This window comes from Oncorhynchus kisutch, linkage group LG12 (genome assembly GCF_002021735.2).
Source record: "Oncorhynchus kisutch isolate 150728-3 linkage group LG12, Okis_V2, whole genome shotgun sequence".
In the NCBI taxonomy this organism is placed as follows: Eukaryota; Metazoa; Chordata; class Actinopteri; order Salmoniformes; family Salmonidae; genus Oncorhynchus; species Oncorhynchus kisutch.
This window is the reverse complement of record NC_034185.2, coordinates 20,582,480-21,080,024: the sequence shown is the minus strand read 5'-3', so window position 1 is coordinate 21,080,024 and position 497,545 is coordinate 20,582,480. Positions and strand designations below refer to the sequence as shown.

At 42.7% G+C, this 497,545-nt stretch overlaps 18 protein-coding genes across 44 annotated transcripts; 14 read left to right on the top strand and 4 right to left on the bottom strand.

Moving 5' to 3' along the window:
• Window positions 1–33,132: 33,132 nt before the first annotated feature.
• On the top strand, window positions 33,133–34,429 carry LOC109887583 (trace amine-associated receptor 1-like). The gene has a single exon (XM_031837082.1). The coding sequence runs from the start codon at window positions 33,162–33,164 to the stop codon at window positions 34,197–34,199; it is 1,038 nt and encodes a 345-aa protein (XP_031692942.1). The 5' UTR covers window positions 33,133–33,161; the 3' UTR covers window positions 34,200–34,429.
• Window positions 34,430–39,763: 5,334 nt separating this feature from the next.
• Window positions 39,764–40,798, top strand: LOC109901357 (trace amine-associated receptor 13c-like). The gene has a single exon (XM_031837965.1). The coding sequence runs from the start codon at window positions 39,764–39,766 to the stop codon at window positions 40,796–40,798; it is 1,035 nt and encodes a 344-aa protein (XP_031693825.1).
• Window positions 40,799–72,395: 31,597 nt separating this feature from the next.
• Window positions 72,396–74,648, top strand: LOC109900240 (trace amine-associated receptor 1-like). 2 transcript variants are annotated; one of them, XM_031837080.1, is made up of 4 exons: window positions 72,396–72,504; window positions 72,618–72,738; window positions 73,206–73,300; window positions 73,407–74,648. In XM_031837080.1, exon 4 carries the CDS (start codon window positions 73,426–73,428, stop codon window positions 74,461–74,463), a length of 1,038 nt encoding a protein of 345 aa, XP_031692940.1. In that variant the 5' UTR covers window positions 72,396–72,504; window positions 72,618–72,738; window positions 73,206–73,300; window positions 73,407–73,425; the 3' UTR covers window positions 74,464–74,648. The 2 variants fall into 2 exon arrangements, with proteins under 2 accessions (XP_031692940.1, XP_031692941.1); XM_031837081.1 differs by having other exon boundaries at window positions 72,618–73,300.
• A 2,239-nt stretch (window positions 74,649–76,887) lies between these two features.
• Window positions 76,888–91,039, top strand: LOC109900691 (syntaxin-7). The gene is made up of 10 exons (XM_020496436.2): window positions 76,888–77,417; window positions 78,126–78,239; window positions 78,502–78,571; window positions 78,694–78,784; window positions 81,169–81,306; window positions 85,355–85,404; window positions 85,932–86,034; window positions 87,664–87,736; window positions 88,111–88,193; window positions 88,306–91,039. Exons 2-10 carry the CDS (start codon window positions 78,155–78,157, stop codon window positions 88,399–88,401), a joined length of 789 nt encoding a protein of 262 aa, XP_020352025.1. The 5' UTR covers window positions 76,888–77,417; window positions 78,126–78,154; the 3' UTR covers window positions 88,402–91,039.
• A 574-nt stretch (window positions 91,040–91,613) lies between these two features.
• LOC109900690 (DBH-like monooxygenase protein 1 homolog) lies at window positions 91,614–107,212 on the top strand. Its single transcript, XM_020496435.2, has 12 exons — window positions 91,614–92,104; window positions 93,642–93,788; window positions 93,977–94,144; window positions 94,357–94,440; window positions 97,070–97,249; window positions 97,394–97,496; window positions 97,685–97,851; window positions 98,094–98,285; window positions 99,325–99,384; window positions 102,957–103,099; window positions 106,327–106,495; window positions 106,728–107,212. Exons 1-12 carry the CDS (start codon window positions 91,823–91,825, stop codon window positions 106,881–106,883), a joined length of 1,851 nt encoding a protein of 616 aa, XP_020352024.1. The 5' UTR covers window positions 91,614–91,822; the 3' UTR covers window positions 106,884–107,212.
• A 53,663-nt stretch (window positions 107,213–160,875) lies between these two features.
• On the top strand, window positions 160,876–163,726 carry LOC109900689 (CCN family member 2-like). The gene is made up of 5 exons (XM_020496434.2): window positions 160,876–161,170; window positions 161,420–161,636; window positions 161,763–162,017; window positions 162,133–162,344; window positions 162,471–163,726. Exons 1-5 carry the CDS (start codon window positions 161,111–161,113, stop codon window positions 162,765–162,767), a joined length of 1,041 nt encoding a protein of 346 aa, XP_020352023.1. The 5' UTR covers window positions 160,876–161,110; the 3' UTR covers window positions 162,768–163,726.
• An 8,826-nt stretch (window positions 163,727–172,552) lies between these two features.
• Window positions 172,553–231,516, top strand: LOC109900687 (mitogen-activated protein kinase kinase kinase 5). Of its 2 annotated transcripts, none has more exons than XM_020496432.2 (30): window positions 172,553–173,572; window positions 188,992–189,131; window positions 195,511–195,534; window positions 202,857–203,050; window positions 204,099–204,267; window positions 204,805–204,911; window positions 207,101–207,271; window positions 207,916–208,028; window positions 209,085–209,244; window positions 209,495–209,648; window positions 211,389–211,496; window positions 211,702–211,754; window positions 212,474–212,569; window positions 212,914–212,995; window positions 213,616–213,749; window positions 216,227–216,354; window positions 216,629–216,765; window positions 217,685–217,790; window positions 219,127–219,284; window positions 224,842–225,019; window positions 225,189–225,209; window positions 225,435–225,612; window positions 226,000–226,168; window positions 226,399–226,590; window positions 227,421–227,526; window positions 227,915–228,158; window positions 228,478–228,590; window positions 228,774–228,886; window positions 229,184–229,260; window positions 229,379–231,516. In XM_020496432.2, the coding sequence occupies exons 1-30, from the start codon at window positions 173,158–173,160 to the stop codon at window positions 229,437–229,439; spliced, it is 4,101 nt and encodes a 1,366-aa protein (XP_020352021.1). In that variant the 5' UTR covers window positions 172,553–173,157; the 3' UTR covers window positions 229,440–231,516. The 2 variants fall into 2 exon arrangements, 1 of the variants encoding a protein (XP_020352021.1); XR_002256639.2 differs by having other exon boundaries at window positions 172,572–173,572; window positions 228,774–228,933; window positions 229,379–230,515.
• Window positions 231,517–231,654: 138 nt separating this feature from the next.
• LOC109901355 (low-density lipoprotein receptor-related protein 11-like) lies at window positions 231,655–248,319 on the top strand. Its single transcript, XM_020497384.2, has 8 exons — window positions 231,655–232,538; window positions 232,809–232,966; window positions 235,360–235,501; window positions 242,939–243,184; window positions 243,937–244,107; window positions 244,244–244,303; window positions 244,382–244,519; window positions 244,894–248,319. Exons 1-8 carry the CDS (start codon window positions 231,920–231,922, stop codon window positions 245,046–245,048), a joined length of 1,689 nt encoding a protein of 562 aa, XP_020352973.1. The 5' UTR covers window positions 231,655–231,919; the 3' UTR covers window positions 245,049–248,319.
• Window positions 246,156–257,438, bottom strand: LOC109900686 (protein-L-isoaspartate(D-aspartate) O-methyltransferase). Of its 3 annotated transcripts, none has more exons than XM_020496430.2 (8): window positions 257,050–257,438; window positions 253,837–253,941; window positions 253,699–253,730; window positions 253,446–253,550; window positions 253,170–253,290; window positions 252,155–252,240; window positions 248,935–249,104; window positions 246,156–247,620 (listed from the first exon to the last, which is right to left on the bottom strand). In XM_020496430.2, exons 1-8 carry the CDS (start codon window positions 257,102–257,104, stop codon window positions 247,608–247,610), a joined length of 687 nt encoding a protein of 228 aa, XP_020352019.1. In that variant the 5' UTR covers window positions 257,105–257,438; the 3' UTR covers window positions 246,156–247,607. The 3 variants fall into 3 exon arrangements, 2 of the variants coding, with proteins under 2 accessions (XP_020352019.1, XP_020352020.1); XR_002256638.2 differs by having other exon boundaries at window positions 246,160–247,620; window positions 248,871–249,104; XM_020496431.2 differs by having other exon boundaries at window positions 247,509–247,620; window positions 248,879–249,104.
• Window positions 257,369–260,079, top strand: nup43 (nucleoporin 43). Its single transcript, XM_020496429.2, has 8 exons — window positions 257,369–257,696; window positions 257,974–258,096; window positions 258,201–258,278; window positions 258,410–258,572; window positions 258,777–258,912; window positions 259,013–259,164; window positions 259,252–259,368; window positions 259,529–260,079. Exons 1-8 carry the CDS (start codon window positions 257,574–257,576, stop codon window positions 259,756–259,758), a joined length of 1,122 nt encoding a protein of 373 aa, XP_020352018.1. The 5' UTR covers window positions 257,369–257,573; the 3' UTR covers window positions 259,759–260,079.
• A 126-nt stretch (window positions 260,080–260,205) lies between these two features.
• LOC109900684 (serine/threonine-protein kinase LATS1) lies at window positions 260,206–270,908 on the top strand. 2 transcript variants are annotated; one of them, XR_004211898.1, is made up of 9 exons: window positions 260,264–260,485; window positions 261,059–261,542; window positions 265,090–265,240; window positions 265,549–267,017; window positions 267,370–267,439; window positions 267,829–268,411; window positions 268,549–268,734; window positions 268,899–269,005; window positions 269,112–270,908. XR_004211898.1 is itself a non-coding variant. In XM_020496428.2 (8 exons), exons 2-8 carry the CDS (start codon window positions 261,189–261,191, stop codon window positions 269,643–269,645), a joined length of 3,384 nt encoding a protein of 1,127 aa, XP_020352017.1. In that variant the 5' UTR covers window positions 260,206–260,485; window positions 261,059–261,188; the 3' UTR covers window positions 269,646–270,908. The 2 variants fall into 2 exon arrangements, 1 of the variants encoding a protein (XP_020352017.1); XM_020496428.2 differs by lacking the exon at window positions 267,370–267,439 and having other exon boundaries at window positions 260,206–260,485.
• A 236-nt stretch (window positions 270,909–271,144) lies between these two features.
• Window positions 271,145–279,633, top strand: LOC109900680 (katanin p60 ATPase-containing subunit A1). 5 transcript variants are annotated; one of them, XM_020496421.2, is made up of 11 exons: window positions 271,145–271,361; window positions 271,713–271,875; window positions 271,986–272,131; window positions 273,417–273,606; window positions 273,949–274,064; window positions 274,188–274,293; window positions 274,402–274,560; window positions 274,704–274,813; window positions 274,988–275,142; window positions 277,098–277,224; window positions 277,462–279,633. In XM_020496421.2, exons 2-11 carry the CDS (start codon window positions 271,714–271,716, stop codon window positions 277,658–277,660), a joined length of 1,470 nt encoding a protein of 489 aa, XP_020352010.1. In that variant the 5' UTR covers window positions 271,145–271,361; window position 271,713; the 3' UTR covers window positions 277,661–279,633. The 5 variants fall into 5 exon arrangements, with proteins under 5 accessions (XP_020352010.1, XP_031692937.1, XP_020352009.1 ...); XM_031837077.1 differs by having other exon boundaries at window positions 274,704–274,830; window positions 275,008–275,142; XM_020496420.2 differs by having other exon boundaries at window positions 271,145–271,875.
• LOC109900682 (glycoprotein integral membrane protein 1-like) lies at window positions 278,444–283,407 on the bottom strand. Of its 2 annotated transcripts, none has more exons than XM_020496424.2 (8): window positions 283,186–283,407; window positions 281,359–281,430; window positions 281,163–281,262; window positions 280,922–281,076; window positions 280,617–280,776; window positions 280,263–280,483; window positions 280,014–280,177; window positions 278,444–279,835 (listed from the first exon to the last, which is right to left on the bottom strand). In XM_020496424.2, the coding sequence occupies exons 1-8, from the start codon at window positions 283,279–283,281 to the stop codon at window positions 279,697–279,699; spliced, it is 1,107 nt and encodes a 368-aa protein (XP_020352013.1). In that variant the 5' UTR covers window positions 283,282–283,407; the 3' UTR covers window positions 278,444–279,696. The 2 variants fall into 2 exon arrangements, with proteins under 2 accessions (XP_020352013.1, XP_020352014.1); XM_020496425.2 differs by lacking the exon at window positions 283,186–283,407 and adding an exon at window positions 281,950–282,178.
• Window positions 282,087–310,838, top strand: LOC109900683 (ribonuclease ZC3H12A). 7 transcript variants are annotated; one of them, XM_031837075.1, is made up of 14 exons: window positions 282,087–282,189; window positions 291,121–291,234; window positions 292,890–292,986; window positions 293,251–293,293; window positions 294,267–294,379; window positions 294,559–294,649; window positions 294,900–295,023; window positions 295,272–295,715; window positions 304,793–304,851; window positions 306,312–306,863; window positions 307,970–308,109; window positions 308,338–308,572; window positions 308,848–308,954; window positions 309,499–310,838. In XM_031837075.1, exons 10-14 carry the CDS (start codon window positions 306,532–306,534, stop codon window positions 310,509–310,511), a joined length of 1,827 nt encoding a protein of 608 aa, XP_031692935.1. In that variant the 5' UTR covers window positions 282,087–282,189; window positions 291,121–291,234; window positions 292,890–292,986; window positions 293,251–293,293; window positions 294,267–294,379; window positions 294,559–294,649; window positions 294,900–295,023; window positions 295,272–295,715; window positions 304,793–304,851; window positions 306,312–306,531; the 3' UTR covers window positions 310,512–310,838. The 7 variants fall into 7 exon arrangements, with proteins under 7 accessions (XP_031692935.1, XP_031692933.1, XP_031692931.1 ...); XM_031837073.1 differs by having other exon boundaries at window positions 293,251–293,367; window positions 293,607–294,379; XM_031837072.1 differs by lacking the exons at window positions 282,087–282,189; window positions 291,121–291,234 and adding an exon at window positions 292,308–292,756 and having other exon boundaries at window positions 293,251–293,367.
• A 186-nt stretch (window positions 310,839–311,024) lies between these two features.
• Window positions 311,025–382,364, bottom strand: LOC109900675 (TGF-beta-activated kinase 1 and MAP3K7-binding protein 2). 9 transcript variants are annotated; one of them, XR_004211897.1, is made up of 9 exons: window positions 382,067–382,364; window positions 324,249–324,447; window positions 322,402–324,133; window positions 317,483–317,643; window positions 316,486–316,579; window positions 315,605–315,700; window positions 315,163–315,264; window positions 312,928–313,393; window positions 311,025–312,876 (listed from the first exon to the last, which is right to left on the bottom strand). XR_004211897.1 is itself a non-coding variant. In XM_020496408.2 (9 exons), exons 3-9 carry the CDS (start codon window positions 324,348–324,350, stop codon window positions 313,254–313,256), a joined length of 2,427 nt encoding a protein of 808 aa, XP_020351997.1. In that variant the 5' UTR covers window positions 324,351–324,447; window positions 381,863–381,889; window positions 382,067–382,364; the 3' UTR covers window positions 311,025–313,253. The 9 variants fall into 9 exon arrangements, 8 of the variants coding, with proteins under 8 accessions (XP_020351997.1, XP_020351996.1, XP_020351999.1 ...); XM_020496408.2 differs by adding an exon at window positions 381,863–381,889 and having other exon boundaries at window positions 311,025–313,393; XM_020496407.2 differs by having other exon boundaries at window positions 311,025–313,393.
• A 19,388-nt stretch (window positions 382,365–401,752) lies between these two features.
• LOC109900674 (cyclin-dependent kinase 19-like) lies at window positions 401,753–459,138 on the bottom strand. 3 transcript variants are annotated; one of them, XR_004211896.1, is made up of 14 exons: window positions 458,892–459,138; window positions 448,398–448,473; window positions 431,634–431,744; window positions 431,287–431,427; window positions 424,612–424,669; window positions 419,502–419,633; window positions 417,625–417,768; window positions 417,218–417,287; window positions 416,966–417,038; window positions 416,391–416,488; window positions 410,598–410,676; window positions 407,732–407,959; window positions 404,023–405,547; window positions 401,753–402,923 (listed from the first exon to the last, which is right to left on the bottom strand). XR_004211896.1 is itself a non-coding variant. In XM_031837066.1 (13 exons), the coding sequence occupies exons 1-13, from the start codon at window positions 459,017–459,019 to the stop codon at window positions 405,431–405,433; spliced, it is 1,455 nt and encodes a 484-aa protein (XP_031692926.1). In that variant the 5' UTR covers window positions 459,020–459,138; the 3' UTR covers window positions 403,906–405,430. The 3 variants fall into 3 exon arrangements, 2 of the variants coding, with proteins under 2 accessions (XP_031692926.1, XP_031692927.1); XM_031837066.1 differs by lacking the exon at window positions 401,753–402,923 and having other exon boundaries at window positions 403,906–405,547; XM_031837067.1 differs by lacking the exons at window positions 401,753–402,923; window positions 419,502–419,633 and having other exon boundaries at window positions 403,906–405,547.
• A 1,249-nt stretch (window positions 459,139–460,387) lies between these two features.
• Window positions 460,388–483,403, top strand: LOC109900673 (S-adenosylmethionine decarboxylase proenzyme). Its single transcript, XM_020496405.2, has 9 exons — window positions 460,388–460,705; window positions 465,923–466,009; window positions 469,230–469,356; window positions 473,834–473,936; window positions 474,131–474,173; window positions 477,364–477,508; window positions 479,627–479,719; window positions 479,923–480,078; window positions 480,220–483,403. Exons 1-9 carry the CDS (start codon window positions 460,596–460,598, stop codon window positions 480,352–480,354), a joined length of 999 nt encoding a protein of 332 aa, XP_020351994.1. The 5' UTR covers window positions 460,388–460,595; the 3' UTR covers window positions 480,355–483,403.
• A 2,723-nt stretch (window positions 483,404–486,126) lies between these two features.
• Window positions 486,127–495,494, top strand: LOC109900672 (ribosome production factor 2 homolog). The gene is made up of 10 exons (XM_020496404.2): window positions 486,127–486,246; window positions 486,459–486,591; window positions 486,694–486,731; window positions 491,361–491,400; window positions 491,750–491,831; window positions 491,944–492,020; window positions 493,531–493,630; window positions 494,418–494,520; window positions 494,644–494,788; window positions 494,990–495,494. Exons 1-10 carry the CDS (start codon window positions 486,224–486,226, stop codon window positions 495,173–495,175), a joined length of 927 nt encoding a protein of 308 aa, XP_020351993.1. The 5' UTR covers window positions 486,127–486,223; the 3' UTR covers window positions 495,176–495,494.
• The last annotated feature ends 2,051 nt before the right edge of the window (window positions 495,495–497,545 follow it).

The window sequence follows — 497,545 nt, the reverse complement described above, 5'->3', positions numbered from 1 at the left end:
AATGGTGTCCAGGGCACAGCTGGGAGCTGAGGGGGGTCGGTGGCAGGCGGCAACCGTGAGAGACTTATTTCTGGAGAGAGTAATTTTCAAAATTAGTAGTTCGAACTGTTTGGGTATGGACCTGGAAAGTATGACATTACTTTGCAGGCTATCTCTGCAGTAAACTGCAACTCCTCCCCCTTTGGCAGTTCTATCTTGATGGAAGATGTTATAGTTGGGTATGGAGATCTCTGAATTTTTGGTGGCCTTCCTGAGCCAGGATTCAGACACAGCAAGGACATCAGGGTTAGCAGAGTGTGCTAAAGCAGTGAGTAAGACAAACTTAGGGAGGAGGCTTCTGATGTTGACATGCATGAAACCAAGGCTTTTTCGATCACAGAAGTCAACAAATGAGGGTGCCTGGGGACATGCAGGGCCTGGGTTTACCTCCACATCACCCGCGGAACAGAGAAGGAGTAGTATGAGGGTGCGGCTAAAGGCTATCAAAACTGGTCGCCTAGAGCGTTGGGGACAGAGAATAAGAGGAGCAGGTTTCTGGGCATGGTAGAATATATTCAGGGCATAATGCGCAGACAGGGGTATGGTGGGGTGCGGGTACAGCGGAGGTAAGCCCAGGCACTGGGTGATGATGAGAGAGGTTGTATCTCTGGACATGCTGGTAGTAATGGGTGAGGTCACCGCATGTGTGGGAGGTGGGACAAAGGAGTTATCAGGGGTATGAAGAGTGGAACTAGGGGCTCCATTGTGAACTAAAACAATGATAACTAACCTGAACAACAGTATACAAGGCATATTGACATTTGAGAGAGACATACAGCGAGGCATACAGTAATCACAGGTGTTGAATTGGGAAAGCTAGCTAAAACAGTAGGTGAGACAACAGCTAATCAGCTAGCACAACAACAGCAGGTAAAATGGCGTAGACTAGGCAACGGGGCCAACAGATAAAACAAACAAGCAGAATGGAGTACCGTGATTAATGGACAGTCCAGCGTGCATCAGCTATGTAGCCAAGAGATCAGTGTCCAGGGGGCAGCGGTGGATGGGGCAGGGAAGCTGGACTGGCAAGTGTTATCCAGGTAAAAAAAAACTAACAATGACTAAATAGCTTGTAGCTAGATAGCTGGTTAGCTTCTGGAGGTTCTTGAGTGTGTTCTAAAAATAAAAAAAATTAAAAGCGATTCCGTATCACATTGGGTGAGGCAGGTTTCCGGAAGGTATAAACAAATTAAAAGTCAAAAGAGATAGAAAGTAAATATGGGTCCGGTGAGCGTTTGGGACGCGGCGATTCAGGCGGTTAGCAGGCCTGTGCTAACAAGCTAACAGTTTGTAGGCCCGGGCTAGACAAGGTAGCAGTTAGCGGACCGGAGCTGGACAAGCTAGCAGTTAGCAGGCCGAATTAGCAAGCAGGGAGATAGCGAGGGCTAGAGAGTTAGCCTTTGGGGGACGTCGCGATGGGGTGAGTCTGTTTATTCCTCTTCATGCGGTGACATCGATAGACCGGTCGTGGGCCCGGGTATTGTAGCTCAGGAGTATGCTACGGTGGTAGCGCAGGCCAGGCTAGCTTCAAGCTAAGTGGGTGGAAACGCTAGCCAGGGGTAATCATCCGGGGTTGCGGTTTAGCTAGATAGCTAGTTGTGAAGATCCAGCTAAAAAAATCCAGCTGAAAAATATTCCGTTTGCGGTGGGAATCCGGGGATGAATCCGGGGATGAAAAATAAATAGGTCCGTTATGCTCTGGTTAGAGTCGCGTTGTTCGAACTGGCGAGAGCTTTCCGAACTACAGGTTAGCTGATGACCGGTTAGCTGAAGACCGCTAGCATAGCTGGTGGTTAGCTGGCTAGCTTCAGTTGAGGGGTTCCGAAGTAAATATAAATACTTTAGGAAAAATAGCTACATTGGGTGAGGCGGGTAGCAGGAGAGTATTTGGAAGCTTAGGTTTAGCAAAAAGTTTTTAAAGGGATAGCTATGTAAAAAAACGAAAAATATGTAAAAAAACAAGAAAAAATACGAAATATACAGGGACACGACACGACAGGACGACTTACTGCTACACCATCTTGGAACTAGATGCTGAAGGAAACAGATACAAAAGTACAAACAAAAATAGAACTGTTTGGCCATAATGACCATTGTTATGTTTGGAGGAAAAAGGGGGAGGCTTGCAAGCCGAAGAACACCATCCCAACCGTGAAGCACAGGGGTGACAGTATCATGTTGTGGGGGTGCTTTGCTGCAGGAGGGACTGGTACACTTCACAAAATAGATGGCATCACGAGGCAAGAAAATTATGTAGATCTGCTGAAGCAACATCTCAAGACATCAGTCAGAATTTAATGCTTGGTCGCAAATGGGTCTTCCAAACGGACAATGACTCCAAGCATACTTCCAAAGTTGTGGAAAAATGGCTTAAGGACAACAAAGTCAAGGTATTGGAGTGGCCATCACAAAGCCCTAACCTCAATCCCATAGAACATTTGTGGGCAGAACTGAAAAAGCGTGTGCGAGCAAGGAGGCCTACAAACCTGATTCAGTTACACCAGCTCTGTCAGGAGGAATGTGCCAAAATTCACCCAACTTATTGTGGGAAGCTTGTGGAAGGCTTCCCGAAACATTTGACCCAAGTTAAACAATTTAAAGGCAATGCTACCAAATACTAATTGAGTGTATGTAAACTTCTGACCCACTGGGAATGTGATGAAAGAAATAAAAGTTGAAATAAATCATTCTCTTGTAACGGCTTTCTTCTATCTCCTCCTCGGACGAGGAGGTGTAGCAAGGATCGGACCAAAATGCAGCGTGGCTATTGCAATACATGTTTATTAAATAAAGAAACACGAACTTTACAAAAACAATAAACGGAATGTGAAAACCGAAACAGCCCTATCTGGTGCAAACACAAAGACAGGAACAATCACCCACAAAATACACAGTGAAACCCCGGCTACCTAAATATGGTTCCCAATCAGAGACAACGAGAATCACCTGACTCTGATTGAGAACCGCCTCAGGCAGCCAAACCTATGATACACCCCTACTCAGCCGCAATCCCAATGCCTACAAAACCCCAATACGAAACACAACAAAATAAACCCATGTCACACCCTGGCCTGACCAAATATATAACGAAAACACAAAATACTATGACCAAGGCGTGACAGAACCCCCCCCCCCCTAAGGTGCGGACTCCCGGACGCACCTCAAAACCATAGGGAGGGTCCGGGTGGGCGTCTGTCCATGGTGGCAGCTCCGGCTCGGGACGTGGACACCACTCCATTAATGTCATAGTTCCTCCCCTTCGCGTCCTGGGATAATCCACCCTCGCTGCCGACCATGGCCTAATAGTCCTCACCCAGAACCCCACTGGACTGAGGGGCAGCTCGGGACTGAGGGGCAGCTCGGGACTGAGGGGCAGCTCGGGACTGAGGGGAAGCTCGGGACTGAGGGGAAGCTCGGGACTGAGGGGCAGCTCGGGACTGAGGGGCAGCTCGGGACTGAGGGGAAGCCCGGGACTGAGGGGAAGCCCAGGACTGAGGGGAAGCCCGGGACTGAGGGGAAGCCCAGTACTGAGGGGAAGCCCAGTACTGAGAGGAAGCCCAGTACTGAGAGGAAGCCCAGTACTGAGAGGAAGCTCAGGCAGGTAGTTGGCTCCGGCAGATCCTGGCTGGCTGGCGGATCTGGAAGAGTCTGGTTGACTGGCAGATCTGGAAGATCATGGCTGACTGGCAGATCTGGAAGAATCTGGTTGACTGGCAGATCTGGAAGAATCTGGTTGACTGGCAGATCTGGAAGATCATGGCTGACTGGCAGATCTGGAAGATCATGGCTGACTGGCAGATCTGGAAGAATCTGGTTGACTGGCAGATCTGGAAGAATCTGGTTGACTGGCAGATCTGGAAGATCATGGCTGACTGGCGGATCTAGCTGCTCTGGCTGCTCCATGCAGACTGGCAGCTCTGGCTGCTCCATGCAGACTGGCAGCTCTATGCAGACTGACAGCTCTGGCTGCTCCATGCAAACTGGCAGCTCTGGCTGCTCCATGCAGACTGGCAGCTTTGGCTGCTCCATGCAGACTGGCAGCTCTATGCAGACTGACAGCTCTGGCTGCTCCATGCAAACTGGCAGTTCTGGCTGCTCCATGTAGACTGGCAGCTTTGGCTGCTCCATGCAGACTGGCAGCTCTATGCAGATTGACAGCTCAGGCTGCTCCATGCAGACTGACAGCTTAGGCTGCTCCATGCAGACTGGCAGCTCTATGCAGATTGACAGCTCAGGCTGCTCCATGCAGACTGACAGCTTAGGCTGCTCCATGCAGACTGACAGCTTAGGCTGCTCCATGCAGACTGACGGCTCAGGCTGCTCCATGCAGTCTGGCAGCTCAGGATGCTCCATGCAGTCTGGCAGCTCAGGCTGCTCCATGCAGTCTGGCAGCTCAGGCTGCTCCATGCAGTCTGGCAGCTCAGGCTGCTCCGAACAGGCAGGAGGCTCCGGCAGCGCTGTAGAGGAGGAAGGCTCTGGAAGCGCTGAACAGGCGGGAGACTCCGACAGCGTAGGAGAGGAGGAAAACGCTGGCTGCGATGAACAGGCGGGAGGCTCCGACAGCGCTATAGGGAAGGAAGACTCTGGCTGTGCTGAACAGGCGAGGCGCACTGAAGGCCTGGTGCGTGGTGCTGGAACTGGTGGTACTGGATCGAGGACACGCCCAGGAAGCCTGGTGCGGGGAGCTGCCACCGGCGGACTGGTGTTTGGAGGTGGCTCTGGATAGACCGGACCGTGCAGGTGCACTGGAGCTCTTGAGCACCAAGCCTGCCCAACCTTACCTGGCTCGATGCCCACTCTAGCCCGGCCAATACGAAGAGCTTGTATGAACCGCACCGGGCTATGCACCCGCACTGGAAACACTGTGCGCTCCATAGCATAACACGGTGCCTGCCCGGTCTCTCTAGCCCCCCGGTAAGCACAGGGAGTTTGCGCAGGTCTCCTACCTGGCATAGCCATACTCCCTGTAAGCCCCCCCCCCCCCCAATACATTTTTGGGGCCGACTCTCAGGCTTCCATCCGCGTCGCTGTGCTGCCTCCTCATACCAGCGCCTCTCCGCTTTCTTCGCCTCCAGTTCTTCCTTGGGGCGGCGATATTCTCCAGACTGAGCCCAGGGTCCTTTACCGTCCAATATCTCCTCCCAAGTCCAGAAGTCCTTTGATCGCTGCTCCTCACGATTAACAGGGAGAGTTGGCTCAGGTCTGACTCCTGACTCTGCCACTCTCTCCCTGAGCCCCCCCCCCCAATACATTTTTGGGGCTGACTTTTGGGTTTCTTTCTGCGCCGCCGTGTCTTTCTCTTCGACTCCATTCTCCTATAGCCCTCTTCGCACTGCTCCAGCGAATCCCAGGCGGGCTCCGGCACTCTCTCTGGGTCGCCCGCCCACCTGTCTATTTCCTCCCACGTCGTATACTCCATACTCCTGCTGTCCATAACGTCCTCCCATGTCCATTCCTCCTTTCGCTGCTCCTGCTGTCGCTGCCTGTTACCACGCTGCTTGGTCCGTGTGTGGTGGGTGATTCTGTAACGGCTTTCTTCTATCTCCTCCTCGGACGAGGAGGTGTAGCAAGGATCGGACCAAAATGCAGCGTGGCTATTGCAATCCATGTTTATTAAATAATAAAGAAACACGAACTTTACAAAAACAATAAACGGAATGTGAAAACCGAAACAGCCCTATCTGGTGCAAACACAAAGACAGGAACAATCACCCACAAAATACACAGTGAAACCCCGGCTACCTAAATATGGTTCCCAATCAGAGACAACGAGAATCACCTGACTCTGATTAAGAACCGCCTCAGGCAGCCAAACCTATGCTACACCCCTACTCAGCCGCAATCCCAATGCCTACAAAACCCCAATACGAAACACAACAAAATAAACCCATGTCACACCCTGGCCTGACCAAATATATAACGAAAACACAAAATACTATGACCAAGGCGTCACATCTCTCTACTATTATTCTGACATTTCACATTCTTAAAATAAAGTGGTGATCCTAACTGACTTAAGACAGGGAATTTTTACTAGGATTAAATGTCAGGAATTGTAAAAAATGTAGTTTAAATGTATTTGGTGTATGTAAACTTCCAACTTCAACTGTATGTATGTATCTACAGAATGTATGTACAGTATAGAAAGTGCTTTCACTTCTAAGCAGATATGTATAAATATACTGTACCCTCAAGTAAAAGTTGACATTCTGAATTGTCGCCTCATATTTTTGTTCGGTATACATACAGAGTGTACATACATGCATACTGTACATACATTTAGTGTTTAGTATTTTATTAGGATCCCCATTAGCTGTTGCCAAGGCAGCCGTAACTCTTCCTAGGTAACAAACAACACAACACATCACAACAAAACAATAATCTACGTCATCAATAAAACAATACATCACACAATAACATTTAGAATATTAGTATTTTCTCTAGGATTGTAGCCGGTTGGAGGCTCTCCTCTTGGCCGCAGAGATAACAATTTGCTGTTTAAAGTTAATTTACTGCAATTCTACACATTTTGCCATTGGTTGGAGAGAAAAAAATAACATTTTAGTGCTAGTTTCAGCAATTCAACACATTTTGTCATGGGCTCAGAGAAAATAATATCTGTTTTAAAGCTAACTTCATGAAAATCTAGACGTTTTGACATGGGGCTGAGAGAAGATTTGCAGTTTTAAAGTAAATTTGAATTAATGTTCTTATGCTATCTGAGTGACTCAAACGTTATAACAAAATCAGAGGTGGCCCCATGCCATGCAATTAAAAAGAAAAGAAAGTAGTTTCTCCCTGACTGTCTAGTTTTTCTTTTGATGATTGTTAGTTCTCAAAGATTATGTTATTTAAAAAACATATAGATTCATTATCTTCTCTGCATATGTTATGTCAGGTTTTATCATATTGTTTGGAGTGGTGACAACAATTTAGAAGCTAAATGAATATAAGGGAAAGACTGCATACATACATACAGTGGGGCAAAAAATATTTAGTCACCCACCAATTGTGCAAGTTCTCCCACTTAAAAAGATGAGAGAGGCCTGTAATTTTCATCATAGGTACACTTCAACTATGACAGACAAAATGAGGGAAAATAATCCAGAAATCACATTGTATGATTTTTAATGAATTTATTTGCAAATTATGGTGGAAAATAAGTATTTGGTCACCTACAAACAAGCAAGATTTCTGGCTCTCACAGACCTGTAACTTCTTCTTTAAGAGGCTCCTCTTTCCTCCACTCATTACCTGTATTAATGGCACCTGTTCGAACTTGTTATCAGCATAAAAGACACCTGTCCACAACCTCAAACAGTCACACTCCAAACTCCACTATGGCCAAGACCAAAGAGCTGTCAAAAGACACCAGAAACAAAATTGTAGACCTGCACCAGGCTGGGTTGACTGAATCTGCAATAGGTAAGCAGCTTGGTTTGAAGAAATCAACTGTGGGAGCAATTATTAGGAAATGGAAGACATACTCCCTCGATCTGGGGCTCCACGCAAGATCTCACCCTGTGGGGTCAAAATGATCACAAGAACGGTGACCAAAAATCCCAGAACCACATGGGGGGACCTAGTGAATGACCTGCAGAGAGCTGGGACCAAAGTAACAAAGCCTACCATCAGTAACACACTACGCCGCCAGGGACTCAAATCCTGCAGTGCCAGACGTGTCCCCCTGCTTAAGCCAGTACATGTCCAGGCCCGTCTGAAGTCTGCTAGAGAGCATTTGGATGATCCAGAAGAAGATTGAGAGAATGTCATATGGTCAGATGAAACCAAAATATAACTTTTTGGTAAAAACTCAACTCGTCGTGTTTGGAGGACAAAGAATGCTGAGTTGCATCCAAAGAACACCATACCTACTGTGAAGCATGGGGGTGGAAACATCATGCTTTGGGGCTGTTTTTCTGCAAAGGGACCAGGATGACTGATCCGTGTAAAGGAAAGAATGAATGGGGCCATGTATCGTGAGATTTTGAGTGAAAATCTCCTTCCATCAGCAAGGGCATTGAAGATGAAACGTGGCTGGGTCTTTCAGCATGACAATGATCCCAAACACACCGCCCGTTCAACGAAGGAGTGGCTTCGTAAGAAGCATTTCAAGGTCCTGGAGTGGCCTAGCCAGTCTCCAGATCTCAACCCCATAGAAAATCTTTGGAGGGAGTTGAAAGTCCGTGTTACCCAGCAACAGCCCCAAAACATCACTGCTCTAGAGGAGATCTGCATGGAGGAATGGGCCAAAATACCAGCAACAGTGTGTGAAAACCTTGTGAAGACTTACAGAAATCGTTTGACCTCTGTCATTGCCAACAAAGGGTATATAAGGGTATATAACAAAGTATTGAGATACACTTTTGTTATTGACCAAATACTTTCCACCATAATTTGCAAATCAAAACAATATGGATTGTTTTTCCTCATTTTGTCTGTCATAGTTGAAGTATACCTATGATGAAAATTACAGGCCTCTCTCATCTTTTTAAGTGGGAGAACTTGCACAATTGGTGGCTGACTAAATCATTTTTTGCCCCATTGTACATACAGTACCAGTCACAAAAAAAATCCACACCTACTCATTTAAGGGTTTTTCTTTATTTTTACTATTTTCTACATTGGCATTCTCTCAACCAGTTTCATGAGGAATGTTTTTCCAACAGTCTTGAAGGAGTTCCCACATATGCTGAGCACTTGTTGGCTGCTTTTCCTTGTATCAACTTATCAACTCTGTGGTTCAACTAATCTCAAACCATCTCAATTGGGTTGAGGTCAGGTGATTGTGGAGGCCAGGTCATCTGATTTAGCACTCCACCACTCTCCTTCTTGGTCAAATAGCCCTTATACAGCCCGGATGTGTGTTGTGTCATTGTCCTGTTGAAAGACAAATGATTTTCCCACTAAGCGCAAACCAGATGGACAACTTTCTCATGGCTTCTGGAGGGAAATGCTGTAGGAATGCTCAACCGGTGTCGCTCATTCAGCCGACATAAACATTCAACCGGTTCTCCCGATTAAGCAGCGAGTCGGAGTCAGAGGCCGAGCCTTCTCTGGTTTCTATTCCTCCCGTTATGGAGGAGCCTCCCAACATTAGCTCTGACAAATTGAAAACCCTAGTCATTGGCGACTCCATTACCCGCAGTATTAAACTTAAAATGAATCATCCAGCGATCATACACTGTTTACCAGGGGGCAGGGCTACCGACGTTAAGGCTAATCTGAAGATGGTGCTGGCTAAAGCTAAAACTTGCGAGTGTAGAGAGTATAGGGATATTGTTATCCACGTCGGCACCAACGATGTTAGGATGAAACAGTCAGAGGTCACCAAGCGCAACAAAGCTTCAGCATGTAAATCAGCTAGAAAGATGTGTCGGCATCGAGTAATTGTCTCTGGCCCCCTCGCAGTTAGGGGGAATGATGAGCTCTACAGCCGTCTCACAACTCAATCGCTGATTGAAAACTGTTTTCTGCCCCTCCCAAAAGATAGAATTTGTAGATAACTGGCCCTCTTTCTGGGACTCACCCACAAACAGGACAAAGCCTGGCCTGTTGAGGAGTGATGGACTCCATCCTAGCTGGAGGGGTGCTCTCATCTTATCTACGAACATAGACAGGGCTCTAACTCCCCTAGCTCCACAATGAAATAGGGTGCAGGCCAGGCAGCAGGCTGTTAGCCAGCCTGCTAGCTTAGTGGAGTCTGCCACTAGCACAGTCAGTGTAGTCAGCTCAGCTATCCCCAATGAGACCGTGTCTGTGCCTCGATCTAGGTTGGACAAAACTAAACATGGCAGTGTTCGCCTCAGCAATCTCACTGGAATAAAGAGTCCCTCCATTCCTGTCATTATTGAAACAGATTGTGATACCTCACATCTCAAAATAGGGCTACTTAATGTTAGATCCCTCACTTCCAAGGTAGTTATAGTTAATGAACTAATCACTGATCATAACCTTGATGTGATTGTCCTGACTGAAACATGGCTTAAGCCTGATGAATTGACTGTGTTAAATGAGGCCTCACCTCCTGGTTACACTAGTCACCATATCCCCCGCGCATCCAGCAAAGGCGGAGGTGTTACTAACATGTATGATAGCAAATTTCAATTTACAAAAAAAATATGTTTTCGTCTGTTGAGCTTCTAGTCATGACATCTATGCAGCCTACTCAATCACTTTTTATAGCTACTGTTTATAGGCCTCCTGGGTCATATACAGCGTTCCTCACTGAGCCCCCTGAATTCGTATCGGACCTTGTAGTCATGTCAGATAATATTCTAATTGTTGGTGACTTTAATATTCACATGGAGAAGTCCACAGACCCACTCCAAAAGGCTTTCGTAGCCATCATCGACTCAGTGGGTTTAGTCCAACATGTCTCCGGACCTACTCAATGCCACAGTCATACTCTGGACCTAGTTTTGTCCCATGGAATAAATGTTGTGGATCTTAATGTTTTTCCTCATAATCCTGGACTATCGGACCACCATTTTATTATGTTTGCAATCACAACAAATAATCTGCTCAGACCCCAACCAAGGATCATCAAAAGTCGTGCTATAAATTCTCAGACAGAGAGAGAATAAAGTAGATGTCACGGGTCAAAATTTTGATTGATGACCCTATGTGAACCTATGTGAACTCTATGTGAACCCTATGTAGTGATGACGTGTGCATGTCTTCTGGTCAGGCAAGCCTGGTTAGGTGGGGGCTATGGGGTGAGTAAGGGTCCATTTGACAGGCCGTTAATGATTGATGACCCAAGCCTGATAGACAAGCCTGGTTAGGTGGGGGCTATGGGGTGAGTAAGGGTCCCTTTGACAGGCCGTTAATGATTGATGACCCAAGCCTGATTTATGACCCTATGTAATGATTTATGACCCTATGTCATGTAGAAGGGTGCATGCCCTGGGTTGAGTAAGTGACCATGTGTCAGGTCAACCTGTTACTGTTTCTCACGGTTTGGGTTGGTTAAGGCCCCTTATAAAGCCGCTGAACAATACCTGTTTAAGACTGTACATGATAACCCCCCTGAATATTAAACAAAAATGACACCTATGCCAATTTTAGGGATGTTATGCTCGGCTTGTCATGAACCCAGTGACCAAAGCCTTGAAGAAGTTCTGTGTGAAGCTCCAGAATGTTTTAAAGGATTTTTGGGTACGAGTGAGGGCCACATGTCTTACATATTCCACCCGGAGGATTCTACGGTAAAGATATTCACAGACCGTGGACCCAAACCCCTTTATCCTGCAAAACCTGGGAGTTTTCCCCCGGCTCTGGGGATGAGAGAATGGCTAAACATCAGGCTGGCTCTTTGTAAAATTGAACAGGTCCTAAGTGTTACAAATGTGCCAGGATATGCGTTGGAAGAACAGGTCTGCGGCCGCAGTGATCTCAAGGCTCTAAGAATTGCTTCAATGGACTATAGCCCTGACAACAAAGTGACAATTTTAGCCTGTGACCTTTATGATAAGGCTAATGCTACAAAGTCTGTCAATTCTCCGGTAGCTTCCAGAGCCCGCAAACATGTAAACTTTTTTATTCCTGTGTTTAGTTTTAAATGGGTGGATTATCCAATTTTCATAACACTTATGAATAAGCTGGACATTCTCTTCCAAAATGGGGAACAGTTAAAGCGCTGGGCGAGGCTTTCCTTGAGACAGAGTCAAGACCAAAAGGCCCGACGGCGGATCTACCCCTGGAGTGAAAACTTACCATGTGTTGATGGACATAGCAAGAGAGCCTTGCCTTTTGAGGGTGAACTCGACACGGACAATGGCGGTTGGTTGCATAAGCTCCCAGGATCTGTAAGAAAGGCATCGTAAAATACCTTAAGAATGTAACGATATAAAATGTATGTACTAAATATTTTGAATGAAATAAATGGTTTTAAAATCAGAATCTCACCACGTTATGAACTCTCGAGTTTGTTCACTCTTAGCGCAGTCTGTCCCTGAGAAAAATCTTGCGGAAAAAGCCATGTGCGCGCGCATGTGCGTGAGGGAGTTTTCTGTAGTGGCTGTGTGTGTGTGTGTGTGTGTGTGTGTGTGTTTCAAAAACAGAAAAAGGGGGGCGGGTTGTTTGTTAAAAAAATACCCTTGCATGCCTGGTGGGTCGTTTGAAACCAAGGTTTACACTAGCCTGCAAAACAGATGCCTACCCCCCAACAATAATATTGTGTCTTACGACTCCTAATCTTAAAGGCCTTTCATAAAACTATTTTTTTAGGTGGGCTAAAAAGTCATTCATCCCAGCGATGTCGAGAACAACACACCCCCATGCATCTAGGTGCTAGCACCCCGGAGATTTTAGAAGCTCCAAAAGGATCCTAATGTTTAGACACACCCAATACCATGTGTTTGAAATGTGTCAAATATACCATGGGCGGGGGTATAGCCCGAAAAAAACGACAAACCCCAAATGCTATGTAAAAAAATCATTCAGGGGTTTTTCTCTAGGTCGTAGGGTACAAAAGCGCTAGAAACCATGGGCAATGTTAGCAGCGTTTTATTTCCGATGCAAACAGCACCTCCAGAAACTCCAAGAATCGTTATCGGACTGAAGCGTTAAAAAAGATAATCGGGGAAAACAGTCTAATGGATCTATCGCAAGGTGAGTTCTTGAAATAAATCTTTATTAGATTTGATTGTTGTGGGGAATTGTTTGAAAAGCGTGGGATGTTATAGAAATATTAAACAATCATTAGGATCAGTATGCTTACCGTATAACAAGGCAATATTAGCTAAAGTGATTATAGCTTTAATATTGTCGAATGTTTTATAGATTCTGAAGCATTCACGCAGATACTCCGAGGTATAACTGAGCTCGAACCATCCAATGGGGCTCCGAAACAAAGTGCCTACAAACAAACGCCTGCCCTGAATTGTCAACGTAAGTAAGCTCCAAGAATTCCATACATAAAAATATTTATACCTTAAAAACAAAAAGTGTGGGCATCTTATATTAAAAGTTATTTTATATGTTTACAGAGGACCTAAAGCCTAGAAGGTTAAACGATGCCCTATGGAGCCTGAACGGTTTCTGCGAAGCATATGACTACGAGACAATTCTGCCCTACTCCCAGGATGTATTTACACAAAAGCAGCGAACAGAGACTTTAAACGGCAGGTCAACTCCCCTTGGCCAGGACAACGTTGTCCCCCATATTTCTAAACACCAAAGGATAATTAGTGCTCAGATCCACAGTTCCGCTTCACCCGAACAATTCTACTTGGCCGATATTCACGAGACGTCGTTCCAAGGACTAGGTATGAATCAATTATATATTATTATTTATATATATTATTATTTTAATATTTATATATTTTTTTTATGCCGGAATATGTTAAAACAAGGCCTAATGCAGTTTTTTTTTTTTTGTTTGTTTGTTTTTTTCAGGCTCCCCATCTACCGGACCTGCAGATGTTGTAATACAGGTTGAACAAAGACAACAGCCCCTGGTTTCAGAGCTTCTTCAGAACAGCCCTCGTCAAAAAAGCCGAGGTATTTAATTAATGTATTGTTAATATATAGGCTTATATCTGAAATGTATTTGGCATTTTTAACATATTTTAGGGTTAATAACCTATTTGTGTATGTATTATTTTTATTTCAGACTCCTCACCGGCTTATGAACACAACGCACAAACATCGGAGGATGCCCAGACAAGCATCCCCGAGGAGGCTCCAAAGACACCAGCGAAACCTGATGATGTCAAAGATTTAAATGACATTTCTGAGGTAGACGATTTGATGTTCTGTGAAGCTGCCAACCTTCTTGAATCGGCCAATTCTGTGGGGGAAACAGCAGATTCTGAAATAGACCAAGAACGTTTTTTCAAAGCGTTTACCCTGGGTTTAAAATCACGAAAGGCTCTACTCCAGAGGCGCATGTGTATTCTACTCGAGCATCAATACAATCAGGATGTGTCATTCTGGCGTAGCGAGCTACCCCGTATGTTAAAAAACATTAGGGCTAAAACAAGCAAATACCGCCGTTAAAAAACACACATGTAAACACACACACACACACACACACATCCTTAATTAGACAGATGGCGCCCCCTATAGACCAAAGTGAGACAATTGAAACCCTCTTAGCCAGGATCCCTACAGAGCTCCAAGATATAGTTAACCATATGAATGATTCGGGGGTAATTGACATAATGACAATAGATGAAAATCTATTATCCCAGATTCCCTCCGAACTCATAGACATTATTACACGTATGAATGAGTCAGGGCCTTCCGAGGAAAACATGTTAACACAGATTCCCGAAACCATCATATCTCTAATTACCCAGCTTAACGCGAGCACTAGGTTTAATTCGGCCCCACAGACACCTCTAAGACAGCCTTTAACAACATTGTCCGAAGAGTCTGAAAGTCAATATGATGTTTTTGAACAGTTGGACAAATGTCTAGCAAATCTGGAGGGGGGCGGTCTTGAGATCAGTGTACAGAACGAGAGCGCTAGGTTTAATTCGGCACCCCAGACACCTATAAATCAGCCTTTAACACCAATGTCCGAAGAGTCTGAAACCCAATACGATGTTTTTGAACAGTTGGACAATTGCCTAGCAAATCTGGAGGGGGGAGGTCTTGATCGAAGTGTACATGTTTTGCGTCGAAATAAATTCAACAATATTGAGGTTCGCCAGTTTTTCAATTTCGCATGGGGGGGTCAGATTCGGGAATATGCTGTGTTTTACGTAATGCTTATGGACACTTTGAATGAACTGTTAGCGAGGATTAGAGATTATAGCGAACCTAGGGATCTCTTACAGTTGGAAATTTGTGGAGACAGTCTACAGAGCAAGGTATCGCTTATTTTACAGAATGGTGAAGCAGAGCTTGAACAATTTGTTAAACTGCTAGAACGCCTTGTTCAGTCAAATTTAAACGTGCTAGCAGATAGGACCCTCGAACTTGTAGTACAATTAGTACGCCAACCACAAGGGGGCGGGGGTCAGAGACGAAAGCTCGAGAGTTTAATGCAGTCCGAAATCATAAGCAATAAAAGGGCCTATCTCATAAACGTTCACAATCCAGGTAATAAGCTATGTTTTGCCATAGGTTTGGCCCACTTACTCAGCCCAGGATGTACGGATCAAGCCGCGTTACATAAAGCTCGAGAGCTACAAACTGCGGTGGGTCTCGGTATACAGGATGCTGTGGCTTTCTCAGACATAGTCAAATTTGAAAACTTTCTGAACATCAAGATTGTGGTTTTGTACCACAGTAGGGCTAATGACGCTCTCCTCAAGTTCCAAAATATACCCGAACCACATCCTAAGACTATGTACTTTTATGTGCAAAATGAGCATTACTATGCCGTAACTAACATCACAGCCTTTTTAGGCGCGCCATATGTCTGTACAGCCTGTCATACCGGCTACACACGCATGGGGGGGCACTCGTGCCGTTACAACTGTTCAGTATGTCTGGATAAACATTGCCCTATGCAGCCGCTAAACTTGACCCCCTGTGCGGATTGTCACCGCACATGTCGTTCGGCCTACTGTTACGAAAAACACAAAACTGAAACATGGCATCCCAAGGCATGTAAATCTGTAAGCAGTTGTGACATTAACAAGAAATGTCCAAAATGTCATTGCAATTACAACCTTAAAATAGATAGCCCTAAACCTCATGTTTGTGGAATTATACACTGCCCAATCTGTAAAGGTCCTTTGAAAAGCAGAGACGCGGAAGCGGTTCAAGAAGTAACACATGAGTGTTACATTCAGCCCTTGGCTGAAGATGAACATACAGAGAAATATGTGTTTTATGATTTTGAGACAACTCAGCAATCAGGGGTTCATTTGCCTATTTTTGTGTCAACCATGACTTTCAAGGGTGAAAAATGGTCGGCCGAGGGACCCGATTGTGCCCGACTCTTTCTAAAACATTTTAGAAAAGCCCAGTACAGAAACTTCACGTTTATAGCTCACAATGCTAGGGCCTATGACTCCTATCTGCTTCTGAACCCTTTGATACAGCAAGGCGTGGCACCCAGTGTCATAGCTCAAGGGAGTAAAATATTATGCTTTGTTGACCCCGCCTTCAAACAGAGATACATTGACAGCTTAAGCTTCTTACCCATGAGATTGGCTCAAATGCCAGAGGCCTTGGGTTTTGAAAACTCTGTCAAAGGCTATTTCCCTCATTTCTTCACATCTGAGGAGAATCTACATTATATAGGATCTTATCCAGCCCCCGAAATGTACGGGTGTGATCAAATGTCTCCCAAAGAGCGTGAGAGATTCATGACATGGTACGAGACCGTAAGACATGGCACTTTTGATTTCCATAAAGAGATGGAATCATACTGTGACAATGACGTTGTTATACTTCGTGAAGGATGCCTCAGATTCAGAGAAGAGGTAATCAAAGATGCGGGCATTGACCCCTGGAGCTGTACAACTATTGCATCAGCGTGCATGAAAACCTATCGTACACACTATCTAACTCCTGAATCTATAGCTATCCCATCGCCAGACAACTACCGACGCCAATTCAAGGCCTACTCTAGTGGTTCCATTCAATGGTTGGAGTACTTGGCCCAGGATAAAGATATTTTTATCCAACATGCTTTGAATCGGGGGGAGAAGGCTTTTGGGCCTTACCATGTAGATGGATACACACAGATTGACGGGGTTGAGACAGTGTATGAGTACAGCGGTTGTTTCTTCCACGGTTGTAAATTATGCTTTGTCCCCCACACCTTGTGTGTCCTAACCCAAAAGACTTTTGGGGAAATGTACCAAGAGTTTCAAGACAAACTGAATTCTTTAAAGGCTACTTACGGGTTAAAAGTTGTGGTTTTGTGGGAGCACGAATGGACAGCCCTCAAAAAGGCAGATCCTAGTGTTAAGGCCTTCCTTACCCATTATGACCCTCCAGAGCCCCTGGAACCGCGACAGGCCTTGTTTGGAGGCCGGACCAATGCTTTGACATTGCGTTATGTAGCTCAACCCGACGAGACAATAGGCTATGTAGATTTTACATCCCTATATCCTCATGTAATGAGTTCCTCATTCTATCCTATAGGGCATCCTGAAATTATTCACAGCGACTTTGACGAACCCCAAAATTATTTTGGTTTAATCAAAGCGACTGTCTACCCTCCTAGGGGGCTGTTTATACCTGTGTTGCCTTACAAGGGTCCTAAAGGAAAACTTTTCTTTCCCCTTTGTCGCACATGCTGTGAAAACCACAACCAGGAAAACCCCTGTGATCACACAGATCAAGAAAGAGCCCTGACCGGTGTATGGGTCACTGTAGAATTCTCTAAGGCTTTAGAGAAGGGGTATCGTGTGGCCAAAATCTTTGAAGTGTGGAACTTTTCCAGGAAATCAGACACACTTTTTAAAGAGTACATCAAAACCTTCTTGAGATGCAAGCAGATGGCTTCAGGCTATCCTGCATCGGTCACAGATCAAGAAATTAAAGACCAGTACATTCAAGACTACCATGACAGAGAAGGCATACTTCTTGACCCTGACAGAATAGAGGTCAACAAAACCAAAAGAAATGTGTCGAAATTGTACTTGAACTCCCTTTGGGGGAAATTAGCGCAGAGATGCAATATGCTAACAACTTCGATCATTAAAGACCCCGAAGAAGTTTTGGAATTTGTTTTTTCGGACCAATACGAAATTTCACATTTTTCCTTCTTGAGTCAAGACATTGCCTTGGTGCAATGGAGGCGCCACCAAAAGTGGGTTCTACTGGACCAAGTAAAGCACGGACAGGTTTCTATGATGAGTATATTGGGTAAAAGCTCGTGCAATTTCAGGGTGTTCGCTACCAGCAAATAGCATATCGTCCAAAACCAGCAGATTATTTACATGTGGGGGGAGAAGTTCATCATCAGACAGAGAATCGGGTATTCCTTCAACAAACTTGATTTTTATTGTCTTCAATAATTCATCATACAGAGGTTGGTAACATGAATAACACCATACAATATTGTCAGGCTTTTGAGATAACACATGTTCAGAATTCTCTAAAATACTTTTTACAAAAAAAGTTTTGCCACTGTTTGAAGGTCCTGCAATTAATGCTGAAAAAGGCAATTGTAGCCGGGGGTCAAAACCCTCGACAGCAGTCATAATATCTTAAGCTTTAAGACACACTGGGGCTTGTAGCATAAGTCAGTAGCCAAAGGGCAATGTGGTACCGTCAGGCAATAGCTGTCTCTTGTCATAGACTACCCTGAATCTTTTAGTGAGTGGTGCGTTTCTTAGATGGAACCCCTTTTTATCCCTCACTATTTTGTTGTAGGAGCTCAAAATCTCCAAGTCACTATTCTTGTCCTTTACGAACCCCTCGACCAAGCGCGTGATTGATTCCAAGTTTACACGCGGTGCATTTTCATAGTTTTGAGTCACGCCTTTGGCTTTCAACACCACGTGATTGGCTTTAGTCCTAAAAGCATAGCTTTTTGGACCACATGAGGACCATTCTGTAATATGGTCACCCTCTTCGAGTTCACTCGTTAAACCCCCAAGATAGTTGCTAAGTGGGGGGGTCCAATCCCCCGGTTTGCTTACATAGACCACAGAGTCTGTGTCGTGGTAAAGAACCCGCCTCTGAAGCTGTTCCATGAGGGTGTACAGTTCAAGGCGGCCATAGGCTGTGGTAAATGCTGCAAGAAACACATTTACATTACCCGGGGGTAGAACCCACTTTTGGTGGCGCCTCCATTGCACCAAGGCAATGTCTTGACTCAAGAAGGAAAAATGTGAAATTTCGTATTGGTCCGAAAAAACAAATTCCAAAAATTCTTCGGGGTCTTTAATGATCGAAGTTGTTAGCATATTGCATCTCTGCGCTAATTTCCCCCAAAGGGAGTTCAAGTACAATTTCGACACATTTCTTTTGGTTTTGTTGACCTCTATTCTGTCAGGGTCAAGAAGTATGCCTTCTCTGTCATGGTAGTCTTGAATGTACTGGTCTTTACTTTCTTGATCTGTGACCGATGCAGGATAGCCTGAAGCCATCTGCTTGCATCTCAAGAAGGTTTTGATGTACTCTTTAAAAAGTGTGTCTGATTTCCTGGAAAAGTTCCACACTTCAAAGATTTTGGCCACACGATACCCCTTCTCTAAAGCCTTAGAGAATTCTACAGTGACCCATACACCGGTCAGGGCTCTTTCTTGATCTGTGTGATCACAGGGGTTTTCCTGGTTGTGGTTTTCACAGCATGTGCGACAAAGGGGAAAGAAAAGTTTTCCTTTAGGACCCTTGTAAGGCAACACAGGTATAAACAGCCCCCTAGGAGGGTAGACAGTCGCTTTGATTAAACCAAAATAATTTTGGGGTTCGTCAAAGTCGCTGTGAATAATTTCAGGATGCCCTATAGGATAGAATGAGGAACTCATTACATGAGGATATAGGGATGTAAAATCTACATAGCCTATTGTCTCGTCGGGTTGAGCTACATAACGCAATGTCAAAGCATTGGTCCGGCCTCCAAACAAGGTCATAATGGGTAAGGAAGGCCTTAACACTAGGATCTGCCTTTTTGAGGGCTGTCCATTCGTGCTCCCACAAAACCACAACTTTTAACCCGTAAGTAGCCTTTAAAGAATTCAGTTTGTCTTGAAACTCTTGGTACATTTCCCCAAAAGTCTTTTGGGTTAGGACACACAAGGTGTGGGGGACAAAGCATAATTTACAACCGTGGAAGAAACAACCGTTGTACTCATACACTGTCTCAACCCCGTCAATCTGTGTGTATCCATCTACATGGTAAGGCCCAAAAGCCTTCTCCCCCCGATTCAAAGCATGTTGGATAAAAATATCTTTATCCTGGGCCAAGTACTCCAACCATTGAATGGAACCACTAGAGTAGGCCTTGAATTGGCGTCGGTAGTTGTCTGGCGATGGGATAGCTATAGATTCAGGAGTTAGATAGTGTGTACGATAGGTTTTCATGCACGCTGATGCAATAGTTGTACAGCTCCAGGGGTCAATGCCCGCATCTTTGATTACCTCTTCTCTGAATCTGAGGCATCCTTCACGAAGTATAACAACGTCATTGTCACAGTATGATTCCATCTCTTTATGGAAATCAAAAGTGCCATGTCTTACGGTCTCGTACCATGTCATGAATCTCTCACGCTCTTTGGGAGACATTTGATCACACCCGTACATTTCGGGGGCTGGATAAGATCCTATATAATGTAGATTCTCCTCAGATGTGAAGAAATGAGGGAAATAGCCTTTGACAGAGTTTTCAAAACCCAAGGCCTCTGGCATTTGAGCCAATCTCATGGGTAAGAAGCTTAAGCTGTCAATGTATCTCTGTTTGAAGGCGGGGTCAACAAAGCATAATATTTTACTCCCTTGAGCTATGACACTGGGTGCCACGCCTTGCTGTATCAAAGGGTTCAGAAGCAGATAGGAGTCATAGGCCCTAGCATTGTGAGCTATAAACGTGAAGTTTCTGTACTGGGCTTTTCTAAAATGTTTTAGAAAGAGTCGGGCACAATCGGGTCCCTCGGCCGACCATTTTTCACCCTTGAAAGTCATGGTTGACACAAAAATAGGCAAATGAACCCCTGATTGCTGAGTTGTCTCAAAATCATAAAACACATATTTCTCTGTATGTTCATCTTCAGCCAAGGGCTGAATGTAACACTCATGTGTTACTTCTTGAACCGCTTCCGCGTCTCTGCTTTTCAAAGGACCTTTACAGATTGGGCAGTGTATAATTCCACAAACATGAGGTTTAGGGCTATCTATTTTAAGGTTGTAATTGCAATGACATTTTGGACATTTCTTGTTAATGTCACAACTGCTTACAGATTTACATGCCTTGGGATGCCATGTTTCAGTTTTGTGTTTTTCGTAACAGTAGGCCGAACGACATGTGCGGTGACAATCCGCACAGGGGGTCAAGTTTAGCGGCTGCATAGGGCAATGTTTATCCAGACATACTGAACAGTTGTAACGGCACGAGTGCCCCCCCATGCGTGTGTAGCCGGTATGACAGGCTGTACAGACATATGGCGCGCCTAAAAAGGCTGTGATGTTAGTTACGGCATAGTAATGCTCATTTTGCACATAAAAGTACATAGTCTTAGGATGTGGTTCGGGTATATTTTGGAACTTGAGGAGAGCGTCATTAGCCCTACTGTGGTACAAAACCACAATCTTGATGTTCAGAAAGTTTTCAAATTTGACTATGTCTGAGAAAGCCACAGCATCCTGTATACCGAGACCCACCGCAGTTTGTAGCTCTCGAGCTTTATGTAACGCGGCTTGATCCGTACATCCTGGGCTGAGTAAGTGGGCCAAACCTATGGCAAAACATAGCTTATTACCTGGATTGTGAACGTTTATGAGATAGGCCCTTTTATTGCTTATGATTTCGGACTGCATTAAACTCTCGAGCTTTCGTCTCTGACCCCCGCCCCCTTGTGGTTGGCGTACTAATTGTACTACAAGTTCGAGGGTCCTATCTGCTAGCACGTTTAAATTTGACTGAACAAGGCGTTCTAGCAGTTTAACAAATTGTTCAAGCTCTGCTTCACCATTCTGTAAAATAAGCGATACCTTGCTCTGTAGACTGTCTCCACAAATTTCCAACTGTAAGAGATCCCTAGGTTCGCTATAATCTCTAATCCTCGCTAACAGTTCATTCAAAGTGTCCATAAGCATTACGTAAAACACAGCATATTCCCGAATCTGACCCCCCCATGCGAAATTGAAAAACTGGCGAACCTCAATATTGTTGAATTTATTTCGACGCAAAACATGTACACTTCGATCAAGACCTCCCCCCTCCAGATTTGCTAGGCAATTGTCCAACTGTTCAAAAACATCGTATTGGGTTTCAGACTCTTCGGACATTGGTGTTAAAGGCTGATTTATAGGTGTCTGGGGTGCCGAATTAAACCTAGCGCTCTCGTTCTGTACACTGATCTCAAGACCGCCCCCCTCCAGATTTGCTAGACATTTGTCCAACTGTTCAAAAACATCATATTGACTTTCAGACTCTTCGGACAATGTTGTTAAAGGCTGTCTTAGAGGTGTCTGTGGGGCCGAATTAAACCTAGGGCTCGCGTTAAGCTGGGTAATTAGAGATATGATGGTTTCGGGAATCTGTGTTAACATGTTTTCCTCGGAAGGCCCTGACTCATTCATACGTGTAATAATGTCTATGAGTTCGGAGGGAATCTGGGATAATAGATTTTCATCTATTGTCATTATGTCAATTACCCCCGAATCATTCATATGGTTAACTATATCTTGGAGCTCTGTAGGGATCCTGGCTAAGAGGGTTTCAATTGTCTCACTTTGGTCTATAGGGGGCGCCATCTGTCTAATTAAGGATGTGTGTGTGTGTGTGTGTGTGTGTGTTTACATGTGTGTTTTTTAACGGCGGTATTTGCTTGTTTTAGCCCTAATGTTTTTTAACATACGGGGTAGCTCGCTACGCCAGAATGACACATCCTGATTGTATTGATGCTCGAGTAGAATACACATGCGCCTCTGGAGTAGAGCCTTTCGTGATTTTAAACCCAGGGTAAACGCTTTGAAAAAACGTTCTTGGTCTATTTCAGAATCTGCTGTTTCCCCCACAGAATTGGCCGATTCAAGAAGGTTGGCAGCTTCACAGAACATCAAATCGTCTACCTCAGAAATGTCATTTAAATCTTTGACATCATCAGGTTTCGCTGGTGTCTTTGGAGCCTCCTCGGGGATGCTTGTCTGGGCATCCTCCGATGTTTGTGCGTTGTGTTCATAAGCCGGTGAGGAGTCTGAAATAAAAATAATACATACACAAATAGGTTATTAACCCTAAAATATGTTAAAAATGCCAAATACATTTCAGATATAAGCCTATATATTAACAATACATTAATTAAATACCTCGGCTTTTTTGACGAGGGCTGTTCTGAAGAAGCTCTGAAACCAGGGGCTGTTGTCTTTGTTCAACCTGTATTACAACATCTGCAGGTCCGGTAGATGGGGAGCCTGAAAAAAAAAAACAAACAAACAAAAAAAAACAGCATTAGGCCTTGTTTTAACATATTCCGGCATAAAAAAAATATATAAATATTAAAATAATAATATATATAAATAATAATATATAATTGATTCATACCTAGTCCTTGGAACGACGTCTCGTGAATATCGGCCAAGTAGAATTGTTCGGGTGAAGCGGAACTGTGGATCTGAGCACTAATTATCCTTTGGTGTTTAGAAATATGGGGGACAACGTTGTCCTGGCCAAGGGGAGTTGACCTGCCGTTTAAAGTCTCTGTTCGCTGCTTTTGTGTAAATACATCCTGGGAGTAGGGCAGAATTGTCTCGTAGTCATATGCTTCGCAGAAACCGTTCAGGCTCCATAGGGCATCGTTTAACCTTCTAGGCTTTAGGTCCTCTGTAAACATATAAAATAACTTTTAATATAAGATGCCCACACTTTTTGTTTTTAAGGTATAAATATTTTTATGTATGGAATTCTTGGAGCTTACTTACGTTGACAATTCAGGGCAGGCGTTTGTTTGTAGGCACTTTGTTTCGGAGCCCCATTGGATGGTTCGAGCTCAGTTATACCTCGGAGTATCTGCGTGAATGCTTCAGAATCTATAAAACATTCGACAATATTAAAGCTATAATCACTTTAGCTAATATTGCCTTGTTATACGGTAAGCATACTGATCCTAATGATTGTTTAATATTTCTATAACATCCCACGCTTTTCAAACAATTCCCCACAACAATCAAATCTAATAAAGATTTATTTCAAGAACTCACCTTGCGATAGATCCATTAGACTGTTTTCCCCGATTATCTTTTTTAACGCTTCAGTCCGATAACGATTCTTGGAGTTTCTGGAGGTGCTGTTTGCATCGGAACTAAAACGCTGCTAACATTGCCCATGGTTTCTAGCGCTTTTGTACCCTACGACCTAGAGAAAAACCCCTGAATGATTTTTTTACATAGCATTTGGGGTTTGTCGTTTTTTTCGGGCTATACCCCCGCCCATGGTATATTTGACACATTTCAAACACATGGTATTGGGTGTGTCTAAACATTAGGATCCTTTTGGAGCTTCTAAAATCTCCGGGGTGCTAGCACCTAGATGCATGGGGGTGTGTTGTTCTCGACATCGCTGGGATGAATGACTTTTTAGCCCACCTAAAAAAATAGTTTTATGAAAGGCCTTTAAGATTAGGAGTCGTAAGACACAATATTATTGTTGGGGGGTAGGCATCTGTTTTGCAGGCTAGTGTAAACCTTGGTTTCAAACGACCCACCAGGCATGCAAGGGTATTTTTTTAACAAACAACCCGCCCCCCTTTTTCTGTTTTTGAAACACACACACACACACACACACACACACACACACAGCCACTACAGAAAACTCCCTCACGCACATGCGCGCGCACATGGCTTTTTCCGCAAGATTTTTCTCAGGGACAGACTGCGCTAAGAGTGAACAAACTCGAGAGTTCATAACGTGGTGAGATTCTGATTTTAAAACCATTTATTTCATTCAAAATATTTAGTACATACATTTTATATCGTTACATTCTTAAGGTATTTTACGATGCCTTTCTTACAGATCCTGGGAGCTTATGCAACCAACCGCCATTGTCCGTGTCGAGTTCACCCTCAAAAGGCAAGGCTCTCTTGCTATGTCCATCAACACATGGTAAGTTTTCACTCCAGGGGTAGATCCGCCGTCGGGCCTTTTGGTCTTGACTCTGTCTCAAGGAAAGCCTCGCCCAGCGCTTTAACTGTTCCCCATTTTGGAAGAGAATGTCCAGCTTATTCATAAGTGTTATGAAAATTGGATAATCCACCCATTTAAAACTAAACACAGGAATAAAAAAGTTTACATGTTTGCGGGCTCTGGAAGCTACCGGAGAATTGACAGACTTTGTAGCATTAGCCTTATCATAAAGGTCACAGGCTAAAATTGTCACTTTGTTGTCAGGGCTATAGTCCATTGAAGCAATTCTTAGAGCCTTGAGATCACTGCGGCCGCAGTGACCTGTTCTTCCAACGCATATCCTGGCACATTTGTAACACTTAGGACCTGTTCAATTTTACAAAGAGCCAGCCTGATGTTTAGCCATTCTCTCATCCCCAGAGCCGGGGGAAAACTCCCAGGTTTTGCAGGATAAAGGGGTTTGGGTCCACGGTCTGTGAATATCTTTACCGTAGAATCCTCCGGGTGGAATATGTAAGACATGTGGCCCTCACTCGTACCCAAAAATCCTTTAAAACATTCTGGAGCTTCACACAGAACTTCTTCAAGGCTTTGGTCACTGGGTTCATGACAAGCCGAGCATAACATCCCTAAAATTGGCATAGGTGTCATTTTTGTTTAATATTCAGGGGGGTTATCATGTACAGTCTTAAACAGGTATTGTTCAGCGGCTTTATAAGGGGCCTTAACCAACCCAAACCGTGAGAAACAGTAACAGGTTGACCTGACACATGGTCACTTACTCAACCCAGGGCATGCACCCTTCTACATGACATAGGGTCATAAATCATTACATAGGGTCATAAATCAGGCTTGGGTCATCAATCATTAACGGCCTGTCAAAGGGACCCTTACTCACCCCATAGCCCCCACCTAACCAGGCTTGTCTATCAGGCTTGGGTCATCAATCATTAACGGCCTGTCAAATGGACCCTTACTCACCCCATAGCCCCCACCTAACCAGGCTTGCCTGACCAGAAGACATGCACACGTCATCACTACATAGGGTTCACATAGAGTTCACATAGGTTCACATAGGGTCATCAATCAAAATTTTGACCCGTGACATCTACTTTATTCTCTCTCTTCAGACAACCCAAAGATTCCTTGATGCCCTTCCAGACTCCCTCTGCCTACCCAAGGACGTCAGAGGACAAATATCAGTTAACCACCTAACTGAGGAACTCAATTTAACCTTGCTCAATACCCTAGATGCAGTCGCACCCCTAAAAACTAAAAACATTTGTCATAAGAAACTAGCTCCCTGGTATACAGAAAATCCCCGAGCTCTGAAGCAAGCTTCCAGAAAATTGGAACGAAATGGCGCCACACCAAACTTGAAGTCTTAAGACTAGCTTGGAAAGACAGTACCGTGCAGTATCGAAGAGCCCTCACTGCTGCTCGATCATCCTTTTTTTCCAACTTAATTGAGGAAAATAAGAACAATCCAAAATATATTGTTGATACTGTCTCAAAGCTAACTAAAAAGCAGCATTCACCCAAGAGAGGATGGCTTTCACTTCAGCAGTAATAAATTCATCAACTTCTTTGAGGAAAAGATCATGATCATTAGAAAGCAAATTTCGGACTCCTCTTTAAATCTGAGTATTCCTCCAAAGCTCAGTTGTCCTGAGTCTGCACAACTCTGCCAGGACCTGGGAGACACTCAAGTGTTTTAGTACTATATCTCTTGACACAATGATGAAAATAATCATGGCTTGTAAACCTTCAAGCTGCATACTGGACCCTGTTCCAACTAAACTACTGAAAGAGCTACTTCCTGTGCTTGGCACTTCTATGTTGAACATACTAAACGGCTCTCTATCCACCGGATGTGTACCAAACTCACTAAAAGTGGCAGTAATAAAGCCTCGCTTGAAAAAGCCAAACCTTGACCCAGAAAATATAAAAAACTATCGTCCTATATCGAATCTCCCATTCCTCTCAAAAAAAATTGAAAAAGCTGTTGCGCAGCAACTCACTGTCTTCCTGAAGACAAACAATGTATACGAAATGCTTCAGTCTGGTTTTAGACCCTGTCATAGCACTGATACTGCACTTGTGAAGGTGGCAAATGACCTTTCAATGGTGTCAGACCGAGGCTCTGCATCTGTCCTTGTGCTCCTAGACCGTAGCACTGCTTTTGATACCATCTATCACCACATTCTTTTGGAGAGATTGGAAACCCAAATTGGTCTACACGGACAAGTTCTGGCCTGGTTTAGATCTTATCTGTCGGAAAGATATCAGTTTGTCTCTGTGGGTGGTTTGTCCTCTGACAAATCAAGTGTACATTTGTGTTCCTTAATGTTAGGTTTTAGGACCACTATTGTTTTCACTCTATATTTTACCTCTTGGGGATGTCATTCAGAAACATGATGTTAACTTTCACTGCTATGCGGATGACACACAGCTGTACATTTCGATGAAACATGGTGAAGCCCCAAAATTGCCCTCACTGGACGCCTTTGTTTCAGACATGAGGAAGTGGATGGTTGCAAACTTTCAACTTTTAAACTCGGACAAAACAGAGATGCTTGTTCTAGGTCCCAAGAAACAAAGAGATCTTCTGTTGAATCTGACAATTAATCTCGATGGTTGTACAGTCGTTTCAAATAAAACGGTGAAGGTCCTCAGCATTACTTTGGACCCTGATCTCTCGTTTGACGAACATATCAAGACTGTTTCAAGGACAGCTTTTTTCCATCTACGTAACATTGCAAAAATCAGAAATTTTCTGTCCAAAAATGATGCAGAAAAATGTATCCATGCTTTTGTCACTTCTAGGTTAGACTACTGCAATTCTGTACTTGCCGGCTACCCGGATAAAGCACTAAATAATCTACAGTTAGTGCTAAATACAGCTGCTAGAATCCTGACTAGAACCAAATAAATTGATCATGTTACTCCAGTGCTAGCCTCTACACTGGCTTCCTGTCAAGGCAAGGGCTGATTTCAAGGTTTTACTGCTAACCTACAAAGCATTACATGGGCTTGCTCCTACCTATCTTTCCGATTTGGTCCTGCCGTACATACCTACATGTACGCTACAGTCACAAGACGCAGGCCTCCTAATTTTCCCTAGACTTTCTAAGCAAACAGCTGGAGGCAGGGCTTTCTCCTATAGAGCTCAATTTTTATGGAATGGTCTGCCTACCCATGTGAGAGACGCAAACTCTGTCTCAACCTTTAAGTCTTTATTGAAGACTCATCTCTTCAGTAGGTCCTATGATTGAGTGTAGTCTGGCCCAGGAGTGTAAAGGTGAACGGAAAGGCACTGGAGCAACGAACCACACTTGCTGTCTCTGCATGGCCGGTTCCCCTCTTTAAACTGGGATTCTCTGCGCTAACCCTATTACCGGGGCTGAGTCACTGGCCTACTGGTGCTCTTCCATGCCGTCCCTAGGAGGGGTGTGTCACTTGAGTGGGTTGGGTCACTGACATGGTCTTCCTGTCTGGGTTGGCGCCCCCCCCCCCCCCCCCCTTGGGTTGTGCCGTGGCGGAGATCTTTGTGGGCTATACTCGGCCTTGTCTCAAGATGGTAAGTTGGTGGTTGAAGATATTCCTCTAGTGGTGTGGGGGCTGTGCTTTGGCAAAGTGGGTGGGGTTATATCCTGCCTGTTTGTCCCTGTCCGGGGGTATTATCGGATGGGGCCACAGTGTCTCCTGACCCCTCCTGTCTCAGCCTCCAGTATTTATACTGCAGTAGTTTGTGTCGGGGGGCTAGGGCCAGTCTGTTATATCTGGAGTATTTCTCCTGTCTTTTCCGGTGTCCTGTGTGAATTTAAGTATGCTCTCTCTAATTCTCCCTTTCTCCCTTTCTTTCTTTCTTTCTTTCTTTCTTTCTTTCTTTCTTTCTTTCTTTCTTTCTTTCTTTCTTTCTTTCTCTCAGAGGACCTGAGCCCTAGGACCATGCCTCAGGACTACCTGGCATGATGACTCCTTGCTGTCCCCAGTCCACCTGGCCGTGCTGACCTGTTGCATCCTTGACAACCACTGTGATTACTATTATTTGATCATGCTGGTCATTTATGAACATTTGAACATTTGGCCATGTTCTGTTATAATCTCCACCCGGCACAGCCAGAAGAGGACTGGCCTCCCCTCATAGCCTGGTTCCTCTCTAGGTTTCTTCCTAGGTTTTGGCCTTTCTAGGGAGTTATTCCTAGCCACCGTGCTTCTACACCTGCATTGCTTGCTGTTTGGGGTTTTAGGCTGAGTTTCTGTACAGCACTTTGAGATATCAGCTGATGTACGAAGGGCTATATAAATACATCTGATTTGATTTGATTTGATGGCGTATCGCTGCAGAATGCTGTGGTAGCCATGCTGGTTACGTGTGCCTTGAATTCTAAATAAATCACTGACAATGTCACCAGCAAAGCACCCACACACCATCACACCTCCTTCTCCATGCTTCACGGTGGGAACCACACATTTGGAGATCATCCATTCACCTACTCGGTGTCTCACAAAGACACAGCGGTCGGAACCAAAAATCGCAAATTTGGACTCATCAGACCAAAGGACAGATTTCCACCGGTCTAATGTCCATTGCTCATGTTTCTTGGCCCAAGCAAGTCTCCTCTTCATATCGCTGTCCTTTAGTGGTGGTTTCTTTGCAGCAATTCGACCATGAAGGCCTGATTCACGCAGTCTCCTCTGAACAGTTGATGTTGAGATGTGTCTGTTACTTGACTTCTGTGAAGCATTTATCCTCTGCAGCAGAGGTAACTCTTGGTCTTCCTTTCCTGCGGCGGTCCTCATGAGAGCCAATTGATGTTTTCTGTGATATTTTGACTATTTTTGCAGATCGTACTTTATACTTCACATGATATATTGCTTAATTTTCCTCTGTCTCATAACAACTGACCAACAGCATGCATACAATACACAGATTAAGCTGGGTCTGTGAAAATGGCCCATAATGTAGGCTAGAATGCAATAATTATGCTTTCTACTTCACAAATGAGTCATATATTCTATTTATGTATTTATTTCTCTATTTCTCTATTTATTAATACATTTGATCCTTTTTGGTTCATGTATCTACATTCTGATTTGCATCTGTATCTGAGATGCAAGCAGGGTGTATAGCACGTTTGAACAGTTTTTCGTACCTCGGATGTTTGATATTCCTGTTTCTTTAAAGGGATACTTTAAAGGGATACTTTAAAGGGATACTTTAAAGGGATACTTCGTGATTTTGGCAATGAGGCCCTGTATCTACTTCCCCAGAATGGTAGAGTTAGAAACATTTCTTATTAATGTCCCAATGCAGCCATTTTTATCTCTGTTTGATGGGATTGAGTTTTGGCCTGCCTGGTGACATCACCAAATTAGTTAATAGTTAATCATTAGTTATTAGTTAACCAATACGAGAGTTCCAAACCTCTCTGCCAATAACAGCGAGCCTTCAGTTTTCCCCTCCCCACTCAGACCACTCCCAGATAGTCCTAGAAATAATCTTGAATGAGAAAATGCTCTTCGGTAAGAAGTTCTTTTTGACCATTTTAATTTAAATCAATCACAGTAAGGTACATCATTGTTACCCAGAAAATATTTTATATTGAGATATAAATGGCTACATTGAACCTTTTAGTGTCACTCCACATACAACAGTTTACAATACAAAAAAACAACAACACTCAAATATAGTTTTGAGACACTAAAAACAGTCAATAGTCATGGTACAGTATTTCCCTTGGCATCATCTATAATGCATTACATCATCTATATGTTATCACAAGGTCCATACATCTGTAATGGTATGAATATCACCTTAATGCACACATGTTTTCACAATCTCATTTATAGACAACATAATTCCTGCTGCTTGAGCTGCGAAACAATGAATCAGCGAAATCAGCGAAACAATGTCTCAGCCTCCAGTATTTATGCTGCAGTAGTTTATGTGTCGGGGGCTAGGGTCAGTTTGTTATATCTGGAGTACTTCTCCTGTCCTATTTGGTGTCCTTTGTGAATTTAAGTGTGCTCTCTCTAATTCTCTCTTTCTTTCTCTCTCTCGGAGTAACCTGAGCCCTAGGACCATACCTCAGGACTACCTGACATGATGACTCCTTGCTGTCCCCAGTCCATCTGGCCGTGCTGCTGCTCCAGTTTCAACTGTTCTGCCTTATTATTATTGGACCATGCTGGTCATTTATGAACATTTGAACATCTTGGCCATGTTCTGTTATAATCTCCACCCGGCACAGCCAGAAGAGGACTGGCCACCCCACATAGCCTGGTTCCTCTCTAGGCTTCTTCCTAGGTTTTGGCCTTTCTAGGGAGTTTTTCCTAGCCACCGTGCTTCTACACCTGCATTGCTTGCTGTTTGGGGTTTTAGGCTGGGTTTCTGTACAGCATTTTGAGACATCAGCTGATGTACGAAGGGCTATATAAATACATTTGATTTGATTTGATTTGATGATCAGAACCTGGAATATTATTTAATTATTTGGTACACAAAGCAAAGTCACACATGTTTTTTTAAACAACTGAAAACTTGTTACAGATTAACCAAAAACACAATAATGTATAATACAGTATATTAAAATGTAGGTACATTTACAGCATGCACATGCTCAATTATCCATCTTGAAAATCTTCATATTATTTTAAACAGATTATATTTGTTGAAGTAAAATCTGTGCTCATATCATATAGTCGAATGACGAAGGTTAAATGTATACTTTGGGATTTTGGCAATTAGGCACTCTTAATAACTACTTCCAGAGTGAGTTTAAATTGTGGATACCATTTTTATGTATCTGTGTCCAGTATGAATGAAATTAGAGGTAGGTTCGTGAGTCAATGCTAACTAGGGTTAGGGTTAGGGTTAGGCTAGACAAGAAGCTAGGATCAGGGGTTCTGCTCAATTTAATTTCAATTAAATTGAAGAGGGGCTACATTTCTACAGCCCTAGTGGCAGGGGCTCAGCTTTGTTGTTTTTTCAAATTCGACATTGCCTCTTTGTTGCATGATCAGAACCTAATCAGAATGAGTATAAACTGCCAAACATGACATCACCAAAATTGTTTATCAACACATTCTGAGTGGCGAGACACCTGTGGGAATGGCATCATCATTAAAGGAGAAGTCAGATTATAGGTGCTAACAGGGCCCTCTGGTACGTGTATTTGTTCTCCTATTTACCAGAATCATTACTTTGACGGAAGACTCATCTGAAAGCCGTGGCATAAAGTGGTTGCCATGACACAGGTCATAGAGGTCACATACTTACTACCTCTGTTGCTCAATTGTAATTTGGTCATGGTCATGCAGTATAAAGTACACTCATTCATTCTTGAAGAATTAGATGTGTTATCTTTGCTTACGCTTGATTGCCATCTTGGCAGATTATGATGCACTGTTACAATGCATTGTTACATTGTTACAATGCTAATTGTTCATTACAACTGGGCCCATAATTGTTGAATATCTGTTGCCAACTGAATCACGTGGACTCATCAGACACAGTGAACAACATACAGTAGGAGTCTCCACAGAATAAAACCATGATTTCATTGGCTGTGGAGCAGACAGAATACTAAACAGTTCCAAAATGTTGTTGTGATCATTTTTGGGGCGTCCCTTTAGCAGCATCCGTCTGTTTATATAATGCTCAGAGGAAAGTCTAGGTGCTCGTAGAGCCTGAGACTGAAGGAGGTTGTGCATGGTTTGCTGACTATGATTAGGTGAGATTAAACTTTTCATATGCATGATCTATATTACACACCATCATTTCATAACCAATTGTTCAACAAGTCAACATGACTACAGTGTTTACTTGTCTCTTTGTTTCCCTCAGCTGAAAGGATCCTGACCAGAGCTCAAAATCAACCACCTTTAATTCTTAGTGCTTCCCATGGACAAATATGGATTGAGGTATTGATTGCTGAGAACTAATGAAATACATACACAATATTTGTAGATATTAAGGTGAGTATAGGTTTGAGGTTTTAGTCATACTACTTTTTTGTATTTTCAAAGGAACAAGAATAAGAAAGATGACATTCCAACACCATTTTACATACATTTACATACTATGAATATATAGTATTTAAGTTTGATAAAAACTGTGTTTATTGAATGTGTAACTATTTCATGAAGATATGGGATGGGAAGCATTATCAGCAGGATGTGTTGTATTTTCAGAAGCCCAATAATCTGACTCAGAACAACGTTTTGGACCAGCAGTTCGGTGTTCCGTCTGTTACAGTAACACTATTCTTGCAAAACTTTATTTGAAAGTAAGTCCAGTTAATTTTGCAAACATAAATGTGGATAACCGATGAAAACATGAAAAATGTTGAATAACACATTTAAAGATGTGATCAAATTGTTCCTTGTCTCTAGGCCTAAAACACCAGGTGGAATGGACTTCTCAAATACTTCGAACCTCAACAGCACTGTGAAATCACAGACTCTTTTCTGCTACGAGTCTTTGAGTGGATCGTGTGTGAGGTTTGCTCGACCCCTGAGCGTTCAGGTTCCGATGTTCACATCGATGGTGTTGGCCATACTGGTGACTGTTATTGGGAATCTTCTGGTCATCACCTCCATTGCACACTTCAAGCAGCTTCAAACCTCCGTAAACCAACTGCTCGTCTCCTTGGCTGTGTGTGACCTCCTTCTGGGAGTGTTTGTAATGCCGTGCAGTGCTGTGCGCTCTGTCCAGGGCTGTTGGTACCTAGGAGGGTTTCTGTGTAAGCTTCACACCAGCACTGATATTATGCTGAGCACATCCTCCATCTTCCATCTATCCTTCATCTCCATTGATCGTTACTTTGCTGTCTGCAGGCCACTGTCGTACAGACTGATCATCACCAATAACACTGTATTGATCATGATCACCACCAGTTGGCTGGTCCCTGCCATTTTTGCTTATGGAATGATCTTCCCTGAGATCAATCTGAAAGGAAAGGAGGATTTCTATGAAACACATGTCAAGTGCATTGGAGGCTGTCAGGTGTTCTTTAGTCCAGTGGCAGCTTTAGTAGTATCCTCCTTCTGTTTTTACATCCCAGGCATGATCTTGATTTGTATATATTCCAAGATATATTGGGTTGCCAGGGCTCAGGCCAGGTCCATTAAAGATTTATCTCGTCAGTTTAAAGAGGCAGACTCTGGACGTAGAGAGAGACGAGGGGCAAATATTCTGGCAATAGTAGTGGGAGTGTTTCTAATCTGCTGGAGTCCCTTTTCCTTGTGCCTCATCATTGACCCTTTCATACAGTACTCCATCCCCCCGCTGTTGGGGGATACCCTGGTTTGGTTTGGATATTTGAACTCTGCTTTTAACCCTATTGTCTATGCTTTCTTTTACACTTGGTTCAGGAGGGCTTTGAGAATCATCATCAGTGGTCACATCTTTCACAGAGGTTCTTGTAGATTTAGATTGTATTCTGAGTAAAGTTTCAGTTGACATTGTATGATGTGTGTTCAAATAAATCTATGAATTGGGATGGGATGTAACATGTAACAGTTATGCAACTAAAAGATAAAGCTTGAGTGAAAATGTAACAGAAGCTGCTTTTAACCTGTTTCATATAAAGCTGTTTGCCTGAAATAAATGTGTTTCAATGCCTGTGCCTATCACCTTGTTTAATAGTGTTCTTTGTCTCCTCCTAGTGCCGGAACAGTAATTCTGTGGCCCACCTGAATTTCTTTGAACTGTTATTTTACCAGGTAGGTTGACTGAGAACACATTCTCATTTACAACAACAACCTGGGGAAAAGTTACAGGGGAGAGGAGGGGGATGAATGAGCCAATTATAAGCTGGGGATGATTAGGTGGCCATGATGGTTTGAGGGACAGTTTGGGAATTTAGCGAGGACACCGGGGTTAACACCCCTACTCTTACGATAAGTGCCATGGTATCTTTAATGACCTCACAGAGTCAGGACACCCGTTAAACATCCCATCTCTCTTTTGACGAACATATCAAGACTGTTTCAAGGACAGCTTTTTCCATCTACGTAACATTGCAAAAATCAGACATTTTCTGTCCAAAAATTATGCAGAAAAATGTATTCATGCTTTTGTCACTTCTAGGTTAGACTACTGCAATTCTCTACTTTCCGGATACCCAGATAAAGCACTAAATAAACTCCAGTTAGTGCTAAATACGGCAATCCTGACTAGAACCAAAAAATGTGATCATATTACTCCAGTGCTATTCTCCCTACTATTTTCCAAGGCAAATGTAAGAGGACTGGATGAATACATTGCATCTATATACTGCCTGGGAAGTTGTAATCTTTTCCTTAATGCTTTGTGTGCTTTCCGTGCTCTGTAATGGTGGGTTTGTATACCAAAATATTTTTGGTGGCAAAAAAACATATAAAAAAGATTGAAGTCAGACAAAATAATTCCAATGAGGGAGGTAGAGGTGTGGTGTCTCAACGGTCAGAGCGGAAAGCAGCTAAAACTTTAGGCATTGTGGTGGGTGTTTTCATCTTTTGCTGGCTGCCTTTCTTTGTTAATTCCATAGTTGATCCATACACAAACTTTAGCACACCACCTATTCTCTTTGAAGTGTTTATCTGGCTGGGTTACTTTAATTCTACTGCAAATCCAATCATCTATGCACTGTTTTATCCATGGTTTCGAAAATGGCTTAATCTCATTGTCACATTGAAAATATTCAATAGACATTCTTCTTATATAAATGTATTTGCTACTACATGATCTATTGTAAAGCTACATTAATATATTGCAAAACTGTGTGTGAACAGTATGCACTTAACTTTTAAAACCTAAACAATGACGTGGCCACATTGGATAATGTGTTCAAGGAGGCAAATGAAGAGAAGCATTTGACAACACCTCTTCTGCACATTCTACTGCTGTCAATACTTGCCAGGTCTTTTTGTGAAACTGTGTTTAACTTATAAATCCTTTCTATCTCTTTTATTTACATTTTATTGTATTTTCAATGTAGCATAGTCTACCTTACAATACATTTTCATAAAGAACACAAAATGTATCTTTGGATTTTCTTTTAACTCAATCATCTTTGAATATAATGGCTGGTGTTGAGCTAAACAGTTTTTGGTCTAATGGCTGATGTTGAACTAAACAGCAGGTACACGGGTTTGAGCCCGTTTGAAATTTGATCTTTCTGTAAAGCAGAGCATAGAGGTGGATCATGTGACTGAAAAGCATGACATGCAGATCAGGAAGCAGAGTGCAATATTTGGGGAATTGGAAGTTTTCCGATAAATATGTTGCCTGTGAGGTTCTTTAGTTTCACAAGTATTGAGTACTGTGTCTTCAGTGATCTCATTCTACATCCCAGGAGTAGGGATGATTAGCATCTACCTAAAGATTTTCCTTATAGCACAGAGAAAGGCACATTCAATTCATGGTACAACCAATCAGAACTCTGTAGGCAAATCACAGAGAAAGGCCACCAAAACACTTGGTATCATTATGAGGGTATTTCTATCATTCTGGACACCCTTTTATCTCCAACAGTCTCCAACTGCATTGATCCCTTTATTAGTTACTTTACCCCACCAGTTTTGTCTGTAACATTTATATGGATTGGATATTTGAATTGAACTATGAATCCCATGGTGTACGCATTATTTTACAGTTGGTTCAGGAAGGGGTTTAGAACGATCATTTCTGGAAATGTATTGCAAACCTGTTGTTCAATATTACAATTGTTAAAATAAATATGTCCATAACCGGTACAGACAAATAAGTGTGACAAATATTTTCCTTGCTGTTAGTCCTTTTTTAAACCATCAGCCACAGGGTTATAGGATTCAAAAGCAATTTAATAACATTTTATTGAACATGGGGGAGACTGCAGTAGACCTATCCACAGCAAATCCGGCAATGTTCACAAATTAGTTACTGTAGCCTCTCCACTCCCATATCTAGTACATACATACATACATACATACATACATACATACATACATACATACATACATACATACATACATACATACATGCATACATACATACATACATACATACATACATGCATACATACATACATACATACATACATACATACATACATACATACATACATACATACATACATACATACATACATACATACATACATACATACATACATACATACATACATACATACATACATACATACATACATACATACATACATACATACATACATACATACATACATACAGTGGGGCAAAAAAGTATTTAGTCAGCCACCAATTGTGCAAGTTCTCACACTTAAAAAGATGAGAGAGGTATAGGTAAACTTCAACTATGAAGTCCAGAACTAAAAAAAATCCCGAAAATCACATCTGTAGGATTTTTAATGAATTTATTTGCTAATTATGGTGGAAAATAAGAATTTGGTCACCTACAAACAAGCAAGATTTCTGTCTCTCACAGACCTGTAAACTTCTTCTTTAAGAGGCTCCTCTGTCCTCCACTCGTTATCTGTATTAATGGCACCTGTTTGAACTTGTTATCAGTATAAAAGACACCTGTCCACAACCTCAAACAGTCACACTCCAAACTCCACTATGGCCAAGACCAAAGAGCTGTCAAAGGACACCAGAAACGAAATTGTAGACCTGCACCAGGCTGGGAAGACTGAATCTGCAATAGGTAAGCAGCTTGGTTTGAAGAAATCAACTGTGGGAGCAATTATTAGGAAATGGAAGACATACAAGACCACTGATAATCTCCCTCGATCTGGGGCTCCATGCAAGATCTCACCCCGTGGGGTCAAAATGATCACAAGAACAGTGAGCAAAAAATCCCAGAACCACACGGGGGGACCTAGTGAATGACCTGCAGAGAGCTGGGACCAAAGTAACAAAGCCTAGCATCAGTAACACACTACGCCGCCAGGGACTCAAATCCTGCAGTGCCAGAATGTGTCCCACTTCTTAAGCCAGTACATGTCCAGGTCCGTCTGAAGTTTGCTAGAGAGCATTTGGATGATCCAGAAGAAGATTGGGAGAATGTCATATGGTCAGATCAAACCAAAATATAACTTTTTGGTAAAAACTCAACTCGTCGTGTTTGGAGGACAAAGAATGCTGAGTTGCATCCAAAGAACACCATACCTACTGTGAAGCATGGGGGTGGAAACCTCATGCTTTGGGGCTGTTTCTCTGCAAAGGGACCAGGAAAGAATGAATGGGGCCATGTATCGTGAGATTTTGAGTGAAAACCTCCTTCCATCAGCAAGGGCATTGAAGATGAAACGTGGCTGGGTCGTTCAGCATGACAATGATCCCAAACACACTGCCAGCGCAACGAAGGAATGGCTTCGTAAGAAGCATTTCAAGGTCCTGGAGTGGCCTAGCCAGTCTCCAGCTCTCAACCCCATAGAAAATCTTTGGAGGGAGTTGAAAGTCCGTGTTGCCCAGCAACAGCCCCAAAACGTCACTGCTCTAGAGGAGATCTGCATGGAGGAATGGGCCAAAATACCAGCAACAGTGTGTGAAAACCTTGTGAAGACTTACAGAAAACGTTTGACCTCTGTCATTGCCAACAAAGGGTATATAACAAATTATTTAGATAAACTTTTGTTATTGACCAAATACTTATTTTCCACCACAATTTGCAAATAAATTCATAAAAAATCCTACAATGTGATTTTCTGGAATTCTTTTCCTTCTCATTTTGTCTGTCATAGTTGTAGTGTACCTATGATGAAAATTACGGGCCTCTCTCATCTTTTTAAGTGGGAGAACTTGCACAATTGGTGGCTGAATAAATACTTTTTTGCCCCACTGTACATAAATACATAGTGTATTCAGAAAGTATTCAGACCCCCCCACAATTTTTCCAAATGTTGTTACATTACTGTCTTATTCTACAATAGATTTTTTTTAAATTCTCATCATCTCACACAAACTCCATAATGAAAAAGCGAAAACAAGTTTCAGAACTGTTTGCTAATTTATACAAAATAAAAAACAGAAATAGCTTATTTACATAAGTATTCAGACCCTTTGCTATGAGACTCGAAATTGAGCTCATGTGCATCCTGTTTCCATTGATCATCGTTGAGATGTTTCTACGGCTTGATTGGAGTCCACCTGTGGTAAATTCAATTGATTGGACATGATTTGGAAAGGCACACACCTGTCTATACAAGGTCCCACAGTTGACAGTGGATGTCAGAACAAAAACCAAGCCATGAGGTCGAAGGAATTGTCCATAGAGCTCTGAGACAGGTTTGTGTCGAAGCACAAACCTGGGGAAGGGTACCAAAACAATATTGTAGCATTTAAGGTCCCCAAGAACAGTGGCTTCCATCATTCTTAAAGGGAGGAAGTTTGGAACCACCAAGACTCTTCCTAGAGCTGAGCAATTGGGGGAGAAGGGCCTTGGTTCAGGAGGGCTTTGAGAATCATCATCAGTGGTCACATCTTTCACAGAGGTTCTTGTAGATTTAGATTGTATTCTGAGTAAAGTTTCAGTTGACATTGTATGATGTGTTTTCAAATAAATATGTGAATTATGATGGGATGTAACATGTGACAATTATGCAACTCAAAGTTATAAAGCTTGAGTGAAAATGTAACAGAAGCTGCTTTTAAGCTGTTTCAAATAAAGCTACTTGCCTGATATAAATGTGTTTGTCATGCCTGTGCTTGTCACCTTGTTGAATAGTGTTCTTTGTCTACCCCTCATGCCTATTGCTGGAACAGTAAGTCTGTGTAGTGTGGCCCAAATGAACTTAGAGCTCATGACATCATTATCTTAGTACACTATCATACTGTCATGCTGTACATTACTTGAACATACACATATAATATAAACATATGTAAATCATGTAACCTATTATAACTGGCTGGTAGCAGGGAAAGGGGTGTGACCAAAATATGTCCAATACAGTATATAAACTCTGTCATTCTTCTAAGAAGACTGTGCTGAATTCAGCATCACTCACACACCTTCACATGTGACTACAGTAGCAAGTGATCAGCTCTAACTTGAATGTCTTTTTGTTTTTGGCAATGGATATCTCATCTCATCAACATCTGGATCCTAAGATGTTCTGTTACCCAGAATCAAATGCCTCCTGCACCAGAGAAATCTTCAGTGAAGGGGTTCAAATTGCTTTATACTTTTTTTTTGTTTCAGGTATGCTGGTTACTATTCTAGGGAACGGTGTGGTCATTATCTCCATTGCTCACATAAAACAGCTCCACACGCCAACTAACACGCTTATAATGTCTTTGGCAGTTGCAGACCTGCTGCTTGGAGTAACTGTGATGCCTTTTAGTACAATGAGGGCTGTGGAGGGCTGCTGGTACTTTGGAGATGCTTTTTGTTTGCTGCATTCTAGTTTTGATATGTTCCTCACATCTGCTTCAATTTTCCACCTGGTATTCATAGCCATAGATCGATATGAGGCTGTGTGCAGTCCACTTCGCTATTCCACCAAGATTACAATACCAATTGCATGGCTCATGGTTTTTGCCAGTTGGGCCGTTGCTGCATTGTACTCCTATGGCCTACTATATTCCAAAGCAAATGTAAGAGGACTGGATGAATTCATTGCATCCATATACTGCCTGGGAAGTTGTAATCTTTTCCTTAATGCTCTGTGGGGCGCCCTAGACACATTGATAGCCTTTTTCTTTCCGTGCTCTGTAATGGTGGGTTTGTATACCAAAATATTTTTGGTGGCAAAAGAACATCTAAGGAAGATTGAAGACAGCCAAAATAATTCCAGTGAGGGAGGTAGAGGTGTGGTGTCTCAACGGTCAGAGCGGAAAGCAGCTAAAACTTTAGGCATTGTGGTGGGTGTTTTCATCTTTTGCTGGCTGCCTTTCTTTGTTAATTCCATAGTTGATCCATACACAAACTTTAGCACACCACCTATTCTCTTTGAAGTGTTTATCTGGCTGGGTTACTTTAATTCTACTGCAAATCCAATCATCTATGCACTGTTTTATCCATGGTTTCGAAAATGTCTTAATCTCATTGTCACATTGAAAATATTCAATAGAAATTCTTCTTATATAAATGTATTTGCTACTACGTGATCTATTGTAAAGCTACATTAATATATTGCAAAACTGTGTGTGAACAGTATGCACTTAACTTTTAAAACCTAAACAATGACGTGGCCACATTGGATAATGTGTTCAAGGAGGCAAATGAAGAGAAGCATTTGACAAAACCTCTTCTGCACATTCTACTGCTGTCAATACTTGCCAGGTCTTTTTGTGAAACTGAGTATTACTTATAAATCCTTTCTATCTCTTTTATTTACATTTTATTGTATTTTCAATGTAGCATAGTCTACCTTACAATACATTTTCATAAAGAACACAAAATGTATCTTTGGATTTTCTTTTAACTCAATCATCTTTGAATATAATGGCTGGTGTTGAGCTAAACAGTTTTTGGTCTAATGGCTGATGTTGAACTAAACAGCAGGTACACGGGTTTGAGCCCGTTTGAAATTTGATCTTTCTGTAAAGCAGAGCATAGAGGTGGATCATGTGACTGAAAAGCATGACATGCAGATCAGGAAGCAGAGTGCAATATTTGGGGAATTGGAAGTTTTCCGATAAATATGTTGCCTGTGAGGTTCTTTAGTTTCACAAGTATTGAGTACTGTGTCTTCAGTGATCTCATTCTACATCCCAGGAGTAGGGATGATTAGCATCTACCTAAAGATTTTCCTTATAGCACAGAGAAAGGCACATTCAATTCATGGTACAACCAATCAGAACTCTGTAGGCAAATCACAGAGAAAGGCCACCAAAACACTTGGTATCATTATGAGGGTATTTCTATCATTCTGGACACCCTTTTATCTCCAACAGTCTCCAACTGCATTGATCCCTTTATTAGTTACTTTACCCCACCAGTTTTGTCTGTAACATTTATATGGATTGGATATTTGAATTGAACTATGAATCCCATGGTGTACGCATTATTTTACAGTTGGTTCAGGAAGGGGTTTAGAACGATCATTTCTGGAAATGTATTGCAAACCTGTTGTTCAATATTACAATTGTTAAAATAAATATGTCCATAACCGGTACAGACAAATAAGTGTGACAAATATTTTCCTTGCTGTTAGTCCTTTTTTAAACCATCAGCCACAGGGTTATAGGATTCAAAAGCAATTTAATAACATTTTACTTGAACATGGGGAAGACTGCAGTAGACCTATCCACAGCAAATCCAGCAATATTCACTAATGAGTTACTGTAGCCTCTCCACTCCCATATCTAGTACATACATACATACATACATACATACATACATACATACATACATACATACATACATACATACATACATATACATACATCACATCACACACACACACACATACACACACACACACACACACACACACACACACACACACACACACACACACACACACACAGTTTATTCAGAAAGTATTCAGATCCCCCCCACACACACACACTTTTTCCAAATGTTAATACATTACAGCCTTATTATACAATTGATTAAACAACAACAAAAAATCCTCATCATCTACACACAATACTCCATAATGACAAAGCGAGAACAAGTTTCAGAACTGTTTGCTAATTTATACAAAATGAAAAACAGAAATAGCTTATTTACACAAGTATTCAGACCCTTTGCTATGAGACTCGAAATTGAGCTCATGTGCATCCTGTTTCAATTGAACATCATTGAGATGTTTCTACAACTTGATTGGAGTCCACCTGTGTTAAATTCAATTGATTGGAAATGATTTGAAAGGCACACACCGGTTCATTTAAGGTCCCACAGTTAACAGTGGATGTCGGATCAAAAACCAAGCCGTGAGGTCGAAGGAATTGTCCGTAGAGCTCTGAGACAGGATTGTGTCGAGGCAAAGACTATAAAACTGCACAGCGTATGTGATCAGAACTAGATTAAGCATACGACACAACTAAACAGACCAATAACAGCAATAAAACAAACATACCAAAACAAGAGAAACCTATATTCAGCAAGGTGAATCATTTTGATTCTGAACATTACATATATAGACCTGTAGCATTGAAGGTCCCCAAGAACACAGTGGCCTCCATCTTTCTTAAAGGGAGGAGGTTTGGAGTTTGGAACCACCAAGGCTCTTCCTAGAGCTGAGCAATTGGGGGAGAAGGGCCTTGGTCAGGGAGGTGACCAAGAAGCTGATGGTCACTTTGACAGAGCTCCAGAGTTCCTCTGTGGAGATGGGAGAATCTTCCAGAAGGACAGCCATCTCTGCAGCATTCCACCAATCAGGCCTTTATGGTGGTGTGGCCAGGCGCAAGCCACTCCTCATTAAAAACCAAATGACAGCCGGCTTGCAGTTCACCTAAAGGCACCTAAAGGACTCACAGACCATGAGAAACAAGGTTCTCTGGTCTGATGAAACCAAGATTGAACTCTTTGGCCTGAATGCCAAGCGTAACATCTGGAGCAATCCAGGCACGGCTCATCACCTGGCCAATACCATCCTTACGGTGAAGCATGGTGGTGGCAGCATCATGCTGTGGGGATGTTTTTCAGCAGCAGGGACTGGGAGATTGGTCAGGATTGAGGAAAAGAGGAACACAGCAAAGTACAGAGAGATCCTTGATGAAAACCTGCTACATAGCACTCAGGACCTCAGACTGGGATGAAGGTTCACCATCCAACTGGACAACGACTCTAAGCACACAGCCAAGGCAATGCATGAGTGACTTCGGGAGAAGACTCTGAATGTCCTTTAGGGGCCCAGCCAGAGCCCGGACTTAAACCCGATTGAACGTCTCTGGAGAAACTTGAAAATAGCTGTGCATCAACGCTCCCCATCCAACCTGACAGAGCTTGAGAGGACCTACAGAGAAGAATGGGAGAAACTCCCCAAATACAGGTGTGCCAACTTCGTAGCGTTATACTCAAGAAGACTCAAGGCTGTAATCGCTGTCAAAGGTGATTTAACAACGTACTGAGTAAAGGGTGTGAATATTTATGTAAATGTAATATTTCAGTTGTTTTTAGTTTTTTGGGACAGAACATTCTCAAAAACTATTTTTGCTTTGTCATTGTGGGGTATTGTGTGTAGATTGATGATGGGAAAAAATGATGTTATCCATTTTGAAATAAGGCTTTAGCATAACAAAAAGTCAAGGGGTCTGAATACTTTCCAAGTGCACTGTACATAACTGGGAGCAGCAGCCACTGGCGGACTGTTATCAAAAGTTGGCCCAGGCATTTCTAATACACAAGCCCATTCTTTTCCTCCAGGCCCCCACACTGGCCAATCATTTTCCAATGGACCAGTCCATCTGGCATTTGACTAAAACTTTCAGCTAGTACTGACTTTGGTTATAATAATACTATTTTCACCACAGTCATCTATCTGTGTGTGTTTGTTAACTTTGTGTTCCTGGGTATTCGTCAGTCTGTTTTCAGACAGAGGGCAGCTGATATTTGGCTCAAAGCCCAAGGCTGTTAGGTCATTGAAGTTCTGATTATACAATACATTCACAGTTGTATATGACATTGAGCTTTACACACTGTTGCATTTAAATGTCATGCTGTGTAAAAATAAATAGTCATGCTTTGTTAAATTAAATAGTCATGTTGCATTAAACTAAATAGTATCCGTGGTAAACTAAATAGTCATCTGTGTTAAACTAAATAGTCATCTGTGTTAAACTAAATAGTAATGCTGTGTTAAATTAAATTAGGAGATGATATAGGGGCGGTTTATGAACACAGATTAAGTCTAGGCCTATCCCAGGATTATACTGGATTTAATGAATACTGTAAAGATAATTTGACCTAAACTATTCCTGGACTTTGGTTAATATTCTTCATTTACATTTTTCATTAAATCCCATTTTTTGTTTAAGGTTTATAAACCATAATTAAACATACACCTGGATTTATTTAATCTGGGGCTGTGAAACTGTCCAATAATGTAGGATAGAATGTGATAATTATACTTTCTCTTTAACAAATGAGTCACATATAAATGCTTTTCTGTTTTTGGTTCATGTCTCTACATTGGGATTTCCATCTGTATCTGAGATCCAGCAGTACGTTTGATCACGTTTTATACCTCAGATTTTTCTTCAATAAATATAATCTGCCTAAAATAATATGAATATGAATATTTTCAAAATGGATAACTGTGCATGTTCTTGCTGTAAATGGACTTACAGTATGTACTGTATTATTCATGATTGTTATTTTGGTTAATCTGTATCCTTCTGTAATCTTTAATATTTTTTAATGTTTTTGACTATGCATTGTGTAGTCAATAAATAAATAATATTCCAGTTTGTGATTCATGACTAATCATCCCTAGCATCCAATTGGCTCATTCATCCCCCCAAAGTACAGAAATGCCAAAGGTGGAGGTGTGTCTGTTTATATTCAGAACCACATTTCTGTAAAGCTTAGAGAGGATCTCATGTTAAACACTGTTGAAGTAATATGGCTATAGCCCATTCTGGTGGGAAGCTGCTATAGACCACCAAGTGCTAACAGTCAGAATCTAGATAACATGTGTGAAATGCTTGATAATGTATGTGATATCAACAGAGGGGTATATTTTCTGGGTAATTTAAATATTGACTGGCTTTCATCAGGCTGCCCACTCAAGAGAAAGTTTGAAACTGTAAAAATGCCAGAAATCTGGTTCAGGTTATCAATCATCCTACCAGGGCAGTTACAGACAGCACAGGAATGAAATCATCAACATGTATTGATCACATGTTTACTAATGCTGCAGAATTTTGTTTGAAAGCAGTATCCAAATCCATCGGATGTAGTGATCACAATATAGTAGCCATATATAAGAAAACTAAAGTTCAAAAGGCTGGGCCTAATATAGTGTAGGTCATACAATATGTTTAGTAGTGATTCCTATATGTTGTTGCCATTCGTTGGTCCATGGTGTGTAATGAGGAGCAACCAGACACTGCACTTGACAGTTATGAAATTACTTATCAATGCACCCATTAAGAAAATGACTGTAAAAACTGTTAAATCCCCAGGGATTGATGAGGAATTTTAAAATTGTATGGTTAAGAGGAATGAGGCAAAATAAATGACAACTTGGTCTGACTGTACAACCGATTGGCAAACGTACTCCAAATTCAGAAATCATGTGACTAAACTGAATATAAAATAGAAGAAACTACACTATGAAACAAAGATAAATGACAAAGAATTATATATATTTTTTAAAGCTTTGGAGTACCTGAAATGAAATTGTGAATCAGATGGCTCATTCATCACAAAACCCACTGATATTGCCAACTACTTTAATGTTTTTTTCATTGACAAGATTAGCAAACTTAGGCATGACATGCCAGTGTAACCAATGTGAAATGGCTAGCTAGTTAGCGGTGATGCGCGCTAATAGCGTTTCAATCGGTGACGTCACTTGCTCTTAGACCTTGAAGTAGTGGTTCCCCTTGCTCTGCAAGGGCCACAGCTTTTGTGGAGCGATGGATAACGATGTTTCGTGGATGACTGTTGTCTGTGTGCAGAGGGTCCCTGGTTCGAGCCTGGGTAGGGGCGAGGGGACGGACTAAAGTTATACTGTTACACCAGCAACAAACGCTGAGACCACACATCCAAGTATATCTGACCAAGTCATGAAAGACAAGCATTGTAATTTTGAAATCCGTAAAGTAAGTGTGGATGAGGTTACTTTTTTATTGTTGTCTATCAACAATGACAAGCAAACGGGGTCAGATGTATGGAAAATTACTGAGGATATTACTGGACAATATTGACACTCCTATTTGCCTTGTCTTCAATTTAAGATTTCTTGGAAGTGTGTGCCCTCAGGCCTGGAGGGAAGCAAAAGTTACACCCCTACCTAAGAATGGCTCAAATAGCCGACCAATCAGCCTGTTACAAATCCTTAGTACATTTTTCGAAAAAATTATGTTTGATACCATGCTATTTTACAGTAAACTAATTGACAACAGACTTTCAGCAAGTTTATATGGAAGGACATTCAACAAGCACAGCACTTACACAAATTACTGATGATTAGCTGAGAGATTGTGGGCGCTGTTTTGTTAGGCTTCAGTGCAGCTTTTGACATTATCGATCATAGTCTGTTGCTGGAAAAACGTATTTGTTATGGCTTTACACCCCCTGCTATATTGTGGATGAAGAGTTACCTGTCTAACAGAACAGAGAGTTTTCTTTAATGGAAGCCTCTCCAACAAATTCCTCTCCAACAGAATCAGGACCCCTTACTTTTTCAAATCCTTACCAATGACATGATACTGGCTTTGAGTAAAGGTTAGGGTGTGACATGGGGGATTTATGGATTTACAGTGCCTTGCGAAAGTATTCGGCCCCCTTGAACTTTGCGACCTTTTGCCACATTTCAGGCTTCAAACATAAAGATATAAAACTGTATTTTTTTGTGAAGAATCAACAACAAGTGGGACACAATCATGAAGTGGAACGACATTTATTGGATATTTCAAACTTTTTTAACATGCAAAATTATTCAGCCCCCTTAAGTTAATACTTTGTAGCGCCACCTTTTGCTGCGATTACAGCTGTAAGTCGCTTTCCGGTATGTCTCTATCAGTTTTGCACATTGAGAGACTGAATTTTTTCCCCATTCCTCCTTGCAAAACAGCTCGAGCTCAGTGAGGTTGGATGGAGAGCATTTGTGAACAGCAGTTTTCAGTTCTTTCCACAGACTCCTGGAGGAGACAAGCACAAGACAGGTGAAACAGATCAGGGTCTGACAATTCTAGGGTTATGGTTAGAGTTATGGTTAAAGTTGTTGTTACCATTACCACTGTAGGGACAATGTACTGTAAAACCATTCTGGTTATGCCAGAGTTAGGCTGGACATGAAGCTAGGGTTTGGGGATAAGGGGGTTAGGGGACTCAATTTAATTTCAAACTATAATTTTAATCTCATTGATGGTCAGTTCTTGCATTCATAGCTTGTTCTATAAATGGAAGAGTGGTTTTACAGCCCCATCCCTCAGTCGTTTTCAAAAACAGTTGCATGATCATAGTCTAATCAAAATGAGTGCAAACTGCCAAACATGACATCATCCTCATTGTTTATCAACACCTTCTGAGTGGCGAGACACATGTGGGAATGGGATCATCATTGAAGGGAAAGTCATTAAAGGTGCTAGCAGGGCCCTGTGGTTTGTCCTCCTGTTTACCAGAATCATTACTATGGTAGAAGACACATCTGCTGGCCATACCATAAAGTGGTTGCCATGGGTACCTCAAAGCACAGGTCATGAAGGTCACACACTAGATAGATATGCCTAAGTAATTTATGCATAGGTCAATTGCATTGATTTGTTTGTTTTCTCTCTATATAGCTGTACCTTAACCCCACTCTCCCTCTCTCTTATCTCCCTCCCTCCCTCCTCACCTGTCCCTCTCTCTGTCTCTCTCTGTGTCTCTCTATACTGCTTCTTTATGCCCCCTCGTCTTCTCTCTCCCTCCCCCTTCTTTCACCCCTCCACCCTCTTCCCCTCTTCTCTCTCTCTCTCTCTCTCTTTATCCCTCCTCTCTCCCTCTCTCTACCTCTCCATCTCTTGTTTCTCTCTCGCCCTCCCTCTCTCTCACTTTATCCCTCTCCTCTCTCTCTCTCTCTATCCCTCCTCTCTCTCGTTTCTCTCTCTCTCTCTCTCCCTTCTTCTTTCAACCCCCTCTCTCTCCTATTCATTATTTCCTCTCTTTCCTCTTTCCCTATCCCAGACTCTCTCTCTTTCTCTCCCTCCTTTCTCTCTCCCCCTCCTTCCTTCCTTCCTTCCTTCACCCTCACCCCCTCTCTCTCCCTCCTCCTTCCTCCATTCCCTCTCTCTCCCTTCTTCTTTCCCCCCCTTTGCCTCTCACTGTCTCTCTCTCTCTCTCTCCCTCCTCTCTCCATACCCCTTCTTTCACCACTTCCACCCTCTTCCTCCTCTCTCCTTCCTCTCTCCCTCCTTCTTTCTCTCTTTCCCTCTCTCTCCATGCCTCCTCCCTCCACCTCCACCTCTCCCTCCTCTCTCCCACCTCCACAGACTGGATATTGATGCATAGAAGTCAATACATTGTGTAACCTTCCTGTTCTAACTCCTTTCCATGGCAACCAATCAGCAGGCATGGACTTGATGGTACTGGAGTTCATGCAATCTTTTTTTAATTTCTGGAACAGACAATAACACACACAGAAGTGTTAGTTTACTTATGGCTTCTCTCACTCCTAGAAATTCAACAAAAATGTGAAACCGTCTAGGTTTGCTAACTAGCTTGAAAACAACATAGCTAACACAGTGTACATGACTAACAGGACGGGAGCTAGCATACTGTAGCTAACAAGTTAGCAAGGAAAACTTGGTTAAAATAACCAAAATACACTTCACATTATGACAAACTATGTCAATACATTGTACATTAGTTCATACATATTCTGTGTCAGTTTGGATTTAATTATATCAAAAGTGAGTGCCTTTACATGGGAAAGGAGTGGACCACCGCTAGACCACCTTTTCTCCACACACAGAGACGCATACAAAGCTCTGACCATACTTCTATCCTCCTAATTCCTGTTTACAAGCAAAAACGTAGTACCAGTGACTCGCTCAGTATGGAAGTGGTCAAATGACGTGAATGCTACGCTACAGGACTGTTTTGCTAGCACTGACAGGAAATGTTCCGGGATTCATCGAATGGCAATGAGGAGTATACCACCTCAGTCATCGGCTTCATCAATAAGTGCATCGACGATGTCATCCCCACAGCAACCTTACGTACATATCCAAACCAGAAGCCATGAATTACAGGCAACATCCGCACCGAGCTAAAGGCTAGAGCTGACGCTTTCAAGGAGAGGGACACTAATCCGGACGCTTATGCCCTCAGATGAACCATCAAATAGGCAATGCGTCAATTCTAGACCAAGATTGAATCCTACTACAACGGCTCAATCCTACTACAACGGCTCTGACGCTCGTCTGATGTGGCAGGGCTTGCAAACTATTATGGACTACAATGGGAAAAACAGCTGCAACCTGCCCGGGGACGCAAGTCTACCAGACGAGCTAAATGCTCTTTATGCTCGCTTCGAGGCAACACTGAAGCATGCATGAGAGCACCAGCTGTTCCTGATGAATGTGTGATCACACTCTCCGTAGACAATGTGAGCAAGACCTTTAAACAGGTCAACATTCACAAAGCAGTGAGGCCAGACGGATTACCAAGACATGTACTCAAAGCATGCACAGACCAACTGGCAAGTCTGTTCATTGACATTTTCAACCTCTCCCTGACCGAGTCTGTAAAACCTACATGTTTCAAGCAGACCACCATAGTCCCTGTGCCCAAGGAAGCGAAGGTAACCTGCCAAAATGTTTACCGCCCCGTAGCACTCACGTCGGTAGCCACAAAGGGCTTTGAAAGGCTGGTCATGGCTCACATCAACACCATCATCCCGAATACCCTATACCCACTCCAATTCGCATACCGCCCCAACAGATCCACAGATGACGCAATCTAAATCGCACTCCACACTGCCCTTTCCCACCTGGAAAAAATAACACCTATGTGAGAATGCTGTTCATTGACTACAGCTCAGCGTTCAACACCATAGTGCTCACGAAGCTCATCCCTAAGCTAAGGCCTGGGATGAAGCACCTCCCTCTGCAACTGGATCCTGGACTTTCTGACAAGCCGCCCCCTGATGGTAAGAGTACACGTCTGCCACGCTGATCCTCAACACTGGGGTCCCTCAGGGGTGTGTACTTAGTCCCCTCCTGTACTCCCTGTTCACCCACGACTGCGTTGCAAAACACGACTCCAACACCATCATTAAGTTTGCTGATGACACAACAGTGGTAGGCTTGATCACCGACAATGATGAGACAGCCAATAGGGAGGAGGTCAGAGACCTGGCAGTGTGGTGCCAGGAACACAACCTATCCCTCAATGTGAGCAAGATAAAGGAGCTGATCGTGGACTACAGGAAAAGGCGGGCCGGACAGGCCCTCATTAACATCGACGGGGCTGTAGTGGAGCAGGTCAAGAGTTTCAAGTTCCTTGGTGTCCACATCACCAACAAACTATCATGGTCCAAACACATCAAGACAGTCGTGAAGAGGGCACACCAAACCTTTTCCCCCTCAGGAGACTGAAAAGATTTGGCATAGGTCCCCAGATCCTCAAAATGTTCTATAGCTGCACCATCGAGAGCATCCTGACCGGTTGCATCACCGCCTGCTATGGCAACTGCTCGGCATCTGACCGTAAGGCACTACAGAGGGTAGTGCATACGGCCCAGTACATCACTGGAGCCAAGCTTCCTGCCATCCAGAACCTATATACTAGGCGGTGTCAGAGAAAAGCCCATAAAATTGTCAGAGACTCAGGTCACCCAAGTCATATACTGTTTTCTCTGCTACCACACGGCAAGCAGTACCGGAGCGTCAAGTCTAGGACCAAAGCCTCCTTAACAGCTTCTATCCACAACCATATAACTTCTGAACAATTAATCAAATGGCCACCCGGGCTATTTACATTGACGCCTGCTGTTTATTATCTTTGCATTGTCACTTTAACCCTCCTACATGTACAAATTACCTCAACTAACCTGCACCCCCGCACACTGACTCGGTACCGGTACCCCCTGTATATAGATCGTTATTGTTATGTTCATTAACTCTTCTTGAACTGCACTGTTGGTTAACGGCTTGTAAGTAAGCATTTCGTGGTAAGGTCGACACTTGTTGTATTTGGCGAATGTGACAAATAATTGATTTGATTTGAGTGCATTCAGTTGTACAACTGACTAGGTGTCCCCTTTCCAATAGGCCAGAGCGAACTTCTATCCCATCGCTGTTCCATTAAGCTGTGTGTAGTGCGGTTCTACTTTATACCTTTCAGACCGTCATTATGGTTGAAAGTATGAATCATATCCCTCCCGCGCTGCGCAGATCCAGTAATAATAACAACAAAGTCACACCGGTGATGTAACAGTGTGGTAGGACGTGCCCCGCGGTTCATATAAAACCGTACGTCAAACTACTCACTGTCTCTTATTTCTTCTAGCATTGTAAGCTTAGACATATCTTGCAAGTTGACTGTACCGCTGCTCCCGTTTTTTTGATTGCATCTTCCCAGGTCACGGTAGGGTAAGCCAAACTCTGTGCCAAACTCTGTGTGAGTTGTGTGTACTGTCAGTCTGTCACCAACAGCCTGTGACCTGTGGGTCAGAGTGTGAAATTCGTCCTCCAAGGCTATGTGACAGCTCTTCCCTACCTATACCTTTTATCTGAGGATATCGGGCTTTCTTGTCTTGTGCTGACTTAGCCCACCAGCAAGTGTGTGTTGGCCACCGTACTCCAGTGATAACCTTGTCAAGATATCCTCCACTCCTGTATTCGTTATCGAGGCAACCGGGCACAACTCGTCCCTCAATTATTTAAAACTCGAATGGTTCACTTCCCGACATAACCACATCTAGGAAGATTGTTAGCCTAGGCAGCTATATGACGTGAGATTCGGATTGCCTCCCTTAGGCATATCTCTCCCTTGGCATTACTAGCATGCTACTAACTCAACCTAGATGCCACTTTGTGTCATCAACTAGCTTACCAACTCCACACAGCTGCCACTGTGTGTTGTCAGCTTGGCTTACCAAACATGCATTTGTGCATGTTTCTCATAAATTAGTCTGACGATAGCTCCATTCATTTCTAACAAGGAAGAAAAAGTCCTTGTTCTAATTCTTGACTAAAACTACACACATTATATTCAGTATTATGATTATAATAAGATTCATACATCGATACAGTAACATAGTAGTATTCTGTTTAGTTATATTTCTAAGTTAAATGTATACATCGTTTAGTAATTATTCATAAAAATCCCATAATTGAATAATAATTATTTTATCATTTATTTTCTTCACAATCTGAGCTGAGAGAACAATGCATCACCATGATGCTGGGCATGCATGGCTGCTCCTCTCGTGGAGCTGAACTACAAGTAGAAGATGTTCATGATCTGTGCCCTGCCTGACTAGGTGATGGCCACCTACGTGAGGCCCTTTCTGACTCCTGCTTTAACTGCCCCATCCTGCCTGTGAAGGTGAGGGAAATGCGGCTAGCCAGAGTTGAGGGCCTGGTTTTCACAAACAATTTACCAGTGTCCGGCGTTGTTCGCCAGGGCCCACCCAGGGTCACCAAAAGAGGGAAAGCCCACTAAACCAATGCTGGGCCGACCCGTGGGCCCTTGCCCACCACGGCAAGTACAGTAAGACGCTATCTGCAGAAACTGAATGGCGGGGTCGGCCGTCGTCCGATTTACCCAGCAGCACCTGACCTACTGGGCATCCCACTTTTGCAAACTTCAGAAGTGCAGAAATTGGTTTTTTTTGGACAGCAGTGGCTTCTTCTGTGGTGTCCTCCCATGAACACCATTCTTGTTTAGTGTTTTCCGTAACGTAGACTCATCAACAGAGATGTTAGCATGTTCCAGAGATTTCTGTAAGTCTTTAGCTGACAATCTAGAATTCTTCTTAACCTCATTGAGCATTCTGCGCTGTGGTCTTGCAGTCCTCTTTGCAGGACTGCCACTCCTAGGGTGAGTAGCAACAGTGCTGAACTTTCTACATTTGTTTGTTTTACCGTGCACTCAACTATGCATGAAAACACAGGAACTGGGGTGCAAACAAATGGCAGCAGGTGCTCTGGACTGATGAGTCAAAATGTGAAATATTTGGCTGTAGCAGAAGGCCGTTTGTTCGCTGAAGGGCTGGACAGCGGTACACGAATGAGTGTTTGCAGGCAACAGTGAAGCATGGTGGAGGTTCCTTGCAAGTTTGGGGTTGCATTTCTGCAAATGGAGTTTGGGATTTGGTCAGAATTAATGGTCTCCTCAATGCTGAGAATTACAGGCAGATACTTATCCATCATGCAATACCATCAGGGAGGCATCTGATTGGCCCCAAATTTATTCTGCAGCATGACAACGATCCCAAACATACAGCGAAAGTCATTAAGAACTATCAGCGTAAAGAAGAACAAGGAGTCCTGGAAGTGATAGTATGGCAGCCACAGAGCCCTGATCTCAACATCATCGAGTCTGTCTGGGATTACATGAAGAGAGAGAAGCACCTGACGCTGCCTAAATCCACAGCTGTGGTTAGTTCTGGAAGATATTTGGGCCAACCTACCTACCGAGTTCCTTCAAAAACTATGTTCAAGTGTACCTAGAATAATTGATGCTGTTTTGAAGGTAAAGGGTGGTCGTAGATTTTTCTTCTGTTCACTCACTTTGCATTTTGTTAATTGATAAACATAATCTATTAGCATGTCTACTTTTGAAAGCATTCTTACTTTACACCATATTTTCACACCTGCCTAAAAATTTTGCACAGCACTGTATATGTCACGCCCTGACCGTAGAGAGCCGTTTTATTTCTCTATTTGCTTAGGTCAGGGTGTGATGTGGGGTGGGCATTCTATGTTCTATTTTCTATGTTTTGTATTTCTTTGTTTTGGCAGGGTATGGTTCTCAATCAGTTTATATGGAAGGACATTCAACAAGCACAGCACTTACACAAATTACTGATGATTAGCTGAGAGATTGTGGGCGCTGTTTTGTTAGGCTTCAGTGCAGCTTTTGACATTATCGATCATAGTCTGTTGCTGGAAAAACGTATTTGTTATGGCTTTACACCCCCTGCTATATTGTGGATGAAGAGTTACCTGTCTAACAGAACAGAGAGTTTTCTTTAATGGAAGCCTCTCCAACAAATTCCTCTCCAACAGAATCAGGACCCCTTACTTTTTCAAATCCTTACCAATGACATGATACTGGCTTTGAGTAAAGGTTAGGGTGTGACATGGGGGATTTATGGATTTACAGTGCCTTGCGAAAGTATTCGGCCCCCTTGAACTTTGCGACCTTTTGCCACATTTCAGGCTTCAAACATAAAGATATAAAACTGTATTTTTTTGTGAAGAATCAACAACAAGTGGGACACAATCATGAAGTGGAACGACATTTATTGGATATTTCAAACTTTTTTAACATGCAAAATTATTCAGCCCCCTTAAGTTAATACTTTGTAGCGCCACCTTTTGCTGCGATTACAGCTGTAAGTCGCTTTCCGGTATGTCTCTATCAGTTTTGCACATTGAGAGACTGAATTTTTTCCCCATTCCTCCTTGCAAAACAGCTCGAGCTCAGTGAGGTTGGATGGAGAGCATTTGTGAACAGCAGTTTTCAGTTCTTTCCACAGACTCCTGGAGGAGACAAGCACAAGACAGGTGAAACAGATCAGGGTCTGACAATTCTAGGGTTATGGTTAGAGTTATGGTTAAAGTTGTTGTTACCATTACCACTGTAGGGACAATGTACTGTAAAACCATTCTGGTTATGCCAGAGTTAGGCTGGACATGAAGCTAGGGTTTGGGGATAAGGGGGTTAGGGGACTCAATTTAATTTCAAACTATAATTTTAATCTCATTGATGGTCAGTTCTTGCATTCATAGCTTGTTCTATAAATGGAAGAGTGGTTTTACAGCCCCATCCCTCAGTCGTTTTCAAAAACAGTTGCATGATCATAGTCTAATCAAAATGAGTGCAAACTGCCAAACATGACATCATCCTCATTGTTTATCAACACCTTCTGAGTGGCGAGACACCTGTGGGAATGGGATCATCATTGAAGGGAAAGTCATTAAAGGTGCTAGCAGGGCCCTGTGGTTTGTCCTCCTGTTTACCAGAATCATTACTATGGTAGAAGACACATCTGCTGGCCATACCATAAAGTGGTTGCCATGGGTACCTCAAAGCACAGGTCATGAAGGTCACACACTAGATAGATATGCCTAAGTAATTTATGCATAGGTCAATTGCATTGATTTGTTTGTTTTCTCTCTATATAGCTGTACCTTAACCCCACTCTCCCTCTCTCTTATCTCCCTCCCTCCCTCCTCACCTGTCCCTCTCTCTGTCTCTCTCTGTGTCTCTCTATACTGCTTCTTTATGCCCCCTCGTCTTCTCTCTCCCTCCCCCTTCTTTCACCCCTCCACCCTCTTCCCCTCTTCTCTCTCTCTCTCTCTCTCTTTATCCCTCCTCTCTCCCTCTCTCTACCTCTCCATCTCTTGTTTCTCTCTCGCCCTCCCTCTCTCTCACTTTATCCCTCTCCTCTCTCTCTCTCTCTATCCCTCCTCTCTCTCGTTTCTCTCTCTCTCTCTCTCCCTTCTTCTTTCAACCCCCTCTCTCTCCTATTCATTATTTCCTCTCTTTCCTCTTTCCCTATCCCAGACTCTCTCTCTTTCTCTCCCTCCTTTCTCTCTCCCCCTCCTTCCTTCCTTCCTTCCTTCACCCTCACCCCCTCTCTCTCCCTCCTCCTTCCTCCATTCCCTCTCTCTCCCTTCTTCTTTCCCCCCCTTTGCCTCTCACTGTCTCTCTCTCTCTCTCTCCCTCCTCTCTCCATACCCCTTCTTTCACCACTTCCACCCTCTTCCTCCTCTCTCCTTCCTCTCTCCCTCCTTCTTTCTCTCTTTCCCTCTCTCTCCATGCCTCCTCCCTCCACCTCCACCTCTCCCTCCTCTCTCCCACCTCCACAGACTGGATATTGATGCATAGAAGTCAATACATTGTGTAACCTTCCTGTTCTAACTCCTTTCCATGGCAACCAATCAGCAGGCATGGACTTGATGGTACTGGAGTTCATGCAATCTTTTTTTAATTTCTGGAACAGACAATAACACACACAGAAGTGTTAGTTTACTTATGGCTTCTCTCACTCCTAGAAATTCAACAAAAATGTGAAACCGTCTAGGTTTGCTAACTAGCTTGAAAACAACATAGCTAACACAGTGTACATGACTAACAGGACGGGAGCTAGCATACTGTAGCTAACAAGTTAGCAAGGAAAACTTGGTTAAAATAACCAAAATACACTTCACATTATGACAAACTATGTCAATACATTGTACATTAGTTCATACATATTCTGTGTCAGTTTGGATTTAATTATATCAAAAGTGAGTGCCTTTACATGGGAAAGGAGTGGACCACCGCTAGACCACCTTTTCTCCACACACAGAGACGCATACAAAGCTCTGACCATACTTCTATCCTCCTAATTCCTGTTTACAAGCAAAAACGTAGTACCAGTGACTCGCTCAGTATGGAAGTGGTCAAATGACGTGAATGCTACGCTACAGGACTGTTTTGCTAGCACTGACAGGAAATGTTCCGGGATTCATCGAATGGCAATGAGGAGTATACCACCTCAGTCATCGGCTTCATCAATAAGTGCATCGACGATGTCATCCCCACAGCAACCTTACGTACATATCCAAACCAGAAGCCATGAATTACAGGCAACATCCGCACCGAGCTAAAGGCTAGAGCTGACGCTTTCAAGGAGAGGGACACTAATCCGGACGCTTATGCCCTCAGATGAACCATCAAATAGGCAATGCGTCAATTCTAGACCAAGATTGAATCCTACTACAACGGCTCAATCCTACTACAACGGCTCTGACGCTCGTCTGATGTGGCAGGGCTTGCAAACTATTATGGACTACAATGGGAAAAACAGCTGCAACCTGCCCGGGGACGCAAGTCTACCAGACGAGCTAAATGCTCTTTATGCTCGCTTCGAGGCAACACTGAAGCATGCATGAGAGCACCAGCTGTTCCTGATGAATGTGTGATCACACTCTCCGTAGACAATGTGAGCAAGACCTTTAAACAGGTCAACATTCACAAAGCAGTGAGGCCAGACGGATTACCAAGACATGTACTCAAAGCATGCACAGACCAACTGGCAAGTCTGTTCATTGACATTTTCAACCTCTCCCTGACCGAGTCTGTAAAACCTACATGTTTCAAGCAGACCACCATAGTCCCTGTGCCCAAGGAAGCGAAGGTAACCTGCCAAAATGTTTACCGCCCCGTAGCACTCACGTCGGTAGCCACAAAGGGCTTTGAAAGGCTGGTCATGGCTCACATCAACACCATCATCCCGAATACCCTATACCCACTCCAATTCGCATACCGCCCCAACAGATCCACAGATGACGCAATCTAAATCGCACTCCACACTGCCCTTTCCCACCTGGAAAAAATAACACCTATGTGAGAATGCTGTTCATTGACTACAGCTCAGCGTTCAACACCATAGTGCTCACGAAGCTCATCCCTAAGCTAAGGCCTGGGATGAAGCACCTCCCTCTGCAACTGGATCCTGGACTTTCTGACAAGCCGCCCCCTGATGGTAAGAGTACACGTCTGCCACGCTGATCCTCAACACTGGGGTCCCTCAGGGGTGTGTACTTAGTCCCCTCCTGTACTCCCTGTTCACCCACGACTGCGTTGCAAAACACGACTCCAACACCATCATTAAGTTTGCTGATGACACAACAGTGGTAGGCTTGATCACCGACAATGATGAGACAGCCAATAGGGAGGAGGTCAGAGACCTGGCAGTGTGGTGCCAGGAACACAACCTATCCCTCAATGTGAGCAAGATAAAGGAGCTGATCGTGGACTACAGGAAAAGGCGGGCCGGACAGGCCCTCATTAACATCGACGGGGCTGTAGTGGAGCAGGTCAAGAGTTTCAAGTTCCTTGGTGTCCACATCACCAACAAACTATCATGGTCCAAACACATCAAGACAGTCGTGAAGAGGGCACACCAAACCTTTTCCCCCTCAGGAGACTGAAAAGATTTGGCATAGGTCCCCAGATCCTCAAAATGTTCTATAGCTGCACCATCGAGAGCATCCTGACCGGTTGCATCACCGCCTGCTATGGCAACTGCTCGGCATCTGACCGTAAGGCACTACAGAGGGTAGTGCATACGGCCCAGTACATCACTGGAGCCAAGCTTCCTGCCATCCAGAACCTATATACTAGGCGGTGTCAGAGAAAAGCCCATAAAATTGTCAGAGACTCAGGTCACCCAAGTCATATACTGTTTTCTCTGCTACCACACGGCAAGCAGTACCGGAGCGTCAAGTCTAGGACCAAAGCCTCCTTAACAGCTTCTATCCACAACCATATAACTTCTGAACAATTAATCAAATGGCCACCCGGGCTATTTACATTGACGCCTGCTGTTTATTATCTTTGCATTGTCACTTTAACCCTCCTACATGTACAAATTACCTCAACTAACCTGCACCCCCGCACACTGACTCGGTACCGGTACCCCCTGTATATAGATCGTTATTGTTATGTTCATTAACTCTTCTTGAACTGCACTGTTGGTTAACGGCTTGTAAGTAAGCATTTCGTGGTAAGGTCGACACTTGTTGTATTTGGCGAATGTGACAAATAATTGATTTGATTTGAGTGCATTCAGTTGTACAACTGACTAGGTGTCCCCTTTCCAATAGGCCAGAGCGAACTTCTATCCCATCGCTGTTCCATTAAGCTGTGTGTAGTGCGGTTCTACTTTATACCTTTCAGACCGTCATTATGGTTGAAAGTATGAATCATATCCCTCCCGCGCTGCGCAGATCCAGTAATAATAACAACAAAGTCACACCGGTGATGTAACAGTGTGGTAGGACGTGCCCCGCGGTTCATATAAAACCGTACGTCAAACTACTCACTGTCTCTTATTTCTTCTAGCATTGTAAGCTTAGACATATCTTGCAAGTTGACTGTACCGCTGCTCCCGTTTTTTTGATTGCATCTTCCCAGGTCACGGTAGGGTAAGCCAAACTCTGTGCCAAACTCTGTGTGAGTTGTGTGTACTGTCAGTCTGTCACCAACAGCCTGTGACCTGTGGGTCAGAGTGTGAAATTCGTCCTCCAAGGCTATGTGACAGCTCTTCCCTACCTATACCTTTTATCTGAGGATATCGGGCTTTCTTGTCTTGTGCTGACTTAGCCCACCAGCAAGTGTGTGTTGGCCACCGTACTCCAGTGATAACCTTGTCAAGATATCCTCCACTCCTGTATTCGTTATCGAGGCAACCGGGCACAACTCGTCCCTCAATTATTTAAAACTCGAATGGTTCACTTCCCGACATAACCACATCTAGGAAGATTGTTAGCCTAGGCAGCTATATGACGTGAGATTCGGATTGCCTCCCTTAGGCATATCTCTCCCTTGGCATTACTAGCATGCTACTAACTCAACCTAGATGCCACTTTGTGTCATCAACTAGCTTACCAACTCCACACAGCTGCCACTGTGTGTTGTCAGCTTGGCTTACCAAACATGCATTTGTGCATGTTTCTCATAAATTAGTCTGACGATAGCTCCATTCATTTCTAACAAGGAAGAAAAAGTCCTTGTTCTAATTCTTGACTAAAACTACACACATTATATTCAGTATTATGATTATAATAAGATTCATACATCGATACAGTAACATAGTAGTATTCTGTTTAGTTATATTTCTAAGTTAAATGTATACATCGTTTAGTAATTATTCATAAAAATCCCATAATTGAATAATAATTATTTTATCATTTATTTTCTTCACAATCTGAGCTGAGAGAACAATGCATCACCATGATGCTGGGCATGCATGGCTGCTCCTCTCGTGGAGCTGAACTACAAGTAGAAGATGTTCATGATCTGTGCCCTGCCTGACTAGGTGATGGCCACCTACGTGAGGCCCTTTCTGACTCCTGCTTTAACTGCCCCATCCTGCCTGTGAAGGTGAGGGAAATGCGGCTAGCCAGAGTTGAGGGCCTGGTTTTCACAAACAATTTACCAGTGTCCGGCGTTGTTCGCCAGGGCCCACCCAGGGTCACCAAAAGAGGGAAAGCCCACTAAACCAATGCTGGGCCGACCCGTGGGCCCTTGCCCACCACGGCAAGTACAGTAAGACGCTATCTGCAGAAACTGAATGGCGGGGTCGGCCGTCGTCCGATTTACCCAGCAGCACCTGACCTACTGGGCATCCCACTTTTGCAAACTTCAGAAGTGCAGAAATTGGTTTTTTTTGGACAGCAGTGGCTTCTTCTGTGGTGTCCTCCCATGAACACCATTCTTGTTTAGTGTTTTCCGTAACGTAGACTCATCAACAGAGATGTTAGCATGTTCCAGAGATTTCTGTAAGTCTTTAGCTGACAATCTAGAATTCTTCTTAACCTCATTGAGCATTCTGCGCTGTGGTCTTGCAGTCCTCTTTGCAGGACTGCCACTCCTAGGGTGAGTAGCAACAGTGCTGAACTTTCTACATTTGTTTGTTTTACCGTGCACTCAACTATGCATGAAAACACAGGAACTGGGGTGCAAACAAATGGCAGCAGGTGCTCTGGACTGATGAGTCAAAATGTGAAATATTTGGCTGTAGCAGAAGGCCGTTTGTTCGCTGAAGGGCTGGACAGCGGTACACGAATGAGTGTTTGCAGGCAACAGTGAAGCATGGTGGAGGTTCCTTGCAAGTTTGGGGTTGCATTTCTGCAAATGGAGTTTGGGATTTGGTCAGAATTAATGGTCTCCTCAATGCTGAGAATTACAGGCAGATACTTATCCATCATGCAATACCATCAGGGAGGCATCTGATTGGCCCCAAATTTATTCTGCAGCATGACAACGATCCCAAACATACAGCGAAAGTCATTAAGAACTATCAGCGTAAAGAAGAACAAGGAGTCCTGGAAGTGATAGTATGGCAGCCACAGAGCCCTGATCTCAACATCATCGAGTCTGTCTGGGATTACATGAAGAGAGAGAAGCACCTGACGCTGCCTAAATCCACAGCTGTGGTTAGTTCTGGAAGATATTTGGGCCAACCTACCTACCGAGTTCCTTCAAAAACTATGTTCAAGTGTACCTAGAATAATTGATGCTGTTTTGAAGGTAAAGGGTGGTCGTAGATTTTTCTTCTGTTCACTCACTTTGCATTTTGTTAATTGATAAACATAATCTATTAGCATGTCTACTTTTGAAAGCATTCTTACTTTACACCATATTTTCACACCTGCCTAAAAATTTTGCACAGCACTGTATATGTCACGCCCTGACCGTAGAGAGCCGTTTTATTTCTCTATTTGCTTAGGTCAGGGTGTGATGTGGGGTGGGCATTCTATGTTCTATTTTCTATGTTTTGTATTTCTTTGTTTTGGCAGGGTATGGTTCTCAATCAGGGACAGCTGTCTATCGTTGTCTCTGATTGGGAACCATACTTAGGCAGCCCTTTTTCCCACCTGTCTTGGTGGGTAGTTAACTTTGTTTGTGGCACTAAAGCCCTGTAAGCTTCATGGTTGTTCATGTTGTTTCTTGTTTGTTGGCGTCATTTTAAAATAAAAGGAAAATGTACGCTCACTACGCTGCACCTTGGTCCACTTCTTACGACGGCCGTGACAGTATATCACTTTTTTGTATATCTATCTATGTTCTTAATCAGGAAAAAGGAGAAATGTTGCTTACTTGTTGAGCAAAATCAAAGCTGTAATGTATCCTGATGTCTTTGTTTGCTGGTTCAGTAGGGGCCCCCTGAGACAATTGCAAGTCTTGACAGCTGGTCTCACAGTCAGCAACCATCTTCTGGTAGACAGACCGCTCACTCTGAACAAGCAGGAGATGCTGCTCTTGCTTCTTCTGCTTGGCTGACTTAACAGCTTCTGGCAGATCTGAAGGCCTGATAGTTGTTCCTGCTTGTTCAGCACATGTCTGTCCTCGGCTTAGTAATTGAGATGTGGGGCAGCAATTTTCTTAACAGATTCCTGAAGGAAGACAGCCTGACTACATGTACCTCTGGAAAATACAGAAATAATGTGAGATCAATTAAAGTAGTGCCAATCATGTTGGAGGTCAAATAAATGTTCAAAACGTGTTTATGCTTTGTATACCAAGTGTTGCCATCGATTCCTTGTACAGACGCCACACTGCTGCTTTTGTCACATGGGATGGCAGCAGCTTACCACCAAAGTGTTTGTCATGGGTGGCGTCCTGGTAATACTATTGCATTATCTTCTGCGTAGATGTTGATAAAATTCACCACTCGCTGCAAGTCCTCAGCTTGCTTGGGCCAGCTCTCTTTTTGATGGGAGGTATTAGACCATTCTCCTTGTATGACTGGTGGAGGAGAGTCAGGCGTGTTCTACTGATGCTGAAAGACAAATTCCAGATATAAATATTTTAGCATTATTATACAATAGAGAGCCGTAATCAGCATCAGACACACCTGGCTAACTTGATGGGTTGTCAGCTAGCTAGCTAACAGTAAGCTTTAACTTGAGGTCTTTTGTTTAGACATGTAACATTAGCTAGCTAGCTAAACAATGAACCATAATCCCAATCCATAGAGTACTAGCAATATAAACCGATTGTCATAGCTAGCTATAGTTAACCAAATCGGTTCAATGCTTCTACACCTGCATTGCTTGCTGTTTGGGGTTTTAGGCTGGGTTTCTGTACAGCACTTTGTGACATCAGCTGATGTAAGAAGGGCTTTATGAATACATTTGATTGATTGATAATGGTTAAAGCATTGGGCCAGTAACCGAAAGATTGCTGGATTGAATCCCCAAGCTGTCATGGGTGCACCTAAGCCACGCTCAAGGTCCTAAACGATATCATAACCGGCATCGATAAAAGACAGTACTGTGCAGCCGTCTTCATCGACCTGGCCAAGGCTTTTGACTCTGTCAATCACCGCATTCTTAATGGCAGACTCAACGGCCTTGGTTTCTCAAATGACTGCCCTGCCTGGTTCACCAACTACTTCTCAGATAGAGTTCAGTGTGTCAAATCTGAGGGCCTGTTGTCCGGACGTCTAGTAGTCTCTATGGGGGTGCCACAGGGTTCAATTCTTGGGCCAACTCTTTTCTCTGTATATTTCAATGAAGTCGCTTATTGACAGTATAGAGAGAAATATGGTGTCTCCTATTGTCCTGGAAGAGGTGGTCTTCACTGATATATCCCTTAAAACCTCTTGAAGCAAGGGGGCAGTATTTTGATGTTTGGATAAAAAAAACATTCCCGAAGTAAACTGCCTATTTCTCAGGCCCAGAAGCTAGAATATGCATATAATTGGCAGATTAGGATAGAAAACACTCTAAAGTTTCCAGAACTGTCAAAATATTGTCTGTGAGTATAACAGAACTGATATTGCAGGCAAAAACCTGAGGAAATTCCAACCCGGAAGTGCTGTTTTTCTGAAACTACTCTGTTCCATTGCAAGCCTATCCTCCATTTAAATGGATATCAACCAGATTCCTTTCCCTATGGCTTCCACAGGGTGTGAACAGTCTTTAGACATAGTTTCAGGCTTTTATTCTGAAAAATGAGCGAGAATGATCACATCGCGTCAGTGGATAGCTAGGTGTCCCCAGATTTGTGCATGAACGAGCGCCTGGAGCAAGACCTTTTCTCTCTCTCTCCTATTGAAAAGGCTACCGTCCGGTTGAAATATAATCGATTCTTTATTGGTTAAAACAACCTGAGGATTGATTATAAAAAAACGTTTGACATGTTTCTACGAACTTTACGGATACTATTTGGAATTTTTGTCTTCCCGTCGTGACTGTGAGCCTGTGGATTACTAAACAAAACGCGCCAACCAAATGGAGGTTTTTGGATATAAAGAGAATCTTTATGGAACAAAACAAGCATTTATTGCGTAACTGGGAGTCTCGCGAGTGCAAACATATGAAGATCATCAAAGGTAAGCGATTAATTTGATTGCTTTTCTGACTTTCATGACCAATCGACTTTGCTGCTAGCTGTTTGTAATGTTTTGTCTGCTGAGAGCTCTCCTCACATAATTGCATTGTTTGCTTTCACCGTAAAGCTTTTTTGAAATCTGACATGAGGCGGCAGGGTTAGTGGTTAGAGCGTTGGACTAGCAACTGGAAGGTTGCAAGTTCAAACCCCCGAGCTGACAAGGTACAAATCTGTCGTTCTGCCCCTGAACAGGCAGTTAACCCACTGTTCCTAGGCCATCATTGAAAATAAGAATTTGTTCTTAACTGACTTGCCTGGTTAAATAAAGGTAAAATTAAAAAAATAAATAATAATTGGTATATTGCACTTGTGATTTCATGAAAATTAAATATTTGTAGTAAAAATTATCCTGCTAAAGGCATCGATGAGCCAAGAGGATAAATAATGTAAACTACGCTTTGGTCCTATTTTTGCTCACACAATTTTTATTTGGTGCAAAATTGAAAAACAATGTAACTGGGAATCAAAATTGTCACGCCCTGATCTGTTTCACCTGTCTTTGTGCTTGTCTCCACCCCCTCCCTCCAGATGTCGCCCATTTCACCGATTATCCCCTGTGTATGTCTGCTGCCAATTTGTCTTGCTTGTTCAAGTCAGCCAGTTTTTTCTCAGCTCCTGAGCCTGCCTGCCACCCTGTAAATTGACCCCACTACTCTGGATTATCGACCTTTGTTTGCCTTGACCTGTTGTATGCCTGCCCCAGTGGTTACAATAAACATGGTTACTTCAACACATTCTGCACTTGGGTCTTACCTGAAACCTGATAAAAATGTCATACCAATACTACATACAATATTACACAATAATACCTTGCACTCTGAAGGGCGGCCTTTGGAATCCCCCGAATGGTCCAAATGTGGAATCCGTACCCTTACTGACATCATGGACAGTAATGGTATGAGACTATTCCAAGATTTTAAAAATACATAAACATTACTCCTTTTATCTGTTGTCGTGGAAATTTCCACTAAGGACCCCAAAGTCAAGATTAAATTAATTTATGTTTATTCACGCCAGCGGTGAAATGACAAACAGCACTTCACAGTACAAGTTAGTCAGAAGCTCTGAGGAGGTATTTACCCCTCAGCATATTTATACTATCACAATGGGTTACACAAAGATAGCCAAGTGAGTTCATTCTCAGCAAAGTGTTTGCTCCCAGAGAGTGGTTGCCCAGAAGAATACATGCAACCACAGAGTCTGGGCGTTCAGCCTATGTTCCACGTCTGCCGAGCCAACCTTGTGAGAGCAAACCTCAGACACCCTGTCTGTCTACAACAGGTGCATTTCTAAGTATGCAACAGGTCAAACATGTATGACAAGTGTGAGACACTGTAAGCAGAAAGAGACACAGTAAAAATCCACTACACTATGTTTACAACTTAGGTCAGGTATGCTGGCCTATGGATTCCCTTGTGAAACCCAACTACCGAACCATCCAATGATGGGATTTATAAAGACAATATCTGGGCTCCCGAATGGACTTATCTCTATAATATATAAACAACATATTCTGAGCTGGCCATTGAAAAAATATTGTCCACAGATCTAATTGAATCTGAACAACCCTTCAAACTGGAAGAGAGTATGGAAAAATATGACCTCGGCATCCCGTAACCCGATCCGTCAATTTATACTATTTAAGTTTGTTCCCAGACTGTATTTAGCACCAACTAAACGTTTTATGATGAAATTGACCCCAACTCCCAACTGATCACCGTGTCCCCTAAATCAGATATGCACATTCCTTCATATGATGTGGGAGTGCCCTGTAGTTAAATGCTTCTGGGGTAAAGTTATACAATTCATTTAGAAGTGCATGAATTTAAATATTCAGTGCTTTGCATCTATTATGTTATTTAGCGAATATAGCCCCTTGAATCTCAATCAGAGAAGATTACTGCTGGCAGGCAGCACTGCTGTGAAATTTTTTGGGGCTCTCAGATGGCAACTACCTCACTCTCTCCTATCCAGTGGATATAGTTACTGTTAGAAGTTATAACATTAGAATTATAAACAACGAGAATGAATGGTGCTAGTCAAGGAACAATTGAGGCCTGAACAAATATACTTGACTCTGTGAAGAACAATAAAAAATGTACCTTTTAGTAATTTAGCAGACACTCTTAACTAGAGAGAGAGTTAGAGGAGCAATTATGATTAAGTGCCTTGCTCAAGGCCACATCAATAGACATTTCGCCGAGTCAGCTCGGGGTTCAAACCAGGAACTTCTCGATTAGGCGGGTGGGAAACATGTTTCCCTAGTGGGACTGAAGGGGGGAATAGGTTGGGGTTATCTTTGTGCGCATTTCTTTGATTGTTTTTGTACCTGTAACCCTCTCTCAGATTTTTTTTTTACTAAACTGAATTAAAAGTTGGTCACGAAAAAATGCTGTGTTAAATAAATAGTCATGCTGTCTTAAATTAAATAGTCATGCTGTTTTGAACTAAATAGTAATTGTGTTGAACTAAATAGTCATGCTGTTTTTACCAGTCACTTAGAAATGTCTTTGTTTATGAAAGAAAAGCACATTTTCTATCCATTAAAGTAACATCAAATTGATCAGAAATACAGTGTAGACATTCTTAATGTTGTAAATGACTATTGTAGCTGGAAACAGCATTTTTTTAAATGGAATATCTACATAGGCGTGCAGAGGCCCATTATCAGCAAACATCACTCCTGTGTTCCAATGACATGTTGTGTTAGCTAATCCAAGTTTATCATTTTAAAAGGCTAATTGATCATTAGAAAACCCTTTTGCAATTATGTTAGCACAGTTGAAAACTGCCAGAAACAAAGAACTTTCTTCTGAAACTCTTCAGTCTATCGTGAGTTGTTGGCCGTCAAGAAGGTGCTGAAAGCATGGTGGCACTGGCAGGAGGGTGCTAAACACGTAGTCCACGATCAGCTCCTTTGTCTAGCTCACATTTGAGGGAGAGGTTGTTGTCCTGGCACCACACTGCCAGTTCTCTGACCTTCTCCCTATAGACCGTCTCATCATTGTCGGTGATCAGGCCTACCACTGTTGTGTCATCAGCAAACTTAATGATGGTGTTGGAGTCGTGTTTGGCAACAAAGTCATGGGTGAACAGGGAGTACAGGTGGGGACTAAGTACATACCCCTGAGGGGCCCCAGTGTTGAGGATCAGCGTGGCAGATGTGTTGTTGCCTACTCTCACAATTCCACAACTACTACCTTATACACACAAGTGTAAAGGGATAAAGAATATGTACATAAAGATATATGAATGAGTGATGGTACAGAACGGCATAGGCAAGATGCAGTAGATGGTATCGAGTACAGTATATACATATGAGATGAGTAATGTAGGGTATGTAAACAAAGTGGCATAGTTTAAAGTGGCTAGTGATACATATATTACATAAAGATGCAGTAGATGATATAGAGTACAGTATAAACATATACATATGAGATGAGTAATGTAGGATATGTAAACATTATATTAAGTAGCAGTAGTGGCTAGGGATATATTTTTACATCAATTGACATTATTGAAGTAGCTGGAGTTGAGTCGATGGGTTGGCAGCAGCCACTCAATGTCAGTGGTGGCTGTTTAACAGTCTGATGGCCTTGAGATAGAACCTCTTAAAGCTAGGGGGCAGAATTGTCACTTTTGGATAAATAGCGTGCCCAATTTCAACTTCCTGCTACTCATACCAAGAATATAAGATATCCATATTATTCATAGATTTGGATAGAAAACACTCTGAAGTTTCTAAAACGGTTTGAATCATGTCTGTGAGTATAACATAACTTATGTAGCAGGCAAAACCCTGAGGACTAACTGTTCAGATTTTTTCCCCTGTTCCCTATATTGTCTTTGCCATGGGATATTTCATAGGAACCTATTTTCAGTTCCTACCGCTTCCACTAGATGTCGCCAGTCTTTGGAATTTGGTTGAGGTTATTCCTTTGTGCAATGAAGAAGTAGGCCAACTCGGAACTGGGGACACTTTTGTGAGTTGCGCAAGATGTGAAAAGCAGAGCTGGTTTCTTTTCTTTCCTGTATTGAATACAGATTGCCCCGTCTACAATTTGATCGATTATTAACGTTTAAAAATACCTAACGTTCTATTACAAAAGTAGTTCGAAATATTTTGGCAAAGTTTATAGGCCACTTTTGAAATATTTTGTAGTGACGTTGCGTTTTTGTAAGCTGTTTTTTTCTGGATCAAACGCGCTTTATAAATGGACATTTTGGATATATATGGATGGAATTAATCGAACAAAAGGACCAATTGTGATGTTTATGGGGCATATTGGAGTGCCAACAAAACAAGCTCGTCAAAGGTAATGCATGTTTTATATTTTATTTCAGCGTTTTGTGTAGCGCCTGCAGGGTTATAATATGCTAACTCCTTTGTTTACTGCTGGTGCAGATGGTGCAGGCTATCAGATAATAGCTTCTTATGCTTTCGCCGAAAAGCATTTTTAAAATCTGACATGTTGGCTGGATTCACAACAAGTGGAGCTTTAATTGAGTATCTTACATGTGTGATTTAATGAAAGTTTGAATTCTATAGCATTTTATTTGAATCTGGCACTCTGCATTCCCCCTGGCAATTGGCCAGTTGAGACATTTGCATCCCGCTTAATTTTAACAGTCTGTTGGCCTTGAGATAGAAGCTGTTTTTCAGTTTCTCGGTCCCTGCTTTGATGCACCTGTACTGACCTCGCCTTCTGGATGATAGCGGGGTGAATAGGCAGTGGCTCGGGTGGTTGTTGTCCTTGATGATCTTTATGGCCTTCCTGTGACATTGGGTGGTGTAGGTGTCCTGGAGTGCAGGTAGTTTGCGTTGTGTTGGTAGATGCGTTGTGCAGACCTCACTACCCTCTGGAGAGCCCTACGGTTGTGGGTGGAGCAGTTGCCATACCAGGCGGTGATACAGCCCGACAGGACGCTCTCGATTGTGCATCTGTAGAAATTTGTGAGTGCTTTTGGTAACAAGCCGAATTTCTTCAGCCTTCTGAGATTGAAGAGGCGCTGCTGCGCCTTGTTCACAACGTTGTCTGTGTGGGTGGACCAATTCAGTTTGTCCGTGATGTGTATGCCAAGGAACTTAAAACTTACTACCCTCTCCACTACTGTCCCGTCGATGTGGATAAGGGGGTGCTCCCTCTGCTGTTTCCTGAAGTCCACAATCATCTCCTTTGTTTTGTTGACGTTGAGTGAGAGGTTATTTTCCTGACACCACACTCCGAGGGCCCTCACCTCCTCCCTGTAGGCCGTCTCGTCGTTGTTGGTAATCAAGCCTACCACTGTAGTGTCGTCCGCAAACTTGATGATTGAGTTGGAGGCGTGCATGGCCACGCAGTCGTGGGTGAACAGAGAGTACAGGAGAGGGCTCAGAACGCACCCTTGTGGGGCCCCAGTGTTGAGGATCAGCAGGGTGGAGATGTTGTTACCAACCCTCACCACCTGGGGGCGGCCCGTCAGGAAGTCCAGTTCCCAGTTGCACAGGGCGGGGTCGAGACCCAGGGTCGAACTCCAAACTAGATAAATCTGTTGAGTTATCTACAAACAGGAGCACGCAATTTGATAACATGCAGGCAGTTTTGTTGAACGTTACTCAGAGTAACACGGTTCTACTCAAAATTCTGCAGACCAAAGACAATCAATTGATGAACAAGATGACAAAGTTGTATGACAAATCAGCAGAACTCACTGAAGTCGCTGACCAAATGAATGATGAGAGAACTCGGGTGACGAAGTTTGAAATCTTGATTTCTAAGCAAGCGGATGAAATCTCATCACTGAATCTCTCGCTCAGTACTCAAGACCTCTATTTGCAAACCATGACAGATAAGTTTGAGACCGAAAGGAGCAAGTGCAACACTCACGTGTCCAAAATCAGTACTCTAAGCGCTCAAGTGGACTCTGCAATGCAGCAGAATACCACCCTTAGGTACCATCTGGAGGAAATCCAGAATGGTCACGCTCTACTATCCATCCAAGCAACCAGAGCTCGGGACTCAAAGGAGTGAAGACGATAGGTTTCAGACATTGCCTCCAACATGTGTCCCTCAGTCTTCTCCTCTTGGCCATTCGGCACTGAGTAATATAGCGCCTCTTGGCCAACAAAGCCAAAGCTTGGCCTCTCATCTTGGCCTTTCGGCCTCACTTTCCCCACAGGATGAAGCCAACCCTGTCCGCCCGCTTGACGCGGAATAACTTGACAAACTCATCAAGAATTTCCCCACCTTTGACCCCGTTCCAGGTCAGCCAAACGATACTGAGACGTTCTTAGCTGACATAGAGGACGCGTTGGATGGCTACCCGAACGCTACGGGTTCTGACAGGGTTCACCTGTTGAAGCGAACGTCGAATAGACACGTGACAAGGTTCATTCGCTTACAACAGCAACACGTGCTAAATAACTACGCTAAACTTGGCACAGCTATGAAATTAGAATTCAGTGGTTCTGCGACTCGCAAACACGATAGCTCACTGGCTACACGGTGAAACAAGCTCGGAACGAACACCCACAAGCTTACTATCCTAGGCTTCGTTCAGCTTACTTTGGCCTACTCACTGAAACAGGCATGGAAGACCTGTTACCATTTAAACAAATGTTCCTGTCGAACATGTATCCTAACTTCATTACCTACTTGGGCCCTGCAGCCCATGTTGGCTTGCCTATCTTACAACTCAGAGAGCTTGCAAGCACAGCTTTTGAGGCATCAAAAGTTCGCAACGCTAAGAGCCCTGACCACTCGGTTTTGAACTTTGACCAGGACAGTCAGAGGGTGAATTATCAGGTATTGGAGCGTTAAGAGATGACGCACAACAACAGTTTCTACCACGAAACCATGAATCCAATAACCTCCGCGGTCTAAATAACTGTAAAGCACGTTGCCATCAAAACGACTACCGCTACAATCAACCTGTTCACTACGTTCCTGCACCAAACCCACACAAAGTGTCAGAGCACAAGGGTAACAAAGGGTTGAAGGATGATCAAAACGTAGACCAATGTTCTCCAGAAGTTCCACTACGTGAAGAACTAAAGCGAGAAACATTTGTGAAAAGTGTAAAAGATAAGTCACAAGGACTAGACGGGGAATTACCGGACACCAGGTCCACAGGAAGGACGTTAAAATTCAAATCTCTCCCGCTCCCGCTCTCACTCGAGACCCTATCCAGGGCCCGCTTGGATCAAGAAACAAGCCCACCGGCTTTGTCTATAGACTCAGATACAAAAGTTGCAAAGAAAAAGCTCAAACGCGTCGTTAAAGCCAAGCCCACTCAAAATCATAAAAGTCGATCTGCTTCCACCTTGAACAGAATTGACACATCACGTTGTTGCGAACGACCACTCCACTTTGTGGGGAATATGTCCACTAAACACGAATCGAAATGCCCATACCTATAAACAGTCCTGGAGGACTGCTTAACTTGTCATGCGCTAATTGATTCGGGTGCGACAATATCACTCATCTCTCAAACACTGTTTGATGAAGCCAACTCCTATTAATTTTTTGATTTGTATATAGATATATATTTATTTTTTAAACTGCATTGTTGGTCAGGGGCTCATAAGTAATCATACACCTGTTGTATTCGGAGCGTGTGACTAATAGCATTTGATTTTATTTGATCTATTTTCCCTTCAAAATTCACCAGAAACAACTATTTCACAGTAATTTCTTTAACACCTACAAGGGTGTTGACCTCAGAACCCATTGAGGCTGACCTCCCCAATATGCAACTCAAAGTTATGCATTCGTCGCCCAGTGTATACCAAATGATTCTTGAATACTGTGATCTTTGCTTGTGCTTGATTGCTATTTAGATTATGACAGATAATCCTGCATTATTACAATGCTAATTGTTTATTGCAAATGGGCCCGTAATTGACGACTATATGTTGTCAACTGAGGCATGTGGACTCATCAGACACAGTAAACAACATACAATAGGAGTCTCCACTGACTAAAACTCTAATGTCATTGGCTGTGAAGCAGCATCCGTCCGTTTATATAATACTCAGAGGAAAGTCTAGGTGCTCGTAGAGCCTGAGACTGAAGGAGGTTGTGCATGGTTTGCTGACTATGATTAGGTGAGATTAAACTTTTCATATGCATGATCTATATTACACACCATCATTTCATAACCAATTGTTCAACAAGTCAACATGACTACAGTGTTTACTTGTCTCTTTGTTTCCCTCAGCTGAAAGGATCCTGACCAGAGCTCAAAATCAGTGCTTAGTGTTTCCAATGAAATAATTGGGATTAAGGTATTGATTGCTGAGAACTAATTAAAGAAACGCGCAATATTTGTAGATGTTAAGGTGAGTATAAGTTTTAGGTTGATTGCATGAAGTCTGTCTATTCATACCACTTTTCATATTTTCAAAGGAGCAAGAATAAGAAAGATGACATTCCAACACTATTTTCTTTCTTTGTGACCTTTCAATCAAGAACCACATACAGTATGACTAGTTGATGCTACCCCAATTATGCTTCATTAACTTCTGTGATGTGAAATTGTTGTTGATACTAGTCATTTACAGAAGTAGTGGTTCAAGTTGCATGATTACATTTACATACTATGAATATATAGTGTAAAAGTTTGATAAAAACTGTGTTTATTAAATGTGTAACTATTTCATGAAGATAGTAATAGCTTACTATTTATATGGGAATGTGTTACCATAGCCATTTTTCCCTCAAGTGCATTGCCCTCACTTGTGTTATTTTTAGAAATAAACTGGATTCCGATGGGAAGCATTATCAGCAGGATGTGTTGTATTTTCAGAAGCCCAATAATCTGACTCAGAACAACGTTTTGGACCAGCAGTTCGGTGTTCCGTCTGTTACAGTAACACTATTCATGTAAAACTTAGTTTGAAAGTAAGTCCAGTTAATTTTGCAAACATAAATGTAGATAACCGATGAAAACATGAAAAATGTTGAAAAACACATTTAAAGATGTGATCAAATTGTTCCTTGTCTCTAGGCCTAAAACACCAGGTGGAATGGACTTCTCAAATACTTCGAACCTCAACAGCACTGTGAAATCACAGACTCTTTTCTGCTACGAGTCTTTGAGTGGATCGTGTGTGAGGTTTGCTCGACCCCTGAGCGTTCAGGTTCCGATGTTCACATCGATGGTGTTGGCCATACTGGTGACTGTTATTGGGAATCTTCTTGTCATCACCTCCATTGCACACTTCAAGCAGCTTCAAACCTCCGTAAACCAACTGCTCGTCTCCTTGGCTGTGTGTGACCTCCTTCTGGGAGTGTTTGTAATGCCGTGCAGTGCTGTGCGCTCTGTCCAGGGCTGTTGGTACCTAGGAGGGTTTCTGTGTAAGCTTCACACCAGCACTGATATTATGCTGAGCACATCCTCCATCTTCCATCTATCCTTCATCTCCATTGATCGTTACTTTGCTGTCTGCAGGCCACTGTCGTACAGACTGATCATCACCAATAACACTGTATTGATCATGATCACCACCAGTTGGCTGGTCCCTGCCATTTTTTCTTATGGAATGATCTTCCCTGAGATCAATCTGAAAGGAAAGGAGGATTTCTATGAAACACATGTCAAGTGCATTGGAGGCTGTCAGGTGTTCTTTAGTCCAGTGGCAGCTTTGGTAGCATCCTCCTTCAGTTTTTACATCCCAGGCATGATCTTGATTTGTATATATTCCAAGATATATTGGGTTGCCAGGGCTCAGGCCAGGTCCATTAAAGATTTATCTCGTCAGTTTAAAGAGGCAGACTCTGGACGTAGAGAGAGACGAGGGGCAAATATTCTGGCAATAGTAGTGGGAGTGTTTCTAATCTGCTGGAGTCCCTTTTCCTTGTGCCTCATCATTGACCCTTTCATACAGTACTCCATCCCCCCGCTGTTGGGGGATACCCTGGTTTGGTTTGGATATTTGAACTCTGCTTTTAACCCTATTGTCTATGCTTTCTTTTACACTTGGTTCAGGAGGGCTTTGAGAATCATCATCAGTGGTCACATCTTTCACAGAGGTTCTTGTAGATTTAAATTGTATTCTGAGTAAAGTTTCAGTTGACATTGTATGATGTGTGTTCAAATAAATATATTCATTATTGTGGGATGTAACATGTAACAGTTATGCAACTAAAAGATAAAGCTTGAGTGAAAATGTAACAGAAGCTGCTTTTAACCTGTTTCATATAAAGCTGTTTGCCTGAAATAAATGTATTTCAATGCCTGTGCCTGTCACCTTGTTTAATAGTGTTCTTTGTCTCCTCCTAGTGCCTACTTGAGGTACACACCGCTGGAACAGTCATTTTGAGCTTAGTGCTCATGACATCACTATTTTATGAAACTATCATACTGTCATGCTGTACATTACTTGAACATACACATATAATATAAACAGATGTAAATCATGTAACCTATTATAACTGGCTGGTAGCAGGGAAAGGGGTGTGACCAAAATATGTCCAATACAGTATATAAACACTGTCATTCTTCTAAGAAGACTGTGCTGAATTCAGCATCACTCACACACCTTCACCTGTGACTACAGTAGCAAGTGATCAGCTCTAACTTGAATGTATTTTTGTTTTTGGCAATGGATATCTCATCTCATCAACATCTGGATCCTAAGATGTTCTGTTACCCAGAATCAAATGCCTCCTGCACCAGAGAAATCTTCAGTGAAGGGGTTCAAATTGCTTCATACTTTTTTTTTGTTTCTGTTATGCTGGTTACTATTCTAGGGAACGGTGTGGTCATTATCTCCATTGCTCACATAAAACAGCTCCACACGCCAACTAACATGCTTATAATGTCTTTGGCAGTTGCAGACCTGCTAGTTGGAGTAACTGTGATGCCTTTTAGTACAATTAAGGCTGTGGAGGGCTGCTGGTACTTTGGAGATGCTTTTTGTTTCCTGCATTCTGATATGTTCCTCACATCTGTTTCAATTTTCCACCTGGTATTCATAGCCATAGATCGATATGAGTCTGTGTGCAGTCCACTTCGCTATTCCACCAAGATTACACTACCAATTGCATGGCTCATGGTTTTTGCCAGTTGGGCCGTTGCTGCATTGTACTCCTATGGCCTACTATATTCCAAAGCAAATGTAAGAGGACTGGATGAATTCATTGCATCCATATACTGCCTGGGAAGTTGTAATCTTTTCCTTAATGCTCTGTGGGGCGCCCTAGACACATTGATAGCATTTTTCTTTCCGTGCTCTGTAATGGTGGGTTTGTATACCAAAATATTTTTGGTGGCAAAAAAACATATAAAAAAGATTGAAGACAGACAAAATAATTCCAATGTGGGAGGTAGAGGTGTGGTGTCTCAACGGTCAGAGCGGAAAGCAGCTAAAACTTTAGGCATTGTGGTGGGTGTTTTCATCTTTTGCTGGCTGCCTTTCTTTGTTAATTCCATAGTTGATCCATACACAAACTTTAGCACACCACCTATTCTCTTTGAAGTGTTTATCTGGCTGGGTTACTTTAATTCTACTGCAAATCCAATCATCTATGCACTGTTTTATCCATGGTTTCGAAAATGTCTTAATCTCATTGTCACATTAAAAATATTCAATAGAAATTCTTCCTATATAAATGTATTTGCTACTACGTGATCTATTGTAAAGCTACATCAATATAATATACAACTATGTGTGAACAGTATGTAACTAACTTCATGCAAAAAAATGTAAATGTTTCATAATAGCCCTTTTTTGGGCGGCAGATGAATTGTCCAGTTACTGTAATTTACTACTCACAAAAGGATTCATGTCAATACATGTACAGTATGTGGCTTAGTGGCAGTTTTTTTTAAACATAAGCTATGACCTGTCCACCTTGGATAGTGTGTTCAATGAGGAAAATGAAGAGAAGCATTTGAGAAACCTCTTCTGAACATTATACTGCTGTCGATATTTGCCTGGTCTTCTTCATGTAATCTTGTTTAATTTATAAATCCCTTCTTATTGTATTTTGAATGTAGCATAGGCATACCTTAGAATAAAGCGTATAAAGTACATAAAATGTGTCTTTGGATATTATTTGTTTTGTACCTCAATCATCTTGTGTCTAATCATATAATGGCTAGAGTTGAACTAAACAACCACAGGTACCCGGCTTCCAGTCCCATTGTCTGAGCTAGACATTTTTATCAAAGATTATCTATTATAGTGAGAAGACAGCTACTCTAACGATTTTTTATTTATTTTATTTTTATTTTACCTTTATTTAACCAGGTAGGCAAGTTGAGAACAAGTTCTCATTTACAATTGCGACCTGGCCAAGATAACGATGGAAAAGCATGTCCTCGAAGATGGAAGGAGGAGGCGAGATCAAGCCATTAAGAGGGCAAATACGCATATAAACAACAGGCACAATTTAGCTTTAGCCCCGCCGAGGCTGATTATAAAAGGATATTCCGGTTGTTAGTGGAAATGGAAGTGAGAGCGCGTGACGTCACCTCCGTTTTTGGACGTTAACAAGGCGACACTCTACGTCTTAACTCCTCGTCCACATTTTCTGGATTGGTTGAACAGTGCAGAAGAGAACCTCTCCTAACAATTAAAAACAAATCTCATCAAGACCAGAATGTGGGGGATCTAGTTTCAGGAGTTTTTTATGCTTTCTGCGTTAGGTTATAAAGTTTTTTTTTTTTTAAGTTACCGTAATGCCATGTGCGTCCAATTATATATGTGCATTTGTAACAGCCAAACCATTTATGAAACTTCTATTCGTTCAAATAAGCAAGACGTAAAAAATTACCAATCAATTACATTTGTGTTGACCAAATTCGACATTCTCATTGACCTACATGCACAAATTCCTCACTTCGTGGTCTTATTTTCGTGGAAAGATTTTGGGCGAAGTAAATCCTCTTGCACTATGATTTGATCTTTGCTGTAAAGCGGCTTAGAGTGGATCATGTGACTAGAAAAACATGACACACCGATCAGGAAGCAGAGTGTAGGCCGAGCAGACTGTCAAGACAGAACTCATTAAGGTAAACGAATATTTAGTGTTCCCCGAAATTTTCCATCGGCAATGTTTGGATATGCAAATGATTAGTAAATGTCGACAAGCGACAATTAAGCTGTAATTCATGCGACCTGAAAGGGATTTTAATGTTTACTGAAAGTTGTCAGCATTTGTGCAACAATGTATCTCTCTCTTTACGCTGCAGTATTTCCTTGATCTAAATGAACATGGCTACGTTACCATTCATGTTTTTAGCGTTTGATGAAATGTATATTATGACATACGAGTAGCAAATAGACACAGTGGGGAGGGGGCGTATTTGACATTCATCCATGCCCAGTTATTCAGGCGTTCGTATTTCCGCATTTTTCTGGTCTAGTTTTTCAGGTTGAGGGCGTTAGCTTGCCCTGCCTGTGCTCTCTTCCAATGCCTGTATCTGATTGGACGGCTGGCTGATGAACTTCAACTAACCTTTTGCAGACTGTACTCTTGTGTACATTCATGTGTTTCTCTTACTGATGGCCTATTATGTTTCTCAACATTCATGGTTTATTCACTTAAAAACTATTTTATACAAGCATGGGGGATTTTTCCCACTTTGGTGACAGCACGTATGTATGTCTATGGGAATGAGTGTTCATAATACATAAAGCAGGTGGGAGTGAATAGAAGTGAACTGAGGCAAGCCATGTGAGTGACTGACAACAATACTTGCAACATTTTATATTTCAAGGTCTTGGGGAGACTCCCAATGTGTCAACGATGGCCTACCAGTACGGAAAAGTGCAGGACCCAAATGTGCTTACTCAGACGATAATCTCCAACATCCAAAAGATCGCACAACAAAGTAATTGATACACATGGACAAACTGTGCACACAACCACAACATGTAAATCAGTACAAACAAGTTTTGTTATATCCTCAGACTTTCGTAGGCCAATAGGCTACTACTATACATATCCTATGAGGCCTGGGGGTAGACTCAAATGTATTAACATATCTACATTATATATTTTATTTTGAATGCATTTTCAAATGTAATGCTTTTCCTATTGAATGAACACACGTATTGTTTTGTGTCACAATATGTGTGCCTTGTTTCTGCCAGCATCTGAAATACAGAGTATTGTGGATAAGTTGGGAACCCCACAAGACACAACTGAGCTCAGACAGCAGCTGTGAGTTCTGTTTTAATCAGAATAAGTCTCTTATCTGTAACTTTTAAAGATGTTTTTACATGCAGGTATATGTATTATAATGGAATATTATCTAAATTAGGCTTTTCACTTTTCAAATGTAGGCAGCAGAAACAGCAGAATGTCAACCACCTTGCCAAAGAAACAGACCGAAGTGTGAAGCAATTTGGCTCTTTGCCTGTCACAACTGAACAGGTACTCAACACCTTTTTTTGTACAACAAGCAACAAAACGTATAGTAACTACTGTCATGTGCAATAGCAGACAGAACATTATTCACACAGTAATGTGAAAACAGCTAGGTGAACAGCACCTCAGTGCTCATTGGTCACATGTTAGGTGGGCTGGCCTGTGTTGTCCAAGCTGGTCCTAGGATGACCTGTTCCTGAGTCTCAAGTCTCAATCAACACAACTAAAAAATAATTGCACTTGTAGTAGTGCCCTCTGTTCACCTTTTATGAATGTCCCTTTAATGACAAATGCAATCAGCAGTTGCTACATCCATTTTTGGACTTAATGTATCCATTGGTTCTTGAAGAATATTACTTATACATGCCTCCATGAGTTTAGTTCAACGGTCGTTGAACTAAACTCCAAAATATAAGCTTGTTTTATTCCAATGTTTGTAAACAAACACTGTATAGCATTAAAAAAAACATGGTTAAATCAAATTTTTATATCATGGATGGTCAGTCCTTGCAGCCATAGCTCTGTCGTTTAATTTGAGTGGTTCTATTTCCCCAGTCCCATCCCCCGCGTTATGCCCAAACAGTGTTGGGGAGTATGTTTTGTTTTTGTTTTAACTGCTGATTGCCGCTTTGTATTTGCGTCTTTTATCTTAGCCAACTTTCAACAAACTTACCCTGCATTCTCAATGTTTTACTTTTATGAGAATATAAATTGGATAACAATTTATTTTCAAAAGAATCTCATTTAAAAAATATGTATTTCTACTTTGTCATTACATGGTGTGCTGATACTGTATAATAGGAAACGATAAGGTACTCTGTTTTATCGGAGTGGCTGCAGTTCTGATTTCTCTGGAACCCGCTGCCATGGGTTTCCCTCCTTTACTCACTGCTCTAGGCCTACTTGTTTGGCTCCCTGGAGAACAGGCTACTCTGGTGAATTTCAGTGATGAATGGTGCTCATTTAATACAATTAAAGCTGAAAATGACAATGAGAGCATTCTACATAACAGAACCAAATATAATAGTATAAGCAGTGGTCTGGTACCAACCAGTCGATCACCAAACATTTCTGTAGAAAAGCCAATGATAAAGCCTTCTCACTGGGAACAATCCAACTCCGAATTCCAAGCCGGAAACTCGGGCATCGTTCTTAAGCTCAGACTTTCCGACCTGAAGATCACTGATATCATGAGTTCCCAGATGCAGCTACCATCAGTCCGGTAAAATAAACGAGCAAATTATTTCAATTTATGGTCCACAGTGCCTTGCAAGTGCTACATTAGCACATCTATTTTGTTATAAAAGCTTGAGTTTTGAAATCTAATATGGTCTGAGAATAACAATATTGGCAGGACAGGCATATAGCCAAAATGCTGTGATAATGTACTAGGAAATGTATTAGGTCTAGAACTGTTTTATATTAGGTTAAATGTTTTTAGTCATGTTTAAACATCAATCTGAGCGGTAGGTCTCTGCTTGCTTTTTGACTGGGAAAGTGATCTTGACTCTGAAAAGGTTGGTGACCACTGCTGTATATAATTCAAAACAACACTGTACCGTGCAACACTTCATATTCCCATGAAATTGTGATTGAGATCAAATGTTTGGCATGCAGATGCTACATGGTCGTTTCACCGGTAAAACTTGAAGAATTATCATTCACGATTGACAGTGAGAAATGTGAAGAGAGGGTGACCTCAAATGTGTGCGTAAAGTACAGATAAAGAAAAGCTTGCGCAGAACGTGTTTCGAATCTTTAGCTCTGCGGAAGAAGGTTCCAGGGGGGGGGGGGTACTTTCAGGGTGGTTACTTTTGGATCCGCCTTTATTTATATATACTGCTGGTGCACTATTCTTAAGACTTTATTTCCTGTTTTCGTAGTTGTGCCTTCTCGTTCAAGGAAGGCCCAAGGCACACTGCATGAACATTTTTCCTGACAGCAGAAATCCAACAGTTTTGAAGGAATTTCTGTTTGTGTGTGGTAAAGAAAGCAATTATTGCGTTCTTGTAGAGGTCACAAGGAAAGTTTGTAATGCACGCCATGGCAGGAATAAAACAGTTCTTACAAACATCCACATTTTCTGTTTTTCAATACTGTCCTGGATGTTTAATTTAGACAATGGAAAGACAAATGATGGGTTTAATTGCAAACACATTCTAGTTGTATTACTTGCTAACGAAAAAATATATACATATTTTTCATATAAGTCTCACAATGAGTTGTTAGTATTTCACTTCTGCTTATGTAAAGTAGGACATGAGGGCCTGAGACAGAAGTCATAAGAATAATTCTCTTATCGGTTGAGATTAAAGAGTGATGCAATGGCACAGTATCATGAACACTGTATGTGATGTTAACTCATTTGTTTACATATACCTCTCTTCTAGCGCCAGAGAAAGATCCAGAAAGACCGATTTATCAATGACTTCTCCAATGCACTGGCCAATTTCCAAAAGACACAGAGGCAGGCTGCTCAGAAAGAGAAGGCGTTTGTTGCCAGAGTCCGTGCCGAGTCCAGAGTGTCGGTTAGTAATCATAAAAAATGTACACAAACTTTACTAGGTACAGACCAGAGGAGGCTGGTTGGAGGAACTATAGGAAGACAAGCTCATTTTAATGGCTGGAATGGAATGGAATTAATGGAACTGATTCAAACGTGGTTTCCATGTGTTTGAAACGTTTCATACTGTTCCACAAATTCTATTCCGGCCATTAGAATGAGCCCATCCTCATATACAGTGCCTTGCGAAAGTATTCGGCCCCCTTGAACTTTGCGACCTTTTGCCACATTTCAGGCTTCAAACATAAAGATATAAAACTGTATTTTTTTGTGAAGAATCAACAACAAGTGGGACACAATCATGAAGTGGAAAGACATTTCTTGGATATTTCAAACTTTTTTAACAAATCAAAAACTGAAAAATTGGGCGTGCAAACTTATTCAGCCCCCTTAAGTTAATACTTTGTAGCGCCACCTTTTGCTGCGATTACAGCTGTAAGTCACTTGGGGTATGTCTCTATCAGTTTTGCACATCGAGAGACTGAATTTTTTTCCCATTCCTCCTTGCAAAACAGCTCGAGCTCAGTGAGGTTGGATGGAGAGCATTTGGAACAGCAGTTTTCAGTTCTTTCCACAGATTCTCGATTGGATTCAGGTCTGGACTTTGACTTGGCCATTCTAACACCTGGATATGTTTATTTTTGAACCATTCCATTGTAGATTTTGCTTTATGTTTTGGATCATTGTCTTGTTGGAAGACAAATCTCCGTCCCAGTCTCAGGTCTTTTGCAGACTCCATCAGGTTTTCTTCCAGAATGGTCCTGTATTTGGCTCCATCCATCTTCCCATCAATTTTAACCATCTTCCCTGTCCCTGCTGAAGAAAAGCAGGCCCAAACCATGATGCTGCCACCACCATGTTTGACAGTGGGGATGGTGTGTTCAGGGTGATGGGCTGTGTTGCTTTTACGCCAAACATAACGTTTTGCATTGTTGCCAAAAAGCTCAATTTTTGTTTCATCTGACCACATGTTTGGTGTGTCTCCCAGATGGCTTGTGGCAAACTTTAAACGACACTTTTTATGGATATCTTTAAGAAATGGCTTTCTTCTTGCCACTCTTCCATAAAGGCCAGATTTGTGCAATATACGACTGATTGTTGTCCTATGGACAGAGTCTCCCACCTCAGCTGTAGATCTCTGCAGTTCATCCAGAGTGATAATGGGCCTCTTGGCTGCATCTCTGATCAGTCTTCTCCTTGTATGAGCTGAAAGTTTAGAGGGACGGCCAGGTCTTGGTAGATTTGCAGTGGTCTGATACTCCTTCCATTTCAATATTATCGCTTGCACAGTGCTCCTTGGGATGTTTAAAGCTTGGGAAATCTTTTTGTATCCAAATCCGGCTTTAAACTTCTTCACAACAGTATCTCGGACCTGCCTGGTGTGTTCCTTGTTCTTCATGATGCTCTCTGCGCTTTTATCGGACCTCTGAGACTATCACAGTGCAGGTGCATTTATACGGAGACTTGATTACACACAGGTGGATTGTATTTATCATCATTAGTCATTTAGGTCAACATTGGATCATTCAGAGATCCTCACTGAACTTCTGGAGAGAGTTTGCTGCACTGAAAGTAAAGGGGCTGAATAATTTTGCACGCCCAATTTTTCAGTTTCTGATTTGTTAAAAAAGTTTGAAATATCCAATAAATGTCGTTCCACTTCATGATTGTGTCCCACTTGTTGTTGATTCTTCACAAAAAAATACAGTTTTATATCTTTATGTTTGAAGCCTGAAATGTGGCAAAAGGTCGCAAAGTTCAAGGGGGCCGAATACTTTCGCAAGGCACTGTAGCTCCTCCCACCAGCCTCCACTGGTACAGACCACACCTTCAACATTAACGTTTTTGTTTAATGCAGGAAAAGGTTTAAAGGTACTGGATGGGGGGGTGTGTGTGTGTATATGTTACGTTACAGCCTTAATAGAAAATGGATACGAAAAAAAATCTTTGTCAATCTACACACAATAAATACCCCATAATGACAAAGCGAAAACAGTTTTTTTTACATTTTTGCAAGTGTATTAAAAATGAAAAACTGATACCTTATTTACATAAGTATTCAGACCCTTTCCAATGAGACTCAAAATTGAGCTCCTGTGCATCCTGTTTCCATTGATCATCCTTAAATGTTTCTACAATGTGATTGGAGTCCACCTGTGGTAAATTCAATTGATTGGGCATTTTTTGGAAAGGCACATACCTGTCTATATAAGGTCCCACAGTTGACAGTACATGTCAGAGCACAAACCAAGCCATGAGATCAAAGGAATTGTCTGTAGAGCTCCAAAATAGTATTGTGTCGAGGCACAGATCTGGGGAAGGGTATCAAAAGATTTCTGCAGCATTTAAGGTCCCCAGGAACACAGTGGCCTCCATTCTTAAATGGAAGAAGTTTGGAACAATGAAGACGAAACAAAATGTGGGATAAACTCAAGGGGTCTGAATACTTTTCAAATGCACTGTGTATATACACATTTAGTTATATTACAGCCTTATTCTAAAATGTACTATATCGTTTTTTTTCTTCATCAATGTAAATGTGATATTTCAGTTTATATTTTTAATACATTTCCAAAAATGTCTAAAAAGCTGTCTTTGCTTTGTCATTGTGAGGTATTGTGTGGAGATTGAGGATTGTGTATATATATATATACACACGCACACACTCATACTTATTTAATATATATATATGTGGACACCCATTCAAATTAGTGGATTCATCTGTTTCAGCCACACCCGTTGCTGACAGGTGTGTGTATATAATCAAGCACACAGCTGTGCAATCTACATAGACAAGCATTGGCAGTAGAATGGCCTTACTGAAGAGCTCAGTAATTTTCAACATGGCACCGTCATAGGATGCAAGCTTTCCAACAAATCAGTTTGTTACATTTTTGCCCTGCTAGAGCTGCCCCGGTTAACTGTAAGTGCTGGTATTGTGAAGTGGAATCGTCTAGGAGCAACGTGCTCAGCCGCAAAGTGGTAGGCCACACAAGCTCACAGAATGGGACCGCAGAGTTTTAAATCATCTGTTCTCGGTTGCAACACTCACTTCCGAGTTACAAACTGCCTCTGGAGCAACATCAGCACAAGAACTGTTCGGCGGGATCTTCATGAAATGGGTTTCCATGGCCGAGTAGCCGCACATAAGCCTAAGATCACCATGCGCAATGCCAAGCGTCAGCTGGAGTGGTATAAAGCTTGCCGACATTGGACTCTGGAGCGGTGGAAACTAGTTCTCTGGAGTGATGAATCACGATTCACCATCTGGCAGTCCGATGGAAGAATCTGGGTTTGGCGGATGCCAGGAGAACGCTACCTACCAGAATGCATAGTGCCAACTGTAAAGTTTGGCGGAGGAGGAATAATGGCCTGGGGCTGTTTTTCATGGTTCGGGCTAGTCCCTTTAGTTCTAGTGAAGGGAAATCTTAACGCTACAGCATACTGACATTCTAGATGATTCCGTGATTTCAAATTTGGGGAAGACCCTTTCCTGTTTCTCACGTGACAATGCCCCCATGCACAAAGCGAGGTCCATACAGAAATGGTTTGTCTGTGTTGAAGAACTTGACTGTCCTGCACAGAGCCCTGACCTCAACCCCATCGAACACCTTTGCGATCAATTGGAACAGCGACTGTTAGCCAAGCCTAAACGCCCAACATCATTGCCCTACCTCACTAATGCTCTTGTGGCTGAATGGAAGCAAATTCCCACAGCAATACTCCAACATCTAGTGGAAAGTCTGTTATATCAGTAAAGGGGGGACCAACTCCATATTAATGCCCATGATTTTGGAATGAGATGTTCGATGAGCAGGTGTCCACATACTTTTGGTCATGTAGTGTATATACAGCCGTTGATTGGTGATAGGAGGAGTAGTCAGTTATTTGGTTGTCGAGAGGGGAGGAAATGTAAATGTTTCAAGTGTGGTCTTTCCTCCCAAACTGTAGTCACTTTACACATAAAGCCATAAATTAGAGAGCATCAGACTGACTGTTCTGTCCACCCTCAGGGTGGCTATCCTGACGACAGCTTTGGAGGAAATGGAAACGTCTATGAAAGGTCAGAGTTCAGCATTTCAGTGGTCTCGTGCTTTTTGAGTGAAATAGTACACAGACATGCTGCACTAAACATACTGTGCAAGCTGTTTAAATTCATCCCACTGTCTGTTGCCACAACTGCATGCCGACAACAGAGGAAGGAACCACTGTAGACACTCATATTTAATGAATTTACCCAGAGTTCATAATCCTGATTCCTCTATTATTGCCTACAGTTGTGGAGAATGTAAACATCCTCTTTTACAGTTAAGATAATGTTTTTTATTTGGTCTATTGGGGTTTAGCTCTTTTTTTTTCTTTTTTCTGACCTTTTTGTTCTACTATGAATTCGCTTAACCATTAAATGAATATTCACATACAAAACCCACAGTTGACTATTCTCTAACTGCTAGTTTATCTAAACATCCACTTTAGTGTTAACATGTCAGTCTTTATAGGCCCATCTCTCTCTAGCCCAGACAGACGTAGTGGGAGGTGAGTGTTTGCTTTGGGTGGTTCACCACATCTTCCCCATGTCTGACTCTACAGTGGGGGGCAGGCCCAGGTCCAGTCACAGTCCCAGGAGGTGGCCATCACTGAAGAGGACCTGCAGCTCATCCAGGAGAGAGAGACTTCCATCAGACAGCTAGAGGTGACAGCACTCCTATTACTCACCATTAGTGAACAAGATTCAGGGTTAAATTCTGATTTTGCTGGATGTCTTTCATTCCTTTAAATGATCTTATACCATAAGCCATACAGTAATCATAGCTTATTTGGGCCGAAGGCTATTTTATTTGCCCCCCTATGTTTTCAGATAATTATTTTTTGACATAATGGACTGTAAAAACACCCTAAAATCAGCTCCAAGTGATTTTAATTTCAGAAATCAAATCAAATGTTATTTGTCACATGCTCTGAATACAACAGGTGTAAACCTTACCGTGGAATGTTTACTTACAAGCCCTAGAGTTAAGAAAATATTTACGAAAGTAAAAATATTTAATAAAATCAAAAAGTAGCACAAGAAAATTACATTAGGAGGCTATATACAGGGGGTACCGGTACAGGTTAGTTGAGGTCATTTGTATAGTGACTATGCATAGATGATAAACCGCGAGTAGCAGCAGTTTAAAAACAAAGGGCGTGGGGGTCAATATAAATATTCCAGTTGGCCATTTTATTAATTGTTCAGCAGTCTTATGGCTTGGGGGTAGCAGCCGTTAAGGAGCCTTTTGGTCCTAGACTTGGCGCTCTGGGACCTCTTGCCTTGCGGTAGCATAGAGAACAATCTCTGAATTGGATGACTGGAGTCTTTGACCATTTTATGGGCCTTCCTCTGACACCGCCTTGTATATAGGTCCTGGATGTCATGAAGCTTGGCCCCAGTGATGTACTGGGCTGTACGCACTACACTCTGTAGTGCCTTACGGTCAGATGCCAAGCAGTTGCCATACCAGGCATTGATGCAAATGGTCAGGATGCTCTTGATGGTGCAGCTGTAGAACTTTTGAGAATCTGGGGACCCATGCCAAATCTTTTCAATCTCCTGAGGGGAAAGGTGTTGTTATGCCCTCTTCACAACTATCTTGGTGTGTTTGGACCATGATAGTTTGTTGGTGATGTGGACACCAAGGAACTTAAACCTCTCGACCTGCTCCACTACAGCCCTGTTGATGTTAATGGGGGCCTGTTTGGCCCTCCTTTTCCAATTGTCCACAAACAGCTCATTTGTCTTGCTCACATTGAGGGAGAAGTTGTTGTCCTTTCACCACACTGCCAGGTCTCTGACCTCCCTATAGGCCCATCGTTGTCGTTGATCAGGCCTATCACTGTTGTGTCATCAGCGAACTTAATGATGGGGTTGGAGTCGTGCTTGGCCACGCAGTCGTGGGTGAACAGGGAGTACAGGAAGGGACTAAGCATGCACCCCTGAGGGGCCCCAGTGTTGAGGATTAGCATTTCCAAATCTGTTCCCAAGTATTCCCACGCATAATAGAGAGGCACGTGAACTTACACCAATGCAAGCGAGGTTTGAAATAATTATGTTTTAGTAAAATATTGGGTGGCTTGCTGTCAATTTGCAGTTTACAAATTACTTGTAATTATGTTCTGGCCCCCCGACCATCCTCGCAAGAAAAAATTGGCCTGCGGCTGAATCTAGTTGATGATCACTGCCTTATGCTATCCTGCAAATCACACTTACATAATGGATTTATATCCAGTCTGTTTAATTTGTGGTGATGTCTGTTTATTCAATGCTTGTTTTCTCTTTTTTCAGTCTGATATTACAGATATAAATGAAATATTTAAGGACTTGGGAATGATGGTCCATGAGCAAGGGGATGTGATCGGTAAGCATACATTCAGTCATTTACTCCTCTAAACTTCTGACTGTTAGAAACTTTTCCACTTTCAAAACATTGACAGCATACGCCTACAGAGATCAAATACTGCATGTTTAGGAGTCTTTATGGAGAACAGTCTAATGAGTCTTCTGGGAAAAGAGGATGACAAACAGCTATGCTAGCTAGACACACACGATTATGTCCCACAGTTAAAACTGAAGGGATGTTAACGTGATAATGACATCATTTGAGAGGCTAGTCATCGTCATGGTGTAAGTCAAATGTTCTAACTTTTTCAGCAATATTTTCAAGAAAATATTCAACCAAAACTGAACCTCTGGGAGAGAATGACCCTTTCACTGTGCATTTATACCCCTTAGACAGTATAGAGGCCAATGTCGAAACTGCTGACCTTCATGTTCAGAATGCCACCCAGCAGTTAGCACAGGCTGCAGACTATCAGGTAGGTAACATAAGAATCATTATTTTGAGGCTGAATAAATCATAACGCTTTTTCTGTATATTTTACAATACAATTTTCTTATAACGTTAAGTGTTTCTTTTGCCCCTTTCAGCGCAAATCTAGGAAGAAGATCTGCATTCTCATTGTCGTTCTGGCGGTTCTTGCTGTTGTCATTGGTTTAATCATCTGGGCATCAGTCAAAGGATGATGATGCTTTTCATATACTCTTTGGTCCTGGCATTTTATTGATTATTTAGGACTAAGTTTGAGTTACAAATCTCATGGCCATAATACTAAGAAGAATACACACAGCATAGACCTGGAATAGGCTTGTGTGATACAGTACCTGCTAATTATTATGGACTGTAGCCTAGTCTATGCACCAGAGGCCAAGAATTGTGCAATGCTAAGTAATATTTTGCATCACTTTTGCTGTCAAGTTCCTCAGTGCTGGCTTATTTTTCTCTTCAAGCCTTTATTTTCTATGAAGCAATTTATGCATTTTTATTTAATCTCACAAAGATTCTCACTGTATAAATAAATATGTACAGTGCCTTCAGAAAGTATTCATACTGCTTGACTTATTCCATATTTTGTTGTTAGTCTGAATTCAAAATGACTTAAACTGCTTTTTTTCCTCACTTTTTTTCCTCACCCACCTACCTATATCTTGTAATGACAAAGGGAAAACATGTTTTTGACATATTTGCAAATTGAAAATGAAATGCTGAAATCACATTTTCACAAGTATTCACACCCCTTAGTCAATACATATTTTGAATGACCTTTGGCAGCGATTACAGCTGTGAGTCTTTATGGGTAAGTCTCTAAGAGATTTGCACACCTGGATTGTGCAATATTTGCAAATTATTATTTTTACAATTCTTCAAGCTCTGTCCAGTTGGTTGGTGATCATTGCTAGACAGCCATTTTCTTGCCATAGACAACTTAATTGACAACTGCAACTAGGCCACTCCGGAACATTCAATGTCCTAGTGTCTGTTGGAAAGCAGACTGAACCAGGTTTCCTCTAAGATTTTGCCTGTGCTTAGCTCCATTCTGATGTATTTTTATCCTTAACTCTGTATTCCTTGCCGATGATGAGCATAACATGATGCAACGTTTTCTGCAGTTTTACTTTAGTGCCTTATTGCAAACATGATGCAAGTTTTGGAATATTTGTATTCTGTACAGGCTTCCTTCATTGAGGTTAATATTTTGGAGTAACTACAATGTTGTTCATCCATCTTCAGTTTTCTCCTACCACAGCCATTAAACTCTATAACAGTTTTAAAGTCACCATTGGCTCCATGGTGAAATCTCTGAGCGGTTTCTTTCCTCTCTGACACCTGTATCTTTGTAGTGACTGGGTGTATTGCAACAACATCCCAAAGTATAATTAATAACATCACCATGCTCAAAGAGATATTCAATGTCTGCTTTTTATTTCTACCCATCTACCAAAAAGTCAGAGTGGACTTTTAGTCCAACTCAGGAGGTGCGCACACCACTCACCTCTTCCGAGTATATTACCCGCTAATGTTCAGTCTCTGGATATTAAGGTTGACGAGCTCAGGGCAAGGATTTCCTTCCAGAGAGACATCAGGGATTGTAACATACTCTGTTTCACGGTAACATGGCTCTTGGGATAAACTGAGTCCATTCAGCCAGTTGGGTTCTCAGTTCATCGCGCAGACGGGAATGTATATCTCTCCAGGAAGAAGGGCGAGGGTGTATGTTTCATGATTAACTACTCATGGTGTGATTGTGATAACGTACAGGAACTCAAGTCATTTTGTTGACCTGACCTAGAATACCTCACCATCAAATGTTGACCGTATTACCTCCCAAGAGAATTCTCTTCGGTTATAGTCACAGCCCTGTATATAACCTCCTCAAGCCAACACCATGACGGCCCCCAAAGAACTTCATTGGACTTTATGCAAACTGGAAACCACATATCCTGAGGCTGCGTTTATTGTAGCTGGGGACTTTAACTGAGCAAATTTGAGTAAAACGTTACCGAAGTTCTATAAAGGCTTTTCGCTACACCCGCAATAACATCTGCTTAACACGTGTATGTGACAAATACAATTTGATTTGATAGGTGCCCTTTGTGAGACATTGGAAAACCTCCCTGGTCTTTGCCGTTGAATCTGTGTTTGAAATTCACTGCTCGTCTGAGGGAACTTACAATTATCTGTATGTGTGGGGAAACAGAGATGAGATTCAAAAATGTTAAACACTATTATTGCACACAGAGTCCATGCAACTTAGTATGTGAATTGTTAGGCTCCCCATAAGAATGGGGAGGAATACTTATTGACTCAAGACATTTCATTTTAAAATGTAATACATGTTAGATTTCAGGCTGTAACACAACACAATGTGGAAAAAGTCTAGGGGTTTGAATACTTTGAAGGCACAGTATGGGTTATACAATTATTGTGGAACTGTGAATGTTTTTGCTGCCTCAAATGTGATCCGTTTTTATACAGCTCTTTCCGTTTTCACTTTCTTCAATAAAAAGCAGTGCAGCACTAGATGCAATGAGCTCTTAATTGCTGGCTTCCCTTTTTCCCCCATTCTGACCTTTGCCTACTAATCATCATTCTTCTTTAATTCAGTGTGATTTGGTCGTACTTTAGAACATTGTGTAGCCCATCTACTTTGTGTTTTCAATGGAAATGTTACATATCAAAAGTTTACTATTTTTTTTAATATACTTTTTCTTTTTGATTCTTGGTCTTGTCCAGTTTTTCTGAGGGAGGAAGCTTTACTGTACAATATACTCCTGAAACATGATAAATGAGCTGAATCAATAAAACCCTGATTTGTGTACTCAATCTCAAATGCTTAATTGCATTTTTCTTGTTGAACAAGGATTTTAGTGAAAATGAGCATGTACAAATTCAAAGACATTTACCATTTTATGCAGTGGGTGATTTGATTTCCTCACCTCATCTTGCATGTATGTGTGTTTCTGGAGGAGGAGCAGTTCCTGGAAGTTTTGCCAGTTTTTCTCCCTGCAGTTGATCTCTTGACAGATGAGGCTGCATGTACAGACTGGATGGCACAGATACATTTAGGAAAAGTTCAATGTAAGAAAGATATTTACATTTTCAAAAAAAAATTCACAGGGTGAAATATGAGAACCCGGCCTTCTGTATGCTGTTTAAAAACGACTGGCAAAAATTATACAAAACATCTAGCATCACTTTAATTCTCTTATTTTTCATTCTCTCTATTCTATTTTAGCCTGATACATTTACGTGGAGCTTTTTTTTTTTTTTTTATCTCTGGTTGGCATTTAGGCAAATAGCCTAGTATGTCCTTCCTTACATGTTCAGAGATGATCCATCCAGTTACTCTGCCTAAAGTCACAGCCACCTGTATGGTAAGGCCTGACCACAGGAGTAGCAGTGTGGGACGTGTCTCTATGAAGATCAAAGGGGCCAGCACAAGTTTCGACAGTTCTAGTGAGAGGATGAGAGAAGCTCCTTCCTCGCAGATGAGTGTGCGTGCTTGGTCGCCCGCGTACAATTTGCAAACCAAACACTTCTAAAGAAACGTCATTTGTGTCTAAACAACGACATTCTATTATTTTGTTTGTAGTAGTTTTTTCGTCAATGTTCACGATGTTACCCGCGAAATATAGTAGTGTTATAGTTTTCTTCACAACTTTTTGGTTTTACGCAACTTTGACACACGGGAGTGGATTTAGTCATTCAACTATTTTGGACCCTCATGGGAAGTATAATCTAAAGTGGAGGTTTGACCGGAGAACTATTACTTTTGAAATAGAAGTGGAAACTAGAGGATATATAGGATTTGGTCTATCTCCCAACGGTGCCATGGCGTCGTCAGACATTGTCATTGGTGGAGTCACGGATGGGACACCGTATCTACAGGTATGTTACTCACCTGGGTTTTATAGAATGAAAGTGACGCACGTTATGCCTTGCAGTTTTATCACATGAGAAGTGGGCTAATTTCACTGTAATTTAACATTACATACATAGTTCAATTGTGCAGCTATATGAAAATTATGATTTATATTACATTTACGTTTAGCTATTTTCACAGGGCACTTGGGTATATTTGGGGTGTTTACCTGATGAAATAGTATTATCCAGAGCCATGTATTTAGATGAGACATGTATTCCTAAATACATGGCTTTGGATCTAAAAGTAGATTAAATAATAATTGAGAGTTTCCAAATTGAATTTATGGTTATTGGTTAGGTGTAACAAGCTATTGGCCATACCTGTTACTGTTAGTCTGACCCACTGCCTTATGGTAAACTTTTGTGGGGCACAGCCAGCCACTCATGGATTGACTCCAACAGGGTAAAGGGTCTGGATATTGCTACACATCACAGGAAGCTCACTGTGCCTCAGGGATCTGGCAATGATGCCACACAATCTAACACAGTCCCTCTTATTGTGTTACCAGAGGGTCAGGGTCTATGAGGAGACAGCAGCTGTAGTTTTGTGCCAATGTTGTTGTTTGTTGTCATGTATTTACAAGCAATGCTTGGCAGTGATACGGACAAAGACATAACAGCCAGACACTTGCCACAACATAGCCCTGTATATACCTGGTGCTAAAGTGTCCTGTGTCCTGATCTTGTCCGCATTCTGATTGTGCCCACGTTTTCTGAAATGTGTCTGTTATCCGTCCACTGTGTCTGCATTGTGACCAGATTTCCTGGTCCATCCTTGTATGCAAATCATTTCACAGCTATTCTTTCAGAATAATTAGTATTTATTTTAACACTTATATTGACAGACAGTCATTTACATTTCAGACACGGAACATAAGACACATTTTCTGAAGCTTTAATAGGAAAACTAGCTTTTTAGATGCTTCCATTTGCAAATATATACACTATATATTACACACACAAAAGTATGGCATAAGTCAATTGGCCACCTTGTCAATGATTTTAAAGTGTAGGATAATGATGATTTAAATGGTTTCACTGTCCACATGCTTTTGTCCACAAAGCGTGCCTGACTACCTCCGGAGGTGGTCAGGAAGATCTGATCACAATGCGTATTTTAATCATCTACACCTGTCTAAAGATGTGGGTACAATCAGAGTGTGGAGAAGATCAGGACAACGGAAGCATGTTGGTACCAGGTATAAACGGGGCTCAAGGCAGTTGGTTGACCACAAATGAAGCATAGTCCTGTGGTAATAGTCATTTAGCTAGTCGTCATCCTAGCTAATGTAATAATACAGTAATAGATCAGTAATTAGGCAAAGTAATGTAATTATCTACCGTGCTCTTTCAATTGTGTCATTGGAACACTGGTTCTCCCAAAGTTTTGTGATTTAGATCTATGAATGTATTTTTACATTGAAGGCTCTCTTGTCCCCTCGTTCAGGACAGTGTTATTGCAGACAGGACAGTTGTATTATATCCGGCATGCTTTCAACAGGATTACTTTGCAGACGCCAACAGAAAAGTGCACAGAGATGTGCAGCAGAACTACAGGCTGCAGTATGGCAGGGAGAACAGTACACACACAGTCCTGGCTTTCAGCAGGCACCTCCTGACCTGTGACACAAGTGACAAGGACATCACGGTAGGTGGGTGGTGGAAATGTTTTATCAATGGGAAATGTGGAGGTTGATGTTTGCGTGTTTGAATGTGTGCTTGTGTGAGCGTTTTAGTTTAAATGTCAGTGCCCGGTGTGTTATAGTACTTCTTACCACATTTTAAAATCCAAACTCACTTCTAGATAGAAGATGTGTATGTGTATTGTCTGCCCAGGAAAGCACAGTGAGGGTGATATGGGCCTACCACAGTGAGGATGTGGGACCGTCAGGACCGATGTATCATGGAGTGAACAGGGGGAGGAAGAGTATGCGGCTACTCGACCCAGGAAGTAAAGCTAATATTTCCTCTGAGATGGACTTTTTCAATTTGCAAAACATAAACGTAAGTGTGACGGCTGGAGAAGAAAAGGTTACTTCTCTCACCCACTATCCATCTCTTAAACAAACTTGATACCACTTCTAGCTTTTATTACTTCACAGGACCGTTTGTACTCTGAGACTGTATTTGCACTGTGTGAGATTTATGATCAGTCCAATTTTATGGAGAGTAAATACAGTATCAGTCTCTCTGTCTGTTTGTTCCTCTCAAGATAGGTGCCAGTGCCATTCAAGGACACTACCTACTGGTGTCAGATATTTAAGATCCAGGAGGTTCAGAAGAAGCACCATATCATTAGAGTAAGTACACACTTGGAATTCATTGAGCTATATTAACAACACAGCAGAAAAATTATAGCAAATCGACCTCAGGCTTTCCCTTGAGGAAGGAGTAGCCTATAGTTCAGTCAGCATGCAGTCATATTGTTTACCTTTTTTTAAAGGCATCTCACCTGGATAATTTCTGAGTTTTTATTTGTCTGCCTGCCTCCCTCTTTCATTGCTGTCGTCTGAAGTGGGTTCCTCTTTCATTGCAGTCATCTGTAGTGTGTTCCGTAGAGAAATCTGTAGATATTTCTCCCACTTCTGAGGCACACCTGCCGCTTGTTTGCTGCTCCAAATTGCTATTGTGTATTAAATGAGCCATTATATAAATTATATATTCCAAACATAGTTGAACTAGTATGAAACCAAAAAGCTTTAAAACACACTTGATTAAAGGAGGTAGCACATACAATTTAGATTCAAAAGAATGGTACGATGACACATTCCTTATCCATTTCTTGTTCTAATCCTTAGTGGGATTTGTCATAAAGACCAAATGTGCTTTTTTAAACTAGATGTTGATGTTTTACTAAAGGGCCTTAGTTATATTAACATAGTATGGAATAGTAGTTCTGTACTGTATCGTGTTATCATTGGTCAGATCACTTACAGTAGGACTTTTCTGCCAAGTAGAAAACATGAGAGTTGCTTTTAAAGTTGCCATGGCTATGACCTCTGACTTTAGAATCCTTGAGCTCAAAACAAAGTCTTCAGTCATTAAGTGAACCAGAGCCAGAAAGATATAAATATAGCTAGCTCTCTCTTCTCTTACTCCCCCTCCAGCACACAGCTTACTGTACTATACATTAATCTGGCTCTTCTGTTCTGCAATCTGCCATTCTGATGATGACAATTAGATCATAGAATGAGAAACACCAGCACCATGCTATCAGAAAAATATGCTCCACTGTCCTTATCCAATTTGTCAGAGGAGTTGTGTAAAGGTTTCAGAAAAGGTCTGGAAAATCCTACCCTTGTTAAAAAAAGGTCTGGAAAATCCAACCCTTATTAACAGCTGCAGGGCTCAGAGGATCTCTGATTCCACTATACATAACACAAACTGTTGTGATATCCCACATATTGTTGTGAACTCTTATTTTGGAGGGAGCTCTTTGCGTGACGAAATAATGTAAGATGATTAAAGTGTTGCCTTTATAGAATTAGTAGAGTAAAATGGAAATCATTTCAGTATCCAAATGCCACGTGGGAGTCGGACTGTTGGGATTAAACATTGTTATTTTTCCATCCCAGATGTTTTCATGTGCGTGTGCATGATGTGTGAGTCAGTGAGTGAGAGGCAGTATGTAAGACATCTGTTATTATGCGTGATATGAATGGGACTGTCTCCTCCAATTCATCTGTGGTCTATAAAGAAACGCTACTATTGTTCTTTTGGGGTTTTATGGCATTTATACAGAAGTTTAAAAGGCCCATCTAATTTTCTCTGTGCACGTTATACCAATAATCCTATCTTGACACTTCAAAAAGACCCCATTCACGGTTTCTGTCCCTACCCTCCGTTCCACCTCCTTCGTCCCTCTGGGGGATTTGGTCTTTCACCACCTCACTCCACAACTCTATTATCTTGGGCACCGCAACCTCACCTCCTGTTTAGATGACTCTATGACTTTCAAGACTTCCTGAAAACTGTCTACATGACATGCTTATTTTAGTTTGATAGATGTATTCTATTCAATGAAGTTCTTTATTCAGAGAAAGTGGCATATAAAGTGTTCTATGAAGGCAGAGTTTGTTACACAGTGTACCAAATCGTCTAACAAGAGAGGCGCTATCCTTCCTCTCTCATGGCACAATCTCAACCTCAAACTTAGACTACCACGACTGCTTCCACCATGAATAAATATATTTCAGAAAAAGTAGGAAGAATGTCTAAATATTAATATGGTGTTCATGGGCCAAGCTTTGGTCTTGTGTCCTGTTGGTTTTAAAGGAGGCCTCACAGTATGATGTCAAGGTTTGCCCAGCAGGCAGCAAGCTGCTTTTCCCAGATTCTAAGTCCAACCTAGAGGCCCCCAGGCCCATTGAGGAAAAACGTATTTATTTACATTTATTTTTCACTACTTTCATCCTGAAGTGAGCAGGGCCTACCCAATCCTGTTTATCCCCTCTTGTGTGAAACCTACTGTTGAGAGCAATATAATTGAGGTCTAACCCTTTCCTGCAGTCAAATGACTAAATAGACTTCTAGTGGCCTCATGGGTGGAATGTTGTGAAAAAAATGTAATTATTTTATAATTAATAAACTGCAAAAATGTGGTGTTTCAATTCAAGCTTTTTTGTTATATTTCAGTCTTCTCTGATGTATATAAAGTGTAATATTGGGATGCAAATTCAAAATTGAATACATTTCAAAATACTAATATCTGACATGGTACAGGTGTCTTCTTTTTTAAGCCCATAACCATGTGTGTATTCTTTTGTTTCAAAGTAGATTTGTTTAAGACTACCAAGAAATAATCTGTGTGACCCTGATTTAGCCCACTGCAGTAAAAGTTAAGGCAAGTGTAGGCAATTCAAAAGAAGCCAACCGGGGTTAGAATACAATAACATTTACTACTTCCTTCTTTCTTCTTTTTGTTTACAGATTGAACCTTTGATTCAAAGGGGCCATGAAAACCTGGTTCATCACATTTTGTTGTATCAATGTGATAGCACCTTGAATGAGAGTGAGCTCAAGGCTGGCCATGAATGTTACCATCCAAATATGCCTGACTCCTTTCTCACGTGTGAGACGATAGTCTTTGCCTGGGCCATTGGTGGCGAGGTGGGCAATTGGTTTAAATTTGTAGTCATTTTTAATTCAGTGTTATAAAACTTTTCATTAGCCACTTGTATTTCCATGTATCAGAGTGATCATGTAAGCTTCCTTATTAACATGTTCAGTATGCCTCTCAATCTACCCTTACAGGGGTTCACCTATCCACCCCATGTTGGGCTGTCCATTGGCACATCAATAGACCCTGTCTATGTCCTGATGGAGGTCCACTATGACAACCCAGCCTTTCAAAAAGGTATAGTACACCCACAAGGACACGTCATGTTGCATTACAAACAATGAATGTGACTTGTCTGCCTTCACTCTATTGTAATTTTCCCGTTTCACCCATTCATCACTTGTGTGGCCAAGTGATATCTACAGCACTTTACAGTTCAACAGTCAGTTACCCTGTTCAATGTAATGTTACTGTTTCATTGTCAGGAGTGGTGGACAGCTCTGGCCTGCGTCTGTTCTACACCCCAGAGTTGCGTCAGTATGATGCAGGAGTGATAGAGACAGGTGTGTGGGTGAGTCTGTACCACATGCTGCCTCCAGGCATGCAGGAGTACATCTCAGAGGGACACTGTACCCGCGAGTGTTTGCAGGAGGTAAGAAAGCCAGCTATGGCGGAGTCTTTCAAACTGGTGCGATGCCGGACATTCCCATTTCACTAGGGAACAACAGGAGTCAAACATCCACTGTTAAATTACTGTTATGCTATACCACCAACAGTGACAAGCCTCCATTTTAGTCTTGCTACGTGCCCAAAATAGTGATCATCCAAAAGTGCAATAAAACTAAAAAGCACTTTCTGCATCTGTGAGAGAATATCTATTTGCTCCTCCATCAGTCCCTAGGCCAGGAGATGCCCAGCGGAGTTAGGGTGTTTGCTGTCCTGATGCATGCTCACCTAGCTGGCCGTGCCATCAGAACCAGACACTTCCGGGGACAGGAGGAGCTGCAGCCCCTGTCACATGATGAGGAGTTTGACTTCAACTTCCAGGAGTTCCAGCTGCTGAAGGACGAGAGGCTGCTGTTACCTGTTGGTACTCTGAAATACTGTTTAGCTGACACATTAAAGGTAGACTCAGTGATATGATGTAGGTGCACAAAGTAAACAGCATAGTGGGCCAATTTCCACAACAACTAAGAGCGTTGAAGAGTAAGGATAAACTTCTCCACTGTTTTCATCCCGTACCTACCACGCTCTAACAACGTGAAGCGAACACACGCACATGCGCAGATACTGTGTGTGACCGTGAGAGAGAATTCTTGCATCTCGCTCACCGCAATATCTGTGGTGTTGCTCGTGGCAACATAATTTTGCTGAGTCTACCTTTATATAGTGTAGGAAATATGGGCTTATAAATCTACCGCTTGAGCTTGCCATGCAGGTTGAAGCATGTTCCCCTCTCCCTGTGATGAACAGTAATGATTGATGATTGCAAGACTTTGATCCACCTACATAGATAAAGGACATAATTAGAGGTTCATCTTTTGGCTGTTGCCTCGTACCGTCGACCGCAGCATAGCCATGCTAAAACCACAGGAAATCACACCTCCTTGTACTGTATATTACTGCTTTAGTGTTATCGTAATTATGTACTTTAATGAAAACACAATTTTGTTTGATGTGGGGTTCTGTCACGTTCGTCATAGTGAGGAGACCAAGGCGCATCGTGATTTGAATACATTCTTCTTTTAATAACGAAGAACACGTAAACAAAACTAACGTGAAGCTATATAACACGAGTTCTGAAACAGGCAACTACACATAGACAATAACCCACAGATAAACCAAGGAATATGGCTACCTAAATATGGTTCCCAATCAGAGACAACGATAAACAGCAGCCTCTGCTTGAGAACCAATCCAGGCAACCATAGACATATAAACCCCTAGACTATAAAAACCCCTAGACATACAAAACCCCCTAGACAATACAAAAACTAAACACACCACCCTTGTCACACCCTGACCTAACCAAATAAAAAAGAAAACAAAGATAACTAAGGTCAGGGTGTGACAGGTTCTAAATTCACAACCACAGAAGAGCCTTGATTTTAATCTTTCTTTTCAGGGTGACAATTTGATCACAGAATGCAAGTACACCACAAAAGACAGACAAAACATGACCTGGGTAAGAATGCACTACTCAGAATCCACATGGATAAATGAATACTTATTTTACCAGCTTTCTCTATTATTTTCTTACTTTTGCTTTTATGGGGCCTTTGAAACTGAGCTGTCAGCTCTGACATGGTGAATCCAGCTCATCCTTAAGATGTGGCTTCTTCCTAATGATCTGTTTTATGTGAGTTCACAGAGATCACCTAATTTTTTACATGTGTTCTATTGTTCCTCAGACGGAGCCTATTTGAGCTCATGTTTCAAATCTGTCTCTGTGTTTCTATGATTTGATGATTTGGTTGATTGCAGTACGGAACAGAAATCGTCATGTTCATGACAACATTACACAACCCTTCAGGGTAGAGCTATGGGGTTATTGCTTTGACTTCAGATGTACCATAAGATGGACACAAAGCCCATATTGTTTTTGAACCATTCTTACCTTTGAAGAAAAATTACACAGAAGGATATCATCATTCCTATTACACAATTACAAATGAATAGATCAGTAGAATTAGTATACTTAAATGGAATGGAATTTAGTGTTCTGTACTTACCGGTATAGAAATGAGTTGTGCTTCCCCTGCATGAACCTCTTGGTTGATACTTTCAGACATACAGAGCCGTGAAAAATGATTTGTCTCCTTTCTGATTTTCTCTACCTTTGCATATTTTTGATACTGAATGTTATCAGATCTTCAACCAAAACCTACTATTAGATTAAGGGAACCTGAGTGAACAAATAACACAACATATACATACTTATTTAATTGATTTAATTAACAAAGTTATGCAACACCCAATGCCCCTGTGTGAAAAGGTAATTGCCCCCTTACACTTAATAACTAGTTGTGCCACCTTTAGCTGCAATGACTGCAACCAAATGCTTCCTGTAGTTGTTGATCAGTCTCTCACATCACTGTGGAGGAATTTTGGCCCACCTTTGCATGCAGAACTGCTTGAACTCAGTGACATTTGTGGGTTTTCAAACATAAACTGCTCATTTCAAGTCCTGTCACAACATCTCAATTGGGATTAGTTCTGGACTTTGACTATGCTATTACAAAACTTTGATTTTGTTGCTTTTCAGCCATTTTCATGTGATTGTGTGTTTTGTATCATTGTCTTCTGCATAACCACACATGGCCTGACATTCTCCTGTAGAATTCTCTGATACAGAGCAGAATTCATGGTTCCTTCTATTAAGATAAGTTGACCTGGTTCCTGAGGCAGCAAAGCATCCCAAAACCATCACACTACCACCACCATGCTTGACCATTGGTATGAGGTTCTTACTGTGGAATGCAGTGTTTGGTTTTTGCCAGGCATAATGGAACCCATCTCATCCAAAAAGCACTTGGAAGGAAGCACCTGGATGATCATCAATACTCTTGGAAGAATGTTATATGGACAAAAGTCAAACCAAACACTACATTCCACAGTAAGAACCTTATACCAACGGTCAAGCATGGTGGTGGTAATGTGATGGTTCGGGGATGCTTTGCTGACTGGACGACTTACCTTAATAGAAGGAACCATGAATTATGCTCTGTATCAGAGAATTCTACAGAAGAATGTCAGGCAATGCGTCTGTGAGCTGAAGCTGAAGTGCAGCTGCGTCATGCGGTAAGACAACGATCCAAAACACACAATCAAGTCTACATGAAAATGGCTAAAAAGCAACACATTTTAAGTTTTGGAATGGCCTAGTCAAAGTCGAGACCTAATCCCAATTGAGATGTTGTGGCAGGACTTGAAATGAACAGTTCATGCTTGAAAACCCACAAATGTCACTGAGTTCAAGCAGTTCTGCATGCAAAGGTGGGCCAAAATTCCTCCACAGATACGTGAGAGACGGATCAACAACTACAGGAAGCATTTGGTTGCAGTCATTGCAGCTAAAGGTGGCACAGCCAGTGATAGAGTGCAATGGGGCAATTTCTTTTTCACACAGGGGCACTGGGTGTTGCATAACTTTGTCTATTAAATAAATGAAATATGCATGTAATTGTGGTGTTATTTGTTCACTCAGGTTCCCTTTATCTAATATTAAGTTTTGGTTGAAGATCTGATAACATTCAGTATCAGAAACGTGCAAAAGTAGAGAAAATTAGAACGGGGGCAAATGCTTTTTCACGGCTCTGTACTGTATGTGTTACAGGCTGTCTGTTCTTGGCTGAACAATCTGTCTGCAGATACCCCCCAGGACCACAGATGGGATCTTGGTTATATAGTTGTTTGCAGCTACTGGCATCGTTTTTTACAGAGACATCAAACGACTGATGATTCCAGTTGTAAAACGGGGCTGCTTCTCTTCTAGAGTTACTCTCTACTGTTCAGGAGTAAACATGCCAACCAATTGTTATTCTGGAACAATATAAAACAGAATTGTATTCCATTACAACTTCGTCACCACAAGGCACTGTTATTGTGTCAGCTTCGTGTTAGCCATAATACAGCCTGAAGTGGTACTTAATCTATATCAGTCGCATGTTTTCAGAAACAGATTTTCATGATTTCTTAGTGGTTTACAAGGACCCTGGTGCCAAATCTTAGTGTTTGTTGAAGTTCATGATTGTTACACAGATATCCATGTTGTTGTGGGGCTAAATAGAATAGAATAGAAGTGTAATTTGATAACAGTAAAGTAGAGTAAAGGCAGTGGTGCAGACTACCCACTGTGCGTAGGACCCCAGCGGCCCCCCACCATCATTTTGTAAATGCTATTGTAAACAACATTTTAGGAACTGAGTCAAGGTCTCAACTTATTGTTGAGAGATAGCATACTAGAATACACAATGTGCAATTTTGTAATTTGGTTGTGCATCCGCAGTTTTTCTCTTGTCATGTCACTGACAGTCACTCAATTATCCCATATCAGCTAACATTTTATAAGACTGCAAGTATTATAAGTCTAGCCAGCTATCTAAACCTTCATCGCTGAATGAGGAAGGGCACATGCCCGGGGCCACTGACCTCCAGGGGGCCACTGACCTCCAGGGGCCCCCATTGATTTTGTTAGTCATCCAGATGTTGTATGAACATGGCATAAGCCAAGGACAAATGTGTACAATATCAGAAAATTAGCTTTAGAACAGCAACATTTTCTCTCCACCCCATATAACATTTTGTAGAATTGTTGGAAAATGGCATTAAAACTGCAAAATTTTCACTCCTCTGCCAAGAGGGAGGCCACTAAAATGCCTGCGAGGTGGGGGGAGGGCAACCAAATCTCACTTAGGGCCCGCAAAAGGCTAAAGGGCCCGCAAAAGGCTATGTAACCTTTAATGTACCTGTTGTATTGGTATTTAGTATACAGAATAGGGAAAGGGGGTTACCTAGTCAGTTGCACAACTGAATGCATTGAACCGAGATGTGTCTTCCGCATTTAACCCAACCCCTCTGAATCAGAGAGGTGTGGGAGTAGTTGATGTTGGGGGTTATCTGCCTTGCTCAAGGGCAGAACGGCAGAATGTTCTACCTTGCCGGCTTGGGGATTCGAACCAGTGACGTTTTGGTTACTGGCCCAATGCTCTTAACCACTTGATTTCTAGATGATTTTCCCTCTGGCTATTCTCTCAGGGTGGTTTGACCACCAGGGATGAGATGTGTCTGTCCTACCTGCTCTACTATCCCAGAGTGAATCTGGCCAGGTGTGAGAGCCTCCCTGAGATCATCGGGCAGCTTAAGTTCATCGGAGTCAAAGAGATCCAGGTGCCTGTCACGTAAGTAAGAGGCTCTGTACTGCGATTGCAATACCCATGTAGCGGTTCAAGTTGGAACCTGTAATACCAATTGGGGAAGATCATTTTTATGTGAAGTGTTTTCTCTGCCTGGAGCACCTTACAAATGTCAAAGGTCATATACAATGCATTATCATGGAGAAGTTATGTTCCAAATGAGTTACTGCATGATATAGAGAGAGATTAAATACGTCCCCCCAGGCCTGGGAGAGAGAATAGGGGAACGACTGGAAGAGGTTTATGGTACAAAGAGATTGCATGTCATAGGAAGGAGGAAAGGACTGAGGAATATGGGGTATCGTCCCAAAGAGCTCATAGTCACACTAGCCCAGTGGGGTCAACATGTGGAGCACATCTGAAGTTGAGCACAGTGGTACTCTTTTTCCTGTTTTAGATGGTTCTGTTTTGTTTTACCAGTTAGCATGCTGGACTTTGACAGCAAGTTATACAAAGCAATCGTTTATTGTTTTCCTTAATATGTTTTCGCTCTTGCATTCCATTCATTTAGTTCAAAATAACATACTGTGTATCCATTTAAATAAAAAAATGCACACTATTTGTCTATGTAGCTAGATTCCCATTCAATTGGTGACAATTTTTCATAGGAATATTCTCAAATCTGAATAAAGAAAATATGCGCATTTTCCCTCTAGTGGTGTTTCCACCAAACTAACTTGTTGTAGAGAAAAATCTGTGCATGATGACAGTGCACACAAAATGTACATTTTTGCTTAAGTTTTCATTACCGAATAAAATAAAATAAAAATCTAAAGGTCAACTGATAGTTTTGTCACAAAAACTGTTGCGTTAAATAGCAAATGTGCCTACTCTGGTTTTAGCACCTGCGCTCTAGGCAACAGCTCACATACAAAGTGAGGGTAGGCTAGTCTACATGATGACGTTATTATGGATGCAGGAGAATATTTGTATTTGTCAAACAGCAGTCAAGCATCGATCATCATGTCACCAGATAAGACCCTCAGTATTTATTGGAAGGGAGCATCAAGCTCTTAGCGTGCACTTTCAACACCCACTTCATCTGGAGCCTAATAAACTGTGTGGTTTCCCGAGTCGTAGTTGGAGGATCACATACCATATCATCTTATAGAAATCTTTGATATTATCACGTGACTCCAAGTTTGCTTTCATGTGATGGTTATTATATCAGTATTTGCGCTTACAGGCGTTTCCACTGCTATTTCTCGCATAATACATTTTACCGACACCCACCACTGTCGAATAAACATAGTATCTGTAGGTATTTATCAAATTGTACAGAAACCTGTTTCTATCACAGCTGTCCTGTTTTTTTATACTGTATGACTTTACTTGCATGAAAACTGGATGATAGCATGCTTAGTGAAACAAATCATTTTACCATTAAGTTTTTACCTTTGCTTTTATGCAAATAAAATGACAATGGCATCAAAAGCAGATGTGAAATCCTGAAACATAACATCAATCTACTTCATGTAATCATTAGATTACCTACAAGTCAGTTCATTGTCAGTATGTCAGTAAATTAAATAAACATAGTGCAACCTATTCCTTAACTGATGCTACTGTTTCCTGTCCATATGCCCCTGAGTGGTAAGTTGTGTAAGCGAGACCTTAGACCTGAGAATAGTTTGTAAAAAAGGCCTGGAAATGAGTCTATTTGATGGGTTGGGCTGCTGGAGTGCGTTTTCTGTTCCTGCTATTAATGCATGGCTACACTCCTTTTATTCCAAGAAGCCTTGTCATGAAGAGGAACAACAACCTTCTATAAACAAAAACAGGCCTTAGCAGGAAACAACAGTCCCACTTTCCCTAATGTCTTCCTCATGGAAATGCTTTTGGAAGGATTTAGTTAGCAGCTGCTGTTTTTCCTTCTGACCATAAATTGTAAAAACGTTTAACAATGTAGAGTGCATTCGGAAAGTATTCAGACCCCTTCACTTTTTCCACATTTTGTTACATTACAGCCTTATTCTAATATTGATTCTATTGTTTTTCCCCTCCTCAATCTACACACAATGCCCCATAATGACAAAACAAAAACAGGTTTTTAGAAATGTTTGCATATTTATTTAAAAAAATCTGAATTGAAATATCACATTTACATAAGTATTCAGACCTTGATTACAGCCTTGAGTCTTCTTGGGTATGACACTACAAGCTTGGCACAACTGTATTTGGGGAGTTTCTCATATTATTCTCTGCAGATCCTCTCAAGCTCTGTCAGGTTGGATGGGGAGCGTCGCTGAACAGCTATTTTCAGATCTCTCCAGAGATGTTCGATCGGGTACAAGTCCGGTCTCTGGCCGGGCCACTCGGGGACATTCAGAGACTTGTCCCGAATCCACTCCTCCTTTGTCTTGGCTGTGTGTGCCTTTTACTGGGGAGTGGCTTATGTCTGGCCACTCTACCATAACGGCCTGATTGGTGGAGTGCTGCTGATTGTCCTTCTGGAAAGTTCTCCCATCTCCACAGAGGAACTCTAGAGATCTGTCAGAGTGACCATCGGGTTCTTGGTCACCTCCCTGACCAAGGCCCTTCTACCCTGGTTGCTCAGTTTGGCCGGGCAGCCAGCTCTAGGAAGAGTCTTGGTGGAAGAGTATTGGTTCTTACATTTAAGAATGATGGAGGCTACTGTGTTCTTGGGGACCTGCCCTTTCCCAGATCTGTGCCTCGACACAATCCTGTCTCTGAGCTCTACGGACAATTCCTTCGACCTCTTGGCTTGGTTTTGTCAACTGTGGGACCTTATATACTGTAGACAGGTACTGTAGGTGCCTTTCCAAAACATGTCCAATCAATTGAATTTACCACACGTGGGCTCCAATCAAGATGTGGAAAAATCTCAAGGATGATCAATGGAACAGGATGCACCTGAGATCAATTTCGAGTCTCATAGCAAAGAGTCTGAATACTTATGTAAATAAGGTATTTCTGTTTTTTATTTTTAATAACTGTAAAAAAAAAATCCTGTTTTCGCCTGGTCGTTATAGGGTATTTTGTGTGGATTCGTTTTTTTAAATTATTGAATCAATTTTAGAATAAATTGATGTGGATAAAGTGAAGGGGTCTGAATACTTTACAATGCACTGAACATGTATACAGTGGCTGATATATTGTGCATCAGCATGTGTATGGTAAATATTCTACCTTTAATATTCTTCATTTTACTTTCTACCTTTCACATACTGTATATTCTTCTTCTGTCATAGGACCTGGCCTTTCATGATCAAGAGCCCAAAGAAGTACAGCAGCCTCTCCTTCACAGAGGCCATGGACAAGTACAGGTGGTCGAAGAACAGAGGGAAGTCCTTCAACCAGATGGTTCTACAGCTGCCCATGAATGTGCGCTGCTCCAAGTGGGGGCAGGACGAGTGGTCGGTGAGTGTTCAGTCAGGCTGGAGTTGATGTAGTGCTTTCAATTAGTCACTGACTAGGGAACCAATGAATCTGTGTCCTTTCACTCTTCTGGGATGTTGATTTATATAAATGTTGATCACTTATTCGTTTAAAATCGACTGTATAATATATGATTGAATGTGTTTTAAATAGTAATCTTCCTCACTGTATTTCATAGTTATACATTTGTCCCTCTCTTTTGTTTCCCCTCCAGATTCAAGGGACCATAGTGTCACCACCAGAGGTGAAGTCCGAAGTCAAGCCTCCCTCCACGATGTGCCGTTCTGCCTCAGAGCCACACAGTGGAGTGGTTCTACTCTTTACCATGTGCCTCACGTACTCTATAGTCCAGACCTGTTTAAGCCTTTAGTCTATAGCCAGACCACTGTGTGAATCACACCACTCACTCTCTCACTCCGGCTGTGGAAGATGTTGTTTGACTGAAGAAGACAAGACATTCCTAGAATCTCTCCGCCCTATCCATTCATTATGTGTTATTGGGATGTCTGTTGAATGCAAATTCAGTCTTTGATCAGCAACAATAGAAGATGGTTCTAGAATGACTTCTCTGACTTGATCGGAGTTATCGGAGTGTGAATTATTATAAGGAATCTTCCATCGGATGGGCTGAAGTTCACATGTTGGGAAAATGTTTTGTTGTTGTCTAAATATATACATGTATAAACCATACTTTTTATATTCTGTGTGTCCAAAAGTTAATACATGTCTAAAGAGTTTTATTTTGTAGTTATAAGTATTACCTATGGTCAAGTTTGGGTTGTTAGTTATTTATTTTGAGTATAAGACAAGACCCTTTTGCTCGTATTGCTCATGATGCTTTCTTCATAGCCTTTGATTGGAATTCTCTAGACCTGAGTACATTACTTGACAAGTCTACATAGAAACATAGTAATAGATGATTTCCCTGATCCCATTATCCTGTGGCAGCTCAGAGGGGGGGGGGGGGGGAGGTCAGTACTGTAAGGCCACTGTTATGGCCTTGGGCTCCCTGGTACCGCTAGGAACATCTCTCCCTAAGGCCGCAGGGCCACCAGCACCGCTAGTCCGACTTACAGCGATTACTCTGACTGACTAACTCTAATGTGCCAACGTCCCATATAGTCACAAACAGGTCAAAAAGGAAGGTCTCGTTCTTGCTTTTCTGCATGTGTGATGTGGTTAGTGTTTGGAGAAAAGAGTCATGGAAAATTGAATATTGTGTTATTTACAGATCACGTGGATTTCAATGCATGAATATTTGAATGGATGGATATTTAATCTAATGGATACAGCAAGATACCTCAGTGGGATAGGGACACAAGAGACGGTATGTGAATTATTAGATTACATGGGATCATTCTGAAAATGTACTGCCATCATTGTCTTTTACAAGGTTATTGAGTGTTTTGTTTCTCTTTGTGTCTCTAGTCAGGCTGGATTATTATGAAAAGGTAGTTTTCTCACAGGGGATGGACTTAGCTGTTTTGAATTTGCCACCATCTGCAGTGTGGGACTGATGTATTGTTTGAGATAGTCATGGGTGAAAACATTACTTTTCCCCCCCTTGGGCTACCTCTCTGTCCAAAAGTTATTCTGTCTGTGTTCGTTACTTAGAAAAAAAGGTGACATCTAGAACCTAAAAGAGTTATTTGGCTGTCCACATAGGAGAACCCTTTGTTGAACCCTTTTGGTTCCAGGTAGAACCCTTTTGGGTTCAACGTATAACCCTCTGTGGAAAGGGGATCTACATGGAACCCAAAATGGTTCTAGCTGAAATCCAAACAGGTAGCCCAACAGTGGTTCTCCTATGGGGACAGCTGGGGAACCGTTTTTGAACCCTTTTTTCTAAGAGTGTGGGAGTCTGTGCCAGCTTTCCTCTCTCTCTGTGTCAGTGGTGCCTAAAATCGAGGTGATACTATAGTATAACAACAGTATGAGATAATAGCCATCCACCCTCTCTCAAAACTGGAAAATCAAGACCACCTATATTTAAGGACATTTTTTATATAACAAACAAGAAATCCAAGTTAATTAAGGATTCCCTGAGGATAAGCAGTCATTGAGGACTGCTCCTGTTGCAAGGTCAGGAACCATGTAAGAGCATTGCAAAGTTATTTGGTTTTCCTGACTTTGATGCCCTTGTCAAATGCCATGGGACATGAAAGAGCCACTCTCAAGATGGGGCATGTTTCGAGTAAAGGATGTGGCTGTGGTGCATCAGAGCAGATTGGTGTAATCTGTCCAATGATTTTGTTAGATGAAATTCAATTGACTTCTTAGGCTGATTCCTCTGTTGCTCTGCTGCTGCTACTGTCCTGAATGTCATTATGTCAGTGTTGTACAGTAGCAGATGTTTTTCATTGACCTCAAAGCTCATCCTGTCTGAGTAGACCAGCACAATGCTTCTTTGAGGTCCAAATGATTCCAGATATCAATTCCAAAGGCATCCAGCAGAGGTCAGTACTCACTAGCAAATTGCTGCACCTCGTCCTCAAATCCAACACTGAGAAATAGTGTGAGCCTGATCTTGTAGCATCAAAACATTGCAGACACTGATCCTCTATAGTAAGCCTTGTCATTTGTGTATAATTTAAAACCAATATCAAAAGGATGACATCCCCACTGGGCAGAAACTGGTTGAATCAATGTTGTTTCCACATCATTTCAACCCAGAAAATGAATGTGATGACGTTGAATAAACTTGGAAAACTGATTGGATTTGCAAAAAGTCTTCAAATTCAGGACATTTCAGCTTTTTTTCACCCAACCTTTGACCTAAATCCAATGACGTGACATTTATGTCAAAAACTAGACTTTAAACTGATGTCTATGCTCAGTGGGTCTCCTTTACGTCAGACTGTGTAATATAAGGTCTTGGCCCAGGATGCCTGCCAATTCACATTTTTATTAGGAGCTCTATCCTACACTGGGTTTGACTTGCTGACAAATCTTTGGATATAAACACACTGATCCCTCATAACATATCCTTCATGTACAGTATGCCTCAGCCTGGTCTCAGACACAGACACACCCAATCCCCCTGTCTGGGAGCTGCATGGAAGCATTTTATTAGATTTCGTAATCAGTCTGGGGGGCCAGGAACCTTCTGGACATGTTTGCGAGACCATTGGTTCCTCTTCCTGTGACAGAGAGATTATTATTGAGCCCAGAGGAGGCTAGTGAGAGAGACTCAGACCACTGTCATTTCTCAAGGCCTCACAGACAGACTGCTGTGGGTAGTGTGTAAATATACCCGTCTGGCCAAACCACCAGGGAATGACCTTTTCCCATCCTATCCCATTCCTCCTCCTGTCCTTGGACCAGCAGACTTACAATCAACAATTGGCACTCCCCTCGAATGGCATTCGCTGGTCCTCAAGCCAAGGAGACATGCTTATATAAGACAAGAACAGGTCTACTACTACAGAAGGTGCTGTTTTCTCCTGGCTGGCTGGAGGATATGGTGGGAAACAAATTGGCGATTGTCTTGGCCTTTCTCTCTTTGATGCTGCTTAGCACAGGCCAAGGCAGCAGGGAATTGAAAAGGACATAAAACAAATGACTCAATCACGCAGTATGGGGCCAGCCAGGAAAATGGCAACACAGGACATGTATCTACTACAGACTTAATCAATAGTACACAGTGTAGGGCTAGAAAATGTGTATTGTTTGTATGGCTGTCCATCTGACAACGCATATATACTGTATATACAACATTGGTCTTTTGGTGTTGTTTATCTAATTCAAAGGAACAGTAAATCAACCTGCAATAATTGCACCTAATAATATTTAACTTCTGACCAAAGTAGACTGACCAAAGTAATCCTGTCTGGTGGATTATAGATAACATTGAAGTGGACTTTCCAATCCGAGTCCTCAAAAAACCTTGACTTTTTCTCTCCTCTGCCCATTCTCAGCCACAAATAGCTTTCAGAGCCACATCTGCAACGATTGAGCTCCAATTAAAAGGGACTACAGAGCTGTATAAAATCATAAATGTTGATTTATATTTCATTTGATAGGACTACTTTAACAAGACTGCACCAAAGGAGATTCCAATACATGTACAGTATGTCATGTGGGTGGTACAGTATGTTACGCGGGTGGTACAGTGTGTCATGTGGGTGGTACAGTATGTTACGCGGGTGGTACAGTATGTTACGCAGGTGGTACAGTATGTTATGCAGGTGGTACAGTATGTTCATCCAGGTGGTACAGTATGTTCATCCAGGTGGTACAGCATGTTCATCCAGGTGGTACAGTATGTTACGTGGGTGGTACAGTATGTTACGCGGGAGGTACAGTATGTTACGCGGGTGGTAAAGTATGTTACGCGGGTGGTACAGTATGTTACGCGGGTGGTACAGTATGTTACGCAGGTGGTACAGGATGTTATGCAGGTGGTACAGTATGTTCATCCAGGTGGTACAGTATGTTATGCGGGTGGTACAGTATGTTATGCAGGTGGTACAGTATGTTATGCAGGTGGTACAGTATATTCATCCAGGTGGTACAGTATGTTATGCGGGTGGTACAGTATGTTCATCCAGGTGGTACAGTATGTTCATCCAGGTGGTACAGTATGTTATGCGGGTGATACAGTATGTTCATCTACGTGGTACAGTATGTTCATCCAGGTGGTACAGTATGTTATGCAGGTGGTACACTATGTTATGCAGGTGGTACAGTATGTTATGCAGGTGGTACAGTATGTTCATCCAGGTGGTACAGTATGTTCATCCAGGTGGTACAGTATGTTATGCAGGTGATACAGTATGTTATGCAGGTGGTACAGTATGTTATGCAGGTGGTACAGTATGTTCATCCAGGTGGTACAGTATGTTATGCAGGTGATACAGTATGTTATCCAGGTGGTACAGTATGTTATGCAGATGGTACAGTATGTTATGCAGGTGGTACAGTATGTTATGCAGGTGTACAGTATGTTATGCAGGTGGTACAGTATGTTCATCCAGGTGGTACAGTGTGTTATGCAGGTGGTACAGTATGTAATGCAGGTGTACAGTATGTTCATCCAGGTGGTACAGTATGTTATGCAGGTGTTATGCAGGTGTACAGTATGTTATGCAGGTGGTACAGTACGTTATGGAGGTGTACAGTATGTTATGCAGGTGGTACAGTACGTTATGGAGGTGTACAGTATGTTATGCAGGTGGTACAGTATGTTATGCAGGTGGTACAGTATGTCATGTGGGTGGTACAGTATGTTACGCGGGTGGTACAGTATGTTACGCGGGTGGTACAGTATGTTACGCGGGTGGTACAGTATGTTACGCAGGTGGTACAGTATGTTATGCAGGTGGTACAGTATGTTCATCCAGGTGGTACAGTATGTTCATCCAGGTGGTACAGTATGTTCATCCAGGTGGTACAGTATGTTACGCGGGTGGTACAGTATGTTACGCGGGTGGTACAGTATGTTACGCGGGTGGTACAGTATGTTACGCGGGTGGTACAGTATGTTACGCAGGTGGTACAGGATGTTATGCAGGTGGTACAGTATGTTCCTCCAGGTGGTACAGTATGTTATGCAGGTGGTACAGTATGTTCATCCAGGTGGTACAGTATGTTATGCAGGTGGTACAGTATGTTCATCCAGGTGGTACAGTATGTTATGCAGGTGGTACAGTATGTTCATCCAGGTGGTACAGTATGTTATGCAGGTGGTACAGTATGTTATGCGGGTGGTAGAGCATGTTCATCCAGGTGGTACAGTGTGTTATGCAGGTGGTACAGTATGTTATGCAGGTGGTACAGTATGTTCATGCAGGTGGTACAGTATGTTATGAGGGTGGTACAGTATGTTCATCCAGGTGGTACAGTATGTTATGCGGGTGGTACAGTATGTTCATCCAGGTGGTACAGTATGTTATGCAGGTGGTACAGTACGTTATGGAGGTGTACAGTATGTTATGCAGGTGGTACAGTATGTTATGCAGGTGGTACAGTATGTTCATCCAGGTGGTACAGTATGTTATGCGGGTGGTACAGTATGTTATGCAGGTGGTACAGTATATTCATCCAGGTGGTACAGTATGTTATGCGGGTGGTACAGTATGTTCATCCAGGTGGTACAGTATGTTATGCGGGTGGTACAGTATGTTCATCCAGGTGGTACAGTATGTTATGCGGGTGATACAGTATGTTCATCTACGTGGTACAGTATGTTCATCCAGGTGGTACAGTATGTTATGCAGGTGGTACACTATGTTATGCAGGTGGTACAGTATGTTATGCAGGTGGTACAGTATGTTCATCCAGGTGGTACAGTATCTTATGCAGGTGATACAGTATGTTATGCAGGTGGTACAGTATGTTATGCAGGTGGTACAGTATGTTCATCCAGGTGGTACAGTATGTTATGCAGGTGATACAGTATGTTATCCAGGTGGTACAGTATGTTATGCAGATGGTACAGTATGTTATGCAGGTGGTACAGTATGTTATGCAGGTGTACAGTATGTTATGTAGGTGGTACAGTATGTTCATCCAGGTGGTACAGTGTGTTATGCAGGTGGTACAGTATGTTATGCAGGTGTACAGTATGTTCATCCAGGTGGTACAGTATGTTATGCAGGTGTTATGCAGGTGTACAGTATGTTATGCAGGTGGTACAGTATGTTATGCAGGTGGTACAGTAAGTTCATCCAGGTGGTACAACATGTTCATCCAGGTGGTACAGTACGTTATGCAGGTGGTACAGTACGTTATGCAGGTGGTACAGTATGTTATGCAGATGATACAGTATGTTATGCAGGTGGTACAGTACGTTATACAGGTGGTACAGAACGTTATGCAGGTGATACAGTATGTTATGCAGATGATACAGTATGTTATGCAGGTGGTACAGTACGTTATACAGGTGGTACAGTACGTTATGCAGGTGTACAGTATGTTATGCAGATGATACAGTATGTTATGCAGGTGGTACAGTATGTTATGCAGGTGTACAGTATGTTCATACAGGTATACAGTATGTTATGCGGATGATACAGTATGTTATGCAGGTGGTACAGTATGTTATGCAGGTGGTACAGTATGTTCATCCAGGTGGTACAGTATGTTATGCAGGTGGTACAGTATGTTCATCCAGGTGGTACAGTATGTTATGCAGGTGGTACAGTATGTTATGCGGGTGGTACAGCATGTTCATCCAGGTGGTACAGTGTGTTATGCAGGTGGTACAGTATGTTATGCAGGTGGTACAGTATGTTCATGCAGGTGGTACAGTATGTTATGAGGGTGGTACAGTATGTTCATCCAGGTGGTACAGTATGTTGTGCGGGTGGTACAGTATGTTCATCCAGGTGGTACAGTATGTTATGCAGGTGGTACAGTACGTTATGGAGGTGTACAGTATGTTATGCAGGTGGTACAGTATGTTATGCAGGTGGTACAGTATGTTCATCCAGGTGGTACAGTATGTTATGCGGGTGGTACAGTATGTTATGCAGGTGGTACAGTATGTTATGCAGGTGGTACAGTATATTCATCCAGGTGGTACAGTATGTTATGCGGGTGGTACAGTATGTTCATCCAGGTGGTACAGTATGTTATGCGGGTGGTACAGTATGTTCATCCAGGTGGTACAGTATGTTATGCGGGTGATACAGTATGTTCATCTACGTGGTACAGTATGTTCATCCAGGTGGTACAGTATGTTATGCAGGTGGTACACTATGTTATGCAGGTGGTACAGTATGTTATGCAGGTGGTACAGTATGTTCATCCAGGTGGTACAGTATGTTATGCAGGTGATACAGTATGTTATGCAGGTGGTACAGTATGTTATGCAGGTGGTACAGTATGTTCATCCAGGTGGTACAGTATGTTATGCAGGTGATACAGTATGTTATCCAGGTGGTACAGTATGTTATGCAGATGGTACAGTATGTTATGCAGGTGGTACAGTATGTTATGCAGGTGTACAGTATGTTATGCAGGTGGTACAGTATGTTCATCCAGGTGGTACAGTGTGTTATGCAGGTGGTACAGTATGTTATGCAGGTGTACAGTATGTTCATCCAGGTGGTACAGTATGTTATGCAGGTGTTATGCAGGTGTACAGTATGTTATGCAGGTGGTACAGTATGTTATGCAGGTGGTACAGTAAGTTCATCCAGGTGGTACAACATGTTCATCCAGGTGGTACAGTACGTTATGCAGGTGGTACAGTACGTTATGCAGGTGGTACAGTATGTTATGCAGATGATACAGTATGTTATGCAGGTGGTACAGTACGTTATACAGGTGGTACAGAACGTTATGCAGGTGATACAGTATGTTATGCAGATGATACAGTATGTTATGCAGGTGGTACAGTACGTTATACAGGTGGTACAGTACGTTATGCAGGTGTACAGTATGTTATGCAGATGATACAGTATGTTATGCAGGTGGTACAGTATGTTATGCAGGTGTACAGTATGTTCATACAGGTATACAGTATGTTATGCGGATGATACAGTATGTTATGCAGGTGGTACAGTATGTTATGCAGGTGGTACAGTATGTTCATCCAGGTGGTACAGTATGTTATGCAGGTGGTACAGTATGTTCATCCAGGTGGTACAGTATGTTATGCAGGTGGTACAGTATGTTATGCGGGTGGTACAGCATGTTCATCCAGGTGGTACAGTGTGTTATGCAGGTGGTACAGTATGTTATGCAGGTGGTACAGTATGTTCATGCAGGTGGTACAGTATGTTATGAGGGTGGTACAGTATGTTCATCCAGGTGGTACAGTATGTTGTGCGGGTGGTACAGTATGTTCATCCAGGTGGTACAGTATGTTATGCAGGTGGTACAGTACGTTATGGAGGTGTACAGTATGTTATGCAGGTGGTACAGTATGTTATGCAGGTGGTACAGTATGTTCATCCAGGTGGTACAGTATGTTATGCGGGTGGTACAGTATGTTATGCAGGTGGTACAGTATGTTATGCAGGTGGTACAGTATGTTCATCCAGGTGGTACAGTATGTTATGCAGGTGATACAGTATGTTATGCAGGTGGTACAGTATGTTATGCAGGTGGTACAGTATGTTCATCCAGGTGGTACAGTATGTTATGCAGGTGATACAGTATGTTATCCAGGTGGTACAGTATGTTATGCAGATGGTACAGTATGTTATGCAGGTGGTACAGTATGTTATGCAGGTGTACAGTATGTTATGCAGGTGGTACAGTATGTTCATCCAGGTGGTACAGTGTGTTATGCAGGTGGTACAGTATGTAATGCAGGTGTACAGTATGTTCATCCAGGTGGTACAGTATGTTATGCAGGTGTTATGCAGGTGTACAGTATGTTATGCAGGTGGTACAGTACGTTATGGAGGTGTACAGTATGTTATGCAGGTGGTACAGTACGTTATGGAGGTGTACAGTATGTTATGCAGGTGGTACAGTATGTTATGCAGGTGGTACAGTATGTCATGTGGGTGGTACAGTATGTTACGCGGGTGGTACAGTATGTTACGCGGGTGGTACAGTATGTTACGCGGGTGGTACAGTATGTTACGCAGGTGGTACAGTATGTTATGCAGGTGGTACAGTATGTTCATCCAGGTGGTACAGTATGTTCATCCAGGTGGTACAGTATGTTCATCCAGGTGGTACAGTATGTTACGCGGGTGGTACAGTATGTTACGCGGGTGGTACAGTATGTTACGCGGGTGGTACAGTATGTTACGCGGGTGGTACAGTATGTTACGCAGGTGGTACAGGATGTTATGCAGGTGGTACAGTATGTTCCTCCAGGTGGTACAGTATGTTATGCAGGTGGTACAGTATGTTCATCCAGGTGGTACAGTATGTTATGCAGGTGGTACAGTATGTTCATCCAGGTGGTACAGTATGTTATGCAGGTGGTACAGTATGTTCATCCAGGTGGTACAGTATGTTATGCAGGTGGTACAGTATGTTATGCGGGTGGTAGAGCATGTTCATCCAGGTGGTACAGTGTGTTATGCAGGTGGTACAGTATGTTATGCAGGTGGTACAGTATGTTCATGCAGGTGGTACAGTATGTTATGAGGGTGGTACAGTATGTTCATCCAGGTGGTACAGTATGTTATGCGGGTGGTACAGTATGTTCATCCAGGTGGTACAGTATGTTATGCAGGTGGTACAGTACGTTATGGAGGTGTACAGTATGTTATGCAGGTGGTACAGTATGTTATGCAGGTGGTACAGTATGTTCATCCAGGTGGTACAGTATGTTATGCGGGTGGTACAGTATGTTATGCAGGTGGTACAGTATATTCATCCAGGTGGTACAGTATGTTATGCGGGTGGTACAGTATGTTCATCCAGGTGGTACAGTATGTTATGCGGGTGGTACAGTATGTTCATCCAGGTGGTACAGTATGTTATGCGGGTGATACAGTATGTTCATCTACGTGGTACAGTATGTTCATCCAGGTGGTACAGTATGTTATGCAGGTGGTACACTATGTTATGCAGGTGGTACAGTATGTTATGCAGGTGGTACAGTATGTTCATCCAGGTGGTACAGTATCTTATGCAGGTGATACAGTATGTTATGCAGGTGGTACAGTATGTTATGCAGGTGGTACAGTATGTTCATCCAGGTGGTACAGTATGTTATGCAGGTGATACAGTATGTTATCCAGGTGGTACAGTATGTTATGCAGATGGTACAGTATGTTATGCAGGTGGTACAGTATGTTATGCAGGTGTACAGTATGTTATGTAGGTGGTACAGTATGTTCATCCAGGTGGTACAGTGTGTTATGCAGGTGGTACAGTATGTTATGCAGGTGTACAGTATGTTCATCCAGGTGGTACAGTATGTTATGCAGGTGTTATGCAGGTGTACAGTATGTTATGCAGGTGGTACAGTATGTTATGCAGGTGGTACAGTAAGTTCATCCAGGTGGTACAACATGTTCATCCAGGTGGTACAGTACGTTATGCAGGTGGTACAGTACGTTATGCAGGTGGTACAGTATGTTATGCAGATGATACAGTATGTTATGCAGGTGGTACAGTACGTTATACAGGTGGTACAGAACGTTATGCAGGTGATACAGTATGTTATGCAGATGATACAGTATGTTATGCAGGTGGTACAGTACGTTATACAGGTGGTACAGTACGTTATGCAGGTGTACAGTATGTTATGCAGATGATACAGTATGTTATGCAGGTGGTACAGTATGTTATGCAGGTGTACAGTATGTTCATACAGGTATACAGTATGTTATGCGGATGATACAGTATGTTATGCAGGTGGTACAGTATGTTATGCAGGTGGTACAGTATGTTCATCCAGGTGGTACAGTATGTTATGCAGGTGGTACAGTATGTTCATCCAGGTGGTACAGTATGTTATGCAGGTGGTACAGTATGTTATGCGGGTGGTACAGCATGTTCATCCAGGTGGTACAGTGTGTTATGCAGGTGGTACAGTATGTTATGCAGGTGGTACAGTATGTTCATGCAGGTGGTACAGTATGTTATGAGGGTGGTACAGTATGTTCATCCAGGTGGTACAGTATGTTGTGCGGGTGGTACAGTATGTTCATCCAGGTGGTACAGTATGTTATGCAGGTGGTACAGTACGTTATGGAGGTGTACAGTATGTTATGCAGGTGGTACAGTATGTTATGCAGGTGGTACAGTATGTTCATCCAGGTGGTACAGTATGTTATGCGGGTGGTACAGTATGTTATGCAGGTGGTACAGTATGTTATGCAGGTGGTACAGTATATTCATCCAGGTGGTACAGTATGTTATGCGGGTGGTACAGTATGTTCATCCAGGTGGTACAGTATGTTATGCGGGTGGTACAGTATGTTCATCCAGGTGGTACAGTATGTTATGCGGGTGATACAGTATGTTCATCTACGTGGTACAGTATGTTCATCCAGGTGGTACAGTATGTTATGCAGGTGGTACACTATGTTATGCAGGTGGTACAGTATGTTATGCAGGTGGTACAGTATGTTCATCCAGGTGGTACAGTATGTTATGCAGGTGATACAGTATGTTATGCAGGTGGTACAGTATGTTATGCAGGTGGTACAGTATGTTCATCCAGGTGGTACAGTATGTTATGCAGGTGATACAGTATGTTATCCAGGTGGTACAGTATGTTATGCAGATGGTACAGTATGTTATGCAGGTGGTACAGTATGTTATGCAGGTGTACAGTATGTTATGCAGGTGGTACAGTATGTTCATCCAGGTGGTACAGTGTGTTATGCAGGTGGTACAGTATGTTATGCAGGTGTACAGTATGTTCATCCAGGTGGTACAGTATGTTATGCAGGTGTTATGCAGGTGTACAGTATGTTATGCAGGTGGTACAGTATGTTATGCAGGTGGTACAGTAAGTTCATCCAGGTGGTACAACATGTTCATCCAGGTGGTACAGTACGTTATGCAGGTGGTACAGTACGTTATGCAGGTGGTACAGTATGTTATGCAGATGATACAGTATGTTATGCAGGTGGTACAGTACGTTATACAGGTGGTACAGAACGTTATGCAGGTGATACAGTATGTTATGCAGATGATACAGTATGTTATGCAGGTGGTACAGTACGTTATACAGGTGGTACAGTACGTTATGCAGGTGTACAGTATGTTATGCAGATGATACAGTATGTTATGCAGGTGGTACAGTATGTTATGCAGGTGTACAGTATGTTCATACAGGTATACAGTATGTTATGCGGATGATACAGTATGTTATGCAGGTGGTACAGTATGTTATGCAGGTGGTACAGTATGTTCATCCAGGTGGTACAGTATGTTATGCAGGTGGTACAGTATGTTCATCCAGGTGGTACAGTATGTTATGCAGGTGGTACAGTATGTTATGCGGGTGGTACAGCATGTTCATCCAGGTGGTACAGTGTGTTATGCAGGTGGTACAGTATGTTATGCAGGTGGTACAGTATGTTCATGCAGGTGGTACAGTATGTTATGAGGGTGGTACAGTATGTTCATCCAGGTGGTACAGTATGTTGTGCGGGTGGTACAGTATGTTCATCCAGGTGGTACAGTATGTTATGCAGGTGGTACAGTACGTTATGGAGGTGTACAGTATGTTATGCAGGTGGTACAGTATGTTATGCAGGTGGTACAGTATGTTCATCCAGGTGGTACAGTATGTTATGCGGGTGGTACAGTATGTTATGCAGGTGGTACAGTATGTTATGCAGGTGGTACAGTATATTCATCCAGGTGGTACAGTATGTTATGCGGGTGGTACAGTATGTTCATCCAGGTGGTACAGTATGTTATGCGGGTGGTACAGTATGTTCATCCAGGTGGTACAGTATGTTATGCGGGTGATACAGTATGTTCATCTACGTGGTACAGTATGTTCATCCAGGTGGTACAGTATGTTATGCAGGTGGTACACTATGTTATGCAGGTGGTACAGTATGTTATGCAGGTGGTACAGTATGTTCATCCAGGTGGTACAGTATGTTATGCAGGTGATACAGTATGTTATGCAGGTGGTACAGTATGTTATGCAGGTGGTACAGTATGTTCATCCAGGTGGTACAGTATGTTATGCAGGTGATACAGTATGTTATCCAGGTGGTACAGTATGTTATGCAGATGGTACAGTATGTTATGCAGGTGGTACAGTATGTTATGCAGGTGTACAGTATGTTATGCAGGTGGTACAGTATGTTCATCCAGGTGGTACAGTGTGTTATGCAGGTGGTACAGTATGTTATGCAGGTGTACAGTATGTTCATCCAGGTGGTACAGTATGTTATGCAGGTGTTATGCAGGTGTACAGTATGTTATGCAGGTGGTACAGTACGTTATGGAGGTGTACAGTATGTTATGCAGGTGGTACAGTACGTTATGCAGGTGGTACAGTATGTTCATCCAGGTGGTACAGTATGTTCATCCAGGTGGTACAGTGTGTTATGCAGGTGGTACAGTATGTTATGCAGGTGTACAATATGTTCATCCAGGTGGTACAGTGTGTTATGCAGGTGGTACAGTATGTTATACAGGTGGTACAGTATGTTCATCCAGGTGGTACAGTATGTTATTCAGGTGGTACAGTATGTTCATCCAGGTGGTACAGTATGTTCATCCAGGTGGTACAGTATGTTACGCAGGTGGTACAGTATGTTACGCAGGTGGTACAGTATGTTACGCAGGTGGTACAGTATGTTATGCAGGTGGTACAGTATGTTCATCCAGGTGGTACAGTATGTTACGCGGGTGGTACAGTATGTAACGCGAGTGGTACAGTATGTTACGCGGGTGGTACAGTATGTTACGCAGGTGGTACAGGATGTTATGCAGGTGGTACAGTATGTTCATCCAGGTGGTACAGTATTTCATGCAGGTGGTACAGTATGTTCATCCAGGTGGTACAGTATGTTATGCAGGTGGTACAGTATGTTCATCCAGGTGGTACAGTATGTTATGCAGGTGGTACAGTATGTTCATCCAGGTGGTACAGTATGTTATGCAGGTGGTACAGTATGTTATGCGGGTGGTACAGCATGTTCATCCAGGTGGTACAGTGTGTTATTCAGGTGGTACAGTATGTTATGCAGGTGGTACAGTATGTTCATGCAGGTGGTACAGTATGTTATGAGGGTGGTACAGTATGTTCATCCAGGTTGTACAGTATGTTATGCGGGTGGTACAGTATGTTCATCCAGGTGGTACAGTATGTTATGCAGGTGGTACAGTACGTTATGGAGGTGTACAGTATGTAATGCAGGTGGTACAGTATGTTATGCAGGTGGTACAGTATGTTCATCCAGGTGGTACAGTATGTTATGCGGGTGGTACAGTATGTTATGGAGGTGGTACAGTAAATTCATCCAGGTGGTACAGTATGTTATGTGGGTGGTACAGTATGTTCATCCAGGTGGTACAGTATGTTATGCGGGTGGTACAGTATGTTCATCCAGGTGGTACAGTATGTTATGCGGGTGATACAGTATGTTCATCTACGTGGTACAGTATGTTCATCCAGGTGGTACAGTATGTTATGCAGGTGGTACACTATGTTATGCAGGTGGTTCAGTATGTTCATCCAGGTGGTACAGTATGTGATGCAGGTGATACAGTATGTTATGCAGGTGGTACAGTATGTTATGCAGGTGGTACAGTATGTTCATCCAGGTGGTACAGTATGTTATGCAGGTGATACAGTATGTTATTCAGGTGGTACAGGATGTTATGCAGGTGGTACAGTATGTTATGCAGATGGTACAGTATGTTCATCCAGGTGGTACAGTATGTTATGCAGGTGATACAGTATGTTATGCAGGTGGTACAGTATGTTATGCAGGTGGTACAGTATGTTCATCCAGGTGGTACAGTATGTTATGCAGGTGATACTGTATGTTATCCAGGTGGTACAGTATGTTATGCAGATGGTACAGTATGTTATGCAGGTGGTACAGTATGTTATGCAGGTGTACAGTATGTTATGCAGGTGGTACAGTATGTTCATCCAGGTGGTACAGTGTGTTATGCAGGTGGTACAGTATGTTATGCAGGTGTACAGTATGTTCATCCAGGTGGTACAGTATGTTATGCAGGTGTTATGCAGGTGTACAGTATGTTCATCCAGGTGGTACAGTATGTTCATCCAGGTGGTACAGTGTGTTATGCAGGTGGTACAGTATGTTATGCAGGTGTACAATATGTTCATCCAGGTGGTACAGTGTGTTATGCAGGTGGTACAGTATGTTATACAGGTGGTACAGTATGTTCATCCAGGTGGTACAGTATGTTATTCAGGTGGTACAGTATGTTCATCCAGGTGGTACAGTATGTTCATCCAGGTGGTACAGTATGTTACGCAGGTGGTACAGTATGTTACGCAGGTGGTACAGTATATTACGCAGGTGGTACAGTATGTTATGCAGGTGGTACAGTATGTTCATCCAGGTGGTACAGTATGTTACGCGGGTGGTACAGTATGTAACGCGAGTGGTACAGTATGTTACGCGGGTGGTACAGTATGTTACGCAGGTGGTACAGGATGTTATGCAGGTGGTACAGTATGTTCATCCAGGTGGTACAGTATTTCATGCAGGTGGTACAGTATGTTCATCCAGGTGGTACAGTATGTTATGCAGGTGGTACAGTATGTTCATCCAGGTGGTACAGTATGTTATGCAGGTGGTACAGTATGTTCATCCAGGTGGTACAGTATGTTATGCAGGTGGTACAGTATGTTATGCGGGTGGTACAGCATGTTCATCTAGGTGGTACAGTGTGTTATTCAGGTGGTACAGTATGTTCATCCAGGTGGTACAGTATGTTCATGCAGGTGGTACAGTATGTTATGAGGGTGGTACAGTATGTTCATCCAGGTTGTACAGTATGTTATGCGGGTGGTACAGTATGTTCATCCAGGTGGTACAGTATGTTATGCAGGTGGTACAGTACGTTATGGAGGTGTACAGTATGTAATGCAGGTGGTACAGTATGTTATGCAGGTGGTACAGTATGTTCATCCAGGTGGTACAGTATGTTATGCGGGTGGTACAGTATGTTATGGAGGTGGTACAGTATGTTATGCAGGTGGTACAGTAAATTCATCCAGGTGGTACAGTATGTTATGTGGGTGGTACAGTATGTTCATCCAGGTGGTACAGTATGTTATGCGGGTGGTACAGTATGTTCATCCAGGTGGTACAGTATGTTATGCGGGTGATACAGTATGTTCATCTACGTGGTACAGTATGTTCATCCAGGTGGTACAGTATGTTATGCAGGTGGTACACTATGTTATGCAGGTGGTTCAGTATGTTCATCCAGGTGGTACAGTATGTGATGCAGGTGATACAGTATGTTATGCAGGTGGTACAGTATGTTATGCAGGTGGTACAGTATGTTCATCCAGGTGGTACAGTATGTTATGCAGGTGATACAGTATGTTATTCAGGTGGTACAGGATGTTATGCAGGTGGTACAGTATGTTATGCAGATGGTACAGTATGTTATGCAGGTGGTACAGTATGTTATGCAGGTGTACAGTATGTTATGCAGGTGGTACAGTACGTTATGGAGGTGTACAGTATGTTATGCAGGTGGTACAGTACGTTATGCAGGTGGTACAGTATGTTATACAGGTGGTACAGTATGTTCATCCAGGTGGTACAGTATGTTATGCAGGTGGTACAGTATGTTCATCCAGGTGGTACAGTATGTTCATCCAGGTGGTACAGTGTGTTATGCAGGTGGTACAGTATGTTATGCAGGTGTACAATATGTTCATCCAGGTGGTACAGTGTGTTATGCAGGTGGTACAGTATGTTATGCAGGTGGTACAGTATGTTCATCCAGGTGGTACAGTATGTTCATCCAGGTGGTACAGTATGTTATGCGGGTGGTACAGTATGTTCATCCAGGTGGGACCGTATGTTATGCGGGTGGTACAGTATGTTCATCTAGGTGGTACAGTATGTTCATCCAGGTGGTACAGTATGTTATGTGGGTGGTACAGTATGTTATACAGGTGATAATATGTTATGCGGGTGGTACAGTATGTTCATCTAGGTGGTACAGTATGTTCATCCAGGTGATACAGTATGTTATGCAGGTGTACAGTATGTTCATCCAGGTGTACGGTATGTTATGCGGGTGATACAGTATGTTATGCAGGTGGTACAGTATGTTATGCGGGTGGTACAGTATGTTCATCTAGGTGGTACAGTATGTTCATCCAGGTGGTACAGTATGTTATGCGGGTGGTACAGTATGTTCATCCAGGTGGTACAGTATGTTATGCAGGTGGTACAGTATGTTATGCAGGTGGTACAGTACGTTATGGAGGTGTACAGTATGTTATGCAGGTGATACAGTATGTTTAACAGGTGGTACAGTATGTTATGCAGATGGTACAGTATGTTATGCAGGTGATACAGTATGTTATGCAGGTGGTACAGTATGTTATTCAGGTGTACAGTATGTTATGCAGGTGGTACAGTATGTTATGCAGGTGGTACAGTATGTTATTGAGGTGTACAGTATGTTATGCAGGTGGTACAGTATGTTATGCAGGTGGTACAGTGTGTTATCCAGGTGGTACAGTGTGTTATGCAGGTGGTACAGTATGTTCATCTCGGTGGTACAGTATGTTATGCAGGTGGTACAGTATGGTATGCAGGTGGTACAGTATGTTATGCAGGTGTACAGTATGTTATGCAGGTGGTACAGTACGTTATGCAGGTGGTACAGTACGTTATACAGGTGGTACAGTACGTTATGCAGGTGATACAGTATGTTATGCAGATGATACAGTATGTTATGCAGGTGGTACAGTACGTTATACAGGTGGTACAGTACGTTATGCAGGTGTACAGTATGTTATGCAGATGATACAGTATGTTATGCAGGTGGTACAGTATGTTATGCAGGTGGTACAGTATGTTCATCTAGGTGGTAATGTACGTTATGCAGGTGTACAGTATGTTATGCAGATGATACAGTACGTTATGCAGGTGGTACAGTACGTTATACAGGTGGTACAGTATGTTATGCAGGTGTACAGTATGTTCATACAGGTATACAGTATGTTATGCGGATGATACAGTATGTTATGCAGGTGGTACAGTATGTTCATCCAGGTGGTACAGTATGTTATGCAGGTGGTACAGTATGTTATGCAGGTGGTACAGTATGTTATGCAGGTGATATAGTATATTATGCAGGTGGACCAGTATGTTATGCAGGTGGTACAGTATGTTCATCCAGGTGGTACAGTATGTTATGCAGGTGGTACAGTATGTTCATCCAGGTGGTACAGTATGTTATGCAGGTGGTACAGTATGTTCATTCAGGTGGTACAGTATGTTATGCAGGTGGTACAGTATGTTATGCAGGTGGTACAGTATGTTCATGCAGTTGGTACAGTATCTCATGGAACAGGCACACAGGCTAAGGTTCATCTTTCCATTACTTTCCTGTAAAATAAACATAGGAAACCTATTGTTGATACACAGCTGCCCATTACTCAAAGACAAGAGATGTTTAAAGGATTATAACCGAATTGGCATTGTCTTCTCTATAGTTTTATTGTTGGGTTAGCTGACAGGACACGAGCCACACCAATAACTGTCCAATGGGAAGATAGAAGGATCTGGTTAAACCAACCACCAGTGTCCTGGTTGAGGTGAGCAGGGCTAAGGATCCAGGCCCAGGGCCCGGGGAAAGGGTCTCCATGTAAATAGAGGGTTCTGGGTGAGTACCACACATTTGTAACAAAAATACTCCCAGATACACTGGTCTAAACTTAGTTATTTTCACTTCAATCATTTCTCACTCTCAATTGATGAGCATTAGAAAAACATCCTGGTGATTTATCGTAGATTCCAATAGAAAACAAACTCCTTTCCTAAGCCAGATATCCTCAGAGTATGTTATGCTGACAGTATTTTTAGGCCTTGCTAAAGCCCACGGGAAATACATCTCTTTATTTACCTTTTCGTGAGCATGAGGAAATAGCTACAGACCAGCAGTTACAACTGTGTTGGCATCGTACATTCCTGCTCTGCCCAATAAAGTGGCCCCCACTGGTAATACCCATGGCCTCATGAAAAGACAGCCTCGCAAGAACACATTCCAACAGATTCATCGAACCCCCAAAGGAATGTAAACTTTACTTTGGAGCTGGTCTGTTGTTCATGCTGTGCTAGATCTATGTACCAAGGAATGTTGTATTTGCTATGAAAGTGTGCACTGCGGTGGCTGCTCTGAAAGGGCATATTTTGAAAAAAAGTAATAAATAAAGATGAGACCCCTCTCGTCCTCTGGCAAGTTTGAACATAAAATCACTTTTATAGAAAGGCTTCAGTATGCTGGTAAATATTTATGTTTTTCAAAACCTCCCAGAGATTTGTGGCCCTTGGCCAACATGCCTCTAGTGTTTTTGAACTGAAGTCACTCTCCCAGGCAGTCTTTGAAGTTGTTGGTCTGCTCTAAAAATCTGACAGGATATTTAATTTGGCGGGTACGTTTTGAGGCTAATATGTTTCACACCAATAGCAGGCCTGGCCTGACAGTCATCACTGTGCTATTTGAGGTAATGAAACCCTCAGTAGGAGAGCATTGGGCCAGAAAACATCCTCCAACATACCTTTACCTACTATACTGCCTCCTAATCACAGCAGGTTGGTGACACCTTAATTGGGGAGAAGGGGCTCGTAGTAATGGATACCATGTGTTTGATGCCATTCTATTTGCTCCATTCCAGCCATTATTAGGAGCCGTCCTCCCCTCAGGAGCCGCCACTGCTCCTAATGCACTGCCTCCTAATGGCAGCCAGCCACTCACTGTCCAGAGCATTTTCCATGTCCACCATGAACAGCAAGGTTGACCACATTCCACTGGAGTCTGTGAAAAATCTGAAACATTTGACATGGCAACGTTAGTGACGCGCAGCGCTGGTGCAAACCACTGGTTACGTTGTGTCCTGCCACAATCTGCAACATGAGCCCTTCCATGTACTTTCCTGTCTACTCTACTCGCTCTCCAGGACCAGCCTGGGTGAGCACTCTGTACACTGTCGGCAGATGTGTTTCCCCTTTTCATTAGCTACTTGCTAACCGTTTTAGTTAGGGTTAGGGTTAGATGTGTCATAACAAAATTATTTCCAAACTAACAGACTTCCTATTTGAAATTCATCTTTGCAGGTCAAGGTGTTTTCTTGAATAAAGTCCCATGTTCCTACATCCTCCTATAAAGGTTGGATGTGGTAAGATGTGGTTGAAACCACAGAAATGCCACAGGATGCCAGTGGTATACAGGTTGGTGAAAACGCGGTGAGGTGACGGTCTCATAAACAGACTGCTGTAGCTCAGCCCTCCTGACGTTGCCAAACAAAACAGGGTACACTATTATGAGTTATCTACATGTTACCATGACAACAGACTGTTTGTTTCTGCAATTACACAGTACAGTAAGGGAGGGAAAACATTGATTGTTGTAAAAATTTAAATATTCACCCATGACCCTGCACTGTAGTTGTACAGGAACCACTATTGAGCAACCACACAAAGGTAGTCTCGCAAATCATTTCCACTTCAACCAGAGACCCTGAAATACACAAGTGATAAATCTTGTGACAATAAAATTTAAGATTACATGGGCCCCTTTATAAAGCTTGCTACATACAGAATGGTGGGTCATGGTGGGTCAATTGCTTACATTAAACAGATCCCAGACCATTCCTGACTGCACCTGACTGAATCCTCTAAAGGAGGGAAAATACTTCCAGAGAGAGTTGATTTATGTCTTTGTATCAGCTCCCAGAGGCAGGGGCGGTAGGCCAGAGGTCAGGCCACAGTGTGTCTGGTCTGGGTGGATGAGGGAGGAAAGAGACAGGGAGAGGGAGTTCTAGTACATCTCCCATCTAGTGCACATCCGTAGCATGAAGCCTACTGTAATCACCACGGCTCCAGCTGTCTAAATGACATCCCCCTGGTTGTACGCACTCTGTTTGTTCACAGGCCATCGTTACTTTCGTCATGCCACACTCCACACTCACTGTGATACACAGACGTACTCGTTTCCGCTTCTGTGTTTTTTTCCCCTCTGAGTTTTTCCACCGGTGTGGTTTGAGGGGAATTACTGTACGAGTAGTGTGGTGATCAATGTTAGATTTCCACTGGGTTTGGTCATTTTACAACCTAGCTGTGGATGTAGAAAAAAACTTCAATTGCTTCAGACTCCGACACTAGGACTTCAACCTACTATAACCCAAAACTATTTACAACAGGTATGTTTATTCCCCAATAGGTTGTTGCTCTTCTCAAACCAGTTTGAGCTGACTCTCTGCAGGACATATCTCCTTAGCATCAAAATATATTTTTAATCAAGTGGTCGAAAGCGATTGCACAAACATTCTAAAGTAGCTTTCGAAAACACCCTCCCAGATCCAGGGAAGAGAGAGGCCTTCTTCTGTCGGCTGGAATGCGTACAAGGGCTTCTTTCCACATTCACCATAACACAGGATCTCTTTGTAACCGCCAGGCAACCACACGGTATGGTGGACCTCGCAAGAATTTGTTTGTTTTCCTTCAAATGTTTTAATATACTTTAGGCATATATGTGTGAAGTGCATGTGTTTGCATGAATATATATGCTTCCTTGTACATGTGTACGTTTTAAGAAAACACCAAGTTCACGTGTTTGAACTGTGATCTAGTATAAATAGAAATGAGAGACTTAACTTTTTTTTAATCAGTGAGAGGTGTTTGTTTTATTTAAGATTCCAAATGAAGCAAATGTATATTGGAATTAATTAACTTCCCCTCCAACTGGCCGGCATACAGATTAAAGGAAATGATATCAAATATAAATTATTACTGAGTTTAAAATAGCACAGGTTATTTTCAAGGGATGCAGGAACATTATACCTCTTCAGTCATGTGAAATAGGGCTTACTTTTGGTAAGGTGCTTATGTGTACCCAAATATTGTTTATGTGCTCCTGCTATGCAATGCACTTACCATATGTAGCCAAAAACTGTTGATGTGCTCTTGCCATGTGTAACGTGCGTTGTTTGAAGGAGACCAAGGCGCAGAGTAATTTGTGGTCATCATATTTATTAAATGAGAACGAGCAACAAAATAAGAATGTGAAACCAAAACGACCGTACCGTTCCGTAGGCTACAAGAGCTGTACAAAAACAAGATCCCACAACATAGGTGGGGAAAAAGGCTACCTAAGTATGATTCCTAATCAGAAACAACGATAGACAGCTGCCTCTGATTGGGAACCCCACTCGGCCAAACACAAAGAAATACAAAACATAGAATGCCCACCCCACATCACTCCCTGAACTCACCAAATAGAGAAATAAAACAGCTCTCTAAGGTCAGGGCGTGACACCATGCAATGATACAGTAATAGCTTAATTCAAACTGGAGAGTGGGCACATGTTGGGTTGCAGGTTTGTGTTCAGAAAGTAAGATTAAACTAATGTTCTACTTAAAACAGCATATAAACTCAGTTTCTTAGAATCCAATTTTTTTTCTCTATTGAATCGCCTTAATGTTCCATCATAATCTGCCCCTCTGTTCCTCATATAGATATTGGCAAAATAACACATGGAATGTTCGAGCTTTCCACTAAAGTAATAGTGATGCCTGTTAACATACAGGGGCTTAACGGAAGTTATTCAGACTTATCCCAGCCAGGGATTTTAATGTTCTGTTTCCCTGATCTAGCACTGCACAACCGGAACCATGTGGGTCTGTCCCAAATGGCAGCCTATTTGCTTCTATTTGCACTGCTTTTGAAAACAGCCTTATGGGTCCTGGCAAAAAGTAGTGCACTACATAGGGAATAGGGCGCTATTTGAAAAACAGCCTGTAAATCTTGGACACGAGAAAATGATTAGCGTCTCCTGACAGGCTTAATGGAGATCACTCACTTCCAACCAGGGCAGTTACAGGCCTGGGCAATAGAGGCCCTTTCAGAGCCAAATTCTCTGTAGAGGCTCATTAGCATCACCATGAGCAAACAGTGACCCAAATGAAGAAGCACCATGAGGTAGCTACTTATGGTGCATACATAAATGAGCTAAATTGAGCTAAATGAGCTAATATACAATGTAGTCATATACACATTGGCCATGTACTGTATCTGCTCATATAGTTTTGTGGCCGTATGCATTTTAGGCTGTTGTTTTTTTTCTTCAGGGAAAATATATTAGATGCAGCAGCTCTGTTGGGAAGCAATTGGATGTCAGCATAGTGCATATGGTAGCTTGGTCGCTCACAAAGAGGTTAATCTCCCTATCAAGTTGCCTCAAATTGCCTGTTTCTAGAGAAGAACATATGGCACATCAAATGACACTCTGAAATGATCAGCCAGCTAAACTAGTCTGATGACCAGGAATGGGCTGGTCCATTTTTTGTCCAGTGGGCCGGTCTAACTTGTTGTTTTCTTTGCTGCACAAAATCATAATTATCTGGCCAATAAGGGGGGCCTCAAGAAAAAACAATGGACTGTTGTGCGGGCGTCATGAAAAAACATTGGCTGGTATGGGGCCTCATGGGAAAAAAATGGTCTGGTGTGTTAGAAACGCCAGGGTGGTCACAGACAGCCCTGCTGATGATCAACTGACCTTTGGAGCTGGAATATGCATGCACTCTAAAGTACAAAAAGATAACTGTCAACTTCTACAGTTTTCAAAAGAGTTAATGTTTTGGAAATCCCAAGAGTTCACAATGCCAGTGAATTATCGATGTATTTCCCTCCTCCACAGCAGGCCGTTCCATGGACACTAACAATGACATCACACCCATTAGATTTGGGTTCATGATGAGGGAACAGTAGAGAAATTATATGAGGTAAACAAGCTGTCCCCAAGGTGCTGTGAGACGGCTCGGTTTACAATACTGATGATCACATGGGGCTAGTAATGCTTGGCTCAAATAAACCATGATGCATCCAGAGGAATTTAAAGCTTGTCTTGTGTGGTGAGGCAACGTCTTGGTGAGCTCATCCTCTGAGCTTTGATGCAGTGTTGCTGTTAGAGAATAGCTTGCTGGCAGCACGTTTCCTCTTTATCTTATCCCCGGGACCAATCGTGTGTCTGTGTTGTGCTTGTGAAACCCGGAATCACCTGAAATACCAGTCATACGCTAGGTTTCCATACAATTGGCCACCGATCTGCATGAAAACAATACGTGCATTTTCCCACCAGAGATGTGTTTCCATCAATTTGACTTGTTGCAGATAAAAGTCTATGCGTGATGACTTAGTGCACATAAAAATACCTTTTGCGGTTCAATTCCTTGTGCCGATTAAAAAATCAACTTAAATGTTCTGTTTCCATTAAGCCTGTCATTACTTTTTTTTATCCAACATATACTTTACTCACATAAACAGGTTGGATGGAATCCTTGTTGTCACAAACAAGGCCCAAGTTAAACTGGATTTATGGCCACTACATGAGCTCTACTGCATTCGACCCTCATTTGTGTGAATAGAAAACCATTTATAAGGGACAGAGCCCTCGTTAGAGGTTGTTTTTCTCTTTTCAATCCATTGAGAGTGACCTGAGGTAACTTGGCCATATGGCAGTAAATCCTGTGAACAACATCGGGAATGTCCAGCTAGCTGGGGGCAGGAGAAGACACTGTTGACCTCAGGCAAACACCATCAGGCTACACAGCCCCGGCCCAATTGTTGAAACATCCCATTCTGTACAAACAGCACACACTTTTACAGAGGTATATTTTTTTCTCCCCAGTCTAATGTTTTTTTCCAAAGGGGAGGAATTTATCATGCTGTAAACATATCCTCCTGCCGAGGGTCCGTTTTGCATATAGGGGCCATGAGTCACTGGCCAGGCAGCGCTGACATTTATCCTGCTACTCAACATTTGTGGGGAAAAAATGCAAGCCACAGAGAGGCTTGAGACCTTTCCTCAGGTTAATATGTTGACGTAGACCCGAGACCTTTTCTAGCCATCTGCTATTGAGAGAAGCCACTGGTGGTGTAAAGCAGAGGAGGCGGGTGGGAGGAGCTATAGGAGGACAGGCTCATTGTAATGGCTGGAATGGAGTACCATATATTTGATTCCGTTCCATTAATTCCATTCCAGCCATTACAATGAGCCTGTCCTCCTATAGCTCCTCCCCCCAGCCTCTGGTGTAAAGCAGAGAAGAGAAACAATATATTGTGCTTTGGCCTAGACTCTATCCTGTACATGTTCAATGCTTTTCCTCCCACAGACTTTACAGTACATTGCTTTTTTCCACTGAAAAATCTTGAAAATGTTTTTGGAGCAGTGTATTTTGTTTAGTTTTACTGATGTAAAAAGAGACTTGGTAAAGTACAATGCCCTGTGAGTGACTCTCTGAGATAAAGTACAGTGTTTATAGTCACAAGCATCAGAGATTACACAGAGTCCGGTGAACAATTTCTTGATGATCTATTGTGTAATCCGATGGCCAAACGATGTGCTTATGATGTGGTCATTGACATCTTGGTTGTGCCACACATGGGATCCTTTATCTCTCCAAGGTGATCAAACAGAGATGACAGATAATACTGTACCTCACCCTACCTCACCCTACCTCACCCTATTGTCTGGCTGGCTGTTTTGCTTTCCCAGCAGTAGAAATGAGCGTCTTAGCAGCTTTAGGCCTGATTAGGACCCTTCCCACCCAGGTCAGAGAGGGTGTGAACTGGGCTGAGCTCTCAGGCCCATCTAGTTAGTACAAGGCTAATGAGTCAACCTCCACCACTAAAGAGAGCATAATATTATCATGCTCAGAAAACACCTGACAGAAATGGAACTGTTACTGGTTCCCACACTTGACCAGCCGACCGCTGCCGGTCAGGGTTGAATCAGAGGAAATCAACTATCCTGTTAAATGGTTCTTTGTAAGCATATATGGTTTCAGAAGTATTGAGATGTTTCAGAAATGGTATTGAAGATCTCATAACTGAAGGGTCATTTTAGATTTCCTGCAAGCTTCAAGTTTGTGTGTCTGTGAGACCATTATTAACGGCATTATAGAAGTGCTTATATAATCTGTCATATAATCTATGTTTTAAACTCACACAGCAACCTATGAGATGATTAGCCAACTGTACATGAGTTACAGAGTGGGGACTGTTACAATTGAGCCTCTCTAACTTGTCATTCATTTTAGTATATGACACACCACATACATCACTACGGCAGAATACAACACATGCAGGGTCATTTCCGCTTGTCTCCTTCTCTGAATATGCAGCATATGACACAGAGGATGTCATCAGAATACCCACTCTATGACATGACGTCTTTATCTACAGAATGTGACCCCAAGGACACCATGTGACCTTCTGACACTGTCCAGTATATTAATAACACAGACTGACCAGGTACATCTGCAGCAGTACGGTCCTCCCTTATGTGTGTCATAATCCAATTTCTTTTCTCCAGGAGCTTGGGCAGCAGACAGGGGTTGTGCCGTTTATTTAGAACATACTGTTGCAAGGACAGCTGCCCCCTGGCTGGCTCCCAAAGCCCCAGGGTTAGTATATAAAAACAATAGTTCTGTTTAGATTCATCCCCTCACAAAGAACTAACTTCTTTTTTCTTATATTTGTTTACTCGCCATCTTTTGCTGTAATTCGAGGAGTGGTCTCTTTTGCATACATTACACTGTGTGGGATGAATTAACTCACACAAGCTAGTCTTTGATGTATATGATTTGTTAGTGGGTGTGGAAAGGTTAGCTAGATGTTTTTAAGGGTCTCCGCCAGGGTAATGCTTTATAGTCTTATATCTCAGGGTTGACCCCACTGTAAACCTCCCTCCCTGAGCAAAGCTCTGCTCTGGCCTGTCTGTCATAATTGCAGTCTAGCAAGCTCTTGGGTGGACCTTGAACTGCACAGTTCCCGTGAAAAGAGGAAATACCACCTTTGGGCAGTCCCACTCAAAATGCCTGGCACCTGCAAAAACATACTGTGCAATCTGTTGAGTGCAACACTAGCAGCAGACACCCTGCGAAAAATATCAAAACATTTGAGGACAGACATACACAGTCAGTCCACAGACAAAAACATTTAGTTACACAACAGAGAGCAAAGCCTTCTCTACTTTCACAAATTCACACATATTGTTTGCTTTGACTGAAATCAAAAAATCCAAAGTACTGTACCCAAGACCCTCCCTTCTCCCCCTGCCCCAGGCTCTAAAGACAAGGCAGAAGGCTAGATTAATAAGCAAAATGGAGCTGCATAGGCAAACATCTCTTATGGTGGCCTCTGGACTGCCTTGCCTTTCTGTTAATGCCAACACATCTGCACCTCGGCACCTGACCACACATGTTTCTCAGGCCCAGTCTGCCAACTGCTGCCTGGCCTTCCGGACTGCCCGGCAGGCTCTGTTTAGTTAGAGGCTGTGTCTCATTTACACTGCCTACAGTCACATCATAGACAGAAGAAAACATACATTTAGAGGGATACACAGGAAAATACCAGGATGAATGGAAGAGGTAGTATTTGGAATAACATACTGTAACATGTGGCATGAAATAAAACCTTGTGGACCGATTAACGCTCAACAACTCAACGTGGACCTTGAGAGCATCTGTTGTTGTTGGTTTTCATCCTTTTTCACACTGAAATGGAAATAATGATCTGTAGTTTGTTAGTCCTGACTGCGGAACTAGGATGTTTGGGTGTTGTTTTATTCAGATGTTTTCACATTTTTATAGTGTGGAATATGTGATTTATTAGGTGAAACCAGGTGCAAAGATATACATAAGCTGTCGATATTTGTTCCTACTTCCTTTATAGATAGGGGTACTGTATAACCAAGTGTGTTCTTAAAAATGTGAAGTGAAATAGAGCTCGAAGAGAAACAAAATACATAAGCTTGCAATTACCACTCCCTTGCTTTTATAGTCAAGAATCTCAACATAAAATGAAAACATGACTTTTTCTCATTGATTTGATCATGCTTTGATGTTCCTTTTTGTTATGTCTTTCTCCTCAAGGCCCACTGTGACCAATTAAGGTACTTGGATCTGTCCGGTTTTATTTCCAAAGTCTCCTTTTTCTTTTACAGCTGCGATTGGAAAACTCCACACTGATGGCGACATTGCCAAGTAACTTTTCTATTTGACTCCTGGCAGGGGGAGGACTGGAGGAGGCTATGCTCTGATCCGGGCTGGGTGGCAAGAGAGAGAAGCAAACGGATTGTGGTGGGATTCTGGGGGAAGGCGTTCCTCCTCTGAACTCCATGCAGCCCACGCTGCTATGGGACGTTCTCACCCACCCAGAGGAAACCAGTGCCTGTACAGTACCAGACCTCCAGAAATGCCTTTGTCCAAATGATCAATCCTGGGGCCGACTTCGTCTCTGACACTTTATCTTGGACCTCTTTCCTGCCAAACCATTTCCCCCTTAGCAACACCTCGCAGGGCGGGGCAGCGTAGCGAGCTAATCGTCCCTTTGTGGCAGCTGGTGAGTTTATGGTGTGATAAGTCAACATAGCGTGGCGAGTTGGGGAAAAAAGTTGAAAGAGACTAATGTATTTGTGGCATGAATATTGTCATACCCCACGTCACTGAGGAGAAGTTAAAGAGAGGCTGAACCCTTAAGAGGAGTCGCACCTTAAAATCCATCTGCAGCCCACTAGGTATTGGTTGGGGGCAAACCAAATTCCAAAATGGCTATAGTTGCTACGGTGACAATACACATTGGCCTTGGTCAATAATTACTACAAAATATGTGAAAATGGACAATGGAAATTCATCATCACAGCACAGCATTATCAATTTGTCACTCCAAAGGAAGTAGGGCAATTTATCAGTTGAAACTGGATATGATAATAACCTTTTCCAGTTGCATTTTGAGGATATAAAGACCCTCTATAAAACATCTATAAAGCTCATTATCCAAAAGCCCTTATGTCCATTCCTCCACTCAAGCGTCCAACATTGTCATATCAAACACTGTACCAAGAGTGATTTCTAATCTCATCTGCTCCAGTTCCAGAGCATTCCTTCCTGGGCATCCCCAGTGTTTCCCTTTCTCCTGTGTCATCATGACTCTCTGAGAGAGTGGAATGGAGCAGGCTGGAGGCTTCAGACCTGAAGTGTCCCTGAGGGACAGCTACAGTCTGTGCCTGCTGCCTACTGCCTCCTGGAAATTCCTCCCTGGATTAAGAGTTCCCCAGGTCCCCTAAACGGATCAGTCGCTGTCGCCACAGAGTTCAAGTGCGAGAGGTGTTGGAATACCTGTCACTATAGCTGCATTCACACGACAAACAGGACACCTCTCATGGCATCAGCCAAACCAACAGTCCCTCACTGTGCAATCCCAGAACACTCCACAATCAGGCCTGTATGTCCGCATACCGAGCCAGCACAGGAAAGCTGACACTATTTGAGTTTTTTTGTCTAAAAGATCACGTTTTTGGACCATTAGTAACCTGGACTGGTCTAAGGACTTCAAAAGAATAGCGTGACCGGGAGGAATTACACCTGTATATCATAATTTCACACATTGTAAAACCCAACTGTAATGATTATGTCTGTGATGGTATTTCTGATTATCTGCTGTCTGAAAAAGTTACATGTTATGTAAAGTTATATGTTATGTAAAGTAATATTTTGTGTAAAGTTATATGTTGTGTAAAGTTATATGCTCATCCAAGGGGCCTCCCGAGTGGCGCAGTGGTTAAGGGCGCTGTACTGCAGCACCAGCTGTGCCACCAGAGACTCTGGGTTCGCACCCAGGCTCTGTCGTGACCGGGAGGTCCGTGGGGCGACGCACAATTGGCCTAGCGTCGCCCGGGTTAGGGAGGGGTTGGCCGGCAGGGATATCCTTGTCTCATCGCGCACCCGCGACTCCTGTTGCGGGCCGGTGCAGTGCGCGCTAACCAAGGTTGCCAGGTGCACGGTGTTTCCTCAGACACATTGGCTTCCGGGTTGGATGCACGCTGTGTTAAGAAGCAGTGCGGCTTGGTTGGGTTGTGTATCAGAGGACGCATGACTTTCAAACTTCATCTCTCCCGAGCCCGAGTAGCTATTAAACAATTGGATACCACGAAATTGGGGAGAAAACGGGGTAAAATTTTAAAAAATAAAATAATTATATGCTCATCCTAATAACAGTCAGCAAAATGTACTCAAGGATGTTGACTTCAATGTTATCTTGACCAAGTTAATTGCTGATGATGCTATCTGCAGTTATGTCATCTGTTCTGACTCTAGTCTGTACTGACTTTTTTTGTATCTGTCTGTGTATCTTGTTATTCTTTTTTTGTTTGTCTCTCCGCTGGGACTGAGCCAGTTCTCTGGTAATCTCTGGACGGGTGCCCCACGCCTCCACCCCCGCCCCTCCACTTGGCTGTCTGCACATCTGGGCCTGGTGCCAGCGTGTCTCAGAGGTAGGCTCAGTGCCACGGGCCAGCAGGCCAGCACAGGGCCTCTATCGTCTGCTGGCCACCCCTGGACCTGGGCCCATCCAGCCTGCTGCTTCCACCTGCATGACGCTGGAGTCTGGCATTCAGTATGTCCTCTACTGCAGGGTCACTTCATCCTCTAACTTATGATACAACTCCTTTGTGTTGATTTCTCTAAGGATTTTAAGCCTATCTTGAGAGGGCATGCTGGAAAAACTGACTGTGCAAAATTAGAATTGTTTTTGAATAAAACCTTTATATAACTGCAAACATTCCATGGCGATGTGTTCCTGCCAGCGTGATGATTGAATGTTCTCCACCACAGTTCTAACCCCTGTGATTAAAGAGCCATTGCAGCATGGCTGTAGAGATACATATCAAATATAAGACACACAGAGTCAGAAAAGGACTTGGTGGAGGTGGACTCAAAAGTCCAGTAAATGCATGCTTTTATCGTATTTGTAGTTATTTCTGAAAGTAATTCTTTAATCGGGATAAATAGCTATAGTAGCTGTGGTCTAATTAGATATTGGCCTGCTTTGGATAGGCTTTTCTTTGATCCAGATCATATGCGAGTGCTTAAACCTGTTTATACTGCGGGTGCAGCAGGGCTATCGAGGGCCTAAACTTTCAGAACTAGATTTGTGGGGGCCCGCTGCGTGCCCTTTGATTAACAGGTGATGTCATATACCTTAAGTGATGAACTGCTTCCTGAAACCAAAGCATTTCATTCAACCTTATGGACACATTGGGTGTTATTTAAATACATAAATTGTATCGTTTCACCGGCCTTGCAAAGAAAATACCTGTGAAATATATGTTGTGGTCAGAAAGTAGGCCAGCCACATAGGACAGGCTCTGTTTTCACACACTATCACACAACGCACAACACGCCTGTCACACGAGGTCCATTGATTCAATTTACTAGAAGCAAAAAGCATCCATTTCACACCTGTCACATTAGAAAAACAGTAAGGTTGAAACGTGGTTAAAAAACTACCAGTGGATGGGCCTAGTATCTGTTCCACTTATAGTATGACTTCTCTGAACTAAAACCACATTTTCTCTATAGTCAATGCTGAAATAAAGGAGGCCCTCCTCTCCAATAGTCTGGGTCCCACAGGCTGAACAGAGGAGCTATTGTTAGAGACATGAGGCAGACTGACTGGGGTAGGAATATAACAGACAGGTGACAGACACTCACCATGTGCTGGGCTGTTTTAAGCTCAGACCCCCAAGTGAATCACTTCTAGACAGATGCGTTTCAGTGGTTCATTCATTACCCCAGCCAGACAATAAAACATCCGATCCAGGTCCGTGTCTGCTAGACCCATCAGCCTGCTCCCTCTGTGGTTCTACCCTGCCTGCCAAGGATGTCCAGATTCCAAATAGGACAATATGTGCTGTTATATAACAGCTATTTTCTTATCACAGATAATGCTGTATAAGCAAACCAAGACATCATGTCCTCTCATTTAAATACCAGAGGAATGTGCAGGAGGTCAGGATGGATTGCATTTGGATGCTGATTTGTAAAACAGTCTGGTTCTCTGTTTTCTCATATGTTTTGAGGTTGCTTTGGCCTAAAAATATTGGAATGGTTTTCACAGTTGATGATGCTGCGGTAATCCTTCATTTGGATGTATTTTTGTAATTCAAAACCATCCTTATGTTCTAATTCATTCCTTTTATCATCCTCAATGGAAGTACCACATTTGCTGTTGTTTAGTGGGGGTGATTTGATTGTACCCACCGCGTTGGGGGAACATTAAAGTAGAGGTATAGGTATTGTTCCTGTCTCAGCTGATGCGTGTCTATTTACTTATCCAACCATTTCTATGAATGACAAAGGCCTCTAAAGTTACAGACTAATTTTAGAGCTCAACCCGTGCATGAGCTTCCTCTGAATGAGAGTTGAGGGAGAGAGTTATTTTTACAGTTCCTCTGGGATGGAGACAGACAGGGCTGAGGATAGCAGTATTATTTATTGTCTTTGTGTTACTACCGGTGTGGTCTCATGGGTTCTTTATAGAATCCTCCATCACATCACTCCTCCAATTCATTTACATCTGGTTATAACAGCCTCCGAAGACTGGACAGATCCTGTGGACACATTGGGTGTTATTAAAAGGCATACATTCAGTGTATCCCTGGGATAAAGCCAGGGTGCATCCCAAATGGCACCCTATTCCCTATAGTGCACTACTTTTTACCATAGCCCTATTGACCAGAACCCCACACGAGCCCCACAACAATTAATTTACATCTGTTTATAACTCCCTCTGAAGACTGCCCAGCTCCCCGGGGACAGAGCCAGCTTGCGTCCCAAATGGCACCTTTTTCCCTTTATAGTGCACGTCTTTTGACCATGAGCCCTATGGGCCCTGGTAAAAAGTGGTACGCTTTATAGGGAATAGTGCACCATTTGGGACACTAACAGAGGCTGCCAGTTTATTTCCTCATCAGAGCTATAGGAACTGTATTAGATCATCTGTATCATCTGATCCCCTCACCTGGGATATCCTGCCTGGATGACCTGTCTGGATATCCTGTCTGGATGACTTGTCTGGATATCCTGTCTGGATGACCTGTCTGGATATCCTGTCTGGATATCCTGTCTGGATGACCTGTCTGGATATCCTGTCTGGATGACCTGTCTGGATATCCTGCCTGGTTGACCTGTATGGATATTCTGTCTGGATATCCTGTCTGGATGACCTGTCTGGATATCCTGTCTAGATGACCTGTCTGGATATCCTGTCTGGATGACCTTTCTGGATATCCTGTCTAGATGACCTGTCTGGATATCCTGTCTGGATGGCCAGTCTGGAAATCGTGTCTGGATATTCCTCTGATACAGTATGTTCCAGATATCCCACTGTAATCTAGTCTGCCTGACAACCAATCTTTTTAATAGCCGCTCTCCTCTTTAATGGCAATGTTCTGTGCCCGTCTCACCAACGTACTACAGCTGCTGGCAGACAAACGTAACAGAAAACATGACATTCTTTTCCCCCAAAAGACATATTACAGATGTATACAGGATGTGTTAATCTGAACATTTTGCACAGTTTACACTCATTTTAAGGTGAACCAAGCATTGAGTTTTTATGACCAAAATGATTTACTATAATTTATCTATGACCCAGTTATATAATGAGACCTCAGTTATGTGATACACCTCGTTAACATCTGAGAGCATTTCATGCTATTTCAGGCCGTTCGAAAAAGGAACAGTATTTCTCATTCGCATTCCCATCTTTCAAATGGAGCGGAGGAATGTAATAGATATAATTATTCAGGGAGTGGTTATAGCCCTACTCCAGGGTTCAGACATCATTTTCAGCTCAGAATAAATGTAGATTAAATGTCAAATTAATTTGGGTATGGAAATGAAGATAGATGGGGATTCGTTTTGTATGAAATATAGAAACCAGATTCATTCAGTTTTCTGGGTAATTTAGTCTGCTAAATGGAGATAATGGCATTAGGAACTACTGTTTGCCGCCTTAGGGGTTTTAAGGAATTATCTACAAATCTATACCCATGCCAGAAGAAATGTTCTAAAATAGATCATTATACACAGACGTATGAAAGTCTGTATTCATTTATTTACATGTTTTATTAACACGGCTTTCATTGCTATGTTATGGCTAACAAAAAGAATATTGCTTGAGAAAGAATGAAACAGGAATGTATTTGATGTAACATCCAGAAGTTTCAGACTAAATGTTTTGGTCTGTAGTTTGGATCCTGATCATAGTTCAGAGGAATTTGAGCAAAGTAAATAAAAAAAGAGTAGGGTTTCCAAAATACCACTGTCTGTGGCAGTGCTTTAATAATCTACCATTCAGCAGATGGCGATAGGGCTTTGGTTATTCTTATCATTGTTGTGACCTTCTTTTAATTCTGTTGATGGAAACCAGTTTGGCAGTCATAAAATAGCTTAAAACAGGCCTCGATCTTGAACTTTGGCAGATTCTACATCTAACTAGAACGTTGATTGTAATGTACTAAGCACTTTACTACAGAGGATTTATGTCTAACGTAGCACAAAGCCTGTCCCTTCACAGTCGGCCCCCAACAGCTGTTAAAAATCATATCTGATGAAAAATTGGAGTGAAACAGTAGTGGATTATTGCCTTAAGTTTGCATGTACAGCCATTTTACAAGATCTAGGTTTACCACATATTATGAAGCGAAAAGCGCTCCAAAGGAACAGGGGAAAATACTTGAAAACACTTGGACTATTAAGCCACCTCCATTTGGAAAATATAATTGTAAATATCATAAGTAAACTGTGGAGAGCTCTTCTTTTTGGGGGGGGGGGGGGGGGGGGGGGGGGATTCAGCTAAATGCTTATAACGTGTTTGCTTAAAGTCTACTGATTACTGTTTACTGTATCTACGTCTTATTTGGTATTTGGGGTGATGTTTATTTTTTCACATTCCAAAAATCGAGCTGTTCCTCAGACCATTGTGCTTTTCTTTTCCACTACACCTCGCTCTCTTTTTCCAACAGTATTTTGAACAGCACCTGATACCAATAAAATGAAGTGTGTTCCTCTCCACGCTACATCAAAAGGAAGAGCTGGACATTTCACATCCACAGTTCAACCAAGTGAATTGGGAGTAGTCCACACTGGTATGTGGGTCTGCCAACAATTAAAACAATCAAAACAACCCACCTAAACCTCTCAGGCCTTTTCCTATATGGCACTGATTAACTGCATAATGTAAAATAAAGTTTGGCCTTGTAACTTCAGTGATATGCAGTTAAGTTCCGAGAGCATGGTTGATTTATTTATGCCCCTGAAAAGGGGGGCTATTCTCATTGAAATTCATTGGCATGTTGGAAATCACCAATACCAGTAAATGAAAGCGTAATGTGAACAACTGGGGATGTTCCATTGGTTCAAAAACCTCAAGGTGCTTGGGTTTTACTCTAAGAGCCAAAGGAATTACTTTAATTAGAAAAGACCACAGCACACAACACAGAAATGTACTTTTGTGGCTTCCGCTCTGGACAGGTCTTTAAGTAAGTTAGTATATACCAATAGCAAGATCGTAAGCCTTAACACTCTTTTTTTAAGTGCAGGGTTGACTACCCCAAGTTATGGAGATTATACTGTATGGGGTGTTTTTTCCATTGGCTTTCACTGACTACTGTTAGTTTCAGAAACTATATTTTGCAATAATGGCACTTTGGTACTATCACAGGTGTGACAGATGACCAATCCCAGTCACTTTCTGTGGATGGCATGGGCCACATTCAGTTTCCAAACGTTTTCGAACATTGCAGACAGACATGGCATGAATAGAGCCGACGTGATTCCTTATTCTACATGTCAGAGGGGCCTTCGTTGTCACACCCTGACCATAGTTTACTTTGTATATTTCTATGTTTTGGTTGGTCAGGGTGTGAGCTGAGTGGGCATTCTATGTTTCATGTCTAGTTTGTCTATTTCTATGTCTGGCCTGATATGGTTCTCAATCAGAGGCAGGTGTTAGTCACTGTCTCTGATTGGGAACCATATTTAGGTAGCCTGGGTTTCACTGTGTGTTTGTGGGTGATTGTTCCTGTCTCTGTGTTTGCACCAGATAGGGCTGTTTCGGTTTTCGTTACGTTCATTTACGTTCTTTGTTTTGTAGTGTTTGTATTGATTCGTGTTTTTACGTTTGTTTATTAAACATGGATCGCAATCTACACGCTGCATTTTGGTCCGACTCTCCTTCACCACAAGAGAATCGTTACATTCGTGTCCCAACACATTACCGTAAAACTGGGATAACCCCACCATATTATGTTTCATTATTAACATACTGCCTATGAAGTTGATTACCTTAATATACTGAACAAAAATATAAACGCAAAATGCAACTATTTTAATGATTTTACTGAGTTACAGTTCATATAAGGAAATCAGTCAATTGAAATAAATAAATTAGGCCCTAATTTATGAATTTCACATGACTGGGCAGGGGCACAGCCATGGGTAGGCCTGGGAGTGCATAGGCCCTCCCACTTGAGAGCCAGGCCTACCAACTGGGGAACCAGACCCAGCCAATCAGACTGAGTTTTTCCCCACAAAAGCGCTTTATTACAGACAGAAATACTCCTCAGTTTCATCAGCTGTCCAGGTGGCTGGTCTCAGACGATCCCGCAGGTGGTGAAGCCTGATGTGGATGTCCTGGGCTGGCGTGGTTACACGTGGTCTGCAGTTGTGAGGCCGATTGGACGTACTGCCAAATTCTCTAAAACAACGTTGGAGGTGGCTTATGGTAGAGAAATGAACATTTAATTCTCTGGCAACAGCTCTGGTGGACATTCTTGCAGTGGCATTGTGTTGTGTGACAAAAATTCACATTTTAGAGTGGCCTTTTATTGTCCCCAGCACAAGGTGCAGTTGTGTAATGAACCTGCTGTTTAATCAGCTTCTTATTATGCAGAATTGATTATCTAGGCAAAGGAGAAATGCTGACTAACAGGGATGTAAACAAATGTGTGAACAAAATTTGAGATTAAAACATTTTGGTGAGTATGGAACATTTCTATGATCTTTTATATCAGCTCATGAAATATGGGACCAACACTTTACATGTGTGTTTATATTTTTGTTCGTATACATTCATTATACAGTAAGACTACAGATTTTTTTATATCCCAAACATTTTTTTTAAATAATTACATGAATTTGCCTAAACCAGAAGTTACAGTAGTCTGAATGTGGTTGTTCAAGGGTCAGCAGTTTTTTCTCCTTATGTTTGATATTAATGAAAGCTGTGTCTTGCTGAGGTTTACTAAGCTGTCCTTATTAACCAAGGCTAAGTGACCACATTGAAGGTTTTCATTAACACCCTCCTGGTACCACCTCCAAGACAGTCTGTTTCAGTCTCTCTTCAGAGTCTAAGGCCCTGTTCAGCTCTATGAGACCATCATGTATCCCATGTCTCGCTCACCAGCCTGGTCCCATTGACTAGACCTAACATAGTAAACGTAAAATACTTAAATTAGTATGATATATTACGTTTGGTATGGTTACATAAAACAGAAGGTTAGTAGGATGGTTGGTCGAGGTGGCTAGGTGGGCATATAACGTGAACGTCTAGCAACCAAAAGGTTTATGTGTGTTCGAATATCATCACAGACAATTTTAGCTGATTTGCAACTACTTATTACTTTTTCAGCTACTTTGCAACTACTTAGCATGTTAGCTAACCCTTCCTCTAACCCTAACCTTAACACTTGACCATAACTCCTAACCATAACCTTAACCCTAATCTTAACCCTTACCTTAACCCATAACCCTAACCCCTAGCATAGCTAACGTTAGCCACCTAGCTAACGTTAGCCACAACAATATTGGAATTTGTAACATATCATACTTTTTGCTAATTCGTAACATATTTTAAGATTTGCACATTGTAACATATTGTATGAATTGCAATTCATAACATATCATACAAATTGCAATATAGTAACATATCATACGAAATGGATGGTGGACATCCACAAATTAATACATACCATACGAAATGTAACATATCATACTAATTGGAGTGTCCCGGATTAACATTTACTATGTTACGTCTACCCCAGTCCAGGTTGTGCTCACACCGATACCTCCTGACTCAGCTCCCTTAAACTGGTTCCTGGATTAGTGGTCTGTGAATCACAGAAGTCCAGATGGGTTGGTGTAACTGAAGCAGGTAGAACAAAACTGGTTTGCCCTACATTTAGGTCTTGAGGCTCTGCTGAAAAGCTGGATGGAGGATTGTTTTCCCATCTGCTCCTGATAATCTTACATTGGAGATTTTTGCTCTTGGGTAAAATAAGCAGAGCTGGTTTACTTTGTCTTACCTGACGCATGATGTAATTGTGTTGTCGTGATGGCAGCTGTGATTAATTGCAGAAGGCTGTGGAGTCTCAGACGTGTGGTTCCCTGGATCCCCGCCAGGACACTGTATACTGTAGGGCCCTGAATAGAGGCCTAAACCCACATGGGGCTCAGCCCATGGCCTAAATGCATCCCTCTTGTGTTATAAGGACATTTTATCTGAATATTTACGTACATTATTTTATTAACCGGACTTACCCTAATCCAAAACATTTCCACAGAAATCCAACCCTGACCTATCAAAGGCCTATGTAAGGATTAAAGTCCTCCAGCAAATAGACACTTTTGTAACAACTAAATACTGTATAGCTCAATCTGCCTGTGTTTATTGGACACACTTACTGAAGTATAGTCCTTTAATACTGCAAGCAGCTGATTGGCAGGGCATGTCTGGGGGCTCTCAAGTGGCGCAGCAGTCTAAGGAACTGCATCTCAGTGCTAGAGACATCACTACAGACACCCTGGTTCGAATCCAGGCTGTATCACAACTAGCTGTGATTGGGAGTCCCATAGGGCGGTGCACAATTGGCCCAGTGTCATCTGGGTTTGGCTGGTGTAGGCTGTCATGGTATAGTAAATAAGAACTTGTTCTTAACTGACTTGCCTAGTTAAGTAAAAAAAAGTTTTTAAAAATTGGACCACAGACAGTTTGAGATAAACAGGAGGTCAAGTAGCTAGTGCATGATATACACTGTAACACTTTCCATTAGAAGCATGAACTGTGACCATGAATTCTTATCTAATCCATTGTCTGTATCCACAAGCCAACATGTCTTTCTCTCGAGGTTAAAAACATGATGGAACTTCAGAGAGAGCATGTTACAGCCTGATAAGAGTATCAATAACGTCCTTGTATTGACTCAACAATTACACTCCCATGACCACGGCACATTTCACATTCTCGCTCTCACTAACACAACACAAAGCATATTGCTGCCATTGAGAGTTGTTATAACTGAACTGACAGACTTCCATTCAGTTATAATAACTTTTATACGGAGGCATAGAAAATAAGTTATTGCCCTCACTTCATTAAATATGTATTAAAAGTGAATATGTCTCATCTCTGCTAAGGGTATACATTCCAACGAGAATACTTATCCAAAGCACAGTACATCCTAAGTATAAGGGTGAAAGTTCTTAGTCATTGTTGGCCCTACTAAACTCATAAAACATTATGCAGACTGGCTCCCTGAGTAAGTGTTTATGAGAAAGTCTCCAGGCGGTTGGAACTTGACAAACAATTTGAAGCAGCACTATTAATATGTCTGTTAGGTCACACCGAGACCAGCTCCCGTAGGTGGAACTAGAGGTCCAGTCTCCAGACAGAATCCCCTCTCTGTGGCAGAGGTGCAATTGTTCCCTGCTAACCCACAGCCAGGGCATGAGGTCATCCCTCCAATGCCAGGAACTGTGGGGCTGTTACATCACAGTTAGACACCCTGAGGCAGGCCTGTCAGGCAGAGGGTGCACACTGTGTTCTACTCCAGGTTTAATGGTGTGTAGTAGTGTTTTGGAGAGAGGATGTAGATGGAGGGAATATGGGCTGGTTGGTGAGACACTGAAACGTCATGAACGAACAGACAAACTGGCTACATCACAATTTACAGGCTATTCCCTTTCTTTCTGAATAATGTTGTCTAGATGAAAAAGCTGTTCATTAGTAGATGTTTTTTTCTACTACAGTTAACAATATAGTACATCTCACAAAGTACTATTAGGAAAGGAAAAAGGTCAAATGTGTGTAAATTCTATGAAAATATAATTATACAAAACATTACATCAAACATCTAATGAATAATAAATCACACTGCTGTTTATATAACAGCAAATATATGAGATGAGAAAAAAAACATAAGTCAAGGTCCTGAATGTCCTGAATGTCCTTTGGTCCAGCCTGAGACTTGATGGCTGATACAGGAAGGGAAATCCACATACTATTTACTAGATGTATGCAAAGCTTTGCTTTTAAAAGTCTAATGAAAGAAAAACACTCTCGCTTTATTTTAAGTTTGAGGAGAAAGTGAGGTAAAATATGACAGGATGGCAACCTATCACGCAAACCTGTTTGAAAAACGGAAAACTGTAAAGCATGAGTCTAGGTCAAACAAAACCTATTTGACTAACACCAATCTTCATATTCAAAGAGTTTAGCAGGAAGCCAATTAGTGAAGGTAACCACTTGAAAAGGTATGATGAGAAACTGTCATTCCTATTGAACCTGCTCAAAGCTGCTTGTCACTGTTAGGACATGAAAGGTGTCTAATTGCTGTTTGATTTCATGGCCTTCTCTCATTTTTAGATTGGGGGAGAATTTGCTGAATAAATTAAAGGAAATGAAGGTTCTGTCCTTAGCCACCCTTGTTTATGCAGCCCCACCCCAGACTGAAATTTACACCTGGTCAGACATGAAAGTGAGGGTCTTGTGTTTACCGCTCGCAGCCTTACACTAGCCTGGGAGGATTTGTGGGATTGTGCTCTGGGTGCTAATCCAGCAGCTGAGATTTACGGGTATGAGTACAATCAGGCAGAGAAAAGCCAAGCAAAACTGAATGCTGTTTGATTCCTGGGACCAGGGGAGTCGGACAGGGGCCAATTTGTACCAGTTGTTAGTGGGTCAGTTTGCCGCAGGGCCAGGCAGCCGTCTGGCAAGCATCTCCCTTGTTGTCACAGGAGGTTAAGTCACTGAAGGGTCCTAATGAAACCAGGGCATTGTCTTCCATAACACAATTTGCAGAATATAAACAGCAGCAGCACAATCTCAGTTACTTAACATGAGACAGGGTCAACTGTGTGTGTCAAGGGCTCTGCCATTCTGGGTCAAAATGGTGAGTTTTAGCAATGCTTTTACACATAGAAGTCTCTGCTGTGCAGTATACTTGTGATGAACACAATGTCCTCTTCAGTGGTCTGGTGATGACTGGAGTGATTCCACTCATTTCTTTATGTTACAAAAGACCGCTGGTTTCCACTTAAACTTCCTTTTAAGGGAATGTAAGAGAAGCTTGCTGGAAATGGCAGAATGCAATTTAATAACCAGTGCGCAATAGATTTTTAAAAGTACTTGAGGTTTGGTTTCCCTGCCTCACAATGTCTCTAGCAGTTCTCCAACTGGTGGGACAAGGCCAGACTCTTGGCTGATTTCAGCCAGACCAACATCAGAAAGAGCCTGGTTGTATAAACCTGACACAAAACACAACATCTTGGGAAAACCAACACTTTTTCTGTTGATCTGCATACCTACTTAGTCTGTACCTTGGGTTATTGGAAATCTATTCATATAAGTACATGTATTAATTATTCTCATGTATCTTTTCAAACTGTAGTTACTGTATGTTTTGGCATCATTTTTAACATTGGTTGCTCAATGAACAGCAGCTATTGACTGAATCTTTCCATATTGTACATTCAGTTAACAGCTGGAGTAGTGTTGTGTTCATTCTGCCTCTTAGGTAAAGAAATGGTTTCATCTGATTGGGTCAGTCTGTCTTGCAAGAAGGAGACATGAGTCATTACTGTAATATTCCTCACTGACGATAGAGACTCACTGCACCACCAGACCAGATAGTACCCACAGACAGGACACTGGTTACTGTATTATCTGGTTAACTCTTTGTTTGCTATTGTTTACCTCAAATTCATAATTCTTCTGCGTTGGTTGTATGTTGTTCACCTCTTGTTCATTTGTTCAGAATCATTCCTTTTAGATATGGTTATGATGTCAAAGGTTTCCCAATTAACATCATGCAGGTTGCCCTATTTAGTATTTTCTATATATGAAGAATGAATCTAGGTATTGAGTTAGTCTGTCAGTTATTGCTCTGACATGGTCTAGTGAAGGTCGTTAGACCAAAAGCTTGGCACACACCTCAAATTGAATACTGTCCCGTGTTTATCGAATCATTCTGCGATGACAATTTCACGGTATTGTTATTGTCTGGAGCCTAGTCCTTCTCTCTAACCCTATCCCAGGAGGGGGTGTAACCGGCCGGCAATTCTGTTTGTTTTTGTTGATTTGATTAAAGATCACTACTGAGCTGTGTTGTCTCCCACCTCAGCTCGGTTGCCATGGTGAGTGTAATGAGGGCATTCCTGGACTGCTTGTCTTGGCACTGGGTCGCTGGCCAACTGCAATCCCATGAATGAGTGCTTTTCAGGGTCCTCAGTCGTTAGCCTGTACCCACCGGCCACAGGTATCTACGTGTTTTCTGAACAGTTCCAGGAATGCGAGTGGTGGTGATAAAAATCTAATTCAACTAATAAAGGCTTATTATATAACAGCAGCTGTTGATGGAGATGTAGAAATGGAATCCTCAGTTGGCTGGCTTCAGATTCTTCATCCTACTGCAGGTGTTATTTATTCCCACCACAGGTATTTCACCAGCTTGCCTACCAAGGCTATTCTCAAACTTATACAACATCAGCTGTTTATGTTATCACATTGTATTGTAGACTAACTAATGCACTGTGGTGGGATCATAATCAACTGTAACACTAAGTACTATAATGTATTTGAAAAATATTATGGCAGATTACAGACAGGTCTCTTGTTGTTTTGGCTCTTAACTAATTTTGGCTCTTAACTAAGCCAAGCACTGCTAATGTTCTTATTTGCATGCGGTCGTGAGGTAGCGGCTAGCTAGCTGTTAAGCTTATTTTTGGGGCAAACATTCTTTCCCCTCCACACTTGTAAGTTCCAAAACCTCATTGCATAAAAGTAATCATGTTTCAAGTGGGTCTCACTGCACCACACCCTGGCCTTTGACGACCTTAGTTCCGTTATGAAGTCTGCTATGTAAAGACGGGCAGAGAGGAGATGGTGACAGATTAATGGACAAAGACCCCCTAATGACCGGAGTCCTGGTCAGGAGACAACAAACAGCAACCAGCATAAAGGGGATCTTCTGTGGAATGTTCCAAAAACTCCTCTGTAAGACAAGAAACATACAGTGGGGGGGGGGGGGGCAGTGTGTGGGATGTCTAGGCTTATATTTGGAACTCTGCAATTTGCACATGAAACTGTTCAAATCATTATCTCTTTGGATTCCAAAAAGTACAGAGGGTTCAATAAATCTTGGACTTCCAGGCCCCCATATGGGATTCCGTTCAGGAAGAATGGTGGGTTTCACAGACATGGGTCAGAGAGAGAGGGAGAGAGATGCAGCAGACCTGGGCTCCTCATTCACTGTCATTACCATGGTAGCCCCCTTGGAAGGCAGTACATCTCTGTGGATGAAATTATTTTCTGCTGTTTGTTGAAAGAAGTTCAGCACCGTGGCGCTTCCCTGGGTTGGCCTTTCTAGTGTAAACAGCCAGTCAGTTTCCACAGCCAAGGCTATTTATAGACAACCTCATCTATCAAACTCATTTCTACTTTCCAGCCCCTCTATATTTCCTTCAGCTTTCAGCTGGATCCTTTATCCCCCAATTCTATTTATTTGTTTCATGCTTTCAAGGACAATTTGATTGAGCCATTCCTAGTCTGTGGGTTTGCTCCGTGACACGAATTATGTAGTAAGGTCCAACAGTCGGCGAGAGTCTGGGCAATGAATTACCTCAGTCAGCCTTGGTATTTCAAAGACCCAGAAACTATAGCCTTCATAATGAGCTCATTTTTTTTAGATCTATGCCACATGTCCAGTTTAAACAGTGGTGGAGGGACGGTCAGTTTGAAGTTTCAAAGCAGGGAACATTCCTGGAGTGCGCTGCCAACTGCCAGCGATGGAATTTTAGTTGGAGATGGTGAGGTGGATATGGATATGAAGGGAAATCATATTTGTTCTTATTTGCTTTAGGGTTCAGTAAGTTTAGTGTATAGTTGTTCCCAGACACTTTTGGATGATCAACCTTTCAACTGAAATAGCATGTCTGTAACGGCTTTCTTTAGGTGAAGTAGAGGCGGACCAAAATGCAGCGTGGTGGTTATTCATGTTCTTTAATTTATAAAGACACTACACATGAGATAACTAACAGAAAACGTGAGAAAACCTAAAACAGTCCCATCTGGTGCAAACACAAAGACAGGAACAATCACCCACCAACACACAGTCAAACCCAGGCTACCTAAATATGGTTCCCAATCAGAGACAATGACTAACACCTGCCTCTGATTGAGAACCATATCAGGCCAGACATAGAAATAGACAAACAAGACATCCAACATAGAATGCCCAGTCAGATCACACCCTGACCAACCAAAACATAGAAACATACAAAGCAAACTATGGTCAGGGTGTAACAATGTCAAAACCTTGTTTATTTAATATCTGATTAATATTCATCTTTGATCAGATTTTTCAGAGTGAACAATAATGTAGGTTGTAAAATGCATGGGCGACACATACCAGGAAATTATTATTATTATTATTATCTTACCTCTGAAAAATTAGGTTTAGAAGAATAACATGTACACTTTTTTGCTTAATATATGGCATAATCATCAGAATCATCTTGTGTTCTATACTCAATCATATTTTTCAGTAAGGTTAGCCCACTGTACACTTGAACTTAAGTAATATTTAACTCATGTTCATAACTTACTCATTACCCTTAATCGGTATTATAGTGCTGATGACTCAATCATCCCAACAGAGCTCTGTGTACAGAGTAAGCTGGGTGTTGGAATATTAGACATACAGGCTATAGTCTTTCCATCTGTACATCTTGTGTTTATGTTGCTGTTGGTAAAGTGCAACAGCTTCTAGCTACCTGACCACCTAGGAAACTCTATGAGCTGAGCAAGGTCCTACCTTGCCTAAACGGGGAAACTGTCAAATTCAACATTGCCTTTACTATTCCAAATTTAGAAGTAACTGTAGTGGATAATGGATGAATGAAGACGCAATGAGAGGAAATGCTGAGTTAACCTGTGTGTTCAGAGGACAGAGGCACTGTACAGGGCGTACTGTGACATCACCTCACCTCCTCTCCTATAACATGGCCAAGGGCTCCCCATGGAAAACTTTCCCAGTGAGGAAATTCTGTGGAGCGCCTTTGGGGAATTCCTTCGTCACAGGGTCCATTCTGGCCTCTTGTGAGGTCATCATATTCCTTACTGGGAGATGAGCAGAGAGGACGAAGTTGTCTTGAGGCAAATCCCACGAGGAATGCACTGCAACAATCTCACAGGAATGCTATGCTGCTGTGGCTGAAAATACGCCCTCCGTAAAAACCGAAGGGAATCCGTCATGGTGCACTCCGCCCTCCAGACAGAGCTAGGGAGACGTTGTCCAACTGGAGGCTCTCTTTCCATGCCACTACAGTAATACGTGGGTGTCAATTTGCTAATGTGTATATGTCTTTATTGCAGTATTATTCCACACAAACATTTCAGCAGAGGAAATAATTGGAATAATACTAGGGAAAGCTGTGACAGTTGTGACAGTGATCCACGAGCCCCCCCCTTCTCTTGAAGACGTATTACGATTACACTAAGCTTGAACTAGGTTTGGTTTCCCGTCAGCAGAAACAGAAGCTCAGTTGTTATATTTTTTACCCTAAAGTAAGTGAAAGCAGATTAGGAGGTGTGTCTTATAAAACTAATCCAAAGAACATCTGGGTATGGTTACTGTATTGATCACATTTTTGCTTTTGAGTTTGAATAAGAAATTACATTTCTGCACCTCTCTTCTACTGTATTGGGCCTATCTATTTTTTGTCCTAATCATGCATTCACTGGGATATTTAGGCTAATATTTGTATTAAAGGCCAAAGGAAATACTTCCAAGATGGTAAGAAGCTTTGACTAGTAGGCTGGCTACACGTCACCACATAAGCCTGGTTTTCTGACAAGTTTATGTTTATAATTTATCAAGATCATTTCTGAATACTGTGGAGAGCTGGCATGGCTTGTCAAAGACATAGTGAATAGTTTTCCACATATCGTTGATAAGACAGTCCAGTCCTGTTAAGTTGACATTCTTCTTTTGAATTTCCAACATAAATTGCATGGAGGCAATATGATTTGCTTCTATCCAATCCCATTTCAATCTTGCATGTTGTGTCTTTTCTGGAAGGACACACATATTGCTATAATAAACCTTCAGACCACGGAAAGTCTAATTCCATCCTAGATTAGGTCTCTGGTTTGGTAAAAAATACAATCATCATATACAGGGACTTTATTCTGACTCTGTAACGGCGTTCTTCGTTTGTTGAAAGAGAGTCGGACCGAAATGCAGCGTGGTGGTTAATCATGATCTTTAATGAGGAAATGGTGACGATACATGAAATAACTAATAAATACAAAAACAACAAACGGAACGTGAAACCTAATTACAGCCTATCTGGTGAAACTATACAGAGACAGGAACAATCACCCACGAAAGACAAAGCGAACTCAGGCTACCTAAATACGGTTCCCAATCAGAGGCAACGAGAAGCACCTGACTGCTGATTGAGAACCGCCTCAGGCAGCCAAGCCTATACAACACCCCTAATCAGCCGCGATCCCAAATACTACAAACCCCAATACGAAACACAACACACAAACCCATGTCACACCCTGGCCTGAACAAATAATTAAAGAAAACACAAAATACTAAGACCAAGGTGTGACAGAACCCCCCCCCCCCCCCCCCCCAAGGTGCGGACTCCCGGACGCACCTCAAAACCATAGGGAGGGTCCGGGTGGGCGTCTGTCCATGGTGGCGGCTCCGGCTCGGGACGTGGACCCCACTCCATAAATGTCATAGTTCCTCCCCTTCGCGTCCTGGGATAATCCACCCTCGCCGCCGACCATGGCCTAATAGTCCTCACCCAGAACCCCACAGAACTGAGGAGCAGCTCGTGACTGAGGGGCATCTCGGGACTGAGGGACAGCTCGGGACTGAGGGGCAGCTCGGGACTGAGGCAGCTCGGGACTGAGGGGCAGCTCGGGACTGAGGGGCAACCCGGAACTGAGGGGCAGCCCGGAACTGAGGGGCAGCCCGGAACTGAGGGGCAGCCCGGAACTGAGGAGAAGCCCAGTACTGAGAGGAAGCCCAGTACTGAGATGAAGCTCAGGTAGGTAGTAGGCTCCGGTAGATCCTGGCTGGCTGGCGGATCTGGAAGATTCAGGTTGACTAGCAGATCTGGAAGATTCTGGTTGACTAGCAGATCTGGAAGATTCTGGTTGACTGGCGGATCTAGCTACTCTATGCAGACTGACAGCTCTGACTGCTCCATGCAGGCTGACAGCTCCTTGCAGACTGGCAGCTCCTTGCAGACTGCCAGCTCTGACTGCTCCTTGCAGGCTGGCAGTTCCTTGCAGACTGGCAGCTCCTTGCAGACGGGCAGCTCCTTGCAGACTGGCAGCTCCTTGCAGACTGGCAGCTCCTTGCAGACTGGCAGCTCTGGCTGCTTCATGCAGACTGACAGCTCTGACTGCTCCATGCAGGCTGACAGCTCCTTGCAGACTGGCAACTCCTTGCAGACTGGCAGCTCCTTGCAGACTGACAGCTCCCTGCAGACTGGCAGCTCCTTGCAGACTGACAGCTCTGACTGCTCCATGCAGGCTGACAGCTCCTTGCAGACTGGCAACTCCTTGCAGACTGGCAGCTCCTTGCAGACTGGCAGCTCCTTGCAGACTGACAGCTCCTTGCAGACTGACAGCTCCCTGCAGACTGGCAGCTCCTTGCAGACTGACAGCTCTGACTGCTCCATGCAGGCTGACAGCTCCTTGCAGACTGACAGCTCCTTGCAGACTGACAGCTCTGGCTGCTTCATGCAGACTGACAGCTCCTTGCAGACTGACAGCTCCTTGCAGACTGACCGCTCCTTGCAGACTGACAGCTCTGACTGCTCCATGCAGGCTGACAGCTCCTTGCAGACTGGCAGCTCTTTGCAGACTGACAGCTCTGACTGCTCCATGCAGGCTGACAGCTCCTTGCAGACTGACAGCTCCTTGCAGACTGGCAGCTCCTTGCAGACTGGCAGCTCCTTGCAGACTGACAGCTCTGGCTGCTTCATGCAGACTGACAGCTCTAACTGCTCCATGCAGGCTGACAGCACCCTGCAGACTGGCAGCTCAGGCTGCTTCAAACAGGCAGGAGGCTCCGGCAGCGCTGTAGAGAAGAAAGGCTCTGATAGCACTGAACAGGCGGGAGACTCCGACAGCGCAGGAGAGGAGGAAAATGCTGGCTGCGCTGAACAGACAGGAGACTCCGACAGCGCAGGAGAGGAGGAAAACGCTGGCTGCGCTGAACAGGCGGGAGACTCCGACAGCGCAGGAGGGATGGAAGGCTCTGGCTGTGCTGAACAGGCGGGAGACTCCGACAGAGCAGGAGAGGCGAGGCGCACTGTAGGCCTGATGCGTGGTGCGGGCACTGGTGATACTGGAGCGAGGACACGCACAGGAAGCCTGGTGCGGGGAGCTGCTACCGGAGGACTGGTGTGTGGAGGTGGCACAGGATGTGCAAGGCTAGGGATGTGCACAGGAGGCCTGGTGCGTGAGGCTGGCACCAACTTCACCAGCCGACTAACACGCACCTCAGGACGAGTATGGAGCGCTAACTCAGGTGCCATCAAATCCCCGACACGATCCGTCGGACGAATATGATATCTAGAGCACCAAGCTAGCAACTCCCTCATTACTCTCCACTCCACTTTCCCCATTAACTCCTTCACAGTCTCTGCTTCGCTCACCTCTAACACCGGCTCTGGTTCTGGTCTCCTCCTTGGCTCCTCACGATAAACAGGGAGAGTTGGCTCAGGTCTGACACCTGACTCATCCACTCTCCCTCTGAGCCCCCCCCCCCAATAAATTTTTTGGGGTGACTTTCGGGTTTCGCTCTGCGCCGCCGTGTTTTCCTTTTCGACTCCATTCGCCTATAGCCTTCTTCGCACTGCTCCAGCGAATCCCATGCGGGCTCCTGCACTCTCTCTGGGTCGGCCGCCCACCACTATACAGAGACAGGAACAATCACCCACGAAAGACAAAGCGAACTCAGGCTACCTAAATACGGTTCCCAATCAGAGGCAACGAGAAGCACCTGACTGCTGATTGAGAACCGCCTCAGGCAGCCATGCCTATACAACACCCCTAATCAGCCGCGATCCCAAATACTACAAACCCCAATACGAAACACAACACACAAACCCATGTCACACCCTGGCCTGAACAAATAATTAAAGAAAACACAAAATACTAAGACCAAGGCGTGACAGACATGGATTAAATGGATTAAATTTGAAAATCCTCCGCAATCTTCACGCAATACCCCATAATAACTAAGCTAAAAACTGTTTTTTTTTACATTTTGCAAATGTATTAAATAATTAAAAACATAAATACCTTATTTACGTAAGTATTCAGACCCTTTGCTATGAGACTCGAAATTGAGCTCAGGTGCATTTTGTTTCCATTGATCGTCCTTGAGATGTTTCTACAACTTGATTGAAGTCCACCCGTGGTAAATTCAATTGATTGGACATGATTTGGAAAGGCACACACCTGTCTATATAAGGTCCCACAGTTGACAGTGCATGTCAGAACAAAAACCAAGCTATGAGGTTGAAGACATTGTCCATAGAGCTCCGAGACAGGATTGTTTCGAGGCACAGATCTGGGGAAGGGTACCAAAATATTTCTGCGGCATTGAAGGTCCCCAAGAAGACAGTGGCCTCCATCATTCTTAAATGGAATAAGTTTGGAACTACCAAGACTCGTCCTAGAGCTGGCCGCCTGGCCAAACTGAGCAATCGTGGGAGAATGGCCTTAGTCAGGGAGCTGAACAAGAACCCAATGGTCAATCTGACAGAGCTCTAGAGTTCCTCTGTGGAGATGGGAGACCCTTCCAGAAGGACAACCATCTCTGCCAGCACTCCACCAATCAGGCCTTTATGGTAGAGTGGCCAGACAGAAGCCACTCCTCAGTAAAAGGCACATGATAGCCCGCTTTGAGTTTGCCAAATGGCACCTAAAGACTCTCAGACCACGAGAAAGAAGATTCTCTGGCCTGATGGAGCCAAGATTTAACTCTTTGGCCTGAATGCCAAGCGTCACGTCTAGAAACCTGAAACCCTCACTATGGTGAAGCATGGTGGTGGCAGCATCATGCTGTGGGGGTGTTTTTCAGCGGCAGGGACTAGGAGACTAGTCAGGATTAAGGCAAAGACGGAAGGAGCAAACTACAGAGAAATCCATGATGAAAACCTGCTCCAGAGCGCTCAGGACCGAGACTGGAGTGAAGCTTCACCTTCCAACAAAACGACCCTAAGCACACAGCCAAGACAATGCAGGAGTGGCTTCGGGACAAGTCTCTGAATGTCCTTGAGTGGCCCGGCCAAAGCCCAGACTTGAACCTGATCGAACATCTCTGGAGACCTGAAAATAGCTGTGCAGCAACGCTCCCCATCCAACCTGACAGAGCTTGAGAGGATCTGCAGAGAAGAACGGGAGAAACTCTTCAAATACAGGTGTGCCAAGCTTGTAGCGTCATACACAAGAAGACTTAATGCTGTAATCGCTGACAAAGGTGATTCAACAAAGTACTGAGTAAATGGTCTGAGTACTCATGTAAATTTCATTTTTTTTATACATTTGGAAGAATTTCTAAAAAACAGTTTTTGCTTTGTCATTATTGGGTATTGTGTGGAGATTGATGAGGGGGGGGGGGGATTATTTAATCAATTTTAGAATAAGGCTGTAACATAACAAAATGTGGAAAAAGTCAAGGGGTATGAATCCTTTCAGAAGGCATTGTAGATGGAATACCTCAGAGAGAACACTTGCAATTTGAACACAGTTACGTAAATGTCAAACAGAAAAGGGCTGGGTGCCAAATGACGCCCTATTCCCCATATAGTGCACTACTCTTGACCAGGACCAGCAGCGATCTGGTCAAAAGTAGTGTCTTTTGGGACGCACTTGGCAGTGCACATGGAGATAACTGGAATCACACTGCGCAGACAATTACTCCTTGGCAGAAAGTGTATATCTGTTTGTATTTTTTGCTAATGGGAACAACTTAACCACAACACCCTCCTCCGTACAGGTAATGGGAAGGTTAGTAACATGGTCAGGTCTGCCACATCCCACAGTACACATCTGCTGGCTACTTTATATACACTGAATGTGGAATCCTTTCCATTACGTCACCAGCTCTTGACCTCTGACCCTAGCTAACTACTCCCTGTCACTCCAATTTTAGCACCCTGTCACTTATTCCAAATTGGACTCACGGTCAGTGGAATCTCTAAGTCCTGATCCCATGGGATATACATACTGTACCTATACCTGTCCTCAAGGGGGTACAGACACTAAAGAGGAAAATAGCTGTGCTATTGTCTGCACCCAATGTGGAATGTTGAATTTGGAATACGTGCCATGCTTAAGCTAGAGTTTCAAACCCCTTTTAGCCACCATGGAAAACCAGGGAGCATGACATTAAAGGTTAACAGACCTGAAAGTATTTACCTATGTGCCATTGAGTGAGGAATGTCGTGGGAAAAGGTGTACACCAGCAGGCGCTGGCTGAGGGGAGAGGGGGAGAGAGGGGGGTGGGGGACAGAGAGAGAGAGAGGTGGGGGGGACAGAGAGAAAGAGAGCACTAATGGAGAGCTCCAGGACAACAGCCGAAGACAGGGAATCTGATGCTAATAGACAGCTAAGTTTTACCTCACACAGAGTGGTTTATTGAACACTGCCCTGCGGAGGGGAGTTCAGGTCATCTAGACACCCAATACTGCAATGGAAAGCCACACCACACTGTTATTGGTTCAGGAAATTGAGCACACAGTCAAATACGCAATAAACTGCTACTATTTTGACACGACGGGGTTAAGGAACTGGCAGCCTCTGCTTGGCCACGAATGAATCTGTATTGACAGACAGGGAACATTACCATGTCACACACTGTCCAGAGAGAACTTTTTCAGACAGTACAGCCCCTGAGGAGCTCCTACAGTACTGTGTGCTCAGAGCACGTTGGGGAAAAAAGGGAAAGACAAGCTGCTAGTGAAGATTCCCATATAAGGCCACGCTTCCTCCCAGTCGGTGTGTGCATGTAGTAATAGTATGTCGGCTGGCGCAGCCGCGCATTCCTCCAGCTCCAAGTCCTCTCTGGGAGTTTTTCATTTCCGATTCGGTGGCTGGTGAGGAGCAGGGCTGCCTTTCATAAGACTGAGGTGGAGAGTCTGGGGCTTGTGTGATCCTTTTATCAAAAATATACAAACCCAAGAGTCTAGCCGCTTTCCTGCAATCCTCAAGTCTGCGCAGTGTCTAGAGCCTGATGGAGTAAAATAGGATCCCACACCTGGAATGTGAAACACCTTTGCTTTAAAGTCCATGGACTAAACTTTCTTATTGAGGTGAAAGCACATGGCTATAAAAAAGTATATGATTGAAACCAAAGACTTGAACTTCTGAGAAAGAGTCTGTAAACTAGACGGTTTATACAAACCCCCATTTAAGGACTTGGTTGATTAAATCCCAATACCCCTGATTTATTAGACTTGTGGATATTGGATATTGCATAAATCTAATACACTGAGTATACAAAACAAAACATTAAGGACACCTGTTCTTTCCATGACATAGACTGACCAGGTGAATCCAGGTGAAAGCTATGATCCCTTATTGATGTCACTTGTTAAATCCACTTCTATCCATGTAGATGAAAGGGGCAAGACAGGCTAAAGAAGGGTTTTTAAGCCTTGAGACATTTGAGACATGGATTGTGTATGTGTGCCATTCAGAGGGTGAACGGGCAAGACAAAATATTTAAGTACCTTTGAACGGGGTATGATAGTAGGTGCCAGGCGCACCAGTTGGTGTCAAGAACTGCAACGCTGCTGGGTTTTTCACACTCAACAGCTTCCCATGTGTATCAAGAGTGGCCCACCACCCAAAGGACATCCAGACAACTTGACACAACTGTGGGAAGCATTGGAGTCAACATGGGCCAGCATCCCTGTGAAACGCTTTCGACACCTTGTATAGTCCATGCCCTGATGAATTGAGGCTGTCCTGAGGGAAAATGGGGAGGGGGGGGGGAGTAAAACGCAATATTAAGAAGGTGTTAGTCATATTTGGTATACTCAGTGTACATATAAAGGTTAAATAAATGTCATAAATCTGTTGTTTTCTTTCAAACAAAAAACATCCCTGAAAGTGTACAGGGTTTTTATAATGGTACCGTTTTGTAACAGTGACTAAACCCAGCCATGAACTACACTACAGCCTATTGTTTGACAATAAAATTCACCTGTAAGAATAGGTATTGAAAGTATTTGTAGTCACTAGTGAAGAATCCATGTGTGATGAGCTAGGAGAACAGCAAGGCAGCTATTCCCAATAACAGGGGAGGTTTACAGTCTCTGCGGGATAGAACACAACAGCCGACACATAAAAAGGAAAGTTGAGGGATAGTGCCAAGACTGCACTTTTATTTTGATATGTGACAGCACTTTGATTTCAGACAGGAGGAATGCGGGATGGGGGGGGTCTAGAGAGAGGGGGGCAGGAAACTAGGAAAGAATGCCAAGAATGTCCATGTTTGTCCAGGACTCCATTCAGCCATTGGCACGTCACGGCAGCCCTGGGTGTATAAATGCAGGGAGAGCTCCTAGCTTCAGAAACAGAACAACTCCTCCTCCAAGAGAGAGCAACAAGAGCAGCAACAGATATACTACTGAAGCTAAACTCAACTGAGAAAATAACAAGAACAAGACATTTCTTACAAGATCTACTCGATCCGACGACAAACTCCCTAACTACTCGCAAGAGACTAAGGAAGACTTTTGCAGAACCTGAAGACTTATTTTTGTCTAAGATACTCTGAAAAAAACGAAGAAAAGCAAAATGTCTGCTGGAATGAACATGAGACTGATTTCTTTCTTCTGCCTCACTCTCTCCTACCTGGTAAGACCCTTTTACTGAGACTTAAGTTATATGGGAGCTGTATTGCTGTGTCAATGCACCATGTACCAGACAGACCGCAATGAGGTGTCAGCATGTCTAGTCCATTACTTCAGCAGTTGAAATGTAAACAGATATATTGTTAACACAGTTATATAAGGCTTTATATGCTCTAGCTCTTGGGGTTGATGTACTGTAATGTTAGTAGTTGTGATCTGGGTCTAACAGAGCTCCTATCTCTTTGCCCCTCAGGCTGTGGCTCAGGAGTGCAGTGGGCAGTGTAGTTGCCCCGATGTAGCCCCCCAGTGCCCTCCTGGTGTGAGCCTGGTACCCGATGCCTGCAGCTGCTGCAGGGTGTGTGCCAAACAGATGGGCGAGTTCTGCACAGAGAGGGACGTGTGCGACCCCCACAAAGGACTCTTCTGTGAATTTGGCTCCCCCATCAACCGCCGCATCGGAGTCTGTACAGGTGAGTCCCTCTCAACAGGCTTCTTTGTAGTTATAGTACATTGACTCATATATGTTTTTTTTCCCTCTGCTATTGTTTGTGTGACTGGAGATGTGACGTTCTATTCTTATCCTCCGCCTCCCACAGCTAAGGGTGGCGCCACCTGTGTGATCGGAGGGATGGTGTACAGGAGTGGAGAGTCATTCCAGAGCAGCTGTAAATACCAGTGCACGTGCCTGGACGGTGCCGTGGGCTGTGTGCCCCTGTGCAGCATGGACATCCGCCTGCCCAGCCCTGACTGCCCCATGCCCCACCGCGTCAAAGTGCCCGGGAAGTGCTGCGAGGAGTGGGTGTGCGATGCCCCCCAACACACAAATAGCTTTGTGGGCACTGTTCTCGCTGGTGAGTCTCAGTCTTAGACACTTGGACATACAGTTACATTGTAGTGATGTAATCTGGTCAGCTTTTGAGTGTGGGGATAAAGAGTCTAACGTCACTTCCCCTTCTCTGCCTGTAGCTTACAGAGAGGAGGAGACCTACGGGCCTGACCCCTCCATGATGAGGGAGAACTGCCTGGTCCAGACCACTGAGTGGAGCGCCTGCTCTAAGACCTGCGGCCTGGGCATCTCTACCAGAGTCACCAATGACAACCGCGAGTGCCGCCTGGAGAAACAGTCCCGTCTGTGTATGGTCAGGCCCTGCGAGTCCCACATGGAGCAAAGCATTAGGGTAAAGACATCCTTCAACCACGACCCAAACTAGCCTACCCATTCACTACAATAGAAACACTTCCTCTAATCAAGAATGAAGGAATGGTCACTAATGTTTGTGTTTTAATTTGCTTTGCTCTTACAGAAGGGAAAGAAATGCATCCGCACACCAAGAGTGTCCAAGCCCATGAAGTTTGAGATCTCTGGCTGCACCACCACCAAGTCCTACCGCCCCAAGTTCTGCGGCGTGTGCACCGATGGTCGTTGCTGCACCCCCCACAGAACCACCACCCTGCCCATGGAGTTCAAGTGCCCCGACGGCCAGGTCATGAAGAAGCAGATGATGTTCATCAAGACTTGTGCGTGCCACTACAACTGCCCCGGCGAGAACGACATCTTCGAGTCCATGTACTACAAGAAGATGCTTGGAGACATGGCGTAAATAATTACATCACCAAAGAGCAAAAACAACCAATGACTCTTAACTTGAATCCAACAGATATCCATCTCATCTCGCAGCACAATATTTGTTTTTCTTTTGGTTTGTTATTTCCTCATTTTCTAATTTTGTATTTTGTACAAGGACAGAAACCTATACGCGTATATTCAATGTATATATGTATGAGTAAATTGATGTATGTTTAGGGCCACTTTCCCTAAAGACAAGGGGGCTGCCCTGCGGCCCCAGGAAAAATACTGCACTATAGTTCTACTATGTGACAACCTATGTTGTTGTTACAAATTGGCTGATGCCATGTTCCCCTCTCCCTAAACTGTGGTGTGGATCCAACTAACTGGGCCGTTTCCAACCTCAGAGCACTTGCAGTAACAAAGGGTGAAAACTTTTAACCCCAGTAGAGACACTTAAATCCTTTACCCACCAGAGTGCTACAGCACCAGAGTGCTAGTTGAATGTGTCCTTGTGTATAGTTCACTGTTTGCAGAGCCTAACTGTTGCAGTGTTAATGACAGGTCATGGTTTATCCCATGCTGAAAAACAGCCGTCCTCCCAGACAAGGAGCGTAGTGTGCATGCTTTGAGGGTTTGCCACAGCACTGAGAAAAGAGGTGTTTGACTTTGACTGACTGATTCAGGTTGCAAGGAAGGAATCTGTATTTTGTCAAAAAAGACTGGAGGATTTGTAGCTTCATTCCTTTTTTAGATATTATTGATGCTGTAAATGTTGTACATATTGTTGTACAGTTGTTGAAGTTAATTTAAAGTTAAAAAGCGTTTGTTTTTTGTTTTTTCTCTTGCTTCAATACGTTTATTGATCGCTTATTTGCTGAGTTTGACTGTTCCTGTGACAGTTTTGATACTATTTTATTGAGAAGTGTGACAAAGAAGTTACATGTTTTCACTTTTGTAGTTTGGAATAAAATATTATATTTTTTATATAAACATGATGCTTTCCTTCCTTTGCTCCACTCTTTCAGTATGTTGTTCCAGCTGAGCTTGAAAAGGTAGCCTACCCTACATAACTGCTCCCCTCATCATACCCCAATGTCGTCCCAAACTTTAACATATGACTTCAACCACTAATATGTTTTTTACACAGCAGTTACGTGTTAACACTTTCAGTTCAACAACAGCAGTCAGACCACTGACATTCCACTCATTGGATTGTGTGTGGTCCAGGTCCATGCTTTGTCAGACCACCCTGTCTCTAAGCCTAAAGTGTAGTCTGTCTCACTTTTTAGCCACAACACCAGCAGACGTCCGACACGTTTTTCTAGAGTTCTCTATTCTCTGCACGGAGGGAGCGGCAGGCTGCCTGTCCTGCCCGTGTGTTTACACACTAACCAGACAGCAGACTGAGGAAACTGACTCTGGCAGTGTCTGAGGAAAGGAGCAGTCTCAAGCAGACCAATTCTGATCTTTTGCACAATTATTGGAAAAAGAGCTGATCTGGTTGGTCAAAATATTCATCATTTACATCTTCTTAAATTTGCAAAAATCAAAAAACATTTGACAGAAAAGCTAATCCATGCTTTTGACACTTCTAGATTAGACTACCGCACTGCTCTACTCTCCTGCTACCCGGATGAAGCACTAAATAAACTTCAGTTAGTGCTAATACTGCTGCTAGAATCTTGACAAGAACCAAAATCATATTACTCCAGTGCTAGCCTCTCTACACTGGCTTCCTGTTAAGGCTAGGGCTGATGTTTTACAACCTACAAAGCATTACATGGACTTGCACCTACCTACAGTATCTCTCCAATTTGGTCTTGCCGTGCATACACTTCACAGGAGGTTGGTGGCACCTTAATTGGGGAGGATGGGCTTGTGGTAATAGCTGAAGTGGACTGGTATCCATGTAATTGATGCCATTCACTCCGTTCTAACCTTTATTATGAGCCGTCCTCCCCTCAGCAGCCTCCTGTACTACACGTACGCTACGGTGACAAGATGCAAACCTCCTTATTGTCCCTAGAATTTCTAAGCAAACAGCTGGAGGCAGCGCTTTCTCCTATAGAGCTCAATTTTTACAGAATGGTCTGCCTATCCATGTGAGAGACGCAGACTCGTTCTCGACATTTAAGTCTTTATTAAAGACTTATCACTTTAGTAGGTCCTATGATTGAGTGTAGACTGGCCCATGGGTGCGAAGGTGAACGGCAAGGCACTGGAGTGACGAACTGCCCTTGCTGTCTCTGCTTGGTCGGCTCCCCTCTCTCCACTGGGATTCTTTGCCTCTGACCCTATTGCGGGGGCTGAGTCACTGGCTTACTGGTGCTCTTCCATGCCGTCCCTAGGAGGGGTGCGTCACGTCGTGCCAGTTTTTTTTCGCTGTACTCGACTTGAGTGGGCTGTGTCACTGACATGATCTTATTGTCCAGTTTTGCGCCCCCTCGGGCTCGTGTGGTGGAGATCTTTGTGGGCTATACTAAACCTTGTCTCAGGGTAGTAAGTTGGTGGTCTGTTGATATCCCTCTCGTGGTGTCGGGCTGTGCTTTGGCAAAGTGGGTGGGGTTATATCCTGCCTGGTTGGCCCTATCCATGGGTATTGTCAGACAGGGCCACAGTGTCCCCTGACCCCCCCCTGTATTGGCCTCCAGTGTCTATGCTGCAATATTCTATGTGCCGAGACGCTAGGGTCAGTCTGTCCTATCTGGTGTACTGTGGGAACTTAAGTATGCTCCCTCTAATCTCTCTCTCTCTCTCAGGAGGGCCTGAACCCTAGGACCATGCCTCAGGACTACCTGGCCTGATGACTCCTGGCTGTCCCCAGTCCCCCAGTCCACCTGGCCATGCTACTGATACAGTTTCTGCTGTTTTGCATGTGGCTATGGCACCCTGACCTGTTCACCGGATGTGCTACCTTGTCCCAGACCTGCTGTTTTCGACCCCCGTCCCTCTCTCTCTATTGCACCAGCTGTCTCAACCTATGAAAAACCAACTGACATTTACTCCTGAGGTGCTGACCTGTTGCACCCTCTACAATCACTGTGATAATTATTTGACCCTGCTGGTCATCTACAGTGTGAATGTTTGAAGATCTTGAAGAACGATCAGGTACTCTTATAATCTCCAACCAACACAGCCAGAAGAGGATTGGCCACCCCTCAGAGCCTGGTTCCTCTCTAGGTTTCTTCCTGCCTTTCTAGGGAGTTTTTCTTAGTCACCGTGCTTCTACATCTGCATTGCTTGCTGTTTGGGGTTTTTGGCTGGGTTTCTGTATAAGCACTTTGTGACATCTGCTGATGAAAAAAAGGGCTTTATAGATCAATTTGATTTGATTGGATTAATTTGTGGAAAAAGATCAGAATTGGTCTGCCTGTGTAAACGCAGCCTTAGTGGCATCCTTCCCACTGGGAACAAACTGGTTGAATCAATGCTGTTTCAACATAATTTGTCAACATATTGTGATGTGGAATCTATGAGGAAAATACATTGGATTTGCAAAAAGTTGTGAAATTTCAACCACAGAATGATGGTAACCAATTTTCAACACGGACAACCCTTGTATGAAATATGTTAAATTTGTACCTTTGAAACAATGTCAGATCTTCAACGTTATATCCACTATCAGAACAAAAACAATAGGTTGGGCAGCATCTCCTACTGGATTTCCTGATAACTACATAGATTCACTGTTGCTATCGAAGTCTTTCTAAAGGGCAGGTTTAACAGAGTAGATGAAATGTTACCATACTCTGTCCTATATGATCAATGGTGTGATGCTATTTCGGCCTATATAGCATTTGCGAAGTCAACTAAAAGTAGACAATACAAATAGGACTAGCTCTTCAAGCTTTGATTGAGGTCAAATTTGATCATCTTAGTAATGAATATGTTGGATTCACGTCTCCATTTCAACTAACAATATAAGTTAAAGAATTGGGCTAAATTAGATCAAACTTTATTTAAAGTTTGATTTAGTCCTATTCTGTTACTATGATTTTTGTTTGAGATGGAGACGTGAATCAAACATATAATTTATGAATTTGTAGACAACCTGAAATTAAAGTGGAATTTAGCTCTCGAGTGGCGCAGCATCTCAGTGCTAGAGGTGTCACTACAGACCCTGGTTCAATCCCAGGCTGGATCACAACCGGCTGTGATCGGGAGTCTCATAGGAGTCCCATAGGGCAGCGCACAATTGTCCCAGCGGTGTCCGGGTTAGGCGAGGGTTTGGCCGGGGTAGGCCGTCATTGTAAAATAATTATTTATTCGTAACTGACTTTCCTAGTTAAATAAAAAAATACAAAAAATTAAAGTCAGACTATGTCAGTGGCACAAAATATACATGTCCTTCAAATGTTGATATTTGGTTGCTTGTCAACCTAAAACAATTCGATATGACTTTTGGAATACAGTAAATAGACTAAAGGTAAGGCTATCTTACAAACTAATGTCACTGTTTTTATTAAACCTTAAAATGATTAACTCATCCGTGGCCACATTTTGAGGTTACTGTAACTATAAAAGTCTTATAGGGCTAGGGTCAGTGTGTTATATCTGGAGTACTTCTCCTGTCCTATTCGGTGTCCTATGTGAATCTAAGTGTGCGTTCTCTAATTCTCTCCTTCTCTCTCTCGGAGGACCTGAGCCCTAGGACCATGCCCCAGGACTACCTGACATGATGACTCCTTGCTGTCCCCAGTCCATCTGACTGTGCTGCTGCTCCAGTTTCAACTGTTCTGCCTTATTATTATACGACCATGCTGGTCATTTATGAACATTTGAACATCTTGGCCATGTTCTGTTTTAATCTCCACCCGGCACAGCCAGAAGAGGACTGGCCACCCCACATAGCCTGGTTCCTCTCTAGGTTTCTTCCTAGGTTTTGGCCTTTCTAGGGAGTTTTTCCTAGCCACCGTGCTTCTACACCTGCATTGCTTGCTGTTTGGGGTTTTAGGCTGGGTTTCTGTACAGCACTTTGAGATATCAGCTGATGTACGAAGGGCTATATAAATAAATTTGATTTGATTTGATTTGATTTGATTTATTAAGTAATCCTAGAAAGTGTGCATATTGAAAATAACACGCAAAGGTCGCAGATCTGTGGAGATCTTCACAAATATAAATATCTGTGCAGAATCTCGAACAGTACTGATCACTTGCACTATGTACTTTTAATGTAATCTCTACAATAACTATTATCCAGGTCATTTGGTTGCAGTATATGATGAAGCACAGTGATAACATATTAAACTGTTTTATAAATACAAAATATCTGAACTTCGCTGTGCTTTTAAATGGTTGAAAATGCATTGAGATGACAACTAAACGAAAAAATCTGACATTGTTTTTCCATTGGAATTTGGTTGTGCTTTTAGATGGTTGAAACATAGTGATAAGACATTGGGAATACAACAAACTTCTGGCTGTCTTTTTGAGTGGGTGAATAAAGGTTGAAAACTCCTTGATCAACCTCTCAAACAAAAATGACCCACATTTCCACGTTGAAATGACGTGGTATGCCCAATAGGTTGTGCTTTAACACTCACTATCAGTGTCCCGTCACTGGGGAAACTCACATCACACGGAACTGGTCCTGGGTAAACATCTAAGACAACACAGACACCTATGATGGTGATCGGGAAATGGGACTTACCTCATACCAAAAGATAAGCCACAAAAACATTTACAGTAATTGGCTGATTAACACAAATCCCTTTCCTGTCACTGATTAGCAGGGTCTTTGGTTGTTTTCCAGAAGAAATGAAAAACTTGTAAATCCCCCTCAGACTTTCCACAAAGGGCTCTTTTCATCTACTTATTTACTTTAAAAAAAAAATCTTGACTGAATTTAGCCTTAGTCTGGCTCGTGTTGTTGTTGGGGGGTGACTAAAGTGTGAGACATTTATATCAACAATATAGTGTGTTGTGTTTTATCAATGGTATTGAAAAGGCTTTAACTTTGATAACATAGGCCGTAGGCTAGTTAGATTATCAGATATCACATGTGGAAGATAAAAAAATGGATCAGGCCAGATATAATATTCAAATCCCTTTAATAGTACCTCATGATTTGAACAAAGTGCTTCACCTGTAGTAAACGTTTTCCCTCCAGAATTCTCTCCCTTGTAGCTCTCTAAACGCTCATGCATTTTACACTTCCTTCATTGCCCCTGGATGCTGGGTTTAGAATGTGCCTGTACTACCCCCCAGTGTCTATTCAAAGACCTGGGGTATTCACCTAGACATGCTAAGTTATTGAGTTTTTGTCTCTCAGTTGTGATGATGTCAGAGTAAACAAATCAAATCATATCAAATTGTATTGGTCACATACACATATTTAGCAGATGTTATTGTAGGTGAAGTCAAATGCTTGTGTTCCAAGATCCAACAGTTGTAACAGTTGTAATAGAACATCTCAAGGATCTCTTTGAAGCTAAATGTAAATAAGGTAGCAACATTTCACAAGGGAGCTGTTTTAAAATCCCATATAGACCCCCTATGAATTATATTTTGCTTGAAGGTAGGCAAATAATGTGGAACCACACGGGTAGGCTACACTGACCACAAGGGGTCCCCCTCTGCCCAAATGAGGGTCTAGTATTATGAGGAGGAAGGAATTAGTGTAGGGGAAGTTTGAGGTGCAGGGAAATAAAGTAATTAATGGAATGTGATACAAAACCTATTTATTTGTTGCTCTCAATATGCATATTTTGCAGGAATTACAGGTTGAAATAAAGCACCGTACATTACCAGTTGTTGTGGTGTTTTACTGAGTAAGCCTACTTATCAGTTATTGTGGTGTTTTACTCAGTAATTCTGCTTACCAGTTGTTGTGATGTTTTACATAGTGAGTCTACTTACCAGTTGTTGTGGTGTTTTACTTAGTAAGTCTACTTACTAAGGGGAGGCAGGGTAGCCTAGTGGTTAGAGCGTTGGACTAGTAACTGAAAAGTTGTAAGTTCAAATCCCTGAGCTGACTAATTACAAAACTTTCGTTCTGCCCCTGAACAGGCAGCTAACCCACTGTTTCTAGGCTGTCATTGAAAATAAGAATTTGTTCTTAACTGACTTGCCTAGTTAAATGAAAAAACTGTTCTTATAGTGTTTTACTTACCAGTTGTTGTGGTGTTTTACTTAGTAAGCCTACTTAGATTTGATAGAAATGACATTAGGTCATGCAATAACAAATAAAAAATGTATGGGCCTACACATATAGACATCTGAAATCTGTAGTGCAATACCGGCTATTACCTAGTCTCATTTTACAGCCACTTGTGCCTACATACAGCTATATCCAAACCTAACCTTCTTAGTCCCAAATGAACCACTATATGGCAGTAGCATTTAGGAACCCAAAACATTGGATGGCCTTATTGAATGATTAAATTACATTAGGTTACCAACAGAAGCATAGGGCAGCAGGGGAGCAGGTAGCTTAGTGGTTGGAGCATTGGACTGGTAACTCAAAGGTTGCAAGATCAAATCGCCAAGCTGACAAGGTAAAGATTTGTAATTCTACCCCTGAACAAGGCAGTTAGCTCACGGTTCCTAGGCTGTCATTGAAAATAAGAATGTGTTTTTAGCTGACTTTCCTACTTAAATAAACGAAAGAAAAAAGCATGACAACCTATGGAAAACACACAAATACAGAAGGTATTGATATTATTGAATAGGTGCATATTTATGCATTTTACATTGGTTGGCCTGCTTCTGTGGGTAACCTAATGTAATTGAATTAGAGCTGTGCTCTCAGGAGTGACATGCTTTGCATGTAGGCCTTAGAAACGGCAGAAGTTAGAAAGTAAAAAACAACAACATTATTTTAAACACCATCCCACCCATTGCAAGTTAAAAATGTGGTTGGTTGATTTCACAGTCACTCCACAACTATGCCCTAATGTAGTTGAATGGGAGATGTTTTCGGTTTAGCTTCTGAGGGCCTAGCCAATGGCTGATTTAGCTAGCTAGATTTTTCTCCCCAGACACAACCAAAGAAAAATATTGATTGGGTATTTTTTTTCACTTCAGTGTTAACCCTTTCCAACACAAACTGAAGAGATGAAATCAGAATATAATTTTAATTATAGAAAATATTACATTTCTATTTAAAGAAAAAACAATCAATCCTTAGGCCTGATCTGAAGGTGTAGAAGGCTGTTACGGTTCCCCACTGCTACTGTTCTAACTCTCAACAGTAAATTGAGAGCCCAACTCAGTTGGAAATTGATCCACATGCCTACAAAAGGGACCCATCACTGAATTGTAAACTAAGAAGCCTTAGACCAATTTCATGGGACCAAATAAGATTCTCATCAACGGGGCTGTAGTGGAGCAGGTTGAGAACTTTCAAGTTCCTTGGTGTCCACATCACCAACAAACGGTCATGGTCAAAACACACCAAGACAGTCATGAAGAGGACACGACAACGCTTATTCCCCCTCAGGAGACTGAAAAGATTTGCCATGGGTCCTTAGATCCTCAAAAGGTAATCGCTGTTCTGATATCCAGAAGCTCTTTTTGGTCATAAGAGACGGTAGCAGCAACATTACGTACAAAATAAGTTACAAACAATGCAAACAAGCAAACAAAATAGCATAGTTGGTTAGGAGCCCATAAATTGGCAGCCATCCCCTCCGGTGCCATTATATCAATTTCACTATGCTTAATTTGCTCCAACTGTAAACAACACAGATAAACTATCTTGGGTTAGTTATAAATATCTTTGAAAGTAATCAACTGTGTGGGGATTCCTATGGGTTGTAGCCTCACTGGCGCTGTCCATGCTGTCACAGACACTATAATGGCACAAACATAAAGATGAGTCCTCTATCTATCTCTATGGATCATCTTTGCTCAAGGCTCGACCTGAGTGCGTGTGTGAATGATGTCATGGGTCTTAAAGACACAGCGCACTCTTTTATAAAATACGAGATTGCTTCTTCTATGCAAATGTTGTTGATCAATACATTAAATGTCCCAAATGTAAGGAAAACATATTGCTTTTCATCTGTAGCCCCATGAAATCAGTCCAAACAAACTCAATAAATATTGAATATTCATTCACCTGTATTGTAAATAGGCCAGACTAAATCTTGATTTCACCAATGTATCAATAGACTACAGATTATCATTCAAATCAATTATTATCATTATGGTATGTAGTTATATTGGTAAAAAAAACAACAACAAAAAAACAGTCAAATTGATTGTGTGATTGTATAATTGATTCATTTAATGCATTCATTCACTATTTTTTTTTAAATGTAATGATATTGAGCTCAAAATATATGTCTGGATCAAGTACCATTCTGAGACTTTGGCTAACACACCTTTTTTATTGTTTTTTATCTTGGTATTGTTTTGGTATCACTTTGGTATTGAGATTCGTAGTGGTATTGAGTATCATGATACTAAACCTGGTATCAGTATCGAAGTAAAAATTCTGGTGTAATGATAACACTAGGACCAAGTGTAATGTTCACGTGCAAATCAAATACTGTAGCCAGCGATTACTGTGATGTATATGAATGACATTCCATGAGAGCAGCAGTATTATTTTTTAGATGATTTGAATTTATAATGTGTTTACAAGAACATTGATGGATGATAAGGTAATATACTTGTAGTATTCTAATCAGGGTAGACCTGTTTTTAAGTCATGTACCTCAAAATCAAGGAGAGTGTTCATTAGTTAAAATTACTGTAAATCTTATTCTTACTGGAAAAATTGCAGACTGTGGCTTTAACGGGGAATACGCGCCAACTGTTCCAAATTTGGTCATGTCACCGCCCGTAAACAACGCTCAACCTCCACCCAGTGTGCGTGAGCTTTTGCAGGGAAGATAATAGTGGAAATAGGGCAGGTTCGGGGACTGGATATAATTGTCTTGTTGGCATGAATTATTCTATGTGCATGATTTCTAAATGATTGCGGTGCTCCACACAACCCTGATCTGCTTCCTAGAACGGTGGATCTACCAACAAGCTCACCGTCGGTTTGTAACCATTGCAACCTGCGCTCGTGCTTAACTTCGGAAACTATGAAGAGTCGATTTCGAGATGCACAAGAATGTTACAATTCAGTGGTAACTGTTCCTTGCCATAGGATCATTAGCTGTATATGAGTAGCATATGTGTCGTGACTTAACAGTAACACTGATTTTCAATGGTTGTATTGCCCACTATCTTGGTTTATTACTGCAGATTGCACAATTTCATGCGAAACCAGACATGAATATACAGGAGGTGGATCCATATCACCAGACTGTTTACCTGTGTTGAAATATCTTGCATGCCTTGTGCATAGAATGTATGTGAGGAAACGTGCGTAATGTTGACTTTGGATGTATGGAGATGTCGAGCAACTGAGGATCCATAAGAACACGTAAGAGTGATTGTCAACCAAAACAGACGTTGAAAAAATGAGTCAAGATGAAGGGATATCATTGTCGGTTCCCTCCTTTGGTCCTGGCTCGGGCCCTGGGGGTGCCTGCGGGGACTCTGCTGGCCCCCGGGAAGACAGCGTGAGCGGTGCCCCCATTCCCGACCCTGGGACATTCTGGCACGACTCGGTGGTCAGCGGAAGCATCATTCCTAATATTCTGAGCTGCCCGAAGGATAGTGGCGGCTTGTTGTCTACGGTGAAATGTAAAAGCAGGGCTGTCACGGTGGCATATGTCGTCAACAGCGAGCTCACTCAGCCGCACACCGCAGAGAACATGGCCCTGCATTGCCTGAAAGACGCGTGCGACTCAGTGGGAAGTAAACTGGAAATCATACACTTTGGAAAGATCGACTTTGGAGAGACGTGTGTGCTTGACCAGTTCTATAATGCAGGTACGAGGTGGTGGTGACATGCAGCATGTATGTGATGGGCTATTGAATGTGTTGCCCTCAAACTATCAGAAACAAAACAAATATACCTTTGTCATTGTCTATTCTTCTGAATCAAACTCCAACCATCAAACCCCAGCCTACAACACATACCATATATCACCAAAGTAGAACAGGTTCACTACTGTTCTATACCCATTGCAGTGAGTGGGAATGGGCCCATGCACATTAATCCACATGCCACACCAGTTGTCTCTAATGGGGCTTCTATTGTGGTTGCCATGAGCACACAGAAAACTGCATATAAGATTGTGTGACTGGTTTTACAAGTCAATGTTTAGAAGTATTAAATTAACTACTTTCCCCAGCCTACTTCTTTTCAGAATGCCTATAGCCTAGCCATTTGTCAACCTGGAATCCATTGAGCACTAGAGAGTCTCAATGGGGGAATGTCTCATTTGCTCCACAAAGTGGGGAAGGGGGATAATTTTCCCACACACATTTTCCTTTACCATTATGTGCTGCTAGAAGTGAGGCTCCCTAGCATCATGGATTGTTTTGCTTAGTTTGGGTGGAGGTTCAAATTTCCATTACACTCCAGAAGTGAACTGAACCTTTTGACTCAAACTAAAGTACATTTCCCTCCTTGCCCATTAGTGATGATTGGGGGGGGGGGGGGGGGGGGGGATTGATAATTACATATTGCAATTTTATTTTTGGATGATATTACATTTGTTTGACTTCAAGTATTGATTTGTAAAATATATATACACAGTGAGGAGAACAAGTATTTGATACACTGCTGATTTTGCAGTAATCAGAAGATCACATTGTATGATTTTTAAGTAATTAATTTGCATTTTATTGCATGACATAAGTATTTGATACATCAGAAAAGCAGAACTTAATATTTGGTACAAAAACCTTTGTTTGCAATTACAGATATCATATGTTTCCTGTAGTTCTTGACCAGGTTTACACACACTGCAGCAGGGATTTTGGCCCACTCCTCCATACAGACCTTCTCCAGATCCTTCAGGTTTTGGGGCTGTTGCTGGGCAATACGGACTTTCAGCTCCCTCCAAAGATTTTCTATTGGGTTCAGGTCTGGAGATTGGCTAGGCCACTCCAGGACCTTGAGATGCTTCTTACGGAGCCACTCCTTAGTTGCCCTGGCTGTGTGTTTCGGGTCGTTGTCATGCTGGAAGACCCAGCCACGACCTTCTACTCCTGCTAGAAGACACCTGCATTGGTGGAAGAAGTTCAAGATGACGGTCAACCACCCTCGGTCTGGGGCTGCAGTATTTTAATCCATGACGGCGTAGTGTGTTACTAATGGTTTTCTTTGAGACTGTGGTCTCAGCACTCTTCAGGTCATTGACCAGGTCCTGCCGTGTAGTTCTGGGCTGAGCCCTCACCTTCCTCATGATCATTGATGCCCCACAAGGTGAGATCTTGCATGGAGCCTCAGACCGAGGGTGGTTGACCGTCATCTTGAACTTCTAATATTTGCGCCAACAGTTGTTGCCTTCTCACCAAGCTGCTTGCCTATTGTCCTGTAGCACATCCCAGCCTTGCGCAGGCCTACCATTTAATCCCTGATGTCCTTACACAGCTCTCTAGTCTTGGCCATTGTGGAGAGGTTGGAGTCTGTTTGATTGAGTGTGTGAACAGGTGTATTTTATACAGGTAACGAGTTCAAACAGGTGCAGTTAATACAGGTAATGAGTGGAGAACAGGAGGGCTTCTTAAAGAAAAACTAACAGGTCTGTGAGAGCCGGAATTCTTACTGGTTGGTAGGTGATCAAATACTTATGTCATGCAATAAAATGCAAATTAATTACTTAAAAATCATTACAATGTGATTTTCTGGATTTTTGTTTTAGATTCCGTCTCTCACAGTTGAAGTGTACCTATGATAAAAATTACAGACCTCTACATGCTTTGTAAGTAGGAAAACCTGCAAAATCGGCAGTGTATCAAATACTTGTTCTCCCCACTGTGTGTATATATATATGTATTATATACAGTACCAGTCAAAAGTTTAGACATTCAAGGGTGTTTCTTTATTTTATTATTTTCTACATTGTAGAATAATAGTGAAGACATCAACTATAAAATAACACAAATGGAATCACGTAGTAACTAAAAAAAAGTGTTAAACAAATCGAAATATATTTTATATTTGAGATTCTTCAAAGTAGCCACCCTTTGCCTTGATGACAGCTTTACACACTCTTGGAGTGACAACTTTTGATTGGTACTGTATATTTTTTTGCAGCTGTAGGTAGCGTTCGCTAGCGCTAGTTGTCTATGCCTGCGTCAAAACTCAGGTATTTTTCATCCTATCATTTAATATATCCATCTTCTTTTTAAATAGTGAACCAACATGTTTTCAACACTTTTATTAACCTGACTGATCAAACAAGCTCTCTTTTGTCTCTCTGCAGCAGACAGCCTAGTGAGAAATATGTTTGGAACATCAAATCGCAATAAAATTGCAGTATTGAATCGCAATGCATATAGAATCGTAATACATATCATATCAGCACCTAAGTATAGTGAGGTCCCTGGCAATTCCCAGCCATATTGCCCATGTCTCTCAGTCTCTCATTAGTTGGAAAATTAGTGGGAAAACACCATTCTCAAAATTGACCTCAAATGCGATTCTGCATGTCATGCTATTATAAAAGGTACATTTTTATGGTGAAAATTATCTTCCTCAAACTTGAAACTCATGTGTTGCGAATGTATGCCTGTTAGGCTCTACATCCATTGTAAAGTGGATTAATGGGCTTCATTTTAAGACGTTTTTTGGCCATTTAGTTGTAATACAAACCTTATGAAAACAAATAAGCCTAGGGCTAGGTTACATGAGGTGTGCGACTATGATTTGTAAAAAAAAAAATTTAAAGTCGACATTAGCTGTTTCTTGCCTTACTGCACATAAGCTGGGCATCATTCACAAGTAATAATATATCATTCACAAGTGATAGGCTAATATTGCCACCCATCAGACTGTTTTTGATTTAATATTGTCATTACACATACTAAATAATATGTGTGAAGTTTGTTTTGATTTAGAAAGGACCAATATCATGCACCAGCTTGAAACAGGGGCAGGGGAAAAAAAGACATGTCATCTATGTAATAGCATCATCAATAGCAAATTGAGGATGCTTTTCCCGTTGTTAATTTTCATGCCAGCCAGCTAGGCTATACTCCTGTTGTAAAGAGAAGCAATGTGCTTAATATTAGGAAAGTTGAGAAATACACTGAACAAAAATATAAACGCAACATGTAGTTTTGGTCCTATGTTTTATGAGCTGGTAAAAAAAAATCCCAGACATTTTCCATACTCACAAAAAAGCTTATTTCTCTCAAATGTTGAGCACAAATTTGTTTACATCTGTGTTAGTGAGTATTTCTCCTTTGCCAAAATAATCCATCCACCTAACAGGTGTGGCATATCAAGAAGCTGATTAAACAGAATGATCATTCTGATTGGCTGGGCCTGGCTCCCCAGTGGGTGGGCATGGCTGCCAAGTGGGTGGGCCTATGCCCTCCAATGCTCACCCATTGCTGCACCCCTGCCCAGTCATGTGAAATCCATAAATTAGGGCCTATTACATTTATTTCAATTGACCGATTTCCTTATATGAACTGTAACTCAGTAAAATATTTGAAATTGTTGCATGTTGCTTTTATATTTTTGTTCAGTATAAATATAGTAGACTTAGCCTATAGAAAGCTGATGGGATCCTCCTCTTTTTAATAGAGGCCAACACTCTGTTTTCTCACGCAATTGCATAGCCTATAAAAATGTTGCGCAACATGAGCTCTTGGGCTCTCATGAAGTGTTTGATTAGATTTATGACCACTTTCGCATTGATGTCAGAGTGATTAGTGAGACTATAGAGTGCTGAGTACCAGGCAGTTAGCAAGTTTGGTAGGCTACTTATGACCATCAGCAGTATCAGAGCTTGGAGAAACCTAATTACTGTGACTAAACAGTCACGCGGAATTTGACTGCCATCATGACTTGTGACCCCTGGTGAAGTGGTAATACGGTCGCCGTAACAGCCCTAGTGATGGACCATTCTTGATACACACAGGAAACTGTTGAGTGTGAAAAACCTAGCAGCGTTGCAGTTCTTGACACAAACCAGTGTGCTTGGCACCTACTACCATACCCCTTCAAAGGCACTTAAATATTTTGTCTTACCCATTGAATCTGAATGGCACACATACACAATCCATGTCTCAAGGCTTAGAAATCATTCTTTAACCTGTGTCCTCCCCTTCAGCTACACTGATTGAAGTGGATTTAACAAGGGAAATCAATCAGGGATCATAGCTTTCACAGTCTGTCATGGAAAGATCAGGTGTTTTGTATACTCCATAATACAATAGGACATTTTCTAGGTGAAGAAATTATAAAACACCTGTGTTGTATAGACTTAGCTGACATCACAGCTTACCCGTTGTTGGTTGTCATAACATAACATTATTGGTGGTGTAAACAGAACTCAATATGTTCCCTTTTTTTGGTTTGGCTATTTTCCACAGGGCCTCTGTGGAATTTTCTGTATACTTCTCATGGGAGCTGGGAAGTGGTTCCCAGAAACCCTTTTTGTATCTGTTCAAAATGTCCACAAGCTTTGTTGAAATGACAGAAGCTCCCTAAAGATTGCCAACGTCTTTATCATGTTCCTACAACAGGACATTTTAGGAGTGGAATCACAAGGAAAGAGAGAGAAAAAAAATATTTTGTATACAATGAACTAGATGCCTGACCACTTCACTCCTTTTTTGGAAAAGCTGAACTGCCATGAATTCCCACATTTTGAATGACATAAGAAAGGAGCATTCACAGAACATGTAAATAAGTGCATCAGGAATGTGCAAGTGGAAACACATGTTCACAGTATATCAAATAGCTGTTCTGATCCATGTTTGATATTCATATGTTGTGATCTGGCTGAGTATACGCAGCAGTGGCTATTGACATAACCCAGACATGAGATGTTCTGGTCGCCCTTGGTCAGTTCAGTCTAATGATCGGAGACCTCTATGTTGATAAATGTGTCTGTTTTTCTTAATATGTTTTGTCATTTTATATATTGTACGGTGCATTCAGAAAGTATTCAGAAAAACATTTTGTTATGTTACAGCCTTATTCTAAAATTTATTAAATCGTTTTACCACCTCATCAATCTAGACACAATAACCCATAATGACAACCTCCTTTGTCATCATGGGTTCTTTGCAACTCTGCCTAGAAGGCCAGCATCCCGGAGTCGCCTCTTCACTGTTGACGTTGAGACTGGTGTTTTGCGGGTACTATTTAATGAAGCTGCCAGTTGAGGACTTGTGAGGCATCTGTTTCTCAAACTAGACACTAACGTACTTGTCCTCTTGCTCAGTTGTGCACCGGGGCCTCCCACTCCTCTTTCTATTCTGGTTAGAGACAGTTTGCGCTGTTCTGTGAAGGGAGTAGTACACAGCGTTGTACGAGATCTTCAGTTTCTTGGCAATTTCTCGCATGGAATAGCCTTAATTTCTCAGAACAAGAATAGACTGACGAGTTTCAGAAGAAAGATCTCTGTTTCTGGCCATTTTGAGCCTGTAATCGAACCCACAAATGCTGGTGCTCCAGATACTCAACTAGTCTAAAGAAGGCCAATTTGATTGCTTCTTTAATCAGAACAACCGTTTCAGCTGTGCTAACATAATTTCAAAAGGGTTTTCTAATGATCAATTAGCCTTTTAAAATTATAAACTTGGATTAGCTAACACAACTTGCCATTGGAACACAGGAGTGATGGTTGCTGATAAAGGGGCCTCTGTACGGCTATGTAGATATTCCATACAAAATCTGCTGTTTCCAGCTACAATACTCATTTACAACACTAATAATGTCTACACTGTATTTCTGATCAATTTTATGTTATTTCAATGGATGAAAAATGTGTTTTTCTTTCAAAAACAAGGACATTTCTAAGTGACCCCAAACTTTTGAACGATAGTGTATATCAGTTTAATTTACCACTGGTGAACTCCAATCAAGTTATAGAAACATCTCAAGGATGATCAATGAAACAAGATGCACCTGAGCTTAATTTGATTTATTTTGGTATTGTCCATATGTAGCTCGTTTTTGGTCACAGGTCCAGGAATGGCTGAAGAATTTCAACATTGCCTGGAACTAATGCTGCAGATAGCAATACTGGATGATTTGAAAAGCCATAATCAATCAATCAATAATATAATAATTATTTTAGCTCAATTTTAAATTTACAATCTAAAGAAGCTATGAGAATAGAAAGGTTCACTACTTTTGTGAAGCATCACTGCACAGTTGAAAAATATATGGCAAATAGAAATCCAAAATGGATGATGTTGAGAGATAGATGGGAGAGGTTGAATGGAGCTGAAGGGTGGGACTAATAACAAGATAACCAATGTAAAACATACAGGGTCTGTAAAATGTATATAGGTTCAGAAATTTTCTGAAATAGCACAGTTACAAATAGAAATCAAACTGGATGGACATCAGAAATAGAGGAAGGACTAAAAACAAACAAAATATAAATATTGTAAAATAGATTGTGTCTGTAAAATGTATAAAAGATATATCAACTGAAGGTAGAAGCCTAAGTGTTTATTGGAAGGGTGGTAGGATTTGTGGGGAATCATAAAGGTACAGTGGGGCAAAAAAGTATTTAGTCACCCACCAATTGTGCAAGTTCTCCCACTTAAAAAGATGAGAGAGGCCTGTAATTTTCATCATAGGTACACTTCAACTATGACAGACAAAATGAGGGGGAAAAAATCCAGAAAATCACATTGTAGGATTTTTAATGAATGTATTTGCAAATTATGGTGGAAAATAACTATTTGGTCACCTACAAACAAGCAAGATTTCTGGCTCTCACAGACCTGTAACTTCTTCTTTAAGAGGCTCCTCTGTCCTCCACTCGTTACCTGTATTAATGGCACCTGTTTGAACTTGTTATCAGTATAAAAGACACCTGTCCACAACCTCAAACAGTCACACTCCAAACTCCACTATGGCCAAGACCAAAGAGCTGTCAAAGGACACCAGAAACATAATTGGAGACCTGCACCAGGCTGGGAAGACTGAATCTGCAATAGGTAAGCAGCTTGGTTTGAAGAAATCAACTGTGGGAGCAATTATTAGGAAATGGAAGACATACAAGACCACTGATAATCTCCCTCGATCTGGGGCTCCACGCAAGATCTCACCCCGTGGGGTCAAAATGATCACAAGAACGGTGAGCAAAAATCCCAGAACCACACGGGGGGACCTAGTGAATGACCTGCAGAGAGCTGGGACCAAAGTAACAAAGCCTACCATCAGTAACACACTACGCCGCCAGGGACTCAAATCCTGCAGTGCCAGACGTGTCCCCCTGCTTAAGCCAGTACATGTCCAGGCCCGTCTGAAGTTTGTTAGAGAGCATTTGGATGATCCAGAAGAAGATTGGGAGAATGTCATATGGTCAGATGAAACCAAAATATAACTTTTTGGTAAAAACTCAACTCGTCGTGTTTGGAGGACAAAGAATCCTGAGTTGCATCCAAAGAACACCATACCTACTGTGAAGCATGGGGGTGGAAACCTCATGATTTGGGGCTGTTTTTCTGCAAAGGGACCAGGACGATTGATCCGTGTAAAGGAAAGAATGAATGGGGCCATGTATCATGAGATTTTGAGTGAAAACCTCCTTCCATCAGCAAGGGCATTGAAGATGAAACGTGGCTGGGTCTTTCAGCATGACAATGATCCCAAACACACCGCCCGGGCAACGAAGGAGTGGCTTCGTAAGAAGCATTTCAAGGTCCTGGAGTGGCCTAGCCAGTCTCCAGATCTCAACCCCATAGAAAATCTTTGGAGAGAGTTGAAAGTCCGGGTTGCCTAGCAACAGCCCCAAAACATCACTGCTCTAGAGGAGATCTGCATGGAGGAATGGGCCAAAATACCAGCAACAGTGTGTGAAAACCTTGTGAAGACTTACAGAAAACATTTGACCTCTGTCATTCCCAACAAAGGGTATATAACAAAGTATTGAGATCAACTTTTGTTATTGACCAAATACTTATTTTCCACCATAATTTGCAAATAAATGCATAAAAAATCCTACAATGTGATTTTCTGGATTTCTTTTCTAATTTTGTCTGTCATAGTTGAAGTGTACCTATGAGAGAGGCCTGTAATTTTCATCATCTTTTTAAGTGGGAGAACTTGCACAATTGGTGGCTGACTAAATACTTTTTTGCCCCACTATATATTCTAAAAAAAAGTATGTAGGTCTATATAGGAATGTATATGTATATATGTGTATATGTATGCATGCGTGTATGTATATGGATATAAATACTTACCAAAAAATATATATGGGGGATTGGAAATGATGCAGACAATTACATTGATGGAAGCAACATTATTTCTGTAATATTAAGCTGATCCACCCATTATTAAAAAAAAAAACATTTAAAAAAGTTATAGAAACATCTCAAGGATGATCAATGAAACAAGATGCACCTGAGCTTAATTTGATCCATTTTAGTTTAAAGCTGTAACGTAACAAAATGTGGAAAAAAGGAAGGGGTCTGAATACTTTCCCAATGCACTGTACGTGTTTAATGTATTTCTGCAGGGCTCATCTGTAAAATACACCCTGGTCTCAGTATGACTTCCCTGTCAAAATAAAGGTTAAATAAATCAATCACATCAATAGATAAAGGTCAAACCACATGTTCAAGCCACATGAGGTGAGCTGGTGGTGTAGGCTTCTGTTTAAAAGGTGTAAAGGTTTTAAAGCTTTTTTACTGTATGTTGGTGTCGAGGACAACACTCTTGCGGTGACCTGTAACTGTGCTGGGTAGAGATATTAGTCATGTTAAAAATGATTCTGAGAACAGTATTACCTTGATAAAAGTCATTGTTTATCCCCCAACTAATGTCGCTCCACTGTGAGCTGATCTGAACCATTGACTGACTGACTAAATGTGTTTCTGTACCTCACAGCAGGGGCCCAGTGTGTGTTCCATTCAGTTTAGTTGGTCTGTTTGCCATTGTAAGAGTCTGTATCTATTACATCCCAAATCCTACCATGTAAATCTCTAGACAAGAAAGTCTGATGTTTCACCCTCACCCGTCCCCTACTCATTTCAGTTCATCCCAAAAGGAAGTACTGAACTGCAGCATCATATTCCTGGAGGGAGGTTTTCATAAAGGAAACAGTGAACTGTTGTTGTGATACAGTACATCTCTTCTGGAGGGAACACCAGTCCCCAAACAACATTCTTTAAACTCATATGATACCAAGTGGCTTTTGTATTAATTTAAATATAATATTAAATGTAAAATCAAGTTGGTGTCATTGAATAAGAGCTCATGCTATTTTGGAGAAGGACTTATAGAGTATTGGATTCAAAGGTTATCAGTCACTCTACATTACCATATAGCCTTACACATATCACATTCAGCCTTGATTTGACAGCCAGAGGATTCCTGCACAAGATCCTACATGCACTTTGGTCTGACCTGAAGGTTGGCTGGCGGCTGTCGTCCTCTGCTCCCATTGGTTGTCAACTAAGTTGTTTATCCATGCTCATGTGTATGGTCGCGGTCCATGTGGGCTACAGAGCATCAGGTCAGGAGAAATTGTATCACCAGCCGCACTACTGTCCAGGGAATCCAGTCTTTATTGGAAAAATAGAGTGGTGTAGAGTGTTGGTTGATCAAAGTACTCAGTCAGGTTTTATCAGCAGTTTGGGTATGTTGGTGTCAGGCATGGGAAGCAGTTTTTGGCTGTGGAAATTGGCAGTGTTTGAGATTGATTCAGATTAATATTAGCATGATTAGGGAGTCAGTAAATAAAATAAAATAACAGTCATAACCTTTGTAATACATACATTTTATTGTATTTTTAAGTAAATATATCCAATATACCAAATAGCAGTAGGATAAATGAATGATTATTATAACCAATTGTTTTTCTACCTTAATCCATCGAACTGTCGCTGTCTCCTTCTTCCAATGTGCGCTCTCTCCTTAAAAATGTGCTCTCTCCTTAAAAATGCGCTCTCTCCTTAAATGCGATCCCTTTGATGCTGTAACACGATCTGTGTGTGTACTACCTTATGCATAGTGCTCTGGCTATATGTTTTGTCCGGTTTGTAAATATGCAAGAACAATGCTAAAAGCCACTATTTTTATTGAAATGAACTACCAAATCTCATTCTTGGTGAGTGTGGACATTTATAAGTGAATGTGAATCTGAGACAAAGTGATGAAAACTGAAGTTGAAATCAATGCTAGGCTAGGAAACGTAAAATACACTGACTGGACAAAACATTAAGAACACCTTCCTAATATTGAGTCCCCCCCTTTTGCCCTCAGAACTGCCTCAATTCATCGTGTCGTAAGCGTTCCACAGGGATGCTGGCCCATGATGACTCCAATGCTTCCTACAGATGTGTCAAGTTGGCTCAATGTCCTTTGGGTGATGGACCGTTCTTGATACACACGGAAAATGTTGAGCGTGAAAAAGCCAGCAGCGTTGCAGTTCTTGACAAAAACATGTGCGCCTGGCACCTACTACCATACCCTGTTCAAAGGCACTTAAATCTTTTGCTTTGTCCATTCACTTTCAATTCATGTTTCAATTGTCGCAAGGCTTAGAAATCCTTCTTTAACCTGTCTCCTCACCATCATCCACACGGATTGAAGTGGATTTAATAAGTGACATCAATAAGGGATCATAGCTTTCACCTGGATTCACCTGGTCAGTCTATCATGGAAAGGTGTTCTTAATGTTAAGTAAACTCAGTGTGTGTGCAACAGCTGCACACTACAAGCAGACAGGGATGAGAGGAGAACATTGCACACCTTAATAGAGCTATTTGAACAGTTATTGCTTTGACCGTGGATATTTGCCCACCAAATAACCAAACCCCAAAATTCCATGACCATCACAGTTATTGCATGACTTCTCAAATGTGTCTTCTTGGTGCTGTTGCCAGGTGATCTGTTCCTGGTGCTGTTGCCAGATGATATTTGTGTAATTGAAGGTAAATCGGATTAAGATCATTCATTTGACAGAAAACAAATCCCTCTTGTTAAAATCAAGTTCTCTTGGTTCATTTTTTTCTTTTACAAGATGCCAATCGGGAAGTGTGAGGCTAGTTGAGGCAACTGGCAACGTAGTAAGCAGCTCCCTGTGTGTCAACCTGGATGGGATCAATTCTAATTCTGTTCTTGCACTTTCCCCCTGGGCCATGGTACTCAATCTCTGAAATATGCTAGTGTGAACAGAAACTAAAGTATCAAAAGCCGAGGATTCTTTCTGCAAGATTACTCACATTTCCTGTCGGGTTGGGGGCTTGTCTCCTTCCTCCATATTGCACTCATTTCTAAAAAATAAAGTAGTATTTCTTATTTTTGGGCAGGGTTTCCAAACTGCTGAATAACCATTGTGAAAGTACCCTGCATGCTTTCCTATGAGAGTTTATTTATAGAAGCAGGCACGGCACGCTCAACTTAAACACTTCTTCTGATGGCATTGAGGAGTACACCACATCAGTCACTGGCTTCATCGATAAGTCCATCGATGATGTCGTCCCAACAGTGACTGTATGTACACTTCTTCTGATGGCATTGAGGAGTACACCACATCAGTCACTGGCTTCATCGATAAGTCCATCGATGATGTCGTCCCAACAGTGACTGTATGTACATACCCCAACCAGAAGCCATTGATTACAGGCAACATCCACACTCAGCTAAAGGGTAGAGCTGCCACTTTCAAGGTGCGGGACTCTAACTGGAAGCTTATAAGAAATCCCTCTATGCCCCCCGACAAACCATCAAACAGGCAATAAGATCGATATTGATCAATACAGGAATAAGATCGAATCGTACTACACCGGCTCCGACGCTCGTCAGATGTGGCAGGGCTTGCAAACTACTACAGACTACAAAGAAAACCACAGCCGCGAGCTGCCCAGTGACACGAGCCTACCAGACGAGCTAAATTACTTTTATGCTCGCTTCGAGACAACACTGAAACATGCATGAGAGCATCAGCTGTTCCGGATGACTGTGATGGCTTTCTGTAGACGATTTGAGTAAGACCTTTAAACAGGTCAACATTCACAAGGCCGCAGGGCCAGATGGATTACCAGGACGTGTACTCCGAGCATGCGCTGACCAACTGGCAAGTGTCTTCACTGACATTTTCAACCTCTCCCTGTCGGAGTCTGTAATACCAACATTTTTCAAGTAGACCTCCATAGTCCCAGTGGCCAAGAAAGTGAAGGTAACCTGCCTAAATGACTACTGCTCAGTAGCACTTATGTCGGAAGTCATGAATGCATACCGCCCAAACAGATCCAGAGATGACGCATTCTCAATCGCACTCCACACTGCCCGAAGGATATACTGCTTCTCCGAGACCAGGCCCAAATCCCTGTAATTTGCTTGAAGAAAAGACTGAAATACAGAAATATATTACACCTATGTGAGAATGCTCATTGACTACAGCTCAGCTTTCAACACCATAGTGCCCACAAAGCTCATCACTAAGCTACGGACCCTGGGACTAAACACCTCCCTCTGCAACTGGATACTGGACTTCCTGACGGGCCACACCCAGTTGGTAAGCGAAGGTAACAACACATCTGCCACGCTGATCCTCAACACTGGGGCCCCTCATGGGTGCGTGCTTAGTCCCCTCCTGTAATCCCTGTTCACCCACAACTGCATGGCCCAGCACATTTCCAACACCATCATTAAGTTTGCTGACGACACAACAGTGGTAGGCCTGATCACCGATGGGGCTGTAGTGGAGCGGGTCGAGAGTTTCAAGTTCTTTGGTGTCCACCTCACCAACAAACTATCATGGTCCAAACACACCAAGACAGTCGTGAAAAGGGCACGACAACACCTTTTCCCCCTCAGGAGACTGAAAAGATTTGCCATTGGTCTCCAGATCCTCAAATTTATACAGCTCCACCATCGAGAGCATCCTGACCAGTTGCATCACCGCCTGTTATGGCAACTGCTCGGCATCCGACCGTAAGGCACCACAAAGGGTACTGCGTACAGCCCAGCATATCACTGGGGCCTGCCATCCATGACCTATATACTAGGCAGTGTTAGAGGAAGGCCCAAAAAATGGTCAAAGACTCAAGTCACCCAACTCATAGACTGTTCTCTCTGCTACCGCACGATAAGCTGTACCGGAGCGCCAAGTCTAGGTCTTGCTTAATCAACAATTAATCAAATGGCCACCCGGACAATTTACATTGAGGGGAGGACCATCCTTCTTAGTGAATTTTCATAATTCCAAATAATTGATTAAAACATACTGTTTTGCAATGAAGATCTACTGTAGCTTCAACAGCACTCTGTAGGGTAGCACCATGATGTAGCCGGAGGACAGCTAGTTTCCGTCCTCATCTGGGTACATTGACTTCAATACAAAACCTAGGTTACTCATGGTCCTCCTCCACTTCCATAGACTTATACAGTAATTATGACAACTTCCGGAGGACATCCTCCAACCTATCGGAGCTCTTGCAGCATGAACTGACATGTTGTCCACCCAATCAAAGGATCCGAGAATGAATCTTGTACTGAAAGCATAAGCAACTTAATAGAACTGCAGTGCATAAAATGTGGTGAGTAGTTGACTCAAAGAGAGCAAAAGACAATAGTTGAACAAATGTATTTCTTTAAAAATTAAGGAGAAGCAAGAGAGAGAGAGAGCTATATTTCATAGTATTTTTACCCACTTTCACTTATCTAGTGAATGCAGCGATCTAGTTTAGCCTATTCAAACACCCGGCTCAAACAGAGAGGGATGCTATATGAAGGTTTTGGCTTGGAAAGTTGTTTTTGCCTGGTCACAGATAGAGGTTTTGTGCACTGAAGTTCACAAGCGAAGGGAAAAGGTGAGAGGAGAGCGTGTAGATGCGAGAAGGAATTCTACCACGAGCAAAACGATCATGCTGTTTGTATGTGGCTGCTATGTAAGTGAACTGTGTTTGCATGTGATCAGGGGTGTGGTGTGTTCATTCTGCCAATTCTGTTGAAAAACGTTTCTTAAACGGAAGCAAACAGGGATAAACATACCTGAGTTTATCCAATAGATACTCTCATTTGCAACTGTTGGACTAATGATTACACCCTAATATATATATATATATATTTTACCTTTATTTAACGAGGCAAGTTAGTTAGGAACAAATACTTATTTACAATGACGACCCTGCTTTGTTCAGGGGCAGAACGACAGATTTTTACCCTGTCAGCTCAGGGATTTAGATCTAGCAACCTTTCGGTTACAGGCCTGCCGCCCCAGGTAGCTGGGGGAATAGAATATAGTCATTCAATATGCTGTAATAGAAATAAGGCCATGCTCATTAAAAAAAATCATCCTCCCTTGTCACTGACCGCCACTGTCTACCACGTTTTCCATATGTCTATATGTTCCTAAATCATAATTAATGTAAGCTAATATTTGCCTTGGCTCAAACCTAATCTTATATAAGGCAGAAGTTTCCAAGGAGAGCGCGGTACATAGCCTACCCCACCCATTTTAAGCCAGGCTGTCTTCGCTGGGACCTTTCTTTGTGTCACTACACAGCAGCAGACACACCACATTAAAATAGATTGCCTATTTGCTTTGATGATCCTTTTGGCATTGGCTGTCTTGTGTGGACGTTTGGTTCTCAGTGAGTGAGACTAGCGTTGGGTCTGTAGTGGACTGGAACCCAGGATATGCCGTGAAAGGGCGCTCCATTGGAAGGGATCACAAGCTCTATGTAATGTGTATGTTAACATGGAAGGGGGAACTTGGAAGCACATGAAAAGGTGGAGTGGGTCTGTTAAATGTTCTCTTTCTGGAGAACACTGTCATTACAGAACACTGAAGCACCGTTTTAGCCCACTTTTATTTGTGCTGTTATCAGTCAGTGGTACCAGAGGGACTTCTGTAAAAACCACACCCCAACCACACCCCATACTTCTGTAAAAACCACACCCCAACCACACCCCATACTTCTGTAAAAACCACACCCAATACCAGACAATGTTATTTTGACCTTTTCTTTTGGAAGATTTTGTGATGTCACAGTCTGGTCCAAAAATGACAATTTGGGCAAATTGAAGATCCTACTCCAAAACAACTGTACAGGCATTATTGTCCCATCAGGAAGCATCAATCTCATCTTATTTCATTTGACACTTAAACAAATTGGTAAATGTGAAGAAACTATATAGTAGGCTACAATACGTTATAGGCATAACATACTGTATGTTATACTGTAGACTTAGGTACAGTTGTTCAGTGTTAAGCCCACTAACAGGCTATCTCTGTCCCTCACAGACATAGCTGTGGTGGAGATGACGGACGCTTTCCGCCAGCCCTCCCTGTTCTACCACCTGGGTGTGAGGGAGAGCTTCAGTATGGCCAACAACATCATCCTGTACTGTGACACCAACTCTGACTCGCTTCAGTCCCTGCAGGTAAGCTGTGTGGTTCACACGCGATCTCGCACACACTCAGGCATGCACACATGCCTTACATAAACATATCTGCAGCCTGTCCGCCTTTTTTCCTCATCACTTTGTCCATACTTTAATCAATTTAATGTTTCCACAATGGATGTAATGTAATACGGTTCATCGGGTTAATAACAAAGTCTATATTTAGAATCTGAGTGGGGAACCTGTAATAGCTGTCATTGCTGTTGTAGTGCCAGTTCAACACATTAGTTATTTGTTTGAAGGGAGATGCATTTACACCTAGACAGGAAATGGTTTCATGAAAAGGAAAGGAGACATTAGGCCTATGTAAAATAGCATCTGACAGAGTAAAAACAATCCCCTTTATATCCATTTAGCCGTCTAGTCTTGTAAAAGAGCATTTCGTAGACAGGGAAATGTCATTGATAGACTGACTCATTTCCTTGTGCATGTGTATCAATTTTGGTGTTGTCTGTGCCCTTGGGCTGGTGTCCTCAGGTGATGTACAGTTGAATAAACATCAGCCTAAACTGGTTTGCAAAGTGAGAGAGCCCTTGCAGCTGCAATGGAATCCCCTAACAAATCACACCAACAACAACACACAGGCTTGCAAATTAGAGAATGGGGGAGGGGAGACTGGTTTCCTGTGCATACAGTGCCTTCAGAAAGTATTCACACCCCTTGACCTTTTCCACATTTTGTTGTGATACAGCATGAATTTAAAATAGATTAAATTGAGATTTTGTGTCTCTGGCCTACACAAAATACCCCATAATGTCAAAGTGGAATGATGTTTTTAGAAATGAATACAAAATGAAAAGTAAATAAGCATTCAACCACTTTGTTATGGCAAGCCTAAATATGTTCAAGAGTAGAAATTTGCTTAATATGTCAAATAGAAAGTTGCATGGACTCACTCTGTGTACAATAGTGTATTTTTTGTATTTTTTTACCCAATTTCGTGGTATCCAATTGTTTTTAGTAGCTACTATCTATCTCATCGCTACAACTCCCGTACTGGCTCGGGAGAGACGAAGGTTGAAAGTCATGCATCCTCCGATACGCAACCCAACCAAACCGCACTGCTTCTTAACACAGCGCGCATCCAACCCGGAAGCCAGCCGCACCAATGTGTCGGAGGAACCTTGGTTAGCGTGCACTGCGCTCGGCCCACCACAGGAGTCGCTGGTGCGCGATGAGACAAGGATATCCCTATCGGTCAACCCCTCCCTAACCCGGGCGACCGCTAGGCCAATTGTGCGTCGCCCCATGGACCTCCCGGTCGCGGCCGGTTACGACAGAGCCTGGCCACGAACCCAGAGTCTCTGATGGCACAGCTGGCGCTGCAGTACAGCGCCCTTAACCACTGCGCCACCCGGGAGGCCTACAATAATAGTGTTTAACATTATTTTTGAATGACTACCTCACCTCTGTAACCCACAAATATAGATAATTGTAAGGTCCCTCAGTCAAGCAGTGCATTTCAAACACAGATTCAACCACAAAGACCAGGGAAGTTTTCCAATGTCTTGCAAAGAAGGGCACCTATTGGTACAGTGGCGGTCTGTATAGTTTAAGATGGACGATCATTATTTTTTGGAGAATGGCCTTATTTCTATTACACCAAATTGGATGACTGTCATTCAATGTAACATCGATAGGTTTAGGCTACTAAATGATACTCAAATTTTCCCTATACCTATCATGAGGTTGCTACAACCTAGCCAATGAATTAAAGTTTACAACGTAGGTGCACACAGGTCGAGGGGAAAATTTGAGGGGATGGACAGACAATGACACATTCAATACCACCTTGCACAGTCTTGCCTGCATCTAGCTTACCTATGGTGTAATCATTAGTCCAACAGTTGAATACAAGAGTTTCTATAGGACAAATTCAGGTATGTTTATCCCCGTTGCGTTCTGTTGCTTCCGTTTAAAAAAAAGTTTTTTCAACAGAATCAGTGGAATGAATACACCCCTGATCACGCGCCACATGTAAACATTCATTCTCTGATCCTTTGATTGGGTGGACAACATGTCAGTTCATGCTGCAAGAGCTCTGACAAGTTGGAGGATGTCCTCTGGATGTTGTCATAATTAATGTGTAAGTCAATGGAATGCGGTGAGAACCATGAGCCTCCTAGATTTTGTATTGAAGTCAATGTACCCAGAGGAGGACAGAAGCTAGCTGTCCTCCAGCTACACCATGGCGCTACCCTACAGTCCTGTTGAGACAACGTAGACCTTTATTGCAAAACCGTGTGTTTTAATAAATTATTTGGTGAGGTGAATATATTTTGTTTAGTTTTATCTAAAAAGGATAATAACATTTGAAATGTTTCACTATTTTTATGAAATTCACTGAGGAGGATGGTCCTCCCCTTCATCCTCTGAGGAGCCTCCACTAGTACACTGAACAACAATTTGAACACAACATTTAAAGTGTTGGTCCCCTGTTTCATGACCTGAAATAAAAGATCCCAGACATTTTCCATACGCACAAAAAGCAGTTTGCTGATGTCAACGTTGTGAACAGAGTGCCCCATAGTGGCGGTGGGGTTATGGTATGGGCAGGCATAAGCAACGGACATCAAACACAATTGCATTTTATCATTGGCAATTTGAAAGCACAGAGATACAGTAACGAGATCCTGAGGTACATTGTCGTGTCATTCATCCGCAGCCATCACCTCATGTTTTAGCATAATAATGCATGGCTGCACGTCGCAAGGATCTATGCACAATTCCTGAAAATGCTGAACATTTCCCAGTTCTTCCATGGCCTGCATACTCACCAGACAGGTCACCAATTGAGCATGTTTGGGATGCTCTGGATCAACGTGTACGACAGCGTGTTCCAATTCTGCCAATATCCAGCAGCTACGCACAGCCATTGAAGAGGAGTAGGACAACATTCCACAGGCCACAACCAACAGCCTGATCAACTCTATGCGAAGGAGGTGTGTCGCACAGCATGAGGCAAATGGTGGTCACACCAGATACTGACTGGTTTTCTGATCCACGTCCCTACATTTTTTAAGGTATCTTTGACCAACTGAAATTAACACGAGGGGGACAGAGAGCTGGTTTCAAGCGCAGGGCGCAGCAGGTGTTTTAATGTTCAAGGACCACAGGAGGAGGCAGGTAGCTGGGTCCAGGGGCAGGCAGCAAGTCATACACAGGGGGTCCAAAAGGAAACAGTATAGGCAGGGAAAAGGCTAGTAACGTCGCCCGGGAGATCAGGAAATAAGTGAATAACAGGAAATCCGATAGGCTAAAGTACAGGCAGGGAATAGGAAAAAGGCGTCGTTAGTTTTTGCTGGCCTGCCTATCATACACAGGAGGAGTAATGCCGGGAAAAACAGAGCTCCAAAGAGAACTGTGTCAAAAACAAACATCTTTGTGAACAAACTTCACAAAGATGCAGTGCAAAGAACTGAACTAAATAGTGTGTGTAAATTACATACAGGTGTGGGAACAGGTGATCAGAATGCAGGTGATTGGGATCTGGAGAGTGAGCTGCGTTCAGGGGATCTATGTGTGCGAGTGTGGGCTGGAAAGTGAGCTGCGTTCAGGGGATCTACGTGTATGAGAGTGTGAGTTGGAAGCAGACATTACACCAAAATATGCATATCTATATTCCCAGTCATGTTAAATCCATAGATTATGGCCTAATGAAGCACCATGAGACCAATGGTGACTTTAAAACGGTTACAGAGTTTAATGGCTGTGATGGGGGAAAAATTTGGATGGATCAACAACATTGTAGTTACTCCACAATACAAACTAAAATGACAGAGTGAAAAGAAAGAAGCCTGTGGAGAATAAAAAATATTCTAAAACATGCATCCTGTTTGCAATAAGGCACTAAAGTAAAACTGCAAAACAAACACAACACATCATTATTCATATTATTCACAAGTACCACTATTCATATGTTCAAGCATAGGATAAAAATAAACAGAATTAGAGCTAAGCACATCCTAGAGGAAAACCTGGTTCAGTCTGCTTTCCAACAGACACTGGGAGACAAATTCACCTTTAAGCAGGACAATAGCCTAAAACACAAGGTCATATATACACTGGAGTTGCTTACCAAGATGACCTTGAATGTTCCTGAGTGGCCTAGTTACAGTTTTGACTAAAATCTGCTTGAAAATCAATGGCAAGACTTGAAAATGGCTGCCTAGTAATGATCAACAACCAATTTGATAGATCTTGAAGAATTTGCTAAAGAATAATGTGTAAATATTGCATAATCCAGGTGTACAAAGCTCTCAGAGACTTACCCAGAAAGACTCAGCTGTAATCGCTGCCAAAGGTGATTCTAATGTATTGACTCAGGGGTGTGAATACTTATGTAAATTTGATATTTCTGTATTTCACTTTCACTAAATTTACAACATTTTCAAAAAAACTTGTTTTCACTGTAATTATGAAGTGTCATGACGTTGGCCTGGGGGAAGGTTTATGACAGTCATAAATACCTCTTCCCCCCTTTTTCCTCTCTCTACCCTACTAATGTGACATTTGAAAATCCCTTGGTTAACATAGATTCTGGGAACATCAGAAGGTGGGGGAAAATTAACTATATTCTGATAATCCGACCAATTGAATATATGCGGTGGTACTTAATAAATATGATGTCAGTTCGGTTGTCATCTGAGACATTCTCATCAATGATAGGATGACATAAACTCTACAGTGGAAAGTCTGCACATTGTAGTTATCGGATTCACATGGAATTGTTGTTCAATTTAAATGTTTGATTATACAATTATTGGTAAAGAGATTAAATGTAATTTTAGCTTCCAAATGAGAGATTTGGATTTTCATAAGGTAGGGCTCTGCTCAATCAGTGGCCCGCCCCTGTGAAGAGACATGGGTTATAAAACTTTTCGCTCCACTATATTAAGCCTTGGCGAAAATGTAACCTCCTGTTCCAAGTATGTGAGGTCTGCAGCCTCTGCGTTAAAAGGACTAAAATATCAACTACAGAACTAAGCCAACCTCAGCGTGAGCTTTGGTTGCGAATGGTATGAACTTTGAACTCTTATTCACTACAGAAGTGATACCTCCTAGCCATTGAGTTAGCAACAGCAGCTGCAAATGTGGGCTAGGGAAGAACAGACAGAGTAACCCATCTACCGCACAACGACGTTACTACAACGTATCCAATTTACAAACAGAGACATTTTTCAAAGGACTCTGTTGGGCAACACGGCCTTCCATTTACCACCAACCTAATTTGTAATCAAGGTATAATTCATTCTGTGTATATGTAATTCTGTGTGATTAGTTAGGTATTTAGTAAATAAATTATTAAACCCAATTTTGTATTGCTGATTCAACTTGTTAGCCAGGGTTCGTGAAGATAACCAAGAATTTACAACTTTCAGATGAGACTGAATTAAGGTGACAGTTAATATTGACTGCTATTGATTTAAAATATTACATGGTCTTTAAGAGTTTATTCAGAAGATAACAGCTCTATAAATATTATTTCGTGGTGCCCCGACTCTCTAGTTAATTACATTTACATGATTAGCTCAATCAGGTAATATTAATTACGGAGAAAGGATTTTATAGAATAGCATGTCATATCACTTAATCCGGCATAGCCAAAGACACGACAGGAGTATTGTGTGTAGATGGTTGATACAAATGTTTTCCATTTTGAATCCAGGCTGTAACACAACAAAATGTGGAATAAGTCAAGCATTATGAATACTTTCTGGAGGCACTGCAGAAATCAAGATACACCACACACACTCTTATAACCTGCAAGGCTCTGACATTGCCATTGCCATAAAAAAAAGCATTGCAATATTTTGAAATGGTCGTAGAATCCTCAAAGAATAACCTCTTCAATGAATAGGTAATCAAATAAGCAAAGTGTACCTTTTTAAAATAAATATTATGTCTGCAATCTTGACGAACTGCCCTCCATCTCCACCTGCCTACACTTTCACTCCCTGCTGTAAAAAAAATGACTTTCTGTAGTGGTTTTACCCTTATTGAAGGTTAAGAGTAACAATGGCTGTTAACCTTTTATAGAATGTTTAGAATAGCTCCTTAAGAGCCTGAGGTTCAACCTCTTGAATTAAAGTGCCTTTTCCCACATATAACATTTCCATGGTTGTTTGCTGGCACTTACACTAGCCTACAGTATGACACTGCAAAAATAAGTGCTAGTGAGACTGTTCTGTTTACAACTACAGGTGTCCATTTATAGCAGGAGTCCATTGATGATGGACAGATGGCGCTAGTCAATAAACCATGACCAGTGTAATGTTTCAATGATTTTCTACATCAGCTTTGCAAACTCACTTTCTCACCACAATACAGTATTGACATTTCTCTTTTTCTTTTGCAGGATATTATTTGCCAGAAGAACACTGTAAGTGCACAAACTTCTCTCTCTATTTCAAAGCTGTTAGAATCAAACCTCTCATTTATTTCTTGCACCTTTCCTGTGTGAAAGTAAGTGCAATAAACAGTTGGTTTTTTTCACGGCAGCATTCAGCAACACAGCATTGTCTGCCACCATCAGTCCATTTTAATTATCCAATTCAGTATCCCTCTAGTTTGGCTTTGTGCATTCTGCTTTGTGTACAGTTAACTAAAGCATTTTCCCTTACTCAGAGATTATTCCAGGATAGCTTTACTTGGTTGACAGGCAGCCTTATTATCAGGGTGACTGGGGAATGTGATGTGGAAAGCAGCGAGAGAATGAGTTCACTTTCAATTTCACCTCTCATTTTCGATTTCCTGCGTCTGTGCTGTGCCGACACAGCAGTGGTTTAAGCTCCCCCGTCTGTAACACAGTGTCTGCCACTCCTGCCCAGTGATAGCTAGGGCAGACAAGGAGACAACACACAGTCTTGCTGGCTTTCTTATACAGAATAATAGGATATGGTGACATTGATGCACTGTGACATGAGGGGGGGGAAACTGTAAGGTGTTGAAGCAAAGGCATGGACAGGGAGCCTCCTGAGCAGCTGGCCTAAGTGGCTTTATGGAGTGGAATAAGGTGGGTTGTGCTCTAGGAAGGAGGTGGTGGCTGATTTGTGTGTGGCGACAGAGCTTTGGGAGGAGGACTGATTACTGCATTAGAGTGAGAATGCTCTACTGCACTCCATGACTGACTATCTCTCTCCATCTGAATCTACATACCACTTTCTTCTCCTTTGCTCTGAGAAAACAAACACACTCTGCCACAGACAGATATGACACATTAGTGGCACTCTGACCTCGTCACACACACACACACACACTACTCAGTCCCGTCTACCTCTCCCCCTTTAAATGAATGGGTTCATCCCATGCTGCCTGACTGGGAGATATAACTCCTTAATTACTGTAACATGCAAACACCCTGGCTTCATCCCAAATGGCACCTTATCTATTCCCTTTATAGTGCACTACTTTTGACTGCAGCCTTATGTAGGGCAATGGTGTGATGTAGGACATATCCCTAGTGTTCTGTCCCTGTGCTCCTTTTGTTGTTTTTGGGACCTGTGTGTCACCTACCCTCAGAGACTTGCTGCTGAGGTGAGAAGCATCCAGCTACAGATTATGTGCACTAACGCGGCCTGGTAGGTCTACAACACTAGCTAGCTAGCTAGTACACACTAAGCTTCATTAAATCAACTTCATTACATTTTTCTACAGTACCAAGCCTATTATTCATTGTCTTCATGCCTTCATTTTAAAGGGTAATGCACCATCCTTTCTGGCACTATTAGACCTGTCTGAGTTCGTATGCTGACTCTCACAGTGTCTGTGTCATGAAAAGGTATCTGCTGGAGCCAGACCCTATTGGCTGCAATAGATCCAGCAGACACCTTATCATGCCACAGATGCTGTGAGACATACAAGATGAGACAGGATATTGAATGGTGCCAGAGAGGATGGCGCATTTCCGCCCCCAGCAGGACAGTTGGTAAATTTACAGTGCTAGCTAGTAGCACAGACAAAAGTGGTTAGTTGTCTGTGTCTTTGCTAGTAGTACTAGGTAGCTGGCTAGTGCTACTAGCTAGCAGGTAGCTAACTGGCGCTACTAGATAGCCACGAGTTAGCTAGTAGTGCTAGCTAGGTTGTGAGAGCTAAAGAACAAGCAACAGTGGTTGCTTGGTTGTAGTGATTTTTGGCATATCCAAAAATTATAAAAACTAAATGAATCCTGAACACATACAGTGCCTTCAGAAAGTATTCATACCCCTTGTCAGTTTGTTGTGTTACAGCCTGAATTTGTGGAATACACACAATATCCCATAATGTTAAAGTGGAATTAGATTTTTAGATTTTTTTTACAAATGAATGAAAAGCTGAAATGTCTTGAGTCAATAAGTATTCATCCCCTTTGTTTTTTCATTTATTTGTATTTATTGAATCTTTATTTAACTAAGCAAGTCTGTTAAGAACAAGTTCTTATTTACAATGATTGCCTACCAAAAGGCAACAGGCCTCCTGCTGGGGCTGGGATTTAAAAAACATATATATACATATATATACATATATACATATATACAGTGCCTTGCGAAAGTATTCGGCCCCCTTGAACTTTGCGACCTTTTGCCACATTTCAGGCTTCAAATATAAAGATATAAAACTGTATTTTTTTGTGAAGAATCAACAACAAGTGGGACACAATCATGAAGTGGAACGACATTTATTGGATATTTCAAACTTTTTTAACAAATCAAAAACTGCAAAATTGGGCGTGCAAAATTATTCAGCCCCTTTACTTTCAGTGCAGCAAACTCTCTCCAGAAGTTCAGTGAGGATCTCTGAATGATCCAATGTTGACCTAAATGACTAATGATGATAAATACAATCCACCTGTGTGTAATCAAGTCTCCGTATAAATGCACCTGCACTGTGATAGTCTCAGAGGTCCGTTAAAAGCACAGAGAGCATCATGAAGAACAAGGAACACACCAGGCAGGTCCGAGATACTGTTGTGAAGAAGTTTAAAGCCGGATTTGGATACAAAAAGATTTCCCAAGCTTTAAACATCCCAAGGAGCACTGTGCAAGCGATAATATTGAAATGGAAGGAGTATCAGACCACTGCAAATCTACCAAGACCTGGCCGTCCCTCTAAACTTTCAGCTCATACAAGGAGAAGACTGATCAGAGATGCAGCCAAGAGGCCCATGATCACTCTGGATGAACTGCAGAGATCTACAGCTGAGGTGGGAGACTCTGTCCATAGGACAACAATCAGTCGTATATTGCACAAATCTGGCCTTTATGGAAGAGTGGCAAGAAGAAAGCTATTTCTTAAAGATATCCATAAAAAGTGTCGTTTAAAGTTTGCCACAAGCCACCTGGGAGACACACCAAACATGTGGAAGAAGGTGCTCTGGTCAGATGAAACCAAAATTGAACTTTTTGGCAACAATGCAAAACGTTATGTTTGGCGTAAAAGCAACACAGTTCATCACCCTGAAGACGTCATCCCCACTGTCAAACATGGTGGTGGCAGCATCATGGTTTGGGCCTGCTTTTCTTCAGCAGGGACAGGGAAGATGGTTAAAATTGATGGGAAGATGGATGGAGCCAAATACAGGACCATTCTGGAAGAAAACCTGATGAAGTCTGCAAAAGACCTGAGACTGGGATGGAGATTTGTCTTCCAACAAGACAATGATCCAAAACATAAAGCAAAATCTACAATGGAATGGTTCAAAAATAAACATATCCAGGTGTTAGAATGGCCAAGTCAAAGTCCAGACCTGAATCCAATCAAGAATCTGTGGAAAGAACTGAAAACTGCTGTTCACAAATGCTCTCCATCCAACCTCACTGAGCTCGAGCTGTTTTGCAAGGAGGAATGGGAAAAAATTTCAGTCTCTCGATGTGCAAAACTGATAGAGACATACCCCAAGCGACTTACAGCTGTAATCGCAGCAAAAGGTGGCGCTACAAAGTATTAACTTAAGGGGGCTGAATAATTTTGCACGCCCAATTTTTCAGATTTTGATTTGTTAAAAAAGTTTGAAATATCCAATAAATGTCGTTCCACTTCATGATTGTGTCCCACTTGTTGTTGATTCTTCACAAAAAAATACAGTTTTATATCTTTGTTTGAAGCCTGAAATGTGGCAAAAGGTCGCAAAGTTCAAGGGGGCCGAATACTTTCGCAAGGCACTGTAACTATATATATATATACATACATATATAAATATAGGACAAAACACACATCATGACAACACAAAATAAAGAGAGACCCAAGACAACAACATAGCAAGGCAGCAACACATAACAACACAGTGACCTCCTGCAGGGAGAAACTTTGTAGCGGGGCAGGGGAAAAAGAGGGAGAAGCGCCAGGGCTAGCTGCATTAGAAGGGGTGAGAGATGAGGAAATGTTGGATGGGCAAGGAGGCATGGCTGAGTCAAATATGAATCCTGACTGTGGTGATTAAAGAGCTCAGCCATGTGCTTCTTGTCAGTAACAACCACATTATCAACATTAAGGGACATGGACAGCTGTGAGGAGGAGGGTTTATTTTCCAGGTCTTTAACCATTTTCCAGAACTTCTTGGGGTTACACCCACAGAGAGAGAACTGCTCCTTAAAGTAACTAACTTTGGCCTTCCGGATAGCCTGAGTGCGCTTATTTCTCATTTGCCTGAAAGAGAGCCAGTCAGCCTGAGTATGCGTGTGCCGAGCCTTTCACCACTTGTTATGGCAAGCCTAAATACGTTCAGGAGTAGAAATGTGCTTAATAAGTTGCATGGACTCCCTCTGTGTGTAATAATAGTGTTTAACATTATTTTTGAATGTTTTTTTTATACCTTATCTCCGTACCCCACACATGCAATTATCTGTAAGGCCCCTTAGTCGAGCAGTGAACACAGATTCAAACACAGATTCAACTACAAAGACCAGGGAGGTTTTCCAACGCAAAGAAGGGCACCTATTGATAGATGGGTAAAAAAAGCAGACATTGAATATCCCTTTGAGCATGGTGAAGTTATTAATTACACTTTGGAAGATACAGGTGCCCTTCCTAACTCAGTTGATGGAGAGGATGGAAACCGTTCAGAGATTTCACCATGAGGCCAATGGTGACTTTAACACAGTTGCAGAGATTAATGGCTGTGATAGGAGAAAACTAAGGATGGATCAACAACATTGTAGTTACTCCAAAATACTAACCTAATTGACAGAGTGAAAAGAAGGAAGCCTGTACAGAATACAAATATTCCAAAACATGCATTCCATTTGCAATAAGGCACGAAAGTAAAACTGGCAAAAAAATTGCTTAGAAATTAACTTTATGTCCTGAATACAAAGCGTTGTATTTGTGACAAAACCAACACAACACATCACTACTCATATTATACTCATATTTTCAAACATGGTGGTGGCTGCATCGTGTGATGGGTATGCTTGTCATCGGGAAGGACTAGGGAGTTCTTAGGATAAAAATAAGCACAAACAAAATCCTAGAGGAAAGCCTGGTTCAGTCTGCTTTCCAACAGACACTGGGAGACACATTCACCTTTCAGCAGGACAATAACCTAAAACACAAGGCCAAATATACACTGGATTTGCTTACCAAGATGGCATTGAATGTTCCTGAGTGGCCTAGTTACAGTTTTTACTTAAATCTGCTTGAAAATCTATGGCAAGACTTGAAAATGGCAATGATCAACAACCAATTTGACAGTGCTTGAATAATTTTTTTAAAGAATAATGTGCAAATATTGTACAATCCAGGTGTGCAAAGCTCTCAGAGACTTACCCAGAAAGACTCGCAGCTGTAATCGATGCCATAAGGGATTCTAACATGTATTGACTCAGGGTGTTGAATACTTATGTAATCAAGATACTGTATATTAGTGTTTTATATTTCATAATTGTTTTACAAATGTCAGAATTTTTCTTCCACTTTTACATGACAAGAGTATTTTGTGTAAATCATTAACAAAATATGACAATTAAATCCATTTGAATCCCACTTTATAACACAACAAAATGTTAAAAAAGTTAAAGGGTGTGAATACTTTCTGAAAGCACTGTAGTTAAGCTAGCTAACTCTCCCAACTTTGACCATGATGATACTAACACACTAATATAATGCCCTGGACCAGAGCTAGTGCGCCGTCTGCTATGTGCGTAGCACACTGATGCCCTAGAACATGTCTAGAGTTCAGGTTACTCGCACACATACCAACTGAGACGCGAAAATACAATTTGAGACGCATGTGCTGTCACGTTCTGACCTTAGTTCCTTTGTATTTGTCTGTGTTTTAGTATGGTCAGGGCGTGAGTTGGGGTGGGCAGTCGATGTTTGTTTTTCTATGTTGGTTTTTGAGTTTGGCCTAGTATGGTTCTCAATCAGAGGCAGCTGTCAATTGTTGTCCCTGATTGAGAATCATACTTAGGTAGCCTGGGTTTCACTTTTGGTTTGTGGGTGTTTGTTTCCGTGTGAGTGCTTGGGCCACACGGTACTCTTTCGGATTTGTATATTTCACGTTTATTATTTTGTTCCAGTGTTCAGTTGTGTTTTTGATTAAATCAATATGGACACTTACCACGCTGCGTTTTGGTCCGATTCTTACTCCTCCTCAGACAAAGAGGAGGAAATCCGTTACATGTGCTTTGCGATTCGCAGACCAGGCTGCATCAACGAGCATAATCTGCAGTTGGATGCTTCTCATTGGCTGACGTTGCCAGGGAGAAGGACAGTCTCAATGGCACCTAGCAATTAAAACATTTATAAATGTGTGATGTGTTGTCATCATGTAATCCGCTAGGGCATGAATCACGCAGTGTGTGTGGCTCAATATAGGGTAGGATGTTGTAATCTGTGTCTGCACATCTGTGTCTGCATCTAACGGTGACAAGCCATCACAGGTTATTTTGGAAAGATGTGGCATGACTGATGTCTTAAAAATAACATTGCAGGAGAGGAAGCAGTTTTACTGTGGAACATTCCAGTTTCTACAGGCAGAAGTTGAGCATCTGTTCACTTCCTTTTGTTGCAAGTGTGAGTTGCAAGCACACCGGATGTGTTCTTGAAGATGGAATTGAAACAGAGAAGTTAAAATAGCCACTGACTGTGCACTCAGGATTCATCCCTTTCCGTAACCTACTGTAGCCTACATGTTCAAGTATATTTAGGATCCATCAATTCAAACTTTTCAAGTGCTGAGTGTTGAGTATACTGAACATGACAGACTAAATTGACATCAATGATAGATTTACTGCAAATACAGTTGCAAATACAAATACAGTACTAAGACAGACGTGGTTTGAATTGATTTCCATGAGCAACGTGAATGGAGTTTTAAAGCTAGTTCTGCCCTGAGGGCAGTGTGAGCAGCCCGGTTAAACAGATCCTTATGCCACTCTCATTACTGATGTGGATCTATCCCCCAGGATACTGGCTCTTTAGACAAACTCAATTATGTCCATGGGTACAACCACACCATTGTCCCTGCATTTCAGATTCTCCTCCTTCTGTCACAACACTATGTCACAAAATGACCAGCACAAGGCAGTCCCATACCACTGTCCTCCCATTGTATATAACGCATGCAGTCAACATGCAATGTAATATAATCGAACAGAAACAACCCATGCATTAGCACGGTACCAGACCTGTTTGTGTTTTATAATCATCCAGCACAAACAGATCTGGGACCAGGCGACCTCTGTATGTTTACGACCCAAGAAATTGCTGCTTTCTGTTTCCCTCCAGACATGCTCAGCCAACTACAGTTTCATCCCGTACATGGTGACGCCGCACAACAAGGTGTACTGCTGCGAGAGCAGCCTGATGAAGGGCCTGACAGAGCTGATGCAGCCCAGCTTCGAGATGCTGCTGGGACCAATCTGCATGCCCCTGCTGGACCGCTTCGTCCAGCTGCTCAAGGTGCCCCAGGCTAACTCCTGGTGAGTAGTAGAGGGATGTGTAGCCTGGGATGCTAGGCCTAAAGCTCCTGCTGATTAGGTTGTTGGGGTTAGAAACTGGGCTGCTATACGCCTAAGTCACATGTTTGCTGTTCTCACACCTTGATGTAGTGAAACGGGTGTCACCTCGCTAGGGAAGGTGTGAACATGCACATCAAGGTGATGATTACAGAGCTATTATTGCCAACCGAGGTGTATTATCATGAACTAAAGTGTACTGTATAACAGCTGGATTTTGTGTTGTCTTGTGTAATTGTCTGTGGTTGATTAAGCAACATGGATGACTAGCTGGTGAAGTGCGGTATGACTGTAGCCATACTGTAGTTTAATGGAGTCATCGAAAGTCTTGTTACCCGATAAGCTTTACTTAAAAAACATTGCACATTTTAATTTGTTTGTCTGTTCTTCTTTTCATCAGATATTGCACTTCATGAGTATTCCTCAGAGTCCATTGTATTATCCAATTCACTCCTTTTGGATAATACATGATGCATTACTTTATATGGTGTGTCCCTCTGCAACACTTTGGCTTGCATAGCAATCTCAGTTTTAATGTTAGCATTGCTTAGTTCTGTCCTAATGGTTAAGGCTTCTTTCTCTGCCAATATTCAGCAACAGCCTCTCTTCTAGGAATATGGAGTCATATTTCAGAGAGCTGAGATAAAAGTGCAGCTCCAACAGTAGAGTGAAGAATACTTTGAAGGGGCTTACCAGGGAACACATTCATGAGCTCCACATTCAGCTGCCGCGAGGAAGTAAATAACTGACATATTGCATATGTTTACGAGGGTAGACTATTTATAATGGTGTCAGGCAAGGCAAGATCAAAGACACTGTAGCCTATATCAAAAGTTGCCTCAGAGGAATAGATAAATTATTTTCAGTTATAAACGGTTGTATCTATCCCCATTCCTCATATTTATTTCCCCAGAAAGTCACATCAATACATAATAATGGTTTATTTGCAGAAAACTTGATTTCTAGTGTGAAATAACATCTCTCTGTGAATCTCTCCGGTACCCCTTCACAGCCAATACTTCAGAGAAACCATTCTCAACGAGATCCGGAAAGCGCGGGAATTGTTCACAGGGATGGAGCTGGCCTCAGAACTCAGCCGAATTCAACAACGATTGGACAACGTAGAGTGCCTTTCAGCTGACATCGTCATCAATCTGCTTCTGTCCTACAGGGACATCCAGGTACATTTAGCCTTCTTCAGCTTGTCAGATGCTATCGGCATGGGCCATTTAGATAGACTGAAATGCCTCAGCATAAATGTTTTAGGGCCTCCCTCAATCCATTTTCTAACAAAATCATTCTTCTGAGATAATTTTATTTTGGGCTTCCAGTGGAAAGCTGCAGATTAAGTTTTTGTCATCTTCCTGTGGTAAATCTGCAACTGCACTGCAGTCTGTTCTCTATGCATTGCCATGCCATTCACCCTACACCCTCCCATCCTGCCAGCCATAGGCAGCCACCCGTCACATTAATAAATGATGTCAACAACAAGAGATACAAGGAGAGGCTGAATTATTCAACATGATTTAGATAAATATATACTGGATAAAAAATGGTGGAAGAGGGGACATTTGTTTATTGAAGTACTTGAAGAAACTGACAATGTCCTTCCCAAAGCAGTGACTTTGTAAGGGAACAAGGACATAGATATTTGTGGCTGAGTGGGTACATGATTTTCAATCCAACAATCTGTTTTTCTATGCTTGTTTGTAATGTAGGATTATGAATCCATAGTGAAGCTGGTGGAGACCTTGGAGAAGCTTCCTACATTTGACCCTGTGGCCAATCCCCATGTCAAGTTCCACCATGCCTTTGCACTGAATCGGTAAGACCCCCAGTATGTCACACCTGTTTTTTTTCTATACACGCACACGCACGCACACACACACACACACACACATAACATGCATGTGCTGAGCATGTGTGTCTGTGCTCTGAGTCGGAACATCCCACATGTTCAGCTTGGAAAGTATTTTACTGCCTGATCTTTAACGTGCCGCCTCACTTGTAAACGCACACTGGGTTTCCAAGCAAGTTGCTCTATCATTTCGGAGCCATTGGAAAATTCCTGCATGCTACAACGCAACATTGGTGTCTAGCCAGTTACGAGAACATTTCACACGCTCAAAGAGACGTATTAATAAAGCTGTTGCACATTCTTTGCATAATTGGGAAAACATTGAATGGCCCGAAAATGAAGATGGTTGCCATGAGTCTGTGTGTTTGTTTAGACAGCAGCCCATTTGTCTCCCCCAACTAGAGGTGGTGCATGACTCAGCAGTTTAATGCACCATAGCGAAATATTGCCATTATCCTGCAACAATGAGGCATGGATGATTATAATTAAATCTCTTCTTTTAAACATGTCTGACAAGCAGAGTTTTCTGTTGAGTAATTGGTGAGAAAACGGCAGCAGCAGGGATGTAAATGTCGAAACCTTTCCTGTTGCACTCCCTCCCTCCTTCCCCTCCATGTTTGACTGTTGGATGACTGGAGTGGGCTAGGCTGACTCACTGCTTAGCTTCGCCCCCCTCCAGTTGCCGTTCAGCGACACACTAGTGTGAAGTGAAAGCTGGGGAGCGGAGAGCAGCCTGAGCTGCAGCCTCCATTAAAGGTGCCCTATTCCCATTCCCTCTGGATAGGCTCCATGGAAAAAGCTGCTAGTTCCTATGCTTTAATTAATATCCATCTGTCATTAATTAGCTGGCTAGCTAGTTCACCAATTCACTGTTCAAGTCTTCATAATTTGCACGTCTGAATTTACAATTAAAATTGGTTAGTTCAGCTTTTCCTCTAGCTAAACAGCTGATAAACACAGTTGTATGAATGCTAGCTCACTAGATTGTGTCAATTGATAAGAGCAAACTCAGCATTGTTTGTCCAAATTGAATTGAAAATGCATATCAAAGTAATTTGTTGAGCCTCCCGGGTGGCGCAGTGGTTAAGGGCGTGACCGGGAGGTCCGTGTGGCGACGCAAAATTGGCCTAGCGTCGTCCGGGTTAGGGAGGGTTTGGCTGGTAGGGAAATCCTTGTCTCATCGCGCACCAGCGACTCCTGTGGCAGGCCGGGCGCAGTGCACACAAACCAAGGTTGCCAGGTGCACAGTGTTTCCTCCGACACATTGGTGCGGCTGGCTCCGGGTTGGATGGCGCTGTGTTAAGAAGCCAACCCTTGGTTGGGTTGTGTATCGGAGGACGCATGACTTTCAACCTTCGTCTCTCCCGAGCCCGTACGGGAGTTGTAGCGATGAGACAAGATAGTAGCTACTAAACAATTGGATACCACGAAATTGGGGAGAAAAAGGGGTAAAATTAAAAATTAAAAAAAAGTTATTTGTTGAACATTTTAACATAATTTTGTTATTAAATAAACGTAAAACTCACATTCCACAAAGTTATTCCTCTTTATTCTTGAAAATGTTCTATGAAGAGGTGACTTCCGTCCACCATTAGTTGTTGCCGGAATTTGGGAGTTTTACCTGCTTCTCAAGGTGTCATGGGATATCCTACCTAGCGAAGGAAACATCCAGAGAGGTAGAGGCGAAGTTAATAGGCCTATATTCTAAAATCAGTGAAAGGCCTACATTGGATGCTGACTCAAAATCTTCCAAATGAAGCTAGGGCATACCTTGGAGAAGGCATAATTTTAAGTTAGGATTTTTTTTTAAATTGAACCTTTATTTAACTAGGCATGTCAGTTAATTAAGAACAAATTCTTATTTACAATGACGGCCTACCCCGGCCAAACCCTAACCCGGACGATGCTAGGCCAATTGTGCGCCGCCCTATGGGGTTGTGATACAGCCTGGAATCGAACCAGGGTCTGTAGTGACACCTCTAGCACTGAAATGCAGTCCCTTAGACCGCCGCGCCACCGGCAGTCTACCTTGATGCACTATCCTTGCCCGATTGATGACACCCTATTCCCTATAAAAGTAGTGCACAAGGAAATAGGATACAATTTGGAACTCTTGTCTGTCTCTGACCATTGGGTCTTCCCTCTGCTGTTTTCAGGAGGAACCTCCCAGGGGACCGTCAGAAGGCCCTGGACATCATGCTGCCCCTGGTGAAGGCTGACAACCAGGTGGCCTCAGACATCTACTGCCTGGTGGGACGCATCTACAAGGACGTGTTCTTGGAGTCCCACTTCGCTGACAAAGAGAGCAGGGACAGTGGCACGGCCTGGTGAGAGCTGCACACACACACGCACACACACTGGTGAAAGCCTGGCTGCTGATGAGAGTCATTACCTCTCACTCCCCTCTCACTCCTCACTAGCCAGAGTAGCAAAGACCACCTCTCAACTACAGATAATGAACATCTATGTCATCTGACACAGAGCAGAGAGGTTGCAAGGTCTGGCAGAAGCTGATTTGAAACGGCACCACCACCAGTGATAAATTGAAGATAATTGCGATCTTCCTGGCATGGTTATGTCTCGCATCGAGACGTTTATGGCATCTCATTAGAATAAGTCCCCCTCGGGCAACCTTGTCCTCTGTTCCAACCCAGACAATGTCTTTGGAGAGCCTTCTCATGTTATTCACACTCATTCCTTCAGTGGAACAGATTGCTCATTAAGTAAATTAGAGTTTTTATTTGCGAGTGCCAAGCTTTGTGCAAGTGGTTCCTCTGTGCACCCTGCCAAATAAGGCTGTAATTGTTTTTGGATGCTTTTTACAAAACTAGGGAGGAGAAAAGTTCTCACTAAGGAGTTCTCACTAAGGACACTTCAGCAATTACTGTAGGAACATCATGTCTGATTTAAAAATGAAGCATGGTGTGTAATATTGGTGATTCTAAGTTAGCTTCTCTGTCGTTCCTCTCAGGTTTAAGAAGGGGTTTGAGTCTGAGCCGACACTACACTCTGGCATCAACTACGCCGTTCTACTCCTGGCAGCGGGACACCAGTTTGACGCCTCCTTCGAGCTCCGCAAAGTCGGTGAGTAACACTTTATTCTCCTTGATATCTAATGTTTTGCCTTGAGCTGCCTGAGTTTTGTGCTGTTTGGCTCCCAATCCCCTGTGTTTACTGTGAAATCTGAGGCTCAGAAAGTAGCACAGGAATGTGAGAAACAGGACAGACAATCCTGGGAATCAACCGTGGGCCTCCTCCAAGTCCCTGCCCCCCCCCCCCTCCCGCTCTCCTCTAATCTGCCCTGTCCTGGGCTGCCTGAGCAGGACATGTAGTGGCAGCTTCCCTCAGCGAGGCCAAAAATAACAACCATGCCCCATTATTGCTCTGCAATTTAGTAGCAACATGGCAAGTACCTACTAAGATTCTCCAATCTACATTTCAGGTGAAATGCTTGACATAAGAGTAAGCTCTACAGTGCCCAGCCTATTCCCAAACCTCTGCTGTGCAGTACATCCCATTGTGTTCTCCTTCGCTTAGTATGTGATCTCTGTGAAGAATTATAAACTGGGTGGTTCAAGCCCTGAAGGCTGATTGGCTGACAACCGTGGTATATCAGACCGTATACCATGGGCATGACAAACACTTTTTTTTTACTGCTCTAAGGCACATCAGGGGTTTGTGATATATGGCCAATATACCACAGCTATGGGATATGTCCAGAGGCTCTCCTGTATTTAGTTGTGCGTAAGAACAGCCCTTAGCCGTGGTATATTGGCCATATAACACACCTCCTCTGGCCATATTGTTTAAATAACACATGGTATAAAAATAACACAAAATAGGTCAAAATAGGACACAGTATCTCGAAACGTTGCACAATAAAACGGAAGGATTCAACAGTGTGGAGTATCTTTCTTTTATATTATAATAATACACAGGAGGTCGGTGGCACCTTAATTGCGGAAGACGGGCTCGTGGTAAGGGCTTGAGCAGAATATGTGGAATGGTATTAAATACATGATTTCTTTGTGTTTGATGCCATTCCATTTGCTCGGTTCCAGCCATTATTATGAGCCGTCTTCACTCAGCAGCCTCCACTGTTATAATATGTCCCTGACCTGACCTTGTTGTTCTCTCCAGGAGTGAAGCTGAGCAGCCTACTGGGGAAGAAGGGCAGCCTGGATAAGCTGCAGAGCTACTGGGATGTGGGTTTCTTCCTGGGGGCTAGCATCCTGGCCTGTGACAACACCAGGGTCATACAGGCCTCCGAGAAACTCTTCAAATTGAAGGCCCCTGTCTGGTGAGCGAGGGTGTTTTTTATTTTTTACATTTAAAGCTCAACATATAGTGAACTTATTTCAACCTATTTTGCACAATTTAAATGTGCTTTCGTCTTTCGTAGTCAGTCAGTGGCCTATTTTCTTTTGGTGCTCAAGATTTAAGCAATCTATTCAAACTTATTTAGCTCTGTTTAACTGACTTTTCTTTTCCTGCAGTCGAAGGCCTTTTACATTTCTTTTAAGCTATCATCTGTGTTGACTGCAACCCAGGTATCTGCGCTCTCTTGTGGAGACCATCCTGATTTACCAGCACTTCAAAAAGCCGTCTGTAGAGCAGCCGCCGCCCAAACAGGAACTGGTGGACTTCTGGATGGACTTCCTGGTGGAGGCCACAAAGAAAGACGTCTCGTCTGTCCGCTTCCCGGTATGTGTCGCATGCTCTCTTTGCCTTCCTTCCTGGGATTCTTCACTGTTTAGACTTGACCTTGACAGTTAGACATATACAGTCCCAGTAAATAGTCATTCTAGGGTTTTTCTTTATTTTGTAGAATAATAGTGAAGACATCAAAACTATGAAATAACACATAAGGAATCATGAAGTAACCAAATAATTGTTAAACAAATCAAAATATATTTTATATTTCAGATTCTTCAAAGTAGCCACCCTTTGCCTTGATGACAGATTTGCACACTCTTGGCATTCTCTAAACCAGCTCCATGAGTTAGTCACCTGGAATGCATTTCAATTAACAGGTGTGCCTTGTTAAAAGTTCATTTGTGGAATTTCTTTCCTTCTTTTGAGCCAATCAGTTGTGTTGTGATAAGGTAGGGGTGATATACAGAATATAGCCCTATTTGGTAAAAGACCAAGTCCATATTATGTCAAGAAGAGCTCAAATGAGCAAAGAGAAACAACAGTCCATCATTACTTTAAGACGTAAAGGTCTCTCAGTCCGGAAAATGTCAAGAACTTTGAAAGTTTTTTCAAGTGCAGTCCCAAAAACCATGAAGCTCTATGATGAAACTGTCTCTCATGAGGACCGACACAGGAAAGGAAGACGCAGAGATACCTCTGCTGCAGAGGATAAGTTCATTAGAGTCAACTGCACCTCCAATTGCAGCCCAAAAAAATGCTTCACAGAGTTCAAGTAACAGACACATCTCAACATCAACTGTTAAGAGGAGACTCCGTGAATCAGGCCTTCATTGTCATATTTCTGCAAAGAAACCACTACGAAAGGACACTAATAAGAAGAAGAGACATGCTTGGGCCAATAAACACGATCAATGGACATTAGACCTGTGGAAATCTGTCCTTTGGTCTGATGAGTCCAAATTTGAGATTTTTGGTTCCACCTGCCGTGTCTTTGTGAGACGCAGAGTAGGTGAATGGATGATCTCCGCATGTGTGGTTCCCACCGTGAAGCATGGAGGAGGAGGTGTGATAGTGTGTGGGTGCTTTTGCTGGTGACATTGCCAGTGATTTATTTAGAATTCAAGGCACTTAACCATCATGGCTACCACTGCATTCTGCAGCGATACCCCATCCCATCTGGTTTGTGCTTAGTGGGACTATAATTTGTTTTTCAACAGGACAATGACCCGAACACACCTCCAGGCTGTGTAAGGGCTATTTGACCAAGGAGAGTGATGGAGTGCTGCATCAGATGACCTGGCCTCCATAATCACCCAACCTCAACCCAATTGAGAGGGTTTGGGATGAGTTGGACCACATAGTGAAGGAAAAGCAGCCAACAAGTGCTCAGCATATGTGGGAACTCCTTCAAGACTGTTGGAAAAGCACTCCTCATGAAGCTGGTTGAGAGAATGCCAAGAGTGTGCAGTGCTGTCATCAAGGCAATTGGTGGCTACTTTGAAGAATCTGAAATATAAAATATATTTTGATTTGTTTAACACTTTTTTGGTTACGTCATGATTCCATATGTGTTATTTCATAGTTTTGATGTATTCACTATTATTCTACAATGTAGAAAATAGTAAAAATAAAGAAAACCCCTTGAATGAATAGGTGTGTCCAAACTTTTGACTGGTGCTCTACATCAACCATAACAGTGGTACCAGCTGGGGCAGTTTTCCTACACTGTTTATTTTCTCTGCTTCATTGTGAAATGTCTTGATGTCCTATTGGTTGTCCTTTTTCCAGGTGTTGATATTGGAGCCCACTAAAGTCTACCTGCCTTCGTACTTGTCCATAAACAACGATGTGGAGGAGAACACTGTCTCCATCTGGCATGTTTCCCCTGATGACAAGGTAAGTTACTGACCACAGGAAGAGTGTGTGACAACTGCCTTGTATCTTTGCTTTGTGTCTCAGAAAAGAAGTACAGCCCTGGAGTACAGCCCTGCCTGTCTGTCTATATGTCCGTCTCTCTCTGTCTCTGTCTCTCTCTGCCCTGACACATTTTAATCAGTCACCAGAGGTACTGATGTTCATGTTTTTCTGATCGTTCTAACAGCACAGGGGGGTCCATGAGTGGAACTTCAGGGCCATGTCAGTACGGGGTGTCAGGTTGGTGATCTCACAGCTGTCCTGTTCTACACACTCATTGTAATGTATGGGCAATAAAGACTGCTCTCTACTCTCCTCTCTCCTCTACTCTCCTCTGTAACTTATGCCAACAACATAACAGATTATAATGTGGCCACCTGGTTCCCACGGCAATATTAGTCAGAGATGGTCCCTCAATGCCTCTCCCTCCTTCCCCCTCCAACTGATCTCCCACTTCAGAGGGCCTCTGTGAGATGTTGCTAGGGAGCGTATTTTTGTTTTTGCCCACTCGCCCTCCAGTGTACTAGGAGACAATGGCAGTTCCCTTGGCTGCAGCAGTGTGCCATGGTGGGCTGAATTCAACCACTCATTCTCTGCTCTGGTCCAGTCCGCTCAGCCCTGGCCTTAGTTAACTGGCTTAAAATCCCTGTTCGCTCAGCTGAACACTGGTGGAGACTCAACAGTGTGTATGTGTGTGTGTGGGAATGAATGTTCAGAGTTATATTCATTCTTTCAGAGTTACTGTAACTTGTTGTATGTGATTGAATGAAGAACATAGTTAGGTTGTAAGAGTCTTGCAGCTCTGGTGAAAAGAAAAAGCTTCTGCACTTAGAGACTACTGGAATGATTTCTCATAAGTTTCTGGCTACACCTAGACATCCAGTCTATGCCAGTGTTCTATAGATGTCATGTGAATTCACCTGTCGTCTTTTCTCTAACTGTCAACTCATCTTCCTCAGTATTTCCAAGTTTGACGAGCGCAGTGCCTTCCTGTATGTGCTACACAACTCAGAGGACTTTCAGATCTACTTCTGCACAGAGATGCACTGCAAAAGGTCTGTCTGTCCCTCTGTGCCGTGATTGCGCCATCTCACAAGCACATGAGCTGTTCTCCAAGGGAGTGTCTGTACTGTAGACTTGTGACTCTCACAAAGAAGAACCGAAGCACAGCTAGCCAGTCTCAATAGCTCCACAGTGTGATTCAGTGAGTCAGTGCTGGTGTGATGGGCCTTTGTGAGTGTGTGAAAGGCTGCTTGTCTGGGCTCTGTGTTATTTCACGACTGCTCTTGTGACATATTTTAAAGTGTGGTGAAGGTTATCTGGTGTTTGTGTGGGTGTAAATTTAGTATTTCATCTCAAATGTGGAACGGTACTGATGTGAATGCTCTGTGTGTTGCAGGTTCTGTGATCTGGTCAACAGCATCGCAGAGGAAGCATGGAAAGGCCCGGAAGAGGGGGAGTGTGACATTGACGCCCTAGAGGTGAAGGAGGAGAGAAGGATACTCCTTTTCTAGCCACATTCTTTTATTTCTATGTTATTTCCAACAGGATTACCTGATGTACAGTATATGTATACAAGATCTAGGATGTATTCAGCAGAAACAGTCTCTCCGATTGTTTTTCAAAATCTATATAAAACCAGATACAGGCCATGTAAAGTGTTGAAATGGTTAGAGACAACTTCCTACAGTGTGAAAGTAGGTCACGCTGCTCATGCAATGGAAACCAACAGAGTGTACTGTATAAAAAGCAACTGTCCCTCTATTCACCTGTTCTCCCAGTGGTGCGACAAAACAATTACCTGTGAATAATAACCCAGAAACAATGACACAGCCTCTTCCTGCCAAACACTAGCATGGCCCAGATCAGATGCCCCAATAGTTTTTTGAACACTGTTTGATCTGGACCATGCCTTGCAAAGCTCACATTTCCCTTTGTTTCTATCAGTTAGTACCCAGCCACAACTGTCACTTTATAGCTCACCTGTTCTTAGATATACCTATATATCCCTGTTATAACTCTAGATTGTAATGGTCCTTGAAGTTAACATGCAACACAATGTCATCTTTAACATAATGTCCTCCTGTGCTTGACTCTTCAGTACGACTATGAATATAATGAGCATGGAGAGAGGGTGGTTCTGGGAAAAGGGACGTTTGGAGTAGTGTATGCCGGCCGGGACCTTAGCAACCAGGTGCGGCTGGCCATCAAGGAGATACCGGAGAGAGACAGCAGGTAAGAGAACATGTAAACTAGACTTTCTCCAAAAAGACCCTACCAATCAGCTTCTACCATTCCCCCATCCATGACACTTTCACTGTCTTTTTATCACGCACTTTGCTAATGGAAGGCTGTATAGCAAAAGGTCCCCGTGTCGTTATGTAAAGTGAGTGAGTGGTAATTCAGAGCATAACAACTGAAGTGGTTTCCTGAGAGTGGTCATTTGATTGGCAGATAGAAGGGGCGCCAAAGCAGTCGTTTGAGCCGTCCACTGTGTTAGCTCTGTGCTAGACCTGCTCTCCTGCGGTGTGTCCTTTCCTTGGGACACCAGTGTTATACAGTGCTGCTTGAAAATATGTGCAATTACAGATTCTTTTGGTTTTTACCATGAAATCTTCATCTAATCAGAACCAGTCTTTTTGTTCTGACAAAACAGGTTTATATTTAATGCCATATGTTGGTGTAGAGGAAATCATGCGTGTAGTAGAAAAACAACATTAAAAAGGAATAATAAGCAAAAATAAGTGAACCCCAAGTTGCATTGGTTAAATCAAGTAGGTAAGTAGAATAAGGTGGGTAAGTAAATAATGGTGTACCAAATTAACCAATCAAAGGAGAGATTGTCAGGAAAGAGTTTGGATGGGACTCTGATAAATAGAGATAAGAAACCTGGTCAGTTTGGTGTTACCCATCCAGGTCAACACAAAGCACACCATGCTGAGAGGAAATGAGATCTCTGAGGATTTCAGGAGGAGGGTTGTGAGAGCACATCAGTCTGGGAAAGGCTATAAAATCATCTAAAAAAGATTTGAGCCCCATCAGTCCACTGTGAGGCAAATAATTTACAATTGGAGAGCATTTAACATGACAGCAACTCAGCCTAGAAGTGGACGCTCTTCCAAAATAAAAAGAGCCACAAGAACAATAAATCTGGTAAAAGCCAACCCACACATAAGATCTGGAGATTTGCAGACCTCCCATGCTGCATCTCAGGTAACTGTGCATGCTTCAACAACAATAAGAAGAACAGAATAGAAATGCCTCTGCTCTCAAAAGATAACTTTGCCAGAGACCACCTGGACAAACCTGAAGGTTTCTGGTAGTTCATTCTCTGAACCGATGAGTCCCAAATGGACTGTTCTGGTCATAATCAACACCACTATGTTTGGCGAAAATCCAACACTGCCTACCTCCAAAATAACCTTATCGCAATAGTCAAGCATAGTGGTGGGAATGTCCAGATCTGGGGCTGCTTTTCCTCCTCTGGACCTGGATGACTCCACATCATTAAGGGAACCATGAAGTCTGAGGTAAACCAGGAGATTCTTGAACAGAACGTCAGGCCATCAGTCAAGGAACTAAAGTTGGGCCGGAAATGTGTCTTCCAACAAGACAACGACCCAAAGCATTCAAACAAATCTACCAAAGAATGACTCAGGAGAAAGAAGATTTATGTTTTGGATCGACCAAGTTAAAGTCCTGACCTAAATCCAATCGAGATGGTGTCGCAGGACCTGAAGCGGGCAGTTCATGCCAGACACCCCTCAATCCTCACTCAATTGGCTGAGTTCTGTAAGGAGGAGGGGGCAGAAATCCCTCAAAATAGATGTCAGAGACTGATTACTGGCTATAGGAGATGTTTACTCCAAGTTATCACTGCTAATGGAGGTGCCACAAGCTATTGACTGAAGGGGTTCACATATTTTTGCACACATAAAATCTGAGTTAAATAAACCACTTTTGTTAAATAAACAATGAAAATATATAATTTACTTGGAATGTCTTTATTATGAATTGGGGTTTAGATAAGGATTTTATATGTTTATTTTAATATTTTATAGCAAAACTAATGACCAGCACTGTAGGATTCACATACTTTCAAGCAGCACTGTACTATAAACCTGATCGAGTGACTTGGCAATGAAAAGAATAGGGGGGAAATGGTCGCCTAGCAACTAGTGTACCAAGCACTCTACTCCACTTCCTTGCCTTGCGTTGCGCTGCACTGCCTTCCACCACCATCTCTGGTCTACTCATTGTTCCAACTACTCCTGGCTTATTATGGGACTCCTTCAGAGCCCAATCAGCCCAGAAAATTCCTCTGTCACCCATTGTTCCACTCATCACATTACAAGTCATTAGAGGGCTCTCATGGGCTAACTCAAATGTGTGAATAATTATTATTAATCATTAAGAAGAAACTCTGAAGTATCCTCTCAGGGGGGAAAACGATCTAATAAGTGTCTGATTCAGTAGAATAGTGGGAGAATGTATCTAATCTTATTATTTATGGTGTGAAGTTTGAACATTTATTTCTCAGTAAAGTGTCTTCGTCCTCTTTAGTTTGAATTGACCATTGTGTGTGTGCGTGTGCGTGTGTGTGCGTGTGTGTGTGTGTGTGTGTGAGAGAGAGAGTGAGTGGGTGAGAGAGAGAGAGAGAGAATATCCTGCTCTTTCTCCTGGGAGATGTAACAGCGGATGTTCTGTCCAAGGTACTCTCAGCCCCTCCATGAGGAGATTGCCCTTCACAAACATCTGAAGCACAAGAACATTGTGCAGTACTTGGGCTCCATCAGTGAGAATGGTTTTATCAAGATCTTCATGGAGCAGGTTCCCGGAGGTAAGAGGGCTATCCGTGCAGCATTAGAAAGGTAAAATGATCTAGTCAATGCCCAACCATTTCTTATAAGCCAATGTTGCATCTTTACTCAGTGAAAGACAACAAGAAGCAACTACATTTCCTCCACTACACCTAGAAACAAATAAAAACACATATCTTGTCTGATTTATGTAATAGGTATCCTGGCTTACTGATTGAATACACTACCGTCCTGCTGATAGTAAACCAGAATGTATTGATATGTATTCGACTTTGTCCTGTGGTTTGCCTCCAGGAAGCCTGTCTGCTCTGCTGAGGTCTAAATGGGGCCCTCTGAAGAACAACGAACCCACCATCGGCTTCTACACCAGACAGATCCTGGAGGGACTCAAATACCTCCATGACAACCAGATTGCTCACAGAGACATCAAGGTGAAGCCTGGTCTATTTCAAAGCCTTTGGCCAATGTGCAGTATGCGCCTAGACAGTAGGGAGGCCACATTCATGTCGGTGGTACAGAAATGATTTGATTTGTAAGTGGCGCCTGGCTCTAGTATGATGACTTCCCCTTATCATCCTACTGGCATAACTCAATCTCAGTCATAAATAATAAAACACACTGACCACACTACAATCCCATAATAGAAACATTAATTTAGGTTAGCATACTCTTTCTCACATACCCAGGACAAGATAGTGTAACGGCGTTCTTCGTTTGTTGAAAGAGAGTCGGACCGAAATGCAGCGTGGTGGTTACTTATGTCTTTAATGAATGAAAAGTGACGATACATGAAATAACTATACAAAATACGAAAACAACAAACGGAACGTGAAACTTATTACAGCCTATCTGGTGAACACTACACAGAGACAGGAACAATCACCCACAAAAGACAAAGCGAAACTCAGGCTACCTAAATACGGTTCCCAATCAGAGGCAACGAGAATCACCTGACAGCTGATTGAGAACCGCCTCAGGCAGCCAAGCCTATACAACACCCCTAATCAGCCGCGATCCCAAATACAACAAACCCCAATACGAAATACAACACGTAAACCCCTGTCACACCCTGGCCTGACCAAATATATAACGAAAACACAAAACACTAAGACCAAGGCGTGACAGATAGGCCTCTAAATTCTGCCTCAATAGTGTCTCATCAAATGACCTTAACAGCCATTTACGTCAAGTGGTGAATATAGCCCACTGTAACAACTGTTGCTGATTGCCTTCTAGGAAATACCTTAGATTACTAGGCTGTTATCATAGTCACTGGGTTAAGTCTAATGAATGGAGATGACTTGGAATGGAGCTCTTTTCTAATCCTCTTGGTTGTCTTTATATCCACAGGGTGATAATGTGCTTATAAACACATATAGCGGAGTTCTGAAGATATCTGACTTTGGTACCTCTAAAAGGCTGGCTGGGATCAACCCATGGACTGAGACTTTCACTGGTATGTACTGGTCTGCCTGACTGGGTTTATAACAACTGGTGTGTACTGGTCTGCCTGACTGGGTTTATAACAACTGGTGTGTACTGGTCTGCCTGACTGGGTTAATAAAAACTGGTATGTACTGGTCTGTTAGAATGGGTTAATAACAACAGGTGTGTACTGGTCTGCCTGACTGGGTTAATAACAACTGGTGTGTACTGGTCTGCCTGACTGGGTTAATAAAAACTGGTATGTACTGGTCTGTTAGAATGGGTTAATAACAACAGGTGTGTACTGGTCTACCTGACTGGGTTAATAAAAACTGTTATGTACTGGTCTGTTAGAATGGGTTAATAACAACAGGTGTGTACTGGTCTGCCTAACTGATGGAACAGGTTGTTTGAAAACAGTGATCCCACTCACTATTTACAATTATAGTTCTGCTGAGATTTAATCTCTAAGAAACTATTTGTGTTGTGTGTTTGAGGATTTATCTTGTTTTAGCCTATCATCCTGTAAATTACGTATCTCAGAATAGCCTGCCGTTGATATTCAGAGTGGTCAGGTCAAGATGCCAGGGTTATGCCAGCGCTGACATTGTGGCAGCCAATGATCGCACAGCTTGACCCATTTGTTAAGACCATCTGATTGGAGCATAGAGATGCACCTTCGCATCTTGAAACCATCCAGTACAGTCAGTTTGTCCTGTTTAAGTTGTGCGTCAATGTGTCTCTCCCAGTTTCACCATAGCACTTAGCTTACCTTTTTAAAAGCTCTTTTGAAGCTCCACTTACAGTAGGCTATAATTAGACCTAAATAGACTCACTTCATCTAGAGTTACAATATGTAGCTCTTCTTTGTTGATTAGGCTATACTACTGAAACAGGCTAGCATTTAGCAGAATTTCAATTGCACAGAATTAAACTTAGCCCTAGAGCTAGGGTTGCAAAATCCAGGAACTTTAATTAAACCAGGATTTCTGGAAAACCAGGGAATTTATTGAATTTTCAGAATTTTGCAGCCCTACCTAGAGTTCAACCTCATTAAAGTCACCTTAATCACCCTATACATTTTTACCTCCATCCCGCCAGTATCCCTGCACATTGTAAATATGGTATTGGAACTGACCCTACATATAGTATGCTTACTTTCTTACTTATTGTGTTCCTATTTCTTCTTAACTCTCGTGTGTTTGTTTTATTATTGCATTGTCATTGATTATTGCATTAAATCTTGAACTTGAAAACCTGATTTTATTGTATCAGCACTGACATGCAAATTTTTACAAATGCAACTTGTAACTAGTAGCTGATATTTGTATAATTTCCTGTCTGTTTGGTGTGTTGTTGTTTTGCAGGGACACTACAGTACATGGCCCCTGAGATCATAGATAAAGGCCCTCGAGGCTATGGCAAGCCTGCGGACATCTGGTCTCTTGGCTGCACCATCATTGAGATGGCCACTGGGAAACCACCCTTCTACGAGCTGGGCGAACCACAGGCCGCCATGTTCAAGGTCAGAGTTCAGAGGTCAATTAAAATTCAGTTCATTGACCTTAGTTCACTTTCCATTGGTGAATGGTGTTTTTGTCTGGCTGGCTTAAAATGTAGTAGTATCTCTATCAAAATGATGGCTTTGAATGATGATTTCACCCTCATTCTGTTGTTAATTGTGATGTATGATTCTGCTGACTTATTTCTCTTCGTAGTGATGTCAGATACAGAAATAGATCAAGTAAAATCACATTGTATTGTTTGCGTACACATATTTGCAGATGTTATCGCAGGTGCAGTGAAATGCTTATATTTTTAGCTCTAACAGTGCAGTAGTACCTAGCAATACAAAACAATACACACACAACAACAACAAAATATATATATATATATATATATATATATATATATGGGGGTGGCAGCATCATGTTGTAGGGGTGCTTTGCTGCAGGAGGGACTGGTGCACTTCACAAAATAGATGACATCGTGAGGAAAGAAAAGGATGTGGAAATATTGAAACAACATCTCAAGACATCAGTTCAAGCTTGGTCGCAAATGGATCTTCCAAATGGACAATGACCCCAAGCATACTTCCAAAGTTGTCACAAAATGGCTTAAGGACCACAAAGTCAAGGTATTGGAGTGGCCATCACAAAGCCCTGACCTCAATCATAGAGAAAATGTGTGAGCAGAACTGAAACTGCGTGTGCGAGCAAGGAGGACTACAAACCTGACTCAGTTACACCAGCTCTGTCAGGAGAAATGGGCCAAAATTGACCCAACTTATTGTGGGAAGCTTGTGGAAGGCTCCCGGAAACATTTGATGCAAGTTAAACAATTTAAAGGCAACGCTACCAAATACTAATTGAGTGTATGTAAACTTCTGACCCACTGGGAATGTGTTGAAAGAAATAAAAGCTGAAATAAATAATTCTCTCAACTATTATTCTGACATTTCACATTCTCAAAATAAAGTGATGATCCTAACTGACTTAAGACAGGGAATTTTTACCAGGATTAAATGTCAGGAATTGTAAAAAAAATAAATAAATGAGTATGTGGACACCTGCTCATCGGACATCTCATTCCAACATCATGGGCATTAATATGAATTTGTCCCCCCCTTTGCTGCTGTAACAGCCTCCACTTTTCTGGGAAGGCTTTCCACTAGAATTTGGAACATTGCTTCCATTCAGCCACGAACATTATTGAGGTCGGGCACTGATGTTGGGCAATTAGGCCTGGCTTGCAGTCAGCATTCCAATTAATCCTAAAGGTGTTCGATGGGGTTTCTTCCACACTGATCTCGACAACCATTTCTGTATGGACCTCGCTTTGTGCACGGGGGCGTTGTCATGCTGAAACAGGAAAGGGCCTTCCCCAGACTGTTGCCACAAAGTTGGAAGCACAGAATCATCATGTCATTGTATGCTGTAGGGTTAAGATTTCCCTTCACTGGAACTAAGGGGCCTAGCCCAAACCATGAAACAGTCCCAGACCATTATTCCTCCTCCACCAAACTTTACAATTGGCACTATGCATTGGAGCAGGTAGCGATCTCCTGGCATCCACCAAATCCAGATTCACCCTTTGGTACTGCCAGATGGTGAAGCATGATTCATTGTGCTTTTCTTTCATAAACAAGAACATTTCTAAGTGACCCCAAACTTTAACGGTAGTGTACATAGGGCAGCAGTCTCTAAGATGCAGGGTAAAGTACCAGGTGGTAGCTGGCTAGTAACACTGACTAAGGTTCAGGGCAGGGTACAGTATGATAAACAATGTTTTTCAGTCTCTCCATCACAGTTTTGATGCACCTGTACTGTAGATGGTTGCAGGGTGAACGGGCCGTGGCTCGGGTGACTGAGGTCATTGATGATCTTCTTGGCCTTCCTGTGACACCAGTTGCTGTAGATGTCCTGGGGGGGAGGCAGTGTGCCCCCGGTGAGCATTAGGATGTCTGCATCACCCTCTGGAGAGCCCTGCGGTTGTGGATGGTGCAATTGCCGTACCAGGCGGTGATACAGCCCGACACAATGCTCTCAAAGGTGCATCTGTAGAAGTTTGTGAGTGTCTTAGGGACCAAGCCAAATTTCTTCAGCCTCCTTTGATTGAAGAGGCGCTGTTGGGCTTTCTTCACAACACTCTGTGTGAAGGGACCATTTCAGATCGTCAGTGATGTGCATGCCGAGGAACTTGGTGGCCCTGTGGATGGGGGTGTGCTCTCTCTGCTGTCTCCTGAAGTCCACGATCAGCTCCTTCATTTTGTTGATGTTGAGGGAGAGGTTATTTTCCTGGCACCACTCTGCCAGGGCCCTCACCTCCTCCCTGTAGGCTGTCTTGTTGTTGTTGGTAATCAGGCCTACCACTGTTGTGTCGTCAGCCATCTTGATGATTGAGTTTGAGAATGCATGGCCACGCAGTTCTGGGTGAATAGGGAGTACACGAGGGGGCTGAGCATGCACCCCCATGTTGAGGATCAGAGTGGCGAAGGTGTTGTTGCCTACCTTCACCACCTGTGGTTGGCCCGTCAGGAAGTCCAGGATCCAGTTGCACAGGGCGTGGTTTAGACCCAGGGCCCCAAGCTTAATGATTAGCTTGGATAGGACTATGGTGTTGAAGGCTAAGCTGTAGTCGATTAACAGCATTCTTACCTAGGTATTCCTCTTGTCCAGGTGGGATAGGGCAGTGTGATGGTGATTGCGTCATCCTTGGATCTGTTGGGGCGGTATGCAAAGTGTAGTGGGCCTAATGTGTTGGATAAATTGGAGGTGACATGATCCTTAAATACCCTCTCAAAACACTTCATGATGACAGAAGTGAGTGCTACGGGGCGATAGTCATTTAGTTCAGTTACCTTCACTTTCTTGGGTACAGGAACAATGGTGGACATCTTGAAGAAATGGGGACAACAGACTGGGATAGGGAGAGATTGAATATCTCCTTAGACATTCCAGCCAGCTGGTCTGCACCAGCTCTGAGGACACGGCTTGGAATGCCATCTGGGCCGGCAGCCTTGCGAGGGTTAACACACTTAAATGTCTTACTCACATCGGCCACAGAGAACGAGAGCTCACAGTCCTTGTAAACGGCAGTGGCCCATGTCTCCAGCTCAGTGTTTTCCTCAAAGCAGGCGAAGAAGGTGTTCGCGACTTGGCTGGCTTTCCCTTTATAATCCTTGATTGTCTGGAATCCCTGCCACATACATCTTGTGTCTGAGCCATTGAATTGCGACTCCATGTACTGTCATTTTGCCTCATTGATTGCCTTATGGAGGTCAGAGCTGGTCTGTTTGTACTCGTCCATGTTCCCGGTCACCTTGACGTGGTTAAATGCAGTGGTTCCCAATTTCATGCTGCCATCTATCTACGGTTTTTGGTTTGGATAATTTCTAATCTTCACAGTGGTAACAACATCCTTTATGCACTTCCTGATGAACTCAGTCACCTAGTCAGTGTATACTTCAATATCGGAGGGGACCCGGAACATTTCCCATTCCGTGGGATCAAAACAATCTTGAAGCATAGATTCCGATTGGTCAGACCAACATTGAACAGTCCTTACCACGGGTACTTCCTGTTTAAGGGAGGGGAGGGCCTTTTAGCCATCCCGGAAGGGAGTGTAGCAATGATCCAGAGTGTTTGATGCGCAAGTAGCACAGAAGTGTTGATCAAATCTCAGTAGCGTTTTCCTCAGATTTCCTTTATTAAAGTCCCCAGCTACAATAAATGCGGCCTCGGGATATGCAGTTTCCAGTTTGCACAAAGTCCAGTGTAGTTCATTGAGAGCCGTCGCAATGTCGGCTTAGGGGGGAATATACACAGCAGTGATCATGACAGATGGCTGTCCTTACACGCCTCCAGGCACATTCCTCCATGGTTGAATCACCAGGACAGTACTATCCCAAACATAGCATGCTGTCAGCACTGTGTTTGTAATGGAAAAAAGCTCAACTTTTTGTGGTTATTAGCTCAAAAAAATAAGTGTGATTGGATTACATACTTATCCAACTGTGAGATTAGACCTAGTACCTGGAGATAGACTGTGTAATACAGTCTATCCTTTGTGTTGTTTTAAGTCTCTGTTCCACTGATGAGCCCTCCTCAAGCTTTTTCCACTTGTATAAATCTGAAGTGGAAATTTCAAGTGTTTCCCTCATCAGAAATATTCCATAGACCGGACATATGTAGTCCATTAAACACTAGAGCTAGTGATTCAACTGGGTGGTCTGCGGAGTGTGATGGAGATCATGTTGTATGCAGGACAGAATGACAGACATGTCCATGAATTACAGTAGTAAATTGCTGTGGATTTTGCTGTGCTTTTAAACCACTGTTTTGTAGCAGGTTGTATAGATCGCTAATGCAACACATGTAGCCATCTTTTAGAAGACTTTCAGCAGCTATTCTGTCTGTCTCATCCTGTGTGACTTAAAGTGCAGATTCATCATTGGTCACTGCTTTTATTATGCAATGGCTTGTTGTGCAGATGAGAACGCATTTGGCAACAATCCTCACATAAACTTTCCTGCACCACCTTGGAAGGTCTCGACTGGGAGGGGCATTACATTCCTAATCTCAAGCCTACATTCGGAAGCAATGTTTGGAATTTGTAGTGCCTATCATCAGATGAGCTTCTTGCCTGGAGTTGCTGCATTTTGTCCTTCACTGTCAACTTGACCTCCTGTACTATGATGGCATGAGCTCACCTGCATAGTGTTACTGTGCCACAGAGCTATGCGTTACAAGAGATCAGTTTACCCACTAACTAATGTCACCTCAATCAAGCCAACTCTCCTCTGACTGACTGCCATCTCTGAGGTCCCCTTCATATTGTCCTGTATGCTATTAGCATATGGAGCATATTGTCCTGTATGCTCTTAGCTTTACTAAGACTTGGTAGGTGATTTGGCTAGGTCACTTGACTTGTTGTTTTGACTTGACTGCAAATTAGGCCCTTAGCTCTAACATGGCTGGGTTTCATCTTGGCTGCAGCTGCAGGTTAGGCCCTTAGCTCTAACATGGCTGGGTTTCATCTTGGCTGCAGGTTAGGCCCTTAGCTCTAACATGGCTGGGTTTCATCTTGGCTGCAGCTGCAGGTTAGGCCCTTAGCTCTAACATGGCTGGGTTTCATCTTGGCTGCAGGTTAGGCCCTTCGCTCTAACATGGCTGGGTTTCATCTTGGCTGCAGGTTAGGCCCTTAGCTCTAACATGGCTGGGTTTCATCTTGGCTGCAGCTGCAGGTTAGGCCCTTAGCTCTAACATGGCTGGGTTTCATCTTGGCTGCAGGTTAGGCCCTTAGCTCTAACATGGCTGGGTTTCATCTTGGCTGCAGGTTAGGCCCTTAGCTCTAACATGGCTGGGTTTCATCTTGGCTGCAGCTGCAGGTTAGGCCCTTAGCTCTAACATGGCTGGGTTTCATCTTGGCTGCAGGTTAGGCCCTTAGCTCTAACATGGCTGGGTTTCATCTTGGCTGCAGGTTAGGCCCTTAGCTCTAACATGGCTGGGTTTCATCTTGGCTGCAGCTGCAGGTTAGGCCCTTGGATCTAGCATTATTGTGCTGTTTTATTTTGGCTACAGGTTGGCATGTTCAAGATCCATCCTGAGATCCCAGATTCCATGTCAATGGAGGCCAAGGCCTTTATCCTACGCTGCTTTGAACCCGACCCCGACCAGAGGGCCACCGCCCTGCACCTGCTCACTGATGAGTTCCTCACCGTCACCAGCCGCAAGAAGAGGGGCAAGAGTGGCTTTACAGGTAGCTAGGACAATGCGTCACCGGTTAATCAATGAAGTAGTTCATAGAATATAGATATATCTGAGTAGAAAGACAATTTCTATTAGATACTTTATGTTGTAGATACTTTTTTTGTTGTTTCTGCACAATTCATATCATGGAATAAAAAAATCTCTGTTTTTCTCCTCAGCTCTGACACCAGGAGGTTCAGGTGAGTTAATTTAAGCGCCTTTCTGAGCTGCTTTCTCTTTAGAGCACACTGAGTCTGCACCTAACGACATTAGGCTAAACCAATTGTCATGTTGACTACCCTACTCTGAGATTATTCATTCACAGAAGTAGTACTGTAATGTAAAAGAACCAAAAAGCTCTGGTTTTCTTTGTGTAACAGTGGTGTAACTGCCCACCTGCCTATACCTGTCTCTGTGCCCTCAAGAGTACCTGCGCAGCATCTCTCTGCCAGTGCCTGTGGTGGTGGAAGACACCAGCAGCAGCAGCGAGTACGGCTCCGTTTCCCCTGAGAACGACCTCAACACCAACCCCTTCAGCTTCAAGCCCAGCACCAAGTGTTACAGTGATCGGGACGTCAAAGCTACCCGCTCCCTGTTCCTCAGGTAACACAACATACAGTCAGCACCATATGTATTTGCGAAGCTAGCATTTTCACTCCAGAATTGTGTGTTTGAGATCAGAAAAACACACTAACACTGCACCTCTGCCATCTCAATTCATCTGACAAAAAGCAATGCCAAAAAAACTCAATCTGGAGGAAAGAGATAAATGCTGACTCTCTGTACATTATCTGGAAATAATGGACAATGTAGGTATCTTGTACATCTACGGAGTACATTAGTTCCAGATAATGTACAGAGTCATTTATCCCATTTATAACAGGATGCCAAAGAATGTCATGTAATATTTGGAACTTTGTTGTTCTCCTGTATAAATATATATTTTTTTATACCTGAGGTCTCTTTAATCTAACCTGTGTTCCCCACCAGTATCCCAGTGGAGAACTTTGAGGACCACAGTGCTCCTCCATCTCCCGATGAGAAGGACTCTGGCTTCTTCATGCTGAGGAAGGACAGCGAGAGGAGGGCCACTCTGCACTGCATCCTCACTGAGGACAGAGACAAGGTGGTGTCCAACCTTGTGGAGGCTCTCAAACAGGTCAGTAAGCATCTAGTCTAGTAGTGGACAGGGTGAGGGGTAGCCTGGGCCCAGTTCAGTTTTTTTCCCTGGTATGTCACGCGGCATGACAATGACCATAGTAGTCAGATCTGGGACCAGGCTAGATGAGGGCTTTCTCAGGGTAAAACAAAACCCTTATCATATGTACTCCTTTCTTCACCCTCCTCTCATCACCCCTCTCTCCATCCGTCTCTCCCCTGTCTGTGCAGGGTTCTGAGACATCGGACACTAAGTTGAGACATCAGCATATCTCCACCCTGGTGGTCAGTCTGGGGGATTTTGTGCGCATGGCGGACAGGAAGATCATAGCCAACACCCTCTCCCAGCTCAAACTAGAGCTAGACTTTGACAGCACGGCCATTAGCCAACTACAAGTGGTGCTATTTGGGTTCCAGGATGCAGTAAGTGCCCTTTCTTCACCTATTAGTAGGTCTCTCTATATAATTAAAATATCCCATTGTCTATTTGTCTACTGTGAATGGGTTGGAATTGAAATTGTCCTTGTATAGACCAAAGGCTCTGGAGACATTGAAGTATGATTCAAGGGGGTTTCGTAAACTGTTCACAGCTGAATTATGTCACCATGCTGTTTAAACAAACAGTTCAGACAATTGACTGTGAAACACTTTTGACCTTTAAGAAAGAGTAATAGAAGGGAAATGTGTCAGCTTAAAGCACATCATTTAAAGAGGCTGATTCTGTCCTCTGCCTCACAAATACAATTATGCAAATGAAATGACACTAGCCTGTAGCTGCCTGTGGGAGGCAGAGGTTGAAGCTGCCTCAGTCAATACTGAGCTCTGGTTCCCCCTAGTGGATACATATGAAACCAGCTCTGGTCTATAGGGTACATTGTCTGCGAAAGATTGCTATCAATTCACGATACAAACTTGTTTTTCACACTTGGATTTTCCAGAATGCATGGCTTTTTATAAATGGCTGTCTCTCTTTTTTTCTGGGAAATGCTGTTTCCATAGACTCATTATATAGGGGGATATCTCAGATATCTGCAACCACCACACGCAATGTAAACAGACACCCGCTGGAGTCAAGCCTGTTTTCCTTTCCACGAATGTGTGGATACTGGTAGATGTGGATGCATACATATCCGTAGTACATGTGTAGCTGTTTATTAATGGATGGATTGTCTGTCTGTCTGTCTGTCTGTCTGTCTCGGTCTCTGTCTCTGTCTCTGTCTGTCTTTGTGATTGATTGACCAATGCGTCGCCAGGTAAACAAAGTACTACGAAACCACAACATCAAGCCCCACTGGATGTTCGCCCTGGACAATATCATCCGTAAAGCGGTGCAGACTGCCATCACCATCCTGGTGCCAGGTAATAGCTGTGCCTCCAGCCACAGAGTTTTAAATGACATTTTAACCAGGACACTGGTTGCCAGCTAAACATAAGAGTATGACTTTGAACAGTGCCCCAATCTAATCATAACATATATGTGTAACCTTGAATACAGAAATGCACTAGATACTATGTAAATGGGGCATTTAACAAGAATGTGTCTACCAGTCAGATGTCATTATAACAATTGCATTTAAAGATTATTTGAATCATAGAGGGATCTTTATTGAGACTTGTGATGTTGCTGTCTTAATCTTTCATGTTACCTCTTTCAAGGTGCAGTTTAGCTGTTGGATATTAACTAGTTTTCATGATATTGCTAGTATTGCTGTAAAGGTGTAAAGATATAACACGTGTCCTTGCCCAGAGCTAAGGCCCCACTTCAGCCTGGCCTCGGAGGATGACCCGGCCGACCAGGATAACGTTGACGATGACGTGGAGCCTGAGGATAACTCCGCCCATCAGTGCAGAGCCCCTCCCAACACTGCCCATGACAACACGGTTGCCACCTCCGGCGTGAGCACGCTCAGTTCCACCGTCTCAAACAGATCCCATAATGCCCAGTGCTCCGTCACCATGGAACTAGGCAGGATGAAGCTGGAAACCAACAGGTGGGTCATCGTGCTGTCATAACAATGATAATGACTGTCAGACACAAAACCAGAAATTTATTTCAACAAGTCATGAACAATCTTTGCTACTAACTCCACATCTGTGACCAATCAGTAGTAGATATTGCCTGTAGCTTCACATTATTTCCTCACCAATGTAAATTATGTAATGTAGAAGTGCCCCAACACAGGGGCCTAAACACAAATATGTTTATTTTCATCATGGCGCCTGCAGTAGCCGTGTTTAGTAGTACTGTGTTTCCTCATTGAATGACCCTGTCTCCCCCTCCCCTCCTCTCTCCCTGCTGTGTCGCCCCAGGCTGATGGAGCAGTTGCTGGCGAGGGAGAGAGAGTACCAGGCTGTTCTCCAGCATGTGCTGGATGAGAGGGAACAGGAGATCAAACTATTGAGGATCCGCTCAGAACCCATCGGTGAGCACATCCCAACATACACTAGTACACACCTTTATCTGAGAGCACAAGAGCATTAAAAAAGACTGCTTTTTAAATGCCTAATGGAATTATTTGTACAACACAAACATCAGGAAACAGACAATTCATATGATTTGATATGTCTACTATGATTAGTTATAGTTGTACTTATGTGTGTGACAGATATGCCTACATCATCTGTGAGCCAGAAGAGCCGGTCCACTGTGAGCCATGGTGACCCAGAGCTGATCAAGTGGCTGAGACTCCATGGGGCTGACGATGACTCCATGGACAGGGTAGGTCCTGAGGAAGCCCCGCCCCCGGCCACATCTGTTTTAAATGGGTACATTATGTGAACAAACTCACGTCCATGTAATCCTATACTAAAGTAAACAGTGTGCATTGTTGTAAAGCTGTTAAAACTAATGGCCTGGGTGTACCTGGAGGCTATTCATTGATTGTTAGTACTCTTTATGCATACTGTATGTGTAAAACCTTTATAACAGATACACAGTTGAGCACCATCTATTGGCCGAGCTTAATCTCTTTAAGGTACCAATGATTTTACCCATGATCCATCTTCCATTTTGTAGATTTTGACCGAGGATTACACTTTAGATGACCTTCTCCAGTATGTGATGAGAGACGACCTGAAGAGTTTGGGATTAAGGTATACAACATACAGTATTCTCTCCTACACTGTCAAATATCCAGCCGTGTCAAATACCTGATTGAAACACTGTAGTATCTCAAGTCCGTCTTCATCTTTCTCTTGTTTTCCTCCTCAGAGGTGGGATGCTGTGTAAGTTATGGAAGGCCATTACAGACTACAGACAGAAACCAGTGTGAGGAGTCCTCGTGTGGAGTTAGCTACCTCCACAGTACAGGATCTTCACCACAAGCACAACAACAACAACTCAGTATTCTCCTCAACACTCACCACTGCACTTTAATCTCAGTATTTATCAGACCAAGACTCAGTCCTGATGAGGGACAGTTCCAGTGTAGTTTATCATGTATTGAGTATTGACACGAGTTGTTTTTTGGAAATTCCTATTTTCAAATGGAGTTAAGTGCCACTGGTTTTATAATGTTATGACACCTGCGCCAAGATTTACAGGGCAAATCATGAAACATATCTGAGAATTTAACCTTTAAATGTTATTTGGTTGTAGAATTTTCTCCTTACTATCATGTGTTTACTAGCATGAGATTGACCATTTTCTAAAACAAGCCTGAGAGACAAAATATAACGTTAACTGATGTGTTTGAGCTTCTGTACATTATCTTGATAAACAGCATTGTTATTGCTAGTGGCTTCTTATCACTATTTGATTTAAATGTGTTTTATGGATATTCCCTGCTCTCATTGTCATCACTGCATGCCTGCCCTTTTGTTTAACTGGCGTTGAAGGCTTTTAAACATCATAGCTCTTGACTTTTGTTCAAGTAATTTTTTTACGTAATTTACAATGTTAGGTATATTTTGTTATTTTTGGGGGTAAATTATGCAAATATATAGCACATTTTATTGACAGTAAATTACTATTTTCAGTGACACAATTTACAAATGGCTGGATGTCCTATCAAATATGTAATGCAAATTTGTGTTTGAGGGTTCATAGCAAAGCTGGAGCTGTTATAAGCCTTCTCACTTAAACCCTCATATCCGCCACCCCGTTTGACCTCGAGACTTTAAACTTTGTAAGTAGCTGTCTTTCCTCATGCTGAACAAATTTGCCTCAAGGACCCATAAGGTGCGTCAGGATCGATTTTTTTCCAAACTTGAAACTTATTCACATGAACCATAGGACCGTATTTTTGTTGAAATGTGTCCGTTTTGTTTCATATTCATGATAGATTGATGACATTATTTGTGCAAAAACATATTATTGTGTAAATAAAAACGTGTCTTGAAAACTTAACTGTGAAATAAAGGGTAAACTGAAATAATGCTTAGGGACTATTATGGCCCTTACATTTCTACAACTGAACACAAATAATGTGTCCTGGTTTTAAAATGTTAACAGGTCTAGTAGTCTAATAATATTAAATACATATTCAGTTCTTCTTAATCCTGCAGATATATCTCTATCATAGGGAGATGTATAAAACCAAAACTGACTGAATGTGAAACATCATCAATGCTAAGGGATTGGTAAAAAGATGGCTGAGTTATTGATAAATCAGGAAATCAGATTTTACGTGTCCATTTAAACAACTGTAGATCCACTCCACAGTGGCCTATCAACGTGAAACTTGTCATCACTATCATGGACATCCCTAACATGAACCACACTGACTTTAGTAACAAGGAAACTATTAACAACTCATTCTTTGCATATGTAATGCTAATGCTCAAAATCATCTTCCCCTTATGAACCATATGTCAGATTAACTCCAGATGTTGTATTTAGACTCATGGTTGCACATAAAGGATAGATAGTTCCTACATGACAGAGTGCTTGCTTTGTTACCCAACCGATCGTGTCCTTTTTGTCATCCTGTGAACCCTATCCATTGCTGCTTGCAGCCATATTTGATAGATTGTATTGATACTGGCAATGGAACAAAATTATGTCAGAGGACCCAATTAATATTTTACTCTGTAAAATGTATGGAGTTTTATTTAGCCTGCTTTCATTTGTAGCCTATATATTATCTTTAAAAATGCAAATGCTTTAAATCAAATGTATATGTTTGAATGAAAATCATAACTGAAAACCCATTTTCATATTGTTATACCACCAACCAGTTCCTTTTTTATTTAAAATATTTCTGTCAGAAATACCTTGTTCAAAGGTTTCCGTTTTGTTTCATATTCATGATAGATGTATTACTTTATTTGTGCAATAACATATTGTTGTGTAACACAAAAATGTGTCTTAATGTAAATGTGAAATAAAGTGTCAGCTGAAATAATGAACTGAAAACAAATAATGTGCTATGATTTCAAAACATTCACAGGTCTAATAGCCAAATAATAGTGAGTAAATATCATTTTTATTACTCTTGCAGACATATCTCTGTAGTTGCATAAAAGCAAAACTGACAGGTGTGCAGAGACTGAACACTGTGACGTCAATTCTTTATTTTGGCCTCCAATCGCTGTGGATGTCCTGCGCTACAGATGTTGTGCGCTCCCTGCGCAGTGTTATCATGATACTGACAAACGGCCTTTAGCACCGCATGTTTTTTAAAGAAGCAAAGGTGCTCACCTGTGATTCGAGATGAATTGGATATGAAACAATATGATGCTTTTTCTTTTGCGTTATATGTTTTTTGTGTTGAAATAAGGGCCTCATCCGTCGTGAAAATACCTCTGAGGGATGCCATTTAACTGCGTAAACATAATGGCTTTGGCTGAGCATCATCGACTCATTACGTGTGTGCTGCTGTTCTGTATAGTGACTAGCATTCAAACCCGGTTCTCTCAAACATTAGACTTGAAATCTAAAATATCGGGGGTGGAGGAGCTCTTAGAGGAATTCCGCAAGCAGCTCCAACAGGACCAGACGTATACCAGGGAGGAGGAAGAGGTAGTTGACGTCTGTCTGGCTGATTTCAACGCGGTAGAGGAGCACATCATCCGAGCGACTGCCTCCATTGAGCAGGGAGCCACCTTCCTCTCGGCTCCTGACCGGGTGTACAGTTGGAAAGACTGTCTCCATGCCTGCTGTGCAGACCCTCACTGCACGGTGGCGGTGGTCCAGGAGGACATGAGACAATCGGACGACAGCCTCAGCTGCTATTTGTTCAGCTGCACCTATAGAAATAAAAACATTTGTTCATTCGCAGCACAGGCAGGGTTTAGCACCTACAGTCGGGCTCACAATACAACAGGACACCTCATCTCCTCCAGTGGCAATAAAGATGTGAACAAATTGGTCAATTTGATTAGGAGACCTGAGGAAAACCCTAGAGTTGATGATGGCACTCAAATGCCAGGTGAGGTTCTGTCTGCTGTTAATTATATTGAATATAAATCACAGGTTTTCAATAAGATACAATATAAATGCATGTGTATTGCTCATGACAAAACATTCATAATACATAACTGGTTGCTGGTAATTCTGTTCTCACAACCACTAGCAATTATCAGACTGGTGTTTGGCTTGGGTTAATAATTTGCTATTGCCCCCTGCTTCTAAAATGAGATTTAATCTGAGTGAGTCCAGGTGTGTTTGACAAGCTTGGTTCTGACTGGGCTGTTTTCAGACATGGACGAGCCGCCCCGCAGTAATGCCGGCCAGGATGTAGTTATCCAGCTGCCCACTGACTGTGCGGTACTGGACGGGCGGGACAGTGTGGACGACTATGGGGTCACCCGCTACGAATGGGCCCTGGTGAAGGGTGAACCGGCCATCAACATGAAGGTAAACACTAACACTGAAGAGTGCACTGAAAACAATGAAGCAGGTGTCATTGGTTAAAAATGTGAGGCAGGTAGCCTAGCAATTTAGAGGCTATCCAGCAGCCGGAGCGTGGCCCGGGTCTGCCCGAAAAAATTGCCGGCAAGTGAGCTGGCAACTGGAGGGTTGCTGGTTTCAAATCCTAGATGCCATTGCCTGCCGGTGTGCCCTTGAGCAAGGCACTTGTCCCCCAACAACAACAGCTCCACAGGCAACCAGTTGCTGGTAACCTCCTCTCCAACCGGTATGCCGGTATGTATGTGTGTCCTGTCTGAAGATGGATGACGAGGAGGAGACCTGTCTGACGATTGTGGCACGTTTTGTGAGCATGGAGATGCCAGACTAGTAAATTGGGCTAACAAACAGAAGTTAGGTTTTGTAGAAATGCCATCAGTGCATGTTCTGCAAACAATACAGTGGATGAAGGCGCGGCATGAGCGTGGTGAGCAGATAGATGTGGTTATGGACAGCGAGGAAGAAGGAGAAGAGCTGAGTGGAGGGAAGATGTGTGTTGAGGAAGAATGGTGCCAAGTACAACAAACCGTACTCTGCTGTCTCTGATGGCTCCGTAATTGAACCTGACGAAATGAGGATGAATATCTGTGGTGGCAGGTGTGAAGAACTCTGAGTCTGGGACTCGTCTCGATGGTCATGCAAAGGATGATTCTGGCCCAGTAGAAGCGAGATTTTGTGGGAAAGTTGATCCCTTACCTTTTGGCTGACCCATATGTAGTCTCAGGCTGGGTAGAAAACAAATTGGCTACTGTTAAATCGGTGAAGGTAGCTTGAAGTAGACTTGCGATGATTTAAAGTCTTTCTTCCACCTAGAGGGAGCGGGCACTTCGTGTCACACGCCTCGTGACAAGACCTGTGACTTGCTTTGCTCTCCAGAGCAGGGGGCACCTTTGAACGGAGTGGTTACTGGGGTGGCGTTAAGTGTTGAGGTGGAGTTACTGAAATGGAATATTCCCTGTGTGTGATGCCCGCTGTTTGGTACGACGCAGACCCGGTGGCGAGCGTGGTGGAACTGAGAAGACACTGTCTGTCCTTTTGGGTTTTGAAGCAGAGCCTTTACCTGAGAAAGCCATGTTAGTATATGTCAGTTATCCATTGATAGCATTTATGCCGAACCCACTAATGTATTTCAGACACCAAGCTTATGGTCATGTTGCAGTGGTGTGTAGGAGGGAGATTCCGAGATGTGAGCAGTATGCAATGGGAGGGTATGGGACAAAGTAATATGTAGTATTGGTGGAAAAAACAGTGTGTGCCAATGTTGCTGGGGATCAGAAATGCCTGGTGTGAGAGAGACAAGTTGAGGTTGCCAGTGTCAGAGTAGAACAGAAGGTGTCGCATACTGAGGCAGTGAAGAGAGTAGAGGATGATGGGTAAAGGGTGAGTAGTAGGCCTAAGCCGATACAGAGTGGTATGGCTTCTTAGCATTCATTGCCATGGTTATCAACTGTACTGCAGAAATGGAATGTAAATCACAGAGAATAGATGATGTGGTGGCAGCTGCAAAGACTTGGGTGTACAAGTATTACTGCAGAAGTTACAAGGTGTGTTGAACGAAAGTAGTGGAATGGGTAGTTTTTTTTGTTGAGTTTTTTTGAACTAAATAGTGATATATAGGTGTAAGGGGTTTGTTGGTGCAATTTTTCTCCTTTTCATTTTTGTATCACAAAATGTAACGAGATCGACCACACACTCCCGCTCAGTAGATGGCGACATGCACAAACAAATGTGCCAAAGCCATGATACCAAAGAAGACGTGTACTTCTGAGGGCTTGGGATAAAGCAGAAGTCACATTTCGGTTGGACCTTGTGTACAATTGACCAATAAAGTGATCTTCATCTTCATCTTAAAAGATGGGAAAACATAGTTTCGAAGAAAAACGTTCTCCTCAGAGTTGTAATCTTGAACGTCATAATGTTGCACTGTAGGTAGCTCTGACATGGTAGGTCTGAGAATCACGGCTGTCTCTTTGTTATAAAGTGAGCCATACATTTGAGGTATAGAGTATGGATGCTGTGTTTGCAATAGAAAACCGAGGTGTAGGCTAGGCTATAAAACAGGTCTAATTTAGAACTAACTAACCTGATGTGTTTAGTTAGTCATGGGTAGTTAGTAGTTAGTCAACATGGATGTGTGCATGGTGCAGCCAGAGATCCATAATACACTGCTGCATATATGCAGATAAGAGGTCATTATATCCCAACCTGACCCAGGGACAAGAGCCTTGGCTCCGATACATGCGTTGTGTCGTTATGACATGGTGTCCATGAAACCAGCCCAATGTTTCCAGTAGACTGTGTCTTTGCTTTCTGTCTAACATTTGATCCCTTTACCTCTGTAGGTGACCCAGCCAGGGTTACTGAAAATCAGTGGTCTACAGGAGGGTTCCTTTACCTTCCAGATGACTGTCACAGACACCGCGGGACAGAAGAGCTCAGACAATGTCACTGTGACAGTGCTGGCTCCAGAACACCAAGCTGAAGGTGACAAACACTTCAATCTCCTCTCTCACTGAAAGATATTACCAGCCAGATGTGCCTCCTCATGTTCATCTGTCATTCATTAGTGGATCTTGCCTCATTTCTGGCTAACATCAATAGCAATGTTTTGTTGTTGTGGTAAAATTGATTTGTGCTTTTCTGTGATCCTGTTGCCTGTAATGAGTACGAATGCATTACAGACAATGAACTTTGCACTGCAATTAAATCCTTGCCTCCATGGATTGAATCCATTGGATAAGGAAAGCGAGCCTGCTATTTAGTGCTCAAACGAATTGAGCAGTGCTCCCCTAGTCAAATGTCTGGCTGCCTGATAGGGCCATATCCATATGAGCAGGCAGGGAGTAATTGTAATCTATTCACTGCATTGAGGGGCCACGGATGAGATATGCACATATGGATGAGATAAGAAACTCAGTCTGGCGTTCAACTTACTCTTGAAAGTTGTAATAGTAGACAGCACAAGGTGCAATTTCAAAATAGAGACCTATTTAAACTTGTTAGAAATGTCCATATCAACTAGCCCATGTCAGCTAACATTTTTCAGCTAGGTTTTTTAGCCCATTTTGTTGTAATGTTTGAGTCAACGAAATATCACATGAACACACACAAGACATGACAAAATGTGTAGAATTGCAGGAAATGAGCTGTAGATCTGGAGCTGTAGATCACTGTCACAAGGCCTATATATAAACCATGAATATCCTCAAAGACAGATGTTACAGTAACGTAATGGGTACAATATACTATTATTATCCATTTTTTTCTGTCTTATCCCGAATTCCAATAAACATAAGATGGGTGACCTATTGAATACACAGAACAGCACTTTAACAAAGCAACCATAGGAAGGCTTTCAAGTATACCTGGAGACTGTCATACCATGACGGGAAGCAGAATTGTCCAGAACGCTCTGACGAGGATTTCTGCCAGAGCTGAGAGTCACTCAGTCTGTCTTCCTCACACAGATAGCCACAGGGAGGCAGGAGCTCCTGGAAATGGTTGACTTCACTGTAAAAATAAAGGTTAACCCTGGGAATTGGCCAACATGGATAGGGCTAAATTGAAATGTTTCTTAAAGAATAAATATGAAAAGCATATGCATAACCATGGTAGCAATAGAAAGGGAATAGTTTGGAGATAATGTGGAAGTTATTAGACCAAAGGTGAGGACACAACAGTTCACATGACGCAAGTGTGCATTTTACATTTACTGTACTTTTTCCCCACATTTGTTGATAATGAAATCTTCTGGGTACATTCAGTAAGATGATAAGACAGTTCCTGGAAAATGTGGGATAGGTGCAACATAAGACCAAAAAATAACAAGGGTTTGAGTGAGAGGACAAACTGGTGTCTCTATGTGGCCTCTCCACAGTGTGCACAGTTTCTTAGTCATTTCAATGCATTTTATGACTCAAAGAAGAGTTTTCAACTCTAATGTACTTTTTTTGAGCTCTCCTAGCTGTGCCGTTGAGGAACGAGAGCAAGCACACTTGTAGTTGCTTCGTTTGGAACACAACCCTGTATCCTCCACCATCACATGATTGTTTACGCAATTCCCCAAAACGTTCCATTATAAATTGCAATCTGGGTCAGGTGGGCATGATTTTTAAGCTTGTTCTGTTGCCAACATGACTAGCTAAGTTATACAATACAATCTTACAGTGTTAGGCTTTCACAGGGCAATTTAGAGAAACAGATCATCATTTTGGTGCACATAGAACGGAGTAATGCGTGCATTCAGGTGCGTGCATTCAGGTGCATGCATTCAGGTGCATGCATTCAGGTGCGTGCATTCAGGTGCGTGAATTCAGGTGCGGGAATTCAGGTGCGTGCATTCAGGTGCGTGCATTCAGGTGCGTGCATTCAGGTGCATGCATTCAGGTGCGTGCATTCAGGTGCGTGTTCCGCAGCAAATTTTCTTCACAATAAACAAACAGGCTCATTCTGTTCAGAACAACCCAGTATGACGACATGTCATCTTGTAACTGTACATCAAACATAGTGATCATAAACGTTGACACTGTATATGACATGACTTTTATGATTTGGAGATGTGAAGAGCATATTTGGAATCAAGGGTGGTCGGTCTGGCTTGCTTGTATGACATCAAAGCAGTATTTATTATAATCCTCAACATCTCATCTTTCAAAATATTGTACAAAATACAATACAGTCATCTTAATGTACAGCATTTCCCTCAGACCAAAACAAAGTTGCCCTACTACCGGGAGGGATGTGGATAACTTGTCGCGAGAGGTGTTCAAGTTTTATTTATTTATTTTTTTTTATTTTATTTTACCTTTATTTAACCAGGTAGGCAAGTTGAGAACAAGTTCTCATTTACAATTGCGACCTGGCCAAGATAAAGCAAAGCAGTTCGACAGATAAAACGACACAGAGTTACACATGGAGTAAAAACAAACATACAGTCAATAATGCAGTATAAACAAGTCTATATACAATGTGAGGTGAGAAGGGAGGTAAAGGCAAAAAAGGCCATGATGGCAAAGTAAATACAATATAGCAAGTAAAATACTGGAATGGTAGTTTTGCAATGGAAGAATGTGCAAAGTAGAAATAAAAAATAATGGGGTGCAAAGGAGCAAAATAAATAAATAAATTAAAATTAAATACAGTTGGGAAAGAGGTAGTTGTTTGGGCTAAATTATAGGTGGGCTATGTACAGGTGCAGTAATCTGTGAGCTGCTCTGACAGTTGGTGCTTAAAGCTAGTGAGGGAGATAAGTGTTTCCAGTTTCAGAGATTTTTGTAGTTCGTTCCAGTCATTGGCAGCAGAGAACTGGAAGGAGAGGCGGCCAAAGAAAGAATTGGTTTTGGGGGTGACTAGAGAGATATACCTGCTGGAGCGTGTGCTACAGGTGGGAGATGCTATGGTGACCAGCGAGCTGAGATAAGGGGGGACTTTACCTAGCAGGGTCTTGTAGATGACATGGAGCCAGTGGGTTTGGCGACGAGTATGAAGCGAGGGCCAGCCAACGAGAGCGTACAGGTCGCAATGGTGGGTAGTATATGGGGCTTTGGTGATAAAACGGATTGCACTGTGATAGACTGCATCCAATTTGTTGAGTAGGGTATTGGAGGCTATTTTGTAAATGACATCGCCAAAGTCGAGGATTGGTAGGATGGTCAGTTTTACAAGGGTATGTTTGGCAGCATGAGTGAAGGATGCTTTGTTGCGAAATAGGAAGCCAATTCTAGATTTAACTTTGGATTGGAGATGTTTGATATGGGTCTGGAAGGAGAGTTTACAGTCTAACCAGACACCTAAGTATTTGTAGTTGTCCACGTATTCTAAGTCAGAGCCGTCCAGAGTAGTGATGTTGGACAGGCGGGTAGGTGCAGGTAGCGATCGGTTGAAGAGCATGCATTTAGTTTTACTTGTATTTAAGAGCAATTGGAGGCCACGGAAGGAGAGTTGTATGGCATTGAAGCTTGCCTGGAGGGTTGTTAACACAGTGTCCAAAGAAGGGCCGGAAGTATACAGAATGGTGTCGTCTGCGTAGAGGTGGATCAGGGACTCACCAGCAGCAAGAGCGACCTCATTGATGTATACAGAGAAGAGAGTCGGTCCAAGAATTGAACCCTGTGGCACCCCCATAGAGACTGCCAGAGGTCCGGACAGCAGACCCTCCGATTTGACACACTGAACTCTATCAGAGAAGTAGTTGGTGAACCAGGCGAGGCAATCATTTGAGAAACCAAGGCTGTCGAGTCTGCCGATGAGGATATGGTGATTGACAGAGTCGAAAGCCTTGGCCAGATCAATGAATACGGCTGCACAGTAATGTTTCTTATCGATGGCGGTTAAGATATCGTTTAAGACCTTGAGCGTGGCTGAGGTGCACCCATGACCAGCTCTGAAACCGGATTGCATAGCAGAGAAGGTATGGTGAGATTCGAAATGGTCGGTAATCTGTTTGTTGACTTGGCTTTCGAAGACCTTAGAAAGGCACGGTAGGATAGATATAGGTCTGTAGCAGTTTGGGTCAAGAGTGTCCCCCCCTTTGAAGAGGGGGATGACCGCAGCTGCTTTCCAATCTTTGGGAATCTCAGACGACACGAAAGAGAGGTTGAACAGGCTAGTAATAGGGGTGGCAACAATTTCGGCAGATAATTTTAGGAAGAAAGGGTCCAGATTGTCTAGCCCGGCTGATTTGTAGGGGTCCAGATTTTGCAGCTCTTTCAGAACATCAGCTGAATAGATTTGGGAGAAGGAGAAATGGGGAAGGCTTGGGCGAGTTGCTGTTGGGGGTGCAGTGCTGTTGTCCGGGGTAGGAGTAGCCAGGTGGAAAGCATGGCCAGCCGTACAAAAATGCTTATTGAAATTCTCAATTATGGTGGATTTATCAGTGGTGACAGTGTTTCCTATCTTCAGTGCAGTGGGCAGCTGGGAGGAGGTGTTCTTATTCTCCATGGACTTTACAGTGTCCCAGAACTTTTTTGAGTTAGTGTTGCAGGAAGCAAATTTCTGCTTGAAAAAGCTAGCCTTGGCTTTTCTAACTGCCTGTGTATAATGATTTCTAGCTTCCCTGAACAGCTGCATATCACGGGGGCTGTTCGATGCTAATGCAGAACGCCATAGGATGTTTTTGTGTTGGTTAAGGGCAGTCAGGTCTGGGGAGAACCAAGGGCTATATCTGTTCCTGGTTCTAAATTTCTTGAATGGGGCATGTTTATTTAAGATGGTTAGGAAGGCATTTTTAAAAAATATCCAGGCATCCTCTACTGACGGGATGAGATCAATATCCTTCCAGGATACCCCGGCCAGGTCGATTAGAAAGGCCTGCTCGCAGAAGTGTTTCAGGGAGCGTTTTACAGTGATGAGTGGAGGTCGTTTGACCGCTGACCCATTACGGATGCAGGCAATGAGGCAGTGATCGCTGAGATCTTGGTTGAAGACAGCAGAGGTGTATTTAGAGGGGAAGTTGGTTAGGATGATATCTATGAGGGTGCCCGTGTTTAAGGTTTTGGGGAGGTACCTGGTAGGTTCATTGATTATTTGTGTGAGATTGAGGGCATCAAGTTTAGATTGTAGGATGGCTGGGGTGTTAAGCATGTTCCAGTTTAGGTCGCCTAGCAGCACGAACTCTGAAGATAGATGGGGGGCAATCAGTTCACATATGGTGTCCAGAGCACAGCTGGGGGCAGAGGGTGGTCTATAGCAGGCGGCAACGGTGAGAGACTTGTTTTTAGAGAGGTGGATTTTTAAAAGTAGAAGTTCAAATTGTTTGGGTACAGACCTGGATAGTAGGACAGAACTCTGCAGGCTATCTTTGCAGTAGATTGCAACACCGCCCCCTTTGGCAGTTCTATCTTGTCTGAAAATGTTGTAGTTTGGAATTAAAACTTCAGAATTTTTGGTGGTCTTCCTAAGCCAGGATTCAGACACAGCTAGAACATCCGGGTTGGCAGAGTGTGCTAAAGCAGTGAATAGAACAAACTTAGGGAGGAGGCTTCTAATGTTAACATGCATGAAACCAAGGCTATTACGGTTACAGAAGTCGTCAAAAGAGAGCGCCTGGGGAATAGGAGTGGAGCTAGGCACTGCAGGGCCTGGATTCACCTCTACATCGCCAGAGGAACATAGGAGGAGTAGAATAAGGGTACGGCTAAAAGCTATGAGAATTGGTCGTCTAGAACGTCTGGAACATAGAGTAAAAGGAGGTTTCTGGGGGCGATAAAATAGCATCAAGGTATAATGTACAGACAAATGTATGGCAGGATGTGAATACAGTGGAGGTAAACCTAGGTATTGAGTGATGAAGAGAGAGATATTGTCTCTAGAAACATCGTTGAAACCAGGAGATGTCATTGCATGTGTGGGTGGTGGAACTAATAGGTTGGATAAGGTATAGTGAGCAGGACTAGAGGCTCTACAGTGAAATAAGCCAATAAACACTAACCAGAACAGAAATGGACAAGACATATTGACATTAAGGATAGGCATGCTTAGTCGAGTGATCAAAAGGGTCCGGTGAGTGGAGAGGTTGGTTGGTGATTTAGACAGCTAGCCAGGGCATCGGTAGCAAGCTAGCATAGGATGGAGGTCTGTTAGCCACCCCTTACGTTCCGTCAGTAGATTAGTGGGGTTCCGTGTGGTAGAGGGGATTAATCCAAATCACACAACAACAACAAAAATAAAAACAATAGATATAGTTATAGAGGCCCAAGAAGAAAATATAATAATAATAATTAAAAAAATAATTTAAAAAAAATAATAATAAAAAAATTGTCCGATTGTCTATTCAGATAGCAGCCGGTAAGACAGCTAACGGTTAGCAGGCCGCAGATGGGCGTTCAGGTAACGTCGCGACGGAGGAGGCGGCCGAATAACTCCTTCGGGTAGATAACGTCGGCAGTCCAGTTGTGAAGGCCCGGTGGGGCTCCGCGAAGGCAGTAAAACGGGTCCGGATAGGTGACTGCAGCCCAGGTGTGATTGATGGAACTCAGGAGTGATTGACGGAGCTTGCTAGCTCCGATGGTCACACGGATAGCAGCTAGCTAGCTGTGAGATCCGGGTATGAATGTCCAGGGACATGGAGAGAAAAATTGGTCCGGTATGTTCCGTTCCGAGCCGCGCTGCGCCGTACAGAACTGGCGATAGATTTTCGAGCTAAAGGATAGCTGATGACCACAAACCGTGGTTAGCTGAATATTAACGATTTGCCAGTAAAGGAGCTAACTAGCTTCTGGATTAGCTTCTGGCTAGTTTCAGGCTAGCTTCTTGGAGTTCCTGGCTAGCTTCTTGGAGGATTACAGATCTGAGGTAAATAATACTTTTTTATAAATATACATTGGTGAGGCGGGTTGCAGGAGAGTGTTTTGAAGATGAGTTGATGGAAAATAAAAATAAAATGTATGTGAAAAAGTTGTAAATATATATATATACACAGGACACGACAAGACGAGGACAAAAGACGTCTGAACTGCTATGCCACCTTGGAGAATAGTTCAGAACATCTGTCACTCAAAACCCACACAGTAGCTGTCAGTCAAAACCCATGTTCCCGTACAGCCACTGCATTCCAATTTAAGCTCTTATTAGTGCCTAAATCTGCCATTTTCAACCCGTATATATGGCTACCAGTGTAAAGGGCTACATAAATGAAACGTTGATCATATTGTAATATAATAATACAAATAATAATAAAATAGAGGGCTGTAGGTTTCCTGTGTGGACTTGCGTGTCCTAGGTTGGATTGTAGTTTTCAACTGGATCGTAATTAAGATGGAGTGTAGTTTGAGACTTGAGTGTACTAGGATGAATTTGTATGGATGCTGTACAGTCTGGAATATCAGAGCAAGGAGGGCTGCAGTAAATTAATGATGAGCAGGTGAATGTGTGTTAATACTGTGTCTGAGAGCCCAAGATGACCCTACCCTGTCCTCTCTACAGTTGATGGGAACAGGAAGTCAATGACCCACCCTGCAGGTCTACCCAGCCCACACAAGCCTGTGGCCCAGCCAGAGGAGACTGGGGACCACTCCATGGCCCAGGGTGGACCCAGGAAGACCATGGAGGAGGCCAGACCAACTCCACCACAAGCCCCACAGACTCCACAGTCTGGTGACTGGAGCAAGGCAGTGCCCCGAGTCCTACCACTGCCAAGTCACAGTGAACAGGAGAGCCCTGTCCGTCAAGGTGCTGTCATTGTGTAGCTATTATCTAGCTAGCTATTGTGTAGTTACTACCTAGCTAGCTATAACGCAGTAGGCAATTCCATGCACATCAAAACACCATATAAACAGATTTAAACACAAGCCTGTAATGGTTAACATGAACTACAGCTGTGAAGGAATTAAATCCATTTGGCATGTCTGCACATCATTCTGGTTGGCCAGAGTTTTGTCTGTGCTAGCGGAGAGTGGAATGCCTTTGTGTGATAGTAAGTGCAGAGAGAGGCAGATTCTCCCCTGCAGGCAGCCATTGAGCCTCCCCCCACCACCAAACACACAAAGCTGATCTGGAAACTTTGGGGCAAAGCAGAATGCAGGCCACAGGGGCACTGTGAGACATGAAGGGCTGGGACAGGAGTGAGCCTGACAGGGGTCCTTCATTCCCATGTACCCCCTGAGCGGTGGAGCAAAGCACTCCTCTGTCCTCTGATCCCTGGGTTAGGCTAGCCTGAGACAGATGAGGCAAGGTACTTCTCATTTTACCTTATCACAGACTTTTCAGAGACCACCTGCCAAAATCTCTCCCTCCCTCTATGTTACACCTGACCAAATATCTCCCTCTCTCTATGTTCTACCTAACCAAATCTCTCCCTCTCTCTATTTTCCACCTGACCAAATCACTCCCTCTCTCTATGTTCTACCTAACCAAATCTCTCCCTCTCTCTGCTCTCTCTATGTTTCACCAGACCAAATCTCTCCCTCTCTCTGTCCCAGCAGAGCCCTGTGCAGCGCCCCCTGCTGTGGGGCCATGTAAAGGCATCTTCCCACGCTGGTTCTATGACCCTGTGGCTGAAGAGTGCAAGCACTTCATCTACAGAGGCTGCAAGGGCAACCACAACAACTTCCTGCAGGTGGCAGACTGCGTCAATGAATGTATAAAAAGAACAGGTGGGATTTTGCTAGTAGAGTACATTTTTGAAGAATTATCTGGATTCTGATGTGCATCATCATTACATATTGTATGAGGTGTATAAAATATAGGAATAGAATTATGCAAATGAATAATGGAAACAAAATTATTCAGGTCCCGCTAACAAGCAAACAACATTGGCACCTCCCCCCACCACCAAACACACCGAGACAGGTATATTTAATTATCTTGTGATAATTACTCCTGAACATGATCATTCATGACCTTAATACAATCTCTCACCTGTTTCAGTCTTACCCAGTACATTTCCTGCGGAGGCCCCTAAAGTGACCATGAAGTGGCCAGAGATCAAACCACTACCAGAGCGTGACATGTTCCCAATATCCAAACCACATTCAGTAATGGGAGGACACCCAGGGCCTGAGTCAGGTCTGTTCAGCACCTGCTGATCTTTATTACAAAGGCTGTTTTGAATTCAAATAACATTTTACCTACACACTGAAGAAGGCTGTAAAACCGAAACGTCTGTATGCTATCCCTGATGCAGTGAAAATAATTAAAACATTGGAACCTTTATGCAACATCTTCTTGAGTCCGAACCCATTACATCCCTTTGTTTGTCTGAATTGGCGGGTTTTACGCACCAGTCAAGCTTCTGGGAGAGCGCCATGGTTCTCTTCTGATCTGTTCTTCATCCTTATCAACTTATTATAACTCTGTAATATTATGTTATACATGCAGAAATACAGATCATATATGACAGTGTCTGTGACTTGCCTTTCTCTCTCTCTTCTCCCATGCAGGTGCTATACTGCCATTGGCTCTAGGCCTGATCATCACGGCTTTGCTGCTGCTCATGATTGGCTGTCGCCTGCGGTTGGTCCGCCACAAGCTGAAGAAGGCCCGACCCCTCACCACTGAGGAGTCTGATTACCTCATCAATGGCATGTACCTGTAGCAGCATAGACAGGGATGAATGCTCCACAGAACTAGAATGAGAGGTTCCAAGTCCCTTCAAATCATTCTATTTATATGGGAAACCCCAACACTGTCAGCCAGGTGGAGTCTTCATGATTACCGAACAAACTTTCTACACCACGACTGTGTACGACTTTTTCAGGTGCACTCGATTTAGATAACTCCACGTGCGAGGTAGGCGGCGATCACTCTTTGGAATGGTCCCCAAAGTGCAAACTCTACCCACACAGCACTCCAGGTGAGCTAAATCAAACACAGCTTTTAACAGGAAATACATGTTTTTGCCACTTTTGTACACTCACTTAGTGTACAAACTGATGCTCGTCTGCACTTAGGTTTGGAAAGAGATGCTTTCCTTTTTCTTTCATGATTTCTTTCACCCTTAAAGATGTTATTTTAATATTACAACAAAATGTCAAAGTCATGGATGTATATTTTCGTGGAGATATATGGTACTTTATCCATTATGTAATACTCTTGCCACTGTTGTGCTATGATGCTGTATATCTATTAGGCTTGGCGTAGAATTAAACTTTTTACCAGACTACTTTGAAATATGGGGATAGCGAGATATGTAATTTATTGTCAATTCCAATCATTACTGAAAATTATTATTTTGTTATAAAACCAAGTAATTCCAGAAAAGCCCATATCAAGCATTCTAGGATGTGTCTGATATGGTATGTTGCTTTTCTTTATCATCTATGTAGTTTCAATGTTGATGTGTAGATGTATCTCTAAAGTCTGTATGCACACGGTTTGTGTGAGACAGTAAAGTTAACTCTTGATCAATGTCTTTTGTGATTCTGTGCCAAAGGCTTAGGAGTATTTTAAATTGGTAAGAGATGCAATCTGAATATACATTGTGGATTCTTCCATCTCTGTTCAGCTATTATATTCCACCTTTTGCCACTCCTGTCATTTGCCAAAGATGTGTCAAGAAGTGGAACGTTAGCTAAAAAGTCTGGTACACAGACTAAATTCTTCCTGCTCTACCACATATTTTTTAGAGTGGCTAGGAAATGGCAGTATAGAAGCCGTCTTCAACAGCATAGACAGCTTGTAGCAATAAACACTCCATAGCACAAAAACATAAGCATATTTTTATTTTCATTTTTGCCATTCCAGAAATTGTGAAAGCCATAGCTCATCCAATATTTTTAAACAGACATTCAATCACTTTGCATTAAAATGTATTTTGGCAACGCACCGGCTACCTTGTTTCACACTCACACATATATATATATTGTATGTATGGCTCTGCTTTGTTTAGTGTCAGTAATCAGTAAAGCTTGCAGTCTGGTCATGGACACCAGAGGCAGCACACAATAAATCATGGGGGAAATCACAACCCTGAATGTGTGCACGTGTTCACATGTGTATATACACACTCACTCCCATATGTATTTGGACAGTGAAACTAACATTTTAAATGTGGGTCTGTACTTCAGCATTTTGGATTTGAGATCAAATGTTTCATATGAGGCAACATTATAGAATGTCACTGTTTATTTTAGGGTGTTTTCATATTTGTTTTACTAGTTTAGAAAGGAAAGCACTATGTAAGTATTTGGACAAATGGGCTTATAGTGTATTAAAGTAGTCAAAAGTTGAGTATAATTCTTAACGCTTGACTACATCAAGCTTGTGACTATACAAACCTGTGATGCATTTGCAGGTTGTTTTGGTTATGTTTTGACCAATAGAACTGAATGAAGAATGTAATTTTCTTTCAAAGTGAGTAATGAAGATGTTTCTGAACCCTTCTACATTAATCCTGATAATATCATGATTAAGAAAAATCATGAATGAATCATGAATAATGAGTGAGAAGGTTACAAAGGCTGCAACAAAACATGCGAATCTCTCACCATTACCAATAACAGAGGTTATAATTTAGGGGGGGGGTCTTTGTACCTGTAACCTTCTCACTCATCACTATTCACAATTTGTTCAAGATCACCCATAACATCCACATGAATGTAGAATTGTTAAGAAACATCTTCTATTCTTACAATATGTGACTCCTAAATAACCCAATACATCATTGCCCATTCACTTCCTATTAGGTGACGACGCTGATATATGTTAGCAGAGCAGCAGTACAGATATCTAGTCAGATCTTCAGATGCACTCTAAAGTAAGTGGCTGAATAATCTCTTCAACTCAGGCTTTCCTCATCACAACAGTCTTTACACTCAGCTTTGTTTGGAGCTGAAATGGTTGATTTGCAAATCAAGATGTAACCACAAAAACTCAATCTTGCAGCAAATCAAAAGGAAAATTCACAACCCAAAAAATGCAGGCCAATATATATATTTTAAACAATCCCCGACACATTCTTCTGTTCATTCTCCAGCAGTCGTTATTCCGACCTCAGGGGTTATTCCTCAGCATGATACTCTAGGTAGAGTTAAAGGAGAAAAAACAAAATCACCATGGTTTGTTGTTTTCAAAGAAATCCAATGGCTGTTGTTGGAACCCAAAGTAGTCTCCTCCAGGTTCACATTGAAATGTGGAATATGGACAGTCTGTCGCCTCAAAGTTCATCCCTGTGAGAAAGAGGCAAAACATTAAGAGATGGACATAAAGAGTAAATACACTATGTCAAATCATATCCTCCCTCGTCATGCAACCGTAGGTTAGAGTTAGACACTTCCATGCACAAACTGTTATAGAATGCCCCACACCATGTGCAAAATGCAAATGTCCCTATGGTTATTTGATTTCTCCATCTCTTCAGATTTAACCAATGAAGAACTAGTATATTATGCAGTAGGGGAGATTGGGGTAAGTTGAACCATTTTTTACATTCAGCATCACTCTGTCAAGGGGAATATAGTATTCTTTCTAACAAAGATATATATCTACATATAATTCAGGATGAGGTTTCCCTGGAAATAATCAGCATTTATGTAAAGAAAACAGTTCTGAAAACATTGCTTGTTCTTTTAGCACAACTTACCATAGGTATGGGGTTAATTCTGTACTGAATAAAATATTACCACTACCTTTTAAAAAAACTTGTCTCTATTTCGCAAACACAATTGCTTTTTTGTCTTTTAATAATTTTAAGCATATTTTAACACAGGCTTATATTCTACCTCATATCTTAGTGATAATGCCTTGCATTAAACCTGGGAAGTAAACACTTCAATCTGCTCAACTTTCCCCAAGGAAAACATTTTGACTATATTAGCCGACACAGCTACAAGGATTGACTTTCATGCGGTTTAGATTCTCATATTGTAGCTTATATAGACCCCATCTGATGTATAGATTTTTTTATTTATTATCTACACTGGTTTAGATACAAGCATCATGACACCCCTAACAAAGGAATTATACTTTTTTGGGGACCTAACTTGCTTACCACTTTTTCCATGTGGTTTCTTCCTTTAGACTCCATGAAATTATGACCTGTCCTAAATATTTGGAAACAAGGGTGACTCAACTTACCCCCCTTTTCCCTATAATGAGGCTAAATGTCACTTCCCCTCAAGAACAAGGATGATACAATTGTCATGCTCTCAAGCAAGAAGTATCATAGCCAAATACCAACCATCAAACATGTCAAATAGTATTTACACAAGATTTCAACTCAGAATCCATTGATATAGTTCCAAAGTATCCACACATGGTTTGTTTCACACCACACGTGCTTAGCTGAACAGCTTTAATAGCATACTGGTTTATTGGATTAAAACAAAACAAAAATGTGCAGCCAGTTGCCATAATATGGAAGAATCAAATAATGATGACAAGCAGGAAACTCAGCCCCATGATCTACTCCAGGCCACACCATTTCACCGTTGCCCACTGTGTGAAGGAGAGAGGGGGGAGAGAGAGTAGGAAGTCACTTCCACCTGGACCACTGCTTCTCTTTGTCTGTTAAAGGCACGTAAATCACCCCCATCAGGGGCTTCATCTTGGTGCTGCCATCCTCCAGCTTGTCGTACTGCTCCAGCATCTGGTTCCCTCCAGCCGGCCCCACGGGCAGAATCAGCCTGCCGCCTGGCTTCAGCTGGTCCAGGAGCTGGGAGAGGAGATTTAAGGACACTCACTGGGTCAGAATAAGATACCCTCCAAGGCAAAACATTTCAAATTTCCCACCCCATCAGACTAGTCTTCTCAGACATGCTGTTCACATTAAAGGGCGGCTGAATGATTTAGCCCCGATTTCAATCCTGACTTACTGAGAACGAGATTTACAGTTGAAGTCGGAAGTTAACATACACCTTAGCCAAATAAATTGAAATGCAGTTTCACAATTCCTGACATTTAATCCTAGTAAAAAGTCCCTGTTTTAGGTCAGTTAGGATTACCACTATTTTAAGAACGTGAAATGTCAGAATATTAGTTGAGAGAATGATTTATTTCAGCTTTTATTTCTTTCATCACATTCCCAGTGGGTCAGAAGTTTACATACAATTACTATTTGGTAGCATTGCCTTTAAATTGTTTAACTTGCGTGAAACGTTTCAGTTGGCCTTCCACAAGCTTCCCACAATAAGTTGGGTGGATTTTGGCCCATTCCTCCTGACCGACCTGATGTAACCGAGTCAGGTTTGTAGGCCTCCTTGCTCACAGACACTTTTTCAGTTCTGCCCACAAATGTTAATCTCATAATATAATATATATATATATATCCACATCATTTTCCAACCTCATGATGGCATCTATTTTGTGAAGTGCACCAGTCCCTACTGCAGCAAAGCACCCCCACAACATGATGCTGCCACCCCTGTGCTTCACGGTTAGGATGGTGTTCTTCGGCTTGCAAGCCTCCCCCTTTTTCCTCCAAACATAATGATATAGTCATTATGGCCACAGTTCTATTTTTGTTTCATCAGACCAGAGGACATTTCTCCAAAAAGTACCATCTTTGTCCCCATGTGCAGTTGAAAACCATAGTCTGGCTTTTTTTAATGGCGGTTTTGGAGCAGTGGCTTCTTCCTTGCTGAGCGGCCTTTCAGGTTATGTCGATATAGGACTTGTTTTTCTGTGACAATAGATACTTTTGTACCGGTTTCCTCCAGCATCTTCAAAAGGTCCTTTGCTGTTGTTCTGGGATTAATTTGCACTTTTCGCAACAAAGTACATTCATCTCTAGGAGACAGAATGCATCTCCTTCCTGAGCGGTATGACGGCTGCGTGGTCCCATGGTGTTTAAACTTGCATACTATTGTTTGTACAGATAAACATGCCTTCAAGCGATTGGAAATTCGAACCAGACTTGTGGAGGTCTACAATTTTTTTTCTGATGTCTTGCCTGATTTCTTTTGATTTTCCCATGATGTCAAGCAAAGAGGCACTGAGTTTGAGGGTAGGCCTTGAAATACATTCACAGGTACACCTCCAATTGACTCAAATGATGTCAATTAGCCTATCAGAAGCTTCTAAAGCCATGACATTATTTTCTGGAATTTTCCAAGCTGTTTAAAGGCACAGTCAACTTAGTGTATGTAAACTTCTCACCCACTGGAATTGTGATAGTGAATTATAAGTAAAATAATCTGACTAAACAATTGTTGGAAAAAAATGGCACTGTGATAGACTGTATACAGTTTGCTGAGTAGAGTCTTGGAAGCTATTTTGTAGATGACGTCGCCGAAGTCGAGGATCGGTAGAATAGTCAGTTTTACTAGGGTAAGTTTGGCGGCGTGAGTGAAGGAGGCTTTGTTGCGAAATAGAAAGCCGATTCTAGATTTGATTTTTGATTGGAGATGTTTAATATGAGTCTGGAAGGAGAGTTGACAGTCTAGCCAGACACCTAGGGATTTATAGTTGTCCACATATTCTAGATCGGAACCGTCCAGAGTAGTGATGTTAGTCGGGCGGGCGGGTGCGGGCAACGAACGGTTGAAAAGCATGCATTTGGTTTTACTAGCATTTAAGAGCAGTTGGAGGCCACGGAAGGAGTGTTGTATGGCATTGAAGCTCGTTTGGTGGTTAGTTAGCAGTGTCCAAGGAAGGGCCAGAAGAATACTGAATGGTGTCGTCTGCGTAGAGGTGGATCAGGGAAAGGTAATAAGGTGGATCATACCCTTATCATCTCGCAAATATCAGTTTTAGACGAGACTGACTTTATGACAAAAATTATCCTACCGTAAAACGTCAATTAATAGGCCGAGCGTTTAATTGCTTAAATCACTGAACAGGCGCATATTATAGAAAGGCTTCTATTTGAGCCAGGCATCTATTTCCTTAATGTCCAGAGCTTTTGCTTATTTGCTCAGTTAATTGTTTCCTTCCAGCATTGGAATCCATTTCTTCATTTCCTGCACTAATGTGTTATCATTTACACACCGTGTCACGTTTCTTTTGGGTTAGTATATGCCTCCATAAAATTGCCTTTTCAGTAGTTCTTATTTTCACCACTAGAGGGTGATCTGCCAATTTCTAGGGTTCTGTACTCTCAAAATTTGTTGACTGTTTTTGTGCGTGCCAGTTAGATAGCAGTTCTCAGCCAATGGCAAGCAGTTTCTTACTGGCTATAAAAAGGGATGATAGCCATAATTTTTTATATAATGCAACAAATCAAACATTAAACCTCAAACAATTCATGGTAATTTTGTAAACAATATATTTAGACCAGGCGTTGATTTGAAAGATACATTTATTTTCTGTAATGCGTCCTGTTGCCCGGCTATTAAAAAAGGGACAGGCAGCTATTTGAGACTGCATTTAATTGAAGTTTTATGGTATTTACACATTGTAGTAAATTTTGACAAGTGTTTTTCCGACTCATATCGATACCACCGTTTTGAAACAGAAAAGTTGGTTTTCCACTCAGTCGCTCTTTAACATGCGATGTCTAGCCTGAGTAGCTACAACTGAATAGACCAGGGGACTGTTTGACAAAATAGCACAGTATAGAGCACACCAACATTCCCTGAGACTGACCGACCAAAGACCACAATCACAAATGTACATGTTTCATCTAACGGAGTTAGTCAGTGCTGTTGTTGATCTCTACTCTGAACACAGCATTCCTAAGGATGGTGGATTTAGGTGATGTGGCTTCTATTAGCCGGGACCCCTTTGATTCCTTCAATTGTGTTTTTCTGTGGTTTGGGAACTTACTGCTTGTGGCACGTTGGGTGCTGCCGCGCCCACGTGGATGGCATCATAAGGCGCCTCCTCTGGATGGCCCATCCGCCCGTCTCCCACTGGAACACAACAAACAGTCACCAGCTGTCACTCACATGCTGCCAGCCACCCCGCAGTGCCAACATTATAGCTGCCAATCAGGCCGCACACTGAGAAGCAGAATGCCAGGGCACACAGCAGAGCTGTGAGATGACGGCTCGGCCTCGTCTCTGGCCTATGAGGCTAATGCTGGTTGACTGCAGGGCACGCTCATTGACTGCAGGGCCCGCTGGTTGACTGCAGGGCACGCTGGTTGACTGCAGGGCAGGCGAAAGCAGACACTCTCCTTTCAATAATTCAGCAGAGTGCTGCACCCACATCAATTAAGCTGCTTTGTGTTGCTCTCCCAAGGAATGACCAATATTCATTAGACTCCTTTGAAACCTTCCTTATTTTACAGTCAGTGCATCGCCAACCCTGTTTTAAGCTTATACAGTGTCTAGTGGAAGTCTACATTTTAAAGTAGATTTAAGTCAGAGAAGGTTTGAATAATGCTGTCCATCAATGATTCTCAACCAAATTTACTGATGTTTTTGACAAAAACAATGGATATATGTTGCCCTAAGAGTTGTGCAAGGTTGGTAGAATCTTATTCTAAATGATTAACAGTTCTAATGGCTGCCAATGGTTCTTCCACCAAGTGTTAACTATAGGGTGTGGAAGCATATGCAATCAATACATCTTCATTTTGTATTAACTTGGAACCTTTTTCACTTTGAAAAAATGTGGAGTAGGTTGTGTAGATCAGAAGGACAAATATCAACTAGAATCTCTTTTTAGAATAAGGCAGCAAAATGTGAAGACTATACAAAGGAGTGTGTAGGCTTTCACTAGTGATTATTTTATATTTAACTGACACATTTGTATAATACATTTTAATAACCCAACAATACAAGTCACCAAATTAGAGAGAAAATTCCCATCTTGCTTTGTTGCTTTTGGGACTTACCTATTAGTTTGACTCGACCAGATGTTATCGAGCTGGGGTCATCTTTATTTACATTGTTAATAGAATCATCTACCAGTTCCTTGATGTGGTCAATTCCTATCACCTTGCCTTTGGGACCTACCTGTTAAATACAATAAATTAGGAAGGTCTGTGCCATCGAACATTACACAGAACCCAAAATATCCCCAAAACCTGAAATGGACAAGTTACCAACTCTCCCACCAGAATACATTACCTAATATGTTATGCGTTTACCCATCATCATGTGTAGCTCACCATTCGTGCAAAGCATGCAGATAGGATTCCACTGCCAGACCCAACATCCAGAGCTTTGGCCCCATCATACAGCTGATCATGCAGTAGCTCCAACGCATAGGCGTGCTGGGGGAGAGATCAACATACAACTGCATCACCACTGTACTTGTAAACCTCTGGGTATTGCTCAGTTGGTATAAATGATAAGAGCAAGACGATCAATGTTTGATACGCAACAATTTAAACAAATATTAAAAGTAAAAGCTAGACCTACCATGTGTGGCGCACTGATGGTTGCTTGATAGCCTTTGGGTGGAAAGTGAGGGATAGTTAGTTTCTAACATTCATCAATGGCTGGTTTATTGAATTTGCACTACACTACTTTATTGTACTACAAGAAATAAGCACACACCTATTGACTGTGGGGAGTCCATGTAGGGGTTGCTTCTGGAGAAATGGCCTCGGTCTGTGGCCAACATGACTTCATAGACCTTGTCTGACTTGATGATCCCATTTTCTGAGGACACAGGAAAACAGTGGTGATTCTCCACAGTGAACAATGGAGAGTCACAGATTCACAAACACTGCAGTGCCTTCAGAGTAGACTAATCCCCCCACAGGAGGCTCCACTCACAACTAGTGCCAACACTAGGAAGTGCCCGCGACAGCCGGTGCTGCTGCTCTCATTAATACTCCCCCAGACCCCAGGCCCCAACCTTACCACTATGTTGCTCAGTGGTCACAAGGATACATTACACCTGCATTCCCAACAGTTTTAGATGAACAAGTAAAAATTCTGTCCCCTTAACTTTTTGCACATTTTATATGGTCCCACAGTTGACAGCGCATGTCAGACAAAAACCAAGCCTTGAGGTCAAAGGAATTGTCCGTAGGATTGTGTTAAGGCACAGATCTTGGGAAAGGTACCAAAACGTTTCTGCAGCATTGAAGGTCCCCAGGAACACAGTGGCCCCCATCATTCTTAAATGGAAGAAGTCTGGAACCAACAAGACTCTTCCTAGAGCTGGCTGACCAAGCCAAACTAGGCAATCCGGGGAGAAGGGCCTTGGTCAGGGAAGTGGCCAAGAACCCGATGGTCACTGACAGAGCTCCTCTGTGGAGATGGGAGAAACTCTGCAGCACTCCACCAATCAGGCCTTTATGGTAGAGTGGCCAGACGGAAGCCACTCCTCAGTAAAAAGCACATGACAGCCTGCTTGGAGTTTGCCAAAAGGTGCCTTGACCATGAAAAACAAGATTCTCTGATCTGATGAAACCAAGATTGTAGTCTTTGGCCTAAATGCCAAGCGTCACATCTGGAGGAAACCTGGCACCATCCCTATGGTGACGCATGGTGGTGTCAACATCATGCTGTGGATATGTTTTTCAAGGCAGGGACGGGGACACTAGTCAGGATCGAGGGAAAGATGAACAAAGCAAAGTACTGAGCAATCCTTGATGAAAACCTGCTTCAGCACGCTCAGGACATCAGACTGGGGCGAAGGCTCACCTTCCAACAGGACAACGACCCTGAGCACATAGCCAAGACAGCAAGTCTCCGAATGTCCTTGAGTGGCCCAGCCAGAGCCCGGACTTGAACCCGATCAAACATCTTTGGAGAGACATTAAAATAGCATTGTGCAGCGAAGCTCTCCATCCAGCCTGACCGAGCCTGAGAGGACCTGCAGAGAAAAATGGGAGAAACTCCCCAAATACAGGTGTTCCGAGCTTGAAGCATCATACCCAAGAAGACTCGAGGCTGTAATGACTGCCAAAGGTGCTTCAACAAAGTACTGAGTAAAGGGTCTTGAATAATTATGAAATGTGATATCAGTTTTATAAATTTACAAAAATGTCTAAACCTGTTTTTTGCTTTGTCATTATGGGGTATTGTGTGTCAATTGAGAGGGAAAAACAATCATTTTTAGAATAAGGCTGTAACGTAACAAAATGTGGAAAAGGTGAAGGGGTCTGAATACTTTCCGAATGCACTGTATATGCACACAATCGGCTAGTAGGTTAATGTTATGTTCTTTTTATTCACTTGAAAGACCAACTCTTACAAAAACGTAATGTTCTGAACCCACAGTGTGTGAAAATCATTGTTTAGCTCAGAGAAACCCTGGAAGATACAAAGAACACTAAAGTCAGGAATTAGCATGCATCGTGAGTTTGACCCGTTTAAATCCGGCTTAGGCTAACTTAAGGTTTGCAGCTGGTGAGTAGACCTAAATGGGTCAGCATGCACATAACAGGGGAGGATGGGTGTTGCTAAAAATTTACCCAGAACTCATCTTTTGGGAATAAAATATTCCACCACTTCAGCATCACATTTTACCCCATGTTTAAGTATCCCTGGATGCAGCGTTGTGCATGTTATGTTCTCAACATGAAATTTGTCCCCTTTTATGGCTATACAATACCACAAATGTAAACAAGGAACAATAAGGTGCATGTTCACCCAAAGGGATTTTGGCAAAACACTCAGACCAGCCCTAGTACCAAAGTGTCTGCTGCAGTGCTTTGCTGGACACTGACTGTGTAAATATAGCCAACTAGATATGCTTGCCAAATCATGTTGGACACTAATATAGGAAAGCCAACCAGCTGCTCTCTGCACCAAGTCTTCAGGAGATCTTTCTCGTTTTTTAACAAAAAGATCTTCCTAGTAAATGGGTGAATTTGAGCAATATGTTCTTATCTATTAGATTTTAATCTAAATCAGCTAACTTTCAATCAGCTAATCCACTTCCTTACTGTATGGCACACACACAAGAAAATAGACAGACATTCGAAAAACAAATGTTAGCTGGTTCACAGCAAGACTAACTACCACAGTGGTGTGTCAGGTGTGACTACAAATTGAATGAAATATTGCACAACTACCTAGGAGTGCTGAGTGTGACCAGTAGTAGTAGTCGGTTGTAATAACAACAGGGTGTGATCATGCCTCTCTCCCAAGGAATGGCATATCCTAGCTTGTTCGCAAACTACTACACTACTGTCCATCTTCGCTGCTGTTGTAAAAACATAGACATATATACACAGTCGAACTTCCCATGCATGTAGTTAGTAGGCTAGTTCACTAATAAAACGGTTTCAGGATTCACATTTCTCCACATATGCCATACATATCCCATGAACTGGCTAGCTAGCAAATTAGCTGTTTCTTTTTTGGTTCCGCAACACTGCTGTTGTGGTAGGTAACTAGCGTTAGCTACTACCGAGCCAAAAGAGGTTGGGGAAAACAATCATGTACATTATTGCATTGGTGGCATATAAAATATCAGAAGCTCTATAAATACGACTGCCTTGAATTAAATGAAGCCACTAGCTACTGTTAACACGCAATTATTAACTAGTAAACTGTGCAGGTGCAGATTTGCTAACACCCGCCTCATATTACTGTAGCGTGACTAGAGGAACACATTGGCTGTGGTAACTAATGGAAACAGTGTGGTGTCCCAACGGCTAGCTAACGCGGTAAAAACTTTAGTAGCCTCCCATTTCTAGCCTAGCCCGACCGTTGCCACCATGCTTTGGAGAAAGCAGCAATTCTTCTTTCCCCATTAGATCTCTAAAGCAAAATGCTTAATTATCCACTTTATATAATGAGTAAACTTACTGCGAAGGTTGTTTACAAGCTCTGCGTGGCTGGCTCCTCCTGATTTCCAGGCCATTATTACACACACTGCGGAGCAGGTAGAGAGCCTCTGTCAGTGCCGCGCCTGCGCCAACTCCTTTGCCTACGAAACTGACAACCTCCTAAAAAGATGGAGGGGAAACGTCACGCGACATAATTCGCAGTTTGCAGCTTTTTCCACACGGTTAGTCCCTGAATAAATTGTGTTGACATATTAGTTAAAAAATACGATATTTAATATTTTATAGTTTTTTTTTTTGACCACTCAGATATGATTGCCGGAGCATGTAGCTATCTTCCACGTTCACCCACTAGAGGGGCGCGAGAACTTAACTCATTAATGAATTAGTGACGTGTTTACAAGGCGTTTAACGTTTACTTTAGTTGAGTTTGTCCTAATGGGCCACCGTATGAGACCTGGCGGGATTCAGGAAAATTTATGTTAAGGGGACTTGTTTTAATTTACAAATTAAACAGAAGTACAAGTAGCTACGTTTAAGATTATTATGATGGAGGGTATCAATGCAAAGTACGTGTCACAGAAAATCAGTAAAACGAGATGGAGACCGGTCTCATCTTCGTCTTTACAGCAACCAGACATCTTTGCTACTGGGTCTTGGGATAACGAGGTGGGTTTGCTAGCTAGCCAAACCGCTAACTTTACCGTTAACTAGCTACTGTCGGTACTGTCAACACATAACGTTAGTTTGCTTTATTATTATCTGTCAATAATAACAAACATGTCACTTTACTTTCCTACATTACAGAAGCCCAGTGTGCTGCCACTAACGTTAGGGCAATTTATGCATAGCTAACGTTAGCTACTAGCTAACTAGTATACTTAGCTACCATCAATCAAGCTATTGAATATGTATTTTTGTCTGATTGCATACATCTCTTTTTAAGGACAACAAAATTTCCATTTGGTCCATCGGGGAGAATGGGATCTCCGGTGTGGACGATGAATTTGAGGGAGACCCCCAATTAGTATGTGAACACAAACATAATGGGGATGTTTTGGATCTTCAAGTAAGTTTATCAACTAGGTCTAGGATATTAGACTGACATTGTTGTACTTGGTCCTTATTTTCAAAATATAATGCCATAATTGAATGTCAATCTTACACTTTTAGTTTCTGGATCAAGACAGAATAGTAACAGCATCATCGACTGGAGCAGTGATCATCTTTCGGCATCACCACAACAGCCAGGTATGGATGTTATTTCACAAGACATCATCATAATGAAGATACACCAACAATCATGGATACACAATTACAAATGTCAAGGTAGCTTGTGGAGGACCTTGTGTTCAATAGCACCTGTATTCTCTTCTCAACAGACATTGTCTGTTTCTCAATTGTGGGAAAGAGCACATCATTATCCCTGCGACAACGCTCCATGCACTGGAATTGTGTGTAACAGCCCTGAGATTGTCACGGTCGGGGAAGATGGAAGGATCATCCTCTTCAGAGCGGACCAGGAAGGAGTGCTGCGCACTATAGGTCTGAGAATGAAACAATACTTTAGTAACAATACCTCATAGACAATTGAATTCTCCCCGGGCAGTGGACATTGTTTTCGTCAAGGTTGCATTTTGAACTTGCAATGGCTTACATGCTAATTTCCAAAAGTCATCTGGAACTTCAAATAAAATCCCACCCTTTAGCCAAGATAATACTGACAAACTATTTTTTCTTAATTGTCAGAAAATGCTGATAGTAGCACAATCCATGATGTGACTTTCCTAAGGACTACGGAGATCCTTACTGTCAATTCAATTGGCCAGCTCAAAATATGGGACTTCAGGCAGCAGGGCAATGAACCATCGCAGATTCTTTCACTGTAAGCTGTTTAAATATTTGAAGAGCGAATGCAAATCAGTTTTTCTGGTCCTACAAGTTTGTTGTGTAATGTCCTTAATGTATTTTGTTTTGCCTGCAAGAACTGGGGACAGAGTCCCACTGCATTGTGTGGATAGGCACCCCAACCAACAACACATTGTGGCCACAGGGGGGCAGGATGGCATGCTCTGTATCTGGGATGTGAGACAAGGCAACATGCCCTTTTCACTTATGGAGGCACACTCTGCTGAAAGTAAGATATTTATGCAAGTCATTTATTTACTAAAACAGCAAGTCTATCTTTGGTTCACAGGTTAACTGTTTTTTTTTGTGCTCACAGTGTGGGAGGTCCATTTTCATCCATCAAACCCAGACCACCTGTTCTCATGCTCAGAAGATGGATCACTGTTGCATTGGGAGACTTCCTCAAATTCAGACACACCATCCTTCTTACAAGGCAAGTCATCAGAAATATTTTTTAAAGGCTCACAGAGCAGGATGGTTGTGTTTTATTGCCAAATGGAAGTATTTGATATATCAACATGTTTATTTGGCAGGATAACATTATTGTAACACCAATCATTCATCATCCGAATTGGACTTTTTCTGTTCACCAGGTGGACGGAACACGAGCATAGTTTCGCGCAGTGCAATAGCCCCAGCAGGTGGGAACCAGTCCCTCATCAGTTCCTGGCTCACTGGAGACTCATGTAAGGGACGCCTTGAGACCACTCACATGCTGCCCAGCCAGACCCTGTCTGTGAACAGTCTGGATGTGCTGGGACAATGCTTGGTGTGTGGAACGGACGGAGAGGCTATTTATGTCAACAGACGGGTCCCAATTTAGAAAAACGTTTTGCTATTAACATTAATAGACATGCTGGCTGGACTTTATTTACCTTTAACTGATTGTTAAAACCTGTTTTCAGTAAAAGTTCTCGCTTCTGAGGATTAGATAACCTCAATCGGGTGAAATTGTTTTTGGTAGTCCTGAAGGAGTTTGAAGAAATTGTAAGCATACAGAGGTCTTTTATTACCACTCAAATATTACTCTTGTACAGGAAATTGTGCTCTGCTTGATTTGTGGGGAAGTCATATTGGTTGTGTCCATGTCATTTAACTCTGGTGTTTTGAAATAAAATGTCTGCATAAAATGTGTTCTCTATTATCCAATTATGTGTCACTTTTCATAACAGACAAGATATACAGTATGACAAAGAACCATTATCTGGACCACATTTTAAGTCTTATGAGAGATTATTTATAGAATCCATGTTGTTTTTATGTTGTACTTGGGGGGGGGGGGGGGCGCTATCACAAGGGATGATGATGATGATGGTGGTGGTGGTGGTGGTGGTGGGAACAACTCAACGAACCAGCACATCAGCACATCCGGGAAACTTGTCTCTGTCAGACATCACAGGAATATTCAAGCTACAGTTGGGACTAACACGGAGTAGCATTAAAGTGAATTACTTTCAAACGTCTAAATCAGTAGATGTACTCATAGTTGATCGCACTTTCTAGTTGATTTGAAATCTGGAAAGTTGATTAGGAGAATAACACTGCTGCCGGTAAGTTCATTGACAACAACCTGCTAGTTATAGCTAACTTGGATGGCTAGTGGTTGTTTTGCGACGCCGACGGCCGAAGACAACCCGCAGTAGCCGGGCCTTGTTATATCTGTGGTCGGGCTTTGCTGTCTGGTTTAGCCAACGTTAGCTGGCTGGCTGGCTAGCTATTTAACTTAAATTGAGTCAGGTGCTAGTTACTTTTTAGCGTTAACTAGATAAAACATTGAATTGTATTCTTCGGTTACTTTTTTATTTGTAAATTAGCTGTCTGTCTACTTACATAACATTCTACAGTCAGTAACGTTTATTAGGTACAGGTTTAACCATCTTTGGTTGCTAACGTTAACTATTGTAAGCTAGCTAAGTTAGCCACCAACACCATTCGTTAGTTCCATTAATAAGGTTGTAATTTAAAGCTACAAAAGTAAACTATTACACTTATCTTCCATAATGAATTGTCTGAATATATTAATTGACCATCTGTAGGGTCATTTCACTGCTTCAGTATCTACTGAGAGGTTGCATTCATTACTATTAGCTAGCTGCACCATGTTTATTGTTTGTCATCCCCAGGTACTCAGCAGGATGCAGATGTAAAGTAATTCGTCTTGAACCATCTCTTGGCCCCAGATAACCTCGCAGTGACACTGCTGTGTGCTTCTATCCTGTTCTTTCCTTTGGCTGCCAACCTACATGTTCTTACATGAAGAGAGGGGAGAAACCCGAAGGATATCGACAGATGCGACCCAAGACTTTCCCCGCCAGCAACTACAGTGGCAACAGCCACCAGATGCTGCAGGAAATTCGGGAGAGTCTCCGTAACCTTTCCCGGCCTTCTGACCTCCCTAAGGTAGACATGGGGGGCGCTGGAAAGGTGATGCCTGAAGATCCCAGGCAGCAAGGGCGCTGCAGCAACCCCAAAAACCCCTACTACAAGGCCTTGCAGGAGATTCGCAAGTCCCTGATGCCTTTTGCCAATGAGCCCAGCTCTTCTGGACGGACTGCAGAGGTTAACAAACAGATGCTGCTGGAGCTGCTGTCTGCTGGCTTTGAGGAGGTAAGGAGGAAGAATGTAAAAGTGGAAACAGTACTTCAGCTAGGTAGCACGTTAGTACTGTGTAGTAAATTAAGTTATTTTAATTTTAATGAATATAACAAAAATAATTCAGATGTTTAAAATCAGTCAAGCAACGTCCATACTGACAGTTGTGGAATAATCTGAATACCAGTGTTTCCCCTATATTCGTTCAAACGAACTACAAAAATCTCTGAAACTGGAAACACTTATCTCCCTCACTAGCTTTAAGCACCAACTGTCAGAGCAGCTCACAGATTACTGCACCTGTACATAGCCCACCTATAATTTAGCCCAAACAACTACCTCTTTCCCAACTGTATTTAATTTTAATTTATTTATTTATTTTGCTCCTTTGCACCCCATTATCTATATCTATCCTACCGTGCCTTTCTAAGGTCTTCGAAAGCCAAGTCAACAAACAGATTACCGACCATTTCGAATCTCACCATACCTTCTCTGCTATGCAATCTGGTTTCAGAGCTGGTCATGGGTGCACCTCAGCCACGCTCAAGGTCCTAAACGATATCTTAACCGCCATCGATAAGAAACATTACTGTGCAGCCGTATTCATTGATCTGGCCAAGGCTTTCGACTCTATCAATCACCATATCCTCATCGGCAGACTCGACAGCCTTGGTTTCTCAAATGATTGCCTCGCCTGGTTCACCAACTACTTCTCTGATAGAGTTCAGTGTGTCAAGTCGGAGGGTCTGCTGTCCGGACCTCTGGCAGTCTCTATGGGGGTGCCACAGGGTTCAATTCTTGGACCGACTCTCTTCTCTGTATACATCAATGAGGTCGCTCTTGCTGCTGGTGAGTCCCTGATCCACCTCTACGCAGACGACACCATTCTGTATACTTCCGGCCCTTCTTTGGACACTGTGTTAACAACCCTCCAGGCAAGCTTCAATGCCATACAACTCTCCTTCCGTGGCCTCCAATTGCTCTTAAATACAAGTAAAACTAAATGCATGCTCTTCAACCGATCGCTACCTGCACCTACCCGCCTGTCCAACATCACTACTCTGGACGGCTCTGACTTAGAATACGTGGACAACTACAAATACTTAGGTGTCTGGTTAGACTGTAAACTCTCCTTCCAGACCCATATCAAACATCTCCAATCCAAAGTTAAATCTAGAATTGGCTTCCTATTTCGCAACAAAGCATCCTTCACTCATGCTGCCAAACATACCCTTGTAAAACTGACCATCCTACCAATCCTCGACTTTGGCGATGTCATTTACAAAATAGCCTCCAATACCCTACTCAACAAATTGGATGCAGTCTATCACAGTGCAATCCGTTTTATCACCAAAGCCCCATATACTACCCACCATTGCGACCTGTACGCTCTCGTTGGCTGGCCCTCGCTTCATACTCGTCGCCAAACCCACTGGCTCCATGTCATCTACAAGACCCTGCTAGGTAAAGTCCCCCCTTATCTCAGCTCGCTGGTCACCATAGCATCTCCCACCTGTAGCACACGCTCCAGCAGGTATATCTCTCTAGTCACCCCCAAGACCAATTCTTTCTTTGGCCGCCTCTCCTTCCAGTTCTCTGCTGCCAATGACTGGAACGAACTACAAAAATCTCTGAAACTGGAAACACTTATCTCCCTCACTAGCTTTAAGCACCAACTGTCAGAGCAGCTCACAGATTACTGCACCTGTACATAGCCCACCTAAAATTTAGCCCAAACAACTACCTCTTTCCCAACTGTATTTAATTTTTATTTATTTATTTATTTTGCTCCTTTGCACCCCATTATTTTTTTATTTCTACTTTGCACATTCTTCCATTGCAAAACTACCATTCCAGTATTTTACTTGCTATATTGTATTTACTTTGCCATCATGGCCTTTTTTTGCCTTTACCTCCCTTCTCACCTCATTTGCTCACATTGTATATAGACTTGTTTATACTGCATTATTGACTGTATGTTTGTTTTTACTCCATGTGTAACTCTGTGTCGTTTTATCTGTCGAACTGCTTTGCTTTATCTTGGCCAGGTCGCAATTGTAAATGAGAACTTGTTCTCAACTTGCCTACCTGGTTAAATAAAGGTAAAATAAATAAATAAATAAAATAAAAAAATGTATTTCTACTTTGCACATTCTTCCATTGCAAAACTACCATTCCAGTATTTTACTTGCTATATTGTATTTACTTTGCCATCATGGCCTTTTTTGCCTTTACCTCCCTTCTCACCTCATTTGCTCACATTGTATATAGACTTGTTTATACTGCATTATTGACTGATTGTTTGTTTTTACTCCATGTGTAACTCTGTGTCGTTTTATCTGTCGAACTGCTTTGCTTTATCTTGGCCAGGTCGCAATTGTAAATGAGAACTTGTTCTCAACTTGCCTACCTGGTTAAATAAAGGTAAAATAAAAATAAAAAATCGTTGCCACCATTATAACAAATGATTATATTTTAGAATATTTTTTATTCGGATGGTGCAACACTTTCAGTGTAAACTTAAAGACTAAAACTAGATATAAAGTATGCAGAAAAGATAATGGCGATATATGTATATATATAAAAAAATAAAGAGAATCTTTGAGAACTGACATTCACCAAAATAAAAACTAGACAGTCAGGGAGAATGTAAAATCCCAAAAATGTCTTGGCATGGAGCCCCCATTGATTTTATGTTTGAGTCACTCAGATAGCATAAGAACACAGCATAAGCCATGGCAAAATATGTAGAATTTCATGAAATTAGCTTTAAAAGGAAGGAACTCAAAAATGTTTGTCCGGGGTTCATGCTATTGTCCATTACCACAACCCCCCCCCCCCCCCCCCCCCCCCCACACACACACACACACACACTATGCTAACTTTGCCACCGCTGCAAAAAAACAACTTAGCGGAAACGCTTTATACCATGAACAACTGAATTGTTCAAGCTATTGCACAAAATGAGTTATTGCAGAATGTTTTCCCTTTGTTGGTGGATGACAGGTGACTGATGTGAAATATGAAAGCTATGCAATGTGGAATGACCAGCTTTAGCTGCCTGCTCAGGGTGTCATGATTGTCTGTGACTTTTAGTCACTTTAACTCTACCTACATGTACATATTACCTCGACTAACCTGTGCCCCCGCACATTGACTCTGTACCAGTACCCCCTGTATATAGCCTCGTTTGTTGTTTTACTGCTGCTGTTGAATTATTTGTTACTTTTATTTTCTATTTTTTACTTAACATGTTTTTTTGTTTTTCTTAAAGCATTGTTGTAAGTAAGAATTTCACTGTAAGGTCTACCTACACCTATTGTATTCGGCGCATGTGACAAATACATTTGATATTCAACCCTGAGGCAGAGATCAATGAAACCAAGTATGTCAAAAAGCTACTGATATGTCTGGTTCTTAAACATTTTTATATATATATATATTCCATTGTATTTGAGAGTTGTGGGTAAGTCGTTTCTGTAAACTTGATATGTTTGTCTAATAGCGCCTCGAGAACCCTTTTATTTCAGGTATTAATAGCTAGTATATGTATTGTGTGCAGGAAATGGTGATCCGTGCTCTGAAGCAGACCAACAGTCGCAGTGTGGAGGCAGCCATAGAGTACATTAGTAAGATGAGCTACCAGGATCCTGTGAGGGAGCAGATGGTGGCTGCCGCCGCCCGCCCTGTCAATGCAGGCATGAAAGCCCCCGGTAGGTGTCTGTCCTCTGGGACCAAACCACTCCTTTACCCATCGTTGTTCACGGAAACCTGGCTACCAATGTTCCAGGATCTAGGACTTGGCTATACTATTTGTCTCTGGAGATACAATCAATTGTCAATGAGGAAACAATATTCTGTTGTACAACTCTGGTTTGGGGGAAGGGCGTGTGTTTCAAATGAGAATGTTGTACAAGGCACTGGTTTGCTTTCTTTCATATTTCAGTAATGTCTATCGCAAACATAATTATTCATTTTTATATGCTGCCATGATCTGTAGTTTTTCTTCCCATCATTGCAGGCTCATCTCACATTCAGCAGCCTGTGCTGAGGAGGCAGAGCTGGAAGGGTTCCAAGGAGTCTCTGGTTCAGAGACATGGCCCCATGATGGTGGAGGGGATGATTTACCATTCAGACAGCCCTGGACCCCAGGGTGACCTGGCAGGACGAGGCCCACCCCCAGCCTTCCCACAGGGTCACCCTGGCAACAACCAACGGGTCAACCCTCCCCTACCCCCTCAGGTGCGCAGTGTCACCCCTCCCCCAAACAGAGGTGCAACCCCGCCCCCACCTTCCTGGGACAATAACCTCTCCACTAAGCGCTTCTCTGGCAACATGGATTACCTCGTGCCCCGCATCTCTCCTGTTCCCCAAGGGGCCTGGCCTGAAGGCTACTCAGCCCCCCAGAACCAGAGGGGCATCAGCCCAGTGCCCATGGGCCGTCAGCCCATCATCATGCAGAGCTCTGGGGGTAACAAGTTCAGCTTCCCCTCCAGCTGGTCTCAGAACGGCTCCACTCAGCCAGACTACATGGGTCACCAGAGTGGTGGCAGCAGACAACCCCCTCCCCCTTACCCAGTGAATCAGAGTAACAGACAAAGCCCAACCGCTCAACAGATGCAGGCCGGAGGACCTGCCTCCTCCCCATCCTACATCAATGGGGGTAACCTCCCCCAGTCCATGATGGTGCCTAACCGGAACAGTCACAATCTTGACATGTACAACATGGGCGTGCCTCAGTCCTGGTCCCAAGCCCCCCCTGGCCAGCCTCAGTCCTCCCCAGGTAGTAGTAACCAGGACGTGTCCCCGTCATGGCAGCAGCACACCATCCCTGTCCGATCTAGCTCCTTCAACAGCCACCAGATGAGCAACAGGCAGGGCCACCCGGCCAGCTCCCAGCCCTCTGCCACCACAGTGACAGCCATCACCCAGGCCCCCATCCTGCAGCCTGTGAAGAGCATGCGTGTGCAGAAGCCTGAGCTACACACTGCCGTGGCCCCCGCACACCCACCCTGGATGCATCAGCCCCCTGCACCTCCCACTACCTTCCAGGAGCCGCTACCACCCATGCCCCAGGTACCCATGGCAGTAGCAGAGGTGCCCAGTTACCAGGGTCCTCCACCCCCATACCCCAAACACCTCCTCCAGCAACCTGTTGCACACTGCCTTGCCTATGACCCAGGGCCCAAGCCCAGTTCTGGGAGAGAGGAGGCTGCAGAGGAGGAGGATTGTAGCAGCACTGCTAGTGACAGGCCAGAAGGCCCAGACTTTGCTGCTGTGGGAACAGAGAAGGATAATAAACAGATCACCACATCTCCAGTGCCTGTACGCCGGAACAAGAAAGACGAGGAACGACGAGGAGACCCCAGAGTGCCTCTCTACTCTCCCCAGGCCTTCAAGTTCTTCATGGAGCAGCACGTTGAGAACATCCTGAAGAACCACCAGATGAGGATCCATAGGAAGAAACAGCTGGAGAGTGAGATGCAGAGGGTGAGAGTACACAGTCACTGCTTATAATGTCCCTGTGAGTTAAATTTGGTCTAAACAATGGTATAATCTAAATACATTTGGTCTATTCAATTCGGAGGAATACAGGATATTTATTTATTAGCTGAAAGGCCTACATTTTCACTGTAATGGATTTGACATGTCCAATCACAGTCAACCTTAAGATTCTGGCACCCTCTTCAAATATGGTGTCATGCAGTCCTGGCTTTCAATCTTCCTGACTCTTTACTATTTATTTCCTGTTTTATATTTTCATTCTTTTGAATGTTATATTCTTCCCTTCTGCTTAGCTGTCTCTCTTTCTCTCCTTTCCTCTCCCTGCTGTCACTAACAGCTGATGTAGAAGGTAAAGGTATCTCCTATCAATGCTGTGTCCTGTATAGTCCACACAGATCAGTGACCAAGTAAGCAGCTGTTGAAAGATGCGCCACTTTAATTGAACAGCATGATGCCCTCTGCTGACTGACCGCATCACACCAACTCCTTAGGGAGATGCATGCCTTCCCATCTACTTTCCATGTTTAGTGCTCTGTCCAGCTTAAATTATGCTTGCCAAGACAACCAGCCTTATTGAGAACGTCTGCTGTATCTCTTTGGTTGTTTTTTTTATCTCTTACCTTTCTAATGTGTTTTTAATGCTTACTATTTTGTGTTCCTTGACCTGGGCCAGCATTATGCCAGGTTAAATCCATTGCTTTGCTAATACATCTGTGGTTGTCTTATTTTGTGTCTAATTCATGTTCTGTGGTTCTCTTAAGGGCCTGAATGTAAATTGTCATATTTTGCAATTTAGGTCAAGTTGTCAGGGGATGCCCAGGAGCAGATGCGCATGATGCTGTCTCAGAAAGAGTCCAACTACATCCGACTGAAGCGGGCCAAGATGGACAAGTCCATGTTTAAGAGGATCAAGACCCTGGGCATCGGCGCCTTTGGAGAGGTGTGTCTAGCCCGGAAGGAGGACACTGGAGCCCTGTACGCCATGAAGACGCTGCGCAAGAAGGACGTTCTCCTCAGGAACCAGGTGGCCCACGTCAAGGCAGAGCGAGACATCCTGGCTGAGGCTGATAATGAGTGGGTGGTGCGACTCTACTACTCCTTCCAGGACAAGGACAACCTGTACTTTGTGATGGACTACATCCCCGGAGGAGACATGATGAGTCTGCTGATCCGCCTGGGCCTCTTCAAAGAGGAGTTGGCTCAGTTCTACATCGCTGAGCTCACTTGCGCCGTGGAGAGCGTGCACAGGATGGGCTTCATCCACCGTGACATCAAGCCAGACAACATCCTCATAGACCGGGACGGACACATCAAGCTCACCGACTTTGGCCTCTGCACCGGCTTCCGCTGGACACATGACTCGAAGTACTACCAGAGTGGTTAGTATGATCCATGTTTTATGATTCTTGTTGCTTCTTCAATCCAAGAGGATGTTTTGGTCTTTAGGGTAACACTGTTCTCCCCCTTTTCATTGTCAGTAAAGCCAGGCAAATCTTTGTGTCGTGTCTCTCTGCAGGAGACCATGTTCGGCAGGACAGCATGGACTTCAGTAAGGAATGGGAGCAGGACCCATCTAACTGTCGATGTGCAGACCGGCTCAAGCCCCTGGAGAGGAGGAAGGCAAGGCAACACCAACGCTGCCTGGCTCACTCCCTGGTGGGGACACCTAACTACATCGCTCCAGAGGTGCTGCTAAGGACGGGTAAGCCTGTGAAAGGGAAAATTTGAATCCGCTCTGAAGTTGAAAATATTATCGGTGATGTTTGAATGACCAGTGCAGGAGTGGAATTTTGAAAGGTTATTATTTGTCTCTTGTGCATCATGTTATTGTGTCTAACATGTGACTGTGTTACCTCACTGTTCAAGGATACACCCAACTGTGTGATTGGTGGAGTGTTGGTGTCATTCTGTATGAAATGGTGGTTGGGCAACCTCCTTTCTTAGCAACTACACCCCTGGAAACCCAGCTCAAGGTAAATCAACCAGTTAAAAACTGAGCAGATCTCATGTTGGCCTGGTTTGTTAAGTGCTGTTGTTCTCCGCTCTATGTTTAAAGCTCTGGTTCGTTATTCTACCCAGGTGATAAACTGGCAGACCACCCTGCACATCCCCCCTCAAGCAAAGCTGAGCCCAGAGGCATCAGACCTTATCATTAAACTATGCCGTGGCCCAGAGGACCGCCTTGGCAAGAACGGTGCCGACGAGATCAAGGTGCAGCCCTTCTTTAAGACCATCGACTTCTCCAACGACCTGCGGCAAATGCAACCGGCCCCCTACATCCCCACCATCGCTCACTGCACAGACACCTCCAACTTTGACCCGGTGGATCCAGACAAGCTGTGGAGCAGCAACAACGAAGGTGAGGGCAACCACAACGACACCCTCAATGGGTGGTTCAGGAACGGCAAGCACCCCGAGCACGCCTTCTACGAGTTCACTTTCCGACGCTTCTTCGATGACAATGGCCACCCCTACAGCTGTCCCAAGCCCATTGGCATAGAGTATGAGGAGGGTTTTGATGGGGACGAGGCAGACTCTGAGCCCCTGACACAGGAAGAGGGAGACCAGGAAGAGAGCAGCAGGGCACAGGGCCGTGATTTGGTCTATGTGTAGTATCGTTTAAGAACATGTTTGTTCTGCTGGACTGTTTCAACATAATAGGTCTGGGAAACGGGTTTCTGGTTTGTCAGAGAGCGAGTCAGGATGTGTGTGTGTATTCAGTGGCATATTCTGTGGGGCAGAACAATTGTGAACAGATATAATTGTACCATTCAAGCAAATACACGGTGCATAAAACTACAGTATAGTCCCTCTACACTACAGTCTACAAGAGGAGTGTTTAGTCTTTTCACACTACAAGTGTATTCATGGGGTTGTACATGGTAAGGTTCATATGTGTTGACTCTGTTCAGACTTAAATTAATTGAAAGAAAATATCAGGGTTTTCTTTGAAAGAATTAAAAACCCTGTTTTAAGCCTTAATTTATTCAAGATATTATAAACTATTATAAACTGGTGATGCTAGTTGATATAAGTATGAGAATTTTGGGGGGGAACTTGTTTTTATTGGAAATGTTCCTAATTTATATTTTAAGGTCTTGCAATGGGGATATACTGATTTGCAGGGATAAGTAACTCTTGAATTATTAATTCCTGTGCCTTTGATCTTCTGCTCTTTCACCAAATACTGTATATGGGACTGCCATTTCAAACTAGACTAGCTTGAGTTGATTGAACTCAGATTGTGTGTATTTTTTGAATTTATACATCAAATGTATTTATAAATGTATAAATATTTTCTCTATTCTTTTGGTTAGTTGATATTCATTAGGGCAGGCCCTCTTCATTATTCCCCTCTAAAATCTCTTTCCTCTGTAATTTTTGTAATTCCACAGTGTTTATTTGGTTTAATGTGGCCTTTCAGCACCAAGGAAAATCTGAAAGGTACCTATTGTAATAATACAAACAAACAAAAAAACAGTTGGAGCGGACAGGGTCTGTTATGCTATGTACAGTAAATGTTATTCTCTTTCATCACTTCTTTCATTCAGTCTCTCAACCAAAGCACTAGGCTACACTGTGTATGAGCTCACTGACATGGCTGACCTGTTAATGATGGACTGACGCTGTTGTAATGGGAAACTGGATTATGAACAGGCACTCTTTAGTAGCTCATGGTGGATGGATGGGTCTCCACTCCATCCCATCATTTAGCCTGTTATGTGTTTTGGAAAGCTATGAATGTAATTATGGAATAGGAACACTGACATTGCTGCACTGGTTTTAATTACATAATTCGATTTTAGTGTAAATGTATTTTGTGGAGGTTGGGTGTAGGGAACGGGAGTGATTAATAAACAATGTAAAGCACTTCCACGAATTCCATTTTATTGTCACATTCACACCTGACACCACTGGAACTATCCAATATACAGGCTGGCTCTACTAGCTATACAAATCAACAATGCCAGTATCTTCACCCAAATGTGGAGTCTGGTGAAGAGGGTCAAAGCCCATGAAATACAATTTACAGCCATATTATTTACACTTTTGGTACATGAAAGAGGGACAACAGTAGTACTGCTGCGGCTATTGTTCAGAATTCAGTTCAGGATATGACGCTTTGACAGCGTCAAACATTAGAGGCAGCTTTGGTGTGGTTGTTGTAGCTGTCTTGTCAGACGAAAATAAACCATATTTATGTAGCTACCAGTATTCTATATATTTTAGCCATTTTCAAAACCTTGGGGATCAATTTGTGTTTCAGTCCGTGGGTGCGGTTATACACTTTTTTTGTCGTATTTTTCTTTCCCATCAACAATGCAACAGGTGGGTCTAGCTAGTTAACGTTAGCACTAGAGCTAACTCTCATGCTAAAGACGTTTGGGAGCTAGTTTGAAGTTGCATTTTTATGTGCCAGTAACGTTGTGACAAATACTTGTGCCAGTTATATTACTGGTATTGTTTTTCTAAATCGCGGTGCTGTTTGCTCGTTCATCTGAAACGTGTTGGTAAGCCAGCTGAGTTAGTTAGCCAGCTAGCCAAGTTATGTTAAGTAAGCTAACATTCAGATAGAGCTGGCACATCCTTATGTCCGTTGATGTTTTGTTTTTACAGAGATTCTGTTGTCATCCCTTCTGGAGAGAACTGTACTAACAACTAATGTTCTTCATCACTTAGAATGAGTCTGCACGAGATAAGTGAAAACGTGAAACTTGCTCGAGAGTACACCTTACTTGGGAACTACAGTTCTGCTATTGTTTGCTATCAGGGAGTACTTGAACAAATTAAGAAACACCTTTTTACATTACGGGATAGTAGCTTCCAACAAAGATGGCAAAAGGTAAAATATAAGACGTTTCACTTAACAAACTAAGTTTAATTTAAACCGAGTTTTGGTCAGACAATGTCTGCAAATGTCAAGAGCAAGGGTCGAAGTGACATCTCTTACAGGTATGGCAAGAGATAAACGAAGAAAACAAACAGGTTGAAGAAATAATGACAACTCTAGAAAATTTTAAACTGGAGACCACCCCATCCAAACCACCAAGTAATAAAGATGGCATTAGTGACATATGGCCTGTACAAGTAGAATGCAGGTACTGTATGGACTCATTTCTCACACATTCCTATTCTATTGTATAGATTTACTGGCCCTTTCATAAGTGGATATTGCACTTTACTGGGAAAATATATTTAAACTGTTTTCAGGTCTTTACATTAGTATCTGATTGGGTGTGTAGTTTGGTTAGTAAGCTGTTTGTCTGAATAAAATAATTAATGAGTGGGATTATTGCTCAGAGTACCTGATAGTAAGTAGTCTGCTCTCTTTCTTGCAGTGCTAAATGTTACCTTTTTAGTTTTGGCCTACAAAATAGCTGAACATTAATGTATTATTTGGAGTGCCACCCGGTACTTAAATCTGCACAATAGAGACTGGCAGTAGTCTATGTACATAGTCATTGAACACTGGTCACTTCAATATTGTTTACATACTGTTTTACCCACTTCATATGTATATACTGGATTCTAGTCAAGGCTCATCCTATATAACTACTGCTGTGCACACCTTTTCTATACATCATGTACATACTTTTGATCATGTAGTGTATGTGGACACCTGCTTGTCGAACATCTCATTCCAAAATCATGGGCATTAATATGGATTTGGTCCCTCCCTTTGCTGCTATAACAGCCTCCACTCTTCTGGGAAGGCTTTCCACCCGATGTTGGAACATTGCTACAAGAGCATTAGTGAGGTCGGGCACTGATGTTGGGCGATTAGGCCTGGCTCGCAGTCGGCGTTCCAATTCATCCCAAAGGTGTCCGATGGGGTTGAGGCCAGGGCTCTGTTCAGGCCAGTCAAGTTCTTCCACACCGATCTCGGCAATCCATTTCTGCATGGTTCTCTCTTTGTGCACAGGGGGATTGTCACGCTGAAACAGGAAAAGGCCTTCCCCAAACTGTTGTCACAAAATTGGGAGGACAGAATTGTCTAGAATGTCATTGTATGCTGTAGTGTTAGCCCGAACCATGAAAAACAGAGAAACAGACACCTTTGGGATGAATTGGAACACCGACTGCGAGGCAGGACCAATCACCCAACATCAGTGCCCGATCTCACTAATGCTCTTGTGGCTGAATGGAACCAAGTCCCTGCAGCAATATTTTAACATCTAGTGGAAAGCCTTCCCAGAAGAGTGGAGGTTGTTATAGCAGCAAAGGGGGGACCAACTCCATATTAATGCTAATGATTTTGAAATGAGATGTTCGACGAGCAGGTGTCCATATACTTTTGGCCATGTATTGTATATCTACGCAACCAATAAGATGTTATTTGATTTGCTTAGGTTGATCGAGTAGTATTCCCTTCTTTCCTCAAAGATCCTCACCTCTTCCGGTTAGGGGGCCCCCGGTTCCCTACAAAGAGAGTAAACATCACAACAACCGCCTGTATGTGGCTGGTGTGCGGGCTCCGCATCGCCAGTCACCACGCGGGCCCAATGGTGACAGAGCCAAACCTTTGAAGAGTAAGGAAAAGAAAGAGGCCCTAGCCACTCCAAAAGACGACAAGGTGAACAAAGTACCATTTAAGGATTAAAATATGGATGGGAAGGTCCTTTGTTACACCATCCCTTCACATAATACAGATTTAATCCTCCTAGATTTTCTTAGGTTTACAAATAAAAATATATATTTTTATCGTATTACTATCCCAGGAACTGGCACAGGGAAAATGCTTTGCTGGCATTACCCTATCTTAACTTAAACTATTTGCACTGTAGACCAAAAATTTGTCAATCTACTTGTTACCTAAAATCATCACCTGGTTCCTGGCTTAGAAAAAACCTCTGCCACGCGGCTGCATTGAGCCCCCTCAAGACTGACAAATAATCCTTTATTGTTTGTTTTGCAGAACAAATTGGAAGTTTCTGAGAAAGATGTGAAGAAGTTTGATGGGCAAGGATATGACAAAGACCTTATTGAGGCCCTGGAGAGAGACATCATATCACAGAACCCCAATGTGAAATGGTGTGTGTGTGACTGTCTATTATTTATTAACTGTCCTGAACAGGATAATTCTAAAAACACACAAGATGTTTCTCTTTGTAAGGATTGTCTAACAGGAAATACTTGTTTGTTTAATGCCTGTAGGGATGATATTGCAGATTTGGAAGAAGCAAAAAAGCTTTTAAAAGAAGCTGTTGTGCTACCCATGTGGATGCCAGAGTTTTTCAAAGGCATACGAAGACCATGGAAGGTATACATGGAAGCCCAAGGACCACTTGATTAATAAGTTATTTTGATTGGAAGAGTTGATACGATGCCTTGCTAATATGTGGTGTATCCATGTGCAATATTTTCCTAGGGTGTGCTGTTGGTGGGTCCTCCAGGCACAGGAAAGACTCTTCTGGCCAAAGCCGTTGCGACAGAGTGCAGAACCACATTCTTCAATGTTTCATCTTCTACTCTCACTTCCAAGTACAGAGGGGAGTCTGAAAAACTGGTCCGCCTTCTATTTGAAATGGTAAGATCCTCGTCAGCTTCCCTGCCCAGGCGGAATATTTTTTTCCTAGAAGAAAATCTGGTGGTATCATATTACATGATGTGAAAGGGTGGTGCTTTTTAGGTGTTGTGGCTTAGTCAGTGTTTCTTTTCTCCTCTGGACAGGCCCGGTTCTGTGCTCCCACCACCATATTCATCGATGAGGTTGACTCCATGTGCAGCCGCAGAGGAACGTCAGAGGAACATGAGGCTAGCCGACGGGTGAAGGCAGAGCTGTTAGTCCAGATGGATGGTACACAAACAGCAGCTACTCTGCTTATAGAAGGCCAAATTAATTACATGCACAACTCATGTCTATATAAAAATGTTTCTTGCCCAATAAATTATTGTACCCTAAATACATAGCAGTAATTGAATTTTGCTATAGTTTTTTATGCTATTGTTCCTAGGATATTATGCTGTTGTTTAGGTGTGGGAGGAGCATCAGAGAATGAGGATCCTTCTAAGATGGTGATGGTGCTGGCAGCCACTAACTTCCCCTGGGACATTGATGAGGCTCTGAGGCGACGTCTGGAGAAAAGAATCTACATCCCTCTGCCTTCAGGTCCACAAACACTACTCACTGTAAATCGTCTATCATAGTCCAAAACATGTAGGCATATGGACAGCAGTATTCTAGAATATTTGTCTGTTGGCTTTCATACTTTTTGAATTCTCAAGCAATTTATCCAACTGTCAACACATTAAAATGAATAGAGGATGCTTACCGAAACTGCATTGGTTGGGAATCGTGGGGAGGTGCGCGTTCGGGCTGTGCGTTCCCCTTTGGAAGGGTGCCTTAGAGCCACGTAGCTATGTCACAATGGGACACCGGACTATCACGTGTCAGAGTCTGGACTATGATAATTTACACTTGACAGTGCTTTCCAGTTAAACATCTAAAATCTAAAGGTATATACATATACACACACACACACGGTGCTTTCGGAAAGTGTTCAGGCCCCTTGACTTTTTCCACATTTTGTTACATTACAGCCTTATTCTAAAATTGTTTAAATAAAATTAAAAACTCAGCAATCTACACACAATACCCCATAATACAAAGCGAAAACATGTTTTAGATTTTTTTTTGCAAATTTTAAAAACAGAAATACTTTATTTACATAAGTATTCGGACCCTTTCCACCTGAGCTCAATTTCGAGTCTCATAGCATCTTGTTTCCATTGATCATCCTTGAGATGATTTGAGTCCACCTGTGGTAAATTTTATTGATTGGACATGATTTGGAAATGCACACACCTGTCTTTATAAGGTCCCACAGTTGACAATGCATGTCAGAGCCAACAAATTGTCCGTAGTGCGCTGAGACAGGAGTGTTTCGATGCCCAGATCTGGGGAAGACTACCAATTTGCATTGAAGGTCCTAAAAAGAACACAGTGGCCTCCATAATTCTTAAATGGAAGAAGTTTGGAACCTCCTAGAGCTGGCTGCCCAGCCAAACTAAGCAATCGGGGGAGAAGGGCCTTGGTCAGGGAGGTTTCCAAAAACCCAATGGTCACTCTGACAGAGCTTCAGAGATCCTCTGTGGAGATGGGAGAACCTTCCAGAAGAACAACCATGTCTGCAGCACTCTACCAATCAGGCCTTTATGGTAGAGTGGCCAGATCGAAGCCACTCCTAAGTAAAAGGCACATGACAGGCCGCTTGGAATTTGCCAAAAGGCACCTAAAGGACTCAGACAATGAGAAACAAGATTCTCTGGTCTGATGAAACCAATATTGAACTCTTGGCCTGAATGACAAGCGTCACATCTGGAGGAAGCCTGGCACCATCGCTACGGTGAAGCATGAGGGTGGCAGCATCATGCTGTGGGGATGTTTTTCAGCAGCAGGGACTGGGAGACTAGTCAGGATCGAAGCAAAGTACAGAGAGATCCTTGATGAAAACCTGCTCCAGAGAGCTCAGACTGGGGTGAAGGTTCACCTTCCAACAAGACAACAACCGTAAGCACACAGCCAAGACAACGCAGGAGTGGCTTTGGGACAAGTCGCTGAATGTCCTTGGGGCCCAGCCAGAACCGGACTTGAACTCTGGAGAGACCTGAAAATAGCTGTGCAGCGACGCTCCCCATCCAGCCTGACAGAGCTTGAGAGGATCTGCAGAGAAGAAGGGGAGAAACTCCCCAAATACCGGTGTGCCAAACTTGTAGCATCATACCCAAGAAGACTCGAGGCTGTAATCACTGCCAAAGGTGCTTCAACAAAGTACTGAGTAAAGGATGAACAATGGAAACAGGATGCACCTGAGCTCAATTTCGAGTCTGAGTACGTATTTACATAAGTATATTTGTTCTCTAAATTTGTAAACATTTCTAAACCTGTTTTCGCTTTTTCATTATAGGGTATTGTTTTACATTGAGGATTTTTATTTATTTAATCCATTTTAGAATAAGGCTGTAACGTAACAAAATGTGGAGAAGGGGTCTGAATACTTTCCGAATGCACTGTATATATTAATTCACAATGGCGTACGTGATGTTTGCTTGTTTTCTCTGCAGCCAAGGGCAGAGTGGAGCTGCTGAAGATAAACCTAAAGGAGCTGGAGCTGGCCAATGATGTGGACATGGCCAAGATAGCAGAGCAGATGGAGGGCTACTCAGGAGCAGACATCACCAATGTGTGCAGGTAAGGCCTTTACTTTTTCAGGTTAGTTTTTTCTTCAACAAATAGAAACCAGTCACAAATAAACAATAGATTAGTCAAGTATGTTAGTTCCAATAACTCAGCGAAGACTATCACTGATTTGAAAACGAGATGCCTCTCAAATAATGGAATAAAGAACCACTCTTAACCTAATTGTGGAAAGTAATGTTATTTGTGTTCCATTGCCTGGAGTGAACCCTCTCTCCATGACGTCTGTAGGGACGCCTCTCTGATGGCCATGCGGCGAAGGATCGAGGGGCTGATGCCTGAGGAGATCCGTAACATCTCCCGAGACGAGATGCACATGCCCACCACCATGGAGGACTTTGAGTCTTCTCTGAAGAAAGTGTCCAAGTCTGTGTCAGCTTCCGACCTGGAGAAGTATGAGAAGTGGATTGAAGAGTTTGGCTCCTGCTGAAAGTTAATCAGGAAGCCTGCAGCACCTCAAATCTGCAGAGGAATTAGTAGGAGGCTCAGTATATATTCTGGGAACAATACTTTAACTCATGTCTTCCTTTTCTTTGTAAATGATTTCTATTTTAGGCTAGGTGATGCGACATGCCCTAAAGTAGGGTAACCAACTGCTTCTCTTGGTAAATGTCCTCCTGGATACAGTCCATATACCACACCCAGGGGTGCCTTGTACTGATTATAAACAGGTTATCAACATAAATAGAATGGTAAACATTTATATTTATGTCATACCGGTGGTATAGTCTGATATACACATGGTTGAAATGCTGTTTCAGCCAATCAACATCCAGGACTCAAAGTACATGGTTTACAATATGCAATTAGTCAGCCTCGTGGGCATAACAAAATTGGTAGAAAACATTCCCAGATTCGTGTTCAATAGGTTTTATTATGGGTCCACCGAGCTAATCCTATAATCCTTACTATTTGCCTTGAACACATTTTGCTACCAAAGTATCCAGTGTCTTTGGGTTTGATCTGGTGATGTGCTTTTGGGATATCTGTTAATCAAAGTTACACTACCTGAAACCGTTTATTATATGCACTTTATTTGATTTTCTTAATGTGTATTTAGGAGACTACCTGGTTCAAATTTGAATATATATATATATATATATATATACACATGAATAAACACTAAGAATTTTGTTAATCAAGTTAAGTAAAATATGACTTGCATTGACAAGGCTTCCATGTGCTTTGTGTAGACTTGAGTGAATGTCATAAGAACATTTACAGAAACATTTTTATTGAGCAGGATTTGGGAATTCAATGTACAGTTTGATTTGAATGAAAATACATGATGCACACATGCCATGCTCCCTTGCGTTTAGTAAAACACAAGATTGAAATTGAATTGAGGCACCATAGAAGCAAAATGTAAAATAACTTAAGTTCTAATTCACCCACTCAAGTTCAAATCAGCATGCAGTTTCCTATTATGAAGTTGTTTCATTGACAGCTAACTGCATTCCATACTATGGCTACTAAGTCAATGTGCCAGGGCCCCATATGTCAACCATGAGCCTAATCTTGAGAATCACATTGATACAATTTTATTTTGGTCATGCCTAGCCTGCTTTGAGGCAAACCAGCCAATAAGCTATTGGGAGAGGAGTAGGTTTGACTATTCTTAGACTAAAGTGTAAGGTCCTATTAGTGTAGCTTCAGATGTCTATGTTGACAGTGCACGGCCATTGCGAGTAATTCACATTGCAAAGAACATCCAGTAACCATATTCAAACATTTCAAGGCATAAAGCAGGAGTATATTCAGATTGAACAGAAATGGACTGTATAGACAGGACACTCTAAAGCAGTTAATGTCTGTTCTATACTTTCCAGGTCTATCTGCAATGTTCTGTGACAGAGATCATTCAGCTACAGGAACTAACTGCCATCTGTCTCTATCAATTGAAATGGTTAGAATGAGATCTTCTATTTGCTCAGTCTCTGTTCAACACAGCACTCATAATGATGGGTGCAAGACTAGGACCACCTGTCCTTTAATGAACCTAAGCACAGGCCCGTCAAGTTCAGACAAAATACCAACGTAAAAATGTTTTGTTGACATTTTACAACAAATGCATTGGTGAGGCTCTGACAATAGTATGCACTGGTTCATATACAGTAAATAAAAACTGTCTTATGATTTAAAGTTGCATGCAAACAAACACCAAATCTTCAGTTCAATCCTCCAGTCAGAATGATAAAATATGAAATGAGCAATCAAAAAGAAACCAATAGGAAGTCAGTATTTCATAATGCAAAGTAGAATGGTTACAGAGGCACTGTGAGGTAACACAATCATAATATGAAAAGTAATGCAGTATGCAGCTCTGCTTCCACATTTCAGATTCCTTCTTTGAGAGGAGGGTATAATGTTTGAGAAATAAAGCTAAACATGTTATGTTTGCAATGCATGTGTAATAAGTGCTACAAAGAGATTATGGTTTCTCTAACCACATAATGCCTTGTGTTTTCAACAGATGCAATCAGACTCCTCTCCAGTTTTCAATGAAGGACTTTTCACCTCCTCTACCTCTATTTCAATGTTCTCCAGCAGGGTGTGTTTCTCATCTTCCGGCATCAGAGTCACAGGATTTAAACGGAAAATTCCCCTAGAGGAAAAGTACATTATCATGAGCATCACAGTAAAGAAAAGATGAGAGAACAGATGTGCCTAATTAACTGGTCTTGGCACCAAGGTAAAAATCCTGCACACTGACCTGGCAGTGTTTAATTTAATTCTACAAAAATCATGTAAGCAGGTTCAACAGGACCTGTGTGAAAACGTACTTGTGTTCGCATGTTGGGAAGAACATGTCCAGGATCTTGACAATGACCGCTGACCCAACCACACCAATCACTACCACCCACATGACCAAGAAGAACAGGGGCAAGGACTCAGACCAGAAGCGTCGCAGGCGGTCCCTCACCTCCTCCACCCATCGACACATGGCCTGCAAACAGATTTTAAGTCCAGAGCACATTGTAGTAGAGGAATTTTACAATATTCGATTTGGATCCAATGTCCAATTTACTTACACTGTAAGAAGAGATAGATTCTTTGAGTGGTGCCTCTGTCTGCATCTGATCAGACAGCCCTCCCAAGTCATCACCCTCATCATTGTTATCATACAGCAGGTCTGGGTCCATGCGGAGGGGAGTCTCCGGGAGCTTGCCTGGGGCAGCAGTCTCCTCCTGGGTGGTGTCCGCATGCTTCAGAGGGTAATGACTGGTGGTCTGGGACATCACTTGATATTCAGCTGAGCAGAAGGAAGTGGATCATTATCATTCACAAATTGATTTAGGAACATTGCTTTACCAATGGAATCCAGTTATCTTGTCCATTTCATGTGAGAGTATGAAAAGTGAACGAAAATGGCTGTTCTTGCATACCTTTTTTACGATTTGTTGGATCTGTGATGACCACATCATTTTCCCTTGGGATCCTGAAAATCTCGCTGTGTCCAATGGGATAGGTGTTGGTATACTGCGCAAGCGTCTGGAAATTGGGGCTCATCAGTATCTTCACTTCACACATTTCTGGCTGCTGGACCTAAATGATAGAAAAGGATACAAAGCCATAAGAGCACAGATTTTCCATCATTGTACCACCATGGTGCAAATATGCTCATTTAGCTGTTACATAAATATCCTAACACCATTATTCTATTGTCCTTTTCTCAATCAACTAACTTTACCTTTTTTCCCTCCATCTCGATGACCTCACTGAACACTTGGAGAGCCACCACCTCTTCTGAATCACTCCACAAGCGATTCTGGCTCACCATCACCCGGGTGACAGTGGAGACATAGTCACCAGATTCAAATTCACTTGTGCCATTGGTGGTATCCACTGTAAACAAAGTGAAAGGCTGTTTTACATCAGGTGCAGAATGCTGTAGCTAAGTTATATGCACCAGAAACATTTTCACTACTCACACAGCAAGGCTTGGCAGTTCAACCTGGTCACCCCTGACAACTCCACAGGGATGTCATTGATGAGCACCTGCTCTTCATCCACTGAAATATTCAGGTTGATCTGAAAATTAACATGTGTTGAGCTATACGTTATGTTGTTATTCAATATCATTCTGACAGGCTTAATCATGGACCACCACATCATAGTATAGCTTACCTGCAAGTTGTTGGACTCCTGCACCTGTGTATCATTCAATGTCCCTGCTGTCACATTGATCAGAATACTTTCCTGTGTGAGAATCAAGAATAGGAAAGCGGCCATTATTATGATCATGATATAAGTTAGCTAATGTGGTAGGCAGCAAGGTATTCACCAAAACATCAGAACATTCGAGAGTGACATACTTGAGCGCATTCTAGCTGCCTAGTATTACGCTCATGCAACCTGGCTAACAACATAAACATTAGCTAGCTGCAATGAGTCAGATAGCAACAAAAGGTAACGTTAGCATCCATTAGCCAAATAACGTTAGCTAGCTAGCTACCAAGATTAGCGTTACTTTTATTTTTATAAACCTTTATTTAACTAGACAAGTCAATTAAGATCAAATTCTTATTTACAATGACGGCCTACCGGGGAACATTGGGTTAACTGCCTTGTTCAGGGGCAGAACGGCATATTTTTACATTGTCAGCTCCGGGATTCGATCTAGCAACCTTTCGGTTAACTTACTGGCACAACGCTATAATCACTAGGCTACCTGCCCCTCAATTCATGTAGCTATCTAGTGGTAGAGTAGTCTCCTACCGTGTTTAATTGTCGAAATGAAGACTCAGCGAAAATGAATGACATAAACAGTACACATAGAGTATAAACTGATGTTCGTTTCATCGCCATCTTCTAGCTGTCGTATGATCGTGGAGGAAACAACACCCCCGGCCCAAGTGACACCGAAATCAATCAAGAGCGCGTGCGCAAGCATGGCGGTTCTTCTTGAAACAACATGTGGTGATATAGTCATTGATTTATTTACAGAACGGCCTAAAAGTAAGAAAACATGCACCAACGTTAATGTCTGGTTACACACAGCTTACATTTGATAATGACATTTGCTCAAATTACTGTTATTCTACTGCTAGCAAGATTGTTAACCATTGCCAATCTATAGCATATTGCTAGCTAACTAGTAAAGCTAAATGTTAGCTAACGTGTTAGTATTATATTTCAGATAACTCGCTAACATTTCAGAAACATGGGATTGCCATGGATACGCTTAATATGACAGTTTACTCAGTGTTGATGTGGTGGATCATTGAAACGAAGGCCGGGAGAGAATTCCTAGCCCAATATTAATGGTCTAAAGGAGTCTAACGTTAATCCTTACAGTCCAAGGACCTTACATGTTCCGTTTAAAGGCGAATTGGTTTGGAAGCCAAAACAACCAAATTCTCAAACTAAACGTGAATCAATTCTCAATTGCGGTACGGTTCTAGAAGTTTATAACGTAGGTGCACACGGGTCGAGAGAAAGATTTGAGGTGACAAGACAGTTGTAGTAGGATGTCCATACTACACAGTGGTGCATACTCTTGCCTGCATCTAGTAGCTCTGGTGTAGTTGTCATTAGTCCAACAGTTGTAAACGAGAGTTTCTATTGGACAAATTCATATGTTTATCCCCATTTCGTTCGTTCCGTTTTTCAACCGAATCGGCGGAATGAATACAGCCCTGATCGCGCACAAACGGTTCACTTTCATAGCCACATACAAACAGCTTATTGTATTCGTTCTTGCATCTACGTGCTCTCCTCTCACATTTTCCGTTGCTTGTGGACTTCAATACACATCAGCTGCCTGTGACCTACCGAAAACTTTTCCATATCATAACCGCTACATCGTTGTCACCATATTAGCTTCATAGTCAACATAGCTAACAACTAACGCGTTAGTAAACCCCCTACAATCATGCAGTATAGTCAGTAAACAGTTTAGCGATTAGACCGGTGGGCCCCGGTGGCAATACATTTGTAACACCAAAAGCTTACCTTGACTTGGAAGAGTTCCACCGAGGTAAAAACAGTTTCAAGTTGGATATTCGCGCTTTCAAACCACTTGAGCCACAGACTCCAAATAAGTGTCATGATGCTGCAAAAATTGCGCACAACATTGCACAGGTCTTATTTTCACGATTTGGACATGAATTCGCTTTCCAAAACGAATAAACATGTGGAAATGTGAGTAGCATTTTGTATACCCAGTTGAATTAGTTAGGGAGCGTAAACAAAGTACAAACTTGTTTACATTCGAATTTCAATAGCTCCTTGGTCATGTGACCTACTTGACTCAAACAAGGTTCAGAATGTCCACTGACTACCCTTCTATATATTGCACACCCTTTGGTTCGTTCATTTTCGTCTCACACGTTTTTACATAAATTTTTCTAAATTTCAATAGCTCCTTGCTCACGTGACCTAACTTCCAACAAGGTTCAGAATGTCCACTGTGGGCCTACACATTGCACACTCTTTAGTTTGTCCATTTACATCTCACACGTTTTTACACAAGTTTGTCAAAATTTCAAATTTCAATAGCTCCTTGGTCATGTGACCTAATGACTTCAAACAAGGTGACTGCCCTTATATATTGCACACCCTTTAGTTTGTCTATTTCCATCTCACTCAATTTTACATACATTTTTCAGAATTTAAAACTTCAATAGCTCCTTGGTCATGTGACCTACTGGACTCAAACAAACTTCAGAATGTCCACGGACTGGCCTTATGTATTGCACACTCTTGTTTGTGTTATGTAAAATCAGACAGTATAACATACCTTTTTTATAGTTTTAAATTTCAATAGCTCCATGTAAATTACACACCTAAGAAGCGTGCAGTGGATATACACACATATTGCATAACCTCTAGTCATGTATCTTCTATATTGTTGTACATTAATATTAGTTTGACAATTAGGTTCAGTGTTGTGTTAACCCTTTTCTTTAATATTTATCTATAATAATTGGTAGTTCTAAATATTTATTTTCCCTGTTTTATTTGTATTTTCCCACAGTATTTAACAACAGTACACAATAGGAGAGAGACAGATAATATCTCATCGTTAATATCAACCATAAAGGAAAAGGGCAAAGTACGAGAGTCATGTTATTAATTGTCCAAAGCAGGGTTGGAGAGTGAGCTGGTGAGGTAGGCTGCAGTGGGTTTGCTGGGCAATACATATACTGAAGATGTAACCACAGTAATGGTGGCCAGAAAATCAATGAATGAAAATTGAATATTGAAAAATTAAACAGAAATTGCAGACCTCTAATCTTTTCTAACATGTCAACAGATACTTTACTTCAAATAAGTACAAATCATTTCACAGTGCTAACTTTCTCTTTATCCCTGGTTGATGTACATGTCAGAGCCTCTTCAGTGTGGATGGGGTATAGCATACATTATCCCTGGTTGATGTACATGTCAGAGCCTCTTCAGTGTGGATGGGGTATAGCATACATTATCCCTGGTTGATGTACATGTCAGAGCCTCTTCAGTGTGGATAGGGTATAGCATACATTTTCAACAACACAGACAGCACTTCCAGTTTGTGTTCTTCACTCTGAACTCTTTTGTCTTCATTCCTAGGCACAGCACATGGAACCACCGTTCATCATGAAGTGCTTTGAGAGACTAGTCAAGGACCATATCACCTCCACCCTACCTGACACCCTAGACCCACTCCAATTTGCTTACCGCCCAAATAGGTCCACAGACGATGCAATCTCAACCACACTGCACACTGCCCTAACCCATCTGGACAAGAGGAATACCTATGTGAGAATGCTGTTCATCGACTACAGCTCGGCATTCAACACCATAGTACCCTCCAAGCTCGTCATCAAGCTCGAGACCCTGGGTCTCGACCCCGCCCTGTGCAACTAGGTACTAGACTTGGGTCTAGAGTGGGTCTAGGGTGTCAGGTAGGGTGGAGGTGATATGGTCCTTGACTAGTCTCTCAAAGCACTTCATGATGACGGATGTGAGTGCTACGGGGCGGTAGTCGTTTAGCTCAGTTACCTTAGCTTTCTTGGGAACAGGAACAATGGTGGCCCTCTTGAAGCATGTGCGAACAGCAGACTGGTATAGGGATTGATTGAATATGTCCGTAAACACACCGGCCAGCTGGTCTGCGCATGCTCTGAGGGCGCGGCTGGGGATGCCGTCTGGGCCTGCAGCCTTGCGAGGGTTAACACGTTTAAATGTCTATACACTTGTGTGTATAAGGTAGTTGCTGTGAATTGTTAGGTTAGATTACTCGTTGGTTATTACTGCATTGTCGGAACTAGAAGCACAAGCATTTCGCTACACTCGCATTAATATCTGCTAACCATGTGTATGTAACAAATACAATTTGATTTGATTTTAACAAATATTTCCTAACACTTTGGATCTTAATCTTGACACCATACGTCAATGCAAAAAAAAAAAAGTGGTTGTTTGGGCCAATAAAGTGCCAACTCAATTCTACCACTGACTAGTCTCTCATGCCCCTATGAACAGGGACACAGGGCAATAGTTTTTCATCTAAACCAGACCTTTTTTACTGGAGTACACTAACCCTAATTGGGGCTCTTTTCTTGACACACAGTAGCAGTTTACCAAATAAGAAGTCAAGAAGATCAAAAAGTAGATTGTTGTCAGGGTGTATTACGTCCTGTGCTGGCCCCATTGTCATTTCCATTCTGGATTCTGAGTGGTAAAATCATAGCTGAAAAATGCCTCTATGCATGTGTTTACTGTATGTGGGAATGTCTTATGTCCGTCCTACATGTAGTGTTGATACATGTAATATTCCTCAACTGCATATATCATAAATTGCTATTGCAAATAGAAGTATTATATTCCACAACTGTCATTTTCAGATATTATTTTGACAAACACACTTTAACACACTTTGGTGCTTACAATTCATTCTCGATTGTCATAGACTTAGACTGGACACAACTGTCAGTTGTGATCTTTGTGATATGACTTTCTTTAAGCACGTACTGATGAAACTGTCACTTAATATTTTTTTTATTAAAGCCTACAAACGCTCTACATTTATTCACTCTGTGATAGGGTTGGATCCTATATGCTACTTTTATTATTCTCCTGTAAATGGCTCAGTGCCTATAATTTAGGCTGTGTGTAGAATGGGGTATAAAGGAAATTACCTCTATTAGATTATATTGATAAGGAAATCAGCATACAGTTTTGGCCTGCGTATTTATTTGCCTATAACTAATCAGAATTCCATTTATGTTTACATAAAAAAGAGAACACTGATGATGGCCAAGGAAGTTGCACAGAACTTCCCCAACATCCCCTCCCAAATTGATATAGAACCTTCACAAAAAACACATCTGCGAAAAGAAATGGCTGAGGATTTACTAAAAATGTCTGGTATGTAAAGACATTTAATTCAAAGTAAATGTAAATTCTTTATTTTTATGTAGTTGTGTGGGACAGCCATATGTTCAGTTCATGCCTATGATTTCAGAGTTCAACAAAGCCAACAACTGTTTCATGTGTGCCACTGATAAAGAACCTGGATGTGGCCCAAAGACTGACTGGGTTAGTAACTTTATTTAACATGTTCAAATCAAAATCAAATTTTATTTGTCACATACACATGGTTAGCAGATGTTAATGCGAGTGTAGCGAAATGCTTGTGCTTCTAGTTCCGACAATGCAGTAATAACGAACAAGTAATCTAACTAACAATTCCAAAAAACTACTGTCTTATACACAGTGTAAGGGCATAAAGAATATGTACATAAGGATATATGAATGAGTGATGGTACAGAGGAGCATAGGCAAGATACAGTAGATGGTATCGAGTACAGTATATACATATGAGATGAGTATGTAAACAAAGTGGCATAGTTAAAGTGGCTAGTGATACATGTATTACATAAGGATGCAGTCGATGATATAGAGTACAGTATCTACGTATGCATATGAGATGAATAATGTAGGGTAAGTAACATTATATAAGGTAGCATTGTTTAAAGTGGCTAGTGATATATTTACATCATTTCCCATCAATTCCCATTATTAAAGTGGCTGGAGTAGAGTCAGTGTCGTTGACAGTGTGTTGGCAGTAGCCACTCAATGTTAGTGGTGGCTGTTTAACAGTCTGATGGCCTTGAGATAGAAGCTGTTTTTCAGTCTCTCGGTCCCAGCTTTGATGCACCTGTACTGACCTCGCCTTCTGGATGACAGTGGGGTGAACAGGCAGTGGCTCGGGTGGTTGATGTCCTTGATGATCTTTATGGCCTTCCTGTAGCATCGGGTGGTGTAGGTGTCCTGGAGGGCAGGTAGTTTGCCCCCGGTGATGCGTTGTGCAGACCTCACTACCCTCTGGAGAGCCTTACGGTTGTGGGCGGAGCAGTTGCCGTACCAGGCGGTGATACAGCCCGACAGGATGATCTCGATTGTGCATCTGTAAAAGTTTGTGAGTGCTTTTGGTGACAAGCCACATTTTTTCAGCCTCCTGAGGTTGAAGAGGCGCTGCTGCTCCTTCTTCACCACGCTGTCTGTGTGGGTGGACCAATTCAGTTTGTCCGTGATGTGTACGCCGAGGAACTTGAAAAATACTACCATCTCCACTACTCTCCCGTCGATGTGGATAGGGGGGGTGCTCCCTCTGCTGTTTCCTGAAGTCCACGATCATCTCCTTTGTTTTGTTGACATTGAGTGTGAGGTTATTTTCCTGACACCACACTCCGAGGGCCCTCACCTCCTCCCTGTAGGCCGTCTCGTCGTTGTTGGTAATCAAGCCTACCACTGTAGTGTCGTCTGCAAACTTGATGATTGAGTTGGAGGCGTGCATGGCCACGCAGTCGTGGGTGAACAGGGAGTACAGGAGAGGGCTCAGAAATCACCCTTGTGGGGCCCCAGTGTTGAGGATCAGCGGGGTGGAGATGTTGTTCCCTACCCTCACCACCTGGGGGCGGCCCGTCAGTTGCACAGGGCGGGGAACCCAGGGTCTTGAGCTTGATGACGAGTTTGGAGGGTACTATGGTGTTAAATGCTGAGCTGTAGTCGATGAACAGCATTCTCACATAGGTATTCCTTTTGTCCAGATGGGTTAGGGCAGTGTGCAGTGTGGTTGCGATTGCGTCGTCTGTGGACCTATTGGAGCGGTAAGCAAATTGGAGTGGGTCTAGGGTGTCAGGTTGGGTGGAGGTGATATGGTCCTTGACTAGTCTCTCAAAGCACTTCATGATGACGGAAGTGAGTGCTACGGGGCGGTAGTCGTTTAGCTCAGTTACCTTAGCTTTCTTGGGAACAGGAACAATGGTGGCCCTCTTGAAGCATGTGGGAACAGCAGACTGGGATAAGGATTGATTGAATATGTCCGTAAACACACCAGCCAGCTGGTCTGCGCATGCTCTGAGGACGTGGCTGGGGATGCCGTCTGGGCCTGCAGCCTTGCGAGGGTTAACACGTTTAAATGTTTTACTCACGTCGGCTGCAGTGAAGGAGAGTCCACAGGTTTCGGTAGCGGGCCGTGTCAGTGTCACTGTATTGTCCTCAAAGCGAGCAAATAAGTTGTTTAGTCTGTCTGAGAGCAAGACATCCTGGTCCACGACGCGGCTGGTTTTCTTTTTGTAATCCGTGATTGACTGTACCCTTGACCTGTATGTGGGGCGGCATGGTAGCCTAGTGGTTAGAGCGTTGGACTAGTAACCGGAAGGTTGCAAGTGCAAACCCCCGACCTGACAAGGTACGAATCTGTCGTTCTACCCCTGAACAGGCAGTTAAGCCACTGTTCCGAGGCCATCATTGAAAATAAGAACTTGTTCTTAACTGACTTGCCTAGTTAAATAAAGGTAAAATTTTAGATAAATACAAAAAAAACTGTAGACCCTGCCACATACCTCTTGTGTCTGAGCCGTTGAATTGCGACTCTACTTTGTCTCTATACTGACACTTAGCTTGTTTGATTGCCTTGATTGCCACCATAAATATGTGTTTATGATGGGGCCGGCAACAGAGTTCCCATTGACTAAGCACCGCAGAGACCAATCAGGAGAGAATACATACAGGTCAAGGGTGCCAATTGAAAGTCAAGGTGTGTGTCTGTGCCTTTTGGATTACTTTCTCTTTACAGAGAACCCCTGTGGTTCAAGTCAAGAGCTACCCTTCCCCTTTCAGTCTGCTCTGCGCATTTCTGAAAGTGACAGAGCCAGCAGCCAAGAGTTTTTCACAGTATGTCATAAAAAGTTATTACACTTATGAATGTATGTAAAATGCTAATATGTATTAGATCCAGAACAGTGGAATAACTATAGTGACTATAGTGAACCTTGTTTGAATTCAGTAGGTCACATGACCAAGGAGCTATTGGAATTTGAATGTTTGAAAAATGCATGTAAAAACGTGAGATGAAAATGGACAAACTAAAGGGTGTGCAATACATAAGGGTATGGACATTGAACTTTGTTTGAAGTCAGTAGGTCACATGACCAAGGAGCTATTGCTATTTGAAAGTTGGACAAACTAAAGGGTGTGCAATGTGTAGGCCCACTGAGTGTACATTCTGAAACTTGTTTGAAGTTAGTAGATCATATGACCAAAGAGCTATTGAAATTCAAAAATGTAAATAAATATTTTAAAATAGCGTGAGATGTAAATCGACAAAAAGAAAGTGTGTGCAATGTGTGTCTATGCCATCGGGTTAGCTACAACCAGTTTAGAATGTTTTCAGAGTAATGGTTAAAGAGCTATTGAAATTTGAAAAATTAGATTTGTCAATATGTTGACGGTCCCTAACTACTGTTGGTGGACTGAAGGAAAACTACAGGCGAAAATCCGGCGAATATCCAACCTGAAACTGTCTTTACCTCGGCAATATCACTCTCTGTTTGAGTAGGCTAAACTAGCTAGCTGCATTTGCTAAGTAATTTAAGTGAAATAAAAAATATATATATATATATGTAGTTAGCTCTCTCTCTCCCTCCTCCATTTTTTATTAATTAATTCGTTCAAAACTGTTCAACTTGTCTTTCTCTCTGAGTCAACTAACATTACTCACCATGTTATGTATTGCAGTGCTAGTTAGCAGTTTCTTATTCTTTCAGTACTAGATTCATTCTCTGATCTTTTGATTGGGTGGACAATATGTCAGTTCATGCTGTAAGAGCTCTGATTGGTTGGAGGATGTCCTCCGGAAGTTGTCATAATTACCATGTAAGTCTATGGAAGGGGGTGAGAACCATGAGCCTCCTAGGTTTTGTATTGAAGTCAATGTACCCAGAGGAGGACAGAAGTTAGCTGTCCTCCTGCTACACCATGGTGCTACCCTACAGAGTTCTGTTGAGGCTACTGTAGACATTTATTGCAAAACAGTGTGTTTTAATGTGAGAACGATAACTTTAAATGTTTCATTATTTTTATGAAATTCACTGAGGATGGTCCTCCCCATCCTCCTCTGAAGAGCCTTCACTGTTGTACACTGTTTTGACTGGTTTTAACACAGTTGCAGCAGACAGTATTTTTTCAGTGACAACACGTTTGTGGCGTCCATCTTCTGTTTACGCACAGGTGTTCAGTGATGCAGATAGCTTATTACTACAGGTAGTCAACTCTGTCTTCCGTCTGTCTTCAGTAAACAAGCAATGTAACATGGAAATATGGCAGCGTGGGAACCCTAACCCTATAAAGTTATGTATCCAAAAACTTATCGCAAGTGATGCATGTTAATGTTCAGACCGAGTGTCAGGGCTCTTAACAAAACTCCCCCATACAGAAGACACCTTTTTTCTTATTCTTATGTGTGATTGTAATGGAACTGAGAGTCGTGATCAACGGCTATGAAATTCCTTGCTAAGAATTTAACTCCATTGTCCTGGAGTTAAATTCTTAGCAAGGTAATTCCTAATGTCTTGTGATGTGTTGCTCTCATAATGCTGATAATCTCCTTTTTTTAAGTTATGCAAAATCAAATTCTACAACTACTGCCTCATCCACAATGTCCAGAGAGACTTTATTGTGCAGACTGGGAGATCCAACTGGGACTGGCTGTGGTGGAGAATCTGTCTATGGGTCAGTCCATTTCATCAGCATCAATGTCTAAAATCATCACAGCTGTTTTTTATTTTATTACAGGAATGTTGATAGGTGAAACATGTGTCGATGTGCCCTGAGCAAAGCACTCAACCTTGCCTGAACGTCAGACTGTTACCATTGATTTTCAGTCTGACCGAGGTAGCCCTTAAAAATACGCAATAGTCAAAATAAGCCAGAATGTTGAATACAATGATATTTACACTTACTTTACCAGTTGTACATGCTGTTGATCCTTTTGGCGGTAAGAGCAGGATATAGGGTATTCACAGGCGAGTGTTGTTTACTCAACTTTTTTTCAGCGCGGGTTTGTCGCTTGTGTTTTCAATCTCTAGACCCATTGCACAATATGTAAACAAAGCCGAATGTAACTGAACGTAGTTGACCGAAGCATGTTTCCTCATAATCAGCTGGAAGTGTTTGCTGTCTGTGGTTCGGTTTGTCATGTGCGAATTGCAACAGTATTGAAAATAAAACCGGATACAAACCGATATACAGACCAGTGTACTGAAGGTCGGGTTGATAGCATTTCCCTGTGGATCTTTATATCAGATTACTTCCGACATAGGGAAAAAAATCTGCGGAAAAAGTTAGAACAACATTCTGACTTGTAATGGGACTGTTCGGCAATGCTGAGCGTACATGTTAGAGACAAGTGTGTAAGTATTTCACTCTTGGATTCTAAAAGAGGCTACACTTAACCCGAATTGCTCCTGTAATTCGCTCTGGATAAGAGCGTCTGCTAAATGACTAAAATGCAAATGTATTGATGTCTTTTCTATACCCTCAGTAAACTCTATGGAGACCAGGCCAGTTTATTTGATGCGTCATCTCTCATTTATCACAGTGTTAATCTGCTAAATTGTAATTATTCGCTCCTATGGCCTATTTACTCCCTACCTCCTCATGCCTTTTGCACACACTGTATATAGACTTTCTTTTTTTCTACTGTGTCATTGACTTGTTTGTTATTGGCTTGTTTATTGTTTATTCCATGTGTAACCCTGTGTTGTCTGTGTCACATTGCTTTGCTTTATCTTGGCCGGGTCGCAGTTGTAAATGAGAACTTGTTCTCAACTAGCCTACCCTGTTAAATAAAGGTAAAATAAATTTAAAAAATCATGGTTCTCAGGTTGGTAAAACTGCCATCCAACTCCTCAGTATTTTGGGCTCCAAAGTGGCGCAGTGGTCTAAGGCACTACAGACACCCTGGTTCGAATCCAGGCTGTATCACAACCTGCCGCGATTGGGAGTCCCGTAGGGCAGCGCACAATTGGCCCAGCGTCGTCTGGGTTTGGCCGTCATTGCAAATAATAATTGGTTCTTAACTGACTTGCCTAGTTAAATAATGGTTCAATTTAACTGCAGTTTGAAAACAACAAAGTTAGCCTACTGGTTCGAGCAGGATAGCAAGCGTCTGAAATCTCAGAAATGTTCAGGTTAGCTTACTTGTGCTGTAACAATCTCTTTACACCCATATTTAAATGCAGCAATGTTAGAGGTAAATCAGAATAGAATTGAATACACTTTTGAATTTCCTCATGAATAGCTCCCATACAGAGGTGTAGATGCAATGACCTACTCAGACATCCCAGTATGAAGAGAGGTGTGATACTTGTTTTGTGTCATTGCAGGATAAACCACACTGTGATCCTGGAAGACCCTTTCGATGACCCTGCTGACCTGCCCGTGCCGAACCGTTCCCCCGAGCCTACCAAGGAACAGCTGAATGTGAGTGACTGGGTACTTTCAGGTACCATTTGAGGTCAAAGCAATGCATATCTCACATTTCAGAGCAAAAGCGGATTAACTTTTCCTAAACTTTCATAAAAAGCCATAAGTTTTAATTTATAGTTTCTCTGTTCATCAAAGGAAAGGTGAATGATTTTCTCAATACCTGAACAAAAGTAGCTGTGATGTTACTTTAGATTTTTTGATGTCATGTACTGTACACCTTTTGTTGATTTGCAAAGTCAAACCCTCTTTGGTGTGCAGAGTGGTCGTATTGGAGCAGAGGAAGTGATCAACGACACATATGGTAAGGAGGCTGAGGAGCTGGATGAGCTGCTGAAGGAGGAGGCGGCCAAGACCCAGGCCATCCTTCTGGAGATGGTGAGATGGGGGTCTTGTGGTTCTGTCCACCTAGCCTTGTAGAGGATGCGCATACTTTCAGGCGCGATGGCAGAGCAGATTTTGTAACACTCCACATTACCACTTTGTGTACTGATTGATGTTGAAGAACCCAACACCAGTTAATTAGCTGGTAAACATATTAGTGTTGTAAAGATTATATGGTGGTTTTATGAGAGTTTTGTGGTTTGAGATGTTGTCGTGTGTATGTGCTTGTGTAGGTCGATAATCTTCCTGATGCGGAAGTGAAACCTCCGGAGAATGTTCTGTTTGTGTGTAAGCTGAACCCTATGACTATAGAGGAGGACCTGGAAATCATCTTCTCTCGCTTCGGACTTTCACCCTGTCTATTTCAACATACTGGCCTCCATGACACTACTATACATATTTCATTAGAAATAGACCTAGTCCTAACCATTTAAAAATAGAAAGGAGACTTGGTAGAATATTGGTGTATTATCCTATATTAACGTGTTCTTATTTCTGTACAGCTGTGAGATCATCAGAGACTTGAAGTCAGGAGAGTCTCTGTGCTATGCTTTCATTGAGTTTGAAAAGAATGTTTGGTGTTCACTTGATTTCTATATGTACCATGAGTTAGCATTTAGTAATTTTAGCCCTCTTTAAACATTGAACAATGATCCACTCATATTCACTAGTCCAAATCAAGACTAAGCTAAAAAGAGATTCATTTTGGAACCGTTTAAGTGCAGTTATGCAGAATACAAATAGAGGGCACCAGTTAGTCAAAATTGAGAGTACACATTAATTCACTTGAAAGGGGTTTGTTTACTGAATTGATAGGTTGTTTCCTTATTCACTATACACATAAGGGCTCAGTTAACCCTCTTAGATATAATTGATGTAATTTCTCTCCACAGGAGGGGGGACTGTGAAAAGGCCTTCTTCAAGATGGACAACGTGCTCATAGATGACCGAATCGTACATGTGGACTTCAGCCAGTCTGTCTCAAAGATGAAATGGAAAGGCAAAGGTAATCACTTATTAAAACATAACTCATTAACTTCCTTTTAATATTTTGGGTTTTTCAGTATTTCCATTATATGTACTTTCAGAGACTTTAAGCCTCAATCAGGCACTTTAGCTCAAGGATGTGCCATTTACCTTCTCTTCTAAGTAGAGAAATGAACAAGGTCTTTTTTGGTTTTCTAGGTGGGAAGTATACGAAGGATGACTTCAAGGCCTATGAAAAAGAAGTGGGATACAAATGAGCTCTTAAGGATAAAGTCAAACCCAAGCCAGAGTATCCTTAAATGTTTTTATATTTGCTATTCATATGAAGTGAAAGATAGGGGTTAGAACCGTGTAAAATAACTAAACTGTGCACCATTTCACATAGAAATCAGGTTAGAGAGGTCAACTATTGTATGGATGTTTCTGTTGGAGGAAATTACATTTCTCTGGAAGAAAGTGTTTCTCTTTGAAATGTTGTCTTGGCAAACCTTTTAAAGAATTACTCTCTTTACTTAAGTTTTACTTAATGGTCCCAAAAGCTCCAAGTACGACCTGCTTTTAGAGGAAGAAGGAACAAGCCATTGGCATGCTGAGAAGAAACACAAAGACAAGAAGCACAATCACTCAGACAACAAGGACACCAGGAAGTCCAAGAAATCCAAGGTTGACTGAAAATGTCTCCCCAACTCATTGTTTGTGAAAAATGTCCTTTGTTTCACAATAATGTTCAGTCAGAGCATTAGAGTAAGAATATATGAGTAAGCATGGCTCATGTGTTTTGGGTATGGCCTATTATTTCAACAGTTGTGACACCAGTCACTCCAGCTACACAGTCATTCCGCAGAGTATAACTCCAAAGATTTCTATCTAACCTTTCTCAAATCTCTTTCTCTCCCATGTTATACCTACAGTGGGACAGGGAGGAACCCCGGCGGGAGAACAAGACAGACTGGCAGCATTCTCACTCCAGGGAAAGAGACTACGGCGATGACCACCATAAGCACAGCATGCCCCATGAAAAGCACCGCCCGGAGGGCCTTGACAAGGGCCACAGGGAGAGTAGCCGTAGTCACTCACCCAAGAAGTCTAAAGACAAGGAGAGGAGCAGACACCGATGATGAGAGAGGAATGGGATTGAGGTCCGTTCCATTTCAACTTCCATCAATTATGGATTTGGAAATTCCTCTTTAAAAATAAATGTCAGTTCTTTTCATGAATTGACTCAATTTAAATGGAATTGGTCCTCCCAAATACCTGCCTCTGTGGCCCCTACTACCCTACCACGACCACCCATGTCTGGGAGAGCAGAACCAGGGACTCATCATGACTAAAACCTCGGCAGTTAGTAATGTTGTGTAAGTATATTTGTTTTTTAGTTTGACTTATACCTCTCTTTCTCTGTTCATCAAAGGGGGGGTGAATTATTTTGTTTCCCCCATGTTTGTCTTTGACCTTTTACTGTAGTTTCTTACAGATTTTATAGAGTAAATAAATTAAGTGGGCATGGAAAACATGAGTTGTGTTTCTGAGTGAGTGCACTGCAAAGGGATTTCCCTGTGTAACCCTCTTCACGAGGTCGGCCAGTGTGATATCACTGAAATAGCATGATATCTCACCTTCCACCTCGCTGCGTGAAAACAAGTGGGAGGAAGCTATGCTAGCTGAAAGTTGTGTGGGCTACATCTCTAAATGAAGGATCCTCTTTTGGCGACAGTTTTAAATGTTTTGGGTCTGTGTATCTTGACAGTACTATCAGAAAGGGTATCAGTTAGCCCAACCTGAATCCTGTGTTGAAGTATATTGGGATGTGAGGGGAAAACCAAAAGAGAGCTAGGCTATATTTAATTCGATACAGTCCTGACCAAAAGTGTAGAGAATAATGTTTTCAGCCTTGGCAGTCATAGAAGAATAGCACAGTGAGGGTTAGTGTGTGCAGCTAGCGAACAGTCGTTGAGTTTTCCACAGGGCCTCTCCTTGTGCAATGCTGTGGGCCACCACTTCTAGCCCCCTCTGAGTTCCCTGAATTAAAGCACAAGAGACCCAAGTCAACATTCACCATATTTGGTCTGTTGACGTTTGGAATCATTTCACATTTGGTTGTTTCTCAGAATGAGATGCCATTTTGAAGCTTCCCAAAATGGGTTGTTTTTAACTTGTACTGAGTGTGGGGGTGGGGTGGTGGTGGAACCAGATGGCTGTTGGAGGGAAGCCGGTGAGGTTTAGCGTGGTTCAAGTTGTAAAAAGACTGCAGATAGACAGAGGTATGTTTTGTTTTCCACCCCCATATCTAACCACTGTCAGACTTCCCCAACAGCCCACAGTACCTGAGTGAGAGCAAATTGCACTTGACAAAAGGAGTGAATATAATGGCACTGTAGAAAGCTAAATCATGAGCAGACAGTTGTAGGATCCCACAGTCAGAAGCTGATTCCCATCATTGACCAGAATTAGGAAGAACTTGGGACCAAGGGAAGTGTACAGTCAGTCATGCATTTTGTTCTAGAGACAGCCGGGTGTACAAAGTGAAATGTCTCCCCACTTGGCACACACTGGTTGACTCAACGTAATGTGATGTGGAAGCATATGTGGAAAATAAATTGAGAACAGTAGTTTGATAGGATTTCAAAAAAAGTAATCTAATTTCAACCAGCATTGTAAACACTGAAATTAGGGTAAAACTTAACTAACAGGTTGTTACATCAATGTATTTAAGTCAGTCAATCTAATTCCAACGTAATCGTCAGAACCGTGTATACATTGAAATTGTGTTAAATACCACAAATAAACGTTAATCATTTTCATACTATATTGGGTGGTTGAAATGGTTGAATTTCATATTTGATTAGGCATATTTTATTTGGTCATATTTTAATAGTAAAATGGTATGTTTGAATCAACATCATTATTTTAATGTCATGCCAACAACCTAAATAAAGAGATATATTGAAATAAAATGTGAAGCTACAGTCCAACAGTTCCTGCCAGAACATTGCCTCCTACTGGTACATGAGGGATAACGCACTTCAGTGAGAAGTCTACCATCCAGATGCCGACATCTATTGTTCACAATGCAGACCGTAATGCTCAATACAGTTTTGTTACAAGTGACCAACTCGGATTTGTTTGTTCAGACAGCAGTAATTTGCTAACATGGCTACGCTAGTTGTCATAGTAATGACGGGTATTGTGCACAGTGATTTAAGCTGATTGGTGGTGCTCATGCTTCCTATCACTCAGAAGTTCTGTAGAAGACTAAGGTGGCATGGATGTTGCTTTGAATGTTCAAAAAGATAAGATGAGCCAACTTTCAAAACTAGTCCTTTTTATCTAGGCTCAGCAATCAACTAGCTGGGTAGCTGTTTAGCTTTTGAGCACATTTACTAATTTGTTTGTAAACAGTTAACAAGCTAGTTAGCTACCACATGTCCCTAATATACAGTGCATTCTGAAAGTATTCAGACCCCTTGACTTTTTCCAGATTGTTACATTATAGCTTTATTTAAAAAATTGATTAAATACTTTCCCCCCGTCATCAATCTACACACAATGCCTCATAATGACAAAGCAAAAACAGATTATTTTTGCATATTTAAAAAAAAAAGCTGAAATCCCATTACATAAGTATTCAGACCCTTTACTCTGTACTTTGTTGAAGCACATTTGGCAGCGATTACAGCGTCAAGTCTTCTTGGGTGTGATGCTACAAGCTACGCACACCTGAATTTGGGGAGTTACTCCCCTTCTCTGCAGATCTTCTCAAGCTCCATCAGGTTGGATGGGGAGCATCGCAACACAGCTATTTTCAGGTCTCTCCAGAGATGTTAGATTAGGTTCAAGTCCGGGGTCTGTCTGGGCCACTCAAGGACATTCAAAGACTTGAAGCCACTCCTGCGTTGTCTTGGCTGTATGCTTAGGGTCGTTGTCCTGTTGGAAAGGTGAACCTTTGCCCCAGTCTGAGGTTCTCAGCGCTCTTGAACAGTTTTTTTTATCAAGAATCTCTTTGTACTTTGCTCCTTTCATCTTTCCCTCGATCCTGTCTAGTCTACCAGTCATTGCCAGTGAAAAACATCACTGCATGACGCTGCCATCACCATGTTTCACCATAGAGATGGTGCCAGGTTTCCTCGAGACGTGACACTTGGCAGTCATGCCAAAGAGTTTAATCTTGGTTTCATCAGACCAGAGATTCTCCCCCGATTGCTCAGTTTGACCAGGTGGCTATCTCTAGGAAGAGTCTTGGTGGTTCCAAACTTCTTCCATTTAAGAATGATGGAGGCCACTGTGTTCTTGGGGACTTCCAATGCTGCAGAAATGTTTTGGTACCCTTCCCCAGATCTGTGCCTCGACAATCCTGTCTCGGAGCTCTACGGACACTTCCTTCGACCTCATGGCTTGGTTTTTGCCCTGACATCCACTGTCAACTGTGGGACCTTATATGAACTGGTGTGTGCCTTTTTCGAAATCATGTCCAATCAATTTAATTTACTCCAGGTGGACTCCAAGCAAGTTGTAGAAACATCTCAAGGATGATCAATGGAAACAAGATGCACCTGAGCTCAATTTCGAGTCTCATAGCAAAGGGTCTGAATATATATATATATATATATATATATATATATATACATACATACACACACACACACACACACACACAGTGGGGCAAAAAAGTATTTAGTCAGCCACTAATTGTGCAAGTTCTCCCACTTAAAAAGATGAGGGAGGCCTGTAATTGTCATCATAGGTACACTTGAACTATGACAGACAAAATGAGAAAGAAAAATCCAGAAAATCACATTGTAGGATTTTTAATGAATGTATTTGCAAATTATGGTGGAAAATAAGTATTTGGTCACCTACAAACAAGCAAGATTTCTGGCTTTCACAGACCTGTAACTTCTTCTTTAAGAGGCTCCTCTGTCCTCCACTCGTTACCTGAATTAATGGCACCTGTTTGAACTTGTTATCAGTATAAAAGACACCTGTCCACAACCTCAAACAGTCACACTCCAAACTCCACTATGGCCAAGACCAAAGAGCTGTCAAAGGACACCAGAAACAAAATTGTAGACCTGCACCAGGCTGGGAAGACTGAATCTGCAATAGCTAAGCAGCTTGGTTTGAAGAAATCAACTGTGGGAGCAATTATTAGGAAATGGAAGACATACAAGACCACTGATAATCTCCCTCGATCTGGGGCTCCACGCAAGATCTCACCCCGTGGGGTCAAAATGATCACAAGAACGGTGAGCAAAAATCCCAGAACCACATGGGGGGACCTAGTGAATGACCTGCAGAGAGCTGGGCCCAAGTAACAAAGCCTACCATCAGTAACACATAACGCCGCCAGGGACTCAAATCCTGCAGTGCCAGACGTGTCTCCCTGCTTAAGCCAGTACATGTCCAGGCCCGTCTAAAGTTTGCTAGAGAGCATTTGGATGATCCAGAAGAAGATTGGGAGAATGTCATATGGTCAGATGAAACCAAAATAGAACTTTTTGGTAAAAACGCAACTCGTCGTGTTTGGAGGACAAAGAATGCTGAGTTGCATCCAAAGAACACCATACCTACTGTGAAGCATGGGGGTGGACGACTGATCCGTGTAAAGGAAAGAATGAATGGGGCCATGTATCGTGAGATTTTGAGTGAAAACCTCCTTCCATCAGCAAGGGCATTGAAGATGAAACGTGGCTGGGTCTTTCAGCATGACAATGATCCCAAACACACTGCCCGGGCAACGAAGGAGTGGTTTTGAAAGTCCGTGTTGCCCAGCAACAGCCCCAAAACATCACTGCTCTAGAGGAGATCTGCATGGAGGAATGGGCCAAAATACCAGCAACAGTGTGTGAAAACCTTGTGAAGACTTACAGAAAACGTTTGACCTCTGTCATTGCCAACAAAGGGTATATAACAAAGTATTGAGAAACTTTTGTTATTGACCAAATACTTATTTTCCACCATAATTTGCAAATAAATTTATAAAAAATCCTACAATGTGATTTTCTGGATATTTTTTTCTCATTTTGTCTGTCATAGTTGAAGTGTACCTATGATGAAAATTACAGGCCTCTCTCATCTTTTTAAGTGGGAGAACTTGCACAATTAGTGGCTGACTAAATGTATTTTCAACGTTGATTCCACATCCCAATACTACGAAGGAATGTTAATTCAACCAGTGTGTGCCCATGCAGTGAGTGGATCAGTTGTAAGAGCTAGGAATCTATTTGTATTTGCTAGACAATAACGTATTCGATCAACAATACAAATCTGCTTAAATGTTAGAAAAACTTCACCCACTTTCTAGATGTTCTTTTCTACTTTGTTATACAAGACAACCCGTTGTAGAATAAATGGCCTGATATCTATTGTTTCTTATGTGCATGACTGTGCATGAACTTGGTGATTTGGCATCTGATGTTTTCTAGTGTTGATATCTACTGTGATACAAAGTGTTTGTCAGTTCCAGGAAATGTATCAGGTTCTTTTTAAAGGTTCCACCCTCTCACTTATTTCCACTGTTATCAAATAAATATCAAACGGCTCAGTGAAAGTGGCGAGGGCGGGGTCCTCCTGAGATGTAGAGCCAGTGGGTGAGTAGGAGGAATAGAGCTCTCATTTGCTTTGCCTCCACAACTGTCAAGTGATATTTGATTGCCACGTCTTGAGGTTAGTCACAACCACGGTGCGTCCTTTATTTGGCAGGGGAGATCAAGCTGATCCTAACTGTTATAGGCCAATTTCTATTTTGCCCTGTATCAAAAGTGTTGATAGTCTTATACTCAGCTGGTCCCTCCCAAGATGTTGTGTTAATCGCTCTACAACAAAGCTTTCTTAGTGTCCAACAAGCTTAACAGTACTCCCTTAACAGTACTCCGAACACCTCCAAAATAAAGGTAATGTGCCCCTCTCCCCACCGGTGTGATTACTACAACTGAGGGTTTAGAGCTTGAGGTAGTCACCTCATACAAGTACTTGGGAGTATGGCTAGACGGTACAATGTCCTTCTCTCAACACATATCAAAGCTGCAGGCTAAAGTTAAATCTAGACTTGGTTTCCTCTATCGTAATCGCTCCTCTTTCACCCCAGCTGCCAAACTAACTGTGATTCACATCCACGTCCATCCTACCCATACTAGATTACGGAGACGTAATTTATAGATCGCCAGGTAAGGGTGCTCAAGCGGCTAGATGTTCTTTACCATTCGGCCATCAGATTTGTCACCAATTCTCCTTGTAGGACACATCACGGCACTCTATACTCCTGTAAACTGGTCATCTCTGTATACCCGTCGCAAGACCCACTGGTTGCTGCTTATTTATAAAACCCTCTTAGGCCTCACTCCCCCCTATCTGAGATACCTACTGCAGCCCTCATCCTCCACATACAACACCCGTTCTGCCAGTCACATTCTGTTAAAGGTCCCCAAAGCACACACATCCCTGGGTCGCTCCTCTTTTCAGTTCGCTGAAGCTAGCGACTGGAACGAGCTGCAAAAAACACTCAAACTTGACAGTTTTATCTCCATCTCTTCATTCAAAAACTCAATCATGGACACTCTTACTGACAGTTGTGGCTGCTTTGTGTGATGTATTGATGTCTCTACCTTCTTGCCTTTGGTTTTGTCTGTGCCCAATAATGTTTGTACCATGTTTTGTGCTGCTACCATGTTGTTGTCATGTGGTGTTGCTACCATGATGTAACAGTATAGACTTTATGTCAGTCCCCTCGCCCCGACCTGGGCGCGACCAGGGACGCTCTGCACACGTCAAGTCACCCTCGAAGTATCGTTACCCATCGCTCCACAAAAGCCGCGGCCCTTGCAGATCAAGGGGAACCACTGCTTCAAGGTCTCAGAGCAAGTGACGTCACCGATTTGAAACGCCACTAGCGCGCACCACCGCTAACTGGCTATCCATTTCACATCGGCTACACTCACCCCCCTTTTGACCTCCTCCTTTTCCCGCAGCAACCAGTGATCCGGGTCACGGCACCAATGTAACAGTATAGACTTTACATCCGTCCCCTCGCCCCGACCTGGGCGCGAACCAGGGACGCTCTGCACACGTCAACAGTCACCCTCGAAACATCGTTACCCATCGCTCCACAAAAGCCGCGGCCCTTGCAGATCAAGGGGAACCACTGCTTCTAGGTCTCAGAGCAAGTGACGTCACCGATTTGAAACGCCACTAGCGCGCACCACCGCTAACTAGCTATCCATTTCACATCGGCTACACTGTGTTGTCATGTGTTGCTGCCATGCTATGTTGTTGTCTTAGGTCTCTCTTTATGTAGTGTTGTGGTTTCTCTCTTGTCATGATGTTAGTTTTGTCCTATATTTGTTTTATTAGATATTTTTTGTAGGCTGGTATTGTAAATAAGAATTTGTTCTTAACTGACTTGCCTAGTTAAATAAAGGTTAAATTACTCGTTCATACGCCTACAGCTCAATGTACTCAAGCCGCCCATATGAGTCATGTGATGATCATGTTGTAGCCTGTTGTCGATGGTGTCACACGTCATGATTACCTGCTGTGTTCTTTCTCCATTTCACCAGTGTGTGGAAGAAAAACCATAGCTTTAAAGGAACTGAAAGCACAAATGGGTTTTTTCTTTCTCCAATGGTGTAGATCTTACTCACTCAGTGTGTATTTACAGTACCTGATTGAAAGTACACCAAGAGGATAGACCAGTAATCAACCTGGGAGGCAGAAACCTATGTTTAGATAATGTACTAAACCTTTATCTTTGTAAAGACCAAACACTTGAAACTGCACTAAAAAGCAGTCATTCATTCCCTTTATAGCATATCCATCAAAATAAACCAAATCCACTTGCTCTGTAAAATGAACCCTCCACTTATTTGATTTAGATTAGATTTATTAGGATCCCCATAAGCCAAAGCCAATGGCAACAGCTAGTCTTACTGGGGTCCGACACATAACGAAAAATACATTACAGACAAATAACTTATCCACTTATTCTCAGTACATGCAGGTAGATAAGGAAGTGTAAGACACTTTCCTTAGAATCTCTACCAGTTTAACTGCTGTATGTGGGAACTGTTCCTGAGAAAATCACTGTCATGAATGGCCTACGAGGATGCCTCACCCCAACCAGAATTTTTTAATTATTTTTTAAAAACATATTCACGAAAATATTCTGTAAATATATCAATCATCAAATGTCTTGTTTTGTCATTAAGTATCTCAAGCATCCACATTAAGAGGTAACTAACCTACTGTATTGTGTCACAACGCAATTTTAATCAGCCGAATAAGGTTTACCGTACATTGAGCATTATGCTGTGCTGTAAGCATGCATGCAAAATATTTTAACTGTAGCTTGGGTGACCATCATCTGTTGTCCACCCAACTCCTTCGTAACATGATACTATATTGTCCAAATACATGTATTCAATATTTGTCATACGTTTTAAGTCTCATGCAAATATGTAGCCTGGGTGTTTTTGCATATTTATGTGTACTGAATAAATATAATGTCCTTGATTCTAAACCTGTATGGCCAAAACATTTCATTTAAGAGCAACTTGACTCTCAGGGGGAGGGTTTATGGTTCTGGCTGTTGTCAATCTCATCTGTCAGTTGAGCTGCAGCCACGACTCAGAGAGCAGGTGAGTTCATTGCAGGAGGAAATGGTGTCTGGCATTCCAGAGGGAAACACGTAGTAGTATCAGCCTCTGTGTGTGTGCTGTATCACAAGAAAGACAAGCTCTAGATTTTCAACTATAGACTTTATTTTGACAGACATACCACTATGGCATGTTATGCAAATTGAATTATATTTCACCGTTCCTGAAAGCTATTCTTCTTGTTTCAGATTCAAAATGATGTGTGTGTACGTCAGTGGAGGCTGCTGAGTGGAGGACGGCTCATAATAATGGATGGAACAGAGTAAATGGAATTTGATATCATTCCACCTATTCTGCTCCAGCCATTACCACGAGCCCATCCTCCCCAATTAAGGTGCCACCTGTGGTGTATGTTGGGGTTATTAAACATCCGCTCTTACGATATGAATCGAATACAAGCTGCTCATATTTCAAGAACTAACCTCATATTCAATAGAACTTCACCTACTACTGAACAATATGTAACAGTACAAAGTAAGAACAGTGCCGGGTAACTAGGTAGGTACAGTATCAAGTCTCAGGCAGTCCCACTGTGTTGTAATGCCACACCAGGAAGATCAGAGAAAGAGGGGAAGAACTCTAAGGGCTTACCTATAACAAGCTGCATTCTGACCCAGACTCTGTATTGGGCTCAGATGAGGAAGTGAAATGATTGCATTTGTCTTTTGCTTCCTTGCTGGCATTGGTCTGAGCAAAGTCTCTGGAGACTTCCTCATATGACTAATAAGAGTACACACAGGTTCTGTCTCTCCATGAGATTGACGCTCTCTCACACACATCAACAGGTTCTCCACCAGACAAGCAGGCTGATTGATGCTCCTTCTAACTGCCACCTACTGGAACTGTAAGTAGAGAAAGAGGGAGCAGAATTAGCACACAATCCACCTAATATCCAAATCTTGTTCAGCTGCAAGGGTTTATTGTATGTAAATGTTTGTAACTTCTTAGAGCTGATATAATTGATTTTGGTAGTTTTGGTTTCTTTGATAGTTCACTGGGATTGTCTTTATGTTGTGTGCTTGAGAGTTTGGCAAGTGTTCATTTCAACTACCACACAGTTCACAGCAAGTGTTCAGTGAGACACGAAGTGTGTGTGATCGTTGTAAGACAGGCGTGGGAAGCCTCATACTCTGCATTCAGGACTGTGTCTAGTCTTGTAGAGGTGGTGCAGAAAGAGTGTTCTGGTTTGAGATGCAGCGGTGAGAGAGGATGTGGTTAGAAGTAGATTGTTCAAACTATTCAGAGGTAGAAGATCAACAACACTAATCTCACTTTTGTCACGTGCAAATGAGTGGGGGTGTGGGGTATCGTAACCCATATTTATCTTGGAATTATCACAGACTATATAGTTGTGCATTAACTGGCATGGTATGCTTCCTCTATTAGAGTTCACTTGTAAACTGAGCAATGGGTGTCTTAGCCTGACATTTTCTTCCTTATTCTCCAAGAGGCTTTTATGATGTATCAATAAACATTAAACACGTCTCTTGTCAAACTCCTGTCAGGACTCTGTCTGTTGGGTCTACTCTGTCTAAGGTTGTCACCTGTTGTATTCGGCGTATGTGACAAATAAAATTAGATTTGATCTTGAAAACACCAGTGCCTTTCAAATTTGAATGTGGTCGGGATGAAAGGGTGCTCTTAGGGAACAGATGATGGGGCATACAAACGTGTGTGTGTGTGTGCATGTACACTGCATGTTAAAGTAGAGATAAGGAGTTTCAATTTGTGCTTGTTCACTGTCACCATGATAGTCCACGATTGGTGAAAAATACATTCCTGAAGTTTTTAACACTTTCTAAATATGTATGCTATTCTTAGATATAACCTCAACATTCCATAGGCCTACCCAGAATAGAAGGTAAAGGGTGTGGTGAAGGTATGCACAGCATGTCACTTTTCTACCTTTTATACTCAGTCATTGGTAGAGTCACTTAGTAAAATAATTATTGGGGTTTTCCAGACCACTAAATGGAGGATGTGTCTGACTGGACTGATGTAAAGTATTTGCGAAACAAATATCATAAATCATTTATGTTTTGGTTCAAAGAGAGGAATATCCTCATTAATTCCGGTGGTCTATATTTGTTATGACAACGGACGCTAGTTGTATCAAACACTTTATTTAAGTTCACCTGAGCCTATAGGGGCTTTCTAGACCAGTATGACGTGAGCGTCTGCGTGCAGTCATGAGACTGTGGCAGCGCGAGCAGCCGATTCTATCCTTGTGCAGTGTGCACCTAACCACATTGAAAGTATCTGAAAGCCCCGTGACCTCCACCATACTTCTTCATGTGTTTACAGAGTTGAGGTTGCCTCACCTCACCCCCCCTGGCCTTCCTGCACCTGTCAGATCTTCCAAAACTGATGCTGTTGTTGTGGAAACCGTGATGAAGTGATAGAAAAAGGAGACGAGGAGGATTCCCCAACAGACAGAGTCCTGACAGGAGCCTGGAAGGATACTACTACTAGACACTGACAGACCTGAGGCAGAGTGTGCCACACTGAGCTGAGGACCAGCAGCATGGACCAGCAGCATGGAAAAGTGGAGCGCTTCCTCAAGCTGGGCTACTCCCATAGTGACATTGTGCGTGTGCTAGAGAGCCTGCGTCATGACGCCCAGACCAACGAAATACTGGAGGAGCTGATCAAGACCTGCCAAATCACCACTACAACAACCACCACCACCCCATCCATACCAGCCAGCCGCTCAGCGCACTCCAGCCCACAGCTGGTCCCTCGAGGCTGCAGCTCTCCCCACCCCAGCCAGTCCCTACGGCCCAGCTCAGCTACAGACAGGGATCCCACTTTGGGATTCAGACCGGTGGTAATTGATGGAAGCAATGTGGCCATGAGGTGAGAGTACTACTTAATTTTGGACTATAAGAATTGTAGGATTAAATAGATAAAGACAGAGTATTAAATGAAATGCTGGCACTAATTAAGCTAATGTATGTACTAATGAAAACATAACCACATAGCGATTTATCTGGTCACCCACAGCACCTGTATTGTCAGATATGTTATAACAATAGTGAAAAACACATGCTACAAATACTTTGAAATAATCAACAGGTGACAGAGGTAGGTGTTGACACTGCAGCCCGAAACTGAGAGGAACAAAACGAGAAGTTCACTTCTCATAAATCAGATGTTATTTTGTCTAACACAGATCACGTGTCTCAAACTAAAGCTGGGGGGGTGCTGAACTTTGAAGGATTCTACTTCTCAGGCAAACTCACTCTTACTCAAATTAACTCTGGCATAAATCTCAGTGACAGTTTGCTTACCAAGCAGCCTTTGATTACTCAAGTCCTGAGTTTCCTTGTTCCTAAAGGTCTCTGTCCCTAAAGCTTTAACTCCAAACACTACCTAAACTTTCTAAGCAAAGTACACCTTTCTACTAATCATTGTGTATTTTCTATAACCTGTGCTATTGTTGTTGGGTTCGGTGCCCTGCCCCAGTGGCTTTATAAGGCAACAATGTCTTATCTTTGGTGTCCTGTTATGCAAAGTTGCCTACCACTTCCTGATGGTTGAGTGCAGGGAAACCCCACGCTATATATAGTGCTGTCTGTATAGGCAAATGATCCACTCCCTGTGATCAGCTGGCAGTCAGGGTCTGGGAGGCCTTATAGCATTATAGGTCTTAGGCCTGTCCAAAGTATTGCTGGAGACATCGCACCACTATTAGGATGCTGCAGCTCACATGTGATACAAGGTTACAAAAGTGTGACATTATATATTCTCCAAGACTTTCTGTTATTCCAGTTTTTGGTAATTTGGGGAGATAGTTTTCACTTTAGGCTTGTTTCTGGGATTAAAGGACACACAACAGTCTCTTTGCTGGGGCTATGCAAAAGAGTGAATTGGAGTAGGTGAGTCACACAGCTAGCTGGCTTCAGTCGTTTTAGAACTGAAAAAGGGAAGCTAATGTTCTACTGTGGCTCTTGTCTTTGCAGCCATGGCAACAAGCAAGTGTTTTCGTGCCGGGGGCTGTTGCTGGCAGTCAGGTGGTTTTTGGAGAGAGGTATCCGTGACATCACAGTGTTCGTGCCTCTGTGGAGAAAGGAGCAACCCCGTCCTGAGGCCCCCATGACAGGTAGGACACACCTGTTATACTATCTGACCAGGGCTAGATGGCACTGTGGAGCCACAGGTCACCAGCACACTGAGCACCTACACCATACAGTATTGATGGCCTTTTATAACTGAGAATTGTTGTTTACACCCTGTATGCTGTGCACTACTTTCTTGTCTTTTTAATGATTGATATGATACAATCCATCAAGTCTATGGAACTCTAACCTCTCGTCACATGACCCTGCAGATCAGCCCATCCTCCATGAGCTGGAGAAGAGAAAGATCCTGGTGTACACCCCGTCACGCTGCGTCAACGGGAAGAGAGTGGTGTGTTACGACGACCGCTACATCATCAAACTGGCCTACGAGTCCGACGGCATCGTTGTGTCCAATGACAACTACAGAGACCTGCAGATAGAGAAGCCAGAGTGGAAAACGTTTATAGAGGAAAGGCTGTTGATGTACAGCTTTGCCAATGACAAGTAAGTCCCAACACTAAGACTTACAGCATCTAAGAGGGCATCTGACGCAGGGCCTATAAGGAGGATATAAACCATTTTAATTTGGGGTTGGCATATGAGAGTTGGTATACCACCTGTTACACCACCTACAAAATCCCTCCTGCTTATATACTTGTAATACATCTGTAATGAAGACTTGACTTCAAGAGTTTTGGGCATCATGTTTACATCATATTCATATGACTTTATATTCAAGGTTCATGTTTACATCATATTCATATGACTTTATATTCAAGGTTCATGCCTCCTGATGATCCTCTGGGAAGGAATGGCCCAACGATTGACAACTTTCTGAGAATAAAGCAGTGGACCCCAGAAAACAAGAAGGAGCGTTGCCCATATGGTTGGTAGATATTTTACAATACACACTTTTATTTTCAGTTTCCTACCTCATTCACCTGGGGGTTTTGACTGTAACTCATCCAATGTGAGCCAGCTGAGCAGGATTTGATTTGTAGTTTGTGACTAGTAGTTGGGTCGGTTGTAATTCCATTTGGCTGCCTGTCAGTCGGCTGTTGGCAATGGGGGAGCAGCACCACTCCAAGGCTACAGCACAGCGCCACTCACAAACAAAATACCTTATTATCAACACCCAGGATAATAGAGCTAACGGCAGGCCTGGGATTATTCCTGTCAGAGGAGTACAACGGACCCTCATAGCACTCTGCCGTGTACCTAGTTGAACAAAAACAGGCTGGAGACTAGACATATTTTGTTTGCTTTGCTAAGTGTGTTTACAGTACTAAAGAAGGGGGGAAGAGGGCTTTACAGTGAGTGCACTCAGACAGACACACATCCTAGTTGACAGTCTCTTTAAAGAGTTACAGGGTTACATATGTGAGCCATGTTTTTGAAAGCCCATAAATATTCCTTATGTTTCTTTCCAGGGAAGAAGTGTACTTATGGAGTGAAGTGCAAGTTCTACCACCCAGAGCGCTCCAACCAATCGCAGCTGTCTGTAGCAGATGAGCTTAGAGCCAAGAGCAAACCTGCTGCTCAGACAGACAGGGAGTGGTCATTTCTCCCCTTAGGCCTCGGCCAGGAGGGCCATATCTACACATCCCTTTATGAGCCGGATCACACTACTAATCATCTACACAGATATCCTTCCACACCGCCTCACCTTAGAAAAAATGAACATTCCCATTCCCACAGGGCTTTGCCAAGTGATCAGTTCACCAGCCAGAGAGAAACAGGCAGCCCAGTTCTACAGCACAAATCCAGCCACCACTTCTGCCACAGCCCAGACACTGACGAGGCCTTTGGCTCCTTGGAGACCTCCCTGTCCAGACTATATGTCCAGGACCAGACAAACAACCCCAAGGGACCCGGGGTGTCTTACACATACAGCAGTGGGGTGGCCGGGTGCAGCCAGGGCAGTGGGGACGTCTACCCTTCCAGCACTTACAGCAGCCACAGTTACGGCAGCAACACACAGAGGCTCAGCCTCGGTGGGCCTTCCTCGGGAGTCCACTATGCCCCCCAAAGACTGCTACAGTGTGGCTGTGACCATTCACAGAGCTGTGAGTGCAGCCAGTGCATGTACGGCCAACAGCATCTCCAGCCACAGCTAAGAAAGAGCTCCTATGTTGTTCACAGTAACCCCATCCATTTCACAGAGCAGCAGTACTTTCAGAGTCCTCCCCCACAAAGGCAGAGTCACAGCCTCCCAGAACACAGCCTGGGACAGGGCCTCTCTGGTGAGAGAGTGGAGATGACCAGGCCCAGTGGCGGTAAAGCTGCAGATAGTGAGCAGAGGAGGAGTGTGAAGAACCAGCTCAGCACCCTCTTCCCCCCCAGCATGGTAGACTATGTGATGAGTCTGTACCCACACACCCTCAACAAGTCAGAGCTGGTTCCTCTGATCCAGAGGTTCAGAACCAGCCACGTTCCCTTCTAATGTGCAAGATCTTTCTCTGTAAGCATTAAACACAGTAGTTCCTCAGCAGACTAGAGACAAGCTTGAAAATGTAGCAGTCTGTGCTGAATTTCCTATGTATGTATATAGGTCAAGTGCAATGCACTACCATCTCCTGAATGATGCTAGTTCATTTTGAATCTAGCATTGCCTTAAAGATTATCAAAGCAGCATGTGTTGTTTTAACATGTAGCCTCAAACTGAGGGAAGCTATTTGACAGAATGGGTGTTAACCTGTACGGTATGCAGAATAATACTGTCCTTGTCATTTGTTTGTTGTCCATATTAAAAATAAGTCCTTGAAAATTGTCTGATGATCTGTCTCATTTACCAATTTACACCGCCAAGCTTCCTGAACTTTATCATACCAACTATTTTAGGTCTCTACTGCCATCTACTGGAGTGAGGAGATGTGACAATCGTCATCACATCACTGCAAGCCAACAACCAATGGAATGGAATCTAATTGTGGAATATCTAGTAAGAAATCCAGAATTTCAGAATAGATTTTTTTTTATTTTTACAAATAACTTATCTGTTACAAAGACAGTTTTCCCAGCTAAAATCAAAAAAACACTTTAGTTATCCAAATTAGTTTTTTTTATGAATAAAACATTTATTAACCGACTTCACACCGAGCTGCAGATAAAGCTGAACAATTTGTTTCTTTGGGGTTTTTACAGAAAAAAATGTTATAAGTGCTTAAGAGACAACTAAGAATTTGGCTTCTACCGAATCAGTTTTTGACAATACTAAGCTTTGGTAAAAAAAAAAAAAAAAGACATCTTAAGTTGTGACTGCATAGATTGTCAATACAAATGCCATTCTAAGGCAGTAATGTGTGGCAGCATTTCACAATGTGAAAAACAAACAATAATAACCCATTCCACAATTAAGGTAAAATCATTACAATGGTAAACTTTTAAACTATCCTCATAAAAAAAAAGCTTCACAGGACAAATTAAACCAAATAAAAACATGATTATACAATGAGGACAGACACTATTTTGTCTCACTTTATTGGAAATATAACAATGGCACTGTCCTTATTGTCTTTTATTAGAGATATTCTAAACTTCTGGCCAGGGGTAGATACGGTAAAGCACATACCTATATAAATATCTGCTGATTTGAAAGAGGAATACTTTAAAACATATTCATTTGGAACACTTACCCAATTTATACTGCATAGCAAAATATTTTGATTCTGAAAGCCCTCAGGAAACAGTCGCCTTCCACCAAGCTGTACAAGGGCCTTAACACCTTAATACAATTACCAAAGTCCGTCTTTCTTTCATCCGACTCGAAAGCTTCTATTCTGATGCAAGTTTTAGGTGAACTGTAAAAATTCATGCATCTCTTGGCACTGAGGTGTAAAAGTCCCCAAATATTAAACCTACATTCCAGTTGTCAGATAAGATGGCAGTTTGTCATTCTGCTTATGAGCTTTTTTCACCTGTCCAAGAGTTCTTGCATCCTAAAAAAAACTCCTCCATCTTTCTTTTGACTTTGCTGCATCTGCAGATCGTACACAGGAAATTCAGCATATACACAAGCGATGAACGACAGACTGAGCGGAAGAAGCTTCATGACTGCATAGTTTTCATTCAACTGCGCCTCTTTTTTCCACAATGCTTCAATTCTCACAGAAATCAAGTAAAAAGCTTAAAAGGGACACCGTACTTATTGGTTTGAAGGAAAATGGAAACAAAACAAGACAAAACAAAGTAAATAAAGTCTATAAAGCTATACTTCCAGGAAATACAAGTGATTCATAGTGAGGAAGAAGGCATTTAAGGCACATTCAAAAATGATGTACAGTAAAAAGCATAAGGGTATTTCCTCCCTCCATGTACTGTACACATAAAACATGCAATTGAGTTTCCGTTCTTTTTACTCTAGATTGAAGAGACGCAGATTGATAAGGGACATTACAGAAGACGAGAGAAACGTTTTGATGGCAGTAAGTTTCCCTCTGTCATCCTCTAGAAACAGAAACAGAAACAGTTTTCCCTTCAGGTGTGAGGTGACGGCTGACCAAAGTTCCCATTCCTGATTAGGCCATCACAGAAGAAGAAAATCAGCAAATGCACATTGGCACCCATATTGGCTTACGTGTTTGTGTGTGCCAACACACTGCAGGACAACTTGTTAATACTGTATATGGAAAAGGCGAGGCACCCCCAGGGGTAAAGTCGCCTGCCGAGCGTTGAGCAGGGAGAGGGGGGTGACCCCACGCATGCAGAGACTCCAAGGTGAGGTATCATCCAACTCTGCTGGCTTAGTAAAGTAACACAACCTGTAAACACTATCCAGTCAAGCCTTCAGTGGATAGCATTCTACAAACCTTGGAGGAGGGGGGAAAGAAACAGTCCCAAAATGGAAAAAAACTACAAACCTTGGAGGAGGGGGGAAAGAAACAGTCCCAAAATGGAAAAAAACTACAAACCTTGGAGGAGGGGGGAAAGAAACAGTCCCAAAATGGAAAAAAACTACAAACCTTGGAGGAGGGGGGAAAGAAACAGTCCCAAAATGGAAAAAAACTACAAACCTTGGAGGAGGGGGGAAAGAAACAGTCCCAAAATGGAAAAAACTACAAACCCCTGTCCATTAATTTTCTTACCACTAGAAAAAGAAGGGAAAAAACTGTCTTTTCTAATGTAGTTTCTTTGATTCGCATTGAAAAGTGATGCGGGTTGTTGGTATTGTTGGCGTCTTTGTGGCTCAGAAGTGCCGTGGGAACTCGCACTGTTCACAGCGGTTGAGGGCGGGGTGGTTGAGGAAGGTGCAGGCCGTGCAGCTCCACTGCGTCCCCTCGTCTTCCTCCTGGTCTGCTACAGTCTTAACGCTCTTACTGCTCGACTCTGGATGGAGGGAGGGAAGGAAAGAGAGAGCGGTAGACGGAGAGGAGTTAGTCACCCAACAGACTCCAGAGATAAACACACAGACACACAGTCAGCTGTAGAACATCAATCAAAATGGGGTCAGACTGTCAAGGGTTGTTCCTTCAAATTATACCCTTGAATATTAGGGGTGTATCTAGCTATCACCATATACAGTGCTGTTTTGGTTTCTGCAATAAAACTGGAATATTGTACTTGCACCACTGATGGGTTGAATTGGCAGTTGTTGGTAGTTGGTGAATCACTCTGGTTCTTTCACTCTTCAGGATGTGTATTGCACAAGAAAACACTTAATGCTAAGGAAGTATCAGAGTGCTAGGAGAATCCTATCAAATGTTAAAAAAGCAACAACATGCAAACCTCTCATCAACAAATGTCAATGGTGCTTTCTTTGTGTGAAATGGCAACATTGTATCTGAAGGTCATCTGTTGTAAGATTGTTAGGAAAAGGTGTGCAGGGTGGCTTTGATAAACATTTAGTATTTTACCTTTATTAATCAGGGGAAACCCATTGAGACCAGAGTCTCATTTACAAGGGCCCTGGGAACAATAAACCAACATGATCCATCTCAATACAACACTAAAAATGTACAAATACACATTCAAATTCAAAAGCAGCAGATAAAATTACACATCAATCAAAACAAGTGCAGTTCTCCTTCAGCACATTCCTCATCAAAGTCCTGAACTGACCATTCGAGACCAGCGAGTCAAGCATCAAAGTGGCCTGCCGGTCATTCCATGCTATAGGGGCACAATTACTAAAAGCAATCTTCCCGAACTCTATGGAGATCTGCGAATCTTCTAGAACAAGTCAGTCTTGAGTTTAATTAGGTATGTCCTTTATTACTAGAGAAGCAGCCGAGATGGTGCAGTGTCCTGGCCTAAAGCCTGACGGGTGAGAATTCAGAATACAATTGTCTAAAAAGGACCACAGCTGAGAATTTACCAAGAGTTCTAATATTTTCGCTGAACAATCTCAAGTTTGGAGATTGGGTGATAATTATTAAGATGTCAGGGATCACCACCTTTGTGGATGGGAAGAACACAGGGCCTACACAGTATGAAGGAGGAAAAGGAGAGGTTGGACAACTGGGACAGACACATGGATATACAGACGGATAGACAGAGCTACAGGTACCAACCCAGAGGGACAGACAGACAGAGGAACAGGCAGAAAGACAGATGACAGGCAGAAAGACAGACAGCTAGACAGACATACAAAGAGACAGACAGACAGCTACAGGTACCAACCCAGAGGGACAGACAGAGGGACAGAAGGAAATACAGAGGGACAGGCAGATAAGACAGACAGAAAAACAGACAGAGAGACAAACAGACAAGACAGACAGAAAAACAGACAGAGATACAGGTACCAACCCAGAGGGACAGGCAGACAGGCAGGCAGACATACAGAGGGACAGGCAGACAGACAGAGGGACAGGCAAACAGACAGAGTGACAGACAGACAGAGGGACAGACAGAGTGACAGGCAGACAGACAGAGTGACATACACATAGAGGGACAGACAGACAGTGACAGACAGAGGGACAGGCAGACAGACAGAGTGACAGACACATAGAGGGACAGCAGGACAGAGGGACAGACAGACAGGCAGACAGACAGAGTGACAGGCAGACAGAGGGACAGGCAGACAGACTGAAAGACAGACAGAGTGACAGACAGACAGAGGGACAGACTGAAAGACAGACAGAGTGACAGGTACCAACCCAGAGGGAGAGCAGCAGGGGGAGGAAGGGCAGAGGAGGGTTCCATGGTTAAGGTGGAGGTGACATTAAATGTTCTCCTGTCTTTCCCCAGGCCCTCTGGCTCTGACAGGTCCCAAGCACAGGATGAAGGGAAGGAAGGAAGAGATTGAGGAGAGGAATGGCAGGGAAACAAAGATGACAGATGCAGAGGTGAAAAATACAGCATGTATGAATGAAAACCCTAACAGACATGAAAACAGTTAGGATGAAAGAATACATGATGTTATGAGAATTGATATGAGGATCGAAATAAATACCTGTTAGAAACCATCACAAGTACCGATCTAAAGCCCAAGTACTAATAGATATTAATTTATAACAAAGTTTAAAATGACAGATGGTAGTGGAAGCAGAAGAGGGTCTGGTTGTCCAGAGGCGACCATGCAACCTTTTCTAAACTTACCAACAGATAAAGTACCTTTGGGTTTGGGTGGGACAGGACCTAGGAATCCAATGTTGTCATAGAAGTTATGAATGGCACTGGGATTAAAGTGTGGTCCTGCAACAAACCGAAACAAGGGATTGCAATACAGGACAGAGACTGCACCAAAGCCATCCTAAGCTAAATTGAAATAGTGAGCATCAGTATAGCATATGAACATACATACATCAGTCACACATATGACCCAAGTAAAACACTGCAGTCAAACACCTTAAGTTTTGGCCTATATCACAAAAACAAATAAACTTAGAAAACAAACCCATAACACTTTTTACTCCTAACATATTTGTCTGTTGGCTTCAGTAAGAGGCCATATTAATTTCTGAGCCACTTTTGTTTCTCTGTATTTCACCTGTGTGACTGTGCAAGCTGGTGTATTAATCCTGTCAACCATGGAGAGCTGCCAGGGGGCCTATAAATCGCGTGTTACCAACTAGCAACAGGATGCAATTCAGGAAACAACTGGTGGTTAACATTACAATGGCAGCACCTTGACTGCGTGTGCCGAGGGGATGTGACCAGACTAGGCCTGGCAGATGCAGACCTACTGCTACTACTACAGCTGTACTGTACACCCACAGGTCATTTCCCCCTCTCTGCCTCGCTCTGCTACGCAGTACGTTCCCCATTACAGAATACACAAACACTACTAAACATGAAATGAGCACCAGGCTGAAGCTGAACCTTCCTTGCATTGCTAAAGACTGCATTTTGAAACACCACAGTACACCATAAACACACTGGACGTACAAGCACATGTATGCACACCACACACAGAGAGCTGGTGTTTCATTCATCACAACACTGACAAGCACACCCAGCAAACCAAATGAGCCTCCTACCTTTTGTTTGAAGGAGATCGATTTCTTTAGTTAAGCAGTCAATGTCGATCTGCAGTATCCTGTTGTTGCATCGCAACTGCTGCATTTCCTCAATCTGATAAGAGAGAATGAATCAGGTTCATATAAACCGCCATTTACAGACAGACAGGCAGCACTGTCTGCTGAAGAGACACAGTGGAGGAGTAGAGAGGGTGACAGCCTAGGCACAAGCTGTACAGTACTGACACACAACACAAGCCTAGCCTATATTACGTCAATGTGCAGGTGCAGGGAGCCAAGTGGGCTAACACCGCAGAAGGAGAGTTCTCTCCAGATCTCTCTGGCCTAGTGAATACACAGAATACACAACTCAAGAGCTACTGAGCTGAACTCCAGGCTTTTAACTTGACCTTCCATGTCTCCTTTTTCCTCTCCTGACTAACACACTGATAGCTGACAAAAACCGAAAACTCAAAGCACCACTTGATTTTGCATTCTGATATATTTCAACAAACTCACAGCCGCACGCTTAATGTAAACATGACGTTGGGTGAAAACATGGAAGTGTGTGTGCGTTTTTTGCCCCAAAGAATCATGGATTCCTTAGAAACATACAGTAAATACACTATGTGACTTAGGAGTGAGTTATGAAGTCAAATTGCCATGGATCTGCCAAGACTGAGCAATATCTCAAACATGCCGTACCCATTTGAAGTAATTTCTTATCAAGTCGGATATCTATGAAGATAATATGCAGTTAAATCTGTAGTAAACAAAAGTGACCAAACTAAACGCATGAATACAGCACAGGAGGATGCTGAGGGGAGGACGGTTCATAATAATGGACGGAACTGAGCCAATGGAATGGAATTAAATACCTGGGAACCATGTGTTTGATGTATTTGATACCACTCCACTGATTCTGCTCCAGTCCTTACCACAAGCCCGTCCTCACCAATTAAAGTGCCACCAACCTCCTGTGACAGTAGCTAGGAGAGTAGTGTCTGTGGGGACTTACCGAGGGGATTTGGGACTGGGAGTTGGATCGTTCTAGCCGTCTCCTGGTCAGATCGTTCTCCATCTCGTTGACTTCCTCTTTTAGCTTCTCCAGCTTCTTCTTCTTCAGCTCCAGCTCATGCCACAGCCGGTCCATGCGGGCCTTCTGGTGAACCAACAGGGCTACAAGATACATAGTACACATTAACACAACAAAACTGACATGGGGGCAGACTGATGGTTTAGACCAGTGCTCTCCAACCCTGTTCCTTGGAGATCTACCCTCCTGTAGGTTTTAACTCCAACCCTGTTGCTGGAGAGCTACCCTCCTGTAGGTTTTAACTCCAACCCTGTTCCTGGAGAGCTAACCTCCTGTAGGTTTTAACTCCAACCCTGTTCCTGGAGAGCTACCCTCCTGTAGGTTTTAACTCCAACCCTGTTCCTGGAGAGCTACCCTCCTGTAGGTTTGAACTCCAACCCTGTTCCTGGAGAGCTACCCTCCTGTAGGTTTTAACTCCAACCCTGTTCCTGGAGAGCTACCCTCCTGTAGGTTTTAACTCCAACCCTGTTCCTTGGAGAGCTACCCTCCTGTAGGTTTGAACTCCAACCCTGTTGCTGGAGAGCTACCCTCCTGTAGGTTTGAACTCCAACCCTGTTGCTGGAGAGCTACCCTCCTGTAGGTTTTAACTCCAACCCTGTTCCTGGAGAGCTACCCTCCTGTAGGTTTTAACTCCAACCCTGTTGCTGGAGAGCTACCCTCCTGTAGGTTTTAACTCCAACCCTGTTCCTGGAGAGCTACCCTCCTGTAGGTTTTTGGTATTTTATTAGGTTGTGAAAGCCACAGCTACTCTTCATGGGCTCCACACAGAACATTAAACATAACATAATACACAAGATTAATAGACAGGAACAGCTTCAGGACAGAACTACATACATCTAAAAACGGCACACATAGCCTACATATCAATACATACACACAAAAGATGGCGTTGTGCCGTGAGGTGTTGTTTTGTCTGGGTTTTTTAAACCAGGTTTGCTGTTTATTTCAGCAATATGAGGTGGAAGGGAGTTCCATGCAATAATGGCTCTATTTAATACTGTACACTTTCTCGATTTTTTTCTGGATTTTTGAGACTATGAAAACACCCAGGTGGCATGTCTGGTGGGATAAGTGTGTGGGTGTCAGAGCTGTGTGTAAGTTGACTAAGCAAACAACTTGGAATTTTCAACATGAGAATGTTTCTTATGAAAAGAAGTGATGCAGTCAGAATCTCCTTAACTCTTAGCCAAGAAAGACTGGCATGCATAGTATTTACAGTGACTTCGGAAAGTATTCAGACCCCTTGACCTTTTCCACATTATGTTACGTTACAGCCTTATTCTAAAATATTCAGACCCTTTGCTATGAGACTCGAAATTGAGCTCAGGTGCATCCTGTTTCCATGTATAATTCTTGAGATGTTTCTACAACTTGATTGGAGTCCACCTGTGATAAATTCAATTGAGTGGACATGATTTGGAAAGGCACAGACCTGTGTATACAAGGTCCCACAGTTGACAGTGGATGTCAGAGCGAAAACCAACCCATGAGGTCGAAGGAATGTCCGTAGAGCTCCAAGACAGGATTGTCGAGGCACAGATCAGAGAAGGGTACCAAAGCATTTCTGCAGCATTGAAGGTCCCCAAGAACAGTGGCCTCCATCATTCTTAAATGAAAGACTCTTCCTAGAGGCCAAACTGAGCAATCGGGGGAGAAGGGCCTCGGTCAGGGAGGTGACCAAGAACCTGATGGTCACTCTATTAGAGCACTAGACCTTCGCTGTGGAGATGGGAGAACCTTCCAGAAGGACAACAATCTCGGCAGTACTCCACCAATCATGCCTTTATGTTAGAGTGGCCAGACAGATGCCTCTCCTCAGTAAAAGGAACATGACAGCCCGCTTGGAGTTTTCCAAAAGGCACCTAAAGACTCTCAGACTATGAGAAACAAGATTCTCTGGTCTGATGAAACCAATATTGAACTCTTTGGCCTGAATGCCAAGTGTCACATCTGGTGAAACCTGGCACCATCCCTACGGTGAAGCATGGTGGTGGCTGCACCATACTGTGGGGATGTTTGTCAGAGGCAGGGACTGGGAGACTAGTCAGGATCGAGGGAAAGATGAACGGAGCAAAGTACAAAGAGATCCTTGATAAAAAACTGCTCCAGAGCGCTCAGGACCTCAGACTGGGGTGAAGGTTCACCTTCCAACAGGACAATGACCCTAAGCACACAGCCAAGACAATGCAAGAGTGGCTTAGGTATAAGTCTCTGAATGTCTTTGAGTGGCCCAGCCAGAGCCCGTACTTGAACCCGATCGAACATCTCTGGGGAGACCTGAAAATGGCTGTGCAGCAACGCACCCAATCCAGTCTGACAGAGTTTGAGAGGATCAGAAGAGAAGAATGGGAGAAACTCCACAAATACAGGTGTGCCAAGCTTGTAGCGTCATACCCAAGAAGGATGTAATCGTAGCCAAATTTGCTTCAAAAAAATATGGATTAAAGGGTCTGAATACTTGTGTAAATGTGATATTTCAGATATATACTTCTTTATAAATGTTCTAAAATGTCTAAAAAACTGTTTTTGCTTTGTCATTATGGGGTATTGTGTGTTGTTTGATGAGGAAACAACTAACAATTTAATACATTTTAGAATAAGGCTGTAACATAACACAATTTGGAAAAAGTCAAGGGGTCTGAATACTTTCCAAATGCACTGTATATTAGCCCACTAATTAAAATGAAGAGCAAGATGTGCCACTCTGTTCTGGGCAAGCTGCAGCTTAACTAGGTCTTTCTTAGCAGCACTTGACCACATTTCTGGACAATAATCAAGATAAGACAAAACTAGAGCCTGCAGGACTAGCTTCGTGGAGTGTTGTGTAAACAAGCTGAACATCTCTTTATTACGGACAGACCTCTCCCCATCTTTACAACCATTGAATCCATATGTTTTGACCATGACAGTTTACAATCTAAGGTAACACCAAGTAATTTAGTCTCCTCAACTTGTTCAACACCGTTCATTAACAGATGTAGCTGAGGTCTACAGCTTAGGGAATGATTTGTACCAAATACAATGCTCTTAGTTTTAGAGATGTTCAGGACCAGTTTATTACTGGCCAACCATTCCAAAACGGACTACAACTCCTTAAGAGTTTCAGTAACTTAATTAGCTGTGGTTGCTGACACGTACAGTCATTGGTAAAAAATAGAAAAAAAGTAAAGGTGCCTAGAAAACTACCCTGGTGTACACCACACCCTATTTGTTTGACATTAGAGAAGCTTCCATTAAAGAAAACCCTCTGTTCTATAGATAGCTCTGAATCCACGATATGGCAGAGGTTGAAAAGCCATAAAACATATGTTTTCTCAACAACAGGTTACGGTCAATAGTATCAAAGGCTGAACTGAAATCTAACAATATAGCTCCCACAATCTTTTTATTATCAATTTCTTTCAACCAATCATCAGTCATTTGTGTCAGTGTTGAGTTTTCACGCCAACCCCAGTTGTAACTAACCTAATTCAGCTTATTAACCAGCTAATTAATATAATTAGGTGTGCTAGATTAGGGTTGGAGTGAAAACCTACAGGACGGTAGCTCTACAGGAACAGGGCTGGAGAGCCCTGGCTTAGACAATCTCTGAGAGCTGAAGGGCCAGGTTGACAACCAAATTTACAGTACAGGCTTACCGCTATAGCTAAATGCATTTCCCCTTTCGGAAATATCCGGTACGTGCATTGGGCTGAGTAAGAATCAAACATGGAGTAAAAATCATACAGTTCCCTAATTGTTCTTCATTTCATGGCCTACTTCAGAAAGGGCTTTTGGGGGAGTCAACATTGATCCTGGGAAAACGTTGCTTATAACGCATCATAAGAAGTGTTATATTGTCTTATTACGCATTCATAAAATGCTATATGCTATGCGGAAATGAGCTGTCCCTGCTTTTCTAATTGTAATATACAGTGACAGTCTAGGCCTACATTTCATAAACCTTTCACCTCAACAACTACTACCCCCCCATGCACAGAAAAAACAAAGTAAAGAACAATACCAGGCCAAGCCAAACTGGGAATGTCATGTGAGCCAGAGAGGAATGCATGGAGAGGGCTGCCTGTAGTGAAAGATAAGGGGCAGAAGACCTAGGCTCAGGGCCGTGGAGAGAGAAGAGAAGCCCCACAGTAGTCACAGCAGCATGAGTGAGCGCCTAGCAAGACCCACAGGCACTGACTCGCACGTAATCCAGTCAAAAGTCCAAAAAAGGAAACACTGTGCTCCAACACATTTGACTCACACTGCCGCAGTCAAAGGGCTGTCAGTGTAAATCCAGCATTATTGCAGCCGACTCATGCTGCAATCACACCCCTCTCCATGCGAGTCACCTTTAAGAATGTATCTATCTACTCCCTTAAATCAGGCTTAGATGAAGCAGAGTTTTAAGACCGATAGCTATTTAATGAGACCAGCGTCTACACAATTTGGCTTTAAAAATGCATTAGTGTCATCATATGGAAATCCAAGTTAAAATAAGGCATAAACGATAAGCAATAGTCAAATGACTTTCTTGGCAGAATGCAGTGGAAAAAGCATTTACTACTGGTGGACAAAAGTGTATACTATTCCTTATTGTTATGAGGGCAAGTTACTCTCTTCAAAATTCCTGAAGCCTCTTTCAACCATTATACTTTGTAAGTGGATGTTATATCTCTTTGGCCACTTGACTTTTGTTGCACAACTTGATCTGCATGTGACTGAGGGATACTGTTGTTCAGCCTAAGAATTGCACAATGAACTGTATCCTGGTGTGTTTATATCATTCCATAGACTGTGAACGTCGACAACGCAAAGCAACTAACAGATGAAAGAGTTTAGGAACCCTAATCTGGTCTCACCTTGTGTGTATGCTGCGTCATCTGAGCCCATGCTGAGTCTGCGTGGCTCGCTGGGCCTCTCCCTGTGTACAGACAGTGGGTCTGAGAGATGATGTGGGTCAGGCTCCACAAAATGGTGGTCCGAGGGGAGGCTGAGGAGGTTGGTAGCCTCAAAGGTGGGGGACACGACGCCGGGGGACACCGCTGGGGGCTTGTTGGGGGACACGGTGATTTTGAAAGTGTACTTGGTGTTGGGCTGGGTGACCACCACTCGGGGCGAGGTGGCTGTGCCTGCCCCTCCCATAGACGCGCGGGACTTGGGTGGGTGGTGGTGGATGTAGGCGGGGCCCATGCTCACCTGGCCCCCCATATTGCGGGGCCCCTGGGACCCGTGCGGAGGTGGTTGAGCAGAGATGTAGACAGTTGGAGGGTTTCTGCCCCCACCGTCATCGTTATTAGCAGTAATGTAAAACTTGGGCTGGGAGCGAGAGCCGGATGAGGCCATGTTGGCCTCTTCAGAGGGGGTGGTAGCAGCAACAGTGGGCGGGCTGGCAGAGATGTAAACAGTGGGCTGGCTGCGGCTCAGACCTGGGCCTCCGATGGACAGGGGGGTGGTGGTTGGGCCAGGTGCTGCCCCGACAGAGGAGGAGGATGAGGGGCAGGAGGAGGAGGTGGAGGAGTTGGAGCGGGGGCCACTGCTGGTGCGCAGCACGGCCGTGGTCGTGGTGGAGTTGCTCCTCTGAGGAGATTCAAGTTTGATCTCTATCTGGTTCTTGCGCGGTCCGGTGGAGATGTTCTGGATGTTGTACTGGCTGAAGGAGGACATGCCTAAGGGCATGCCAGAGGAGGAGGCACCAGAAGAGGAGCCCTGACCTCCAGAGGGGGCCTGGAGGATAGAGGAGGGGGCCTGTGGGTTGGTGGGGGAGCTGATGGGCATGTAGACATGGGAGGTCTGGTGGCCCTGTGACTGGTGCTGTGAGGTATGTGAGGAGCCGTGCTGGTGCTGCTGGGAGGAAGGGCCTGTCCAGGAGCCAGGCAGTGAGGTGGGATGGGAGATCTGGTAGATCTGCTGCTGGGGTTGGGAGGTGGGGCTGTACTGGGCCCTTCCTGCCTGCTGCTGAAGCTGCTGCTGGCTTTGCCGGGTTGTACTGCTGGGCTGGGTCACGTAAGGCCTTATGTAGATAGAGTTTCCCTGTGGACTGCTCAAGCCGGACTGTGTATGGGGCCCGCCGTGTATGTGCAAAGAGGTGGGGGTGTTGCGACCCGTCTGGATGTTGGGGGCCAGAGTGACGGTGATGGGGTTGAAGCGGGGCATCTGCTGGCCATGTTGGCCCATGGACTGCCCTTTGCCCCCCAGCTGGTAGAGTCCCAGGTGCTGGGGCGGCTGGGTCTTGCGCGTGGGCTCCATCACGCCAAACACATTGAGGCTGGCGGGCACCTGCACCGGGGCTGACTGGGGCTCCTGCTGGAAGAAGTCACTATTCGGGGGCTGTCCTGTCTGTAGGGGCCCGTCACTCAGGCTAAGACTGTGGGACAGTGTCCTGCTGCCGTTCATCCTCAGGCCGTCCCTTCCCGGGGTCGCATGCACATTCTGAGACTGAGACTGCAGGCCCAGGTTCAGCTGGGTCATGGGATTCCGGAACCTGATGAAGGTGGGGTCGTCAGTGTAGTTGAGTTTGCCTCCTTTGCTGTACAAGTAGCCTGGGCTTACTTGAGACAGGTACTCACAACAGGCGTCCAAATTGTTGTTATTCTGAGGAAAATAGAAGGTTCAAATCAGTCATTTGTGATGAGAACTGGTGTTACAATATATATATATATATATATTTGTAACTAATGGATTGAAAATGAGGAGACACCAGACTCACTTGCAGAACACACTGGGAAACAACACCCTCTGGAACTTCAGGGAACTTCTGGCGCAGGTCGTGCAAAACCTGAATGTCAATCTGGTGGCTTCCCTGGGCCATTCGTGTATTGCCAGGTCAAGACTGCTCTGCTTGCTCCAGTCAGCACACTGACGATGCCTCAGTGGTGGCAGCACCTCAGCCACAGCTTGAGCATCTTCTGGAAAACAAACAGAGATGCTTAGGCTAGCACCCAGAGTTGTAACACGCACACACACTGTTTCATACTCATACTCTCTTGTTCTAAACACAGTAAAGAGACAGTGTGTACTGTATGTGTACCAGTCTGTGTTCTGAAAGGATGTTAATAACAAGGTAGGCGTATGCGTGTTGCAGTGACAGGAAAGCAGGGAGCACATACGGGAAAGAGGAAGGGGGGATACCAGGTCAGTTGTACAACTGAATGCCTTCAATTGAAATATGTCTTCCGCATTTAACACAACCCCTCTGAATCAGAGAGGTGCGGGGGGCTGCCTTAACCGACATCCACGTCTTCGGCGCCCGGGGACATAGCAGCCTATTCAAACTTCATACTAGTGATAAACACCCGTCAGACATTTTAAAGTCGTCCATTTCATTATGGTGGTGAGCTTTCAAAACAATATTTCAGAAACCCTTGTAATATATGAAAGGCATTCATTTCACAGCTCTTCCCATCCCCAAAAGCCTCTTAATAAAAAAGTAGGAAACCACCTTGGACTATTGAGGAAGCAAAGCCTTTCAAACCGATCTTAACGTCAACATTCTCTTATTAAGGACAGAGAAGACCCAAACAGTAGTCCCCAGTGTTGCAGCAATCTGCACATAATCATCAGTTAAGCCTCAAAGTCAATACCAGCACTACAGTGGAGCTTTGAGGCAAGCAGAAACACTGCCTTACTTCTGATAGACCAGCCAGAGCACGGAGAAGCAAGGCCACAAAGTGTGATGCTGACCTTCAAGAGCACGGAATTGCTGATCAAGCTCTGTGACAATTTTGGCCTCAATTGAACTTCACGAGTTAAAAGCACATACTTGATCTAAATCGGACTTTACAATGAGTGAGGATGAGTATTCAAGTGAAAAACGGAATCAAAGAGAAGATGCTCCGCTATGACAAACCATCAAAGCGTCAATACAGGACTAAGATTGAATCGTACTACACCGGCTCCGACGCTCGTCGGATGTGGCAGGGCTTTTACGGACTACAAAGGGAAGCACAGACGCGAGCTGCCCAGTGACACAAGCCTACCAGAAGATGTAAATTACTACTATGCTCGCTTCGAGGCAAGCAACATTAAAGCATGCATGAGAGCACCAGCTGTTCCGGGCGACTGTGTGATCACCGATGTAAGACCTTTTAAGGTCAACATTCACAAAGCCGTAGGGCCAGACGGATTACCAGGACGTATACTCCGAGGATGCACTGACCAACTGGCAAATGTCTTCACTGACATTTTCAACCTATCCCTGACCGAGTCTGTAATACCAACATGTTTCAAGGAGACCACCATAGTCCCTGTGCCCAAGAACATCAAGGTAACCTGTCTAAATGACTACCGACCCGTAGCACTCACGTCTGTAGCCATTAAGTGCTTTGAAAGGCTGGTCATGGCTCACATCAACACCATTATCCCAGAAACCCTAGACCCACTCCAATTTGCATACCACTCCAACAGATCCACAGATGATGCAATCTCTATTGCACTCCACACTGCCCTTTCCCACCTGGACAAAAGGAACACCTACATGAGAATGCTATTCATTGACTACAGCTCAGCATTCAACACCATAGTGCCCTCAAAGCTCATCACTCATCACACAAACACCTCCCTCTGCAACTGGATCATGGACTTCCTGACGGGCCGCCCCCAGGTGGTAAGGGTAGGTAACAACACATCTGCCATGCTGATCGTCAACACGGGGGCCCCTCAGGGGTGCGTGCCCAGTCCACTCCTGTACTCCCTGTTCACCCATGACTGCATAGCCAAGCACGACTCCAACACCATCATTAACTTTGATGATGACACAACAGTGGTAGGCCTGATCACCGACGACGATGATTGTGTCAGAGACCTCTCCCTCAACGTGATCAAGACAAAGGAGATGATTGTGGAATACAGGAAATGGACGGCCGAGCACGCCCCCCATTCTCATCGACAGGGCTGTAGTGGAGCAGGTTGAGATCTTCAAGTTCCTTTGTGTCCACAACACCAAGACAGTTGTGAAGAGGGCACGACAATGCCTATTCCCACTCAAGAGGAAGGCCCTAAAAATTGCCAAAGACTGCAGCCACCCTAGTCATAGACTGTTCTCTCTGCTACCGCACGGCAAGAGGTACCGGAGCGCCAAGTCTAGATCCAAAAGGCTCTTAGCAGCTTCTACCCCCAAGTTGTAAGACTCCTGAACAGCTAATCAAATGGCCACCCAGACTATTTGCAAAGACACCCCCCTTCCCCACCACCCCCATGTTTACACTGCTGCTACTCTCTGTTTATTATCTCTGCATAGTCACTTTACCTGTACCTACATGTACATATTACCTCAATTACCTTGACTATCCTGTGCCCCCGCACATTAACTCTGATATTTTATTGTTGCTCTTTAATTATTCGTTATTTACCTATTTTATTTCTTAACTCTTTTTATATATTTTCTTTTACATCAGTTTGTTTTAGTAAATACTTTCTCAACACTTATTTTTCTTAAAACTGCATTGTTGGTTACGGGCTTTTAAGTAAGCCTTTCACTGTAAAGTCTACCTACACCTGTTGTATTCGGCGTATGTATTTTATTTGATATGTTCACAGTGTTTAAGTCGCTCACTGAGCCCAACTCCACGAGGTAGTAGAGGCCGCCATCACAGCCGAAACAGAGACGGCGGAGGTTCATCTCTCATGGCAGAATATAAGTTATTTTGACGAGAAACAACCCCATCACCTGGCAAAATGCAAACCTCTATCGATAGCTTGAAGGTTACTCTAGAGCAAAATAATCAACTGTTGACCCATATTGAAAAGAAAAATTAGGAACATGACGAAAAGCTAATACAACAAGACCAAGCTATTAACTACCTGATGGGCCCGGGAAAGGAATTGCAAAAGAAGGGAGACTTTTCACGTCGTAATAATATTCACATTTTTGGGGTCTAAACCAATGCAGAAAGGGGGCAGAAAATGTCTACATTTGTGGACAAGATGCTGAGGTATGTCTTGGAAATCGATGCTTCAACACCTTTGGTCAAAGAAAGGGCCCACAAAACGGCACCTACAGCCCAGAGTAGGCCCGGAGTGAAGGACACACCTGCAGCCCAGAGTAGGCCCGGAGTGAAGGACACACCTACAGCCCAGAGTAGGCCCGGAGTGAAGGACACACCTGCAGCCCAGAGTAGGCCCGGAGTGAAGGACACACCTGCAGCCCAGAGTAGGCCCGGAGTGAAGGACACACCTGCAGCCCAGAGTAGGCCCGGAGTGAAGGACACACCTGCAGCCCAGAGTAGGCCCGGAGTGAAGGACACACCTGCAGCCCAGAGTAGGCCCGGAGTGAAGGACACACCTACAGCCCAGAGTAGGCCCGGAGTGAAGGACACACCTACAGCCCAGAGTAGGCCCGGAGTGAAGGACACACCTACAGCCCAGAGTAGGCCCGGAGTGAAGGACACACCTACAGCCCAGAGTAGGTCCGGAGTGAAGGACACACCTGCAGCCCAGAGTAGGCCCGGAGTGAAGGACACACCTACAGCCCAGAGTAGGCCCGGAGTGAAGGACACACCTGCAGCCCAGAGTAGGCCCGGAGTGAAGGACACACCTACAGCCCAGAGTAGGCCCGGAGTGAAGGACACACCTGCAGCCCAGAGTAGGCCCGGAGTGAAGGACACACCTGCAGCCCAGAGTAGGCCCGGAGTGAAGGACACACCTGCAGCCCAGAGTAGGCCCGGAGTGAAGGACACACCTGCAGCCCAGAGTAGGCCCGGAGTGAAGGACATACCTGCAGCCCAGAGTAGGCCCGGAGTGAAGGACACACAGAGGCTCAGCGCTATCATCGTGCTCCTTCTCAACTTCGAAACGAAGTAGGAGATAATTTAGCTGTCGAGAACCAGGTGAGAATTATTCTACAAGGACAAGCGCATATCTATCTTCAATGACTATTCTTTAGAGCTGTTAGGGAAGAGAAAAGATTATGATGGGATCAAGACAGAATTAGCAGCCAAAAACATCATATACTCTCTGATGTACCCTGCGAAGCTGCGCATCACCCATGAGAGCAAGACCCACATCTTTGATTCTGTACCTGATGCCGAGTCCTTCCTGCGCTTCATTGGGATTACACCACCTTCCAGACCCGAGGACTGGGTAAAAAAAGGTACCCCCCCTTGTGAGGTACCCCCCCTTGTTTAAAGAACACCACACCACCAAGATCTGCCAACCAGGAATGTGTTCTACTTTTAATTTCACTGTTCGGGCTCCCTTCGTTCTAGTGGAGACAAAATATTGAAACAGCTAAAAACAAATGGATTGTGACGTTGCCTTCCTTCAGGAGACCCACTTATCAGACGAGGAGCACAAAAATCTGAAATGGGAATGGGTAGGTCAGACTCCTCAAAAGAAATGGTGTTTGTATACTGCTTAATAAGAGGTTGTCTTTTACATCGAAAAATAAGGTAACTGATTCAGAGGGTAGGTTTGTTATTATTTTATTACTATTATTTAGCATACATTTTACTTTAGCTTATTTGTATGCACCAAACGATGATTCCCCACAATTTATGAATAGATGTTTCTTAGTGATTGCTGAGCATTCAAATACACATTGTGCATTTGGAGGTGACTTTAATTGCACATTATCTACACATTTGGGCAAGTCACAACCAGGTGGTCCCATATTAAAAATATCTAGAGCAGTTCAATTTCCCTTTGAAGAACAGGGGTTTATTGATATTTTGAGGAAGTTAAACCCAGCAACAAAATATTATACACTACCGTTCAAAAGTTTGGAGTCACTTAGAAATGTCCTTGTTTTTTAAAGAAAAGCTATTTTTTTGTCCATTAAAATAACATCAAATTGATCAGAAATACAGTGTAGACACTGTTAATGTTGTAATTGACTATTGTAGCTGGAAACTGAAGATTTTTTGGGGAATATCTACATAGGTGTACAGAGGCCCATCATCAGCAACCATCACTCCTGTGTTCCAATGGCACGTTGTGTTAGCTAATCCAAGTTTATCATTTTAAAAGGCTAATTGATAATTAGAAAACCCTTTTGCAATTATGTTAGCACATCTGAAAACTGTGTGAGATTTTCACGAGACTAGCACGGTATAGCACGGCGAATGTCTTTCGCAGCATGCCCCCACGCTCTTGATCTATTTCTAACCTCACTCTTTCAAAACTTCCTCTAGTGGGAGGCTCAGAATATGCCAGTGAAAACATTGTGACAGTAGTACACCCGTTCTCCATTCTGCTTCTAAACCTGCGCTGTAGGCCCGGAAAAGCCTACAGAGATCAATCCAATGTGGGTAGTGCTAAGTAGGAACATCCTGGATTCTCTCAGTTACAGGTCCCTTGATGGTAATCCAATCCATCAGATTAGACGTCGGGCCAAATGAAATCCAGAAGCGTCTTTAAGAATATTAAACTCAAAGTATGCTTCTCTGATACGGGGCGTAAGACAGTGCAGATTCTAGGCCTTTTGTGCCAAGGAGATGACATAGCAAGTAGCAGTGCTGTCTTATCTAAGCTGTGAGCATGTGTAAATGTCATAACTGAGGAGATGTAAATCTGGATGATAAACCATCCCACCAGAGCTGTTGATAACAGGGGGAGGGGCTACTGTCAGAAGAGGGAGCCCGCAGCAACAGGGCTCTAGTCCTAACAGGAACAGCCTGAGACTGCCTCAAACAAGACCGGCTGGGATACCTTCTGAAAACTGGCATTATATTCAATTGGATGGTACAATGAAACTAGCTTGATTGTGACACACTATTGAAAATGTGCACTCACATGAGAAAAACATTAAAATAATGTTTCAAAGTGAGACACTTTAAATCAAACATAATAACAGAGGCTGGTACATAATGTTCTTTCATCCCAGGCACTCAAACCGTCAGTCAATGACTTCTTTTGTCCTTTGCAATACAAGGAAATGGAATGTTTTGCAATCAAACCACCAGACTGAAGAATACATTTCAGTGCGTCAAAAGAAAGGATCACACGCCAGTGCTGAGTGATTAGTGCTTTTTGAGTTCGGTTCAGTTTGTTTGATTTTTCTATTTTTTTATCCCGGTTTTCCTTTTCAAACATGAAATGCATTATGAAATAATGACATAAAAATGATTTTAGAGCTTCTCTCAGCCATCACATGCCTTCTTCCTGACAATGACAGCGGGTTGAATGCTGTAACAACAGTTCATAAAGGTAGTGAATGCCCATTACCGCTTATCACTTATTAACCATAATGTATTCACATTACTTGACTTTAAGAAAATACTTCTGTTGTGTATATAAATTCCTTTTTATTTGATACATTTTTAAAATGTTTATTCCCTCTGTCACGCCCTGACCATAGAGAGCCCTCGGGGTTCTGGTGTTGTAGGTCAGGGTGTGACTAGGGAGGTGTTCTAGTTTTCCTATATCTATGTTTGTTTTTTGTATGGTTCCCAATTAGAGGCATTGTCATTGTCTCTAATTGGGGATCATACTTAAGTTCTCCATTGTTCCCACCTGGGTTGTGGGAAATTGTTTTGTGTATGTAGCACCACTGTTGTCACGGTTTGTTTATTCTTTTGTTTGTGTGGAACTTTAATCACGCCGTCTCTGGTCCGTCTCTCATAACAGCCGTGACACCCTCATACTACCAACTGGGGTTATTTTTAACATTTTTTTTTTATTATAGCCCAAAGGTTTATAAAAATCCTCAAATTTTTCACGACTTTGTGAATCAACTTGTTCTTAATAAATCAAAATCACTGTTTAGTGTAGAGGTCGGACGATTAATCGGAATGGCCGATTAATTAGGGCCGATTTCAAGTTTTCATAACAATCGATTTTAGATTTATCTTTTTTTGACCTTTATTGAATCTTTATTTAACTTGGCAAGTCAGTTAAGAACACATTCTTATTTTCAATGACGGCCTAGGAACGGTGGGTAAACTGCCTCGTTCAGGGGCAGAACGACAGATTTTCACCTTGTCAGCTCGGGGGATCCAATCTTGCAACCTTACAGTTAACTAGTCCAACCCAATAACGACCTGCCTCTCTCTCGTTGCACTCCACAAGGAGACTGCCTGTTACGCAAATGCAGTAAGCCAAGGTAAGTTTAATGCTAGCTAGCAACTTATCTTATAAAAAACAATCAATCATAATCACTAGTTAACTACACATGGTTGATGATATTACTAGATATTATCTAGCGTGTCCTGCGTTGCATATAATCTGACTGAGCATACAAGTATCTAAGTATCTGACTGAGCGGTGGTAGGCAGAAGCAGGCCCGTAAACATTCATTCAAACAGCACTCTTGTGCGTTTTGCCAGCAGCTCTTCGTTGTGCGTCAAGCATTGCACGGTTTATGACTTCAAGCCTATCAACTCCCGAGATGAGGCTGGTGTAACCGAAGTGAAATGGCTGACTAGTTAGCGCGCGCTACTCTCTCTGAGCCTTGGGGTGGTTGTTTCCCTTGCTCTGCATGGGTAACTCTGCTTCAATGTGGTGGCTGTTGTCGTTGTGTTGCTGGTTCGAGCCCAGGGAGGAGCGAGGAGAGGGGTGGAAGCTATACTGTTACACTGGCAATACTAAGGTGACTATAAGAACATCCAATAGTCAACGGTTAATTCAATACAAATGGTATAGAGGGAAATAGTCCTATAATTCCTATAACAACTACAACCTAAAACTTCTTACCTGGGAATATTGAAGACTCGTGTTAAAATGAACCACCAACTTTCATATGTTCTCATGTTCTGAGCAAGGAACTGAAACGTTAGCTTTCTTACAGAGCACATATTGCACTTTTACTTTCTTCTCCAACAGTTTGTTTTTGCATTATTTAAACCAAATTGAACATGTTTCATTATTTACTTGAGGCTAAATTGATTTTATTGATGTATATATTAAGTTAAAATAAGTGTTCATTCAGTATTGTTATAATTGTCATTATTACAAATAAATGAATAAAAATCGTCCGGTTAATCGGTATCTGCTTTTTTGGTCCTCCAATAATCGGTATCGGCGGTGAAAAATCATAATCGGTCTACCTCTAGTTTAGTGTATCTGTATCAATATGGGGGTCATTTTGACCCTAGCCAAAAACACCTAAATCCACCTATAGTCATTTGATAGATTGGATCTGTATTTGAATCTAGGTTTCTCTGGAGACTTAATAACAAGTTATCCACACCACCAGAGGGTGGAGGGGGACCTGTTATCCACACCACCAGAGGGTGGAGGGGGACCTGTTATCCACACCACCAGAGGGTGGAGGGAGACCTGTTATCCACACCACCAGAGGGTGGAGGGGGACCTGTTATCCACACCACCAGAGGGTGGAGGGGGACCTGTTATCCACACCACCAGAGGGTGGAGGGGGACCTGTTATCCACACAACCAGAGGGTGGAGGGGGACCTGTTATCCACACCACCAGAGGGTGGAGGGGGACCTGTTATCCACACCACCAGAGGGTGGAGGGGGACCTGTTATCCACACCACCAGAGGGTGGAGGGGGACCTGTTATCCATACCACCAGAGGGTGGAGGGGGACCTGTTATCCATACCACCAGAGGGTGGAGGGGGACCTGTTATCCACACCACCAGAGGGTGGAGGGGGACCTGTTATCCACACCACCAGAGGGTGGAGGGGGACCTGTTATCCACACCACCAGAGGGTGGAGGGAGACCTGTTATCCATACCACCAGAGGGTGGAGGGGGACCTGTTATCCATACCACCAGAGGGTGGAGGGGGACCTGTTATCCATACCACCAGAGGGTGGAGGGGGACCTGTTATCCATACCACCCGAGGGTGGAGGGGGACCTGTTATCCATACCACCAGAGGGTGGAGGGGGACCTGTTATCCATACCACCAGAGGGTGGAGGGGGACCTGTTATCCATACCACCAGAGGGTGGAGGGGGACCTGTTATCCATACCACCAGAGGGTGGAGGGGGACCTGTTATCCATACCACCCGAGGGTGGAGGGGGACCTGTTATCCATACCACCAGAGGGTGGAGGGGGACCTGTTATCCATACCACCAGAGGGTGGAGGGGGACCTGTTATCCATACCACCAGAGGGTGGAGGGGGACCTGTTATCCATACCACCAGAGGGTGGAGGGGGACCTGTTATCCATACCACCAGAGGGTGGAGGGGGACCTGTTATCCATACCACCAGAGAGTGGAGGGGGACCTGTTATCCATACCACCAGAGGGTGGAGGGGGACCTGTTATCCACACCACCAGAGGGTGGAGGGGGACCTGTTATCCATACCACCAGAGGGTGGAGGGGGACCTGTTATCCATACCACCAGAGGGTGGAGGGGGACCTGTTATCCATACCACCAGAGGGTGGAGGGGGACCTGTTGTTGGTGTGTATTCTGATACTACAATAAAATTATGGTAAATCAGGTTTTTAGAACTTTTGTTGATTGTACTTTGGAAAAAAGCTGCACATTATTTAAGGGAAACATTTGCAGGTAACTGCAGAAATAAAGGAAACACCAAAATAAAGTGTCTTAATAGGGCGTTGGGCCAACACGAGACAGAACAGCTACAATGCTCCTTGGCATAGATTCTAGTGTCTGGAACTCTATTATTTTATTTGCCCCACAAGTTCTGAGCTCAGCTCCAAGTGATTTGAATTTTGGAAATCTGTTTCAAAGTATTCCCACTCGTAATAGAAAAATACTGTATATGTGATCATATAGAAAAGTACACAAGGTTTTTTGTCCTGCGGCTGAATCGAGTTGATGGTCCCTGGCATATGGCTTACATCGTTTTCATGCTCATCAAACCACTCGTGCCCTGTGGATGTGGGCATTGTCATCCTATGGGGGAAAAGCCATGGTAGCCAAAACAATGGCCTACCCAGCATTTTATACATGACGCTAAGCATGATGTGATGTTAATTGCTTAAGCAGGAAGCACCTGCTTTCAATTCACTTTGTATCCCTCAAGTGTTGGCCTGCCCAGCAGAAACAAACGGAAGAGAGCTGAGTACATGCAAAATCCTAGAGGAAAACCTGGTTCAGTCTGCTTTCCAACAGCTCGACAATAACCTAAAACACAAGGTCATATATACAATGGAGTTGCTTACTAAGACGGCATTGAATGTTCCTGAGTGACCTAGTTACAGTTTTGACTTAAATTGTCTTAAATCTATGGCAAGAATTGAAAACGGCTGTCTAGCAATGATGAACAACCAACTTATAATAATGGGCAACTTATAATAATGGGCAAACAATGTACAATCCAGGTGTGCAAAGCTCTTACAGACGTACATAGAAAGACTCACAGCTGTAATCGCTGCCAAAGGTGATTCTAACATGTACTGACTCAGGGGGTTGAATACTTATGTAATCAAGAAATACACTTAGCAAAAAAAGAAACGTTCTCTCACTGTCAACTGTGTTTATTTTCAGCAAACTTAACATGTGTAAATATTTATATGAACATAACAAAATTCAACAACTGAGACATAAACTGAACAAGTTCCACAGACATGTGACTAACAGAAATGGAATAATGTGTCCCTGAACAAAGGGAGGGTCAAAATCAAAAGTAACAGTATCTGATGTGGCCACCAGCTGCATTAAGTACTGTAGTGCATCTCCTCCTCATGGACTGCACCAGATTTGCCAGTTCCCGCACATTTCTGCCGGGAATGGCCTAGCTCTCACCCTCCGATCCAACAGGTCCCAGACGTGCTCAATGGGAATGAGATCCGGGCTCTTACATTCCGGAGAACACTTACATTCCTGTCTTGCAGGAAATCACGCACAGAACGAGCAGTATGGCTGGTGGCATTGTCATGCTGGAGGGTCATGTCAGGATGAGCATGCAAGAAGGGTACCACATGAGGGAGGAGGATGTCTTCCCTGTAACGCACAGCGTTGAGATTGCATGCAATGACAACAAGCTCAGTCCGATGATGCTGTGACACACCGCCCCAGACCATGACGGACACTCCACCTCCAAATTGATCCTGCTCCAGAGTACAGACCTCGTAACGCTCATTCCTTCGACGCTAACGGCGAATCCGGCCATCACTCCTGGAGAGACAAAACCGCGACTCGTCAGTGAAGAGCACTTTTTGCCAGTCCTGTCCGGTTCAGCGACTGTGGGTTTGTGCCCACAGGCGACGCTGTTGCCGGTAATGTATGGTGAAGTCCTGCCTTTCAACAGGCCTACAAGCCCTCAGTCCAGCCTCTCTCTGCCTATTGTGGACAGTCAGAACTGATGGGGGGATTGTGCATTCCTGGTGTATCTCGGGCAGTTGTTGTTGCCATCCTGTACCTGTCCTGCAGCTGTGATGTTCAGATGTACCGATCCTGTGCAGGTGTTGTTACACGTGGTCTGCCACTGCGAGGACAATCAGCTGTCCATCCTGTCTCCCTGTAGCGCTGTCTTAGGCAGTACGGACATTGCAATTTATTGCCCTGGCCACATCTGCAGTCCTCATGCCTCCTTGCAGCATGCCTAAGGCACATTCACGCAGATGAGCTGGGACCCTGGGCATGTTTCTATTGGTGTTTTTCAGAGTCAGTAGAAAGGCCTCTTTAGTGTCCTAAGTTTTCATTACTGTGACCTTAATTGCCTACCGTCTGTAAGATGTTAGTGTTTTAACGACCGTTCCACAGGTGCATGTTCATTAATTGTTTATGGTTCATTGAACAAGCATGGGAAACAGTTTTTAAACCCTTTACAATGAAGATCTGTGAAGTTATTTGGATTTTTACGAATTATCTTTGAAAGACAGGGTCCTGAAAAGGGGACGTTTCTTTTTTTTCTGAGTTTATTTGACATGTCATCTGTAATCCATGGCTCATATGGGCCCTGAAAGGAGACCTGTGGAACCAGTGGAGATAAAAAACAAAGCTCCTATTGCTGAGCTATTATTCCCAGTGCCAGAGCTCTTACCTGCAGCTCCAGGCTAATTTCTGGAGGTAACAGCCCCTGCCACGCTCTGTCAATGGACTGATTCACTCGGAGTGTGAAGGAGTGGGTGCAGCTTAAAAAATGTCCACATCAATTAAAGAAAAAATGTAATGTGAATTAACGATCAACGCACGAGAGCCTTCGGTAGAGAGATTTTAACTAACTTCCAAACAAACAAATACTTAATCTAGGCCTGCATGTTCATATGGATATGATGATGAATGCAACTTCGTTACACTTACACAACCCGCAGCGTGTTACTTTCCTAATTTAGTGTGTAGCTGCAGTAGGTAAAGTTCACAGCTTCTATAAATGAGAGCCCGGAGGGTTGCAGCTCCAAGGTAACCCTATCTGTGGGGATCAGATATCATTATATATGGTCATTGGCCAGCAGATTTTCCTCTGATTGATAGAAAATAGAGGCCAATTACACAGGCAGCCAGGCAGAATTTTCCTCCTCCAGTCCCAGTGCCTAACACACCTTTCAACACCAACAGCCCCTTGGGTTAAACCAGCTGGTACATCTTCTGGCTATGCCATCAATACACCAGGGCCGTTACCACGGTGAAAACCATAAAATCCCACAGTCTTCAATCAGAGCAGTCCTCTGCAGCATCAGGCACCAGGCAGCCACACTGTGTGGAATGTCTAACTGCCTCGCAAATGTAAACAAATAAAGGGTCTAATTGGCAGTGGACGCTCCGAGGCCTGCTGGCAGGCACCCCAATCATCCAGCATGGCCGTGCTTATGCTGGAGTGTGTACACACAGACACACGCACGCTACTGTGCAAACACACATCTTCTGTGGGTCAAGGTGACATTCACTTCAATATTTTGGGCCAGGCAGGTCTAATGTACATTTGCTCATGTTTCCTGGCCCAAGCAAGTCTTTTCTTCTTATTGGTGTCTTTAAGTAGTGGTTTCTTTGCAGAAATTCGACCATAAAGGCCTGACTCACGCAGTCTCCACTGAAAAGTGGATGTTGAGATGTGTCTGTTACTTGAACTGTGTGAAGTGCAATCTGAGGTGCAGTTAATTGCTGATTTCTGAGGCTGGTAACTGTAATGAACAGCAGAGGTAACTCTGGGTCTTCCTTTCCTGTGGTGGTCCTCATGAGAGACAGTTTCATCATAGCGCTTGATGGTTTTTGCGAATGCACTTGAGAAACTTTTAAAGTTCTAGACATGTTCTGGATTGACTGACCATGTCTTAAAGTAATGATGGACTGTCATTTCTCTTTGCTTATTTAAACTGTTCTTGACATAATATGGACTTGGTCTTTTACCAAATAGGACTATTTTCTGTATACCACCTGTACCTTGTCACAACACAACTGATTGGCTTAAACGCATTAACTTCTTGAGTGTAGGGGGCAGTATTTTTTGTTTTTTTGGCAAAAAAAACGTACCCATTTGAAACTGGGTACCCAAATTTCTCAGGCTCAGAAACTAGAATATGCATATAATTGTCAGATTAAGATAGAAAACACTCTAAAGTTTCCAAAACGGTCAAAATATTGTCTGTGAGTATAACAGAACTGATATTGCAGGCGAAAACCTGAGGAAAATCCAACAAGGAAGTGCTGTTTTTCCTGAAAGCTCTCTGTTCCATTGGATGCCTTGCCTCCATTTAAAGGGATATCAAACAGATTCCTTTTCCTATGGCTTCCTCAAGCTGTGAACAGTCTTTAGACATAGTTTCAGGCTTTTATTTAAAAAATGAGCGAGAAAGAACTCATCGCGTCAGTGGATGGCTGGGTGCCAGCAGAGTTTTTCATGCGCAACGGCCCTTTTCTCTCTCTCGCCTATGGAAGAAGCTATATTCCGGTTGACATATTATCGATTATATATTGTAAAATCAACCTGATGATTTATTTAAAAAAAACATTTTACATCTTTCTACGCACTTTACGGATACTATTTGGAATTTTCGTCTGCGATGTTGTGACCGCTCGAGCCTGTGGATTTCTGGATAATGCGCCAAACAAATGGAGGTATTTTGGATCTAAAAATAATCTGTGCAAACAGCCGAAGATCATCAAAGGTAAGCAATTTAATTTATTGCTTTTCTGACTTTCGTGACCAATCTACTTGGCTGCTAGCTGTTTGTAATATTTTGTCTACCGAGAGAGGTGTTCTTACATAAACGTATATTATGCTTTCGCCGAAAAGCTTTATTGAAATCTGACACGCCAGGTGGATTAACAACAAGATAAGCTGTGTTTTGCTATATTGCACTTGTGATTTCATGAAAATTTAATATTTGTAGTAATTTCATTTGAATTTGGTGTGCTGCAATTCAGAGGATATTGATGAAAATGATCCCGCTAACGGGATGGTGCGTCAAGAAGGGAAGAAATTCCACAAATTAACTTTTAACAAGGCACACCTGTTAATTGAAATGCATTCCAGGTGACTACCTCATGAAGCTGGTTGAGAGAATGCCAAGAGTGTGCAAAGCTGTCATCAAGGCAAAGGGTGGCTACTTTGAAGAATCTGGGCTGGTTTTGACACCTTCACACTCATACATTAGGGAGGAGAGGAATCTCCCTCCTGCTCTTCAGTATCAACCAAAGTAAGGCCTTTGTCCCCCAGAAGCCTTTTGCCGCCAAAACTATAACACCCAAAAAGTGAATACTGGAAAAATATTTCTAAGATGGGAATGTTAGAAATGATCAGTGGGGATCTAAAGAATAATCATACCATATTGCTTGTCATTTTGTGATGTTATTAAAAAATGTATGAATCAAATACTGTAACTTAGGAAGGAAACCCCCTTTGGCTGTCATCCAATACATTGTGAATACAATATGTAGAACAATGAAACTATTTTTGTTAAGATAAGAATGTGATTTTGGTTTTCTAATGAGATAATGGTTTTTCATGTCCTTTGCACATTAACTTCTCTGCGCACGGAACCCGCTAGCGGGCTGAAATTCCACAACATACGGTGATCGCTACATAAATAGTCATATTAAACATTCATGAAAAGTGTCTCACATGTATCGAAATCCTATAATCTTGCTAATCCAACTGTGTTGTCAGATTTAAAAAAGGATTTACTGCGAAAGGATACGATGCGATTATCTGAGCATAGAGCCCCATAAAAAAATATATATTTTAAACAGCACAGGCGTAACATAATCACAATCTGCATTAAAATAAATTGTTTACCTTTGACGATCTTCTTCTGTTTGCAATTCCAATGCTCATTGTTACACAATGTATGATCTTTTGTTTGATAAAATCCGTTTTTATAGCCTAACACGAAACATTTTGTGAACCGCGTGTCGTGAATTCTATCCAGAATATCTGGGTAGATAGCCAATGAGCTGAACTAAACGGCAATACGCCATGTTTATGTGTTGCAAGACCAACCCATGTAGTGAGCTTCAGCATAAAGTGAGTAATTCGCTATTGAAGTTTCATACCGGAAGAAGCTATGCATATTACGCACTGCAGTGTTTGGTGAATGCACAGATTCAGCTGTTTATATATCAATCATTATGGCGACTAAGTCAGGGAAAGCTAAATCTAAGTCTAGATATACAGATGTACACACAATTTTAGAATAAATTGATTGGGAAGGTGAGAGAGATTGTTGAAGGACGCTTCATTTAGCGATTGTGGAGGAATATTTTTTGAACGAGGACATCGTTTTGGACTGGTAAGTTCTTATCATGCTAATGCCCTTGTTTGAAATTAATAATTTAAAATATTATTTGTGATTTTTTTTTAATTTAGAAGCAATATATAAACATGCAATGTCATGAAATGTGAGATGCGTGTGTCTGCCGCCCCACCCCAACCCACATGAAATAGCCTATTTGAGGCTGTTGAGGAGAGGGCAGGACCACATCAATGGCCAAAGTGAAATGGAGACAGTAGATACAGCTGGTCTGTTGTAATATAAAAAAGACAGTAGATCTAGCTGGTCTGTCATAATATAATAGACACAGTAGATCTAGCTGAAATGTCATAATATAAAAGATACAGTAGATCTAGCAGGTAATAATAATATAATAATATATTAAACCTAATATATTCAACTTTCAACCTTCAACTCTCTATATATATCTGTTTATTATACCTGTTGATACAGGGCTCATATGTGAAACTATTCTAACAGAACATTTTCTTTCACAGTGACACTGACTCCGAATGGGAGTCTTATCCGGTGTCCTGTGTGAATTTAGGTATGCTCTCTCTAATTCTCTCTTTCTCTCTCTCGGAGGACCTGAGCCCTAGAACCATGCGTCAGGACCTGGCATGATGGCCTGATGACCTGGCATGATGACTCCTTGCTGTCCCCAGTCCACCTGGCCTTGCCGCTGTTCCAGTTTCAACTGTTCTGCCTTCGGCTATGGAACCATAAACTGTTCATTTTTACTCTTGAGGTGCTGTCCTGTTGCACCCTCTACAACCACTGTGATCTCCACCCGGCACAGCCAGAAGAGGACTGGCCAGCCCTCATAGCCTGGTTCCTCTCTAGGTTTCTTCCTAGGTTTTTGCCTTTCTAGGGAGTTTTTCCTAGCCACCGTGCTTCTACACCTGCATTGCTTGCTGTTTAGGGTTTTAGGCTGGGGCGATATAAATAGATTTGATTTGATAGAGGTCTGAGGGTCTTCCAAATATTGAAAGTGTGTAAATAGTTACCCATGTTATTTTGTAAATGTATATAAAAAATGTTTTCTTCATATTTTTTTATCAATAATTATTTTTTCCCCCATTTATTTTTATTTTCCCCCTCAATTCTTTGGGGGGGGGGGGGGGGGGGGGGGGGGGGTTAGAAAACCATTTTGGTATTTTGTATATATTTATTTGTTTCAAAATGTATACCTTCACCAATTTGGCCACTTGGGTACATTTGGGCTACTTGTGTGGGACACCTGGGTGACTTCATGATAAATGTCATGTAGCACACTCGTTTTGAAAGTTATCATTCTGAAACTTTGCACAAGTACTGTTGCCCTCTTATATTTTTCACTGAAATTTTCCCCATCATCCTATCTGAATGTTTGTTTTATCTTGTTGATTTTAAAGATGATGATACAAAAATAAAAATAAAAAACATGTTTTTTTTTTCATTGTTTTATCTAAACCAGATCTATTATGTGTTATTCTCCTACATTCAATTCACATTTCCACAAACTTCAGAGTGTTTTCTTTCAAATGGTACCAAGAATATGCATATCCTTGGTTCTGTGCCTGAGCTAGATTTGGGTATGTCTTCAGGCGGAAATTGCACAAAGTGGGGGGGGGGGGGGGCTGCAAGAGGTTAAGTAGCCACGCCCCGAATGAGGTCAGAAGAGCGGGTCGGTGTGGTGGAACTATCCTTTCTGACCAGAGTGCTTAAAAGGACTCGCTAAGAATTAACATACCATACTAGAAGACGTGAGACCGTGGTCCACACGTTGAAATGGTTGGAAACTCTGAAACTCTCAACACTAGATGAGAGGATAACCTCACCTACCAGACCAAAACATTGTCGGGTTGCTACTGTCGTGTAAAGTGGTCGGAAGGCTGAATAATTATTTTAGACCAGAAAACGTGTAGCTGTGGCTACACGGCTGAAAATGGTGTGAACTTTGAATCTCCACACGAGGTGAAGAAGATAAAGACTAGATCTTAACATTGCCAGTCTGCAGCTGCGCATGGAAAAGTGGTCTTCAAACTTTGACTAAAGACACAAAGTGGGAAGGAGAAAATCCCATCTCAGACAATCACAGAGTGTCTGTCCTATTTGAACACTCCACTACAAGACCAAGACAAATAAGAAGGACATTGTGACCTCTGGTGGACAATCAGAGCCTGACACCGAAGCGGAACACTAAAACTTCCCCATCGAAGGACTGATTGGTTTCAACAGAGAGACAACAAACAAAGACATCTACAAGTAAATGCATTCATGATCTCTTACCTAAATGGGTGGTGGTTCGTGTGCAGAGTAAATTATTACTTTGAGGGTAGCTTCCAAATGTATCAACGATAAGTTTGACTCTCATTGTCTCTCCCTATCTACCCCTCCCTCTTGTGGTAACCAAGCAGTCATGCTGTTGTTAGTCCACTAGGGACTTTACTCGTGTTAAGTGTTTATGTTTTTCTGTGTTATTATTTAGTTAGCTAGTAAATAAATAATTTAACAAAACTTGTGTAGTGCTGAATCATAAGTAAAGCTGGGGTTCTTGCTGATTTAAGGAGTATGCGATGTTCAGAATGAGACTGATATGAGGTAATGATTAATAAGTGACTTTTATTGATATATAACTTATATATCTTCTAGAGTTTCATTCGGGAGATGGTAACTTGTTAAACAACTTCTAAAGTGGGGCCCCAAATGAGTTAATTGTTACATTATTCATTTAATTGGGTAACAATTAAACATAGTTAGTTGATTTGATAAATAACAGTCATCACATTAATGAAAGTCACGTCACGAGACAGCCATGATGGAAACCGCTCGTCTTAAAGAGTGGTGTACCTCAGATTAGAGCCATGGTGGAAACAAACTGAAGCCAGGCCTACCGAGGGGACTAGTTCTCCCTCTCTCTAACACACACATTCTCATATTCACCCACACACACACACGCATGGGTGACACAGACATACGGGTGACACACACGCACGCGTGACTAGGGCTGTGACGGTCATGGAATGTTGGATAATGGTAATTTGCCAGCCAAATGACCGCGGTCACAGTAATAACCATTTTAATAGCAATAGACGCATGTGCTGCCATTACGGTTACACAATTCCAGGAACTTTCAATAAATTACCTGGTTTTCCCTAAATCCCAGATTGCCTGTTTATTCCCTCCTGATTAAGTGAATCCTCCAACCGGGATTTCGGGAAAACCAGGGAATTTATTGCAAATTCCCAGAAATAGCTGCCAGGAAAATGTCATTAATAGAACGATCGTCCCCATTCAAGTCAATTATGGCATAATGGGTGGACAAGGCGGTCATTACGAGTATACCCATAGTGTGAATCTAAGTGTGCGTTCTCTAATTCTCTCCTTCTCTCTTTCTTTCTCTCTCTCGGAGGACCTGAGCCCTAGGACCATGCCCCAGGACTACCTGACATGATGACTCCTTGCTGTCCCCAGTCCACCTGGCCATGCTGCTGTTCCAGTTTCAACTAACCTGAGCCCTAGGACCATGCCCCAGGACTACCTGACATGATGACTCCTTGCTGTCCCCAGTCCACCTGGCCATGCTGCTGCTCCAGTTTCAACTGTTCTGCCTTATTATTATTCGACCATGCTGGTCATGTATGAACATTTGAACATCTTGGCCATGTTCTGTTATAATCTCCACCCGGCACAGCCAGAAGAGGACTGGCCACCCCACATAGCCTGGTTCCTCTCTAGGTTTCTTCCTAGGTATTGGCCTTTCTAGGGAGTTTTTCCTAGCCACCGTGCTTCTACACCTGCATTGCTTGCTGTTTGGGGTTTTAGGCTGGGTTTCTGTACAGCACTTTGAGATATCAGCTGATGTACGAAGGGCTATATAAATAAATTTGATTTGATTTTATTTGATACCCATAGCATCACAATACCATGAACCATCACATCCTCCTTTTCACGCTCTCGAGGCTGGGCGTCTCAGGCTCTGCACACTCTTGGATTGCATCCTACCTGGCAGGCCACTCCTACCAGGTGACGTGGAGAGGATCTGTGTCTGCACCACATCACTACTGGTGTCCCCCAGAGCTCAGTTCTAGGCTCCGTCATATCCTCACATGGTCTCTCCTATCATTGCTATGGGGATGACACTCAACTACTTTTCTTCTTCCCCCCTTCTGACACCCAGATGGTAACACGTATCTCTGCGTGCCTGGCAGATATCTCAGCTTGGATATCGGCCTACCGCCTAAAGCTCAACCTTGACAAGATGGAGCTGCTCTTCCTCCTAGGGAAGTCCGCTCAAAGACCTGTCCTTCACGGTTGACAACTCCACGGTGTCCCCCTCCCAGAGTGCCAAAAACCTTGGTGTAACCCTGGAAAACACCTGTCGTTCTCTGCAAACATCAAAGCCGTGACTCACTCCTGCAAATTCATGCTCTACAACATCCGTAGATTACAACCCTACCTCACACAGGAAGCAGCACAGGTCCTAATCCAGGCACTGGTCATCTCCTCTCTGGACTACTGCAATTCGCTGTGGGCTCCCCACTTGTGCCATCAAACCCCTGCAACCTACGGAGCAGCAAGATGAACTACACCTCTCTACCGTCAGGCTGTGTTCAAACCCTATACCCCAACCCAAGGACTCAGTTTTTACCACCTCTGGTCTCTTGGCCCTCCCACCCCTACAGGAGGGCGGCTCCAGCTCAGCCCAATCAAAGCTCTTCTCTTCCCACTGAAGCTAGGACAGCAGAGTCCCTGCCCATCTTCCGAAAACCCCTGAAACACTACCTTTTCAAAGAGTATTTTAAATAATCCCACAGCACCCGCCTTTGCACCCCCACCCACAAAACAACCTTTCTTTCCATGAACTAACACTCAAACCTTTTCCCCCCTACTAGCACAGACTTTGCTGACAATGACTTTACTGAGGAAAAACATACTTACTATGACTGAGATTTGTGGCTGTACCACCTAGCTATCTTAAGATGAACGCAGTAACCTTAAGTCACTCTGGATAAGAGCGTCTGCTAAATGACTAAAATGTCAAATGTACCATGCAGCCATTGTGAATGTACTCATGAGTTTACCAGTGAAATGGCCAGGGTTAGAGGTTCTAAGCCTGTTCTATTCATTCTATTTCCATGTGTGCTGCTGCTGCATTGTAGCTATTCAGTCAGCTGTTCGTTCGACAAATGTTATATACGGTGCATTCGGAAAGCATTTAGATCCCTTCCCTTTTTCCAAGTTTTGTTACATTACAGCTTTTTTCTAAAATGGATTACATTTGGAAAAAATCCTCAGCAATCTACACACACTACCCCATAATGACAAAGCGAAAACAGGTTTTTAGAAAATTTTACAAAATACAACAACCCAGAAATACCTTATTTACATAAGTATTCAGACCCTTTGCTATGAGACTCGATATTGAGCTCAGGTGCATCCTGTTTCCATTGATCATCCTTGAGATGTTTCTACAACTTGCTTGGAGTACACCTGTGGTAAATTCAATTGATTGGACATGATTTGGAAAGGCACACACCGGTTCATATAAGGTCCCACAGTTGACAGTGGATGTCAGAGCAAAAAGCAAGCCATGAGGTCGAAGGAATTGTTCGTAGAGCTCCGAGACAGCATTTTGTCGAGGCACAGATCTGGGGAAGGGTACCACAACATGTCTGCAGCATTGAAGGTCTCCAAGAACACAGTGGCCCCCATCATTCTTAAATCGATGAGGTTTGGAACCACCAAGATTCTGGCCACCCGGCCAAACTGAGTAATCGGGGGAGAAGGACCTTGGTCAGTGAGGTGACCAAGACCCCAATGGTCACTCTGTCAGAGCTCTAGAGTTCCTCTGTCGAGATGGGAGAACCTTCCAAAAGGACAACCATCTCTCCACCAATCAGGCAGAAGCCACTCCTCAGTAAAAGGACACATGACTGCCCGCTTGGAGTTTGCCAAAAGGCACCTAAAGACTCTCAGACCATGAGAAACAAGATTCTCTGGTCTGATGAAACCAAGATTTAACTCTTTGGTCTGAATGCCAAGTGTCACGTCTGGAAGAAAGCTGGCACCATTCATAGGGTGAAGCATGGTGGTGGCAGCATCATGCTGTGAGGATGTTTTTCAGAGGCAGACACTGGAGACTAGTCAGGTTTGAGGCAAAGATGAATGGAGAAAAGTACAAAGAGATCCTTGTTAAAAAACCTGCTCAAGAGCGCTCCGGTCCTCAGACTGGCGGTGAAGGTTCACCTTCCAACAGGACAACAACCCGTAGCCTACAGCCAAGACAAAGCAGGAGTGCCTTCGGGACAAGTCTCTGAATGTCCTTGCGTGGCCCGGACTTGAACCCGATCAAACATATCTGGAGAGACCTGAAAATAGCTGTGCAGAAACGTGCCCCATCCAACCTGACAGAGCTTGAGAGGCAGAAGAAGAAAGGGAGAAATTCCCCAAATGCAGGTGTGCCAAACTTGTGCCGTCATACCCAAGAAGACTCGATGCTGTAATCACTGCAAAAGGTGCTTCAACAAAGTACTGAGTAAAGGGTCAGAATACTTATGTAAATGTGATATTTCAGTTTGCAAAAATTTCTAGAAACCTGTTTTTGCTTTGTCATTATGGAGTATTATGTGTAGATTGATGAGGGGAAAAAACAATTTCATCAATTTTAGAGGCTGTAACCTGACAAAATGTGGAAAAAGTCAAAGGGTCTGAATACTTTCCGAAGGCACTGTGTATGTATTTTTAACTAGGGTTATTTTATTTTCATGACAGCCTTCACCCATAACCGTCGGTTATACAGTAACTGTTCCAGCACTGTGCTCGCACAGTATATCGTTTTGATTCAACAACACTGTTAGGACCGGTTGCCTTTACCTTCCACTGAGGATTTTGAAAGCTTAAGCCTGGACGGAAACTTCACTGAGGTGCCTGGTCTTAACAGAGAAGTATTTATACAGCAAAAATATCGCACAGCCTCCCCTCTAGGAATCAAAGTGGTTTACCACTACATTAATGTCATATTGTTAAACAGAATGAACATCTAGGTAGACTTTAATAGACAAGTACGATCACATGACTGCATTTACAAAAACTTAAACCAGACTGTCTCATTTAGAATTTTCATCTAGAATCGCTTGCCAAAATAATATATCTAGTATGATTTGCCATTTATTCATTTTTATCTATATTGTCACCTTAAATGTAGGCTTTTTTTAGTACACATGCACAGTGCACACATGCATATCGTTTTAAATCTTTCTGTCATTACGGATAAAAAAAGATCAAAAATACTGTATAACTTCACAAATGGATTAACAACGTATAGCCTAGACCTAAATTGACATGTTCTTATTTCACATGTATGTGAGTAACTGAAGTGCTTTAGTTTCAAGCAAGTTCTCCGAAACAGAAACAAACTTTACGTGCAGAACCCAAATTGCATTCAACTGTGCCATGAAGCTGGGCCTCATGGTGCACAGAGAACTGTGGGATTAGATCGGCTAGGCACTTCATTTGAAAGACAGGCTGAGCTTTTAGTTGCCTACTTTTGAAAACAGGGGTAGACGGCTTCCTCTGTGTGTGTGTGTGTGTGTGTGTGTGTGTGTGTGTGTGTGTGTGGTAGGGGGTGGACAGGAAATCAACAATTCTTCAGCACCACAGCCTGCAGCTGGTGGTTGATTGGAAGCAGGCAAGGGCACCATCTCCCCAGGTCGACCAACCCCTCCCAGGGCACTGTGGGAAACTGGGAGGTCTCACAAACACAGAGGAACCTAAACCTCTACTCCACTTCTTGTCTTAGTGAGTGCTCAAAGGGGTTGTCAATTTTCACTTTTTGTTTTCCTCTGTAAACACTGTAAATAACGGCCCGGCGGGTTGTGTCTTTCCTTACCGTATAAGGAATTAGCAGGAGGGGAAGAGGGGATTTAGAAGCGGTAAGTGGGTGAAGCTCTCTTCCAGGCGCTTGCTGCAGCTTGCTTTTCAGTGTGTGTGTGTGTGTGTGTGTGTGTGTGTGTGTGTGTGTGTGTGTGTCTCTCGCTCTCCTACCCACACAGGCTCACTCAGTGGTTCACTCCCTCCTTCTCCCTCCCTCCCTTTACTCTGCTCCTCCCCCACCTCTTTAACACAACATTTCTGTGGGCAACAAAATGCTGAGTTCACCTAGCAGCCACTTGGAAGTGGAAATGCTGTTGCATTCCATCAATGAATATGATAAATGGGTTAAACCTGCAGTTATCTTGATACAAGTGGTAATTGGGTTCTGGGCAGGGTAATCTATAACATTGTATAAACTACAATCTTGATCCCTATGATAAATAAACCCGGTCAAGAAAACAATACTATATCAGAGCATTATTATGTTAAGACTTATTATGACAAGACATTGTTGGAAAAATAGAAAGCGGTTTGAACCATGTATTTTTGTCCTCTCTTTACTCAGCCCATTGGGTGATTATAGATGTGGAGGTCAGGGGTTCACCCTACAGCTGGGCGTGACTAGATCTTTACTCAGCCCATTGGGTGATTATAGATGTGGAGGTCAGGGGTTCACCCTACAGCTGGGCGTGACTAGATCTTTACTCAGCCCATTGGGTGATTATAGATGTGGAGGTCAGGGGTTCACCCTACAGCTGGGCGTGACTAGATCTTTACTCAGCCCATTGGGTGATTATAGATGTGGAGGTCAGGGGTTCACCCTACAGCTGGGCATGACTAGATCTTTACTCAGCCCATTGGGTGATTGTAGATGTGGAGGTCAGGGGTTCACCCTACAGCTGGGCGTGACTAGATCTTTACTCAGCCCATTGGGTGATTGTAGATGTGGAGGTCAGGGGTTCACCCTACAGCTGGGCGTGAGTAGATCTTTACTCAGCCCATTGGGTGATTGTAGATGTGGAAGTCAGTGGTTCACCCTACAGCTGGGCGTGACTAGATCTTTACTCAGCCAATTGGGTGATTGTAGATGTGGAGGTCAGTGGTTCACCCTACAGCTGGGTGTGACTAGATCTTTACTCAGCCCATTGGGCGATTGTAGATGTGAAGGTCAGGGGTTCACCCTACAGCTGGGCGTGACTAGATCTTTACTCAGCCCATTGGGTGATTGTAGATGTGGAGGTCAGTGGTTCACCCTACAGCTGGGTGTGACTAGATCTTTACTCAGCCCATTGGGTGATTGTAGATGTGAAGGTCAGGGGTTCACCCTACAGCTGGGCGTGACTAGATCGGTCTACAGGCACAGTTTATGCAATAAATAAAATCAAATAAATGTGTATTGGTCATGTACATATATATAGCAATAGTTATAGCCTGGCCTGTGGCTTTAATCTCACTGCTCAAACCAGCCAGGCTGATAAACAAAGAGTCCCAGTTTGGTTCAGGTAAAATGGAGACCTAGATGAGGCTCTACTTCATGACTTTAGGCTTGTATAGCTACCCTCTTACAGGCCTTGTGGTCAATGAGCCACTGATTAACATGCTGGACATTCCTTGAGGTGTAGGTCTAGATAAAACCAATAGGAAAATAACAATAGAAAAAACACATGACAAGGCCTGTTAAATGAAGCAGGCATCTACCAAACACTATCACAAGAATAGAGGATTCAACTCAGCCAAACCCTGTCTTTTACTTTTATCAGACACTTCTTGGCCTACAAGTGATGAATCTTTTCAAACTCCATGTCAACACAGGCAAACAGATGACAAATCAACTATGGATAATTACAGAAAGAGCACCCAAGAGAGCTGTTGTATCTACCCAGTAAAAATTGTAAATGTATATACAGTGTTCCCGAGTAAATAAATAAACTCAAGTGAATGTACAAATGCACAGTCAACAGGACGCATCTGGTCTACGTTAGTGGAATTACTGACAGAAAAATGAAATTAACATTTAACACCACCAGCGTAATTTCCAAGCATCTCTGCCAGAGAGGTTGTAAATAAGGCATTGCTCGGCATAATCGGGTGGTTTCGACTCTGCATGAGTAACATGGCTGTGGCAAGAGGTGAGAATGTTCTGCATTACTTCTGAATTAAAGAGAACACAGTACATATTGGATTTACACGCACACCATTCAAGGCAAGGCACAATTACTACTGCTCTGACTGGTGTGAGCAATTTTCATGGGATACTTTTTCAGCCAACAACCATAGCTATACACTGCCAGGTTAAAGATTCCAAGAAATGAAAAAACACCTACAAAATATAATATTAATCACAGTGTCATCAAAGGAATAAAGTAAAAATGTGGACATAGTATTAATAATTGAATGCACTGATCACCAGTAAAAAACTACAGCATCCAGCGTACCACTTAACAACCAGCCTTGCCAAGTTTAATACATATATACACTGAACATAAATATAAACACATGTAAAGTGTTGGTCCCATGTTTCATGACAGAAATAAAATATCTCAGAAATGTTCCATTACGCCCAAAAGGTTATTTCTCTCCAATTTTGGGCACAAATTTGTTTACATCCCTGTCCTTTTCAAATCGTTGTAATTGTTGCATGATGCGTTTATATTTTTGTTCAGTGCATTAGGAAAGTATTCAGACAACTTGACTTTTTCCACATTTTGTTAAGTTATTAAAGCCTTATTCTAAAAATGTTCCTCATCAATCAAAATGGATTGAATAAAAAATAAATAAATGCCCATAGAGCTCCGCAGCAGGATTGTGTTGTGGCACAGATCTGGGGATGGGTAGCAAAACATTTCTGTAGCATTGAAGGTCTCCAAGAACACAGCGGCCTCCATTCTTAAATGGATGAAGTTTGGAACCACCAAGACTCTTCCTAGAGCTGGCCGCACGGCCAAACTGAGCAATTGGGGGAGAAGGTGACCAGGAACCCAATGGTCACTCTGACAGAGCTCCAGAGTTCCACTGTGGAGATGGGAGAACCTTCCGGAAGGACAACCATCTCTGCAGCACTCCACCAGATCAGGCCTTTATGGTAGAGTGGCCAGATGGAAGCCACTCCTCAGTAAAAGGCACATGACAGCCCGCATCTTTATATTTAATGTACATTTGCTAACATTTCTAAAAACCTGTTTTTGCTTTATGATTAAGGGGTATGTCTGTAGTTGGATGAGGTGGGAAAAAAACAATTTAATCAATTTTAGAATAAGGCTGTAATGTAACAAAATGTGTAAAAAGTCAAGGGGTCTGAATACGTTCCAAATGCACTGTACATAATTATATAGGGGATATCCAATTTATATTTGTGCTTCCGCAATAAAAATGTATGAGTCAGTGCTTCAGACTGCTGAGTTGATTTCCATCACTTCATATTAGAGAAAATGAGAAGTCATAATCTCATAAAGAAAGCCAGGGCAAGAGTTGCTGCTACAGCTCCTGTTGCTGCTGGGGTAAAACATGCTTTTATAAGCCCAATCCTTGCACAACAATTCTAAATGCAATCGCGTGTTGAAAACAGTTTTGATGGTCACGATTAAAATAGCTACTATTTTTATTTCTCAACTGGTAATTGAAGCACACTTCCCATTCGCTATTCAAGTACTTGGGCAACAGTAGGCAGGCTTCAGCACGTCACACACCTCTTTGCAATGTGAGCTGGAGGCAGTATGCCTTTTGAAAACATATACTTAATTGGGTGAAATCTTAACGTTTTACTTCATATTGTGAGGCATGTCTTCAAAGTAGCCGAGCCAAAATCTGTTTCTTTAAACATGAAGGCAATTCTTTTATAAAGACTTCCATATGCCATTGAAACCAGTAGTCTATTTTTCTCATGTTCTATTGGTTTTCAAATCAACTTTCTTTCATTGTCCAGTAACCAAAGGCAGTATCCTAGTCATATTAGCAACCCATGCTAGTTGTTGCATCTTTAGATTCCCCATATTTCAAAATTTCGAATGGATTTCTAATTTCCATCTCTGTCACATGAACCCACTTTAATGTGCAGTGCGGATTTGACAACAGTGTTTTCCCGCTAATTACATTGCTGCACAGCTAAAATGTGAAGAAATAATAGTTGATCAACATTTTAAGCTAAACGTTCTGATCTGTTGCATCAGCCTCAATGCTTTTTAAAGTTATTTTGATGTACTGGTTGTATGAATTTGGGATATATCATCCCACAACTGTCCCAGAGTCTGTTTGAAATAGGGTATTTCTCGCACAGAACGACAAGCTGACCAATAGAATATGTCAACGTTTCTACTATGGCGATAGTAGATTGACAGGCTAGTGATTTTACTGTTCGCTACTAGTCTTGTTGGCGGAGGAAAAGTAAATGTGGACAGCTATTCTAGCATCTTCAAAGTGCGCATTGGGATTCGGTAAGAAGGACGCACACCGTTGCATCCCCGAGTTGCATGTTCTGTTAAGATTAATGACCATCTGTCACTCTAAGCACCGTGGGTATACACCATAATCAGGATACGTACCCAATGCATATGGGTCCAGTAAATTTCTAAAATGTCAGGTAAATTTAAATTCTGCCGGTCAAATGTCCGGTACTATACTTTAGTAACGGAAATCCTGTGTCCAATATACTGTAGACTGAAACACAAAGCTAGGACAAGCAAGGACAAGACCAATAATTGCCTTTAAACAAAAACTGTCAAATAAATATATTTTGTACAGCTATCATTATGGCGATTTGCATATCATTGTATCTCAGCATTCCACAATATTTACAGGCCCAGTCCCACGTCGGCTAAATGATTCCCTTTCATCAAGCATTAAAAACATAGGGAGGTGTAGTGTGCACCAGAATGCAGAGCTCTTGTAAGAGATTGTGCAACCATCCTCCACCTCTGCAGCCATGTGGCCTGAATGCTCCTTATTCCTGAAGACCCCCCCCCCTCTTCCTTCTCCTCCTCCTGAAGGAATTATATGTCAAGACCACAGCCTAATCTTAAAATAGAAACTTTAGCAACTTGAAAAACGTTATCCTAAACCACTAATCTTTTTGTTTTGTTTCTGCCAAGAAGTTATGGAAGTTTGAATTAAGAAAAGAGGTTGTGAGAAGACTGAGAAATGGAAATGTAAAAATGGATCCTAGCAACAACAGTCTTGACGGAAAACTCACTGCACGGTGCACACAGTGTTTTTCTTACATTGTGGAAACATTAATTTTCAGCTGACAAGCCTCAACACAGACTCTCATTAAGCAGGTATAACGTATAGCTTAAGATTCCAAACTGAGACCTGAAAAAGATAGGCTACGTGATGTAGCCTAGGCAGGCTGTTTCAAGAGTTAAAACTATAAAACATTTGGGCATAGAGAGCTAACAGCTATTTACCGAACACAAGACCTTATACTTTCACACCTTATTAGGATATTATTCCTACGATGATGGATAGAGCCAGAGCTTAATAAATAGTGTGCATTAAATTGAGAAATAGACACATTCTTTGAGTATGGATACACTATTTCTGCAGAGCTTGGTGTGGAATTCAATTCACTGAACCAATTAAATTTCTCATGGAGTGCCAAAATAAACCCTCAAAGTTTAAATGCAAACCCTAAACTACACTGTATAGTCCTACAGTGCCTTGCGAAAGTATTCGGCCCCCTTGAACTTTGCGACCTTTTGCCACATTTCAGGCTTCAAACATAAAGATATAAAACTGTATTTTTTTGTGAAGAATCAACAACAAGTGGGACACTGAAAAATTGGGCGTGCAAAATTATTCAGCCCCCTTAAGTTAATACTTTGTAGCGCCACCTTTTGCTGCGATTACAGCTGTAAGTCGCTTGGGGTATGTCTCTATCAGTTTTGCACATCGAGAGACTGAAATTTTTTCCCATTCCTCCTTGCAAAACAGCTCGAGCTCAGTGAGGTTGGATGGAGAGCATTTGTGAACAGCAGTTTTCAGTTCTTTCCACAGATTCTCGATTGGATTCAGGTCTGGACTTTGACTTGGCCATTCTAACACCTGGATATGTTTATTTTTGAACCATTCCATTGTAGATTTTGCTTTATGTTTTGGATCATTGTCTTGTTGGAAGACAAATCTCCGTCCCAGTCTCAGGTCTTTTGCAGACTCCATCAGGTTTTCTTCCAGAATGGTCCTGTATTTGGCTCCATCCATCTTCCCATCAATTTTAACCATCTTCCCTGTCCCTGCTGAAGAAAAGCAGGCCCAAACCATGATGCTGCCACCACGTTTGACAGTGGGGATGGTGTGTTCAGGGTGATGGGCTGTGTTGCTTTTACGCCAAACATAACGTTTTGCATTGTTGCCAAAAAGTTCAATTTTGGTTTCATCTGACCAGAGCACCTTCTTCCACATGTTTGGTGTGTCTCCCAGGTGGCTTGTGGCAAACTTTAAACAACACTTTTTATGGATATCTTTAAGAAATGGCTTTCTTCTTGCCACTCTTCCATAAAGGCCAGATTTGTGCAATATACGACTGATTGTTGTCCTATGGACAGAGTCTCCCACCTCAGCTGTAGATCTCTGCAGTTCATCCAGAGTGATCATGGGCCTCTTGGCTGCATCTCTGATCAGTCTTCTCCTTGTATGAGCTGAAAGTTTAGAGGGACGGCCAGGTCTTGGTAGATTTGCAGTGGTCTGATACTCCTTCCATTTCAATATTATCGCTTGCACAGTGCTCCTTGGGATGTTTAAAGCTTGGGAAATCTTTTTGTATCCAAATCCGGCTTTAAACTTCTTCACAACAGTATCTCGGACCTGCCTGGTGTGTTTCTTGTTCTTCATGATGCTCTCTGCGCTTTTAACGTACCTCTGAGACTATCACAGTGCAGGTGCATTTATACGGAGACTTGATTACACACAGGTGGATTGTATTTATCATCATTAGTCATTTAGGTCAACATTGGATCATTCAGAGATCCTCACTGAACTTCTGGAGAGAGTTTGCTGCACTGAAAGTAAAGGGGCTGAATAATTTTGCACGCCCAATTTTTCAGTTTTTGATTTGTTAAAAAAGTTTGAAATATCCAATAAATGTCGTTCCACTTCATGATTGTGTCCCACTTGTTGTTGATTCTTCACAGAAAAATACAGTTTTATATCTTTATGTTTGAAGCCTGAAATGTGGCAAAAGGTCGCAAAGTTCAAGGGGGCCGAATACTTTCACAAGGCACTGTATATATCAACCAGTTTAGTGCCTGGTTGCTTTGTATCACAGTGTAGCACAAAGTCAGCAAGAGGATCCTAACCAAATACTGAATAGCTTCTTTTAACGAAGAGCTTTCTGTTTCATATATTGTTATTTATTATATGCACAACAGCACATCTGTGCGGATCCTTTAATATTTGGACAGCGTCTCAGACCAAAAGCGTTTTTATCATGAGAAAATCCTACATAGTCCCACTCCAATCATTTTAGTGCATCAAAGACAGAATGAAAGGAGCTGAATAACACAGACAGTCTGAGACATTGAGCTCTGAGCAAGGAGATGGGCCTAGTTGGAGTCTTGGAGAGCTTCAGGAACGAGGCCAGACCGATAGGAGTGTTTTCCAGTGGCTTCTACACAGAGCCCAGTGATGCAGCTGGAGTCAGATGTCTTTCCCCCAAATCCTTCAAACCCCTGAGGAGTCATCCCTGGCCTGAGAGATCCATACTGAGAGGTGATCTGGCCACACACCCTCAGGGAGAGCTTACACAGCGGGCCGGGGCATCCACAACAGTCAGTTTTCTTCTGTAGTAGACTTACGATTTGAAAAACAATGAAGAAGAGTTCAAGTGCATTCGGAAAATATTCGTACCCCTTCCCTTTTCCACATTTTGCTACGTTACAGGCTTATTCCAAAATGTATTAAATAACAAAAAATCCTCATCAATCTACACACAATACCCCATAATAACAAAGTGAAAACAGGTTTATAGAATGTTTGCAAATGTATAAAAAATAATAAACAGTAATATATTTACATAAGTATTCAGACCCTTTGCTATGAGAATCGAAATTGAGCTCAGGTGCATCCTGTTTCCATTGATAACCCTCGAGATGTTTCTAAAACATGATTAGAGTCCACCTGTGATAAATTCAATGAATTGGACATGATAAGGAAAGGCACACACCTGCCTATACAAGGTCCCACAGGTGACAGTGCATGTCAGAGCAAAAACCAAGCCATGAGGTTGAAGGAATTGTCCGTAGAGCTCTGAGACAGGATTGTGTTAAGGCACAGATCTGGGGAAGGGTACCCACAAATGTATGCAGCATTGAAGGTCCACAAGAACTGGCCTCCATCATTCTTAAAAGGAAGAAGTTTGGAACAACCATGATTCTTCCTAGAGCTGGCCGCCCGGCCAAACTGAGCAATTGGGGTAGAAGGGCATTGGTCAGGGAGGTGGGCCTCGGTCTGACAGACCTCCAGAGTTCCTCTATGGAGAAAGGAGAACTTTCCAGAAGGACAACCATCTGAGCAGCACTACACCAATCCAGCCTGGAAACCTCTCTTCAGTAAAAGCCACATGACAGCCTGCTTGGAGTTTGCCAAAAGGTACCCAAAGGACTCTCAGACCATGAGAAACAAGATTCTCTGGTTTGATGAAACCAAGATTGAACTCTTTGGCCTGAATGCCAGGCATCACATCTGGATGAAGCCTGGCACCATACCTACGGTGAAGCATGGTGGTGGCAGCATCGTGCTGTGGGGATGTTTTTCAGCAGCGGGGACTGGGAGACTAGTCAGGATCGGGGTAGAGATGAACAGAGCAAAGTATAGAGAGATCCTTCATGAAAACTTGCTCCAGAGCGCTCAAGACCTCAGACTGGTGCAAAGGTTCACTTTCCAACAGGACAACGACCCTAAGCACACAGCCAAGACAACGCAGGAGTGGTTTCGGGACAAGTCTCTGAATGTCCTTGAGTGGCCCAGCCAGAGCCCGGACTTGAACCCAACCGAACAGCTCTGGAGAGACCTGAAAATAGCTGTGTAGCGACGCTCCCGATCCAACCTGACAGAGCTTGATAGGATCTGCAGAGAAGAATGGGAGAAACTCCCCAAATACAGATGTGTCAAGCTTGTAGCGTCATACCCAAGAGGATGTAATCGCTGTCAAAGGTGATTCAACAAAGTTCTGAGTAGAGGTCGACCGATTAATCGGAATGGCCGATTAATTAGGGCCGATTTCAAGTTTTCATAACAATCGGAAATGGGTATTTTGGACACTGATTTGGCCATATTTTTTTTTCACCTTTATTTAATCTTTATGTAACTAGGCAAGTCAGTTAAGAACACATTCTTATTTTCAATGACGGCCTAGGAACGGTGGGTTAACTGCCTCGATCAGGGGCAGAACGACAGATTTTTACCTTGTCAGCTCGGGGGATTCAATCTTGCAACCTTGCAGTTAACTAGTCCAACACTCTAACCACCTGATTACATTGCACTCTATGAGGAGACTGCCTGTTACGTGAATGCAGAAAGAAGCCACGGTAAGTTGCTAGCTAGCATTAAACTTATCTTATAAAAAACAATCAATCAATCATAATCACTAGTTAACTACACATGGTTGATGATATTACTAGTTTATATAGCGTGTCCTGCATTGCATATAATCGATGCGGTGCGTATCGTTGCTCCAATGTGTACCTAACCATAAACATCAATGCCTTTCTTAAAATCAATATACAGAAGTATATATTTTTAAACCTGCATATTTAGCTAAAAGAAATCCAGGTTAGCAGGCAATATTGACCAGGTGAAACTGTGTCACTTCTCTTGCGTTCATTGCACGCAGAGTCAGTGTATATGCAACAGTTTGGGCCGCCTAGTTTGTCAGAATGGTACGTAATTATGACATAACATTGAAGGTTGTGCAATGTAACAGAAATATTTAGACTTATGGATGCTACCCGTTAGATAAAATACGGAACGGTTCCATATTTCACTGAAAGAATAAACGTCTTGTTTTTGAGATAATAGTTTCCGGATTCGACCATATTTCTGTGTGTTAAGGCTCGTATTTCTGTGTGTTATCATGTTATAACTAAGTCTATGATTTGATAGAGCAGTCTGACTGAGCGGTGGTAGGCAGCAGCAGGCTCGTAAGCATTCATTCAAACAGCACTTTTGTGCGTTTGCCAGCAGCTGTTTATGACTTCAAGCCTATCAACTCCCGAGATTAGGCTGGTGTAACCAATGTGAAATGGCTAGCTAGTTAGCGGGGTGTGCGCTAATAGCGTTTCAAACGTCACTCGCTCTGAGACTTGGAGTGGGTGTTCCCCTTGCTCTGCATGGGTAACGCTGCATCGAGGGTGGCTGTTGTTGTTGTGTTCCTGGTTCGAGCCCAGGTAGGAGCGAGGAGAGGGACGTAAGCTATACTGTTACACTGGCAATACTAAAGTGCCTATAAGAACATCCAATAGTCAAAGGTTAATGGAATACAAATGGTATAGAGAGAAATAGTCCTATAATTCCTATAATAACTACAACCTAAAACTTCTTACCTGGGAATATTGAAGACTCATATTAAAAGGAACCACCAGCTTTCATATGTTCTCATGTTCTGAGCAAGGAACTTAAACGTTTGCTTTTTTACATGGCACATATTGCACTTTTACTTTCTTCTCCAATACTTTGTTTTTGCATTATTTAAACCAAATTGAACATGTTTCATTATTTATTTGAGGTTAAATTGATTTTATTGATATTAAGTTAAAATAAGTGTTCATTCAGTATTGTTATAATTGTCATTATTACAAATACTTCTTTTTTTTAACCGGCCGATTAATCGGTATCGGCTTTTTTTGGTCCTCCAATAATCGGTATCGGTATCGAAAAATCATAATCGGTCGACCTCTAGTTCTGAGTAAAGAGTCTGAATACTTATGTAAATGTGATATTTTTATTTTTATAAATTAGCAAAAATGTCTAAAAACTTGTTTTTGCTTCGTAATTATGAAGTATTGTATGTAGATTGAAGAGGATTTTCATTTAATCCATTTTAGAATAAGGCTGTAACGTAACATTATGTGGAAAAAGTCAAGGGGTCTGAATACTTTCAGAATGCACTGTATGTGGTAGGCTAGAAGACTGTCTCCCAGTATGCCTGCCAGTATACAGGACTGTAATGTAATGTAACAAAAAGGTTATTATGTGGTATATTTGACAGGCAAAACAAATGATGAAACGGTTGTATGAAAGGTACGACACAAGTGCAGTATATTATACAGTAGCCTTTGGCGTAACACTCAAAACCATTGTGTAAAAGCTTTAGCATAACTGAACTTTGATTCTGGAGAGAATACCCACAAAAAAAACCTCAAGGAATGTGTGAACACAATGCGGCTGCCTGTCATGTCACAAAGAAAGACAGTGGTGAATTGAAGAAAGCGCACAAGTATGTGAAAACTGATCTGTGATAGCTGTGATAGTTCGGAGGACAGGGGTGGGAGGGGGCTAAAAAAAGGTTCAGAAACAGTTGGTTCTGATAGATTTTCCGACAGGAGTTTCAAAGGCTACTCAGCTTCACTGGCCCTGTGCCTAGCAACATATTCCTCTGCTAGATGATTCACAATTACAGGTTATTTGTTGGCTTGAGAGCCATGGAGACAACCCCCTGGTACTACTTTCTGGTCTTAAGACGGAACCGCCTCTTCCACTGATCGATTCATTAGGGATCACAACGCAGTCAGCCCTAAATTTAGGAACTCAGTGGTGTAGCCTTAGCTTAGCATCAAGGCGCTCCAGCAAATGGCATGCTATTACTATGGAAGGAAGCTTCCATAGAAACGCATCCCTCTTGGCAATATAATAAACTGACAGTCAAATATCACTGAGTTACATCTTCATGACTGTTATACACATGCCGTAGAGCTGGGAAAAGGCTCAGGGCAGTATCTCAAAGCGAACAATGCAACATGCAGAAAAATCCATAAATACCAGACATATCTTTCATGTTAATCTCATACCACAGCCACACCTTCAAGAGGAAGTACCACACCTCCTTGAATGGAGCAACAATGGAGGCAAGCACAGAAAGCATGCCATCGCTCTGACAAGATCTCACCCTATATTTCCTACTTGGGTTAGGATAATTGCAAAACACCTGAAAGTCCCACTGGATTGAAAACTGTGGTACTGTGGTCGTCTTGTCCCATGTAGTGTTATTGTAACTGAACAATGAAGCTACTTGCAGGATGTTCAGCTCTGATATGCTAGGTATGCACAGGCAAATCACCCTTTACTGCCTTAGGGCATATCCATCAAAAAGGACCCATGGGAAGTTCATAGGAGCATATCAAATTGGGTGTCAAATGACAGCTAAGAGTCTATATTTCTGGGAAATGAAAGCATACAGTGCATTCCGAAAGTATTCAGACCCCTTGACTTTTCTACACACAATACCCCATAATGACAAAGCAAAAACACATTTTTATACATTTTTGCAAATGTATAAAAAAAATCAAACAGAAATATCACATTTACATAAGTATTCAGACCCTTTACTCAGAACTTTCTTGAAGCACCTTTGGCAGTGATTACATACCTGAGTCTTTTTTGGTATGACTCTACAAGCTTGGCACATCTGTATTTGGGGAGTTTCTCCCATTCTTCTCTGCAGATCCTCTCAAGCTCTGTTGGATGGGGAGCGTTGCTGCACAGCTATTTTCAGGTCTCTCCAGATATGTTTGAACGTCTGGGCTCTGGCTGGGCTACTCAAGGACATTCAGAGACTTGTCCCGAAGCCACTCCTGCGTTGTCTTGGCGGTGTGCTTAGGGTAGTTGTCCTGTTGGAAGGTGAACCTTTGCCTCAGTCTGAGGTCTTGATCGCTCTGGAGCAGGTTTTCATCAAGGATCTCTGTACTCTGCTTCGTTCATCTTTCCCTTGAGCCTGACTAGTCTCCCAGTCCCTGCCGCTGAAAAACATCCCCACAGCATGATGCTGCCACCACCATGCTTTACCGTAGGGATGGTGCCAGGTTTCCCCCAGACGTGACGCTTGGCATTCAGGGCAAAGATTTCAGTCCTTGTTTCATCAGACTAGAAAATCTTCTTTCTCATGGTCTGAGAGTCCTTTAGGTACCTTTTGGCAAACTCCAAGTGGGCTGTCATGTGCCTATTACTGAAGAGTGGCTTCCATCTGGCCACTCTACCATAAAGGCCTTGGTGGAGTGCTGCAGAGATGTTTGGCCTTCTGGAAGGTTCTCCCATCTCTAAAGAGAACTCTGGAGCTCTGTCAGAGTGACCATTGGGTTCTTCGTCACATCCCTGACCAAGGCCCTTTTCCCCTGATTGCTCAGTTTGGCCGGGCGGCCAGCTCTAGGAAGAATCTTGGTGGTTCCAAACTTCTTCCATTTAAGAATGATGGAGGCCACTGTGTTCTTGGGGACCTTTAATGCTCCAGACATAGTTTGGTACCGTTCCCCGGATCTGTGCCTTGACACAATCCTGTCTCTGAGCTCTGACATGCATTGTCAACTGTGGGATCTTATATAGACAGGTGTGTGCCTTTCGAAATTATGTCCAATCAATTGACTTTACCACAGGTGGACTCCAATCAAGTTGTAGAAACATCTTAAGGATGATCAATGGAAACAGGATGCACCTGAGTTCAATTTCAAGTCTCCTAGTAAAGGGTCTAAATACTTATGTAAATAAGATATTTCTGTTGTTTATTTTTTATATATTTGCAAACATTTCTAAAAACCTGTTTTCACTTTGTCTTTGTTGGCTATTGTGTGTAGATTGATGAAAAACCTTTTTTATTTAAATCAATTTTAAAATAAGGCTGTAACATAACAAAATGTGGAAAAAGGGAAGGCGTCTGAATTCTTTTCGGATGCACTGTAGATACATTTTCAACCATTTTCCATCTTAAAAATGTAGCATAAGTAAAGGTGTTGATTTCTGGATAAACAGATAGAAAAGAGGTCTTAGAAAACATCTACCAGAAAAAGTATCAGAAATAGCCTACATCAAAACACAATAATATTGACGTAAAGAATCCTGCCAACTAATATCAACAATTGTTTACCTTTGTAAGTTTAAGAAACATTGACTTGTGCCTTGTAATTCCATTACCAAAAACCCACATACCTTCAAATTAAGTTATAGTGATTTTACTGATATACCTTTTGTTTATGTAATTATTAAGTGATTAAAACTCGTAATTCCATTACCAAATTTGTAACGGAATTCCCAAAACATCTGTAACAGAATTACTCCAACTGAATTGTGTAACGGCGTTCTTCGTTTGTAGAAAGAGAGTCGGACCGAAATGCAGCGTGGTGGTTACTCATGTCTTTAATGGGAAAAAGTGACGATACATGAAATAACTAAATAAATACAAAAACAACAAACGGAACGTGAAACTTATACAGCCTATCTGGTGAACACTACACAGAGACAGGAACAATCACCCACCAAAGACAAAGCGAACTCAGGCTACCTAAATACGGTTCCCAATCAGAGGCAACGAGAAGCACCTGACTCTGATCGAGAACCGCCTCAGGCAGCCAAGCCTAACTAGACACACCCCTAAACATAGCAATCCCAAATCCTATAAAACCCCAATACGAAACACAACACGTAAACCCATGTCACACCCTGGCCTGACCAAAATATATAACGAAAACACAAAACACTAAGACCAAGGCGTGACAAATTGGCTACAACGGGAAATCATAATAGTCACAAACCACAGTTGGGTCACCTGCTACTGTCCTCCGTTCCACTGGCATACTGTTATGTTCAGCTCACAACAGTTTTCTTTGTTTTTCTGTTGTCTGATGGTCAAACCAATAGTGTAAAAACAGTCAGAGTCTGGACAACCCCTCCCTCTCTCTCTTTCCCTGCCTCTCTCACTCTCCCAGCTCTCACTGACACCTACCCAAAAGCCCCCTCTCTTTCCATGTGCTGTAACCAGCATCCTCACCCACTGAGCACTGACCGACACCGGACGTCCATGGACGTTGAAAAGTAGTTGACATTTGGTCAGTCCACCCTGGCCTTGATGTCCACAGGCGGACCGGACTGGATCAAATCTGAACTTATCATAGATGTTTGGATAGCACAGTACAGTACAATACAGTACAGTGAGTAGAACACAGTACAATACAGTAAAGAAAAGTATAGTACAGTAGAGTACTGCTGTACTCTATTGTACTACTGTACTCTGCTGTACTCTACTCTATTGTACTGCACTGTGCTCTGCTGTGATGTTCAAACTTGTGAAACATGAGCAGAATGACATTCATATCCATAATTATGTATTTCTGTGTATTACAGATCAGGGACCCATGATATAATTCCGTTACCGAGTACAAATCCACTTCACGTACTGTAGTTCAATAACGAAAATATATTTTTCAAACTCAAGGTTCCAAGTCATAGTTGAGAACCAATTCTTTCTGCAGAGCTTTTGGAAAACCCAGAGGGAGATTCTACCATAATTCTGTTACCAAAGTATGCATTTGCACAGTTCTTCCACTAAATTGTTGTAAATTGTTGTATTTGTATTGTTGAAAGTAGTCCTTGCACATAGAGTTGTATGGTTTGTTAACATTTTAAATCAATAGTTTTTTTTTGGCATACAGTTCAAAGTGGAAAAAACTGAGTCTAAGTGTAATTCCGTTACTATGGAATTGCCCCTTAGGAAATACACTTATGGCGTGTCATCACGCTCCTTAGAGCAGCACATAGCCAGCAGGTTATTTATTAGTGTACCATCTCTCCCTGTGGCTTTGGTCCATTCTATCACCTTCCTCTACCACACTGGGGTGTAAAATATGCCCTCTCACACTGAGAGAGAAGCCCTCTGTGAAGCCTGTGGATCTCTCCAGTTTATATTACAGTGTATCGCGGCAGGCAGGACAGACCTCCATGTGCTCCGCTAAGGAGAAAACCCTCCGCCGGAAATGCTTTCTGCAGCTGCTAGGAGTATTATTCCCCACCTTGAGGCCAACCAAAAGACAAATGGCAGCCAAGTCACATGACTCGTCCGCCGCAGGATGCCATTGGTAGAAAGACACTCTATTCCAGCCCTCTCTAAACATTCTAGTCATTCTTCTCACACTGAGTGTCTGTATTCACCCCACCACTGTAAATGAGTTGGGATGTAACCTGGTAGCTAGCTACTGTAGTCATGACTATTGATACATTGAAAACAGGCCAGTCATGACTGACAGGAATGCTTATCTATGATTAACTATATAACAATAAGTCATCTCTGTTGACAGTATGAACTTATGCCATAAGTGGCTCTGCTCCCCCAGGTGTACTATAACACTGCGTCCATGAAGTCTGACCAAAGGGACCTCAGTGATCACGGATGCCGCGTGGATGTTTTTCAAATCATGAAATGTGAATTTGTCAGCCTCTTTCCCCACCACACCCACCAGGACTGGCTGTGTTGCGTGTGAAGGGGTATGGACTGGAAGCTCTACTGAGTGGCTCTTCTGGTGCCCACAGCGGACGGGAGGGACAGTGCCGGCTCTGCCCAGAATGGCACTGACAGGTGTGCCTGAGAGGGTGCCAGCGGCGGCCAGGCCTGATCCGGAGCGCAGACAGCAGCCAAACTACACACAGCACCAGGACCCAGGGTCCATGACAGTACATTCCTCTGAGGAATAACCCAGCAGAGCCACAGCCACGCTGTTATGACATCTTCAACCTGGAGCAGGGACGGGGTATTGAGGGGTGGGCCTGTGAGGTCAGAGGACAAGTAAAAAAGTAGTGAGGGGGTGTAGAGGGGGTGGTAGGGTTAGGTACCCCCTTCCCCCAGCTTTGCTGCCCCCCTCTCTATTCGCCAGCTTCAAAGTCAAGAGAAGTTTCCATGGATCAGCGACAAGGAACAAGGAAACGACCAAAAGAAAAGGAGGCTCAGGGCAGCTTGGAAAAAGGACACTCTCACGTAATAAGAGCACTGTGGCCCGCTTCCACCTTTACAAGCCTGCACTCAGCATGATCCTCTCTAAACTAACTCTGTGGGCACTTCGGGAAACATTTTTTTCCCTCAGCATTGAACAAAAAGTAATTCTGATCAAAAACCAAGGGGGTGGGCAGAGGTTCCACAATCCACAAACTTTACTTTTGTGTATGTTCGCAGTGCTGTTGTGAAATTTGTGCGTTGGAAAAAATATTGTCTCCAAGCTCAATGGCTTGTTTTCTTCCTCGGGGCTCAGGAGGTTGCATTCAAGATTCAAGAGTTGCAAAACATCGCCAAATGTAATTTAATAGACCGCTACTATTTCAGGAATTACAGAGAGAGATAGACCCACACAACAGCCAGTTGCCCTTGGCAAAGCCATACTAAACCACAACAAACAAAAGCGTTTCAACTGTGTGGACTTCACTGTCCACCACACCCTGACAAAATGTTTTGAGAGCGGGAGAGAGAGCGCTCCGGGGGAGGAGAGAGAGAGAAAGAGAGAGAGACTCAGAGAGAGAGAGAGAGTGAGATGGCAATGGAGGGTGAGAGCCTGAGGCCCACACTGTGCTGATAGGGCTGTAGGACACCAGATCAAAGCCCTTTCACAGCATTAGTGAGTAAAAACCTGAAAGAGAAGACAATAGATGAAAGACAATCAGCAAACTGTGAGAGCAATGATGAAGGACAGAGTAGCCCTAGTCGTCTCTGCACGGCAGTAAAAACAGCACAGAATAACACAACTGGAACAGAACAGTCTCTCTGTCTACAGCCTGGGGAGGTCTACATGGACACGGGACAGTAATCTGCCCATAGGATAAGCAAAGTGAGTGGTGATAAGGCAACTGACTGTCTTGTGATATCTAGACCTCTCGAAACAAGCAACAGGCAGGTCAACACAATATGCTGACTCACTACGTGAACACAGAAATGTCACTCTTGTATTGTAGCACGAAGCAAAAAATAGGGTAAGCATAACTATTAAGTCCACTTCCATCTTTGAATAAAAATAAATAAAAAAACATTTTCAGCTATTTAATGTTTCAACCTATTAATCTGGTTGTTTTATCATAACAGTTTTAATTCTAAGAATCAGGTGTTTTATTATTACGTTATTGCCCGTTGTGTCAGTTCCCACTTGAGGTCAATATCAACCCTCAGATAAACACATTTTTCTGACATATTTATTACCGTCTAAGATAAGTTATCATACTTTATGTAAAATTCAGATATGAATGTACTAATACTTGCACATGATAGCATATTTCATGGGCATTAATGACTACTTCTTGCCAATTGACATATATGGGTTTTTCCCGATAGCAGTCGTGCCTGCATGTCACAGTCACACAGGAGCAAAATAACTTGATGAACTACAACAAGACAATAGATTTCAGGCATTTACAGTGTACATTTTCAAATGCATTTAGTCTTATTTTACTGTTAAATTAAACTTGCATTGTTATACATAGGTTACATTGTTGTATATTGTACATGCATCTCGAGTGAGCTTAGGGGGTACAGTAGCAAAAAAAGGAAACTCCCTCTATGCAGAATGTAAATGGTAATAGATAAATGTTGTTCAATACTAATTTTGCATAATATTGTAGTCTACAGTGTGGATATGTATACCCCAAACCATCGGTTTCCAAATATTGATTTTGCTATCTTTTTCACCATAAATCACTGTTGTTCCAATTAAGTTCAGTATGCTCCTATTAAGGAAATGTTGCACTGAAACCCATGGGGATAGTGTGTTGATATCCCTAATATTCAATGATCATGCATAAATCGTTTGTTTTTGGTTCAGATTTAAGTTGTTTAAAATCACACAAAAACTACAGCTATGCATATTATGCATCTAGTCATACGCCTTTCCCAAGATTAGAAACAATTAGAAACCTCTGTACTCTCTCCAAGACGTTTGGAATGGACAGGTAGTTGTTGATGCAGAGAGAGAAGACTAAGACCAGGGTTGAGGGATAAAGGACCTACAAGTGGTGGACAAAAATGCTAGGGACATGAAGATGACTGTTGGGCGATTACTCATGCACTTTTGGGTGGGGGCATTGTCATATTGTTGTCCTTCATTCATCCAGGTTATCCCATTTGTTGGTCCACCACCTGTACCTTTGTAATACACAGTAGAGAGGGAGATTTGAAACAGTCTTCAGATAGGCTTTAGGAAGACAAGTCAAACTAATTAACAAGAAAAGCAGTACATCAAATGTGAATCCGCTTTCATATAATTACTTGACAATTGTGTGTGTTATGGTCTTTGTTGCATGGCCGGCGTGGGTGAAGGTTATTTTTTTAATATATTTACTTATCAAGCAATAACACACCTGAGTTAACTAATCATGTCTCGATTGAAGTCAATGATTAGTTCATTAGCTAAATCAGGTGTGTTTATTTATTTATTTATTTTACCTTTATTTAACCAGGTAGGCAAGTTGAGAACAAGTTCTCATTTACAATTGCGACCTGGCAATGGTGTACTGGTAGGCAAGAACAAAAGCCTAAGTCCACTGTTATGAGTGCTACTTTCATAATGAAAAGTAATTATGCGTTTATTTTAATAACTTTAGGGGAGATTAATATTATATAATTCAACATAAGAAATGTCCATATGTAAGTTTTGAACATTTGGAAATGTATTTAAATAGATGATCTAAAAGTGGGATTATTTGGAACAACCATGGGTTTAAAGGGTACATTCAGTAGGTACCAAATTAAGCCCAGTCCAGACTTTTCACACATTATCAAATCTTTTTATGTTTTATAAAAAACAATTGTAAGTAAAGTCATAAAACTTCACATCATAAATGAATATTTCATTTTATTGGGACTTTTCTTAAATAAATTAGGGCAGTATTTGTTAGAAATGTCTAAACTTAGATTTTGGTAGGATTAATAGGTAGACTTACCCTACTTGTTTCTAACACAATGTTTCTTATAAACTCAATAGTGAATCAGGAAGGTAAAAACATGTAGTTAGTAATGTATTATTGCAGCTTCTCATTTCAATGTCAAATTGCAGTACAAGGGGAAACAACAATGCCTTTACTTTCCATTTTCACTCGTTTCCACAGTTTCGCTTTCTTCCTGGGGGTTTGGATGGCCGCCTGTACTAATTTAACGGAGAAAAATATTATTCAATCACAGCTGATGTCCCGTCTGAGAAACAGTAGGTGCTAGTGGTGCAGGCCTACATGGAGAAGGTGTGTGCGTGTGTGTGTATTTTGTACATTAATTTATTAAGAATCCCCATTAGCTGATCCCCATTTGCAGCTACCCTACCTGGGGTCCAGCAACATTAAGGCAGTTATATACAATTAAAAACATTACATGACATTACATTTCATAACACTTTTCACAACACATCAAGTGTGTTCCCTCAGGCCTCCCAAGTGGCACAGTGGTCTAAGGCACTGCATCGCAGTCCTAGTTGTGCCACTAGAGATTCTGGGATTGAGTCCAGGCTCTGTCGCAGCTGGCCGTGACCGGGAGACCCATGGGGCGGCACGCAATCGGCCCAGAGTCACCCGGGTTATGGGAGGGTTTGGCCGGCAGGGATGTCCTTGTCCCATCGCGCACTAGGGCGTAGTGCACGCTGACACGGTCGCTAGGTGTACAGTGTTTCCTCCGACACATTGGTGCGGCTGGCTTCCGGGTTAAGTGGGCATTGTCTGTACGGGAGTTGCAGCGATGAGACTGTAACTACCAATTGGATACCATTAAAAATTTTAAGCGTGTTCCCTCAGGCCACTATTCACGTATGTGACTCATTTCAGGAAACTAGTAGTATGTCGCGGGTCACTACTTCACAAGAGAGCCATTTGAACGTAAACATTTTTCTAAAAATCTAAAATGCGTTTTTGGGCAGAAATGCCTTCTGGAACATGTGAACTTTCATGTGCCTTAATAACAAACGTGTATACCATCTGTAAATACTAGGGATGCACGATATACCGGTGAAGACATCAGAATCGGCCGATATTAGCTAAAAATGCCAACATCGGCCCGCTGTCTAGTTTAACGCCGATGTGCAAAACCGATGTCAAAGCAGACATGCATACCTATATAACGTAGGTACATGACGTAATGACGCCGCATAAAATGTTGCGCTACACGTGCAACACAGCATTCCTAACCTAGCCCACAATGTCTGCTGTGTGGATCAAGCAGTCAACAAGTCGAGCAGTCATTTAAAAGAGTAAGAACATCCATTAATGCCAAGATAATGGAATTCATTGCCCTTGACAATCAACCGTTCTCTTTCGCCGACTGGTCGAGCACCGGTACACACTACCAAGTGCGATATTTTTCAGATGTTGCGCTACCGGAGTTTATTTTTGCAACAAAAATGTTTACCTTTATTTAACTAGGCAAGTCAGTTAACTTCTCTGGCCAAAAGCCAGGGAAAATGCAGAGGGCCAAATTCAAATAAATTACTATAAAAATCTAACTTTCATTAAATCACACATGCAAGATAGCAAATTAAAGCTACACTTGTTGTGAATCCAGCCGACATGTCAGATTTCAAAAAGGCTTTTCAGCGAAAGCAAACAATGCTATTATCTGAGGATAGCACCTCCGTAAACAAAGAGAGAAACGCTATTTCAACCCTGCAGGCGCGACACAAAATGCAGAAATACAAATATAATTAATGTCTTACCTTTGACGAGCTTCTTTTATTGGCACTCCAATATGTTCCATAAACATACACAAATGGTCCTTTTGTTCAATTAATGCCGTCGACATATATCCAAAATGTAAATTTATTTGGCGCGTTTGATCCAGAAAAACACTGGTTCCAACTTGCTCAACGTGACTACAAAATATCTCAAAAATGACCTGTAAACTTTGCCAAAACATTTCAAACTTCTTTTGTAATACAACTTTAGGTATAATCAATCAAATTTAAGACGGGATGATCTGTGTTCAATACAGGAGGAAAACAAACTGAAGCTAGCTTTCTGGTCACGCTACTCTATCTAACAGTACACTTCAAGTGACCCTCGTTCAAGATGGCGGTACTTCTTCATTACACAAAGGAATAACCTCAACCAATTTCTAAAGACTGTTGACATCCAGTGGAAGCGATAGGAACTGCAAGAAGGTCCCTTAGAAATCTGGATTCCCAATGAAAACCCATTGAAAAGAGAGTGACCTCAAAAAAGAAAAATCTGAATGGTTTGTCCTGGGGGTTTCGCCTGCTAAAGAAGTTCTGTTATACTCACAGACATGATTCAAACAGTTTTAGAAACTTCAGAGTGTTTTCTATCCAAATCTACTTAATAATATTAGAGGTCAACCGATTATGATTTTTCAACGCCGATACCGATAACGATTATTGGAGGACCAAAAAAGCCGATACCGATTAATCGGACGATTATTTTACATTTATTTGTAATAATGACAATTACAACAATACTGAATGAACACTTATTTTAACTTAATATAATACATCAATAAAATCAATTTAGCCTCAAGTAAATAATGAAACATTCAATTTGGTTTGAATAATGCAAAAAACTTAGTGTTGGAGAAGAAAGTAAAAGTGCAATATGTGCTATGTAAGAAAGCTAATGTTTCAGTTCATTGCTCAGAACATGAGAACATATGAAAGCTGCTGGTTCCTTTTAACATGAGTCTTCAATATTCCCAGGCAAGAAGTTTTAGGTTGTAGTTATTATAGGAATTATAGGACTATTTCCCTCTATACCATTTGTATTTCATTATCCTTTGACCATTGGATGTTCTTACAGGCACTTTAGTATTGCCAGTGTAACAGTATAGCTTACGTCCCTCTCCTCGCTCCTCCCTGGGCTCGAACCAGCAACACAACGACAACAGCCACCATCAAAGCAGCGTTAACCATGCAGAGCAATGGGAACCACTACTAGAAGGATCAGAGCGAGTGACGTTTGAAACGCTATTAGCGCGCGCTAACTAGCTAGCCATTTCACTTTGGTTACACCAGCCTCATCTTTGGGGTCACTTAGAGGTTTGGGGTCACTTAGAAATGTCATTGTTTTTTAAAGAAAAATAAAGAAAATTGTCCATTAAAATAACATCAAATTGCTGATTTTTTATGGAATATCTACATAGGCGTATAGAGGCCCATTATCAGCAACCATCACTCCTGTGTTCCAATGGCACGTTGTGTTAGCTAATCCACGTTTATCATTTGAAAAGGCTAATTGATCATTAGAAAATCCTTTTGCAATTATGTTAGCACAGCTGAAAACTATTGTCCTTATTCAACAAAAAATAAAACTGTCCGTCTTTAGACTAGTTGAGTATCTGGAGCATCAGCATTTGTGGGTTAGATTACAGGCTCAAAATGGCCCGAAAAAATTACTTTCTTCTGAAACTTGTCAGTCTATTCTTGTTCTGAGAAATGAAGGCTATTCCATGTGAGAAATTGCCAAGAAACTGAAGATCCCTTACAACTCTGTGCACTACTCCCTTCACAGAACAGCACAAACTGGCTCCAAACAGAATAGAAAGAGGAGTGGGAGGCCCCGGTGCACAACTGAGCAAGAGGGCAAGTAAATTAGTGTCTAGTTTGAGAAACAGATGCCTCACAAGTCCTCAACTGGCAGCTTCATTAAATAGTACCCCATAAATACCAGTCTCAACGTCAACAGTGACTCCAGGATGCTGGCGTTCTAGGCAGAGTTCCTCTGTCCAGTGTCTGTGTTCTTTTGCCCATCTTAATCTTTTATTTTTATTGGCCATTCTGAGATATGGCTTTTTCTTTGCAACTCTGCCTAGAAGGCCAGCATCCCGGAGTCTTCTCTTCACTGTTGACGTTGAGACTGGTGTTTATCGGGTACTATTTAATGAAGCTGCCAGTTGAGGACTTGTGAGGCATTTGTTCATTCCTGTGCTGTTTGTAACTACCCTGGTAGGTTGACTGGTAACCTGAACAAGATTGCAGGCACTGGTTACAGTTTGAAACGTTTTCTTGAGTGGGCAGCTTGACTTACTTCTCTGTTGATATCACATACATTATCAAGCATTTCACACATGTTTTCCAGATACTGACTGTTAGCACTTGGTGGTCTATAGCAGCTTCCCACTAGAATGGGCTTTAGGTGAGGCAGATGAACCTGTAGCATATTACTTCAACAGTATTTAACATGAGGTCCTCTCTAAGCTTTACAGGAATGTGGTTCTGAAAATAAACAGCAACACCTCCACCATTGACGTTTCTGTATTTTCTGTAGATGTTATAACCATGCATTGCTACCACTGTATCATCAAATGTATTAACTAAATCAGAGATTGTCAGAATATGAATGTCATCTGTTACTGGCAAATTATTGTGTGTGTGTACACACAAATTGGGGGCGGCTTCCACCCAGAAATGTGTGCAGTCAGCTGCCTGCAGAGGAAGCCATCACCAGTGTCCACGATCAGGTGCTAGCTACATTCCTCTAAACCATTCACTGTCACATCAGATAGATAGACAAGTCCGCCAGCACCAGCATATCTATCTTGGCTCAATTCCCCTCAAGGCTTTCCTGGCCTCCTCTCCTCTAAATAAATACAAGCTCAATGCCCTAATTCCACTGAATCCACCACCGCCATGTTGTCTTGTGTGGCTTCGGGTGGCGTTGTGGGGCCTCAGGGCTGCCTGAGAGCACAGCAGAGCATGTCACAGAGTAGTGAGGGAGGGACAACAGTAGAGGCACCACCTCACAACCCCTTACTGGTGCAGGATGAGAGACTCCACTCAAGACTGACCCAATATTACACACCTGGGGGAGACTCGGGAGAGAAGGGGGGTTCACAGTGTCCTTGAGCTGCAAGGAGGAGGAACGGAATTGATTGTACAAACTGACTGATGCTAGTATGATAAACTGGCACCACAATTCATGAAAAACAAATATTTTTCAATTTATGAGGACAAGCAAGCTATCAGTTAGCATCATCAATGCTGCTATTATTTCTTTGGCATTCCTTCTGCATTGACAATGGAGTGTCTTATTCAGTGTAAATCAATATGAAGGGGAGGATGAGGTGCCAGTTGGCTAGCGTGAGAGTTGAGGTGGTTATCACAACTGTCCTTGACAAGAGGAAGTGTTTGTATGTCACACACACATATCCTGCCAGTGTCTGGCTGCAGTCTCCTTAATCCCATGGTGTGCAATGTTATGGTCACTGCTGCTCTGTCTTCCTGTGTGTGCAACCTGTCATTCAAACTGTTTGAAAGAAGATGACAACAGAATGACGACAGATACAGCATATATCATAGCCCCCCTTTTCTCCAAAACCCACTGGACTATTCCAAGTCCATTGACCTACTGCTTGCTCATAAATGAAAACTGGAAAGTCATTGCTTAAGGGGCAATTCTGCCACTTTCAACCTCATATTCATTCTCTCCAGCACCATACCAGTGTCTACATATGTGAAAACAGCATATTTCTATGATCTGTGGTTAAAACGAAAGAAACGGTGATATTCAAAACCTGCAATGAGTTTTTAGCCAGAGGGAGGGTATTTTCTTACTCCCCATGTCACCACGAATCTTACAGTGCGTGAAAATCACAGTTTTTTTAATGTTTTAACTTTTGATGATGTAATTGGGTAGAACTTTATACATCTTTCTACAAAAAGCAGAAATATCCCCTTGTCACATACACTATATACACAAAAGTATCTGGACACCCCTTCAAATGAGTGGATTTGGCTATTTCAGCCACACCTGTAGCTGACAGGTGTATAAAATCGAGCAGACAGCCATGCAATCTCCATAGACAAACATTGGCAGTAGAAGAGCTCAATGACTTTCAACGTGGCACTGTTCTAACAAGTCAGTCCGTCAAATTTCTGCCCTGCTAGAGCTGCCCTGGTCAACTGTATGTGCTGTTATTGTGAAGTGAAAACATCTAGGAGCAATAACGGCTCAGCCGCGAAGTGGTAGGCTGAGTGCTCAAGCACGTAGTGTGTAAAAATCGTCTGTCCTCAATTGCAACATTCACTACCGAGTTCCAAACTGCCTCTGGAAGCAACATCAGTACAATAACTCTTCGTCGGGAGCTTCATGAAATGGGTTTCCAGGGCCACGCAGCCGCACACAAGTCTAAGATCACCATGCGCAATGCCAAGCGTCGGCTGGAGTGGTGTAAAGCATGCCGCCATTGGACTTTGGAGCAGTGTAAACGGGTTCCCTGGGGTGATCAATCACCCTTCAGCATCTGGCAGTCCGACGGACGAATCTGGGTTTAGCCGATGCCAGGAAAATGATACCTGTCCCAATGCATAGTGCCATCTGTAAAGTTTGGTGCAGGAGGAATACTGGTCAGGGACTGTTTTTCATGGTTCGGGCTAGGGCTGGGCCAAAGTATTATATCACGGTATTAAAAAAATATATAATTGTATAGCATGATCAACTGTATCAAAAGCCTTGATGAGATCAATAAAAAGTGAGACAGTGTTGTTTTTTGTCGATTGATACATTGATAAAATAGAGTTAGTATATAAAAACACTTTTCGCTGTTCACTCACAAGGGGTTCAAGTATTTTCACCAGGGGTGACAGCTTTGATATTGGCCTATAATTATTTAAAAGAGTTGGATCTCCCCCTTTTAAAAGTGGTGGAAGAAATACTGATTTCCAGATCTTTGGAATTCCATTACATTCCAGGGTTAGATTGAACAGATATGTAAGTGGTTCAGCTATGAAATCAGCTGCCAGATTTAAAAATCAGGGAACAAAAAGATCAGGACCTGCAGGCTTTCTCTGATCTAAGGATTTCAGGGCATTATGTACCTCCTGCACTGAGAATGGCAAAAAGCTAAAAGTTTGACCAGCTCTCGCTGGTTCATCCACACAGGGTTGTACAGAGACAGAGGACACTGAATCAAACAGCCTACCAGATGATACAAAGTGCTAATTGAAACAATTCAGCATTTCAGTTTTGTCATTTACAGCAACAAAGTCCTTCAATACAGATGAAGGTAATTCATTAACATTACTGTTTCCAGACATAAACTTAATAGCCTTCCAAAACATTCTAGCATCATTCAGGTTATCAAAGGTAAATTATTTCTGAGTAGTGAGAGATCCTAGGGTGGCAACACATACATTCTAAGTGATTTCAATTAGTTTTTCTCTATTCTGATTGTTCTATACTGTTCAATTCAACTTCAACCCCAAAATATGTCATAATTTTCATACATTTCTGCATTTGAGATAATTTCCTCACTGCAATGTAGGGCTGCACGATACGGGCAAGGAATCTGGGCCTTTTTTTAATCACATGTTGCAATTTGACTTGCGATTTACAGCAAAACACTTAACTTTTGGAATCATGGGAATAGAATGTCTGTTCTAATTATATAGTTATAATATGATAGTGGGCACTTTAATACAGTGTTGTTTGACATGACAACGAATCAAAATGCCAGGGAGGACTTATTGTGACAGGGTAGGAACTAATGTGTTGATAGATTATAGGGTCCCCTTGGAAACACCTTTGGCTACATTGAACGTTTTATCTTAGCTACTTCATGTAGCTAACATATTCTTGCTTTGCGTTTACCTCTTTAATTTAGAAGACACTGTTGAACAAACAACATGCTGATTTAGGTCTACACCATTACTGGTATTATCAGGCTGTATAGCTAATTACGCTTGCTCTTACTCAGTACATTTATTAGCTGGCTAGCTAGCGATTAGCATTAGCGGCTAACAATCAGAGGCTAACAATATTTAGGAACAACTTGCTAAGAAAATACAAACTAGCTGTTTGCAGATGTATGAAACACAAACGAATAATGTGATTATAGAACGCTAGTAGATTTATATTAAGAAGCCAAGTGAAAACGGAATCAAAGTTATCAACAGTGCTGCATATGCTGCATTGACCATGCAGACTGAACGCAAGTGTCTCGTGGTTGAGGAACATCAAATGCGCTCCTTGAGTGACAGGGGACGCGGCTAGGTCTGTGTGGAAAGCGGAGAGAGACGACTCAAGTAGCGAAGTAAACTATAAAAATGGACATTACACTCTGCATATCACATTTAACAAACCAAACATTCAAATACCATTATAGAGTTTCAAGTAAAAACCCAAACCGGTCCATGAATCTATACCGGTATATAATGGTTTGTCCAGATCGGTGTGGAAGAACTTGACTGGCCTGCACAGAGCCCTGATCTCAACTCCATCGAATATTTTTGGGATGAATTGGAACGCTGACTGCGAGCCAGGCCTAATCGCCCAACATCAGTGCCCGACCTCACTAATGCTGTTGTGGTAGAATGGAAGCAAGTCCCCATAGCAATGTTCCGGACATCTAGGAAAGCCTTCCCAGATGAGTGGAGGCTGCTAATGCAGCAAAGGGGGGATCAACTCCATATTAATGCCCATGATTTTAAAATGATGTCCACGGGTGTCCACATACTTTTGGTCATGTAGTGTATGTATGTGCTGGAGATAATGAAAATGAAGTTGAAAAGTGGTGGATTTGCCCTTTAAGTGCACAATACAGCATTTCTCTAACAATGCTAAATAAACATGTCTCGAGACTTGCGCTCCTGTCTTTCCAAACATCCCTTTTTAACACACGAGTCTGTTCTGTTTTTAATTACTTTAAATGCTACATCCAAAGAAACCCAGCTGAGGCACTCTCCTATATTTCTTTAATTGATGGTTGTGCTACTATCCTATTTCATAGCAGAGTTCCTCCTGGGTTGTGTCCCAAATTGCACCATATACCATATATAGGGCCCATAGGGCTTTGGTCAAAAGTAGTACACTATGTAGATAATAGGGTGCCATTTGGGATGTAAATGCAGCAAGGGAAAGGAACATTGAAAAACACTTAATTAGCAGAAAAAGCATGCTCTCTAATTATTCTTCTGTTTTCTATGCTGATTAAGTGCTTGTGTTGCTGAGGAGGGCTATTTTAGGAACATTGGTTCCACTGACTGAACTATTTACAAGTTTGTCAAAGTATGCTTCCCAAATGACACCCTATTCCCTATATAGTGCACTACTTTTAAAATAGTGCACTATATAGGGGACAGGGTGCCATTTGGAACGCGCCCAAAGACATTCAGCAGAACTAGACTATCTATAAAAAACATATGGTTCCCAAGTGGATACAGTACCTACTATAGGAAAGTTCTGGTTTGAATACGACATGTTACATTAGGGGCTCAGCCGACAGAATACAAACTGAAGGGAGCGCGTGCTGATTTCAGTTGAGACCAAACTAGGCTAATTTGAAAAAGAGAAGATGCATTGATTTGAGTAATGGGACTGATTTTAGGGGAAAACATACTGTGGTGATTTAAGGAGGAGAATGCAGACTGATTTAAGTAGTGGAAAATAGTACCCAAGGTCAAGCAGGGGGGCAGAGCGCACAGTCTCGCTATAGGATGTGGTGCACACTTCACCTATTTCCTGAGGCAACAGATACTAAAAAGGCAGCTATACTATAATAACACCTTTGACTGCACACACAGCATGTTGAGCACCCAGAGGCATGAAAACAGAACCAACAAAGTGTAACTGAATCTCTCACAGCATTTACAAAAGCAAAGTGGTTGGGGGGGGGGGGGGGGGGGGGGGGTACAATGGTTAATTGTGTTTTCACCTGATCATGGTATAGTTTATACATTTTCTAGGCTTGAGAGGTTGTCTGATCTACGCGATAAACCACAACCAAGGTTACTTCCTCCCTGTCAGTGAGCAAAAAGTTAATACCTCTCACTTCTTTCAAAACAGCTGACTACAGCATGTGCAGTAACAGGCAAATAGAGCATCCTTTATGCACCAAAAGACATCCACAGAGAGGTTGAGCAAGTGCACTCACATAAATACATCAACAATTTTTGAGACATAAGCCTATACCTAAAGTTTCAACTATAACTAGTCCTTAAAGGTCAAATCATCACATTAATACTTAGGAATTTTTGGTCCTATTCAATAATTAATGTGAATGCGGAGAGAGGAAAACAAACCAAAAGGTAATAAACAATTGCATTGCCTGAGTCAGAGATAAATATGTGATGTTCACATCAAACAGATCCTAGAACTGGCAGAATATAACTTTTTTTAGTGTCATGTTTACTGTTTTTATTTTTTTAATCACTTTTGTTTATTATTTATCTCACTTGTTTTTGGAATGTAAACATATGTTTCCGATGCAAATAAAGCCCCTTAAATTAAAATTGAATTGAGTGAGAGCCAGAGGCCCTGTGCTCCTGTCAACACCATATTCCCTACATAGTGCACTACTATTGACCAGAGCCCTACATTTGACCAGAGCCATTTGGGACACATCCAGAGACACTGTGGTCTTGTCAGTGTGCTCTGGTAGAACAGCCTGGAGACGTCATGATTGTGCTCAGTCACACAAAAGGAGCTGGCCCATTACTACTGATGACTGAGACCTTTCTTCTTCAATTCAAGCAAATGAAGGAGAGCAAAAAAATTATGCTCTGTGATTGTTTTGATTTTGCTAAAATCAGAGAGCTAACTAGATTAGCTGCTTTAAATGACACAGTTGTTAAGAACTATTTATTCTACCACTGTGAGGATTGTTCCGTCATAACCGTGTGTTACTCCCCAATTTCACAACTTAGTTATAAACCACATTTCTTAAAGATTCACTCTTTAGCAATGTCCTTCTCTTATCAAGTAAAATGTGTAAAAGTGTGGTGGTTCTACTGTTTTGGTTTATGTCATGTTACAATGTTGTGTTTACAGTTTTTTGTCAGTAAAAAATAAACTCTAACCACACTTCGCCTCAAGTGATTGGAATCCGTTGAACTGAGCGATTACTTGCAGCGGACCCTGCAAAATCTACCACACTGGTATTCCAACAATGTGTCAAATAGCCTTATCAACGTGTAATGATTCAGTAATGCAAAGTGCCTCTTGCAACTAGGCTCTAATGGTGGTGGAGTCAGTCCACGTAACCTTTGCAGTGTCATACTCAGTAGATGCATGCAATTTAACCACTGAACTGGAAAGTCCACCATGTGAAATGGGAGGATTCCATTTGAAGCTAAGGAGTTAGAGAGCTGCTTTACCAGGGGGAGGGGGGTTCAACTGAGTCTCTCTTCCTGACAGCCAGGCAGCCACACACAGGCCAGGGTGGGGGAGGGTTAAAGCCAGAGGCTCTGTCTCTCTCTTCCTGAGACAGACTGCTGCACTTGGCATAATGTGATGTATCCTTATAGTGTACTTACTACATACTGCTCTCATAGAGATAAGACAACATGACTATAACAAGCAATATGAAACCAATCAATAAAACGTTAGTGTCCACCTGGTAGGGTAATTGTGATGCAACATTTTACCAGAACACTCCAACTACTTCACGGTGTAGCTATTACTGTAAAACTATGAAAAGGACAGAAAAATGCTCTGGTGGCAAAATCAACCAAATCCAGTGTCTGACAGATAGGAAGGTAAGCCAGCATGACTTCCTAGGTTAAATTTCCTCTGTACTGTTGATCCAAACAACTAGCACTTGTACTCAAGCCAGAATACTCATATAATTATCCCTCCCCCTGCCTAGTCAAAAAAACAGCCCCTCTCTGACTGGGAAGGGGTTGTTGTGCAAATGATAAACCTCAAAACCAGTCTTTCAGGAGAGAGGATTCCAGTCTTGGCAATAATGAACCATAACATTTTGAAACACCATGCCATTAGCCTTAAAGATACAACAGCAACAGGAACTGACTATTAGTCCATGAAATAAAAAGCACACAATGGATTTTCTTAGTTTTTCAGCTTTGGTTGACTAACATCTATCTACCTTGTCCAATGTGTGTTTGCAAACCGCACATTTGGAAACTAAGCAGGGAGACATTGCTTTGATCGTGAGCTTGCAAACAACATCAAACAACTTCATTCTTATTCACTAACTCAACACTGTATATAAATGTTTAGCCTAATCTCCCTTCATTCACACTCACAAAACACCAAGTCATTGAAGAAATACTGTGCTCCCCTCACTGCACTTTCAAAATAATTGAAAAACTGAATGTACAACTTCATTATCTCTGATGAAGACCTACACAGAACATCCATCCACTCCAGTCATCGTCTTGTTCGAACTTGTGATTTATCTGTGGATTAGCGCTTATCAGAGTAAAACGTGAGACTATCACCCCCAAAGAGTGGCAAATCAGCAGGCCTTTCTCAGCGAGCGACATATATTTGCCCAGCTACAGGCACACATGGTTTCAGTTAGGGGTCTGCACCTATAAACAGTTGGCCATGGCAGCTTATTGGTCAGGAAGTTCAATGTTGACTGCAAGTCAAGACAGGCACAAGCTGCTAATGAATAATACTCTACCCAAACCACTATCAGCAACACCAACACAACCATTGGAGACCAATAGAGAAGAGATTCTAGAAAGCCTAGTAGTAATTTAAATGGACCGCACTAGACCCTTTACAGCCAGGCTATTGACAAATCACTGTTAAATATTTTAACTTTGTAGCAAAAGGAATACCACAAAGGAACATTCAGGCATTTACTTTAATTACATGGAATATCAGGAATACCACCCAATTATTTGGAAGAGTTAAATCAAGAGAGCTGAATTAATAGCCTATATGGACAAAAATAGGGCAAGATAACAAGATGGTCCTTGTGTGCAGTGACAACTACTATGCATGGAGATAGTATACATGTTGTGTATCCATAAAGTTAGCGTGGTTGAAGGCTGAGCTTCATATTCCAATGATTGATTTGCCCTAAATATTCAAAAACAAAAGCCTTACAAGGGGAATATTGTTTAATTCCAAGTGAGCAACAACAATCTGTGGTTAAAACAGTTACTGGCTGACATGTAGCCTATAAAGGCCAAGGCACATGATAAAGTATTCATTATTTTGAAAGACACTATGAGCAAAGTGTGCACAAATAGAGAAATAGGCTACATTAAACCATTGCAAACAAGGCCTGAACCATGTATGTCTTTGTAGATAACAAACTATAATTAAGGTAAGATAGTAAATATATTATTATTGTAATGTGTCAAACCCACGTCCCACACATGCTCCCCTGCACCTATCCATATGACAGCTGTCAAACCTCTCATCTGAAATACTCCTGAAGGGACATATCAATACATGGGTCAAATCTGCTCAGATGATCAAACTAAGTGATTACATTCACTTTAACTAAGAAATATATCTGTATCACATAAGTGAGCGAAGAAACAATTATAAAATGATAAAGAATAACATATAGCCTAATTGAGAGAATGTGCAAACATATTTCATATAAGTTACATAGAAGGGAAGGAGAAAGTACATGGCAGGCTACTGTTACTGCGTTTGACACCTCGAGGTAATTCGATTCGTGCAGCAATACAATTCATTACATGTAGTCTACAGGAGACTTTCGATTAGCCTACTTATTACATTGGGCCTGTGCTATGCCATTCGGAACTCCTAATATGTCTCTAGGCAATATTTGGGGAGGCCCATCAATGCAGCCGATAGGATAGACAGGCCATCATATAATTGTAAAGCAATGTTTTACACATTTAGATGCTGGCAACAACTGCAGCTAACTTGTTACATTTAGGAAGCATCAAACGTCCGGGTAAATTACCAGACCAACTATCGCTACTTGCGAGCTACTATGTAAGCTACGTTACCGAGCTAACTCACTTTTTGAAAACTATTTCCCAAAAATAAATCTAACTTATTTGAAGTCACAACACTTGATATAATCATATTGGCATTATAACGGCCGTGTTACAATTTAGTTGTGCACTCGGAACACCATGGCTGACGAAGAAGTTTTGCAAGAACTCTCAATGGAAAAATGTAGCTACTATAGTGTAGCCTTTATATGCTACAAAACATGCACGTCAGCTTTAAAATGAGCGGACTATAAATGCAAGGTTTACAGCTAAATTTGATTACACATGTGTAATAACATATGCATGCTGGACACAACAAATCGCACATAGCTAAACAAAATAGCTCACCAGATGCAGTCAAAAACTTTTTCACACCTGAAAAGCCGACAACAGAAAGTTTGTTCTTCGTTTTCTACTTACCAGAGGGATGTGCTCGCACATACATTTCAAACATGTTAGTAGCGAGTTGTTATACCGAATTTCCATTTACAGTAACTCAACTACAACTTCAACCACTTCTGGTTCTGGGCCTATTCTGAAGCATTCGCTTACCGTCTCCGCCGCCGCTCCCCGGGCCACCTTCAACACCCGAAACTCAACCACCGAATCTCCCACAGGGCCGTGGTGCTGAAAGAAAAGCGGCGAGGTGGACTTCGTAGACGGAGTTTCTACGGTACCCAGGCCTTCTCTGTTTTGACCCGAGTGGGGGGTTACTACAGCCCCCGATGTTTCAGAGACACGGGAATTATTTTGACAGCTCTTCTTCTTTACCCCCTCTACTCCCCCTTAATGTCTCTTTTCTTACTTCCAACAGATACGAATCAAAATACTTGTCACAGAATATGGCGGCTGCACAAACGAGCGCCTATCGCGAGACTTTAATTCTTCCTCCTAGGGGAAAGTTATGTTAGGGGAGAGGAAGTATGATTGCTAAATCCTCTGTAGAAGCAGAGACAGAGAATGAACAGTTTGTGGTAATATTATTGGAATGGAAACTATCAACAGACGTGTGGGAGGAATACAGGTGGGGGTTAGGTCTGTGTCACTCTGAGTCTCATGGAACAACAGAGAAAATTAGGTCACAATAGTTATGTGCTGCTAGAGTAAAAATACTGTAAATTGGTAAGTACACACCCACAATGATATCTCACCCATAATAACAATAATACACACCCATAATATCTCAAAAAATGTATCCAACAGACAAAACAGATTGTAAGTGATTTTGTAAACAAAAAATGTGTCCAGAATAACACATTTAAAAAAAAATTGCTTGTTTCAGCTGGTGGTCAGCTGTAAGCAGGTCCTCCCCTCAGAGTACAGCTATACTAAAGCTGGGAGCCAGTGGGAGGTTATAATGGTCATGTGGGTAGTCACTGTGTGTTTTTGACCCCCAAAGAGAGGAGTTCCGGGGGAGGCGAGAGCTACAAAAGAGCAAGGGAAAAAACAAATCTAGCACTGTGTTCTGCGAAGGGTTCACTTCAGTGGTTATTGATCTAGTACTAAATAACTCTTATGGACATAAACATCTTGCTTTACTGTAAGTCTGTAGGTATTTCTATACTTATTGACCCCCACCCCATTTATATAAAAACATGTATTTTAGTAATTTAGCAGATGTTCTTATCCAGAGCGACTTACAAGGGCAATTAGGGTTATGTGCCTTGCTCAAGTGAACATCGGCAAATACTCAGGGATTCAAACAGGCAACCTTTCGGTTACTGGCCCAATCACCAAGCCACCTATACTGGCCCAATCACCTAAGCCATTCCTCATCAGGCTTACCTTCGTGACATGATTTTATGTAGTGAGAGCATTCACACATCAAAGATGGAACAAAACTATTCAGTGTTAACATAAATTTAATGACATGCCAAACTCTCCCATAATTGAACTGGGAAGTGGAAGTGGGGATTTAACATTCCTGGTACCTGTCATGGTTAATGAGGACATATGGGAGTGAGGAGGAGGTAAATAGGGCTGTGTGGCTTATTAGGGTTCACTTTGGGCAATCAAGTGTTTAGGGGGCATCATTCACACATTGGGCTGACTGCATTGCAATCAGCGACTGCCAACTAACTGATCTACAAATCACATTGCATCATAAATAACTACTCATTATTATTTGTAGATCAGTCTGTCAGTCATAATTTACTCACGATTCATCACCGATTTCATGCTCTGGAACACAGCCCCTCACTCCTTCAGAGAAGAACATGGATGGCAGCTACAGATCTTTATTTGATCAATCTTTTGTTCCTGATCATTTTCTGCACAGCAGGAAATTCAAATCTGTGGTGTACTCAAGGTTTAAAAAGGCTTCTAAAGTTTGCAATTTCCCCTTTTTTACGTCCAACTTGATTTGCATCAACCCCTACTATCACGGATCTCTCCGGAACTTTCATTATGCACAACTGGCCTCTATTCCCACAGATTGTATTTGTATATATGTGCCCTTTGTTCACCATGATCTTTTCGATTATTGTTTCAATGTCCGTTGATGCGTGAGTACCTGTGCTGTGTGTTTTGGCTTTCGTGCCATTGTGGATTGCGCAGATGATTACTTGTCTCGTCCCATGTGTTAATCATTGTGCGCTTGTGTTATTTATTCGAGGTACTCCTCGTTCTTTTGTTTGGGTTTCAACCCTGTGTTTTGTATAGTGTATGTTTGGTCTTCATCCCTGTGCCTTTACATGGCACGCCATAATTTGGGTGTAATAAAAAAAAATATTACACATTCCTGCGCCTGTCTCCCGAATCATTCATACCAGCGTGACAGAATAATCGACCATTAAGGGAGACAGCGGGAATGGCCAGACCGACGACGCTTGACTGCTCCATCTGGCGCCACCGCAACTTCAGCAGCTGCAACTGGCCCGTCCGGCGACGACGCAACTTCGGCAGCTGCAACTGGCCCGTCCGGCAACGACGCAACTTCGGCAGCTGCAACTGGCCCGTCCGGCGACGACGCAACTTCGGCAGCTGCAACTGGCCCGTCCGACGACGACGTAACTTCGGCAGCTGCAACTGGCCCGTCCGACGACGACGCAACTTCGGCAGCTGCAACTGGCCCGTCCGGCGACGACGTAACTTCGGCAGCTGCAACTGGCCCATCCGACGACGACGTAACTTCGGCAGCTGCATTGGGTCCTGATTGACCCTGATTGATTCCTGTACTCGTCCGCCAGCGCAGGTGTCGTCCCCCTGCTGGTCGGGGGGGGGGGGGGGGGGGTACTGTCACGGATCTCTCCGGAAGTGTGTCATTACGCACACCTGGTCCCCATTTCCCTGATTGTAATTGTATAAATGTGCCCTTTGGTTCACCATTGGGCTGTCGATTATTGTTACAATGTCCATTGGTCGTGTGAGTACCTGTGCTGTGTTGTTTTGACTTTCGTGCCACTTGTTTTGTGCAGATGATTACGGGTCTCGCCCCAATGTATTTATTCGAGGTACTCCTGTCTCTTTTGTTTTGTATTACATGTTTGTTTGGTCTTCGTCCCTATGCCTTTACATGGCATGTTGTAATTTGGGTAAATAAAAAGTCCTATTACACATTCCTGCACTTGTCTCCCGATCCCTTTATACCAACATGACACCTACAAAAAGTGTCCATTAATTAATCCATAATTCACATTTCCTGTTAAGATCCTACATCTGCATGACAGGACTGGGGGTCACATCTATAAATCATCATAGACTGTGTCACTAGACTGTGTCACCCTCCTCTCCTCCCAGTAGATTGTAAACACATCTATACAGGACAGGTCCTCCTGGGTGAAACTACTGTTTCCACTTTCTGGGTGCTCTATGTGCTGTTCTGTGTAAATTTAGTCTGCCCTCAGTGTTAAATTGTATGGTTGAATGTGTCTGTGAGGACGTCATAAACAGGTGTCCCATTTAATTTTTTTACAACTGAATTGATGTGGACCGAGTCTATTGCTCTGTTGCATTAACCCACACATGGGGTAAGTGGGAAAACAGACGCTTGCTGAATCCTCTCGTGAAAAAGGACGGCACATTTGTTCTTCAGTGGACTGGGTGGAAACATATGGCGTCTCGTGTGTCTGCGTAATGCAGTGACTCACACACACTCACTCAGTCTTACACGGCACACACACACACACACACACACACACACACACACACACACACACACACACACACACACACACACACACACACACTGTGGCCCCTGTTATCTGCACAGACCATGACCTCCTGACTCTGGGGTCTGAGCGAGTGGAGCCAACTGAGCTGAAAGCCCTGAAGCACAGACAAAATCCTCCCTCTCAGCCCTTTCACAGAGTATTCATTTCTGTTAACAATGGCTGATACACACATCTCTAAGTCCCCACCCCCCATGTGTATGTCAAAGGGGAGGAGCAGTCCGTGAGTCAGCAAAATATTATAAAAAATACTTTAAAAAATGTGGGAACGTTTTAAAATGTCTTTACCAGTTTAAGCAGTGACTTTGTCTCATTCTGTAAGTGCCATGCGTGGGATGCAGGTGGACAATGTACACTGCATTGGCAACTCCCAGTCAAAGACCCAGAGGGAAGGGAGTGGCCCTGGCTGTCTTCCCTGGCTGTCGCCCTGCCTCGCGTCACAGTGAAGAATGTGTCACAGAATGTTATAAGAAGCTTTACACTGTTACCAATCACTCCCTTCTCATGCACATGCTGTACTGGTCTGGAGCACACAGATTATCACAGTGACAACTTGATAGGGGGGCAGGAGGGGAAAAGTGCAACTCGTGCAAAAAAAGACTGTTTCTGTCCCCCCAAAAATACTTTCTGTCCCAAAAAAAAGCCACACCACTACATGTGGTGGTGCTATGTGCCGTGTCGTGCTTCTTGGGAAATTAAGTTGGCCACCCACATTCCTGGCATGGAAAGAGGTCCTTTTCTCACGGTCTGAGGACAGCCTGTCACGGGTCAACAGTGGAGATTTAGCTTGCAGCGGCAGCGGGTCTCCACTCATTGTTCCGCTCCAAGCAAACTTTAGGCATCCAATGTGACAATCCAGTGTCCACTGACCTTGCAGCAGGTATAGTTGCTCTCCTACTAACAAGTGTGAAACAAGGCTTGAGGAAGAGTGTGCTTAGGGGACGGAGGGCATGTGGGTTGTGTGTGTGTCTTAAGGGGAGGCGAAGGGGGAGGTGGGGACAGGAATGTTACCCGGTCCTCTTCAGTGATCATCAACACGAGGGGGTGTAGGACGGAACATTCTAAACACAGAGAAACTGACACCCTTGTAGCTTGCTCAGAATTCTCCCTTAAGAGTTTTACAGAGCACGAACAGTACTTATAGGTATAGGGAGAATTTGCACTCCATATCAGTTTTCAGTATCTAACCAAGCAATAATACAGTATGCTTAGTAAGTGCCTGATGTTGTTATAACAATGTAATAAGATATCACCAAATATCACCAGACCACCAAAAATTCCATCCCTAACTACAACATTTTCAGACAAGATAGAATGGCCAAAGGGGGCGGTGTTGCAATCTACTGCAAATATAGCCTACTTTCCAGGTGTGTACCCAAACAATTTGAACTTCTACTTTTAAAAATCCAACTCTCTAAAAACAAATCTCTCACCATTGCCGCCTGCTATAGACCACCCTCTGCCCCCAGCTGTGCTCTGGACACCATATGTGAACTGATTGCCCCCCATCTATCTTCAGAGCTCGTGCTGCTAGGCGACCTAAACTGGAACATGCTTAACACCCCAGCCATCCTACAATCTAAGCTTGATGCCCTCAATCTCACACAAATTATCAATGAACCTACCAGGTACCACCCCAAAGCCGTAAACACGGGCACCCTCATAGATATCATCCTAGCCAACTTGCCCTCTAAATACACCCCTGCTGTTTTCAACCCAGATCTCAGCGTTCACTGCCTCATTGCCTGCATCCGTAATGGGTCAGTGGTCAAACGACCTCCACTCATCACTGTCAAACGCTCCCTGAAACACTTCAGCGAGCAGGCCTTTCTAATCGACCTGGCCGGGGTATCCAGGAAGGATATTGATCTCATCCCATCAGTAGAGGATGCCTGGTTATTTTTTTAAAATTCCTTCCTCACCATCTTAAATAAGCATGAGCATTCAAGAAATTTAGAACCAGGAACAGATATAGCCCTTGGTTCTCTCCAGACCTGACTGCCCTTAACCAACACAAAAACATCCTATGGCGTTCTGCATTAGCATCGAACAGCCCCCGTGATATGCAACTTTTCAAGGAAGCTAGAAACCAATATACACAGGCAGTTAAAAAAGCCAAGGCTAGCTTTTTCAAGCAGAAATTTGCTTCCTGCAACACAAACTCAAAAAAGTTCTGGGACATTGTAAAGTCTATGGAGAATAGGAACACCTCCTCCCAGCTGCTCACTGCACTGAAGATAAATCGACTATAATTGATCATTTCAATAAGCATTGTTCTACGGCTGGCCATGCTTTCCACCTGACTACCCCTACCCCGGTCAACAGCACTGCACCCCCCACAGCAACTCACCCAAGCATTCCCCATTTCTCCTTCTCCCAAATCCAGTCAGCTGATGTTCTGAAAGATCTGCAAAATCTGGACCCCTACAAATCAGCCGGGCTAGACAATCTGGACCCTTTCTTTCTTGTTGCACCCCTATTACTAGCCTGTTCAACCTCTCTTTCGTGTCATCTCATCCCCCTCTTCAAAGGGGGGACACTCTTGACCCAAACTGCTTCAGACCTATATCTATCCTACCCTGCCTTTTAAGGTCTTCGAAAGCCAAGTCAGCAAACAGATTACCGACCATTTCGAATCCCACCATACCTTCTCCGCTATGCAATCTGGTTTCAGAGCTGGTCATGGGTGCACCTCAGCCATGCTCAAGGTCCTAAACGATACCTTAACCGCCATCGATAAGAAACAATACTGTGCAGCCATATTCATTGACCTAGCCAAGGCTTTCAACTCTGTCAATCACCACATCCTCATCGGCAGACTCAATAGCCTTGGTTTCTCAAACGATTGCCTCGCTTGGTTCACCAACTACTTCTCTGATAGAGTTCAGTGTGTCAAATCGGAGGGCCTGTTGTCCGGGCCTCTGGCAGTCTCTATGGGGGTGCCACAGGGTTCAATTCTTGGACCGACTCTCTTCTCTGTATACATCAATGATGTCGCTCTTGCTGCTGGTGAGTCTCTGATCCACCTCTACGCAGATGACACCATTCTGTATACTTCTGGCCCTTCTTTGAACACTGTTAACAAAGCTCCAGGCGAGCTTCAATGCCATACAACTCTCCTTCCGTGGCCTCCAATTGCTCTTAAATACAAGTAAAACTAAATGCATGCTCTTCAACTGATCGCTGCCTGCACCTGCCCACCTGTCCAACATCACTACTCTGGACGGTTCTGACTTAGAATATGTGGACAACTACAAATACCTAGTTGTCTGGTTAGGCTGTAAACTCTCCTTCCAGACTCACATCAAACATCTCCAATCCAAAGTTAAATCTAGAATTGGCTTCCTATTTTGCAACAAAGCATCCTTCACTCATGCTGCCAAACATACCCTTGTAAAACTGACCATCCTACCGATCCTCGACTTCGGCGATGTCATTTACAAAATAGCCCCCAATACCCTACTCAATAAATTGGATGCAGTCTATCATAGTGCCATCCGTTTTGTCACCAAAGCCCCATATACTACCCACCACTGTGACCTGTACGCTCTCGTTGGCTGGCCCTCGCTTCATACTCGTCGGCAAACCCACTGGATCCAGGTCATCTACAAGAGTCTCCCCTTATCTCAGCTCGCTGGTCACCATAGCAGCACCCACCTGTAGCACGCGCTCCAGCAGGTATATCTCTCAGGTCACCCCCAAAACCAATTCTTCCTTTGGCCGCGTCTCCTTCCAGTTCTCTTCTGCCAATGACTGGAACAAACTACAAAAATCTCTGAAACTGGAAACACTTATCTCCCTAACTAGCTTTAAGCACCAGCTGTCAGAGCAGCTCACAGATTACTGCACCTGTACATATTCCATCTATAATTTAGCCCAAACAACTACCTCTCCCCCTACTGTATTTATCTATTTATTTTGACCCCTTGAACCCCATTATTTCTATCTCTACCTTGCACATTCTTCCACTGCAAATCTACCATTCCAGTGTTTTACTTGCTATATTGTATTTACTTCGCCACCTTTGCCCTTATCTCACCTCATTTGCTCACATTGTACATAGACTTATTTTTCTACTGTATTTTTGACTATATGTTTGTTTTACTCCATGTGTAACTCTGTGTTGTTGTATGTGTCGAACTGCTTTGCTTTATCTTGGCCAGGTCGCAATTGTAAATGAGAACTTGTTCTCAACTCGCCTACCTGGTTAAATAAAGGTGATAAATAAAAAAAAGTAATTCAAACAAATCTATTAGAGTTTATTAATGATAATGAATTTGGGTTTTAATTCAACAGCTTTGAACTGGTTTCTAAAATCTTTGTTCTTATGTCAGCTTTAACCAATAAAACCAATAAATTGCAAGACTTTGCATGAGTTTAAATGGGTGTGAGAACATTTCTGTTGTCAAACATACCCACCAAGCAGTACAGTGCCTCTGCAAACAGCGGAGTGGAGTGGCTGAGATCCAGACTTAGATCTGCTGCGCCCCCCAACGAAGTCAGCCTGACCCTCTGTAAATCAGCCCAGCATTCCTCCCTCCCAACCTGAGGAGACTGAGGAAACACACTCACAACTACCACAGACTGTTTCTTGAGAGGGCACACACAACCAGGAACCATTATCTCTCCCCTGGGATGTTCCCCGAGGTAAGGCCCCTAGCCAAGCCCCACTTGGCTAGTATGATCTTCCCCCAAACAAGGAGAATGGAAACTTATTCTCTCTAGGTAACCTCTCCCTTCAGATTATTCCTCAGTGGCACTTCAAGCCGTGGACTCCACATCCATAACTGATGCCCATGTGGCTCCCTTATAATACATTCTTAGAAAAAAGGTGCTATCACAGAGGGTTCTACATGGAATCCATAAAGGTTCTACCTGAAACCAAAAAGGGTTTTACATGGAACACAAAAATGGTTCTACCTGGAACCAAAAATGGTTCTCTTATGGGTACAGCTGAAAAAACGTTTTGGAGGGAGTAGCCTCTCCACTGGTGCTGACACCACAGGTGTTTACTGCTTGCCTATCTTTTGGTCTCTGCCTCATATGGGCCACTGAGCCTCTATAAAAGGGGCATCCGACAGTGGATGTCAGGAATGTGACCCATGTGTCCAGGGAATCAGTGTTAGGCTGCTGTATGGCGAGTTGACAACTGCTGTGCTACTCAGACATTTTCAGTCTCACTGGATTGAGAATCTGGGGGAAATACGCTCAGCAAGTGGGGCCATAAGTGTCCCCATAAGGGTTCTTTGGCTGTTCCCAGAGGAGAACCCTTTGAAGAACCCTTTTTGGTTCCAGGTAAAACCCTTATGGGTTCCACGTAGAATCCTTTCCACAGAGGGTTCTAGCTGAAACCAAAAAGGGTTCTAGTAAGGATTAAAGATTAGTAAAGATGAGTAAAAGTAAAGATACCTGGCACACTCCAAAACTCAGACATAATTTACAAACTAAGCATGTGTGTTTGTTTAGTGAGTCCGCCAGATCAGAGGTAATAGGGATGACCAGGGATTTTCTTTTGATACATGCCTCAATTGGTCAATTTTTATGTCCTGCTAAGTATTCAAAATGTAGCAAATACTTTTGGGTGTCAAGGAAAATTTATGGAGTAAAAAGTACATTATTTTCTTTAGGAATGTAGTGAAGTAAAAATGTGTCAAAAATATAAATAGTAATGTACAGATACTCCCCAAAAAATATTTAAGTAGTACTTTAAAGTATTTTTACTTTATTACTTTACACCACTGGTTCTACCGGGAACCAAAAAGGGTCACATTATAGGCGAACAATGGAGACAGCCGAAGAACCCATTTGTGTGGGAGGGGCACCTTAAGACAGAGTGGAAATGGGATCACATCTGTGTTAATACATTCTGCGGAAAACCCTCCAGCTCATACATTTCTCTAAGTGGTAGGACAAGTAATAAGTCAGGGGCCGGGGAGTTCACTCGGGTGTACTATAAATGCAATAGGATGCTATCTTGGCCTCAGCCTCTGTCTGTTCACCATCACTGCATGATTGATATCAGTTCTCAGCTTGCCCTGCCTGCACTGGTCCCACTGTTGAGTCTCCAGCGGCCTCCAGCCTATAAAATGATCTTAAATGTGGCACCCATTTGACACATCTCATGGAATCCCATGCAGATAAATAACAGTGTTGATAGTGAATGTGACAGGGCTTGATTTTTAAAAACAGAACTATATAAAACGTCTCAGGAAGTTTCATGAACAAAATGTATTTTAAACCATTCACAATTACCATATCTTCCCCTTTATCTTTCCAGGTGCTTGAAAAGGCACTGTGGGCAGACTCCAGAAAGTGGAATTAAAGCTGGTGAAATTTAGAGAAAAAACACATTATTGCATTTGCACTTGCTTTGATCATAGTTAGTTTATGCACGGCTTAAGATAAGGTGTCTCAAAACACTGTCCAGTCAGACTATTAAAAATGACCCCATAATGACAGTTTTCATCGTCACCGGACTGGATTGCAGCTGGAAAATCACGCCATACAAATATACCCACTGATGACACCATGTGGGCAAACAAGAGAACACAACTTACGTATGTTTTCTCTTCATCTGAGGTGTACTGTATCTGTATGTGAGCATGACCATAGTTGAGTATTTCAATATCCAGAAATCAAGATACTAAAAATCCTGGAAAATCTAAACCATGGGTCTTCACATTTGAGCCATGCATTCCAATTGACACAAGCATCCAAATTAACATTATTTGGCTCAAAACAATAGGCTATGCTAGATTTAAATTGCTATGCCACAGACCCTGTGGATAGGGTCCAATGACACAGAGTTATCAGACAGTGTGACACTGACACATCTCTCATACTCTAGTTGCAAAAACTCAAACTCAGGACATTGGAATAAACCAGAGACTTGCTATCTGAAGCAAAAGAGATTTTATTACAATAGAGGATATAAAATAAATATACACAACTTTTATCTAATTTAACAGTCATTTGTACAGTGAAATTAGGACAAAGTAGCTAAAAAGCCGCTTAAGAAATGTATTATTTTTATCTCTTGCTCTGTGCCATTACCTTACTTATGAAAGCTATGGAACCACAATACATTTAGGCCATGTGTCTATTTTGAACGTCTTCTGTGTGCACACACACATTTATACACACACAAAATACACCGATTTTTTTTTAGAGTTGACAGACACCCACACCTGCAAAGCACTGTTGTTTCATGCCACGGAGCCTGGGAGATGTAGTGTAGAGAACAGAACAACAGAGTGGAACACTTCATGTCTTACTAAAACTGAGAGATGAGGAGTGCTCCGTGACATAAATATGTACAAACAATTGTGTTGCCTTTTGTCTTTCTGTGAGACTTAAACAGCATGGTGAGAGTATAGCCAAACAGATATTTTCTTTCAAAACAGGAAACGCATACCATAAATGCTCTGGTTAAATGGGTAAATTGGTTTCATCTTGGAGATCAGTGAGCACTAGCCTGAATGCCAGTCTGTTTGTGCTATCTTTCCAACTCCTTGTCGCTCATTGTCATGCTAAACAATAAAGTTGGAAGAGCACAAACAGATCTGGTACCAGGCTAAGTGAGTGTCTCTCCCCATGTACAAGAGTCCTAAAACAAACATCTCGGAAGGCATTTTGATACATCACAGGAGCACTTTGCAAATGGAGTGTCTGTCTTTCTGTACATACTGTTGAGAAGGTGACAATAAGTGCTTAAGTTCTGGATTGGAAAAGACAGAAAGACATGCAACATTGGGTATTAGTTATACTGCGTGTAAGAACTCCTAAAAAAGAGCTTTATCTGGCTTATAACTTTCATTACCTGCCATATCTTTAGTGTCTAAAAAAGAACAAATATACTTTTCATTTACCACAAAATATTTCCGAAATAACAGTGCATTATAATACAATTATCTTATCAATATGATTCAATGTCAAATTATTAACATGTTCGTATGTACAGTGTTTTAGTTTCAACAATGTGTTTGGACAATATTGATTAGAAGAGAAAATGCTAAATCATTCTATGCTGTACTTTTTGCATTCATTAAATTCGAGATCGGATACATTGAACTCAAAGCTGATATTTAACTGCTTGTTGCCAAATTTAGGAAATAACAAATTCAGTAAATAACACACTACATGAATTTGAAAACAAAAAATACATATATAAACAAACTCAAATGTACTATAAAAGAAGGCGTCGGACAAAGAGAAATAAACATAGTCCTGAAGATCCCATCATGTGATGGCAACTTCAAACATAAACACTCAGACTAAAAAAGGCACTGTGCACACATAAAAAATGCATTGTTTCAGTCCTGTAAAACTTATGAGGTGGTACAGATGTGAGAGAAAGTGCACTGGACTTTATAGACTGAGTGTAAAAAACACAAACAATCCAAGCAGCAGCGGAGGCAGATGTGATCACACTGAGCAAAAACACAGCAAAGGAAACAAGCAAAAGAGACAATTGTAGCTCTAATTCCTCCAAATGTGTCAATGCCATAGTACATCAGCAACAAGATAACATGGCGATGCACTACTTGTATCACACAGCCAGTATCTAACTAGATATGATTATTTCATATGTTTATAGAGAAGAATTCCCTTTAAAAAAAACTAGGAGCTATCAAGTTGACAAGCAAGTTTGTGGTAGAATGAAAATCTTAGTGATTCAGGCTCTGTTGGACAGAGGTGCCCATCTACAGTGGGGCAAAAAAGTATTTAGTCAGCCACCAATTGTGCAAGTTCTCCCACTTAAAAAGATGAGAGAGGCCTGTAATTTTCATCATAGGTACACTTGAACTATGACAGACAAAATGAGAAAAAAAATCCTGAAAATCACATTGCAGGATTTTTAATGAATTTATTTGCAAATTATGGTGGAAAATAAGTATTTGGTCACCTACAAACAAGCAAGATTTCTGGCTCTCACAGACCTGTAACTTCTTCTTTAAGAGGCTCCTCTGCCCTCCACTCGTTACCTGTATTAATGGCACCTGTTTGAACTTGTTATCAGTATAAAAGACACCTGTTCACAACCTCAAACAGTCACACTCCAAACTCCACTATGGCCAAGACCAAAGAGCTGTCAAAGGACACCAGAAACAAAATTGTAGACCTGCACCAGGATGGAAAGACTGAATCTGCAATAGGTAAGCAGCTTGGTTTGAAGAAATCAACTGTGGGAGCAATTATTAGGAAATGGAAGACATACAAGACCACTGATAATCTCCCTCGATCTGGGGCTCCATGCAAGATCTCACCCCGTGGGGTCAAAATGATCACAAGAACGGTGAGCAAAAATCCCAGAACCATAAGGGGGGACCTAGTGAATGACCTGCAGAGAGCTGGGACCAAAGTAACAAAGCCTACCATCAGTAACACACTACGCCGCCAGGGACTCAAATCCTGCAGTGCCAGACGTGTCCCTCTGCTTAAGCCAGTACATGTCCAAGCCCGTCTGAAGTTTGCTAGAGAGCATTTGAGTTAGAAGAAGAAGATCGGGAGAATGTCATATGGTCAGATGAAACCAAAATATAACTTTTTGGTAAAAACTCAACTCGTCGTGTTTGGAGGACAAAGAATGCTGAGTTGCATCCAAAGAACACCGTACCTACTGTGAAGCATGGGGGTGGAAACATCATGCTTTGTGGCTGTTTTTCTGCAAAGGGACCAGGATCACTGATCCGTGTAAAGGAAAGAATGAATGGGGCCATGTATCGTGAGATTTTGAGTGAAAACCTCCTTCCATCAGCAAGGGCATTGAAGATGAAACGTGGCTGGGTCTTTCAGCATGACAATGATCCCAAACACACCGCCGGGGCAACGAAGGAGTGGCTTCGTAAGAAGCATTTCAAGGTCCTGGAGTGGCCTAGCCAGTCTCCAGATCTCAACCCCATAGAAAATCTTTGGAGGGAGTTGAAAGTCCGTGTTGCCCAGCAACAGCCCCAAAACATCACTGCTCTAGAGGAGATCTGCATGGAGGAATGGGCCAAAATACCAGCAACAGTGTGTGAAAACATTGTGAAGACTTACAGAAAACGTTTGACCTCTGTCATTGCCAACAAAGGGTATATAACAAAGTATTGAGATAAACTTTTGTTATTGACCAAATACTTATTTTCCACCATAATTTGCAAATAAATAAATTTTAAATCCTACAATGTGATTTTCTGGATTTTTTTTCTCATTTTGTCTGTCATAGTTGAAGTGTACCTATGATGAAAATTCCAGGCCCCTGTCATCTTTTTAAGTGGGAGAACTTGCACAATTGGTGGCTGACTAAATACTTTTTTGCCCCACTGTATATCTAGACATGGATATATATATATATATATATATATATATATATATATATATATATAGTTGAAGTCGGAAGTTTACATACACTTAGGTTGGAGTCATTAAAACTTGTTTTTCAACCACTCCACAAATTTCATGGAAACAAACTATAGATTTGGCAAGTCGGTTAGGACATCTACTTAGTGCATGACACATGTAATTTTCCCAACAATTGTTTACAGTCAGATTATTTCACTAATAGTTCATTGCATCACAATTCCAGTGGGTCAGAAGTTTACATACATTAAGTTGACTGTGCCTTTAAACAGCTAGGAAAATTCCAGAAAATGATGTCATGGCTTTAGAAGCTTCTGATAGGCTAATTGACATCATTTGAGTCAATTGGAGGTGTACCTGTGGATGTATTTCAAGGCCTACTTTCTAACTCAGTGCCTCTTTGCTTGGCATCATGGGAAAATCAAAAGAAATCAGCCAACAAAATTGTAGACCTCCACAAGTCTGGTTCATCCTTGGGAGAATTTTCCAAATGCCTGAAGGTACCATGTTCATCTGTACAAATAATAGTACGCAAGTATAAACACCATGGGACCACCAGCCGTCATACCGCTCAGGAAGGAGACGCATTCTGTCTCCTAGAGATGAACGTACTTTGGTGCGAGCAGTGCAAATCAATCACAGAACAACAGCAAAGGACCTTGTGAAGATGCTGGAGGGAACAGGTGCAAAAGTATCTCTATCCACAGTAAAACAAGTCCTATATTGACAAAACCTGAAAGGCCGCTCAGCAAGGAAGAAGCCACGGCTCCAAAACCGCCATAAAGAATCCAGACTACGGTTTGCAACTGCACATGGGGACAATGATTGTACCTTTTGTAGAAATGTCCTCTGGTCTGATGAAACAAAAATAGAACTGTTTCGCCATAATGACCATCGTTACAAGCCGGCTTACAAGCTGAAGAACACCATCCCAACCGTGAAGCATGGGGTGGCAGCATCATGTTGTGGGAGTGCTTTGCTGCAGGATGGACTGGTGCACTTCACAAAATAGATGCCATCATGAGGAAAGGAAAATTATGTGGATATATTGAAGCAACATCTCAAGACATCAGTCAGGAAGTTAAAGCTTGGTCACAAATGGGTCTTCCAAATGGACAATGACCCCAAGCATACTTCCAAAGTTGTGGCAAAATGGCTTAAGGACAACAAAGTCAAGGTATTGGAGTGGCCATCACAAAGCCCTGACCTCAATCCCATAGAACATTTGTGGGCAGAACTGAAAAAGTATGTGCGAGCCAGGAGGCCTACAAACCTGACTCAGTTACACCAGCTCTGTCAGGAGGAATGGGCCAACATTCACCTAACTTATTGTGGGAAGCTTGTGGAAGGCTACCCAAAACGTTTGACCCAAGTTAAACAATTTAAAGGCAATGCTACCAAATATTAATTGAGTGTATGTAAACTTCTGACCCACTGGGAATGTGATGAGAAATAAAAGCTGAAATAAAACATTCTCTCTACTATTCTGACATTTCACATTCTTAAAATAAAGTGGTGAACCTAACGGACCTAAAACAGGGAATGTTTACTACTATTAAATGTCTGGAATTGTGAAAAACTGAGTTTAAATGTATTTGGCTAAGGTGTATGTAAACTTCCGACTTCAACTGTATGTATACCCATGTCTAGATATATATATATATATATATATATACATACACACACACACACACACACACACACACACACACACACACACACACACACACACACACACACACACACACACACACACACACACACACACACACACAGAATTATGTGGACACACCTTTAAATGATTGGATTTGGCAAATTCAGCAACACCCGCTGCTGACAGGTGTATAAAATCAAGCACACAGCCATGCAATATCCATAGACAAACATCGGCAGTAGAATGGCCTTACTGAAGAGCTCAGTGACTTTCAACGTGGCACCGCCATAGGATGCCACCTACCAACAAGTCAGTTCGTAAAATTTCTGCCCTGATCAACTATAACTGCAGTTATTGAAGTGGAAACGTCTAGGAGAAACAACGGCTCAGCCGTGAAGTTGAGAGCTTTAAGTTCCTTAAGTAATCAAATGCCTAACCAGACTATTTGCATTGCCCCGCTCCCCCCCCAACTCCTCTTTTACGCTGCTGCTACTCTTTGTTTATCATATATGCATAGTCACTTTAACTATACATTCATGTACATACTACCTCAATTAGCCCGACAATCTGTATTGTGTCCCGCCACCCGCCAAACTACTCTTTTACGCTACTGCTACTCTGTGTTTATCATATATGTATAGTCACTTTAACCATACCTACGTGAACATACTACCTCAATCAACCCGACTACCCGGTGCCTGTATATAGCCTCTCCACTGTTATTTTTCACTGTCTTTTTACTGTTGTTTTTATTTCTTTACTTATTGTTCACCTAATACCTATTTTTTACTTTAAAATCACACTGTTGGTAGGATCCTGTGAGTAAGCATTTCACTGTTGTATTCGGCACACGTGACAAATAAACGTTGATTTGATTTGTAGTGGTAGGCCACACAAGCTCACAGAAAAGGACCGCTGAGTGCTGAAGCACATAGCACGTAAAAATAGCCTGTCCTCGGTTGCAACACTCACTACAGAGTTCCAAACTGCCTCTGGAAACAACGTCACCACAAGAACTGTTCATCAGGAGCATCATGAAATGGGTTTTCATGGCCGAGCAGCCGCACACAAGCCTAAGATCACCATGTGCAATGCCAAGCGTCAGCTGGAGTGCTGTAAAGCTCACTGCCATTGGACTTTGGAGCAGTGGAAACGTGTTCTCTGGAGTGATGAATCACGCTTCACCAACTGGGAGTCAAACGGACAAAACTGGTTTTGGCAGATGCCAGGAGAACACCACCTGCCCCAATGCATAGTGCCAACTGTAAAGTTTGGTGGAGGAGGAATAATGGTCTGGGGATGTTTTTCATGGTTTGGGCTAGGCGCCTTAGTTCCAGTGAAGGGAAATCTTAACGTTACAGCATCCAATGACATTCTAGACGATTCTGTGCTTCCAACCTCAACCACATCAAAGACCTTAGGGATGAATTGGAACACCGACTGCGAGCCAGGCCTAATCGCCCAACATCAGTGCCCGACCTCACTAATGCTCTCTTGTGGCTGAATGGAAGAAGGTCCCCGCAGCAATGTTCCAACATCAAGAGGAAAGCCATCCCAGAAGAGTGGAGGCTGTTATAGCAGCAAAAGAGGGACCAACTCCATATTAATACCCATGATTTTGGAATGAGATGATCGACAAGCATGTGTCCACATACTTTTGTTCATGTTGTGTATATACTGTATATATAATATGTATATGTGTATATACTGTATATATATATATATATATATATATATATATATATATATATATATATATATATATATATATATATATACACACACAGTACCATTCAGAAGTTTGGACACACCAACTCATTCAATCGGTTTTCTTTATTTTTACTGTTTTCTACATTGTAGAATAATAGTGAAGACATCAAAACTATGTAATAACACATATGGAATCATGTTGTAACCAAAAAAGTTTTTAACAAATCAAAATATATTTTAGATTCTTCAAAATATCCACCCTTTGCCTTGATGACAGCTTTGCACACTCTTGGCATTCTCTCAACCAGCTTCCCCTGGAATGCCAACAAGTGCTCAGCATATGTAGGAACTTCTTAAAGATTGTGGGAAAAGCATTCAACAAGAAGCTGGTTGAGAGAATGCCAAGAGTGTGCAAAGCTGTCATCAAGGCAAAGGGTGGCTACTTTGAAGAATCTAAAATCTAAATTATATTTTGATTTGTTTAACACTTTTTTGGTTCCTATATGATTCCATATGTTCTATTTCATAATTTATGGTCTTCACTATTATTCTACAATGTAGAAAATAGTACAAATAAAGAAAACCCTTGAATTCGTAGGTGTGTCCAAATTTTTGACTGGTACTGTCTACAGTTGAAATTGGTAGTTTACATACACTTACACTTAAGTTGGAGTCATTAAAACTCGTTTTTCAACCACTCCACAAATTTCTTGTTAACAAACTATAGTTTTGGCAAGTCGGTTAGGACATCTAGTTGTGCATGACAAAAGTAATTTTTCCAAAAATTGATTGCAGACAGAATATTTCACTTACAATTCACTGTATCACAATTCTCGTGGGTCAGAGGTCTACATACACTAAGTTGACTGTGCCTTGAAACAGCTTGGAAAATTCCAGAAAATTATGTCATGGCTTTAGAAGCTTCTGATAGGCTAATTGACATAATTTGAGTCCATTGGAGGTGTATCCGTGGATGTATTTCAAGGCCTACATTCAAACTCAGTTTCTCTGTGCTTGACGTCATGGGAAAATCAAAAGAAATCAGCCAGCTTTAAGTTCCTGGCTGATGTCTTGAGATGTTGCTTCAATATATCCACATCATTTTCCTTCCTCCTAATGTCATAATGTCATCTATTTTGGGAAGTGCACCAGTCCATCCTGCTGCAAAGCACCCCCACAACATGATGCTGCCACCCCCGTGCTTCACCGTTGGGATGGTGTTCTTCGGCTTGCAAGCCTCCCCTTTTTCCTCCAAACATAACGATGGTCATTATGGCCAAACAGTTCTATTTTTGTTTCATCAGACAAGAGGACATTTCTCCAAAAAGTACGATCTTTGTCCCCATGTGCAGTTACAAACCGTAGTCTGGCTTTTTTTATGGCGGTTTTGGAGCAGTGGCTTCTACCTTGCTGAACAGCCTTTCAGGTTATGTCGATATATGACTTGTTTTAATGTGGATATAGATACTTTTGTACCTGTTTCCTCCAGCATCTTCACAAGGTCCTTTGCTGTTGTTCTGGGATTGATTTGCACTTTCGCACCAAAGTACGTTCATCTCTAGGAGACATAACGTGTCTCCTTCCTGAGCGGTATGATGGCTGGTGGTCCCATGGTGTTTATACTTGCGTACTATTATTTGTACAGATGAACATGGTACCTTCAGGCATTTGGAAAATTCTCCCAAGGATGAACCAGACTTGTGGAGGTCTACAATTTTGTTGGCTGATTTCTTTTGATTTTCCCATGATGTCAAGCAAAGAGGCACTGAATTTGAAGGTTGGCCTTGAAGTACATCCACAGGTACACCTCCAATGGACTCAAATGATGTCAATTAAGCCTATCAGAAGCTTCTAAAGCCATGACATCATTTTCTGGAATTTTCCAAGCTGTTTAAAGGCACAGTCAACTTAATGTATGTAAACTTCTGACCCACTGGAATTGTGATGCAGTGAACTATTAGTGAAATAATCTGACTGTAAACAATTGTTGGAAAAATTACTTTTGTCATGCACTAAGTAGATGTCCTAACCGACTTGACAAAACCATAGTTTGTTAACAAGAAATGTGTGGAGTGGTTGAAAAATGAGTTTTAATGACTCCAACCTAAGTGTATGTAAACTTCCAACTTCAACTGTATGATTGTATATTGTATGGGTTGTTCCACCATCTCGGGGCCATTTGAGAAGTGTAACTTGGTCCAAATTTTGGGGGGATTTTACCTAATTTTAACATTCTGTCATAGAGAGCACATGTTCAACTTCATAAAAAGTATGTTTTCCCAACTCAAGAGGTTAAATTTAAAAACAAATTTACTATAGCAAGTGCCTATTAAGTGCCAAATAAAGTAACACGGTTGACCGTAACATGGTTGACAATTTAATCTTAAATCAGCCATAAATCCCATCGTGACAGGGGGAATGGAATCATGTTGTGTGCATGTGGAGTGGCAATTAAATGCAAGCTTCACAAAAAAATAAAAATTGCTAAAACATTTCTAGTCTGTATATCTACGGGTAACAGGGTTCACTTTTATGCTCGACAGCTCAGTTTTCCACCACAAAACAACAGAAAATGGCCAAAAAGAGTAGAACCAGCTCACCTGATTTTACACTATGATTTGACTATTAGATGTTCAATGTTTGTTTTGAGAAGGAATAGTTTCACCACATTAAAAATAGTTGAGTTCACATAACAGGGTTGACCGTAAAATGAGGGATAGACGTAAATGAATAACTAATCACATGAAATAAATAATCATCTTCAGAAATGACTTTGTCAAAGCAACAAAATAACTAGGGCTTTACAATAATGGTGAAACTTGGAGAAATGTTTGGATTAAGTGGTTTGAAATCTTCCTATAAGTGACACAGGGATAACTGAGGGACCTGTCAAAATACAGGATTTTCGCACATTAGCAAGCCTTTATTCATATAATAATCAGATTGGATTGAATTCTACATGTGGTCTATATTAAAGGGCACTTCATTTAATATAGCAGGCTTTTAAAATTCTAAATTGGTGCACAATTTCTACATAAAATATCCCAGGGACGCAAAAGGCACTCGTGGAACAACCATATACCATCCATATAGTTTATATTTCATTTAGAGTACAATTAACAATGCTGTAAGAAACAAGTGAATGCCTTCTTCAATTACGATGTTCAACATTAGATTTACGATGTGGAAATGGATATCCCAATCGTTTTAAAAACCCTAAGAAAACTCTCAATCTCTCATAGTAAAATTTAAGCATTGCACCATTCTCTTTGCTTTTGCATAGGAACTGTTTAACAGTTATTTGCCCCACGATCACTTGTTGGAGCCGCACAATGAATAATACTTTTGATACCTCGCTTGTTTAGAGATACATTGAGAAACAGTATCTAATGTATTCTCAATGCTCTTCAACTATACTTCAGATATGCGCCAATAGAATAAAAGAGAGAAAAAAGGTCCAATAGCTGCTGGTTTTGTTCCCGAGTAAACACCACTGTTCTGGGAAGGCTGTTGTTAATCCACTGGGCCTGTGTGCCTGCCAGATCATACGGAACATAGAAAAGAGAAACTCAAACCCAAACCAATACAGTTACAATGTATCAGCATGAAATAGAGAGCCAGTCCGATATGGAAAAGATTCTGGGCGACTGTTAGGAACTCATCTTGAACAAGGAGGGAGCAGTCCCTTTTGTTCATCTAGTGTTTTGGCATTCACCACAACACACATAAGACATACTGTACTTCAGTAACCTGGGAGTGGTGAGAAAGAAATATGGTCTGTGAGGAGAGAGAAGGAGACAGACAGACATACAGACAGACAGACAGACAGACAGACAGACAGACAGACAGACAGACAGACAGACAGAAAGACAGACAGGTGATGATCAACAGCAGATCTCTCAATCCACCTGTTTGACTGAGCCAGAGATGACAGACAAATCAAACACAGAAGAACTGTGCAGTATTACTGTCAGAAGCAAACAGCATCACAGAGAGCAGTATATCAGTTGGGTAGTTAGTACCTTGTATTGTTGCTGTGAATATTTTCTTACTATAGAAAACAAAATAAGAGTCTCTCTCCTTTGGCTACAAAAGGAGTGTTGATGATCATCATTATCATCATCGTCAACATATGCCAGTTGAACACGACTTGTGTTTCTGAACATCACAAAAGGCAGTTTAAAGAATCGTAATGCAAAGTCTTGATAAAGATTGCCTTGATCCTTGTGACAAACTGAACACAATACATGTTCACCATCACTGAACAAGAGGTCCCGTTCTGTCAATAGCCACTAGATGTCAATGTTTTCACATCCCTTCCCTAGTCACAGAAGAAGCTGAAGTGGCTGTCTTATCCCATGTCCATCTACAGTCTCTCTGTGTGTCTCTCACACACGCACACACACACGCGCGCACACACACACACACACACACACACACACACACACACACACACACACACACACACACACACACACACACACACACACACACACACACACACACACACACACACACACACACACACACACACACACACACACACACACACACACACACACACACACACACACACAGTGCAGATCCAGTCAACTAGTTCACAGGATAAGTACTATAAGAAAACCTTTTTCTACCTGGGTTAATACCAGGGGTGTGGAGTTGAAGAGGCTGGGGTGCAAGACTTCCCATATTTGTTCCAGGTCTTTGCAGATCCGTTCAGCAGTGCAGTCCTTTGACTGAATAAGAGGAAATACAAACATGTAAAGGGCAATAATGAAACATTAAAGGCTAGAAAAATACATGGAAAATAAAAAACTATCAGGCAGTAACCGTCTCAGGAACATACACACTGTTAGCTGCACTATATGATGTCACCTTCAGTGATGTCTGTGTCCATGGAAAGACCTGTCAAGGTGTCCACAACAAGCATCTCACACACACTCAAACACCTCTGGCCAGAAAGGAGAACATTCAGATTCACCGACAAATGTTTCCTTGATGGACATGACTCATAGTAAAACAGTAGCTTGGTAGTTGTTATCGGTCAGGTGACATGGGGTACCTAGAGATGCTTACATAACTTGCTGCAGACTGAAGAAAGGCTGATAAACGGTTCCTTCCAATGCAGACTTTCAGACTACAAATCTAGAAAAACAAAAGGCTTAAAATTGGAGAAAAAAAAAGTTTTTTATAACTAGATTAAGATAAAATTGTGTATTTTGTAATTCCCTGCAATCACATCAGCTAAAGAGCTAACTTTCTTCTGTACAAATGTATTTCCAAGCCAAGGGGAAGATCTCAGAAGAAGATATTTTGTCATCAGGAAAGGATTGGCTCATTTTCCTTTTGATTCAATTGTTATCTGGTACCAGAAATCCAGGGTAAACAACTGTACAGTGAAGAAAAGTGATGACAGTAAAGGGCTATTTTCCTGTTTCCTCCCATCTTCTTCTATATCGAACAATATTTACAAAAACATCCACAATCAAAGTAAACAAACTCTACATAGCAAACGAGCAAAAACAAGTCTCTTGTTAAACAAATAAAAAAAGGTACTATATAGTATATATTTATATATGAACAGAGCTGCAATTCTTCCTCTTGAAGAACATGTTTTTGTAAGTGTCATGGTTCATAGTCTTTGTGTTGTGTAGTCAGTTGCACCTGACGTGTTTCCTTCTTATCTAGTATCAATCGATTTTGCCACTTGATGATAATAGAAAATCTTGTCCTACCCCTCAAGGAGGCAGGGTTTGTTTTTGGTTCCTATGTTGAGTTGGCCTTCATATTGCAGTGCCCTCGGGTGGGTAAGTGTGAGGACATTGGCTGGAAGTGAGGCCAGGGTCAGTCAGTGTAGTAGGGCTGACATGAAGGTAGATAATGAGTGACTGTTGTGTTGTTGGAATTATCTGACACATAATGAGGTCTGATCAGGATGAGGAGTCAGTAATACCTTGGCCAGAGGGAGGTGAGAGGTTATGCTAAGGTTTGTTTTTGGTCGAGGGTTGGTTTGGGAGAGGCCCCTGGCCTGTTCTAAGAGCCTCAGTAGCGGTGTGGCTGGTGTGAGTACTGTGAGCTCTGCTGGGATGACGACGAGTATCCCTGGGACTGAGTGGAACCTTGGATGTTGCTTTGGTAACCAAGGCGGGAGCTGGAGTGCTGAAGTGGAGAAAAGAATGGAGAGGAAATAGTAAACCGTTGACAGCTAGAGACCACATTTGTCATTAATTATTTTTCGGTCAACACCACTGTAAAAATACCATTGTTTATTTTGACCTTGCATGGGGTTTGGAAATAAAACCTGTACAACATAATTTATTCCATAACTTTACCTTAGGACACCTTGTTGGAGGAAAATTACTTTTGTTGGCAATGTTTGCAATTGTAAATCTGGCTGAATAAGTTATAGGTCAAGAACGAGTCAAATAGAAAAGCATGATGTACACAGCCATAGATCTGTAGTACTTATCAACATACCCGCCACAGCTTTCCCCTCTTGTTTACTTGGCATCTAAAGATGTGGACTACTTCTCATGGATTTCTCAATGTAACAGTATAGCTTCCGTCCGTCCCCTCGCCCCTACCCGGGCTCGAACCAGGGACCCTCTGCACACATCAACAACTGACACCCATGAAGCATCATTACCCATCGCTCCACAAAAGCCGTGGCCCTTGCAGAGCAAGGGGAACCACTACTTCAAGGTCTCAGAGCAAGTGACGTCACCGATTGAAATGCTATTAGCGCACACCATCGCTAACAAGCTAGCCTTTTCACATCGGTTACATCAACATATTTAGCCAGAGACTACCAACCCTATTCCAAGCTATTTACAGTACCATGACCTACAATTCTATATCCTAAAATGTATACTGTATATCACACAACGGAGTAAAATCAAATCAAAAGTGGCTGATGCCGAAGACCTGGGGGTCTGAATGAATTACTGATCTGGGTTAAAGGGGACTGAGCCACACATCAGTAGACGTCAACAGAAGGGCTAACGAAACACCTGGCCGTGACTCACGCTAACCAACTCAGACTGGGCCCAAGGCCAAATGTCCTCTTAGAAAGGCAAGAAAAGGCAGAAGTCCCTGGTCTTTAGATGATAAACATTTATTAGGCCCCGAGGAGCTACAGCTGGACTGGGACCCAGAGGGGTTGGATGGAGGGTTGGGGGAATAGGAGAAGAACATGGCTGAAACCCCTGAAGTAAGGAGACATTGGCCAAACTAATTCCAGTCGCCGCCTGTCTAGGAGTCTATCTACACTCACAGGCAGAAAGGAGGAGTGAGTTGTGCACATTAGGGTACTATAGCCTTGGGGAAAGTGATCAATGAGGGGGAAAGGGTGTTGAATGTGACGCCACAGACACAGCAAGCTAGCTCTGTCTGCCCATCCAGAAAGCAAGGGGATATTAATACATCTGTTCTGCTAAGGCTTGACTTTGAAGAGTCCAGCAGCTGTCCAAATGCAGCCTCAGCCCCCTGCTAAATATAGCCTAGCACCTCGTCAGTCAGTCAGTCCAGAACCCCACAGGGTCCGGGCCTAGCCAGGAGGAAACACCTCTGAACAGAACACCATTGAGATCCGGACAACAGGGAGATCACCTTTATCTTACCTTTCTCATGTGTAAAACACTCTCCTTTCCTCTGTACCATGAACTCCACTCTGTCACTCTTGCTCATAGTCCCTCTCTTTCTCACTTACTCACTCTTGCTCTAACTACAGCCTTTCTCACTCTCTCCCTCTCATTTACTCACTCACTCACTCTTGCTCCAACTCTGTCTCTCTCTCTCACCCAGTGATAGGGGCTCAGTCAAAGATAGAGCAGGCGCCAAGAGGGGGAACAACAATGAGGGCAGCTTTTTTTGCTGTCACCTTTATCAACAGGCTAGTGTGAACTGGAGGAATGACATTATCATGCTGATATAACATGACCTGCAATCCTACTAGCTAGCACAATATTCCACTCTGGTCTGAGTTGAGGGGGTTGTGTCTGTTCACTAACCGAGCACAACACGTGTTTTGCACGTCCCTGACATACTCTGCTGTACGCATCTGTACGTGTTTTAAACCTTGAGGGCTCTTTGGGGAAAAGTTCACAGCCATTAATTTTTACTCCATAGTCAAATGAATCATTAATAAAGGAACACTGTTGATGGCACACGTTCTGGGTCCTCCAAGGGCCTATTTGGATTAAGCAAATTTGAATAAGTCAACCCTAGATAGCAAACATGCCGTAGGTTATAAACTGTTGGTGACTGTCATCGCCTTCCATCTCCTTTCAATTTAAAAATGGAGAGTAATATTATGGATGTATGTAAGGCTGTAAAAACTCAAACCTGGTGGATCCCAGTGCCTGAGGAGGCTCCTGAGGGCCCGGTGCGAGATTTCTTGTTGGGGGGCCCCTGGTCCTGGCCGTGCTGTAGGCCTCCCCCGGAGTTGGCTCCAGTGGCCCCTGCATTGCCGTTGGTCTGGGTGGAGCTCTGCTGGTTAGAAGCCTGCTGGGTGCCACTCTGCTGCTGGGCCTGGGCCTGGGCTGTCGTCTGCTGGTGCTGTTGGACCTGGTTCTGATGGAGGACAAACACATTCATGTTCAGTTGAACAGATACAGAGTAACAGATGGAGACTGCAATAATATTCATTGTGCACCAACATACTAACAGATTCCTTGGTGTACAACTTTATTGTAATCTCCGATTTTGCACCAACACACTCACAGTTTCCTATCCATACAAAACATATTCCATACATGCACATTGTAAATAAGGTCTGCTAACTCAATAAATGGTATCAAGACAACATTACTGTTCAACAACAGCCAAATGTACAAATCGCTCACTGATCAATCATGGTCACTGTTTACAGTATTTGGGAACTGGGAAGTATGTTCCCAGTATTGCAGTGTTAGTTTGGGCTTAGTAAACAGTGGGCTGAAATTATTGAACAAGAATTACGCTCCGAGCCTTCAGGCCAGCTTATCACTTCTCAACAGCTCCACGACCACGAGGCTGAGACATGTGAAAGTTTGGGTCAGCTAAAACAATGAGTCTCTCTCATACCCTCTGGGCCCTGGTTGGCACAGAGGCCCTGCAGTCTTCTTGACGGCTGCTCTGAGGCAACACTTGTATCAGGTGTTGCCTACTTGACAACAGCTGCCAATGTGATGCAGGGCTGGGATTCGCAGAAACCGCTCAGTGGGAAGGGGACTGGTATTTCTCTGGCTGTAGCACATGCATACACTCCCCTTCACCTCAAACACACTGATTTGGCTTGGCATGGCATAATACAAGCACCTGCTTTCTATAGGGTCTGGTATATTCACAACATGGTGTTTGATACCAGCCAGCCGACAGTACATTATCAGTAACACTATGGTCCAAGTAAAGCCTATCTGCTATCAGGGGAACAACTCCACGTTAGTGACCTTTACCTCAAGTAAGATATGAAGTTTAGTGAAAGTCTTGAGATAAGTCTCGAGAGCTTAGTGAGATACAATTTCGAGAGCTTAGTGAGATACGCGTGGAGAGCTTAGTGAGATACGCTTTCGAGAGCTTAGTGAGATACGCGTGGAGAGCTTAGTAAGATACGCGTGGAGAGCTTAGTGAGATACGCTTTCGAGAGCTTAGTGAGATACGCGTTGAGAGCTTAGTGAGATACGCTTTCGAGAGCTTAGTGAGTTATGCTTTCGAGAGCTTAGTGAGATACGCGCTGAGAGCTTAAGTGAGATACGAGTGGAGAGCTTAGTGAGATACGCGTGGAGAGCTTAGTGAGATAAGCGCTGAGAGCTTAGTGAGATACGCTTTCGAGAGCTTAGTGAGTTACGCTTTTGAGAGCTTAGTGAGATACGCGTTGAGAGCTTAGTGAGATACGCGCTGAGAGCTTAAGTGAGGATACGCGCTGAGAGCTTAGTGAGATACGCTTTCGAGAGCTTAGTGAGTTACGCTTTTGAGAGCTTAGTGAGATATGCGTTGAGAGCTTAGTGAGATACGCTTTTGAGAGCTTAGTGAGTTACGCTTTTGAGAGCTTAGTGAGATATGCGTTGAGAGCTTAGTGAGATACGCTTTCGAGAGCTTAGTGAGATACGCTTTCGAGAGCTTAGTGAGATACGCGTGGAGAGCTTAGTGAGATAAGCGCTGAGAGCTTAGTGAGATACGCTTTCGAGAGCTTAGTGAGTTACGCTTTTGAGAGCTTAGTGAGATATGCATTGAGAGCTTAGTGAGATACGCTTTTGAGAGCTTAGTGAGTTACGCTTTTGAGAGCTTAGTGAGATATGCGTTGAGAGCTTAGTGAGATACGCTTTCGAGAGCTTAGTGAGATACGCTTTCGAGAGCTTAGTGAGATACGCGTGGAGAGCTTAGTGAGATACGCGTGGAGAGCTTAGTGAGATACACGTGGAGAGAGCTTAGTGAGATACGCGTAGAAAAAGTGTATGACAGAGAAGGCCTGGGGTTCCCTCTCAATTCATATCTCACTCATCCACCTGTATCCCATGAACTAAAGGCAACCACCTGACACACTTCAGAGTTTTACCTTCTGAATTCTCATCTTTGTTTAGCTGATGTGCTATCAGGGGACGGCTAAATGGAGTGACGTTAACCTCCAGAGGTGATTGGACCAACCCTTCTCCTGTGTTGCTGGCTGAAGCTGCTGCTGTTGTGCAGCTTGTCCTTAATCGTTATTATCCCATGGTATGTCTTTCTCTCTTCCCATATTTTAAAGGATTGGGGCAGTCCCACTCCTCACATATTTTCTGTTTATTGGATAGGACAGAGGTATATAGTAAAGATGGGGCAGGAATCAAATCCATGCTGCTGCAGTGGTATATGTGGTCCGGAGGCAGCGGCTCAGAAAACTTAATCACCCTAGGCCACAGACTGCTAATTTTCAATGGACCCTTACCCTGCACTTTCAATAACCTTATGAAACCCCTACTGCTGGGCTGACATTCCATTACTGTTTCTATTAAGGTATTTTGGGTCTATTTATTAAGCTGTTTTGCGTCTTTTTATTAAAGTGTTTTGGGTCTATTTATTAAGGTGTTTTGGGTCTATTTTGTAAGGTGTTTTGGGTCTATTCAGACAGCACGATGATAGTTGTTAATAAAAGCACAAGTACAAAGAAGGCTCAGAATTGTGGGGGATTCTTGATGCATATCCCAGGATTACACTTTTAGTCTATAGCCCAAAGCATTTCACCTCTGTTTACCTTCTCTGTTTTCTCATCTGGCTCATCCTCGTTTAGAAACTCTCGTTTTGGGTAAGGTATCTGACATCCGGCAAATACACTACAGGAGAGAATGAGACGAGGGGTACACACAATCAGAAACAGACTAGCTGGGTGCTATGCGTACAAAGACCAACTATTCTTAACAGTGGCTTGCGAAAGTATTCACCCCCCTGGGCATTTTTCCTATTTTGTTGCCTTACAACCTGGAATTAAAATAGATTTTTTTGAGGGTTTGTATAACTTGATTTACACAACATGCTTTGAAGATGCAAAATATTTTTTTATTGTGAAACAAACAAGAAATAAGACAAAAAACTTGAGCGTGCATAACTATTCACCCCCTCTAAGTCAATACTTTGTAGAGCCACCTTTTGAAGCAATTACAGCTGCAAGTGTCACGGCTGATTTCCTCCTCTTCGTCTGAAGAGGCTCTGGAGGATCCTGGCTGACTGCGGCTCTGGCGGCTCCTGGCAGACTGACGGCTCCTGGCAGACTGGCGGCTCTGGCCGTTCCTGGCAGACTTGCGGCACTGGCGGCTCCTTGCAGACTGGCGGCTCTGGCGGCTCCTTGCAGACTGGCGTCTCTGGCGGCTCAGGACAGGCGGGAGACTCTAGCGGCTCCGGACAGGCGGTAGACTCTGGCGGCCCCGGACAGGCGGGAGACTCTGGCTGCCCCGGACAGGCGGGAGACTCTGGCAGCTCCGGACAGGCGGGAGACTCTGGCAGCTCCGGACAGGCGGGAGATTCTGGCAGCTCCGGACAGGCGGGAGACTCTGGCTGCTCCGGACAGGCGGGAGACTCTGGCAGCTCCGGACAGGCGGGAGACTCTGGCAGCTCCGGACAGGCGGGAGACTCTGGCAGCTCCGGACAGGCGGGAGACTCTGGCAGCTCCGGACAGGCGGGATACTCTGGCAGCTCCGGACAGGCGGGAGACTCTGGCAGCTCCGGACAGGCGGGAGACTCTGGCAGCTCCGGACAGGCGGGAGACTCTGGCAGCTCCGGACAGGCGGGAGACTCTGGCAGCTCCGGACAGGGGGGAGACTCTGGCAGCTCCGGACAGGGGGGAGACTCTGGCAGCTCCGGACAGGGGGGAGACTCTGGCAGCTCCGGACAGGGGGGAGACTCTGGCAGCTCCGGACAGGCGGGAGACTCTAGCAGCTCCGGACAGGCTGGAGACTCTAGCAGCTCCGGACAGGTGGGAGACTCTGGCAGCTCCGGACAGGCGGGAGACTCTGGCAGCTCCGGACATGGGGGAGACTCTAGCAGCTCGGGACAGGCGGGAGACTCTAGCAGCTCCGGACAGGCGGGAGACTCTGGCAGCTCCGGACAGGCGGGAGACTCTGGCAGCTCCGGACAGGCGGGAGACTCTAGCAGCTCCGGACAGGCGGGAGACTCTGGCAGCTCCGGACATGGGGGAGACTCTAGCAGCTCGGGACAGGCGGGAGACTCTGGCAGCTCCGGACAGGCGGGAGACTCTGGCAGCTCCGGACAGGCGGGAGACTCTGGCAGCTCCGGACAGGCGGGAGACTCTGGCAGCTCCGGACAGGCGGGAGACTCTGGCAGCTCCGGACATGGGGGAGACTCTAGCAGCTCGGGACAGGCGGGAGACTCTGGCAGCTCCGGACAGGCGGGAGACTCTGGCAGCTCCGGACAGGCGGGAGACTCTGGCAGCTCCGGACAGGCGGGAGACTCTGGCAGCTCCGGACAGGCGGGAGACTCTGGCAGCTCCGGACAGGCGGGAGACTCTAGCAGCTCCGGACAGGCGGGAGACTCTGGCAGCTCCGGACAGGCGGGAGACTCTGGCAGCTCCGGACAGGCGGGAGACTCTGGCAGCTCCGGACATGGGGGAGACTCTAGCAGCTCCGGACAGGCGGGAGACTCTGGCAGCTCCGGACATGGGGGAGACTCTAGCAGCTCGGGACAGGCGGGAGACTCTGGCAGCTCCGGACAGGCGGGAGACTCTGGCAGCTCCGGACAGGCGGGAGACTCTGGCAGCTCCGGACAGGCGGGAGACTCTGGCAGCTCCGGACAGGCGGGAGACTCTGGCAGCTCCGGACAGGCGGGAGACTCTGGCAGCTCCGGACAGGCGGGAGACTCTGGCAGCTCCGGACAGGCGGGAGACTCTGGCAGCTCCGGACAGGCGGGAGACTCTAGCAGCTCCGGACAGGCGGGAGACTCTGGCAGCTCCGGACAGGCGGGAGACTCTGGCAGCTCCGGACAGGCGGGAGACTCTGGCAGCTCCGGACAGGCGGGAGACTCTGGCAGCTCCGGACATGGGGGAGACTCTAGCAGCTCGGGACAGGCGGGAGACTCTGGCAGCTCCGGACAGGCGGGAGACTCTGGCAGCTCCGGACAGGCGGGAGACTCTGGCAGCTCCGGACAGGCGGGAGACTCTGGCAGCTCCGGACAGGCGGGAGACTCTGGCAGCTCCGGACAGGCGGGAGACTCTGGCAGCTCCGGACATGGGGGAGACTCTAGCAGCTCGGGACAGGCGGGAGACTCTGGCAGCTCCGGACAGGCGGGAGACTCTGGCAGCTCCGGACAGGCGGGAGACTCTGGCAGCTCCGGACAGGCGGGAGACTCTGGCAGCTCCGGACAGGCGGGAGACTCTGGCAGCTCCGGACAGGCGGGAGACTCTGGCAGCTCCGGACAGGCGGGAGACTCTAGCAGCTCCGGACAGGCGGGAGACTCTGGCAGCTCCGGACAGGCGGGAGACTCTGGCAGCTCCGGACAGGCGGGAGACTCTGGCAGCTCCGGACAGGCGGGAGACTCTGGCAGCTCCGGACATGGGGGAGACTCTAGCAGCTCCGGACAGGCGGGAGACTCTGGCAGCTCCGGACATGGGGGAGACTCTAGCAGCTCGGGACAGGCGGGAGACTCTGGCAGCTCCGGACAGGCGGGAGACTCTGGCAGCTCCGGACAGGCGGGAGACTCTGGCAGCTCCGGACAGGCGGGAGACTCTGGCAGCTCCGGACAGGCGGGAGACTCTGGCAGCTCCGGACAGGCGGGAGACTCTGGCAGCTCCGGACAGGCGGGAGACTCTGGCAGCTCCGGACAGGCGGGAGACTCTGGCAGCTCCGGACAGGCGGGAGACTCTGGCAGCTCCGGACAGGCGGGAGACTCTGGCAGCTCCGGACAGGCGGGAGACTCTGGCAGCTCCGGACATGGGGGAGACTCTAGCAGCTCGGGACAGGCGGGAGACTCTGGCAGCTCCGGACAGGCGGGAGACTCTGGCAGCTCCGGACAGGCGGGAGACTCTGGCAGCTCCGGACAGGCGGGAGACTCTGGCAGCTCCGGACAGGCGGGAGACTCTAGCAGCTCCGGACAGGCGGGAGACTCTAGCAGCTCTGGACAGGCAAGGCGCACTGTAGGCCTGGTGCGTGGTGCCGGCACTGGTGGTACTGGGCCGAGGACACGCACCTCAGGGCGAGTGCGGGGAGGAGAAACAGGGAGTACTGGGCTCTGGACACGCACAGGAAGCCTGGTGCGGGGGGCTGCCACCGGAGGGCTGGTGCATGTAGGTGGCACTGGACGTGCAGGGCTAGGGAGGTGCACAGGAGGCCTGGTGCGTGAGGTTGGCACAGTCTTCACCAGACGACTAGCACACACCTCAGGACGAGTATGGAGAGCTGACCCAGGTGCCATCAAATCCCTGACACGCTCCGTCGGGCAAATGCCGTGCCTCATGCACAAACACAGCACCTCCCTCATAACTCTCTCCTCCAATTTCCCCATTAACTCCTTCACTGTCTCTGCTTCGCTCACCTCCAACACCGGCTCTGGTTCCATCCTTGACTCCTTACGGTAAACAGGGGGAGTTGGCTCAGGTCTGACTCCTGACTCTGCCACACTCTCCCTGTGCCACCCCCCAAGACATTTTTGGGGCTGTCTCTCGGGCTTCCAGCCGCTCTGCCATGCTAGCTCCTCATAATGCCACCTCTCCACTTTCGCTGCCACCAACTCTTCTTTGGTGCGGCGATATTCTCCTGGCTGTGCCCAGGGTGATTCTGTAACGGCTTTCTTCCGTTGAAGGAGAGGAGGACCAAAATACAGCGTAGTTCGTGTTCAACATATTTTAATGGAAGACGAAAACGTGAACACTACACAAAATAAAAATAACAAACGTGGCAAAACCGAAACAGTCCTATCTGGTGCGGAGAACACCAAGACAGGAAACAATCACCCACAAAGTACCCACAGAATATGGCTGCCTAAATATGGTTCCCAATCAGAGACAACGATAGACAGCTGCCTCTAATTGAGAATCAATTAGATTGCCCATTCTTCAAGGCAAAACTGCTCCAGCTCCTTCAAGTTGGATGGGTTCTGCTGGTGTACAGCAATCTTTAAGTCATACCACAGATTCTCAATTGGATTGAGGTCTGGGCATTGATTAGGCCATTCCAAGACATTTAAATGTTTCCCCTTAAACCACTCGAGTGTTGCTTTAGCAGTATGCTTAGGGTCATTGTACTGCTGGAAGGTGAACCTCCGTCCCAGTCTCAAATCTCTGGTAGACTGAAACAGGTTTCCCTCAAGAATATCATTGTATTTAGTGCCATCCATCATTCCTTCAATTCTGACCAGTGTCCCAGTCCATGCCGATGAAAAACATCCCCACAGCACGATGCTGCCACCACCATGCTTCACTGTGAGGATAGTGTTCTCGGGGTGATGAGAGGTGTTGGGTTTGCGCCAGACATTTTCCTTAATGGCCAAAAAGGTCAATTTTAGTCTCATCTGACCAGAGTATCTTCTTCCATGTGTTTGGGGAGTCTCCCACATGCTTTTTGGCGAACACCAAACGTGTTTGCGTGTTTTCTTTAAGCAATGGCTTTCTTCTGGACACTCTTCTGTAAAGTCCAGCTCCTTGGAGTGTAAGGCTTAAAGTGGTCCTATGGACAGATACTCCAATCTCTGCTGTGGAGCTTTGCAGCTCCTTCAGGGTTTGGTCTCTTTGTTGCCTCTCTGATTAATGCCCTCCTTGCCTGGTCCGTGGGTTTTGGTGGGTGGCCCTCCCTTGGCAGGTTTGTTGTGGTGCCATATTCTTTAAAAAAAATGTATAATGGATTGAATGGTGCTCCGTGGGATGTTCAACATTTCAGATATTTTTTTATAACCCAACCCCTCCACAACTTTGTCCCTGACCTGTTTGGAGAGCTACTTGGTCTTTCAGAACAGGTGTAATATATACTAAGATCATGTGACAGATCATGTGACACTTAAATAATGTCCACCTGTGTGCAATCTAACTAATTATGTGACTTCTGAAGGTAATTGGTTGCACCAGATCTTATTTTGGAGCTTCATAGCAAAGGGGATGAATACATATGCACTCACCACTTTTCCATTTTTTTGAATGTTTTGAAACAAGTAATTCTTTTCATTTCACTTCACCAATTTGGACTATTTTGTGTATGTCCATTACATGAAATCCAAATAAAAATGAATTTATATTACAGGTTGTAATGCAACCAAATAGGAAAAACGCCAAGGGGGTGAATACTTTTGCAAGGCACTGTATCTATGTTTTTTTTTAAACACACACAACCAGGCCACTCAAGATAAAAACAGGAAACTATCAAATTCAAATACCAGACTATGACTATGAAATCAAATTGGAAGTGGGCTGTTTTTAGTTCACTGAATCAACCATCTCCATTGTTAGTTTATCAGACAGATGTATCATGGTGAAGATGTAACTGTGTTAATGTGTGGAGAGCATGACTATGATCTAGACTGTGTTTGGAAAATGAAGTTTAGTTGCTCTCACTCTGAAGTTGGTAAGGGATCCTCCAGGAAATATGGGTCCTGTAGTGCCTGTTCAGACGTAATCCTTTTAGTGGGGTCCATTGTAAGGAGTTTCTGGAGCTGAAAGGTTGTTAATGAACACTGGGTTAGTGGTGCCAAGCAAACCCGATCAGCCAGCCCAGGCTTATTGGTTTTACAGCACTAATATCTAGATTGGGCCTTGTTATCTTATATTCTCCATTATAAATTCGGTGGTTCGAGCCCTGAATGCTGATTGGCTGACAGCCGTGGTATTTCAGACAGTATACCACAGGTATGACAACATTTTTTACTGCTCTAATTACATCGGTAACCAGTTTATAATATCAATAAGGCTCCTCGGGGGTTTGTGGTATATGGCCAATATACCTTCGCATTGCGTCATGAATAAGAACAACCCTGAGCCGTGGTATATTTGCCATATACCACCCCCTCGTGACTTACATATTGCTTAAGTATAAATCACCCTATGGTGTGGTTGAGTAGATACGTTAGCATGCCCTCCATAAACTGGCACCTATGTTCAAGAATCTAATGGTTACTAGAAGGTGTGCTTACCAACAGGAAAACCTTGCTGTCAGGTTTGACTTTATGCTTCTCCATGTATTTGATTAGACTGCTATTTGCATACCTGAGAATGGGTGAGACACAGCAAAGACAAAAACCGACATCTTAAAGCAGGGGACTATTCTCAACATGCTGCCTCCTTGAGAGAACGGTTGAAACGTGATGTAAGATGTGTATAAAAGGTTCAGGTATCTTTTGACAGCCGAGAAACCCCAGGTATGGTAAGAATGTCAAGCCACTCACGTCGTTCTCCTGAAGTCTTTCTGAAGGGTGGGGAACTCTGGCATCTTCCTGATGTCTTCCCAATCTTTATCTGGCCAATTCAAACAGAAAAACTTCAGTCACTTTAACCCAATTCTTATACTTGGACGAAGCACATGCTGTCTTCAGAGGATAATGTAATCTACTGTACATATTGTAGCTATGACAACAAGCACATGAGAAGGTCAAGGTTGATGATGACATAGTATACGTCATGACTTTCATGAACGTGGGAATGTAACTGGACTTTTACTGTGTGTTTCACATGGTCTTATCATGCGTGTGTGTGTGTGTGTGTGTGTGTGTGTGTGTGTGTGTGTGTGTGTGTGTGTGTGTGTGTGTGTGTGTGTGTGTGTGTGTGCGCGAGCATGTGTGTGTGCTGGTCAGACCTGCTGGGAAGCCCATGACACTGAATATCCTGTCCAGCTGGTCGTGGTGGAAGGGGTTGCTGGTCTTAATGTCCTCCTGGCGACAGTGGAATATGGGCTCCGATGTCAGCAGCTCCGCAAAGATGCAGCCAATCGCCCAAATGTCTGCATCGGACAGACAAGCAGTTAGCAATTAGACTCAAGTGGTCTTGGCCTATACCTTTGACCTTAGCAGGGACGGACACAAAGACATCAGCCATCAAGGGCTATCTGTCTGTGACAATGTCTTCATCCTTCACTCAGTTTGGAAACTAGCCTTTTGTACCCATTATATTATATGTCCCATTGTGGAGAAACAGAGTGAATGATTCAAATATCTGTTAGTGAGAATGTCTTTATCCTTCCCTATGTTTCTCCACTACAGGACACAGAAAACGATGGGTACACTGTGTATTATGAGACACAAACTAAACTCCTCTAAACTCCTTTCAACATTTACAGGCTGTAATGGATGCCTAGGGACTTAACGTGTTCAGATCTGCTACACTATGTATCTGTGATGACACCCTGAAGGGCTTGTTGGGTTTGGCCTGGAGGGCTCGATTGAGTAATATATGTCATTTATACTTGACATTCCCAGGCAAGGGTTCCAGGGATTTCTTTTATTTAACCTTTATTTAACCAGGCAAGTCAATAAAGAACAAATGTAATTTAAGACAAAATGGGCAACACAGACAGAAGACACTGGCAACAGTACAAATACAACAGCAAACCAACAGTAGGTGTGTGTGTGTGTGTGTGTGTGTGTGTGTGTGTGTGTGTGTGTGTGTGTGTGTGTGTGTGTGTGTGTGTGTGTGTGTGTGTGTGTGTGTGTGTGTGTGTGTGTGTGTGTGTGTGTGTGTGTGTGTGTGTGTGTGTGTGCGTGTGTGTGCAGGCAGGCAGGCATGTGTGTGGTGTGTGTGAAATAATACAATGAATCAGTAAAACAACATGCTTCCTTACATAAGGCAAAGCAAAGAGGTAACATCGGGTGACAACTACGTCTCAACAACCTGTACTTTTAGGTTGGTTTGGAGGGAATTCCAAGACCAGGGGGCTGAGAAATGAAATGACCTTTTTCTATGCTCGGTTCTAATTTTCGTAACTCTTAGCATAAAACAAGACTGAGATCTGAGCTTGTATGCGTTTTCATTTCAAGCTAGAACAGAGGATAGATTAAATGGCAGTATTCCTAAAATGGCATTATAAATAGGAATGTAAGAGTGTTGGAGCCTGCGTGTTGCTAGGGATGTCATCTAGCTAATTATACACAAGACATACCCTTCATTCAGATAAAGACCACATATCACACTGCTTGTCAGGCCCTTGCTGTCAATGACACCCACATAGTATCTGTGAATGTCCACATATACTGAGTCTGACCAGCGCTGTATATTTGAGATTTTATTCATTTAGCAGACGCTCTTATCCAGAGTGACTTACAATAGTGAGTGCATACATTTTTCATCCTTTTTCGTACTGGTCCCCCGTGGGAATCGAACCCACAACTCCGGCGTTGCAAGCGCCATGCTGTACCAACTGAGCCACACAGGACCAAACATGGCTCTGAGGCTGGCATAGAGTAACGAGAGTAAATGCAAAAACTGTTTAAGTAAACAATCAAGGAGCAAAGTTCTACTGGCCTGTCTGTGCTGGTCGGTTTCAATTCATTTCCCATCTAATCTCCACGCTTTGGTTACAAAATAGGAAGCATGTGTTAGGTATGAAAATCACAATAACTTCTCTGAAACGTCTTTCAACGTATGTACCTTTAGTATGAAAATAATTCAGGCTACATAATAACTTCTATGGAAGGTCTTTTGATGCATGTACCTCTTGCCTTAAGGCTAACAACTCACCGATTGCTTTGGTGTAATGTCTGGCCCCTAGCAGAAGCTCAGGGGCCCTGTACCAAAATGTCACCACAACGGGGTCAAGGTCTGCCAGGGGTTTGAGAGGAGAGTTGAAGAGTCTGGCGAAGCCCATGTCAGCTAAAACGTGGGTAAAATAGTGGGGGAAACACAACATAGTATCAACGTATATAAGATAGTGGGGGAAACACCACATAGTATCAACGTATATAAGATAGTGGGGGAAACACCACATAGTATCAACGTATATAAGATAGTGGGGGAAACACCACATAGTATCAACGTATATAAGATAGTGGGGGAAACACCACATAGTATCAACGTATATAAGATAGTGGGTGAAACACCACATAGTATCAACGTATATAAGATAGTGGGGGAAACACCACATAGTATCAACGTATATAAGATAGTGGGGGAAACACCACATAGTATCAACGTATATAAGATAGTGGGGGAAACACCACATAGTATCAACGTATATAAGATAGTGGTGGAAACACAACTTAATATCAACGTGAATGAATGACAATGAAACACAGGGTGGCCTGAACCCAAGGCTACTATTGATATTTATTATAATTGATATTTGTACTGCACTGTTGAGGGAGCTGGCATGTAAGCCTTTCTCTGCACCGTTCATACCTGCTGTAAACTGTGTACATGATGAATAAACTTTGACTTGATTTCAGTGAGGGAGGTAGTGCTTGGTTGTAGGAAGGATCTCAGGCTCTGTTGAGCAAACCATACAGATGTGGGATCTTAAATTGAGCCAGTTTGTCACAGCAGGAAAATAATCCTGCAGCAACAGGAAATGTGAATTATTATGTGGATGACTTTTCCTTCAGCGAGACTGAAGATTGGTCGGAAGAATTGCATGACAAGATAAGTCTCAAGACGGTCCTGCCACCCCCAAAATCTTTTAAGAGCTCAATGCTGCTGTTCCTGTCTCTCTGCGGGTCTGGACTCACACGACTTGTTCCATTTGCTTGGGCTCAAAGCACACCAGAGACGGCATCCAGGACCCCCGGAATGTGTCAGCTGCATCCTGTTATCCTCCAAGATGCTGCGGGAACAATTGGTGTTATCTCTGCACTCTCAGGGCTCTTCTGGAGATGATGAAACTGACGACATTGGGGATATGGAGGACGCTATTTTCAAAGACCCGACTCCACTGACCCAAGCTCACGGCCTCCCCTCCCCCCGGGGAGGCTAAGTGTAGCAGTGACACCGAGGAGAGGGAAGAGTTCTCTGACCTCTCCTTCGGGAAAATCGTCCGCTCTGCCAACTTCCCTACACTCCGACTTCCCAGGGATTATCAAGGGGGCTCGGTCAAGTCAGAGATACTGACATGATGGTGGGCGGGCCTCTGGCTCAGCGATGCAAAGTGGCGGAACCTATAGCTCCCGCCATGCCCTCGCTGAATAGGTATGAAGGAGGCTCCTGAGATGAACAACTAATGGCAAGGGAAGCGGGAAAATCATATTTACCCTTTACCAGAGTGGAGGGGAAGGCAAGAACCCTTCACCATGGGAGAAGACGCTGGCTGCCCACTTTATTCCAGGCTACAGCCAATGGAACGCAAAAAAGCTTTAAAACAAAGTCAAGTCAAAACAAAGTCAAGTCTTACATGTCTAAGTGGATATTACAAACTCCCGAAGCCTTTTTAAACCTCAAATACACTACAAGTTTTACAATTTGAAATGGAATGTTCTCTTGAAACAGGTTGATCAAACTAAGATCCTACATCTGTACCATGATTAATGTATAGCTTGTCAAAGCAACCATGCTTGAATTCCACTGCCTTTTCTCTCTCACAAGAGCGGGGAAATCAAAATATACAATGCTTTATGGCTGGTGTTTATGTCAATGCTGTCAGTAAGTCATCTTATGGGCCATGTCTGCATAGCACTGGAGTCAAATCAAACCTTATTTGTCACATCCCCCAAATACAACAAGTGTAGACCTTACTGTGAAATGCTTACTTACAAGCCCTTAACCAACAGTGCCCTCTTCATGACTGTCTTGGTGTGTTTGGACCATGATATATTGTTGGTGATGTGGACACCAGGGAACTTGAAACTCTCGACCCGCTCCACTACAGCCCCGTTGATGTTAATGGGGCCAGTTCGGCACACCTTTTCCTGTAATCCACGATCAGCTCCTTTGTCTTGCTCACATTGAGGGAGAGATTGGTTGTCCTGGCACCACACTGCCAGTGTGTTTTGTAGTCTTATGGGAAGGTCTTCTGTTTTAAGTCTTATGGGGACGTCTTCTGTCTGTAGTCTTATGGCAAGGTTTTCTCTCTGTCGTCTTATGGGAAGGTCTTTTGTTTGTAGTCTTATGGGAAGGTCTTCTATTTGTAGTCTTTTGGGAATGTCTTCTGTTTGTAGTCTTATGGGAAGGTCCTCTGTTTGTAGTCTTATGGGGAGGTCTTCTGTTTGTAGTCTTATGGGAAGGTCTTCTGTTTATAGTCTTTTTTACCCCCTTTTTCTCCCCAATTTCGTGGTATCCAAGTGTTAGTAGTTACTGTCTTGTCTCATCGCAACGACTCCCGTAAGGGCTCGGGAGAGACGAAGGTCGAGAGTCATGCGTCCTCCGAAACACAACCCAACCAAGCCTCACTGCTTCTTAACACAGCGCGCATCCAACCCGGAAGCCAGACGCACCAATGTGTCAGAGGAAACACCGTACACCTGGCGAACTGGTCAGCACTGTACCCGGCCTGCCCCAGGAGTCGCTATTGCGCGATGAGACAAGGATATCCCTACCGGCCAAATCCTCATTAACCCGGACGATGCTAGGCCAATTGTGCGTCGCCACATGGACCTCCCGGTCACGGTCGGCTGTGACAGAGCCTGGGCTCGAACCCAGAGTCTCTGGTGGCACAGCCTTAGACCACTGCGCCACCCGGGAGGCCCCTATTTGTAGTATTTTTGGAAGGTCTTCTGTTTGTAGTCTTATGGAAAGGTCTTATTTTTGTAGTCCTATGGGAAGGTCTTCTGCTTGTAGACTTTTGGGAATGTCTTCTGTTTGTAGTCTTATGGGAAGGTCCTCTGTTTGTAGTGTTATTGGAAGGTTCTCTGTTTGTAGTCTTATTGGAAGGTCTTCTGTTTGTAGTCTAATGGGAAGTGATTCTGTTTGTAGTCTTATGGGAAGAGCTTCTGTTTGTATTCTTATGGGAAGGTCTTCTGTGTCTGTGCAGCACCTGAAGTGAAGTTTGGTGGTCTGGTCTGGTATGTTGGGTGTCACACTGCCATTGACACCCATGCATCCCTGAGCAGCAGTTATCATGGGGGTTCAGTGACTCTAGAACAATAACTTAGCACTAATGCTAGACTCTCAGGGTTAGGGTATAAATAGAGTCCGGCCGGTACTGCTGACCTGTGACATCATCCCAGAACAGTGCCATGCTCGGGAGTGGGTTATGCAATAGCGTGATCTGTGTGATGTGGCCATTTTAAGGCTCTCTGCCTGGTCCTGTGTCCCTGTGTTCAGAGACCCTCTCAGAGGCTGGTTGAAAGTTAAAGCTGCAGCCATTGTCAAGTAAACAACCTCATCGATCTACAGTTGAAGTCAGAAGTTTACATACACTTAGGTTGCAGTCATTACAACTTGTTTTTCAACCACTCCATACATTTCTTGTTAACAAACTATATTTTTGGCAAGTCGGTCAGGACATCTACAAGTAATTTTTCCAACAATTGTTTACAGGCAAATTATTTCACTTATAATTTACTGTATCACAATTCCAGTGGGTCAGAAGTTTACATACACTAAGTTGACTGTGCCTTTAAACAGCTTGGAAAATACCATAAAATTATGTCATGGCTTTAGAAGCTTCTGATAGGCAAATTGACACCATTTGAGTCAATTGGAGGTGTACCTGTGGATGTATTTCAAGGACGCTGGAGGAAACAGATACAAAAGTATCTATATCCACAGTAAAACGAGTCACATATCGACATAACTTGAAAGGCCCGCTCAGCAAGGAAGAAGCCACTGCTCCAAAACCGCCATAAAAAAAGCCAGACGGTTTGTAACTGCACATGGGGACAAAGATCATAACTTTTGTCCTCTGGTCTGATGAAAGAAAAATAGAACTGTTTGGCCATAATGACCATTGTTATGTTTGGAGGAAAAAAGGGGAGGCTTGCAAGCCGAAGAACACCATCCCATCCGTGAAGCACGGGGTGGCAGCATCATGTTGTGGGGGTGCTTTGCTGCAGGAGGGACTGGTGCACTTCACAAAATAAACCAATAGGTCATGAGGAAGGAAAATTATGTGGATATACTGAAGCAACATCTCAAAACATCAGTCAGGAAGTTAAAGCTTGGTCACAAATGGGTCTTCCAAATGGATAATGACACCAAGCATACTTCCAACGTTGTGGCACAATGGCTTAAGAACAACAAAGTCAAGGTATTGGAGTGACCATCACAAAGCCCTGACCCATAGAACATTTGTGGGCAGAGCTGAGAAAGCATGTGAGAGCCAGGAGGCCTACAAACCTGACTCAGTTACACCAGCTCTGTCAGGAGGAATGGGCCAACATTCACCCAACTTATTGTGGGAAGCTTGTGGAAGGCTACCCGAAACGTTTGACCCAAGTTAAACAATTTAAAGGCAATGCTACCAAATACTAATTGAGTGTATGTAAACTTCTGACCCACTGGGAATGTGTTGAAAGAAATAAATATATGTGTTGATATAAATAAATATATTTTTATATATAAAAATATTATTCTCTCGACTATTATTCTGACATTTCACATTCTTAAAATAAAGTGGTGATCCTAACTGACCTAAGACAGGGAATTTTTGTAGGATGAAATGTCAGGAATTGTGAAAAACGGAGTTTAAATGTATTTGGCTAAGGTGTATGTAAACTTCCGACTTAGACTGTATCTGCTATAGAAATAATGGTCACATTATTAAGCTGTTTTGCTCACATTCAAGTTTCAAATGGGAATACAAATAATATGATGTATAATCAACCTACTGACAGAGTTTTAAGCTTTAAATAACTGAATCAGCAGCCCGCTCCATCAATCATCTACAGTGTATTAACTTCAGTGTACATTTAGCCCATCTTACCGATTTTCACTCGCCCTCGTTCTGAGCCCTCCCCCATAACCAGAATGTTGGCTGGTTTCTAGAGGAGAGAGAGACAAACAGACAAACATTTAATCATCTTGTTCTGTGTGTGTTTCAGATATTAGGGAAGCCTCAGAGGCTCCAATACCAAGTAAGACAACACAACATAGAAATTAGGTTACACTCACTTCACAGGTGTATCACATATTATAAACTGGGTCGTTTTGCTCCTGGATGCTGATTGGCTGAAAGCTGTGGTATTTCAGACATTCTAAATTGTGTGGTTCAAGCCTTGAATGCTGATTAGCTGAAAGCCAATACCACGGGTATGACAAAACATTTATTTTTACTACTCTAATTATGTTGGTAACCAGTTTATAATAGCAATAAGGCACCTTGGGGGTTTGCGGTATATGGCCAATATACCACGGCTAAGGGCTGTATCCAAGCACTCTGTGTTGTGTCATGCTTAAGAACATCTCTTAGTCATTGTATATTGGCCATATACCACACCTCCTTAGGCCTTATTGCTTAAATAGACAAAAATGCCATGCATGTCCAATGTCTTTTGGAGGGAAGTTTTGGTAATATCAGTGTAACATACAAATAACAGAGGTAGAGCATGCCAAATGGAAAGCGAATTGCGCTATTGACCTACATACTGCCAAAGACAAAAAAAGAGGTCAAACTACTATAAAAATTCTGTGAAAGATTGCTCTGTCAATGATTGTACTGATCATTGATATCAAGGTCTGCCATGGTTGTGAATCATGCCTGTTCCTTTGGGACACTGATTCCAACCACGCAATAATCTCTAACTTAGTCTGTGTTTTAGGGCTTTGGGGAGGAATTATATTATGATGCCCAGTATAGTTCTGTGGTTTCCTGCATGATACCAGAACCACCTAGCCAATTCAAATCCGGACACATGGAGAAACCAGCCACACAGTCTGTGTTCCAAGAACTCATCTTGCAGAAAACAAATTTACATTATATGTCAATCAAAGTTTCCAAACACAGTTTGCCATGGTGTGTCCAGCACATAACCACCACTGTTTTCACTTTCACTTTATCCAAAGATTTATGCCCAAAGAAAAATTATCTAGCTCTGCTTCATCTCCTACCCATCCACTATCCATGCTGCACATTAAAGACATCACAGTGCCAGATGTATACAGTACACAATAACATTTCCAATGACTATATTCAACTAGTAGGCAACCCACTATTTATTTCATCTTATAAAACGGGTGGGTCTAATCCTGAATGCTGATTGGTTAAAACCGCATTCCAGCCGGTGTCTATTCCACAAGTTACCACTGGCTAAATCTATGATGTTAAAGTGCCTATTTACTGTGTTCCATCTGACTGCGCAATCCACTGTCTCATCAGCCCAGCCAAGCAATTTATAATCTTGATCTCCACTCCAAATCCTTCCATTGTCTGTTAGTCCCCTGAATCTGTGTGAATCTTACATCTCATAGGATTCAATCTGTTCAACAAACAGGTTCCTATAGCAAACAGGGTTTGCTCTAGGGATGCCACTTATAATGATCTCTATTATTCAAACACACAACAAAACACTGCTATCGGCAAACACTATGACGACCCACATGAGCATGAGTTTCTTTTCAAGCCCAAATGACTGGCACCGGCTCCTCTTTGAAATTCTAAACTGGGCTAATGGATTCAATCCAAAGACATTCATTTTCATTGGCCCAATGTTCAAATAGATCATATTTTCATACAGGTAAACAATAACTATGAAAATACTCTCATAAAACAGAGACTGGATGAACGGGCAATTAAAAAGTAAAATGACCATGTTAATGAGGTTGTAATGTTGCTGTATGATATATTTTTTCTTCAAAAGTTTGGATTTGATTGATTCTAACATGTGTTTAGCTTCCCAGAAAAGTTAGGAGACTTTGTGCAGTGGGTCAGGAGTGGTAAACAGATATCCCTAAGTTAGCGTTTACCAAACTCGGTCCCCGGGACCCCAAGGGTGTAGTTTTGTTTTTTGCCCTAACACTACACAGCTGATTCAAAGCTTGATGATTAGTTGGGGGTCTCGAGGACTGAGTTTGGGAAACACTGCCGTAAATCCTCCATGGACAGAAAACGCAATCCCTAAGGAGGTGCATCTCTTTCACAAAAAAACGTACCCCCCTGTTGAGTAAAAAATAGCCCTGTTTTCAGGCCAGGAAGGGCCAGAGGCTAACACTGTCTTTACATGTACTGGGAAACATACAACAGTGCCATTATTAATTCAGCAGCTTTCTCCTTGCTTTTCTCTGTAGTCGTCTTTTTTCAGATTAAGTAATGACCCTGTTTTTCTCGGCGCACAGGCATTAACCACTTTACTGTCATAACCATGTTATAGCAGTGCAGGCCTGCCACAGCCCACTGCACACAGGATATAGAGGGCACCGGGCACATACATATTCATACAAAGGACAGTTGGTGTGGATGCTATTTTCCTAGACATTTTCTTGTTGCGGACGTGGCATGTGACTGCGGGTAGCCAGGGATTACTCCAGCTTTGAACAATATTCCATTACGTCAGAGATAAGGGCATGTCCTTAGTAATCAATCATGACAACAACCCACCATTGGCCGGCAGATGAGAGAGTGCAACCTAGCTATATGCTGCAGCTGAAATCTGACAGCCTGGACATATTGACTTTCAGGGGGGGAGTGGGACCTGCAATCTGGGATCTAACTCTGCTGGCTAGTGGCTGGTGTGGGTTATGTAACTTAGGCAGGAGATGGGGGCGGGATGGGAATGGGGAAGTGCTGCCTGGTTCGCTGGAGACTAAGGATGGGGAGATGCTTCCTGGTTCGCTGGAGACTAAGGATGGGGAGATGCTGCCTGGTTCACTGGAGACTAAGGATGGGGAGATGCTGCCTGGTTCACTGGAGACTGAGGATGGGAAGGTGCTGCCTGTCTCGCAGGAGACTAAGGATGGGGAGATGCTGCCTGGTTCGCTGGAGACTAAGGATGGGAAGGTGCTGCCTGGTTTGCTGGAGACTGAGGATGGGAAGGTGCTGCCTGGTTCGCTGGAGACTGAGGATGGGAAGGTGCCGCCTGTCTCGCAGGAGACTGAGGATGGGGAGGTGCTGCCTGACTTGCTCGAGACAGAGGATGGGTACAGTGGTGAGGGGAGGCTGGTCTCTCTGCAGCGGTGCAGTGCCCAGCTGCAGCACAAGGTTGAGTGTTGCATAATAAGACAGTGGTGTAGGGAGCCATGTGTAGGGAGCCATGAAAGAGTGGTGGTGGGAGCCATGAAAGACGTGCTATTGCCCTACCCATGTGGCTGTTGATAAAGCACTGAGTCGCTGGAGTAACTAGCCCCCGAGGAGATTAGGAATGCTGTTTGCATTACTCACCCTTTAGCCTAAATCTAACACACCTCCCCCAACATGACTCGGGAGAAAAATGTCCAGATGGGGTGGAATGTGGCATTTTCCATTGAGTAGCAACATCTGAGGTACACGGCTATAAAGTGGTAGACAAAGGAAGTTGACTCTTTCATATTCAGGACAATTTCACAATGGAATGGCCAACAAACTCCCTGTGCAAAACAGACTACACATACCCACGTATCCCGATTCCGAACACCACCAGCTTGAGAGTGGAATTTGCACAATAGCAGGAAGTGCTTGCTTTGAGAAAACTGCAAAACATCAACCTTTATCTGGAATCAGACACAGAGAAAGCGACAACAGAGAAATTCACCCTGGGGCAAAGAAAATAGTTATTAAGTGCCGGAAGAATTGGTGTCCAGATAAGAGAGAAAAACAACGCTAGCTACTGTGCCAGTGTGTTTTAATTCCCGCAGTTGCTAGGTATGTACTGACCATGTACAGTAGTACTGACAGAGGCCTCTGCTTAGATACAGGCATGCTTGTACAACAGGAAGGCAGCGACGGCAGCATATACCCTTGGTGTTGAGGTCAGACATATGACATAGGTCAGACATATGAAATCAAAAACACAAGACCATTGTCCCTTCTGTTGTATCCTGGGCGATTCATTAACCACATCTATTGACCAGGCATTAAAGACCTGCTTAATCCTATAGAATCTCTAAGCAGAATTAAAGAAATACGCTATTGATGACACACTCTCAACAAGTAATACCATGTCATAAACTGCTCAGCAATCACCATCATCAACGACAACGTGATCCACTATCCTCGCAAAGTTATCAATCAACTCGGATTTCACCTCCAAAATAACCCCTACAAGGGACACATATTGAACAAGGGGCCATCAATGGCATGGCAGTGCAGTACTATGTCTTCATCCCTGTATTACTCCACCTTGGCTGTCGGGGTATAGGCCGAGTTAGTGAGGCTGAGGCCCTGGCTGATAGATCCCTGTGTATTTATATAACGGGAGTTAGCGTTGGTCCTCGTCGCACCATGCTGCCATCTGGGAGAGCTGAGAGAGATTACATGAGAGGGGATGGCCCGATAAAGGCCTGATAAGAATGCTGGAGCTGTGGGACTTGCAGATTCATTCTACTCTGCATTAGTCTCCAGAGACGGGACGGAAGTCACATCAACTGACTGACTTATACTCTGAAGTGTGCCGACTCAATTAGTGTGCTGGTAGTAAACACCAAACATCTGGGCACCAATGAGTTAGAATAGAATAGATTCCCTACTACCCATTCTTCCACCCATAGACATTTGTATTTATTATCGCAGCAGCTACTCTTCCTGGGGTCCATAAAAACATTAAGGCAGTAATATACATTATAATACCAAACATAAAAATACATTTAACAACAGATTTCACGATACATGAAGTGTGTTCCAGGCCTCTACTCTACTACAATACACAATCGAGGTGTAATCAAATCAAAAACAATATCCCGATATGTAACTATATCGATTTCCCCCCTATCACTAATAATAGTATATAACAGAAGCATAACACTTACCAACTAGCTGATGGAAAGATATTTTCCTGATAACACACTCAGCAAAGAGGGACTGTACGTGTGTGTATAGTGTGTATGTTATGTGTGTTTGTACCTGTGTGTGTGACTCTTCGTAGTCCTCGCTGTTGCATAAGGGGTATTTTTATCCGTTTTAACACTTTGATGAGTGTGTTATCAGGAAAATATCTTTACAACAGTCTCTACTCATTGCAATCATCCCCAGTGTTTACTGCTTGAAGAATGTCAATATAATGACACAGCTGGTGTCCTCTAATAGCAGCTGACTTCTCACTGGCTGGCAGGACACAAACGATTGTCTTTCCATCAGCTAGTTGGTAAGTGTTATGCTTCTGTTATATACTATTATTAGTGATAGGGGGGAAATCGATACAGTTACATATCGGGATATTGTTTTTTACGATATATTGTATCGTTTTGACAATATCGCAACATCATTTTTGCGCTAGTTGGCTGTACCTGCACCAAAACTCCAGTATTTTGGTGCAGGTATAGCTTGTTCTCCATCTTCTTTTTAAATAAGGAGCCAATTTGTTTTCAGCACTTCTATTTCCATGACTGATCAAAACTCGTTCTCGTGGCTCTCTCTTGTTCCTCTGTAGCAGACATATAGTGAGCAATACGTTTGGAACATCGAATGGCAATAAAATCACAGTATCCAATTGCCATACTTATAAAATTGTGAGAATCGCAATACATATCGTATTGGCATCTAAGTATTGTGATAATATCGTATCGTCAGGTCCCTGGCAATTCCCAGCCATAAGTGTTGTGTCACTGTAATATAGTGTTATAAAAGTTGAATATAGTGTTATAAGTGTAATGTAGAGTTATAACATTGTAATATAGTGTTATAAGTGTAATGTAGAGTTATAACAGTGTAATATAGTGTTATAAGTGTAATGTAGAGTTATAACAGTGTAATATAGTGTTATAAGTGTAATGTAGTGTTATAACAGTAAAATGTAGTGTTATAACAGTGTAATATAGCCCTTATCATGGAATGTCCAAGTTGCACCATAATCAGTTAAGTTTGGGACAATCAGAAAGAAAAAAAAGCTTCTCAACCAAAATAAAAGCTTATTTGTAAAAGGAACTGCAGAAAGAGATAAGAGAGAGAGAGAGAGAGAGAGAGAGAGGGGCCGTGAGGAGAGGAGGTTTCTACAGCCAGATAAGAGAGAAAACAATCCTGTGACCTCGTTCCAGCTGGGCCCAGGGCTGACCTTCCGCTACAATGAGCCCAGCAGAGTTAGGTGAACAGCCTGACCTTCCAGGAAAACACTGTGGGAAAGGTATGGGGGAGAAAGTCTCACAGGGGTGCTAGAGTACAGGCTGGGTGGTGGTGGTGGTGAGGGTAGGGGGGCAGAATTGACAACATTCACCAAGCCAAGACACTTTGCTCCACAGCCAAGGGCCTTAGAATCATAATAATAAACAGTACAATGTTATAACAGCACTTGTGCCAGACAACACAGTATTCAGTTAGCTGGCAAGAGGGTTGCTTTAATGTTCCTTTTTGCAGTGAACACCACTCATTGCTGCTTCTAGATATGCAAACAAGTAACTTATTTGCATGCGCCCTATTGGTTGAAAGCAGTTAATATCAGTGACCAATGGGAAAAGGACAGATCAGTGGATGAGGTGTCAGTGAGCATGTGTAGCAACATTGTAAAGGGACACTGGAACTACAGTACAATCGACTCACCAGATCCCTGTGAAGCACCCAGTTGGCATGGAGGTAATGGATCCCGTCCAGAATCTGATACAGGAGAGACTTGACCATGCCTCTCGGCAGCTGTATGGGCTTTTTATTGGCCTTAGAGGCACGGTGGAACTTGATGATGTGCTGAAAGGAGACCAGGGGGAGTGTCATTGAGAAACTGATCAAGCAAGGGAATCAAACAGCTAGTTTCCACAACATACAATACATCATGTACCATACACGGTCCTTTACAGACAGGAAAACGTCAAGAACAAAGACCAAACAACTAAAACATCCAAACAAAAACCTAAATCTGGTCTTCTGACTGGCAGTTGTGATGAAACACTTACCCAGAGGTCGTGCTCAGCATAGTCAAAGAGGAGCCACACCTTTCTGTCACTGTGAGACAGGAACACTTTCTGCAGGGCGATCACGTTGGGGTGTTTCAGTTCTCGTAACAGCTGCAACACACAGCAAGAGCTTCCATAAATCTCCAACAGAAAAAAAACACCTATTTCAATGCAATTAATTAACACCTTCTGAATTATTGAAGTTTTCAGTTTATTCAGTTTATTTGCAGAATTCTGACACGAAGTTGGAAACCATTACACTGCATTAAATATAACAATTTTGTACATGCTGTACTGGAGGCTATGTGCCACACATCTCTCATGTCTTATCCTCACATCAACATGTCAGATAAAGATTGACAGCATATGGAAAACGAAACTAAAAGGAAGAGTCCTCTAGGGATGGGCATTAGGGATGGGCAAATAATTGTACTATTTGAATAATATCATGAAACATCAGGATAGTCTAAATGACATTTTTGTTTCAAAATACCACTATTAATTTGACCAATCAGAACGACGCAAATGTACATGCTGGACAGCCGACATGTTACTTTTCTCCGGTAGTTTGGCTAACAGCAACAACAGCTAAAGAGGAGTCTGTTTTTCACCATGATAGAACTGATTCTGTTACAAAAACATTTTCTGGGGCGAGTTCTGCATTGATCTATGTCAGGTATTGTGGAAACTCCATTAGGTGAGCACCAGTAATTGCCATTTCAAGTGGGGGAAATAGCATACCGATGTCAGGGCCTTTGATGGCTAAATGCGCAGAAGTAGCTCAACCCACCGTTATAAAAACTACAGGTACATCATTTATTTTTATTTTTTAAATGTCATGATATATCATTGTAGGTTAAAATGTCACAAGGATCATTTCATTTCATTTAGACAAAGCTTTTCCATTGTTAAAAAAGGCCTCCAAAAATGAACACTCCCTCAAGTAATCAAATATGAACCTCCATTCGGATATCTAGATATTGAATTATCCATGCCCATAATAGTTTCCTCACAAATCATGAGGGATTTCCACACTACTCTAATCACATGAAGTGGGAACTCGTGTTGTAGTTGTTGTTGTTGTCGTTATGAACTCTCCATCTCACTCCAACCCTCTGCACCAGCAGACAGATGGACCATCAGGCTATGCAGCCAGCCCCGCTGTGTTTCCATGGATTTATTACATAAGAGAGATGCTCCCACCTGCGCTGTGTGTTTTAGTTTCTCCACTGAAACCTTGTGTGTCTTACCAATGGGCCCAAAGCAGATGTTCCAACATCAGCGTGGCAGGCAACACATAGCCCCTGCACAGCTGAGGCTGAGAGACACGCCACTACAGTCTGCCTTCACTATACTGTATTAACATCAATACATTATATTTCTACACACTAAGGACTCTGTATTACTGCACTAAGATAAAAACATTATACTCCCACACAATCAGCTGTTTCTCTTCATGTTCATCCTCTCCCCGCTTGTTTTGTCAGCGGAGGCACAACTGAATTCATAATCAATCGAGCCCTTTAGATAGACTACGATCTCAATAGGGGGGTTGTGTGTGTGTGTGTGGCTTTGTTGGGAAAGAGCTGAAACGGGCCGTAATGAATTATTCACTCATAGTGTCACCTGACCTGAAATCCCATGGAAGAATACCTCTCTGTGAGTGTCCCTCCCTGCGATCCTGACGACACCGTACACTAAACATGCAGCCAGGGCGTTGGCTCGAGCTAGGGCACAGTTGGCTGTAATTTCAGAGTGTCCGCCGACAAGGACAGACAGGGTTACAGCCAGGGGGGAGTGGCTCTCTGCATTGACAATGTACTATATCACACGCACACAACCATGCACACACACAGCCTGTCTCCCCCCTCGGTTCTACCCGCAAGGCAGGCTAGTACAGTAGTAAGAAGCTTGAAAAGTGAGGGGGAGGGGCAGAGACAGAGCAGGGGGAATAATGCTGTGATTGTATATGCCGCAAGTTTGATTTGGGCTTTGGATGGGGGAAATGAGGAGGGGGTTATTGAGGTTAGTGTTTAATAACAAGCTAATCCCTGGGCTATGACACGGCATTGTGCTAATAAGCCCTGGGTTTACAGGCATACTACAGGCAGACCCCTGTCTCTGTGATGCTGGCCACACTGACTGGAATCACAGAGCCACAAGGACTAGCCACCCACACCAGACCAATTCTGGTATAACTGCTTTCTCATAGTACCCCACAATGGTCGGCGTTCAGCAGTATGCACTCTTTATAATCGGCTAAACTAACAAACAGGGATCCCGTGCAGTCACATGACTTCTACAAAAGGTATAGAGGTAATTTCGTTATGGCAAATGCAAAGATGCACATTGTATTTATCCAGGGGGAAGGCCAGACTATGTAGCTCAGTTGGTAGAGCATGGTGCTTGCAACACCAGGATAGTGAGTTTGATTCCTGGGACCACCCATATGTAAAATGTATGCATGCATGATTGTAAGTAGTTTGGATAAAAGTGTTTGCTAAATGGCATATATTATCTATTATATTATACTGTACAGTAGAGTACTGAAAATAACAGTGTTGTTGTTTCAGCTTAGCATTTCAGTATAATACTCCTTCCATATTGACACAGAATCAATGAGCTTATTGCAGTAAATCCATCACAGGGGATGGATCCTTTGTAGAATCACTCCACTCTCAAGTGAATTTGAGAGCAGAGAAGAGGAGCAAAGACAGTGTAGTGAAACAGACTTCATGTCATCAGGACAGTCTCTGTCTGTCAGGGCCCATGTTCCTTTACAGGGGGCATCACCTCAGTCAAACCTCACTGCCGTGATCAGGTGCCCTTAATCCACTCTCTCTCTCTCTGGTCCACAGGAAGCAAGATTGCAGCTGCCCTAGGGGACATTTTACTGGACTGAGTAAATAAAAACTCTGACTCAGCCATTTCATGGGATCAAGATGAGATTATATCTATGTAGATTCTGGTTTTCTGCTCCACATAACACCCAGTGTGTCAATTAACGACTGCAGCAATTACCATCAAAAGGTCACGATACCGTCATTGTAAAAAATCATGTGTTCTTAAGTGACTTGCCTTGTTAAATAAAGGTTACACACAATATCTGATAGATCCATAAAACATAAAAGTATTGTGCAATCAATATTTTGTGAAAGTGCTGTACATCCCATTGTATATGTTTCCTGTTTCAAATCTACTTATCAAACCTGTTTGTCTGTCAGAAACAGCCAAACATATGTCAAAAGAAACGACATGAAAAGAAAAGACATAAAAAATTATTTGGCCATGACCATTGCACAGAACCCTCATTGTGAATATGTGGCAAGAATATAAGAACAGAGCAGTTGTTCGTGGCCTGTTCTGGGAAAAATGGGTCATGTTTTTCAACAGCTTCACAGGGAAAGCTCTGGCTGGATATGGGCCAAATGTCAGCACAGCCTCTGTTGTCAGGACAGCCAATACACCTTTAAAGAGGCCACATGAACCTGGACCCATGAGGTCTCGGCTTTCAGTTCACTAACCACCCCTGGCTCATATATATAACCCCACATAACACTTGGAAACTTAAATAGCTTGCAATTCAGTCTATTTCTATGGGCATTTAAGCCTTGGCAGTCATTACCACATTATACACATTTAGGGTTTTAGATCAATGTGGGTTTTGTATTACACTCATCGAGCACAAGTCAAAACAAGTCACAAATCTGGGGATAAGAGAGTGAGAAGAACCACAAGAAAACAGTGTCTCCCTGAGTTGGGCCTGGAGAAAGCTGTCTCCAAAATGGCACACCGTTCCCTGTAGTGCACACATATTTGACCAAAGCCCTATGGGTGCCATTTGGGATGCAGCTCGGGACTGACTAACGAGCTGGCGTTCTTCATGCGGCTACAGCGCACTGGGTCGATAAATCCAGAGCAGGCAGGCTGCTGCTGTGTGTTTTGGACCAAGAACCACTACAGGTCCAAGTGAAACACTACGGCTCTGTGTGTGGAAATGTGCATGCCAAGCTTTTCCCTGAGACTGAACAAAGGCAAGGCAAGCATTCTGCTCTCTCTGCTCAGCTGCCGCCAGACATTTACTCTTGTTATTCTGTGTTGCCCAGAACATGCTGACTCTGTTAGAAGCTGTGTCGTTGAGTAACCATGGTCTGTGGCGCAGGGAAGATTAGTGTAGCTACTAGCAGCATATTCTCTGACAGAATAGATACCCACATGCAGGTTCTTTGGCACGTATTAGAATGCCATTGAAGAATGCATGTTGTGGTTATCCTTATCCGCGGTATATTGGCCATATACCACACCTGCTCGGGCGTTATTGCTTAATTATACAACTGTCTTCCTTATCTATTTACAGTACTAAGGATCTTCCCCTGCATGGACACACTGTCACTAACCTAAAGCATATGTCATGACAGGCCTGATGGAAACAAACAAAAAATGTCGGTAACCTTTCCAAATGTCGACAACTAAATACACTAGACAAGGTGGGCTCTTTTGTGACGGTAAAATGAATTATGCAAAAAATGTCGGTTTAAACGCTTTTATGCGTAAATATTTATATAATAACCATGATATCGAAGTAAACTTTGAGTCACTAGATGACATGTTGTGTGGTCCTCCCACTATGACTAATCGGGAAAGCTTGCAATTTATTAGGTTACAGATTAAATCAATTATAATTAACTTCAAAGGGTGGTGAGAGTGCAAGGTGATGAGCTTGATGCTCATTTCCAATAAATATTGAGGGTCTTATTCTGGTGACATGATAATCAATGCTTGGCTGCTGTTTGACAAATAAAAATTAACAAATGAATTAAGTCTGGGAACTGGCTCGGCAGACAGCGCTGTTGGCTGAAGCGCAAGTGCCAATACCAGAGAGTGCACACTCGCAATATAACGCAGATTTTGGTGAGAAAACCATCAGTAGAGTTGAAAATGCGATGGAAACCCAATTAAGTTGTATTTTTTATTCGATACATGGGTTTTTAAACACAAAAGGTATTTTATGTTCACTACATCATCGCGCACAGCCCTTTATCTGCAACAAGTCAATTTGATGGTAGCACATCTCTGGTGGGAAAATGTGCATATTGTTTTTATGCGGCTTTTAGAATATTCACATGAACATTTGGATGGAAACCTAGCTTCTGACTGTCATTTCATCCATGGCAACCAAGTGAGAGTGCCTGCCAACCCACTCCCTCTGCAAACACAACTAAAACATGGTAATGTTTACACAGTGATCAGAATGGTCGGAAAGAATAGCTGACTTTGGCTGGTTGACAGAGTGAATAGCAGAACTACTCATAGACTAAGCCGAGGCAGGTCCCAGACTTAATTCATTGGATGACCATAGGATTCACAGAACATTCAGTATCAGGTGTTTCTGTGTACTGAGGCACACGTTTTCCCTGTCCCCTATTAAATGTTGTATTTTACAACATAAAGAAGATGGTTGGGTAACCTCTTCATCTGTCATTAATCACTCACTCAATTCCTTCTTTACCCCCCCCCCTCTTGTTTTCGTGGAAGAAAATAAATGTTGTGCAAATCACTGTTGTCATTGTTTTTGTCTGAAGGACATTTACCCTGGTCCCCTTGATTGTATTTAAAGAAAAGCCTTTTGGTGATAATAAACTAAAAACAGGACTTGCTTCAAGGGAAACTGCATTTTCAAAATAGTTTCAACCGCTGATGGTCAATCTAAACTAGACCAACAACAATCTAAACCTGGTAGTTTAGATTCTCAAAATAGATTGGGTGAAATGGATGCCAGAATTGCACAATAACAGTCTGTTTGGTGTTTCATTGCTAATACATTGCTCCGATTTTCTGCATGAGTCACAGACAAAATAATATGCACCGGCAAACCTCAGGCCACACCACAGCGGTAATAGCCCACTTATGGGAAGTAGGTCTATCACCAAACACCAAATAAAAAATAAATAATTTAACCAATTCTGAGATTTTGTGTTGATTTGTACTGATCTTAACTTTTTTTGTACATGATGTTTCCGCCATCGGTTCCTATGATCGAAAATAATTTATGGACATCAGAACAGTGATCATTAACCTCGAATTTTGATGAAGATTTCGACTTCAATGAGTCAGTGGCGCAGGACATCCTGCTCAACCCAGACCAGGCCCTAATCCCTGACACTTAAAAGAGACGACAATATAGAGGCTGAAGTGTGGGCACCCTGATGAAACAGAAACGGCAAAGAAATAAACCGCCTCTACCCTCTGTTCTATTGACGAATGTACAAACACTGGAGAACAAACTGGACAAGCTCTGTTCGAGACTATCCTATCAACGGGATCTGAAGAACTGAACATGAACATTGAACATGGGCATTGATAATATACATCAACAGTTGAAGTCGTAAGTTTACATACACTTAGGTTGGAATCATTAAAACTCGTTTTTCAACCATTCCGCAAATGTCTTGTTAACAAACTATGGTTTTGGCAAGTCGGTTAGGACATCTACTTAGTGCATGACACAAGTAATTTTTCAACAATTGTTTACAGACAGATCATTTCACTTATAATTCACTGTATCACAATTCCAGTGGGTCAGAAGTTTACATACACTAAGTTGACTGCATTTAAACAGCTTGGAGAAAAAAAAGAAAATTATGTCATGGCTTTAGAAGCTTCTGATAGGCTAACTGACATCATTTGAGTCAATTGGAGGTGTACCTGTGGATGTATTTCAAGGCCTACCTTCAAACTCAGTGCCTCTTTGCTTGACATCATGGGAAAATCAAAAGAAATCAGCCAAGACCTCAGAAAAACAATTGCAGACCTCCACAAGTCTGGTTCATCCTTGGGAGCCATTTCCAAACGCCTGAAGGTACCACGTTCATCTGTACAAACAACAGTACACAAGAATTAACACCATGGGACCACACAGCCGTCATACCGCTCAGGACGGAGATGCGTTCTGTCTCCTAAAGATGAACGTACTTTGGTGCGAACAGTGCAAATCAAACGCAGAACAACAGCAAAGGACATTGGGAAGATGCTGGTGGAAACAGGTACAAAAGTATCTATATCCACAGTAAAATGAGTCCTATATCGACATAACTTGAAAGGCCGCTCAGCAAGGAAGAAGTCACTTCTCCAAAACCGCCATTAAAAAAGCCAGACTACGGTTTGCAATTGCACATGGAGACAAATATCATACTTTTTGTAGAAATGCCCTCTGGTCTGATGAAACAAAAATAGAACTGTTTGGCCATAATGACCATCGTTATGTTTGGAGGAAAATGGGGGAGGTTGCAAGCCGAAAAACACCATCTCAACCGTGAAGCATTGGGGTGGCAGCATCATGTTGTGGGGGTGCTTTGCTGCAGGAGGGATGGGTGCACTTCACAAAATAGATGGCATCAAGACGCAGAAAAATTATGTGGATATATTGAAGCAACATCTCAAGACATCGGTCAGGAAGTTAAAGCTTGGTCGCAAATGGATCTTCCAAATGGACAATGACCCCAAGCATACTTCCAAAGTTGTCGCAAAATGGCTTAAGTACAACAAAGACAAGGTATTGGAGTGGCCATCACAAAGCCCTGACCTCAATCCCATAGACAATTTGTGGGCAGAACTGAAAAAGCGTGTGTGAGTAAGGAGGCCTATAAACCTGACTCAGTTACATGATCTCTGTCAGGAGGAATGGGCCAAAAATCACCCAACTTATTGTGGGAAGCTTCTGGAAGGCAACACAAAACTTTTGACCCAAGTTAAACTATTTAAAGGCAATGCTACCAAATACTAATTGAGTGCATGTAAACTTTGACCCACTGGGAATGTGATGAAAGAAATAAAAGCTGAAATATATCATTCTCTCAACTACTATTCTGGCGTTTCACATTCTTAAAATAAAGTGGGGGATCCTAACTGACCTAAAACAGGGCATTTATACTAGGATTAAATGTCAGGAATTGTGAAAAACTGAGTTGAAATGTATTTGGCTAAGCTGTATGTAAACTTCCGACTTCAACTGTAGCTAGTTTTTCTATGCCCCGGCAGGACAGAATGGCAGTGTTGGGTACGCTCAAGGGGGGCGGAGTGTGTCTCTTTGTCAACAACAGCTGGTGTTCAATCTCTATGTAACGACTGTTGGAAGGAGTGGAGGACCAAGGTGCAGCGGGGTACGATGCTGGCACTAAGACTGCACTCAATGATCCATAGGGCCATAAGCAAACAACAAAATGCTCATCCAGAGGCAGCGCTCCTAGTTGCCGGTGATTTTAATGCAGGAAAACTGAAATCCGTTTTTACCTTCTACCAGCTTGTCACCTGTGGAACTAGATGCGAAAAAAACTCTTGATCAGCGTCACTCCACACACAGAGACGCATACAAAATGCTCCCTCGCCCTCCATTTGGCTAATCTGACCGTAACTCTATCCTCTTGATTCCTGCTTACAAGGAAAAACTCAGGAAGTACCAGTAACCCGCTTATTACGGAAGTGGCCTGATGAAGCCGTGCTAAGCTACAAGACTGTTTCACTAACACAGACTGGAATATGTTCCAGGACATTGATGGCATTGAGGAATATACCACATCAGTCAGTCACAGCTTCATTAATAAGTGCATCGACGACATCATCCCAACAGCGACCGTATGTACAGTACATATCCCAACAAGAAGCTATGGATAACAGGTAACATCCACACTGAGCTAAAAGGTTAGAGCTGCAGCTTTCAAGGAATTGGACACTAACTAGGACGCTTATAAGAAATCCCACTATGTCCTCCGATGAACCATCAAACAGGCAAAGCATCAATACAGAACTAAGATCGAATCCTCGTCAGATGTGGCAGGGCTTGCAAATGATCACAGATTTCAAAGGAAATCCCAACCACGAGCTGCCTAGAGACACGAGCCTACCAGATGAGCTTAATGCCTTCTATGCTCGCTTCGAGGCAAGAAACACTGGACCATGCGTGAGAGCACCACCTGATGTGGGTAAAACAGCCTACACTCTTTTGGGAAGGCTTTCCACTAGATGTTGAAACATTGCTCTGGGGACTTGCTTCCATTCAGCCACAAGAGCATTAGTGATGTCGGGGACTGATGTTGGGCGATTAGGCCTTGCTCGCAGTCTGCGCTCCAATTCATCCCAAAACTGTTTGATGGAGTCGAGGTCAGGGCTCTGTGCAGGCCTGTCAAGTTCTTCCACACCGATCACGAAAACCATTTCTGTATGGACCTTACTGAGTACCATACTCCATATTTTCTAGCATAGTGGTGGTTGCATGATGTTATGTGTATGCATGTAATCGTTAAGGACTGGGGAGTTTTAAGTATTAAAAAACAAACAAATTGGAGCTAAGCACAGGAAAAATCCTAGAGGAAAACCTGGTTCAATCTGCTTTCCACCAGACACTGGGAGATGAATCCACCTTTCAGCAAGACAATCACCTAAAACACAAGGCCAAACCTACCCTGGAGTTGTTACCAAGAAGACAGTGAATGTTCCTGAGTTGCCAAGTTACAGTTTTGACTTAAATCTACTTGAAAATCTATGGCAAGACCTGAAAAGAGCTTGAATAATTTTGAAAAGAATCATGGCAAACGTTGCACAATCCAGGTATGGAAAGCTGTTAGGGACTAAGGCAGAAAGACTCACAGCTGTAATCGTTGCTAACAATGATTCTAACAAGTATTGACAAAGGGCGTTGAATGCTTACGTAAAGAAGATATATTAGTGTTTTATTTTTCATAAATGTTTTACAAATGTTTTTCTTCCACTTTGATATTAGAGTATTTTGTATCAATCGTTAACAAAAATTTACAATTAAATCCAGTTGATCCCACTTTGTGTCACAATATTTTTTGGAAAAAGTCAAGGGGTGTAAATATTTTCTGAAGGCACTGTACATATCTACCTCAGTACCTCGTACCCCTGCACATGGACTCGGTACTGATACCCCTTGTATATAACCAAGTTGTAGTTACTCATTGTGTTTCTATTATTACTTTTATTATTACGTGTTTTACTTTTCTAATATTTCTCTATTTTCTATCTCTCTCCATTGTTGGGAAGGGCCCGTAAGTAAGCATTTCACTGTTAGTCCACACCAGTTGTTTACGAAGCATTTGATGAATACAATTTGATTTGATTTGACTAGGCCTTAGGGTTGCAAAATTCTGTGAACTTTCAATAAATTCCATGGTTTTCCAGAAATCCTGGTTGGAGGATTCTGGACGTCCTGCTTATTCCCTCCTGATTCCGAGAATCTTCCAACACTGACTGAGTTTGAGAGAGAACAGAGAATGACACATCTAAATATATGTTTAATACAATGCTACTACTGTATCTAGTAACATTTGTGAGCGAAAAAGGCCTGAGAACTCACTGAGAAACCCCATCAACTACATAGACAAAGGTAACATATGGCTCAATTGGTCGAGCATGGTGCTTGCAACGCCAAAGGTTGTGGGTTCGATTCCGACGGGGGACCAGTACGGATAATGCATGCACTCACTACTGTAAGCTGCTCTGGATAAGATAAATTACTCAAATGTAAAAATTATAAACTGACCTGAGTGAAAGTGTGCATTTGTTCTTTAGGAAGGCTCACAACACTCTGAGGCCTTCATTTAGTACATGCCTCAACAGCTCAGTATACTTTCTGAGGCCTTTTATCTGAACATGGTCTGCTTTGTCACAGTGGTTTAAGGGGTGAGCGAGGTTGAACTTGAATCCTCCCTGACTGGTCTAGAATACATTACGCAACCAGCTGCTTTAAGCTCTCTTTCAACAACCAGCTCAATGGCAGTGCACAGTGCAATGGTGACATGTGGATCCTTTGATCCAGATGAGTTGCAGGGCCCTGCCTAATTCAATACAATGAATATGCATGTAATCTGGTTTCATGTCAACACATTACCCCAAAACGACTACAGGTGAGGAAACATTACCCAACACATGATGTAAAAGCCTGAATAAATTAATTCGAAAGATCGATCAATTTCAAAAAGGTATAGTACATTCAGTTCTTAAACTATTTTGCACGTAATGATTTTTCCACAACTTCTGAAGGGACATACCAACACGGAAAAAGTCAAAAAGATCCTCAAGCCATTTGAATGCACAAAACCAATAACACATGGCAGAAAAACCTCCCTCCAGTCAGTCGGGAATGTGGCATGCCAAACGTTAAACTCTAGCACAGAGTTTATGGGCGACCGGGGGGTTGTTGGTGACACAAAGAGTCTATTGTTCTGTTTAAGCGAAGCTGGTCTGAGAGACTTTGAGCAAAATCCATTTATTGTGGCTCTTAACTTCAGCTGGCGACCCTCAAGGTGTTTTGGTCTGATGGTGAGAGCCTCCTGTTGCACTGCTCGCATCCGGCTTCACCTGTATTCCACTACTGAGCTCTGGCGCCCCTGACTGACGCCTTTCCTTGACAGCTGTTCCCTTCCCTGGACTTTCGGGGCTAGGGTCCACCTTCTGTGGTTCCCTCACCTGACTAGACCCATCTGGATGCATTCTTTGAGAACATGAATGTTATCATGTGCTATTATCAGCTTCCAGGGGTAGGAGACATAGTGTGAAATCAGATAGCAGAAGAACATAATGACCAGGTTTACCAGGAAACTAGCTGAGTAAACTCAACTCCATCCAGCGATATGTCTACGGAGTTGAGTATGTAGTGCTTGTGTGTGTGTGTGTGTGTGTATATGTGTGTGTGTGTGTACAGTATATGTGTGTGTTGGGGTGTCAGTATAAGTATGTGTGAGTGTGTGGGTAGAATCCAGTGTGTGTGCATAGAGTCAATGCAAGAGAGTTAGTGCAAAAGGGTCAATGTAGATAGTCTGGGAAGCCATTTGATATCTAGCAGTCTTGTCTAGCAGTCTTATGGCTTGTGGGTAGAAGCGATTCAAGGTCCTGTTGGTTCCAGCACTGGTCCTGCTTCCTGTGCGGTAGCAGAGAGAGCAGTCTATGGCTTGGGTGGCTGGAGTCTTTGAATTTGGACCTTTCTCTAACACTGCCTGATATATAGGTCCTGGATAGCAGGGAGCTCGGCCCCAATGATGTACTGGGCCGTATTCACCACCCTCTGTAGCGCGTTGCAGTCAGAAGCCTTGAGGTTAACGTACCAAGCAGCGGTGCAGCCAGTCAAGATGCTCTCAATGGTGCAGCTGTAGAACTTTTTAAGGATCTGAGGGCCCGTGCCAAATCTTTTCAGCCTCATAAGTGGGAAGAGGTGTTGTCGTGCCCTCTTCACAACTGTGTGGGTGTGTGTGGACCATGTTAATTCCTCAACTCAACTCCGCTCTCGAACCCACTCCACTACAACCCCATCGATGTGGATGGGGGCGTGCTCGCCCCTCTGTTTCCTGTAGTCCACGATCCATGTTCAGTCCCAGGGTCCTGAGTTTGGAGGGGACTATAATATTGAATGTGAGCTGTAGTCCATGAACAGTATTCTTACATAGATATTCCTTTTGTTCAGGTGAAAATGTCAACAAAAACATATATATATATATATATATATATCGCTATCAACAACAGAATAAACACATTTTGAACTACATACCTACAGTAGAAAATAAGATAATATCTTCTTTCTAATGATGTGAACTTAATTTCTCAACTCCTAATTGTGAGCAAATTACACTCATTTGAGCCAATTACACTCACTGGAATATCTGCCATAGGCTTTGAAAAAGCACCGGCGAATAGGCTAGCAGTGTGGCAAGTGCCACTGGCTGCTGATAAGATGTCTTGACTTGGACATACATCCTTGCCAACACATGGCTAACCTTTGTTTAACCAGCTAAACAGCTGCTCTTAGTGAAAATGTGTTTGGAGTTACCTTTCTAGCTAATAGTGTTATGTTATGTTAGACACTCGTCTCAACTCAACTCCGTAGAGATCTATTGACCGAGTTGAGTTTGCACAGCTACCTGAAAACACTTGTTTTCTGATGCAGAGCCATACCTACCTGAAAACACTTGTTTTCTGATGCAGAGCCATACCTACCTGAAAACACTTGTTTTCTGATGCAGAGCCATAGCTACCTGACAACACTTGTTTTCTGATACAGAGCCATAGCTACCTGACAACACTTGTTTTCTGATGCAGAGCCATACCTACCTGAAAACACTTGTTTTCTGATGCAGAGCCATAGCTACCTGACAACACTTGTTTTCTGATGCAGAGCCATAGCTACCTGACAACACTTGTTTTCTGATGCAGAGCCATAGCTACCTGACAACACTTGTTTTCTGATACAGAGCCATAGCTACCTGACAACACTTGTTTTCTGATGCAGAGCCATAGCTACCTGACAACACTTGTTTCCTGATGCAGAGCCATAGATACCTGACAACACTTGTTTTCTGATGCAGAGCCATAGCTACCTGACAACACTTGTTTTCTGATGCAGAGCCATAGCTACCTGACAACACTTGTTTTCTGATACAGAGCCATAGCTACCTGACAACACTTGTTTTCTGATGCAGAGCCATACCTACCTGAAAACACTTGTTTTCTGATGCAGAGCCATAGCTACCTGACAACACTTGTTTTCTGATGCAGAGCCATAGCTACCTGACAACACTTGTTTTCTGATGCAGAGCCATAGCTACCTGACAACACTTGTTTTCTGATACAGAGCCACAGCTACCTGAAAACAATTGTTTTCTGTTACAGAGCCACTGCTTTCCTCCATTCCCCTCTGGGTGCGGGCATCCACTGGGTCTGTGTCAATCCCATAGCAAGGCCAAAAAGCAATTGAAATTCATGAATTGACCTGTGGGCAATTTTACAGCAACGTGTTAAAAGCATCAACAGCATTACAAGTTATGAAAGTCAGGAGTCACCTTTCCATGAGGGGAAGCCAGCCAGTGGTGACACAGGGCTGACTAATACAACAGTTTATAGTACAATGAATAAGAATCAGAGATCACATGAAGGAATAATTGTCCGTGAGGTCAGAACTCTGTGCTCTCTGACAGTTCAGTCTGCTGTAGCACAAACTAGAGGACAGCGCCAGGAGAGAGAGAACATCAGAGCAGTAACCGAGTCGGTTACACATGATCATAGCCCAGGATGATTGGATCCACCATGGAGAGAGACAGGGATAGGTGTGTTGTGGAAGCAGAACAGACTAGACACGCTAGCTAGACGACCAATACTGGGTCAGATCACCAACTAAACACCCATATTTACTTTCTGTAGACAGGGCCAGATGGACCTCATCCAGGCATTCAGTCCATTTCTGCAGTACTGTGCTGTCAGAGCTGAGGCAGCGGTTTGTAACCAACACACACCTACACCTCTGTTCAAATTAAGACTCCTTATTTACCTTACCTCTAAATGGAGATGAAATTAACTATTCTGTTGACAGTCTCTAGAGCACTAATATTGTGTCCCGCCCCACCAATAACCATTTATTCTTTAAGATTAGTCAGCCAAACAATAATATACACATTCTATCTACTTTCACAGTGGGTAGTCAATCATCATCCACTGAGTAAGTTTGGCTGTATTGTGGGTAGAAACACAGCAGGTTTGTCACCGCAACAACTAGTGTACCACAATACAACATTCTGACAATGAGTGGATCACATAGCACATTCCCAGAGAAGTTGGTAGGTGGAAAACTGACGTAACATTAAATAACCCAGTCAGCTCACCTGTCACAAGGACCACATTCGGGACGATCTGCTGTTCCTCACAGAGAACTAGATGAATGACACACAGGTATGGCTTCAGATGACACTCACCTCTCAGCACAAATAGCCTAATAACACTCTCCTACAGTATTATGTGTTAGCAATAATCCCCATGTACACTTAAAGAGTATCTGCCTTCATGTTTTTAGATAAGGCTACACTAGCGCTGAAAGTAAACCAACGCAGTATGTGTTCTTGGACTGCTTATTGCTTAACCCTTTACACTTGTACCTATATACGGGTTGAAAATGGCAGATTTGGCCATTGATAAACACCCTAAATTGGAACGTAGTGACATGCTATACATGCTGTATAGTAACATGCTATACATGACATCAGCGCTCAAGCCCTGCACTTCACAGCGCTGTATAGGTTTTTTGTTGTTTGAGTGAGGGAAATGCTTTAATTTAAGAGGATTCAATGTATTTTGAAAGATGAGATGTTGAGGATTATAATAAATACTGCTTTGATGTCATACAAGCAAGCCAGACCGACCACCCTTGATTCCAAATATGCTCTTCACATCTCCAAATCATAAAAGTCATGTCATATACAGTGTCAACGTTTATGATCACTATGTTTGATGTACAGTTACAAGATGACATGTTGTCATACTGGGTTGTTCTGAACAGAATGAGCCTGTTTGTTTATTGTGAAGAAAATTTGCTGCGGAACACGCACCTGAATGCACGCACCTGAATGCACCTGAATGCACTCACCTGAATGCACGCACCTGAATGCACGCACCTGAATGCACGCACCTGAATGCACGCATGACTCCGTTCTATGTGCACCAAAATGATGATCTGTTTCTCTGAATTGCCCTGTGAAAGCCTAACACTGTAAGATTGTATTGTATAACTTAGCTAGTCATGTTGGCAACAGAACAAGCTTTCAAATTATGCCCACCTGATCCAGATTGTGATTTATGATGGGCTGTTGCTGTTCCAAAAAAAATAACTACCAGTGTGCTTGTCCTGGTTCCTCAATGGCACAGCTAGGAGAGCAACAAAAAAGCACCTTATAATTGAAAAGTGCATTAAAACTGCTTAGGAACTGTGCACACTGTGGAGAGGTGTGTGACCACAAGGAGACCAGTTCGTCTTCACTCAAGTCCTTCTTTTGTCTTATCGTGCTCCTACTCCACATTTTCTATGGAATAGTCTTATCATGTAACTGAATATATATCCAGAGTATTTTCAGATTTCGTTATCAGCAAATGCGGTGAAAAGTACAGTAAATGTAAAATGCACATACAATCACCAGTGTAATGTTTGGATTCAGTCTTGTGAACTGTTGTGTCCTCAACTTTGGTATTATAATTTCCCCATAATCTCAAAACTGTGCCCTCTAAATTGATACCATGGTTATGCATATGCTTTTCATATTTTCTATTTAAGAAACATTTCAGTTTAGCCCTATCCATATGGGCCAATTCCCACGAGTGTAAAAGGTTAACACTGGGTTAGGAATAACCTAAAGAGCATGTGAAAAATGAAAAGTGACAGCTGAGTGTAAGCAAAGAGTAGCTGGGTGGATGGCCTATTCACAAGGGCACGTGCTTGTGTGTGTTTATCTATTTGCAGAGAGATCGTATTGGTTAACATATTGAAGGCCTGAACTCTATACAGCAGATATGTGGGAGCCATAAAATGTGCAGACCTTTATTGTTCTCCTACAATGTGTATCTTGCCAAGCACTTGAGTACTGGTATATATCATGTTTACATGGCGATGGCAATGTCTGTATTGCTTAGTGCCTCAGCCATTAGGAACACTGCACCACGCAGATACAACTCCTGGGCTAGTACAATCCTGGAAGCACATCGGCGCAGGATTACACTCTACAGTCAAAGTAGAACAGTTCTTAGAACAGTTCTTAGGTCTCTACTCGTTTATATAGCATCAGCTGAGGCTAGAGCCAAGTGATGGCATGATGCAGCGACTACACATAAGACCTTATTGTAGGAGACAGAAAGCACAGTAGAAAGGAAAATAGCATTGATAGGAGAAAGGACTAAATAAAGGACAAATCAGCGCCTTTAAGCAGTATCTTAACTTACAGCGATTTCCCTGCAAGCAGACATCGATATTCCAGTGCCTTCAATTTGTTTCAGTGCATATTCCTTCTCATCTTCCCTGCAAAGAAAGAGACATAAGAGGAAATATCAGCACATCACTTTATTTCTTTGGCAAGTATGTAACAACACCGCAAACTCACCTTCTTGAACAACATAGATTAGTGAAATACTGTTTCAGGTATTGAATGTTGTGTGTTTATGAGCAACAGTAAGATAGAACAGGGGATATGAAAATGATGGAGATGGACTGCTCTTGTTTGACTTGTTCAAATGGAACAGTAGAATCCCTGCCATTATCAATATCCTCTGGCAGAAGAAGACAGTTATACCCTCTCCACAGGCATGCTCTGTTTTTGAGTGCAGCCTCTCCCTAGAACAAGCATAATTATCTATCCACCCTGCATTTCGCCACCCCCCTCAATGCAAACACATGCTCTGGCTTCATCATAGCCTTCACACCGAGCTGGTCGTTGTTCCTTCTCATAACACACACAGTGCAGAATCAGAATGGATTTGAAATAGGATTTTATTTAATAAATGCAGTGTCAGGACAAATCCCAGGGCTTTTATTCTTGACATTCTGAGGGTATTTATGTGCCCTTGTAAAAATCTGTTGGTGGTGGAAAAAGGCATTGAAGGCATGTAGAAATGTTAGACGTATTGTGGTGTGCACACGGACATCAGCACACTGTGAAGTAGGGAACTATGGATTATCTGAGATAAGCAGTATCCTCCTAGAAAGGGAATTTACCCCAACATTGACTCTCCAGAAAATATTATTGAGCTATTACAAACATGGCCTGTTGTATAGCTTACTTCTTGCAGAAGATTTGTGAAAATGTAAAAAAAAAAGAAAGAATGAAGACCAAATGTGTACAAAAAAAAGCAGATTTGTTTAATGAGAATCTGTGTCTGTATGTGTGTGTGTGTGTGGTACCTACATCAAACATGACATCACCAACTGGCCTACATAAGAATGGGTAATGGGCATTCAATAGCGGTGGTTTCAGACACTACTATCTCAAATCTGATTTTGACTGAGCCTCAACACTGTTTTAATGGATGTTTAGGTCTGTGATAAAACAGCCTTGATTGCTCATGAATATGAATTTACTGTAGCCATTTCCGCCTTCTGATTAATTAAGCAATGGACACAAAAGACAGACAAACAACCACTCTAACTCATCATGCCCTATAAACATAGCACTTTATTATCATGAACAACACACAACACAGAGGACTGCCAAGTCCAAAAAGTGCTAATGCACAGACAAACACAGGAACACAATGTGAGCTGGAGGGGTAGAGGGGTACAGTTGCATTTATTTGTCTTATTTTTTTACCATTTACACCAAACATCTTTTTCATAATAAGCTCCACCACACAACGGGGATGGTGAATTACAGCTGTTCTGGGCATTCACATTTGATTAGTGTCCAGAGATTCCTGGAGGAGCTGGCAGGGGTCCAGAGTGGGTAGGGCTGTCGCACAGTCCAAAGGCTGCATATTGGGTTTCTCAACAAGCCTGTATGGCCCCTTCACTCATCTGGCCACAAGCCTGATTCATGTTCCCAATCACATATATGAAGATAGAGACACTCCCTGTTCTCTGTTCACAGAGAGAAAGCTTGTCTTCACACCTCATCAAAGTGCTACTTCTGCTATTTATTGCAGACAGTGGGAAAACCTTGCGGAAAAACCAACAAAAACTAAATTGTCTCAATATGTTCCACTGACAGTTCTATACAACAACATATTTTACATCTACTTGGCCAAACTTTGCATGAGGAGTGTTTTATATTGTTGACCAGCAAGGATGGATCATTCTTCATGTCTTATGTGGTGCACATGAAACTAATATTAAAACCTTAGCAGTGCCTTTATGATAATACATGAGATGCAATCACAAAATACAGTGACCGGCTGCTGCGCATTAGTTTTCTTCAACATGCTGTTCAACTAGACTCTCTACAAGGGATTGAAGAGCAAGCATTTGCAACTAAAATGCTAGGCCTACTGCACCACCCCTGAAAGCATGCATCACTGAAAAATGACGATGATGCTTGGGCTATGTCTCAGTTTCTAGGCAATTCCATATAACGGAATGACGCTAAGACTCCGATTTTTCCATTTAAAATGTATGTCAAACAAAAAACAATAAATGCTAAGTTTAACAAACCATACAATTCTATTCACAATGACTACTTTCAACAATTTCCAGTGAAAATTTGACAAAAACACATTTCCTTGAAGAACAGTGCATATGCAAAGTTTGGTAACAGAAATTCGGTTTGTGCTGTAACTGCTGTCATTCTGTTTCCAAACTTTGTATCTGCACTGTACTACAAGTAAATGTGTTTTTGTAAAATGTTCAGTGGAAATTGTTAAAAGTAGTCATTGTATATAGAGTATAGAGTGTAGAGTGTATAGAGTATAGTTAGTTAAATTTTAAATAATTGTTTATTGTTTTGCAAACATTTTAAAGTTTAAAAAAATCAGAGTCTCAGAATCAGAATCATTCTGTTTTTGTGGAATTGCCCTTTTCTTTTTTTCAATTTAAAGTTGTATTAAGTTTTCTTGTTTTTCAATCCACCAACAAAACACATTCCACATTCACAGATGTGACAGGCTTAAATTTTTTTAAATAAAAAGTCAAAAAATATAATAATAGATTTGAAAAAATAAAAATAAAATTCAAATGAAAGATAAAGTCAACTAAAAACACTTATTTTTCTTAATCTATTTATTTTCCTTGGTGCATATATATATATACATATACATACATACACACATACATACATACATACATACATACATACATACGCACACGTACTCAAAAACAAAGTTAAAATAAAAACACAGAAAAAAACACATACCACTTGCAGCAGCACTATCAAGGTTCTTACCAGCTATTTCTAGCATTCGCTGAGATGACGGGCCAATAATTCGTTTTTGGGTTTTACAGTACCTTACACAACATGTATCTGCGCATTTCCCTAGTCACCCCGTTCACTCTGTCCAGTTTGAAATATAGTTGAGTAGTGGAGACCAGAGTCTATCAAACTTGGAGGTCATAAGTGAGCTTTTCAAGAGGAAGAAAGTCAACCATTTTCAGCAAATTTTCTCTGTCAGGATCAAGAACAAAGTCCTGCTGGGCATTAAGGAGATAGATACACGGGGTCATATCAAACTGTACCTCTAGTATTTTCTGTGCAGCAGTATGTATAGATTGCCAGAATCTGGCAATCTCTCTACAGCTCCAAAATACATGCATATAGGTTCCACTTTCAGAGGTACATCTTTTACAGTTAGGAGACATATCTGTTTTCATTCTATGGAGTCTCAAAGGAGTATAATAAAATTTGTACAAAAATGTGTAATTAGATTCTTTCATTTTTACACTGGTAGAGGAGCAGTATACCCTGTTGCAAACCTCCGCCCATAACTCATCACTGATAGTCAGACCAAGGTCCTTTTCCCAGATTATTTTCAAAGGAGTAAAGGAGGAGCCTCTTTTCTCAGAAAGGAGTCTATAGATGTAAGATATTTTGCCTTTAATGGATTGTACTGTGACAAGAAGGGTTTCAACTTCATTCAACTGAGTTCTAAACCTCCTCTTGGAGGTAAATGAGGAAATTACATGTCTAATTTGAAGATATTAACAAAAAAATGGATCTTGGTACATCGAATTCACTGCAGAGCTCTTGAAAGGATTTCAGTGTAGTGGTTTTCTGATGAAATAGGTCTGAAAAGGTCCTGATTCCTAGAGTATGCCAAATATTAAAGTTGGCATCCCTCAGGGCTTTTGGCAAGTCTGGGTTGCCTACTATAGGCGAGTGAGAACATATTTGGGAGGAAATGCCCAGGTATTTCTACAGTCCCTCCACGCTAGTAGGGTGCTGTAAATCACAAAGGTTTTGGCTATGTTGCCCACTTCACTAAAGTTATTAATGAATATAATTGAGTTTAAGGGCAATGAACCACAGGATTGGGTTTCTATCTGAATACACGTTGACTCTTGCCTGTTTGTGCCCTTTGGGCAGACCAGTAGTACAATTGAAGGGAGGGAGGGGCAAGACCACCCTTAGATTCAGGTTTCGATATGGAAGTGGAAAACTTGATCCTAGGTTTTTTATTGCCCCATATAAATTTGGTGATGCTTTGGTTAGTTGTTTTGAAGAAGGAAACTGGGAGATAGCATGGGAGCATCTGAAATAAGTAGTTCAGTCTAGGGAGGACATACATACGGATGACATTAATTCTTCCTACTAAGCTAATTGGGAGGGAGATCCAGGTTTGGAGAACGTTCTTGATTCGATTCAGGAGTAGAAGATAATTTTCCTTAAAAAGGCTATTCAGATCTGGTGTTATGAAGATCCCGAGGTATTGAAACCCCTGTGTTTTCCATTGGAAAGGACATAGTGTCTTCATAGAGCTGGTGAGTGTAATATTGAGAGGGCAGACAGTGGATTTGTTCAAATTGATCTTATAACCTGAAAACTTGCCATACTGAGCAATTGTGTGTAAAATGAGAGGGAGGGATTTCTCAGGGTTGGATATGTAGAGCAAGACATCATCCGCGTAAAGCGAAATCTTGTGCTGCAGGCCGCCTGCAGAAACACCCATAACACTTGGATTACTCCTTATCAGCTCTGCCAGAGGCTCCGCCCCCAACAAGTAGAGCAGGGGGGACAGCGAGCACCCTTGTCTTGTGCTCCGTTCCAGAGGGAATCTGTCAGAGTTCAGTCCATTAGTAGTCACCATGGCATTTGGATGAGAGTATAGTGATTTGATCCATTTAATAAAATTTGGGCCCATTTTGAACTTTTCTAAGACTGAAAACAGAAAGCTCCACTCCATCCTGTGGAGTTTTTAGTCTTTTGGCGAGCAATTTGGTAATTATTTTATAGTCGAAATCCAACAAGCTTATGGGCCGGAAGGACGAGCGGGATAGGGGGTCCTTGTCCTTTTTTAGCAACACTGTAATGCGGGCTGTGTGCATTGAGTCTGGGAGAACTCCGTTTTTGCAAAAATCCTCCAGCATTGGCATGAAGGTAGGGCAGAGCTGGGGCCAAAAAGCTTTGTAGAACTCTGGGGAATCCATCTGGGCCTGGGGACTTATTAGGTGGCATGGAGGTAATTGCCTCCAGGATCTCCTCAGGAGTGAAGGGGGAGTTGAGATCTTCTTGGTCGGTCTCTGATAGTTTAGGTAGCGAGATTCCCTCTAGGAAAGAGTGGAGTTCTGCCTCCGTGTGTTTTCTCTCAGAGGTGTATAGTTTGCCGTAAAAATCATGAAAAGTTCAATTGATATTTTTTGGGTCGTATGTGACCTCGTCCTCTGCTGTTCGGATAGCCATGATTGTACGCTCTGACTGCTCCTTTTTTAATTGGTAAGCAAGCAATCTACTGGGCCTATTGCTATACTCATGGTATTTCTGTTTAGTAAAGAAAACTTATTTTTTTATCTCCCGAGTGTAGTCCAAATTCAGTTTGGCTTTGGCTGCTTTAAGATGACTCCAGGAGGTGCTGTCTGGGGATTGTTTATGTATTCTTTCACAGCATTCCATCTCCCTCTGAAGATCTAGCCTGTGTGCTTCCATTGCTTTTTTCTTAGAGGAAGCATCTGTTTTTGCAGAGGTCAAAGCGGAGGTGGACAAAGGCGTGATCTGAAAGTGCTATGGGTCCGATTGTACATGTGGCTGAATTTATGAAACTCTTTGGGATAAAAATGTAATCTATACGGGAGTAGGTGTTATGGACATTAGAATAGTATGTATAGTCCATAGATGAGCTATTAGTCTCTCTTCAGATATCTATCAGTCCCATCTCTTTAGTAAGAGAGTTCAACATCTTTGCAGATCTAGGATTTGTGGTGGGGACTTGAGATGATTTGTCTAGGGTTGGGTTGAGGGTACAGTTAAAATCTCCGGCCACCACGCCAAAGGAGACACAATGCTCATTGAACAGGGTTATCATTTTTGACATGAAGGCAGGAGTATCTGTGTTAGGGGCATATATGTTTAATATAGTAATTGGTTGACCATATAGTGACCCAGTTATCAAAATAAATCTCCCCTCCGGATCAGATATGTTTTTGTCAATTATGAATGTAACATTTTTATGAATAAGTATGGCTGTGCCTCTACTGTTTGATTTGAAAGATGAGAAATACACCTGTCCCACCCAAGCTCTGCGGAGTTTGGCATGTTCAACATCACAGTGGTGTGTCTCTTGTAATAGCGCGATGTCTGCTTTTTCCTTTTTTAGAGCACATAGTATCTTTTTCCGTTTTATTGCATGCCCTAGACCATGGCAGTTCCATGTCAATAGATTTAAGGTACTAGTCACCGAACAGTAATCGAACTTTAGTGCAAGTCATCTCTGGGTAAAAGTGGATAGTAGTTACAGCTGCGTTCACATAAAAGGAAAATAAATGGTGTACATAAAATAATAATCTCTGAACACCCCAGCCGAGTTCCCAAACAACTCGACACATCCCGTTGGATCTATTACCCCCCCCCCCCCCCCCCCGCTCAGTCTCAATTCTGTGTTCCGAATAAAACAAAAACCCGGGAACAGTTAGCAACGCACAACGTCTCCCTCTCCCCACCAAAGAAATGCCTCATCCTCTCCACCCCGCATTGAGTAAATGACACAGTTGCCCTCGTCCAGCCCACACTAAAAGAGGGGAGAAAAATAAAATCAATAGCCCAGCCTACATATACCTCCCCCAAGGGACGTAGGGAACCCCAAGTAATAATAGCAACAAAAACACAGGGAAATAAAAGTAGGCTGAAACATTAGTAGGCCTAGGTTAGGCTATAGAGCCCATCCCTCTCAGTTAAAGGAAAATAAATATAAATTGGACGGCTATAATGACATTTAGGGGGTGGTTCTTTGGATATCGGCTATATGTTGTCTTACCTCCTTTAGTAATGGCATTAATCGCATTTAGTCATTGGTCCGTTTCTCATTGACCAGGATTGTCTTTCAAAAAACTTTTTGCCTCTTCAGGAGTTTTGAAGTGTCGCAAGGCTCCTTGGTGAAGAATGGAGGTGCCACAGTGTTCAATTCTAGGGCCAACTCCTTTCTCTGTATATATCAATGATGCTGCTCTTGCTGCTGGTGATTCTCTGATCCACCTCTACGCAGACGTCACCATTCTGTATACTTCTGGCCCTTCTTTGGACACTGTATTGGAGGCCTTCTGTGGCCTCCAAATGCAAGTAAAACTAAATGCATGCTTTTCAACCGATCGCTGCCCACACCCGCCCGCCCGACTAGCATCACTAGTCTGGACGGTTCTGACTTAGAATATGTGGACAACTACAAATACCCAGGTGTCTGGTTAGACTATAAACTCTCCTTCCAGACTCACATTAAGCATCTCCAATCCAAAATTAAATCTAGAATCGGCTTCCTATTTCTCAACAAAGTCTCCTTCACTCATGCTGCTAAACAAACCCTCGTAAAACGGACTATCCTACCGATCCTTGACTTCGGCGATGTCATTTACATAATAGCCTCCAACACTCTACTCAGCAAATTGGATGTAGTCTATCACAGTGCAATCCATTTTGTCACAAAAGCGCCATATACTACCCACCACTGCAACCTGTATGCTCTTGTTGGCTGGCCCTCACTTCATATTCATCGACAAACCCACTGGCTCCAGGTCATCTATAAGTCTTTGCTAGGTAAAGCCCCGCCATATCTCAGCTCACTGGTCACCATAGCAACACCCACCCGTAGCATTCGCTCCAGCAGGTATATTTCACTGGTCTTCCCCAAATCCAACTCCTACCTTTGGCCGCCGTTCCTTCCAGCTCTCTGCTGTCAATGACTGGAACGAATTGCAAAAATCACTGAAGCTGGAGACATATCTCCCTCACTAACTTTAAGCATCAGCTGTCAGAGCAGCTTACCGATCACTGCATCTACACAGCCCATCTGTAAATAGCCCATCCAACTACCTCATTCCACAAATTGTTATTTATTTTTGCTCTTTTTGCACCCCTTTATCTCTACTTGCACATCATCATCTGCACATCTATCACTCCAGTGTTAATGCTAAATTGTAATTATTTCACCACTATGGCCAATTTATTGCCTTTACCTCCCTAATCTTACTACATTTGCACACGCTCTACATAGATTTTTCTATTGTGTTTTTTTTCTTGTGTTATTGACTGTATGTTTATTTATCCCATGTGTAACTAACTCTGTGTTGTTGTTTTTGTCGCTCTGCTTTGCTTTATCTTGGCCAGGCCGCAGTTGTAAATGAGAACTTGTTCTCAACTGGCCTACCTGGTTAAATAAAGGTGAAATAAAAATGTAAAATTAAAAAACTTAATTGTTATGGCGTATACCTCCACTACACTACTTTGATAAGCATTGTTGAGATTAAGAAGTGAGTATACGCAATGGCCACAAAAAAAATACGTATTCCTGCGTATACCCTCCACTACACCACTGAGAGACACTATCCAGGATGTTTAATACTAACTAAATAGAGTGGGCAATGCTATCAATAGCCTAGTAGCCTCCATTGTTGAAGCCTACAAATGACATGAATGAATACGAAAGCTGTGAAAAAAACCGACTGCTTTGTCAGACTACTCGAATGACAGGTGAAGCTACCTGTACGAAGGCGCAGGAAATGCAAGGAACGGAACACCAGAAGGCCCTTTCACTCCAGAAGGCCCTATGCTAGATCACCAGAAAAATCACCCTCAACTGTTTGATTGCCATTCAAATTGTGCAATCAAACTGCTGCTCATGCTTCGAGGCGATATTTATTTATAACAATGTTTCATCAGGTATCCCATATCCCAGGTGGGGGTGGAAGGTCCTATATATAGGGGCAGTACTCAGTGACATCACTTCCTGAAACAGGAGGTAAAAAATGTATAACATAGTTTCACAATATTACCCACTGGAGAAAAAGGAAACTTTCTTGGACAAAGTTCTGGAGGGTGGACAATGTGCTCAATGCTGCTTCATGTACAAATGCAACTCATTTACCCACCCCCGCACAGGACAAAGATTTAAGATCAAGGGCTTGATTACCTGCATGTCCGCCAATGTTATTTACATGTTGAAATGTCCTTGGTGGTCTGTCTTACATTGGGAAAACCCATAGAAGCCTTAAGACATGGATCAGTGAGCACCACAGCAATATTCGGACAGGTGAGACAAAAAATCTGGTTGCTGTTCCTTTTGTACAAGCTGGACATCCTATTAGTTCTCTGAGATATATTGGAATAGAAATGGTCAAGATGTCATGCAGTGGAGAGGACATTGACAGGAAACTTCTTCAAAGGGAATCTTTCTGAATCCACAGGCTCAACACACTCTCCTCTTGGCCTTAACGAGGAGTTTGACTTGAAACCAGTTTTATAGTTTCAATATGTCCAAATTGTGTTTTTTTTTTAAATAATATTTTGTGTATGTATATTACTGTAAATATTGATCACATTTCTTATGTACGATCATATATTTTGATACATTGAATGTTTATATTGTGAAACTATGTTATATATTTTTACCTCCTGTTACAGGAAGTGATATCACTGAGAACTGACACAATATATAGGACCTTCCAACCCCACCTGGGATATGGATGCCTGATGAAGACCTAAGGGTCGAAACATTATAAAAAAATATAACCTGGGAGCATGAACAGCAGTGTTTTCTGTGATAGTGATCTACCCTTCTTAAAACCGATATAGGCTTATATTTACACTTTCCCTCCAATTTGGGGAGACACCAGATGAGCCAGGCATATCATGAGATTGGTGCACAAATGAGAATCAAACACAGCAAAATCACTTGCTTGCTGCAGGGAGAAAAAACTAACATTTCAATGGTATTTTCAATTATCCCACATAAATGTTGGTGACATTGCAAAGTAAGTAGGTCAATTAGGAACAACAGTACAACTTAGAAAACTATTAGAAGTGTACTTGTGATATGGGTATTTTATCCATATGTTATTAGAAACCCGTAATACTACAGTAATAGCCAAAAATAAATATGACTATATATACACCTATTTGTTTTGCATTTAAGCACCAAAGGGAGTTTAGCATTACATCGAGTTCGACTATGCAAGTGCTCTTGAGAGAGCTTGGCAATAATAGGATGATTATTTTAGACTAAGCCAAGTTGAACAAGATCAGAGAATATCATTACGCCTATACATTCCTACTGGCGAAATAACTCGTGTTGAATGTAGCGTGCGCTTCCATGAACAGTGTGTCAAATAATAAACATCATCACTGTGTTGTTGTGGGGGAGGACCGTTGAGTGAGTGTGAGTGCGTACATGAAAACAAAAACACAGACACGGGCAGCGCTCAGGGTAGTTCAAATCTATCCTCTGCTTTGTCCAACGTGCAAGGAGATATAGCCTAGTCTTGATAAGGCATTCTGCAATCAGTTTATTGAGTACACAATAACGTTATCTGAATCTTACCCGTCTTTGCGCTTAGCTTTATAAACGTGCCCGTAGGTGCCTCGACCCACTTTGCAACCTTCATATTCGAACAGATCTTCTACCTTCTCTCGTTCGGCTGCGAGCTTTGTTTTGAAGTCGTAATCCATTTGAACCCATAAATATTTCTTAATTTACAATAAAATAAAATATTAATTATAACATGCATTAAATAAATAATATGGTCGTTTTATTCCCCCACCATTTCCTTGTTTGGGATTTTGGTCTGCTCCGCTTAATGTTCACTGGCTCGTTGACGTTTCTAATTGACACGCAAGGCTTTCTGGGGAGCGTAGTTTACAAAAGCATTAGCTTGCCTCATCAACATGGAAGTAAAAGGTCTGTGAAACTACACTCCGCATTTCGCGCTGCGTTACTGCACTTGCGTACTCATGAACGCGCTCAGAAAATGTGTGGATCAGTTGTAACATTTCATGTTTTGTATACAACAAATGTGTAATCCTTTTGAAGTTTGAGCGAACATGTGCAGGTCTCCAATATGTGTTTGAATAGAAAATAGGTATATTGAAGTAGCTTCAACTGGAGGGATCGGTTGTACTATACAATCCCACCTGTGACATCTATTAGTTTAGCCTTTTGCTTTTATACAAGAGAGGTAGGCTACATGTAGCAAATCTGCATGTAATTTGTAATCTGTAAAAAAATATGCATATGCAATCATATTACACTATTATGACATCCACCATAACTCGTTTATGAAGAACAGAAGTAGGCCTAGATACCTTTATTAATTATATTTATTACGTTTATTTGGCAGGGACAATGAACAACAAAAGCATTTCCCAGAGCACCGAGAGAACATGTGTCGCACCAGATTTAGCTAATAGCTCATTTCCATCTGTAGTCCCTAAAACGTCTAGACATCGGTGAACATCTAGACATGGAAACATTATATACAAAACAGAAAAACAGAAATACACCATACAGTTTAAAAAAAACTGAGATCAGGACATAGAAACTTGTTTCAACACAGAAGTCAAAACAATGCCCATAGAATCACATTGCTATTGGATAGAACATGTAATACACCTATACGAAATAAATATAAAAAACGAATATTGTACATAGCCCAGTTAACGCACGTATTGAAATTACACCTATGTATATTACAATTCAGTAGGCCCTATGGCCTTTTAAGTTAAAATCAATGAGCGCATGACTGATTGGACTTCATTTAAAAAAAATCTCAGTAGAGAAGGCTTTGAAGGTGCTACATGTTTTGGGAGCAGACGGGAACAGTTTACCTGAACGCAGAGTAGTGTTTATTATCAGGGAAATATGGCATATCTGCCAATTAAATGTGTTATCGTTTAAAATTGGAGATAGGCAATGTACAATTTTGTCATGCTGACAGTTGCCACTGCCAATCGCCACTTCATTAGCAAAAACCCAGCAACGTGATTCGACTAACGTGGGGGTGACGTTTTAGCCTGGGTGAATAAAACCAATACGCGTCCCCTTTTCTGCGCTTTACACAGTATGGCCGGCGATATTAGCTAGCACTTGCTTTACAGTATTCTCTGTAAAAGGGAAGACGGTTAAACCAAGAAATTACACCTGGATTGCTAAAGGACTGTACTTAATAAATTATAACGATCAAACAAGGGCTAATTCAATTGAAAACGTAACCGACGTTTAATTTCTGTTGGTGTCTGTTAACTCACGATGGAAGCGAACGGTGCACACTTCTTCGAGGGAACGGAGAAGCTGTTGGAGGTGTGGTTCTCCCGGCAAGATGAGATCAAAGGAACAGGGGACCTCCGTACCATCCCAAGGTTTGTGAAGTCGAGATGTGATTAATACATTCTGCCTTTGGCTAGCTAGTTAACTAAGCTACTAACAGTAGCCCCCGTGCTCCAGAAATCCGTTCACTCAAGAAGACTGGATGGCGATTCAACCCTCAACACGCGCTAGAAAGAAACATTGTAACGAGGATTTATTTATCTAGTTAACTGGGCCCGTTATTAAAGACTACGGTTATCTCGTAAACTACAATCTTTCACTGACATGTCATGTGGTGGCTAATGTGATCACGCAGTGCTAGCCAGCTGGTTAGCTAAATTCAGATAACATCGCCACTCATGAATTACCATCCCCCACACTGACCACCACTAGCTTGGCATTTGCTTAGGGAACGAACGCGGTAGCCGAGTCATTCATTCATGCGGTTCAGTCAGCTGCTGACTAATGCCCGCTACTGCCATTCATTAGCTCTCCAGCAATACTAATTATCCAATGTTTAGAAACTTATTTGAATATTGCATGTACCATCAATGCAATGTTAGGTATTCCAATTTGCAAGCTAGCAAATTGTTTTGGCAAGAAAAGTGGTCAGATTGGGGTGAGTTTGACAGCGCGGGTTTTTCGCATACTGCGCATGCATTGGTGTTCGATGTATCCATGCTAGGGTGATGATCTCAACATGTTGCCCACGGATTTGATTTGACACTAAACACGCTAAATGGCTCATTATCTTTATGCAATCTTGTATCTTATGTAACCAGGTAGCTAGGTAAGTCTACAACGCAACTTCTGAAGTTGTTGGTGTCATTGTGTATCTTCTGGCTAGCTGTAGTAATTTTCCATTTCACTTCTCTGCGTCACGCTGTGGTACTGTAGCGCCTTGTGGCCACCGCGATCTATTCTCTGATATGCCGCATTGGCAATCATGGTCTCTCGCCGCTGAAGATTTACAACATCTGCAATGCACAATGAACGAAGGCCATTAACAGACTAAAGCGATAGGCAAGCGATATCTACAATTATACCTGATCAGTTTGCGTTGATTGCCAACCACTTAGCTGAGAAGCCAATCTTCACAAGTGTAATTTACTCAATCGGGATCAATGCAATAATGAACTTTAAATTAAACTAACGCTTGTAGTTGCTGTTACTTGTACATACCCATGCATGGGGCCATCTAAATTGTATTTACAAAACCCTTCAAACTAGGCCTATTTGCATTGCCCTAATTAGTGGTGTAAAAATACTTCAAAGTACTACTTAAGTCGTTTTTTGGGTTCTGTACATTACTTTACTATTTATATTTGACAACTTTAAGTTCATTACCTGCCCAAAGAAAACAATACTTTTTACTCCATACATTTTCTGACACCCAAAAATACTCGTTACATTTTGAACCCTTAGTAGGACAGGAAAATTGTCCAGTTAACTAACTTATGGTATCACGAAAACAACATCCTTGGTCATCCCTACTGCCTCTGACCTGGCAGACTCACTAAACACATGCTGCTTTCGTCAGTTATGTCAGTGTTGGAATGTGCCCCTGTAAAAAAAAAAATCTGGTTTGCTTTAATATAAGGGATTTATACTTTTGATACTGAAGTATATTCATAACCAAATACTTTTGGATGCTTACTCTATATTACTGGTTAACTTAACAGAAAATGACTCAAGTCCTCTTTACTTTTACTCCGGTATGACAATTGGGTACTTTTTCCACCACTGGCCCTAATATCTAATAAAGAACACGTGTCAACCATGTTGAATTATTTCAATGCTCTTGTTTTTAATACGATTTGGAGTCCTCATTTTTATTTAACCATTATTTTACTAGGTAAGGTGACTGAACACATTCTCATTTACAGCAACAACCTGGGGAATAGTTACGTCAGGTGAATGAGCCAATTGGAAGTTGGGGATGATTAAGTAGTCATGATCAGGTCCAGATTGCAAATTTAACCAGGACACTGGGCTAACACCCCTAATCTTACGATAGGTACCATGGAAGCTTTAGTGACCACTGAGCCAGGACACCTGTTTAACGTCCCATCGGAAAGACTACTCCCAACACAGGGCAATGTGCCCAATCACTGCCTTGGGCACTTGGAATGTTATTTTTTAGACCAGAGGAAAGAGTGCCTCCTACTGACCCTCCAACCACTTCCAGCAGCATCTGGTCTCTCATCCAGGGACTGACCAGGACCAACCCTTCTTAGCAAGCAGTAGGATGCAGAGTGGTGTGCTTGTGGCCTGAACCTTTGCTGCCAATCCTCAAATATTTGACTTGAATAAGTTGTTGACACAATGCCACTTCTTTAAAGTTCCTCAAGGCGTCTGCATGCTTCCCAGTCGAAACAGCGTAGCGTTTGCATACATTAGTACTCAATTCTGTGACCATTTTTGTTAGTTTTGGACTTGGGTGAATATTTGTTTGGCTGTTTGCTGGATATTTACGGGAACTGGAACAGGCTGTTGTAAGTGTTGCTCCAGAGTATCCCATACATGCTCAATGAGTGATCTCTGAGTACGGTATGGAGGCCATGGAAGAACTTTTACATTTTCAGCATCCAGGAATTGTGTACAAATCCTTGCGACATGGGGCCGTGTATAATCATGCTGAAACATGAGGTGGTGGCGGATGAAAGGCACGACAATGGGCTTCAGGACCTCATGGTATCTCTGTGCATAAATTGCAATTGTTCTTCCGTAGCTCACGCATGCCCATACCATAACCCCACCACCATGGGGCACTCTGTTCACAACGTTGACATCAGCAAACCGCTTGCCCACACAATGCTGTCTGTCCGGTACAGCTGAAACCGGGATTCATCTGTGAACACATTTCTTCAGCGTGCCAGTGTCCATCGAAGGTGAGCATTTGCCCAATGAAGACAACGAGCATGCAGCTGAGCTTCTCTGTGACGGTTTCTGCAAAAAGTCTTTGGTTGTGCAAACCTGTAGTTTCATCAGCTGTCCTAGTGGCTTCTCGGACAATCCCGCATGTGAGGAAGCCAGATGTGGAGTTCCTGAGCTGGCGTGATTACACGTGAGGCCGGTTGGACGTACTGCCAAATTTTAACACAGCAGGTGGCTTATAGTAGGGAAATTAACATTTTTAATTATCTGGCAACAGCTCTGGTGGACATTCCTACAGTCAGCATGCCAAATGCACACACTCAGAACTTGAGACATCTGTGGCATTTTGTTGTGACAACTGCACATTTTGTGGCTTTTTATTGTGCCCAGCACAAGGTGCACCTTTGTAATGATCATGCTGTTTAAACAGCTTCCTGACATGCCACACCTGTCAGGTGGATGGGTTATCTTGGCAAAGGAGAAACTCACTAACAGGGATGTGAACAAATTTGAGCGCTAAGCTTTTCTGCTATTTTATAGTCCAGCTCAAGAAACATGGGACAAACACTTCACATGTTGCTTTTACATTTTTTTTGTTTAGTGTCGTAATGGCATGGCAATTGCCATAATATAAGTCCATTCCAATACATGTGATTTCATTGAATGATAAGGACTGACAAATGGTTCTTCACCTGCCTCTGTGGCAAGGTTCATGGCTACTGTTGCCAATCCAAGGGAAAGCCAGGGTTTTCATGGTTAACATATGGTTAGAAATGACGACGGGTATTAATTTACAGCCAAGGAAGATTAACAGATCGGAGGCAGTGGATCCTGGATGCTGGACGCCTGCCAATGTCCAACTAAGTCCACAAGGGCATCTGATTCACAGATCTGTACCTTACACCCGCCTCTGTGCCACTGTCTTTCTCTGGGCTGAGTAGCAGCTAAAACTTTTCTTATGGTCAGCGGAAATGTTGGTGTTTAACATTTCTCTTGGTATGGACGTCCGTCTGAGGATTGATAATCAGCACACCTTGCACTCTAATGGGGGAAATCCACCTCATTTGACCTATATTGCGGGTCTATTAATACAAATGTTGTTTCACATTTTATAAGAAAAATAGTTCCCCAGATAGACTGGCCGTGTGTTTTGTTTTGAGAGGTGCCTATTGGCATTTATTTGCTGTGTTTGATCTTGACTTTCCATCAATACTCTCGTCTGGGGAAACTTGACACTTCGTAACTACATTGTTCATGTCACACTGAGCTGACACAATGCCCTTGACGGTGACTTGTCTCAATATGATACTTGACAGATGTTACAAGGGTTTTTTTAGGGAAAGGTGTGATGCTCAAGAAACTCATTGACCCCCTGAAATAAGTCCTGGTTATGTAAAACGATCTCGCAATCATGCAGTCTACAAAGTCTTGCTCAACAGGACCATGGTAACTGATTTCGTGACCTGGTGGATTTATGCGCTAAACCAAGGATGGGGCAACTTGATGGGGTGGAGCCCACAATCAACTCCTGGGGGGTTGCAGTGACTTGTGGGTCTGCGTAGACACATCCATACCCACACGTGCGGTCAGATCCGGCCCTAGCCTCGTATTCTAACTCAACAGTAAATTGACTGAGTTCTTCAAATATATTTAATTATTTTGTTTTTGGTAATTGATCTGCGGGCCTACACGGACGCATGTTTCCAGTTTCCCATCCCTGAGCTAAATGATTAACTTCTATTGACATCTCTTTAAACACTATTTGCAGTTGAACAGGATCTCAACCTTGATCTATCTTTAACTGTTTTGGATTATCATAGTCAGCACGAGGCCTAATCCCTACAGTTATTACCTAGAAGCGGTGGAGAAACTGCATTGTCATCTTCTACCTGCTGTCTTGTGAACAGGCTGTTGCTTAATAGTAGCCTATAGTAGAGCAGGGAGCCTGTTGTGCCAGAGTGCACCTGCCTGCGGTTTGCACTGTTCCAGGGAATGCCAGGGCTCTGGACCCGTTTCAAAATCAACCTGAATATAGTACTGTAGATTTTCTTTTCACTGTTACTAGCCTCAAACATTTTATGTAAGTAAAATGAGTTGGTTAGGCCCTCTTTAAAATTTAAAGCAAGACATTAATTGTTAGACAGCCCCTATGGTTCGTTGGCAGATTAATTTCACTGTCTATTTAGTCTTCAGTCACACCAGTTAGACACCCCAAATGCCATGCCCAGAATTGTGAAATGATTAGCTTAATGTAAGATTGTTATTCAAATTGTCTGATGGCACTAGAACTACAGTCTAGCCTCTGACAGTTGCTTCTATTTTTAAAGTCTTGAACTATTAAATTGAGTGCTGCAGTGTTGAAAAAAACATGAACAAATGCTTTTTGTCTTCAGGTTTGAGTGGGACAAACTTCTGGAGAATGTGCACTGTTTGATCATAAGTGTGACAAAGACCGACAAGCAGGAAGCTTATATACTCAGGTGAGTAGCGACCGAATCCCTGTTCTGTTTACCACTGTCACCTTGGCTTGTCCCCATTTCAGAATAGAGAGCTGGGATTGCGTCATCTGTAATCGTCTCATTGTGAATGGCTGCATGGAAACTCTTCTCTCCCCCAGGGTGAAAGGACTGACTGAGCAGAGCTCTTTTTAGATCTCTCAGGTCTCCCTGGCTGTTCTGAAGCTCCTAATGACCTGGGTCTTATCTGAGCCCAGTTGGATGGGTGAAAGATGGCTAAATGAGCACCCTGGCAGCACACAAGCATATAAGGCACAAGTTGCCAATTTAGGTTCCTAGGAATCAATATCTGATGGTGAAATCTGCCCTTTGTGACACCAGTGTACTCTGACTGGTATTTGGGGCAAGTCATTGCCAGTAAAAAGTACATGCCTGGGTGTTAAGTCTGGCTGTGGAGGCTGTTGTGAGGTCTCCACTCTCCGCTCCCTCTGCCGGTTAAGTCCCACCTACAACCGTCTGGTAACGAGGGGTAGGGTTGATCTGTCTAGTTGTTGCACAGACCTCGACTAGGCCGGGGCTAGCACAACGGAGTATCGTTCTCCTTCACTCTTGAGGTTTGTTATGCGAATGGGACAGTGCTGATTCAGGGGAGGACTACCTGTGACAGCTTTCTGCTTGACTGCAAGTAGACAACATTTGTTGTTGTAATCCTACATATGCCCCACACACTTCTTCCTTCTCAATAGTAGTGCTGGAAATGACCAGAGGCGACACAATAGTATCACAATGCTTAGTTGGCAATACAATATGTATTGCAATTCGATACTGCAATTTTGTTGATTCGATGTTCCGAACATATTGCTCACTATACACGGAGTGTACCAAACATCAGGACCACCTTCCTAATATTGAGTTGACCTCCATAAGGCATCGTAGCTGGTCAGTCCGTCATGGAAAGCACATGTTCTTAATGTTTTGTCTGCTGCAGAGACGAGAGCGTTGAACTAGTGCCAAAAATAGTGATATTTTCAATGATACTATAGGCTATATCGCAAAAATATACACTGCTCAAAAAAATAAAGGGAACACTAAAATAACACATCGTAGATCTGAATGAATGAAATATTCTTATTAAATACTTTTTTCTTTACATAGTTGAATGTGCTGACAACAATCACACAAATTATCAATGGAAATCAAATTTATCAACCCATGGAGGTCTGGATTTGGAGTCACACTCAAAATTAAAGTGGAAAACCACACTACAGGCTGATCCAACTTTGATGTACTGTCCTTAAAACAAGTCAAAATTTAGGCTCAGTAGTGTGTGTGTGGCCTCCACGTGCCTGTATGACCTCCCTACAACGCCTGGGCATGCTCCTGATGAGGTGGCGGATGGTGTCCTGAGGGATCTCCTCCCAGACCTGGACTAAAGCATCCACCAACTCCTGGACAGTCTGTGGTGCAACGTGGGGTTGGTGGATGGAGCGAGACATGTCCCAGATGTGCTCAATTGGATTCAGGTCTGGGGAACGGGCGGGCCAGTCCATAGCATCAATGCCTTCCTCTTGCAGGAACTGCTGACACTCCAGCCACATGAGGTCTAGCATTGTCTTGCAGTAGGAGGAACCCAGGGCAAACCACACCAGCATATGGTCTCACAAGGGGTCTGAGGATCTCATCTCGGTACCTAATGGCAGTCGGGCTACCTCTGACGAGCACATGGAGGGCTGTGCGGCCCCCCAAAGAAATGCCACCCCACACCATGACTGACCCACCGCCAAACCGGTCATGCTGGAGGATGTTGCAGGCAGCAGAATGTTTTCCACGGTGTCTCCAGACTGTCATGTCTGTCACATGTGCTCAGTGTGAACCTGCTTTCATCTGTGAAGAGCACAGGGCGCCAGTGGCGAATTTGCCAATCTTGGTGTTCTTTGGCAAATGCCAAACGTCCTGCACGGTGTTGGGCTGGAAGCACAACCTCCATCTGTGGACGTCGGGCCCTCATACCACCCTCGTGGAGTCTGTTTCTGACTGTTTGAGCAGATATATGCACATTTGTGGCCTGCTGGAGGTCATTTTGCAGGGCTCTGGCAGTGCTCCTCCTTGCATAAAGGCGGAGGTAGCGGTCCTGCTGCTGGGTTGTTGGCCTCCTCCACGTCTCCTGATGTACTGGCTTGTCTCCTGGTAGCGCCTCCATGCTCTGGACACTACGCTGACAGACACAGCAAACCTTCTTGCCACAGCTCGCCTTGATGTGCCATCCTGGATGAGCTGCACTACCTGAGCCACTTGTGTGGGTTGTAGACTCCGTCTCATGCTACCACTAGAGTGAAAGCACCGCCAGCATTCAAAAGTGACCAAAACATCAGCCAGGAAGCATAGGAACTGAGAAGTGGATTGTGGTCACCACCTGCAGAACCACTCCTTTATTGGGGGTGTCTTGCTAATTGCGTATAATTTCCACCTGTTTCTATTCCATTTGCACAACGGCATGTGAAATTTGTCAATCAGTGTTGCTTCTTAAGTGGACAGTTTGATTTCACAGAAGTGTGATTGACTTGGAGTTACATTGTTGTTTAAGTGTTCCCTTTATTTTTTTGAGCAGTGTATATATTCCCCCCCCCCCCCCCCCCCCCCCATCAGTACTCACTAGCTATACTTTATCTCCAGACTGCAGTATAGCTAGTGTTCCTTGTGCTCCTGCCTGGGACTAGTCTCTAACTAAGAGACAGATGACTAATGAGAACCCAGCTATGTTTCCTCAAGGAGTCTGTGGGACAGAATTCTAGACGGGCTTGCCGCTGTAAACAATTTCAGGCCCATGATAACAGTAATGCACTAATGCCCTGTGGTTGGTTTTGAATTCATGCTCAAGGCAGACTGTTAAGCTGTTTGTAGCATGTGCTGCTTTAGGTTTACCCTGTGTAGAATCAATGGCCAGCAGTCACCAGGGTAATGCCATGCCTGGCTGTCAGTCTGCCATGTAATGGTGTCTTAAAAAAAAAAAACGAAACTCTCCAGGTTTCTAAATAGTACACGCTACTTAGCTGGAATGTATCAAACCTGAACTCTACTTTTTCCTTTTGACAGTTTTACATGCATGTTGGATGTAAATTGAGCTCATGTAAAAATAAAAAATAAACTTAGCCTTCAGGCTATTTAACTGTAACTTGAGATATGTATGTAACGCATATAAAACTCATAATATTGCTCTTCTCCTTCTGTCCCTTTTTCCATTCAGTGAGAGTAGCATGTTTGTCTCCAAGAGACGTTTCATTTTGAAGACGTGTGGAACCACCCTCTTACTGCAAGCACTGATGCCTCTGCTGGAACTGGCCAGGGAGTACTGTGGCTTTGATGCTATCGAGGTCAGTGTGACGCGCGCTCACACACAGGGTTGGGGAGTAACTGATTACAAAAAAATAACTATTCTGTGACGTTACCAGCAAAAATATTGTAATCAGATTACAGGTACTTTTGCAAAATCAGATGACTTTTAAATTCAAAAAGCATGTTTGTAAAAATCAGCATTGAAAAAAGGCAAATGTTTACATTTGTTCCATCTGAGTCTGACCAAGTCAGAGACCACTATGACGTCATACCAAATACATTCGCTGGATTGCGGGAAAATAGCAGGAATTTGCACCAGCTGATGGTGAATTCACGTAGACACTTAGCTAAATGCTAACGAGTGAGAACCAACTGTATTGAGTGAAATATAAAAGGAAAATTTAGTGTAGGGCTCAAATGTTCCATATGCACAAAGCTTTCTCAAATTTTGCGCACAAATTTGTTTACATCCCTGTTAGTGAGCATTTCTCCTTTGTCCAAGATGATCCATCTACCTGACAGGTGTGGCATGTGAAGAGAATCAAACAGTATGATCGGGATGTATTCAGAGCCCGTGGCTTTTTCAACATTTTGTTACGGCCTTATTCTAAAATTGATTCAATATTTTTCCCTTAGCAATCTACACGCAATAATACCTCATGACAAAACGAAAACAGGTGTTTAGAAGTTTTTCCATATTTATTAAAAATAAAAAAACGCATTTCTTTACTGAAGTATTCAGACCCTTTGCTATGAGACTCAAAATTGAGGTCAGGTGCATCCTGTTTCCATTGATCATCCTAGATGTTTCTACATGTTTGAGTCTACCTGTGGTAAATTAAATTGATTTGACATGATTTGAAAAGGCACACTCCTGTCTAAATAAGGCCCCACAGTTTGCAGTGCATGTCAGAGCAAAAACCAACCCGAGGTCGAAGGAATGTCCGTAGTGCTCTGACAGAATTGTCGAGGCACAGATCTGGGGAAGGGTACCAAAACATTTCTACAAAACTGGCCTACATTCTTAAATGGAAGAAGTTTGGAACCACCAAGACTCTTCCTAGAGCTGCCCCCCCCCGGCCAAACTGAGCAATCGGGGGATGACGGCCTTGGTCAGGGAGGTGACCAAGAACCCTATGGTCACTCTAAAGGAGCTCCAAAGTTCATCTGTGGAGATGGAAGAATCGTCCAGAACGACTACCATCTCTGCAGCACTCCACCAATCAGGCATTTATGGTAGTGGCTAGACAGAAGTCACTCTTCAGTAAAAGGCACATCTTGCCAGAAGGCACCTAAAGGCCTCAGACCATGAGAAACAAGATTCTCTGGTCTGACGAAACCAAATATTTTTGCCTGAATGCCTATTGTCGCCACTAGAGAACCTGGCACCATCCCTACGATGAAGCATGGTGGTGGCAGAATCATGCTATGGGGATGTTTTTCAGCGGCAGGGACTGGAAGACTAGTCAGGACTGAAGCAAAGATGAATGGCGCAAAGTACAGAGATCCTTGATGAAAACCTGCTCCAGAGTGCTCAGAACCTCAGGCAAAGGTTCACCTTCCAACAGGACAACGACCCTAAGCACACAGCCAAGACAACGCAGCAGTGCCTTCGGGACAAGTCTGTGAATGTCCTTGAGTGGCCCAGCCAGAACCCAATCGAACATCTCTGGACAGATCTGAAAATAGCTGTGCAGCAATGCTCCACATCCAGCCTGACAGAGCTTGAGAGGAATGGGAGAAACTCATACAGGTGTGCCAAGCTTGTAGCGTCATACCCAAGAAGACTCGATACTGTAATCGCTGCCATAGGTGCTTCAACAAAGTACTTAGTAGGGTCTGAATACTTGTGTTAATGTAATTAAACCTGTTTTTGCTTTGTGTGGCTGTAACAAAATGTGGATAAAGTCGAGGTCGGAGTACTTTCCAAAGCCACTGTATACATGCTGACCGCAGGAATGTCCAACAGAGCTGTTGTCAGGGAATTGAAGGTTAATTTCTCTACCATAAGCCACAAATGTATTTTTCTAGAATTTAGTACGATGTCCAACCGCAGACCGTGTAACCATGTCAGCCCAGGACCTCCACATCCGGCTTCTTCACCTGTGGCATCCTGAGTGGGAGGGGCTTGTTCAGGATTATTTCTCTGTAGTGAAGCCCTTTTGTGGGGTAAAACTAGGTGGACCTGGCTACCAAGTGGGTGTGCCTATGCCCAGTCTGAAATCCATAGATTAGGGCCTAATGTATTTCAATTGACTGATTTCCTTATGAAATAACTCTGGAAAGTCTTAAATAGTTGCATGTTGCTTTTTAAAATATTTAAAGTATAATTTCAAAGACTGTGCAAATCTAGCTCAAAGTTAAATGAGCATAGATAGTAGCTACCAAATGTCAATTTCTATGAGTGAGCAAGTTTTTTAAATTATATATTTTTTAATTTAATTTTTAAATCTGTTTTTTCCTAATGAACAAAGTTGTGATGCTGCTCTTCCTTCAGAAAAGCATGCATGTGTACACTGAGCAGAGTAGACAAGAACGGGGGGTTGGACGCTAATAAGATCAGGGGGGGAAATGGCAACCCAGATGACTCATCCAGAGCTCTTTGACTTCTGTCAGAAAGCATTATAAAATATCTGATGGCAAACAATTAGTAGTGAATTGCATACGAGTCTTCACTTAATCACCTCATGTAAGCCGCACAAGAGACGCGGATAGATATAGAATGCTATGGCCTCACCTCCGCCTGCTTTCTCCGGTTGTGCTATTTACAAACTATGGTAAGCTTCATGTGACGGGTTAATTGAACACAATCTGCTTTCTCCTAATGTATTGCACAATGTGGCTGCAGGTATTAACTTAAAGTAGCTACAAATGGTTATTTTATTTAAACATTTCAAATAAATAGTTTACGGTATTGATGGTAATTAAAATAAATGTGGCTTTTTCAAAATGACACGGTAGGGTAGCCTAGTGGTTAGAGCGTTGGACTAGTAACCGAAAGGTTGCAAGTTCAAATCCCCGAGCTGACAAGGTACACATCTGTCTTTCTGCCCCTGAACAGGCAGTTAACCCACTGTTCCTAGGCCGTCATTGAAAATAAGAATTTGTTCTTAACTGACTTGCCTAGTTAAATAAAGGTTAAATAAATAAATAAAATACATACATTAGTGCTGACCCCATTTTAGTTGACTGGTGGATTGTCTGTTCTAGCGATACAATTATGTTTAGTTGGGCCGTTGCAAAGAATATAAATGTTTATGGAACATCTGAACTCTGTCAGTGGACTAATCCATTGCGGAGGCCGCAATGTATGGTTACCATTTCTTAATGCATTCAATTTATTTCTCGTATTTTAAAGTTATATTGAGTGCATATGTTTGCAGAGAGCACAACCTAGGCTACACTTTGTTTTATTCCATTTACGTGTTGTCAAGGTGTTCGTTGTGTTTTGTGTGCTCCTGTCAATGTTGAGTAAGGACACACACCTGATTAAGCATAGAAGTAGGCCTAGGCTACCTGGCCTGCACGCAAAGGTATGCTTACTTTTGGATCTGTCTTAAACTCACTACCGCTAATGAGCTGCGGAGGTTCTCAAAGTACTTTTTTCTTTCTCAAACAGCAAGTAAACAAAGTTTGTTTTTACATCCATTGAGAATGAAAATAGTTCCTCCAATGTAGCTTATTTTGAACAATCTTTCCAGGTCTCACCCTTTCAATTACCACTAAGTGAGGAAAAAATGCCATGATCTGATCAGGTGGAAATGTAATCAAGTAGGACTATTTTATGACACCTCTGTCCAGGGCTCACTGGCGCTGTTAACTAAGGTCCAGAATATTTGATACAATGTTGCAAGTTTGTTAGCTCAAGCTTTGGGCTGGACCAAGTTGATCGAATGTTTAAAGTTCCTTGCAGACAGGCCATATGCAGCCAATGTGATTTATTTGTGTTCATACCCCTTTGACTTATTCTACGATTTGTTACAGCCTGATTTTCAAACTGGATTAAATAAATGTCTCTCCCATCTACGCACAATATCCCATAATGATAGTGAAAACATTGTTTTAGAAATGTTTGCAGATGTATTGAAAAGTGAAATGCAGAAATGTAAATGAAGTATTCACACCCCATTGCTATGACATTCCAAATGTAGTTCTGGTTCGTCTAATGTCCTTTGATCTTCCTTGATGACACAACAACTTGATTTGGAGTTCACCAGTGGCCAATTTTTAATTGTTTGGACAGGATTTAGAAAGATATACCTGCCTATATAAAGTCCCACGGTTGACGGTGCATGTCAGAGCATAACCTCTACCATGACGTCCAAGGAACACTATGCATGCATACATACAAACCAAATGGAATACCATTTTATGTACATGTTCATAAAACCGTAAATGTTTTATAAACAATGTTACGCATCAAGATGTTATGTTTGTACATTATACCATCTTTGTTTGCGTTGATGTTATTGTGGACAGGATGGGTTAGTTCTAACATCTCCTTGCAACCTACAGAATTTCTTCTATTCTCGCAAGAACTTCATGAAGCCTACCCATCAGGAGTTCCCTCATCGGAACTTCCAGGAGGAAGTGGAATTTCTCAGCCAGATTTTCCCAAGTAAGTACTAATGCCCACGCTCAATTCAATTCCTCAACTCTAATCACTGGAGTCTAGGAAGAGTGTGTGCTAATGCATGGATGGGGCGAGTCAGGGACGCTATACAGGCTGTCTTCATATGCTGTTCTCTAAGCAGGAGGTGTTTGAGACACGGGCACATAAGATAAAGAAATGACATGATCTTCCTTCGACAGATGGAGCAGCATACTGTATGGGACGTTTGAATTCTGATTGCTGGTAAGGTCCCCCCCACTTATGCTACTGTTTCATGATCTATGCATAGTCACTAACTCTACCTGCATGTACATATTTCCTTGACTAACTGGGGCCCTTGCACATTGACTCTGTACTGGTATCCCCTGTATATAGCCTCCACATTGACTCTGTACTGGTATCCCCTGTATATAGCCTCCACATTGACTCTGTACTGGTATCCCCTGTATATAGCCTCCACATTGACTCTGTACTGGTATCCCCTGTATATAGCCTCCACATTGACTCTGTACTGGTATCCCCTGTATATAGCCTCCACATTGACTCTGTACTGGTATCCCCTGTATATAGCCTCCACATTGACTCTACTGGTATCCCCTGTATATAGCCTCCACATTGACTCTGTACTGGTATCCCCTGTATATAGCCTCCACATTGACTCTGTACTGGTATCCCCTGTATATAGCCTCCACATTGACTCTGTACTGGTATCCCCTGTATATAGCCTCCACATTGACTCTGTACTGGTATCCCCTGTATATAGCCTCCACATTGACTCTGTACTGGTATCCCCTGTATATAGCCTCCACATTGACTCTGTACTGGTATCCCCTGTATATAGCCTCCACATTGACTCTGTACTGGTATCCCCTGTATATAGCCTCCACATTGACTCTGTACTGGTATCCCCTGTATATAGCCTCCACATTGACTCTACTGGTATCCCCTGTATATAGCCTCCACATTGACTCTACTGGTATCCCCTGTATATAGCCTCCACATTGACTCTGTACTGGTATCCCCTGTATATAGCCTCCACATTGACTCTGTACTGGTATCCCCTGTATATAGCCTCCACATTGACTCTGTACTGGTATCCCCTGTATATAGCCTCCACATTGACTCTGTACTGGTATCCCCTGTATATAGCCTCCACATTGACTCTGTACTGGTATCCCCTGTATATAGCCTCCACATTGACTCTACTGGTATCCCCTGTATATAGCCTCCACATTGACTCTGTACTGGTATCCCCTGTATATAGCCTCCACATTGACTCTGTACTGGTATCCCCTGTATATAGCCTCCACATTGACTCTACTGGTATCCCCTGTATATAGCCTCCACATTGACTCTGTACTGGTATCCCCTGTATATAGCCTCCACATTGACTCTGTACTGGTATCCCCTGTATATAGCCTCCACATTGACTCTACTGGTATCCCCTGTATATAGCCTCCACATTGACTCTGTACTGGTATCCCCTGTATATAGCCTCCACATTGACTCTGTACTGGTATCCCCTGTATATAGCCTCCACATTGACTCTGTACTGGTATCCCCTGTATATAGCCTCCACATTGACTCTGTACTGGTATCCCCTGTATATAGCCTCCACATTGACTCTGTACTGGTATCCCCTGTATATAGCCTCCACATTGACTCTGTACTGGTATCCCCTGTATATAGCCTCCACATTGACTCTGTACTGGTATCCCCTGTATATAGCCTCCACATTGACTCTGTACTGGTATCCCCTGTATATAGCCTCCACATTGACTCTGTACTGGTATCCCCTGTATATAGCCTCCACATTGACTCTGTACTGGTATCCCCTGTATATAGCCTCCACATTGACTCTGTACTGGTATCCCCTGTATATAGCCTCCACATTGACTCTGTACTGGTATCCCCTGTATATAGCCTCCACATTGACTCTGTACTGGTATCCCCTGTATATAGCCTCCACATTGACTCTGTACTGGTATCCCCTGTATATAGCCTCCACATTGACTCTGTACTGGTATCCCCTGTATATAGCCTCCACATTGACTCTGTACTGGTATCCCCTGTATATAGCCTCCACATTGACTCTGTACTGGTATCCCCTGTATATAGCCTCCACATTGACTCTGTACTGGTATCCCCTGTATATAGCCTCCACATTGACTCTGTACTGGTATCCCCTGTATATAGCCTCCACATTGACTCTGTACTGGTATCCCCTGTATATAGCCTCCACATTGACTCTGTACTGGTATCCCCTGTATATAGCCTCCACATTGACTCTGTACTGGTATCCCCTGTATATAGCCTCCACATTGACTCTGTACTGGTATCCCCTGTATATAGCCTCCACATTGACTCTGTACTGGTATCCCCTGTATATAGCCTCCACATTGACTCTGTACTGGTATCCCCTGTATATAGCCTCCACATTGACTCTGTACTGGTATCCCCTGTATATAGCCTCCACATTGACTCTGTACTGGTATCCCCTGTATATAGCCTCCACATTGACTCTGTACTGGTATCCCCTGTATATAGCCTCCACATTGACTCTGTACTGGTATCCCCTGTATATAGCCTCCACATTGACTCTGTACTGGTATCCCCTGTATATAGCCTCCACATTGACTCTGTACTGGTATCCCCTGTATATAGCCTCCACATTGACTCTGTACTGGTATCCCCTGTATATAGCCTCCACATTGACTCTGTACTGGTATCCCCTGTATATAGCCTCCACATTGACTCTGTACTGGTATCCCCTGTATATAGCCTCCACATTGACTCTGTACTGGTATCCCCTGTATATAGCCTCCACATTGACTCTGTACTGGTATCCCCTGTATATAGCCTCCACATTGACTCTGTACTGGTATCCCCTGTATATAGCCTCCACATTGACTCTGTACTGGTATCCCCTGTATATAGCCTCCACATTGACTCTGTACTGGTATCCCCTGTATATAGCCTCCACATTGACTCTACTGGTATCCCCTGTATATAGCCTCCACATTGACTCTACTGGTATCCCCTGTATATAGCCTCCACATTGACTCTGTACTGGTATCCCCTGTATATAGCCTCCACATTGACTCTACTGGTATACCCTGTATATAGCCTCCACATTGACTCTACTGGTATACCCTGTATATAGCCTCCACATTGGTATTTTACTGCTGCACTTTTGTTACTTTTATGTAAATTATTTTTAGGCAATTTTTTTCTTAACTGCATTTTTGATTAATGGCTTGTAAGTAAGCATTTGAATACAACAAGGTCTACACCTGTTGTATTCGGTGCATATGACAAAATTAGATTTGAATATACTCAAGATACTGTTCCATTAACGAGACATTAATTAATAATTGCGGTTGAACTTCAACTCCACTGTCCAGTGCTTCTGAATGTGGTCGTTTTCCTGCAGGTACCTGTTTACTCTGGATTTGCCAGAGTTCTGGGAGAATAAGCACGCAGATCAGACGCTGGAAGTTCTGATGAGTGACCTTGATCCAGCAATTATGGACCAGTTCTTCATGAAAGACGGTGTTTCTGCAAATGATGTCACTCGTGTAAGGCCCACACACTAGCAATGTTGGGTATCGTTATTTATTCTTGATTTCACGAGGGCTCACTCAGTAGGCCCCTTCAAGGGGACCTGTTCTTATGACACTGACCTATTCTGTAATGATATTCACTAGTAAAGGGCACCGATATGGAAAGTATCAGTCAAATATCTGTGTACATTTTTCACTTCCACATCTCTGAAGTAGACGACTGCTTGTTGATTGCCCATTGGGCCAGACTTGAATTGTCTGGGAACCTACCCAAGCAGTTTGTATACAATCGGAAGCTTATCAACTGTTGCTGGCTCATCAGCAGGCAATTAAGTACAATAAATTGACTAGGTCCCTATAAAATCTGCATTGCTGACGCAATCATGGAATCCAGACATGATCTGAATTCAATCTAAAAACATGTATTGCTCTTAGTAGGAAACGTTAAACAGAGTTGATCAGAAAATGCATTCGTTTGCCCAAGTTAATCATAAGACACTAATAAAATGCATCCGATTTGTATTGTCCTTCAACTTTCTGTAAAGGCACAGGAATGTCTGTGTAGTGCTTGCATGTGTCTATACTTTGTGTAGCTGTTAACCTTGTGGTATAGATGGCAAGGCTTTCCCTAAAACCTGGCAGAATATCATCATGATTGTCTGGATAGTGGCCACTTGTTTTGCAAACTCTGCAATCACATGAGTGCTATAAACATTGCTGACCAAACAAGTATCTTGCTGGTGCACACTTTCATTAGTTGAACTTTACCCAAAAATGTATCTAATTTCAGAGTTCAAGTGGTCTCACGGTGCAGTTTAAGCATGGTTATGGACTTGGAATATCCCATTCTATAAAAATAAAAGCAATTTTTACCTGGGAAAAAAATGGATCACAAATTTTCTGGGGCCCTAGTTGACAGCCTGTGAGTTTTGTGAAAGGGGTTTTGTGCATGCAGGAACAGTAGTGTATGCTTTATTTTTTTATATTTTTTTTAATCATTTAGGTAAATGAGAGGAAGGCCCAAATATCACTGCCTTGCGCCTATCTATATGAAACTATCAATATCGTATTGAATTATCGCTATTGGTGCCCACCAGTAATATTTATGATAGGAACACTATCATAAAGCTGACTGTTCATCAGTTAGTTGCTGTTTTGTAGTGCACTATATATACACTACTTAAACAACAATGTAACTCCAAGTCAATCACACTTCTGTGAAATCAAACTGTCCACTTAGGAAGCAACACTGATTGACAATACATTTCACATGCTGTTGTGCAAATGGAATAGACAACAGGTGGAAATTATAAGCAATTAGCAAGACATCCCCCAAGGTTTGCTGTGTCTGTCAGCGTAGTGTCCAGAGCATGGAGGCGCTACCAGGAGACAGGCCAGTACATCAGGAGACGTGGAGGAGGCCAACAACCCAGCAGCAGGACCGCTACCTCTGCCTTTTTGCAAGGAGGAGCAGGAGGAGCACTGCCAGAGCCCTGCAAAATGACCTCCAGCAGGCCACAAATGTGCATGTGTCTGCTCAAACGGTCAAAAACAGACTCCATGAGGGTGGTATGAGGGCCCTTGTGAGACCATATGCTGGTACGGTTTGCCCTGGGTTCCTCCTACTGCAAGACAATGCTAGACCTCATGTGGCTGGAGTGTCAGCAGTTCCTGCAAGAGGAAGGCATTGATGCTATGGACTGGCCCGCCCGTTCCCCAGACCTGAATCCAATTGAGCACATGGGACATCATGTCTCGCTCCATCCACCAACGCCACGTTGCACCAGACTGTCCAGGAGTTGGCGGATGCTTTAGTCCAGGTCTGGGAGGAGATCCCTCAGGAGACCATCTGCCACCTCATCAGGAGCATGCGCCTCATTTTGACTTGTTTTAAGAACATTACATCAAAGTTGGATCAGCCTGTAGTGTAGTTTTCCACTTTAATTTTGAGTGTGACTCCAAATCCAGACCTCCATGGGTTGATAAATTTGATTTCCATTGATAATTTTGTTGATTTTGTTGTCAGCACATTCAACTATGTAAAGAAAAGTATTTAATAAGAATATTTCATTCAGATCTAGGATGTTATTTTAGTGTTCCCTTTTGAGCAGTGTCTAACTTCTTTTTTCCCAGATGAGTGGAATTCGTGACCTGATACCAGGTTCTGTGATTGACGCCACAATGTTCAACCCTTGTGGATACTCAATGAATGGAATGAAGACTGACGTAAGTGGATATTGTAGACTCTCTTAACCAGAGTGACTCAGTTAGTGCATTCAACTTAAGATGGCTAGGTGAGACAACGCATCGCAATCGTATCAAGTCCAAGTTTCCCTCTAGTATTTATCAGCTGTCTTTTTGTTTTCTGGCTCTTTATTAAATACGCCTTGGAAGTCATTTTAAAATAAATGTCTGTCTTTATTGTACAGGGAACTTACTGGACGATTCACATCACTCCAGAGCCAGAGTTCTCCTATGTCAGCTTCGAAACCAACCTCTCTCAGACATCCTACGATGATTTGGTCAGGAAAGTTGTGGACATCTTTAAGCCAGGAAAATTTGTGACTACGCTGTTTGTTAACCAGGTATGTCCTCGTTCAAAATGGGTCTATTGCTTGTGGATGTTTGACTCTATCTTCCAGAACGTTGCACTCATAAGTCACATCTTCAGTCTTCACTGTACTTGGCATTTTCAATGTTAACTTCATTTTTATTTTCTCCCACAGAGCTCCAAATGTCGCAGTGTCTTTTCTTCCGCCCAGAAACTTGAGGGGTACAAGCGCCTCGACCGCCAGTTGGCCCAATTCAACGATTACAATTTTGTCTTTACCAGTTACGCCAAGAGCCACCAGCAGAGTTGAGGATTAAGAATGAAAAAGAAGAGAAAAAAGAAACACTGCTACATAGCAGGGCGATGTCCCCACTGTGGCCATCTCTCTGCCCGAGCAGAGAGGCACAGTCCCCTTTGCTGCCATTGTTATTCAGGATTTATTGGTTCCGACAAGGCCGCAGGCCCTACTAGTGTAGCCTCCAGTTTGAATTGTTGTACCTATAACTTAGATCTCTTGCATGAAAGCTCTCTTCTCTGTTTAGATATTCTAGCTCACTCTTGCTGTGATCTTGAAGTGCATGTAGAGGATTTAAACACTCTCTGTTTGTTGCTGGCCAGCCTTGCCTCCTTGCTGCAGGTCTCCCCCCTCATTCCCCACAGACAGGGCTTCCGTTCCCACTAGTCCAGGGCCCTGACATGCTCAGATGGGTCCACTATTTTGTGCTTACCGACAGTTGAAACACGCCTCCCCACACACTCTTCCTTCCTCAACTGATTTGCTGCTTCATCGATCTGTTGCCAGTTTGTATCCTTTTTGGTTTTGACTTTTGAGTGCACTTTAAGAACACATTGTTTTCAGCCAACTGGAGCAGGACTCCTCAATACCAAAACAGGAAACGGCAACCCTTTTTTTGTCTTCTAGAATGTTCATGACTTTGGTCTTTTATTGAGTGATTAGAAGCATGTGAGCTTTGGGCCATATAGCATAATTTGTCAATTCACGTCGGAGTCTATCTAATGAATTCCTTGTCAAATCAAAATGCCATACTTTATTAGCTTTGCACTACTAGAGGATTGGCTAGAGGCTGACCGCTAGGTCAACATTATCTAGTTGTTCTTGGCAGTAAACTGCACTGCAGCCAAAGGAATTCCTGCTAGAATTGGGTCAGAACGCCAAGTCTGCCATGCTTCTCTCCACCCCGACAATCATTTAGCTGTTGAATGTGTCCTCAAATGGAAAGGCTTTAAACTTGTCCCAGACAATAGTATGCGTTAGAGCAAATCATTTAGGATGTGCAGTTGGGTACATCACGGTATGGAATGTAACATATGCACTCTTATACCCAGGCTCATTCTACAGTGTACTGTAACAACAGGATGGCTTTGGTGGTTAGAATTCCCTGTGGTTTTAAACTCATGTATGCATTCATGAAAATATTGATTTAGAAACAAACATCCAAACTTAATTGGAAGAATCAGTCGCGTAAGAACGAAGGCTGTGCGAGCTGTGATCGTAGAGGGCGTTGTTTAGACTAGAGGGGCCAGTTAAAGTGTTTTATAGCTGAATGTTAATTGTAAGGAGACCTAGTAGACCCTTTGTAGCTGTGGTGTGGGCCAGAACTGCCCTCTGCTGTCCAGCATGGTCAGCCATTGTCGTCCCGCCCACCCCGTTGATATTAAAAACTAAGGGGTAGGGACGTCCCTAGGATCCCCCCAATATAGCAGACACTGTCATCTGGCCCCAGAACCAAGCTTGACATAGGTGCTGATGGCTGCACAGTGTGGCCCTGAATGGAAATAACGAATCACACTCTGCTTAGTACAGTTGTGGCCCAGCAAAGCATTTTCTTTTTCTAAACAATGTACCCCCCCCCATACAGGAGTCGGTAAGCACACAATAGAGGCCCACCAATCTGAGCATGCCAGGGTGATCCCGGATCATTCCACACAACTGTTGCATAAACTGCCATTTTATAAATGTTATTGTGGGCAGGCATTTTGCAGTGAATTGGTCCAAAAATGTGACTTCATTGCAGTTTTTTTGGCGTACCATCAATGCCCTTTTGTTTAGTGAGAAAAATCCTGTGGCACAGGTGACTACTAGTTCTGTATTGCTTGACAGTGTAGTATGCTGCTGTCAGTTTCTCCTGTGTAAGTAGATCAATGTGCTTCACCTTGTTTAATCAGCTCATGTACTGGGGCATTCTGATTTATTGAGCAGGTGGGATGGGGGTTAATACATATTTGTTTAAATAACATGCATACATACAGCCACCTTCCAGTGCTGAAGGCATGCCCTCAACCTGCCCTCAACCTGCCCTCAACCGATCTGGTTAGTATACAGACTGAGAGGTTTGTAATTTGAGAGCGGATTTTGATAGGATGTTGAGGATTGTTCTCCATTGGCTGGTCAGTAATGTTCATGATGCTTCTCCTGCCAGCGAATGCAGATTGAGTTTAATTTGCAGACAGCTGGGGTGGACAGGACTTAATTTTTTTGGGACTGCAATTTCGGGCCTGCCTTCAGAACTCCTGGGGGTTATAACTGGCGCTGCTTTGCCCAGCCTGTTTAGAAGGCCCTTAGAACATCGGAGTCCATCACATGATGGTATACTGTAGTTAACAGAAAATTGGGCTTTCTTTAAACTGAATGTGACAGACATAACAAGCGGACCACTAGAATGAGTACTTCAGTTCATGTAAGGACCTGGGCAAAGTTGACAATTGGAACGACTTGCCTCCAGTACATCTGTGGCTTTTGGAATGGTTTAGCATTTATTTTATTTTTTCTGAGGACCAACTTTTGCCAATAGTCTTTATCTGAAATGTTCTGACTCATGTCTGAGTGACCAGCCTCCACTGTTCTAGGAGCTGTATTGACGGGTTTAGGGAATAGACACCAGCACTGTTCACAAATAAAGGTCACTTTTGATTGCTTTTGGGTCAAGTCCTATTTGGACATGATCTGGGTAGTCCTGTTGGTGTAACTGAATTTTTATTAAAGTCTAATTCTTTGTTTTTCTCAATACCATTTTTACAAACATTTTTGTAAGAAATGCATTTTTGCCTACTTCCAACTTTGTTTGTTTACCTTTTGTTGTAAAACCAGTGTTCCAGATGTATTTGTTTTGAAGCTGAGGGGATTTATTATTTTTTGAACAAGCTAATTTCATCATGTATTTTGTTTGCCTTACCAAGGAAAAGGTCAACTCCTCCCCTGATGTGAGAGGGTGCAATTGCAGGATGTACTGAAGGGAAAATGTTTGCTGTTAACTCTTTTGCTGTTCTTTGGATGGTCAAGATGTGCTAAATGTATCTGTACTCTGAGCTTGATGCTTTAATAAAAAAAAATGCTCTTTCTCCTGTGAGTTTGTTGGTCAGCATGGGGTATTTTAGGTAAAGCATTAAGGCCAGTTCACCGTGTCATTCACTAAAACTAGGAAATTCACCCTACGGTGAAGAAGTATCTAAACCTAATGGCAATTGGTATTCCAGATGTCGGGATATTCAACTACAATTTGCCACAGGATGACTTTTCTTGAGTTTATGGGCAGGAACAATTCCAAATTTGTGGACTGCAATTTTACTTTAAGAAGCTCAAACACAGACTAAAACCATTTCAAACCTTGCTTATATTTGTAAAAGGTCACATCGCTCTGTGTGGGAATACTTCGGATCTGATTTCCAAAATGAAAGTCACTTGGTGTGTCCAAATTAATATTTCCATTAAATACATACAAAGTAGACACCTTCAAATGAGTAGTTTTGGCTGTTTCAGCAGCAGGCTGTAATGACAGGTGTAGAGAATCTCCATAGACAAACAATGTCCTTACTGAAGAGCTCAGTGACTTTCAACGTGGCACTGCCATAGGATGCCACCTTTCCAAGTCAGTTGGTCACGTTTCTGCCCTGTTAGAGCTGCCCTGGTCAACTGTTAGTGCTATTGTGAAGAAACATCTAGGCGCAAACAACTGCTAAATTGTAAGCCACACAAGCTCAGAACGGGACTGCCAAGTGCGTTGCGTGTAAAAAATGGTCTGTCCTAGATTGTAACCCTCACTACCAAGTTCCAAACTGCAGTCTGGGACTGTTTTCATGGTTTGGGCTAGGCCCTTCCCTGTTTCAGCATGACAAAAAGTGAGGTCCATACAGAAATGGTTTGTCAAGATCGGTAACGAAGAACTTGATTAGCCTGCACAGAGCCCTGACCTCAACCCCATTGAACAGCTTTGGGATGAATTGGAACGCTGACTGTGAGCCAACATCAGTTTCAGAACTCACTAATGCTCTTGTGGATGAATGGAAGCAAGTCGTCAGACCGAAGGACAGATTTCCAGTGGTCTAATGTCCATTGCTCGTGTTTCTTGGCCCAAGCAAGTCTCCTAGTAGTGGTTTCTTTGCAGCAATTTAACCATGAAGGCCTGATTCACAGAGTCTCCTCTGAACAGTTGATGTTGAGATGTGTCTGTTACTTGAACTCTGAAGCATTTATTTGAGCTTCAATCTGAGGATGATAACTCTAATGAATTTATCCTCTACAGCAGAGGTAACTCTGGGTCTTCCTTTCCTGTGGCGGTCCTCATGATAGCCAGTTTCATCATAGTGCTTGATGGTTTTTGGGACTGCACTTGAAACTTTGAAAGTTCTTGAAATTTTCCAGATTGACTGACCTTCATGTCTTAAAGTAATAATGGACTGTCATTTCTCTTTGCTTATTTGAGCTGCTCTTGCCATAATATGGACTTGGTCTTTTTCCACCCCTACATTGTCACAACACAACTAATTGTCTCAAACGCATTAAGAAGCAAATCAATTCTACAAATGAACTTTTAACAAGGCACACCTGTTCATTGAAATGCGAAGCTGGCATCAAGGCAAAGGGTGGCTACTTTGAAGAATCTCAAATATAAATATATTTTCATTTGTTTAACACTTTTTTGGTTACTACAGTATTCCATATGTGTTTTATCATAGTGTTGATGTCTTCACTATTATTCTACATTGTAGAAAATATGAAAAATAAAGAAAAACCCTTGAATGAGTAGCTGTGTCCAAACTTTTGACTGGTACTGTATATAAATTGAGTTTGAGTTTGAGTTTATTTTTTATTTTTACAGGGACAGTGCACATTAATCAACGTTTCAGTAAAAGTGCAGGTAAATGTTCAGAAAATCATTTTTTTTTTTTTGGGGGGGGGGGGGGGTCATATATTTTTGGCCTATTTGGGGGCCAAATAAAATCAGCTGCCAGTTGGGGAACCCTGACAGGTCTTGCAGCTGTGCAGAGAGGAAGGTTTCTGTGAAATCCATAAACATTTGAATGGCAAATACAGTATAAACAGTAAGTGGTGTAATCCAACCAAAGTGGGAGAATGACTGGGCACGATTCAAAGTGTCACACAAGTTAATGTCATTGATAAACATTTGTGGAAGTTACAAGGTTCACATTCCATTTCAATATCTCATTCCATGTAGGAAACCACTGTGTTCATTTGTTCTTCAGGAGCAGTACTCTCACCAACCCTTCCACAGTACTGATTACCCCAGGACTATATCAGCAATTACACAACCATTAATATGTAGGTTAGAAAAAATAAATAATTATTCAAAAGACAGAATGGGGGCCCAAGGAACACATTTACATTATGTGCTGTTGTTGAATGTATTCCACTGAAGTAGACAGGAGTATTTCAAAATGTTTCAGCCAATAGATGAATTATGAGGACAGGCCATTCAAGAGCAATGCGATTATGTGGCAAGAAAATAAAGCCTGCTAGGGATGTGCACCTACCTTGCAATTATCTTGTCCCTTAGAATTTGCCCTTTCGGGTCTCGGAAATATAAGAATATTATTTCATATCATACATGAATGTTATATTTTGTAAAGATACACAAGTTAACATATACTTGAAAATGAATTGTTCTGGAAAAAATGGTAAACCACAAACGTTTGGGGTTGATGTTGGGTTCTAGGGTTTGAGTTATGGAGGGGGTTTATAGCTCTTTACCGCCATCATGTGGCCAAATAAGAGTACATCGTGTGTATATACTGTACATAACAACGGATGTGACGTACATGTAACTGCGACATTTTCCGGTGTTGTGAATTCACGTGGAGTATTTTAAAGCAAACGCGATCAAGCACACGAGTTGTAATTGCACACGAGTGAAGTCACCAAAATGAAACAAAAGGAAGGAGTAATGTACGTTGTGGTATTTTATTATTGTATAGTTAACGTCAGTTGCTAGCCATGTAGTTAACTACCTAGCTAGTAGCTACTGTAGTCTTCTAAACCGTGTTAGTTTGAGATCTTCCATCAAACGAAATATACTATGTCAAAGCATCTGTTGTTTTACTCAAGTGTCACGGTGTCTATAGCTGAAATGCCTTCCTGTTGAATGACTGTTTCCTCAGAAAACCTAAGACGAAGAGGGCTAAGCGCTTTCTTGACAACAGAGCTCCCAAGCTTACAGAGAACGTTAAGAATGCCATGATCATGAAAGGAGGCAACACCAGTATGACTGTCACTCAGGCACTGAAGGACATTGTACGTTTTCTGACGGTCGACCCTCCCCTACCAGAATATTGAAGATGGTCAAGTTTTGAGTGCCAGATAGCTAGATAACTCTGAATACATTTTTTTCTCCAGTATGCCCTGAAGAAACCAAGTGCTGTATTGTACAAAAAGTAAGTGATTGATTTTTAAAGTACCAGTGAAGCCGTTTTTATCTCTCTCAAATCAGTTCTAGGTAACAAATAACTACCTTACTGTGATTGTTTGAAATGAAAAGGGTAAAAAAAAGAAACAAATAGCTTCTTAGTAAAGGACTCTTATGCTAGGACTATCCGTGAGTGGGAAATCTGAAAATAAGTTGTTAATGGAAGAGCTTTGGAGCTCTGTTGTTGGTCTTAACTCATTTACCGCCTGGTGACGTTATGGAGCCAGATACCTGCCCATATGTTGAACGTACGTGTCTTTAGGATCATAAGAAGATCCATACGCAAATTGCTAAGATCATAAGAAAAGCCATGTGTGAAACATGAACGTAAACTTAACATTTAATCTGTCAACAAACACCATGTTATGATTACAGTCTAACATTATAGGTATTATAAATAGGTATCCTGCACGTTTTCAAGTTGTCTCTATTAGTCATTTGAATTTACTTCACATTTTAGGTAGCTAATCTATATTATGCCTACACCTAGCGGATTGAAACATCAGTGTTGGATCTCCACAGCATGGACAAAAATGACATTTAATTTGTATGAACATAAGATTAAACAGCAGACATAAACGGAACAAGTTCCACAGATGTGACTAACATAAATTGAATAATGTGTCCCTGAACAAAGGGGAGGGTCAAAAGTAACAGTCAGTATCTGGTGTGGCCACCAGCTGCATTAAGTACTGCAGTGCATCTCCTCCTCATGGACTGCATTTTCAGTCCAGCCTCTCTCAGCCTATTGCGGACAGTCTGAGCACTGATGGAGGGATTGTGCGTTCCTGGTGTAACTCGAGCAGTTGTTGTTGCCATCCTGTACCTGTCCCGCAGGTGTGATGTTCTGATGTACCGTTCCTGTGCAGGTGTTACACGTGGTCTGCCTCTGCGAGGACGATCAACTGTCCCTCCTGTCTCCCTGTAGCGCTGTCTTTGGCGTCTCACAGTACGGACATTGCAATTTATTACCCTGGCCACATCTGCAGTCCACATGCCTCCTTGCAGCATGCCTAAGACGCGTTCATGCAGATGAGCAGGGACTCTGGGCATCTTTCTTTTGGTGTTTTTCAGAGGCAGTAGAAGGCCTCTTTAGTGTCCTAAGTTTTCATTACTGGGACCTTAATTGCCTACCGTCTGTAAGCTGTTAGTGTCTTAACGACAATTCCACAGGTGCATGTTCATTAATTGTTTATGGTTCATTGAACAAGCATGGGAAACCGTGTTTAAACCCTTTACAATGAAGTTCTGTGAAGCTATTTGGATTTTCACAAATTATCTTTGAAAGACAGGGTCCTGAAAAGTAATTTCATCACTCAAAATCTTGCCAAAGCATATCCTGTAGGAGGGTTTATTATGAATGTAAAGTAATTTGATGTGATTTATATAAATCATTTCATGAAGATATAGACTGAAATGAACACGGGAGAGGTAGGCTTAGTGTAGCATTAGTTTATTCCCACACTTTACAATAACACTTGTCTTAGGTAGTCTCCGTGTAGGCTTTTCCCTCCATCGCGACACTGCTGCCCAATTGAAGAGCTTGTGCAGCACCACATCTCCGTGCAGCACCACAGCAGCATGCGCCTTTGGAAAAGCACCCCTCAGCCTCAGAAGATGCCCTTCTGGAGGCATGGAGTCAGGCCTAGATTAGGATAAAATTACTATTTGCCTACTAGCCAAATAAAGTGCAGAGCATGCGTGATGCGTGCAACTCGTCATTCCAACATATTTGAACATTTAATTCATCCTTCAGTCAGTCCGTATGTCATCCATTGTCATTTTTCTGAGTTGCAATAGGAACTAAATCAACGAGAATAGAAGTCTTATCCATTTGTTTATTGAAATCCATATGTATTCAAAATGATCTACATTCTCTAGTTCTTTCGCCTATCACTTTAAGAATTCTATGTTTAATTTAAGCCTATCCAAATAAAAAAGTAGGCCTTCAATTTGTAGGCGTTGCAATTTAGGCTATCAACTCTGTGTTTTATAATTGTTTTTATTATAGGGCTCCCCTAAAAAAGAGATCCTAGCTCACAGGCCTCTAAATATAGCCTCTAAATACATTTTAAACAAAATAGTTGAAGTAAGAATAGATAGTCTAAACCATTTGAGACCCCTTGGCTATTTCGCTCAGGACATGTTATAGCCAAGACTTAATAAATATTGTTTTGTTAAATTTATTGATAAGGATATAGCCTTTGCGTGATGGGGTTATGCAATGAAAATCCTGTTATTCTGGCTACAGTGGTAGTGATTGCGTAGCCGTAGCAAGTTTGCTAGCTAGCAGCAAGCAAGGGATAAGAATGTTGCCACTGAACTGAGCATGGCAACAGAACATAAAGAACGAACAACTGGGTTGGGTCTCTAGCAACCAGAATTTTCTTATTAAAATGATATCAATGAAAAATAAGATTCTACTGGTAAATGTGTGCTTTCATATTGTTTTCTTTGGCAACTGTGGTACACTACATGACCAAAGGTATGTGGACACCTGCTCGGCGAACATCTCATTCCAAAATCATGGGAATTTTAATATAGAGTTGGTCCCCCCTTTTCTGCTATAACAGCCTCCAATCTTCTGGAAAGGCTTTCCACTAGATGTTGGAACATTGCATCGTAAGTTCGGTAATAGTAAGTTCGGGAACTGATGTTGGGCAACTAGGCCTGGCTCGCAGTTTTTCCACCGATCTTGAGCACTGCATCAGATGACCTGACCTCAACCCAATTGAGATGGTTTGGGATGAGTTGGGCCACTGAGTGAAGGAAAAGCAGCCAACAAGTGCTTAGCATATGTGGGAACTCCTTCAGACTGTTGGAAAAAGCATTCCTCATGAAGCTGGTTGAGAGAATGAAGAATGCCAAGCCAGTGCAAAGTCAGTGGCTACTTTGAAGAATCTAAAATATAATTTGACATGTTTACCACCTTTTTGGTTACTACATGATTCCATGTGTTATTTCATAGTGTTGATGTTTTCTATTATTCTACAATGTAGAAAATTGTACAAATATAGAAAAACCCTTGAATGTGTAGGTGTGTCCAAACTTTTGACTGTATATGTATTAGAGGTCGACCGATTCAGATTTTTTTTTTTTGCGCCGATACTGATTATTTGGAGGGCCAAAAAAAGCAGATACCGATGAATCGGCTGATTTAAAAAAAAAAAATTAAAAATACGTTTTATTTGTAATAATGACAATTACAACAATACTGAATGAACAACTTATTTTAACTTAATATAACACATCAATAAAATCAATTTAGCCTCAAATAAATAATTAAACATGTTAAATTTTGTTTAAATAATGGAAAAACAAAGTGTTAGAGAAGAAAGTAAAAGTGCAATATGTGCCATGTAAGAAAGCTAACGTTTCAGTTCCTTGCTCAGAACATGAGAGAATATGAAAGCTGGTGGTTCCTTTTAACATGAGTCTTCAATATTCCCAGATAAGAAGTTTTAGGTTGTAGTTATTATAGGAATTATAGGACTATTTCTATCTATACCATTTGTATAACATTATACCTTTGACTATTGGATGTTATTATAGGCACTTTAGTATTGCCAGTGTAACAGTATAGCTTCCGTCCCTTTCCTCGCCCCTACCTGGGCTCGAACCAGGAACACATCAACAGCCACCCTCGAAGCAGCATTACCCATCGCTCCACAAAAGCTGCGGCCCTTGCAGAGCAAGGGGAATAACTACTCCCAAGTCTCAGAGCGAGTGACGTTTGAAACGCTATTAGTGCGCACCCCGCTAACACCCCGCCTCATCTTGGGAGTTGATGGGCTTGAAGTCATAAACAGCTCAATGCTTGAAGCACAGCGAAGAGCTGCCGGCAAAAAAAAGTGCTGTTTGAATGAATGCTTACGAGCCTGCTGGTTGCCAGGTGCACGGTTTCCTCCGACACATTGGTGCGGCTGGCTTCCGGGTTGGTGGGTGCGCGCTGTGTTAAGAAGCAGTGCGGCTTGGTTGGGTTGTGTATCGGAGGACGCATGACTTTCAACCTTCTTCTCTCCCGAGCCCGTACGGGAGATGTAGCGATGAGACAAGATAGTAGCTACTAACAATTGGATACCACGAAAATGGGGTAAAATTATTATTATTTTAAAAAATCTGTCGTCCCTGAACAAGGCAGTTAACCCACCGTTTCTAGGCAGTCTTTGAAAATAAGAATGCGTTCTTAACTGACTTGCCTAGTTAAATAAAGATTAAATAAAGGTGTAAAAAAAAAACTTGGCCAAATCAGTGTCCAAAAATACAGATTTCCGATTGTTATGAAAACTTGAAATCGTCCCTAATTTAATCGGTCAACCTCAGGAAAAATCATGTTTTTGACTGCACTGGGCCTTTTCTCAAGTAGGAGAACTGTTATTATTTTAACCTATCCAGTATTGTGGTAGTTCTGAAATTATTGTATTTAGTCTTCATGTTTTATTTTCCCCCTGTAAACATTGGATATTTATAGCAACTTTGGCATAAAGGACTGACTATACTGAAATAATAACAAAACATAAATAGTCCATCTATTGTTGGTACTTGAGAAATGTGTTTTTTATCCTGCATGTAAACCAAATGTTGTCTTTCCTTCCAGGAAAAATATAACCAGGCCATTTGAAGATTCTTCATCATTGGTCAGTTAACCAGAGATATTACATGTCTTCATTACCCTCTAAAACTGTTTTGTTTAACCTGAGAATTCTAATTGTTTTTGATTCCTCTAGTTCCTAAATATACAGTATAGTGAGTGTTTCAATGTAGTAGTCCTGGTTCAAGGGACATTGTTGTTGTAGCCCTAGCACAACACTGGAATTATTGTGGAATCGGGCGTGTAGTACTAGGGAAAACACAAACATTTGCTCCTCTTTGGGTCCGCAGGACCAGGATAAAAAACACTGCAGTAGTGTACTAGTTAGCATCACATTAAAATACAATATATTCATTGCACTGCCATTTCCGATCACTAATATTTTCTGTCTACAGGAATTCTTCTCGAAGAAAACGGATAGCTCGCTGTTTTTGTTTGGCTCGCACAACAAGAAAAGGCCAAACAATCTGATATTTGGTAAGCATTTTTGTATTCTATCAGTGGGAGACTAGACAATAGATGTCTAGTAATTTTCACAGCAGATAAGGGTTTGACCTTGTTTTTCTCCTTTCCTTTTTGCTGGTTACAGGTCGTCTGTTTGATTTCCACGTGCTGGATATGATTGAGCTGGGCATTGAGAAGTATAACTCCTTGAGTGCGATCAAGGTGATGTTTCTGCAGTTCCTATAGTCATTTGTAGTTGTGTTTCACATTTCTGCATGATACCACTTATGTGAGTTCTGGATTTGTCAATAAGATAAAAAATAATAATTTAAGCAGTGCCTTCAGCACCACCTGATGTTCTGTACTTTCTTAATCTCTATGAATCTTAGTTCTTTAAGTGTCGTCACGCTCACACTGCTACAAAAAGCCAAACGAATACACCTCAGTCTTTCAGTGGTCTGAATGAACAACTACAAATGAACTATTTCCTCTTAATCAATCAATCAAATGTATTTATAAAGCCCTTCTTACATCAGCTGATGTCACAAAGTGCTGTACAGAAACCCAGCCTAAAACCCCAAACAGCAAGCAATGCAGGTGTAGCAGCACGGTGGCTAGAAAAAAGACAGGGCCAAATGGGCAGGATATAACCCCACCCACTTTGCCAAAGCACACCACTAGAGGGATATCTTCAACCACCAGCTTACTGTCCTGAGACAAGGCTGAGTATAGCCCACGAAGATCTCTCCCACGGCACAACCCAAGGGGGGGTGCCAACCCGGACAGAAAGATCACCCCAGTGACTCAACCTACTCAAGTGATGCATCCCTCGGGATGGCATGGAAGAGCACCAGTAAGCAAGTGACTCAGTCCCTGTAATAGGGTTTGAGGCAGAGAATCCCAGTGGAGAGAGGGGAACTGGACAGGCAGAGACAGCAAGGGCGGTTCGTTGCTCCAGTGCCTTTCTGTTCACCTTCACACTCCTGGGTCAGACTACACTCAATCATAGGACCTACTGAAGAGATGAGTCTTCAATAAAGACTTAAAGGTTGAGACCGAGCCTGCGTCTCTCACATGGATAGGCAGACCATTCCATAAAAATGGAGCTCTATAGGAGAAAGCCCTACCTCCAGCTGTTTGCTTAGAAATTCTAGGGACAATAACGAAGCCTGCGTCTTGTGACCGTAGCGTACGTGTAGGTATGTACGGCAGGACCAAATCGGAAAAATAGATGCATGCCCATGTAATTATTTGTAGGTTAGCAGTAAAACCTTGAAATCAGCCCTTGCCTTAACAGGAAGCCAGTGTAGAGAGGCTAGCACTGGAGTAATATGATCACATTTTGGGGTTCAAGTGAAGATTCTAGCAGCCATGTTTAGTACTAACTGAAGTTTATTTAGTGCTTTATCCGGGTAGCCGGAAAGTAGAGCATTGCAGTAGTCTAACCTAGAAGTAAGAAAAGCATGGATTAATTTGGAAGTTTCTGATTGTTGCAATGTTACGTAGATGGAAAAAAGCTGTCCTTGGAACAATCTTGATATGTTTGTCGAAAGAGAGATCTTAACACCATTTTAGCCACACTGTTTCCCTGTTCTTTGAATTGTTTTCATTTTTGTTTTACTGATAAAAACATGCCAATACACTCTGGACTGCAAACAAGTGAAGTTGGTGTTACCTATTATATCATAATCGTCCTCCTGTAATTTTATGTTCTGTTTCCAATGCATTGCAGAACAGCAAATGTCCTGAGGGGACCAAACCGATGCTGGTGTTTGCAGGGGAGGCTTTTGACCATGATGATGACCACAAACGCCTAAAGAGCCTTCTTACAGGTACAGTTTAGTCAAAGCTAAACATTTGAATTTGGTGTTAATCGGATGTCGTGAGGTTAATTTTAGTCCTACCCCTTCAGTTAGAAAACAATTCCTCTAACTCTACTGAACAAAAATATAAACGCAACATTCAACAATTTCTCGTATTTTACTGAGTTACAGTTCATAGAAGGAAATCAGTCAATTGAAATAAATTCATTATCCCCTCCAAATTCTATAAAAAATATATAGGCAGTTTTATGGTAGAGAAATTAACATTACATTCTCTGGCAACAGCTCTGTTGGACATTCCTGCAGTCAGCATGCCAATTGCACGCTCCCTAAAATGTATATCTGTGGCATTGTGTTGTGTGACAAAACTGCACATTTCAGTGGCCTTTTTGATGTCACACCTGTCAGATGGATGGAATATCTCAGCAAAGGAGAAATGTTCACTAACAGGAATGTAAAAAAAAAAAAAAAAAGGTGCACCAAATTAGAGAGAAATAAGCTTTTTGTGTGTATGGAAAATTTCTGCTATCTTTTATTTCAGCTCATGAAACATGGGACCAACACTTTTATTTATTTAACCAGGTAAGCTAGTTGAGAACAAGTTCTCATTTACAACTGCGACCTGGCTGTTAACATGTCAACATAACATGTTGCGTTTATATTTTTGTTCAGCATAGAATGTTTTGGGGGGAAACATACCTTCACAATCCGTAGTATTTCTGTAGGTTGTAATAATATTGCATTTCATGTCGGCGGTGCTATTGACCATTTTTTTTGTTATTGTCTTTTCGTACAGACTTCTTCAGGGGTCCCGTTGTGCCTTCAGTGCGTCTAGCTGGTCTGGAGCATGTCCTGCACTTCACTGCTCTGGAGGGGAAAATCTACATGCGCAGCTACAGGTATGTCTGCCTGCTAGCAGCTAGACCATCTACCAATGTCACCTATTATTCATGAATTTACATATGATCTGCATCTTTCACCCCTGAAATGATCACTAGTCAAAACTCTTTGGGGTTCTCCAGATCTCTGTTGAAGAAGTCTGGATGTCGTACACCAAGGATTGAGCTGGAGGAGATTGGGCCGTCTTTTGACTTTGTCTTGCGGAGAACACACCTGGCATCAGACGACCTCTACAAGACAGCTCACAGACAGCCCAAGGCTCTGAAGGTATGAAACAACTAGTTGCAGTCATCTTTTTCAATCTCAAGAGTCATGTTGAATGTCACAAGGTTTATTCTTTTTGAAAGTATCTTAATTGCACAATTGTATTGTGTGCCATTGGCCACATCATTTAGAAGTATCTATGTAGTAAAATTAAACATCAAGGCAATCAGTCCTCATGTTCTTTGTCAATTCTATTCTTTACAGCCCAAGAAGAAGAAGAACATATCCCATGATACCTTTGGTACCAAGTTTGGCAGGTTGCACATGCAGAAGCAGGATCTGGCCAAGCTCCAGACACGTAAGATGAAGGGTCTGAGGAAGAGGAGGGGCCCGGCAGCCGCTGCGGAGGGAGAGACGTCCTCAAAAACAGCCAAAGTAGAAGTGGAGTGAAGTCTTCCCCCAGGCTTTAAAGGACATTTCACGTCACGCTAACTGTGGATGTTGACCGATGTCTTCACAATTATCATTAATTGTGAAAGAATTACCCCCCCATACATGTTTACCTTCTGCAGGTATGTTTGTCAATGTCTCTTGTTAATGACATGAAAATCATCTTCATTCTGTTGCTCATTTTGCTTAATCTGGAAATGCTTTGTGTGAAAGGCAAGCCTGTCAGATGTATGTGCATAAGAAAAGAAAAAAAATGCGTAGTTTAATAAGATGTCATTGTTCTAAAATAAAACTCTAATATTTTCTGTATTTTAATCTCTACTTGTGCACTGCGGAAGCATTGTCTCAATGATTACATTTATTTTGTACGTCTGTCTCGTGATGTTCTCTTCAGAGGTTTTACAATTGATTTGTCACATGCACAGTGAAATGCCTTTCTTGCAAGCTCTTTCCCAACAATGCAGTAATAAATATTGATAGTACTATAAAAGTAGAATAACACAAGAAATAACACAAGTAAGCTATATACAGGATCAGTTCTAATACCATATTCACAATGTGCAGAGATACTGTAGGGGTAGATATGTATAGGGGTAAGGTGACTGGGCATCAGGATATATGATTGTGTGTGTTTAGTCAGTATGAACGTGTCTGCATGTGTGTAGCATGTGCATAGTCAGTGCAAAAATAGAAGAGTCGACGCAGATTGTCTTGCCATTTTGTTAGCTATTTAGCAGTTTTATGGTTTGAGCATATATTCTGTTCAGGAGCCTGTTGGTGTCAGACTTGATTCTCTGGTACCGCTTGCCATGCGGAAGCCGAGAGAAGAGTCTATGGCTTGTGTGGCTGGAGTCTTTACCTTCCTTACACACCACCTGATAGCGGGGTCCTGGATGGCAGGAAGCTCGGCCTCGCCATGCGATCAATGGCGGTGCTGTTGCCATACCAAGCATTGATGCAGCCAGTCAAGATGCTCTCAATGGTGCAGCTGTAGACCTTTTTTAGATGTAATTATTTTACCCCGTTTTTCTCCCCAATTTCGTGGTATCCAATTGTTTAGTAGCTACTATCTTGTCTCATCGCTACAACTCCCGTACGGGCTCGGGAGAGACGAAGGTTGAAAGTCAGGCATCCTCCGATACACAACCCAAGAAGCCGCACTGCTTCTTAACACAGCGCGTTTCCAACCCGGAAGCCAGCCGCACCAATGTGTCGGAGGAAGCACCATGCACCTGGCAACCTTGGTTAGCGCGCACTGCGCCCGGCCTGCCACAGGAGTCGGGATGAGACAAGGATATCCCTACTGGCCAAACCCTTCCTTATCCGGGCGACGCTAGGCCAATTGTGCGTCGCCCCACGGACCTCCTGGTTGCGGCCGGTTACGACAGAGCCTGGGCGCGAACCCATAGTCTCTGGTGGCACAGCTGGCGCTGCAGTACAGCGCCCTTAACCACTGCGACAGATTTTTACCTTGTCAACTCCGCGATTCAATCTTGCAACCTTACAATGAACTAATCCAACGCTCTAACCACCTGCCTCGTTGCACTCCACGAGGAGCCTGCCTGTTACGCGAATGAATAAACATAAGGTTTAAGACAGCCTTCCTATGGGCTGTTTTATCATCCCTGGTGATCAGGCCTACCACTATCGTATCATCAGCAAACCTGAGTCGTGCGTGGCCACGCAGTCGTGGGTGAACGGGAAATACAGGAAAGTACAAAGCATGCCCCCGTATAGAGGGTCAGCGTGGCCGAGGTGATGTTGCCTACCCTTACTACCTGGGGTCTGACCATCAGCAGGTCCAGGAAACAGTTGCAGAACGAGTCCTAGGGTCCAAAGCTCGGTGACGAGCTTGGAAGGGACTATGGTGTTGAATGCTGAGCTATAGTCAATGAACAGAATTCTCACATAGGTATTCCTCTTATCTTATCTAGGTGGTAGAGAGTTTAGTGAGAGTAGAGGGAAAACTTCATAAGGGTGGGACAATTAAACCATGTAACTGTGGAGAAGGGACTGTAAGTATTCTACTTTTCACTCTGCTGCCACAAAACCCTTAGGTATATAGACTTACCTTCATATGAACACATCACAATTGTAATCTGGGCTCACCACGTTAGATACATTGGCATATATCAGTCAGCCTTCAGGTATGAAAAGGTTGCTGGCAGATATGAAATCAGAAGTATTGTTATCAAATCGCTGGATGTTTCTGTGGATAGTCTACTTTGTACACAAGAGGTAGCTGTTTGACATGATTAATTTGAAAACTCTGGGCTCTGGTGTTATACTGAAATCAATAGCAAAAATTGTCAAATTAAGTCTTATTTAAATGAAGTCATATTTAAAAGTTATAGATTTTGTTTTTAACAA

Coding starts and splice junctions, on each gene's coding strand:
- LOC109887583 (XM_031837082.1), top strand. CDS start 33,162: ATGGACTTCTCAAATACTTCGAACCTCAACAGCACTGTGAAATCACAG.
- LOC109901357 (XM_031837965.1), top strand. CDS start 39,764: ATGGATATCTCATCTCATCAACATCTGGATCCTAAGATGTTCTGTTAC.
- LOC109900240 (XM_031837080.1), top strand. CDS start 73,426: ATGGACTTCTCAAATACTTCGAACCTCAACAGCACTGTGAAATCACAG.
- LOC109900691 (XM_020496436.2), top strand. CDS start 78,155: ATGGCCTACCAGTACGGAAAAGTGCAGGACCCAAATGTGCTTACTCAG. Junction 78,240..78,501: donor CCAAAAGATCGCACAACAAA/GTAATTGATACA, acceptor TGTTTCTGCCAG/CATCTGAAATACAGAGTATT. Junction 78,572..78,693: donor ACTGAGCTCAGACAGCAGCT/GTGAGTTCTGTT, acceptor TTTCAAATGTAG/GCAGCAGAAACAGCAGAATG.
- LOC109900690 (XM_020496435.2), top strand. CDS start 91,823: ATGTTCACGATGTTACCCGCGAAATATAGTAGTGTTATAGTTTTCTTC. Junction 97,497..97,684: donor CAACCCAGCCTTTCAAAAAG/GTATAGTACACC, acceptor TTTCATTGTCAG/GAGTGGTGGACAGCTCTGGC. Junction 106,496..106,727: donor GGGGGCAGGACGAGTGGTCG/GTGAGTGTTCAG, acceptor TTTCCCCTCCAG/ATTCAAGGGACCATAGTGTC.
- LOC109900689 (XM_020496434.2), top strand. CDS start 161,111: ATGTCTGCTGGAATGAACATGAGACTGATTTCTTTCTTCTGCCTCACT. Junction 161,171..161,419: donor GCCTCACTCTCTCCTACCTG/GTAAGACCCTTT, acceptor TTTGCCCCTCAG/GCTGTGGCTCAGGAGTGCAG. Junction 162,345..162,470: donor ACATGGAGCAAAGCATTAGG/GTAAAGACATCC, acceptor TTGCTCTTACAG/AAGGGAAAGAAATGCATCCG.
- LOC109900687 (XM_020496432.2), top strand. CDS start 173,158: ATGAGTCAAGATGAAGGGATATCATTGTCGGTTCCCTCCTTTGGTCCT. Junction 209,245..209,494: donor AAATTGAAGGCCCCTGTCTG/GTGAGCGAGGGT, acceptor ACTGCAACCCAG/GTATCTGCGCTCTCTTGTGG. Junction 211,497..211,701: donor ATGTTTCCCCTGATGACAAG/GTAAGTTACTGA, acceptor TCGTTCTAACAG/CACAGGGGGGTCCATGAGTG.
- LOC109901355 (XM_020497384.2), top strand. CDS start 231,920: ATGCCATTTAACTGCGTAAACATAATGGCTTTGGCTGAGCATCATCGA. Junction 235,502..242,938: donor TCCAGAACACCAAGCTGAAG/GTGACAAACACT, acceptor TCCTCTCTACAG/TTGATGGGAACAGGAAGTCA. Junction 244,520..244,893: donor ACACCCAGGGCCTGAGTCAG/GTCTGTTCAGCA, acceptor TCTCCCATGCAG/GTGCTATACTGCCATTGGCT.
- LOC109900686 (XM_020496430.2), bottom strand. CDS start 257,104: ATGGCCTGGAAATCAGGAGGAGCCAGCCACGCAGAGCTTGTAAACAAC. Junction 253,551..253,698: donor CCATCAGTGCGCCACACATG/GTAGGTCTAGCT, acceptor TCTCTCCCCCAG/CACGCCTATGCGTTGGAGCT. Junction 253,291..253,445: donor CTGCATGCTTTGCACGAATG/GTGAGCTACACA, acceptor TGTATTTAACAG/GTAGGTCCCAAAGGCAAGGT.
- nup43 (XM_020496429.2), top strand. CDS start 257,574: ATGATGGAGGGTATCAATGCAAAGTACGTGTCACAGAAAATCAGTAAA. Junction 257,697..257,973: donor CTGGGTCTTGGGATAACGAG/GTGGGTTTGCTA, acceptor TCTCTTTTTAAG/GACAACAAAATTTCCATTTG. Junction 258,573..258,776: donor AGGAGTGCTGCGCACTATAG/GTCTGAGAATGA, acceptor CTTAATTGTCAG/AAAATGCTGATAGTAGCACA.
- LOC109900684 (XM_020496428.2), top strand. CDS start 261,189: ATGAAGAGAGGGGAGAAACCCGAAGGATATCGACAGATGCGACCCAAG. Junction 268,412..268,548: donor CTCGAAGTACTACCAGAGTG/GTTAGTATGATC, acceptor GTCTCTCTGCAG/GAGACCATGTTCGGCAGGAC. Junction 268,735..268,898: donor AGAGGTGCTGCTAAGGACGG/GTAAGCCTGTGA, acceptor TCACTGTTCAAG/GATACACCCAACTGTGTGAT.
- LOC109900680 (XM_020496421.2), top strand. CDS start 271,714: ATGAGTCTGCACGAGATAAGTGAAAACGTGAAACTTGCTCGAGAGTAC. Junction 272,132..273,416: donor CCTGTACAAGTAGAATGCAG/GTACTGTATGGA, acceptor CTTTCCTCAAAG/ATCCTCACCTCTTCCGGTTA. Junction 274,814..274,987: donor CGACGGGTGAAGGCAGAGCT/GTTAGTCCAGAT, acceptor TATTGTTCCTAG/GATATTATGCTGTTGTTTAG.
- LOC109900682 (XM_020496424.2), bottom strand. CDS start 283,281: ATGACACTTATTTGGAGTCTGTGGCTCAAGTGGTTTGAAAGCGCGAAT. Junction 281,431..283,185: donor TGGAACTCTTCCAAGTCAAG/GTAAGCTTTTGG, acceptor ATTCTCACACAG/GAAAGTATTCTGATCAATGT. Junction 280,777..280,921: donor TCGAGATGGAGGGAAAAAAG/GTAAAGTTAGTT, acceptor TCTATCATTTAG/GTCCAGCAGCCAGAAATGTG.
- LOC109900683 (XM_031837075.1), top strand. CDS start 306,532: ATGGACCAGCAGCATGGAAAAGTGGAGCGCTTCCTCAAGCTGGGCTAC. Junction 306,864..307,969: donor GGAAGCAATGTGGCCATGAG/GTGAGAGTACTA, acceptor TTGTCTTTGCAG/CCATGGCAACAAGCAAGTGT. Junction 308,110..308,337: donor TCCTGAGGCCCCCATGACAG/GTAGGACACACC, acceptor ATGACCCTGCAG/ATCAGCCCATCCTCCATGAG.
- LOC109900675 (XM_020496408.2), bottom strand. CDS start 324,350: ATGGCCCAGGGAAGCCACCAGATTGACATTCAGGTTTTGCACGACCTG. Junction 316,580..317,482: donor CCCAGTCCCAAATCCCCTCG/GTAAGTCCCCAC, acceptor CTCTCTTATCAG/ATTGAGGAAATGCAGCAGTT. Junction 313,394..315,162: donor CCCTGCTGCTCTCCCTCTGG/GTTGGTACCTGT, acceptor CCCTCCATCCAG/AGTCGAGCAGTAAGAGCGTT.
- LOC109900674 (XM_031837066.1), bottom strand. CDS start 459,019: ATGGATTACGACTTCAAAACAAAGCTCGCAGCCGAACGAGAGAAGGTA. Junction 424,670..431,286: donor GGGTGCTTCACAGGGATCTG/GTGAGTCGATTG, acceptor TCTCTCCTCTAG/AAACCAGCCAACATTCTGGT. Junction 417,288..417,624: donor TGTCATGGGCTTCCCAGCAG/GTCTGACCAGCA, acceptor TGAATTGGCCAG/ATAAAGATTGGGAAGACATC.
- LOC109900673 (XM_020496405.2), top strand. CDS start 460,596: ATGGAAGCGAACGGTGCACACTTCTTCGAGGGAACGGAGAAGCTGTTG. Junction 460,706..465,922: donor GACCTCCGTACCATCCCAAG/GTTTGTGAAGTC, acceptor TTTTGTCTTCAG/GTTTGAGTGGGACAAACTTC. Junction 469,357..473,833: donor GTGGCTTTGATGCTATCGAG/GTCAGTGTGACG, acceptor TGCAACCTACAG/AATTTCTTCTATTCTCGCAA.
- LOC109900672 (XM_020496404.2), top strand. CDS start 486,224: ATGAAACAAAAGGAAGGAGTAAT. Junction 493,631..494,417: donor CCTAAAGAGCCTTCTTACAG/GTACAGTTTAGT, acceptor CTTTTCGTACAG/ACTTCTTCAGGGGTCCCGTT. Junction 494,521..494,643: donor ATCTACATGCGCAGCTACAG/GTATGTCTGCCT, acceptor GGGGTTCTCCAG/ATCTCTGTTGAAGAAGTCTG.